The 576,716-nt window shown below is 41.3% G+C and overlaps 5 protein-coding genes, 1 non-coding gene and 1 pseudogene across 6 annotated transcripts; 4 read left to right on the top strand and 3 right to left on the bottom strand.

Moving 5' to 3' along the window:
* The first annotated feature begins 100,283 nt into the window (after positions 1-100,283).
* On the top strand, positions 100,284-100,355 carry TRNAE-UUC (transfer RNA glutamic acid (anticodon UUC)). The gene has a single exon. It is a non-coding gene; the product is annotated as a tRNA-Glu (tRNA).
* A 105,395-nt stretch (positions 100,356-205,750) lies between these two features.
* On the top strand, positions 205,751-339,361 carry ENTREP2 (endosomal transmembrane epsin interactor 2). The gene is made up of 10 exons (XM_075535551.1): positions 205,751-205,969; positions 221,420-221,476; positions 255,854-255,964; positions 281,382-281,516; positions 304,516-304,623; positions 315,368-315,528; positions 317,256-317,391; positions 322,177-322,252; positions 325,490-325,717; positions 336,991-339,361. Exons 1-10 carry the CDS (start codon positions 205,751-205,753, stop codon positions 337,317-337,319), a joined length of 1,560 nt encoding a protein of 519 aa, XP_075391666.1. The 3' UTR covers positions 337,320-339,361.
* On the top strand, positions 243,872-246,610 carry NSMCE3 (NSE3 component of SMC5/6 complex). The gene has a single exon (XM_075535628.1). The coding sequence runs from the start codon at positions 243,947-243,949 to the stop codon at positions 244,835-244,837; it is 891 nt and encodes a 296-aa protein (XP_075391743.1). The 5' UTR covers positions 243,872-243,946; the 3' UTR covers positions 244,838-246,610.
* Positions 339,362-341,984: 2,623 nt separating the features above from the next.
* APBA2 (amyloid beta precursor protein binding family A member 2) lies at positions 341,985-433,852 on the bottom strand. The gene is made up of 11 exons (XM_075535766.1): positions 432,854-433,852; positions 420,534-420,614; positions 419,489-419,525; positions 382,616-382,761; positions 378,104-378,190; positions 370,674-370,859; positions 359,272-359,451; positions 358,009-358,221; positions 356,374-356,493; positions 344,775-344,915; positions 341,985-343,155 (listed from the first exon to the last, which is right to left on the bottom strand). Exons 1-11 carry the CDS (start codon positions 433,820-433,822, stop codon positions 343,084-343,086), a joined length of 2,232 nt encoding a protein of 743 aa, XP_075391881.1. The 5' UTR covers positions 433,823-433,852; the 3' UTR covers positions 341,985-343,083.
* On the bottom strand, positions 349,657-351,449 carry LOC142430976 (X-ray repair cross-complementing protein 6-like; annotated as a pseudogene).
* A 98,084-nt stretch (positions 433,853-531,936) lies between the features above and the next one.
* MCEE (methylmalonyl-CoA epimerase) lies at positions 531,937-547,632 on the bottom strand. Its single transcript, XM_075535197.1, has 3 exons — positions 547,366-547,632; positions 537,825-538,162; positions 531,937-533,304 (listed from the first exon to the last, which is right to left on the bottom strand). The coding sequence occupies exons 1-3, from the start codon at positions 547,565-547,567 to the stop codon at positions 533,152-533,154; spliced, it is 693 nt and encodes a 230-aa protein (XP_075391312.1). The 5' UTR covers positions 547,568-547,632; the 3' UTR covers positions 531,937-533,151.
* Positions 547,592-570,438, top strand: MPHOSPH10 (M-phase phosphoprotein 10). Its single transcript, XM_075535196.1, has 11 exons — positions 547,592-547,976; positions 550,956-551,643; positions 553,893-554,032; positions 554,444-554,612; positions 554,842-554,983; positions 556,187-556,254; positions 557,119-557,256; positions 560,322-560,432; positions 565,586-565,693; positions 569,511-569,741; positions 570,214-570,438. Exons 1-11 carry the CDS (start codon positions 547,888-547,890, stop codon positions 570,361-570,363), a joined length of 2,034 nt encoding a protein of 677 aa, XP_075391311.1. The 5' UTR covers positions 547,592-547,887; the 3' UTR covers positions 570,364-570,438.
* Positions 570,439-576,716: the final 6,278 nt, after the last annotated feature.

Below are 576,716 nucleotides of genomic sequence, written 5' to 3'. Positions count from 1 at the left end.
GGTAAAACTAAGGCCACCCCACATTCTTTCCAATGTCGTCAGCAAATAAAAACAAACATCAAAACAACATGATATCTCACAGAAAACTGATTATTTCATTTCACACACAGAGTCAAGATACACTAGCACAAGCAGGTGATCAATGAACAAAGAAAAGAGATCCTCATGAAGAAGAAAAGGCATTGGAACTACTTGAAAAAGAACTCAGAATAATGATTCTCAAGTACTTTCAATAGATGGGGAAAATCTCAAGGGAGTAATGGGGGGAAATGCAAAAGAGAAGAAGAAGAAGAAGAAGAAGAACTAAGGAAAACACTGTAAAAATAATCTGACAAAACAAATACAAAAATTAGAAAACATGAGAAACCAACAAGTAGAGACACATATGGTAGGTTAATACCAAGATATTAAAATTAGTCAACACTGAAAGAACAGTAGAATTGAAGCGGTGAAAGACTAAATTAGTGAGGTTGACAACATATCTGTTGATATCAATCTACAAAAATAAAATTCAGTTAAAAAAAAGCCAAAATGGGGGGAGGGGTGAAAAAAGCCAAAATAAGAGAAAGGATTAAGAATTGTGTGGGGAAGCTTTTGTAAGGAATAACATATGCATGATACACATGCTATAACAAGAAGAAAGAAAACAACAGAGAAAATAGCCCAAGGGCTGCTGGAAGAAAGCTTTCCTCATAACATAAAACATGAGAAAATAACTATCGAAGAAGTTGAACAAATTCTCAATATTACAGACCCCAAAAGAAAATACCAAAGTCAAACTTTCTAATAGCAAGGACAAGGAAAGAAACCTGAAAATGCCACATAAAGGGAGGGTGGGAGATCCAGGAGTTGCCTACAAAGGAAACCAATAAAAACAAGCTCAGAGTTTTTGGCAGAAACCATGCAGGCAAGAAAGCAATCGAATGAGATATCCAAGATTCTGAAAGAAAAGAATTAACAACAAACAATCTAATATCCATCCAAGTTATCCCTCAAGCATGAAATGAAAACAGAAAACATTAAAAACTAGAACAAATTTAAATGGATCACAAAGGAGATTACATGATAGAGTGCTAAATGTTAACCTAATTGCATCTGCAACAATCCACGTTCTTATGTATTCTTCATGATAGTAAGATTATTCATATCCCTGGTCCATGGCCAAAGGGGATTCACCAAGGCTTAGTCCATCTATAGTTCCTGTTCCCTTTTTTTTAATGAAACAGCTTTAAAATGAGTCAAAGAAAGATAAAATGATAATATATTACTTTTTGACCTAACTATATCTGCCATAATTGACTTTGCAATGTTCTCTGTCTGAGAGTAGGCCTACGCACATCCTTCAACTATGATCAGAAGGGATTTACCATGTGTGGATCCTGAAAATGGAATTTGGGCTTCCGTTATCATCAATAATTTTCTGTACACCAGGAGTCCACAGTTTAAGCTCTGATATCATTCCCTCCTTTTAGGTGTGGGTTATTATTTATAATCCTTGGATCACATAGGCTGGTGTACTTCTTCCATGTGGACTTACTTGATGCCTCACTTAAATCTCTGCTTGTTTGAAAACTAGACTTTAAGACCTCAAATGCTGGACACCATCTAGTTGCTTCACTACACTTTGCCATAGCAGCCATATCCTGAGTGATGCCTTCATGAGGGTGAGCATCAAGGAGGGTCATGTTGTAAGAAATAATTGTTCTTAGATTTGTCTAGAATGAAGTGCAAGCCCCAAATTCATTCATGAATCTAGCTTTATGTATGTCTCACATTCACTTTATATCTTATGTTACAGAAAATTATTAACCATCACCCAAGGCATCACTTCCACTACCAGCAAGTCCATGCTGACTTCTATTTGCCTTAAGAGCAAGTTTCAATCTCTTCTGATATTCACTTTGATCTTTTTTTCCTATTTTTTTATTTTTTTCATGAATGATGTTCTTGATGTCATCCCAGAGCTGGACTTCTATCATTAGTTTTTAATGAGTCAAATATGTTCTCGATATTTAGATATACTCAAGGTTGTATTTTGGCTATTGTTGACTTGTTTTAAATTTCTCCAGCTTCAACCTGATTTTACATATGACCAATTGATTGTCCATTCCACAGTAACCGCTAGATTATGCTATTGAACTTCTCCATCTTCTGTTTACACCAAACCAACCAAACTCACTACCATCAAGTCAATGCTGACTCATAGCAACCCCCTGTGGGATTCAGAGACTAACTGTTCAGGGGAGTAAAAAGTCCATTCTTTCTCCCAGATGTAATCAAATTTAATTTCTCTGTATTCCATCTGGAGAAGTCTATGTTTATAGTCACCTCTAGTGTTGTTGGAAAAAGGCATTTGTGGTAGTTAGATAATTTGGCATCAATTTGGGACTTGAGAGGATTAAGAATGAAGGGGTGGAGTCTAGTCTATCAATTGAATCATAGCTAATGCGGTCTCTGTGTGGGCATGACCTTCTCCTGAGAATTTGGGGGAATTCAGTATTTTATCCTTGGAGGTAGGAGACACCTCTCTTACTCTGCTGACTCCCTTCGAGGCATCCCTGAGGAGAAGCCACATGGTTGTACCCTGATGCAGCCCTGGATGCTGGAGAAGCCACGTGGACCCCTGCTAGAGCTGAGATGCTTACAATGCCACTGGCCTGTGATTGTCCTGCATTCGGCATCATTGCATGTGTTTCGTGAGTCTGAAGAGGACTTTATATATTGGTATCGGACATATGGGCTAATATCTTACTTATGGGCTTAGACTGGACTGGGTTGGGATGCTTTCTTAATGTAAAATTATCCTTTATATAAACCTCTCTCATACACATATGAGTTTCTATGGATTTGTTTCTCTAGTCTACAAAGACTAACACAGTATTTGATAGGAACAAGTTGTTGGTCTTGTAAAACTCTATCAGGTGGTCTTCCAGCTTCATTTCTATCACCCAAGACTAATATATTTTCTAACTACTGTTCTTTCCTGTTTCTTTCCAACTTTGGTGTTCCAATTACCAATCATTATCAATGCATCTTGATAGCATGCTTGATCAATTTCAGATCAAAGTTGGTAGAATACATCACTTTCTTCATCACTAACTGTGGTGGTTTGTGTATAAATTTGAATAATAGTTGTATTAGTTGAATTTCCTTTCATGTGGGTAGATATAGTCCTATTACAGACAGCACTACATTATACTCCTAGATAGACTCTGAACTGTCCTTTTCAAAGACAAATACAACACCATTCCTCTTGATTGTGTTGTTCCCAGCATAGTAAACCTGATTGTGGTCTGATTCAAAACGGCCAAACAAGTCCATTTCAGCTCACTAATCTCTGTGATATTGATCTTTGTGTCTTCCATTTCATTTTTGCCAACCTACAATTTTCCTAGAGTCAGACTCTGTAAATTCCAAGTTCCAATTATCAGTAGATTTTTATAGCTGTTTCTTCCCATTTTGAGTCATGGCTCATTAGTAATGGAGGTCCTGAAGATTTCACTCCCTCTGTATCAAATGCTCACCTCTGCTTTGAGAAGGCAGCTCTTCCCAGACATATTTTGTGTGCCTTCTGATGTGAAGGACTCATTTGAAACGATTTCAGACAAAGTTCTTCTTCTATTCATTAGGCCTTCAGCTTCTGACATTGTTTCATTGCTCTTTATACTGTTTTAGGCATTTAATTCCTATGCATTGGACAGTATATTGCTTCATCATAGTCTTTTCTTAGTCTAGATTCTCTTTTCTTAGTCTAGATTCTAGAAGCTTTGTGGAAACTTGTCCACTTTGGGTAACAATGGCACTTGAAATACCTTCCAGCACAGCTTCCAGCAACACACAAGTCACCACCATATGACAAACTTTCAGACAAGTGGTGGGATAGAAGAAGTAGAGAATGTTATTTGTAATTGGTTCCACTTTGTTTTTGAATTAATTGATAGATTTATTTCTAAAATGCAGTTCGAAATAACCTCATTTCCAAGCTGCGGTGCATTTAATATCGTTGAACCAATGTGGGTTCTCTCAATAATTAAACACAGAAGACCTCGCATCTTGAACTTGTAGCTTTGGGACAGTGATAAGGGTAGAATCAGCTGAAATGTCCTGTTGTGTTCACAATAATTTAGCACATGAACATTGTCGTAGGTTGAGTTCTATCTAAATTAAATTAAGGCAGGCCTGGTCTTGGTGACCCACCCTTGATCAAAGTGGTCTGAGCAGGGGTAGGTTCAGGGGTATGGGATGAACTCTGTCATCTAGGACCCATATTCAGAAGGGGATTTATTATGCACTTCCATGCTCTGTGGTCATGCTTTTGAAATCCTTAGCAATTTCACTTTGAGTTTATGTTTTAGGAGAGAAATCCTGGTCTATGGGGCTGCAGGAGATTTGAAGCCTCAGTTCACATGTGATTTTGCCACCTTTTCAACTGTCTACATGAGTTATGGGATACCAGTTGTCTCCCCTTGCCCAGCAACTACGGCTGCACTTTGTTCCTGGCAGGATTCTGGGCCCAGATGTGAAATGTCAGAATACATAGCATCACCAGATTTACAGAAGATGGGAAATCCCAGGCTACTGTGAGGATTTGTACTTGTTCCATTGAAGCAAATAACATTTACCATGGAAGACTAAAGGACATTCTATGGAAGAAATGGAAGAATCTTTTGTACAAGTTACTCCACATTTTCACTTTGCATTGGGTATGTTTACTCCAGAATGTGAAGTGATAGTTCATTTCTCATGCACACATCAATATTATGGTGGTACTTGATTCCAAATTAACCCAACAGGAAACTTTTTTGGTATGTATTTAGTGACTACTCTTTGTTGATGTTGAAAACTGGAGCACATGCACCCAGGCATAAGAACATGGAAGATGATGCGTGAAAAGATTGACAGCTGCCACTTCCACATATGTCCACTGACTACCACTCACTTACATTCACCCACTAGCATTGGTGGTATACACTATGCCAATTGTTCTCAACCTGTGGGTCACGACCCCTTTGGGGGTCGAACAACCCTTTCACAGGGGTTACCCGATTCATAACAGTAGAAAAATTATAGTTATGAAGTAGCAACAAAAATAATTTTATGGTTGGGGGGGGGGTCACCACAACATGAGGAATTGTATTAAAAGGGTCCCAGCATTAGGAAATTTGAAACCCACTGCACTAGACAATGAAGAAATGTTTGCAGAGAGGGCTAGCAGTCTTTCCACACCAGCGCCCTGAAACAGTCTATTCCTTTAACTGTACAAGTCTGTCATCCTTCATGTCCATCTGAGCAGTTTCTGTTGTTTCTCTTGTTTCTCTGAGAATCTTCCCCTTACGTTTAATGAGAGAAAGCCTGGTCTACATACTGAATTTGGTGTTTCTGGATCTTAGGATGGTGCAAGGAACCATGATGGCCTCAGGAAACACTTGTCAACTGGCCAACTGACTATCTAATCAGTACATTTTGCAGTGCACAGGACCCCAACCCTGCACTCTCTTCGCTGCTGCCTCATCCCGACTTTACTCAAAGCATGCCTGGTATTTAATTCTACCAGAGCCTTTGCTTAACTTGAGCCACCTGCCTGCCAAGCCTATCTGTTCTCAGAACTGGCTGCTACGCTCCTGCTTTCCAATGTCTCTGATTATCCCAGCTGACTCACTCTGAGTCGGTGAGATATGGATGTCTTGAGGGACGGAGGAAGAAGGGCTTCTCGTTTTTATACAGCATGAAAGAATGCAAATTCACTTCCGTTTCACCCTTGCTCCCTTTATAGCCACGCAGACCAATGTTTCTATCTGATGGACAAGGAATTTTGAGGGTTTTCAAGGCTATGACCTTCGCTCTCTTAAAAAAAAAGATAAACTTTATTCATTTAGATTTTTAAAGAAAAATATATGTGGTGTGGTTGCCCCCTTGGGACAAAGATAGTCTCTTGTTTCATTCTGCATGTGGAAATCCAGTTTGTCCAACACTATTTGTTGACGAGGCTAACTTTGTCCCATTGGATATTTCTAAGTCCGTTGTCAAAGATGATTTCCTGTAGGCTGATGCATTTTTGTCTGGGTTTTCTGTTCCGAATCCTTGGTCTATATAGCTCTCGCTGTACCAGTATGAGGCTGTTTTGACTATTGTGGCTTAGTATATTTTTAGGTCAGGTAATGTGAGGTCTTCTCGTCAATTCTTGTTTTAAGAAGTTTTTTTTACATATCCTGGGTCTTTTGTCCACTCATATGAAATTGGTAATTCGTTTTTCCATTTTAAAAAAACGTATTTTGGATTGGGACTGGGATTGGGATTGTGTGGTATCTGTAGATTTGTTTGTTGTTTTTTTTTTTTTTTAGGTAGTATTGGCATTTTCAAAATATTAACTCTACATATTCATAAGCATGGGAAATTCATTCCTTTATGTAGGTCTTTTTTGGTTTCTTGTACTCATGTTCTGTAATTTTCTCTTTAGTTAGGTTTATTATTTATGTGTATTTTGTAAATGGTATTATTTAATTAATGTCTTTTCCTAGCTCCATTCCACAGGTATGCAGGAAGACAATTGATTTCTGGTTGTTAATTTTGTATCCTGCTATCTTGTTCAATCTGATTGTCTCCAATGGGCTTTTTGTGGAGGCATTTGCTTTGTCTATGTGTAAGATCATATCACCTGCAAATCGTGAGAGTTTCGCTTCTTCTTTGGCTATTAGTATTCCCTTGATTTCTCTTTGTCCTCTGATGGCCCTAGATAAGACTTCTAGCAGAATGTTGAATAAGAGTGGTGAAAGGGGACATCCTTGTCTGGTCTCTGTTTTCAATGGAAATCTCTCTAGCTTTTCCTCATTGAGTGTGATGTTGGCTGGTGGCTTGTCATACATGACATTTGTCATGTTAAAGAATTTCCCTTCTATTCCTAATGTGTGGAGTCTTTTGATTTAAAAAAGTGGGTGTTGGATATTGTCAAATGCCTTTTCTGCATCTATTGATATGATCATATATGGTCTCATATACTAATTCTTTTGTGATTGACTCATCAAAGTGCATGAACAAAAGTATTTAATTTTTAGGATGTTCCATCTATTAATTTTGCCTTTTGTCATTTGTGTGTCTGTTTTCATATTAGATATTCCAATGATATGAGTTCTGACAACCTTGCTTTTATATTTTCCTCAATAATTTTATAGTTTTAGCTGGTTTAGAGGTAACTTCTGATTGTGTTGTTTTTCTCTATCGCTTTTCTACTTTATTTCTGCTTTGATCTTTGTTATTTTCTTTCTCCTGGTAGATTTAGTTTATTCTTCTCTTTCTTGTTCTTCAAGTTATAGACTTTAGTAGTTGGTTTGGATAGTTTCTCCTTTCTTCATGAATCCATTTGTTGCCTTTAAAACAGATTTTTCTGTTTCCTACAAATGCCTGGTGTAGTTTCATTTTCTTTTATTCAATTTTTATTTCTATTTTAGTTTCATCTTTGCCCCATCGATGGCTTTGTTTTACTTAATTTCCATATGTTTTGCCCCCCCAGGTTTCTGTTTTGTTTTTTAAATATTTTATTGGGGCTCATAAAGCTCTTATCACAATCTGTACATACATCAATTGAGCAAACCACCCTTATACATTCGTTGCACTCGTCATTCTCATAATTCACCTTCCACTTGGGTTCCTGGAAAGGTTTCTGTTTTTCTGTTATTGATTACCTGGTTTCTTCTTCTTCTTTCTCATTGTCATGTGTTACTTGATTTCTAGTTTTATTTACTTGTTATTAGAAATTATACTTCATGTGATTTAATCTTTTAAAATTTGAGTCTTGCGTTATGATCTAGAATATCCATATACGCACAAGAGTAGAATATATATTGTGCTGTTGTTGACTAAAATGCCTTCTATATGCTTGTTAAGCTTTGGTTTGGCTAACCAAACCCCAACCAAATCCAACTCACTGTTATCAGTTACACTGAGCTGGCTCCAGTCCATAGCAACTTCATGCTGCCCTTTCCTGGTCCATTCCCACAACTGTTACTATGCTTGAGCCATTGTTGAAGCCAAGATATCAATCCATATTTGTGAGGAACTTTATATTTTTGCTGCCCCTCTACTTTATCAAATGTGATGTCTTTCTCCAGTGACTAGTCTCTACTGAAAATTTTTCTAAAGTATGTCAGATGGAGTCTTTCCATCCTTGCCTCAAAGGAAAACACTGGCTGTACTTGTTCCAATATAGATTGGTTTGGATTTTCAACAGTCCATGGTATTTTCAATATTTTCTCCAGCATCACAATTCAAATGCACAAATTCTTCTCAGTCTTCTTTATTCAATGTGAAACTTTTACATGCATATAAGGCAACTGTAAATACCATAGCTTGGGTCTGGCGCAACTTAGTTCTCAAAGTAACATCCTTGCTTTTCAATAGTCTAAAGAGACCTTGTTCAGCAGATTTTTTTTAATGCAATACACCTGTTGGTTTCTTGACTACTGGTACATTGAGCATTGTTTGTGGATCCAAGCAAGACAAAATCCTTGACAACTTAAACCTTTTCTCCATTTATGAGTGGTGAGGGTTTTGGTCCTCTTTACATTGAGTCGTAATCCATACTGAAAGCTTTAATCCTTGATCTTCATCAGCAAAGGGGTTCAATTCCCCCTCACTTTCAGCAAGCAGGGTTGTGTCATCTGCAGATCTCAGGTTGTTCATAAGCCTTCTTCCAATCTAAATGCCACATTCTTCTTCATAAAATCCAGCTTCTCTGAAGATTTGCTAAGCATGCAGATCGAACAAGTATGGTGAGAGGATAAAGCCTTGGTGCGTACCTTTCCTGATGCTAAGCCATGCAGTATTCCCTTGTTCTGTACAGCTGACTGCAATGTGATCCATGTACAAGTTTTGCAGAGCACAATGGAGTGTTCTGGAATTCCCGTTCTCAAGGTCATTCATGTTTATGAGCCTCACAGTTGAAGGCCTTCGCATAATCAATGAAACACAGTACACATCTTTATGGTATCCTCTCCTTTGAGCCAAGATCCCTCTGATCCCCAATGATATCCCCTGTTCCACATCTTTTGAATCCAGTCTGGATTTATGGCAGTTCAATATTCAACAGTTTAGTGTTCAATTCACTGCCCCAATTGCTGTTGGATGATGTTTTGTAAAAATTCACTGGCATGTGATATCAATTATATTTTTCTATAATTAGAGCATGCTTTGGGGTCACATTTCTTTGGAATGGGTAGAAATATGGGTCTCTTCTAGTTAGCTGGCCAAGCAGCTGTCTTCCATATTTCATGACAGAGACTCTTCAGGGCTTCATTAGCTTGTTGGAACATTTCCACTGGTATTATATTAATTCCGGGAGCCTCCTTTTCAGTGTAACTTAAACTTCTTCCTTCAGCACCATTGGTTCTTACCTGTGTGCTACCTCCTGAAGTGGTGGAGTAATTCTTTTGGGTACAGTGACTCTGTCTATTCTATCTCCTTTGGAATCATTTGCATCATTCAATATTTTACCCATGGAATCTTTCAATATTGAAACATGAGGCTTGAATATTTTTATAAGTTCTTTCAGTTTAAGATAATGCTGAGCATGTTCTTTCCTTTCGGCTTTCTAAATCTAAGTCTTTGCAGATTTCATTTTAATAGTTGGCTTTATCTCCTCGATCTGCCCTTTGAAATTTCCATTCGGTTCTTTTTGGTTTCATCACTTCTTCCATTTGCTTTAGCTACACTGTGATTAAGAGCAGGTTTGAGAGTGTCTTCTGACATCTACTTTTACCTTTTATTTGTTTCCTGTCTTCTTAATGGCCTTTTGTTTTCTTCATTAATGATATTCTTAATGTTCTCCCACAGCTCATCGGGTTTTCCGTCATTAGTGTTCAGTAACTCAAATCTGTTCTTGAAAATCGGGTGGGATCGACTTGAGGCTTTATTTTGGCTCCCTTTTGACTTGTTTTAATGTTTTTCAGCTTTATCCTGAGCTTGAATATGAACAATTGGTGGTCTGTTACACAGTAGGTCCCTGGCCTGGCTTTATATGCTAATATTGAGCTTCTCCAGTTTCCCCTCCCACAGATGTAGTCAATTTAATTTCTGTGTACTCTATCTGGAGTATTTCATTTGTATAGTAACATTTTGTGTTATTGAATAAAATGTATCTACAATGAACAAGTCATTGGTTTTTCAATATTCCATCATGTGACTACAACTTAATTTCTATCGAGTCCATACTTTCTAACTACTAGGACAAGATAGAACTACCCTGTAGGTTTCTGAAACCAACTCTTTATAGACATAGAAAGCCCTGTCTTTTTCCCAAGGTGCTGCTGGTGGTTTTGAACCAAAGAGTAACTGCTATGGTACCAGAGTCCCTTTAGCTTATTGACAGTGTCATTTAACTCCTCTGCTAACTGGTTAATAGTTTTCCTAGACATTCTGTCAAATATTGAAAGTGATGCATTAAAATTTCCACCTATTTTTGTAGTGGTGCCTACAGTCCCTTTAGTTCTATTAGTTTTTGCTTTGTACAGTAAGATGCTCTGATATCAGTTGCACATGCATTTATAATTATTAATGAATCTTGATGGCTTAATCATTTTAGCACTATTTAGTATCCATCTTTATTTTTCCTAAAATATTTTATCTTTGTCTCATAATAAATTTTCACCCTGTTTTGCTTTGGGATTCCAAGGAATATTTTTCTTGATCCTTTAATTTTTCAATTTATTTGTGTAATTGGGTCTAAGAACATACAATGGTATTGTTATTTTTTTGTGGCTGTCTTTTATTTTTTGTTTTTCAGCCCATTCTGTCACTCTCTGCCTTTTAATTTAGCTCATTATCATTCACTATAACTAACAATAATAGGCCATTTAAAATATTTCTTTGTCATACATCATTTTTTTACTTTTACAGTGTTCTGAACGAACCTCTGGTAGTTTCTTGTCCATGTACTGCTACAACCCTTGTAGGATGACATTCAGCAACATTTTACGTACACGTGATATTAATGATAACGTTCTACAAGTTGAGCATTCAGATGACACTTAGCTATCTTCCAGTTTCCCGGGCAGAGATGCGGGAGTGCTGCTAGCTCTCGGTCCAGATGCTCTGCTGAAACCGGCTCATTTTAGGTGACTGCTGGTATTTAAAATACCGTGACAGAGCTAGCATTTCAGCAAGCCACCAGAGTATGACAAACTGACACACAAACGGCGGAATCTATATTTTAAAGAAATTATCTTCCAATTTGTTCATTCTTTCTTCTGATTATATCTATCCTTAGGTATTTTCATTGCATTCTTTATTTCATTTATTGTCTGCTGCTTCATTTCCATTATTTTTATTTGGTTGAAACTAGAAACTCTGTCTTTTAAAGACGCCTCATTTAAATGATCAGACGTTGTTTTCCTTACATCTTTACGCTCTTTTCCTTTGTCTTCTTTTAGTTCTTCGAGTGTGTTTGGCGCTGTTGAATTGTATTCCTTCATGTCAGTCATATTTGGATGGGCTTCCTTAGCTATGGGTTCCGTGTGGTTTTTGAGGGCTACTGGAATGACTGAGGAATTTCCTTTCTCATTTCCCCACAGAATCTCATGCTTTCTCCTGTACTACTTTCTGCAAGACACTTAGTCAAGCAGTGTCTTCGAACCACGACTGATGCTTCTTCTCACTCTCTGTGACCCCTCCTTCCTCCCTGATTTCATTATGATTTGTAAGTCCCACATTTTGGGTTTCAATTTTCAATGTTTCCCAAACACACTAAACAACTTGTAGAAATTAATCTGTCTTTCGGGAGTCACCGTCTCTTCTCTCTTTCTCTCTCTCTCTCTCTCTCTCTATCTATCTATCTATCTAATCTCTCTCTTTCTTTCTCTCTCTCTCCTATCATTCCTGCTCCATCTTGGCAACCATATTTTCTGCCTGTGTGCTCAAACCCAATGATCTCTTTGTGGGGTGGTGTTGTCTTCAGCTTTGGGCCAAGGCTGCCTCTCCTGATATGAGTGAAGCCTTCCAATTCCTGAGGTAGCATTCAGAAGCAACACAGGCTTCTCTCCATAACAAAAGGCGAGGCTGATACTTTCCAGACAAACCATTGTAAAATCTGTCTTGTTGATCTCTGAGTCCCTATGATCTACCTTGGTTGGAGCAGAAGTTTTCATTTGTGACGCCCTGCCAAGTTTTACTGGGCTTCACCTTTTGTAAGAGTTCGTATCAGTTCAGCAACTACCAGATGGGAAAGAAGCTGGCATGCTCTGAACCTATGGAGGTTGACTCTATTTCTATCAGGGTATGATTGGAAGAAGTATGTTTGCTGTGGGCGAAGGCCCAGTTTTTAGCTCACAACAGCATCGGTGAGCAGTACACAGAGTTGACCAGAATGAGGGAAAGCGAGACCCAAACTGATCCCTCCAGTGCCATGTCGTGTTGGGTTTGAAGGCCGGAGCTTTGTGGCATCCACAGGTAAGCAGGTCCAGTGCTGACTGTTGGTGCAGGCTGCACTGCAGGCGAATCTTGCTATCAATTCACAGCAGTCTGGCATCCAGCGGCTACCAGATGGGTGAGGAGTTGCCATACTCTGATCCAGTCCTACTCACCCTGCCTCATGCCGTGGCCCTTTCATACAGTTCCTCATGTGGAGGTGACCCTCCAACTGTAACATTATTTTCATTGCTACTTCATAACAGTCATGTTGCTACTGTTGTGAATCAGGCGACCCCCTGTGAAAGGGTCGTTCGACCTCCCCCAAAGACCCACAGGTTGAGAACCACTGCTCTAATCTAAATGAACCCCCAGAAAGGTTTCCCTCGCTTTCAGGTGCCTGCTGCTGAGCTCACAACAGCCTTATCAGAAGGGATGGACACACAGATGTGAAATCACTCCACGTGTTAAGTTTCTAGGGTGGTTTACCTCAGTTCTTGCTTAACACTGAAAGAATTCACCGTGGCAGAAGCACTTTCGTAAATCCAAGTAACGTTTCTGAGGGGAAGGGAAGTTTCAGCTGTTACAGTCTCAGGAAGTGCATACTATCCCTGGAAAGGGTGCAAGGCCACAAGGCAGGGGACCATGGGAAGGGACGTGTGTGAAAAGGGCCGCTCCAGCCGCTTCAGGGGAACTCCGAAAAGCATGTGGAAGGAGGACCAGAACCGGACCAGGACCAGGAATCCTGAGTGTGAAGCCAAGGGATGGATGGAGCGACCAGGGAGAGAGAGGGCAACCTGAGGGGCGGCTGGGAGACAGCAGCCTGCAACCATGAGAGAGAGTGGGCTTGGAGAAGGGGCGGGTGGGGGCATGGGCACCTGTACCCCTTGACCCTCTGACCTGTAAGAGAACACCTGAGCAAGAGGCAGTGACTTACCCTCAGTCTGGAATTTATCCCCTCCTATCCTTACTGGCTGGGAATGGTTGAGGGTATTGGCCGATCTTACTGGCTGAGTTTAACAAGCGCACCTGTATGATGTCATGTGCCTCAGCTGTGCGCCCAGGTGGACCTTCCACCAGGGTCTAGGTGTCCTGGATCTGCGCATGTCCAGTTTGGATTTTCCCATAGATGTCTAATGAATGTGTCTGATTTCTTTTCAGCTCCTTAATTGGGGCCCTGCCAGCCAATTTCTGCTAGTGTGGGCCTTTGGTGGAGAGCCCCCCCCCCCCAACTCCCCACCCTCTGTCCCTAATCTAGCTACTTGTCACAAGGAGCTATTTCCTGTTAAGCTTAGGGGTGTGCAAGCAGACTGAGGGCTGGCTATGGGAGCAAGCTCCATTACATAGATCACTGTAGTGAATTCCAGTAGTCTTGGAACAGACAGCTACGCAAAGGGCTGTGTCTGTGGGGTCTGGTAAACTCTAAAGAGCTCCAGAAAGAGCCGCCTCTTAGAACAGATGCTTGGGGTCTTGTTTCTTCACACTGTCGGTGCCGCAAAGCAGAGACCCTTGGCAGAGCCTCACTTTCATTTCAACTCTTCAAATACTCCAAACGCCATCTTGAATACCCCACATGCACTTAAGGTCAAGTCCGAGGAGACAGGAAAGGACAGTAGCCCTAGCCACCTGGGAAGAAAGGGAGGAGCAGGTGACTAATAGGAAAGACAGATGAAGGAGGAAAATACATATTGATTAGATGGCGACATAGACAAAGAATCGACAGGTGAAAGGGGAATGTACAGGGAGGATAAGGGTAGACATAGGACGCTTCCCTTCAATGACAATCCATAAATTGAAGAAAGCCATCTTCTTTGTCCTCTCTAATTCTGGCCTTGTGGATGACAAAAGACCCCTCTTGACAGTCTGTCTCGTGCTGCCTCTGACAAATGTTTTTCAGAAGTTTCTATTTATATTTATCCCATCTGTTGTAAAAACCTAACCACTATATCTGTATAAAAAGAAAAAAAATCATGCATGGATTTTGGGACATAATCAGACAAAGCCTTGCTGTGTTAGTCTGTTTCTCTTCTCTCTTTGCCATATATGCGGAACAAATTCTGTTTTTCCTCACTATTATAATCTCTTTTTTTAATCCTCACGATTATAATCTTATGATGATTTCCTCCTAGGACAACTCAGACAAAGGCTGCACTGGTTAAGGAAAGGGGACTTATTTCAGCAACTCACTAGTTGACCCATGTTCATCGACATTTCCCTGCTGCTGCCCATTGCTCCCTGAGTTAGGCTCTCTCAAGGTGAAGCATGATTTCATTGTTAGATGGGTTGGAGCGGGTAGCAATGATAGACTGTTCAGGCAACTGTAGCAGGAGGGCATGGTACTGAAGAGGGAGATTTGGACTGCATGTGGGCAGAACTCATGCAATATCTTAGGACTGCCCTTCTCAGAAGTGCTTGCTACCCACTTAAAAGTTCATAGCAGTCTCCTAGTTGGGGATATTTTAAAAGCCTGTTTCACTGGGGGCGGGCAGAGAAACATCATATATGTTATTTTGTTGATGTTGTTTTTAGCTTAAATGGCATTTTGGGTTTTTTATGCTTAACGGCTTGCTATAAGAACTGTTTAAAATATTTTAAAGTTTCTTTTTTCAAGGTTTTTATAACATGGGAAAATTTGACAGATTCTATGAACAAGACTATTTGCATCTCAAAAGGCTTTGCTGACCAGAGGCTACTTAGCATAATAAGTCCTTTCTTTACATTTGGCCCTCAGCTCTGGGCAAGTGGAAAAATCTCTGTTGAGAACAGCTCTGGCATACAGTGGTTAAGCAGGGAGGCCAACTGCTCTGTGAGAAGATGACTAAAGCTTCTGCTAACGTGAGAAATGGCTGTCTTAGAAACCCACAGCTGCAGGCTTGCTCTGTCCTATCGGGTTGCTGTCGGCTGTTTTTTTGAGAAACCCAAACCCTACACCCTGGCTAGTTTAAGTAAATGACAATTATCATAGTATGCGAGTAAGCTGCAAAACATTACAAGTCAATTATCCCAACAATGTCTCAGTTATGCAACCGAAAAACAGCAAGTTTAATCATTTAACGTTGATGCTCTCTCTCAACCAAGTATTGTGCGGAGTTCTGGTGGCACACTGCTGCTGATCTACACGAGATGCGGTCCGAACCCACCAACCCCTGCCAGGCAGGTAGACCAGCTGTCTTTCCCTCTGAAGGGTTGCTTCCTTGGGAGTTCACAGGGCCGGTCTGCCCTGCCCTACTGGGTCGCAATGAAGCATGATATGTATTTCCTTTGGGTTTAGGCTTCGTTCTGACTTTTAATTCACCTGATTCAGCTTTACATCAGCTTATGATTTTCCCTCTTCCAAAGCACCAAACTCACTACCATCAAGTTGATGCTGATTCATCAGCGACCCTATTTCCCATTGAAGTCTTTCAAAATATACATGTACGTATGTATATGTTTTACTATGACTTAACATTAGCCATATTAAGCTTTGTCACCAAATATAAATCTTTGTTTGTGGGCCCGCTAACCAATTTTTCTCTTCAGAAATGAACTTATAAAAAATTGGAACTCACCAAACTAAATCAAGATTTCTAGAACTCTGAAAGGTGACAGGGCACATGAATTACAGCAAATCCAAACTGTTGGAAGATAGAGCTAGTCGGTAAATAGACTAAATGTTTCTTTAAGTTCTTCACCTTTCTATGTGACTGTTTGAGCAGGGGCTTGCTATGATTTTATCCAATCAGGACTGAGGCAGAGCTGTTATCCCCAGAACACTGTAGAAATCCAGCCACTAGGATGTGTGTCTCCTCAAAGCAACAGCACGGTGTCTTGGCGGCATAGTGGTTATGCATTGGGCTGTGCGAACCACCAGGTCAGCAGTCCAAGACCACCTGCTGCTCTGTGGGGGGAAAGGATGAGGCTCTCTATCCTCATAAGAATTTCCAGTCTCCCTTGTCCTGTGGTGCTGCTGAGAACTGACTTGGTGACAGTGGCAAAAACTGCTATGAAAATGTGGAATTCGATCTCAGACTTTATCCTCCAAATAAAGCCGAGGTACGGTTTTGCCTTATGGGTCTTAGGAGAGTCTCCCGGCTCTCAGATGATCATCTTTACTCGCTTGACACTTTTTGTAAATCCCAGAAGCTACGCAAGAGCTTTGGGGACCATCCATAAATCCTTTACCTGCATGGAATTTAGCATTCGATCCAGAGGTGACGCTATTCCCTAAAGAAAAACTAGTATTATTTTTAATAAATTGAACAGCAGAAACTTGGACTGGAAATAGAAGTCTACTTTATAATGGCAAACTAGCCACCACTAACCAAAGTTCTCAAGGGAACCAGATGGCATTTTTAAGGTTAAAAGGGATTATGAGAATGCCTGCTTATCTGGATCCTAAGAATCCCACAGGAAATAAGTTTATAAACCTGCTCCCAGATTTTTAAGAAATAAGTCTATAAACCTGCTCCCAGGTATCAAGAAGAAATTACAAGGTTGTGCCTAAGTTCAACAACCCTACAGATCTCCCACATGGTTTGAGAAAACAGAGTGGTCTGTCCATAAGAACAAAGTGTAATAGTACTGTGCCTGCTTGTCATTAAAAAACGCTGCTTACAGATTAGGGAAGCTCAAATACGTCTCTAAATTTTAAAAACCTAAAATGCCTATTGCAGGCAGAAACAAGCACATTGCAAAATCTTCTAAAGACATGGACTCTAGATTTCTATTACTTTTAAGGTCGCCAAGGTTGACTGTCAAATCTGGTCTGTCATATATCTTCCATCTGTCATAATAATCCTTACCATCTTCTGCCCTAATCTTGCAAGTTATGTTTGTCTTAGTGGATAAGTGAAAAAATAATTCCATGGTGCTGCAAAATTCCTGGGCATAAACTCCGCCTTCATGGCCTAGCTAGTTAGAAGACTGAACCTGGAAATTATGCAGTCTCCTGATGGATCGGGCTTTCTTCTGATGTGTGATTCACCTGCAATTACAATTTAATTATACTCATGTGTGCTACTTGTTATATCTTTTCATATGAAATTCTGTTAATGATCTGTCTAGTTTCCTTTCCTTCTAGAGAGATAGATGCTTGCGTTAAGAATGCTTCGGTTGAACTGTCAGACTTATAGCAAGTTCTGGTAATCGGGTGCAGTGTTAAATCTGCCACAAGGAGCCCCGCTTTTAACTGTCATCTGATTCTGCCTCCCACTTTAAACTTTGGAAGCTTTAACTTCATGTAATTAAGTTAAATTGTGGATTCCCCTTTAGAAACCTGACTAACTCTAGTAGTACCTTGTTTTAATCTCATTGAAAGCTAATTAAATGATTACTTGTGTGGCACGTGGTTGCCAAAACAATATCCTCACTTGCCTTTAGGGGAACTGGATGTCTATAGTACTGCACCGAGCGAGTCCTGAAAATGCAAGAGGAAGATGCTAAGAAAGAACAAATGGCATTGGATGTTGTAAAATGGGAATAAGAAGGGGACCTCTTCGTCCAACACAGGGTGGGGTTGGTCATTCTTAAAAACGTTAATCCCTAGTTATGATAGAGTTCGATTGAAACAGTCTTTAAGCAATTTATCCGGGACCATTAGAGATGAGAGCACAGCAACAATGCTGAAACTGTTGCCAAAGTTCCTCCCAAGGATAGCCACCTTGAACTTTCTCTTCACTAGCCCAGTGAGTTGGAGAAGAGGAAAAAGAACAGCTTGGACCAAGAGAGGTGATGCGCATAAGCTCTGATCAACGTTGCTAGGAACACAGACAAGATGGGCTGCAGCGGGGTAAAAGAGCGCTGAGTTCAAAGAGCCTGCTCTGGCTGCCGTCTTAAACCAAGCCGAAGTCTAGGCTAATTATCAGGGTTCCTTTCAAGCGCGGATCAAGAGGAATGTCAGTGCTACAAGCCAAACGGCACTGTTTGGGCAGGAAGCCACAGCCTGCCCACAGAGGTCTGCTTTCACCGGTGCCTTAAATCAGTCCAAAAGCCCTCTTCAGTCCTCTGGCTACACACCGATTTCTAATGAATACACGACATGAGCAGCTAGGCCAAATCTTAGAAGAAGAAAAAACCAGAGAGAAATAGGGTGCTTACTTACAGAAAGAGTGAGACACACATACACACACACACAAATGAAGAAGTATGGCCTGAACGTGTTCTCAGAAGTTGAACATGTAAAAAAAAAGTTTTCTTCCCTTGTCCTTTGCTTCCAGCCTGTTAGGCCAACCAGCCCTGCCCTGACTGCTTTTATAATGAAACATATAGAATTTTAAAGAATGAAGTAGAAGAGAGAAACGTAGAACAATTTGTGCTTTTCGCATTGTTATTAGACAGGGGTGACATTAGTGAGAGTCAATGCATTCTTCTTTTATTTTGTCCCATTGTAATTCAGAATTTCTCCTAGGACAACCTTTGTGGGTGACTATAGGTAGAATTTTCGGAGAACAGACCCAGTCGATCCTGAAGGATGGAGACTGCTGTCCAGTACCTATGAATGACTCACAGCCTCAAGCCAAGCATCTCTACCTGAAAGAACTTGCTCCCCTTAATATAAAACAGATTGCAAGAGATTGCTACTCATATAGTGATGATCCACTTGCCCCATATGAGCAGGAACTAACTACAGAAGGAGGGACCTCCATCCTGGACGCCATGAAGAATGGTGTTTCTCCTGGAGAATGTGGTAGGGCGTAGGAGCAAACGTGGAGATTTGGATTGACCAGGTGCAGAATCTGTGAGAGACCTGGGGTCTGCGTGTCCCACAAAACCTAGCTACCCCCAGAAGACTTTCTCAACAATCTCTTGCACTAGAATATTGAGAAGGCCTATTTCACAGCAGGTGGGCAGAGAAGCACCAGAGAACAAGTCACGCTGGCTGGTTGGCTATTTCTCTCCCAGGAGAAGCTCCATAAAGACTCTAAATCAGCAGTTCTCAACCTGTGTGTCTCAACCCTTTTCGGACTCAAACAACCCTTTCACGGGGGTCGCCCAAATCATCGCAGGAGCAATATTACAGTTATGAAGTAGCAATGAAAATAATTTTATGGCTGGGGTCACCACAACATGAGGAACTGGATTAAAGGGTTGCAGCATTAGGAAGGTTGAGAACCACTGCTCTCAATGAAAAGGGGGAAAAAACAAAAACAAATTCTATGCCTCTCAAAATAAATCTTTATTTTCAGAAAATAAGAACCTGATAATATTCTGCTAACATTTTCATGTTTTCTAGAATCCTCATCTCCTTATTTCAATTAATCCAAAGCTATTTAGAAAATCCTTCACTCTATAAATATAAGCAAGATTGAAAAGCAAACTTTGAGTAGATAAATGAATAAATTTAGAGGTAACTACATGGAAAATGTATATTGTTAGTTATATCTCTAAAAATGTTTAATATTGTTTTAATATTGTTTTGTATGCTACAAAAGAGACTCCTATCTCAAATACAATTTAAGGAGAACATGTATTAGTCTTAAAAATAATAGAGATGACACAAAGACATAGACACATCATTTGGTGGATGGAGACCATTATGCCAAGGTCATAATGGCATTCGAGAGAATTCAGTCAGGATTCCAGTTAAATAAAGCATGGAGCAAACTAATCACAAATTCATGATTGGTGGCAGAACAACACATCATAGTTACAGTTAGGATGACAGAAGTGAAAACAGGGCTATGCTTATGACACACACATTATGTTATAGAAAAGCTTACTAAATTAGCCCTGGGCATGACTGATAGGACATGATTCATGACTATGCTACTCCCAATTCTGTGCCCAGTATGGTGGTCTCCATTAAGGACACACCCAGGTAAGCATCTATGAGAGACTACCCCTCCTGGGCTGGCAGGAGAGTGGTAGAGATAATCCACTTTCCAATGCAGTCTAACTGAGGGAAAGATTACCTTCATCCTTGGTTGATGATCATGAGGAAGCCAATGCAGGTTTAATCTATGTGGGGACTCTGCAAATAGATTTTGGGTTTTCAATGCCATCAGTAGCCTTCTGCAAATGAGTATTCAGAATTTAAGCTTTAATACAATGTATACAAAATAAAATAATAACTTACTGCCATTGAGTCGATGAAGACTCATAGCTACTCTGTAGGACAGATTACTTTCAATCTTCACAGAAGTAGACAGCTGTCTCTTTCTCTCAGAGGGCAGCTGGTGGGTTAGAAAACTGAGCAGGTGGTCAGCAGCTCAATGTGTAACCCACTAGGCTACCAGGGCTCCATGCTTCATGGAAACATATTTTTCCCCAAAACTCCCTGTGTTTGTCTGGGTACATTAGAGAAACAAATTCACAGAAACTCATGTATAAAAGAGAGTTTTATATAAAGGGTAAGTGCGCATCAAGAAAACATCCCAATCAAGTGCTACCCAAGCCCACAAATCCAACATTAACCCATATGTCCAACTCCAATCCCCAAAGTCCTCCTCGATCTCACAAAACAGACGCAATGATGCCAACTGCAGGAGGAAAGTCAAATCAGTGAATGTGTAAGCATCTCAGTGCTGGCAGGGGTCTCCACATGGCTGCTCCAGCACCCAGGGCTGCATCGGGGTAGGTCCATGTGGCTTCTCCTTAGGGATGTCTTGCAGGAAGTGAACCTTGTCAGTTGAAGCAGATAAGGCAACTGCACTCCGGTCCGGCCATCAGAAAACAAGAGACCTGAGAACTAGAAAGGTGAGGCTCACCAAGCCATTTATCCCTTCACCCTTCAATAAACCCCACATGTGTTTATTGGCTAGGTTGGCACAATAAACTAACTACCTCACTCCCCATTCCCTTGACAATACATATTCTCACCCTATAGGATGGGGTAGAATTACAGCTGTGAGTTTCCGAGACTGTAACTGTAGGGGAGTAGAAAACCCTGTCTTTTTTCCAATGAGCACCTGGTGATTTTAAACTGCTAGCCTTTCAGCTCGCTACCCAATGGTTTCAAATTGAGAGATTATAACTTTTTGTTTAAAATTTAACTTATTGAATCTATAAATTATCATTATTTATACTATTATAATATACATACTATTATAATTTTTAACTCATTCAAGTTTCAGAAAAGAAAAGACAGGCATAGGGAGAGTGACTCTATAGAAAAATAATACTAATGAGAATTGACTTCGATAAGAATGGGGTTGGTAGATATTCCCAAGAGGAGGCTCAAGGTTTCAAGCCTCTCTTTGAACAGAAAGAGTGAGCGTCTTGAAGGGGATTCTTTGGAGCAGCGCCCCCAAAGTCCCTTACCTAATCTAAAGGACTGGGGTAATGTAGAGCTGGGCCTCCCACCATTGGCTGACTTTCCAATGAGTCTTCTGCTGGGGGCCTACCTACACCACCTAAATGGTGACTGTTGTGAGATCCCACCCAGCACTGGCATGCCCTTCTTAAATGTCTGGCAAGGCTGAGGTCAGAGCTGTTGTGTTTTTTTGAAGATGATTGTCCCTGGTTGGCCTACGTCCTTAGTTGGCAAGGTCCTGGGGAGTCAGGTTCACAGAGTCCTTATTTCTGGTATGTTGTGACTCATCCGTTAGACCCTTCAGGTGGCTTTCCCTCTCCTTGTCATTATGACTCATTTCCATTGAGTTGATTCCACTCATAGCCGCCCTGTAGGACCACATAGAACTGCCCCTGTGGGTTTCTGAGACTGTGACTGGAGCAGTCGAAAGCTGTATCTTTCTCCCGTGGAATGGCTTGTGGTTCCAAACTTCTGGCAAGTCAATGTGTAAGCACTACACCACCATGGTTGTCTGTTTCATTGCTATGTGGAAGCATAAGTCCACTAATAGTTGCCACATTGTATTTTTCTTGTATATCGTTGTTGAAAACATACACAACAGAACATATAGTGGCTCAACAATTTTGTCATGTACAATAGATTGTATTACATCCTTCAGATTGATTACAGCCTTCAGATTGTGCTATAATTCGCTATTTTTGAATTGTTTATACATCATTAAAATGTAATCGCTGTCCCCTAAATATCTAATCTTTCACATTTTTGTTGTCAGTGACAGTGAATAGATAATTTTATAAACAGCATGACATTGAAGGTACAAGTTTTTATTCATTAAACTAATTTATTGTTTGTAAGATAGGTGAACAGAAAATGTCACAAGGTAGCTCAAGAAGACAACACAAAGTATTGTAATGAAATGTGCAAAGACCTGGTGTTCTAAAGACAAAAAGATAGAACATGTACAGCAGATCTTAAACTGAAAGCAATGAAGAAACAAATTCAAGGCTTGAGCTGAAATACTGAAGGATGCGATGAGCAGAGAGCCCCAGAAGAAGATGGAAGGCATATACCAAATGAGTGTACAGAAAGGACTTACCGATATCTATTTCGAGAGATAGCATATGGCCATTCACAGTTGTATTGAAGGAAGGAGTCCAAGCAGAACTGCAGGCATTAGTGATCTGCAAGGCTACAGGAATTGACAGACTCAGTTGAAATGCTTCACCAAGCTGTTAATGCACTAGAAGCACTCATGTGCATTGGGTAAATCTGTTACACAAGACTTAGTTAATGTATTGAAAGCAAGGATGTCACTTTAAGGACTCAGGGTCATCTGACCTGAACGATGGTCTTTTCAATTGTCTTATATGGGATATAAAAATACTTTTCCCTAGCTTTGAGGTTTTTGCCTAAAGGCCTTGGGAAAGATAATTCCATCAGGAGAGAGACGGCCCAGCTACACAGCTATATGAGAGCGGAATGATGAATCCTAAGTTGACTTTGTGTCCCGTTTGGAAAATTCTATTTACAAATGTGTAAGAAATGTCCAGGCTGTAAGAGACTGCTGCATAAGCTATCGTATGACTTCTCTAATAAACACTGTAAAAATGCCTTGCGTCTCTACAGGGAACAAGGCACACTGTTAGATTATGTCAGAGTACGCAGGAATGTAGAGACCGATGAATACAAGGCTAACCTCATGGCAGCTGCCTTGTTAAATTACACCAAATCTAAAGGAAAGTGCTTTAATTGTGGAAAGAAAGGTCATCTTCAAAGAGCATGTAGGCAGCACGGGCCAATCGTCCTGTGTCTGAGCATGGGCCAGGGCCACCGAGTTCAGGCTTAAAAGAGCCTGGATTTTGCCCCCGCTGCAGGAAAGGAACTCACTGGGCTAGTAGATGGTGCTCCAGATTCAACAGTAAAGGATTGACATTAGCAAATGCTTCCCAGCAGGAAAATAGAGAAAGGAGCCTGATCCAGGCCCTGGCCAGCGGAGCAGGGATGGCAAAACCTCTGCCTAACCCACAAGAGTCTTTGAATGACAGCAATCACAAGTATCTCCCAACTTCACAGCAGGGGCCAGACCTAACCAAACTTGCAAAAGCCCAGCCTCTGTTCTTCCTGCACTATGTTTGACATACCTAGAAAAGGCTCAGAAACACTCGCAGCAGTTTGCTGATTCCAAAAAGCAGGAGCCTCTTATTGAAAGAGTAATACAAGTTCTATCAGGAAGATTTAACCTAAGGACGCAAGGAATTCAAAATTATACTGGAGTTGATCAGAGTTGTGAGGAAAATCCAAACTCTGTGACTGAATCCGAAACTATTAAGAGCAGTAATTGGGATCCGCTACCTAAAAGAACTATGGGACGTTTATTAGGAAAGTGCAACCTAAATTCTCAAAATGTTCAGACTGTTGCTGGAATTATTGATCAGAATTATGAAGGAGAAATTAAGGCAGTGATAAAATCTGCTATACCATGGTTTATAAAGGAAGATCACTTAAGCCCATTTTTGCTTCCTTGCATTTCTAGAGTTAAAATTTATACCTATCAGGAAAGAGTACTTGAGAAGTCTGACCACCCTATAAATCAAGGGGTCTTTTGGAGTGCTGTTGTGGAGAAACAACAGCGCACCCACATGGAATTAGCATTTGAAGGGAAAAGGTTTTTAAACTCTGGATATGGGGTTATTCCCTTAGGGCATTCAGAAGGGCCTAAGACCCGCTCACTAACTTCTGCTAAATCCAGTTTGGAAGGAATGAGAGAAGTTAACCAAGGAAGAATATTGCAAGACTGTAAAATCATGCAGTGTAAAGAGCCTGTAACCTTATTAGTAAACTTAGAGAAAAAATGTCTGCTGGTCAAGAACAGCTGAACAAATGTATTAAGAATTTTTTCAGTCTTTCAAATAATCCCACTTGTAACAAGAAGTTCTCACAATTAGCTCTTTCAATTCTCTGAGAGCTGGGACCTGAGTTCATAACAATGAACTCTATCTAACTAGTGATACTGGTCCCAAACCAAGCAAGTTAACTGAGACTGCTAGCAGTGATTTAATATCTGAACTGTTAAAACAGAAGGGGGAGGAGAGGAAGCTTATGTGTGACAAATGTCATCTAGTCATTTTAACTAAAAAATTTCTCTCCTTACTAAAAGTTTGTAACAAAATCAGGGCAGATAAACACATTTTCACTTCCACAGAAAAAGTTGATCCTAAGAATTCCCAGGAAGATGAGAATCGCGTTTGGGATCCAGGTCCATTTGTCACCTAGGGAAAGGGCTATATATTCTGTTTTTGCAGAATAAAGCTGATGGACTCCCTTTAGAAGGACATATCTGTGTTTGGAGAAAGATGAAGGACACGGAAAAAGCAGAGAAACCACCCAATCTTAACCATAATTCTGTTTCCAGGTGGCTGACACCCCGGGGAAGGGAGGGCCTATTTGTTTGTGCTTTCACAGGCAAAGGAGACAGGTGGATTTCTCCTCAGCCAGCAAGGCCCAGAAGAAAGGAGGGGTGCATGACCTGACCATGTCCTTCTACTAAAGCTATCCAAAACGGTAAGAAGACCTCGCAGATTCCTGAGAATGGTGATCACTGACTGCTGAGATATTTCTTCCATTGCTGATGCTGTCTAAGGGACACTCTGGGACTCTATCAAAACTGAACATTTTATACAACAGTGACTGGACTATTGCTACAGACTATTGTCTTGCTGAAAGATCAATATTTTGGACTTGTCATGTTATTGGAATGTTACTGATTTTTGTATAACTCCTTAGCCATATAATAAGGCATTGCATGATTGGGATTTGATTAGGAAACATTTGCAAGGGTTTAAGGGAAATGTTTCATTAGATGATATTCAGCTAAAAGGATATTTCCTATACATTCAAGGGTGGATTTAAGGCACTCCACTAGCTGAGGTATTTAAGCGATTGGCGAATGGCATGGAAGGGTTGGATCCTCGAGCTTGGGTTCAAAGTATTTCTCACGGCCTGGGCTCCAGCCTAACAGTGTTGCTCATAGTCACAATTTTTGTCCTGGCGATCACCTGTTGCTTCTATAGAAAGCTGAAGCGTGTGAAGGAGAGTCATACGGCCTCTATGGCACCTTTGTAGTTCACGCATAGAACAAACGCTGTGGGAAGCAGAGAATGGAAAGAGAGTGTTTAAGGACAAATCCTTTATTCTCACAAAGAAGCCTGGCAAGCTAGGTTTCTAGAGGTGGAGGAGGACTTTCACCCTTGTGAGTTGTAGGTAAGTCCTAAGCACAGTCTCATGATATCGTTCCCCCTCTTACCCTCGTGTATAGTGCTGATTTGAGGTTGTCTCTTACAAGCACACAGCTGATTGCTAGGTGACCAGCAGTTTTCGCTATAGGAGTGGATGTTCCTGTTGCCTCTCTTTCTTCCCACCAGGGCACCCAATCCCTCTTACCTTCCTCCAATAGCAGATGGGCACAGGGAGGAGTTTATACCCCATGCCTGGATTCCTATCAAACAAAAGGGGCATTATGGGATATAAAAAGACTTTCCCCCAGCGTTGTCAAAAGATATTCTAAACACTAGAGGCTATTTGCCAGCACATGGTAGGAGATGAGATGCATCCAGACCACGGTCTGGTCCCACCCCAGGTAGGGCCCACTCCCTACTGTTAAGGACAATGGACCACTTCTCCCTGAAGGCTCTTGTCCATCAGTCTGGTCCCTGTTGGTGGGGTTCACACCCTACTTTTAACAGTTCCTGGAGAGAGCCAGAGAGCAGATCAAACCTGCTCAGTGACATCCAAAGTTAGACTGCCATTCTGAATCTGGGATCCGCCCATCTTGTCACATGTAGACCCTTAATCCCCCCTCCTCTTATTGCATGTATATCCCGAGATTGTCCCCCTCTCATTACTGCAGTACCTATAGTACAACCCCTTCCTGTGACATCTGTCTTTACCTGTAATTAGGGAGTTTGCATGCCCCCCAAAAATATATAAGCCTTGGTGAGCAATCAAGAGCCCTCTCTCCCTTGCCTACTTCTCACACTGGCACTCTCCACTGATTCCGGATCTGTCACTCCCCTGTTCACTCTCCCTTGTCCTCCTTCCCCTCCCCCTCTCTCCTGGCCTCTTATCTCAGCCTCCACGTGGATCACCAAGCAGGGCTGAGGTGAGCATGCTACTATGAAATCTGTCTGACTCCATTATGTCAATCTCTCTTCTATCTCACCTTATCCTCTAGGACTTTATTGTATATATGTGTGTGTGTGTGTGTGTTTTAACCGTAAACTTGCACCTATTGAACCCGCGATTAGTTGGGGGGGGGGGGCTGGGATTTTCCCCACAGCCTTCTACATGTGAATTTGAACTATGAATATGGAAGACCAAAGTATAATTGATGCATTTGGATCATGGTGTTGGAGAATAATATAGAAAATATATTGCACCGCCAGAAGAATAAAGACATCTCTCTTGAAAAAGTACAACCAAATGGTCCTTAGAAGTGAGAATGGCAAGACTTTCTCTCATGTTAGGCTTGTATGGGGAGAAGCCAGTCCTTGGAGAAGGCCATCATGCTTGGCACACTAGAGGGTTGCTGAAAAGGCAGGAGACCCACTACAGACAGACGCACACAGTGGCTGAAACAATGGGCTTGAACATGAAAACAATCGTGAGGGTAACGCAGGGCTAGGCAGTGTTTCACGCTGTTGTCAACAAGGTCGCTATGAGTTGAAACTAGCCCATGGGCACCTAGCAACAACATTGTTTAGTTTAAAGAAGTCTTCAGGAGATATTATTTACTTAAAATTTAAGGATCAAAGATTATCTCAGGCAATATCTTCTGGGGTTCATCCAGCTTCAGTGATTTGAAAACAATACGGATTCTATGAAAATTTGAAAATCTGTTCCACATTTCCTCCCTTGTGATAAGAATTCTCCCAAGAATATTTAACCAACATTCTAGTAATGGTAACCAGAAAGCATTTAATTCTACTGGTTTTATGGAAAATGAGTTAATTATTCATGGAAGTAATTGTTTTTTGTGTGTGCATGTGTTCCTCCTACTTCTATCTCATCTTCTTTCTGTTTCTCTGGAACAAAAGCCAATTATTGTAATTTTGAAAGGTACTTGCAAATTTTGATGACCCTAGGCACTATGCAGCAAACTGCAAGGTAGAACAGAAACACTAAACCCAATATAAGACCATTTAACTGGACGGTTTCGAGAAACCATATCCCTAAACATCCAGTTGTGAGGTTTTTTTCTTTTCTTTCCATAGAGTTGCCATTGATACTGCAGGCTTCATATTTTGATTTTGAACAGCAAGTGCTTAAGTTCCTCGCTTTCGGCAGGCACTTTATCAATGTTACTAAAAGATTTTTCTCCAGTCCGAATATAATCCAGCTTCTTAGATGATTTGCATAAATGTGAATATGTATGGTGACGGCGTACAAGAAGAGTGCACCCCTTTCCTGATTTTAAATTGCAGAGCATTCTTTTGTTCTGTTCAAATGAATGGCACCTGGTCCATGTGCAAGTTCTGCATGAGCACACTTAAGCGTCTTGGAATTCCCTTTTGTGTTAGACTGGGCTCCAGAGAGAAATAGTACCAGTGAAGCAGACACACACACACACAGAGTGAAATTCACTTCAAGAACATGGCTCAGACGCTTGGAGAAGTAGGCAAGTCCAGCCCAGTTCAAGTCTATGGGTCAGATGGTAAGCTTACGTCTTTTCCTGACTCACATAGTGTGGAAACTGGTGAACCAGGAAACAGGAAGCAAGGAGACGAAGCAGGAAGACCATTGGACAATGAGTTCAGAGGTGGATGAATCCAGTGTCACAGGTCAAGCTAACGGGTGTGACGTTCAATGAATCCATGGTTGCTTGTACGAACGACTCCAGCCAGCTGGGAGCTGCCTGAGAGGCTGGATTAATTACTCAAGAACATGAGACTGAATCATGAGGAAAAGGGAGAGGAACTCATGGGACAGACGACCTCTCAAGCTTCTTGGCTCACTAGTTTTTATTAGCATGTCAAAGGAGGAAGTTTATTAAAGTTCAAAGTTGAGGGCTCTTCTAGGGCATGATTTCAGGCTTACCGTATATGTTCTTGACAGGTTTCTGGAGTGGGATACGTCGGTTCTTATTTTACAAAGCGGAAAGAATTCATGCGGCAGAAGCACTTTTGGAATCCAAGTGATTATTTATGAGGGAACGGGAAGTTTCAGGTAGCAGAGTTTCAAAAAGTACACACTCTTTCTGGAAAACGCACGAGACTGCATGGGAACTGCACCGGAGTTTGCAACTGAACACGAAAAAACAGGTGGAAAGAATATCGGAACAGAGCTCAAAACCATGCATGCAGAACCAGGAAACCCAGAGGCCAAGAGGATTCGGCCCCAGAGGGTCCACAGGCGTGTGCATACCTGCATGTGGGAGGAATCTCAACCTCCCCTTAGCATGCACCTGAACAAGAGAAGAGAAGTGATACCCACTGACTGTGTTTAAGCACACCTGGGTGAGGTCATGTGCCTAGGTTGTGGTCACAAATAGTTTCACCTGCATCTGGGAGGTCTGTACATGCTCAATTTGGATTTTTGCATAGCTGTCTAATAGGTGCCTGATTTTGTCCCAACCCCATTGTTGTGGCATGGACAGCTAATTTTCATTTAGCGCAGGTATTAGGGAAGGCACCCCCTTTGTCCCTAATCTAGTGACCTGTCATTCTCATGGCCCATACCTAGCACACACTTCCATACTCAAGCACATTCTTGTATGTGGGAGTTCCTTCTGTCTGTAACAAATAACCTCCTCATCACCCAGTGTTGGCACCAAGTTCCTGGCACATGCAAAGAGTCATACACTCAAGGTTCAATCATCGCCTTTGCACCCAAGTAACCCTCCCAGAGAGAACAGGACAATGTTGCCCTACAGTTGGTGGGTCAGATGGCAGGGGACTGCTGGTCCCAGGGTCGGCCTTTGGCTCAAATCCAAAGAACGGAAGGTTGACCAGGCAAATGCAGGAACCCGGCTCAGCAAGAAGAAACCAAGATCTCCATAGCATCCACTTATATAGGAGGTAGGCCACAATCCCCACCCCCCTGAGGAAATTTCTTCAGAGCTGTGACTTGAGTCAGGGGTTTCATTTCATTACCAACTTCTTAGAATGGATTGGCTGCTTATGGAAGAGTCCATAAGAGAGTTGATTGCACTGTGATAGGTCACAGCTGGGGAACCAATATGTCTTAACTGACAAATCACTGTGAATCTTGGATGAGACAAAATGACACAAACAAACCTAACTATCACACCATTCTTCACATTGCTATCCATAATTTTTATTAGCCATAGAGTTGAGTAGTTTTTGATAGTCAATAATACACAAGTGAACATCTTTCAGGTATTCTCTGATTTCAGGCAAGACAACATGAATGTATCTCTCCCGCTAAGTTCTGGACCAATCGATAATATTGGAGAAAAAAATTGACATTTCAAAGATTTTATTTTCCATGGATTCACTAGCAATATTCATAGAGGCAGCAGCCAAGCACTCAATCTATTGTGTGGGGAAAAGGTGCTACGTGAGACCTCTTTAAATTGTTGAAGAGAAAGTGTGGAGGGCTGATTCAAGCCATGGTATTTTTGATTGCCTCAAACTCATAGAATGAATTCAGAATGAGTTGGAAAATGAATAAAGAATACCATCAAATAATCGATGCAGTTGGATTATGGTACTGGGTAAGAATATTGCTATGGATTGTAATAAGAGCTGTATGAAGCCCCAATAAAATGATTTTTTAAGTAAACATGCTACAACCAAACAACACTATAATTTCACTCCAGGACATTTATTCTGAAGAAATGAAAGGTATATCCATCCAACACCTGTACATGAATGTCTTGAAATTTTAATAATCCCAAACTAAGATAGCTATCAACAAGAGAATGGTTAAACAAACTTTGGCATAAATATCCCATTTTCCCCCAGCTTTAACACCTTGTTCTCTTGGAAGGAAATTTAATATTCCGGTTTCTTGTCGCTATGGCTGCTAGACTGCGGAACTCAGTCATGGCCATTAAGCATGGAACATGGAAATGCCTGTCCAAATAATCCCCGCTGAAGCTGCTCGATGATCTAGAAAATAAGTTGTTGCAAGCCCTTCAGCCCTTCCTCTTTGATACTCTCTTGAATCTACACTCACTAAGATAACTGCTGCTAATGGCTATTGCCATGTTCACTCATGTTGACACATACATGCTGTGGAGAAGTGCTCATTAGGGGTTGTTACCTTTTTTTAAGAAGATCTGTCTTCAAAGGCACTTCTGCATAGGTTCAAACCACTAATCTTTCAGTTAGCAGTTGAATGCCTATTTATGCAATGTAACCATAGAGATAATAGCCCCAAACCAAATTTACTGCCATCGAGTCAATGCTGACTCAAAGTGACCCCATGTGGGTTTCTGAAACTGTAACATTTTTTGAAAATCATTTTATTGGGGGATCATACAACTCTTATCACAATCCAGACATACATCAATTGTGACAAGCACATTTGTACATTTGTTGCCCTCATCGCTCTCAAAATATTTGCTCTCCACTTAAGCCCTTGGTATCAGCTCCCTTATTTCATCCTCTCCCTCCAGACCCCTTGATAATTTATAAATTGTTTTGTCATATCTTACACTGTCTGACATCTCCATTCACACACTTTTCTGTTGTCTGTCGCCCAGAGAGGGGGTTATATGTCAATGCTTATAATCGGTTCCCTCTTTCTACTCGACCTTCGCTCCACCCTCCCAGTATCACCACTCTCACCACTGGTCCTAAAGGGATCATCTGTCCTGGATTCCCTGTGTTTCCAGTTCCTATCTGTACCAGTGTACCTCTCTGGTCTAGCCAGATTTGTAAGGTAGATTTTGGGATCAAGATATTGCGGGTGAGGAATCATGTAAGAATTAGAGGAAAGTTGTATATTTCACTGTTGCTACACTGCATGTCGACTGGCTCGTCTCTTCCCTGCAACCCTTCGGTAAGGGGGTGTCCTGTTGCTTACAGATGGGCTTTGAGTCTCCAGTATGCACTCCCCCTCATTCACAATGATATGTTATTTTTGTTCTTTGATGTCTGATACCTGGTCCCTTCGACACCTCGTGTTCACACAGGCTGTTGTGCTTCTTCCATGTGGGGATTGTTGCTTCTGAGCTAGATGGCCACCTGAAACTGTAAATTTTTATGGGAGTAGAAAGTTCACTCTTTCTCCCATCAAGCTGCTTGTGGTTTTGAACTGCTGATTCTGAGGATCACAGCCCAACACCAGGGCTCCTTGATAGAGATAACAGAGATGTATAAAAATTATTCTTTTTTACCATCAAGCATATGGAAATAGAGAAACAGGTCTTGCTTCCCTTCGTATTCCTTTTCCTTTGAGAACTCACCTTCTCCCCACAGCGGTTGTGGTGGAAGGGTCAGGGGACAAGTGTGGTGGGGAGACAAATATCTCAGGTGTCGCTATTTCTATTTTCTGAGCCCAGTGTTTTCAAATCCACTCCAATCCAGAAGATGACTTTCTCTGGAGAACTTCTGATACCAAGGGGGAGGGGCTCTTCCTCTAAGTACTAAGTTTTAGGGAATCAGTTCCAGGGCAGTCTTTTCCACTGCAAAGGCTTTGTTAAAGTATCCCATGATTTATGCAAGAGACTTATGTAAGGAAACTTGTAAAATTATAAAAGCTATAAAAGAACTAACTAAATATCTATCTATGTTCTTGGATTGGAACTTAAATATTTTGAATAGGTCAATACTATCTAAAGTGATCTATAGATTCAAGGCAATCTCAATAAAAAAGTTCAACAGCATTCTTTACAGAAATAGAAAACTCAATGCTCAATTTTATATGGAATGGCAAATGACTCTGAGTATTCAAAGCAATTTTGAAGAAGAATATATTAAGAATAGTCACACTTTCTTAATTAAAATCACATTATACAACCATAGTAATTAAACAAATATAATAGATACATAGAGCTCTGCAGTGTTTGGAAATAAAATAATATATTTGAAGTCCACTGATGTAAAAAATATATTGTACTTTTGGTAGAAATTTACACATCAGATTACATTATCATTTAATAATTTATTTGCATATTATTCAATGACACTGGGTACACTTTTAACAATGTGCAACTCAACATTATGCTTTATAGCTGCATAGTTCCATTGTATGTACCAGAATTAATGTATCTATTCATCCACTGATTAGTACTTAGATTATGTCCATTTTTTTTGCTATTATGAATAATGCTACAATGAAGATATATGTGCATATATCTACTTATGTCTCTGCTATTAGAACTCTAGGGTATATACCTCAATGTTAAATTCATGGATCATAAGATTTTGAGCTGTTTCTTGTTGAATTCTTGAAGTTTTCTGTATACTTTATTGATTATAGTCCTATCAGATATGCTATTTCCAAACATATTTTCCCAGTATTTTGGGTCTTTTCTTTATACTTGTAATAAAGCCTTCTGATAATCAATATATATTTAAATTCTAGGATGTTCCAACCATCAAATTTGTCATTCATTGTTAATGTGTTTGGAATTGTGATTGATAATCTATTTCTGAAGAAAAGTAGGTCCCACAGCTTTGCCTTTGCCACAGCTTTATATTATTTTTCCAGGAGATTTATATTGTTATATTTAACACTTATACCCATTTTGATATTTGTTTCTTTTTTCTGGTGTAAAGTATGGACACTGTTTCACTTTTTAGCAAATGGATATCCTCTTTTCCCACACCATTTGTTAAAGACATATTTTGTTCCTCACTGAATAGACAAGTTTACTCCTTGTCAAAATCAATTGTCATAGAGATATTAATTTACTTCTGAGTTCCCAATTATATTCCATTAATCTATGTGTCTTGAACACTGACAACCAAAGATTAGAAGACTGTGGAATGACATCAAGAATATCACACAGAAAGAAAGCAAAAGGTAAACAAAAAGACCGGGAAGAAAGAAAAACAAGGCTGAAACTTGCCCTTAAGTATAGAGTGGTTAAAGCAGTGGGAAAACATGAAGCAAAATACCTATAGGCAAAGCATTGCTTCAAGCCCTACTTACTTTCAGCAAGCGTTTGTTCCAGCTGCATAATGCAGGCTATTAATAAGCCTTCCTTCAATCCTGATGCTGCATTTTACTTCATATAACCCAGGTTCTTGAATTATTTGCTCAATATATAGATTGACTAATTATGGTGAAAGGCTACAACCCTGGCACATACCTTTCCTGATTTTAAACCCAGCAACATTCCCTTGTTCCGTTTGTCTCCCTGCCTCCTTTTCCATGTACAAATTCCACTTGAACACAATGAAGTGTTCTAGAATTAATATTCTTCTCTGTGTCATTCATAATTTGGTATGATCCATGCTGCTTCTTTGCATAGTCAATAAAAATAAAAGTAAATATCTTCCTGGTACTTTCTGTTTTTAACCAAGATTCATCTGCTATCAGCAGTGATAGTCATTGTTCCACATCCTATTTGGAATCCAACTGGAACTTCTGGCAGCAATTCAAATGCATCGGTTCTTCTACAGTCTTCCTTAGTCAATGTCCAACTTTCACAGGCATGTGATGCAATGGAGAATTGCATGACTTGAGTCAGGTGCGCCTCAGTCCTCAAAACAACATCCCTGCTTCGCAATGTTCTAAAGAGAGTCAATACCTGTGCACAGTAGCTTTCCCTAAGGCAACATGTCTTTTGATCTCCTGACTGCTGCTTCCATGAGCATTGATTTTGAATCCAAGCAAAATAAAATATTTTACAAATTCAACCTCTTCTCCGTTGACCATGATGCTACTTATTAATCCAGTTCTGAGGATTTGGGTCTTCTTTACATACTATGCAGAGCTAAAGAATAATGATACACCTTAGCACTATCTCATAATTTGGATGCTGAGTGAAATTAGCCAATCACTAAAGGACCAATATTATGTGCAACAGAGAGTCAAGAAAAGAACACAATTTGATGGTTTCCAGGGATCCTAAGGAAAAGGAGAGAAGGGGATGACAGGTGTTAACAAGAGTGAAGGGAAGACAACAACAGGGATATGGGCTAAAAATGATGGAAACAGTACAGGACAGCAGGAGGTTGGATGAGTTGCTGAAGACTGCTACATAGTTTCATCAAAGGACATAATTTTGTGTCTGGCGGGGAAATTGTCTCTGTTTGTGAAGCTTCTAAAATCAGTTGTTTCGGTGGTAAGCCACTTTTTTGAAGGGTGCAATGCATGAAGTTACTTATGCACTCAAATGCACATACTTTCCCCTCACTGCCAACTGGTCAATTCACGCTCATAGCGACCTTGTAAAACAGAATGGAACTGCCCTTGTGGGTTTCCAAGGCTGTCAGTCTTCCCTTCAACAGAAAGCCTCTCCTTTCTCCCTGAGGTTAGCAGCCTGCTGCACATACTGAGTAGCCAACTAAGCCACAGGGCTCTGTAAGTATAGGTACATATATATTAAGTATTATGTAATTAAATGCATTGCTAAGTTAATTAACTGAGATCCCCGTGCTGACCTCCATTCCACTCCCCTCCATGCCATTTATAGTATAATTCAAGGATTAGTCTGCTTTTCTTAACATTTAGGCTTGTCTTTCCCCTATGAAAAATCTCATCTTTTATACCATGGGAAAATGGCTAGAAACAATTCAATACTAACTTACGAATTCTGGGTATGACTCAGAGTGAAAATAAAAATGCAAGCCTAAAATTTTCAGCAGTGAAATAAATCTGTCATGCGTTGTGTAACGGTCTCCAAGGAGACCCCAAAGTCAAGCATCACCATAGAGACAGCATCACCTTTTCTGCTTGTCTCTAATTGCGTGCATAAAGCAGCTGAAGGATTGTCTTTGGGAAGAAATTATGTTAAACACATAGGCCTAGGCTTCTTGACAAAGACTGAAATGAAGGGTGGGTTATGGGAAGTCACCCCCTGGCATCCCAAAGGTCGTCTCATAGACTGCGTGTGCCTAGAAAGGTGACACCTTCCGGGCAAACGCACCAGTTCCTGTGAAGAAATCAAGTAACTGTTCACCCGGGACACAGAGGTCATGTCCAGAAAACAGCGGTTAGGAAGCAAAGCCGTTCCCTTTCCTACCTGATCCACATCCCTTGTGAAATGTTATCAAAAGATGGTATAACTATGGAAGTGTTCTTCAATAAATCCTTTTATCAAACTTTTGCCTTGATGCTTTGGAAAGACAGCTTTTTCCGCCCTCAGCCCCAGCTCTTTGGATAAGAGACTTGGTGGGAGTGAGGGGGGCGGTTTTCCATGGCTGGTTTCTAGCCCGGAGGGTTTGGTAGTTTGCCCACGGACTTTCCTGTTTGGTTACCATGGTCCAGATAAGCTAGAAACAACTTGATAGTTCGATATTTTGCCTGGTATCGAAAAGCACCTGAGGTGAGTGATATGGCATGGCTAATGGAGAATCGACTGGACTCTGGTTTGGTGAGGGAAGCCACTCCTTATAACTGACCGGATTGGGACATTGATCGTGTAAATGGCTGAAAGGCAGGAAATGTTCAGAGGCATCCCAGGAGAAAGAGAGATGCGGCTAAGCCATTATTTGGCAGAGAAATCGAACCAGGTGGAATTAAGTGTTTCTAAGATGCCCCAGCGGCTCTGAGCTCGGGCAGCTGGTGACAGAGGAACCCAGTGAGCATCAGCCCAGCAGTGACGATAAGCCTGCTGATCACGAGAGGCCTGCGTGCTTCCAGACACTGATGCCAAGTTGTCCCTGTGACTGCCAGGTTGATTCTGATCCCAGTTGTGGCTTATCGCTTCCCTAATAAACCCGCATCACTGCAACCACGAGGAAAAGTAGAGAGAGCCACAGAGGGTCAGCCGGGGTTCAAATTGACAGAGCAGTGGAAAGAGAGATACACGGCGCCTATAGGGATCGGCGTTGCCTAACCGTTGATGAGAGCTTAAATTCTAAGCACCTTGCTTTACAAAAGTGTATGGATGGCAGTGACAGCAAAAATCCATTTGCAGAGAGCCCACATAGATTAACCCTCCACAGAATGCTTTCTGATTATTAACTAAGGCCATAGATCAGGCGTCCTCAAACTACGACCCACGGGCCACATGCGGCCCGCCGAGGACATTTATCCAGCCCGCTTAATGTGTTTGTCCCATTTGTTTTTTTACTTCAAAAAAGATATGTGCATAGGAATGTGTTCATAGTTTATTTTTTAAAACTATAGTCTGGCCCTCCAACGGGTCTGAGGGACAGTGAACTGGCCCCCTGTTTAAAAAGTTTGAGGAGCCCTGCCATAGATCATCTTGCGCTCAGATAGAATGCCTTAGAGAGTGGATTGCCTCCACCCCTCTCCAGCCAGCCAGGGAGGAGCAGTGACTCTCTTATGGGATTGCCTAGGTGTGTCCTTCATAGCAATTGCCGTACTGGGGATGGGACGGGGGTCAAATAGCCATGAGTCAGAAGGCTCAAGGACTACTCTTGGAAGCTTTTCTTTCTAACCAAGTATGTGTCCCTATCCTGGTCCTTTTCCTCCCTTTGTAGTTCCACCTGTCACTGTGATGGAGTGATTTGCTGCCGACCATGTTTCTATGACAGTTCCCTTCCACCCCCACTCGCCATATCTGAACGACCTAGCTTCCCAATTGTGAATCCTTGGAAGGCATTTTGACTATATGTTGGTCGGCTCCCTCACTCAGATGATGTGTCTGCGTCTTTGTCTCTTTCAAGATTTAATAAATGTTCCCTTTAAATTATATTTGAGATGGGTCTGACGGAGCAGGACAGGGACTTCTACCCTGTCTGCCAAAGGAATGAGCAGAGGGCTCTGCAAAACAAGGGATGAACAAAGGGCTCGGTGTGAATTGGTTTGGTAAACACCTTGACCTTGAACCAGGCTCAAGTAAAATTCTGGCACGGGACTGTACTTGAAGATAATTCCAAGATATGCTGACCCAAAGCGACAGCCCAAATAAAACTGAAGGAAATGATTATCAGACTTGAGGAAGACCGGAAGCGCTCATTACAGAGTGGACTGACATCTGCAGAGGGGCAGCCCTCCCCTTTGAAAGTGCCATAGACAAAGGAGAAGCACCTCCCTAGACAGCATCCTCATCTCACCTCCTGAGGGGGGACCTGCTTCACCCTCAGAGCAAAGCATATCTCAACTATGCTTAAGGTGCTCTCGTCTCTCCTCGTGAGCATGACCCACTTCGTTTCTTTTGAAGCAAATCTATGCAATAATAAAGGTTTGGCTTAATTCTTTGCTGATGTGTGTGCGTGAGAGCGTGCCTTTAACTCTGAACCCTAACAAAGCACAGGGGTTTGGAGCTTGTCGAACCCCCATAGATGATAGCCCAGGACTGAACTTCCCAGGGTCTCCTTTGCACCCTAAAACACCATGGGTCCTTTTATTTGTAAATTTAGATCCTTTATTACACTGCTTTGGAGTTGATGTCAGCCATAAGTTTCATTGAAATGGCTCCTGATTCATGGAAACGTGGAGTTCTGGACAGAGAGAAGATGGGAACATGGGGGGGGGGGGGGCGGGGGAAAGATTTCAATTGTAGAACAAGACCAGAAGTCTTGGTCTGATTGAGACTCGTGGAACCTCTGAGACACAGTTCAAGTCTGGAAATGAATTTTTCCCTGGAGGCTAACTGTCAGCCAAATAATAGACCTATAAAGTGAAACTAAAAGCAGGGAAGAGAGCAACCCTTAATAAAACCAGCCATATTGACCAAAAGGGAAGCATTTGACCACCCCTATCGCTACCACCCCCCAAACCTCCAACCCCCTAAAAGCTAAGAAGACAGGACTAGTTAAAAAAAAAAAAAAGGAAAAGATAAAGGCATGAAGTGACCGGCTTTTATACATCCATGAGTGTGTTTATACTTTAGCAAGGGCAGCGTGGTAGGATTTTCATTGTGCACATTCCTCTTTTCCTGTTTTATATGGGGAGGAAATGTGGGGAAAGATGCTAATACAATGATATGATTCAGCTATGAATAATTATTGCCAAACAGATCAATCGTGACTTTGTAAAGTGTAATCGTAGAAACGTTTACTATAAAAGGGTAGAGTAAGGGGGACAGGTACCGGCTAGATTCGACTAATTATAACTATACCTAAAGTGTGCTTCGAGTTTTGATATTCAGATATCTCAGAAGAGGTCCAGAGAAGAAGAAGTAATTTCTTAGCCCAATATTTGCAAATAGTTGCTGGGAGAAGTGAAGCTGAGAGGCCCCCTGCCTGGAAGGTCTTACCAAATCAGATGGATTCCTGTAAGTGACCTTCTTAGCTGCGCCCTGAGTAACCTTACATTGAGAGTGATTTCTTTCCTGGCAGTGAACTCATTATTAATGACCAATTTGGACTGGTAAAATGTGCAAGTGATGAGATATAACCCTATTCATGGATTGAATTTTTGTCCCCGCCAAATATGTGTCGACCTGGTTAGGTCATGATGCTCAGTGGTATGGCAGTTATGTAATGGTATCATTTGGCAGTTTATATAGTAAAGTAATTGGCAGGGACTGAATAGGGACTTCTGCCTGCTAAGGGAAGGAACAATGGGCCCGAGAAAACAAGCCTGGTAAATATCTTGACCTTGAGGCCAGACCATGCTGAATACTGCGTGAGCATCATAAATAAAACAGAACTGAAGCCTAAGATAAATGTCAAACATCCTGACACAGAACTGTAGCCGAAGTAAAACTGAAACAAAATATGCAGGGACTCCCAGGATGAACTGAAAAAACTAATTAGAATGTCTGTAGAACTTCACCCCCTTACTGTACCCTTCAATATAAGAAACATTGCCCTAGACCGCTTCCTTTCTCAGCTGTAGAGGAACCACTTCATTCGTTCTGAAGCGTGTCCATTGTGTGGTTACATAATATCTTTGCTTTCCTGTTTGCTGCGGTGTGTATGTGCGTGTGGTGCATCTCTGGCATCTTACGGTCCTCCAAGAGACTTGCTGGTATCAATGAAGACAACGCCCCAGCAACAGCCAGCGGACCTGGCACTTCCCTGCAAACCACAACTTCACAGTGATCATCCTCCTGATGTTATGGGATGCCATCAGCCAATCTGCTGGAAGAACATTTATGTGTGTGTGTGTGGCGGGCGGGGGATGCAGACAACCTTAATCAGGTCAGGCTCGTATCTGACGTAAGGGGAGTTTCTCTGGTATGCCGCCTTTAATCTCATTTTTTTTTTTAAGAACACAGAGAAGGTGAATACTGACCAAGAAAGAAGAGCCAGGGGAAGATTAATATCAAGACACACGCTGTTTTGCGAGGAATGCCAGGCATCCAGATGTTAAAAAGGGCTTTCCCATGGGGCACCGGGAGTGCCTTCTGGAGCTTCGGGTTCCTTCTTAATGTTGCGGGAACAAATGCCTGCTTATTAAAGCCACTAAATACGCGCGCTAAATACCCAACACGCTGTCCCAGTGCAACATTTTAAAAACATGTACAAAAGTTGGTGTGTGGGGCAGTGTTACTGTGTCTTTTACCTCCTACCTTCTTTCTTTGGAGAAACCGTTGTGAGCGGTTGAACCTACGCCCCGAGGGGGTCTTTGAATAAGCATCTTGAAGGACTTCCTAGGGAACTTTCTATTGCAGAGGCTTTGGTACTTTTGAGAGAGACAGACAGTCCCAAGGGGCAGAAAGGGTTCCTTTTGTTGAAAGCTCTCGGATAATTGAAGAGTGGTGGAATGCTGGTCTTGTGAGCAGAGCCTTGTCCTGCAACTGAAAAGCTGAAAGGCAGAGGTTTTCAAAGCCTCTTGATTGACAGGTGAAAGGGAAGTGGCTCTTCTGGTCTGAGGCCACTCATAGGTATGCTTCACAAAAAAACTACAGGAAAGGAAGCTACTAAGAGCTAGTTCACTCAAAAAACTATCCACGAGAGAGATGTCGGCTGAGATGGGACCAGCAGAGCCGAAGAACCGTGAGGGAAATGCGCAGTCCTGATTCTGCTCCGCTGGTCATGAGCTGGGCCCCTCAGCAGTGGAGAGGCCCAGGGCGGCGTGACCTGACAGCTGAGAGCCGCTAGGGGAGCAGCTGCACAGGCTGACACATGGGCTACACAGCCTGCAGGGGTGAAGCCAACAGTGGGAGTCCTCACAGCAGGGAGTCCACACACTGGAAAGCAACTGAGAGAGTTGTGCTATCTTGGAGACTTTGCCTATTAGTTTCCTGATTCTGATTCAAAGACCACATGATTTTCACTGTCCTCTCTGGGTTCTGTGTGGTCATGGCAGTTGAACCTAGTCGTTCAATGGGGCAGGGCAGCTATTGTTGGAAACAGTGAAGAACCTAGAGATTGGAAGTATACTTGACCTCTACGCCTCTTAGGAACCGGACTTATGCTGCTCCTGATTCTTATCTCGCATAAATATAAACAATTCATTTTGTTGTGTCACAGGTGTGGGTTTACCTATGACTAGGAGTAACTTTCATTCTAAGTTAAGAATCAGTGCATTTTTTAGATTGGCTACAAAAATGACCATTATAATAATTGTAATCATACTACTGATCCCTATGTGTTGGGCATAATGTTAGGTGTTCTAGAGGTTCGCTCATTCCCTTGGAGACTGGTGAATGAGGTCTCACTCCACTCTTGCCCTTGACAGTTAGCTTTTCTCTCAGTGCTTCCCAGTGGTGGCAGTACACCAGGCTAAAGGAAGGGACTGAGGAGACGCTGATAAAGCAGCTCAGTGTTGTCTTCCAGCGAGAACAGTGAGGCTTGGAGTGGTGATGCTGACAAGTGATCCACTCTGGGGCAGTAAGGCTGGAAGAAGAAAAGGAAGGGGACCAGCAAGGGGGAAAAAAATTAAACTTAACCATTGAGTGATTCTGACTCAAAATAACCCTATAGGACCATAGAATTGGGATCATGATAGTGGGTGGAAGGAAGCATTCAAGAACTCTGGCTGGACCGGAGCATGTACACTGGCACAGATAGGAACTGGAAATACAGGGAATCCAGGACAGATGAACCTCAGGACCAGTGGAGAGAGTGGCGATATCGGGAGGGTGGAGGGAAGATGAGGGAGAAAGGGGGAACAGATCACAAGGATCTACATGTAACCTCCTCCCTGGGAGGAGAAGTGGGTGAGGGGAGAAGTGACAGTGGAGAAGTGGGTGAGGGGAGACGTCAGATGGTGTAAGATATGACAAAATAATAATAATTTATAAATTATCAAGAGTTCAGGGGGGAGAAGGGAGCAGGGAAGGAGGGGGAAAATGAGGAGCTGATACCAAGAGCTCAAGTAGAAAGCAGGTTTTCTGAGAATGATGATGGCAAAAAATGTACAGATGTGCTTGGCACAAATGATGTATGTATGGATTGTGATAAGAATTGTATGAGCCTCTAATAAAATGATAATAAAAAATAACCCTACAGGACCATGTGGAACTGGCCCATGTGGGTTTCCAGGTCTGTAAATTTTTCAGGAATAGTAAGCCTCATCTTTCTCCCACAGAGCAGCTGGTGGTTTGCACGGCTAATCTTGCAGTTATCAGCCCAACACATAGCCTACTACACCACCAGGGCTGCTGTCACAGAAAGGAATCTATAGATACTCTTTATGTCTAGGACGGTTGCACTTATACAGATTACCATGGAGTCGGTTTCCTGTGGGCTTGCTTTAATTAATGACTAGTTGAAGGCTTGTTATAGTACTTTTTCAAAGTTGGGCTTTAATCATTTGTTTATTAAAGAATCTTGCATTTCTTCTACTTTCAGATGTGTAGAGAAGCCCTGACGACATAGTGGTTATGAGTTGAGCTGTGGTCTGCAAGGTCCGAAGTTCAAAACCACCAGCCACTCTGAGAAAGAAAGATAGGGCTTTCTACTCCCATAACCAGTTATACTCTCAGAAACCAGTAGGGGGAGGTAGTTCTACACAGTCCAATAAAGTCGCTATGAGTCAGCATCGACTCAGTGGCAGTAAGTTTGGTTTGGGTTTTTAGATGTGTAATGAGATGTACTTCAAGAACTCAGGTGTCAGATCCTTTTCTGTGACACTGTCCAGACAGACAGGAGCCACCACCATCCCTGTGTGTGCGTCTTTGTGGTATTTGATGATTACCACTTTTCCTAGCCTGCGTTCTCGAGAGTTCATTGTGCAGGCGGCGGTGTTCACAATTGAACTGGTAGCTAGTTGAGGGAAAGATCTTTTGTAATACTTCTGGACTCCAGTCATTCATTCACCCATTCAAATAGTGCTGATTAAGCACCCTTGGGTCTGATGGGGACCATACAGAGGCTTCTGCCCTGTTGTTAAGAGAATGATCAAAGAACCCCATGACAACAGGCTTGGTAATCACCTTCAACTTGAAGCCAGGCCCTGGTGAGCATCTGACACAGGATCATAGCTGGAGATAAATCTGAAGACATGCTGAGTTGGAGCCAGAGCCCAGATAAAATGGAAGGAAACTATGCATGAGACCCAAGGGTGGACGGGGGAACTAAGCAGAAAGCTGCTCGACCATCTGCAGAGCTTCAATCTACTTCCCTTTGAAAGAGTCCTTTAAAAAACTAGACAACACCCCTTCTCAACTCCTGAGGGGGCCCCACTTCACTTCCCACGGGAAGCATGTCTCGTCTAGCTTAAGGGGTCCTCACTTTGCAAGAAGGAACCGCTTCGTTTTTTTTTAATTGATCTATACTTTAATACAACTGTGGCTTGACTCTTCACTTGGGGTGTGTGTGTGTGTGTGTGTGTGTGTGTGTGTGTGTGTGTGTGTGTGTGTGTGTGAAAGAGAGAGAGAGAGAGAGAGAGAGAGAGGCAGGCTTATCTCTGGATCCTTACACACCTCGAGGCATGACAACAGCCATAGATGACAAGCCAGAGAAGAACTTCACCCTAGGGGGCCTGTCCCATCAGACATGACTTCTACAGAGATCAAAGCTTCGTCTGACACTCCTCCTCCTTGCCAGGTGTGTGAGCGACTCCGGAGGTCAGCCATGGGAGAATGAAGTGGTTCTCTTACCGCCTGTCTTTCTGTTTTGTTTTGATACGCGCACCCTCCCTTTCACTCCCTGTCAGCTAGTGTTTCCGAGGGGAGGCAGGGTCATAAGGGCCTCTCCAGTGTGGAGGAAGTCAGCACTCCCTGCTTGCTTATGGGTCTGTGCGGGGGCAAGTCCCTCTCCGGTCTGAAAAGTAGGACGCTAAATGAGATTGGTTACGAGGCAGGCCGAATATCCCAGATCTGAAAATATTTAAGGCTCATCCACGGGGTGAATCAGCTGGTCAGGCTTCATCTTCACCCCTTCCCAGTCAGGGGAGAGTGAATTATGAGCCATGTAATGCAGGTGAATGCAGCTCTGTGAGCAACATCTGGAGAAGATCTTCACACCCATGACCCATGACGGGGAGTCCCTGAGAGAAGATAAGAGACGTTTTGGGGGTGTTTTTTTTTTTTTTTTTGCCTTTTCATGCTTTTACAAAAGATGAAACTTCTCTCAGATGTCTCCCTCGTTGTTCATCATTTTCTGTCTCCAAGACACCCTACAGGACTTGGTCCATGGTTACTAAGGCAACCAGAAGTGCAGGCCCCTTGCTCTGTGGGATTTGCAATGAATTACAGAGGCCTTTATGGTCATTACCCAGGAAAGCTCCCTTTGAAGCCTTTGCTGCTTTTTAATTCATCTGGGGCACCCACCCCTGGGGCTTGGACTCATTGGCCCAAGAGGAGTTATCTCCTATTGTGGTGGCCTTGAAGAAAGCTCACTCTGAGAGGCTACATATGCAACAGATGCTGGCTTTTAGCTGTGGAAGATCTTAAGCCTTCCCTACATCAGCCACAAAGCGTATGATGACAGGCCAGCAGTTACAGAAATCTTGGGAAAGGGGATTCCAGTCAGGGGCTTGTTAAACATTGGTTCGGCTGGCAGACATTTGTCTAAATTTGACCATTTCTGCTTAGAGCAGTGGTTCTCGACCTTCCCATTGCCACGACCCTTTAATACAATTCCTCAGGTTGTGATGACCCACAGCCATAAAATTACTTACGTTGCTACTTCATAGCTGTCATTTTACCACTGTTATGAATCAGTGACCCCTGTGAAAGAGCTGTTCAATCCCCAAAGGGGTTGCAACCCACAGATTGAGAGTGTTATGAAGAAATTGAGACTATTGTTTAGATCAGTCTGAAAGCCGTGCCCAAAGTAGAGAGAACGACTGTGGAAAGGGGGTGGGAAGGCCGTAGGAACTAGCTGGCCTATTCCCAGTAATGTCTGCCTGTTTTCCTAAAGGAACACTGCCTGGGGAGGTAGCACAGCTCTCTGGACAGAGTTAAAAAGTTGTAGTAGAGTCTCAGCTCCAGGACACTGGAGCTGGAGTCTCATTGAAACTTCTTTTCTCTTGTCATATTTAACAGAAATGGGACAGGACAGATCCGTGTCTAACCACAGCTCTTTGGGATACCTACTGAAACACCTAAACACTCGAATTACCTTTAGATAGCCTGAAGCAGAAGACAATGATTTCTTTTGTAACGCTGCCTGGCCCTTATATCAACTCAGAGATTTTAAGGCCTGGCCAACCAATGGATCTCTGAGCTATAATACCATCTTTCAGTTAAATGTTTGGGGTTTTTTTTTGTGTGTCCAAAAGAGGGCAAATGGAATCAGGTGCCTTTTGTGCAAGCCTTCTTCCTCCAGAGAGAGAGCAGGGAAAACTTGAACAGTTCCCAACAGTCAAATCCCCTGAGAAACATCTTCCCCCAGCCTAGCCCCTGTCCCTCTTCTTCGAGGCATCCTGCTAGAGCTGACAACCAAGCACACCTTCTCAACCAGGCTGTTTCCAAGCAGCATCCGTGGGACAGCCCTGGTGGAGCAAGGGGCAGAGACTCCACTCCTTCTCTTTTTGGCTGTCTGTCTGTTTGGCAGGGGGAAAAATAAAAAGTGAAATTCCAGCTAAGGGAGGGCAACTCAAAATTACATGCAAACTTACCTCACAGAAAATAAGAATGACATTCCGATGAAACCTGTAAATTATTCAAAATTAGCTAAAGTAGTCCAGGGCAAAGAGGAGTTCCCAGCAATTTCCTGAGACTGCCTAGTAGAGGCAATGCAGAAATTTACCAATTTAGATCCAGAATCACCTGATAGCAAAGTTGTCTTAAATACCCAGTTTATTTTTCAGTCTATTTTAGACATCAAAGGAAACTCCAGTATAAATCTATGGGACCCCAAGGTAACCCAAATAGCAGCAACTTTCATGTACACCAACCAGGAAAAGAAAGAATAACAAAAAAATTTAAATTATTGGAGGTCCTATTGCTACCAGTGTGAGCTTCAAGTCTCTGCAGTGTGATGGGAGTTGATGAGAAGGGAGGAGTTAATGTGCTCCTTATCAGGGAAGGACGACTGTTTAAGAAATATGAGTGTCTGTGAGAAATATCCCTCACTAACAGCCCTACATTTTCTTAAATTTAACCAAAGGAAATGGAGGAAAGTAAATCAACCATATAGTTTTAGCTGACTCATCAAAGACCTTGAAGTTGGTCACTCAGAAAAAGAGTGAAGCCAATCCATCTGGACCTTGAAGATGGCATCTGAATTCTGGAGAGTGTGATTAGTAGAAAGAATAAACTCCAAGGCTTTCAAGTATTTCAAGGGGCAACTCAGCTTTGCTCCTACAGAAAAGGTGGCCTCAACCTCATGTAATTTTTCAGCCCCTTCTCGCTTCAATACTTGGCAACTTGAGATGAGCTGTCATGGTGAATTATTAGAGTCTTTCTTACCACTTTCTCAGATCACTGGCATCTCAGCAAAAAGCACCTGTGATCAATCTGCCTCTGCTCTTTGTCTCAGTAGAAACTGACTGTGTGAATCTGCACATTCCACTTTCATTTCTTAAATTGAGTATCACAGTTTCTTCTTCTTCTTTTTTGGCTTTTGATAATCCTACCACAATTTTTTGGATGGTGCATATTTAACACCCCAGTAAAGTTTGTGTCTTATCGACTTCAGCAATGCCATAGAAAGAAGACGAGCTGAACAGTTCTCAGGCGATGTGAGCAGTTCCTTCATGAGGCCTCCATCATGCTGCAGCCACCATCTGTGAAGGAGGCCAGTCCGCTGTTTGAGAGTTCATGTTCCCTGGCAGGCAGATATAAAGAATGAGGACCAGGAAGAGAACAGACTCATAGAGCCATGACACCTCCTGCCAGCTGGAAGTCACTAGATCAGTCTTCCTTCCATTCGAGAAAAAAAGTCAGGATCCTGCTCTCTTCGGGATGAGAGGGACAGAACAAGGACTTCTGCCCCACTGGCTAAGGGAATGGACAAAGGACCCTGTGAAAACATGCTGTATACAAAAGTTACTGTGAGAACAGGCTTGAGGAAACACCTTGACCTTGAAGCTAGGCCATGGCGAAGAAATATCCTGACACAGGATTGTATCTGGATGTAAATCCCGAAACACACTGATCCAAAGCCAGAGGCAAGATAAAATTGAGAGAAGCTATGCATGAGACTCAAAGATGGATGAATGAGTGACTACTAAGAACGCTGCTTGACCATCTGCAGAAGCGCAATCTCCTCTCCTTTGAAACTGCCATTTAAACAGTGAGCTGCGTTCTCCAAAGCCCCTTCACAACTGGTCACTTCAGTCCTGGAGGGAAGGGTATTTTATGTAGCTTAAGGTGTCTTTCTTACATTGTGAGAAAGGATCCACTTTTTTTATTTGGTGATTTTTTAACTTAATAAAACTGTAGCTTAACCCTTTGCTGGTGGTGGTGGAGGTGGTGGTGGTGGTGGTGGTGGTAGTGGTGTGTGTATGTGTGTGACTTATCTCCAGACCCTTACAAACTAGGTGACATTGGAACTTGCTGTTTTTGCCTTGGATAACTGAACTTCCCAAGTCAGACACTGAGTATATAATGTTGAAAGAGTTGGCCAAGATTCATGGGAGAGAAGCAACAAAGTCATTGAACGAAGCGAACAAAAACATGGCAATGGTTTCAATGAAAAGAGTCATCATAGTCAAAAGGAGAGAACAGCAGGAATTTCCCAAGGGCGGTAGTAAGGTAGTAGCTCAGTCCCAAGAGCAGAGCGGTTGGGGAATGCTGTAGAACCTGGGGGAAACCTGTAAGAAAGAACTTCTTAAGGGAAAGTGTGGACCCAACTCGGGTCATGAGCAACTTTGACTCCATTCGGAACAAAATGGTGAGAAGTAATGGGTGTTAGGTTAGGTAGTGACGTGATGACAAAAGTTGTGACTAGACCATGGTTGTGCCAGTCTGCAAGAATTCTTTCCCTTAGTAAAAGTCTAATAAGACCCCGGGGATCAGAGAGTGGTTGCTGAAACTCAGGAGTAAAGAGTAGTATCGCACCAGCTACCTGTCACAGGGAACTGGCTTGTAACTGACTTGGAGACACAGAGCAGAATTGCCTATGCAAATTCATATGTCACAAGGAGGTGGAAGGTAGGCAGATGTCTCCAACACCTTAGTCTTTGAGTAGGTTGCCTGGGACCTGGGGCGGCTGGAATCCCAACCTGCCCTTTCTAGCCATAAGCAACTTCTAGTGTGCTGCACAAATATTGTCACTTTCTATATGAGCTATAGGCTATAAAAGGAAGCTCAGTAGAGAGTAGCAGGTCCCTAGGATATGGTCTCAAGAGAGTAAAACATACAGAAACAAACAATGAAAAAGTCAAAAAAGCTAACTAACAAAACAGAATAGAAAAAAAACCCTGTTGAAAAGAAAATAGAAAATATTAAAAACTAGAAAACCTCTAAAATTGGTCAAAGGGGAGATCAAACAATAAGGTGTTAAATTTTAACCCGTTTGCATCTGCAACAATCCACTTCCCAGGGCACTTTACATGACAGCGAGGGCAATCATATTCCTGGTCTATGGTCAGAGAGATTCCCTGCAGGATTAATCCATGTGACGTTCCCTTTCACTTCTGGTTTTGTTGTGTTTATTTTAATGGGTCAAAAGAGAGATCAAAGTATAAGATGCTACATTTTTACATTTTAACCTAACTATATTTGCCATAATCTACTTTGCAACGCTCCCTGTCTAAAAACAGAGATGTTCACATCCCCTGACTCTGGTCAGCAGGACTTCACCAGAGGCTTCACCTACATGTGAGTCCTGCATATGGATTTGGGGCTTCCACTGTTGTGCAGTCTTCTTCAGACTCGGGGTTCACAGTTTAAACTCTGATACCATCCCTCCTTCAGATTTGGATTATATTATTTACAATACTTTTCCACGTGGACTTAGCTGACATCTCACATAGATGGCTATGTGTTTGAAGTCCAACGTCTAGAGAGGCACTCTGATCTCCAGGCATCATCTAGTTTCTTTGTCACACTTTGCTAGAGCACCTACGTTCTCAGTGATCTCTTCAAGAGGGCGAGCCTCAAGTAGGGTCATGTCATAAAAGTAACTTAGTAGATTGGGGCTAGAATTAATTGAAAACTCCAAATTTGTTTCTATATCTATGGCTTATATATGTCTCTCATTCACCTTAGAGATATTGCCATTTTACGTTAGTGAACATTATACAATCATCTCCCTGGAGCATAAGGTTATGCTCTCTCAATAACCCACCCCCCCCACGCCAATTCCACAACTTCTACTATGTATCATTCAGTGCTATTGATTATACTCTTCATGTTGTACAACCATTATTTATAACCTTTTTCAATTTATTCCACCACCATTACCATAAACTCAATGCCCCCTAAGCAAGAATTCTTTCTCCTTCACCCATGGTAACCATTGGTCAAGTTTGGTTTCTTTTCTTTCTTTCTTTCTTTCTTTCTTTCTTTTTCTTTCTTTCTTCCTTCCTTCCTTCCTTCCTTCCTTCCTTCCTTCCTGTCTGTCTTTCTTTCTTGTAGTTTTCTTGATATCATGTTCACATATCATACACTTCTATGACTAAATTGCTGTGTTAAAAATGAGTTCTATGCACATCATATAATCAGTTCTAGTACTCTCTCCCCTCTTCCGCATTCATTGTTTGCTCCCCAAATCCCCTCACCCTCCCCACCTCCTACCCACATTCGACATCCCAGATAAACTAATGCATCAGGTATTGTCTCTATGTTGCCACCCCTTCTGTGCTTCACAAACTGGGAAACCCAACAGAAAAATATTTTTAATGGCAAGAAGAATATAATAATACCCACATCACAATCACATTTACGATCATCTCTGTGTGATGGTAAAGCTTAAGGCTGTTTGAGCCCCTTCCCTGTGGCTAGAGACTCTCAGAGGCTTAATCTGACTCAATAGCCTGCAGATGGCTTTTGGGCTCCCACTGCCCTCCATAGCCATATACAAATTAGTTGTTCACAATTTAAGCTTTGATACTTTTACTTTCAACATATCTAGATTTTGTTATTGTCATCTTTAGATCACACAGGCTGGTATGTTTCTTCTGTGTGGACTTAGTTTATACCTCACTCATATGGCTGCTTTTTTGAATACAAGGCATAAAGTTATTCTAATGATAGTATAATTAATGTACTTAATGGTATAGAATTTAAAAGACTGTTAAGAAATAAATTTATACAAATGTAAGCTATGTACCACAATATATGAATTGCTGACTTGGACTGATTAAACTCATCAGTGACTGGACACTATTTACACAAGCAAGGGGAGTTGGTAGTAGGGCAAACCTTTCAGTCATGTTAATTGATAATTACAGGGCCACGCCTACCAGATTAGTACATGACATGTCTCTATTACATATCACCGTCTTTTACATCATCAACAGGCCTCATCCTTGCACCAAAGCCATGTAATTGGACAATATTAACACCAAGAAATGTTCATATCCTAGGCCCTGTGCCTGTAATCACCAGCACACTATAGTTGCTATAATTAAAACAAATCAAGCAGGCCAATTATTGACTCAGTCGAGCCTTGCTAAGAATCAAAAGAAAGAAAAATATATAAAATGAAGCAGAAAATTGTGCATGGGAGTAAAATTAACTGGAAATGTACAGGGATATGTCTCCGTAGTCTCCTGGATGTTAAGCAGTAGCTTCATCAATGTTGTGGCGGCTTAGGCAATTTTCCTCCATGTGAAATTTGAGAGTGTAGGGACATTTCTTTCCAATTCATACTGGGTACTGTCTGCTTAAGTAACGAACACATTGCACCAAGCTCACCATTCTCTATGTGTGCTGACGTAGGCTTTAAAGTGAAGAACAGTGAAAATGGGTAGTCTTTTTCTCTAAGTGTTTAATCTGCAGCAGTTTTGTGTCTCCGGTGCCTCATCCCCTGTGTGCTGGCATTGTGTGACTGGAGTCCAGTGAAACCCTGACTGCACGGAACGTCTTTACTTACAACAAGTCTATCCAGAGACTGGGCCCCTGTGGGACTGGGGACGCTCTGATATTTTAAAGTCCCCTCAGCGACTCTTTTCTCAACTGGGCAGTTTGGGACACTAATTAATAAGGGATTTTGAAAACAGGTGGAATTGGGATCCCTGGTCCACTCTCCAGCTAATAAATGGAAAGGATTTGGGTGACTTACTCATGTTTCTGGTGCCCTGGTATGGTAGTAGTTACACATTGGGCTGTGATCCACAAGGTCCACAGTTCGAAACCACCAGATGCTCTAGAAAGAGAAAGGTGGGGCTCTCTACTCCCATAAACAGTTATGACCTCAGATACTCAGGGGAGCCGTTCTATCCTTCCCTATAGGGTTGCAATAAGTTGACATTGACTCAATGGCCGTGAGTTTGACTTCTGGTTCTACTTGGCTCAAACCCAGCTGAGCATATGTTTTAGGAGCAAGAAAGTTCACTGTGATAGAAGTTAGGAAACACATGTTCTTCACTTGCCATCCTCCTTCTTCATGTATCATTCTTCTGGACCACTGCCACAATATAATTGTGGAAAAAGGCCAGAGCCAAGTTGTTGCCTCAGAAGAGCTAATGCATCAGTTACTCAACCATACCCAGGCATGCCCAGACCCACAGACACTGTCCCAGGTCAAATGTCCCGTCATTACTAACCTTCTGGTTTGCCAAAAATGCTTTGCCTCAAAGTTAGTTCCTACTGGAAAAAAATAAGTGTCAAAATGCCAAATACCATCTCCTTCAGTGTATAGTGAACTATCATTTGCTTTGATTTGCTATCTCATCACAGTATTTATGGTAAGGGGAACCTTTTCTTCATGGATAACTGTCTGACAGTGGGGAGGGAATGAGATAGGTCAAGACTTTTCAATCATTTTCTAGAACTCATTTAGTTAGGCAGAATGTAGAAAATAACCAATTATTAAAATATTAATATTAAAAATATTCCACAAGGAGATAATTTCACAAAGAAAATAACTAAGTCCAGATCCTTGGTACTAGACCGAGCCTCATTCTTGGAGTTCTTATTGTATGCTTCATGCTTTTGGATGCACTAAATTTAGAGGCCAATAAAGAAGAGACAAGAGCTCTGGTGGTGTAGTGCGTTACGTGTTAGGCTGCTAACTGAAAGTTCAGTAGTTCAAGACCACCATGCAGTCCCTGGAAGAGACTTCCTCCTGTTAAGAGTTACAGTGTCACAAACACAAAGGAGCAGTGCCACCCTGTCCTATAGGGTCACTATGAGTCATAAAGATTCATGAGCAGTGAGAGAGAGAAAGACCTGGCTGAATCCAAGTCAGACCCAGGAATTTTAACCTGGATGGGCTATCTGGGCAGAACTGTGAAGATAGTAAAAAGGCAGTCTAAATTCCTCCATAGATCCATGATTGAAACTTGTTCTTGGCTTTTTTTCTGATGTATAAAAGTTACTTTATGCAGGGGCACTGACATTTAATGTGGTTCTTCTGGTTAAAGTCCTGAACTCCCACCAAATGATCTTTCCCTGCATAGGTCTGGTAAAAAGAGTGGGCGGATCAGATTCACCTGTAAGTAATTGCAAATATGATGCCCTTTAGTGGCAACTGCTGTATAGAAAATGGGTGCCCTGAGAAGCAGGAGGTGGGATCCCATTAGCCAAAAGAACCAGGAGTGGAGCTGGTCCTTTGGAATTGAGATCCCTTGGCAGTGTACCTCGGATCCAGAGGACAGCTAAACTATCAGAGGAGCAGCAGACAGACTATAGAACAAGGTGAGGGACTTCCCAATCTACAGAGCACATTAATATTGTGTGCTTTTGTGCCAGAAGCTGGCCTGAGGAGTGGGGTGCCTCTGGGTATTTTGTTGGGGAAATTGGATTTGCTAACCATGATGTAGAGCTGAATGCTTTGAATTAAGGCTTAAAGCTGAGTAGTATGCCCTTTTATGCATTTATTAGCAGATCTGAAATTTTATACCCTGTCCTGGTAAACAACTACCCTGAGCATTTCTCACTGGCATTAATCTGGATTGACGAGAGAAACAAATTCAGAGACACTCATATGTGTATAAGTTCTTTATATCAAAGAGTACTTTTTTTCTTTTTTTTAAAAGAGTACTTTTATGTTATGAAAACATCCCAGCCCAATCCAGATCAAGCCCATAAGTCTGATATTAGCCCCTATGTCCAATGCCAGTCTGTAAATTCTTCTTCAGACTCACGCAACACATGTGATGACACCAAATGCGGGAAGATCACGTGTCAGTGGGTGGAAAGTCTTGTAGACCCAGTGGTGGTGGAAGCATCTCAGCACTGGTGTGTGTCTCCATGTGACTCCTCCAGCTCCAGGCCTCTGGATCCATCAGCATAACTCTATGTGCTTTGTCAACAGGCATCTCCCAAGAGAGAGTGTGTGTCCTGCAGGCCTCCAGGGAGGAAAACAGGAATTTCCAGAATCCTCAGGAGAAGGTCATGCCCACACAGGCATAATTGACTCTGATCTGATTGACAGCTAAGCTCCACCTCTTTGTTCAAGTTGATAAGAGATTATGTAACTGCCACACATTACAGCTTGTTAACTTCTTTAATAAACTCTTAAATCATGAATTTTTTTCTGTGAGCTCTGTGTGGCCATCTCAATGGATATTAGAGCCCAAAGTAAAATAGAGAGTGTTGATTCAGACTACCCACTTTGATTACCAAAAAATATTTGTCTTTTATAAGTAATCTTTTGTGTTTCAGAGTTTGCTATAAGCCTTATCTACTAAATCAAACAATAATGTAAGAAAATAATTTGCAATGTTTATTTGTTTTATTGGTGACCATTTCTCACCATGAGAACCAGTTCTCCAGGGCCAAATATATATTTTCACATTTTATTTCAGGATTTCATCTGACTTCCCCAGAAATGGATTCTAGTAAGAATATTTTGTGCAAATGAATTATTTAAAATGTGTTTCCAGAACAAACCTGAAAGAAAGAGCAGGTAGCAGAATACAGAAGGGAGAGAGACTAAGTAAGTTTGTAAATTCAGGTAAAGCTTCAGATGAGACATGATCCTTTGGGGAGCTGGAGACAACAACACTAGACTAGCACATTCCTAGCATTTATGAGTCAGTGGCTAAGCACATATTGAGAGGAGGCAAATTCCCAAACACCTTGCTCTATGTATGCAACTGTGAAACATCTCCAGGAACTCTCTGGCATTTTTCTAAATACTTGTGAGTCTAGCACTTGGACCAAAAACAAAGAAGATTGCACAGTGTTGTGCTGAGATTAGGGTAGCCAGATTTAGCAAATATAGTAGGCAGCAAGGCAAATTCTAAGGCTGAAGTCAGGGGCTGTTGGAGATTCAAATTAACTGTGATTGTTGTTTGTCTTGCCAAACTAAACTGGAAAAAAATGTTGTTAGGTGCCATAGAGTTGGTTCCAAAACATATCAACCCTATAGAAAACAGAATGAAACACTATCCAGTCTTATATCATCTTCACAATTGTTGTTCTGCTTCAGCACATTATTCAATCACTGTGTTGGGATATGCCTATGCTGTGCTATGTCCAGATTAATATCTAGGGGGTTCTATTTGAAGAAATCTCACTAGTGCTTTAGTTTATATGTTCACCCAATACATATTATTGTGTATCACAGTCTTGACAAAATGTGACCCCTCTCCAGCACAGAAATGAGCCATTTCAGGCTGGATTCTCTAGAGAAGTAAAATCAGTGATGCTTATATATGATTATGTACCACACACTCCTTATAATAATCAGCCATAAGTAGTCCAATGGGGCTCAGGGATAAAACTGAAAAGGTAGGAAAGTATAAGAGAGAAGGAAGAACAGGAGCAGGAAAGACGGAGACAGCAGAATAATTGATGTAACAATATGAGCATTAAAATCAATATTATAAAGAAAAAATGTGTCTAGATTGTTGAATGGAACACTAATGTTCAACGTAAACTGTCACCCAATTCACAATGAAAAAGTTAAAAAATCATTTTAAAATTTCTTTTAAGTAAAGTTCTTGAACACCCAGGAGAATCCACAATAAGTGGGGCAAAAGGGCCTACTGTGGCATACACAGTTGGGTCCCTCTACAACAAGCTATTGAAAATTAGCCTGATAGGAAGACCAAGTGGACTGTGAGTTCAGAGAATGGCCTTAGGACATTGAAACCCTCACACTCCAGAGACTGAGGGAGCAAGCAGAGAGATTAAGAAGAAATAAACTCAATTACGGAATATCAAGGACCTTCCCCCAGTACACACTCCACTCCTTTGTAATAAGTGGACCCAGTGTTGAGGCACTCAGCACCCTGCCCCCAAGACCCGGAACTCACCACACACCTGAGGACACAGCAGGTTCCAGCAACTCAAGCCCCTACTCACCTAGGAAGGAGCCTGGGAGGCCCAGAGACTCAGTGAAGCAAGAAAGCACTGGGAAAACCCTGCCCACAACTAAGAGATTGGCATTGGGCAGTCTCATCTGGGAAACCAAGGCAGTCAGGGCCTGAAAGACCCAGTGCACCACCAAGAGAGAAAGAAATCAAGAATCTCCACACAGGTTTCCAAGGCAGGCAACTTTAGGGAAGCCTGAATGCAGCCAAGACAAGCAGTCTTCAGACAGTACCAAGTGTGAAGTCAAGGTAATCATGCCCTGAAACAATCAGAGCACTGCCAACACAGGAAGGACCTGGAAACCCCTAGCACATCCCCAGGCAGGAAGGCCTAGGATGACCACATGAGTGGCAACACAGCCATTGAGTCTTGGGGACATAAAGCCAAAGCAGGTGGGCCTTGGACATCCTGCATATGCTGTCAAGGCAGACAGGTCATGGGAGGCCAAAGTATCACCTAGGCAGGGAGGTATCAAGCACCCCTACACACACTGTCAAACCAAGAGGGCCTTGAGATGATTCACACACTTTCCAAGGCAGGTAGGTCCTGGGAGACCCAGTTCACTGCCAAGGCAAACAGGCCCCAGGTTCCCCAGAATGTACTTCAAAACAAGGAAGTTCCAGGAGTCCCAGAGTGCTGCCAAGAGAGGTGTGTTTTTCTCTCTTTCCTTCTATTTTCTCATTCTTTCTTAACCTTAACTGATTTCATTCTTTTCTCTTTGCATTTTTATTATAAACAAGAGCCTATTTAAAATACTTTTATTGTATCTTTTTAATTCCCAAACTGCCAGTTTTATTTCCCCATCTTCTTTTTCTTTCAAAATTTTTCTCTCCTTTCCCCTTTCTTTTTTTTCCTTTTTTTACATTTTATTAGGGGCTCATCAACTCTTATCACAATCCACACATATACATACATCAATTGTATAAAGCACATCCATACATTCTTTGCCCTAATCACTCTCAAAGCGTTTGCTCTCCACTTAAGCCCTCTGCATCAGGTCCTCTTTTTTTTCCCCCTCCCTCCCCTTTCCCCCCTCCCTCATGAGCCCTTGATAATCCACAGATTGTTATTTTGTCATATCTTGCCCTATCCGGAGTCTCCCTTCCCCCACCTTCTCTGCCGTCCATCTCCCTGGGAGGAGGTCACATGTGGATCCTTTTAATCAGTTCCTTTTCCCTTTCTACAAATTCCTCTAACCACTTACCTCTTTGTTTTCCTTTCCATCCCATTCTGTAATGTGGATTCTATTACACCTTTTTGGTACATCTTGACAGGGTCAACTACACCAACACATCCCATAATCTCCCCCTGTCCCTACCCCAATCCCTGAAAATGGAAAAATATAGTATCGAAACAGCAGTTAATCATGATCCACAGGACTTCCGGGAAGATGGCAACAGAGGACACATACCAGAGGAACTCTGCAGAATCCAGCCTAGGAGAGTTGCTTGCAGGGAAATTCAACACTGCTGGAATTCAGGAGTATCATAAAGATAAGTAGGCACAGACCCATGGGGTTTTGAGGGGCTTGGTGCTTTTGGCTTGCCTCAGTGGAAGCTGGCTGGGGCTTGACCTTGGCTCCGCCACTGTCTCTGCCAGAGCCAGGACCATTTGGAGCCCATAGGGGGGCTTGGTCTCAACACAGCCACCGTTTGTCCCCTGCTTGCCTCAGGGAAAAGACAGGACCCTTGCAGCTCCACAAGCAATAGATTGGGGTTCAGCTACATTGTTGCTTCTATTTACATCTCTGCTCTCTGTTCCCCCGCAGTCCTGGAGGTCTACACAGGGGCTGTTTCTCGGCACAGCCATAGCTTGCCACCGCCTCACAGCTCCACAGGCAGGGATGGGGTTCAACTACATTGTTGCTATTGGTTACATCTCTGCTCTCTGTCCCCCCACGATCTTTGAAGGCTGCACATGGACTTTTTTTCTGCTCAACTGTGGCTTGTCGCTGCTTCTGGGCAGGGAAATGCAAGAGGAGGAGATAACAAAAACCAGTAGCGGAAACACAGACCTCGAGAATCGACTGGAGGAATCAGATAACCACATCAGTGACTTGAAAGACAGCCAAGCAGACTTTAACAAACATGAACAAAAATCTAATAAGATCATCAGAGAAGCTTAAGAAAACTTAAGAGCTATTTCAGATGCTATGATGTGGAATAACATTAGAATTATTGGCTTACCAGAGGAAGACACAATAAAGAAGTCATCTGCAAAAATAGTGAGAAAATTCTTGGAGGAAAACTTGCCCAGCTTAATGAATGAAAACAAGGCAACCATTCAGGAGGCTGAAAAGAACACCAACTAGACTGAATTCCAAGAAGAAGTCACCAAGGCACATAATAGTTAAACTGTCCAACTTTGAGGCAATGAGAAAATCATGAGAGCAGTTAGGGAAAAACAAACAATCACATACAAATGTATCCAAATAAGAATAAGAATATGCTCAGACTTATCAGCAGAAACTATGAAGAAGAGGAGAGAGTGGAGTAACAGATTCCAAAAATTGAAGGAAAACAACATAAAACCAAGAATACTCTGCCCAGCCAAATTATCGATCAAGATAGATGGAGAAGTAAGAGTCTTCCGAGACAAGGAAAAAGTCAAATAATGAGTTAGACGAAACCCAGCCCTACAACCCAGCTGACCCAGTATGGGCAGAAGAACAACACTCACCAAGCATATAAGAGACCGGCAGATAGAACAACATCACCCAGAGGGCAAAGAAAAAAGAGAGAGAAAACATAACTCTAGATAGCATTGGCTTAAGGATGGAAAGAAGTCAAGAATGATACACACAAACACATGCACAACACACTAATGAGAAAGGAAAGTAGGAAAACTCCCAACACAAAAGGTATAAGATGACATCACAGACTCTGTAGATGCAGATAATAACCCTGAATATCAATGACCTGAATTCAGGCATTGAACAGCTGAGACTACCAGACTGTCAAAGAAAACACAACCCATCAATCTGCTGCCTACAGGAGACACATCTTAAGGTTACAGACAAAAATAGGCTGAGATTCAAAGGCTGGAGAAAGGCATACCAAGCAAACAGCAATTCAAAAAAGCAGGGGTTTCAATCCTAATCTCAGATAAAATTGACCTCAATGGGCAAACCATAAAAAGAGATAAGGAGGGACACTATAAAATGCTCAAGGAAATTGTAGACAAAGCACTACTAAGCATTGTAAACATATATTCCCCAAATGAGAGACCCGCTGAATACGTCAACCAAACACTCTGAAAGATTACAAAAGAAATCACAGCCTAAAAAAATTACAGTGGGTGACTTCAACACACCACTCTGAGAAAGATAGTTCACAGGGAAAGAAACTCAAAAAGGAGGCTAGAGATCTAAATACCACAATTATACAATTTGATGTGATAGAGATTACAGAGCTTTTCATCCAAATACAAATATATTCACATTCTTGTCAAGTCCACATAGCACATATTCAAAGATAGACCACATGCTGGGGTATAAGGCGAATCTACATAAATTTAAAAACATTGAAATCATACAGACCTCTCTCTTTGACACTGTGCCATAAGGCTGGAAATCAACAAAAGGAAGACAAAGAAAATAAGATCAAACAATTGGAGGATGAATAACTCTCTACTGCAGAAGGATGCGTGCTGGCGCAAATGAGAGATAAAATTAGGAAATTTCTAGAAACCAATGAGAATGAGCACATGAGTTACCAAAATTTATGGGATACTGCAAAGGTAGTCATCAGAGGAAGTTTCATAGCAATACACGCACACCTGCCAAAGGAAGAGAGAAACATGATTGATATGTTGGCACAAAGTTGACAACAACTAGAGCAGAGTAAGCAGGGCAACCTATGAATAGCAAAAGGAAAGATATTATAAAAATCAGGGCTGAGATTCAGGAGAGGGAAAATAAGAAAACTATGGAAAAATTAATACTGCTAAAAGTTGGTTCTTTGAAAGGATAAACAGAATAGATAGAATACTGGCAAACCTAACCAAAGAAAGGAGGAAACAAATTTCAATAGCAAGAATGGGGGATGAAGGAGGGGACATTACAACAGACCCTAATAAAATCAAAGGATAGTTACACAGTACTACGAAGGATTGTACTCCAATGAATTCAACAATTTGGAAGACAAGGACAAAATCTTGGAAAAACAATCCCTCCTTAGACTATCCTCAGTGGAATTCAAGAATCTCAGCAGACCCATAGCAATAGAAGAAATAGACAAGGTTATCAAGGGATTACCAACAAAAAAAAAATGCCCTGGAACCAGATGGCTTAACTGGAGAATTTTACCAAGCATTTAGGGAAGAAGTAATACCAATCCTATGCAAACTCTTCCAGAACATAGAAAAAGTCAGCAAACCTTCTATGAAGCTAGTACAATTCTGATACCCAAACCTGGCAAGGATCCCACAAGAATCAAGAACTACAGACCAATATCCCTAATGAACATAGATGCAAAAAATCCTTAACAAAGTACTAGCCAACAGAATACAAAAGTATATAAAACAAATAATTCACCATAACCAAGTGGGATTCATACAGGAATGCAGGGATGGTTCAACATATGAAAGACCATTAGTATTATTCATCACATTGACATGAAAAACTGTAAGAACTCACATGATAATATCGATAGACACAGAAAAGCATTCTACAACATCCTGTTTAAGACACTTGAGAAGATAGGAATGGAAGGAAAGTTGCTCAAAACAATACAAGCTATATATGAAAAACCAACAGCCAATGTGGTAGTCAATGGAGAAAAGACTAACACTGTCCCCACTCTTATTTAATATCCTGCTAGAGGTTTTAGCTAACAGCATAAGGCAAAGAAGAGACACCAAATGTATTTGTTTGGGAAAGGAAGAGGTGAAACTATCGTTATTTGCAGATTATATGATTTTATATATGGAAAATCCCAAAAGTTCCACAAGGGGAGTGCTGGAAGCAATAGAGGAGTTTGTCAGAGTGGCAGGATACAAGATCAACAAACAGAAGTCCATTGGACTGCTATACACATCAGATAAAACCACAGAAGAGGAGATCAAAAAGGTGGTACCCTTCACAATAGCAAAACACAAATTGAAATATCTAGGGATATACCTGACTAAAAGAACAAAAGATCTACACAGGGAAAACCACAGAACACTATTACAAGAACCCAAGAGCGACCTCAAGAAATGGAAGAATATACTATGCTCGTGGATTGGAAGAGTTAATATAGTCAAGATGTCAGTCCTGCCTAAGGCACTATATAAGTTTAATGCAATCCGGATACAATTACCCTCATCTTTCTTCAAAGAAATGGAAAAACTGATTACCAACTTCATATGGAGAGGGAAGAAGCCCAGAATTAACAGAGAACTCAATCAAATGGGAAGCAGATACCCTCTTTAACAAGTGGTGCTGGAAAAAAAATGGATATTTACCTGAAGAAAAATGAAGCAAGACCCTATCTCACTCAATGCACAAGAATAAACTCAAGGTGGATCACAAACCTTGAAGTTAAACCCCAAACTGTCAGGGCCATCAATGAGGAAATTGGGACCAACTTGAGAACTTTGGCACAGGGAATAAATAGGCTATCAGAAATAGGGAAGGACACAAACACAGAGGAGGCACAGACTGACAAATAGGATATACTGAAGATAAAGCACCTGTGTACATAGAAAGAATTCACCAAGAGAGTAATAAGAGAGTCCAAGGACTGGGAAAACATCTTTAGCAATACCACATCAGACAAAGGCCTTATTACTAAAATCTACAATACTCTGCTAGCTTTCAAAAATAAAAAGACTAATTGCCCACTTGAGATGTGGGTAAAGGACTTGAACAGAAGATTCACAGAGGCAGAAATCAGAATGGCCAACAAACTTATGAGAAAATGTTCCCTATCTTTAGCTATAAGAGAAATGCAAATTAAAACAACAATGAGGTCCCACCTAACACCCTCAAAGGTAGCCCAATTAAAAAATCAGAAAGCAACAAGTGTTGGAGGGGCTGTAGGGAGACAGGAACTCTCATCCACTGCTGATGGACTTGTAAGTATGTATGACCACTATAGAAATCGATCTGGCGATATCTATAACCGATGGAAATCAAGTTACCATATGACTCAGCAATCCCCCTACTGGGCATATACCCAGAAAAGGCAAGAAACAAACCAAGGCCAGAGATCTGTGCTCCAATGTTCATTGTGGTACAGTTCACAATTGCAAGGAGTTCGAAGCAACCATAATTTCCATCAACTGATGATAGGATTAAAAAAACTGTGGTATATACATACAATGGTGTACTAGGCATCACTAAAAAGCAGTGATGAAGTATGAAGCACATCGCCGCATGGAAGAACTAGAGGAAATCATGCTAAGCGAAGTAAGTCAGGCACAACATGAGTCCACTGAGGTAAGCACTTAAAAAAATGCAAAAGGGGCATAGGGAAAAAGCTACCCTATACAAACATTCTTGGGGTGAGAACCATGTAGTATGGTAGGGACCAGATCAAATGCAGGGATGCACATGGTAGACAACTGGGGAGGAGGTGGGGAAAGGGAAAAAATGATGACAATAAGGAAGAAATTGGTAGTGGGGGGTACAGGGTGCTAACCCACCCAAGGGGAGGGTATTGTTTATATCTCCACAGGGAAAGAGGGACCAGACTTCAATCTAGTGCCTCAAGGTGTGAATGCAACATTCTGGTGTGGAGTAGGGAACCAGTTGAGAGGTCTGGGGGGCTGGTCCCAGTACCAAATACTAAGCGGATACCTTCCCCTCCCCTAAGAAGAATGTATTTCAAAGGACGGCACTGAATTTGCAGCTCCAGGAGAGGGACATATATGATCTGAGCAGATGGGAGCAGATGAAGGGGGAGTAAGAGAGAGTGGAGTACATCCTGGCACACCACGCCTAAAGGACATGACCCCAATTAGAGCAGCCAATCCACAAAAAGGACCACATGGCAAGCCCCACTATGAGACATGACGCCCCTCACTGACCCATGGCCCTGCAGGGGACAGCACTGAAGACACAGTGTGGGAATTGTGCCTGATCTGATCCCGCCACACTGAGGCAAAGCACTGGAGAAGTGAAGCGGATAGCAAGGGAATGGAGCAGCAAGTTCCTCAGGGAATGCTGAAGGTGGACTTTGGGGCCAGGGTGTGGTGCCCAACAGACTGAACTAGAAAACACTACTAAAGGCCAACAAATAATTGTTGAACTAACTACAAGCTTTTCTTTCTTAATGTGTGTTTTTATTTTTCATTTTTGTCATTGATTAGTTATTGTTGTTGATTTGTTGTATATTGTTGCTTGGTTTTGCTCTGTCTTGTCTTTGTGCACACTGGTACCGATATGAACTGGAAAGACAGGGAATCCAGGGCAGATGATCCCTTCAGGATCAGGGTGTGAGTAGTGATACTGGGAGGGTAGAGGGAGAGTGGGTTGGAAAGAGGGTACCAATTACAAGGATCTACATGTGACCTCCTCCCTGGGGGACAGACAGCAGAAAAGTGGGTGAAGGGAGACATCGGACAGGGCAAGATATGACAAAATCATAATTTGTAAACTATCAAGGGCTCATGAGGGAGCGGGAGTAGGGCAGGTGGGCAAAAAATGAGGAGCTGATGCCAGGGGCTTAAGTGGAGAGAAAATGTTTTGAGAATGATGAGCGCAATGAATGTACAGATGTGCTTTACGCAATTGACGCGTGTATGGATTATGATGAGTTGTATGAACCCCTAATAAAATATTTTTTTAAATCCTGATCCACACAGAAGGCAAAAAGGAAGGAAGTTAGAAAAGAAAGAAAGAAAAAACAAGCATAAAAATCACACCACAATCAAAAGGGATATTTGAGGAAGAAAGATCCATTTATCTACAAGAAAATAATTTAGAAGAATAATGTTCAGTTTCATTCAACAGAGTCTGAGAGAACAATGATAAAATTAGAGAAATTGAATATCTTACATTACATAGAACTTCAAAAGTTGAATAATAAGATAACAGAGTTAGTCAATAATATAATAAGACAAAAACAGGACCAGAATATTAGGATTGAAGAAACGGAAAACCGAATTAGCAAATTTAAAGACAAAACTCTAAACTCCAACATACAACAAGAACAATCAACAAAAAGAGCAAAGAATTCTGAAGAAAGCCTAAAAATTCTGTGGGATATTATCAAGAGGAACAATGTCTCATTCGGATTCCTGAACAGGAAGAAATAAAGAAACAGCAAAGCTCCAAGGACAAGAAATTTGTAAGAAATATCTTCTAACAGCACAAAAGGAGAAAAAGGCTCTCTGGTCAGTGGAGAGAACTCAGAATAGAACCCAAAGAACAACATCATGATTTATCAAAGACAAACTATCCAATGTCAAAGGCAAGGAGTCAATCCTAAGAGCAGCAGGGGAAAATAACAGTTACCTGCATAGGAAAACCAGTCAGAATAAGCCTGAAGTATCAGTAGAAACCATGCAGACAGGAAGACAATGGAATGACATTGGAAATTGCCAAAAGAGGAAAATTGGCAATTAAGAAGGTTATATACAGCAAAATTATCACTTAAATACAAGAGAGAATAAGGGTAATTCTCAAAAAGGGGAAATTAAAGGAATTGGTGAAAACAAGTCTAGAATTAAAATTTTTAAAAACTCACTGAAATGAGTACTCTAGAACGGGGGTCAGCAAACTGATTCATGAACCATATGCACCTTTTTCAGTATGTACATGTAGCTCTGAAGTAAAATTGAAAAATTTTAAAGGCTATTATTCAGATAATGGTGACTTCATTTGTTTTTTAAAATATACTTGTGGCTCTTGAGTAATATTTAAATTGTGAGTGACATGACTGGCTCTTACACATCAAAACTTTATCACTCCCCTTTCCCTAGACAGATAATCAACAAAAGCAGACAAATCTAAAATCAACATTCAAGATAATACCATCCAGAAATCAATATTTATAACAGTATTCAAAACAGCACAGAAATATACAAAGACCACAGACGTTCATAACACACAAAATATACACATCTAAATGACAGCAAAAACTCACACATAATGATGCTGAATATTAATGGATTAAATGCACCAGTCAAGGGACACAGGGTAGCCGACTGAATAAGAAAACAAACCCATTGAGCTCACACTAAATCTTAGCTCCAACTTAAGAACAGCTGGTTCTTAAATCATGGCCCTGCTACATACCTTCATGAAATGATCACTGAAGATAAGGGTGTAAAGTGTGGTGAAGAAAGTAGATGGTGCCCAGCTGTCAATCAGAATGGTGTCTGGGGTCATAAAGACTTGTACTGAAACAAACAGCCACCTAAGGGAGGTGTCAACTAAGTCCACATGGAAAAAGCACACCAGCTCGTGTGATCCAAAGATGAGAATCACAAAATTTGAATATGGTGAAAAGGATCAGAGCTAAAATTAGGAACACCAAATTTGTAGAAGGCTATGGAAGACAGTTGGAGCCCCAAACCCATCTGCCAAGTATCTAGTCAGACTGAACTGCTGGCAGGTCTGCTCTAGCCACAGGCAAGAGTCTCAGACAGCCTTACTATCAGGCAGAGACCTGTAATCTTGATTATGCTGGATCAAACTCGATACTTGGCCAGTCGACTTCCCTATAGACATGACCTGAATTTGTTCTGGGTGCAATTGTCTCTTACTTGTTCCATCACAGAAATTTCTTCCATGGTTTTTTGAATGTTGATGAGCGTCTTTTCCTTCTTATGCATTATTGGTGCTTTTGTCTTTATACTATTGTGGTTTTATTCTTACCACCTTAGGGCAATTTTTTTTATTGTTTTCTGTGAGTTTCCCAGCTGTGAAACACAGGAGGAGAGGATGCATAATGATAATAACTGATCCAAGGGATTAAAGGAGAATGCAAAAGTGGGGGGAGGGAATTGGGAGGGAATGGGGTTTGGGGGAGTAAATAATGAAGGTGGGAGGTGGGGAGAGATCACTAGAACTGTTTGTGATTGCAAAACTCATTTTAAAGGAGATTTAACCATAGGGGAGAGGCTCTAAAATTGATGTGGTAGTGGTTGTACAATTATTCATTTATTTATATAGTTCAACCATCCAGATGATTCAATGGTTGAACTATATAAATAAATGAATGAATAAATAAATAAATGAGTGCATTGGAGAAATGACTATAGAAGACCAAAATAATAAACCTGATTTGAATGGTTAAAACCTTGTCAGTTGATCCCCCCCCCCCCGCTTTGATACATATTAGGTCTGATCTGGTTTTCAACATTTTCTCTATTTTTTTGTTTGTTGTTTGTTCATATTGGGTGTGTTAATTTGGGTAGACTAAAGAAACAAATCCAGAGACACTCATATATGTATAAGGAAAGGCTTTATATACAAGATAAATTGAATATTGAGAAAATATCCCAGCCCAGTCCAGATCAAATCCATAAGTCCGATATTAGCCCATATTTCTGATACCAATCTATAACGTCATCTTCAGACTCAGGAAACACATGCAATGATGCTGAATACTGGACAATCCCAGGCCAGTGGGTGGAAGTCTTGTGGATCCAGTGACGGGGTAAACATCTCGGTGCTGGCAGGGGTCTCCACGTGGCTTATCCAGCTCTGAGGCTCTGGCTGCCATCAGCCTGTCTCCATGTGGCTTGTCAACAAGAAAGACTCGCAGGGACTGAGCCAAATGAGGTCATCAAGCTACAACCTGATTGACAGGCTAGACTCCACCTCTGCACTCTGAATCCTCAAATTGACGCTAGATTATGTAACTACCACAATGGGTTATACTTTGGGCTGCTAAACACAAGCCCAGTAGTTCAAAACCACAAACTGCTACGTGGGGAAAAGATGAGACTTTCTACTTTAAGATGTACAGTCTCAGAAACCGGTAAGTGCAATTCTACCCTGTCCTATAGTGACACTGAGTTGGAATTGACAGAGATAGCAGTGAATGGGTCATTGACGTATTGAAGACAAAACTCCAGTCTTTTGCATTGCTCATCTGGCAAGGTCCTACTGTGGGGGCAATGTGATAAGGATGCAAAGCTTGGAGGGTGTAGATAGCATTTGTGATCTTGCCTGAATATGCTTTCGTGGGTACTGTGTTGAAACAAATGCAAGGCAAAGAATACACAGGGAAAAAATTCCTTCTCTTTTTCTCCTACTTCAAGAAGTATATGCAGCTGAAGTAGGGTTGATAATGAAGTATGACATTGTAATACCCATTGTAGAGGATGCTGACTTTCAAAACACAAGGGACAGGACTACATTACTCTGACAAAATGACAGAGAGAATACAGCTTTAGGTGATGAAATTACACTATTTAAACATAGACACTATTTTAGGTCCCACGTTTCATTTGATAGGGAATCAAAAGCAGATGGTACAATGCAATTTCCTGGACTACACTTCTCCAAAATGATACTTAATTTAGAATTGGGAACCCTTCAGTTGCCAAATGGTGACAGCTCACCCTCCTCGTTCTTCTGCATATTAATTAGTATCCACCACAGTTGTTTAGGTTTATAATTATAGAAGAAATACAAACATGGTAAAAATGTAAAAGAATTCCACAGTAAAACAGAGTATAAATTAAAAAGTAAAATCTTTCTTTCTCATCCCCACCTTCCTATTCTGTTCTTCATGTTTAATCATAATCTCTGTGAAATCTTTACATATGTTAACGTTCATATATATACATTTTTTTCAAAATTTTTATTTTTTAGAACAAAAATACAAGACTAGACCTAACAAGGTAGAGATTCAAATGTAGAACTTCCCAGACATAACTTGTCTTATGGGAAGGGGCATACCTTTCAGCCTTCCTTATACCTATAATCCAGCTCCTACTGTGCTTCTCCTAGACGCCTTTCTTCGCCCAGCTGTCTGAGCTAAGAGGCCCTCATGGTAGTCGAGTTACTACTATGAGCGTCCATCCACAGCACGCTAAGCAGAGTGTGCTGGCCTCATCTGTATATGCACCCAACCACCCAAGTAACCTATAAACTCCACACGCAGGGCCTCATTACACTGAATCTTTCCATGTTCTATGAAGGCATAGAATCTGGAAGAAAGTCAACACTCTTGGGCTACTTCAGAAGGAGGACACCTTCTTTAGGATGAAGTCCAGTGGTCCAAGAGCCATTGAGATGATGGTTTTATAAATCACATCTCAATCAATAAAAACACAAGTACCCATCAATTCGTGGAAACTTTTCACCTACAACTCTCTTTTTTAGAGAAAGGAGGAAATGAAAATAAGTTGGCATTTGGACCAAACTTTTCATTTCATTTATAACAATAACAAAAACAGCAGCATCAGAGGTTATTAATGTACAACCAAACATCTCATGGGATTTTTTTTTTACTGGTTTTGATATTTAGAGTAATGGCTTCCAGGGACATCTCAGTAAATCAATTTAATAATGTTTCTACCACATTTGTTCAGCATTCTACTTCGCTATGTAATGCTTAGCCCAGGTGTGGAGGCTTCACTCCTTTCTTGCTGGCAAAGATCCTGTTTCTGGATCATTTATCTTTAGTTCTATGTACTTGAGCAAATGTAAAGTACTATGTGCTGATCATATTATGTGCCGACCCTAGAGCTATCAAGAGCCTCCCATATTGCTTGCCAACCTTGGATTCATTCAACTCTATAAGCCAGGAGCCTGACTAACTCTCCTTAAACTAATTGACCTCTGCCTCCACCAGCTTATGGTTTTCCCACTTCCTGGTTCATCTTCCAGATTCCTGAATCATCATCCCCAGCAGATATGTAAGCCAGGAAAAGCCTCCAGGTTATGACCTGAACCATGGCTTTGAAGCAGGCTGGACTTCTAGAACTGTATGTGTCACCTTTGGATTTAAATGTCTTTTTATAAAATCAATTTAAAATGAAATCAAGTCATATTAAAATTTTATGCAAATTACATAACATTTAATGTACAAAGTTAATATAAATTTTTATATTAAAATAAGTTTATTATAAATATGTGTTCTATATATCACATATCAAAGTCATAATATACTATATACTACACATAATATATTGCATTATATTATACATTTCATATTGTATTACATTATATATTAATGTATATATCACTCATTGGTTTTGCTTCTCTAGTGAATCCAGTCTAACATGGAGGGTGAGGGTGGGGGGCTGGCTGGTCACATATCTGGCCACTAAGAGGGAGTCCCTACCTAAGAGGTATCCCACCTTTCTCTTTTCCAATCACTCATATACCAGGTCATTGTATGGATAGAATACTAATTGCAAACATTTTAAATAAACAGAAAACAATAATTGCAGGCAAGGGTCCAAAGAGACTAGAATCATGTCAAACCTTTTGCTTAGCTCATTCTTCTAGTCAATGTTCAATGCATTTTATCTTTTCTTCTGAAGCTGAAGGTTCCAGAATTATTATCTATACCTGTTCCCTGAGCTATGCATTTAAAATATATACAAGATATATTTAAAATATATCTTTATTTTTATTTTTGGTAAGATATTCACAGAAAAATTTGCTTCCATTCCAGAGTTTCTAGCATGATGATCAGCAATGTTGTTTAAATTATTCACTTTTATCAACATACTTCTTATATCTGTTATAATTGTTTCACTTCCATTTACAGTACTTAATTTCCCTGCACCTGACATGCTCAGATATGCTTTAAATTAGCCATTTAACATTTGGCTGTATTGTATTATAGTACATATTTAAAGCAGCATAATACTCAAGGGTAATAATCTATTCTTCTGGCTGAATTAATAATTATTTTAAAGGTGACTTCACAAATAGCTTGGATTCAAGGATTTAATCTTAATAGTTTTATTGATATATAGCAGCACTACATTGACAAGGAGCTTCCAGAGGTTCTGGCTAGATTCAGAAAAGGTTATGTTATGAGATATCATTGCTGCTGCCAGATAAATCTTGGCTGAAAACAGAATACGAGGAAGATCTTTACTTAGGTTTTACTGACTATGAAAAGGCAGTAAACTGTGTGGATAACCTTGAAAAGAATGGGAACTCCAGAATACTTCACTGTGCTCATTCAGAACTTTACACAGTCCAAGAGGCAATTGTGAAAAATCAAGTAAGGGAATACTGGTTTAAAATCAGGAAAGGTATAAATCAAGGCTGCGTCCTTGTTGCTATGAGTCCGCGTCGACTCGAGGGCAGGGAGTGTGGTTTTGTTTTTAGGGTCCCTTCATGAAGCCAAATCCAATCCATGGCCCCCAACGGCAGCCCAGACTCTCTGCTGGGTGCTGGTGAGGCTGGCATGGGAGGAAACAGGTCTCAGCCTCTGTGACTTGGGATGCTAACTCAAAGGTCGGAGGTTGGGCTCCACTGAGAGGCGCTTTGGAAGAAAGGCCTGGCCATCTCTTTCCCCCCAAATCATGACAAGTCCATTCCAAACCCCGAGTGGAAGAGCTTTACTCTGACACCCCCGGGGTGGGGTGGGGTCCAGGAGAAGAGCGCAGCACCACGGATGGAGCTCCGGATCGTTTGGAGGCTCATTCATTTATATAAAAGAACATCATATTTTTTATATTCTCTTTCTGGTAGTTCCAGGGTGTCTCTTTCGATGTATTCCTTTGGGTTTGGGTGAGTTTCGGTTATTAGGGTTTGCTTTTCTTGATTTTTTGTGGTTGTTGCTGTTGACTGATATTTTTGTGGCACGATGGTGCGGCTATAAACAGTGTGCAGGCTTCAGGGTTGTGTAGGCGGACTGGCTCTTTGGAGTAAAGGAAAAATATTTATTAGGAGCTGGCAATATTGAATGGCAATAAGGAAGAAGTGATAGAGTTGGGTATGTAGATCGAGTAGGAGGAGAATGAGGGCAGAGCATAAATTAGAATAGTAACAATAGGTGATCTTCTGGATAAATCTAATAATCTTTAATATATTGAACAAAGGGATTTTAAGAAGTGTGCTAGTATTTATTAGTTAATGTGGAAGTGTTTCACTAGGAAAGGGAAAACTAGTACACAGATAAGCCTATGGTAGATTTAAAGAAGAATGCACAGGCTGAGAGTCAAAAGAGATAAAGTGTCTTTTTTGAGTTAGTAGTACGTAAGCTCTAAAAATTCTAAGCCCCTTGATGAAAGGTAACTCATTCAATTTCTTCCTGGTTTTCTCCACTCAGAAACAGCGGGTAGTTCTCCTCTTGGAAAAAGGAAAGCAATGGGAAGGTATGTACCACCTATTTTTATTTAGGAGATACCTGAGATTAAAATGTGCATGCTGATCAACCTATGATAGAATGAAAGAAGTGTGCTTAGGCTGTGGGGCAAAAGAAACAGAGATGTGTGTCTGCTTTGGGTTGGGACCTTGGAGAGCAGAAAATCTGTATCTCCTTATGCAAGGACCACTCACTCAGTTTGCCTTTGGACTTCTCTCTGGCCTATCCACTCTTGGCCAGTCAAGGGTCACGGCCACACATTTTCATGCAAGAGATTTGTGTTCTGGAGAAGGATGCAGATCATGCTATAAAAAAATAAGGGGATGTAGATAGAATCCAGGAGCTGAGAGCATGTCCCTGACTTGGGGGAAGCCTGGTCCCTTTAGTATTGGGTATGTGAGATACTGGCAGCTTTGAACCCAAAGAAAAGATTCTTCCTGAGATGGGTTTGAGGTGGGAATGGTGTGCTGGAGCAAGTGGGCAAGGAGTCGCCTGGGTTTCTATCTGAAGATTAGAGTCTTGATGGGTCTAAGAGGGTCATTAATGAACTCAGTAATAGAGGGAGAATGCAGTAGCCAAAAAGAAATGTGTGCAAAAATAGTGTCCCTGGTCTGGCGGCTGTCAGTACCCTGACTTGCAGGGAACAGTGATCCATCTGTCTGGTGTAGGCATTAGGCGAGCATGGGGGCAGGGTGGGGGTCTGCAAGGGAAAGTGGTTTAAGTGGCACTGGTGAATTACATTGCTTGTATTGTGAGGGATTCTGAGCTAGGCTGGTCACACAATCCATCCTCCAGGCAGGGGTTGTGATGGTCAAAAGTGTCTGCGTGCATGACCTGGATCATGGCTTCTGACCAAGAGGAAGGGAGCTGGGCTCTGAGTGTATGCCAGTGGCTGCTGGGCATGGGGAAGGGTGGCGGGGGGAACCACTGAGATTCACGGCTGAGCCAAATTGACACGAACTTAGTTATTTCAATACTATCAGGCCCTGTGATTAAAGTAAATGGTAAACTACAGCAGCCTGATGCTGACTACCAATGATCTAGACCGTTCAAGAATGAAGGTTTATCACCACATTGAACAAAGGACTACAAACAGCTCAGGTGCTGGCTAGAAGTGAAAGGAATATGGAATGGGTAGTAGAAGAAGGTAGTTCTAAATAGCATTAACAGCCAAGTAATCAATGGTAGAAAAACGATTATAATTGTTAGGAGTCTTTCTTTCTTGTATATCTGCATCAAATTGCTTTGATCACATATAAAATATCATCTGTAAATTGAGTAGTCTGTTTTCAGTTGTGTGCACATTAGTTCTATCATGTTAGGTCCAAGTATGACTTTATTATTTCCTTTCATTGGAGAGTATGTGTGACTTACAGAGCTGTGTGCAGGTGCCAAGCTGAAAAGAGATGGATTATGATAGGTTTTGTGCCAACGTGGCTAGTTCTGGATTCTCAGTGCTTTGGCTATTAAGATCAAGATGTCACCTAAAATAATCTAATCAACCATGATAAGATCTGCTGTGAGCAATCAAGTAGTTGTAAGAAGACTAGAGTGAAATTTGATGTAATAGGAAAGAGGCTCTTTGACGTTGTGGCCTATGTCCCTCTCTGACTAGACAATATGAAAAACTTGAGGGATCTATATTCTGCATCTGACTTGTCAATCTTTAGTTATCTGGACAGAGTCAACATCCATCCATATTTCCTGCCTATCACAGGACCCATCAGTGGCCTGACATCTGGTCTGTCTGCCACCTTTGAATTAATTTTCTTTTGCATTTATAATCCTGACCAGCTGATCTTTTGTTTTTCTGCCTGTGAACCCTGTGCTGTTTCTGATGCTTGTAAATTCCTCAACCTTCAAGTGAGTCCAGAGAAACTTCTTGTGTAATATCCGACCCCACAGACTTGAAATCATAGTATATTTAGCTGCTTCTACAACTGTGTAAATAATTTTATTAATATAAAAAACATTATCTCTATAATATATATGTATGATGTGTGTGTGTGTGTGTGTGTGTGTGTGTGTGTGTGTGTGTGTGAATGAGCCTGGGTTCTCTGCTGCTGTTGCAGGTGGTCAGTTCTGAACCATAGAGACCTTATGGACAATACAATGAAACACTGCCAATCCTGTATCACCCTCATAGTTGTTGCTCTAGTTGAGCCCATTGTTGCAGCCACATTGACAGTCATTTCAATGATGCTCTTGCTCTCTTTCACTGCCCCTGCATTTTACTAGGCACAATGTCCTTCTCCGGGGACTGGTTACTCCTGAAAATATGCCCAAAGCACGTGAGATGGAGTCTCGCCATCCTTGTCTCTTAGGACCATTCTGACCGTATTTCTTCCAAGACAGATTTATTTGTCCTTTAAGCAGTCCATGGTACTTTTAAGCAGTCCATGGTACTTTCAATATTTTTGCCAGCAAAATTTAAACACATCCATTCTTCTTTGGTCTTTCTTAGTCAATGTCCAATTTCACATGCATGTGAGCCTGTTGAAAATACCATGACTTTGTTCTTGCTTTTCAGTACTCTTGTGCAGCACATTGACCTAATGCAACTCATCTTTTGACCTCTTGACTGCTGCTTCTGTGAGATTGGTTGTGGGTCCAAGCAAGATGAAATTGTGGCAATGTCAACCTTTTCTTGATTTATCATTATGTTACTTATTGGTCTGGTTGTATTTTGGTCTACTTTACATTAAGGGGTTATCCATACTGAAAGCTAAAATCCTTGATCTTCATCAGCAAGCGCTTCAAGGTGTCCTCTTTCAGAAAGCAAAGTTGTGCCACCTGCACATTACAGGTTGTTAGTAAGCCTTCCTCCAGTCCCGAGATGGAGGAATTCTTCAGATAATCCACCTTCTCAGACTATTTGCTCAGTGTACAGGTTGAATAAACATGGTGACAGGATACAATGCTGACACATAACTTTCCTGGTTCTAAACCATGTTGTATTCCCTTGTTCTGTTCACCCAAGTGCCTTTTGATCTAGGCACAATTTCCACATAGGCACAGTGAAGTGTCTGGGTTACTTGTTCTTATCAAGGCTGTCCATAGTTTGTTATGGTCCAAGCAGTTGAGTGCCTTGGCATAGTTAATAAAAAGGCAAGTAAACACCTTTCTAGTATTTCTGTGCTTTCAGCCTAGATCTACCTGACATCAGCAAAATCTCTTGTTCCATGTCCTCTTCTGTCTCTGACCTAAACCTTTGGCAGATCCTGGAAAGGTATGGCTCCAAATATTGTTGGGTGAGTTTCAGTAAAATTTTATTGTATGTGATATCAATGATATTGTTCTATGGTTTGAACATTCGATTAGGTCACCTTTGGAATGGGTACAAATATGGATCTCTTCCAGTCAGTTGGATAAGGAGCTGTCTTCCAAATTTCTTGGCATATACCAGTGCTTCCAGTGCTTCATCAATTTGTTGAAACTTTTCCATTGGTTATTTTATCAATTCTTAGAGCCTTTTTTCCCTAGCTAATGCTTTTAGTGCAGCTTGAACTCCTTCCTTTAGCACCATTTGTCCTTTTTGTCCTTACTCATATGTTACCCCTTGAAATGGTGTGATGTCAACGAGTCATTTTTGATATAGAGACTGTGTGTATTCTTTCCATCTTCTTTGAATGCTTACTGTACTATTCAATATTTTACTCACAGAATCATTAATTTTGCATCTTGAGACTTGAGTTTTTTCCTAAGTTCTTTCCGTTTTAGTTTCACTTAGCATGCTGTTCCTTTTTGGTTTTCTAACTCTACATCTTTGCACATTTCATTATAGTATTTTACTTCGTCTTCTCTACCTGGCCTTAGAAATTTTATATTCAGCCTTTGACTTCCTCATTTCTTCCATATACCTTAGCTATTCTATGATTAAGAGCAAGTTTCAGAGCTTCTTCTGATATCCACTTTGATCTTTGTTCCCGTCTTCTTATTGATTTTTTAAAATTTCTTCATGAATGACATGCTTTATGTCCTCCCACAGCTCTTCAGATCATCTGTCATTAGTGGTCAATGTGTCAAATGTATCACTGAGGTAGTCTTGAGATTCAGGTGGGATAGACTCAAGATTGTATTTTGGCTCTTACAGAATTGTTTTAATTTTGTTCAGCATAAACCTGAACTGCAGTCAGCCCCTGGCCTCTCTTTGGCTACTGAATTGAACTTCCTCATATTCGTTTTCCATGGTTGTAGTCCACTTGGTTTCTCTGTGTTCAATCTGGAGAAGTCTGTGTGTATAGGCACCTTTTGTGTTGTTCAAAGGGGGTATTTGTTATGAACAATAGCTGTTCTTGCAAAATTCTATCATGCACTCTCAAACTTCATTTCTACCACAAAGACCATATTTTCCAACCATTTTCCTTCCTTTTTATCTTCAAATTCTACAATCTAATCCCCAAAAATTATCAATGCAGCTCTATTGCATGTTTGATCAATTTTAGACCGAAGACATTGATGGAATTCTTCACTTTCATCATCATTAGCTTTTGTGCTTGGTGACAAAGACGTGTGTTGAAAAGGTTATGTGAATATACTTCTGTGATTGGGCTAAAAATAGTGAAGATATCTATTCTTATATAAATGTTTATCAAAGTGTTGCCGCTGAAAGGGATAATTTTAACAATGATTTTAACAGTTTTAAATAGGATGGCATCTTCTGTCTTTTCCATAGCCACTTCTGTCATTACCCGATGGGCTCATGAATAATGTAGCCATGGTCACAGAGGTGGAAGTTATATGTGAACTCAGTAACATAGACTAGCACCCATCAGTACCACTTGGCTACTGTCACTACTGAATGCAAAACCTGTCAGCAGTGGAGACCAACACTGAGTCCAAGATATGGTGCCATTTCTCAGGAATGTTAGCTGGCATGTTAATTACATAGAACCATTTATAGCATGTAAAAGGCAGCATTTTGTTCTTACTAGAGTAGTTATATACTGGAACTGTGTTTTCCTTCCTAGCACACAATGTTTCTGTCAAAATTATCATTTTTGGATGTACCAAACATCTTATTCACTGGCATGATATGCAGTATAGCATTGCTTCAGATCAAGGACTTACTTCACAGCAAATGAAGTGCAACCTTGTGCCTATATTCCTGTGATCCGTTGGTCTTACTATGTCCCCCATCATCCTGAAGCAGCTGGCTGGATATAATGTTGGAATGGACTTCTAAAGACACAACTCTGGTGCTAACTAAAGTGTCCATACATTTCAGGGTTAGTACAATGTTCTCCAGGTGGCTGAATATGCTCTAAACCAGCGTCCAATATGTGGTGCTATTTCTCCAATAGACAGGATTCTTGGGTCCAGGAACCAAGGGGTAGAAATAAGAGTGGCATTTTTACTTCTAGTAATCTATTAACAATATTTTTCTTCCCTGTTTCTTCAATCCTATACTTTTGGGGTCTGGAGGTCTTAATTCTGAAGTGGGGAGTGCTCTCACTTGGAGACATAACACTCATTTCTCTGAGGTAGAAAGTCCTGGCTATTTTGGGTTCTTCATGCATCTTGATCAACAGGCAAAGAAATGAGTTACTATATTGAATGATGTGACTGCTCCTGATTACAAAGGGGAAGTTGTATTGCTATTACATAATGGAGGTGAGGGAGAATGTGTCTGGAATCCAGGAGATTCCCTAAGTTGCCTCTGAGTACTATCATGTTCCATAGTTAAAGTAAATGGTAAATTATAGCAGCCCAATTCTGACATGACTACTAAATAGCCCATACTCTTCATAAATGAAGATATGCCTCACCCAGCAGGCAAAGAACTATGAACAGAAGAGGTCTTATTGAGGGCAAAGGGAATGTGGAATGGATGGTCTAAACACCAGATACAATGTTACAATCAGTTGCAGAAGTGAAGACTGTAATTATTATGAGTATTTCTTCTTTGTGTATCAAGTATCTTTCCAGTTGATTCACTTATAAAATCTATGATGTAAATGGAGTTAATTTGTTTTTGGTTGCACACATGTTGGATGTATCATGTTAGGCACAGGTAAAACTGTGGTATTTTTTTGTTTAAAGATTGTGTATGCTTAAAGAGCTGTATACAGATGATAAATGTACAAGGGGTAGGCTGTGAAATTAGCTTTTGTGTCAACCTGGCTGAGTCGGTGCTCTCAGTAGTTTGGCAGCAATTCTCCATGATGTAATCTAACATAACGCAATCAACTCTATGATGGGATCTGACATACCTTAATCAACTCTATGGCCAGCTAGCACTTTTGATCTGGGGTAGTCCCCTTGATTAGATCACAGAAATGGCAAGAAAAATTCCTTGTGGGTGTGACCTGCCAATTGGTAACAGACTTTGTGGAAAATTTTGTCACTTCTCCTGTGTCTGGATCCTGGATGTGATTTGTCCATTTCCTGCTATATTGCCTGCCAATGCCAGGAGTCAAAGGAGGTCAGGAGTCCAGGGTACTGAAGAGCTCATCTGTATTTTAGTCACACTGAAGGGAAAGTCAATGCTGTCTTGGTCAGCCATTTTCTGAACCCAGGAGACTTGAGAGATTTCCAGAATTACATGGTCACATTGTCGAGATTCTTAATGAAAGGACTTGCCCTTTCAAAGTTGATAACAAATTATACACTGGATATTTCCAGCCACAGACTTGTACACATATGTCATGGCAACACATTAAAACGTCTTCATGGTACTACCAAGATTAATAAAGTTAGAAATGGAAACTATAAGAATTCATAACGTCAAAAATACTGACCTACAAGTCTGATAGCATGGAAGATTTCAGGGTTACAGGGAAGCTTTTCTGAAAGTCTTCTGAAAGCAAACTTGTGGGGACAAAATGCAGAACTGGTGCAGAGCTGGGCAATTTCCAACCTTGTGGAAGTGTCTAATTGCAGGCCATACGCTGAGTAATAATGACAGCCTGTTATCCTACCAACCCTTGTATATTTTTAAGTATGAATTTATTTTTATCACATTTGTTTTAGTCACATCAATGGGGGAGAAAACATCTTTAGTGTCCTCTTGCAATTCTCTGTGATCTGCTTTGGAGAAAATAACTCAAATATGTTTCACACCTATAATTTTATTGCTGGGAAAAGGCCCCAGCCTTGGCAGGCTCAGTAGCAAGATCAGTGATGTGCCTGTGGCCTCGCAGAAACTTGTCCCCAGAGTCTTGTTGAAGTGGAAATTTTAGAGCACGTATACTTCTCATTTGTAAAGACACATGGATTTTCATCCTAGTTTAGGTTCATGAAACAGCTCTACTTGTATTGTGGGTAAGTGTTGGGCTGGTAACTGCAAGTTCTGCTGTTTGAAACCACTGGGTGCTCTGTGGGAGAAAGACAGGGCTTTCTACTCCCATAAAAAGTTACAGCCTTGGAAACACGAGTCGGCATAAACTTGATGGCAGTGAGTTTGGTTTGGTTTTCTTTTTTTTTTTTTTTCAGGCTCACGGAAGTTTAACAGGGTGTCAATCTTATTCAGCATTTACATGCAGCCCTCGCTGAATTCTTCATCTACTTTGTTTCTACCATCACATCATGTCTTATATTTATTTTATGGTCCAATCTTATTTATTTACAAAAACCACGTTGTTGCCATCATCGTCGTCAACCCTGCGTGAAAGGGTAAAAACTCAGTAGGATGTTCTAGGTGGTCATCTCTATGGTAGTAAATCACAAGTCTTTCTCTCATAAAGTTTCCGTGTAGGTTCTGAGTCACCAACCTTTCAGGTAGCAGTTCAAATTTAACCCTTGATCCACCAGGGCTCCTTGTCTAATGTGCACTAGCCTTTAGTTTTTTTAAGTGAAAATTCTCTCAAGCCAAGGCACACCTCCCCAACCTCTGTTCACTCCTCGTTGCTACTGAGATGTATGTTTCCAAGGTCCTTTTATGCCAGATCTCATTACTTTTCATATGTGGTGGATTGCTAAAAATTCATAATAGTTACAATTATTTATCACTATCTATCATTATTTTAAGCACTGGATAGCCAAAGATGAATAATAATATTTAGTCCCTGACTTCAAGGATCTTCTAATCTCTCATTTCATTTAGATGTTAAAAGTTTTCAGAAAAAAGGAAACGACAGAGGCTTTGCTTCAGCTGATTGAAGGATCTGCCTGCTTTCTTACTCAAAGGCCTTGACAGCATCACATCTGAGATGGGCAACTGTTTACTGGGAGGGAGCCTCAAAGCCCCATGCCCTACTATAATAGAAGGAACTTTGTTTATCATGTCCCTATCCCATAATTTCCTTGACATTAGCCTCTTCAGAGACAGCTTCCATGCACTGTCTCCAGACACTTCACTTTACATAACCAGAAACATCCCAGGTGTCTAAGCTTCCCTTCTTCCAGCTACCTTTACTATTCTGTGCTTTACATTAAGAGATGAAAAGATGCTAAATATCATTAGAGATATAGAAATAAAGTACCACAGCCCTGACGATATAGTTCGAGAAAGTGACTGGTCCGACCTGCCCCCATGGGGGCAAACCAAGAGGGGAGTTCAACAGGCCAGTCATGGGAGTGAAGTCATGAAGTCGCTGCGGAACCCTGCTTGTAGACTTCTGACTCGGGGGTAGCACTTGGCACCCCACCTGAACTGGTTGGGGGTTGCTAACAAGGGGGCCACAGTGAAAGTCTAAAGTACAAATGGGGAGGGTAGGTGGAATGACTGTGGGAGTAGCCACATGCACTTAAAGGAAACTCCCCTTCGGAACATGAATGTGACTATATCGGGATCCCTATTAGGTTGATGGCTGTCTGTATGATTTTGTTTTTATCCTTTATTTTATTTTATGATGATGATGATGATTTTGCTCTTGTTCTTGTTGATCTATACAAGAAATTAAGGTTGGGCAGTCTGATGTAGACAGCAGCTGGACCGATGCTCCTGGAGGGCGCCAAAGGTGGGGTTGGAGAATCTGAGGAGGGAGCCAATAACGGCGAGCACAGGGAAATGCTATAAAATGGACCGCAAGAAGGGTGTGGCTTTCTGGGCGTGTTTGATCCATTGAATTGTCTCTGAGAGGAAATTACTGAGAGGTGAACAACAGGCAAACATAATAGTGGTATATGAGGAAAAAACAAAACACAAAACCATATATATGTATAGATATATATGAATATGTATGTATTTGTTTTTATAGATTTATATATGTAAATGTAATGAGACTTTGGGTCTCTAATTAAATCTTACCTCAGTACAAGAGTGGTTTGTTCTAATAATGTGGCATTTTATGAGACCCAACTCACTGACACAATCACTGAAGACAAAATGTGCACATAAACAAATGTGGTGAAGAAAGCTGATGATGCCTGGCTATCAAAAGCTATAGTGTCTGGGTTCTTAAAGGCTTGTAGTTAAACAAGCAGACAACTAACAGGGAAGCATCAAAGCCAGCCTGTGTGATCATGATGTGTCAACAGGAAGAGGTATCAGAAGTCCCAAAACATGCATCCAAATTGATATGAAGGGGACTGGAAGCAAATGTGTTTCCTAGTTGTAGCTCTTCTTTTAATTATTAAATACTTTTATTGGGGGCTCTCACATCTCTTATCACAATATATACATTCATCCAGTGTGTCAAGCACATTTGCACATATGCCGCCATCATCATTTTCAAAGCGTTCTCTTCCCACTTGAGCCCCTGATATCAGCTCCCCATTTCTTCTCCCTCCCTCCCCCACTCATCCTCCCTCATGAACCCTTGATAAGTGTGTAAATATTTTTAAACAGCAGTTAAAACCAATTTTAATCATGAAAAAATGTATTCCAACAAATTAAAAAACTTAGAAGAAACAGAAAAATTTCCACAAACACATTACATACTTAAATTAATGTAGAATGATGTAGAATACATTAACAAACTTATAATACTATAGTAGATTTAATCATTAAAAAATCCCCAGCATCAAAAAGTACAGACAGGATGTTTTACCAAGGATTTCTGCCAGTCATTGAAAGAAGAGTAATACCACACCTACACAATCTATTTCAGAATATAAAAAAGGCTTATACACATTCAAATCTATGTTATAAAGTAATTATAACACTGATAACTATACCTAGCAAAAACATCACCAGATTAGAAAATTATAGACCAATATTCCTTATAGATATATAAGCCAAAATTGCCAATAAAATTCTAGCCAACATAATTCAACAAAATATTAAAAAACAAAAAGCACCATGATCAACAGGGATTCATACCAGCTATTCAAGGATGGTTCAATATTAGAAAAAATATATAATCTACCATTTAAATTAAAAAATGGAAAAGAACCTTATGATTATATCATTGCAGAAAATATATTTGATGAAATTCAACATCCATTATTTATTTTTAAAATTAATAAAATAGGAACAGAAGGAATATTCCTCAACATAATAAAGTTCACATAGGCCCAAATAACAGCTAACCTCTCACTTAATGGAGAAAAATGGAAAGATATTAAAGAGATCCAATTTGGCAAAAAAGAAACAAAATTCTCTTTATTTGCAAATCGCATAATACTTTACATAGAGAATCTCACAATCTCAATTAAAAAAACAAAAAACACACACCCAGGAACCAATTGAAAACGTTGGCAATGTAGCAAGCTATAAAATCAATATACAAAAATCAATCAGCTTCTTAGGTATTAAAGAAGAGGGCTCTGAAAAGAAAATTAAAATAACAATACCAACTACAATAGCCCCTAAAAGTTTTAGGTACTTAGGAACGAAACTACCCAGAGAAATGAATGGTTTATACAAAGAAAATATAAATCATTTTTATAAGAAACAAAAAGAGATAGACATACATGGAAGAATGCCCATGCTCACAAATAAGAAGACTTAATATAGGGAACATATCAATATTACTGAAAACATTCTGTATATTCAATACAATTCCAATCCAGTTCCCAGGAAAATTACTCAAATAAATATAATAGATTATCACCAATTGATTATAGAAAGGAAAGAAACCCATGATAATAAAACACTACTAAAAATAATTTAAAGTAGGAGGCTTCTTACTCCCTAATTTCAATTTTTATTATATAATTATAGTAATCAAAGCAGCTTGGTATTGATACAACAGATATGTAGGCCAATAGGTCTAGAATAAAGAATCCAGAAATACAACCAAATACCTACAGATATATTTTTAAGAAAGGACTGGACTTCCAGGAAAATGGCAACGGAGGGATACATACCAGAGGGACTCTGCAGAATTCAGCCCAGGAGAGTTGGTTAGAGGAAAATTCAATGCTGCTGGAACACAGAAAGAACATCATAAAGATAAGTAGGCACAGACCCATTGGGTTTTGAGGGGTTGGGGGTTCTTGGCTTACCACAGTGGAGTTCGGCTGGGGCTTGACCTTGGCCCTGCCACTGTCTCTGCTGGAGTTGGGACCATTTGGAGCCCATAGGGGGGCTTGGGCTCAACACAGCCACAGTTTGCTGCTGCCTCCTCAGGGCAGGGAATGAACCCTTGAAGCTCCACCAGCAGGGATCAGGGTTTAGCTACATTGTTACTTTTGTTTCCATCTCTTCTCTATATCCCCTCACAGTCTCAGCGGGATTACTTTTTAATTTTTTTCCCTCCTCTTTGTCTCTTTCCTGTCCTCTTACCCTCCACTGCTGACCTGCAGACCACTCTCCTTAGACATGGTATTGGTACAATGACAGATACTCAGACCAATGGAAAAGAACTGAAAACCCAGAAATAAAATCATCAGCATACAGACAACTGATCTTTGATAAGGGCCCCAAAAATATCCAATGGGAAGCAGATGCCCTCTTTAACAAGTGGTGCTGGAAAACAAATGGATATTTACCTGCAGAAAAATGAAGCAAGACCCTAATCTCAATCCATGCACAAGAATAAACTCAGGTGGATCACAGACCTTGAAGTTAAACCCCACACTATTAGGGCCATCAATGAGGGAATTGGGACCAACTTGAGAACTTTGGCACAGGGAATACACAGGCTATCAGAAATAAGGAAGGACAACAATGAGGTACCACCTGACACCCTCAAAGATAGCCCAATTCAAAAAGTCAGAAAGCAACAAGTGTTGGAGGGGCTGTGGGGAGACAGGAACTCTCATCCACTGCTGGTGGACCTGTAAGTATGTACAGCCACTATGGAAATTGATCTGGCGATACCTAAAACAGATGGAAATAGAGTTACCATACGACCCAGCAATCCCCCTACTACCCAGAAGAGGCAAGAAACAAACCAAGGCCAGACAGCTGTGCTCCAATGTTCATTGCGGCACAGTTAACAATTGCAAGGAGTTGGAAACAACCCAAATTCCCATCAACTGATGATTGGATTAAAAATCTGTGGTACATACATATAATGGAGTACTGCACATTGCTAAAAAGCACTGATGAAGTATGAACCACATCACTGTGTGGGAAGATCTGGGGGAAATCATGCTAAGTGCAGTAAGCCAAGCACAAAAGGACAAGTACAACATCAGTCCGCTGAGGTAAGCCTTAAAAAAGAAAAATGCAAAAGGGGCATAGTGAAAAAGCTACTATATACAAACATTCCTGGGGTGAGGACCGGGTAATATGGCAGGGAACAGACGAAATATAGGGATACAAATGGTAGACTACCAAAAAGGAGGTGGGGAATGGAAAAAAATAATAATAAAAAAGAAATGGGTAGCGGGGGCACAGGGCACCAACCCACCCAAGGGGAGGGTATTGTTTATATCTTCGCAGGGAAAGGAGGACCAGACTTCATCCCAGTGCTCCAAGATGTGAAAGCAACATGCCGGCATGGAGTGAGGAACCAGTGGAGAGGTCTGGGGGGCTGGCTCCAATCCCAACTACTATGTGGACACCTTCCCATCTCCCCAGAAGAACTTATTTTGAAGGATAGCATTGAAATGCAGTCTGGGAGAGGGACATATCTGATCAGAGAATATGGGAGCAGATGATTGGGGAGGAGGAGAGAGTGGAGCATATCCTGGCCCACCAGGCCTTGAGGACGATGTTCCCAATTAGAGCAGCCAGTCCACAGAGAGGACCACTATGAGACATGACACCCCTCACTGACCCAAACCCTACAGGGGACAACAACAGAGACACCGAAGCAAAACACTAAGGGGGTGCAACAGAACAGCAAGGGAATGGAGCGGCAAGGTCCCCAGGGAATGCTGAAGGTGGACTTTGGGGCCAGGGCATGGTGCCCCAACAGACTGGACTGGAAAACACTCCTAAAGGCCAACAAACAATCCTGGAACTAACTACAAAAAAAAAAGAAAGAAAGAAAAGAAATGACTACAACACACTAAGTAGGAAAGAGACAGCCTTTTTAATAAATGAGGTGGGAAAAATTGGATGTACACCAAAAAAAGAATTAAGTAGGGCCTATACGTCACACCTTGTATAAAAACAAACTCAATCAAGATGTATTAAAGATTGCAATATGGACCACAGAACAATAGTGATTAAAAATTTTACAATAGAGACAAACTTAAGGGTATGAATAAAACATATAAATACACTATCATTTATAAGGAAAAACACCTATATTACCGAAGGTAAAATAATATTGGGATCTTCTAAAAATATGACAATTACACCTATCAAAACACTGAATCAAAACAGTAAAAAGAGAGCCCACAAAATGGAAAGAAATATTTGCCAATGACATATCAGAGAAAGGGCTAATTTCAACTTTTTATATAAAATAAAAACGCAGTAAGAAAAATATAAATAACACAATCAAAGATAGGCATGAGACTTGATAGATAACGTTCTAAAGATTATATCCAGGTGGCCAACAATCATATGAACAAATGTTTGCAATCATTAGCTGTAACAGAAATACAAATCAAACAGTGGGATGCCACCATGAACCTACACTCTTAATATAGTATTTAGCTTAAAAAAATTAAGCAAAAAATGCTGATGAGAATATGTAGCAATCAGAATGCTCTTACATGGCTGGTGGGATTGCAGATATACAACTCCTATGACGTTTCCTTAAACAATTGGAAGTAGAAATACCATATACCCCTGCAATCTCTCTGTTCAGAATATACCACCAAAATAGAAAGAGGAAAATGTGAACAGATATATGTACAATCATGTTTTTCAAAACTATTTCTATAATAGCAAAAATATAAAAACAATCAAAAACCCTGGCTGTGGAGTAATGGATAAATAAACTCTGGTACATACACAGTGGAATATTATGCATCCCTAAAAAAAAATCTGATATTGTCAAACACCTCATGACATGGGAAAAATTGAAAGACATTATTCTTAGCAAAGTTAATTAATCTCATAAAGATAAATATCCCATGAAAAAATAAAAGAAAAAATGGCTTTCACACCAAACAAAAAGACTTTGAAGACTATGAGTAGGCTAGGGGAAGGGAGGAGGCAAGAAGGCAGTGGCTGTGGGATGCTGTCACTGTTCTGTTGTGATGTTTGTGTGAATTATAATCTACAGATACAAGGGGGACAATCAGAAGAGACAGTGAGAGAGACAGAGAGAAAGGTCCTGAGCATAAAAAAATCCTCCAATTTTCTTACCTATCAATCTTGGTCTGAGCAGTTTATAAAAAGAGGAAAAGTAAAATGGAAAGTGACTTGAATTTTTTTGTGTGACACATGGGCTAGTTTCAAACAATAACAGAAAGATACCCCAATTAAAAAGAATAAAAGAGGCTTTTTTAAAAATTGAGCTTTTAGAGGCTCTAGAAGACATGAAGGAAAAAAATTGCTTCTCTACACAATAATATGTCAAAATTAACTTAACAAAATAATGAGCTGTAATTCCAGGTATTTGTTCTAGCTAAGCTGCTCTAAGACCATCAGCTCCATCACCAGACACGTCTTTTATATCTCACTCCTGATTAATTACCTGGCTGCAAGGCAATGGCGGTTAGCGGACCTGGGGATCTAACAATAATGCGTAGGGGAAGAAAAGAATATGAAATTGATTGTGGTGATGGTTGCACAAGTCTTCTTAATACAACTGAACAATGACATTGAAGTATATGCCAATAAAGCTATATTTTTAAAACACCATGAAATATCAAATAAACGCCAACCATTAATAACCTTCAGGGGCCACTCACTGCCAAGTTCTAAGGCTCTCCCCCTTACTAGTACCCTAAAACGATAGGGACAGAGCAGGCGCTTGTGCCCTGCCTGCTAAGAGAATGAACAAGGGATCCTGTGAGAACAAGCTATAAACAAAGGACCTTGTGAAAACAGGATTGGTAAACATCTTAACCTTAAAGTAGGCCTTAGTGAATATCCTGACACAGGACTGTACTTGGATAATTCTGAAACATGTCGACCCGGAGCTGAGGTTGAGATAAGTTTGGGGTTGTAGGTAGGGCGGAGAGGATGTATGAGACCCACCATCTGCAGAGTGGCAACACTCTCCCTTTTGAAAGTACATTTTAAACTAGAAGTGTCCCCTAGACAACGTTCCTTCTCAATATGGGAGGGTAGACCCACTTCACCCCCAAAGCAAAGTGTGCTTTTTCTATGCTTAAGCTCACCTGAAGAAAAGGAACCGCTTCATTTCTTCTGAAGTGATCCTATGTGTGAGTATGGCTTAGCTCTGAACCCTTATAAACCACAGGAGTCCGGAGCTTGCTAGTTCCCTCATGGAAAACAACCACAAACTTTACAGAAAACCTACCTAACTTTATTTTTATTTTTATTAAATAACATTTGGACCTACACTGAAGTACTTTCTAGTTGCTGTTAAAATATATAAAATATGGGAAGCTCCAAAAATAGAATAAAGATCACAGTTCCAAAAATATTAAAAATCGAAAAACTAAAGTTCTCTTCGTTTGAACTTCTTTCCTCTAAAGAATGTACTGAGAACATAAAGCCTCTTCCTGAAATGCCTTACATTTTTTCCAACAGTTTTAATGGCAAGTAATTTACATATCACATACTTTAATAGTTCAATCCCTCGATCATGTCATGGAGAATTGTACAACGCTCCCCTCCTCCTCCTGCCATGGTTAAATCACCTCTCCAATGAATAATGCAAACACTATCTATTCTAGTGCTCCCTCCCCACTCACGTCTTCACTATTTACCCCATCATCTAGCCCCCACCCCTGTATTCCCCATATCCCCTGTATCAGTTGTTCTCATTGTGCATCCACTCCTCCTATGCTTCCTAGGTGGAAGACCCAACAGAAAACAATAAAAACAAAATCCCACTAAAGGCGTAAGGATAAAAACATAACAGTGTACAGACAAAAAATAATGCGTAAGAAGGAACAGACCCCCAACAGCATTCCAAAAGCCAGGGAAGAAATTTCGGTCAATGAATCAGCAAGAGAAACTTGTATCCAGAACAAATTTAGGTCCTGTCTATAGGGTGGTCAGGTGGCCAAGTTCAAGGTAGATCCAGCACAATCAAGACTGCAGTGGTCTCTGCCTGTTAGTAAGGCTGCTGGAGACTAGTCTGCGCCTAGAGTGGATCTCCAAGTGGCTCATTTTGACTAGCGATTCAGATCTTGGTGGTCCTAATATTTGCTCAGATGCTTTTCTCCTCATCACACTTGGATTTTGTAATTGTCATGTCTAGGTCACAAAAGTTGGTGTGTTTCCTCTGTGTGGACTTAGTTGACTTCTTGCGTAGATGGCTGCTTGTTTGACTACAAGCCTCTAAAACCCAAGCCTCTAAAACCAAGCAGATAGCCAGGCTCCATCTGCTTTCTTCACCACACTTTGCTGTAGCACCATTATCTTTAATGATGATTTCCTGAAGGTGAGTATGTAGCAGAAACATGATTTAAGAACTGATTGTTCTTAAATTGAGCTAGGATTTGGTGCAAGCCCCAAACCCATTCCTAGATCTATACCAAGGCAGTTACATAATCTCTTGTGACCTTGAGGGAAGGGTGGAGTCTAGCCTGTCAGTCAGGTCATAGCCAATGAGGACTCTGTGCGGGCATGGCCTTCTCCAAAGGATTCTGGGAAGTCCTGTCTTCCTCCCTGGAGGTGGGACACACTCTCTCTGCGAGACATTCCTGTTGACAAGCCATATGGAGCTATGCTGATGGATCTAGAGCTGGAGCTGGAGGAGCCACATGGAGACCCACACCAGTGCTGAGATGCTTCCACCACCCCTGGATCCACAAGACTTTCCACCCACAGGCCTGTGATCTTGCTGCATTCAGTGTCATTACATGTGTTGCATGAGTCTGAAGAGGAATTTATTGACCGATATCAGACATATGTGCTAAAATCGGACTTATGAACTTTATCTGGACTGGGCTGGGGTGTTTTCTTAATATACAATTATTCTTTATATAACGCTCTTTCTTATACATATATGAGTGTCTATAAACTTGTTTCTCTAGTCAACCCAGATTAACATATATGCTTTTTTCTTTTTAATTTGCTGTAACTTGGGCGCCCATAAATGTCATTCATTCCATAATTCAATCATGCAAACATAAGTGTGCAATTTATTCCATAATCATACATATTTTCCAAAACTTACTTCTCCTTCCTGGACTTCTTGACAGCATCTCCATCTTACCTCCCTTATCCTTCTATATCCCCCTTCCCTCAAACCCTTGTTATTGTTCTATAGACTCTACATCCCTGGGATTCATTCACCAAAAAATAAAGAAACAAATAACACAGTTTCAAGAGGGTGAATCCCAATGGCGAGCACCTTTGAGATGCACCCTAATACAAATGAGCATCAACAGAATATGGCCATCACAGGAATGCCAGGTTAATACGTATCTTCATACAGCATACAGGGTGTTGATGTACCAAGACTTTGCTCACCAAACAACAGTACACTGCTCTTGGTATGGCTGTCTTTTAGCTCAGACATTGTGTGTTTTCCAGCTTGTTCCCTCAGGTTACATGTGTGTATTGGCAAGAGTCCAGTTCACCGAGTGGAGTGCCCATCGGTGCAGAGGGTCTCCTTGATGCACCCTATGCAGTATGACACACACCCTGAAGATCCAGGATTCAGTGTCCCAGTGTTACGCAGCCCTCTGCCTGTCTTCCTGGAATACCGCCAGATGCCCTAAACTCTGCCCACCCCTGCATGCCACTGAAGACCCTCCATACCTAGTGATCCCAAGAGCATCCTCTGTCTCTCTTCTCTCCACGTGGTGGCCAGCTTGCCTTCCCTTCACCCCCAACAGATATGCACCTATGTTTGCTCAAACTTCACCATTCCCTCTCCTACACTGCCCCTCCTATCAGTAAACCTCATCCCTTTGACAGGCTGCCTCCCTCTCTGGGATACCCACCCCAGACCCCCATGGCTATCACTTGGCAGACAGATTCCCCTGATGTTCGCCCGACCATGTGATCCCAGCTGTCATGAGGAACCCTCCAACCAAGGGACCTACACTGTTCTTAGCAGGAGCCGATGATGTGTGCTTCGTTGGCAATGGCCCAGCTCTTTATCAGACTGTCCGATCCCCAGCCAGAAAACTGAATGGCCTGCAAGCCCGAGCTTGCGCCCTTTCTGCTGCTTGGTCCTACTGCAGTGGACTCACAGTATTTGTCTTTTTGTGCTTGACTGACCACTCAGCATAACGTCTTTCAGATCCCTCCACATCTTGAGGTGTTTCACGAGTCCATCGCTGTTTTTCAGGGATGCATAGTATTTCATTGCGTGTCTGAACCAGTTTTTTTATTCACACTTCTATTGATGGGAATTTAGGCTGTTTCCAGCTTCTTGCTATTGTGAACTGTGCTGCAATGAACATGGGGGAGCAAACGTCTCTTCATGATCTCCTTCTGATCCTGTACTGGTCTTTCGGGGTCATATGGCTGTTCAATTTCCATATGTTTTAGGTGTCATCATATTGCCTTCCACAGTGGCTGTATGTATTTACAAGTCCAGCAGTCGATAAGAGTTCCTATTTCACCACACCCTCTCCAACAGTTGTTGTTCTCGGTTGTTTTTTGTTAATTGGGCTAAAGTAATGGGCTTTAGGTGGTAGCTCATTGTTGTTTTGACTTGCATTTCCCAGATGGCTAATGGCTGGAGAATTTCCTCGTGTGTTTATTAGCCATCAAATGTCATCCTTTGTGAATCATCTGTTCAGGGGGTTTTGCCCACCTTCTCAGAGGGCTATTCATTTTTTTCTTGTAGGCTTGTAACATTCTGTAGATCTTAGTGATTAATCATTTGTTATGTCATTATTAAATATATGCCTCCAATATGTGGGTTTTCTTTTTTCTCGTGTAATAAAGTTTTTCACTGTACACAGGTGCTTTATTTTTAATAGGTACCACTCATCTGTCTTATTGTTCACTGAATGTGTTTCCTTGCTTAATTCTGCTAGCTCATGTAGTCCACACATTAGAGCTCCTAGCTTTCTCCCAGTATTCTCACCAATGATCCCGATAGCCTTTGGTTTTGCCTCTAGGCCTTTAATCCACCTTTTGTTTGTTTTCATACACTAAGTGAGATAGGGGTCTTGCCTCATTCTTCTGCATGTCAATATTCAGATTTTTATTGAAGAGGGTGTCTGCTTCTTCTTTTGGGTGGGATTTTGTCAAAAATCAATTGTCTGTATGTGGATTTTTTATTTCTGGGGCTTCTGTCCTGATTATTCATTGTTCTGAGTATCTATTCATTGTTCTGAGTATCTACCAATACCAGTTTTTTTGGGATTTTTTTTTTTTACTGTGCCTGCACAGTAGGTTTTGAGGTCAGGCAGTGCAAGGCAACATACTTGATTTTTCTTATTGAGGAGTTATTTGATTGAAATGCCTTTTAAAGCCCATCCCAGTCCAGACATTGAAGATATTCTGTCTTCTGAGAGGGAAGGGGGTGTAGAAAGGGAGAACCGATATTGGAGATCTATGTGTAACCTCCTTTCTGGGAAATGGGCAATGGGGAGGCGGGTGAGGGGAGACACCGGGAAATGTAAGATAAGATAAAATAATTATTTATAAACTATTAAGGGAGCAGGGGGAAGGGGGAAGAGCGGAGGGAGGTGGAGGTGGAAAAAAGGAAACCGAGCTGATTCCAGGAACCCAAGTGGAAGGCGAATTTTGAGAATGACGAGGGCAACAAATGTATAAGGGTGCTTTGCTCAATTGATGTATGTATGGATTGTGATAAGAGTTGTATGAGCCCCAATAAAAAGATTTATTTTTTTTAAAAAAAGATATTCTGTCTTACTTTATTTCTTTGAATGCTCTCAAAAATACATGAAACTTCTACAGTTTTTCCAAAACTGAGGAAGGATCCCTACCATTTTGTTGAGGAATTTTAAATGTGTGTTGAGGTTTACCAGTCTGGACTCACTGATTTCTATTAACTAATCCACATTATAATTGCCTGGAGAGGCCCGATTGTGGCTAGAACAGGGGAAATGAAGAAATCTCAGATAATTTTACTCTCAGACTCACTGCTATCAAGGTGATTCGGGCTCATAGAAACCCTAGCTAGGACAGGATATAACTGCTTCTGTGGGTTTCTGAGAGTGTAATTCTCTGAGAGTAGAAAGCCTCATCTTTCTCCGTGTCTGGTGGTTTCCAACTGCTGACCTTGAGGCTGGCAACCCAACACATAAATTACTACATCCTCGGGGCTCCTCAATTTAACTCTACACCTAAATTAAAAAACTGTCTAACTGTTAAAATATGGTCTGATTGTTAACAAAAGATTGTTGGTGGTCATTCCAAAGTTATTTTCCCCAATAATAGACACAAAAATCTACTTACATATGAATTTTTTTCAAGCGTGTGTATGATTACCAATTGAAAATTTTTAAAGTTTACTGAACATTTGGGGCTTGTGCCTACTAAACAACAACAACAAAAATGCCAAACACACTGGCATTGAGTCAATTCCAATTCATAGTCACCCTATTACACAGCGTGGAACTGTCTCTGGGAGTTTTCAAGACTACAACTCTTTGCTGGAGTAGAAAACCTCATCTTTCTCCTGTAGGGTGACTGCTAGTTTCAAACTGCTGGTCTTGCAGCCTAACATACACAACCAAGGCTATACAAACTTTGAATGTAGCATCTACATGCGACCTAAGAACTTGACTTTTAGTTCCAGTAAAAAGGCATCAACTAGATTGTAAAGCAGCTCCAATTACTAAACTGTTCCATTTATGCCATGAACTTTCTTGGACATTGGAGATTAAGGAAACTTCTAAGACAAATAAATTAACAGGGTTGCAATCTCCTAACCAACAAAATAAATAGAAGTTCTTTGTAGAGATTAAACTGAATGCTTATAAAACTTATGCGCACAAATTAAAGAGGCATCTTGAGCCTGGCAATTCGATCAGATATGAACTAAGGGGTATCCAGGGACACAATAGGGCTTTTCCTATGGCACCACTTAATCCTCAAGGAGAATTTACCATACCTATGAATGGATAACCTTAAATTTTCTAGTAGACACTGATGTGAAACTCTCTGTAATTAGTCGCACACATTTACAAATGTCCTTGCCCAGAGGACAAAAGCTTCCAAATTTGTAATGGTTACAAATTGAATGCAGACTTTAACTTCATTCAAAAACTATTTCTATTTTCCTTGGCTCCACTGAGGATTTACATTCTTATCTGCGTAAGACAGATACTCCTGTTACTCTGTTGAGATGATACCTTTTATGTAAGTAGGCCTGTCATATCAAATTTTCCACACACACACAAAAAAAATAGAAGAACTATTACGAAGCTTAGAGATCCTAAAAGGACCTCTAACGAGGATCCTGCATCAGAATCTGTTCAAAGAGAGGCAGCTGCTTGCTGTTTGCAAGAAGTAGTCAAGTACTCCTTAGGTGAACTCCCTCTGAACTTTTTCCATTAATCTCTAAAATGTTATGTGTCATCATATCTACCAAGGTGATGTTAATTTGATCAGCAGAACCCACTGAAGTTCACATAGATACCTCCCAGCCTTTACTGAGACTTCCTTAATGTCCCTTTAAATGCCTGGAGTCAATTCTGACTCCTAGTGATCTACATTAGGTTCGCAGGAGGAAACAACCTCATCTTTCTCCTGTGGAACAGCACATGGGTGTGAACCATCAACCTTCCTGTTAACAGCCGAATACTTAAGAAGTCTTGTGGTTTGGGCAATGGGCTGCTAATGTCAAGGTCAGTTCGTTAAACCCATCAGTCATTCTTATGGGGAAAGTTAAGGTTTTCTGTCCCTGTAAAGATTTAGAGGCTCTAAGCCCTAGAGTAGTGGTTCTATATTGGCGGCAGTCCACAAGGTGAGCAGTTGGAACCCTCCTCCTGCTCCCAGGGAGAACGACGAGAATTCCATATCAGTAAAGCGCTGCAGTCTCAGAAACTCACAGAGGCAGTTCTACTCTGTGCTATGAGTTGACACTGACTCCACGGCAGTGAAAATCCGATATAGGGTCACCATGAATCAAAACTGACTCAATGTCAGTGGACTTGACACCATTACATCTAGTTATCTGGTAGTCCCAAATTCTCATGCATTGCTTCCTAATAAGTGCTAAACATTTCGCTGAAATTGATCCTTATAGTCCCATTTTCAGTATTCCTAACCTTGAAAGGTAATATGTATTTGCCTTCAATGGGAAAACTCTACAATTTACCTGGACTGTAATGCTTCAGTTTTATGGACTGTCCAGCTATTTCTCTCAAATCCTTCATGCTGATTTAACTTCCTTGCAATTTAAAAATGAACATAAATTACTGCAATGTGTAGATGACTTACTCAAATGTACCAACTACCCAAAAAAAATCCCCATTGAGGTCAGCATGAAATCTTATTAAAATATTAGCTTATATTAGCATATAAGGCTTTTAGAGAGAAAAAAACTACAACGAGTTCAACCTTCTATTAAATATTTAAGTCATTTGATTTTTGCAGAAAGTAATAAGTCTATTGGTTTTAAGTGTAAAGGGGTTAGGTTTGCTTTTTCCCATCCTTAAGACTAAATAAATAGTTCCGGGGCTTTCACATACTGCAGAAAGTTAATTGGTAAATTTTGCTTGTCAGCCCAGCCCTTGTGTAAATATCTGAAACCAGATTCTTCCCAAATTGTTCCAGAGGATCAGAAAGTTATAATTAAACTGAAAGAAGTCCTAAAACTCTGCCTGAAGTAGACGTCCCTGTTCCCTGGATTTTTCCTGTTTGTCCGTGGACTCTCAAATGGATTGAGGCATTTTAACCCAGAAACAAAGGCCATCAGAGACCCCACTACATTACTCAGTTTGACCCTGCAGCTAAAGTGTTTCCACTTTACTTGGAGATGTCGCTGCTACAAAAATGTAATAAAAAACACTAGATATAGTGCTGAGTTTTTTTCAGATATTTTTGTTTCCTGTGTAGTAAATTGAAATTGTTTTTATCTAAAAATCTCTCTGCCAGTTGACTCACCTCCCGTGAAGTACTCCCCTTGACTGCATCTTATTTTAAAATGCCATCTATGGCTTGTGAGAACCCTCTACTCTCCTTCCCAAAATTGACAGTAAGGATTAGACAGCACATAATTGCCTAAATGTAGCTTAACATTTTTAACTCTTCTGAATATTTTAATAAACTCCTTTGCCTCATCTTGATGTGATGCTATTTGCTGATAGTTCCTATTTGAAAGCCAACCCTGCTAGCTCTGTCAGGTTCTCTATTCCACAGTGGCCTTTAATGAATGTCTTGAAAATCAAGCCCTTACCAAGGTAACTTCAACTCAACCAGTAGAATTAATTGTGTTTACCAGAGCCTACAAACTTGCTAAAAGAAGGTACACAAGTGTTTACAGAGAATCTAAATATTCCTTAGGGTGACTCATTATTTTGACATATTATGAAAATAAAGAGGATTTCTAACATCTTCAGAAACAGCTATAAAAAAAAAACTAATCCAGAAGCCTTGTTAAATATTTTGCTTCTACCTGCTGACATTGCAGTAATAAAAATGCAGGCTCATCAACCTAAAAGAGCCCTTCAAAGTGCAAATCTGAGGAAATAGCCGTATAGGTAAAGCAGCCAAACACACCACGGCGCAAATCATTCTAGTCCTAAGGAAATCAGAAAGAAGAAATTACTTTGATTTTCTCACCCGCAATTATAATCTTAACAATTTAACTTTAGAAAAATAAATAAACCACAATTAGGTAAAATTGAGGAAACTGAAAAACGGAAAGAGAAAAATTATTCCTGAGCGAATTACAGGTAGGGGCTAATTAGAAGTTTGTTTTACCTAAATCATTTCATGTTACTTGGCCTTGCTCGATGCTCGCCTTCACGAAGAGATCACTGAAGAGGCAGGTGCCTCAGCGAAGTGTGATCAAGAAAGCAGATGGTGCTCTGCTCGCAATCGGAATAGTGTCTAAGGCTTGTATTCAAACAAACAGCCATGTAAGTGAAGCATCAACTAAGTCCGCCCTGAGTAAGCACAGTAACCTGTGTGATTTAAAGATGACAACACCCAAATCCAAATATGATGAAGACAATAGCAGACCTCACATTGGGAACACCCAATTGGTAGAAGGCGGTGGAGGGTCCTGGGAGCCCCAAGCCCACCTGCCGAGTATTTAGTCAGATTAAGCTTCTGGCAGATCCCTTCTGGCTCCAGGTGAGGACTGTGAAAAGCTTTAGGCGCAGACAGAGATTTTTGTAAACTTGATTATGGTGGAGCAAACCATGGTATAATATGTCCTTGGTCAATTAACCGACCACTTGATGCAGTCTGAGTTTGTTCTAGACTTACATAGTTTTCACTTATTCCACAACCAGAACTCTCTTCGTCTTTTTAGTACTCTCCTTTAAAAAAAATAATCTTTATAGTAGTATTTCTTGCTACTTTCTGCTTCGTTTTGTTTTTATTTATTATGGTTTCTGTAGGTTTCCCAGTTTATGAAGCCCAGAATGAGTGAATACATAGAGACAATCACTGATGTAATGGGTTTTTGTTTTGTTTCGTTTTTCAGGGGCGGCTTGAGGAGGGTGGGGGAATTAGGGAACTAGCCATGAATGCTGGAGGTGAGGGAGCGCAAGAACTGATTGTGAGCATATACACATGCAACTCTTTTACAAATGACTTAACTGGAAAAAATCATTTTATGTTCCTGTGCTTAAAGCTCTCCAGGAAAGATCCCATTCTGGATGAGATAAAAATGATTAAACTTTTAAAGATATCGTGGTGGGGACAGTTTTCTTTAAGTCACCAAGCATGTTGCTTCTCACTAATCTGTTTGCTCCCGTTGTAACCCAGGCCACCCTTTTGAAATGCTGCCTGGAAAATACCGTTACCTTCAGGAGCTCTGCTTGGATGACAATTAGCTTGTGTCTTCAAATGGTAACAAATAGGTATTGGTAATGGTTTGCAGGTTTTCACAGAGCGGAAGTCTATCTTAGAGCAATGTCATTGCAGACTGTGTGGATAAGAAACTTCTTGAAAGCATAATCCTCACTTGGGGTGTAGCGATGACAGGTTAATCCATTTTATAGGACAAGGAGCTAAAGAAATATGTAAAATCTTTCCCCTTTATCAGACTCCATTGCCTTACCACCGACAATCTTCTGAGATAGTACAGCTAATAATATTTTTTAAATCCCAATTAGTCAAGATTTCTGAGTCTTTAAGCTTATCCTGAGCTAAAATCCTTCCCTTAAGCCTTCTAAAGTTGAGGTCCACTCTGGATCATGTAAATTAACCCTGTCTGAGTGTATTTCTGTCAGGCATATGACTCTCTTTTTTTTCAACTTATTCGGACTATAATTTAATTCAACCTGAATTATTAAAATACTATCAGTTTGTTTTTCCTGACTTTAATTTTGTTCGTTTTTCCAAAACCATTTTATTGGAAGCTAATACAGAGATCATATCATTCCACAATTCAATCACATCCAGCAGTATTGTACAGTTGCTACCACAGTTTCAAAACTTTCTCTTCCTCCTTGAACTCCTTGACTTCAGCTCTCCTTTACTCCTGCCCCCCTCCACAGTACCGCCCCCCCAATCCTTCTTCTCCTTGCTGTCTCAGTTGGTGTCACTATTTTAAAGAGCACCTTTCATAAAGCCATTAAAGCTGTCACCAAGCCAAATTTTAAATTTTCCTACTATTTGAACCAAGTGATGTATAATAGAAAAGGAACCAGATAAAAGATTTCTTAGACATTCATTGGGGAAAAAACTATCTTTGATTCTTCTCACTAACCCTGGTACCGAATTAAAAAAAATCCAAGCACATTGCCATTGAGTTGATTACTTATAAATTGACAACTTATAAGACAGAGTTGATAACTTATAAGGCAGAGTGTACGTATGCTTTATAAGACAGCATTGATAATTTATAAGACAGAGTGTACATATGCTTTATACAGTTCCTAACACTACAAATCTCTATGGAAGCAATGTAATCTTACTCCCACCGAGTAGCTGGTTGTGTTTGAACCACTGAACTTGAGGTTAACAGCCCAACCCTAACGGGCTGTGCCATCAGAACTCCCTCCTGTCAGATACCGGGATTTGAAACCTGGATCCACCTATCTCAGATACAGAGAGCTAATCCGGCATCCTGGACTGCTCAAATTACCGCGGAACTTCAACTGCCATTCAAACACCCGTGTGGTCAGAAGCAGATGTCCTCTGGGACACACAGCTCCTCTAAGACTATGTCCCAGGCTCGAGAGCGCGCCTTTTAAGCTTTCTTTGTGTTTTTGCTATGATCAAGCCTCTACTAGTTTCTGAATTGGGCGGATACTAATGCTCACCATTTTAAAAGGTTTGAATTTTACATAAATTTTACCTCAGGTCAGTCTGACTTTCCAAGGTGTATCTTCTCCATCTGTTTAGTTTGTTCTTGAAAGATGGATAAATAGCTCATTAGTACAGAAAATCATTATTATTAGGTTTTCCATTGATAAATGGTCTCTTATTGAACCTGAATAAAACCCAGTCTGTAACTTAACCTTTAACCTTAAGAAAACATTTTTTTACTTAGTAAAGTTACTATTAAAAAAAAAAGTCACCTCACCAATCCATATCAACAACCAGTCCATATCAACAACTGCAAAACAGATTAACCTGGTTAATTCCCCAGACAAGGAGACTAAGTCAAGTTCATCCTCTTTGCTGGGAGCAAACTAACCACATTTATGAAGCCTGGTGCCTTGGTTGTCATTCATGGGGGTTAACTAGCAAGTTCCAGACCCAAGTGGTTTGTAAGGGTATGGAGATAAAACACACACACACACACACACACACACACACACACCAGTAGCAGCAGCAAGTTAACCACAAATTTATTAAAGCATAGGATCATTTCAAAAACATAGGTGTGATATGCTTGACCTTCTCGAGTTGAGAAGAGATGTTGTCTAGGAGAATGTTTCTCGTTTTTATAATTATTTCTAACAAATATCTGCAGGAAGTAATTTATCTCTGTTAATCATTTAATAACATTAAACTTTTACTGACTGAAAGGCATAACTGAGGTGGTTTTAACCCTTCATTTAGCCAGAATGAGTGAAATTTCATTAGTCTAGGAGTCCTGGTGGAGTAGTGGTTACAGGTTCATCAGTTTGAAACTACCAGCCACTTTTCAGGACAAAGAAAAGGCTTTCTACTCCCATAAAGAGTTTTAGCCTCAGACACCATATAGGAGCCGTTCTATCCTGTCCCACGATCACTTTGAGTGGACATCGATTCGATGGCAATGAGTGAATGAGTTGGAAGGGGAGAGAGCTGTCACTCTGGAGACAGCGAAGCAACTTTCTAATCAGTTGCTTAGTTCGTCTGAATTTTGTCGCAGCTCTGGCTCTGGAGTCAGGATGCTTTCAGATTTATCTCCAGGTTACAGTCCCGTGTCATGATGTTCCCTAGGGCCTGGCTTCAAGGTTAAGGTGTACACCAAGCATGTTCTCAAAGGATCCTTTGTGCATTCCCTTAGCAGGCAGGGCAGAAGTCCTTATTCTGTCCCGTCAACACCTAGATGACTGCCCGGTCCTTGCCAGAACTGTGGGACATCCTGCAGTATCCAAATGAGCCCCCCAGTTTGGAAGGCACTCAAACCCTCAACTAGAGGAGCTCAAACAGAGTAAAGACTGTGAGGCTGGCACAGCACCCGGTCGTGCTTTCTTCTGTGCTTGAGCTGTTTCTACTCCTTGGCACCCACCAAACATAAACCAAAGTCACTTCCAGCCAACTCCTCGCTGTCTCAGGACAGGCTAGAACCGCTCTGTGCGTTTCTGAGGCTGTGATGGTTTCTACGTGCTGACCCTGCGCGTTAGCAGCCCAACTCATAACCACTCAGCCACCAGTAGGGTGTTCCTACTTCTCAATGCTGGGACCAAAATAATTCAATGTTATAGTAAAATACACGGTACTAAGCTACCATTTCACCTGAAGTTGACTCCCAGGAAGAAGTTCTATCAAGGTTCAGAGAAACACCTAAGGATTGATTGATGGCCTGTGTGGGTCCCCCCAATTCCATGAGAACAGAAACCTGGATTCCAGGAGAAACAAAATGATTTTGTCAATGTCTTCTTTTGTTCATTATTTTAATGACATGTTTCTTCAGGTTCAGGGCATGTGAGGCATGTTCCAGAACAATATCAGTTTTATTAAAAAAATAAAAGTGGGATTTCTTGGTCACAAGCATGCTTATGAAATCCTAGCTGCTTATGTTCCAGTTTACAGGCTCCTAAGACTTTCCTATTCGCTAGCTAGATGCAAATTCTTGCCACTTTCACACTTGCGCTTTTTGCCTAAGGAGTAGCAGGTAAGATAATGAGGTTGTGAATTTTTTTTGGGGGGGGATTGTATTTTTTAAATCATTTTATTGGGGGCTCATACAAGTCTTAAATGATTTTTAGCCACGAAGTTTCTCACCAGTGAGTAGCCTGTTCACATCAACTTCTCATTTTTATTTTGCAAGACTTACCTTATAATTTATATTTTGAAAAATCTATACACCATATAAGCTGTAAATATTTACCACTCAGTCTGTGGTTTTATTTTGCCATGTAAAAGTTTTAGTGCAATGCAGTGTGGTTTTATTTTCTTTCATCATTATTTTCACAGTGAGTTAGAATACACTTCAAAGAATTGCTTTTGGTTCTAAGGCCGTCCCTAAAGAAACCCTAAAAGGCAGGCTCCTTCCTAAGGTTTTTTGCTTCCAAAACATGCACTATAAATTACGTGTTTCATTCATGCAGCGCCGCTTCATTAAATTAGAATCACCGTGTCGCAAGTGTTCAGTTAAAACGACCTTGGCTTTAAGAAACTAAAAAATAAAATGTCCTTGGTCCTAAAAGATCATTAGAAATATCTGCCCTATTAGGAAGTGACTCAGTGCCAAAGTAGCAGATGGAAAACCGGGAAGCCAGGCTCCCAACTGAGGATTCTTTGTCTCCGCATCTTGTCTCTAGACATTTGAAACTGCAATTTTCCCCATCGCACAGGGACACCTTGTAACAGTAATGGAAACTGAGGGCAGGCTTGGGCCGCCCAGGGGTCGGGGTGACAAGCACGGGTTTGCACGGCCGCAGTCCCGGTGCGTGGCAGCCAGGTGAGGAGCCTCCTGGAGCGAGCGGCTCCCTAACCGAGGTTTGGACGCACCGAGCTCGGAACCGGACCGCGGACGGAGAGCGCGTGCGCAGCCGCGGAAGCCAAAAACCGCGGAGGGCGGAGCCGAACGCAGGAAGCGGAAGCAAGTGGCAATGACTCAACACGGTTTGTTTCAACGCTCTCGTCGTGATTTCCCACATGGTCTAGCGGTTAGGATTCCTGGTTTTCACCCAGGCGGCCCGGGTTCGACTCCCGGTGTGGGAAAGCGAGAACCTTTTAGAGTTTAGGAAGTCACCGCTGGGCAATCACGCTCAACTGGAGAATCGTGACTTTGATCTAGCGTTTTAACCGACGCAGAGCGGACCTACCCACCCTCTGTATGACTGAAGGAAGCTCCCCAGTCTGGTGCCCCCTGCACTGTTCTTGTGATGGATGAGTCTATTGTTACTGCTCCTCGGAGTTTATTACAACATTACCCCGTGGGGAAAGCAAATCGACGCTCCCAAAGCTTTCCAGCTGGACGCTGTAATAAGAATGATTTATTTTTGTCCAGAATCGAACACACACACAGCACCCTGGACTAAGCGGCCAAACGCTGCTGGAAAGAAGGCGCCCCCTAAGCGAGGTTGGAAGCGCGGCTTGCTCGGAGCAGAGCGCCTGCGCAGCTGCGGCGCTGACCCTCCGGTCAAGGTGAATCCGGGGATCCTCTCCAGCCGCGAGGCCCTCGTTCTCTTTGGGGGCCCGCACTTCCCGCTCTGGTGACCGGGGCGTCCCGACCCCCGGGTAAATAAACTCGGCTGCTTTTGTGCAGGGCTCGTAGTCAGAGCTAGTGGTGGCCCAGACAAGAAACCAGAGCTACTCCTTCACCTGATTAGCATAGACCTGAATGTATTGCACTCTATTTTGCTATGCTTCCCGGATACGTAGGGAGTTTGTTGCTGCTGCTGCTGTTGTTTTTACAAATTTAAGGTTTGTGGCAACCCTGCCTCCGCCAAGTCTAACCACACCATTTCCCGCTTTATGCCACTGTATCACAGTTTGGGAATTCAACACTAGTCCAAACTTTTTCGTGGTATTATTGCAACCTTGAAAGACTACAGTGAAGCAAAAATGTTCATTTATATGCACTAGAAAACAAAAAATATATATCATGTTATGACTTTATTGTGATACTTTAGAGTGGTGGTCTGGATACTTTAGTGTGGTGGACATGTAATATCTTAAAAGTATGCTTGTACTTGTTTCACTGTATTTTGTTTCTCAAATAAAAAATCATTCATAATAAAATATCAAGCAACCTATAAATTACAAAAGATTTATACTATATACACTAATACAATATCCACATTAAGAAATAAATACAAAAAAGTTTAAAAGGAAATATGTATCATATATTAAGAGTGTTAAATTATGTTCCTAGCTCGTGGTATCATTGCTATATTGCTTTTGACTCTACCTATGAAAGATTAAATCCCCAAAGGCCCAATTCTCTTTCAGATAGGGTTGAGTAGATAAAGTGGATTTTTGTGAACATATTCTGTGCTTTCAATTGTATTATACCCTAAACATGGCCATCAAACCTGATGTAGTTAAGTAGCCATATTAATATATTTGTGCTCAAGACCAAAAACTCATCCTGGAAGTATTTAATAATGATTCCAAGTATTTAGCATTGCCAGGACTGTGGGCAATTCCAAAAATGTGACCCAAGTTTTGATCTCTAAAATGTTTTTCAAGGTCCCTTGTTGGCAAATTTGTGCACTTGGCAGCTAAACTAAAGGTGGTTTGAACTACCAGCCATTCTGCAAAGAAAGACGTGGTCTATGTCCATAAAAATCACAGCTTTGGGAACCCATAGGGAAGTTCTACTCTGCCCTATATGTCATTATGAGTTGGAATTGACTTGGCTGTAATAGGTATAGAATGTGCTTGTAAGGAGTCGTTGTTGGAAGAAAAGTCAAAATATTAACAATTCATTAGCTGAGCTAGCTACCCAGGGAAACCTGAATGATTTTAAGTTCTTTCCACTCATTTAAAAAAGCCCTCACGTCAACTCTGATTCATGGCCATTCCATGTGTTAAAGTGGAACTTTACGTTACATGTTTTTTAAAGGCAAAGACTTTTTGTAAGTAGATTTCCAGACATTTTTTTTCCCAAAGACATCTCTAGGTGAATTCAACTGGAGGGTGAATTCAAACTGCCAACCTTTCAGCTCATAGTTCACAGCTGAAAGTTCACTACCCTGAGACTCCCATTTCACTCACACCAAAAACAAAATATAAAAATCAAACCAGTTGTCATCCAGTTGATTCTGACACATGAATTGACTTAAGATTTATATTTAATCAAATCATATCATGAATTTAAGAGCTCATTTGCATGACCTTAGATCAAAACACCTCTCCTAGAAGGTTATCAATCTCCCACTGACTTTCTCCAATACTCCATATTCAATATGCAATGGGGAGACTTTCTGTTCAAATAGGGTCAGGTAGCAGATTCTGAAAAATCACTGTGATTTTTCCAGAATATACTTATGCAGGCTGATGAAGAGGAGATAGAACTTCAGAAACTATGACTCCTTACAGATTTGTAAAAGCGCTTTTATCACCTATTAAAGCGACATTGAGACATTGAGCAGAGACTGTCTGCTCAGAGACATTGAGCAGAGACCTGGCATGGCTAGAAGGTCCTGGACATAGGTCTATGTGGCATCTGAAGTTAAGTGGAAGAAAGACAATGAAAGGAAAAGACACTCCTCTCTGCTCCATTGACTTTTGTCTCTTAACCTGACTTACACCCTCAAGCCCTACTTCCATACACGTTAGCAAAACCTGAACTGACAGCAGAACTGTAATTCTGAGGAGAAAGGACTGACTTTATCAGAAGAAGGAGATATCAGATCCTGGAGGGTGCATAATCACAATTACTAGATAGTTTCAGGTACATCGTCCCACATAGTCCAATGGCCTTTCAGCCCTTAATTATGAGCCACCGTAACTCATAAGGTTATTTTGCCTCCCTTCATGATGTGCATGAAGCAAAACTTGTGCATGAAAAGCACAGTGTTTAGTAGTATGTAGGGATGTTGAACATATGATTCAGAAATGACTTCTACCTCCTTCAATCTCAGCTTTTTCTTTCCATCTCTTGATGCAGAGTCTAGAGAACAAGCCAGGAATCAGGTGAGATCGTGCTTGGGGATGACAGTGCCAAACTAGATCCTAGAAAATGTTGTCTTAAGGAAATAAAGTACCGTAATCATAGAAGAGGTATGAAATAACTGGAAGTAGTACATGGGCTGTGGATTCTATGCTGTCAAAGATAGGAGACACCAATAATATCTGACCATACTAATCTGAGTACTTTAGAGAAACAAATCCACAGAAACTCATATATAAGGGAGAGTTTTATACTAAGGTTAAGTGCGCATCAAGAAAACATCCCAACCCAGTGCTGCCCAAGCCCACAAGTCCAACATTAACCCATATGTCAAACACCCATCCACAAAGGCCTCCTCTATCTCACAAAACAGACAGAATGATGCCGACTGCAGGAGAAAAGCCAGATCAGTGAATGTGTAAGCATCTCAGCACTGGCAGGGATCTCCACATGGCTGCTCCAGCACCCAGGGCTGCATCGGGGTAGGTCCATGCAGCTTCTCCTTGGGGATGTCTTACAGGAAGTCAGTCTTGCAGGCTGAAGCAGGGAACTGCTAAGGCAGCTGCACCCTGGTCCAGCCATCAGAAAGCAAGAGGCCTGAGAACTAGAAAGACCAGGCTCACCGAGCCATTTATCCTAAGCCCTTCAATTGATCCCACATGTGTTTATCAGCCAGGTTGGCACAATAAACTAACTCACTGACCAAGCTGCACCAAGGAAAGTATGTTCTAAAAGGGGAGAAGCCTTCCTACCAGCCATGAACCATACATCACCTCCCTTTTGCACCTCCACAAGAACCAACTTGAAGGAGGAGCCCTCACATTGTCTGGGTTCGTTTCCTCAAGAGGGGGGAAATGAAAGATGAACATCCACTTGACGCTGTACAACATCAAGACAAGGCAAATCAAGTCCCCCTTCCCCCATTGAATTGAAAGGAAAGGAAATCTTTAACAGAAAACCAAGCTAAGAGCAGGGGAGGGGAACACCACATTTTGGAGGAGACTCTGATAGTTCTGTTGGTGAGTACGGTGAGTGATATGGGAGAAGTGACCTCACATAGGGAAGGAGTGCTAAACAATTACTGTAGGGAACCTATGGGGACAGTAGACCAGATTTTATGGTTCTAGGTAGACTATGAATGCGTTTCTACTGAACCCTCTGAACCATGGACTAAACAGCATGATGACCTTAGCCACTGTTCATGCAGGCAGCATGGCATAGAGCAGGGACTACACCAGAAGGACTTAACATTGGGGTCCAGTTGAATGAACTCAGTCCTTCTCCCAAGTTGCCTGCCCCTGAGGACTGAGCACTGATGGCTGAGGTATTGAGAAGGGAAAGGACACAGAGAGAGTCCACCCCGGGACAGTGGAAGTGGCAGTCATTGGTCCTTGGAAGGAATGCCCCAGCTCGAGAGGGTACCCAATGGAAAGGGACCCAGAATCACCATATATTTAGTACATCAATACCCACCTCGTGGTGACATGACAGGTTTTGATCTGTTGGGTAAGGAACTGCTCATGGAAGAACTAATCTGGAAGTTTTCTTCTGGCACCAACCTCATCCTCAGGATAAACAGAGCTCAATAGAATGGGAGAGAAAACTGTGCAGGGCAACAACTCATGGGTTGTGGCCAAGGGATCTGCACTCACATAGTTTCTTCATACCGACAGTGTCCCCAGTGCATGTCACTGGGAAATTTGAAGTCATCAGTGCAATCTTCAATTGCCTCATACCCCGGTGGGGAGGTAGGGTTGGGGTGGAGAATGGTTGACGTTGCTGTACTTTTTTGTTTATATGAGTTTATGTTTTCCTACCTTTAGTTGTTTTTGTTTTTATTGTTGTTTTATTTTGTTGTTCTCTTTGTTTCCTTGGTTACTTGATTATTTGCTGGTTGGTTTGCTGCGGGTGCTAACAGAGTGGATTACATGGGGGTTCTATTTTGTCATAAGACAACCGCCAAAGTAAACCTCAGTCGTGCATATTCCATGGGCAAGCAGATGGATCTGCGTGCCTACTTGACTCTAGCCCCAATACAAAAACAGCTATTCCTGCTCACGTGGCCCAGCTGGATACTTGCCCTCATAAAATGAAGATAAGGGTACTACAGAAAAGTGTGGTGAAGAAAGCAGATGGTGCCCGGCTATCAAGCAGAACAGTGCCTGGGACCTTAAAGGCTTGTATTCAAAAAGCAGCCCTCTAAGTGAGGAATTCACAAGTACAAAACTCAAATATGATTAAGGGAAAAGTATCAGAACTTAAATTGTGAACACCCAATTTGTGGAAGGCTGTGGAGGGCAATGGGAGCCCAAACCCATCTGCAGAGTACCGAGTCAGATGAAGCCACTGGCAGATCCCCTGTAACCACAGGGAAAGGTCTGGGATGGCCTTCCCATCAAACATATTTCATTGTAATCCTGATTAAACTGGATAACACTTGATACCTGCCCAGTTTACCTCTCTCTAGACGCAACCTGAATTTGTTCTAGGTTCAAGGATCCCTGGCTTGATGCTGGCATTTTAGATATTGATAGAGGGCTTCTCTTTCCTGCTCAGTGCGGGATTTTAATCTTTATATTACTATTATTTTATCCTTACCACTTCAGTTTGGTTTTGCTCCTTATTGTCTCTGCTGGGTTTGGCTGTTTATGAAGGGGGCTTGCACAGAGATAATAGCTGCTGCAAGGATTTGTAGCAGATGAAGAGTGGGTAGGGAGGAGATGGGGAGGGAGAGGAGGTTTCGGGAGTCAACAGTGAAGGTGGGATGGGGAGGGAGCACTAGAACTGAATGTGATTACGCAGCTCATTTTAAAGTTGATTTACACATGGGGGTGGAAAAGAAAATGTTCTGAAATTGATTATGGTAATGATTGTACAATTCTTGGCATAATTGAACAATTAAATTGTATGATGTGAATTATGTGTTAACAAAACTGAAAAGATGCAAGAAAGAATATTCTGAGAAACAAATCAGGGCCCCACTCAGCAGCCCCACAAGGATACTCATGCCCATCTTTTGTTATTAAGATTGAGGAAGAAAAAAAATGCAACCACATGGGACCTTTACCAAAAATCTGACCACCATCAATCTGTTAGTGTAGTGCACTCTGGTGGTCATATATGAAATGATGATGAAAGCTACATCTCCAAAATTTTAAATAATATTGGGGTCACCCATGATGGATAGGTTTCAGCAGACAAGTGGAAGCAGACTAGAAAGAAAGGCTTGGCAATGTGCTTTCTGAAATTTAGCCAGTTAAAAATCTTATGGATTGCAATAGAACATCATCCAATGTGTTTGTTGTAGACATTTAATCTGAATGGGAAAACTATTGAAATAGGATATCATGTTTTGTGAAGTAGAGGGCCAAAGACAGTGTGAGGGATCCTTGATACCCGGTCTAGTAAACTCAAACATGATGGTGATTGTGAGGATAACACAGGACCAGGCATTCTGTTGTATCTAAAACTACCATGAATAAGAGTAAACTAAAGAGAATCTAACAAAACTAATAAGCATCATCTAAAAGCTTAGATAGCCAGCCCCAGAAAATCAGTAACTTTAGAGGAAGGCCAAACTTCTCTAAAAAACACAGTGAGAACAATTTCTGACTAGAGAGTAAATGTGGGGCATCAGAGACCAGTAAGTGTTAGGGAGGCATCACTGTTAGGATGGGAGGGTGTGGGGGCACAGAAGAAATTGATTATATAAATTATATATGTCAACTACTATATATCTGTCAGTTCATCATATTGCGGTGATTTAGGTGTTTTTGTAATGCTGAAAATTATCCACCAGTATTTGAGATACCACCCTACTGAACACGTTTTAACAGTGTGTTTTTTTTTAACAGCAAGTTTTTTTTGAAATTTATTTATTTTAACAATTTATTGGGGCTGATACAATTCTTTTCACAGTTCATACATATACATACATCAATTGTATAAAGCACATCTGTACAGTCTTTGCCCTAATCATTTTTTTCTCTTTTCTTCTTTTACATTTTATTAGGGACTCAAACAACTCTTACCACAATCCATACATATACATACATCAATTGTATAAAGCACATCCATACATTCCCTGCCCCAATCATTCTTAAGGCATTTGCTCTAACAGTGCTTCTTTCCAGACCAAGAGAGACTAGAAAGGAACCACAAGTCTACTTTTCAAAAAATCGGTCAATAGAAACCATACAAAAAGGAGTAGAAAATTGTCTAGAATAGCGTTAGAAAAGGAGATCCTTGGGTTGGAGGGCATTCTGTACATGACTGGGGAAAAGCTGTTTCATCAAAATCGTCAACCTCAATGCTGGGGATTGAATAACGTTTTCAAGATCCTCTATTTCTAATGTCAAAATTAGAATAAACTGCTGAAAACATCCATTAATCATTGGAAGATAGAATATAACTAAAAGAAAAATGGAAATTGCCAAAAATTCAATGGAATGGTTTACGAATAACAGCCTATGCATTATTGAGCTGAAATCTGCTAGCATTGGCCATTTTGAATAGGACAATCATATGGCCTTGTAGCGAAGTAGAAATGTTTTTATAAATGGCTCTTCTATTCCTGTCTTTGTAACTCTCACCAAATGGTTGAGTGGGACTGTGTTCTGGTCCTGAGTTGTGTTAACCTGATACCTTCCCTAATAAACTGCTGTGACTTTGAGTGTTGTGTGAGTTCTGGGTGGTGATTGCAGCAAATTATTAAACCCAGCAGCAGAGTGGAGTGTCCCACAAGAACCAGTCGGTATCAGAGTACAGAGGAAGAAGGATGGAAGATGGAGGAATGTCTGACCTCAGCCTTGTGGTAATACGTCTTGGACTGGTGAGAATATGGTGTCTCCTTCACCCTTGTGTAGCCAGAAGAGTTCAAATATGGCCTTTAGAAATGCTTAACTAGGTCTCCTATTCCGTATGTCTTAGACTAGTTTTTCTAGAGAAGCAAAACCAGTGAGTCTTATGTACGTGTGTATCCCCATATTTATGTCTATGTTTATATCAAGAAAATGGCTCACACAGTTATATAGTCAGGCAAACCTCTTTTGAGGCAGATTCCAAATCCATGGGTCAGATGTTGAACCGAAGATTTCTCCTGAATTGAGAGGCTGATGGACCCAAGGTGAACAGGAAGATGACAGATTAATGGTTCACAGGTGAATAAATTCAAAGTTGGCAAGTCAGAGTTGTGGCCGCAAAGTCAAAGGAACCAGGCTTAGGTCATATGGCATGCCACTGGTGACCCCCAGGATCATCAGGCAAAAAGGCCAGACATTGTCTCAAGTCCACAGAACCAGAGTTTGATGATCCAAATGCTATATCCAGACCTTAGAAAAACCAGATGAGATTTTCCACAGCATCCACTGATATAGTAAGCAGGAAACATTTTTCCAACTGATCTCACCAGGGCTGTGATCTGAGTAAAGGTGTTGTATCTCTCCAACCCTCATCTTCTTACAACTACAAAACTACTCATAACATATTACATTATTGAGTAAATTACATTGTGTTAGAACACATTATGAGAAATTATTAGGTCTTAACCGCCAAGCCACTAAGAATCCTGGCCTGCTCAAGTTGACATAAATGTAATTATCACACTGGAAATAGTGAATTAAAGAGGAATGGTGTCTCATTCATCATCAAAAATTTAATTTAATACATGGCCTATAGTACAATGCTGTTGGCTGATAGGAAAGTATACAAAGACCAGTTAGCGTGATTATTACTCAAATTTATACACTAACCACTAAGTCTCAAAGATGAAGACATTTAGGATTTTTTAATCAAGTTCTGCAATCAGAAACTGATCAAATATGTTTTGAAAATGCATCAATATTGACTGGTAAATAGAATATGAAATTTGGAAAACGAAGAAATATCAATAATTGGAAAATATGGGGCTTTGGTGACAGAAACAAAGGCAGCTATGGTCTGATAGAACTTTTCAAGAGGAGGAGAATCCAATAGGGTCACTATTAGAAGCTTCTACTAATTCCTCTCCAAACTTTCAGTAGCCTGAGCTCAGGACCTCCCATGAGGAATAGAAACCTCTGCTAACTGCATCACAGTGCCTCAGAGGGAGAAATTGATCCTGGAAAGCTGTAAAAATCCATGGATTCTGTGTTGCCAGGCAGGGCACCACTGGACCACCCCTCTCCTGGCTCTCCAGACTTTAGCTGTGAGCTGACGGCCACCTCCTCCTTGCCAGCTGATAATGAGCACTGCTTTCCAATATTATTGAGGAGAGTTTGAGCCTGAACTTGAGTGAAAAGATTCACCAGCTTCTGAACCCTGGGGCTGAGGGAATTCCAAGTCACCCATTGCATGTCACCCAGATAGAAGAGATTTAGATATACTGTGGACAAGGAACCAATGTCTGGCTGGAACTTTTGGGGACAGGACTGTGTCAGAACTTCCCTGAAGTATCAGAAGGGTGTACTGGCCCTGTGTGGATGCAGAATTGGGAGGGTGTGTATTAGAGGAGACATTCAGCATAGCATCGATTGTTTCTCTGAGGGCCCAGGATTTAAAGTGCCAGCACCAGCTACCAGCAGCTCTGGTGGGTGTTGTAAATAGTCTCTTTTCTCCCCCATCATGTTGGTCTGGTCGATCATTGCCTGCCTGACACCCAGTAGCAACTTTGGATCTAGCCTGAAAACTAGAATTCTGACAGAGGCAATATTTAATAAGTTGATAATTTTCTGCCTCTGACTCCTGCTAGGGGCAGGCTGGTGCTGAACTATCTGGCCACCCCTGACTACCAACGTTCTACAATAAGGCTTAGAGATTGTTTTGCATCCAGAAAATAAACAAACTAACCAATAATGCTATGTTTTGAAAACAGTAGTCAATCTCCATACATGTGGACCCAGAGAAGGCTCTAGATGAGGAGCGAGCCATTGATCCTCCAATGAGGGAGATGACAGTGGTGATCTCCAGGTACTTTAAGTGATGGGAGGAAATTCCAATAGAAGTAACTTAAAACACAGAACAGGCTATACAGGAACTCCGAAAGCTCTAAAAGATCATTCCCACAAAGTAAATGAAAAGCTACAAACAATCCAACAGCTAAAAATAGAAGTTCCTAAGGCAAACACTAAAATATTAAGATTGTGTAACACTTTGAAAGAACAAAACAGAAGGATTGAAGCAATAGAATCAAGAGTGAGTGATCTCAAAGACAAATCTCTCAAGGCCAAAATACAAGAAGATCTAGACATAAAAATGGTAAAAATAATAATAATAATAATAAAAGCTGAAGCAGCCTAAGAATTCTATGGAACACCATCAAAAGAAACAACATATGTTTGCTAAGTATCCCAGAACAGTATTCCTTTTGCCTTTACTATTTGAAAGTACTAAAGGAGAATTTCCTCAATATTATAATAGAGCATGAAATAACTATTCAAGAAGCCCAGAGAATTAACTCAAAACAGAATAGCTCCCAAAAGAAAATCACCCAGACATATAATAGAACTTTCCAACACAAAAGAGAAGGAAGTAATGCTGAGAGCAGTGCAGGAAGAAAGAACAATCGCACATAAAGGCCAACCAAGTACAATGACTTCAGATTTCTCAGTCGAAATCATGCAAGCAAGAAGGCAATAAGTTGATATATTCAAAGTGTTGGGGGGAAATGACAAAATACTACCAATCAAAAATTCTATATACAGTAAAATAATTCCCCAAATATGATGGATAATAAAATCATTCTCACATAGAAAAAAGCTAAAGGAATTTGTAAAAAACAAAACTCCCTTTATAAAAAATATGAAAAGGTCTTTGCACAGTGAAACCATGACAACAAATAGCAACTTAAAATGATCAGAAAAGACATTATTATTGAAAAATATACTACCTCAGTAATATACCAACTGGAACAGAAGGTTATTGAATTAAAATAGAGACTCACAGATAGCAATTCCATAATGAAAACTAAAGCTAAGGGGACAGAGTAGATAATTAATTTGAATTTGGGAAGAAAAAGAACAAAAACAAATGATCCTCACACAAAAAATGCTAATACCTCAACAAAACAAAAATAGGAAATCCATATAAGCAAGTTAAGACAAACAAAATGGATAATAAAAATTAAACCTTCATATGCTGCTTACAAGAAATGTGCCTTAGGCATAAAGGCGATCATAGACCAAAAACCAAAGGATGGGAAAATAAATAAATCACAAGCTAATAACAGTCAAAAAAAGCAGGAACAGAAACATTAATCTCTGAAAAATTAGACAGCAAAGTAAAAGACATAATGAGAGACAAAGAAGACAAATATATAATCATCAAAACTTTAATTGAAAAAATCAGAATCATAATGAATATATATACACCAAATGACTTTCAAAATACATTAATCAAATTCTAACAGAAGTGAAAAGACAAATAAACCACATTAGTACATTGATTTTGAGCAAAGATCAATCAACTAGAAAGAAAATTAATAAAGATGGTCAAGAGCTAAACAAGATTGTTTGACCCCTCAGACATTACAGAACACTTCACCAAATGAAAATATATTTCACATTCTTTTCTAGGGCTCATGACTTCTACTCCAGAGTAGATCACACTTTAGGTCATAAAACAGTATCAATAAATTAAAACATCAAGATCCTATAAACCATTTATTTTAGACTACAGTGCCATAAAATTAGAAACCAGCTGTAAAAAGTGAAGAAAAATGCAAGTCTCAGTTACAATATTAAGAAATTTTACAGACAAAATATTGAGCAATGCAAGAAACAGCAAGAGAAGATGGAAGAAATATTCGCTGTACCCAAAAGACAAAACAATAGTCAACATTTAATTATTTCAAAATATTGTACATATGATGAAGAACCAATGGTCCTCAAGAAAGAAATCCAATAGTATCATAAACAAGGTTCTAGGAATTGATTGTAAGCTCATTGAAATGTTTCAACAAGGTGATGAAACACTGAAAGAACTCACTCATCTAAGCCAAGCAACTTGGAAGACATCAGTCCTTCCAATCAACTGAATGCGATTCCTATTTGTGGCTATTACAGAGAAAAGTGGGCCAATGGGATGAAGAAATTATAAAGAAGCACACTTCATATCACAAACAAGTAAAATCAAAAGTGACTGCAAAGGCACATTGACAGGTGTGGGAGTCCAGCTTTGGGAGGGTTGAACTGGATACCTGAAGAAGGTGTGGAGTCGGCGAACACAGATGAGACAGACACGAGAGATGTTCTGGTGGAAGCAATTTCTGCCGAGTTCTTCCAAACAACTTTATTTATACCATAAAAAGTTTTGCAGACCACTACATAAAACAATGTCTTATGATTAACTTCAAAGTCACCCTTATTGTTTCCACTAAAACCTAATAAGAAACTATTATATGGTCTGTACTTTTTCTGTCACTTTCTGTCCCCTTTCTGGTTCTTTCTTTCTGAACTGCTTGTCTTATAAATGACATGCTATTCTTGATTGAGGTGTTCAGAAAATTTGGTTAGACTCATATCCTACTCACTGCCCTATTTTTTACTCACAATGTTCCTTTTCTCGTTGACTAACTCAACACAATGAAACGACCTCATGAGCTACTTCAAAGCCTAATATCTACAAGCAGAGTTAACTGCTTCTCAAATTTTTTCCTTTACAAACTCTCCCATGGCAACTGCTCCATTATCTACCTATGTCTCTTTTTTTTATACTCCTGAGGCACCATGGGGAGCCAAACTGTCCGATTCTTTGCCAAATACTTAATGTTTCCATTTTTATTAATGTTAACCATTCTCTCTCCTTCTGTATAAGCCCCTGTTCAAGAGGCCAAAAGAGTCTCCCATTACCTAATCTGAATGAACTCCAGGATTTTTTGGTCAGTTTCATTTTCTCCCCTGGCTTCAACTTTGGGGTTTCTTCCTCACTCAATTGCCCCATATCCTTCTCAGAATTCCCAAGGATGTCTCGCTGTCTAAGCCTCTCCCATGCCTCAGTTAAGGAAAGCCCCGTCATATTGAAGCAAGTTTTAGATCTGGTTTCATTCGTACTTCTCAAGACTGCCCTCGCATCCACTCCAGGTGCGGTAAGCATGACAATGCATGGAATTCTCAGGAGTGGATTTGACAAAGCACATATTTGAGGGATGTTGGAAACTCTCCCTGGAAAGCTCTGCTCTGCAGAAGCTTCTTCCACCAGGCTGGAGCTTTGCTAGACAGCATGGCTGGGATGGCTCCCAACAGACAGGGAGCTTCCAGAAATTCCAGCTGAATTCAGAACAGGACATGGAACAAGGAACAGAACATGGCAACATTGCTGTTTTCAGATGGATATCAGCTGAAAACAGCATATCAGAGATACTTACCTGTATTATATTGACAATGCAAAGGCATTCAGCTGTGTGGACAAAGAACATTATGGATAATATTTTGAAGAATGGGAATCCCAGAGCTCTTCATTGTGATCATACAGAATGTGTTCCTAGATCAAGAGGTAGTTTTTGGTAACAGAACAGGGGCTACAAGGGAAAATAAAAAAAATTAAGCATCGCAACAAAAATAATAGAAACCCTCATTTCAACAAAAATATCAAAATGTGAAGCTCTTATTTCCTTACATATCCTCCATCTAGGACCACACACGTCTTCAGGTTTTGCTCTTACCTCTTTAACCCCCCCAAACATTCTGTACTCTTCAACTTACAACCAGTCCAAACGGCAGTTGACATCCTCAAGGGACTCAATTAGTGTATACTTTTAAAGTGTCCTTGGATTTTGTGGCGTATAAGAAGTCTGCAGGGGCAAAGCCAGGATGTTAGGCTGGGTGGGATAAGATGTCTTAGTAAAAGTATCAAACGACAGCCCTGATGCGCTCACAGAGCAAGCAGCTCTGTGGTCGTGATTGGGGGTTGGGCGGGGGGGGGGTGCCTCTGTGCAATCTCTCTGGCCTTTATCTCACCAATAAAGTTTTTCACTTTCTTAAAGTTTCTCCTTCCTAAGCTCCTATGGTTACCCTGTGGCCTTCCAAAAAAGCTGTCAATAACCCATTTTGAAACCTAAAATATAATTGACATAACCTTATGAGCTGACCTCTGTTCTTCAACCCATTGGAAGCCACTGTTTGTTCTGAACATTTTTAAAGGTAATCAAATGAGTGTGTGAATGAGAGAACTTCTCCGAAGCCATCTGAGGATTTCAGGAACATCTTTAAACACATTTTGTTTGGGGGAGGGGAGTGGAAACCGCATCTATTAAATATTTAACAGTACCAATATTTTCTGACTTAAAAATATATATTAAGGATAATGGGAAATACAGGAGGTAGCAGAAAAATTCAGAGGGTTTTAAAAAATGCTATGCATATAAATTTTTTTATGAAATAACCTTATCACCTTCAAAGTACTCTCCATTGCACCACTTAATACATTTGTCAAATCTGTTATTCCACTCTATTTTGGCTATTCCATTCTTGGAAACAGCTTTCAAACTCATCTGTTTGCATTGGTCACAGTATCTCCCTCATTTTTTTTCTTCGTCGCCTCTTCTATGCTTTCAAATCACTGTCCGTTCATGTTCCTCTGCATTCTTGGAAACAAAAAGAAATTGCACTAAGTGAGGTCAGCTGAGTAAGGTGCATGGGGCAAGAAAGGAATGGTATTTTTATTTTGCCAAAAACTGGTGCACTGAGATGGCTGCGTGAGCAGGTACATTGTCGTGGTGGCAAAACCAGTCCACTGTCTGCCACAAACCAGGCCTTTTGGGTCATATATTGTTATGTGATCTTTTCAGAACCTCTAAATAGAACACTTGATTAACAGTCTGACCTGGTGGAATGAACCCAAAATGCACTATCCCCTTCACATAAACAAACATAAGCATTGCTTTTTTTTGGGGGGTAGCCCCTCATTTCTTTCTTAATGGTGGTGAAAAGAGTTACAAAGTTGGAAAGGAGAAAAACTATAATGAGCCCTTTACTAGATTGGGATGGGCGGTGTTGACATGAATCAAGATACATGTATATAACATATTACATGTACATATTAATGTGTGTAGTCATTTGTGTTCCTTAGCTCTGTATCCCAAGAATTCTTGGGGAAACAGCACACCAGTACTAATGAGCACATACAATACATGGGAGCTCATTCCTAAATAAAACAAAAACGTTTTAGAGAAAACTCGTCATCAAGGGTAGGACAAGGAAAGTACAAAACGAGCGGGAATATATATAGCTGTGCCAGACCCAAGTACGTGCTAAAAGAAAATTCAGGATATGTCAAAAATACAAAGCAACTTGACAACTGGCCAAACGAAGTAAAATGTATACATCATTTTGTTCTACATTGACAACAGTCATTTAACAAGGGGATTCTCTAAAAGTGTTTGAAGGATGTATAAACTAACAAAATATTAATTGAATTAACATCGTTCTAAGTGAAATTCTGCTAAATTCTCTGGAAATTTAGTTTTTCTTCATAATTTGTTACTTCATCAAAAAAATGTGTAGGTGTACCAAGAAGTGAGCTAGGTGAAAAGCGAATTCTTTTTCCTCAGGAAACTCAGTCTAATAGTTGAAAGGAGCCATTAACAGACAAATACCATGCAAGATGGTGAGTCTCCAAAGGTACAGCCAATTTGGGGCTGTGAGTTCCCACAAGATGGGCCCTACCACATTGGGGATGGGGCACTAAAGCAAACAAAAACAATGAATAAGGATTAAAAAAACCTTATTGATAAACACACTGTGGAAACATACAGAATAAACAAATGCCACCACACAAGCCATGGGACTTTTTTGGCTCTTGTCCTTTAAGCATGGTTTTCTTTGTGCTAGGTTCCTTATGGAGTTCCTCTGGGGTCCTCTTAAATAAATTAATTCATATATCAGCAATCCTCGTGGCTCAGACTGTCGATGTGAATGGAAGGGAGAAGAGAAGGGTGAAGGGAGGGACAGTGGAAGTGTGAGGACTTAGCTTATTTCCCCTTCATGTCCCAGGGACATGATTTCACCTCTATTGTCCTACAGTTCCCAAACAACATCGAGTTAGGCACATCCTTCTCATGTCCATCACATCACGAAACCTCCTGACTATTGATTGCCTCTGCATTTTAGTATCTACAGATGCCTGAGCAGGCTCTGCGGACCCAGCCTCCAATACAGGGAGCGCATAAAGGCAAGACCTTATAATACTGAAGGATTGCTTGTTCTGGAGGAACAAAGAGATGACCGAAGGAGAGTGATTTTTTTATCCTAGGCAATAAATATTAAAGTCCTTACAGAAGAGTACCAGCAATAAACAGCCCTATATTAGATATTTTTAAGCTAGCAATTTTAAATGTTACACAACGGCCTTCGTTGTGATGACTGTTCTATTTTTACCGTTACTTTGGTGACTGCAGCCAGAGACAGCTGCAGTCCCAGTCCACGGGAGCGCCTGTGCACACATTTGTCTTGTGACTTGGGATAACCGTCATGAATCATCCCCTCTCCCTGCAGTTTCACTCTCCAATTGCTCTCTGCATTCTCTTAACATCCTGTTGCAAACACAGTAATGGTCCTTACAGGGATGCATTAATTAAAAACAAACACCCTAAGAACCTGTCACTTCAAGTGCGATTTGTCGCAACAGCTTGATGTTCTTTGCTTCTGTCATGTTTAGACCTTCAATCACTATGGCAACACGTAGCAACTTTTATATAGCATCACGTAAATTTAGTCGATTTATTTTACTTCATCTTTTTTTCTACCTTAGGAACGCAACTGATTTTGTCTTTTTAACAAAGCTCATGCTTAATGTAGTGGAGTACTGGTAGCTCAATAAGGTTATGCTTTGAGCTTCTAACTGCTTGGTCAGCAGTTTGAAGCCCCCAGAAGCTCCGTGGGAGAAAGATGATGGGGTGGGAAGTCAGGTACTATTATAGGTTGATCTATACAGGAAAGTTATGTCTTAAAGGAAAAATTAGTATCTTACATACACACACACAATAGATGCTTGATTTTTTTAATATCCCCAGAGAAGTAAACCATAAGGCAGCATACAAGCAAAACAACTGCAAAGACCAGGAAATACATAACAAGCAATATGCATTTATTTGTGTGCCGGTCAGGAATGTGGTGTGTGGGGGGGCATCTTTGTCCCTGTACAGATCACTTGCAAAATTCTCAGCACATTCCCACCTACTTTCCTAGAACCAATTTCTATGTGCCTTGTGAACAAAGGCCTCCTGGGACTGGTAGTCAGAAGAAGCAGGCTTCTGCAGAGTACAGATGGAACTCTAGAAGGTTCCAAATGACCTTTCCAGCAGATACACAGAGCTGTACGCACCACAGAAAGTGTCTGGGTTAAGCCAACCAATTCGCAAGCTCTATTCAGTTCTCCTCCAGCGCTCTTCCCCACCAAATCCAGTCAACCTCATTTTCTTTTCTGAGATAAGGCAGGTCTATGCTCATTTCAAATGGAAAACCGCAAGCCTGAACTGATCTTTTTTTTTCCTTCTCATTCAAATTCTATTCCTCTGGAAAATCCAAGTCCTGCTTCCTTCATGATTCAACCTAATACTAGCATTGCAGCTCTCAGTAACCTCTTAATTTCTTTTCTATTATTAGTAATTAATTGAATGCCCTCATTTTTATTGAGCTTAACATAGTCTTATTGGACACTTACTAATGTCAAGTCCTTTACCATGCATTGTGGGGGAAAAGAAATGACAAATAAATTTAGACTCCATGGTAAGAGCTTTGTCTAAACGGAGGATGGAGCTGTACAATATATGACAAAAAAACGATGTATAAATTACCAAGGGCACATTGGGAGGGGGGAGCGGGAAGGGAGGGGAGAAAAAGAAAAAAAAAGAGGACCTGATGCAAAGGGCTTAAGTGGAGAGCGAATGCTTTGAGAATGATTGGGGCGGGGAATGTATGGATGTGCTTTATACAATTAATGTATGTATATGTATGGATTATGATAAGAGTGGTGTGAGTCCCTAATAAAATGTAAAAACAGAAAAAAAAAGAATGACGAGGGCAACAAATGTATAAGGCTGCTTTGTTCAATTGATGTATGTATGGATTGTGTGAGCCCCAATAAAAATATTTATTAATTAAAAAATAAATAAATAAAAATAAAAAATGATACTTTCAGTGAAATTCAATAATAAAAGAAGTTTTCACAGCTCAGACAGGAACACAAACTATACTTAAACGTATCTGGAATTTCCTGGAGAAAATAATTCCTAATATGAACCTTTAAATGAGAAATGTTTATAACAAACTGATAGAGATATAAAGTCAAAAGGGGTCATCTAGAACAGATATTGCTTAACTAATCCTAAAAGTTCAGTTAACCTTTCACATAATTGTTAAAACATTGCTTAATAACCAATCTCACTACCAATTGTGCAGACTTACTTAATGTTCTATAATTTACCTGTAGGTTCTAATATCTATTGCAATGGATATACAGAACTGACAGACAATTTATGATTAATGGCTTTATTAAGGAAGTTAACTCAAGATGTAATACCAGTGAGAAATGCTCAGGATAGTTACTTCACCAGGACATGTTCCAAAGTTTCACTTGCTAAATAAACGCCCAAATGACACATCACTCTTCTGTAAACCTCAACTCTAAGGCATTCAGTTCAAGCTCCATGGGTCAGCAAACCCACCTTCCTGAATTAGGTGCTCAGAGGTACCCCATTCCAGTATGCCTCAGCCCAAAGGCATTCAGCTCCACACCAGTCAGCCAACAAGACAAATTTCCCGAATTTAAGTGCTCAGAAGCACTGCACCCCAGTAAACTTAGTTCTGCTTCCACGGGTCAGCAAGTCTGATTTCCCCAATTAAGTGCCCAGAGGCATCCTACTCTGCAAGCCAGTCTGTTGCACAGTTGGGAAATCCATCACTCTGTTCCCTGCCCTAACTCCTGGTTCTGCAGCTGCTCCTTTGGTCTTGTAGCTGTCATTCTGGATCCAGGAGGCTCGCTGCACAGGAATCTCCAGTCTAGAGGACGGGCTCCACTCCTGCCTCTTTCTGGTAATGAGATTGTGGTTGGACTAAAACTATACATCTGCAGCCAGATTTTATGAAATGTTGTGTTAGCTCTTTAAGAGATAGCATGTTCTACACAAGGTAATGTTTAACACTGTTTCCAACAGTAACCATCACGTCATCATCATGCCATTGGTTTACAAGCCATGTATCCCCTTCCAAAATTGTAAACATTTGCAATTGAATTATAAACATTTACAATAGTGTCTTTTAGCGATCAATGTGCCTGGTAGTGTTAACATAAAGAATAATGTTAAAGGTAACCCTTTGCTTGGTCCTACCTTTAACTGACCTTGACCACGTAACTACAATATTGTGTAATTGTGGTGCTCATAGTCCTGTGTATTATGAATGCTCCTCCCAGTTATTCATGACCTTCACAGTCTGACATCTACACAGTCCCCCCATTCAAAAGACACACTGGCTTCAAGAAATCAATTTCATTTCCTTTAACCATCAAAGAAAAGAGGTAAGGTTACTCCAGGCACCACATGGTCAAAGATTCAGAGATGAGCCATCAGGATAATTCAAAAGATGTTATTACAATATTTCTAATAAGGGGGTATATTAAGAATGATATCCTAAAATATTTGCTTGTTTTGCAAAGGAAATTGGACATTCTATGGAAAACAATGAGAAGCCCTTGAAGGATTTTAGACCTCTGGATTTTTCAAACTGGGAAAAAGAAGTTTGAGTTTCTTTGCAGGTTGGGTTGATTTACATTCTTGATCAATGAATGCTAACTGAAGTTTATTTCCCCAGTTAAGTGGCTTATTAAGAAGTCACATTTTTATTTCTTTTATATATGTTTGATCCTTGAATAACATGAGATTAAATTTCACACAGACTTTTTTACTGAGTAACACTAATCAGCTCTACATGAGCAGTTTATTTCTCCAATAAATGTCATATCATAAATAGTAAAAAGTGACCTTTTATTGTTCTGACATATTTTCCCTTGTGTTTAGTGCAATACCATAAACTTTAAATAATACCATGGGATCCATACAAAGTATCATTAAGGCTGATAGTGTTCCTAAACACAGAAGAGTCATGACATTGCGGGGAAAACGATGAGTTACTTGATAGGTACCATAGACTGAGGTCTGCAACTTCAATTACCCTCAATTTCCAGATAAATGAATCCGGCAAATTTCCTTTTCCCTGCACTAGGATAATTGGGGAGGGGGAGCGGGAAGGAAAAATGTAAAGCCATCAATGCAGCTATGCCAGCAGGCACAAAATCCTTGCATTTTTTGTGAGATACCCTTTCATTAACTTGTATTAAAATGAAGCTTCTATGTGGGCGCAGTACATAATACATGTAACATACAATGTATGTGTTAATTGACTATTCTATTAGGAAAATAATGTGGGCTAGATGTAGTTACGTTTTGGGGAGGTTGAAAGTTATTCAGCTAGGAGACTCTGGGGAATATGGCCGCAAGGGTACAGCAAGGGAAGATCTCGTCAACTATCTGAGAGGTCCTCCTTAGAAGGCAGAAAACAATGTATAAACTGAGGGCACCAATCTTTCTTAAAGTTGTATATAAACAATGCCGGTTACTGACGCCCCTTCCCTCTCAACCCTCAGCCTGAGTCACTTATGAACACTCTGTTCCCTGCACCATTTGATCCTTCCCGGCCCCTGATCCAACAAGCCCATCCAAATAGCTTGCTCCTCTGACCTCTGAAAGCCACGTGTAGATAGCAGACCACGTCAGCAGACGGAGGCAGACAACCTTACTACCCAAGCAAAACTGTTGTTTTTTTTTCTTCTTTCTTTATTCTTTGGTGCCCTCTCCCAACCCCTCCGTTGAAGGATGGAAACCTGCAAAGAACAACACTGCCAAAGGACCAGAAATCCCCATCACACTGCCTTTCTATTTTAGATTGTGTGTGTTGATGAATTGTATCACACCCTCCCGCCCCCATTTTCCCTTCTACTTCCACTTCCCATGGGGGTCCTGCCCCCTCTACAGACATGCACACCTTCTAGGCAAACGCAGGTATGTTTACATAGCTGGACACCCCGACCAAAACAAGGTTGGTTTGTATTTTTTTAAACCAGAATTTGTTTTCTTTCCCCTACGGGACCAGACCCACCTACATTAATACAACATAGCAAGAGAACTCCAGCATCGAGATCCAAGCCAGGCCCCATCTCTGGTTCTTCCTCCTCTGCAGGGATGCTTTTATCTTCTTCTCCTTCTTGTCTTTTTGTTTCATCGTGCTCTTCTTTCCATTCTCTCTTTATCCTGCTGTCTTTCTTTACTGTTTCTTTTTCTCTTCTTCTTAGTGCTGCTTCTTCATATATGGATATAATGTTCCTTGTTCAGATTATTTCTTATAAATTTCTCCTTCCCCACCCACCATTCCTTTATTTTCTTTCTCCTGTTCCTCATGAAATGCATTTCCATTATACTAATTAATTCTCATTACTTCTAAAATACATTTCCATTATTTTTCAAATAGTTTTGTCTATTCAGATGGCCAATTATTATTATTATTATTACTTTTATGTGTTCTCTCTCTTCTTCTCACCCTCTCCCCCCATCTACACTGACCCATCTTTCTTTCTTTTTCTCCATCTCCCCAGGTTTGATTCTTGGCTCCTAGTGGCAAATCTCCCACATCACTACATAGAGCCTATCACTTCTACATGAGCCAGCATCAACACGCCAAAAATTGCTGCAACGATCTGCACAAAGATGCTGTAGAAACAGCAGTAAACTGCAATACACACTGCTCCCTCCCCCAAATCAAGAAAAGCAAGTACCCCAAAATCACACATATCCAATGGCATGCTCTCAAAAAGCATCCCTGGAAGAACCATAAACAGAATTAAGAAGAATGGTGTTTAGGTGCCGTCAGGAGATGTGGGGAATACTCCTAAGAACAGTAGAAGGAAGTGAAAAAGAAGAGACACTACAAATCTGACTTACATAAAATAGCAATCAGAGCAGTCTTCGGTGATGCGGGGCATCCTTCCAGACTACGACAAAAGGTTTGTTCTGTGCACACACATGTAGGTCTGCCCTGATAAATCCACTCTAATGTGACAACTTCTGTAAACTTTTGGATACCACCTTCTGTAGTCTACCAAAGCAAATCTGACAACATAATCCATCCTTCAGTGAACCAATCAAACTATTAGAGGTTTTGATTTCAACTAATGTCTTGAGATGAAACAATAAATGAAGAACCTGTGCTTCGGGGTTTGTTTTGTTTGGGTGTTGATGTTGGTAGGAACCATTGAGTGGATTCCCACCTATTGTGACCATATGCACAACAGAATGAAGCATTGCCTGGCCCTGCATCATCCTCATAATTGTGTTTATTCTTGAGTCAATTGTTGCAACCACTGTATCAATCTATCTCATTGACGGTGTGCCTCTTTTTCACTTCCCCTCCTCGTTTCCACGGTTAATGTCTCTTTCCATGGCAATCCCCTGACAACATGCAGGAAACATTTCAAGGTGAAGCCTTGACATCCTTGCCTCCAAGGAACACTGGCCATATTCCTTTCAAGACAAAATGGTTTTGCCTTTTAACAAGCAGTCCATAGTACTTTAAATCGTCTCCTCTATCACAATAATTCAAATGCATGGATTCTTCTTCTCCATTCTTTATTCAATGTCCAACTTTCACATGCATATGACTCAGTTGAAAATACCATGGCTGGGGTCAAGTGCACTTTAGTCCTCAAAGTAACCTCCTTGTTTTTCAATACTCTAAAGAGGTCCTGTGAAGCACACTTACCTGATGCAATGTGTCTTTTAATAGCTTGGCTGTGCTTCTATGAGCATTGTGTTAGTCTGGGTACATCAGAGAAACAAATCCACAGAAAGTCATATGTATAAGAAAGAGTTGTATATAAAGGCAAGTGCACATCAATAAGACATCCCAACCCAGAGCTGCCCAAACCCACAAGTCCAATATTAACCAATACATTTGACGCCAATCCATAAAGTCCTCCTCCATCTCACAAAACAGATGCAATGATGCCAACAGCAGGAGGAAAGCTGAATCAGTGAACTGGTAAGCATCTCAGCACTGGCAGGATTCTCCACATGGCTGCTCCAGCATCCAAGGCTGCATTGGGGGGTAGGTCCATGCGGCTTCTTCTCAGGGATGTCTTACAGGAAGTGAGCCTTGCCAGTTGAATCAGGGAATTGGCTAGGGCAGATGCACCCTGGTCCAACCATCAGAAAGCAAGAGACCTGAGAACTAGAAAGGTGAGGCTCACTGAGCCATTGATCTCTCTGTCCTTCAATTAACCCCACATGTGTTTATCAGCCAGGTTGGCACAATAAAATAACTAACTCAAGCATTGATCGTGGATCCCAGCAAAACAAAATTCTTACCAACTTCAACCTTTTCTCCATTTATCATGGTGTTACCTCGTGGTTCAGTAGTGGCAATTTTGATTTTCTTTACATTAAGCATAAATCAGACTGAAGGCCGCTATCCTTAATTTTTAGCAGCAGTGCTTCCAGTCTCCTTTACTTGAGCAAGCGAGGTTGTATTATCTGTACATCATAGGTTGTTAATAAGCCTTCCTCCAATTCTTCTTCATACAATGCAGCTTCTCTGATGATTTTTTCAGCAGACAGATTGAATAAGTATGGTGAATGGTTACAACCTTGTCACACACCTTTCCTGATTATGAATCATGCCGTTTCCTCTTGTTTTGGTCTCCCCACGGCCTCTTGGTTCATGTACAAGTTCCATACGAGCACAATGAAGTGTGCTGGAATTCCCACTCCTCTCAAGTCTCTTCAGAGACTGTTACGATCCACACAGCTGACTGCCTTGCTTAGTCAATAAAACACAAATAAAAATATTCCTGGTATTCTCTGCTTTGAGCTAAGACACACCTGACATCAGAAATGATATCTCAATACCTCTATTATTATGGATTAATGCATTTACATACAGATACCCCTATGCTTATACCTCTATTCATAGCTTTGCTTCCTACATCATTCCTCTGTTTCCTTTTACCTTGCTTCTGCTCCACCATCAGGCTCATGTACCTCTGTCAGTGCTCCGAGGATCTCTATAGCCCCCTCATTATTGGTTTTTATTCCCTAGTTGTTCTCCTGTCTATGGCTCTGTTTGCCCACCGCACCCTTCCCCTGTCCCCTTTACACCCCATGTCCCCCCACCACACCCCCCCCACTCCCAGACCATTGGTTCCGCTGCTTTCTCCTTGAGCTTCCTTCCCATGCCTGTCTTGTGGAAGTAGGCATACCAACAATGGCATAGACCAAACAAATAGAAAACAAACGATTGACCAAAAAAAAAGAGAAGTAAGAAGAAGAAGAAAAACCAAACAGAAACAACAAAAAGCATGCTTTCTTCCAGTTCTGTTCTCTGATCTTTGTGGCTATTTCCCCACTGGTCCTCCTAGCCTGAAGTCTATTTTGGGGGGCTCTTCAGCGGCTTTGTGGCTTGGCTTTGCTCCTGTTACTGATCTGTGTGCTCCCTTCTTGGTTTGCCCTGCTGCGGGGGGTTCAGACCGCACTTCCTCCCTGCTGTGTGTCCCCAGTATTGTCCTCTGTTGCAGCATGCTCCAATAAGGGAACATGTCATATGTCATGAGCTGTTATCGGCCCTACAGTCCCCTCTGTGCCTTAGCAGTTCCATGCTGGGATGCCATCCTCCGGGCTTGGTGTGCCAATATTGGGTCTATACCATGTTTATATGGACTTTGGGCCTCGGCTCACACCCTCCCTCAATACAAGAACACGTTGTTCTAACAAATTAGCGATCTGAGATGCTCACCCTCCTGACACAATCACTGAAGACAAAATGGGTGCATAAGCAAATGTGGTAAAGAAACCAGATGGTGCCCGACTATTAAAAGATATAGTGTCTGGGTCTTAAAGGCTTGAAGTGAAACAAGCAGCCATCAATCAGAGAAACAATAAACTCACATGGAAGAAGCACACCAGCCTGTGCGAGCATGAGGTGTCATCGGGACCAGGTTACAGGCATCAAAAGACCTTTAACAATCAAACAAACAAACAAACAAACCCATATGGTTAATAACAAGGGATTGGAGCAGAGACCCAAAGCCCCTCTGTAGGCAATGGAATATCCCCCACAGAGGGGTCACAAGGAAGGGATGAGTCAACCAGGGCGCAGTAAAGCACCAGTGAAACACACAGTATTCCTCTGGCTCCCTGAGGCTTCCTCACCCCGCTACCATGACTCCAGCATGCCTCTCACTTCGGACTAGACCGGAGCATGTATGCAGCCATAGATAAGAGCTCACAACACCCGAAAGCCAGGAGCAGGAAGGAGAAGAGGATCCCAGATGGGAAGGGTGAAGGGTGGGGAGGAGGGGAAGAAGGGGGAACCAATCACAGTGATCGACATACAACCCCACACACCCCTCCAGGGCAAAGAACAACGGAAACCATGGAGGAAGGGAGACAGTGGTTGGTGAGATATGAAAATAATAGTAATTTATACTCTATCAAGGGATCACGATGGGGGGGGGGGGAGAAGAGGATACCAAGGGCTCAATAGAAAGTAACTGTCTAGAAAAGAATGATGGCAACATTTATACAAATATGTCTGATGCAATTGATATATGGACTGTAATAAGCATTGTAAGAGCCCTCAATAAAATGATTTTTTTAATAAAGAAATGATATCCCTTGTTTCAAGTCCTCTTCTGATTCTTCCCTGAACCTCTGGAAGCTGCTTGTCAAAGTCCTATTGCGACTTTTGTTGGACGATCTTCATAAACATTTTACTTGCATGTGATATTAATGGTATGGTTCTCTAATTGGAGAATTCTGTTGGGTCACTCTTCGTTGGAATGGGCACAAATACAAATCTCTTCCAGTAAGTTTGCCATTTAGCTCTCTTCCAAATTTCCTGTCAAGTGAGTGCTTCCAGTGTTTCATCCAATTGTTGAAACATTTTCATTGGTTTATAATCAAATCCTGGAGCCTGGTTTTTGGCTAATGCTTTCAGGGCAGCTTGGACTTCTTCCTTCAGCACCATTGGTTCTTGCTTCGAGGCTACTTCCTGAAATGGTTGAATGGTGACTAGTTCTTTTTGGTCAGTGACTCTGTGTGCTCTTTCCATCTTCTTTGGATGCTTCCTGCATCATTCAATATTTTGCCCCTAGAATCTTTCAAGATTACAACTCAGGACTTGAATTGTTTCTGTGTTCCTTCAGTTTCAGATTTGCTGAGTGCATTCTTCCATTTTGGTTTTATAAGCCTAGATATTTTCACCTTTCATTATAACATTTGATTTTGACTTCTCAAGTTGCCTTTTAGCATTTTCTTTTTAAAAAATCATTTTATTGGGGGCTCGTACAACTCTTATCACAATGCATATATACACCCATTGTGTCAAGCACATTTGTACATTTGTTGCCATCATCATTCTCAAAACATTTTCTTTCTACTTGAGCCCTTGGAATCAGCTTCTAATTTCTCCCCTCCCTCCCTCCCTCTGCAGTTTATAAATTATTTTTTTTTTCGTGTCTTACACTGACCAATGGCTCCCTTCTCCCACTTTTCTGTTGTCTGTCCATCTGGGAGGGGCTTATAAGTAGATTATTGTAATCGGTTCCCCCTTTTATTCCTACTGTTCATATACTGTGAAGCAAGTACATCAATCATTTCATGTAGGAAAATGTATGGCATTGAGTACATAGTTTTAGAAAGAAGTATTGTTCAATATTAAAAATGGAATGGAAGAGAGCTAAGCATCCTCTTTTTCTGAGTGGCCTGGTGTCTGAGGTGTGATAGAGGATAAGATAATGAAGGTCAGTCAGCCTGAAAGTCTAAATAGCAGTTCTAGGGGAAGAGGTAATTACATATCTGAGGCCAGAATCATGGGTTGTAAAATGAAGATCTGCCTTTGTAGGAACTCAAGGTAGAAACAGTGTCTGAAAAACAGCAGGAATGGCCTCCATTGTTTTAAATATCAGTAAGAGCCAGGCATGGGCAGAGAGAATGCATGCATCTAGGCCCTTCAGCCTCTTGGAAGCTAGGCTGAGACCTTTTAACATTATTGACTATTCTTTGTGTGAATGTTTTTGCATGAATATTTTTGGAAAAATCAATAAGAAGAAATTTATGTTCATATGTATATAAATTTCAAAATCTTTGACATAAACCCAGCAATATATGTATACATAAGAGGGTTTCAAAAAGATCATACATTTTTTTATTATCTTTTCATTCCATTGTCACAAACTTTTTAAAGTCTGTGTGTGTGTGTGTGTGTGTGTACTAAGAGATAAGATACTGTTCACAATAATTTACATAGATTTCTGGCGTGGAGTTAGATAAGGATATGAAATCACTTTCCCTTTTTAATGCCAAAATGTACATTTTGTTTTCCATTTAGAGTAATGAGCTGCTATCACATTTGTTAATGGCCACCCTTTAATATATAAACAATATTTTTGTAAACAAACTCCTGGCATTAACTGTTCATAAATTCACTCCTTGCTTCTCATTTTAGAATATTTTTGCACCTCACAAGGAGCCCTAGTGATATAGTAGTTCAGCAGCTAATCCAAGGTCAGCATGTGAACACTCTAGCAGTTTCCTGGGAAATAGACGTGACAATCTGGTCCATAATGATTATGATGTTTTTAGGTGCCCCAGTCAGCTCCATAAACATAACTGCTTGGAATATGTATGAGGGAGTTCTGTTCTGTCCTATCGAGGTTGCTATGAGTTGGAATCAACTTGGCAGCAATGGATTTTTATACACCTTTCAAAGGTGGTTACACAGCTGTAAAATGACTGGTGGTCTAGTGCCTCCAATCCAAAAGGTCAGCAGTTTGAAACTAGTAGCCACTCCTAGGGCAGAAAGACTGGGCTTTCTGCTCCCTACACAGCTACAGTTTCTGAAACTCATGGAAGCCCTTCTACTCTGTCCTGTAGGGCCATTCTGAATCATCATTGACTCCGTGGCAGTGAATTTTGTGTTTTGGGCATCATAGTTCGCTAAATCATAAGTTAAAGTGGAAAAAACACAATGCTCCTGTTTTAAAACAGGCATATTTTTGTCAACATACCTTTCATATCTTTAAAAAGATCTTGAGTTTGAAATAAATAGATCTTTGTTAAGATCTTTTATTCGCTGATCCTGTTACAAACTGTCCTAGTCCGCTGTGTGAGGCTTTGTGACTCATCAGTAATTCCAGTGCTCACAGCTGACCTGTCTCGATAAGACTAAAACGGGCCTAATGAAGGGCCAGAAGCAGACGTCTCTTTGTTCTACAGGGGAATGGTACTACACACACACACACACACACACACACACACAATTATGACCTTAAGGATAGCTGTTAGAACTACTATGTGAACACCTGCCCCTCCCCCCCCTCCCAAATAATTTATTTCAAAGGACCGCATTGAATCTGCAGCTCTGGGAGAGCACACTGGAGCAGATGAAGGGGGAGCAGGAGAGAGTGGAGCACAACCTGGCCCACCAGGCCTTGAGGACGATGACCCCAATTAGATCAGCCAGTCCACATAGAGGACCAAATGGCCAGCCCCACTATGAAACATGACGCCCCTCACTGACCCATAACCCTATAGGGGACAACACCAAGACACAGTGTGGGAATTGTACCCGATCTGATCCCACCACACCCAGGCAAAACACTAAGCGGGTGCAACAGAACAGCAAGGGAATTGAGTGGCAAGGGTCCCCAGAGAATGCTGAAGGTGGATTTTGGGGCCATGGCATGGTGCCCCACAGACTGGACTGGAAAACACCCCTAAAGGCCAACAAACAATCCTTTAACTAACTACAAACTCTTCTTTCTTGTTGTGTTTTGTTTTTTTGTCATTGGTTTGTTGTTGTTGTTCTGTTGTATATTGTTGTTTGGTTTTTCTCTGTCTTGTTTTAGTGCATGTTATTATCTCTGCATGTCTGTCTAAATAAGGTTGGATGAACAATCTAGAGGAGAAAACAATGGGACCAACAGTTCTGGGGAACATGGAAGAGAGGGAGCGGGGGTGGGGAAGGTAGTGGTGTTAACAAACCCAGGGACAAGGGAACAACAAGTGATCCAAATCTGTGGTGAGGAGGGTGTGGCAGGCCTTTTAGGGCATGATCAAGGGTAATGTAACCAAGAGGAATTGCTGAAACCCAGGTGGGGACTGAGCATGATGGTGGGACAGGAGGAAAGTCAAGGGAAATAGAGGAAAAAGCTGGGAGGCAAAGGGCATTTATAGAGGTTTAAATAAAGGCATGTACATATACAAGTATATTTTTATATGAGGATGGGGAAATAAATCTATGTGCATATATTTATAGGTTTAGTATTAAGCTAGCAGAAGGACATTGGGCCTCCATTCAAGTACTCCCTCAATGAAAGTATACTTTCTTCTATTAAATTGGGATTTTATGATGCTCACCTTCCCGACACAACCGCTGAAGACAACATGGGTGAATAAGCAAATGTGGTGAAGAAAGCTGATGGTGCCCTGCTATCAAAAGATATAATATCTGGGGTTTTAAAGGCTTGAAGGTAAACAAGCGCCCATCTAGCTCAGAAGCAACAAAGGCCACATGGAAGAAGGACACAAGCCTGTGTGACCACGAGGTACCAAAGGGATCAGGCATCAAAGAACAAAAAATAATATCATAGTGAATGAGGTGGGGGAGTGCAGAATGGAGGCCCAAAGCCCATTTGTAGGCCACTGAACATCCTCTTACAGAGGGTGTTTAGGAGGCGATGAGCCAGTCAGGGTGTGATTTAGCAACGATGAAAAAGACATCTTTTCTCTAGTTCCTAAATGCTTCCTCCTCCTGACCCCGCCCCGCCCCCCCCTATCATGATCCCAATTCTACCTTGCAAGCCTGGCTAGACCAGAGGATGTACAGTGGTACAGATAGGAACTAGAAACACAGGGAATCCAGGGCAGATGATCCCTTCAGGACTTGTGGTGTGAGTGGTGATACTGGGAGGGTACAAAGAGGGTGGGTTGGAAGGGAGGAGCTTATTATAAGGATCTACATGTGACCTCCTCCCTGGGGGACGGACAACAGAAAAGTGGGTGAAGGGAGACATTTGACAGGGCAAGATATGACAAAATAATACTTTATAAATTATCAAGGGTTCTTGAGGAAGGGGGAAGCGGCAAGGGAGGGGAAAGAAATTAGGAGCTGATGCCAGGGGCTTAAGTGGAGAGCAAAGGTTTTGAGAATGAAGAGGGCAATGAATGTATAAATGTGCTTTACACAATTGATATATGTACGGATTGCGATGATTTGTATGAACCCCTAATAAAACGATTTTTAACAAAGGATAGCTGTTAGAATCTCTTAGAAGCAAGAATCCTTTAAGAAAGGTATAAGCTATTTTGCATATGCTTTGACTGAAGTAATCAAGAGAATACGTGTAGTAAAGGCCCTTTCAATTCTGCGCTCTTATGTCATGACTAGGGGAGGAAAAAAATCTGAAATTCAGATATATTCTATAGAGACCTATTTATTAAAATTCAAGTAAGACAAAGGCCTAACCAACAGGACCATCTTAGATTAAGGGGTGTGAGTGTGGGACTGACCTGGCATCAGAGGATTTGCAGCCAGGGAACTATCAATGAAAGAAAATAAAGGAAATCACCAAATGATGATTGATGGCAGATAAATTCATTGCTCTCATAGACTGGACTACAGAAGTGGAGGGAAGTACCATGATTTGGATATGTACGCAAATATAAATTTTAAAAATTCAACTTCAATTTTTTTCTCCATTTTTCATGATGTTATCGATATTGGCCCAGTTGTGAGGATTTTTTTTTTTGAGCAGGAATCCATCCTGAAGGCTAAATCCTTGATCTTTTACCAGCAAGTGCTTTAAATCCTCCTTACTTTCAGCAAGCAAGGTTGCATCATCTTCACCTTGCCGGTTGTTAGTAATCCTTTCTCCACTCGTGATGCCACATTCTCCTCCATATAATCCAGCATCTTTGACCACTTGCTCACCATATAGACTGAATCTATATGGTGAGAGGATACAACCCTGATGCACATCTGACCTAATTTTAAACCATGCAGCTTGTCCTTGTTCTGTTCACACAACTACCTATTGATCGAGGTACGAGTTCTGCATAAGTCCAATAAAGTGTCTGGAATTCCCTTTTCTTTTCAAGTTTATCTTTGTTTATTATGGTTCATAGAGTTGACTACTTTGTCATATATAATAATACAAAAATAATTATCTTTTTAATATTCTCTGCTTTCAGTCAAGAACCAGCTGACATTAGAAATGATATTCCTCGTTCCAGGTCCTCTTCTGAATCTGCCCTGTCAATGTCCTGTTGCAACCTTTGTTGGATGATCTTCATCAAAATTTTAGTAGCCTGTGATATCAATGAATTTTTTCTCTAATTTAAGCATTCTGTTGGGTTACATTTCTTTGGAAATGGGTACAAATGTGGCTCTTCCTGTCAGTTAGCGAAGTAGCTGTCTTCCAAATGTCTTGGCTTGATGAGTAAGCACCTCCAGTGACTCATCAGTCTGTTGAATCATTAGTATTCCGTCAATTCCTGGAGCATTGTTTCTGGCTAATGCTTTCAGAGTGCAGCTTGAATTTCTTCCTTCAGCACCATTGGTGCTTACTCATGTGCTACCTCCAGAAATGGTGGAATGTTGACTTGTTCTTGTTGATACAGTGACTCTGTGTGTTCTTTCCATCTTCATTAGATACTTCCTGCATTATTCAATATTTTGCCCAAAGAACCTTTCAATATTGCAACTCAAGGCTGGAATTTTTTCTTGTTATTTCAAGATATGCTGAGTGTGCCCGTACCTTCTAGTTTTCTAATATATTTTTCAATATCTACTCAATATATTTTACTCTACATGAAGAGCTGTTAAACATTGACAGGGAGTGTTTATGTATCATAAATGCTACTCTTGAAACAGAATTCAGTGTCTGACCACCAACTACTGTATCCAATCACAGACATGAGGTAAGAATCAGCATGTGTTTTATTAATAGGTCTAGAAGGAGGTGGGATAATTCTACCAGATTGCTTTGTCTTTTCTCATACAGTCAGGATTTTATACTTTTCTAGAAGTGACTGCATTACTTTATTCCATTTTCTAAAGTGTATGGTCTTCCCATCTGGGAATAAAGTCTATATTTCTTCTGGCTTTTCTCAAGGCTGATTCTTTCCGTTTTTAGGGTAACAATTTCCAGCATCAAATCCAGACTTCTGAGGAACAGTCAGGGAGGAAGAAGAGTAGCACAAGGAGGGAGGAGAGGAAGAAGAGGAAGGTGAGACCGGGAAGGGAGTCGCTGCAGCAGAGGAATAATATTAAATATTCATTAGAGTTCTTCGTTCACTATTATTGTTTTATCCGATTGCTCTGGTCTACATTTACATGATTATTTTGCAGCTTGCGTAGTGGAGAGTACCTGGGAAAGTGTGTGACTCTCGTCAAACATGTGTTCCAGTGTAAAAGTACATAAACTCTATGTATTCGGATCACAAGTGAGGCTCCATGAAAACAGCTGACATTGCTGAATGTTGCTGTCAGGCTCCTGGCTGGTGTCATCTTTTAATAGAACTTAGCTCTTTCTATCTAACTTGGAATTGGTGAATTTCACCCAGTGCTCTGGGGTACAAACCCTTATGTGTACATATTATAATCATGCTCGTTTCCTGTTTCTTGGTCCCACCTTCAACTGTGATGTATTCACCTGCTGCCAATTATGCTTTTGTGACAGTTTTCCTCATAATCCATATTTTGTTTGTCTCAAAGTTCTGTAGCTCCTGGATGCTATATGACCTCATGGCGATGATCTCTCTTATCCAGATGTGTATTTATCCAGTTTAATATTTAATAATTGTGTCTATAAATTGTATTTGAATTGGAGCTCCATCTCTGCTAGGACAGGCAGGTAGAATACGGATGACAGACCTGCTGCAGTTGTATAATGTAAATCCAACCTTGAGCCTGTTTGACAAATTGGAATCACTCTTGCCTCCCTTGTGTGTTATCCAGTACATCCAAATAAATTCTATGATCAAAACCCAATAGAAGCAATGGTCATTTTAAACGGGTTTTTCAAAGAGCCTTTTCTTTTATCTGCATTTCCCCTCTAACATGTTGAAAATCACCAGTAAAACACTGAACCAAATCAATGACGCAGCCTCAGCAGTTACTCTTTTTTTCATTTTGTTTCGTCATTGTTTTAAATATAGCTATCACATAAATTTTGCCAATTCAACTTTTACAAGTGCACAACCGGGAGAATGGTGCCAAGGCTCCGTCTGACCTCCTGCGGCTGCGCTCAGGAGAAGAACCCCGTTCCCTCTCTCCTCCTTCTCTTGCTCTTCTCCGAGATAAACGGCTCCTCCGTGGCAGACCACTCTTCCGCTGGGTTTCAGCATTTATTTCTGGTTACACTCTGGAAAAAGATGAGGGTCTCTGTTCCCAGAAAGATTTTCAGAACAGGGGCGGTTCGATCCAGGTCTATAAGGTGGCTATGAATTGGAATAGATGTCATGGCGGTGAGTTTTGTTGTTTTTGTTGTTGAGTGAAATTATTCGACGGGAGTTACAGAGGCAGCACTAGAAGAGCCATATTAAGAAACTTCACTTCGCCACAACATAGAGCAGTGATTACAATAATTGACTCTGCAACTCTACCAATAATCACCATAATTTTTCTAACATCGTAACCAAAACCTCAGTATTCCATAAGTAATAGCCCCCTTTTCTTTCCCTCTGCCCCCTGCTTTCAGAGAGCAAACTGAAGCTTATGTTAAAATTTAAAATGTTATTGAAGGAACGAAACCATCCTGGGGCAAGTAGTAAGTACTTGTAAGGATGCATGAACATACTGCAGTGAAAGGAGGTTGACAAAGAAGAAGAGTATTCTTGCTTCACATTCACAAGATGATGAAAGTTACCAAATTAAAAGGAGGGCTAGGGACGCTGTCAGCCTCACAGTTGGTTGTGATCGCTCACAAAGTTCACACTAATGCAGACGAGGCTAGGGACGTCGCCAGGAGAAGGTGGAAAATGACAATGTGGAAACTCAGTGAGAGGGGGAGACAGAAGAAGGGAAGAGAGGGATACCATTTGTGAAAAAATAATCAGTGTGCCGTTTGTAAAAAGGAAGGATGGTAAAAGAACACGTTCCTGAACAAAGAATAAGAAGTGAGATGTTTACGAAACAGAAGATAAATCTGAAGGAATGGTGAAAGATAAAGACAGCAAGGATGATCACCTGATTCCTATCCTCCCTAACTCACTCCTTGGTTAAATTAATTACAGGAGGAAAGCCTTTCTTATAGACATTGACGCAGTTAATTTGGTTTTAACTCACTGTTCTCCTGGTTCATACACTACCAGAAAGACTCACATGATCACCAAACAACAAAAGGCATCCTGTTGATTTCTATCATCTGTAAACTGTGAATTAAGAGGAACTACCTTGTCTTCATTTTTGGATGTGCTTGACTGCGCATTGCTTCTTTGGGGGAAGAATGTTTTTGAGAAAGGTCCCTGAAGAAATAATTTTTCAAAACCAAGGGATATCCTGAAATTTCCAGAACAAAATGAGTGGAAGTGACAAGTTTCCCTTGTAGCCTTTAGCGTTCCAGCCAGACATCCACTGACAGAAGCAGTCCAGGGCAAAACACAGTATGCCCTTGAATGACTGTCTTGTCTGGGAGAGTCCACTCAGTCATTCTCAGTATCCTTGAATATTTACCCCAGACTATCCTTATTCAAGTTAAGCTAAATCAAATAAGACCTGAAGTTTGACAAAGACAACATGGATTGATCAACCAGTACCTACAGTGGGACTTCTTGTGAGAGCATGATTCTCCTTTAAAAATTCCGATCTTGCTAGTTAAGAGAGTGTCCACTTGGGAGAACCAACTTGTTCAGGACCTGGGAAGAGAAAATAGAATCACAGAAGCTATCTATCTGGTAGTCCTTAAATGCATTCACTCACTTGTGTACAGACCTTAGTTAAAAATAACTAACTAACTAGTTAGTTCATTGCCCTCAAGTCAATTATGACTATTAATGACTCCCAAGGACCAAGTAGGACTGTCTCAGTAGCTTCCCAGGCTGTAAAAATTCAGAGGAACAGAAAAAACATCTTTCTCTTGTAGAGAAGCTAGAGGTGTGAGCTGCTGACTTCAAGACTGACAGTCCAATGCAAAATCTACTACGTCCCAGGGACCCCTTGCAGTTCCCAGTTACTGCACCTATTTTAATGTTCTGGACTTGTCAGATCACTTCTACATCTCACTAACAGACTAAAGTTAGGCCATATTTGCTTTGGTATGGGGATTGACAACAGAAAAACACAGTTGTGTTGGTGGTTTTTGCCGATAGGTTTTAGCATTCACACATATGTCATACTTCCACCTGTCTGTCGGGTTGTTGTACTGTGGTGGCTGTGTTGCTGTGATGCTGTGGGGTAAACTGAGGCACTGGATCAGAATATAAGACAGCTAAACCACCCATGCTCATAATTACAGGTCTGGAAGACTGACTCTGTTGGGGGAAGACTCTCACGGTTATGAGATATAAGTAAGTCTTAATATATGTTCTCGTGAATGAGCACAGTCCGTCCAATAATCCCCCATCTACAAACTGTCATAGAGGAGCTACCATATAAGATGAGTCTTTTCTGGCTACTTCACAATGCAAAGGTGATCTGTAGATAAAAACAATCAGGTTATGTGGCCAGCCCACCATAAATGTAGCAACCCCATGAGGAGGGCTCAGGGAGGGTTCCAGATCAACTAGCACTAGGTCAAGACAATGACTCACTTCATTGTTAGTCTATTGTGTTATTCATTTATGATATCACCCATCAACTTAGTAATATGTTAGCTGTATGACATTTATGTCTCATGAAAAATCTGTAAGCCCCACTATATATACCCATTGGAAAATATATTCTCTCTTTCTGTCTTGACATAGGACGAGGAGTCCCTGAACCCTGCTGTCTGTCTGTCTGTCTTTAATATTTTCCACAATCGCAAAGTTGCTCCTGAGGACCCATTCGAGTGTTGGGGAAACTCACCCCCAAATTGCTGGAAGCGATGTCACTAACATTGTAAGTGCCAGTAGGGTTACCCACAAGGACCAGGTTTCAGCAGAGATTTCAGACTAAGAACAGAGTACAAAAAAAAAAGCAATAGGCTATCTACATGTGAGAAATTAACACCTGAAAACTTTATGGAAAGAATCAAACCATTGTCGGATACTATAAAACTCATAAAAAGAAGCAAGATTTCTTGGAGATAGTGCCAGGAGATGAGCCCCCGAGGTCAAAAGACACTAAAAATGTAACTGAGTAGAATCAAGTATAATGATATCAATTGGGTAAAGCCTATGGTAGTAAAACTTTCAGGACCTTAATTTCCTGATGAAGCATGACTCAAAATGAGAAGAAACAGCTTAAAGCATCAATTGATACTCTGAACTTGGAAAGTATAAAGTATGAATAGGAAAAGTGGAAGTTGTATAAAAACAAAATAGAATACATAAAAATTGATATTCCAGGGATTAGTGAGCTGAAATGTATTGGCCATTTTGAATCACAAAATCATAGTTTACTGTGCTGTGAAAGACACAATCAAGAGGACTGGCATTGCAATTAGGTGTCAAGAAGGACAAGTCAAGAGCTACGTTGAAGAACAATGTTATCTGTGATAGGATTATATCTGCCTTCAAGGAAATATAATCAATACAATTATTCAAATTTATGCAAAATTATGCAACAGCAAAAAACTAGTGATGAAGGAATTTTTCAACAACTTCAGTCTAAAATTGACAAAATATGCTTTCGAGATGCATTGATAATTATTGGCTATAGGAATGCAAAAGTTGGAAACAATTAAAAGCAGGAACAGAGGTTGGGAAACATGGCCTTGTTGATAGAAATGAGACTAGAGATCATATGATAGAAATTTTCAAGACCAATGACTTATTCAAAGAAAATTATCTTTTTTCAACAACACAAAAATTACTATACACATGGACTTCTACAGATTGAATACACAAAAATTAAATTGACTACATCTGTGGGAAGAGATGATGCAACAGCTTAATTACAGCAGTTATAATGAGGCCAGAGGCTGACTGTGGAACAGACCATCAATTACTCATTTGCAAGTTCTGGTTAAAGCTAACAAAAAACAAAGTCCACAGTAGCCAAAATAAGAGTAGGAATCTTAACTCACTGGAAATTTGAAAACATCTCAAGAACAGATTTCCTGCCTTGAACACTAATGACAGAAGACCTGAAAAGCTATGGGATGACATCAAGAATTTTATTCATGAAGAAGCCAAAGGTCATTCAAAAGACAAGGTAGAAAGAAAAGATCAAAGTGGGTGTCAGAAGAGACTCTGAAACCTGCTCTTAATTATAGAGTAGGTAAGGCGAATAAATAGAAGAAATCAATGAGCTGAACAGAAAATTTCAAAGAGCATCTTGCAAAGATAAAGCAAAATATTATAATGAAATGTACAAAGACCTAGACTTAAAAAAAAACAAGCACAACATATCTGAAACTGAAATAACTCAATAAAAAGTTCAAAGCCCACATGGAAGAAGCACACCAGCCTGTGTGACCAGGAGGTGTAGAAGGGACCAGTTATCAAACGTCAAAGAATAAAAAATCATATCACTGTGTGCTCACCTCCACAATACAATCGCTGAAGACAAATGGTTGCATAAGCAAATGTGGTAAAGAAAGCTGATGGTGCCTGGCTATCAAAAGATATAGCATCTGGGGTCTTAAAGGCTTGAAGGTAAACAAGCAGCCATCTAGCTCAGAAGCAACAAAGCCCACATGTAAGAACCACACCAGCCTGTGTGGCCATGAGCTGTCAAAGGGATCAGGTATCGAGCGTCAAAAACCAAAAAATCGTATCATTTTAAATGAGGGTGAGTGCAGAGTAGAGACTCAAAGCCCATCGGTAGGCAACTGGACACCCCCTTACTGAAGGGTTGTGGGGAGGAGATGAGCCAGTCAGGGTGCAGGTAGCAACGATGAAACATAAAACTTTCCTCTAGTTCTTAAATACTTCCTCTCCCACCCCCACTATCATGATCCCAATTCTACCTTACAAATCTGTCTAGACCAGAGGATGTACCTTGATACAGATAGCAACTGGAAACACAGGGAATCCAGGACAGATGACCCCTTCAGGACAAGAGATGAGAGTGGCGATGCCTGGAGGGTGGAGGGAATGTGGTGTGGAAAGGGGGAATCAATTGCAGGAATCTATGTATAACCTCTTCCCTGGGGGGTGGATAGCAGCGAAGTGGGCAGGGGGAGATGTCAGACAGTGTAACATATGATAAAATAATAGCAATTTATGAATGATAAAGGGTTCATGAGAGAGGGGGGAGTAGGGAGGGAGGGGGAAAATGAGGAGCCGATATTAAGGGCTCAAGTAGAAAGCAAATGTTTTGAGAATGGTGATGGCAGCAAATGTACAAATGTGCTTGACACAATGGATGGATGGATGGATTGTGATAAGAATTGTATGAGCCCCTAATAAAATGATTTTTTTAAACTACAAACTTCTGAGTTGCAGTGTTGAAAAACTGAATGATTCAGGGAACATCAAAAGACGATGGAGGAAATACACAGAGTAACTGTACCAAAAAGAACTAGTCAACATTCCACCACTTTAAAAGATATCATGTAAGCAAGGATTCATGGACTTAAAGCTGCACTGAAGCATTAGCCAAAAGCAATACTCCAAAAATTTTTGAATAAAAATTGAAATGTTTCAATAAGCTGGTGTAACACTGGAAGCCCTTCCTCTGCCAGGAAATATGGGAGAGCTACTTGACAAACTAACTGGAAGAGATCCATATCTGTGTCCATTTCAAAGAAAGGTAACCCACCAGAATGCTCCAGCTATAGAACAATGCAAGTAAAATTGTGTATAGGTACAGAACATGCAAGTAAAATTTTGCTGAACATAATCCAAAAACAGTTGCAGAAATACATCGACAAGGAGCTGTCAGAGATTTAGTTCAGATTCAAAGGAGAGTATGGAACGAGGGATACCATATTGTTGATTCAGATGAATATTAACTGAAAATAAATAATACCAGAAAGATGTTTATTTGTGTTTTATTTGCCATGCTTTGGAATTCACCTTTGTTGACCACACAGATTAGGGATATCCTTGAGAGAAATGGGAATGCCAGAATACCTTGTTTTGCTCATGTGAAACTTGTAGAGATCAAGTCGCAATTGTGAGACCCCAAGGAAATATTGCATGATTTACAATCAAGGGAAGTGTGCATTAGGTTTGTGCACTCACACCATATGATTCTGTGTCTGCGCTGACCAAATAATCAGAAGAACTGGATTATACGAAGAAGAAAGCTGTATCAGGATTGAAGGAAGGTTTATTAACAATCTGTCATAGGCAGATGCCACAACCTGGCTTGCTGAAAGTGAGGACAGCTTGAAGCACTTGCTGGTGAAGATTAAGGACTGCAGCCTTCGGTGTGGATGACAACTCAATGTAAAGAAAACCCAAATATACAGTACAGGACCAGTAAATAATATCATGATAAACAGAAAAAGAATTGAAATTGTCAAGGATTTTATCCTGCTTGGATCCACAATCAAGTCTCATGGAAGCAGCAGTTAAGAGATCATCCGATGCATTATATTGGGTAAATTCGCTGCATGGGACCCTTTAACGTGTGAGAAAGCAAGGCAGTTACTTTTTAAGGGTTAAGATGCACCTAATCCAAGCCATGGTATTTTCAGTTGCCTCATATGCACGTGAAAGTTGGACATTGAATAAAGAAGACCAAAGAAGAATTAATCCATTTGAATTACGGTGCTGTCAACGACTACTGTATGTCCCACGGACTGCCAAAAGAACAAACAGTTCTGTCTTACACGAAGTACAGCCAGAATGTTCCATATAGGCAAAGATTTGAATTGGGAAAATATACGATGACTAGGAATGGCAATGGCCAGTCCATGGATAAGTACATCCTGTCTGATGAAGTAAAGGGGCTTGCAAGAGAGGAGCCGCTTTGGAAATACTGACTGACATCGTGGCTACATGGCTGGACGCAAATGTAAGAACAATCGTGAGAATGACACAGAGACTCCTTAAAAATTGTGGAAGTAACTAATGAAAAAGAAACACTGTTCATGTTCTGATTGTGCCTATGTCTTTTGGACTTAAAGAGGATTCACATCCCTTTTTACTAAATTCTAAAACCCCTGTTGATTTAATACAAAGAAATATTTTATATAAATAAAACTACCATTTGCAATTTGATGAAAGGGGGGAAATACTACCAAGCTTAAATAAAAATATAAATTATAAATCTAACTGAAACAAAATAATTACGCAAATGCCCAAAACAGTGTATGTAAAGCAGTGTGTTTGAAAAGGTTTTAAAATTATATAAGAATCCATTCCATGCTGTGCCTGCATCATTAATTCTGTTTTAACTCAGCATCTGTTACCAGCATCTTCTGGCAGCCTCTAGTATTGGAATTCATATAGAAGCTTCCCTAAACCTGGCTACCTTCCTCCTTACATTGATAATGATAAATGTTCTTTTCATGATTGCTTAGATTTAAGGGAGAAGTTTTTGACAACTCATAGTAATTTAAAGAAAACTCCTGCAACTAACCCTGATATGATATGCTTTGTTTATGGCTTGGATTTTAAACAAACTCTTTACTCTAATTATCAGACTTGACATGCTCTTACAACTTTAACTGAAGTCTAGGAAAGACAAGGTCTTCATAAAAATCACCTTAGCTCAGCAAAATATTACGTTTAGCACAGTACGTAAACTTGCTAAAATGAAATGCGTAGACTTTATTTTTTTAGATTCTCACTATTAAATAAAACTGTGCCACATTTTAGAATATTTTAGAAACAAAGAGGTTGGTTGGTCTTATTTTCAACCTCATCTAATAACACTTAACACATTGCACCTTTTTGTCACAGACTAATCTTGCTCATCAAGCTGCAAAGAGTGTCTATCGCGTTATTACTGTAACTGTGTCCAAAGAAATAACGCCGTCATAAGAACCTGTAGAGAACTAGTCTCCTGACCTGACTAGCACATTTGTTCCCACTAGGAAAAAGAAGCTATTTAGCTCACATTAATAACATTAAAATATAGAAAAGTCAGGTGATTGTCAACTACCCTGATATTGAGCAGTAGTTGGCGTGAGATGCCAAAGTTGTTCTTCAGAAACTTCTATGCATCCTTATGATGAAGAACATGAGAACATTCATCTGGAAGGGAGAAAAAGAGTGAAGTTTTTAAAAATTACTGGTGGGTAAAATTGTCTTCGGTAGCTGAGTGTTTGGCAACACACTGCCGTGACTGTCCAAGCTATAAGACTGTGAAACATGTTAAAACTTACCCTGAACAGTATTAGCTTTCTTCTGGGACTAGGCTTGAGAAGTTATTTGATTTTATCCAGCTTCTACCATCTAATGACTGTACATACGCTTAGTGAAAAAGAAGTTCCTTGAAAACATAGCAGTTAACTTTAGGGACTGAACCAAACTCACGGCCATTGAATCACTTCTGACTCACGGCGATCATTTAGTGGTAGGGCACCAAAACTCTGCAGGGAGTGGGGGTACTCTTTTTATTGGATTCACTATTCAAGAATTGTGCCAAGTTGTCCCTGTCTACAAGAGATTACATTGCTCTTATCACCGCTAGTCTTATATACTTATAGAAAGAACTAACGGTAGAATTAAAAACTCAATTTGCTAAAGTTGTTGTACTCTCAGATTTGCTGGAATTAAGGTTCTCCCTTTACTTCTTTAAAATTCAAGGACCCCTTTGAGATCTCCTAAGCTTACTCCTTATAAAGTATTGAATTGAGGAGTATGATTCTTCCTTATATTACCTCTACTGACCCTAAGTTAGTAAACCTGAATTATTAAAATATTATCAAGCTTCAATGAAATGCTCTCAAAGAGGCATTTGAAAAGCAAAGATATGATCTATTCATTTAATGAATATTAACCAACAAGATCATGTTTACTAGAGTAGTTATCAATGTAAAGATCCTTGGAGCCTTAATGGTAAGAAGCTTACCTTGCCTTTTTAAGTTATCTTTATGCAGGTAAGCTAAAAGAAATTGACCCTTAGTTTCATTCCTCACAGTTAAAGAACAGTAAATTGCCCATTTGAAATTGTGAGTCAACCAGAAATTTATAAATTAGACTAAATCTGTAACCCATTGACCAGAAACAAGGAACTTCAACTGCTTATTCCAGAAGGATGAAGCTAAATTACTTGCAAGTTGCTAAAATCTATAAATCTAGTTATTAACTGTTGGTATTTTACTAATTTCAATGATTCATCTTTTTTTCTGTTTAATACATAGTACTTTTGTAAACATTGATTAACTCTTCTTCCTTCTAAAAGATAAAACTTCTTGTTCTTTGTACTAGCAATTTAATTTATTATAATTTCTTAGCTTAATACTTGCAACTTTTGACAAAACTAACATGGTTTTATTCTTTAATAAATTAACTAGAAAGGGTGCTTTGAATTTGCTATTGTCACCTACTTTACTATATTTCTTTGATTTACCTTTATTGTGAAATTTAAAATAAGTTGTTTTGGGTTGTAGTTGTCATTTGCCTCTATGACCACCACTGATGCTTATAGAGAAAATTCTTTTGCCAAGTGAGCTCAGTCCATCAGTAGCACCAGAAAAATAACAGGAGGCTGAGTATGTCATGCTAAGCCATGATCCATATAAGTAGCAGTGCAAATGTCAGTTCAAAAGTTCATACCTAACTTTTGTTGATTCTGAAAAATTACATTAGTCATCCATCCATACTGAGCTATGGCTACCCCTAGAATTGGCTATTTATCCATCAACTCACTATTTAACCTCGTGTGGCTAGAATATTCCTTTCACTGTGTGAAACTGTTATCAACAATGTTCAAAATTATCTCTTAGGGAAAGGCAACTCTGTTGGACTAAATCCAGTATTCCTGGTTGTGCTCAACTCCAAGATCCCCTAATTTTGGAAAATTATCCATTTGTAATAATTTGCTAACTGTAATCTGACTTGAAAAAAATCAATTCCATTTTCTAAAGGTGAAGGGATATAAGATTCAACTGATTATAAGCCAAAATGGTATTCTTTTGCAATTTTAGAAGACCATTTCCCTGTTATCTCAAGCCCTCTACTTCCGGGTAATAGAGAATATGGTAAAACCAGTAGATGCCCTGAGCACGGGCCCATTACTACACTTCATTTGCTGTGAAGTAGATCTCTTGATAAGAGGTGATATAGTGTGGGATGGCATGCTGGTGGACAAGGCATTCTAAAAATTCACAAATGGTAGCTTTGACAGAAGCACTGCGTGCAGGGAAGGCAAATCCAGAGTGTCTATTCCAGTAAGAACAAAATGTTGCCTTTCTGTGATGGAAGTGGTCTGATGTAATCCATCTGCCATGAAGTTGCAGAATGATCTCCATGAGCAATGAACCCACGTTAGGGTCTTAGTGTTGGTCTCTGCTGCTGGCAGAGTAGATGTTCAGCAGTGGTAATAGCCAAGATGGCCTTAGGTAGAAGAAGTCCATGTTGCTAAGGCTACATATAACCTCCATCACTGTCACCATGGCCACTTTTGCTCATGAGCAGATCCCATTGAGTTAGGAGCCCATTTTTCTTGAGCCCCTTGAGCAGGATGAACCAGTGACAGGAGTTTCTTGGGAAAGAGGATGAGCAGTTGCCACAGAACATGTTATCCTATTTACTTAATTGTTAAAACCCTCCTATGCTGAGGTGACCTTTGGTGAGCGTTCACATGAGACACAAATATCTTCACTTTTTTGGACCCATTCGGAGGGGGCTTTCCATATACTTCTTCCATACACCTCCTTGTCACCAATTTACAAATCAGGGTCCTTCCAAGTGCTGGATCATACAGTCAAATTATTGGCTCAAGAATCAATGTACAGTTACATTTCAATTTACACTCATGCATCTGACCACTTTGCCTCTCAAGCAAAATGAACAACCAGTGGTACTGCTTGAAGTTCTTCACATTGGGAGGATTTCCCTTCATGTCTGTTCTTCATGGAGGTCCCAGAAAGGAGTCATGGTGCTACTATTGTATACTTTTGAGCAGTATTAACATTTTGTGTAAGACCATCTGTAAACCACAGATGAGTTTTCTCTTCCTCACTCAACTGATAGTAAGAAATTTCCCAAAAGACCATAGATGCCAATTGAGAGGACTATATTATAACACAAGTCGACATTTGGGCCACTCTTTCATGAGGCTGACTTGTATCTTCAGGTCCTGCTCTAGCTCGATCTCATCTATACTACTTCCACTTAATGATGAAGTGCTTCAGTGTACATGCAACTTCGTGACTCTATGGGTTTGGCACCTAATTTTTGATGAGCACTGAGATTTGGAGGCATATGATGAGGTGTTTAGACTCTGCTCAGGAAGGTCCCAAAACCAGTGAAAAGATGGTTTTCAAAAGGAAAGTAGTTTTCTGCAAAGGAAGGCAGAGTTTTATTCCAAAATTCTAAAGGTATAGGCTGGTATTCAGCAGTGGGACCTGCCCCAAACTGCAAACTGCACTTCCATCTGCCACTGGCACATGAAGCATAAATGAATCAGCTGAGTCATATGCCAAAAGAGGCGGAGGGGCCTGCGTGGCAGCCTGAAATTGTTGCAGAACCTCATCTTGCCTGGGTTCCTCTCAAAGCTATCAGCTGTTCAAGTCACTTGATAAGTAGGCTGGGGCTGACTGAATGTTGACTCCAAAATCTTAAGAATCCTACCAGGTGTTGTGCCTCCTTTTGAGGTATCAGAGGGGCCAAATCTAACAAGGTATTCTTCACTTTAGTTGAAATATCTCCACATAATTCTCATGGCTGGGCCCGTATAAATCTCCTTGAGGTGGAAGATGCAGGAATTTTGTCTAGTTAATTCCCCACCCTCTACCACGCAGATGTTTTACCAATAAATCTAGAGTTATTGATACGTCTTCCTTACTAGATCCAATTAGAACAATAGCATCAAAACCATAAACCAGTGTAAAATTTTGTGGAAGATCAAGGTGATCAAGGTAACTACAGATGAAAGGAAACATTGGTGTTGGAGAATCAATATATATACCTGAGGGTGGAAAGTGTATTGTTGCCCTTAAAGGCCGAAAGCTAAAGTACTCATTTGCTCAAGCAATGAACCAACATCTGGAACAATGGATGTAGTTGGAGCCACAATCTAGTTAAGCTTATCCTCCAAGATGTATTTGTGGCTTTTTGTTGTTGTTTTGGGGTTGTATGTGTGTGTGTTTTGCACAGTCCAAAAAAGTGAGTTAAATGGTTATGTGGTACCAATCACCACTAATCTCTGCAAGCCCTCTGGAGTGCAGTATTGCTTTTGGTTTGCTTTTCCCTTAGTTGTTGGTGTTCGGTGCCATTGAATTGGTTCCGACTCATACTGACAACAGAGGAAACATTGTGTGATCCTGCTCCATCCTCACAATTGTTTCTATGCCTGACTCCACTGCTGTAGCCGTTACCAATCCATTTCACTGAGGAATTTTCTCTTTTTTTCCTGTTCATCTATTTTAGCAAGTCCGATTTCCTTCTCCAGGGATTGGTCTCTCCTGACTACACATCCAAAGTAAGTAAAATGGAGTCTTGCCATCATTGTCTTTTAGGAACCCTAAAGCTATACTTATTCCAAGAAAGATTAGTTGGTGATTTTGGCAGTCCGTGTTGCTTTCAATAGTCTTCGCCAATCCCACAATTCAAATGCATTGATTGTTCTTCGGTCTTCCTTTTTTTATGTCCAACTTTCACACACATGTAAAGCCACTGAAAGCACCATGGCATGAGTCAGGTGCTCTTCAATCCTCAAAGTACACTCTCTATTCTTGTGCAGCAGATTCAACCTGCTTCTCATTTGATTTCTTGATGGCTGCTTCCATGAGCAGTGATTGTGGATCAATGCAAGATGAAATCCTGGACAATTTCAGAATTTTCTTCTGTTTCATGATGTTACCTATTGGTCCAGTTGTGAGGATTTGGGTCCTCTTTACATCGAGTTATATATAATACATACTAAGGGCTTCAATCCTTGATCTTCATCAGCAAGCACTTCAAGTACTGCTCACTTACAGTAAGCAAGGCTGTGAATATATATATATATAAGCAGGTTGTTCATAAGCCTTCTTCCAATTCTGATACTGCATTCATCTTGATATATTCATTTCTCTGATGATTTGCTCAGCATATAAATTGAATAGTTATGGTGAGATTATATTAACCTTACACACACATTTCCTTATTTTAAACCAGTAAAACCATGTTCTGTTTGTACAATTTCCTCTTCCATGTACAACCTATGAACATAATGAAATGTTCTGGATTCCCATTTTTTTCAAAGCTATTCACACAGTTGACTACCACAGTTGGCATTGTCAATGTAGCGCACAGTCAACTGCCTTAGCATAGTCCCAACACACAAGCAAACATCATTCTGGTGTTCTCTGCATTCATCCAGAGCCATCTGACGTCAGCAATGGTAGCCCTTGCTCCAGGTTCTCTTCTGAACCCTTCCCGAACCTCTGGCAGTTCCCTGTCAATGTGCTGTTGCCAAGCTTGTTGCAAAATTCTACTTGCATGTGATTTCCATGATGCTGTTCTATTATTTGAGCATTCTGTTGGGTCACCTTTCTTTCGAATGGATAGAAATACGGATCTCTTCCAGTTAGTTGGCCAAGTAGTTGTCTTCTAAATTTCCTGGCACGGACTAGTAAGTGCTTCCTGCGCTTCATCAGCTTGTCAAACATTTCCATTGGTGTTCCATCGATTCCTGGAGCTTTGTCTTTGGCTAGTGCTTTCAGTGCAGCTTGAACTTCTTCCTTCTGCACCATTGGTTCTCGATAATATGCTGCCTTCTGCAGTGGTGCCCTGCTGACTACTTCTTGTTGGTGCAGTGACACTCGGTGCTCCTCCTTCTTGTGATGCTTCCTGCCTCGTTCAATATTTTGCCCATAGAATCCCTCAATATTACAACTCAAGGCTTGAACTTTTTCTTGATATTCTACAAACGTTTTTAGTCTAAAATCAGAGGATGGTTTTCTCAGGTTGGAGAAACCTTGAAATGGGACTGCAGCAGATTCTTTATCAAACTGGAGTCAACCCTGGTGACGTGAATCGAGTAAAGCCTGAGAAAGTGGAGCCTTCACGACCTTCATTTGCATCTGGAGCACAAATCAAAATGAAAATAAACAGGTGGGAAAATTAAATAATAATTAGAACTTGGAATGTATGAAATATGAATCAAGGAACATTGGAAGTCATAAAAAAATGAAATAGAACACATAAAGATCAATATCCTAGGCATTAGTGAGCTTTAATGGACTGGGATTGGTCATTTTGAATAAAAAAATCATTTGGTTTACTATACCAAGAATGACATGGAAAGAGGGATGGTGTTCATTCACTGTCAAAAAAGGATATCTCAAGAGCTCTGTCTCTGACAATGTTCTGCTTCGATTCTTTAGACCTCCGGTATTTGACAATGTTTCAAAGCTATGTAAGATTTCCAGTGGCTACTTCCCTCAAAGTGGCCAGCTGGTTCATTCTTCCTAATCTCATCTTAGTTTGGAAGCTCCACTAAAATGTACTCACTTTGGGTCACACTGCTGGCATTTGAAATACCAGTAGAAAAGCTTCCAGTGTCACAGCAACACACAAGCCATCACAGTATTACAAATGGACAGCCAAGTGGTGGCTTTTCCAAGACAGAGGCAGTTCTAATGGCTTCTACTTATCTTTCCTTACTGTAAGAGCCCCTATGCCACATTCCAGGGATTCAACGTGGGGCTTCTGCCAGTTGCTGAGTATGTGTATTGTGGATTCTAGACCTGGAGAGTCAATTACCAGATGGCTTCAGGGACCAAATATACCCAGTGTTAGATGAACCTGAGCTAAGACTCTAATCATAACTTGATTTCCATCCACTCTCACTCTGACTACCAAACATTCCAAATGGTTAGGTCTCCTGGAGTTAGTGTCTGTTCTGAGCTAGTGTCAAATTAACCCCCAAAAGTGTCATTATTTCCTTTTCTCTAGTGAACCATCACTCTTGTAAAAGTCTGCATATCATTTTGGGAAGGATAAAAGTATAAATGTTTGGCAATGCAGTAGGGGTGCTCCCTCATAGGGACCTGACATCCCCTCATTCAATAAACTAGTGGTCTGTACACTGGCTCGTCTGGAAATTAATTGAGGGATTTTGACTCTCTGTTCTGGCGATTCTAGTTAGACTGCCATCCCATGATGGAGTTCTTTATTTATGTTAGATCACATCATATGCGAGGCTTCAACTTCCAAACTACTGAATCCTGGTGCAGCTAAATTGACATACAACTTAACTATCACAGGACTATACTTCAGAATAGATTCAAAGGCATCTAATAGCAATGACTACATATGGGAGGATCCTGGATGGTACAGTGGGATAAGCATCTGGCTACTAACCGCGATTTGAATTACCTACATCATTTAAATCCACTATCCTCTTTTGAGGGAAAGATGAAACTGTCTGTTCCCATAAAGATTAAGAGTCTCAGAAGCCCCATGAAACTGCTCTCCTCTGAAATGGAGGGTCAGCATGTGTCAGAGTCGGCTTGACAGCAGGGGAGTTCGTGTGTGATGTGAGGCATGGAAACGGTTCACTTTCCTGTGTGCAGAAATCCAACTTGCCCAACACTATTTATAGAAAGAATTTGCATCCTTGTCAAAAATCAGTTGATCATACTTGTCTGGGTTTATGTTTTGATTCTCAGTTATATTGATCTTTTGTTAAACCAATACCAATTAATTGACCTAATTTTGCATTTAGTGTTTTGTTCTATTCCTAGTTTGTTGTGTAGTGACTAGGGTCTTGCAACCATTCAAGGTATAAAAAACTGGTCTTATTTGTGTTCATAAGAAGAAAGGGGGATATAAAATGAGTTTCTAATTGCCTCCATGAATTACTGCCTCCGTGGAAAAGACTAGAACTAAATGGGACCTAAGTATGATTACTGACTATTTTGAGCTAAGAATATATAGAGTAATTCTAATTAAAAGCGTAGAAGAATAGAATAGAATTCCAAGTTCGTATGAGATCCAGATTTCTGGAGCTACAGACACTAGATAAACCCCCGAAACTATTGCTTTGGAATTACAATAATATTTCCTTAAGTCCTCTGAAATAAACAGTAATTTAGATTAACTAGTAAAAAAGCTCTAGATCAATATTTCTCTATATTTTGACAACTCAAAATATTAGATAAGATCATGACTGCCAGATAATTAGCAGGGATATATCGCATCAGCAGCTAACAAGGAGTTTCTATTAGGAGGGATGCCACCTTCCTGACAGAAAGAAATTCAAGGTAAAAGCTTAGTAGACCAAAGTTTTGTTTTTCTTTTTTAAGTGGGAGATCGGCAATGACATTGTCATTGACCAACAGCATAAGTAGCTTTTGTGAGTCTAGCCCCTGAGGCAACTCAGTCAGGCAGATCTCTAAGTCACTGGTCTCTGGGAGCTTTGGTGACTAGCAGATTGCTGGAGAAAACTGGCACGGATATAATAATTTTGTCATGTTCCCTCTTTTCTCTCTTTTTTTTCCTTTCTTTTGCTCCAGTGCCCTCCAGCCCCAAGTGCCCCAGACCCCCCAGGCAGCACATATATACACACAATCACACTACCAAAGAGGTAGTTCCCATCCACAATGCAGCTTTATTTTTATTTTCTTCAATTTTCGTGCTTTTGTTATATTACTTTAATTGTCTTTTTCTAGTCCTCCCTCACTTCCTTCCAGGTGTCTTATTATAATGTGACCCACCCACGCTTCTGAAAATATGCATTCCTATCAGGCAAAAATAGCAGGCCTGTCGATTCTGGCACATCCACTCAAACGTGATTATTTTTAAAATTCTAAGTGCCCTGACACGCCGCCATTCACCCTGCCCTGGCAATAGAACTTTAGCACACGCACTGAAGCCACACCAAGTCTTTTGCATCATTTGGCCCTATTTTCCCTGCATATCCACCCATTATCCTTTCCATGCTCTCTCTTTCCATGTGAAATATATTTTCATCCAAATAATTCATTCTGATTACCTCTTTTAAAATAATCTTCCTCTTTATTTTTACAAATATTTCGGCCTATCCAGCCAGCATTGTTACTTGTATTCTCTCTTCTTTTCCACAATTGTCTTCACTTACCCACGTGTATCCTTTTGTCTCCGTCTCATCACTGTGTGTTTTCCAGCTCCTATTAAACTCCTGCCAAGAATCAAGTGCCTCACATGATCTAGCGGCTCACATACCATGAGCATCTGTATCAAACTATTGAAGAGACAGCAGTTAACCACAGTGAATCCAGCCAAAATCAAGACAAACAAACCCAACAGAAAATCATCCAAACTCAATGGAGTACCATTGGAAAGAGACCCTGCACCTACCAGAACAGAATTCATGAGAATGGTTTTTAGGTCTTTTAAAAATAAGTGAAGAACACAAATGAGAAGAACAAAAGAATTGAAAAACTAGTATCATTAAACCAAAAGGAATCTCCGAAGGCAAACAATGAGATGACATAATTAGACAACACAGTACCATAGTAGCATAATTGAGGAGTAGAATGAAAGGAGAATCAGTGAGCTGGAATACAATCACTTTGCTCAAAATTTATGAGAGAAACAATCAACAACAAAGCAAAAACCAAAAGAGTCCGAAGAAAGCCTGTGAATGATGTGGGGTATGATCAAGAGATCAATCTACAACTCACTGGAAACAGAAAAATCTATGGAGAAAATAGTATGAAAAATCATGAAAGAAAATTTCTCCAGCATCACAAAAGTGAGAAAATGATTGTTTAAGAAGAGGAGAGAACCCCAAATAGGAAAGATTTCCAAAGAAAGACATTATGACATAGCATATTCAAACCCTCTAATCTTATGGAAAATGAGAGAAACCGAGGACAGCTAGCGAAAAAGCAACAATCATCTACAAAGGAAAAGCAAGATGGGTAAGTTGAGACGTCTCAGCAGAAACTAGGCAGGCAAGAAGAAAGTGGAGTGACATACACAAAATTCTGAAAAAGAAAAGCCGAAACCAAGAATTCTGTATGCACCAAACATTTCCCTCAACTATGTGGGAGAAATGAAGGTATTTCCAGAGAAGGAAAAGCTAAAGGAATCAGTAACAACAAGACAAGTCTTACAAAAACATATCAACCAGGTTTCTATGGACAGAGAGTTAACATTGGACAAACCCGAGAGCATCAGACAGGACAACACCACCCAGAAACCAAAACAAGAAAATCAGCTGTCAAATGAGCACAGATAGAGGACAAAGACTCCAATAAAACCACATACCCCAAAGAGAAAAGAAACAAAATACAAAAACATCAAAACAACGCCAACAGCTACAGAGAGATGAATAATTGCAATGACTGTCAATGGGTGAAATGAATGTACCAATAAAAGGCAGATTAGAAGACTGGGTTAGAAGACAAGATGTATCTATACAATGCCTACAAGAGGCACATCCTAAATTCAAAGAAAAATATAGACTTAAAAAATGGTGAAAATCTAGCAAGCCAATAGCAGCCTTAAAAGACGGGAGTGGCAACGTTGTTGCTATTGTTGTTGTTAAGTCCATTGAGTTGGGTAGATGCATAGCCATCTTAAGCAAACAAGGAAACACTGCCAGCCCTGAAGTATTCTCACAATTGTCCCTATGCTTGAGCCCATTGTTGAAGCCAAGGTGTCCCTTTATTTTATCAAACAAAATGACCTTCTCCACTCATTGGTCTCTCCTGACAACATGTCCGAAGCATGTAAGATGCATATCTCACCAACCTTGCCTCTAAGTTGCACTCTTGCTGTGCTTCCCCTGATCCAGCTCAGTTTTCGTTTTAGCAGTCCGTGGGACTTTCAATATTCTTCTCCAGCATCGCAATTCATAGGCATTGATTCTTCCTGGGTCTTCTTTATTCAATGTCCAATTTTCACATGGCAACGGAAAATACCATGGTTTCGGTCTGGCACACCTTAGTCCTCAAAGTAACCTCCTTAGTTTTAAATAGTCTAAAAAAGTCTTCGAAGCACACCGGCCAGTGCGATCACAAGGTGCCCAAGGGACCAGGTATAAGGCATCATGCAAAAAAAAAAAAAAAAGATATAAGTGTGTGTATACATGTGTATATATGTGTATATGTATATATGTATGTATATATATGTATATATATATCATATTAAATGAAGGGGGAAGTGCAGAGTGGAGACCCAAGGCCCAAGTGTCGACCAATGGAGATCCCCTCATAGAGGGGTTTAGGAGAGGAGATGGGTTAATTAGGGTGTGAGGTAGTATCGATGAAGAACACAGCTTTCCCCCGGATCCTGGATGCTTCCTCCCCCCAACTACCATGATCCGAATTCTACCTTGCAGGGCTGGATAGGACAGAGGCTGTACACTGGTGCATATGAGGGTTGGAGGTACAGGGAATCCAGAGTGGATTATACCTTCAGGACCAAGGGTGTGAGGGACGATGCTGGGAGAGTGGAGGGTGAGTGGGTTGGAAAGGGGGAACTGATTACAAGGATCCACATGTGACCTCTTCCCTGGGAGAGGGACAGCAGAGAAGGGGGGAAGGGAGACTCCGGATAGGGCAAGATATGACAAAACAACGATGTATAAATTACCAAGGGCATATGAGGGAGGGGGGAAAGGGGAGGGAGCGGGGGGGAAAAAAAAGAGGACCTGATGCAAGGGGCTTAAGTGGAGAGCAAATGCCTTGAGAATGATTGGGGCAGGGAATGTATGGATGTGCTTTATACAATTGATGTATGTATATGTATGGATTGTGGTAAGAGTTGTATGAGTCCCTAATAAAATGTAAAAGAAGAAAAGAGAAAAAAATGATTAGGGCAAAGACTGTACAGATGTGCTTTATACAATTGATGTATGTATATGCATGAACTGTGAAAAGAATTGTATGAGCCCCAATAAATTGTTAAAATTAAAAAAAAAAGAAAATGATTAGGGCAAAGAATGTACAGATGTGCTTTATACAATTGATGTATGTATATGTATGGATTGTGATAAGAGTTGTATGAGCCCCTAATAAAACGTTTAAAAAAAAAAAAGTCTTCTTCGGTAGATTTACCTAATGCAACTCTTTTTTAATGTCTTGGTTGCTGTTAATGAGAGCATTGGTTGTGGATGTAAATTCCTTTACATCTTTCACCTTGTTTTCATTTATAGCCAGGTTGTCTATTGATTGAGTTGTGAGGATTTAGGTAACCTGTACTGAAGAAAGCCTTGAATATATCAACAAGTGTGTCAAGCCTTCCTCCCTTTCAGCATGCATGTTGTTTCATTTGCATATCACAGGTTATCAATAAGCCTTTCCCAATCTTACTGCTACATTCTTCTTCATGAGTCAGTTTCTCTATTTTCTCAGCATAAAGAGTGAATAAGGACGGTGAGATAATACAATCCTGACATACATCTGTCCTGATTTTAAGTCATACAATATGCCATTTTCTCCTTGTACATCTGCCTCTTGACCCATGTACAAGTTCCGCAATGAAGTGTTCTAGAATTCCTATTCTTTCAAGGTTATCCATAGTTTGTTATGATCCATACTGTCAAATGCCTTAGCATAGTCAATAAAACATAAATAATAACTCTCTGCTATTCTCTGATTTCAGCCCAGAGCCATCTGACATCATCAATATCCTTTATTCCATGTTCTCTTTTGAATCCAACTGGAATCTCTGGAAGCTCCCTATCAATGCACTACTGCAACCATTGCTAGATGATCTTCAGCAAAATTTTAGTTGCATGTTATATCAGTAATATGATTCTTTAATTTGAACATCCTAGTGGGTCCCTTTTCTTTGGAATGGGTACAAATATGGATCTCTTCCAGTTAGTTGACCACATAAATATTGATACATTTCCATTGGTATTCCATCAATTCCTGAAGCCTTGTTTTTGGCTAATGTTTCAGTACTGCTTGAACTTCTTCCTTCAGAACCACTGGTTCTTAGTCATATGCTACTTCCTGAAATGGTAGAATGTCGACTGAGTCTTTTTGGTATAGTAACTCTATGTATTTTTTGTCTAATTTATTTCATGTTCCCCCCATCATTCAATATTTTCCCTATAGAACCTTTCAAGATTGCAACTGGAGACTTGTTTTTTTAATATATAAATCATTTTATTAGGAGTTCCGACAGGTCTTATAACAACCCATGTATCAATTGTATCAAGCACATTTGTACATGTTGCCATCATCCTTCTCTAAACATTTTCTTTCTACTTGATATCAGCTCCTCTTTTTTCCTAACCTCCCCCCACCATCCCACTCTCCAGAACCCTTGATAAATTATAAATTTATCTTACACAGTTGATGTCTTCACCCAAGTTTCTGTTGTTTGCCCCCCACCCCCACCCCAGGGTGGATATACATCAATCATTGTGATTGATTCCCCTTTCTGTCCCTCCCCCCAACTTCCCTCTACTCTCATGGTATCGATACTCCCATTACTGTTCCCCAGGGGGTTAGCTGTCCTGGATTCTGTGTGCCAAGAGCTCTTATCTGTACCAGCGTACATGCTCTAGTCTAGCCAGATTTGTAAGATAGAACTGGGGTCGTGAAATGCTAATCATTTTCTTTCCTTTTGGTTTCCTAATCTAAGCCTTAGCACATTTCCTTTACAATATTTGACTTTGTACTTGAAACTTTCCCATGAAATTTTCTGTTCAGTCTTTGATATTACTTGTTCTTTCATTTGCTTTAGTTGCTCTTGTATTGAAAGCAAGTTTCAGAGTCACTTCTGATATCCATTTTGATATTTTCTTTCTTTGTTTCTTGTCTTTTGCTTTGTTCATGAAGTGTGTTCATGATGTCCTCCCACAGCTCATCAGGTCTTCAGACATTAGTGCTCCATGCATCAAGTCCATTCTTGAAATCCTCTCAAAAGTCAAGTGGGATAGACTCAAGTATTTTGGCTCCGGTGGACTTACTTTAATTTTCTTCAGCTTTATCCTGAACTTATATATGAGCCATTGAAGGTCTGTTCCACAGTCAGCTGTTGGCCTCATTTTACCTGCTAATATTGAGCTTCTTCATCATCTCTTCCCACAGATGTCATCTATTTGATTTCTGTATTCCACCTAGAGAAGTCATTTTCTGCTCTCAGTCTGAAAGCTCCACTAAAACTTACTCACTTTGAGTGACCCTGCTGTAATTTGAAATACCAGTGATGTAGCTTCCAGAATCACACAAGTCACCACTGTAGAGCAAACTGACAGACAAAAGATAAAATAGACTTCCAGGTGAATAACATAATGAGAGAAAATACTAGACTCTCTAAGGCGATTAAAGGAATAATACATCAGGAACATATCGTTTCAATAACCATATCAACACCCCCAAAAGACCCTCACAATCTATCAATAAAATATGCACAGTTGAAGAAGAATTAAACAGAATGATAATAATAGTCAGAGACTTCAACACACCACTCTCAAGGAAAAACAGATTGCTAGGAAAGAACCTCAATAAAACACTGAAGACGAATGTGGTATGAATACACGACTGTAAGGATAAAGAAAGGAAGGAATGGTATCAAAACTTAGTGAGAACCCCTTGTGGTATGGATGACTGCTAAGGGCCAGGAGCCATTCTCGGGGTTCCCACAAGGACTGAGCCTCCAAAAACGTGAATAGCTTGGCTATCAGATAGAGAGCATTTTAGTTAACGAAAAAGGAGACCTTATTAATAATCACATTTTCACTCAAATTTACGTTTTTCAATTTTTATTATTTTCTTCTTTTTGACTGAGGTTTTTCTACATTTAGTCATGTGTTTTTTGTTTGTTTGCTTCCTGCTTGTGATTTTTATGATTTTCTGAATATGAAATTCAGTATAGAGCATAACTGGAATGATAATTGCATAGGGTCATGGCAAGAGAGGATGTGGGGAAATTAGGAACTAATAACACTGAATTAGAGATGAAAATGTTCTGACATTGATTGTGCTGATTATTGTAAAAATCTTCTTAATGTGAGTGAAAGATTAAATTGTATTTTATATGAAGTATATGCCAATAAAACTATTAAAACATTAGATAAGGACTTTTATTTTTATTTTTTTTAAACATTTTATTAGGGGCTCATACAACTCTTATCATAATCCATATGTATACTTACATCAATTGTATAAAGCATATCTGTACATTCTTTGCCCTAATCATTTTCTTTTTTTTCTCCTCTTTTTTTAAACATTTTATTAGGGGCTCATACAACCCTTATCACAATCCATACATATACGTACATCAATTGTATAAAGCACATCTGCACATTCCCTGCCCCAATCATTCTCAAAGCATTTGCTCTCCACTTAAGCCCTTTGCATCAGGTCCTTTTTTTCCCCTCCCTCCCCACTCCCCCTCCCTCATGAGCCCTTGATAATCCACAGATTGTTATTTTGTCATATCTTTCCCTATCCGGAGTTTCCCTTCCCCCCCTTCTCTGCCGTCCATCTCCCAGGGAGGAGGTCACATGTGGATCCTTGTAATCAGTTCCCCCTTTCCAACCCACTCACCCTCCACTCTCCCAGCATCGCCCCTCACACCCTTGGTTCTGAAGGAGATAAGGACTTTTAAATGAAGAGAATTGAAGGGTGAGAATCTTTCAATACTTCCAAATTTTTTTAATTCCAAAATTTTAACCAATGTCATAAACCTGCGTATGTAAAACCCGTTGAATGTGTTTTACTATGTATATTCTCAATAACAATAATAAAAATATATATACTATACACACGCATGTGGAATTATATGTGATTGTGGCTTTGGGAACCCTATGGGGAAGTTCTACTCTTTGCTGTGGCATCACCATGAGTTGGGTTCAACTCAAAAGCGATAGGCTAACTCATCAGGTGAGGACATTAGAATGGTCCAAAGCTGTGGCTTTCTCTTTTCACCTATGGCCTTGTCATTCCCACAAAATGAGCAAACGACCAGGTAAGATGATTCAAATAAGGTATAAAATTCTTGCAGGGATTGTCTGATATTATGCTAATAAACTGCATGTGGCACACCAAGAGGATTGGTTAGTTCTGGCACCCTAATAGGGGTAAAAGTGGGGATCATATCAACAGAAGTAAGGAGTGGAACATGAGTACATGCGTTTTAGACTGTAGACCCAAGAAACAAGGAGTGTAAACACTGGATAAGTGTATTTATAGGGCTGTGATGGGCTTCCCAGACCATGTAGTAAGGTGTTTTATGGGTTTGCTAACTCAAAGCAAAAGAGGGCCGTGTGCCTTTGGTCAAGAGGCTTCCCAGTAAAATAGGGTGTTTCTCCTTGCTAACAGAGATAAAGAGCTATAAATAAAGAGCGTTACACTCCAAGCAGTGTAAAGACTAGGCCTAGCAGAGCCCAGGGACAGAAGACTTGAGTGGGACGTGGAAGCAATGGCATGCCTGCAGGTATGGCTGAAAGGAAGTTGTCTTGATTGAAAAACTCGGCTCTGAGTTGTTCCTGTGAATTCTGACTTGATCCTGAATTGTAACTCATTCTTCCCTAATAAACCTCATAATACAATTACGAGTGTGGTCCTAGAATAAATAATTGAACCCACTCAAAAACTGGAGAATGCTGTGGGAGAAAAGCTTATGTAATAATCTATACAAATCTGAGATCCACCTCATAGGAATGCATATGATGCTGATGCTGGATTCTCTTCCTTGCACCTGATCATAGATGAGGTACCACATGTAAGATCGTTTACATATTTTAACTCTCATGAATAATTCTGCTAGGAACATAAAGCTCTTGGACAAGTACTTAGTAACTGATCACATAGCAACGATAATTCAAGGAACTTTCAAACTAATTTCCCAAGTGACTGCACCGTTGTATATCCACACTAGCAATGGCTTCATTACAAACTGTGGAAGTTTTTACAACACTTCACTGTGCTCATGAAGAACTTGTACATGGATCAACCAGCAGTTGTGTGAACAGAAGGAGGGTATATTGTATGGTTTAAAATCAGGAAAGGTAAGCATCAGCATTGTATCCTCTCACCCTGTTTATTAAATCTGCATGCTGAGCAAATAACCAGAGAAGCTAGCTTATATGAAGAAGGATGTGGTATCACAATTGGAGGAAGACTTACTAACAAGTTGCTATATGCAGATGAGACAACACTGCTTGCTGAAAGTGGTGGACGTGAAGCACTTACTGATGAAGATCAAGAATTTCTCTTTGGACAGGGCAAGATATGACAAAATAATAATTTATAAATTATCAAGGGCTCATGAGGGAGGAGAAAGGGAGGGGAAAAATGAGGAGCTGATGCCAGGGGCTTAAGTGGAGAGCAAGTGTTTGGAGAATGAGGAGGACAATGAATGTACAAATGCGCTTTACACAATTGATGTATGTATGGATTGCAATAAGAGTGTATGATCCACTAATAAAATGATTTAAAAATTTCAAAAGCAGTCAATAAACTCCCTTCTCTCACTTTCTAGATATCTCTCATTTCTACTGCAGATACAGTGGTAGTGTATTGTTCTTTTGGCTGTCTAAGCTGGTACTTAAATTTTGTGTTTTGTCTCCCTCCATTTTCATACCTCTTCTCATCCTTTCTGTCTAAAAATCTTCTCCTTTTCTCCTAGATCAGTGGTTCTCAACCTTCCTAGTGCTGTGACCCTTTAATACACTTCCTCATGTTGTGGTGATCCCCCAACATAAAATTATTTTTGTTGCTACTTCATATTTGTAATTTTGCTACTATTGTGAATTGCAATTTAAATATCTAATATGTAGGATGTATTTTCATTTTTACAAACTGAACATAATTAAAGCATAATGATTAATCACAAAAACAATATGTAATTAAAAAAAGAATTTCAGCCTTTAATATGGATTACAATTCAATGCAATCACAATCAAAATCCTCACAACTTGGCCAATAGGTAATATCATGATAAATGGAGAAAAGATTTAAGTTGTCAAAGATTTCACCTTGATTGAATCCATAATTAACATTCATGTAAGCAACAGTCAAGAGATCAAATGACCCATTGCATTGCACAAATCCACTGAATAAAACTGCTTTAAAGTGTTGGACAGCAAGGAGGTTTTGCTAAGGACTTATCTGTGCCTCACCCAAGCCAGGGTACTTTCAAGCATCTCATCTGCATAGGAGAGTTGGCTATTGAATAAGGAAGACAGAAGAAGAATTGATCCATTTGAAGTCTGGTGCTGGCAAAGAATATTGAAAGCAAATCTGCCTTGGAAAAAGTATAGCCAGAATGCTCCTTACGGGCCGGGATGTATTTTGGACATGTTGTCCGGAGATACCAGTCCCTGGAGAAGAACATCCTGCTTAGTGAAGCAGAGGGGCAACAAAAGAAGAGGAAAGGCCCCAACAACAGGGACTGACACAGTGGCTGCAACAACGGGCTCGAACATGCAGATAATGGTGAGGTTGGCGTAGGACCTGTCAGCATGAAATTCTGATGTACATCGGGTCGCTATATGAGTCAGAAGCAACTTGAGGACACCTAACAATAACAACAACAGCGATGTAGAAGGGTTCTGATTATTTCTTAAAGTTGATAGAAAATTGTATTTAAACATGTTTTCTGCAAGATTTATGATAACCATGAAAAGAGAGATGTGATCAATGAATTCCAAATCATTATTGTAAATGCAGAAAGAGTCCAACGAATATTAAAACAGTTCAGGGTAACTTTGGATGCCTGCAAAAACATTGTGAAGAGAGTCCGAGCTCTTAGGTCTGCCACATTTGTCTCTCCTTTTGGACACAAATTGGTCTCTCCTTCTGGCAAAGGTCTCTCCTGGATCCAAGATCATAGCTGCAAACGTGTTGGGTCAGATCCCCGGTCAGGCAAAGAAGCAGCCGAGGTGCATAACTCTCTTTGTGTTGATTGGAGCTGGAGGGACTGGAGCAGCACTGTATATCACACACGCGCCTGGCAGTATTTAATCCAGGTGTCAGTTGGGACAGAAAGAACCACCTGGAACCATGGAAAAGGTGGGTCCCCATGAACAACATAAGTGCTTCACAGGGGATGCACTAAAGAAAGCATCCCACAGCACACTGAAGAAAGAAGGACCGTGACTCCTAGATGAAATGTTTTCCCATGAAGCTTCTTAGAATGAAGGTCTTCCAGAAGTTATCCACACAATTTTCCACGTAACCAGGATATCATTAATGTCTAAATGCACGAAGTCATGTTGGTGTGAAGTTTTGTGGTTTCCACTAAATAATAAACATCTGAAACTTGAAAACAACCACAAAAGTTCAAAGCTTAACAATATTTATAAATTATTAAATTGCCTCAGAATAAGTTAAAGTATTGAAAAGCTAATAGAAACAATGAAAAAGACTTGTCTAATACAAAAATACCAAATCCGGACAGTTCATTAAGAAAAATTTCTTATGAATACCCATTTAGTGTTGTGCATCAAACATAGTCCATCTCAACAAGACAGTCACATTCTCCACCTTCTCAGAGTGATATACGGCCATGTGGCACATTGTGATGTCTACATGTGAGCAGAAAGTAGGTGTGTCACCGCTGGGCAAAGTTTACATGAGTAATGTGGGGTTTGTAACATTGTCTCCCCTCTCCCACAGGACACATCAGCATGCTAGTTAGCACTTTGCCAGCCTGAGTGCCCCACATTACAAAGATATGAAGTAGAGATTCAACCAATAGTGGATATGCAAAACAAAAATCAACTTCTTGCTTGATTCAAGCAGATATTTCTGAGTTGTTACAACAGAAAATTTTCATCTATCGTGCTAATATGTAAATTCGGGACAAGAAGTAGAACCATAACAAATGATGAGTGAATTATTATTGGAGATTAAAAGTATTATAAGCTATATAATGTAATATTGAAATAATGATGAATACCTGTAATAACTTAGCAGTTAAACAATAAGCCGCTGATATTTTAACTCTAGGTGGAAAAGATGGAAAAACAGAACCTTATGTTAGTTGTTAAAAATTGTGGAGAACAAGTTTTTTACAACAGAAAAAAAATGAACTCAGGAAGGAATTAGCTACACATGATTGACAAGATGCTGGTGTAAACATTCGTTCCCATATATTCTTCTACAACTAATCTAATGAACAACAAATAAAGACAAGCACATACTGAGCTCTTGGAGCTCTGGATGTTAGTTGAAATATTAAGAGTCAAAATGAGTCCAGAAACAGAAAGAAGACTTGGCACAAAGTGGGGTTGGCACAGAAACTGGAAAATCCTAGCCATTAGCATCTGGAGGACTTGGCTCAGTCTAGGATGGGCAATCCTAAAATATCTTGAAAAAAGAACATACAATGGTAGCTAAACTGAGGAATTTGTAGTCAGATTAAGGTGGCACAGATTGCCTGTGGGAGTTCATCTGTTACAGACTTGGAAGGTCAACATGTTGTGAGAGAAAGTTTTGTTGAATCTTACTGAGATTCAAGGCTGATGATCTGAAGGATTCAGATATACTAAAGAGCCAAGAGGTCTATCTTTCAGGCAAACGATAAAAAGACACCATATAGCTACACAATAAACAGCAACTCATCCCCCTCCCCTGTGTACAGCTGGACAGAGTATGAACAAAATTCTTTATGAGGGAAGGCTATGAAATACTCCCCAATACACCATAGGAAATCTAAGCCCCACTACTTGCATTTGCACAAAAGTCTCATGTATGAACAAGAAGGCACAGAGGTAAAATCCTACAAATAAAAGGGAGGATATTCAGCGGCAAGAATGCCCTGTGGGGCACAGTCACACCTACAGAAGGCAAAGATAACCTAAAAAAAAAAGGCAAATCAGTCACCTGAAGAAGAGCCAGCCTAAATAAACACTTGGAAATGCAATTTTCCCCCCAAAATGCCTAAAAGGATAGTGGAGACAAATCTTTAGATAAAACTCTTGACTCGGCACAGAAAAGGCCAAAAAACAAGAGTGCTCTCTAGTGGAAATTAGAAGGGAGTGGAAGTAAATCTAACAAAAATATTTCCTTGAAAATCAGAAGCCTTGGAACTTCAAAAGATCATTAAAAAGATCAAAATGACCTCATTTAATAAAACAATTTAACAGGCAAAAAATTCAAGATAAAACCATGAAGACACATTTATGTATTTTACGAAGAACACTCACATTCTTTGCCACTGAGTCAATTCTGACTACTCTTGAGTCTAAGATGAAGTATAACTGTCCTTGTGGGTTTTCTAGACTGCAAATCTTTATGGGAGTAGAACACTCCCGCTTGCTCCCACAGAGTGGCTGGTAGTTTCAAACTTCTGACGTCGCAGTTATCAACTCAACACAGAAACAACTATTCCACCAGGGATCCATATGCAGAAGAGGATAATGGAATAAATAAAAGACTTCACTACTATAATATATATATTTTTAATGCAAACAAAAATCAAACAAACAGAAAGCAAACTAATGGTGATCAGGAAACAAAATGGAAATTTAATAAGAAAATTGAAGACATAAGGTGAATCTATTGAACTGAAGAATAAAATAATTTAAATGGAAAATGCAAGAGAAATATTCAACAATAAAGTCAGAAAATGGGACAAGTGAACTAGAAGACAAAGTAACTGACTTTATCAAGTCTCAAGAGAAAAGGACAACAAAAAAGTGAACAAAGTTAAATGGAAATGTGGTATTCAATGAAGAAATCTACATGAGAATTAAGGAAATTCCACAGCAGCATGTTAACAATATTTGAAAAGAATTTTCCAAGAGGGATTTCTGGAAAAGATGGTGCCTTAAATTGATATGTTACATTGTCCTTTTCAACAAAGATCTAAAGAAAACAGATATGGGTGAAAAATCTGAAGAACCAAAACTGAGGAAAAATAAATAAGTCCACTATCTATACTCCAACAGAGAAAATTTGAGGGTGGATTCCAGACAAAAAGATCAAGGGTAGAAATAAATTCTCAGTTCACCAAACACAACCTGGAAGCCCCTCCCACAGTGAGGAACAATTCACAGAGCTTCGGATCATGAGAGAGGTGGGCCAGCCCCTTGCTTCCCAGACATATCAGGTGAATGAAGAATATCTGTCACACAATCTATCCTATTGAGATATGGTATCACTTCTCCCTCCACACCACAGAGGCAGCATGTGAGCTCTGAAAGTTTCAGGAGTGGGGACCTTGCCAGGCCTTCTGCACAGTGAAAGGGCTAACACAGGAGAGGTTAAGTCACACCAGATTTTCCACACACCCTGGAACCGGGAACACAAATACACAAAGGTAAAGATGACCCTTTATAACTCAGATACCAGGCTTGCACAATTCTACAGAAGATTCACCTGGAACTATGTGGCTTCCAGGCTCGAGAACAGGCTTTTGCTTTTATTTTCTTTTTATTTCCTTCTCCCTTTTTAGTTTCTTTTTATTTCCTTCTCCTTTTTTTCTCTTCTTGCAGTTTGTCATTTTATTTGCTTTTCCCCCTTTCCTTCCTTTCTGCTTCAGAATACAGATACAGAGGGGTGAAGCCATCCCAGATACCAACACCCTCGGAAGTCAGCTTCAGGGAGGGAACCTTGAGAAAAATCAGCAGGTGGTTCTGGTTTTTGCTTTGAAGGCTTGTCTTTTGCCACGGCCACACTACACTCTATTCTTTTGATGTTTGGATAGACCACAAAGAAACAGGCACAGGGCAACAAGAGCAGTGTCATCCAGAGCTCCCTGAGGCTCTCTGTAGACAATAGAGCTCACTGATTTCACTCCGATAAATCTGAGGCTGAACTCCTCCTGTAGCAAACCCATAAAAACACACACTGAAGCCTGAGAAGAAGAAAGCATCTGCTGGTTCTGGCTTGGGTGTTTGTGTATTATTGGCACAAGTTTGTAAACAGTGGGTGTCCTTTTGTTTAGTTTTGATGATTATTCATTGTCCACTCCATACAATGGAGTCAACTGTCCTAACACTACACAGCCACCCTCTAACCTTTAATAGTTATGGCTAGGTGGTAAGGGCCACTACCCACTGCATTACCACCTGATCTACAAACAGAAATAAAAATAAATAATACAGTATCTCAGACACAACCATCCATTTCTGTCCACAGGAAGAAGATAGAATAAAAAAGTGAGTGACCAAAGAATGGAGCCAAAGGACATTCTCAAAAAATAAAACAATTGGAACTATTAGAAAAATGAAATTAGAAGAATGATGGTAAGGTATTTTCAATAGCTAGAGGAAAAGATTGAGGGAACTATGGAAAGAACATAAGATTCAGAAAAGTCTATAGAAAAACTCAGGAAAACATTCTAAGAATAATATAACAAAATAAATGAAAATTTCAAAACCATACAAAACTGCCAAGTGAAACTCGAGAAGATTAACACTAAGATGCTAGGATTAGACTTCACTTTAAATGAGTAAAGCAGGAGAATTGAAGCAATGGAAAACCCAATTAGCAAGTTTGAAGAAAAATCTCTAAATAAAAATCTAAGAGGAGAACAATAAATAAAAAGAGCTGAAAAATTCAAAGAAGGTGTAAAAATCATTTGGGACAACATCAAGAGAAATAATTTACCTGTGCTAGGAAATCCAGAACAGGGAAATTACAGCAAAATCCACAGAGAAGATAGTCCAAGAATTACTGGAAGAAAACATCACCAATAAAGTAAAAGAGGAAAATATAAACACTAAAAGCTGAAAAGACTCCCCCACACCAATAAAAACTACCCTGACATATCATAGTTATGTTAGTCTGAGTAGACTAGAGAAACAAATCCATAGTAACTCATATTTATATAAGAGAGTGTTATGTAAAGGGTAATTGTACTTTATGAAAACATCCCAGCACAGTCCAGATCAAACCCATAAGTCTGATATTATTAGCCCATATGTCTGATAACAGTCTATAAAGTCCTCTTCTGACTCACAAAACACATGCAATGACGCCAAATACAGGAAGATCACAGGCGAGTGGGTGGGAAGTGTTTTGAATCTAGTGGCGTTATAAGCATCTCAGTGCTGGCAGGGGTCTCCACATGGCTTCTCCAGCACCCAGGGCTGCATCAGAATAGGTCGATGTGGTTTCTTCAGCTCCAGGCACTAGTGTAGTTCCATGTGTCTTGTCAGCTGCAATGTTTCCCAAGGAGTGAGCCAAGAGAGAGAACTGTCTTCCACCTCCAAGGAGGAAAATACAGGAGTTCCCCAACTTCTCAGGAGAAGACCATGCCCACCAAGGCCTCATTGGCTGTTACAAGATTGGCTAGACTAGACTCCACCCCTGTACTCTTAATCCTCTCAAGTCCCAAATTGACACAGATTATGTAACTACCATAGTAGTCGAACTTTCTAATATCAAGAAAAAGGAAAGAATCCTGCGAGCAGCTCAGAAGAGAAAAATTACCTATGAAAGAAAGCTAATAAAAATAAGCTCAGTTTCTTCAGTAGAAACCATGCAAAAAGACAAAGGGATGACATAAAATACTCAAAGGAGGAAAAAACACACCCCAAAACAAAAACTGCCATCTAAGAATTTCATATCCAGCAAAATTATCCCTGAAATATCACAGATAAATAGCATTTCTACAGTAGGAGAAATTAAAGACATTTATAAAAACATGACCAAATTTATGAAAATTACTAAGGGTAATTCTTTGGACAGAGAATCAACAACAGCTGCAGCTGTCAATCTGAGATCAATATACAAGATACCATCGCCCAGAAATCACACCATTTAATGCAGTACTCAAATTAAAACCAAAGCACAGAATTAAAATTAGGGAACCAGAGATATTTTCCAAATGAAAACTATCATAAAACTGACAGTGACAGAAGAAGGACTTCTGCCTGCTAAGGGAATGAACAATAGACCCTGTGAGAAGAGACCTGGTAAACAGCTTAACTTTGAAGATAGACCCTAGTGAACATCTGAAACATACTGACACAGAACTGTAGTTTGAGACAAATTTGAAACATCCTGACTTGGTCCCATTGCATATATATATATATATATATATATATAGTTATATAGTTATATAGTTATATAGTTATATAGTTATATAGTTATATAGTTATATAGTTATATAGTTATATAGTTATATAGTTATATAGTTATATAGTTATATAGTTATATAGTTATATATAGTTATATAACCCAATAATGGATGGAGCAGCTAATTAGAAAACTGTTTGACTATCTGCAGAAGCTCCAGGTCATCACTCCCACCAGTGCTTGTGTCTTCAAAAGCAAAGAATTTTCTTCTCACCTCCCAAGAAGGACTGGCTTCAATTCTTGTTATGTGATTGATTCTGTGCTATAATAAAACTTTGGTTTAACTCTTTTCTGCTGCTGATGTGTGAGAATGTGTGTGTGACTTATGTTTGGTTCCTTAATTCCCCCATGGACAGCAATCCAGTGCTGAATGGGATAAAAATACTAAAATTAATTATGTAGATTTAGAAGAATTCTAATGGGAGGGAAGTCAAGTAGCTTGCAAGATAGAATAGCTGGCTTAAACATAGAAAACAAATAATAATTCACACAGTAACCTCAAAGAAAATGGAAAATTTTCATCAAAACAACATAAAAGTACAAGCACAGAGACATAATATGGAGTAAAAGTACAACGAAGAAAAACTGAGGAAAAACATGCACACAAATTAAGTCAGCACATGAAGTGTGAGAAGCACAGAAACCAAAGGCACCATGAAAAACACATGGAAAATGGCAACAATAAATTCACACAGATCAGCTAGGGTTCAGGTAACATCATTGCCAGGTCACAAGCACAGGAAGACGTCCTCAACAATTACTAGAGAAATTCCACCCAGACAAAAGTCCTACTCTCCCTGTAAGAAAAGGGGAAAAAAGCTTAAAATCTAAGTACACCAAAGTATCTTAAAGTTGTCAATTGTGGAACTGGAGGTAACAAGGGCAGGAAGCAGTTCACTCACTCACTCACTCACTCACTCACTCACTCACTCACTCACTCACTCACAGATCAGCAACACTTGCTAGCTGTTACCGACACTCCATCACTGATAGGGGCCAGAGCCATTTCTCTGCATTGCTCTCCTGACCTCTCCGCAGCACAAACACATTAGTGAGCACCCACAGACCCCCAGCAGGGAGTGGCCCTGCTCCAACACACCCAGTTGCACCCTGACTCTCTCCTCCTCTTGGGGCGCTGCATGGACAACAGGCTGTGTGAGCACAGGCCGCAGACATTCTCGTTACCCGGTGAAAGCAACAACTCCAAACAACACTTCCAACGTTTTTTCTTCATTATTTCATTCTCCTCAGGTGCCCCCCTTCCCACTCCACAGACCTACACGCCACACCCCCATGGGGCAGAAACAGGCAGATGTCAACACTAGCAAAGGACCAGAATTCACCAACCAAAACCACTTTATTTTTTCATTTTCCCCTTTCACTTCAGCCTCCCATGCGGCACCATCTATTGTTGATATTCATTTCCCCACCATGGACAGGCACACATATGTCATCACTGTCAGGGATCCAAGTATACATGCCCAAACTATATATTTTTCTTTTTCGCATCTTGGTCAGGCACGCCCTGGAGGCACAAAACTTCAACATTCACGGAGCTATAGTAAAAGAACTCTGTGTCTATGCCCAAGGCACATCCCCCTCCTTTGTCCTCTTTCCGTCTCTCTGTGCTTTATCTTCTTATTGTTTTCTTTGGCTTTCTTTTCCTGCTATTTCTCCATATTCTCCCTTTTCTTTTTGTGTTTTATGCTTTAATTTTCACATATTGAATCATTTTATAGATATGGAGTAACATTATCATTAAATCAACTTTCATTCTCTCTCTCTCTCTCTCTCTCTCTCTCTCTCTCTCTCTCTCTATATATATATATATATATATATATATATATATATATATATATATATATATATACATACTGTTCTTCTGATTTGATTGTGTGCTTATATTTTTCTTTTCTTTTTGCTTTTAACTTTCTCCTGCCTTACACATAGTCTTTTTCTGCTCTCTGTCTTATTTTCCTCATGAAATGTATTTCTATGATACCTATTTCTTGCTACCCCTCTTAAAATACATTTTCCCATCCTTTTAAAAAAACCTCTTGGTCTATTAATTCAGCCTATCATGATGATGATGATGATGATTTATCACTCTTCTTCTCCCCACCTTCTCCACTTACCCATCTCACTCCCTTTCCTCCCAATTGTTCCACTGTATGTTATCTAGCTCCCATTAGCTTCTACCACACTACTTGACATAGCCAAATACCTTTATGTAACCAGGAACCCATTCCCCAATAATATCTGCTCCATGATACTGTTGACACAACAGTCACATACAATACACCAAAAAATTCATGAAAAAGAAACAAAAACAATCAAAAATTGTCCAAAACCCAATGGAGTACTCTGAAAAAGAGGCCCTGGAATTTACAGAAATATAATTCAGAAGAACAGTGTTTAGATGCCTTCAAAAGAGGTGAGGGAAGCTCCCGAGAACATGAAAGGATTTGAAAATCTAGAAGCTCTACACCAAAAGTAATTCCAAAATATAAACAGTAATATAACTGAATTAGACAACATGGTAAAAGACCTAAGTAATTGAATGTAAGTTAAGGAAAACCGAATCAGTGAGCTCAAAGAAAATTCCACTGACGACAACCAATGAGAGTAATAATCAACTAAAATGCAAAGGAATCTGAAGAAAGCCTGAGAATGCTGTAGGACACTATCAAGAGCAATAATCTGCATCCCATCTGTAATAAGAAACAAAAATTTTTTAGAGAAAACAGTACAAGAAATCATGGAAGAAAATGTTCAACAACACCATAAAGGAGGAGAAAATAATTATTCAAGAAGTTGAGAGAACTCCAAAAAGGACAGTTCTCAAAAGGTGAGAAAAGTGACATATTAGAGTCAAATTCCCAGTTTCAAGGAAACAATAGACCATCCTGGTTGCAATTAAGATTAAAAAAAGAATAGTCACTTAGAAAGGAATCCAATAAAAATAAGCCCAGACTACTTGGCAGAAACCATGCAGGCAGGAAGAAAAAGGAGTGACATTTATAAAATTCTGAAAGGAAACAACGGCAAAACAAACCCTGCCAACCAAGAATCCTATATCAAGCAATATTTTCCCCCAATTATGAGGGATAAATAAAGTTATTTCCCGACAAGGAAAATTTAAGGAATTCATAAAAACAAAGTCAGCATATCAACAAATATAAATGTAGTCACTATGGGCCGAATTAAGGATAGCAGACAATATACAGGACACAACCACTCAGAACACAATACAATGAAAACACCACTCTGAACAACACAGAAATAGAGGATAGGGATTTTGACATATAGCAACTCCTTAGGACAGGGTACAGCTGCCCCTGTGGTTTTCTGAAACTGTAGCTCTTTATGAGAATGGACTGCCTTATCTTTCTCCCGTGAGCTTGTGGTTTCATAATCTAACCTAGAATCTAGTGTAATCCATTGTATCACCAGGGCTCCAAAACCACACAGAGAAAATCACACACACCTGGTAAACTGACAGTAGCTTAGTTAGTTTATTGTGCCAACCTGGCCAATAAACACATGGGGTTTATTGAAGGGTGGAGGAATAGATAGATCGGTGAGCCTCACCTTTCTAGTTCGTGGGTCTCTTGCTTTGTGGTGGTCGGACCAGGGTGCAGCTACCTTAGCCAGTTCCCTGCTTTAACTGGCAAGGCCCACTTCCTGCAAGACCTCCCCAAGATCCAACCCTGGGTGCTGGAATAGCCATGTGGAGACCCCTGCCAGTGCTGAGATGCTTACACATTCACTGATTCGGCTTTCCTCCTGCAGTCAGCATCACTGTGTCTGTTTTGTAAGATGGAGGAGGACTTTGTGGATTGGTGTTGGACATATGGGTTAATGGGCTAATGTTGGACTTGTGGGCTTGGGCAGCACTGGATTGGGATGTTTTCTTGATGCGTACTTAACCTTTATATAAAACTCTCTCTTATACATGAGTTTCTGTGGATTTGTTTCGTTTAAGTACCCAATCACAGTAGCCAATCTACATATATCAATGATGAAACTGAATTTCAATGGATTAAATGCACCAATAGAGACAGAATAGCAGACAAAATTAGAAAATAATACAACTAGAAACTGACTAAAAGAGACACACCTTAAACTCAAAGTTAAAAATAGACTGAAAATCATAGAATGGAGAAAAATGTAGATACCAATAGTAACCATAAAAAAGGAGAAAAGACAATATTGGTCTCTGATAAAATAGACTTCAAGGAAAATGACATGAGAGACAAGAACAGACACTACATAACCATCAAATGAATAACAGAATATGCAGACATAACCATATTAAACATATGCATCCTCAATTAAATAACCTTGAAATACTTCACAGAGTTGAACACTATAGAGCGCAGAAATAAAAGTAGGAGAATTCAGTATACAATTATCAAGGAAAGACATCATCAGCAAAGAGATTCAATCAAGAAATTGAAGAGCTAAAGAGAACAATCAATCAGCTCAATTTCCTAGACATATACCAAATATTCCACTCAGCGTACTTTCATTTCCAGTATACATGGTATATACTCTAGAATAGACTACATATTAAGCCACAAAGCAAGTTTTAATAAATTCAAAACCATTGAAATCCTACTATCCATTTTCTTAGACTATAACACTATGAAGCTAGAAAGAACATGAACATAAAGCCAAAAAGAATAATATAAACACTAAACAACATATTACATAACATTACTGGATATTAGATAAAATAAGGGAGGAAATAAAGAAATTCCTGGAAATAAATTATAAACACCTAAGCCTTTGGGACGCAGCAAAATTAATTAGCAGAAAGTAATTCATAGTAATCAACACACACAGGAAAACAGAGCAGAAAACCAAAATCAACACCTTAACACAACACCTTCAGTGACTAAACAAGAACAACACAAACCCTCCAACACAAGAGAAAAAACAAATAAAGACTAGAACAGAAATAAATGAACTAGAACATAGAAGAACAATGGGTGAAAAAAGACAAAAGTTGGGTGTTTGAAAGGAGTAACAATATGGACAAATCACTGGCAAGCCAGCAGAGGAAAAGAAAGAGAAGATAAAAATATCTAGAATCAGAAGTGAAAATGTCAACATCACGAGATACAAATGGAATTTAAAAAAATAATAATGCCACAAGTTTCACAATGTAGAAAAATAGTCAAATACCTAGAAATAAACTGTCTACCCAAATTAACACAAACCAATGTAGAAAACCTGAACAGATGCATAACAAAAAAATAGAAATGAAGGAGATCATCAAGAAATTTCCAACCAAGAAAACCCCATGACCAGACGACTTCACAGGGTAATTATACCAAGTGAAATCCCCAACTCTACAGACTATGTCAGAATATAGAAAGGGTCAGCAAACTCCCAACTCATTCTATGTAGCTAACACATACGCCTATACCCAAACCAGGCAAAACCCCTACAAAGACAGAAAACTACAAACCAATATCCCACATGAACATAGAAAAATTCATAACAAAATTCTAGCCAATAAAATCTAACAACATATGAATGAATGAAGTCAGCCAATTACAAGAAAAGACAAATACAAATGTTTTTCATACTGAATAAATAAAAACAGAGACTCTGGTGGTTGCTAAGGTGAGAGGGGAAGGCAAAGAAGAGGAAACACTAGGCTAGTCGGTCGACAGGTGTTAATGAAAATTCTATTTCATTGGTTTTCATAAAAGTCACAGGGAAGATAATGTTCTACAGGAGGAAGAAGATGGGGAAAACACCTGGAGAAACAGGGAAAGCTATCTGGAGGTTTGAGAAGTTTTAAATTTGTTGAATATGAAAATAATGATCTAGGATATAAAACCTCCACCTAACACATTAAAATTGTGTTTTAAAACCCACAAGATGAAATTGAAAACAATTTCTTCAAGGGATAATGACAAAGAATTTCCAAAAAGTATACAGTGAAACAAACCTAAAAATATAGGAAGCTACACAAACTCTAATTAGAAGAAATACAAAGAAATCACCAAGTATCATATTCTAATAAAATTCTGGAAAAAAGAGACAGAAAAACAAAATATAACCTATCATGTGTTCATCATAAGAATCTGTGCAGACACCTCCATGATAGGATCACTGAAGACAAATGGGTGCATAAGCAAATGTGGTGAAGAAAGCTGATGGTGCCCGGATATCAAAAGAGATAGTGTCTGGGGTCTTAAAGGCTTGAAGGTGAACAAGCGGCTATCTAGCTCATAAGCAAAAAAGCCCACATGGAAGAAGCACATCAGCCAGTGTGATCACGAGGTGCCAAAGGGACCAGGTATAAGGCATCATGCAAAAAAAAAGATATATGTGTGTGTATGTATATATATATAAAACATATTGAATGAAGGGGGAAGTGCAGAGTGGAGACCCAAGGCCCAAGTGTCGGCCAATGGAGATCCCCTCATAGAGGAGTTTAGGAGAGGAGATGGGTCAGTCAGGGTGCGAGGTAGTACCGATGAAGAACACAGCTTTCCCCCAGATCCTGGATGCTTCCTCCCCCCAACTACCATGATCCAAATTCTACCTTGCTGGGCTGGATAGGGCAGAAGCTGTACACTGGTACATATGAGGGCTGGAGGCACAGGGAATCCAGGGTTGATGATACCTTCAGGACCAAGGGTGTGAGGGGCGATGCTGGGAGAGTGGAGGGTGAGTGGGTTGGAAAGGGGGAACTGATTACAAGGATCCACATGTGACCTCCTCCCTGGGAGAGGGACAGCAGAGAAGGGGGGGAAGGGAGACTCCAGATAGGGCAAGATATGAAAAAAATAACAATGTATAAATTACCAAGGGCACATGAGGGAAGGGGGAGTGGGGAGGGAGAGGGAAAAAAAGAGGACCTGATGCAAAGGGCTTAAGTGGAGAGCAAATGCTTTGAGAATGATTGGGGCAGGGAATGTATGGATGTGCTTTATACAATTGATGTATGTATATGTATGGATTGTGATAAGAGTTGTATGAGTCCCTAATAAAATATAAAAAAAGAAAAGAGGAGGATAAAAAAGAAAATGATTAGGGCAAAGAATGTACAGATGTGCTTTATACAATTGATGTATGTATATGTATTGACTGTGATAAGAGTTGTATGAGCCCCTAATAAAATGTTTTTTTAAAAAAAGAATAAAATGTCAAAAATTTAAAAAAAGAATCTGTGCAGATTTGTTCCCATAAAACCTAAAGTATAAAAGATAATGTGGTGACTTATATAAAACATTGAAGCAAAACTATTTCCAATTAAAATGTCCTTATCTAGCATTATGGTTTGAAATATTTTGAATTATACTGAGAAACATGCTGTAAATCCTAAACTCTGTGCTAATGGTTATAATTTAATTTGGAAGATGTCTTTGTTATGTTAATCAATCATAATTAGATGTCAACACATGGATGCCTGCAAGAAACCAAAAAGTTAAGCTAAAAAGACCTCTGCCCCAAAGCCCACACCGAATGGAAGCCTTCCCCTCAAGCAGTGGTTCTCAACCTTCCTGCTCCCGCGACCCTTTCATACAGGTCCTCAAGTTGTGGTGACACCAACCATAACATTGTTTTTGTTGCTACTTCATCACTGTAATTTTTCTACTGTTATGAATCATAATGTAAATATCTGACATGCAGGATGTATTTTCTTTTTTTTTGCAGGATGTATTTTCATTGTTGCAAATTGAACAGAATTAAAGCATAGTGGTTAATCACAAAAACAATATGTAATTATATATTGTGAAATATTTACTTCTAATGACAAATAAATGAAATTTTGTCTTGAAGCATGGTGTAGCATGGGTAACAGTCTTAATATAACAACAGCAAACTACATTGTTACGTTTTGTGAAAGTATGCATAGAATGCCAACGTCAGTGCGAAGGTTGAGATAGCTTCTTTCTCACCAAATCAGAAATTCTTGGGGCAGTCTTTGCACGAGCACAATGAAGATCATCTTCCACAACAAGTCTACTTCTGTATTTAGACTTGATAACCAACATGCTGGAAATCCCTGTTTCACAAAGATATGTTGTTGGAAATGGAAGAAGGCACAACACAGTCTCAGACAGAACACTTGATCCAGAATTTTGTAAGTGGCATTGTAGAGAAATCAGTTCTCATGGCATCGCTGTTAATAAGTTCAGTGAATTCCTCTTGTGCTGTCTCAGGAACATCTTCAACGTTGACTGTGAATGGGCCTCTAGCCAGTGCAAATAAGGTGTCAGGCAGATTTGTAAAGTACGATGAAATTTCATCTGCAAGCATGTGCAAGTGTTCTTTCACAGAAATCATCATCCTACTCCTTTTGTCTGGTTCAATGTCATGTTCCTAAAAGAAAACAGATAAGGTAGGCAACATGCATATTTTATCTCATTCCATTATTTTTGCCAAAGCTGAAGTTTCATTTGGAATGATCATATCTGTTCAGACAATTCGAGGCATGTTGCATTTGGTCTTTGCAGTGATAAACTTAACTCATTCCAGATACCAAAGATGTTAACCAAGTAAGCTATTTTCTGCAGTTCACTTTTATCGCTAAAAAGTGCTTCAAACTGCGGTCTTTCTTTCTGATGAAAAAACCTTTTGAGTTCATCACGAAGCTCAAAAACATGTTTGAAAACTTTTCCTCTCAACAACCATCTCACTTCAGTGTGAAATAGCAGAGCATTATTTGTCGCATTCAACTCATTACACAGTTGCAAAAACAGTCGGCTGTTTAAAGTGCTCGCCTTTACAAAATTGACAGAAGTTATGATGCTTTCATTACGTCTTGTAACTCTTGTGGCAGCATCTTCATTGCTAATATTTGCTGATGAATCATGCAGTGAGTTGCAATGACATTTGGTGACTCACTCAGTACCAAACGTTGAAATCAAGATCTACATCCTAGCATAGCTGGAGCACCATCTGTGCAAATACCACAAACCTTTTCCCAAGAGATCGTATGCTCTTTCAGAAATGAACCAACTGTGTCAAATACATCACGTGCAGTAATTGTCGTTGCAAGAGGCTTGCAAAAAAGCAACTCATCTTTAAAGTCACCATCATTAATATACCTAACATAAACCAGTAACTGTGAACAGTTTGCAGCATCTGTAGATTCATCAGGTTGGATGCTAAATATTGGAAGTGGAGCAGATTTAATTTCCTGGATGACCTGATCAAGAATATCAACAGACATGTCAGCAGTTCTTCTGTGGACAGTGTCGTTAGATAAGGATATTGCACTCAATTTTGTAGCAAATTCGTCTCTGATAATAACTCGAACAATGTCTTTGGCCACTGGCAGCAGTAAATCCTCAGCAATGGTGTGATGTTTCATAGCTCTGGTGATTCTGAGTGCCACCAAATATGAAGCTTAAACAGTTGCTATGTGTTGTTTGTGGTACTTGCTACTCATGTCAAGTCTGGCTTTCTTGAGTCTATCAGCTTTGCTTCTAAAATAGTTGGTATCCTTGCTGGCAAAGTTCAGATGCTTGCTATCAAAATGGAATTTTAGTTTGTTCTGCTTCATAAATTTGGATGATAGAACTTCATACCAAATAACACATTATGATTTCTCAATTCCTGCTGTAATTATTGAGGTAAAATCACTCTGTAAAAAATCCTCATTATATTTTCTTTTCTTAATGTTCTTCTCTACATGATCCACTGTCATGGATGGTTTACTAATGGAAATAATATGTAACAATAGCTTTAATAATACAAAAGATGATACATGTCACAGTTCAGTCAATACAGTTCATTAAAGTTTCCTATGATTTACCATTCTGTGTTGTTGGGTTTTTTTATATACCTGATACTATTCAGATCAGCCATAGCTGAATATAAAAAGGTTGATCAGCATCCAAATTAAGTTTCCATGGTACAGATATATTTTTTCAGTAGTTGATGATTTTACAGTATATGATTTTACATTTACCCAGTAATTATAATTCATGAAGTTTCATTTTATCTCCAATACTGCTTCTTTCAACACGGTAGCTGTTTTTAACAGAGTAGCTGATTTCAACACAGCAGCTGCTCTCTACACAGCAGCTGCTCTCTGCACATGTGTGACTGGTCTGCATAAGTACATTATGGCACCAACCCTGTCATATACACCTGTATTTGTACGGGGTGTATGTGAAAGGGTTGGTGTGATGATGTCATCATGCCAGGTACTTGTGAGTGTATCTGCATGTGGGCGGACCTGCCTCGAGTGGATAGAGGAGCAGTGTCTTGGTTCCTAAGACCATCAGAAATATGTTTTCTAATGGTCTTAGGGAACCCTTGTAAAAGGATTGTTCGACCCCCAATGGGGTTGCAACTCACAGGTTGAGAACCGCTTTTATAGAGGGATCTACCTGTATATGTGTTTCGTCAGCCATGGTGCCTTAGAAGCCCCCAAATAGAGTGATTTAACCACTTGTACTTCCTACAAGTTAGATTTGATGCTAATGCGGTGAGTTTTGTTTTGTTTTAAGGAATCCCATTTTTGCTCATTAGAGAACACATTTTTTTTTTACAAAACCAGAAGAGCTCATTGTTTCATGCTAGACTGTGCAGAGCTAAGCTTAAATTAAGCTAGTGCCTGCATCAAAGCATGAACAACAATATAGAACATATTCCTCTGGCCAGAACCCATCCAAGGGGTTACACTAAAAGAAAGAATAGAGAGCAGGCATAACCCACTAATACTAGTGAGCTGGCTTCTTAAACTAGACTCAGGATAATGTAAGTAGAAATCAATCCTTTCCCATCACTTTCATTAGCACATGCAGCAGGCATAGCTCATCATTTCCCACCACTTACAGGTTGTAGAATGGTTAATTTGGTCAAGTCCATGACTAAAACTGGACTTGCATCTGATAGGTAATGTCTTATCCCCTTGCACTGACACCTGGCTTTGAAAGACCATTGTGGAGAATTTTAGGATTACTTTGGATCAGCTCTACTAACATGTTAGCATGTTGCCTTGTTCTGGATTTTTACTCTACTGTGGGTAGGTACAGTAAGACAGGGAGAAGAACTTGAGACAAGAAAGACCCTGTCTGACAAATGTATCCTCTTCCATGTCTATACTTATGATTGTGGTGGGTCCTCTATGTTGATAATATTTTCTGGTAGTTTTGTGAGGTTTGGGGTGGTCTCCTGTTACTGGAGCCTCCCAACCAGTTCCCATGATGTAAGTGCTGCTTCCACTGACTCACTACTCCAAAGTTCCTCCTGGCTTTATCACCAGCCTCTTTGAGAATTTCTTTTCTCTTTGAGAAAACCTCTTAGGTTTTCTCAGAATATTTGATAATTATTAAATATTATGTTTCTAATATATAGATTTATTATAGTAATATCTGTGTAGCAATGCATTTGATATTGTTATAGTATTCATATATATAGTTCAGTTACATTAATTATTTTAATCCTGTTCAACCATCACATTTATTCATTCCCAAATTATAACACCCTCCTTAACTGAAGCTCAGGATTCCCTAATTGTTGAGTCCTCTTTACACCTTCCTTCAATCCACTTCAATGAGGCCTCTATACATTTTCTCCAATATATTTCACATAAGTGGGCTTATATACAATATTTGACATCTTGAAAATGACTTTATAAACTGAACATAATATTTTCCTTTAAAAAACACTCATTGGCACTTCATCCAGATATCATGCAGCTCAATAGTTCAACCATATCAACAAGTGTTGTACAATCATTATCACAATTAATTGTAGAATATTTTCTTTGTCCTTATATTCATTGTTATTAGTGTAATTCTTCTTGTTTTTTAAATTATTTTAATTGTGACAAAAATATACTAAACAAAACATTTTCCAATTCAATTGATTATATTCCTTGTGTTATGCAACCATTATTGATAACTTTTTCCACGTTATTCTGCCACCATTAACATAAACTCAATGCTCCCTAAGCAAAAATTCTTTCTCCAACACCCAAGGTAACCACTGGTCAACTTTGGTTTATTGGTTTTGTTTTTTTTTTTAGTAGTATTCTTGATGTAAAATTCATAAATCATATATTTCCATAGTAAGTCCCTTTTAGAGAGAGTTGTACATATATCATCACCATGAGTCCTACTGTTTCCTTCCCACTCCTGCATTTATTGTTTGCTCCCCAAACCGTCACTCTCTCCTGCTAACCCTGATAAACCATGGCATCAGTTATTGTCGCTATGCAGCTCTCCTTCATGCTTCATAAACTGGGAAACCAACAGAAATAATTAAAAAGAAATCTGAAAGAAGAAAAATAATAATACAAAAATAAATATAAAGAGTCCAAATAAAAGGGACCATCATAAATATTTCTTTTAATCAAAGGAGATTATCTTTAAAACCCAGACATACATGAATGTCTGTCATAGACAAGCTAATAATATTTAAGCCTAGAACAAATTCAGGTTGAGTCAGGAGGGAGGTCTATCCACTGTAATAAAGTTTACAATAATCTCTGTGTGAATGTCCCTTGCCTGTGGCCGGGGTGGGTATGCCAGAGGCCTAATCTGACTAGAGACTCTGTAGATGCGTTTTGGGCTCCCACTGCCCTCCCGAGCCTTCTACAAATTAGGTGCTCAGAACTTAAGCTCTGCTGCTTTTCCTCTCATCATATTTAGATTTTGTTTGTCATCTTTGGATCACACTGGCTGATGTGCTTCTTCAATAGGGACTGAGTTGGCTGCTTGTTTGAATACAAGCTTTTAAGACCCTCGACACTATTACTGGACAATCTGTTTTCTCCACCACACTTTTCTGTAGCGCCCTTATCTTCAATGATCTCTTCAGGAAGGCACGTATGGAGCAGGGCCATGTTATAAGAATTAACTGTTTCAATAGTACCCTTTCCTCCATCCTTACAAAATAAGGAATTTTAGGAATTATCTTTCTTTTTTAATAATCCAGAAACTAGCACTTTTTCCTTCTTCTTCCTCTAATACTTTCCCTTCCATTCTTTGATCTCTCCTAGCTCTTCCTCTAGCCCTTTCGCTACCACTATTTTCTGAATAATTGTTCTGAAGTGTCTGCTATTCCTCCACTACATAACAGAAGAGAGTTAACTACCCCTACAAAATCCCATCTCCCTGCCACCCCTAACACCCACACTAAGATGTTGAGGAAACTACAGGAAATATCAGCACAGGCAGGAGCATGTACCAGCTTCTCAGCTGGGTCTTTGAATTGGGTGCAGGCCACCTGGGGGCTTGAGGTTGTGGCGCTGGCACTGGTTGGTGTACCTGCTTCTGAGTCCAGTGTTAGGTGTGGGAGCCAAGGTGGCTGTGACTTCATTCTGCGTAGTGCAGCATGGCCAGAGCCCAGGTCTGCTGAAGCTGGTGGCTGCACTCACCTGGTTCTCAAGGCCTGATGTAGCAGAGGAAGTGGCATAGCAGGGAGCAGCTGGGCATGCAGCTGATGAGCCCGAGGCCGAGATCATTCAGCTGCTGAAATGAGCCAAGTTGAACATTATGAAAGATTAGCCAGAAAAGGCAGCGTTCATTTTGCATGATGTTCTCCATCTGGCCCATCAGAGTGGTAACAATAAAGCCATCACCCACACAAATGATTTAATGGCCAACTTAGCATTTATATGTGGTGAACTTGAAAATGCAGAAAAACTTTTAAAAGTAACAATGAGTTATCTGCTTGGAGGGAGAATGAATCAGGAAAACAATGGCATAAATAAAATATTCTTCAAGATGGCTTTTATGCTGCTCAAAATAGACAGGCATTTGCTCTTTCTAGCTATAAATTCTGCATTTCAATTGCTGGTGATTTTGAATTGCCCAGCATGAGGATCGCAGCCCAAGAGGAAGCATTATACCAGCAGGGCTCCTGCTTTCAGGTTGCATACACTCTTAATCCACTCTCCCAAACAACGAGGTAGAGAGCTAGCCTAGCATCCATGAAACACACATCACACTTCTATACACATCTTAAAACCCACTTTGGCCAGGAGAACCCACCTTTGCTGGGGATCACTCCTTCAAGAAGGGGGTGATTTGTTGCCAAACAACATGGTAAGGTTAAGCCAAATCAACAGACACTCCTACAAGATAAATAAGGGAAGCTTATTGGAAATTCAACATGTGGGGAGAGGAGCATGTATGTTTTAGAGAAGGCATTTATATTTCTTTTGGTCTGTAAACCAAAAGGAGCAAACTCCCAAGGGGGGGGGGGGAAGCATTGACGGGGAGGGAGAATGGTTAGCAATACTTATCTAGAATTCAAGGGGAGAATACTCACGGTAGTATGTTCTTAATGAGACACTTTTGACCTAGTTTCTATCCAGCCCTTGGTGACTTAAGTCATGTGCTACAAATTCCTGGAACTTTAGATTCTGTATTTTGTTTCTTTTTTAAAAATCATTTTATTGGGGACTCATGCAACTCTTATCACAATTCATGCATACACCAATTGTATAATGCACATCTGTACATTCATTACCCTCATTATTCTCAAAACATTTACTCTACAACTCTGTACTTTTAAGGGACAGCCTCCTTCATAGACCACCCCTAGAAGGTCTTGATGTGGAAAAGAACTAGGCTTTATCTGAAACTCACCTGCAGCCATTGGACTTAAGGCTGAAACACCTAGTGTGAGAAGAAACAGATGACTGGCACTTCAAAGCTATGGAATTGGTGGCTGTTGAACTTCGTTTTGGATCCCTTTCTTTGAGTGTGCCTGGTGAACGGTGTCCGGAACCACCATATATGTACTATTTTAACACCGTTCTTGTTTTACTATGAAATGCATTAATCTAATAGGCATGGTGCTGCCTTTGTGAAAGAAGGTTATTAGACATATTGGCCTATAACCAACTTCCATTGCTTATGTAAATAGTTCCCAATCACTTAAAGAATTTAATCTGTACAAGCTAACAATTCATGCAATACAGTCCAAAGCCTGTCTATCCTTGAATGCCATCCTTTTCTCCAAAGTGTGTTAAATTCTATAAATTTGATAAATCAATGACATTACCACTAGAATTACTCAAACATGTCAGGGGTGGTGATGAATAATATCTCTATCATAAAATGATAGTGAGACCTCAAAAGTGAACCAGAGATGCCTACAAATAATAGATATGTGGATGGATTTGGGGATTCCACTTAATCCACTTAATTCTAGCTCCAATCTACAAAAAAATAGAATTATGACATGACCCTGCTCAAAACTCACCCTCATGAAAACATCACTGAAGATATGAGTACAATAGAAAAATGATAAAAGCAGATGGTACCTGGCTATCAAAATTAATTCCATCTGGTTTTAAAGGTTTGTCTTAAAACAATCAACTAGCTTAGGTGTCAACTAAGACCACATGGACAAAGCACACCAGCCTATGTGACCCCAAAATTATCAGGGGTTCATAGGGAGGGGGGAGTAGGGAAGGAGGGGAAACATGAGGAGCTGATACCAAGGAGTCAAGTAGAAAGCAAAAGTTTTGAGAATGATGAGGGAAACAAATGTACAAAAGTCCTTGACACAATGGATGGATGGATTGTGATAGGAGTTGTATGAGTCCCCAATAAAATGATTTAAAAATAATAATAAAATGCAAATCTGAAGGAGAGAACTGTGTGTTAGTCTGGGTACTTTAGAGAAACAAATCCACAGAAACTCATGTATAAGAGAGTTTTATCTAAAGGTTAAGTGCGCATAAAGAAAACATCCCAACCCAGTGCTGACCAAGCCCACAAGTCCAACATTAACTCATTAACCCATATGTCCAACACCAATCCACAAAGTCCTCCTCCATCTCACAAAACAGACACAATGATGTGACTGCAGGAGGAAAGCCGAGTCAGTGAATGTGTCAGCATCTCAGCCCTGGCAGGGGTCTCCACATGGCTGCTCCAGCACCCAGGGCTAGCATCAGGGTAGGTCCATGTGGCTTCTCCTTGGGGATCTATTGCAGGAAGTCAGCCTTGCAAGCTGAAGCAGGGAATTGCTAAGGCAGCTGCACCCTAGTCCTACCATCACAAAGCAAGAAACCAAAGATGAGGCTCACTGAGTCATTTATTCCTCTGCCTTTCAATTAACCCCACATGTGTTTATCAGCTAGGTTGACACAACAAACTAACTCAATCCACCCCTTGTCAACCTGGCACCTGTACATAATTATTTAGCTTCACAATTGCAATTAGTAACACCTACACCTTAATTATATAATCCTGTAAATTCTCCCCCCACACACACCTATGAAAGTTTGTAAGCCAATCACATCATGCCTTTATCTCCCCCAATTTTGGGTATCCAATTTATATACTGCCCACTTACATCAACCCAGTTCTCTGAGAAGACAATCATATTTTTCGACAAGAAGAGTCTTCATTCCAGTGGGAACCTTGTAAAGTCTGCATCCATAAGCAAAGTCAAATCAGGACAGGCCATCCATAAAGTCACCAACAATATGCACCAGTTCACAGGCTCAAAAATCTCTGGCTGGTCAGGTTCTGGTCAACTCAATGTGGGCTGCCTCACTCAGCCTCGACAGGGTCCCCATTGGTCGCCTTGTCTTTAAACCATGGGCTCCCACCAATGCTCCACAAGCCTATCTCTCTCTCGCTCGGTCATGAACCTTAGACCAGTCAACCTGCTCTCGTCTTCTCCTCTTATTCCTGTATCAGAACTTAAATTGTGAACACCTGGTTTGCAGAAGCCTATGGTTAACAGTGGAAGCCCAAGATATATTTGCAGAGAGTTGCTGGAAGAATATGAGAAGGCTTCAAAATGCACACCTACACTTTATCATTGGTTATAGGCAAAAGTTTTTAGTAGTCAGGGGTGCTGGGTAATTTGTTTTTTGAAAAGTGGGCAGTAAGCCAAATTATCTGGGGAAACTACACATATATCCTTGCCAGGGTGTTGGAGGTTTCTCCCTCATGGAAACCTAACCTCTCTCATTCAGTGAGGTCTGTATTTAATATTACAGGATCTACAATTTGTTGTTGCTGTTAGATGCTCTCAAGTGGATTACAACCCATAGTGAATTATGAAAAACTCAATGCAGTACTGTTGGGTCCTGGCCATACTCAAAATTATTCCTGTTCTTGAGCCTATTGTGATAGCTCCATCAAACTGAGAGTCTTCTTCCTTCTCTGTCCCTTTACGTTAACAAATATGATGTCCTTTCCCAGACACTGCCCTCTCCTGACAATTTATCCAAAGTACTTCAGATAGACTCTCCACCCGACGGTGGAGGGAGGATGGGGTAGAAAGGGGGAACTGATTATAAGGATCTACATATAACCTCCTCCCTGGGGGACAGACAACAGAAAAGTAGGTGAAGGGAGACGTCGGACAATGTAAGACATGACAAAATAATAATAATTTGTAAATTATCAAGGGTTCATGAGGGAAGGGAAAGGGGGGGAAATAAGGAGCTGATACCAAGGGCTTAAGTGGAGAGCAAATGTTTTGAGAATGATGAGGGCAACGAATGTACAAATGTGCTTGATACAGCGGATGTATGTATGGATTGTGATAAGAGTTGTATGAGTCCCCAATAAAATGATTTTTTAAAAAAACACCCTTGCTTCTAAGGAACACACCAGCTGTACTTTTCCAAGATGGATTTGTTTGTCTTTTTGGTAATCCATGATGCTTCCAGTATTCTTTGCCAACAGAATTCAAATGCATGAAATCTTCTTCCATTTTCCTTACTTAACATGCAATGTCTAGATGAATACGAGGCAATTTAAAATATGATGTCCCCCCCCCATACCCATTCACCTTGGTATGATTTTTTTCTGGTTATTAGATGCCTGGTACCTGATCCCATCAGCAACTCATGATCCCACAGGCTGGTGTGGTTCTTCCATGTGGGCTTTGTTGCTTCTCAGCTAAATAGCCACTTTTTTATCTGCAAGCCTTTAAGAACCCAGATGCTATAACTTTGAATAGCTGGGCACCATTAGCTTTCTTCACCGCATTTACTTATGCACCCATTTTGTCTTCAGTGATCATGTTGGGAAGGTCAGCCTCACAGAATGCCAAATTATTAGAACAAAGTGTTCTTGTGTTGAGGAAGTGCTTGAGTTGAGTCCCAATGTCCTTCTGCATGGAGTGGAGACCTAATATCTATCTGTAGACAATTGGACATCCCCCTAAAGAGGGGTCACAGGGAAGAAATTAGCCATCCAGGGTACAGTATTGCACCAATGAAACACACAATTTTCCTCAAGTTCTTTGGTGCTTCCTTCCCTGCCAATATCATGACTTCAATTCTTCCTTACAAATTGAATTAGACCAGAACATGCACATTGCTACAGATAAGAGCCCACAACATAGGGAATCCAGGATAGATTAAACCCCCCAGGGCCAACAATGAGTAGAGATACCAGGAGAATTAGGGGAGAGTTGGGGGGGGGACAAAGGGGGTATTGGTCACAAGGATCAACCTATAACCCCCTCTCAGGGGGACAAATAGGTGGTAAATGGGTGAGGGATGATGGAGGACAATGTAAGATATGAAAATAATAAACTATAACTTATCAATGATTTGTGAGGGAGGAGGGAGGGAGAAGAAATGGGGAGCTGATATCAGGGACTCAAGTGGGAAGAGAATGCTTTGAAAATGATGATGGCAGCATATGTGCAAATGTGCGGACACACTGGATGAATATATGGATTGTGATAAGAGATGTAGGAGCCTCCAATAATAGTATTTAATAAAAAGAAAGAAAGAAAGAAAATACGATGCCCTGGATCAGACTCACTTTAGTCCTCAACATAACATCCTTTCTTTTCAACACTTTGAGCTTTTATGCAGCAGATTCACCTAATGAAACTCATCTTTTGATCTCTTGACTGCTGCTTCCATAAGCATTGATTATGGATGGATTCAAGAAAGACAAAATCTTTGACTATTTCAATCTTTTCTACACTTATGATGATGTTACCTATTGGTCAATTTGTGACAATTTTGGTCTTTATGTTGACATGTAATCCATAATGAAGGCTGTAATTCTTGATCTTCATCAGCAAGTGCCTCAAGTCTGCCTCACTTTCAGGAAGCAATATTGTGTCATCTGTATATTGCAGTTTGTTTATATGCCTTCCTCCAGTCCTGATGCTACACTTTTCTTCTTATAATCCAGCTTGATGATTTTCTGAGCATTCAGATTGAATAAGTATGGTGAGAGGATATATCCCTGTTGCATATATTTCCTGATTTTAAAACATTCAATGTGCCCTTGTTCTAATTGCACAACTGACTTTTGATCCATGTACAAGTTCAATATGAACACAATGAACTGTCTGGATTTCCCATTTTTTTCAGGGCTATCCACAGTTTGTTATGATTCGCACAGTAAAATTCCTTGGCACACTCAATAAGACACAAGTAAACAACTTTCTAGTATTCTCTGCTTTCAGTCAACATCCATCTGACTTCAAACAATGATATTCCTTGGCCCACATCCTCTTTTGAATCCAGGCTGAACCTCTGGCAGCTCTCTGTCAATGTACCGCTGCAACTATTATTGGACGATCTTCAACAAAATTTTACTTTCATGTGGTATCAATGATACTTTTCAAAAAATTGAGCATCTGTTGGGGCACATTCCTTTGCAAGGAGCACAAATATAGATCTCCTGACCCAGTAACTGTCTTCCAAATTTCCTGATATAGATGAGTAAGTGCTTGCGGTACTTCATCAGCTTGTTGAAACATTTCAATTAGTATTCCATCAATTCCAGGAGCCTTAATTTTGGCCAATGCTCTCAGAGCAGCTTGAATTCTTTCAAGACCAATAGCTTTTGCTCATATGCTTCTTCCTGAAATGTTTGAATGTCAATCAATTATTTTAGGTACCATGACTTTGTGTATTATTTCCATCTTCTTTTGACCCTTCCTGCATTAATCAATAGTTGGCCCCCTAGATTGTTCAACATTGCAATCCCACGCTTGAATTTTTCTTCGGTTCTTTCAGTTTAAGATATTCTGAATGTGTTCTTCCTTTTTGGTGTTCTAACTCAAGGTCTGTGCACATTTCGTTGTAATATTTAACTTTGTCCTCTCTGGCTACCATTGGACATTCTCTATTGAACTCTTTGAATATATGGGTGCTATCAACAAGTGTGGTGAAGAAATCAGATGGTGATGGGCTAGCAGAAAGAAGAGGAGTATCTATGGTCTTAAAGACTTTTTTAAAAACAAGCGGCCATCTGCGTGAGCTGTCAGCTCAATACACACAGAAGAAGCACACCAGCCTGTGTGACCCAATTACTGTAAATAATAATATCCAAGACTGGAGGAGGGAATAGTATTAGAGCTTAAATTCAGAACACCAGTTTGCAGAAAGTTATAGATGCTCATGAAAGTCCAAAGTCCATTTGCTGAGTCCCAACATTGATTAAACCAGAACTCCTTGGGAGTATTTATTTTAAAGCCTTCTGTTTGTATAATAATTTCTATTTCAAATTAATCTCGTGTGTTTATGTATAACTAACATGCATGGATGTTGAAAAATGGGCCCATACATTTTCTCTTAGTTAGTGCTGTTTACTCTGTCCTGCCTCAGACCCCTGGCACCACACACTTGCACCATCATGGATGCTGTGCAAAAACCTGCTGAAGTGGCAGGAGTTCACTGCAGAGGGCACCAGAAGGGTGTCTCAGAAGTCACCGTGGACAACTGAGCAGCTGACAGAGCAGACAGGTAGCCCTGAGCACAGAGCCCCTAGTCTCCATAAGTGCCCTAACTCCCCCAAACCAACTTCCTTTTCCAGACTGCTCTCCAGAAGAAGTGGAACAAACTGACAAGTACTCCTGAGAGCCACTGGATGGTCTTAAGATGATGTTTCACCGCCACCCCGAGACAGATAAGTACTCCACAGTAAACCCTACCCAGACCCGCAGCAGTCTTTAAGCTAGTAAATGCTTTCACACAATTTCTGTGTTTATAGTAAACTGGCCCTGTGCCTGTCAGTCCTAAGATTTCTTTTATAAACCTCCAGTGACACTAACCCATACTTCCCAAGGGCGCTGCTCTCTCACATCTTTGCCCCTGCCTCAACCAAACTGTTCACCTCTTTTGTTTTTTCCAGAAGTTGTCAGGTTATCAATGACTCTGAGCCAAGTGTGCCAACCCCAGGATCACTAGCTCCTGGATTACCTCAACCTCCTCTATCGTGAGCCTCTAAGTGGACAAACTCTCCCAACAGAGTAGGAAGGGTGTGGACCTCAAAGCCCCACATCATGACCCCTTTGTCAGTAGAAAGCAGCCAGAGATGTCATGGCCCAGTACCCCAAAGATGTGGGTCCAGACTCCTTCATTGGGGAAATGGAAGGTAGCTAGACAGGGACAGGGGGTTGTCCCTCCCACATCTACAAAGGGCCCCATGGAGGAGGTTGGAAAGGAATCAGGCAAGCAATCATTAAATACCTAGGAGGACCCCTAACTGAGCATGCTTCAATTCAAGCCCCCAGCAGGTGGGTGGGACACCTGGGTGGTCCAAACTAGGCCCAGGTGGGTTTAATTCAGCCAAAGGGGTCAACCAATCCCTTCGACCACACCTCCCCAGCCAGAGACTTGAAATACTCTGGAGGCCGGAAGGCTGTTCTCTTTTTACTCTGCTCCTGGACAGAGGCAGGTGGAGGTAGGTGGTGCACACGTACTGCCTGGTTGGGCACCCTCAGTGCCCATGCCGGGCCTGCTTCGGACCCACATGCACCTGGACTGGGCCTTTTCGAGCCCCACAGCCTCTCTGTTCTCACGTACTTTGTCCCACTAGTGCTGTGCCGCACTCCCCGGCCTCAGTTCACCGCGTTTGGGTGCACAGTTCCATGAGGTTGCTGGTGTCCAGTTTTGAAACCCCGTGCGCCTTCTGCACGGCTTGGCACGCTTCCCCAAAATAGCGTGTACCTTTTTGAGACGGTGAAACCTGAAACTTCTGTCCTTCATAAAAACTCACTTGGATCACAAATGGATGTCGGTGTGAATTCTTTCACGTGGGAAGCCAAGAACCGAGATACTACCCACTTGAGAAACTTCACAAAAGAGTTTCGAGGCATGGCTGGCTGTTATAAAATCCGGATTCCCAATTTTGGTAATCTTGCTAAACTTCTTTATAAGACCCTTAAAGCTGGAAAGTGAGAAGCGCTTGCGTGGGATGGCACCTGGAAAGAGGCATGTACCTCCCTCAAGCAGGCCTGATGTGAGCCCCGGCATGAGGTCTGGCTGATTTAGCAAAGCCCCTGTCCCTCTATGCTCCAGAGACAATCCAAGTGGCTGTCAGCATGTAGGACCCTCATAAGGACATTTCCAAGGAAGGTTGTGGTGAGGGCGTCCCACTCTTTATGACCCCTGCTCTCAAGTGAAGCAAGAAGAGGGATTTCTAACTGTGGAATTCTAAAGTACCAATGAATTCTGTCAGAGAATCCAGATGCAGTTTTAAAAGAGTTCAACACCATGAATCCGGTCACCCTATTGCCTGACCCAGATGAGAGACTCAGATAGTAATTGTGTTAGGCTGGGTTGACTAGAGAAACAAATCCAGTGACACTCGTGTGTGTAAGAGAGAGCTTTCTATCAAAGAGCAATTGTATATGGGGAAAACATTCCACCCCAGTCCAAATCAAGTCCATAATTCTGAAATTGGCCCATATATCTGATATCAGTCTAGAAATTCCTCTTCAGACTCACACAACACACGCGATGACGTCAAATGCAGGAAGGCCACAGGCCAGTGAATGGAAAGTCTTGTAGATCCAGTGGCAGTGGGAGCATCTCAGCGCTGGCTTCATGTGGCTTTTCCAGCTCCAGGGCTGTGGCTGGAATCAGTGTGGCTCCATGTGTCGTTTCAGCAGGAAGACAAAGCAGAGAGAGAGAGAAAAAGAGGAAGTTCCCAGAATCCTCCTGGTGGGTGTTACCTGGTGACCTAACCCAGCGCTTCACTCTTAATACCCACAAGTTGACACGAGGTAATGTAACTTCCACAGTAAACTTAAACACGGTTGAGAGGAGTCTTTGCAATTCACTTATGCTGAGAGGCCATATTTAAGTAAGAGCCCTTTAGAAATTCTAGATGATATATAGTCACTGATGACAGCAGCTCAGTCATAAATGGACCAAGGCACGCACGCAGGCTATGCCGTGGTGTCGCTCACAGAAGTAATGGAAAGCTCCCCTCTGCCTCCAGTTACTTCAGCCCACAAGGTAGAACTAATTGCTCTCACAGAAGGAAACTGTAAGGAATTCTGGGGCGCGAAACAATCAAAGATCCAATCGGCAAAATTTAGAAGCTTTATTGAGAGGCTTGCGGGTGGATTCAACAACTCAGGGAACTGAGCTATTGAAAACGCACCTTGGGGAATTTAGGCTGCATTTTTATACCCCTGCTGGCAGGCACAGCTGGGAAGGGTCCAAGCTGGGGAGAATCTGTGCACACAGGTGCTTCAGAAGGGAGAAGGTCTTTGACCTTATCTATGTGCCAAGGACGGGTAGAGCGGAGTGTGTTTATCTTCAGAAAACATTCTGGCTCCAGGAATTTGAAGGTTGAGCAGAGGAGGGGGAGATCAGTGAGAGGGAGGTCAGTGAGAGGGAGGTCTATGAAAGGTGAATTCTGAGAGCCAAGCTGAAGGCACCGGATTCAAAATGGAGTCCCCTTTGCCAAGACCAGGCAGAAACCATATTCAGATTTACTCAGATAATAAATTTTCTTGATTAATTGTTCTTGTGCCTGGAAGAATACAAAAAGAAAGGAGATTACTATCGGTTAAAAATACCCCCTTTCAATTATGGGTCTGAAATCCACAGGCTTTTACAAGAAGTGCACCTTCAAGCTAAGGCACCAGTTACCCACTGCGAGTGACAACAACATGGAGAGGAGATCGCAGAAGGAAAACAAAAGTTGACCTAGAAGCAAAATCAACCAGCCAGTGGTCATGGTTAAAGATTAATTTAGTGCGCTCATTCCCTAACTCTTGGCTTTAGAGAAAGGCGAGAAACCCTCGGATCTAGAAGAGTAATTAGCACAAATTCAAGGAATGGTCGAAGAAGTCCCAGATTGTTGAGTTAAAGAAGAGAAAATTTATATTCTAGCAAGCCTATCCTGGAAATTCCTGACTGGCCTTCCCCCAGTCCATTCCACTAGTTGCACTGCCCCGCTGAGTGTTAGTAATCAAAGAGAGGAGGTGCTTCCCTGGGGACAACTGAACTTGTGCTAGTGTTTAGTTAAAAGGGATGGAGTTCTCACATCCAGCGGTCACTTAATTTGTATATGTAAATTAGCTGGAAAATAAAATGGAGAGAAAAGAATTTTAGGTAGATGTGCCTAAATTAGGTAGTAACTTGCAGAAGGTCAGCTAGTGAGAGAAGGAATTGTATGAAAAGAAAGTAGTGTTGCCTTGAAGTAGAATGTCTGGTTGCCCCAGAATATGAACAATATTAAAAGAAGCTTGAAGGTATACAGTAAGTTGTTTGGAGGACAGTTAACTAGAATGAAATGTGAATGTGTTCACTCAAAATAAAGAAGGAAGGATATATTAAAGTATAAGAACTATGAAAGGGTATAATAATTAATCCTCATTAGTTGCTGACTGTCTTGCTTTATAATTTACCAGAGAACAGAAGGCCATGGATTGACCAAATAGTTTCAGTTGACTTATAAATAGCCTGGAAGTTATTCTCTCAGAGAGAGATATCAATCCATCTGAGCCCTAAACATGGCATCTAAATTCTGGAGAGTGTGACCAGCAGAAAGAGTAAACTCTGAGGGGTTCATACTTATGACATTTTTCAGCCCTCTTCTCTCTATACTTAGCAGTCTGAAGTGAATTTTTAAAGTTTTTTTGTTATGTTTTAAGCAGTAGGGAAGAAATTTATTAGCGCCCATATGGGAACCCTAGAGGGGCCCAGCATACCCTACTGTGTAGGCACGCCCAGCAAAGGGTCATACCATTCACTGTACCCGATGTCCCAGAGGGACTCCCCTAGAGCCAAGCCTCAAAGCCCCAGAACTGGCTGGGGGTGGAGATGAAAAGTAATTTGTTAAAAGTCTTTACTTGCCACTTTCTCAGATCACTGGCATCTGGGTAAAGTGCTATGATAAATCTGTTTCTGCTCTTTAGATAAGCAGAGACAGGCTGTAGAAATCCGCACACCCATTTCATTTTCTGAGTTAGCTCTTACCCCTTGTACAGCCCTTGGTTTTGATAATTCAACTACTGATTTTTAGCCTAGGCCTATATAACACCCTAGTTGAGTTTGTATCTTTCAGGCTTCAGCTGTTCCACATAAAAATGATAATGAGCAAGTATCAGCCAATTCTATTGTGAAGCATTGATCAGGCCGCTGCAAACACACCCTTGTCTGAACCAGTTCAAGAGCACCCTCTGACATCAAAAGTCATTACATCATCCCTATTGAACCCCTAGTGAAAACAGCCTGTATTGTTCGTATGGAGAATTCTCCTGCTTATGGGAGATTCCCCTTGCTAATCATCTGTCCTCTTTTGTCTCTTTAGGTCATCATGACTTCAGTGGTAGATTGAAAGTACAGCCACAGGTAAAAGCTAATAGAGGGTAATATCCTCTTTCAGCTTCCACAAAAGAGACAAGCTCCGTGTTTGAGGATTCATTTTCTCAGCAGGCAGAAAGTTAAAGCACAAGGTCAGGAAGAGGGCAGACTTGTAAAGCCGCGATGATGTCTTTCAGAAGAAAGTGGCCAGATTCATCCTCATCCCATTTCCTGAAAGCGTTCAGAGTCACTCTCGTTCTCAATTGGGAATGACAGGGCTAGAAGAGGGACTTCTGCCTGCCAAGCCACTGAACGCTCTGTTGCTAAAGAATGAGTATTCTGTGTGCTAGGAAAAGAAACGACATTGCAGCGTTAACAAGCCTGGTCAACGTCTCAAGGTCAGTCTGGGTGGACATTCTGGGACATCTGACCCAGAGTTACAGCCTGGGAAAAGTACAGCACCTCCACCTTGGACGTATAGCCAGAGATAAGACCCAAGACACCCTGACACAGAATTGTAGACTGAGATTAATTCGAAAGAAATATGCAGAAGACCTGTAAGGCTCAATAGAATCTGCTAAGAACCAAACGTTCCTCCATGTTTGCCACAGAATTAACCACATAAAGCTCTGCCCCAAGGCGGACTCTGTAAAATGTTCTTCATAAACAGGAAAGAATGTGCTGTTGTCAGAAACCAGCCAACCAATGTTCGTGACAAGTACAAAGTAATCAGAAATCCACTACCGATGACAACTGAACATGACTACCTGGGGCGGAGATCAAGAGGACCCCAGGCTCTATTTTCCACCCCAGAGGGGCCGAACTCCTCCCTCATTTATATACAGTATAAAAGGGAACTATCCCTGAACTCGGGCCTGATGCTGTATTCTACCTCGGCCCATCTGCACCCAGCCACTAAATAAATCTCGCTGTGTGCTCACTCTTGGCCTCTGTCTGAGTTAAACCCCCTCACTGCATTTTAAAAGACCCAAAGATGAATTTAGTAATGAATTAGAAAGCAACTTCCGCAGAGCTGTTTTTCCTTTCCCTTTAGAAAGGGCCCATGACAATAATAAGCACTTCCTTGGACAAGTTCTCACCCTGTTTTCTCATCTCTTCATGGGAGTTTGTCCACTTAGGGGCTCACGATAGAGGAGGTTGGGGTAATCCAGGAGCTAGTGATCCTGGGGTTGGCACACTTGGCTCAGAGTCATTGATAACCTGACAACTTCTGGAAAAAACAAAGGAGGTGAACAGTTTGGGTGAGGCAGGGGCAAAGATGTGAGAGAGCAGCGCCCTTGGGAAGTATGGGTTAGTGTCACTGGAGGTTTATAAAAGAAATCTTAGGACTGACAGGCACAGGGCCAGTTTACTATAAACACAGAAATTGTGTGAAAGCATTTACTAGCTTAAAGACTGCTGCGGGTCTGGGTAGGGTTTACTGTGGAGTACTTATCTGTCTCGGGGTGGCGGTGAAACATCATCTTAAGACCATCCAGTGGCTCTCAGGAGTACTTGTCAGTTTGTTCCACTTCTTCTGGAGAGCAGTCTGGAAAAGGAAGTTGGTTTGGGGGAGTTAGGGCACTTATGGAGACTAGGGGCTTTGTGCCCAGGGCTACCTGTCTGACTGCTCTGTCAGCTGCTCAGTTGTCCACGGTGACTTCTGAGACACCCTTCTGGTGCCCTCTGCAGTGAATTCCTGCCACTTCAGCAGGTTTTTGCACAGCATCCATGATAGTGCAAGTGCGTGGCACCAGGGGTCCGAGGCAGGACAGAGTAAACAGCACTAACTAAGAGAAAATGTATGGGCCCATTTTTCAACATCTATGCACAACTAGGGTTCCAGACCTTTGCTGCTGGGTCATCCAGCTGGGCTGCTTTGTCCAGGTAGCAGGTGCAGACTCATCAGCAGAACGCTCTCCTCTTGAGTTTCCCCATAGGAGAGAGTGTTGCCACTGATAGCATGGCCATCGGGAGGCCTGTTTCCATTAGGGAAACCTTTGCCCCGTGGCACAAATGCCAACACACACAGGACTGTGTACCCAGTGCAGGAGTCTTGAAACCTGGGAGGCAGTGGACTGGTGTTGGTTAGTTATAATGGTCAATACCTTCATGTCTATCATCTTTCCCGGTGTCCTTCTGAGCTTAAAGCTTTTGCTCTTCGTCCCTGTTGTAAAAGGTGGCATTGACACTAGTGACCATCGCTTCTAGGGTAACTCCTTCAGGCTTCTGCCCTCTTAATCTGCCTGAGTTCAATTAGGGTGAAAGGCTTGTAGATTGCCCAGGGACCAAACTCTCCAGCTGTTTCTATTAAGGGTAAAACTTTAGAGGGGCCACCTGCACCACCCCCCCCCCCACCTCGCCAGCTTCTACAGGTTCAGGGACCAAGGGTGGTGTGGCTGGGCTGGGGGCAGAGTAGCCTTCAGCTTCAGGGCCCCTTATGGGGTCCTTGGTACACTTGGAAAAATGCCTTAACATAAAAATGCCACTTCCTCATCCCTTTGCAGAAACATTCTAGCTGAATCAGGGGCAGAAGGGAAAGTGTGCCATTTTTTGGCCAGGATTCCCCATCACCTAGAATGTACTGAAGCCAGCTGGTGTTGCAGTAGGATATTCTGCGGGTCAAATCAATGCCAATGAGACAGGATACAGTATAGCTCCGATCCCTTGGGAAGTGAAGAAAGTCCAAAGCCTTGGGGTCATAACTGGGAACCCCAGTCTCTAGGCCCCAACTGTTTTCTAGACAGCAAGCAACAAATCCGAGGGGTGCGGTGGGGGGGAGGGGGCGTGGGAGACCTTGCAGGGACAACAGAGGGAATTATGGGCATGAGTAATTCACCGGACCTCCAAAGGCAAGACCACTGCTTGTGGTGGCCTTCCACTGGCCCTCAAAGGTGACCACTGGCATGCTCAACCTTTCCCACAGCATTTGAAGGGGATGAGAGACCTGCTCATTGGTTCAGGGCACATTCCAGGGAAATTGAGATCCTTGGCTGGAGGCATACTGTCACAGGGAAGCTTTCCCAGGAATGTGCATGGCCCAGAGGCAGAGGTGCTAAAGTGCCTTTCATAAGGACAGGGTTAGCAGTTACTCAGGGGCCTGCCTCCTGAAAGCCTTTTGCCAGGGCTGGACAAAGGAGACCCAACCAGATGGGAAGCCCCAAGCAAAAAGCCAAAGCAAAACAACCAAACAAGACCAGGTAGCTTGTTTGGGTTTTTTTGGTATTTTTTAAAACAATTTATTAGGGGCTCATACAACTCTTATCACAGTCCATACATATACATACATCAATTGTATAAAGCACATCTGTACATTCTTTGCCCTAATCATTTTCTTTTTTTTTTCCTCCTCTTTTCTTTTTTTACATTTTATTAGGGACTCATACAACTCTTATCACAATCCATACATATACATACATCAATTGTATAAAGCACGTCCATACATTCAGGTAGCTTGTTTGTAAACAAGAAAAAACAGTGGGGACATCCTTGGGATCTGGGTGGGGCCAACCACCACCACCATGGAGACTGGCCTGGGAACTGGGAGGGGCTAGCTGGTAAGTACCACCTCCCACACACGTGGTTGGAGCGCTGGGCGCTGTCTTGCTTAGGTCCTAAGACCACGTGTTCAGTTCCCTGAGAACAATATGGCAGGCGGATGCTGGGTGTAGCCACCTTGTTGGAGTCTGGAGCATCGTGTGCATGATGTTGGAGTCTGGAGCGTCATGTGCATGGATGTGCTGCAAGAAACATGGTGGCCGTGGCATGAAGCCAAGTCGGGGGTCGGTGGGCCGAAGCAACAGGAACCACAATGCTGTCGAGACCACCAGGTTTACGCAAGCTAGCACGTGCGCGTGACAATTTTGCAGGCAGGAACAGAGCAGACCTCTGAAACGCACAGAGGTTTGGGGACCAGAATTCTCCAATACTGCAGGCTGCAGTGTTTCCACCGCATCACAGGAAGTGAGACTGGGGATCATAGAAGGCAAGGATGGCACCGGAAGAGAAGAAAGGCAGACATGCAGCCCAACATGGGAGCAGGAAACACATAGGAAGGCCGATATATAGGGGGGAAAGGGAAGGGGCTCCCGCCATACATTACACGTGGTCCCATCGTGGGCTGCTGCTGAGTCCGCTCTCTCCAATGTAGCTGCGAGGGAATTCCCATATCTATCAATTTTTCACTAATCCCTCAGGTTCCAATCCCTTTGTTGGTGTGAGATTTCTTAGCAAAATCAGGGCCACTTACAGCTATAATTTTTCTACTAATGTTTGGACATTGGCTATTTGTAGGTTTTTCCTAGTAAAAACTATTTGTCAGTTTACTAGTAAAAAAATTTTTTCCCAGTCCCGTTTACAAGTGAACAAAATCCAACTGCTAAGGGACCAAGATATATAGATATACATAATATATGAGGGGGTACCCCAAAATAGCAGAGATGGAGTTTTGTAAACTTGGCTTGTTTTCTACCATTGTATACAATAAAGAGGGATAAGGAGGACAAGAGGACACAAAAGTACTGATTAAATCATATGTATATGAATATATATACATATATATGTATATATATATATATATATATATATAATTCTCACTCAACTGGATCACTTAGATCAAGTAAGCTCTTCTCTTTACAGTTAATGGTACATCCAGTTGGTGTTGGAATCTAGTGCCTCCTATGGCCAGTGCCAAATAGGAGGTGAAGAGAAAGCCTAACTCGCTATGACCAACTACAGCAGGAAGCAGCGAACTAAGTCATTGTCTGTTACCCCAAAAGAGTTTAAGGCTCCTTTCCCCTAAGGGAAAGATGCTAGGGAATGAAGAGGGAAACTGGAAAATTCCACTAAATAACACCCTAAGAATAAAGAAATAGTCGAGAATAAATCAACTTACTAATTAAAGGACCCTATGATTAGTGAATTTCTCCTACCTTGAGCTGCACTGAGGGAAAAGAAATGGCCTGCAGAACCTCAATGCCCATTATAATAATAAACTCACACCCTAACCCCATTACCTAGTCGATTGCCATGACGCTTTGTCCTAAGTAAGGGAAAATGAGGGATGAACCCCAAACTTATCAGTAGCTTTCCGCACCTTGCAAAAATCATGAATATTTCCCCCCTTAGTTATCATACATTTGTAAAAGTAGAATAAATATTTTACACTGTACCACCCTGGATTGTCTCAACTCTCCAAAGACTGATTCATCCTCCTGCAGAATATACGTTTGCTTTGAAATAAGTACATGGCTGAGTGAGACGCTGTGCTTGCGGGACACTTTTTTTTACTCTAGTTAGGCTACTGACTCTCTGATTCTCTGGAGGGGGGGCCAGAGGCTTCCAGAGAGGATGACCATCTGGACTGGATTGTTGATGCTGTTGCTAATGCTTCAATAACTTGTATTTTCATCTCTGTTGCTTATGTTGTAAGATCACACGTTTATTTCTTACTTGCATCTGTACCTCTTTCTTTCTTATGTTTGTCAATGCATTGTTGATTTTATTAATTCTTTCTAACAACCAACTTGCAGACTTGGCAATTCTTTCTATAGCTTTCTGTTTTGTTTATATTTGCTCTACTCTGTATCTTTTATTTTTGAATAGTGACTAGGCTTGTTTTGCTATTCTTTTTCATAGTTGTAGATGAAAGTTTAAGTTGTTTCTTTTCATTCTTCTGTGATTCGGGGATTATCTTATTTTTAATTTTTAGTTCTTCTCTTACCAAATAATTCTTAAATTACGTACAGGTATTATTAAATTTCTATTTTCTCCCTTGGTATTCCTATATTTGGTTTCTAACTTTATAGCATGATCTGAGATGATGCTTTTGGGTATTTTGTTGCTGTTGAATGTATACAGGTTTGCATTGTGACCTAATATATTATCTACTCGAGAATATCCCATGTGTGCTGGAAAAGAATGTGTATTATATTTTTAGTGACTGGAATAATTTTTATATGTCTATGACAAGTTGATTTTTTAAAAGTTTTTTCTGTTAAATGTCTTTCAAGTTGTCTTGTTTTTTTTTATTAAAACAGTTTATAAAGGCTTTCAACTATTATTCCATAGTTGTGTTTTCTTGTTAGTGTATTGGGGGTTAATTTTGGGGGTTCATTGAGGGTATAGATATTTATTTTGGTTTTGTCCTATTGTTTTATTGACCCTTTTATTATGATATAATATCATTCCTGGTCTGTTATGCTGTTCTTGCCTTCAAGTTTATTTGATCAGAAATTAATTGGCTATTCCAATTCTTTTTTCATTGCCACTAGCTTGATAGTGTATCACCCTTTGGTTTTTAGTCTGTTTTTGTCTAGTATGTATCTGTTATAAATAGCATGAGTCCTGTTTTCTCACTCATTCTACTCTGCTGTCTCTTGACAGGTGCTTTAATTAATTTACATAAAATATAATTATCAGTAAGTACGAAGGTTTTTTTTTATCAGTAAGGCAGGTTTTTACATAGCTCTTGTCACATATCCTGCATTTTGTGACAAGTTCTCATACGAAGGGTTTGTTGACATTTCTTTGAAGGCAAACAAAGAAGCAATAATATTTCAGCCAATTTGTCCAAGGTTTGGAGGGGAAGTTATAGCCAGAAAGAGGGACTCTGACAGAACACCAAAGGAATGCCGCGTTTCAGCTGTAGCCCAGGGAACAGGAGAGAAAGTGTTTATCTTTGTTGAAGGTCGGACTACCCAGTGCCTCAGCTACCCAGGTTGATCTGTCAGCTCTTTCCCATGGGCCTTGCCTAAACCATGGAAAGGGACAGTTCGGTTCTTCTGGAAGGAGGAAATGAGCGTTAGACCATCCCATTAGTGCACTCTGTTACTCATAAGCCCTGGACAGCGTTCTGCTCCAGGTTCTGTGTTCAGAGAATTGAGCATCAATATCTATCCGTTCAGAGACTTTGGCATGTATTCCTTTCTCAGAGTTCATCTTTGGACAATCTGCTCCCACAGTTATCCTGTAATTTATTCATTTCTTCCCAAGTTTAAAACCACTTGTATTTTAAGACTGTAGTTTAGTCACTTATTTGAGCCATTCTACCTTATTTCTTCATGTGAACTGAAATTGTCTGTTATTTCCAAGACATTGTTGTATTTTTATTTAATGAATGTATGTTGGTATGTTCTTGAGCACTAAGCACCTGGCTTCTGGTGAGCGTGTATTCAGGATTCTATTTGCTGATCATGTAGCACAGTTGAGGATAGAGGTGGCTGTGTTGACAGCTGTCTGCTGTTGATCAGGTGCTGCGCGAGCAGATAGTGGCCTTCAACCCGTGGGGGGCAGTTGTAGGAGGTACCAGATGGCTGGAATGTATGGACATTGTTGTTGTCTCATACCAGGTATGAAGAGGAAAGAGAGAGAAAGAGAGAGAGAGAGAGAGAGAGAGAGAGAGAGAGAGAGAGAGAGAGAGAGAGAGAGAGAGAGAGAGAGAGAGAGAGAGAGAGAGAGAACAACCAAAAAACAGAAATAGAAGGAAGGGAAAATAAAATTAGATGGAAGGTAATAAATAATAGAAGACAATAATTTAATAACCAAAAAGTGATAAAGAAAAGAAAGCAAAGGGAAGAAAATAAAAGGGGGAAACCCCCCAAAACAAAGAAAGTTGAAAATTGAAGGAGGAAGTTCCAAGACATGAGAGGAGAGCACTGTATGGGGCAAGTCACCTGGTTTGGATCATCAGCGTCTGCCAGCATAGGATAGGAGTAGAGGGGGTTGTGAGGAGGAAAGAAGGAGGTGGCCAGAAGAATCTAAATTACGTTTATGCTTATCTAAATGTCTAGTGCCAGGGCACCTCACCCGGAAGTAGTTCCTTGCTGGTTTGGATTGTGGCTGAGGTCAGGATACTAATTCCCAGATGGAAATCTTTCAGGCACAGGATAGAGGTAGGGTCAGAATATGGAAAGAATTCTTATCTGCCCCCAGGTGGCCGGGAACAATATGCTCGTCCTGTGTGGGTGGCACCCCTGGCATCCAACCCAACAGGGTGCATCTCCAGCTTCAGGTCTTGTAGGAGCTGTGCAGCGGGTGGAGTTCACTGGCCTCTGAGTGGGTGAGCGTGGGACTAACCATGTTTCTGTTTTCCAAGAATTTGTGGGGAATAAGGAGAGGACTCTCCCCTTTCCTTATCTTTTTTCAGGCACCAGTTTTCTGTCCTAATTGCTGCTTGCAAAAAAAAAAAAAAGCCATACTGTGGCTGACAATTCATCTGCTAAATCTGTTCCCCTCTCATCGATTTCGTTCAGCTTCTCTTCCTAAGTGGCATTCAATCCAATTGTCAAGCCTTTCCTCTAAATTCAGGGTTCCACAATTATTCTCAGTGCCTGCTTCATTTAGTCTTTACTGTAGAGCATCTGCGTAGGCTATCTGCGTACTCAGCTATATTGCTGGAAGGGCTACAGTGATGTTTTTAAAGGGGAACCTCCTACTGTCTTCTCTCATTCTTTGCTTGTATAGCACTTCATGTTCTGCTGCCCTTAGTACAAAACCTAGAATTCTGTCTTTTCCCTCAGGTCCCTGTGTGTTTTCCCTTTATCTCCAGCCTCAACTCCCAGCACCCACTCACCCCTCAAACCACTCAATGCCTGGCCTCAAATATCTAGGCTCAGTTCCCAACTGTTCCCCTTTCAGTTCCCAGCTGTTCCCCTTCGCAGCTACAGAAACTCATGTTTTCAGGTGCTCAGGCCATCTTCAATTCCATTCTTTCTGTCACACGGCATGTCCTCCTAGCTACATTTAGAGGTTAGGTCATGCTGTACCCTCCACGAAGGCCACCCTTGCAAGACCCCTCCCCTCTTCAGGATGACCGCACTGTCTTCTGGTCCCTTCTCCTTGTATTTTTCTTCACCCATCTGCGTTTCCTTTTCCATATTGTGCCCAGACTGCTCTTTAAAATCATAAATCAGAAAAAAAAATCGTAAGTCAAATTGTATTAGTCAGGGTTGACGAAGGAAACAAACCCAGGGAAACCCTTATATATATGTCTATCCAAGAGCAGTTGTACATTAAGAAAGCATCCCGGCCCAGTGCAGATCAAGTCAATAAGTCCAATATTACCCCATATGTTGATACTAGTCCATAAATTCTTCTTTAGACTCATGCAGCCATGCAATGATACTGAAGGCAGGAAAATCACAGTACAGTGGGTGGAAAATCTCGTGGATCCAGTGGTGGTGGAAGCATCTCAGCGCTGGGTGAGCCAGTGGAAGCATCTCAGCCACGTGGGTCTCCATGTGGCTCCTTCCAGCCCCAGGGCTCTGGCCCTATCAGCATAGCTCCATGTGGCTTGTCAAGAGGAATGTCTTGCAGGGAAAGTCCGTGTTTGGCTCCAACGAGCTATTTATGTCCATCATGCCTCCAAAGGAGGTCATCGAGCTGTGACCTGATTGACAGGCTAGACTCCACCCCTTCGCAAGTTGACAGCAGATTATGTAACTGCCACACAGATAATGTGACTTTGCCCAAACTTCCAAAACTGCCTTTCTCATTGAACTTAAAACATTCGCAATGATCCAAAGAGCAAGTTGCCTTAGTTTCAGACTCGTGGCATTCCATGTATGTCAGAGCAGAGCTGTGCTTCATGGATTTTTCAATGACTGATTTGACAGAAGTAGACCTGCATGTGGTCTTTCTTCCCAGGAATCTCTGGGTGAATTAAAACCTCCAACCTTTCAGTAAACAGTAAAATGTTTAATCATTCATATTCACCTGAAACGTCTTTAAAGCGTTGCTAGCCTAGGAGGTTACTTCAAGGTGTAAGGTGAACCTGACCCAAGCCACAGCATTTTCAATCATCTCATAAACATGTGAAAGTTGAACATTGAACAAAGAAAGCCAGAGAAGAACAGATGCACTTAAATTATGGTGCTGGCAAAGACTAATGAAAGTACCATGGACTCTCGAAAGAACAAACAAATCTGTCTTGGGAAAAGTATAGTAAGAATGCTCATTAGAGGCAAGACTGGTGAGACTTTGTCTCAAGTACTTTAGTCATGTTGTCAGGAAAGACCAGTCCTGGAAAAGAAAATAATTCTTGGTAAAGTCGAGGAGCATAGAAAAGGAGGAAAGCTTTGGACAAGATGGATCGATACAGTGGCTGCAAACATAACAATTATGAGGATGTCTCTGGACCAGGCAGTGTTTTGTTTTGTAGTTCATAGGGTTGCTATGAATTAGTGTGATAGTTAGCCTGAGTGGAACCATCTTGTAGCCGTATCCATTTTGAATCAAGCTATGGAAATTTCCCTGAGGTTAAGGTCAAGCAAACATTTGCCAGAAAATAGCAGCTGCAAGATAAGGTGACACATCTATCTCGAAGCAAAAAAAAGTTTTAAAATGTCAAGGCAAACTGCAAAGTCTGCTTCTGTTCTTGCTTGCTTGCTCGCACAGCTGAAAAGCCCCCATTGTTTACCCCAAGTCTGTGAGCGATCGAGACCAGCCATTCTCCCTCTCTACGGTGGTGGTGGTGGGGGTGTCCCTGGTCCCTGCACAGGTTCTTTTTTCTCTTTTCTGTCTCCTTTAAATAAACTGTTTTGCTTCTTACCAGAGACTGCGTTGTTCTTGTCTGACTCATGTACAACATTAGAGCTGACTCAATGACACGTAACAACAATAGCCAGCCTGTGGAATGATTGAGAAGGCGCTAAAGGACTGCAGCCAGCCCGCATTGTTGTTTGCCTACTGTGCTTCTTTCCAGAGACCTTCTTGCTGGACCAGGACATGGAGCTGCTCCTGCTCTCCTGCTCTGGCTTCACTCTACCCAGACACCTAGATGGTGCTTTCTCAGCCCTCTGCTCAGAACTCCCCAACGGCGCTCATCCCAGGGCCCTTCCTATCCAGGGCACACTTTTTCTGAGCCTGGTTTCCAGCCCCTAAGTTCCTTATTTCTGTACTGTCCCTTTTCCTGAGAGCTGGGAATATAATGCTTACTGTTGTGGTTTTTATTCTGAGAGGAGTATAGCCTAATCCCATCCTGTTCCTTGATCGCACTTCCTCCTGTTGGGAACTTTTTCTTAGGTGATCTCTCTGTCTAATTACTCTTGTAGGATTGTCTGTTGATTTGAGATGACCGTAGAATATTGTTAGATGGCAAGAATGAATTTATTTTCTCATCCCTGCCCCACCCCAAATGAGAAACTGACCCCATCTATGGTGAGGCCATGTCGCTTGAGGTTGTTTTTAAGATGTTCGATGGCAATGTGATTGGGCTGCTAACTGCAAGGTCAGTAGTTCTAAACCACTAGCCACTCTCAGAAAAAGAAGGGTGTTTCATACTTCCATAAAGAGGTACAGTCTCAGAAACCCACAGGGGCAGTTCTATACTGTCCTATGGGGTCAGTATGGGTTGGGATCTACACAATGGCTGTGAGTGTGGGTTTCTGGTTTTAATACATTTTCAGATAGTTTATGGGAACTAGGTGAGCTAGGGAACTCGGATCTGATTAAAAGACTACATGGCCTGGAGCCTGTCTTAGTCTTTGTCTTTATTCTTAGGGTAGTGGGCTCAAACACTATTTCTTCTTTTGTGTCACTAACTTCACTCAGCATAATGGTTTCCAGGTCCAACCACATTATGAGGTGTTTCTTGGTTTCACCACTGTCTTTTAGGTATGCGTAGTATTTCATTGTATGTATATACTAGAATTATCCTGTCATCGTCATGTTTTGCCCAAGGATGGAGTGAGGAGGTGCTCGATGTTTTATGGAGACATGTGCACGGTAGGGATGGAGCTGGATCTTAGGACTCATCTTAGAATTTTCCCAAGAAATGGTTGCAAATGTGGTTCATTGGTTTAGAACAGGCATGGGTGGCATTAATTGTACCACTAAACCACAACTGCCTCCAGGCTTTATTAAATCCCTTGCAAGAGAAAAACACTGAGATCAAAGAAGGTCAGTGGTTTGCTTTGATTGGAGCCAGGGCTAAACTTTCACCAGTTGGTTTCCCTCTGCCCGCCCCCCCCCCCCCCCCCCCGCCCACACACACACCTCCTTTCCTCCCTCCCTTCTTTTCTTTCTTCCTCCATCCATCAGTCTCTCTCTCTCTCTTTCTGACTCACATCCATGAAATTTGCTCACTGGGCTATACTAAGGCATTTGACTGTGTGAATCCTAAAAATCTATAGCTAGCCTTGAGAAGAATGAGAATCCCAGAACGCTTCATGGTGCTCATGCAGAACTTGTACATGGATCAAGAGGGAGTTGTGCAAACGGAAAAAGAGAATGCTACATGGTTTAAAATCAGGAAAGGTGTGGGATACGGTTGTATCCTCTCACCGTTCTTATTCAATCTTTATGCTAAGCAAATCATCATAGAAGCTAAGTTCTATTAAGAATGTGGCATCAGGATTTGAGGACGCCTTGTTAACAACCTGTCGTATGTAGTTCTGCTCTGTCCTGTAGGTTCTCTGTGGGTTCTGATTCATAGGTGTCCTCAATGGACTCAGCCTCATAGTGACCCTGTGAAAAAAACAAGGAAACACTTCTGGGTCCTGTGCCAGCCACACAATTCTCTGACCTTATTGAGGTGATTTAGTAGGCTTTAATAAGTTTGTTCCTTGACATACGTTTTGTGCAATTTCTTGTAAACCACACGCTTGACTCTTGCCAACGAAATGTCACCGGGAATGTTCCGGCTGCTCAACCCTACAGTCGCATCCTCAGCCTGGTAAAGGGAAAAATGCAGAAACTTGGAATCTTGGATCTTGGATTCTGCGTTCTAGAGGAGCTCCTCCCGACCATACCTGGAGCTACCCGCTGGAATTGCTCCATCCCAGTCCCATTCACCTCACTCACCGCCTCTACCAGTAGTGCCCTAGCCCTAAGAGTCCTCAGCCAGCACTTGCATCTGCTGCACCCCAGACTGTCCTAAGCCTGGGTTGCGCTGATGAGGGACCCTCAGCCCTGTTCCTCAGGCTCCTTAAGCGCTAAGGACCAGAATTCCATGGCAAAGACTGCTGCCTCTCTGGGCTCTAGAAGCCGCTGCTGTCTCTGCTACCCTGTTTCCCCGAAAATAAAGCAGTGTCTTATATTCATTTTTGCTCACAAAGATGCGCCAGGTCTTATTTTCAGGGGATGCCTTATTTTTCCATGAGAAGAATACGGTACACATTTATTGTTTTAGTAAAAGAGACCTCACACTTCCTTTCTGCTCTGGCTATGCTGTGGCCAACAGCGAGCTGTGCAGGCGGCACCAGCCGCTATGGTCCAGAGTTATGGTAGTTTGGGGGGGGGGCTTATTTTTGGGGAGGTCTTATTTTCTGGGGATGCCATATATTTCAGCGAGAGGCAAAGCTGTAAGTAGGTCTTATTTTCGGGGGATGTCTTACTTTCGGGGAAACAGGGTACCCACCCCCGCCCCCTCCCCCCCAGGGACCTGCGCAAAGTCGCCCTGGCGAATGGCGCGCGCACGCCGAGACCCCCCGCCTGACGGCGGCACCTGCGCGGGCACTGTCCGCGCGGACACCCACTCGGGCTGGGCCGCCTGGCGGGCCGAGGGCACTGAGGCGTCTAGGTGGCCACCGCTGCGCGTGCGGCCGGAGGGACCTGGGCTCGCGCTCGGGACCGGGCGCCGCGGCGGCGTGCAGGGGAGGCGCGGCGCGGCGAGCGGGCGCAACCCCCGGCGGGACCGCGGCTGCGGCAGCGGCATGGGCGCGCGCAGGGACGGTGAGCGCCCGGCGCCAGGCTCTGCCCCGCGGGAAGGCCGGCTTTCCGCCCCGCGCCGCTGCTCCCCGAGCCTCCCGGAGGAGAGGCGGCTGCCCCTGGGGAAAGCGAGCGAGGCGGCGGGCCGACGCCCGGGCAGCGCGGGGCGCTATGTCGCCGGCCGGCGGACCCCGCGCCCCGGGCCCCGCCACTGTCCCCCGTAGCCTGTCCCTCCTGCGCGAATGCTCGGGCCGCTCCCGCCTCGTGCTGGCCCTGGGGGCCACGCAAATGGCGCTCGGATGCCTCATTGTGGCCGTCAGCTTCGCCGCGCTGGCGCTGACCACCTCGGCCCGGATCCGCCACTCCAGCCCCTTCTGGGCCGGCTTCTCGGTGAGTGGACCGCAGGGTTCCGGGGGACTGAGGGTCTGGGACCCACTTCGGGGGGGAGGGGCGGGGGTTTAGCAAAATAGAGAGAGACCTTGAATTGCCTTTGGAATGCTTGGGCATTTATCACTGCAATCAACAGGGATACATGTATGATGGGATGAAGGTTAAAACACACCCATCGTTCCCTCTCCGCACCAATTATTAATGAGGCGAAAGAAAGACCCGCACTTTCAAATCTCCGAAGTTAATAAGCAAATGTGACGTGAAGAGAGTCAGTGTTAGCAGGCTGGGAGAGATGGCTGAGTCAGCATCCTGCTAGGAGGGTCCTTGGTTGTTTCTGGGGGCTGTGGTAGGTAAGTGGCACCTCCTTCAGCGAGGGGACACTGGCCGCTCTGGATCCCCCATCCGTGACTGCAGCCAGCAAGTTCGGGAGAAGGGCAGGCAGTGGTCCTCTCAAGCTCAGAGAGGGATGTCCTGGGGTGAATCTGTTTTCTCAGTAAATCCCTTCCTCCATATGTGCCTGGTGGCGCTGATGCATTTCGAACGTTTTCCCGTCCACCTCAGGTGGTGTCTGTTCTTTCCGGGCTCACAGGTTAATTTTAAATGTACTCTTACAGCAGTGGGGACACCTAGGTACCGACCGGAGCAAAGGTAGAGAGGTTCATGTAATATTTTCCCATGTCATTTTTCTCTCTCTTGTCCAATGTGAGTATTCCAGGTACTTTTTTTCCTCCCCCTAAGAGGACCAGCCACCAGTACCAATCATTTCTCAGCACCAGGGGAGGGAGAGTTCTGCTCATGAGTGAGAGCTCTCTTGGCTGGTGTGGCTGCCAAGCCTCAGGGCTTCACAGGGATCTGGAAGCTCAGCCAGGCTGCCAGTTACAGGCTTTTAAGGCTCCTGTGAACCTCAAGTGGTCGCTCCAGTGCAGAACCAGTGTCGGTGTGTGTGTCCTGGCACAGCCCTCTGGTTACTAGCCGTACCTGTGGCCACTCACTGCCTTTGAGCCCACTATCACCTGGGTATTAGCTCTGTCCTGGCCTGTGACTAGTGTCTGGCAAGTGGGTGAAGATGGGGTGTGTTCTCTGAGCTCCAGAACAAGATGATGATCCATTTTCACGTTGATTTGAGAAACAATGAGTAACAAATTTCCTTAAGAGAAAGCCACTATTGAAGCAAGTGATTATTCCCGAGTTCATTTTTGGGATTTTGGAAAAACAAAACAAAAACAGTTTATATGAATATGAATAAATATGGAAAAGGGAAAATATATTCCAAGTATTTAAAAAGAGAGGCACTTATTCTGAGAACTTTTGACATCTGTAACTATATTTGGCTATGACAGTAAAGTACATTTTATAGGCTTGCACATTCAGAGTGTCAATGTAAAGAAAGAAGGATCCTGGCAGGAATCCAAACCAAACCAACCTGACTGCCATCGAATCAATTCTGACTCTTGGCGACAGTTTAGGACAGGGTAGAACTGCCCCTGTGGGTTTATGGGCATAGAAAACCTCATCTTTTCCCCATGAAGTAGCTGGTGGTTTCGAACAGCTAATGTCCGGGTTAGCAGCCCAATGGGTTCCCCACGACACCACCCCACCAGAGCTCTTTCAAGTAGGAACAGGGAGACGCCATTCAAATGCTCAACTATGGTTAGTCATCACACATGTGCTGTTCAGTTTTTAGCAGTATTTAATACGCATTCTTTTCATACTGTCTGTATTGTGAACACTAAGTCAGACAGGTGGCAGAGTGGTAGATGAGCTTCGTTTCCTGACTCCACCGTCAATCCTTCCCATTTCCATTTAGCTTTGGTTACACAATTGGTAAGGAGTCCTAGTAGTGCAATAGAGAAGTGCTGAGTTGCTAATGAAAGGTTGGCAGTTTGAACCTACCCAGGGGATTGGTGGGAGAAAGACCTTGTTGTGATCTGCTACCATGAAGATGGCAGGTGACCGCTACCCCGAGGTTATAGATGTATAGGTTCAGAGCGCTTGCTGGGAGGGCGCTCAATGAACGGTGGCTCAGGATTAGCACGAATTTACTATTTTCATGTTCTCTTTGCCTTTTTCTGACACGGTTAACATTCTAACCAGGTTAGTATAGCAGGCATGGCTCTTTTTTTGTGAATGTTACTGAGAGTTTTGCTCTACTTCCAAACTTCATTGTTTGTGTAAATAGTATCCAGTCACTTGAGTTTTTAATCTGTTCAAGTCAACAATCCAGGCATTTTGGTCTAAAAAGCTGCCCTGTACATACACACTTTCCTTTTATAAACCATTTTAAAAATTCTATACTATTGGCTAAATTTACAGTACTATCAATAGAGTCTATCCCAGGGGTATGATTTATAATGTTCTCCAATGAAACGATAATGTCTCTGAAGTAAACCTGGGACACATATAAACTGTGATATTCCGCAACGAGTTTTTGTCCCTGCGGGAACTAGCAAAGTCTACCCGGGTGATTTGTAAGGAGCCAGAGATAAGTCATGCCCATGTGCTCACAGCAACAAAGAATTAAGCCAAGGTTTTATTACAGCGTGGGTATCATGTCAAAAGAAATGAAGGGGGTCCTCCTCGTGAATTGAGAGGACCTTGTCTAGGGGGATGTTCTTTGTTTTTAAAGGCACATTCAAGGGCGTACGAGGTGATGCTGCACCTCTACAGATGGCCAGGCAACTTTCTAATTAGTTATTCAGTGCATCCGTGGGTCTCTTGCCTACTTTCTTTGAAATTTATCGGGGCTGTAGCTCTGTGTCACAATCAGATTGATCTCAGGCTACAGTGCTGTGTCAGGATGTTTCAGATATTCACAAGAGCCAAGCTTGAAGGTTAATAGTTGAACCAGGTCTCTTCTCCCAGGATCCACTGTTCATTCCCTTAGCAGGCAGAAGTCTCTGTTCTACCCCTGTCACAAACCATGATATATGAATGGATTTTAAGCTCAAACATAATCCTAGCCCTAATCGAAGAACAATTAGTTCTTTTTTTTTCTGATTTCAAAATGTATTACACAACCCCAGGATCAGAACTGTGAGTCCAGAAATAAACTCACCCAACTCTGGTCCACTGATTTTTAAAAATTTATTTTGTTGCTGAGAATATACTAGGCAAAACATACACCAATCCAACAGTTTCTATATCTACAATTCAATGAAAATGATTTCATTCATGTCTATTTGATGCCAAATACATAGTTTGTAATCATACATAATGAACTGAGCAGAATGTTACTAATTAAGATAAATTATTTTTGATTATAAGAAGACCTCAGGGAATATTTTGTTTTAAGGTTTAAAGAATATTTCACGGATAGTTTTAGAGGTACATCCAGCCTCCATAGCTCCAAAAAATTCTGGAATCTATGAGAATTTGCAACTGTATTCCAGTGATCTTGATTCATCGTCATAATAAAAGTACTCAGCAATGTTAGCCAGATAGCATACATTTCTAGTTCCATGTCAAAGATAGCAGGTGTTCATGGAAGCAATTAGCCATAAAAATCCATATCCCCTCATATTCCTGGTTCTCCTTCTTCCTCTATTTAAAGGGAGTATAGTACACTGATTTTTGCAAAGGATATTAAATACATTCTCTGGGTACAGGAAAGTCTCTTCAATAAATAGTGTAGGGATAACTGGACTTGCACATGTAGAAAAATGAAACAGGATGCATGCATGCCTCACATCATACATAAAAACAAATTCAAAATGGGCCAAAACCCAAAATGAGCAAACTAAAACCATAAAATTGTTATAAGACAATAGAGGGAAAGGGATGTTTACCCTTACTTTTAACAATGGATTATCTAAGGCAATAGCAAATCCACAAATAAAAAATATAAATGGAACCTCAAAATGTTTCATAAGTTTTTACTATAAAAATGAAAAGAAAATATATATGTGTATATATCTTTAACAAATTAAAAAATGAGTCAGGACTTGAACAGATACTTTACCAAATAAGACATTCAAATGGTTACCAAATACATTAAAAGATACAGAACAATACAAATCAAATCCACAATAGGATACTATTTCATCGACTCAGGGGAAGAGGGTTAGAAAAGTTAAGATTAAAAACAACAAAATACCCAGAAAATAAAAAATGATGGTAAGGAACTCATCAATTTCTGGTGAGAATACAACATGGTACAGCCACTGTGTAAAACAATGGCACAGTTATTAAAAAATCTAAAACTAGGACTAACGTGTTGTTGTTAGGTGGGCTAACTCATAGGGACTCTGTGTATAACGGAATAAAACCTTTCCATTCATGAAGTATCCACAGATTTGTTATGTTTAAGCCCACTGTTGTGGCCACTGTGTCAATCTATCTACTGAAGGTCTTCCTCATTTTCTTTTTTTTTTTAGGTTCACTTAATTTTTTGTTGTTCTATTTATTTTTTAAATCATTTCATTAGGGGCTCATACAACTCTTATCACAATCCATACATCCACCCATTGTGTCAAGCATATCTGTACATTCATTGCCCTCATTGTTCTCAAAACATTTGCTCTCCACTTAAGCCCCTGACATCAGGTCCTCATTTTTCCCTCCCTCCTTGCTCCCACCTCCCTCATGAACTCTTGATATTTTATAAATTATTATTTTGTCATATCTTGCCATGTCAGATGTCTCCCTTCACCCACTTTTCTGTAGTCCGCCCTCCAGGGAGGAGGTCACATGTACATGCTTGTAATCGGTTCCCCCTTTCCAACCCACCCTCCCAGTATCGCCACTCAGACCACTGGTCCTGAAGGGATCATCCGCCCTGGATTCCCTGTGTTTCCAGTTCCTATCTGTACCAGTGTACATCCTCTGGTCTAGCCAGACTTGCAAGGTAGAATTGGGATCGTGATAGGGGGGAAGGAAGCATTTAAGAACTAGAGGAAAATTGTATGGTTCATCCTTCCTCATTTTCACTGTTTCTCTACCAAGCATGTCTTTCTTCAGAAGCTGGTCCCTCTGGATAACAAGTCCAAAGAACATGAAATGAAGTCTCACCATCGTTGTTTCTAAGGTGCATTCTGGCTATACTTTTTCCAAGATAGATTTGATTGCTCTTCTGGTAGGCCTTTGTAATTTAATATTCTTCACCAACAGTCTCATAGTGCAATTGCAGTTTAACAATGCTTAGACAAAAGTCTAAAGACATATCAAAGTGTAGTATTGCCATGCCAGCTTCAGGAAGTTCTTTTTCTCCTTTTAATAGAATTTTCACCTCTAAGAAAAGTCTGGCTGGATTTAAATGTTCTTTTTGGCCAGGGTGATAGCACTGAGAGCCTTGCCATAATAGTCTCTCATCCCAATCTATATGCGTGGTGCCCAGTAACCGTAGAACTTTAGCCAGTCTTTCTAGCCCAGTAGACTCCTTATTCATATTCCCAGCACCATAACTTTGGCCAAGGCATAAAGGACTCTCCTCATATTCTGCTTGTAGGTTTCCACTCCAAAGTTGTAACAGAGAACATGAAGATATCCTGTCATTTTAGGTAGTCTAATTAGCATATCGTTACAGAGCAACACCCAAATAGATGCTCTTTGAAAATTCCCTTGAGCTTATCAAGCATCAAGGAACAAAAAAGTATATCATTGTAAATGTGGGTGAGTGCAGAGTGGAGACTCAAAGCCCATTGGTAGCCAACGGGACACCCCTTACTGAAGGGTCGTGGGGAGGAGATGAACCAGTCAGGGTGCAGGGTAGCAACGATGAAAAATACAACTTTTCTCTAGTTCCTAAATGCTTCCTTCCCTACCACTCTCCACTATCATGATCCAAATTCTACCTTGCAAGTCTGTCTAGATCAGAGGATGTACACTGGTACAGATAGCAACTGGAAACACAGGGAATCCAGGGCAGATGATCCCTTCAGGACCAGTGGTGAGAGTGGCGATGCCTGGAGGGTGGAGAGAATGTGGGGTAGAAAGAGGGAACTGATTACAAGAATCTACATATGGCCTCCTCCCTGGGGGAGGGACAGCAGAGAAGAGGGTGGGGGGAGACATCAGACAGTGTAACATATGACAAAATAGTAATAATTTATGAATGATGAAGGGTTCATAAGGTAGGGGGAGTGGGGAGGGAGGGGGGAATGAGCAGCAGATATTAAGGGCTCAAGTAGAAGGCAAATGTTTTGAGAATGGTTATGGCAACAAATGTACATATGTTCTTGACACAATGGATAAGAATTGTACGAGCCCCCAATAAAATGATTTTTTTTCAAAAAGAAAGTTTCCTTGAGCAAATGCGGATTCTGCCTGATAAGAAACCACTTTGAAGAGGCCTCTCTCTCTCCACAGCAATCTTCTGCAGAGTCTAGTGGGTCTCAATGGAGCACCTTTGCATTAATTTGACATATAATTGCTCCAGACAAGACCTGGCAGATTGAAAAACTCCTCAGCAGTCTCGGGATATCCATTATCCACCCACCCCTTTCTGGTTTTCACATTGGTCAAAAGCTGTCTTCTGTTAGCTTCTTCTGAAGAAATTTAGCCTGCACACATGCTCACTAACTTGCAAGCAACATGACATAATTTACTTTTCTATCTTCACTAATAACCAAACCTATTCTCTTCATAAGCACCCAGTTCCATGGGTTTACTGCCATTTCTGTCACCTGAGCATACTGTATGGGTAGGTTTACTGCCATTTCTTCCATTTGAGCATCCTGTGTGTGAGCCATAGACTCCTTGAGGATATTGGCTGTGTCCATGAAGAGTCTATCAACGGTATGCTAGGTGAATTATCCTTCACGGTCAGGAAGCTCACAGTCGGTATCAGCTCCTCTTTTTTTCCCCCTCTCTTCCCTACCCTCCCACCCTTGTGAACCCTTGATAATTTATACATTTTTATGTTCACATATTATACTGTCTGCTGTCTCCCTTCACCCATTTAAAAATTGTTCTAAATTTTAGCATTTTTGCAGCTTTTGATTGAGGTTTTCTATGTTTAATTCTGTCATCGTTGTTTGGTTTTTCTTTTGTATTTTTTATTCGAAATCAGGAGAGGTAAGTCTACAGAAACTGGACTAATAATTTCCTAGGACCGTGACAGGAGTGTTTCAGGAAAATGGGGCACTAACAACGAGAACAAGCAATGATAAAATGTTTTAAAATTGATTGTAGTAATGATTGCATAACTATGTTTAATATGATTGAACTATTGAATTGTATGATATGTCAATTACTTGTCAATAAAACTGTTTTGTTTTGTTTTTTTAAAAGCCATGATTACAGCCAAGAAAATTTTCTGGGTCAGCATTCCTTGTCACATAGCTTTGTGAGTTAGGCCAGGTTGATGAGAGAAACAAATCTAGAGACACTCATGTATGTATAAGAAAGAGCTTCATATCAAAGAGTAATTTTATGTTAAGAAAACATTCCAGCCTATTTCAGATCAAGTCCATAAATTTGAGATTAACCCATAAATCCGATTTTAGGACATGAATTCCTCTTCAGATTTACTCAACACATGCAATGTTGCCAAATGCAGGGGGATCACAGGCTGGTGAGTGGAAAGCCCTGTGGATGATTCAATGTCAGTGAACACATCTCCAGGGTTCTGGCTGCCATCATTGTGGCTCCATGAGGCTTGTCAACAGGCAGGTGTAGCAGAAAAAGAGGATCTCTTACCTCCAGGGAGGAAGAGAGGAAGTGCCAAAATCCTCATAAGGCCACGCCCATAAGGAAGGAATCACTCAGATGTAACCTGATTGACAGACTAGACTCCACCCATTCTTATTTATCAAATTGACATGAAATTGTGTGACTACCACAGGTTGCTATGAGTTTCTGAGTTGAAAGTGACTGGGCAGCACTAACAACATTAAGTCCTGGTGGCACAAATCTTAAAGCACTCAACTGCTCATTTCAAACCCAGCACCCACTCAAGGAGTAGAGTAGGTGGAAGAAAAATTTGGGGGGAAAGTGGGAGGAAAAAAATATGGCAGTAGAAGCCCATGCACCAGCTCACCTCTGTCTTATGGCTTATGGGTTATTTATGAGTCTGAATTCATAGGATGGCAATGATGTCTTTGTTTTTTAAAAATCACTTATGGCAGTAGTGGTTTGAACCCATCAGCCATGGGAGAAAAAAACAAGCAAACAAACAAAAAATGCAATGGAGTTGATTCTGACTACTTGTGACCTTATAAGACAGAGTAGAACTGCTCCCTGGGATTTCAGAAGACCAGAAACCTTTGTAGGAGCAAGAGCCATCATCTTGCATTGGGAAACCAATATCCCATCTTTGTAAACCTTATTAAGGTCTACTCCGCCCTGTTGGATTCAACTTAGTGACGTGCAACAACAGCACAGCATTGGTGCTCCCTAGTACATGGAAAGAGAGTTGAATTGTAATAATACAAATTAATTGTATATTTGCTACACTTTGGTGCAAAAGGTAGATAAATATGTGAAACAATTATCCAGTTTTGGTTTCCAATTTTATTCTTTCAACAACTATACTATGTTAGTTGTAACCTCATGATTCAGAGTAATTCCACAAGTGTTTGGCCTTGGGGAAGCCATAAGGAACATGATCAACTCTATTTTCATTTTAGTGATTTTAAGGTAACTTCTACCTGGTTCATATCCCACCCTTCCTGTTCGCACCATTCCATCCAAGTTCTTGTGAACTTATTTTATTTCCTCAAACACTCTGCTCCAAACACATTTAAAAAATCTTTCCATACATCGCATATCTCTTCCCACTTGGTCACAGACTTTGTGAAAATAGCAGGTGGTTTCCATGATGCTAACACATGTTTTCAAGTCAGGATGCCTATGACTGGATAATAGGAGCCCCTGGCTATACACGTGCCCTCTGGTACTGAGTCTATGAACCAACCCCAGCCAACGACCACTGCATCAGTTCTCAAGGCTATACCTCATTATGAGAGGATATCGCCTCACCTTTCTTCTGAGGAGCAGATGGTGTGTTCAAACTACTGAGCTTGTGATTAGAAGTATGACATGTTGTTGTTGTTAGGTACCGTCCAGTCAGTTCTGTACAGCAGTCCTCAAAACTGTTATCTTTACGGTCCATTGCTGCAGCTGCTGTGTTAGTCCCTCTCATTGGCAGCTCCCTTATTTGCATTGCCCCACCAATTTACCAAGCATGCGGTCCCTTTCCAGGCACTGGTCTTTCCTGATAATATGTCCAACTTACACCAGGTGAAGTCTCACTATTCTCACTTCTAAGGAGTATTCTGGTTGTACTTCTTCCAAAACAGATTTGTTTGTTCTTTGGACAGTCCCTGGTGCTTTCAATATTCATTGCCAGCACCATAATTCAAACACACTGATTCTTCTTTATTCAATATACCACCTTCACATGCACATGAAGGAATTGAAAATACCAAGCCATGCACACCTTGTCCTCAAAGTAGCATCCTTGCTTTTCAATACTTTCCAGAGGCCTTGTGCAGATTTACCCTATGCAAGGCTTCCTTGGATCTCTTGACTGCTGCTTCCATGAGCATTGATTGTAGATCCAAGCAAGACAAAATCCTTGACTTTGTTTTCTGTACATTGAATTGTAATCCATACAGAAAAGTGCAGCCCTTGATCTGCATCAGCAATTCCTTGAGAGTCCTCTCCACTTTCAGCAAGCAAGATTGTGTCGTCTGCATATCACAGGTTGTTCATAAGCCCACTTTCGATACCAGTGCTGCATGAGTTTCCATAGAGAACAGCTCCTCTGCTTACAGATTGAGTGAGTCTGGTGATAGGATCCAACCCTGACACACACCTTTCCTGATTTACACCACCCACTCGATTCCCTTGTTCTGTTTGCACAACTGCCTCTCAATCCATGTACAAGTTCTGTGGAGCAAGATGAAGTGTTCTGGAACTGCTATTGTTCTCCATAGTTTATTATGGTCCACACAGTCGACTGCCTTTGAGTATTAAGTAAAAAAAACCATCACTAAACATCTGTCTGCTATTCTCCACAGTGAACCAACTTTTGTTTGTTTGTTTCTTGTAATAACATTCTGTAGTTTTCTTTGTACAGGTCTATTGTTTCTTTAGTTAGGTTTATTCTTAAGTATTTAATATTTTGTTTGGCTATTGAAAATGGTATTGTTTCTTGATGTCTTTTTCAGCGCTCTCTTCAACGTTATAAAGGAATCCAATTGATTTCTGCTTGTTAATAGTGTATCTTGCTATTTGACCAAATCTCTCAATTGTCTCCAGCTAGCTTTTTGTCGATTCTTGGAGGTTTCTATATATACATTTATATCATCTTCAAATATCAAGTTTCATTTCTTTATTACCCAATTGCATTCCTTTGGTTTTGTTTATTATTTTTATTTAGTGGTTCTGCCTAAGACTTACAGCAGAATTTAGAATAAGAATGGATGACAGGGAACATTTTTGTCTGGTTCCTGTTCTCAGGAGAAATGCTTTCATTTTCTTTCCCATGGAGTGTGTTACGGCCTTTGGTTTTACATGTGTGGCCCTTATTATATTGAGAAATGTCCCTTTTACTCCAATCTTGTTGAGAGTTTTATCATAAATAGGTGTTGGATATTGTCAAATGCCTTTCCTACATCTATTGATACACTCATATGGTTTTTATTTTTGTTTTGTTCATGTAGTGGATTACATTGATTGTTTTTCTAATGTTGAACCATCCTTGCATCCTGGTATAAATACCACTTGTTTTTGATGAATTATTTTGATATGTTTATTAGTTTGGTATGTTTAGATTCTATTGGCCAGAATTATATTGTTAAATTTTGTATCTATAAATGAAGTATATTGGTCTCTTAATATTGTCAAGCTGTCTTTTTCTTCAACTCTGCGAAGATCTGACTGATGTATTTTGAGGGTCTTTCATTTGGGAATGTGTGTTTATTATGGTTATCTTGCTCTTCTCTTGTTCCTTTAGTCGATATGTAGTATCCAGTCTTGTTTCTCAGTATTTATCTGTATTATCATGGCTCTTGTTATTTGTCTTGGAATCTATTAATCATGGACTAATATTTCCCCTCTTGCCTTTTAAGTTTGATATTGGCTTAGTAAATTTTTCTCTATTCTTTGATTTTTATGTCTTTATCTTTGATAATATAAATAGATTGTTTTCTCATCCAGTCTGATACTCCTTGTCTCTTGATTCGTACATTTAATCAATTGACATTCAGCGTCATTATTGTTGTATGCAGGTTTATTGCTGTTATTTTGCCGTATTTGCTTTCTATTCTTTCTTTGTGTATGTGTGCTTGTGTATGTGTGCATGTGTATTGGTATCTTTGTTCCTCCTTTGTTGTTATGAGTACTGCTTTCAGTGTATTGGTTTCTGTGTGGTGGTGTTCCGTATGTTGCTCTTAGGTTTGTCTGCTGTTGTTGTTGATTCTTTACTCATAGTGATCTCAGTAATGATTTTTGTAATGCTGGTTTTGTTTTGTTTTCCAAAATATATTTTTCCCCAGCCCTGCTCTTTGTTTTCCAAAATATTTTATTTGGAGTTGATACAGATATTATTCCATAGTTCAATCTTTGCATCTTTCAGTCTATATCATTCCATAATTTTATATCATAGAACTATACTATTCCATAGTTCAATCACATCAAGAAGTATTGTACAATTGCTACCACAAAGAGTTTCAAAACATTCTATTCTTTCTTGACATCAGCTCCCTTTTATCTGCCCATCTACACTGTAGCCACCACCACCATCCCCCACAAAAAAAAACAAAACACCAAAAACCTTATTCTACTTGTGGTGTCCCTATAGGTTCATAAATCCTGAGTTTCAGATACTGAAAAACAAAAACATACAACAAAAATTCAAAGGAGTCCCCCCCCCCCCAATGACAAAACACATCTGAGATAAGCCCCAATAGGAACAAACAAAAACAAATAAAAAATACATAAAATTTTGAAAACCAGATCAGTCCTAATGTGCATCAGAGGGGAAATCACTTGGCAAGGTTTATCATTTAAATCTTCTACATTAATCTCTTCAGTGCACTGTATTTGGTAACTAATTTCTTCCCTTCTCTCTATTGTGGATAGAGGGGAAATCACAATGTAGGCTCTGACACTATTCCCTCCTTTGGCTTCAGATGATATGATTTACAATCCTTTGGTCACGGTTGTTGGTGTCCTTCTTCCATGTGGTCTCTGTTGACATCTCATTTAGATGGCTGCTTATTTGGAAGCAAGCCTTTAAGACCACAGGCATTATTCTGATAGCCAGGCACCATCTAATTTCTTCACCACACTTTGCTATAGCACCCATATCTTCTGTGTCCCCTTCCTGAGAGTAAGTATCGAGCAGGGCCATGTTGTAAGAACTAATTGTTCTTAAATTGAAGCTAGTATTTAGTGTGAGCCCCAAACCCATTCCTGGATCTTTTTTTTTTTAATTTGCATTTGGCTCCCTTTCAAAATCTCCTTGTTAATTTATGGTAGAGTCTTATCAATCATTCTTAAAGATTGTTTAAAGTCATAAAGATCTTCTGTTAATATTGTCTTTGATTCGCCCCTAGTACTAATTTTTTTAAAAATGGTTGAGAAAGGTACTTGTGCCAATGTAGGCACAATAAAACCTTTCATGGTTGGATGCTATTTATGTAAATAATGAGAGTTGGTTGTCAGGAAATTTTTACAATAATATACACTGAGCATGTCAGTCACAGGTTTTCCAGGGAAAAAATATATATCTTAATACAGAATATATAGGGCATTAATGTATCAAGACTATGATTGCCTACTACCAGTTCAAGTATCTTAGTACAACTAATCTCTACGCTGCCCAAATGGACCCCACAGGCCAGCATGGCAAGTGACTTGGCCTAGTGGGTTGAAATAGGGGCAAGGAAAGAGCACTTTCAACAGGGGGAGGGGAGTGTACAGAAGTGGCTTCTGACACTGGTCAATTATAAAGGGGAGTCGATAACAATTAGGCATTACCGATCTTTAAATATAAGAAAATGTAGTGTACTTAGCTTTTAAGTTGTTTTTATGGCTTTCAGGGAATGCAGGACTTCTCTCCCAGTTGAACTTTTCTTGTATTTGTGAAAGATATTTCCATGCTTATTACCTGATGGCCATATTTCCCCTCTCTCCTGTTGTTCATTACTTAAAGATACTTTCAGAGGTCAGGTGGTAGCTTGTGATTTTAAGGGGAGCCCTTTTATTCTTGAATTCCTAAGCCTTTCTATGAATGCTGAGATATTAAACTATGTCTCAGAATCGGTAAAATTTCCATTGGTAAAAATGGAAAGTAAGAGGCTCTAGATACCGGCAATTGAATATCAGTCTGAGTGAGACTGATGTTGGTGTGCTGTAAAACATAGGACACTGTTTTGGAATTAATTTATCAGACAGATGCTCTTAGATATTCCTCCCATGAGAAATACTCGGTTCTTGGCTTCAAACGAGAAAGAATTCACGCCAAAGCCTAGTTTGTGATCCAAGTGGGTTTTTTATAAAGGATAGAAGCTGTTTCAGGCATTATGATAAACTGAACACAAGCCAGAGAGAGAGAGAGAGAGAGAGAGAGAGAGAGAGAGAGAGAGAGAGAGAGAGAGAGAGAGAGAGAGAGAGAGAGAGAGAGAGACTGGCCGCAGGATCACGGAGGAGCCCCTGGAAAAAGAGGGCATGGTCTGGAAGTTCCTGCCTTTTTTAGGACCTTCCGCTGGGAGGTGCAGTTGATGGTGCTGGTTGATCCTGTTAGCTGAATTAAGCCCACCTGCCCTAGATTGGGGCCCACCCAAGTGTACCACCCACGTAGGTGTACCACCCCGTCCTGTACCATAGTCACAGTGGTTCCTGTTTGAGCCCATTGTTACAGCCACGGTGTCAATCCATCTGTTGAGGGCCTTCCCATCACTAATCTGGCAGGTTGTCACACTGTGGGCCTTTTGTGTTGCTGCGATGCTGAAAGCTATGTGACTGGTATTTCAGATGCCAGCAGGGTCACCAAAGTGAACAGGCTTTATCAGAGCCTTGAAACTAAGAACAGACCAAAGAAGGTCTGTCTCCTTTTGAGGACTTAGCTAGTGGATACTAGACACAGCATCAAAACATTGTCAGATATTGAAGTAGTAGTTCCAAATAACTTACAAGACCAAAGTGGAGTAAGTGGCTTTCAGAAAACTCAAGACTTTCTGGGCCAGCATGATTCAAGGCTAAGTAAAGGACTGGGTGCACCTTTTAGTGCCAGGAGCACTGGGATGGAAATTATAAACACACTGTTAACAAGCTATGTGGGGAACCACGTGAAACCTCTCAGGACTTCACAAGGGGAAAAAGAGTCGCCATCAGTAGGAGCCCAAGGCTAATTCCTATAAGTGCAGACATGGTTCCACCCCCCAACTTTCATTACCAGTTTTTACACCATCCATCCATCCCTCCCACAGCATTCTCTACTTCTTAACTGGGTCCATTGCACGGGCCACACAGAACACACAGGTTGTATGCATGATTTTAGGGTTTATTAGAGAAGTCAATGTGCTGAAATTCAGGCTGAGAAATGCTCAGGGCACAGGCCTTCCGGTAAAGAATCTTTTCTATCATGCCCACAGGCTGGCCTCTCTTTGGCCATTGACTTCTCAGCCACAGGGCTCCTTGGCCTCTGCCCTGCTCAAGACAGTGTTACAAAGCTTTCATCACTACTGATAAATACCCAAAGGGCACAGAATACCTTAGCCTGAGGGTTCTCTGTCTCCAGGAGTCAGCAAACCAACTTCCTGGAGGTACCATACACCTCTGGCAAACTCTGACCTGAAAGCACTTAGCTTTCCTCGCTCTGTGAAATAGGAAGCCCCTGCTATGTCTTGTGCTCTGGCTTTTGGTTTTACCCTGACAGCCCCACTGTCTTTGGGTCCAAAGGATACAATCTACTCCTGGCTCTTTTCTTTTCATGGTAAGGAATTCTCCCCTCCCTGCTTCTCAGGTGACTCCTTTTATACCCAGCAGGATGGTAAAAGTAATCAATCCCAACCAGTTCCAAGTTTTTACAATCAGAATTAAACCTTGCTAAGATGATCCCAGGTGATAGAGTGATTACACATTGGGCTGCTAACTGCAAGGCTGAAGGAGGGAGAAAAGTGTGCCTTTCTGCTCCCATAAAGAGCCACAGTCTTGGAAACTCACTGGGGCAGTTCTCCCCGGTGCTATAGGATCACTCGGAGTTGGATTCAACTCAGTGACACTCACGTTTGGAACAACCACTCACGATGGTCTCATATATTCCTATCAGTGTCTCCCTCCATCTTTCCTTCCCCAGATTCATCAGAAAAAAGGACGTTTGGTGGAAGTTACAAAGACTACGGCTAGAAGAGCCATATTACATAATTCACTGGACTAGCGTACCTGTGCTCATAATTGTGCTGCGTTTTGTTGACCTTGCTTGGGTTGAAAAAATGAGTTTTGTTCAGATTGCTTATTAAAAATTCCTGACGCAGCTCAATTCTTTAACTTCTGCCCTTATAGGTGCTGCTGTCTGGTCTCATTGGGGTGGTCTCCTGGAGAAGGCCTCTCTCCCTTGTGGTAAGTCACACAGTGTCTCCGGGATGTAGTATGCAATGCGGTATTACTAAAGAGGCCTGAGCCACAGAGAGGCAAAGGGAAAGAGAAGCCTGAGTTCTTAGGGGGAAGTCCTTGAAGAGAAAAATGAATCCAGTGTTGGTGGACTGCTGAAACTATCCACTGCACGTCTGATAAATTCCCCTTTTGCGAATATGCCTCAAATATGTTTCTTAGAAGTCTTGATGTCATCCTCTTTGTTTTACTTGCTCTCCCAAAAGCAAATACCACAAGCAAATACACTTTAGAATGTAAAAACAAGCTTTGTGTTAGACATTAAAATATATGTGTATGTCTGCTATAATTGGAGTAAACTTTAGAAACATTTTGCTGAGTAAAATAAGTCAGTGGCAAAAAGGCATACTGTACAATCTCACCTACATAAAGTAAGCACATATCTAGAAATCAAATATTGTTCGTGGTAACTAAGTATAGGAGGTATGCTTAGGGAATGTTGAGTTAATGGTATTGGAGTTGGAGTAATTTGGAAAAGGATAGTAAAATGCTCGCACAACTTGAAGAAGATAATCCCTGTCGCCCAATTACACATGACAAAAACACCAAATGAGTATGCATAATCAAACAAGAAGTGTTATTTGTATGTACTGGAAACTGCAAGTGTTTGTGGGGATAAAATAGGAATATTTATTTTAATTGGAGAATGAGGAATGCACTTGGGTGGTTTCTGGAATTGCTGTTCTGCTCTTCTGAGGAGGAAGGGCACCTTGGTGGCATAGTGGTTAGAGGTTGGGCTGCCAACTGCAACATCAGAAGTTCAAAACCACCAGTCACTGCGCAGGAGACGCCTGTTAAAAGGCGCAGTCTTGGAAACCCACAGGCCAGTTTATCCTGCGCCGTAGGGTTACTGTGAATTGGAATAGCTTAATTGAAGTACGTTTGGATTTGGGGATCTGAAGATGAATAGTCAGCATGGGAGGTGCAAAGAGGAATAATTGTTGTTCTGTTAAAAAAAACTAGCAGGTTTGTTTCTATTCATTTTTATGTGTGTTCTTCTTGGTGTATGCATTTATTTATGTGTCCATGTCAGGTCTAGAAGGAGAGGTCTTCTGGGATTCAAGGAGTAATGAAATGACAAAATGGCTTTCCCTTTTATTTCTTAAATAAATTTTAAAACTCTTCAGTGATCAGTCTTGAAGTTAATGACATATTCCAAATATTAATGGAAATAGAGAAAAACCAATCTATCTGTGGTAAGCAACTCTCTTGTTGTATTTCCATGGTATCCTAAAGATAACAAGAGGATAGGAGCAGAAGTATATTTAGTTGCCTCCTATCTCTCAGTCCATATAAAACATTTCTTAAATTTATAAATTTTCAAATACACACAGAAAATAAAGTGACCCCCTGTTTATCCTTCATCCTGTTTCAATAAGTACAATATTTGGCCAATTTTGTTTCAGCCATACTCTATCTACTTCACCTTGCCCTACCTCAGCCCTTTGCTTGGTAATTTTAAAGCAAATCCCATTAGTCTATCAAGTTACTATTCGCCACAATTGGCCCCTAACTCATTACAACCCCGTGCACAACAGACTGGTACACTCTGCCCAGTCCTGTACCACCTCCGTGATTAATTGCTGATCAGTGTTGTGCTGAGCAGAGTTATGTTTTCAATGGACAATCAGTAGGAGATCACCAGGCTTTCCTCCTAGACCATCTTAATCTGGAAGCACAGCTGAAACATGTCAGCACACAAGCTTCCACTGAAAGATGGTTGATAGCTATATTACCAGACTCAATTTATCATGTCAGTTTATAGGACTCAGTGGGTCTGCCACCTGTCATCAGGAAAAGAATAGCTCAGACGCATAAAGACAAGAGTAGCAAAGTTTTTATCAAGGTGATTGATTACTTTCAAATCACTCTCTCCAAAGGGGTTGGTCTGTTTTTAAGTCTCTGGAGAAAAAGGAAGTACCCATATGCAGGACCTTGGGGAGATGCTATTCATTATTCATGGGAGAGGCAAAGTTATAGTTTGAGAAGTGACCCGTGAACTCCCTGCTTCTGACATGAGTCCATATAGTGCAAATGTAGTTCCAGTGAATTTTGGTTCCATGATATGAATATTCCAGAACCAGCTAGAGGCCAGGACCACTTCTTTGGGGCATGCTCCTGGGTCTGGCTGGAACCAGCTCAAGAAATCTAGCTGAAAAACTTCTGAAAAAGAAAAGTCTGGCAGGAAATATGACTGGGTTTTTTTTTTTTTAGTTGTCTCATTAGGCATATTTTGTGACTTGTTAATTGTTCAAAGAGCCCTTAGATCTTATCTACAAGGGGGGTACGCCCCCCCAAAACATTTCTTTTTCAAAGCTATGTACTGAAATTCTCCATTCTTGGAAACATTTTTCACACTCATCTATTTGGGTGGCTGACAACATCTCCCTCATTTTTTTCTTCACTTCTTCTATGTAGTTAAATTGCTTTCCTTCCATGTCCTTTCTCGTTTGCGGAAACAAAAAGAAGTCACAAAGAGTAAGGTCTGGTAAGTAAGGTGAATGGGGCAAAAGAGAAGTGCTGTTTTTTCCCCAAAAAACTGGTGCACTGAGGTGGCTGTGTGAACAGGTGCACTGTCGTGGTGACAAGTCTGTGGTCCTCTGCCACAAATCAGGCCTTTTTGTCACTCATTGCTAACGCTACTTTTCAGAAAAAGCTTGATTAACAGTGTGACCTGGTGGAATAAGCTCCAAATGCACTACAAGTTGACATTTTCATCCATCCGGGAAGTTGACTCACATCCAGAATGATGTTTGTCATCAAGCAACATTTCACCTTTTTGGAAATGAGAAAACTATTCGTACACTTCAGTTTTTCCCATAGCGCAGTCCTTGCGAGCTGTGTTCAACATCACAACAGTTTCTGCGGTATTTTCCCCATGTGGGAAACAAAATTTCACAGCCACACACTGTCTTCTTAAATCAGCCATCACAAAAAAAGAGATTGATCAGAACTGCTTTTATGAAAAAAAAATCACTGTGACCAGAGAGAAAATTCCCATGCAATGCTGGTGGGTGCACTCACTCAGAGCAAGTTGCTGGATGCTTCCCTGGTGGGGGAAATGCCTACTACAAAAGCTCTGCCCAGCAGAGCTTTTTTCTGGATTTTTTGGGGGGGAATACCCCCTTGTATATGTATAATAGTGTTTGGTTAACCTAATTAATTTCAGTTTTGCATGGGGTATATTAGCCAGAAATTAAACTCAAGTTATCTGCTTGAAAAGTGATTGTTCTACCATTGAACCATACACACACACACACACACACACACACACACACACACACAAAGTGGTACATTGGTGATTGTGCACATTCTAGGGTCTGAGATTACTTGGATGAGCTGAGGAATGGCTTTTGCGTTCCCTTGAGGGACATGGAGATTGCCTCATTCGTCCTCACCTGTCTCTGGGTTGTTGGTATACACTAATGCTGGTCACCTGACAGTGAGGATGTCTACATCCTCCTTCAGGTTGGTGTGTGGATAAAAAACAAAGCTGGCACTTGTCTCCCAGTCACAGCTTCAGGTTATCACACCCCTAGCTCCAGGACAGCTTCTCACAGGTCCGTGCATTGGATCACCCAGGATGGACACAACTTTTATACACTTGATTAGGGATTAGGACCCCTATAGACGTAGCGTGCCCGTAGGGTCTCATCCTAAAATGAGAGACAAAGCATCAATCAAAGCAGCTAGAGTAGACCATCTTAGTGCTCACTGACCAATTTCTGCTCACCACTGTAGAACCAGCTGCTCGTTGGTGAGGAGACCATGATTCACTACTCATTAATTTATTTCAGTAGGCTACTGGGCTGCTGACTGCAGGTCAGTGGTTCAAACCCACCAGCCATTCCACGCGAGAAAGATGAACCTTCCTGCTTCTAAAAAGATCTGCAATCCTGCTTGTTTGGTTTTTCTAAACTCTAGGCAGAGAAGAGGGGATTTTTCTAGCTTGACTTAGGAATTCATCTTACTTAAGGAAGTACATGCTTTAGTAATGCTAACTTTTATAACAACCCCCCAAAGTCTCGTGTTAGAGCACAAGGGAAATTTGCTTCTCACTGCTGTGCAGTAAGTCAGTGGGATGCCGTCTATACTCAGTGATAAAGAGAAATGGTTCTTTCCATCATGTGGTTCCACCAGTTCCTAGACCTTGGGAATACTCTGCATCACAGAGGAGGAGCAGAGAATAAAGAAACACCTGACTCATTTCTGGACCTCATTGCCTGCGGTACAACCACTGGAACTTGTCACATGGCCCTGTCAATTGCAAAGGAGGCTAGGAAAGGGAGTTCCTGTCTGAACCAGCATGTTCTGGAAGCAGGTCTATCCTGTAGCAGAGTAGATGTGACAATAATTTCTTTTATAAAACTATTTTCAAATATATCCCAAGAAGTTGGATATTGAAAAAGTCCCAGTAGTCCAACTCTTGCAAAATGATTGTCTGCTCCAACTCCTTCCAACCTCACGTCTCTGGGGTCTGCAAATTGCTGCAGAATCTCACAAGACTCATGGGAAATGTCTCATGTGGTGATGGTGCGATTCAGTCCGCAGTCAGGTCAGGCATGGGTAAACCAGATGCTGGGGCCAGAGTATACATTCCACTTCTGACTTTTGCCTGTGATAAGCTCACACACCCTGATTCTCAGCAGTCTTGTTTTGTACTCAGCAGGACAGCATTGCAAGGAGTCTCGTTCACAATTACTCACAGGTGAATCTTATCAGTATTTTCCCCTCTCTTCATACCAGACCCATGCAGGGAAAGGTGGGTTGGTGGGAGTTATATGGTGTAATTTCCTATTCTCCACTCTTGGACTGTATCTAATTTATGTACATAGAACCTGGGTCTTCTGGCAAGATGGTTCCAATAGGCATTGGCCTTCTACTAATCTTAATCAGCTAAACTTTTCTCCAGTTGTTTGAAATAATGCTGAATTCTAGAGTTCCAATACAGCAGTATAGATCACTTATCTGCTGGCTTGTCATTCGATGGTGGCTTGCATGTTGTTGGAAGCTACACCACTGCTATTTCTAATACCAGCAGGGTTAGTGATTGAGAACAGGGTTCAGTAGAGCTCCCAGACTGAGATAATTTAGCAAGAAGCACTTGAAGATCAATGTTTTAAAATATTGCCCAGTGGGAACATTTTCTACTATAGTGCCAAAAAACAAACCTCTCAGGCTTCAAGTTCAAAAACACTCAAAAGATGACAGGGTAAGTGCTGCCCCTCCTTAAAGTAGATTTGATCTTAATGATGTGGGTGGGGTTAAGCTTCGGGGACCTTAATTTTCTGATGTAACTCAAATCAAAATGCAAGGAAAGAGCTGAAAAAATACATCAGGAATCAGAACATGGAATCTACAAAATATGACTCTAGGGAAATTGGAAATTATTAAAAATGAAATGGAGCACATAAAGGTCAATATCCTCAGCTTTAGTGAGATGAAATGGACAAGTATTGGTTATTTTCGGTCAGATAATCATGTGATTGCTTATGCCATGAATGAAAAATGAAAGAACTAACATCACATTCAATGTAAACAACAACAACATGTAAAGAGCTGAACGGAAGAGCAATAAAGAATTGAAGATGTTTACCACTTTCTCAGTCTGAAATTGATCAAATATGCAGTCAAAATACATTGATAATTACTAGTCATAGGAACATGAAAGCAGTTTTTTAAAAGGAAAAGAGATCAACAGTTGGAAAAGAAAGTTTTGATTAAAGAAACAATACTGGATACTGCATGATAGACTTTTGCAAGACCATGAACTTACTCATTTCTAATGTATTTTTCAACAACACGAATGACTACTATATGTGGACCTCGTCAGGTGGAATACACTAGAATCAAGCTGAGGATATCTGCAGAAGGAGATGATAGAGAAGCTCAGTGTCATCCACAAAAAGGACAATTGCAAATTGCAGAACAGATCGTTAATTGCACTCAGCTCAGTTGCAGTCGAAGCTGTTGTTAGGTGCCATTGAGTCATTCAGACCCACGGCGACAGTATGACACAGCACTTGGACCATAACACAACAGAATGAAACACTGCCAGGTTCTGAGCCATCCTGACCATTGTTCCTGTCCTTGAGCCCATTGTTACAGGTACTGTACTGATCCATCTTGACGAGGGCCGTCCTCTTTTTTCTGCCCCTCTGCTTTACCAAGCATGATGGTGTTCTCCAGGAACTGGTCTCTCCTGACAACATGCCCAAAGTACATGAGACAAAGTCTCACATCCTTGCCACTGAGGAGCATTCTGGCTGTACTTCTTTCAAGCCAGATTTGTTAGCTCTTTTGACAGTTCCTGGTCCTTTCATTATTCTTCCACAGCACCAAAATTCAAATGCATCGATTCTTCTTTGATCTTGTTCATTCAACATCCAACTTGCATGTGCATATGAGACAACTGAAAATACGATGGCTTCAGTCATGCATACTTTATTCCTCAATGTAGCCTTCCTGCTTTTCAAAACTCTTAAGAGACAGTGTGCAGCAGATTTACCTAATAAAATGCATACTTTGATCTCCTGATTGCCACTTCCATTACCATTGGTTGTGGGTCCAAACAAGACAAAATCCTTGCCAACTTCAATCTTTTCTCCTGTGGTAGTTACATAATTTTGTCAACTTCATAAATAAATGTAGGGGTGGAGTCTAGCCTGTCAATCAGGTCACAGCCTGATGATGCCTTCTTGTAGGCATGGTCTTATCATGAGCATTCTGGGAACTTCCTCTCTGTCTCCCTGGAGGTGGGCCATACCCTCTCTGCTTGACTTTCTTGCAACCGCTGAGCTGTGGTCTTCCTGCATTCTGCAACATTGCATGTACTGTGTGAGTCTGAAAATGAATTTATGAACTAATATTGTACTTATGGGCTAATATCAGACTTATGGACTTGTTCTGGACTGGCCTGAAATATTTTCTCAATGTACTTTGATATAAAGATACAATGCTCTTTGATATAAAACTCTCTTACACACACAAGAGTGTCAATAAATTTGTTTCTCTAGTCAACCTGGATGAACACATCACCTATTGGTCCAGTTGTGAGGATTTGGGTGGTCTTTACATTAAGTTGTAATCCATACTGAATCCTTGATCATCAGCAAGTGCTTTCAATACTTTCAGCAAATGAGGTTCTGTCATCTACGTAAAAGAGGTTGTTACTAACCCTCCCTCCAAACCAGATACCACATTCTTCTTAATAGAATCCAGCTTCTTTAATTATTTGCTCGCATACAGATTGAGTAAGTATGGTGAGAAGATACAACCTTGAGACACAATTTTCCATTTAAACCATGCAGCGTTCCCTTGTTCTGCTTGCACAATGGCCGCTTGAGACGTGAGCACAATCATGTGTACCGGAATTCATTCTTTTCAAGGGTATCCATAGTTTACTATGAGTCACATGATCGGATGCCTTGGTAGAGTCAATAAGCAAACCCCTTCCTGGTATTATTTACTTTCAGCCAAGATCCATCTGACATCAACATTTACACACTTTGTTCCACATCCTCTTTGGAATCCGGATTGCATCTGTGGCAGCTCCCTCTCAATGTACTGTTGCAACAATTGTTAGGTGATCTTCAGCAAAATTTCACTTGCATGTGATGTCAATGAGACTGTTCTATAATTTGCACATTCTGTTGGGTCAACTTTCTTTGAAATGGGTACAAATATGGATCTCTTCGCCAGTCAGTTGGCTAAGTATCTGCCTTCCAAATTTCTTACCCTAGATGAGTAATTGCAGGTTGAAATAATTCAATTGATATTCCATCAATTTCTGAAGCCTTGTTTTTAGCTAATGCTGTCAGTGCAGCTTGAACTTCTTCCTTCAGTAGCATTGGTTCTTGCTAATATGCAGCCTCCTAAAATGGTGAACTATCCTGTAGTCCTTTTGATAGTGACTCGGTGTATTCTTTCCACCATTTGGTGCGTTGTGCGTCATTCAATATTTTGCCAATACAATCGTTCAACATTGCAACTTGAGGCTGGAAGTTTTCCTTGGGTTCTTTCAGGTTAACATATGCTGAGTGTGTTCTTTTTCTTTGGTTTTCTAAATATAGATCCTTGCACATTTCATTATACAATATCTGACTTGGTCTTCTTGAAATTTCTGCTCACCTTTTAAATTTCATCATCTCTTCTATTTACCTCTGCTGTTCTGTGTGTAAGAGCAAGTTGCAGTCTCTTCTGGCACCCACTTGGATCTCTTCTTTCTTCCTTGCCCTTTGCTTTCCTCATGTATGATGTTCTCCATGGCTTCCCACAGCTCACTAGGTCTTTTGTCATGAATGCATAAAATCTGTTTTGAGATGTAGGTGGGATAGACTCATGTTCGCGTTTGGGCTCTTGTGGACATGTTTGAATTTTCTTCAGCTTTAACCTGAACATATATATGAGCAAGGGATGGTTTGTTTCACAGTCAGCCCCTAACCTTGTTTTAGCTACTGATACTGAGCTTCCCCATCGTCTCTTCCCACAAATGTAGTCAATTTCATTTCTGTTTATTTCATCTGGGGAAGTCTATCTGTGTAGCTGCCATTTATGTTGTTGGAAAACATATTTGCTATCAACAAGTCATTAGTCTTGCAAGGTTCTTTCGTGCAATCTCTCCCTTTGTTTATGCCATCAAGCTCATATTTTTCAACTATTGTTCCTTCCTCTTTGTTTCCATTGCAGATGCCAATAATTATCAATGCATCTTGATTGCAATTCTGCTCAATTTCAGACTGAAGACAGTGGTAGGATTCTTCAATTTCTTCATTACTAGTTTTGGAGTTTGGTGCATAAATTTGAATAATCGTTGTGTAGATAGGATTTCCTTGAAGGCAGGTAGATATACTATCGCAGACAGCATTGTACTTAAAGAGAAGCCTTGAAGCGTCCTGTATGACAACCAGTGCAACCCCATTCCACTTGACTGTGTCATTCATTCCTGACATAGTAAACCATGTGGTGCTCTGATTCAAATTGGCCAATACCAGTTCATTTCTGCCCATGAATGTCTAAAATATTGAGCCTTAAGCATTTCGTTTCATTTTTGACAACTTCCAATTTGCTTAGAATTTTCTTTCAATATTTCAACTGGAGGCTGGAAGTTTTCCTTGAGTTCTTTCAGTGTGTCCTTAGAGTCAGACATTGTAAATTCCAATCCAAGTAATAGCAGATTTTTGCAACTTCTTCTCAGTTTGAATTGTGCCCTATCAGCAAATGAAGTCCCAAGGCTTTACTCCCACAGGATGTAGGCAGTTCACACTACCATGCTCTATTCTACTTGGAGAAAGCAATTCCTCCTCAGTCACATTTCAAGTACCTTCCCACCCAAGGGGCCTGTCTCCTGGCACTATCTCGACAATGTTTTGCTTTTATTCCTTAGGCCTTCAGTATCTGCAAATATTTGGATGTTATGCATGAGCTTTTCAGTGACTACTTCCTCCGAAGTGGGCAGCTGATTCCTTCATTGTGGATAATTCCTAGTCTGGATGCTCCACTGAAACCTGTTCCCTTTGAGTGACCCTGTTGACATTTGAAATACTAGTGATGTAACTTCCAGCATCAGAGCTACCTGTAAGTCACCACAGTGTGTTAGCTAGTGTGACATAATTTCATATCAGCTTGAGGATAGTAAGAGTGAAGGGGTGGGGTCTAGCCTCTCAATCAGGTCACAGCCTGTATTTGATACATTAATGCATAAAAAACTGAAAATCAGATCAGTTGTGGATTGACGTCAAGGATATAATATATAAAGAAAGCAGTAGGTCATTAAAAAGACTGGGGGGGGAGGAAAGAACAAGAAGATATCAGAAGAAATTCTTAAACTTGGTCTTGAGATATAGTGGCTAAAGTGAAGGGAATAAATTATGAAGTAAAAGAGCTGAAATGAATATTTCAAAGGGCAGCCCAAGAAGACTGTTACAATGAAGTGTGCAAAGACCTAAAGAAAACCAAAAGAAAAGAATATATTCAGTGTTACTGGAGATGGAGAACTGGAGAAGAGAAAAATAAAAACCTTAAGCCTTGAATGGCAATATTAAGTGGTCTATGAACAAAAATACTGAGGATGAAAAAAAGGGAGGATATATTGAATCACTGTATCTGAAAATAACTGGCCGATGTTCATCCATTTCAGTAGGTAGAGTATAATCAAGCAGTCCAAGCTGCACTTAAGGCATTGGTGGAAAATATGGCAAAGGAGAACCAACTGATATGTTTCAACACATGAAGGAAATGCTGGAGATGCTCCTTGGTCTAAGTCAAGACATTTGGAAAACATTTATCTGCCGACAGACTAGAGGTGTTACTTAAATGTGCCCATTCCAAAGATATGTGATCCAACAGAATATGAAAATTATTGAACAGTACGTCCATATCACATAGGTAAAATTTTGATGAAGATAATTTTAAAATGGTTTGACAGAGAATTGACAGGAATTGAAGCTGGATTTTGAAGATGTTATTAAATTGATGTCAGATTTATTTTTACTGAGAGAATACCAGATAAACTTGTGTTTTATTGACTACGCAAGGGCATGAGATTTGGGGGATCATAACAAATTATGGACCATAGTACATAACTGGAAATCAGGGCACTTGTGCTCATGTGGATCCTGTACATAGAGCAGAAGGCAGTTGTTCAAATAGAACAAGGAGGTGCTGCATGGTAGAAAATCAAGAAAAGTATCATTAGGGTCCTATCTTTTCACAATACTTATTCAATTCATATGCTTGGCAAATATTCCCAGAAGTTGGTCTATATGTAGAAAATATGGCAGCAAGATTGGAGGAAGAATCATCAACAACCTGCGATATGTAAATGACACATCCTGTTTGCTGGAATTGAAGAGTACATGGATGGTTAAGAGTGTATGTCGACTAGACCTTCCGTGGTGAAAGTAGGGGTGGAGCCCAACCTGTGCCTGAAGACATACTTCGGGGTGTGGCCTGTACACCTTATAGGAGAAATACTGAGCAGAGCTAGCTCTCTTTGGCTTTTCATTTCTACTGCAGCTGAATCCTGGGCCTTGTTCCTTGATCTTCTGCCAATGCCAGGAGCCCTCAATTGACTACTAACGGATTAATTTAGCCAACATCAGATTCATTTACCTCTGTGTCCATCAGCCTGTGTTCCCTGCCCTAACCTCACTTCATCATCCTGATTCCTATTCATCAGCCTCCACAGCTACACCAGTCAGAAGGACCTTAATTTAACCTGGCTGGACTTAACTGCTTCTACAACTGTGTAAGCCGTTTCTTGATATAAATCTCTATTTACAAACACATACAAGCATCTCTGTTTTGCTTCTCTGTTGAACGAAACCTAACACAGAGATCAAAAACTTCAGTATAGATTACACCTTAATATAGTGAAATTAAAAAATATCATGACTGTACTAATAAGCAACATCATAAATGGAGAAAATATTGAAATTATCATGGTCTTAATTTTACTTGACTCCACAACCAGTGCCCAGCTTTAGAGAAATTAAATGGCACATAGCACTAGGCAGATCTGCTGCAAACTACTTACAAGCCCTAAAAAGCAAAGATTTCTCTGTGAAGAGTAAAGTATATAAAACCCAAGCCCTAGTGCTTCCAGCTGCCTTGCGTGCATAGGACGCTGCACAGTGAATAGGGAGGGCTGGAGAAGCACTGATGCATTTGAATGAAGCCGGCAAAGAAGAGTGAGTGTGTCATGGACAGCCAAACTATGATTGAAGTTGTCTTCCTCCATCACAGACCTGTTCTGTTCTTCTGATGTACAGCCAGAATGCTCCTTGGAAGCAAGAATGGCTTCATCTGGTGCACTTTGGACATGCTATCAGGAGAGCCTGCCTAAGGGCAACACGCTTGATAACAAAGAGGTCACCAAGAAGGACAAGCCATACCCTCAGCGAGGTTGATCCACATGTGGCTGCATCGATGTGTTCAAGCATGGCAATGACCGTGAAGGTGGTGCCCAGCTGGAAAGTGTTTCAGGATGTTCTTCATAGGCTTGTTATGAGTTGGAACCAATTCTTAGCACCTAACACAATGATAAAACAGCTTGAGTGACTAAGACCGATGTTATGAACATAAACTAGTAGCCTTCTGTTTACATTTATATTCATAAATTAGAGTTAAATTTGAACTTAACGAGAGTCTAACCAAAAAGCTGAGTGTAACATAGGAACCTGCACAAGACTAAGTGAAATTAATGTTCATTGATAAAATATTAATTTTTATGCTAAAGTGGCAGTATTTATATTTTCTTTAATTACTTTTATGTATAATTTTTTTTATAAATCGTTTTATTGTAGGCTCTTACAATTCTTATAACAATGCATACATCAATTGTATCCAGTGCATTTGTACTATGTTACCATCATCATTTTCAAAACAATTTCTTTCTACTTTGAGCCCTTGGTATCAGCTTCTCTTTTTGATCTCCATCCCCCACCTTCCCACCCTCATGAACTCTTGGTAAATTATAAATTAATATTATTTTCATACCTTACAACATCTGTGGACATATTTACTGGATGGATGATAAAACTTAATTTTGAAAAAAGAAAATAAGCTTGATTAGGAGGATGAAAAACAAGGAGGCAAAGATGCCTGATCTTTGATAATCATGTACTTAAAATTATGAATTAACTGCAACATGTAGAATTGTAACTGGGAAGGACTATAATATGCTCTTTCCAAGTTCCTGTAGAATAGTGTTTACAAAACTCCTCAGAAGAAGTGGATTATGCCCATAGCCCAATCTCGCCAAGAAGGCATAGGCAGGAGAGGGATGTGGCCTATCAGGAACAACATTGAACAATGGGTGGCCTTTAGGAACCCAGGGACCCCTATAAAGTCACATGTTATTTCCATATATTGCTTAGATTCATGGTTACTTATAATCCATGTGTACCGCCAACATGCTAGAGGGGTATTTCAAGTGGCTGGATCACGAGACCTAGATAAAGGAGCTTCAAAAAGTTCATGGAGAAATAAAGGTTCACATTTAATCTTTACAATAAAATGGAATTCTCTCAAGGGGATGGACAGCAGAAAAGTGGGTGAAAGGAGACAGCGGTTGGTGTAAGACATGAAAAAAAACTTTTTAAAGAATCATTTATAAATTATAAACGGGACATGGGGGAGAGAGGGGGAAGGGAGGAAAAAAGAGGAGTTGATACTCAAGTAGAAAGAAAATAGAAGATGAGGACAAGATATGTACAGATGTGTTTGATACAATTAATATTATGATAAAAATTAAAATTTTTAAATGAAATCAACATACATATTAGATGGTGGACTAGACCGCCAATTTTTTGCAGGCCAGCAGCGAAGCATGGACAACTCCAGGTTGTACTAAAAGTGAAAGGCCAAGAGCCCAGGAGTAAATTCAGCTATAGAAAGTTTTTGGAGAAAGGCACAGCAGTGTTGGAAGCACTTCATGTATAATGCCTTTGATATTATCCCACAACTCATCAGTTCTTTTGTCACTAGTGTTCAATTAGTTAAACCTATTTTTGAGTTGTTCGGGAAATTCAGATGGAATATACTCAAGGTCATACTCTGGCTCTTGTGAATTTGTATTAATTTTCTTCAACTTCAACTTACATATGAGCAATTGGTGGTCTGCTCCTCAGTCAGTCCTGGCCTAGTTTTGCGTGCTAACATCGAACTTCTTCAGGATCTCTTCTCACTCAAAACCAAAACCCAAACTCACAGCTATCAAATTCATTTTGACTCTGGGTGACCCTATAGGGTAGGATTTCTGAGATGGTAACTTAATGCGTGTAGAAAGCATTGGCTTTCTCCCAGATTGGCTGGTGGTTTCGAACTGCTAATTTTGTGCTAGCAGACAAATGCTAATCACTATGTCAACAGGGCTCCTCTCTCTCCACCGATGTAGTCGATTTGATTTCTGTGTAAGTCCACCTGGAGAAGTTTACATCTATAGTCATTTATGTTGTTGATAAAAAGTTATTTGCTATGAAGAAGTCATTGTTATTGCAAAATTCTATCATGCCATCTCCAGCTTTGTTTACATCATCCAGCCTATATTGTCCAACTACTGCTTCTGGTGGTGTAGTGGTTACATGTCACACTGCTACCCTTGAAGTCAGCAGTTTAAAACCGCCAGCTGCTTCTTAGGAGAAAGATGGGGATTTCTACTCTTGTAATGCAGTCTTGGTAACCCAGAGGGACAATTCTATCCTGTCCTATAGGGTCACCCAGAGTCAGGATTGACTCAGTGGCAGTGAAATTTTTGTTCTTTTTTTTTTTTCTTTTGCAGGATTGGTTCCTTCCTCTTTGTTTCCAAACTTCTTATTCTAATTGTTAATAACTCTCAATGTGTCTTGAGTGCATGTTTGATCAATTTCAGATCGAAGATGTTAGAATTCTTAAATTTCTTCATCATAGCTCTAGTGATTGGTTAATATATTTGAATAATAGTTGTATTACCTGGATTTCCTTATGTGGGGATAGATTTTATCTGTTCACAAACAGCATTATATTTCAAGATTGATTTTGAAATGTCCTTTTTGATGATGAATGTGATACCATTCATCTTGAATTTGTTGTTCGTGACATTGTTAGCCATGCTATTGTCTGAGGATCAATACCAAACCATTTCTTCTCACTAGGCCTAGGGTATGGATTTTCATGTGCTCTTTCATTTTTGACGACTTCCAATTCTCCTAGACTCATAATTTCTACATTTGTGTTCCTCTTGGCATTAAATGCCTACAGCTGTTTCTTCTCATTTTGAGGCCTGCCTCATTAGCAAGTGAGTAAAGCAGGAAGCTTTTCTCCAGCCACATCAATATTATTCTCAACTCTCTTGAGAGGAGGCAGCTTTTCCTCCGCCATAGTGCGAGTGCCTTCCATCGGAGGGGCTTTTCTGGCGCCATATGTGAAATCTTCCATTGCTCTTCAGGAGATGCTATTGTCTGACAGTGCTCAGCTGCTAGTCATGGAGTTTTCTGGAGGTGCCCAGTTCCTCAGAAGAAGGCAGTCTCAGCCTTCTCCCAAATCTGCTCCTAGTCTGGAAGTTCTGCTGGAACTTTTTCACTGTGGCTAACCCTACTGGTATTTGAAATACCAGTGATATATCTTCCAGGACCATAGCAACACACATGCCACCACAGGACAACAAACTGACAGACAAGTAGTAGTTCAATAAACTGCTGCTGCCAGAAGGAATTTTTCACATAGGTCAAATGCAGAGGATGCAGGAATTTGTAAGAAAATATTTTTGAAAAACAAAAAAGAAAATATTTCTGATTGGTTGGCATTTATAATTATTCAATAATTAGCAAAAGGCAAAATAAATATTACTTCGATAATTATAAAGTCTGAATCATGTAATAGTTTAATCTGTGGTTACTTTGAGAGCCTGACCCTGGATAAGTGTAAACTCCATGTCCAGTAAATTGTTTTCCCTTTAAAAAGAAAATAAAATTTCAATTAAGTTAAAAATATTAATAGGCTAGTTATTATTGTCTTCTCTAAATGTATTTTCATTTTTTTAATGTTTCTTATGATGTTTGTATTTTATCCAGCATCTGCTTCACTTGGATTATAAACATCAGTGGGAACAATCTGTATCTAAATGTCTGATCTACAAGTCACTCAGCATAATCTTTTTAATCTTTCAGTATTAAGTGATATTATGGTAGAAAATAATAAAAGTGACCAATTTTTTCAGATTATTAAATATCAATTTTGACTGAATATTTTTAATTAGTTGAAAATGAACCTATCAAGTTTTAAAACTTGGCTGCTCAAATTTACATTCTACTTGATCAATTTTATTTTGTGTATATGTGAAATAAAAGATATGGTATGGTATAATATTGAAATAAATTATATGGTAGGGTGTAATAATGTGCTCCGATCCATTTGAAATCTAATGCTGTAATTTAGGCACTAAATTATAAAGAATGAGATTAATTTGCTTTTAAAAAATCCATTTCCTTTCCAATTGTATTTAGAAATAAAAAGACAGCCATTTTTCCCCCCTGTATGTCTGTGAGAGACCTTGCTATTAGGGAGGAAAAAAGTGAGGCAAGTAGAACAAACTGGCATAGTGTAATCAGAAAGGAAAGCATATCTTGTTAGAAATGTACTGAATTCTGAAGGCAAATTAAAATCAATTTGCTGTCATGTAATCTTTTAAAATTATTACAAATAGCTTTTCCTATAAAAGATGGAGGAAACATTTATTTTCAAGAGACTATATCGATTATGATCAAGTCTTCTGGCCATATATTGCTGCTGCTGTTAGGCGCTATCAAGTCCTGCTGCGACCCACAGTGACCCTGTGGATAACAGAAAAACAGTGCCCCGACCTGCACCAGCATCACCATTGCTCCTCTGCTTGAGCCCGTTCTTGCAGCCACTGTGTCAATCCATCTCCTTGAAGACCTTCCTCTGGTTTGCTGCCCCTCTATTTTACCAAGCGTGATGTCTCTCTTCAGGGACTGGTGTCTTCTGACAGCACGTGCACAGTATGGGAGCGGATGTCTCACCATCCTTGCCTCATAGGCCCACTCGGGCCTTAATTCTTCCAAGACAGATTTGTTTGAGCTTTTAGTAGTACATGGTACTTGGAATATTCTCTAGCACCACAATCCAAACACATCCATTCTTCTTTGGTCTTCCTTATTCAATGTCCAGCTGTCACATGCATATGAAGCAGTTGAACATACCATGGCTTTAGAAAGTTTCACTTTTTTAGGCCTCAAAGTAACACCCTTGTTTTCCAGTACTCTAGGAGGTCTTGTGCAGTAGATTTACCTAATGCAGTGAATCCTGTACTCAACCTGCACGACCCCTTCTGACCTTCCTGTCCTTTGTTGCACCCCAAGGTGCCTTCCTTCTTTAGGATTTTAGTACACTTCGTTTCTCCACTTTCATTTCTTTCAGGGTCCTGTTCAAATATCAGCTGCACATAGAAGGCACCCCTGATCACCGTATTACTTTTATGTGACAAAATCTAATTTTCATTCTTGTTTTTCTTCCCCCTTCTAGCCCTTGTATAGTGGTTGAATGTGAGTGGAGATGGGAAATTGAGAGGGAGGTCCCAGTTGGTCATACACAATAAAGGAAAACATGGCTTTTGCTTCAATAAGTCAATTATTTGAGGTAATTTCTCTCTTCTCTACTATGTGAGAATAGCACAAACACTTTTAAGATTTTTACTTTAAATAACCATTTCCCTTCCACCTATATAAAAATCAAAAGATAATTCTTATACTGGTATTCTTGCGGTGCTATTCAGATGATATGTAATTTGATATTATTGATCAAGGATTTGAAGTTGGGATTTCCTTTTTGGGCTCTGATTTTCTTGAGCCCTATTTCCAACTTTATTTACAATGCTCCAATATGTTATATAATTAACTTATTTAACTTTTATTCTATGTCTTTTACAATAGGATATCTGTGCTTGATGAGCACAGTCTGTTTTTTGAACCACTGTATCTTCAGAGCCTGGACTATAATTTAGCATAATAAATTACTAAAAATGATTTATTGAAGTCATGAATGGATGGGTAGGTGAGTGGGAAGCGAGTGGTAGTCACAAAGACTTAAGAACTTAGATGGAATATTGTTCTACTTTGAGGGGGGGATGAGTTAACATTCTGGGTGCTCATAAGAGACAAAACAAGGAAAAGAACAGTGTCTTAGATTGAGGTCTCTAGAGAAGCAAAACCAGTATGTCTGTATTTACAGAGTATAATTTGAAAAGACTTACATAGTTGTAGATTCCAAGTGTGAGTAAGTTCCAAGTCTCTGGGCCAGATGTTAGAATGAAAGGTTCTCCTGACTTCAATTGCTGCAGGAGCTGATGAACCCAAGTTTGGCAGGAAGATGACAGGCTTTGGCTGTCCAAAGGCAAATGGGTCCAAAGTCTTCAGGTCAGAGGCTGTGCCTGCAGAGGAAGATGAATCCAAGGAGGGCAGGCAAGGTGATGTGGAACTGATGAGTTTCATTATTATCAGACAGTACAATGGACTCAAGTCCAAGGAACCAGAGGTCAAAGGAGCCAGATGCAGGATCCAGACCCAACCCCAAAGCAATCAAGGTTTTCTACAACATTCATTTTTAGTGGAGACAGGCTCTACTCCTAAGGAAACTTGCTTTCAATTAATTGACCACTCATAGCAGATCTCATTATATGAATTGTATATATACAATTTACTTTGTATTATATTTCATCATGGGGGATGTGGTAGTTATATCATCTGTCAACTTGAGGGTAGTAAGAGTGGAGGGGTGGAGTTTAGCATGTCAATCAGGTTGCAGCTTGATTGGAGAGCAGCTAAGATACATGGATCCCTGGAGGCCTGCCTCCCCCTCTCTCTGCTGTCACCATCCTGTGGACAAGTCATGCAGCTGAGACCTGCCAGAGCCTTGTGATGCTTCCACTGCCATTGGATCCACAAGACTCTGCACTGACTGACTGGCCTGCGATCTTCCTACATGCTTCCATCATTGAATGTAGCTGCATGAGTCTGACGAGGGATTTGTGGACTAGTCTTCAATTTTGACTTATGTGTTTGATTTCGATTGGGATGGGATATTTTCTTGATATCCAATTACTTTCTGATATAACGCTCTTTCTTACACATATATGAGTGTCATTGGATTTGTTTCTCCAGTCAACCCAGGGGATTAGTAGGTCTTTCCTGCCAAGCCAATGAAAATCCAGGCCCAGTCAACTTGGCTTCAATCCTGTTTCTATTGAAAACAGTTACCTTTGATAAAGTCCTTTTGTGTGTATTTTAAAAGCAAAGAACATCCATGTGAATAAATGTCTTTTCTGGAAAGGATCATGCTACTTAAAATGTAAGTGTAAGGGATAGGGATGGAAGTATAGTATGTTGTACAATCGGAAGTTTCAAAGGTTTCCTACTCTTGTAAAGATGTCTAGTCTAGGAAATTCCCAGGGCCAGTTCTCCTCTGTCCGACAGGAAATGACTTGATGGCCGTGTTTGGTTTTGGGTGTCAGCCATGCTACTCACAGCCTTGTTTTAAAATACCAATGGGGGTTTTCTAGTTGGCTACCTTATGGGCTATTTATTTATTCTCCCTACTAATAGTTTTAATTAAATAATCTGATTTATAAAAAACTCAGTAACTGTATGCCAATATTTAGGTAATTCCTATAAGTTATCAAAGATTTTGAGTCATTGAATAAAGATTAGATGACGGTCAGTATTGTTGCCAAAGTGACACCATATTACCCATGCATTTAAGGTGTTCAGCAACCAAGATTTTATATCAGTAGAGCACCAGTTGCTATTCTGTTGTTTCATTATTGTTTGTAGTCTACCTGAATATAAGGATTTAATAAGTAGATAAAGCTTTTGAAATTTTATATTGATTTTTATGCCAGATTTATGACTCCAAATATTTCCCTGGACTCATTGTTGTTACAAACTGAATATTGGCCCTTGAGAGGATCTTTTTGGGAGCAGAATTTTAGAAGCCTGTAGATTTTTGTTTGTTGTTCTTTCTGCATTTAGACTCTAAACCTAAGTCCATCTCCTCAGTGCTTTTCTGTAATCTGTGTTTGCTTAGTAGTTGAATTTTTTCTTTCATTTTTATCTTTATACTGACAATGCCTGATATGGTTTGAAGCTTCCTCACCATAGGACTTGGTGAGAAATCAGGATAGACAAACACAATTGTTGAAATTGAAACAAGCTTTTTTAGAAAATGATTTTGATTATTCAGAATTACAGCTTTTCCTTTGTAGTAGTTGCATAATTTTATGTCAACTTGATGATGTAAAAGTTGTGGTAGTTACATATTCTGGTGTCAATTTCAGAATTAAGAATGTAGGGGTGGAGTCTAGCCTGTAAATCATGATATAGTCAATGAGGTCTCTGTGTGGGCTTGGCCTTCCCCTGAGGATACTGGGAATTCTTGTATTACTCCTTGGATGCGGGAGACACTCTCTCTGCCCACTCCCTGGGAGACATTGCAGCTGACAAGACTCATGGAGCTACACTAGTGCCCTGAGCTGGAGGAGCCACATGGAGACCCCTGCCAGTGCTGAGATACTTACAAGGCCACTGGATCCACAAGGCATTCCCTCCCACCCACTGGCCTGTGATCTTCCTGCATTCAGCATCACTGCATGTGTTGCATGAGTCTGGAGAGGTCTTTATAGATTGGTATCAGACATATGGGCTAATATCAGACTTATGTACTCGATCTGAACTGTGTTGGGATGTTTTCTCCATAGTCAGTCTCTTGGATATAAAGCTCTTTCCTATACATGAGTCTTCTTGGATTTGTTTCTCTAGTCTACCCAGACTGACACAAAAGTGCGGGGGTGGAGTCTAGCTTGTCAATCAGGCCACAGCCAGATGGTGCCTCCTTGTGTGCATGACCCTCTCATAAGGAGGGTCCTGGGAACCTCCCCTTTTCTCTCTGCCTTCTCCTTCCTGCTGGCTGACTGAAGTAGTTAGTTTATTGTGCCAACCTGGCCAATAAGCACATGTGGGGTTAATTGAAGGGTGGAGGGATAAATTGAAGGGCGGAGGCTCAATGAGCTTCACCTTTCTAGTTCTCGGGTCTCTTGCTTTGTGATGGTCGCACCAGGGTGCAGCTGCCTTAGCCAGTTCCCTGCTTCACCTTGCAAGGCTGACTTCCTGCAAGACATCCCCAAGGAGAAGCCACAAGGACCTACCCCGAGGCAGCCTTGGGTGCTGGAGCAGCCATGTGGTGACCACTGCCAGTGCTGAGATGCTTACACATTCACTGACTCGGCTTTCCTCCTGCAGTCGGCATCATAGTGTGTGTTTTGTGAGATGGAGGTTGACTTTGTGGATTGGTGTTGGACATATGGGTTAATGAGTTAATGTTGGACTTGTGGGCTTGGGCACCACTGGGTTGGGATGTTTTCTTGAGGTGCACTTACCCTTTATATAAAACTCTTATACATGCGTTTTTGTGGATTTGTTTCTCTAAAGTACCCAGACTAACACACTGACCCTGACGATGGCCAGAGCCGTGGAGATATGCCCACCACCATTGGCTCCGCAAGGCTTTGCACCCACTGGCCTGTGATACTCCTGCATTCTGCATTATTGCTGGTAACTGTGAGTCTGAAGAGGGACTTATGAACTAGAATTGGACTTATAGACGAGTTCGATAGGCTGGGATGTTTTTCTGATATATAAAGCTTATTGATATAAAGCTCTTTCTTAAGACATATGAGTGTCACTGGTTCTGTTTGTTTAGTCAATCTGACCTAACACATCCTCTACCGTCTCTAGTTCTGCATTTGAGATATAAAATGCCCAGTCACTGACTTGTTGTTAATAAGGTGATGTTCAGAGTCAGAGTAGTGAAGATTCTAGTACTTTAGTAAGCATTTGTATTGTTCTAGTAAGCATCTAGTATTTAGTAAGAAATATCCTAAGTAAGATAGAGGCAAATAAGAATTCCACTGAAACTTGTTAAAATTTAAATCCATTAACAGCTGGAATATTTTACATTAGAATTTCAAATGAATGAGAAATTAATGGAAAAAAAGCTTTCACAATGCTTCAGTGACATATTTATAATATTATCCTGTCTGCCAAAAATAATTAAACCTCTGTCTCTCCCTCTCTCTGTCAACCATTTAAACATGCTACACAGGAAATAGAAAAAGGAGTTAAGGAAACCAGAAAATATGAATTATGATATTGCGGAGGAAATTATGTACAACCTCTGATAAAGATAGCATGTATTTGCTACTTTTAAAGTCAGGTTGGCACAGTGCCTGTCAAAAATGGGCTCGGACATAAAAACTGTGAAAGGTGGCGCAGGACCAGGCTGTTTGCTCCTGTTGTGCAAAAAGGTGGCTTACTGGTGTGAACGGACGCCACAACATAAATTAAAAAATCAAACACACAGCCATCGAATCCATGCCGATCCATAGCGACGCAATGGGGCAGAACTGCCCCCTGTGCGTTTCCAAGACTGTTAATGCATACGGAGGGTAGAACCCCCATCTTTCTCCTGGGGGCTGGTGGTTTCGAACTGCTGAAGTTGAGAATCCTAGCCCAATGCCTTACCACGACACCACCACGGCAACAACAAGAACGTGGAGCTTATAATCTACAAGAACTTGAATTCAGCACTCTTGTTTTGGAATTCTGGCAAGTCTATTTGAAGTGTAACAAAAGCGGTCACGCCCGCGCCCCTGTAGCAGACGCTCCACAGCACCTCGCCTTGCGATTAGGCAGGTGAACGCCCGCGACGCCGCGCGCAGCCTCCGCCTACCTGGCGCACCGCGCCCTCTGGCCCCGCCCACTGTCGGCCGTAGTGACGTCACGCTGACCCACAATCCCTACCGCGCGCGCCGCGCTCCCGCCGCCGCCCGCCGCCGGTTGCTGACGGCTTGGCCTCCGGCCGCGGGAAAGCATGTTGCCGAAACCGAGGGTCCGAAGTCGCCCCGGCACGTCGGCGGAAAGGCCGCGGGAGCGAGGCCTGGGCGAGGAGACGCGGGCCGCGCGGGCCGCCGCCGCCGACGAGGCCCCGAGCACCTCCCGCGGGCTGGGCGGCTCCCAGGAGGCCTCGAGCCCCAAGTCGCGGGTTTCCCGCGCCCCCCACGCCTCCCCCGCCGTGGGACCCAGGTCGCAGAAGCAGCTGGAACTGAAGGTGGCCGAGCTGGTGCAGTTCCTGCTCATTAAGGACCAGAAGAAGATTCCGATCAAGCGTGCCGACATCCTGAAGCACGTCATGGGGGACTACAAGGACGTTTACCAGGATCTCCTCAAGCTCGCTGCCGAGCGCCTCGAGTACGTGTTTGGATACAAGTTGGTCGAACTCGAGCCCAAGAATCACACGTACATCCTAATCAACACGCTGGAGCCGGTGGAGGAGGATGCCGAGGTGAGGGGCGACCAGGACACGCCCACCACCGGCCTCCTGATGATCGTTCTCGGCCTTATTTTCATGAAGGGCAACACCATCAAGGAGACGGAAGTTTGGGACTTCCTGCGACGGTTAGGGGTGTTCCCCACGAAGAAGCACTTTATTTTTGGGGACCCCAAGAAGCTCATTACCGAAGACTTCGTGCGACAGCGTTACCTGGAGTACCGGCGGATTCCGCACACTGATCCGGTGGATTATGAACTGCAGTGGGGCCCACGAACCAACCTGGAAACGAGTAAGATGAAAGTTCTTAAGTTTGTGGCCAAAGTCCATAACCAGGACCCCAAGGACTGGCCCGCGCAGTACTGCGAGGCGTTGTCGGATGAGGCAGCCCGCGCCAGACCCGCGCCCCAGCCCAACGTCCCCGCGCCGTCCTAGTGAAAGCGACGTCTTTTCGGAGGGACCCGGGGAGGTGGAGCCAGACGGGTCTGGCTGAGGACATGTTTCAGGGACACTTACATATATGTCGCTTTAAGAGATGCTTCTGCAACGTTTTGTTCTTTTTTCATCTTGAAAGTGAATTTTGTTCCAAACCAACATGTATAAAAAATTTTAAAGTCCTAGAGTATTGTTAAAATTGAAAAACTTTTTTTAGCAAATGCTAGAAAGATTTTTTTTTCCCTTGCCGTGTTTTGTTGTCTGTATTTTGTATTTAAAAAAATGTTTCTAGCTCTGGAAAACTATGTGCCATAATCTGAAACAGATGCATAAGAAAGAACAGAAATTTAAAACATTTTTTGTACCAAGAAAAAAATTAAATAGCTATTTTCTGCCCTCTTTTAACTACTGTAGTTATAGGGGAAATAAAAGGCTATACATTTAAAAAGTAAAATTTCTTTGCCTTTATTTTTACAGTAACCCAGCAATTTTATTTTTGTGTGTATAAAAGCATTTTACCTTTCTCCAGACAATGTACATAATGTGTTGTGTTACTAGCCATTAAATTCCACTTAGGTTTACCTTTTTTCATTTGTTGTTATAATAAACGCAAATTTTGAAGTAGCTAAGCAGTCTCTTTTTTTGAGTTACGGGTAAAGAGAAATTTTTGGCTTGACACCTCATCTTTTAAAAGTTAAGACCACTTAGGCTACATGCAGTAGCAGAAGTATAGTTTTGTAGATGCTTTTGTATATATGTAAATGTGCATATTGGTAAAATACACCTCTCCAAATGGTTCATACCTGTTGAACAGTATTATAAAAATTAATCCTGTGTGTTTGGGATTCAGCATGTGTGGGCTCAAATGCTGGCCCTACTTCTAAGTTTAGATGGGTTACTTAATCTGGAAACAGATGGTTCATTGCCTGTAAATATGGTAGGCAATGCATATCTTGTGTGCTAGTGTTATATTGTAATATATGAAAAGTAACAACTCAGCTGTTATTTTGTTCCTTAATTTATTTTTTGTCTTTGATTCTTGATCTGTAGTTGCTTTTTAAAAATTCCTTGGATCTAAATCATTCGTAGACATGAAATATTGACTTAAAAGTTATGCTTGTTTTTCTAGTTTGACTTCATTGTATAATATTATGGAAAACTAAACAAGTGGTTTATGGTAGGGACAATATTGAGTTCAGCTCTACTCAGAGCGGGAACATTATAGCTCCCTAGGACTGTAAGCTGTAGCGTTGGGGTACATCCAAAGGGGGGGGGTATGTGTTGTTTGATAAGCAGTTTGAGTTCTGGCTTAGTTTAATTTAATGCCATGGTAGTTTGAGTAGGTTTTAAACTCTCAAAATCTTGATCTATGTAATGAGGAATTGTAGTGTGAGCTGGCACTACAAGGAACTGGTTTGTTTTTCCTGACCCTCTAAAGTTTTCCACCTGCTATGAATGGAAAACATTTGTGTTTTCCTTCTCTGACAACTTATATCATATTTGCATTTATTTTTAAAATGGAGTTCAGTTGGACTTCGAAGATGTCTTCTTAATCTACTTTTTTATTTCAGTGTATAAATTAGTTTTTGGTTCTGTATCCTGCCTGTCCGTTCCAATCCCATTGTTCAGCCTTCTCTTGTTGCCCCAGTACTTACTTTTCTATTCAACCTGCTAACTAAATTTAAAAGACAGTAGCTCCAGGTGTTGACTGTCAGTTATATCTGGGACTACTGTCTTCTCTTACATTATTCTAGTAGAAATGTGCATAATTTACTAAGAAAAAATTATTCCATCAAATTATAAAATATATGCCAGATCAAGCCCTTAGGTCTTTTCCTCAACTTTCTCAGAGTTAAAAGTGTGTAGATATGCCATTGTGTAATGTTATATTTTTACTTTATAGAGGTATATACATAAACATAGCCTGACTAAATTTTTACAACTAATCTAAATAGTGTTATACTGTATATATACTTTTGCAACTTTTGTCATTCTCCATTATGTTTTCTAAGATTTAACTGTTAAGTTATGAAGGCCCCCATCTCTTTTTGTCTACTCACCCCACCACCACTTTATCTTGTGAACATTTGTTTTAAGTATCTTATCAACTTTTCTAATAGGTATATAGTGATATTTATTGTGGTTTTTATTTTACCTCTGTCAGTGGTTAATCTTTCTTCTTTTACTCACGTCTGTCCCCGCCCTCTTTGCCTCCTTTTTTCTAGCTATCTCGGCCATTCAAGTTTACTGTTAGCCTTTAAAATTATTTTTATCTGGTATGGCTTGATCAAGGGCAATGTAACCAAGAGGAATTACGGAAACCGAAATGAAGGCTGAGCATGATAGTGGGACAAGAGGATAGTAAAAGGAAATAGAGGAAAGAATTAGGAGGCAACGGGCATTTATAGAGGTCTAATATAGGCATGTACATATGTGTGTGTGTGTATATATATATATATATATATATAATGAGAGGGAATAGATCTATGTGCATATATTTATAGTTTTAGTATTAAGGTGACAGGTAGACATTGGGCCGCTACTCAAGTACTCCCTCAAGGCAAGAACACTTTGTTCTATAAACTGGCATTCCATCATGCTCACTTCCCCAACACGATCGCTGAAGACAAAGCGGGCACATAAGCAAATGTGGTGAAGAAAGCTGATGGTGCCTGGCTGTTAATAGATATAGCGTCTGGGGTGTTAAAGGCTTGAAGGTAAACAAGCGGCCATCTAGCTGAGAAGCAACAAAGCCCGCATGGAAGAAACACCAGCATATGTGGTCACAAGGTGTCGCAGGGATCAGGTATCGGGCATCAAAGGACAAAAAAGCATGTCATTGTGAATGAGGAACAGTGTGGAGTGAGGACCCAAGACCCATGTGTAGACAACTGGACATCCCCTTCCAGAAGGATCACGGAGAGGAGATGAGGCAGTCAGGGTGCAGTGTAACAAGGATGAAACATGCAAGTTTCCTCTAGTTCTTAAATGCTTCCTCCCCCCGCTATCATGATCCCAATTCTACCTTACAAATTCTGCTAGACCAGAGGAGGTACACTGGTACAGATAGGAACTAGAAACAGGGAATCAAGGACAGATGATCCCTTCAGAACCAGTGGTGATAGAGGCGATACCGGGAGGGTGGGTTGGAAAGGGGGAACCGATTACAAGAATCTACATGTGACTTCCTCCCTGGGGGATGGACAACAGAAAAGCGGGTGACGGGAGACGTCGGACAGGGCAAGATATGACAAAATAATTCATAAATTATCAAGGGCTCATGAGGGAGAGGGGAGCGGGGAGGGAGGGAAAAATGAGGATCTGATACCAGGGGCTTAAGTGGAGAGCAAATATTTTGAGAATGATGAGAGCAATGAATGTACAGATGTGCTTTATACAATTGATGTATGTATATGTATGGATTGTGATAAAGAGTTGTATGAGCCCCTAATAAAATGTTTTTTTTAAAAAAAGAAAGCAAATGTTTTGAGAATGATGATGGCAACAAATGTACAAATGTGCTTGACACATTAGATGTATGTATGGATTGTGGTAAGAATTGTAGGAGTCCTCAATAACATGATTTAAAAAAAACGTGGGCAAAGGATATAAATAGACAACTAACAAGGGGTGACACTCCCATGCCTAACAAATACATCAGGAGATGCTGGTGATCACTAGCCATCCCAGAGATGCAAATTAAGCAACAATGAGATATCACCCCCAGTGATAGCCCAATTGAAGGTAAAAACCTAATAATAATACAACAGAACAACAAATGCTGGGGAAAGTGTGAAGAGATTGGCAGTCTTATACACTGTTGTTAGACTTGCAAACATGTGCAACAGTTATGGGAACCTAGCTTCAACAGCTGGAAATAGAAGTACCATGCCACCCAGCAATACCTCTGCTAGGCCATATCAGAAGGATATGATTTACAAATCCCACTAAGCAAACTAGGCTTTACCTGTAGCAAATTTTAGGAACTGACATACTTCCTTGCCCTTAAGGCTGTTTTCAACCCAAGGGTGGGAAGAAGCAGATGATTGCTATTCCAATAGGATTGATGGTCCTTGAACATTGGTTCAGATCTCTTACTGTGAAGGTGTCCAATGAATGGGGGCATAGAACTACCATTAATTTATTATTTTAATGCTCTCTGCATTTTTAATGAAATGCTCGTCTGCCAGGCATGGTTCTGTAGTTAGGAAGGAATGTTATTGAAAGTTTTGCCTTATTGACAATGAAGTCCCTTATTCCATATCCTTTTCTGAATCGGGCAGTTCCCTATCAATGTACTGCTGCAACCACTGTTGGATGATCTTCAGCAAAATTTTGCCTGCATGCGATGTCAATGCTGTTCTATAGTCTGACCATTCTGTTGGGTCGTCTTTCTTTGGAACGGGCACACATATGGACCTCTTCCAGTCAGTTGACCAAGTTCTCTTCCAAATTTCCTGGCATAAATGAGTGGATTGACACAATGGCTACAGCAATGGACTCAGGCATCGGAACAATTGTGAGGATGATACAGGAATGTTCAGTGTCGCATTCTGTTGTGCATAAGGTCACAATGCATCGGAACCGACTGGATGTCACCTAACAACAACACAGAAGCCAGTGGAAGCCCATAATCCATGTGCAGGGTTCACACAAATTAAGCCTCGAGAATCTCCTCTGACCTTGAACAAGGATGTGACTAACCTTGCTGTCATGCAGAGTGCAGTAGAAAGCAGATTATTGAAGATGCCATCGGGCTAAAAAATAACTAACACTTTATTGTATGATCGTTTTTTTTTACCCATTTTAAATTTACCTTAGTTTTTAATGGTTCTTTTTTATTGATGTTTTTCTCTGTTTTACTTTGGTTTGTTGTTGATATTTGCATGTTTTTTTTTGCTTGTTTTGGTTTTGTATGTTTTTCTTATGATCGTTTTTTTTACCCATTTTAAATTTACCTTAGTTTTTAATGTTTCTCTTTTTTATTGATGTTTTTTTCTGTTTTACTTTGGTTTGTTGTTATTTGCATGTTTTTTTTTTGCTTGTTTGGGTTTTGTATGCTTTTCTGTATGTGAAATCCAAGATAAGTAAACCTATAGAGACAGTGACTACATTGATGATTTCTTCGGGATCTGAAAAGGGAGGTTGTGGGGAATAGGGAGCTGATAACAATAAGTACAAAAAAGAAGAAAATGTTCTAAAATTGATTGTGGAGATGATTGTACAACTCTTTTTAGTAGGATTAAACTACTGAGTTGTTTGATATGTGAATTATATGTCAATAAAACTGTTTTTAAAAGACTCAAATGAATCCTATAGGTCTATAGGTCAAGATATTTTGTCTATAGGTTAAAATATTTTGTGAATTGCCTGGAAATTTCTATATTTCCACTAAAGTATAAGACCAGTAAATGAGTTCAGCCAGGTTTCAAAATACAAGATCAATATATAAAAATCATTTGTATTTCTACACAATGAAAAATTAAGCAAAGAAAACAATTCCATTGATTATAGCATTAAAAAGAAGAAGATCTGTTGGGACAAAATTTTTAAATCAGATGTCTTATATACTGAAAGCTAAAATCTAATTTAAGGAAATGAGAGATTTAAACAAGTAGAAATATTTTGTATTCATTAATTGGCTAACTTATGATTGTTAAAATTGAAATTCTTCCCAAATTGGGGTTTACACATTCAACACAAATCATATCAAATCCCACCCGACTATTTTGCAAAAATAGACAAGTTGACGTCACAATTTATATAGGGTCTCAGTAACCCAAATAACCTTGAAACATAACAAAGTTTAGGACTTTCACTTCCTGAATTCAAAATGTAGCACAAAGCTGTGGTTTATAAGACAATATGCTACTGACATAAAGATAGATACACAGAACAATGGAATGCAACTAAGAATTCAGAAAAAACCCTACCTATAGATGATCAATTGATTTTCCACAAGATTCCAAGACCATTATTCAAAGAATTATCTTTTCAACAAATTATGTTAAAACAGCTTAGTATCTACATTGAAAACAATCTTTCATCATATTAATAACAAACAGCTACAAAGAGTTAAAATGTAAAAGCTAAAACTCTTAGAAAAAAATTATAAGGGTAGATCTTTGTGGCCTTGGACTAAGTATTGGTTTCTTAGATATGACACCAGAACCTCAAGTGACAAACAAACGAATACATAAAAGGTAAACATTGCTAACATTAAATATGTGTACTTCAAGGACACCGTCATGAGACTCTGAAGAAGCCTGCAGATTAGGAGAAAGGTTTTGCAAATCTGATAATGGTCTTGTAACAGATAAGGACTTGTATCCAGAACTCTTATCATTCCGCAATAAGGACAAGTTATCTAATTTTTTAAATGTAGCAAAGGATCAAAAGACATTTCTCCAGGGAAGACAGACAAGTAGACACGTAAAAAGATGCTCAACATCACTAGTTATCTGGGAAATGCAAATGAAAATCACACATTGCTATAAAAAAAAAGACAGGTTTTAGTAAGAATGTTGACCAAAAGTACTAACATTGATTCTGGAAATGCATAATGGTGCAGCCACTTTGGAAATCAATTTATCAGTTTATTAGAGGTTAAAATATACAGTGACCGTATGACCTTGCAATTAAACTCAAGAGAAGCAAAACTATATTTAACATTAAAAATATGCTTAAATCTATGCAAATAATTGTGCATAGCATCATTATGCATAAGAATCAAATAGTGTAAATAATTAAAATATCCACCAAATAGTGAATACATAAACATAAAGCAATATACCTACACAATGGAATGTGATCCCACAATGAAAAGGAACAGGATATCAATATGTGCTATGACATGAATAACTCTTGGAGCAATGCTAATAGCAGGCAAACACAAAAGACCACTGATAGCACGGTGTATTTATATGAAATATCCAGATTAGACAAATTAATAGACAGAACAGATTAATGATTATCAGGGATGAGAAGGAGAGGAGAGTGGGGCACTGGGTTTGTTCTATGTAAATGTTCTAAAATTAAATAGCCATGATAGTTGCAAAACCTTGTGAATATACTGGTGTGTTAGGCCAAGTTTTCTAGAGAAACTAAATCACAGTGGCACTCATCTATGTATAAGAAAGAGCTTTATATCAAGAAGTAATTATATACCAAGAAGTCATCCCAACCCAGTCCAACTCAAGTCCATAAGCCTGACGCTAGTCCCTAAGTCCCTCTCCAGACTCACATAGTTGCCGGCCAGTGACGCAGAAAGGTGAACCAGGATGCAGGAAGGTCACATACCAGGGGGTGCAAAGTCATACGGATTCAAGGTAGGTGAGAATATAGCAGGGCACCTACAGCTGTCAGCGTCATGAGTACCCGCAGAGCGCCACGCCTTGAGGTAGAGCATTCCAGCAGGCAGAAAGGTGAAAGGAGAGACACTGAGAGACACAGAGAGAAATAAATTTGATAGATCAGGAGGCTCCTCATTTCTCTGCTTATAAGCTTTCAAGAAGCCACACTCCCAAGGATGCGTCACCAGGCTGTGACCTGATTGGCAGGCTGGACGCCACTGCTACACTTTTTATAAAAATTCAAGTTGACATAAAAATAATTTAATTACCACAACTGACAAACATTGAATTTGTACATTTTAACAGTGAATTTTAGATATTAAGTAAATTTCTATTAAAAATAAGGAACTAATATAGATTTAAGAGAATTCTCTACAATATCTGTTCACTTCCACTGTGTTATGAGGTGGGGAAAGAGTAGTATTTAATTTAAAATACCAGGATAAAAGGGAGTTTATTTATTGTATTTCGTACGTGTATATCAGCATGTGTGATAAGGAAGAACAATGTTTCATTACCTGGCCTGATCCTGAAACACAAACACTTTCCATTAAAATAACTATATGCCAAGTTCCAAAATGATTTACTTGGACTTCAAGCAAGAAGTCGTAGACAGACATCCCGCACAAATTCTCGTCAACTACAGAAGAAAAACCTGGAGGAAAGGTCGTCAGACCTAAAGCAAGAGGCCCTTTGAGTTAGCAGGGAGGAGAAGAGAAGCAGTAGACTGGACACTGCACAGCTGTTCACTTTGTTTAAGGGGAAGATAGTACACTACAGGAGAGAGATGACAGGTGGGGGGAGACAGGGCTAGCCATTGGGAAGTTGGAAAAGTTGTTAAGTTGTTGGCTGCTAAAGGAAGGCTCTTACATGTAAACACCCACCTGATTCACAATAAATCATTTGAAGAAAAATGCCTCTTAGAGACATTTTTTTAAAGTTTTAAGGCATTCCTTGGTGATAGGGAAGATAATGTGAGTTTCCAGCTTCATTGTTTTGTCGATAGGTGTTGTGAAGCTGGTTCCAACTCTCAGTCACCCTTTGTGCCACCAAACACCGAAATGACCTGGTCCTGTGCCATCCTCAGTCTTTCCTGAGGTTTGAGCCCATTGCTGCACCCACTGTCAGTTCATCTTGTTAACCCTCTACTTTAATGAGACTGATTTCCTTCTCATGAGACTGTTTCCCCCCAGAACGTGTTTAAAGCAAGAAACACAAAGTCTCAACATACTCAATTTTAAAGAACATCAGCAGTATTGTTTTCATAGACATGCTTGTTTACTTTGGCAATCTATAGTCCTTGGCAGCACTATAATTAAAAGACATCAATTCTTTATTGACCAGATTTTGTATGTATATGAAGAATTAAAAATTCCATGATTTGTGGTAGGCAAATCTAAATTCTCAGAGTGACGTCTTCAGTTTTTAGTACTTAAAACGACCTTCTGTAGTGGATTTGCCCAGTGTGATGTATCTTTTAGTCACTTGACTCCTCTTTCCATGGGTGTTGATTACGCAAGTAAAATGCAAGCCACCTTCAACATTTTCCGCATTTATCATGCTGTTGTCTATTGGTCTAGTGATGAGATTTTTGCTCTTCTTTATACTGAATTGTCATTCTGAAAAGGAAACCTATCCTGAGTGGACCAAGAAGACCTGAATAGCTCAAAAAGACGGGGCGGGAGGTATATGGCAGATATAAGGGGGTTCTGTTTGCACTGCTGAGAGCAGGTGAAAGAGTTAGCCTACACTTAATAAGAAGGGATTTGTTTTCTTCTTTGGGGAAAACTTTCCAGACTTTACCAGTATGCTTTCTGATCCTGTTCCTGAGTTGTATTCTATTGATTTTTGTCCCTAGCTGTATCCCATCACTTTCGTAGAAACTATTTAACTGTAAGTGTGGTCTGAATTCAGTGTGTTCATTGCACTGGATTCTCAGACCCAGCAAATAAGTAGAGTGCTGTGAGAGGGATGACTGATGGATATCAGAAGTGGTGAAAAGGTTGGAGAATGGAGTTGCCTCTTACATCCACCTTATGTGTGTCTGCTTTGGACTGATTCTGGTCATTATACCCTCCAAAGTGAGACACATTCTGACACTTGTACAATTTCATAGAAATCAACCATTTATTAGCGTTGTGGTGCTATCAGTTAAGCATTGGACTGGTAATGGTAAGGTCAGTGGTTCAAACCCCTTGCTTCTTGGGAGAAAGTGAGGCTATGTGCACCCATAAAGATTTACACTCTCTAGAATCCTACATTAGGATTCAGAGTCAGATTCAACTGGGTAGTAGTGGATTTGCGTGGGTAGAGGCATAGTCACTGAGTGCTAATTATTAGGCATAATAATTTTGTTAAATTCATAAATAGTAATTAACTTGTATAGGAAATTATTGATATATAACTCTAATCACTTATTGAAATTTCCCCTTATATTGCCCGGTATTTATAGTTACCTTATTACACATATTCATTTACCTATGCCTTGTACTAATATTTGATGTATTTATTTGCTATAAAATATTTTAAGAATTCATTAGCTTGGTGGTTTAAACCAACAGGCTCCCTTAGTTTTAGACTATTAAACTACCCATGACAACATGGGAAACTTTCAATGAGATGGAACGACAGAATAGTGACAGCAATGGAGTCAAACATATCAAAGATCAAGGAGATGAGCCACGGCCTGGACAGGTTTCAGCAGTTCAGTTGTGTCTTGGGTCACCTTAAACGAGAATCCACTTGTAGCAGATAGCAATGGCCACCTCCCTGAATGCTCAAACCTGTGATTTTAAAGTATTAGGTTTTCTGTCTTGGTCTCAGATATTCAAAATAGTTTTTCCTATCCTTAGGGAAAAGTTCATGGAACCAATGTGGAATTAAAATGATTCTATCAATTCTATCTATGAGTAAATATCTTGTATTCAACTGGGGCATATTTTCATTACACGCTAAAAATAGCTTTGGAGAAAGTTTTGAAACTCTAACTAGAAGCAACTTATATAGACTAGAATTGAAAAACGAAAGTATAACTACAGCTAAGATTATTGATGAAATTTTCCTAATATTATGAATTTCAAATATTTCCTAAATAAACAAATGCCTTCTTTCCATATCCTATTCTGTATGAAGTTTTTAAGGAAAGTACACTTTGTTATATTGGTAGAGATACCTTATATCAATGTTGTAGAATGAATAATACTAATTGTTCCTTAATTTAGGCAAAAACATTTGGAGTGGAAGGCATTGGCTGAAAAATCAAAACTTTGGTACTCTTGTATATTGCTAGTGAGAATTAAAATATAGTACAACTCTTATTGAGGGGAATTTGGCAGTCTAGTAAAATTAAATATTTCTCTTGTAGTCCAACAATTCTACTTTGGGACCAAATAATACATAGCCTTTTAAAATTTGACTTCTAAAAAACTTAACTCTAATACATTTCAAATAAAACCATGGCAGCTTGCTGTACCTCTTCAGTGATTTTCCTTTTTTCTATTTCTTCTAGGATAATATGAAGTTGAAATTTTGGAAACTAAACTTCCCTGTAAAACATATACATCTTACTCATGTAATTATTTTATCAACTAAAAGCTTTTTGAAAGTCAAACACTTTTCAAGCCTCTCTGAATGAATAACAAACACACTGTTTGGTTGGTTTCAGATAACCCTGTTCACGCTGCTCTCCGCAGTGTGTGTCATGCTGAATTTGGCCGGATCCGTTCTTTCCTGTCAGAATGCACAGCTAGTCCACTCCCTAAAAGTCTGCCAGCTGGTAAGTAATGAAATGCAAATCTTGGGGCATTTTGTTGTAAAATCAAAGGCCTTGATTTTGAATGAGAACAATTTTTAAACAATGCATTGTGTTCTTGGGTTTTAATCTCTGGTTAGTTATTGTTTTCTAGGTGTTTAAGGAATCTGAGTTAAGTTGATTCATTTACTTTTTAATGGTCCTGAACCTCCAAGGCCCAGCGAATTATCCCCCCAGGATATTTGGTTATTGTCTAAGAGGTTTTCATAATTTTGCCCCTTAGATACTCCACCACATTCATGGAGATACATGTAGCAGAGGTAAACCCACATACACACATACGCTTTGTCAAACCTCTGTAGATTTGTGGGTGTACTCACACTCGTCCTTGCACACCTATCCAGCCTGCATGTCTGTACAGTCGTCTGTTCACGGATCACTATTTTGGGACTGTGTGTATATCACGTTTGCCTCTGTTGCAGTTAACTCTTGTCTTCATCTGCCGCCATCATTGTTTTCTAGCCACCCTTATTGTGCCTTGCCTTCCCCTGCACACAAATAAACACTGTCTCCCCTCTCGCCCATTCTCAGCCCCCTTTGCATCTTCCGGAAACAAATAATGTCCCTTTTAGTGTGAAAATCATTTCTTGACTTTTTACAATACATGGAGCAACTCCGCTACTATATTAGATAGCGTTGTTGTTGTTGTTAGGTGCCATTGAGATGGTTCCTACTCATATCAACCCCATGCACAACAGGAAGAAACGCTGCCCAGTCCTGCGCCGTCCTCACCTTTGTTCCTAAGTTTGAGCCCATAGTGGCTGCCACTGCGTCCTTCCATCTCGTCCAGGGCCTTCCTCATTTTTCCTTCATCACTTTATCAAGCATGATGTCCTTCTCCAGAAACTCATTTCTCTTGATAACATGTCCAAAATATGTGAAATGAAATCTCATCGTCTTTGTCTCCAAGGAGCATTCTGGTCGTACTTCCTCCAAGACAGATCTGCTGATTCTTTTGATAGTCTGTAGGTCCTTTCAATATTCTTCACCAACACCATTGTTCAAATGTATTGATTTTTCATTCAATGCCCAATTTTCACACGCATGAGTAGCAGTTGAAAACACCATGGCTTGGGGCATGCACATGTTGCTCTTCAATTACATCCTTGCTTTCCAACACATTGAAGAGGTCTTGTGCAGCCCAACATTGATTGTGGATCCATCAAAATGCTCTTTTGACTTTTTGTTTTTTACACTCCATTGTAATTCCTACCACAGGTTGCAATCCTTGAGCTTCATCGATAAATGCTTCAAGTCCTCCTCCCTTTTAGCAAGCAAGATTGAGTCATCTGCACATCACAGGTTGTTCATAAGCCTTCCTCGGATCCTGATGCCTCGTTCTTCTTCGGGTCATGAAGCTTCTCAGGTTATTTACTCAGCAGACACATTGAATAAGAATGGTGGGAAGACACAATCCTGACACACACCTTTCTTGACTTTAAACCATGCCGTATTCCCTCATTCTGTTTGCACAACTGCCTCTTGAAACACGTACAGCTTCCAAATGAGCACCCTGCGGTATACTGCAATTCCCATGCTTCTCCCGGTTCTCCATAGCTTTTTTATAAAACACAAACATCTTCCTGGTGCTCTCTGCTTTCACTCAAGATCCGGCTGACATGCGCGATTGTCTCACTTGTTTCATATGCTTTTCCTAATCTTCCTGAAATGCTGGCAGCTCCCTGTCAATGTACTGCTGCCGCCATTGTTGCATTTCAGTAAATTTTACTTGAATGTGCTATTGGTGATGTTGTACTATAATTTGAGCATTCTGTTGGATCAACTTTCTTTAGAATGGGTAATAGGGATCCCTTCCAGTCAGTTGGCCAAGTAGTTGTCTTCCAAATTTCCTTCCATAGACCAGCAAATGCTTCCTCAGTTTGTTGAAGCATCTCGATTGGTATTCCATCAATTCCTAAACCTTGTTTTTGGCGAATGCTTCTAGTGCAGCGAGGCCTTCTTCCTTAAGTAACCCTGGTTCTTGCTCATATGCTACCTCTTGAAATGGTTGAATATTGATTAATTCTTTTTGATACAGTGATTCTGTATATTCTTCCCATCTTCTTTTAATGCTTCCTGCATCATTCAATATTTTGCCCATAGAATCTTCCAATATTTCAATTTGAGGCTTGATTTTTTTCCCCTAGTTGTTTCACTTTAAGGTATGCGAATCATGTTCTTCCTTCTTGGTTTTCTTTGCACATTATCAAACATTTATTCATATTCTGATTATATAAAATTCTTGTTCATAAGACAATACTAAAAATTGATAGTATATTATAAAAGCAGTAGCAAATTATATTGATGTTCTAGGTATTTGACTATAGGAGTTTGTTTATTGTTATTTGTAGATAATTTTTGACATAGCCTCAAGATATTAAAATTTATAATAAGCATATAGATATAGAATGCATTTTTGTTTTTCTCTGAACATTTGGTGAACATAAAATGTTTAACAATATATTACTGTCATTGATTCACTTTCTTGTTTTCCACCTATGAATACACAATATCTTCCTTTTCAAACTCACCAATCCCTCATGAAACCACCCCACCATGGCAATTTTATCTTCTCAATTGCCCATGTTCTTTTTTTCACAAATACTGTTATCCTTCAAAAAAAGATAATGAGTGAATGAAGAGGAAAAAATAGATATTATATTCCAGGTATAAATAGCTCATGTGAGCTACAGAAGCCACACTTGAATGTTATTTTTAGACTCAGGAAAAAAGTATTAGCAAATGTTTCTTAATCAACCATGCACAAAACATGGTTACATAAACCTGCTTCTTTATGTAATTCTTCTTAGAAATGATCCTTATTGGAGTTGTTATGCCTATGTTTGTATATACATCTGCCTTTCACTTCTTATTTCACATGAATTTCAAGCCACTTAGAAAAAGAAGTAAGTTTTTATAAAATAGTCTAGAATTGTTTTTCACCTCTTCATTGCCCTTGGTTAACTTGAGGAAGTATTGGTGTAGTTATCAATTCTGTTATAAATCCAAAGATTCATTTGCACCACAAATGCAAGTTTACTGTTGGCAATTCGGTTGGGCCTGCAATGTTTCTGTTGTATCTTACAGCCTCCAAACAGTTATACAGCTCTCCGGGCTTCTCTTATGTCCCTGACCTATGTCTTTTCCCAGGGGGTTCCTAAGGAGTTCCCCAGGAATAGGAAATTAAGTGATTTTATTTAAAAATGGCTAACCTTGAAGCTGTATTATATCTTTCATCTTATTTATTCAACCTCTATGCTGAATAAATAATCTAATTAGAAAGACCATATACAGAAGAATGTAGCATCAGGATTGAAGGAAGAGTCTACTACCAGCCATATATTGATAACCTTAACTTGCTTGCCAATAATGAATATTACTTGAAGCATGAAAGATTACAGCCTTCAGTGCAGATTGCACCAGAATGGTAAAGAAACAAAATTCTCACAGCTGAACTGATAAAAATAAAGTTTTGATCAATGCAGCCACTGTGGAAAACAGTAAGGAACATCCTTTAGCTGGGTACAGAAATTCCACATGATCCAGCACTCTTTCTGCTTGGTGTATATACACGATATACATAAAAGTCAAGACAAAAATAGATATATGCATAATAGTGTTCATTGCAGCACCATTCATAATAGCAAAATAATGGCTACAACCTAAATACCTATCCGTGGAAGAATAAACAAACTATGGTAATGCACACAATGGAATACCACACAATGTCAAAGAATAATGATAAATCTGCAAAACATCTCATAGCATGAATGAACCCGGAGGGCATTATGCTGAGTGATATTAGTCAATCCAAGGGCAAATATGCGATTAGACCATTATTGCAATAAGCCAAGAAAAGGTTTCCATATTAAAAGAAACACTATTTGATGGTTGTTGCAGTGGCAGTGAATTATATAATGTGACTTTTTTAGCCAAAGTCTCTAACTCCTACCAATGATTTTTCCCTGAATTGGTGTGGTTGGGAGGTGGGGGAGATACTGATAGTATTACATGTGCGTAATTGTGAACAGCCTTCCCTGGAGTGTCATGTATAAAATGAGTCCTCGGGAATTCAAGAGGAGGGATTTTATTACCAGCAGGATCCAGGTGTGGAGCTGTTCTCAGTGCACCTCCTGGATTCAGAAGACAACTAACCCTCAGAGGAGCAGCAGAGAACCAGCAGCCAGAGCTTAGAACAGAGTGATGGCCTTCCCAGCACAGGGAGTGAGTTAAGAGGAGTGCTTTCGTGAGGGAGAATGACGTGTGCCATGGGGTGCGTCTGGGTACTTCCTAGCGGAAGTTGGATTTGCTGACCCATGGAAGCGGGGCAGAGTGCCTTTGGGCAGAGGGATACTGGAGTGGAGTGACTCTGGGCTCTTATTCCAGGGAGTTGGGTTTGCTGACCCACAGAGTTTAAGCTTTCTGGTTGATGCTCATAGCAGACTTCCATTGAATTTATTAGCAGATTTGACAGAACTTTGTAGTGTGTCCTAATAACTCAGCCCTGAGCATTTCTCTTGGGCATTTCAACTTGCTAATTCATTAACAAATCCACTGATCATGAGTTTTGTCTGTGAGTTCTGTATGGCTGATACAATGGATATTAGAATCTAGAAATCAAGTAGAGAACACTAATTAAGATAAAACAGTTACCGGAGCTGGAAGGGTAAGTTGGGTAATGTACAATAAAAGGAAGGCTGATAAGAAAAAGGAAGAAAAGAAAAGCATGTTGCAGACTGGAAGAATGTGATAGATCTTATATCAATTTGGCAGGGCAACAATTCTCAGTCCTTGGCAATTAAGACATAGTAATCCTGCAGGACCATTCGTTAGCAAAGTATGAATCTAGGAAAATTTGAAGTCATCGCAAATGAAATGGAACACATAAAGCTCAAAATCCTCCATGTTAGTTCGCTGAAATGGACTGGAATTGGCCATTCTGAATCAAATAGTCATATGGTTTACTCTGCCAGAAATTAAAAATAAATAAATAAGTCAAAGAAGAATGGCATTGCATTCATTGTCAAAAAGAATAATTATTTCAAGATTATTTTGAAATACAATGTGGTCTGCAATAGGATAATATCTATATATCTGCAAGGTAATATCTATATACCTACACACCTATACTTACCAATTAATTCAACTATTACTCAAATTTATGCATCAACCACTAAAGCTTGTGATCAGTCTGAAGCTGATCAAATATGTAATCACTAAAAACAAACTCACTGCACCAAGTCAATGTCAACTCATAACAAACCCCCGTGGGTTTCTGACCCTATAACTGTGTATGGGAGTTGAAAACCCGTCTTTCTCCTGTGGAGCTGCTAGTGGTTTCAAACTTCTGACCCTAGGGATCCCAGCCCAATGTGCCACCAGGAACTCTCCGCAACCAGTATGTGGTGATCATTATTAACAACTGGTTAGTAAAAGTTGGAAACAAAGAGGAAGGAACAGTAATAGGAAAATATGACTTGGTGAAAAAGTAAAACTAGAAATCATGTGATAGAATTTTTCAAGACCAATAAGTTCATTGATCATGCCTTTTCTAAACAACATAAGAGATGAATGTACATGTGGACCTCACCAGATGGAACGCCGGGGAATCAAGTTGACTACAAGAAGAAATGATAGAGAGATTCAATATTAACTACCAAAAGGAGGCCAGCTGTTGGACAAAACCTTCAGTTATTCATATGTAAGGTAAGGTTGGAGTTGAAAAAAATTAAACAAGAGTTAAAACACAACTTTTATTGTATCTCACCTGAATTTCACGGCCACCTTAGGAATGGACTTGATGCATTGAACCTGCTGAGCCGTGAGATGGCTTCAAGAGTATCACACACAAAGAAAGGAAAACAATTTAAAAGACAAGAAAGAAACAAAAGATAAAAGTGGGACAGAAGAAATTCTGAAACTTGCTCTTGAACTTAGATGAGCTAAACAAATGGAAGAAAGGATGAAATAAAAAATCTAAACAGAAATTTTCAAAGGCCAGCTCGAGAAGACAAAGTGTTACAGTGAAATATGCAATGACTTAGAGTTAGTAATCCAAAAGATAAGAAGACATTCAGCTTATCTCAGGCTCAAAAGGCCGACAAAAATATTCAGGCTTGAAATTGAAATAGTGAAGAATTGTATGGGCAAAATATTGAATGATATAAAAAATGGAAGGAATACAGAGTCATTGTACAAAAAATACTGGTTGACATCAACCATTTCAAGAGAACAAGACCATTGTTTTGAAGGAAGAAGTCCAAGCTGAAGGTGTTATGAAATTAAAACTCTAGGGGTTGGCAGAATATCAATTGTAATGTTTTAGCACGCTGATGCACTCTCTCATCGATGACAAGAAATTTGGATGACAACGACCTGACAGACTGCCTGCCAGAGGTGCCTATTTGTACCCATTCCAAGATGGCCCAACGGAATGGGGAGCTTATCAAACAGTATGGTATTAATATCACATACAAGAAAACTTTTTGCTAAGTATTATTTAAGAATGGTTGCAGCTCCCCCAATACAATAGCACCTCGCCCTGCTAAGCAGCCATTGCAGGATACCCATCTTCCCGACATGATCACTGAAGACAGCCGTGTGTGTAAGCAAATGTGGTGAAGAAAGCTGATGGTGCCCGGCTATCAAAAAAAGATATAGCGTCTGGGGTCTTAAAGGCTTGAAGGCAAATAAGCGGCCATCTAGCTCAGAAGCAACAAAGCCCACAGAGAAGAAGCACACGGCCTAAGCGAATACAAGGTGTTGAATGGACCATGTAGCAGATACAAAGGAACAAAAACAATCATTGGGTGATCACCTTCCTCACATAATGGCTGAAGACGAAAGTGTGCATAAGCAAGTGTGGTGAAGAAGGCGGATGGTGCCCGGCTACTGAGAGATATAGCGTCTGGGGACTTAAAGGCTTGAAAGCAAACAAGCGGCCATCTAGCCCAGAAGCAACCGAGCCCACACGGAAGCAGCACACCAACATAGGTGACCATGAAGGACAGAGGAGACCAGGTCTCCAACATCAAAGGTGGGGTGGTGGTGAGAATCACATCACCGTGAAAGAGGGGGAGTGCATGATGGGGACCCAATGGCCACCTGTAGAGAGCTGAACACCCCTTCCAGAGGGGTAGTGAGGAGGAGATGGGCCACACAGGGTTCAGTGTAACAACAATGAAACTCAAAACCTTCCTCTAGTTCCTGAACACTTCCTCCCCTCCCAATCATCATGACCCCAATCCTACCTTGCCTTGCGGACCTGGTTATACCAGAGGATGTACAGCGGTGCAGTGGGGATCTGGAGGCACAGGGAATCTAGGACAGACGAACCCCTTAACACCAGCGGTGGGAGTGGCGACACCAGGAGGGAAGGGCATGTAGAAAGGGAGAACCGATCTCGGAGATCTATGTGTAACCTCCTCTCTGGGAGATTGGCAAGGGAGAGGCGGGTGAGGGGAGACGCCGGGGAGTGTAAGATAAGATATAATAATTATTTATAAACTATCAAGGGACCAGGGGTGGGATCGGGGAGAGAGGGGGATGGGGGGAAAAAAAGGGAAACCGAGCTGATTCCAGGAACCCAAGTGGAAGGTGAATTATGAGAGTGACGAGTGCAATGAATGTATAAGGGTGCTTTGCTCATTTGATGTATGTACAGATTGTGATAAGAGCCTTATGAGCCCCAATAAAAAGATTTAAAAAAATGATTAGGGCAAAGAATGTACGGATGTGCTTTATACGATTGATGTATGTATATGTATATGTATGGATTGTGATAAGAGTTGTATGAGCCCTGAATAAAATGTAAATAAATAAATAAATTTAAAAAAAAAGAGTTACAAAAAAAAAAAAGAATGGTTGCAGCAGTACATCCACAGGGAGCCGACAGAAATGCAAGCTGGCACAAGGAATATCATTGCTGATGTCATGTGAAGCTTGGCTGAAAGAATACCAAAACGATGTTTGCTTATGTTTGTCTGTTTGTTTCTAATTTTTAAAGACATGTTTATTAACAAGGGAGTTAACATATGCATGGTCTAAGTGTACTGTAGGCTAAAGGAAATCCATCCCTTCTTTCTGCGAGCCAAAGGATTTGCTCTATGTGTACAAACTTCAGTGTCATTTAAAAACTACTGTAATTGAAATGTACGCACTTTCAGAATTTAAGTGACCGTGATCTCTTGTTGCAACATAGGAACAGAAAATCCCTTTGAGAATCATTTTCATGTTGGACAAAAATCCCATTGCTCTGTTCTTAGGATCACTCTGTAGAATCTTCCATGATCCCCATGATATGAGGCAGGCTAGTTTTGACTCAGCCTTTCAGAGATGACATCCTGGCTCTCATGATGTCATCCACAAGGAGAATGTTGGTAGCTGTCAGCGTGCAGGAATGTAGAAGCTATTTCTTCACGCAGTAGTTATTCCATGCACCTGCTTCAGCGGCCACCCTCAGTTCACCCTCGTTCAAGTCCACACCCACAAGCTGACCAGATTCTGAGTGCTGAGTCCAAACTTTTACTAGCATTTCCCGAAGGTCAAAATCGGAGTTCTGAGCAAGAACCTTGGGTATAATGAGCAACGCGTCTGTTTGCTTATGTTTTATTGGTTATACAAAGGCTTTTGTATCATAACAAACTATGGATAACATTGAGAATGGGAATTCCAGATCATTTCAGTGTGCTTATTTAGATCCTGTGCACAGACTAAGAGGCAGTCATTTGAACAGAACAGGGACATACTACATGGTTTAAAATGCAGGAGAAGTGTGTGTCAGGGTGTGTCCTTTCACTGCACATATATAGGGTTGCTATAAGGTTGCTATGTGTCAGAATGGCAACGAGTGTGCATCTGAGTATTCAATATGTATCCTGTAAGAGAGAAAACGGATTCTATTTAGAAAAACATGGCATTAGGGTGGGAGGCATGCTATTAACCTGCAATATGCAGATAAGACAATCCTGCTTTCTGAACATGAGAAAGAATGGAACCAATTGCGGAAGAAGATCAAAGAATGCAGCCTTCCACATGGGTTACAACTCAACATGAAAACATATTAGTGATTATCTCAGATGTGTTATGCCATTGGGCATCACCCTCTTGATTTTTGTTATATGTTGTTATGTTTTTTGATATATGAAACCCAGGATTGATGAGCTGATAGGGACAGCAAGTAGAATAAGAGTTTCTTGGGAGGTGAGTACAGTGGTGATTGTGTTGGGGTCCAAAAGGGAGACGATGTCAAGGAGACCAGGAATGAACTCAACGTTGGCAAACTGAGTATGGCAGCAATTGTACAATACTGTTGGATGTGACCGAACTATGGAATGATGTATGTATTAACTCCAAAATAAATAAGTAAATAAGAAAGCACATATCCTCACAACTGCATCAAAAGACAGTGTGCTAAACAGAGAAAAGCTCGAAGTGATCACGGACTTTCTTTCACAGAAGCAGCCGTCTAGAAAGCAATGTATTGCACTGGACAGATCTGTTCCACAAGACTTGTTTAAAAATACAGTAATGCTAGATGTCATTTTGAAGATTAAGATGTGCCCGACTCAAGCCAGGATGTTTTCAATTGCCTTGTATGCATATGAAAGTTAAACACAGTAGACCACAGAAGAAGTGATGCATTCAAATTCTGGTGTTGGCAAAGAATATTGAAAATACCATGGACTTCCAGAAGAACAAGCAAATATGCCTTAGAAAAAGGGCAGTCAAATGCTCCTTGGAAGTGAGAATAACCGTTGGCATATCAAAAGAGACCAGTCCCAGGAAAAAGACATAGTGTATGGTAACGTAGAGAGTCCGTGAAAAAGAGAAGACCATCAAAGTGATGGATTGACCCAGTGGCTGCAACCATGGGCTCAAGTCAAACAGCCATCGTGCGGCTGGAAAACGTTTACTTCTGTTGTCTATATGGTCACTCTGACTTGGAACTGACCAGATGGCACCTGGAAACAATAAAGACCATCCTCCCCACCCCCCTGCGATGTGATGTGACATAATGCAATCATTCCCATAATAGGACTTTCTACGAGGAGCCAGGAAGTTGTAAAACTAGGGTGGCTTGCAACAGCATTTCATGCAATGACTGAAAGAACATTTTCTTGAGAGAAACGTATCCAATATGACCTTGCTTTTTAGTCTGGGTCTGGATTCTGCATCTAATGCATCAACCTCAAGGTCTTTGGATTTGAACCACTGTCCTCCTACTGACCCACCAACCATCGATTCAGTTGCTTCTGCAGACACAAGCTTGACATGCTGGCCTTGACTTCAAGGGCTGCCTATGCGCCCACACACCTTTCAGTATCCTGCTGATCTTGGGTGCCTTAACCCTTGTAGCTGTGCAAGGCCAAAGAAGCCTCCAGCTGAATGCCAGACTCAAGGATTGGAACTTGCCTGTCTCTACAACCATGTGAGCTACGGTTGATATACATATCACTGGTGTTGCTTTTCTAGAGAGAACCCCAAACCTGGGTGAATTTCCGAGACTTTAACTCCTTATGGAGGAAGAAAGCTGACCTTGTGGTTATCGACCAGTGTGTGGGCATCAAAGGTTAATACTACGATATGCACAATCTGGCAATAGGAGGGATCTATGAGTAGATGCATGGATAGACAATCAGGCTAAATGGATCTGGGAAGGCCCATGGTCATCCACATACGTGTGTGTGTGTGTGTGATATTTGTATATGGATGTTTGCTGTTGCAGTAAGTGGTGAAGTGTGCAGGTGCAAATTTATGAAGATTCTTAAACATAATCAGACATCTTGAAGGAATGAGTGTCTGGAATTGAGTGCTCAGGACCAAGGTTAATTGACATGACAGTGTACAAAGACACATGCTACATTCTACTTGATGAGTCACAAATAGGGTCTTAAAAATCTCATGAGCAGCCATCTAGGGTTCAGCTATTGGTTTCTCCTTGTCTGGAGGAAAGAAAAGTGATTAAAATGTGATATACATGCAAACAATTAGTCTATGGACTAACGAACCATGTGAGTATCAGTCTTTATGAGTCTGAGAGCAAAAGAACTAGATAGTCCCACCTGCCACTACCAACTGCTCAGGTTTTTGATGGGGGCTGGGGGATGTTGGCTAAAACTCAGAGTTACAAAAAAATAACTAGCCTTACTGGTCAGATAGAAACTGATGGAACCTCTGAAACCATGACCCTTAGTCACTTAGGTCGGAAAACAAATTGTCAAACCCCTTCTGGCCAGTCGTCCAAGTGGCTGCTCCCAGAGTACCTGCCCCTCTCTGTGGTGTGCTTGGGAATGTTTCTGACAAAATGGCCTGAGCAGGACTTTCCATAAACTTCTCAGACTTTCTGAAAGCCCAATTAAAAAATTAACCTGATGAATAGCTAGAAATGTCATCTCTTATTTCACAGACCAAGTATTTATTTTTGTAGCCTCTTCAGGACCACACGTTAGAATGCTCAAGGCACAATTTGGAGGAGTAACTTAATTTGGGATGATTTTAGCTTTTCCACAGGCTTCGAATTCCTGCTGGTGGTTGGTAGCATCTATATTGCCAGGACTAATCTCAAAATTGAAAGCGTCCAGTAACCAGCCAACATCAATGATATAGTCACATCCCTTGAAGAGCCTCCACAGTCACCAGGACAACAATGATTTATCTTCACCATGATGAATAATACATTATGATATGATTTAGCCTGGACACTTAGTTTTAAAGATCAAGGAAAACTGGAATAAAAGGCATGGTCACACTCTGAGATCTTTATCAGTCACTGTCTCAGTTACATTTAATTTATTATGAAAAGGTTTAGCTTTCTTTCTACTAATCATGGGTCAGAAAATCTCTTGGTCCCTCTAAGCTTCACAAGATCCCTTTGACTTGTCTTTTTGTAGAAATATAATTGTGTCAATTCATTTTCCTATGAATTTTCCATTATCATTAATAAACACATTTCATAACTAAAGCAGCTGTGGAAATTCATTATAAACCCTAAAATTTCCCGACAAAGGAAACATTCCCAGAAAATTATAAATTGATATTAAAGCAAAGCAATAATGACTCCATATGTAAGTGTTCACTCCACATTTATTTATTCCTTCATTCCTCGGATCAGTAGTTTTATAGAGAGTTCCATGCTGCATCAGTAACATGCTGCGTAACACACCAGTGACAAGACAGATGAGCCCCTGCCCCAACTCCTCCCTTGAGGGCAGTTCACATTCTAATAGGCGAGGTCAATGACAGACTGGAACCAAAAGAATCATGCCAGGAAGTAGGACATGTTACAAAGAAAGAAAAAGCAGAAAACAGGATGGAAATGTCCGGGTGCTTCTCTAAGCAGGTGCCATTGGGCTGAGGCCTGAATGATGCTAGGAAGCTGTGTGGATAACCAGTGGGGATTTTCAGTCATAAGAAATAGCAATCCCAAGCTATGAGTGAATTTGGAAAATAACAAAGAGGCTGCCCAGCTAGGTAGAACCCTGCGGGTAGTGAGAGGCACAGAGACTGTGGGCCCCGATATTTATGGCTTTTGCCCTCATTGTGATCTTGCTGGCTCAGTGGGCTCCATCACCAGCCACTTGACCCTGATCCTTTACTCCACTGACTTTACACCTGCTTTCTTGGGTAGAGATCATCCTCTGCTAGCTCAGCTCTTGAGAGTCCATGGTTGGGGAATTTTGTGAGCTATCCCTCCAAATCTCTAGTCGCCTGTTAAAAAAGTTATCATCTTCGCATGTTATCATCTTCGCTGTGGATAAGTCTGGGTGAGCTGGGAGTGAAACGGTGCCACTGCTCAACCTGCCACACTGCTCACTGAAATATAACCTTAACCATCACAACTGCTAACAGAGTGGACCCTGATGAATGGTATAATAGTCATAGGGGAACGCCAAGCAGAATCCTCCAGGGTTTTGAAGATCAGCTGGGACTCGTGTATATGGGAACACAGCAGGCAGGTAGCAGGAGGTGGGTGGATTCAAAGTTGCTCTTGATTCCTTTTTAAGATGTGTCAGCTGTACCCTCATCACGGACTGTGTACCTTCCCATGAGGTATGGAAAAGGGAGGATGGGAAGCGAGTTGGAGGCCCTAGTGCTCCAGGGTCTGCCATCCAGAGTATCCTTCGGTCCCCACTCCCTCTCGCTGGGCCGTGGTGGCACCTTACTGGCCTGGCGTTGTATCTCTCAGGGCTTCGGTATTTTCTAGAGGTGAAAATGGTAATCAAACTGATCTAGGTTTACTACTCATTTTAAGAATTATTAGTAGCTAAACTGACCAGGGCACCCAGTTGAACATAGGTGACTTAAATCCCAAATGTGTGTCTGCCTTCTCTGGGAATCCCACTAGCATGTCACGGGAACAAACAGAGTAAGCGCAGGGTTGACAGCTAGAAATGTGTCCCCCTAGGGGGAGAGGAAGGCCGATGGAAGAGTGCACTTCCCTTCATGGAAAGAAGGAAGCAGAAGCTTCTGACCTGCAACCGGGAAATCCTGGGAGAACCCGGGAAACCTCTCCTGAGGGAGCAACTGCATGGGAGGGTCTAGTGTAGCTAAGCCTGGAACTTCTCAAGAAAGCCCAGTGATCGAGATTTGATGTGTCCAATTTTCTCCTCAAGCTCTAGATTCATCCTCACAAAGAAGCAACTCCGTCTTGCAGACCCACAGGGGCGGTTCTACTCTGTCCTGTAGGGTTGCTCTGAGTTGGAATCAACTCGATGACAGTGAGGTTTTTGAGAGAGAATAAAATAAAAGTAAAAATTATTGTCTCAAGTCTAAGCATGGTTATTGACAACCCATGCTAAAATCCTTCCTCCCTCAGTTTCACATAATACCTTCCCCTCTCATGTGACATTCACACGTTTGGAAAGATTGCTAATTGACCTACTGACAATTACTTAGTAAGGTATTGCTAGGTGCCCAGTGTTCTTTGCTTTGATTGGTGTTTTCAATAGTCCCTAAAACCATACGTCACTATGCACAATAATCTTCATGGATAACTTTGAAAGCACTAGACTTGCACTGTCATTATGTTTAAGGCCAGAATTGCTATCACTTTTAATCATTTTATCTGGGGCTCATACAACTTTTTTCTTTAATCGCTTTATTGGGGGCTCGTACAACTCATCACAATCCTTACATCCATCCGTTGTGTCAAGCACATTTGTACATTTGTTGCCATCATCATTCTCAAAACATTGGTATCAGCTCCTCATTTCTCCCCACCCCTCCATCCCCCTCCCCCTCCCTCATGAACCCTTGATAATTTAGAAATTATTACTATTTTGTCATATCTTACACTGTCCAACGTCTCCCCTCACCCACTTTTCTGTTGTCTATCACCCAGGGAGGAAGTTATATATAGATCCTTGTAATCGGTTCTCCCTTTCCACCCCACCCTCCCAGTATTGCCATTCTTAGCACTGGTCTGTCCTGGCAGGGGTACCCCCAGTTGTTGTTAGATGCCATGAAGTCAGTTCTTCTAGCCTATTCTGAGTGTGGAAACCCCGCTGAAATCTGCTCACTTTGGGTGACCCTGCTGGCATTTGAAATACTAGTGCCTCAGCTTTCAGCATAACAGCAACACACAAACTACTACACAACACACAAACTACTACAGCACAACAACTGGCAGACAAATGGTGGGAGTGCCCTATGGAGGCCTTTGTAAACTTCTAAAGCACTGCTTCTTCATCGGAGCAGAGTAATTCTTTCCTTCTGTAAACGAAAAGAACCTGGTTTAATACCAACAGGCCCCTCCCACTCAAGGAGGCTGTTTTGGTTTTCTGTAAGAGTGGATTGGGGGCAGTGGTAAAGTGCAGTCTTCTCTTATCTTAGTTGCACCAGCTCCCTGCTTTGCCTGCTTCCCTGATCTCACAGTGGGGTCTCCAGGGTTAGCCTTTACTTCAGTCTTTCTTTGGATATGTCTGTGAAGGTCACACATTCCATTGCAGGTGCCCATTGTTTTCTGTTGTCAAGATCTTTCTTCTCTCAGAAAGGCTGTTGGATCATTAATACAGGGTTTGTAAATGCCTCAGAGGGTTTCATATGAAATTACTGTGACTTCATTTGTAAAGCTTTGCTTTGTTTTCCCCATTGACCCACATGCTGAAACCAATCGGTCGGTTTTCTGTACAGCATGATTTTGAGATCTAAGAACTAATTGGGACATTTTTAGATTTTATTATTTTTTAGAATTAATCATAAACTCAGAAATAACTGATTAAACATTGATTTTGATATTTCTAGCTTGGAGTCACTGAGGAGTTGTTTTATATGATGAGCTGGATTTCCCAGCCTGCTTTAGAATGCTCCCTTCATCTTCCCTGGGTAATCCTTCGCTGAGGAAACTCCCTTTCCATATTAATAGCTACTTTGATCATTTCTGGGGAGCCGTGAAGCAGATGAAGTCATTCCTTGCATGTCTTTGAAGTTTGATAATAGATCAGTCAGTAATGGCCAAGGAACACCACTTAGCTTAGACCCAGTGCTGCCAGAATTAAATACCAAATGCGGTGGGCTTTAAAGAATACAAATCTATTTTTTCATAATTCTGAAAACTGAAATTCCAAATTAAGCTATCAGCCGTGTCAGATAATTTCTTTCTTAGTTTCTGATGTCTGCTGGCGATCCACGGCATTTCTTTCCATCCTCACACATCCTTTGTCTTCCCGTGTGCATGCTCTATGCTTATTCTGAATTTGTTATAACTCAGGAGTGATTAAGTATACCCCACGCTGATAGGACCTCAACTGGCTGATTGTATTGTGTTAGATTACATTATATGTGCTTACATTAACACAGAACCAAACCTATTGACATTCGAATCAATTTAAACATTGTTTTTTTAATTACCCCATGGCAGCAACTGGACAAGAGCTTGAACAACAACCAAGAACCACAGCCTCACCAAGTTGACACATAAAATTAACCATCATACTATTGACACCAAAATCAATGCTCACTAGAGCTCATAATTCTTATATAATCTTTGTGTCGCTGTTCGATTGTTCTGTCATGGCACGAAGTATTAACTGTTAGAGTATTTTTATATGATTCCATGGAAAGAAATAAAGCCACCATCTTCCCGTGCATTTTTACTGGGTTGCCTTGATTAATTGATAAGACTCAGAGACAGAGGAGCCTTTTAGCCTATTCCGTGCAGAACTTCTCCGGAGGTGGGCAGCCTTGGTGAAGGCTGTGAACCATACTGTTCCTACTAGACTCTTTCGGGGACATGGAAACTGTAAGAGAATGACTGAAAAAGGTAAAAAATTAAGTATTTCATCTGAGCTTTGGAATCTAAAGGATAGATGCCTATCCTTAAAAATAGGCACTGTGATGAAGTCAGCTATACGTTGGGCTGCTAAGCACACGGTCAGCAATTTGAAACCACCAGCTGCTCTACCAATCATCACATTGCACCTTAGATGGATGCTCACTGGCTTTTAAGACCCCACTTGCTATTCACCAAAGCAGAGCACAGAGCATTGTCTTTATTGATTATGCTGTGCCAGTTTATCCTGATGTCCTGCAACAGTGTGGTCCTGAACCTCCTAACCAAGGGGCTCTTTTCCTCAAGGTATTTGATAATAGCTAGGAAGTTTTAATAACTTCACCCACGTATCCTTTACTATATTTGTGGATATATTTCCAGCACAATTGTAGAAACCTATTTGTGGCTGTGGTCCCATAGGCCTTCCTAGTCCTCTTCAGGCTGCATGTCTATGGATGCATCCACTCATAGGCTATTGCCATGACTTTTACTTGCAGGACTGTATATGATATGTAAGTAGCATTTACCTTTCTTGCCTTTAACTCTGGTGCTCCTCCAATGTCTTCCTCTCCCTTGGTCACTCCATGCTGACTCTCCTTGGTGTAAACGGCCTTTCCTTCAACCCAGTTCGCATTTTGACAGGCCTTTTGCTTTCTTCCGTGGTTCTTGGAAGAAAGGCCTACTCATTCCTTTGTAAACCTCTCTTTTCATAATAAGTTCATTTTAATTGAAAATCTATTTTCTCTAGATTTTTCCATTTCTTGCTACAGCATTATTTCTAGCATTTTCTTCTCACCTTAAATGCCTTCTTTGTTGTATTTATGCCCCGTGTTACTAGGGGACTAACTCTTTGCCCGATATGTGCATTCAAAGGTTTTTCCTGATTTCCCATTTGGTTAGAGACGTTATCACGTTTGAAAATTGTACCATGGACTATCAGGACAACCAAACAAATGTGTCTGGGAAGGAGCACAGCCAATATGCTCCTTAGAAACAATGATGGCGAGGCATCATCACATGTGTTTTGGGCATGTTATCAGGAGAAACGAATCCCTGGAAAAGGGACAGATTGCTTAGTCATGCAAAAGGGCAATGAGAAAGAGGAAGCCCTTTTGGCAAGATGATTGACAGCGTGGCTGCCCCAATGGACTCAAACATAACAATTGTGAGGAAAGGGCAGGACTGGGCAGTGTTTCATTCTGTTGTACATCGGGTAGCTATGACAGGGACTAACAACAGCACGAACAACAAAAATGTATTTTATCGTTTTAATATAGATTCTCGTGACAGGGCTTATGTCAACTAGACACCTTTGAGTAAGGGTGGGGGCAGAACTCAACCTGTCAATTGCATCCGAGCCGGAGGACCCCTCCTTGGTGTCATAAGCCTTTAGGTATAAAATAAAAAGATGGAGAAGTACCAATTTCTCTTTGGCCCTTTGCTTTCGGCTGGAGCTGGAACTTGCATTTGGTTCCTCAACTGCCTCTTGAGCTGCCTGCTGCAGACTACCAACAGTGGATCCATTCAGTCGACTTCAGACCTCTGCATCAACTAGCCTGTGCTGCCTGCTAGCTCTGTTTCATCATCCTACTTCCCGTTCATCAGCTTCCACATATCAAGAGAAGGCTGCCTTGAGCTGGACAGGACTGACCTGTTTCTACTGGACTGACCTATCTCTACAACCATGTATTCCATGTCTCGACACAAATCTCTTTCTATATAAAACACACGCAAGCATCAGTGGGTTTGCTTTTCTAGAGAACATAACACAATTCTTAGTCAAATATATTTAATGTTTTATATTATAGGACCTTTATAAATAAATAGCCTTTATGCTAGTACCCAGTGTCTTCCTCTGCCTTGGCCACTTTGGCTGACTCCATTTATTATATAATGCCATTCTCTTCGCCCACCTTGCTGAAATGATCATTCTCCAAACAGGAGAAGCTCTGAGTAGTGGTTTTCGACCAGAAGTAAAATAACCTGCAGGTGCCATCCCTGAGGTTGTGCCCTATATTAACATGTTATACCTGTCTTTATGTTGGTTGTTTCATTTTCCTGATAATTTATTTGTTTTATGTTAATTGTTGGTACTGTGCAGTTTTGTCATTTCTATTTTTAACTGCTAATCAATACAATGAAATAAAGTTATTAATTATATTTGCCACATTTATTATAAGCTCTTTGTGACTGTGGGGGTTAGATTCTCTGTCAGCTTGCTTGTACCTGCTGGAAGTCGGGGTGGAGCCCAACCTGCCAATCAGTGCCTGGTGATGCCTCCTTGGGAGTGTGGCCTTTCTGTAAGACAGACACTGGGAACTTCTGTCTTTCTGGCTGTTCACTCTTTCTGCTTCCTTGGATTCTATGTCTGCCTCCAGGGACAGCCCCGAGGACCATGAACTTGGGGAGCTGCTGGCACCAGGCCATGTTCCCACTGACCTTGGATTCATTCTGGCTTCACATTTGTGCATCATCAACCTGTAACCATGTGAGCGTGAAGAGGGCCCTGGCTAGCATCAGACTCATGAACTTGAGCTGGACTGTGTTGGGATGCCTTCCTGATATAAAATTACTTCTTGCTATAAAGTTCTTTCATAGATATATATGTATGCATCCTTTCATCATATTTATTCAGACTGTATGTTGAGCAAATAATCCAAGAACCTGGACTATACGAAGGAGCACTTGGCATCGGGATCAGGATTAGGGAACGTTTCAATAACAACCTTTGATATGCAGGGAATACAACCTTGTTTGCTAAGAGCCAGTAAGACTTGAAAAACTGATGAAGATGAACGACTTGCACCTCAAAGTAAAGAAAAAAAAATCCTCACCACTGAACCAATAGGCAGCACAATAAATGGAGAAAATACTGATGTTGTCACGGATTTCATTTAAGTTGGATCCACAATCGACACTCATGAATGCAGCAGTGAGAAATCAACTGCTGCATGACTTTAGGCAAATATGCAGCCCACGTCCTCTTGAAGATATCAAAAGGGAAAGAGCGCATGCTGAGGACTAAGGTTTACCCAACCTAAGCCAGGACGTTGTCCACGGCCTCGTGCTCGTGCGAACGCTGAAAGCCGAGTAAAGGAGCCTGCAGAAGAATCGAAGCACTTGGATTACAGTGTTGGCAAAGCCTATTGCGGTTGCCATGGACATCCAGAAGAACAAGCACATCCGCCTTGGACAAAGTACAACTGGAAGTTTCCTTAAAAGCAAGGATGGTGCCTCGGTCTCATGTACCCTGGGATTGTTCTCAGGAGAAGAGACAAGTGCCTGGAAAGGGACAGCATGCTGGGTAGAGTAGAGGGGCAATGGAAAAGAGGAAGACCCTCTGGAAAAATGGACAACACCGTGGCAGTGTCAATGGGCTCAAGCATAGGATCCAGTGGGAGAAAGGGGCAAAACTGTAAATGTTTCGTACAGGATTGCTGTGTCAGCAACTATAATTGTAACTGTCACTTCATAGATGTAGGTGTGTGTGTGTGTGTATACACACACACACAGTTATACACACAAACAGGTAAGAGAGAGTGCTTAATTTTTCTCAAGGAAATGGCTCACATGGTTATAGATGCTGTTGAATCTAAGGTTGTGAGTCCAGTGTCAGTCTGGAAGCTTCTCTTGACTTATAGCTACAGGGACGAATGACCCAAGATCAGCAGTTCAGACTGACAGGCTGCAGAAGCTAAGGAATCTAATGCCAAGATAGGCCTGAAGGCCACTGCCTCCAATCCCAAGAACCAAAGGACAAATAATCAGAGCGGAATGAAGGATCCAGAGTTAGCAAAAAGCTAGTGAGCTTTGACAAAATGTCCACATATATTTGGTGCAGGCCATGGCCCAGAGGAATCTCCCTTTCAGTTATCATAGCAGATCTCATCTGGGAGATAAGGACACTACACAGATCTTAGCATGAGGGATGACATCACCATAGTGGCCAAACCAGAGTCAGCATTCACCCAGCCTTAACTATCACAGTGGTTCAAATAATACTAGTGACATTATTACATGGAGGGGGGGAGGAATTAAACATAATAAAATATTTAGCCATTGCAACTAAAATTACCATGGATATCTATAAACAAGTTTTAGCATGGAAATGGGTATTCATTCCTTTGGGACAAATATCTAAGTACACAATCACTGGGTTAGATGGTAATTAAATATTTGGTTTTACAAATAACTGCTAAACTGACACAAATATTTAATCTGGAGGACTAATTGATCTCACAAACCCTATGAACAGAAAAAATTGTCCTCCACGGGGCACTGACAACTTCCACATTAGTGTGGTTTGTACGGGGCCAGAGAATAAGCTGTGTCCACACACACTCATCAGCACACCACAGCAGCAAAGAGTTAAACCAAGGTGTATTTAAACAGAGGGTCCCTTCAGAAGAGATGGAGTGGATGGTCGCCCCTCTCAAGGTGAGGAAGACAGGGCTAGGGAAACACTGCTCGTTTTTAAAGGGTATTTTCAAAAAGGGAGAATTGCAGCTCTGCTGATGGTTGGGCTGCTTTCAAATTACTAGTCCTTGGGTTTCTTACCTATTTCTTTCTAATTTCTCTCAGATGACAATTCTGCATCAGGATGTCTCGATGCGATGGGCTGTGGCAGATACTTTAGGATGACCACTCTGCCTGACTGCGGAGTTGAGTCATTTACCAGCCTTGTTTTTTCCTGGGACTGTGGTGTATTGTCCTGGTCTGCAGAATCCCCACCCCCTTAGTAAGCAGAATATTCATTTCTAGTAAGCAGAGCTCACTCCCTTAGCAGACAGAAGTCTCTGTCCCATCCCTGTCACCCCCCGAAGAGAAAAGACCTCTGAGTTCCTTCAGGGTAGTGGACACGAAGACCAAGCTGGCTACTTCCTGCTGACAGTGGGAAGGCGTGAATTGAGTTTGCTCTCTTCCTGACCCTACTCCTAAATTCTCTGCCTGCAGAGAAAAAGCAATTATAATCGCAGATTAGTCTCTTGTGTGGAGATTGAAAGAGGACATTGCCTTCTGGTTGTTAACTTTGAACTGTGGCTGTGTTTTTGATCCACCACTGTAGTCAGGATGACCTGAAAAGACGAAACTGGACAAATAATTAGCAGGAGGAATCTCCTGCACTGGGGAGAAGTGTTCCCCAAAGGAAATACTAAGGCTGCTTTGTCCAGGGCCTCAGCGAATGATGAATGACACAGGGCATCAGGGGGCGCTCTTGAACTGGCTTCCTCAAAGGTTGGTTGCGCTTTGTGCTGTCTGAGATGCTGGAGCAGCACCGTGTGAAAGTGCGATAAGGGCACCGATTGGTACAGAGACCTAAACCACCAGTGACCATGAAAAGAATAGCAGTGAGGGATCAGTAATAATACTAATAATAAATAATAGCAGCAAGAAAGGAAATAACCATTTCAAAGATTCTAGGAAAGATCCTTACAGTGACTGCTGTTGTTGGAAGATGGCGTCTAGGCTCTTGAGTTATGGTGTAGCTTTGTCATCGACTCTTGGCTGCTTTGTGTAGACACAACTTTCTTCCTGTAGGGTAATACAAAGTCCTCTGGGCTCAGCTGTTAACGTGTCCAGACAGCAGTTTTGCAAGACCACTGCTGTTCAGGAATTAGCCTGAGTGTGAAGATTCTGTGCGATCCTGGTCTCGTTCTTGAGAAAGGGTTGATACGCAGGCAGAGACGTACCTAATCCTCCTGTGCTTAGGCCTTCATTGGTTAAAAGCCACAGGACATGCTGTAAAGTACCAACTAGTGGGCCAATGAGAGGGAAATTTCTCTGACTGTGGGGTTAGTGAGATGTCAGGGATTTGAAACGCTAGACTGCATATGCCTATCCAATTCACTGGAAAGCAAAAATATGTGTTCAATCCATAGAGAAAGAAATACCACTCTTCATTTAGGCAGATGCCGAAATCAAGTGCATCTCCCCCCTTCCCCAACACACACACACACACACACACACACACACACACACACACATGCATTTTCTCCCAACCGGAGTAATCTTGCTATCAACATTCTGGTCAATGGTTGCATAGGTCCTTCAGAATTGGGATGTGTATCTCAGTGGGATTTTCCACATGCATCAGGAATTCTGTAATGTCTACGCAGACTAGAGAGGGATTCTGTACTTGTGAGCTGTAAACACTGATTTTTCAGAGTATTCTTGTGGTTTTAACTGTGTTAAAAGTATTTGGAAATACTTTTCCAGGAGATGGAAAATAGCAAGCCACGAGCTCTGCCCTGTAGGATGACCCTGACAGAATGTGGAGTTCTTTTCAGCAGTGCCTGTTCAGAGATAAATAGAGACCCTATGTATCAGAAGAGGTGCCTCATTGTTTTTATTATTTGCCTAGGTATCACTTGTGTGGCAGGTTCTGGCTTGTTCCGGTGATTGCTATTGAGGTTCAGTGTTTCAGTGAAGTTACACAGGGCCTCTGGGCAGTGCCTATTGTAATGTCTGAATCACCTGTTCTGGTGAAGCAAGCAAACAGGAACAAGAACGTGTTCCGTTAAACGTGCAATGTCTGGAGTGTCCCCGTGTAGGGAAAAGACTAGGGCTTGGGCGGGAATTAAGTGTATCGCTAGCGCCATATTAAATATTGGATTCCCTTTCCTTACTTGGTGCCTTTTGTCTGGTCCACCCAGTTAATGGACAGGGGCCTCTAAGCTTTTAGTGGGAGAGAAGGTAATCATCCTTCTATTTTAGGGTGGGCACAAAGAAGACCCATATTGCCTAGTCACCATTGACAGGTTACCATGCTGGTGCAGTCGTTAAACATTTGACTGTGAACCAAAAGGTTTACAGTTTAAACAAGCTGCTCCATAAGAGACAAAGATTGCACAAAAAGACTCCATAAAGATTGCAGAACCCAAGAGTGCATGGAGTCTTAAATAGGTGCAGTGGCTGTCTTAGATGTAGCTACTGACATCTTCTAGTTCGGAGATGCGAGAAAGAGGAAACCAAAGACTCAACGAAGAAACGGCGGGACAAATAGAGTGCATGAACTGTGGTCTCACCTACCGTGACACTTAAAGAAACCTATGGTGGCTGGCTGCCACTGAGACCTCGCTAGTCAGGGCCACGGTCGATTGACCTTGACAGAATGGGAGGAAAATATGGAAGAAGAGAATGCTAAATTCCTGGGCACATAAAAACACAAAGAGGCTTGAACCCAAACCAACCTGAGATAATTTGGTAGCTAAATAGAGCATTAGCTCAAAAAATAATATCACCTTTAAGTACTGTGCTTCCTTTAAAAAATCACCTACATCAGACCGAATGATCAGAAATGATTTTAAAAGAAAGATAAGAAAGTAAGAGATCAGGGAAATCAGATTAATGGAAACAAAATGACCAGAAAATAAATAATGGGAATGATCGTGCATTGTGAAGGATGCAACCACTATCACTGAACAACTTATGCAGAAATTGTTGAATGGGAACCTGAATTGCTGGGTAAACCTAAAACGAAACACAATCGTATATTGTTACCAAAAATACGGCAAATTGTATAGATAATAAAGAGAAAATAAGAACCTATCGAAAAAACACTAAGAAAATTTGCATGTGTTATTCAGTCCAGCCCAGGAAAGATCCATGCAAAGGGTACCGGTAGATAAAGGGTATGGAAATACCTGTCTCGAATGGAGGAGCCCTACTGGGGTAGTAGATTATGCATTGAGGTGCTAACCGCAGGGTGACTAGTTTGAAACCACCAACTGGGAGAAAGCGTAGGGTGTTGGCTCCCACGAAGAGTTAGAGCATTGAAAACCTACACGGGCAGTTACAATAGTTAAGAAACAAATTAGAGTCCTCTAGAGTCACTATGTCCTCTAGAGTCACTATGAGTTAGAGTTGATTCAACAGCAATGAATGAGTTTTAATAGCTCACATGTGATTGGAGAAGCTTCCGTCTCAGACAAGCACCAAGCACAGGGAGCCAGCTCCTTAGGTGAACCTACTTTTTCTCCACCCTACTTTGCTGCATCAACCCACCCCAGAAGGTTATCCAGCATCACACTTGACAATAGTAAATTTAGTGAAAGGTCATTATTATAGTCATAAATGATCATTAGTTGTCTGAAAAATTTGTTCATTAAGTTATCCAATGTAAAACATTTACCATTAGTATTGAAAAGTAGATCATGTATTGGGCTAAGGAAAATAATTTGTTTCATATTACGTATGCAACGTTGAAGAAAATTTTAATATATTTTACTGATTTTCTTTCTATGATTTTTATATTTTGGATTTCATATTTTAAATCCAAGGTAGCTCTTCCCAGGACTAATAACTCTCTCTTCTTAACTATTGTAATAATTTTTCATTTCTTCAATTAATTGCTCTTTAAGATATTTTAACTGATTGTTTCTATTTGCTCAGCATTTATTGAATGTCTACAACTCATGGGCATTGTGTTCACTATGAAAAAATATGGTAGCTTTCCTCAGGGGTCCCGCTGGACAGATGGGAACCCAAACAACTACCGCTTGATACAGTTAGTCTTCACTCGAGCGGGAGTGGCCTGGCCAGAGAGAGGCAAGCAGATGTGATAGGGAGACAGGCTGCTTCAAGGAGGAGTCGGAGCTGAGTCTTGAGGGATCTGTAGGGGGTTGACACGCAGTGGGACAGGAGATGAGTCTTGAGGGATTTGTAGGGGGTTGACACACAGTGGGACAGGAGATGAGTCTTGAGGTATCTGTAGGGGGTTGATGACACACAGTGGGACAGGAGTTGAGTCTTGAGGGATCTGTAGGGGTTGATGACACACAGTGGGACAGGAAATCTCCTTCTGAAGCAAAACGCTCTGATGACTCTTCTCCATGCAAAGTCAATGATTGACTTTCAGCTTATTTCCTTCTATCGCCTTCCGTATTTCTCTGTAATATGTAGATTTCTCAAGATTTCTTTTTTTATTAATTGCTATTAAAATAGTTCCCAATTGTGTTTTTTCATAAGTACTGTTAATAGAAATAGTTTTTATTTTATTATGAAAAGATGAACATAGACATCGCCATCCACTCTTAACTAAGTAGCACAAATGTCCCGATGGAGGCAGAATGCCATTTTAATTGTGAGCTCTGTCTGTGTTCCTCTATCTAGATTAAGTTCGACAGTGTCGAGGTGTGCGTCTGCTGTGAAATGCAGCATCACTCATCTGGCTGCAGCAACCTTGGGGAGACATTGAAGCTGAACCCTCTGCAGGAGGACTGCAACTCCGCAAGACTGACATTGAAGGTGCGGCCATGGGCGCTACTTGGTCCAGGCAACTCATCCATGTGCAGCAGACACTTTAGGGAGAATTATTAGGAGGCATGCTCTTCTCTCTTTAGGCTCAATACAAGAGGAAATATCCTTCCCAAGAGGAACGTGAAATATTACAGATTTTCGTTTGGTGGCTGTTTTTTCTAGACTTGTTTTACATTTTTACCACGTCATTTTCATGCCTCTGATATATGTTGATGTGATTCATTCAACTGCTCTTAACCTTTTGCCATTATAACATTGGGGACCAAAAGCATATTTATTTATTTTATCAGACCTTCAGAGAAAATAATTTTATAATCTCCCATGGAAACTCACCCTAGAGCATAGCATCTTAATAGGAAATTATTCATTGTACTCCTTTATTTTAATTCATACTGTAAGGCAGGAGTCTTCAAACTTTTTAAACAGGGGGCCAGTTCACTGTTCCTCAGACCCGTGGGAGGGCTGGGCTATAGTTTAAAAAAAACTATGAACAAATTCCTATGCACACCGTACATATCTTATTTTGAAGTAAAAAAACAAACAGGGAAAAAACACTCAGCAGGTCGGATAAATGTCCTCTGCGGGCCACATGCCTGCTGTAAGTTTTCCTAAAAATTGAAGTCTACTGCTTAAAATGCATATAAGCCATGAACCACTTCTCAAAACTTTTCAAAATATGCGATCTCAAGAGAACCTTGGCTAGAGGCCTATGTAAATAATTTTTAAAATGTAGGGGACTCGAGGTAAAGTTTCCTAAAGAAATGTTCATAGGCCTACTCTTACTCCTCTAGAAAAATGAACAAGTTCATTGTCATGATGGAAAAACAGTGGAATCATACCAAGATCATTTTCCAGCTTATTAATTTTTTTCATAATAAGGCCGTAGGATCATCCTATGTCATTTGAGAAAATTTATCAAGCTGACACTTTTGAGCATGGTTTATATACCATGATACTATAGGGCCTGCACTGAACACAGGGCCAGAGACCTTCTGTGGCCTGTCCCAGCTGTTCTTGCATGGGCGTAGGTGACCACTGATCACTGTGATGGCTCATTCTGATAGTCCCCAAGGAGGTTCCACAAAAGTAGTACATTTGTAATGAATTGATCCACACCCACTCTGTGGGAGAATGATGCAGCCGTCTACGCCCATAAAGATTTATGGCCAAAGAAACACTGAGGAGCACTCTGTTCTACAGGGTCTTCCAGAGTCAGAATCGACTTGATCGCAGTAGGTCTGACAGAAGGTTTTATAAGTCCAAATACAAAATTTATAATACTAAATTTCAATATAGAATTCTAAATGCAAAATTTATAATAAAGAATACTAATGTTTTATAGAAATAGTGCTGAGATTTTGATTGTTTGCTTTAAGTCTATAGGTAAATGTGGAGAGAAGTGAGTTTTGAATAGCAAAGCCCTCTATTTGAAAGTTCTTTGGTTTCAGCAGTGTTTTGTTTTAGTTTTCATCAATGAACAATATTCGACTCTTGAATGTCGAACCATCCTTGTATTCCTAGGATAAACCCCATTTGGTCTTTTTTTTTTTTTAACTGTGTAGAGTTTATTGAAGATATTAAGCCCACTGAAAATATTCTTCATTTCTATAGCTATATTTTTATCTCTAACATTTTAACTTCATTCTTCCTTATAGCTCTCCAAACCAAACCAAACTCACTGCCATCAAGTCACTGCTGACTCATAGTGACCCCACGTGTGTGTTTCTGAGATTGTAACTGTTTGCAGGTGTGAAAAGCCCTCTCCCGCATCCAGGACTCTTGATAAATATTTTTCTGGTTTTCCTTAAGGTTTTATAGATGATGTATCACTTTCTTTTGGCAGTGAAGATTTTTATAAGAAAAATATTTAAGTCAGTCTAACCTTTTCTTTCTTTTCAATGTTAATTGTCATTAATCAGGTGAAAATATGTCTAGCTTCTTAGCTTCCCCTTCTATAGTTAAGAATCTATTTTCTAGAGACTTTGTTGTTGCTTAGGGGCAGTGAGTAGAAATTATACATGTAATTTCCTAACTGTAGCATGCATCTGTGGTTTGAGCTTCTTCAGCGCACTCTCTCTGTCTCAATAATTGAAAATTTCTACTCCTAGAGGATGGCTACATCCCAAACCTGGGCACCTAATTGAACAAAAACCCCTATGGTTAACCCACACTACATAGATAGTGTGAGGGAGAAATAAACGTCTATTATCTGAAGCTCCTGGGATTTGGGGGATAGCCATTACATAACCGACCTAATCCATTCCATGTTTTCATCCAGATTCCAATAATATTCTTCAACCATCAAATCTATTAACTTCATTTCACATCAATCAATTATAATACTTTGTTCCATTTTACTCAACGTATTCTTTCAACCTATGATTTTCTTCTTGTTTTATAGCATACTTGAACACTACATTTGATTTTTTTCTCTACTTTATATGCATTTATTTGCCCAATTTTACCTGTTTATCATAGCTGTCATTTTTCTCTTAAACTTTTAAACTCTTTCATTTTATTTTATTAATTTTTTTCTAAAACCACTCTTTCCAGCTGTTATTTTTCTGGAACTCTCAGCTGAATTTTAGCAGCTAACTTTCTAATATTCTTTTCCCATATGTTATTCCTCGAGTCCTGATCCCTCTGCCTTTAGCCCTTACATCACAGCTGCCCGGCCTTCTACTTACACACAGTGTCACCTACAGATGCTTCAATTTAATTAATTTTAGTGGAATTCACAGTGTGTTTTATACATTCCTTGCAGCTCTCTCTGAGATATATGAATAACTCAAGGTGCTAAAATGAATTCCTCACCATAAAACACTAATTCTAATAATAGACTTTAGCTAAGTTAAAGTTTTACATTTCCTTCACACAAGTACAGCTAGTTCTTCCTCTGAGATTAACAAGGGTTTACGTGCTACTTTCTATGTGCTAGATGACCTAGTTTCTTCATAACTATTGGGTACAATAATTTTTCATAGAATCATTATTCTTTAAAAATTCTTATAGCTAAACTGTGCTTGATGACGTCTCCTAAAGTAAAAGGGTCTCCAGAGGGGAGTTGATATGGCTTCTCAGGTATTGCTAAAAACACGGGCATCAGGAAAGAGAGTGACTATTCTGTGAAAAGGCAGCTCCACTCTTCCGTGCAGAGGTCTGTGGGAGCTGATGCCTAGCGACTCCAACTTACCATTATTAGCTTGAATGCATCTGTCTTGTGTCAGTCTCCTGGTTCCTGCCAGGAGACAGGTGCACTGCTATTGCTCTTACTACTGCTGTGCTGCCGTCTATCACTGTCTCCCTGTACTCCTAGCAGACGGTACATTTGGCCAATTCTCTTGTTAGGGTTACTCCAACCTTATCACATACACCCTCTTCCACAAGGCGCTCTTGCACCTTATCGGCATACCCCATCCAATCACAGCACATAAAAGGCTCAAGCCTACTGCTGTCAGGTTGATTTTCACTTGTGATCCTACAGGACAGAGTAGAATTGTTCCATGGGGTTTCTTTCCTTTCTTTTTTTTCTTTTACATTTTTTAAGGGCTCTTACATTTATACTTAAAATCCATAGGTCCATTAATCCATAGGTCCATTAGTTGTACAATTGTTATGCAAATCTTTACTGAAAGCAACCGCCTCATCTCTCTCTGATGGAGTGACTGTTGAGATCAAACCACCAGTGCTGGTGAGCAGAATGATGCTTATTCCATTGCACCAGGAGGACTCCTTAGGCATGGTTAGAAGGGCCATTTATTTTACCCTCCTCAAAAAGTGGTGCTGGAAAAAAATGGATAGCTACCTGCAGAAAAATGAAGCGAGACCCTTACCTCACTCCCTGCACAAGAATAAACTCAAGGTGGATCACAGACCTCGAGGTAAAACCCCAAACTATTAGGGCCATCAGTGAGGGAATTGGGACCAACCTGAGAACTTTGGCACAGGGAATATATAGGCTATCAGAAATAGGGAAGGACACAAACACAGAGGAGGCACCAATTGACAAGTGGGATATACTGAAGATAAAACACCTGTGTACATAGAAAGAATTCACCAAGAGAGTAATAAGAGAGCCCATGGATTGGAAAAACATCTTTAGCAATGACACATCAGACAAAGGCCTTATCACTAAAATCTACAATCCTCTGCTAACTTCCAAAAAGAAAAACACTAATTGCCACTGAGGAGTTAGGCAAAGGACCTGAACAGAAATTTCACAGGGGCAGAAATCTGAATGGCCAATAAACATATGAGAAAATGTTCCTGATCACTAGCCATAAGAGAAATCCAAATTAAAACAACAATCAGATACCACTTAACACCCTCAAAGATAGCCCAATTCACAAAGTCAGAAAGCAACAAGTGTTGGAGGGGCTGTGGTGAGATAGAAACTCTCATCCACTGCTGGTGGACCTGTAGGTAAGTACAGTCACTATGGAAATTGATCTGACGATATCTAAAAGAGATGGAAATTGAGCTACCATATGACCCAGCAAACCCCCTACTGGGCATATACCCAGAAAATGCAAGAAACAAACCATGGCCAGACATCTGTGCTCCAATGTTCATCTCGGCACAGTTCACAATTGCAAGGAGTTAGAAACAACTCAAATTTCCATCAACAGATGAACGGATTAAAGAACTGTGTACATACATACAATGGAGTACTATGTACGCATCCCTAAAAAACAGTGATGAACTCATGAAGCACATTGCCACATGGGAAGAACTGGAGGAAGCGAAGTAAGCCAACCACAAAAGAACAAGTACAACATGAGTCCGCTGAGGTGAGCTTAAAACTGCAAAAGGGGCATAGGAAAAAAGCTACTGTACACAGACATTCCAGGGGTGAAGTCCAGGTAGTATGGCAGGGGCCAGACAAAATCCAGGGATACATATGGGAGCCAACTAAAAAGGAGTGGGGGTAAGGAAAAAAATAAGAAAGAAATGAGGAGCGGGTGAACAGGGCACTAAACCACCCAAGGGGAGGGTATTGTTTATATCTCCACAGGGAAAGAGGTACCAGACTTGAACCTGCTGCTCCAAGATGTGAATGCAGCATACCGACATGAAGCAGGGAACCCATAGAGAGGTCTGAGGGACCCGCCCAAATCCCCACTACGTGGACAGCCCCCTCCCCACAGAAGAACAGCTCAGGGAGAGGGACGTGTCTGATCAGAGCACACAGGAACAAATGAAGGGGGAGGAAGAGAGAGTAGAACACTTCCTGGCCCACCAAGCCCTGAGGACAATATTCCTGCTCAGAGCAGCCAAAGCACAGAGAGGGCCATAGGGCCGGCTCTACTATAAGACATGACGTCCCTCAGCAAAGAGGGGCAACACTGGAGACACAGTGTAGGAATTTCGCCCGATCTGACTCCACCACACTGAGGTGAAACACTAAGGGGAACGGAGAAACAAAGTCCCTAGGGAATACCAAAAATAGGCTTTGAGGCCAGGGCTTGACACCCCATCAGACTCCACTAGAAAACACTCCTAAAGGTCAACAAACAGACTGAACTATTTACAGGCTTTCCTTTTTTTGTTGTTGTCATTTTTTGTTGTTGATTTGTTTTCTTTTGTTACTTTGTTTTGCTATCTTGTGTTTGTGCATATTGTTATCTCTGCAGGTCTATCTAGATAAGATAGGTGAGATAAACAATCTGGAGGAGATAACAACGGGACCAGTGGTTCCAGGGGAACATGGGAGAGGGGAGGTGGGCGAAAGGAAGTGGGTGTTAACAAACCCAGGAATAAGGGAACAACAAGTGATCCAAAATAGATGGCGTGGAGGGTGTAGGAGGCCTGGTAGGATCAAGGGCAATGTAACTGAGGGGAATTTCTGAAACCCAAATGAAGGCTGAGCCTAATAGTGGGACAAGAGGAAAGTAAAAGGAAAATGAGGAAAGAACTAGGAGACAAAGGGCATTTATAGAGGTCTAAATACAGGCATGTACATGTATTTATATTAATATATTTACAGATGTTAATAATACTGTTTAAAAGGGCAGGGGGGCTGGAGACTATAGGTAATGATATGAGGAGCTATATGCACACTCATGTTCATAGCAGCATTTTTCACAATGAAAGAAGTAGGAAACAACTTAAATGTCCCTGAGTGGAAGAATGGATACCTAAACTTTTGTACGTACACACAATGCAATAGTATGCATAATTAAAGAGTAATCACAAAGCTGTAAAACACCTCATGAATGAATGGATTTAGAAAACATTATGCCGAGTGAAATTAGTCAATAACAACGGGTTAAATATTGTATGAGAACATTCTTACAAAAGAAAATATCAAAATAAAGCTTTGTAAAAGAAAGAGAATTGTATGATTACCAGAGTGAACAGGAAGGTGAGGGAAGGGAAAGCAATGGCCTCTAGGATGTTGTTTGTAGGCACCATCAAGCTGGTTCTGACCCATAGAGACCCAATGCATAGCAAAAGAGACATGGCCCAGCCCTGGGCCATCCGCACAATTGTTCCGACGCTGGAGCTCATGGTTGCAGCCATGGTGTCGGTCCATCTCACGGAGGGCCTTCCTGTTTTTCATTGACCGCCTTCTTTACCAAACATTGACCGCCTTCTTTACCAAACAGTATATCCTGCTCCAGGAACTGGTCTCTCCTGACAATGTGTTCAAAGTATGTAAGACTAAGTGTTGCCATCCTGGTCTCTAGGGAGCACTCTGGCCCTACTTCTTCCAAGACAGATCAGTTTGTCCTTTAACAAGCCCATGGTAGCTCTGGACTTGAAAATGTTCTTCATTTCTTTCAGACTGATCAATGCTGCTCATGTTCTCACGTTCAGGTTTCCTATCTGCAGGCCGTCTTTATACATTTCATGACAATACTATAATCATTGTCGTGGCTAACAAAATTCCCTACAGCCACTTGACACACGCAGGTCGTAGATGAGATGGCCAAATGAGAAGGTAAGAAAGATAACTGACCGTTGATACAGGAACATAATGTCTTGCAGGAGAAACTACTCAGAGGAGGAATAAGGACATGAAGTGCTATTTCTCATTTGGGCCCAGCTCGCCTGCTCTGCATCACTTTTTGTGATTGCTTTCCATGTACCTTTCGAGTCGATCACATAGTTTTGTTCCCCATTCCACCCCATTTCCAATGGATCCAGTGAGGCAGATTTTATTATTCATTTTCAGAGATGAGGAAACAAAGGCCTAAAATGAGCTGTGGCTTCATTGAAGTCTTGTAACTGATGGTAGACACCCCACCAAACAAGCAAACAAACAAACCCAAGTCACCGCCATCGAGTGGATGCCGACTCACTGCAGCCCTACCGGACAGGTGTAACTGCCCCTGGGGGTTTCTGGGATTGAACTTTAATTTTTTCTTTTTGAAATCATTTTATTGGGGGCACGTACAACTCTTATCACAATCCATCCATCCAATGTGTCGAGCACATTTGTACATTTGTTGCCATCATCAGGCTCAAAACATTTGCTTTCTACTTGAGCCCTTGGTCTCATTTTTCCCCTGCAATGTTTTATGGAACTAGAAAACCTACTCTTTGTCCCAGTCGATTTCAAGGTCTGTGTGTAATGCCACATCCATCAACATGATCGATTTAGTTCGGAGAGAGAAGTACTGTGGAGCCTGAGGACTCAGTGAACCAGTGGGCAGCTTAGGTTCTTTTCAAACACAGGATGTGTTCAACAGATTATTTCCTTCTTAGTTCTTGGCACATCTGACGCTGCCACTTTATCTTTAAAAGGGGGGGGGAAGGGATTAGAAGCTATTTCTACATACAAAAAAGCATGAGAATACTCTAATGTCAGTCAAATGTATTCAATCTTATTATTGTTACATTATATACTTCTAATGTTTTTAAAATAAGAAAAACACACTGTATGTTGTTATAGACCTAGTTGATGCCGCAGCTATGGCGCGACCTCCCTCCATGTGAAATTGTCCACTGGCAATCTGAAGTCAGTTTTTGTGTTTTCATAGTTTGATAAAACTTTACATAACTGATGTCATAAGCTCTTTCCTATTTTCATCTAACATGTGTTTGTTATCTTTATCCATGTAGCTATACGTAGTTTTAATGACGTCTTTTTAACATCTACATAGGTTTTGTTTGTTTGTTTGTTTGTTTCTTTAACATTATATTGTGTTGTGGCTGAAAGTTTATAGAGCAAATGTTTCTTTAACATTATATTGTGTTATGGCTGAAAGTTTATAGAGCAAATGTTTCTTTAACATTATATTGTGTTGTGGCTGAAAGTTTATAGAGCAAATGTTTCTTTAACATTATATTGTGTTGTGGCTGAAATTTTCCATTCAGCAATTTATACACAGATTGTTCCATGACATTGATTGCAAACCCCACAAATGTGTCTCGTTTCTACTTTAAGTTTGCATTCACCTAGTTTTCCTACTTCTTCATGCCTTCTTTACTTTAGCGGGGAAAATTCTGCCCTTTGGTCTTAGATAGCTCAGGGTTCTGAAGAGCGTGCTCCCCCTGGAAGTGACATTGAACAGGCCTGTCCTTTTTGTGGCTGAAAGACAATCTCCAGGAGTGACTTCCTTTCTAAATTAGAGGGACATCTAAAGGCCACAATCTTAGGGGTCCCACTTTTGAATAGATTTTAATGTTCTACCTTTATCTCCCATTGTATCTGGTACCTTCGATTGCTTAGAGCAGTCAAGGCCTGTCTACTTTAGCATCATATGAATATTGTATAACTTGCTTATCTATGTTTATATATTCCATAGATAGTATGTTTAATTGTTCCATAAAGAGTCTGGTGAATCATAACAGTATTAGAATCAAGCCTTGTGCATTAGATTTTCTCTAGGGGTTTCCTTGTCAAGTTGTAGGAAAAGTGCATGTTTACGTTTACTGGACGCTTCTGTAGGTTCTGCAGTGACTGCATCCAGTCCCATTCTTACCATGCGTAGATACTGGATTAATAAAGCAGTTACTGAAGAAATGACTCAATAAAGCACCATCCTTCACAGTGAAAACTAAGCCAACAAATAATGATGGGGCAGTAATTTGGCTCTGATGATTCAATTACTGAAGTACTGACCCTATGACAGTGTGGACTTATAGAGCCAATTAATTCATTCCTGTCATTGCTGAGAACTTATTTTAAGCACGCTCAGATAAAATTGACCTTACAACCCCAAGCAAAAGAGATACACCAAGAGGGACAGCTTACTCCATGACACTTTGTCTATTTGGGAATTGCTTTGCAGCTCAGTAATTTTGTTAGGCTAGGTTGACTAGAGAAACAGAATCCAGTGACTCTCATAAGAGAGAGCTTTATATCGAGAAGTAATTATCAACCAAGAAAGTATCCCAGCCCAGTCCAACTCAAGTCCATAAGTCCAAGACTAAGCCATAAGTCCCTCTCCAGACTCACGTAGCCCCATGCAATGAGGCAGCATGGAGGAAGATCACAGGCTCGTGTGTGCAAAGGCATATGGATCCAAGGTCAGTGGAAAAACATAGCAGGGTTCCAGTAGCTCTTTGATCACTAGCAAACAATAAGGTGAAGGCAGAGAGATCGAGAGGCCAGCCTCTAGAGAGCTATATATCTCAGTTGCACCTCCAAGTGAAGTCATCAGGCTGCGACCTGATTGACAGGCTAAACTCCACCATATTTCTTACAAGTGCCATATTGGCACCAAAAAGCCTAACTATCACAGTACTTGAAATCAGCCACGGTTGGAAGAATCTGCTCTACAGCACCATGGAGCACATGTGCACTGGAGTCACCATTGAGTTGCAGAGGTCTGTCTTGATGCAGTGCTTTCACCCAAGAGTGACTCTAAAAGGCTTTCAAATAGGCACACGCTGTAATGTCTAAGCTTCAAATCTTGAGTTTTTTTCTTTTCTAAAACATCTTCATTGCAAACGATTCCACATGAGAGCAGAGGGAACGCCGCTCGGCATGATTGTTATTGTAGCCAAGGTCTGATGAAGCTGGAACATGAGAGGCAAGTCCAGGGCCAGTTGCCACCAAGCTGATTGCCCTCGTAGCCACTCCGGGTGTGTCGTAACAGAATTACACTCTCCTGAAGAGCCCCTGGGAACACTCAAACATTTCATCTGTTGGTTAGCAGTCAACTGCATTAACCACTTACACCACCCCAAGACTCTCAGAAGTATCTGGTTTCATATTAATTACAGAGGATTATTAATATAAATAAGGCATGCTCATAACCTCAAAAACTTTAGAATGTGGAGAAAAAAAGTAGTATTTTGCTTTAAATATCTTGTGAGTAAAGGGAGTTGGAAACGTTTAATGTAGTCAGTAGCTTTCCATTTAAGTTGACGCGGTGAATATGGAGGCCTGGAATTTATACTCAGGGTGTAATCCTGACAGTACAGTCTTCATTCAGGAAATGAGGAAAGGTAGCTCAACTACAGGTGTTGTGGACGGATTGATTTAGATCAGAAGACATACTGAAAATCAGTATGCTCAGGAAAACTGGTTTGTGATTAGAAGACTAATGGTTTTTTTAGTGGTTTTAATATTAAGAGATATAAAAGACCACCATCAATTACATTGCTTTTAGACTGAGATTGAGTTAAATTTGTTTTTATTCTTTCTCAGAGCATCTATGTTGTTGTGTACCCTAAAGTCAATTCAGACTCAGAGACCATATATTAAAACTAAAACTGCCTCATAGTTTTCTCATGTTGAAATCATGTTATTACTCTTGTTTGCTACACTGAAATCTGCATGGGGGAGATCACCAAGACTGTCCTCCCATGGCCTCACTGGTGGGTTCATCCACTGCCCTTCTGATTTATAGCCACATGTTTCATCCCTGGTGCCACAGGGGCTCCTTCAGAACCTCTATACTATCGACATTGATGATATAATGTATTAGTGATCAGCTTTATCATCTACATTTTATATTGTGTTGTATCTAATATTTGGCAGATACTGCTTCTTGCGAGAAAGGTGAGGCTTTGTACTCCCATTAATAGTTGTGGTCTCAGAACCTTTCAGGGGCAATTCTAACCTGTGCTATAAGATTGCTATGAGACAGCATCTACACGGTGGCAGTGAGTTTTATTATTTTTTACTAACATTTTTTAATCTAAAAATAAATTATTTTTGCATGTCTTACACTGACTGATGTCTCCCTTCACCCATTTTTCTGTTTTCCGTGCCACTGGAAGGGGGTTATATGTAGATCATTGTGATCGGTCCCCCTTGCCTCCCCCTAGCTTACCCTTACCCTCCTAATAAGGCTGCTCTCAATTTTGGTCCTGAGGGGTTTATCTGTTCTGGATTCCCTGTGTTTCCAGCTCTTTATCTGTACCCACAAACATGCTCTAGTCTAGCCAGATTTGTAAAGTAGAATTGGGATCATGATAGTGGGCGGGGGAGTTGGGGGGGGAAGCATTAAAGAACTAGAGGAAAATTGTATGTTTCATCGGTGCTAAACTACACCCTGACTGGCTCGTCTCTTCCTTGTGACCCTTCTGTAAGGAGATGTTCAATTGGCTGCAGATGGGCTTTGGGTCTCCACTCTGCTTGGTGGGCCAGCATGTGTTCCACTCTCACTCCTTCCCTCTTCGTTTGCTCCTGTGTGTTCTGATCAGACATACCCCTCTCCCTGAGCTGTGCATTCTTCTGGGAGGGGAGGGGGGATGTCCACGAAGCTGGGATTGGGGCCAGCCCCTCAGACCTCTCTATTGGCTACCTGCTTCATACCTGTATGATAGCATGTGCTCTTTATCTGTGATCTCCCTTCTACTGCTATGGAAATAATGAATCCATCCATTTCCCTAGGTCAAACAGTAAAAATATATGAAAAACATAAATAAATTTATAGGAGAAGGGGAAAGATAAGTTGTAGGCATTTTTAGCTTTCTATTTAATTGCCTGACTCCCTGCTGCTAATCTACCCTCTAGTCTTTTCTTCTGTACCTAAACCCACAAGCCACCTTCTATAAGGTGAGACTATCCCCCCCCCTTTGCAGGCACATTTAGCAGTGTCACCCCGAGGCTCCAGCAGCCATTCTGAGGCTCAGCTCACTAGATGGAGACACATAACTGTGCAGGGCCCCCGAAGTGTTCTCTCCATCTTCCCATCTCCAGGCCCCCGAAGTGTTCTCTCCATCTTCCCATCTCCAGGCCCCCGAAGTGTTCTCTCCATCTTCTCATCTCCAGATGGCCTGGCAGACTTCTAACACCTCCTTGTGCCATCAGTCTCCAGTGGCTCCCCTTTGCACTGGACCTCACTTCGTGTAACTGGGGCTCCTAGCTCCTCATGCCCAGACATCTCTGCCCTTGCCCATAGCAGGCACCTCTGGAGAGTACCCGATAAGGTTTCAAAGTCCCTTAGTCTCCATGAACATCCCAACTCAGTCTTAGGGAATGCCGTATGGCAAGCATTCCTTAACTGTGGCGTGCTTATGCTTCCCATGAGCCTCCCTGCTGTGAGGTGGCCAGGCTGACCCCTCCTAGCTTCCCCCGGCATGGGGACACATGGACACTGACCCTCCACTCTGCTTCAGTTCATGCTAGGTCCCATCCCATGCAGGGCTCTAGAGGGGTAACTTACCATTTATTGGCAGGTGAAATCCTCTGGCAGTATCTATATTGCTTGGGTAGCTTCTCCAACCTTCTGCTTGCAAAAATCTCACTTCTCTCTAGTTTGGTCACTCGTGAGTTTGCACAGGAATATCTCTTTTGTACTCTTATGTTTACCCCATCCAGGCCCATTATTTGTCTTCTCTGCCTTGCTGTTCCCAAGGATGAGTTTTATATTCTTCACCATCCAGTCTTCTGCCTCTCTCATGTACAGGTTGGTTCACCCAGGGAGAGGTACTTTCAGGAGATTGGTGGGTGGGAAGAGAGGTCATCATCTTTATTTCCAAACTCCTTGTTTTCCAGTGGGTTTCACCTGTAGCCACGTCTCTGACTCTGAGGATCCATCTTTCTTGGTCATAATTTGGCTGCGTTCTAGTAGCATCCCTCCCTACCTTTTGTGCCTTCGGGACTGGGTGCTAGCAGGACCTTTTTGCTATTTCCTGGATGTTTCCTCATTCCTGACACTTTTTCATTTAACTTCCCTTAATTAACCTTGAGTATGTCTGCATTTCCTGCTGGACTACTGAGTGATAGAAATGGATAATTAGATGAATGAGTGGTTTAACATCTCTCTTTGTAATGCTATTAGAGTGTTCCACTCTATGGATTGACTATGGTTTTTAGAATTAGTTGCAACAGCCCCACAGAACTCATAGTTATGGAGTCTATCAGCAAGATAACAGGCTGTGATTTAGGATCAAAATCAGCTTGGAAGAAACAGAAACAAAGCAGGGCAGAAGATGTTTTGTCCATCAGAACAGCTCCTAAACAGGACAGTTCTCGGGGCCTTCTCAGCCATGCCCACACGTGAGACCATGCTTGAGCCTCTCCCATCAGGCCTCATGTGCCCTCACCTCTGCCCTGCTTAGGCAAATATTACAATTCTTGAGCCACCTTGACAAATGTTTAGAGATATGCTGCTTTGCCAGCAAATCTGCCTGCAAGAGCTCAGTGCTCTCACTCCATGTAATGGAAAACTCACTGCCATCATTGTATGCCAGTCACCTAGTTCTCAGCACTGGTCCTGTTACTGCCATCTCTTAATCTTGCACTGTCTCATGCTGTTTCTTTTTTCCCCCTCCATCATCTGTTTATTTTATTTTTAACAGTATTGTGAGCACTTCATCCACACGTCATACAATTCAACAAGTCAGTCGTATCAGGAAGAGTTGTCCAGTTAGCGCCACGTTCAATTCTAGAACATATTCTTCTTCCTTGTGCCCGAGCTATTTCTAGTGCTACAGTTTTCTCTGTCTTCTGGGTCGATGAGTTCCTCAGTGCAGTCTAAAATACACTTTCCAGACCTGACTTTTTATCCTTGATAGAAGTGAGAACATCCCTCAACCTCTGTGGGATTCCTTATAAACCTAACAGAATAGCAAAATTGACTAATCATCTACAGGATCCACATTGAATTCGTTTAAGTAGTAATTGGCCAATATTCACAAGGCTTCCGTGCACTGTATTTGCTTAGTAAATGGCCCATTCTCCGAAAAGTATGTAAAATACATCAAATCACAGGGAAGGCGGTGGCCTAACCAAGTTATTTTGGGCAGAATTATAAGGACAAAGCCAGAGAGATTAGATAAACAAAGTAACCCCTAGTACTGCAACTAAACAATATTTAATATATACAAAATGGTGTGAAAAACAATAAAGTTGCTTGGAGAATGATGAGGGCAATGAATGTACAAATGTACTTTACATAATTGATGTATGTATGGATTATGGTAAGAGCTGTATGAGCCCCTAATAAAATGATTAAAAGAAAAACAATCTAGTCATTTCCCATGTACCAATAAGAAAGTATTAGCAATTCTGTAATACTGACCCTCCCGTTATGCACATCATTCTCCCCCTTTGCTGTCCTTCATCATTTTCCTGCATGTGTCCCTAAGTAATATGTTGTTTCTCAATGTATTTTAGATTTCACATATGCAAGAGTTATGGTATTTCATTCTCTTTAACGTACTCCTCCCAATTGACCGTATGTTTATGAGAATTGTCCATGTCAACTCTAGTTTATATCCACTGCTGTATATGTAGCCTTTCCTTATATGCACATGCCCTAGAATAGTAGAATTGACATACCCTTGAATTATCAACTTGACAGTGTGGCCGTTTTGTTTCATCTTGTGATTCTCCTATTGATGAAAAAGTGAACGATTTCCAAAAGTTTCTGTTAGTGCTGTTTTAAACATCCTCAGACACGTCTCCCTGTGCAGTTCTGTGAGCACTCCTCTGGGTGCATCCTGACATGGTGAATTTCCGCTTTCGGTTGCTTTTGTTAGCTGCCGTCCACTTGGCTCTGACTCACGGTGACCTGTACACAGCAGGGAACATGGCCCTGTCTTTCTCAATCCTCAGTATTCAATTCTATTGTGGGAACTATTACAACATGCTTTTCAACCTATGGGGCTCATCTTGTCACATGATATTGGGCAATATTCTGTTGTAACATATAAGATTCATAGACCTATTGACTAATTTTTGGAAGTAGATTTTCTGGCTTCTCTTCCAAGTCTATAAGCATCAACAAACCTGTCTCCAACTCCATGTGATTGTGAACTGTGCCGCAATGAACATTGGAGCACAGATGTCTGGCCATGGTTTGTTTCTTGCCTCTTCTGGGTATATGCCCAGTAGGGGGATTGCTGGGTCATATGGTAGCTCCAGTTCCATCTGATTTAGATATCACCAAATCTATTTCCATACTGGCTGCACATACCTACACGTCCACTAGCAGTGGATGAGAGCTCCTGTCTCATCACAGCCCCTCCAACACTTGTTGCTTTCTGACTTTTTGAATTGGGCTACCTTTGAGAGTGTTCAGTGGTATCTGATTGTTGTTTTAATTTGCATTTCTTTTATGGCTAATGATCAGGAACATTTTCTCATATGTTTATAAGCTATTCGGATTCTAGACAAATGTGTGCATAAACAAATGTGGTGAAGAAAGCTGATGGTGGCTGGCTATCAAAGGATATAGAGTCTGGGGTCTTAAAGGCTTGCAGATAAACAAGCGGTCATCTAGCTCAGAAGCATCAAAGCCCACATGGAAGAAGCACACCAGCCTGTGTGACCATGAGGTATAGAAGGGGCCAGGTATCAGACATCAAAGAACAAAAAAATCATATCAGTGGGTGCCCACCTTCCTGATATGATCACTGAAGACAAATGTGTCCATGAGCAATTGTGGTGAAGAAAGCTGATGGTACCCGGCTATCAGCATAATAAAGCATACAATTTTCTGATTCAGAATGGCCAATATCAGTCAATTTCAGCTCACTAATGCCTAGAATATTAATCTTAATGCAACAATTTCCATTTTGATGATTTCCAAGTTTCCAAGGTTTATACTTCTCATATTGCAAATTGTGATCATTAATAGATTTTGCAGCTCGTTTTCTTTTGCTTGAGTCTTGCTCTGTCAGCAAAGGAAGATTCCGAAGGCTCCCTTCCAACAGGCCTTATTGGACTCACATCCCTGTGGTGGAGTCTACTCCAAGAGAGCAGTTCTTCCTCAGTCACCTTTGGAGAGCCTTCCGACCCAAGAGGCCCTTCCTCTGGCACTGTATTCAACAACGTTCTGCTTTCATTCAATAAGTCTTCAAAATCTGCCAATGTTGGCAAGCTAGCCATTAAAGGTTTCAGAGGCTCCCACTTCTGAAGTGGGACGCTGAGACTTTCTTCGTTGGATATTTCACAACGTTAAAGAAAAATGAAGACTATGCAGAACACTTCATAAAGTTGCAAACCCAGGGAACATTACGCTGAGTGAAACAAGTCAAGCGGAAAAGGCCAAACTTTGCATGAGACCACTATGCCAAAAAGTCAGGAAAAAGTTTTCACACAAAAAGAATTATTCTTTGGTAGTTATGTGAGATGGGAGGGAAGGAGGGGAAAAAATCACTGACAAGTTAATAGAAATGTTTTAATTTGTATGAGGAGGGATACTATCCAATGAGGGTGAGGTCCTAATATGACCAAAGCAAAGGAAGACATTGAGATATGCACAAAAGTTATATCTAACAGAGGTAGATATTTTATATACACAATCTACAATATAGGTAATAAAATACAATTATCCATGAGTAGATACATAGGCAGACATGTAAGGTGAACAGGCATTGGTATGCAAATGGGACAACAACCAAAAGCCTAGATAGGTTTGGCAGAAGCTATTTCTACAAGTGTATTTGAATGTGCTGTAAGTCACTGACAGCATTAGCCAAAACGAGACTCCGGAAATTCAGAGACTACCAACTGAGACGTTTCAGTAAGCTGATGAAGCCCTGTAAACACTCACACATGCCAAGAAATTTGGAAGATAGTGACCTAGTCAACCAACCAAAAGATCCATATTTGTGCTCATTCCACAGAAAGGTGACCTAACAGAATGTGAAAATAATCAAACAACATTATTAATATCACATGCAAGTAAAATTTTGTCGAAGATCATTCAACAATAGTTGGAGCCGTACATTGACAGGGAACTGCCAGAAGTTCAAGCCTGATTCAAATGAGGATGAGGAACACTACTGAAGTCAGATGGAGCTTGACCAAAAGCAGAGAATACCACAAAGAGGTTTATTTGTGTTTTATTGACAATGCTTAGGTGTTTAACTTAGCATTATGGATAGTATTGAGAAAAATAATAATTCCAAAATACTTCATTGTGTTCTTGTGGAACCTATACAAGGGACTGCTGCATGATTTAAAATCAGTGAAGATGTAAATCAGGGTTGTATCCTCTTACTATACTTATTCAATTTGAATTCTGAGCTAATCACCGAAGAAGTTGGGCTGGGTGGAGAAAAACATGGCATCAGGATTGGAGAAAGGCTTGATGACAACCTGCAGATGATACCACCTTGCTTTCAGAAAGTCGGGAAAACATGAAGCATTTGCTGATGATGATCAAGGTTTGCAGCCTTTAGTTTGGATTGTAACTCAGTGTAAAGAAGACTGAAAATCCTCACAACTGGTACCGTCCTGATAAATGGAGGAAAGTTGAAGGTTGTCGAGGATGTGTCTTGCTTGGAACCACAGCCATGCTCATGGAAGCAGCAGTCAAGCGGTCAAACAACAAATTGCATCGAGTAAATCTGCTGCATGAGACCTTTTTTAATGTGTTGAAGAGTAAGGATGTCACTTTGAAAACTAAGGGGTGCCTAAGCCAAGCCATAGTACTTTGGGTCGCTTCACAGCCATGTGAAAGTTGGAAAGTAACTAAGAAAGACTGGAGCAAAAAACATATGCACTTGAATTATGGTTCTGGTGAAGAATATTGAAAGTAGCATGGAGAATATAGATAGACAAACAATTATATCTTGGAAGAAAGTACAGCCAGAATACTCCCTAAAATCAACATGTCAGGAGAGACCAGTCCCTGGAAAAGCTCATCATGCTGGGGAGTGGGGAGGAGCAGTGAGAAGAGGAAGATCCTTGGGGAGATGGATAGACACAATAACTGCAACCGTGGTTCAAACAAAGCAACACTTGTGAAGCTGGAGCCGGATCCGTTGTGTTTGTTTCCTTATAAAGACGGTCATTATGAGGCAGAACCAACTCCACAGCCCTAACAAAACACAACAGCATAAATATATGCATATCTATAGTAGAGCAAATGGGGAGCAAAGGTATGAAAATGCCTTAGACATACCAAGATTATTGGGAATGATTCATTGGACTTGAGAGTTTAGGATTACAGTCTCAGGGGACAATGAATGTCATTGGCATGGCATAATTCACACAGTGTTCTGCATCCTACTGTGACGAGCAGTGGCCAGGCTCTTAAAAGCTGGTACACTGCAATATAAAATGACTGTTGGTCACTCTCAGTCCAGAATATATAAGAATAAAAGAAATTAAAGTCTGAAAGAAAAAAAAAAGTCCAAAGGATTCATTAACCTGAACCACTGCCTCCATGACCTTGAGACTAAAAGAAGTAGATGGTGACTGATTACCATTACTACCTGCTCTGTTCAGGACCACAGATGGTCATGTAGAGAATGGAAGAAAAATGCAGAACAAACTTTAAAATTATAAAAATCACTTACTGGTCTAATAGAGGCTGGTAGAACTCCTGAAGCTCTTTAAACCTGGAGTTGAGCCCATCCCCAGGAATCAACTTGCAGAAAAACAGCCAAAAAGAAGTGAACATTGTATTTGTGAGGAACATGTTACTCACAGCAGTAACCCAAAAGGATTGAATTTCCCCAAAACAAATCTCAGAAGGCAATAAAGGGCAGAAAGAAAGACAAAGGAAATGGCACCTATCGAGGAAGGGGAAGCATGCCAGTTACATTGACAGGATTTCAACGAATGTTACAAAGCAAGAGATGCATAAATTGGTGAATAGCAAACTGTGGTCCTCTGTAAGCATCCACCCAAACCACAATAAAATAAAAGTGGAAATAAGAATCATATTCTTAAATGTAAAATTTTAAACTTAAAATTTTAGAAAGTAAACAGAAGAAAATCTTAAGGATTTGGGGCTAGATAAAGAGTTCTTGGACTTTACACCACAAGCGTGACCCATAAACACAGAAATTGAACCTCATTGTGTTAGTCTGGGTAGACTAAAGAAACAAATTCACAGAAACTCATATGTATATAAGAGAGTTTTATATAAGGTTAAGTATACATTAAGAAAGCCTCCCAATCCAGTGCTGTCCAACATTAGCCCATATGTCTGACACCAATCTACAGAGTCCTCCTCCATTTCACAAAACACATGCAATGATACCGACTGGAGGAGGAAAGCCGAGTAATTGAACATGTAAGTACCTCAGCACTGGCAAAGGTCTCCACGCAGCTGCTCCAGCACCCAGGGCTGTATCCGGGTAGGTCCATGTGGCTTCTCCTCAGGGATGTCTCCCAGGAAGTGAGCCTTGCCAGCTGAAGCAGGGAACTGGCTAAGTAAGGCAGCTGCATCATCAATGGGCCAACTCTCAGAGATCAAGAGACCCAAGAACATTCAAAAAGCGAGGCTTGCCGAGCCATTTATCAATCCGCCCTTTAATTAATCCCACATGTGTTTATCGATCAGGCTGAACAATAAACCTTAACTATCTCACTCATCAAAGAGAAAAACTTTTATTCTTTGAAAACCAATGTGAAAAAGGTGATAAAAAACAAGCTATAGCCAGAGGAGCAGGAACTTACTATCCATATACCTAACAAAAGACTAGTATTTCAAATACGTAAAGAACTCTCAAAATAAAAATGTAAACAAGAAACCCACAGTGGGTAAAACACGTGAACAGATATTTTACCCAAGAATACATAGAGGTAGTAAATAAGAATATGGAAAGAAAAAATAAGAACCTGGAAAGATTATTCAATACTGGTATAGATTGAATTGTGTCTCACAAGGAAAAACTATGCTGAATTCCTAACTCCAGTATCTGTTAATGTACTGCGCTTAAAGAAATAGGGGTTTTCTTTTATAACGTAAGTCAAATGAGTAATATGGGTCTGATCTTAATCCTTTCGGACTGATATTTTAAAAAGAACAGAAAGAGAAAATACTGTGTGAGGCCCTGTCTCTATATCTAGGAATACCAAGACCCACCTAGTGTTGTAGAACCTGAAAGAAAAGAGAAAGAATTCCCCCTCTTTTGCCACCTGAAGGAGAGCAGATTTCCGCCAATTTGGACTTCTAGGTTCCAGCACTGTAAGAAATTAAACTGTTTGTATTTTTAAAACCACTCACTTTGTGGTATTTTGTTAAGGAAGCCCTAGAAATGAAAACAAACATTAATATGTGTAGGAAGATGCAGATTCAAACTTATCAAAATAAGTAAAGTAAAAGGTAGTGGCAATATCAAATGCTGTGAAGAATATGGAGACATTGGATCATTACTGAAAATATAAAGTAGTACAGCTACTCTGGAAAATAATTTAGCATTTCTTATAAAACCAAACATGCAAATTCCATTAGACCCAGCAATTATACAATTGGGCATTTATCCCAGAAAAATTAAAACTTAAGTTCATACAAAAATCTGTACACAATGTTCATTGTAGCTTTTTTTGTAATGGCCTCCAAACAGGAAAGAAAGCAAATTTAATTAGTCAGTGGTAAATGTGTTGCATCTAAGCCATGTAATACTGCTGAACAACAAAAAGGAATGAACTCCTTGTATATGCAATGTGGTCGTTATATAACTTCATGTCAACTTGAAGAGATATAGAAGTGTAGGAGTAGTATTCAACCTGTCAATCAGGTTACAGCCTGATGGTGATTTCTTGTGGGCATGGCATTCTGCATCATCGCATGTGGCTGCATGAGTCTGAGCGGTGGAACTCTCAGAAAGAGTTCCAGAGAGGGGGAACTGGCATTTCCGGTAGGGAGCAGGGTTGGGAGGCAAGAACTGGACCTGAGAGTGAACTCAGAATAGCAAGAGCAGTAAGCGAGAGAACAAAGGATCGTTTCAGCTATTTGAAGTCTTTGGGGTGTCTTTTAGAAAGGGGGGCTCCAGTGCATCTTTCTGGTTGGTGTGGGTGAAGCCAATGGGCTAGGTGCCAGCTTTAGTGCCCTGAGATCACTTAATTGGGCAGGAAGATGAGCAGAGTAAGCTTTGGAAACAGAAGAAATATCTGCTGCTGTCCTTAGAAACGCTGCCTCTGGACGGACCCTAGAGCTATAAAATGGCAGCAAGATGGTTCTTGTGTTGATAAAAATGTTCAATGTCTTGATAGACTATCAGTCTCAATATCGTGGTGGTAATTTTGTGTTATAATTTCAAGAAATTATGAATTGCTGAAACCCAGGTGGGGACTGAGCATGATAGTAGGACAGGAGAAAAGTCAAGGGAAATAGAGGAAAGAGCTGGGAGGCAAAGGGCACTTATAGAGGTCTGGATAAAGACATATACATATGTAAATATATTTATATGTGAGGATGGGGAAATAGGTATATGTGCATATATTTATAGGTTTATGTAGCAGAAGGACATTGGGCCTCCACTCAAGTACTCCTTCAATGCAAGAATATTTTCTTCTATTAAATTGGCATTCTATGATGCTCACCTTCCTGACATAACCACTGAAGACAAAGCGGGTGAATAAGCAAATGTGGCGAAGAAAGCTGATGGTGCCCAGCTATCAAAAGATATAGCATCTGGCGTCTTAAAAGCTTGAAGGTAAACAAGCGGCAATCTAGATCAGAAGCAACAAAGCCCACATGGAAGAACACACCACCCTGTGTGATCACGAGGTGTCGAAGGGATCAGGTATCAGGCATCAACAGAACAAAAAAATCTTGCCATAGTGAATGAGGGGGAGGGGAGTGCAGAGTGGAGACCCAAAGCCCATCTGTCGGCCACTGGAGATCCCCTTGCAGAGGGGTCTAGGGGAGGAGACGAGCCAGTCAAGGTGTGATGTAGCAAAATGAAAACTACAACTTTCTTCTAGTTCCTAAATGCTTCCTCCTCCCCCCACCGCCCCATCACTATCATAATCCGAATTCTACCTTGCAAGTCTGGCTAGACCAGAGGATGTACACTGGTACAGATAGGATCTGGAAACACAGGGAATCCAGGGAGGATGATCCCTTTAGGACCAGTGGTGTGAGTGGCGATACTGGGAGGGTAGAGGGAGGGTGGGTTGGGAAGAGGGAACGAATTACAAGGATATACATGTGACCTCCTCCCTGGGGGACAAACAGCAGAAAAGTGGGTGAAAGGAGACGTCAGACAAGGCAAGATATGACAAAATAATAATTTATAAATTTTCAAGGGAAGGGGGAATGGGGAGGGAGGGGGAAAAATGAGGAGCTAATGCCAGGGGCTTAGGTTGAGAGCAAATGTTTTGAGAATGATGAGGGCAATGAATGTACAGATGTGCTTTACACAAATGATGTATGTATGTATTGTGATAAGAGTTGTATGAGCCCTTAATAAAATGATTTAAAATATAATAATAAAATAAATTAAATTTTTTTCAAGAAATTATGTAAAGGGTACATGGGACAACATAATTTCATACAATTGAAGGTGAAGTTAAAATATCTCAAAATAGACAGTTTAATTTAAAATTTGACATTTAATTAAATTTCTATCAAAACTTGAGCTGCACACTATTATAGATAAAACTTGCCCACCTACTTACATATGGGTCATTTCTTAGACATGTTATTTACAACCCAATAATTATTAAGATTGTAAAACACATCATTTAGCATCTAAGACTAATTTGGTCTTAGAGTTGTAAAAGACTGAGCAAATGTATCTGGATTGGTAGCCAAACTGAATATTAAAAACAGAACTTCCATGAAGGAAGGACAGTTGGTCACCTTCATTCTGAATCTTGACCGAATGCTAAGGGTTCCGAGTACTGGCAGCAACAGGACAACTTACCTTGCACCCTCTTCCCTCACAGGACCTCCTGTTCAGCGTGTGCGCCCTCAACATCCTGTCCACCATTGTATGTGCGTTGGCCACGGCCATGTGCTGTATGCAGATGGTGTCCTCTGACGTCCTGCCCATGGTGAGTGTGCCCCTTCCAACCCAAGCACGTTTATAATGGTGGGACAGACCCCATCCTCTAGCCAATCTGAAACCAGTGCCGCAGCGGACGCTTCTAGCATCGAGTACGAGAAGTGGTGACTGCTCTAAGCCCTGACCATGCGTGGCACTTGAAGATTCTTAGGCCGCCCTCTGGAGGACAGATTGCACGTATGTTTGGTGGTATTGGGATGTTTCATTTTGGAGCTGTGTTGGCTGAGTTCTGATACCAACAAAGATCCCCAAATGGTCCCTGGCACGTGACTCTGAGTAATGTTAGCGAACGTCATAGAGTTCACTGTTCCTTCTGCATCCATCACCTCCAGAGCAAGGCACCCTCTTCAGATTTCAGTTTCTTTTAATACATGAAATCTAAGGTTGTTGGAGGCGTTCTTAGGTTTATACACTGTGTACACACTGGGCCGCTGACTACAACATTGGAGGTTCAAGTCCATTCAGAGTCTCGGAAGAAAGACCTAGAGATAAAAAAATCAGCCATGGGAAATCCCTATGGATGAGAAGTCAGTGGCTGTGAGGAAATCTGGCCACCAGCGACAAACAGAGGACAATCTTGGCCCACCATGAGGGAAGACCTGAAATCCCTGAAAAAACTGCTTAAAAGCCAAAAGCTTAAAATTGAACTTTACTATTTCCTGAGCTCTTCGCCATTGGCCTGAGCCACTTGCGTGCATTCCCCCTGCCCTGCACAGGCCGCTCCTCCCCTGCCCTCATTTCACACAGCTCCATCTCTGCCTTGCTGCCGTCTGGGGCCCTGCGTGGCCACCAGGCTGTGGGAGCAGCTTGACACGGACGTACTCGCTACCCAGGCCATTATTTTCACCAAGTAAAAATGACTTTTCTCTCTTCTCTGTCCTTTTCTGCCTCCCTTCCCCCACACAACAGATAGGTGCCCATAGCGCCCTCACCACCCCTCAAAGGATCAAGAATTCCCACCCAAACTGCGGCTGTTTTGTTTTTTTAATTTTTAGCCTTTGTATTTTTGTCTAATATTACTCTTTTACCTTTTGTTTCTCACCCCCTTTTACTGCATTCCATTGCCCTCTGTAGATACACATCCCGCCAGGGCAGACTTGGGCACGCACATCCTCTGAAACCAGGCGGGGTCTTTGCTTGTTTGTTTGTTTGTTTGTTTAAATAAGGCATCGTCCATCGTCCCCTCCTTTCCACTGAAGGCACAGGCCCATCCATGTTCACATTGTCAGAGCAACAGATTTCCATATCCACACCCAATCCACACCCCATTTCCCCCCCTCGTGTTAGTTTCTGGACATATACTTCTTTTCTTTCTTCTTTTGACTTCCCCCTCTCAATTTTTCTTTCCCTCTCTTTTTTCTCTTTCCTCTTTAATTCTACTTCTAAATATATAAATAAACAATTTCTCTTCTGTTTGGTTATTTGCTTATACTTTTCTCCCGTCCCACTTACTATTTCTTTCTATTCCTTCTCCTTTTCATCATGAAATATACATGGACAACAGGGAAAAATCACTCCACTTAAAACACATTTTACCATTATTCTTACAAACCGTATTAGTTAATACTATCACTTACTTGGCTGACTGACTGGAAGAAGTCCCTATTTTTACCCATTCCAATGAAAAGTGACCCAATAGAATGCACAAAGTTCAGAACAATACCATGTTGTCACATACAAATAAACTCTTGCTGGAGAGCATCCAACAACAGTTGCAGCAGTACATTGACAGGTACCTGCCAAGAGGTTCAGGCCGGATTCAGAAGAGGATGTGGAACATGGAAGGTCATTGCTGACATCAGGCGGATCTTGGCTGAAAGCAGGGAATACCAGACAGATGTTCACTTGCGCTTTGAAAAGCAACCCAAAGCATTCAACTGTGTATGTAAACTAGGAATAACCTTGGGAGGAATGGGAATTCCAGAACACTTTGTTGTGCTCATGGGGAACCGGTGCATAGATCAAGAGGCAGTTGTGCAAAGAGAACAAGGGAATATTGCCTGGTTTAAAATCAGGAAAGGTGTTCATCAGAGTTGTATCCTGTTATCATACTTATTCAATCTGTAGAGAAGCTGGATTATATGATGAAGAATGTGAGGAAGACTTGCTAACAGCCTTTGATATGCAGATGACACGACCTTGCTTACTGAAAGTGAGGAGGACTTGAAACACTTGCTGATGAAAATCAGGCATTGACACCTTCTGTGTGGTTTACAACTCATTGTAATGAAGACCAAATTTCTCACAACTGGACCAATAATTAGCATCCTGGTCAATGGAGAAAAGATGGAAGCTGTCAAGTGTTTGTCTTGCTTGATCCACAATCAATGCTCAAGGAAACAGCACCCAGGAGACTTGACAACACATTGCATTGGATCAATCTGCTGCACAAAACCTCTGTGACCACCCCAAGCCATGATATTTTCCATTGCCTCACGTGCATGTGAAAGCTGGACCTTAAATGTGGAAGACTGAAGCAGACTCCATGAATTTGCATTGTGGCGATGGCACAGAACATTGACAGCATCACGGACTGCCAACAGGACAGACAAGTCTGTCTTGGAAGGAGTACAGCCAGAGTGCTTCTTGATGGCAAGACTTGGTCATACTTATTTTTGACACATTGCCAGGAGAAGACAGTCCCTGGGAAAAAAGATCTCGTTGGGTAACGTGTGGGAGCAGCAAAAGAGAGGCTGGCCTCTAGGAGGTGGGTGGACACCATGGCTACCACAGTGGGCTCAGCCATAGAAATAATTGTGAGCGTGGTACAGGGCTTGGCAGGGTTTCCTTCTGTTTACATAGATAGGACTGCTGTGGGTCAGAACTGATTCAGTGGTCCCCACCAAAAGCCATGCCGACAATGTCTATTTTCCCCTCATTTGATTTTTAATGACTTCCAAAGTTCCAAGACTTACATTTTGCACAATTCAGTTTTTGATTATAGTAGATTTTTGCAGCTATTCTCATTTTGAGTTGTGCCCCATTAGCAAATAAAGATCCTGAAAGATTGACTCCCACCCCACAAGCTTTACTGAGTAAACATTACCATGGTCAAGTCTAAGAAAGCAGCTCCCCTTCAGTCACCTTTTGTATACCTTCCATCCCTAGGGGCTCATCTCTAGTACTAGTACTGTCTCTGACACCATATCTTCCACTCACTAGTCCTTCCTTCCATATTTGACAATATTTCCGTGCTCTATGTAAGGTTTTTAGCAGCTGCTTCCTTCAAAGTGGGAAGTTGGTTCCATCGTCATAGTCTGGTGTTAATTTGGAAGGTCCACTGACAAATATTCATTTGAGGGTGATCCTGCTGGCATTTGAAGTACCTGTGACTTATCTTCCAAGATCACAGCAACACACAAGCCACCACAGTACAAAAAACTGACCGACCAGTGGGGGCTAATTTGACATTTTGTGTTGTATTTATTTCATAAAATTCACGAACTGTACCACATTTGGTTTCCTGATTCTGTTCCTTTAAAGTGGAGCAAGACAGAGAGAGCAATCTGAGTGCAGAACTCCCCAAACTTCTGACTCTCCATTCCTTTCCAACTATCTTCCTGACCTGAGTGAACAGATAATTCTTTCATTTTTAAGCTTTTTATTGTGAATTGAGAAGATTTACACATTCAGTCAATGTTCCATTCAATAATTCATAAATAGTTTATAGCGTGGCATTGATTGAAGTCTTGGCAATGTAACAACACTTATCCCACTTACTCTGTGTGTTTCCCATTTCCATTTCTCCTTTTCCAGCCCTTGGGAACTTTGTCCCTGGGGAAAGGCTGCCCTTTTGATCTCAAATAGTTGATTATTCTAATGTAATTGTTCCCTTACTGACCTGTCTGGAACACTGCTGGCATACTGGGTTATGTATTGGGCTACTAAAAGCAAGGTCAGCAGTTTGAAACCACCAGCCAGCACCTGGTGAAAGACAAGGAAACCCATTGGGGCAGTTCTACCTGATCCTATAGTGTTGTTAGCAGCCAGAATGGGCTCACTGGCAGTGATTTTTTTATTTTTGTTTTGTTTTGTGGTTTGTCATTGTTGTTGTTTTATAGACTTATCTATTGTTTGACTGAAAATTGACCCGTGGGGATAAGCGCAGTTTCAAAAAGAAAGGATAAATAAAAGTCATAGCCTTGTGGGATCCACCAGTCTGTAGCTTACCAATAAGCCTGATTTTTGTTTATGATTTCAATTATCTTCCACTTTATCCTGTACCTTCTAATGTGATTCCTTTCAGAACAGTTTGTAGTGGTGGTAGCAAGATCATAGAGATTGATGTTCATGTGTGCTACTAGTCCATTGGATTATTTCCATAAGTCTCCCATTTTCTTCACAAATCTTTTCTTTGGACAGAAAGAGACCAATAAAATAGAGAAAAGAATTAGGAGACAAAAGACATGTATAGAGGTATAAATATAGGCATGCATATATGTAAACATATAATGATAGGGATATAGGTCTATATACACAAATTTATATGTTAAGTATTAAGGTACCAGATGGACATTGGACCTCTATTCAAGCCCTTGCTCAATGCAAGAACTCTTTGTTCTAATAACCTGACATTTTGTGATGTTCACCTGCCCAACATGATCACTAAAGATAAAATAGGTGCATAAGCAAATGTGGTGAAGAAAACTGATGATGCCCGACTATTAGAAGATTTAGCATCTGGGGTCTTAAAAGCGTGAAGTTAAACAAATAGTCAGCTAGCAGGAAGGCAACAAAGTCCACATGGAAAAAGCACAACAGCCTATGTGATCACGAGGTGTCTACAGAATCAGGCATCAGGCATCAGAAGACTCAAAAAAAAAACCCAACCACATTGATGCCAATGGGGAGGGTAGGATTGAAGACCCAAAGCCAATCTATAGACAATTGGACATCCCCACACAGAAGGGTCACAAGGAAGGGACAAGTCAGCTAGGGTGCAGTATATCACCGATAAAACACATGACATTCCTCTAATTCTTAAATGCTTCCTCCTTCCCTCCACCCCCCAACTAGCATGACCCAGTTCTACCTTACAAATATAGCTAGACTGAAGCATGTACATTGGTACAGATAAGAGCTCTTGGCACACAGAATCCAGGACAGATAACCCCCCCCCCCAGGAACAGTAATTGGTGTCCTGATACCATGTGGTGAGGGGGAAAAGGGGGCACATACCATAATGATGAACTTATAACACCCCTCCTCTACGGAGGACAAACAACAGAAAATGGGTGAAGGGAGACAGTAGACAGTGTAAGATACAAAAAGAACAATAATTTCTAATTTATCAAGAGTTCAAGAGGGTGTCAGGGTGGGGAAAGGAGGGTGGGGAAGAGGAGCTGATAACCGGGGCTGAAGTAGAAAGAAAATGCTTTGAAAATGATGATGGCAACATATAGACAAGTGTGATGGAAACAATTGATGTATGGATTGTTATAAGAGCTGTAAGTGCTCCCAAATAAAATTATTTTTATATATAGTTATATATCTATATATGAAAAAAATGACCAATAGTTGCACCGTAGATGGTTGCCCTCAGGCTTTTAAAACCCGACACTCCTCACCAAAGGACAATGGTCAGTATTGTCTTTGTAGACTAAACCATTTAACTTTGGTATTCCCAAGAGGATGGTCTAGGCCCCCAGGCACCATGATTCATTCCTTCAAAGTGTTTAGTTATATCAGAGAACTTTTCATAACTTTGCTCCATGTTTACTGAGCCACATTCCTGGATATGTGTGCAACCTAAGCAAATGTACATGTAAAAATGCCTCTCTCAAGCCTTTATATATGTGTGAGTGTGTTTCACTTTCCCTTCATATCTACTCAGCCTGCGCATTTATCCATGCACCCACTTGTAGCTCACTATTAGTTTTTGTCATTTTCATTAATCATTTCATTGGGGACTCCTACAATTCTTATCACAATCCATCCATCCATCCATTGTATCAAGCACATTTGTACATTTGTTGCCATTATCATTCACAAAACATTTGCTTTCTACTTGAGCCCTTGATTTCAGCTCCTCAATTTCCCCCTCCCTCCCCGCTTTCCCCTCCCTCATGAACCCTTGATAATTTAAAAATTATTACTATTTGTTATATCTTACACTGTCCAGAGTCTCCCTTCACCCGGTTTTCTGTTGTGCATCCCTCAGGGAGGTTATATGTAGGTTATATGTAATTGGTTCCCCCTTTCTACCCTACCTTCCCTCCACCCTCCAGGTATTGCCAGTCTCACCACTGGTCCGGAAGGGATCATCTGTCCTGGATTCCCTGTGTTTCCAGTTCCTATCTGTACCAATGTACATCCTCTGGCTAGCCAGATTTGTAAGGTAGAATTGGGATCACGATTGTTGGGGGAAGAAGCAATTAAGAACTAGAGGAAAGTGGTATGTTTCATTGTTGCTTCCTGCACCCTGACTGGCTCGTCTCCTCCCCGAGACCCTTCTGTAAGCAGGTGTCCAGTTGCCTACAGATGGGCTTTGGGTCTCCACTCTGCACTCACCCTCATTCACAATTATATGATTTTTGTTCTTTGATGCCTGACACCTGATCCCATCAACACCTTGTGGTCACACAGGCTGGTGTGCTTCTTCCATGTGGACTTTGTTGCTTCTGAGCTAGATGGCCGCTTGTTTATTTTAAAGCCTTTAAGACAAAGGCTTGTAGATCACTGTTATTGATTGATTTTATATATATATAACAGTATTTACCTCTGTTGCCTTTAGTGTTTTCTCTTGATTCCATCATTTTTTGCTGACCTCCCTTTTACCATATATTGACTTCCCTTCACCCAAGTTGATGTGTTTACTCTGTAATTAGTAATTTACCCTCCCTTTCCCTCCCAGGTCTAGTCACCATCAAAGAGTGTCTTAGTGTAAAAATATGTTTTTGGCTACTTATAATAGTGATCTCATACAATATTTGTCATTTTTGTATTGATGCATTCCAATCAGCATAATGTTATGAAGTGTTTTGCAGATGCATCTTTATTTTCTAGCATTATGTAGTATTCCATTCTGTATATGTATCATCGTTTGCTTCTGCTTAACATTCATGGGAAGTGAAGCTATTTCCGTCTCTTAGCTGTGGGGAATACTGCAGCAATGAACACGCGTGTGCGTATGTCTAAATACTTGCAGTGCCGTCACTCGTTTCTTTAGGATATGTGTAGGAATTGCGTTATCACATGGCATTCCTAGTTCTCACTTTTACAGAAGTGCCATATGCCGTTTGTCATAATGCTTGCACCAGTTTATCTTCCCCCGAGCAGTGCTGGAGTGTCACAGGCTCTTCACATCCTCACCAACATTTTTTTTATATTTTGCTATTGATGCTGAGGTGGAATGATATCTCATTGTTGCTTTGATTTGTATTTGTCCATTGGCTAGTGATTGAAAGAATTTCTTCATATGTTTATTGGCCTGCTGAGTGTCTTCTTTGCCCATGATCCTGCCTACTTTTTATTTGGATTTTTAAAATTTTTGTTGCTCAGAAGTTGGCCTTTTCTATAAATTTTACATATTAGTTCCTTGTCCAATATGTCACTTTCAAATTTTCCCCTGATCTTTTAACTTCTTTTGGTGAACTCTTTTTAGGCACACAAGAGTCTAATTTTTATGGACACACAAGTGTCCCAGTCAGCTAGTTTGTCTTCATCTGTTTGTGTGCTTTCAGTTATGTTCAGCTGATAGTGCATTGTTGCCAGTTTTCCCTAGTTTTGGATTTTACATTTAAGACTTTGACCTGCCATGTTTGTTTCGTATATGATGCAAGATATGAGTCCCATTTCACTTTTATGCAAATAGATAGTCAGGTTTTTCTAGAAGCATTTTTAATCTCTTCCCCATTTAATAACTTTCATCCCTTAGACAAAGATTAGCTGTCCATATGTGGATTTATTTCTGTGGTTCATTAGTTTGTATGTCTACATTGCATCAGTACAGAACTATTTAGACAACTGTAGCTATTTAGTAGTGTGTTAGTCTGGGTACATTAGAGAAACAAATCCACAGAAACTCACGTATAAGAGAGTTTTATATAAAGGGTAAGTCCACATCAAGAAAGCATCCCAACCCAGTGCTGCCCAAACCGACACGTCCAACATTAACCCATATGCCCAATACCAATCCATAAAGTCCTCCTCCATCTCACAAAACAGATTCAGTGATGCTGACTGCAAGGGGAAAGCTGAGTCAGTGAACATGGAAGCATCTCGGCGCTGGTAGGGGTCTACACATGGCTGCTCCAGCACCCAGGGCTGCATCGGGGTAGGTCCATGTGGCTTCTCCTTGGGGGTGTCTTGCAGGAAGTGAGCCTTGCCAGCTGAAGCAGAGAACTGCTAAGGCAGCTGCACCCTGGTCCGACCATCAGAAAGCAAGAGACCCAAGAACTCGAAAGGCGAGGCTCACTGAGCCATTTATCCCTCTGCCCTTCAATTAACCCCTCATGTGTTTATCGGCCAGGTTGGCACACAATAAACTACCTCAACTCGGTGTGAGATTGGGAAGTGTAAATCCTCTTACTCTGTTCTTTAGTAGTGCTCGGTGAATCAAGGACTCTTTGTCCTTGACACTTCAAGTTAGTGATTCAGTTTAACATCTCTTGAAAGTATGATGTACAGTTTTGGATCAGAAGTGCATTGTATCTAGATTGTCTTGGGTAATTGACCTTTTCACAACGTTGACTTTTCCTATTCATAAGCATGATATATTTTCCTTATTTAATTATTTATGTGTAGCTATTTTGATTTCCTTTTTTTTTCAATAATGAAGTTTTATTGGAACATTTTTTCATTTGATATTTGTTCCATTTTTTTTATCGTCTTATTGGGGGCTCATACAACTCATCATAATCCCTACATATATCAATTGTATAAAGCACATTTGTACATTCGTTACCCTCATTATTCTCAAAACATTTGCTCTCCTCATAAGTGCCTGGTATCAGCTCCTCATTTTTCCCTCTCCCTCCCCACACCCCTCTCCCTCATGAACCCTTGATAATTTATAAATTATTATTTTGTCATATCTTACACTGTCGGACATCTCCCTTCACTCACTTTTCTGTTGTCCATCCCCTAGGGAGGAAGTTATATGTAGGTCCTTATAATCAGTTCCCCTCTCTACTCCACCCTCCCCACATTCACTTTTTTACATGTTGTCCAGGGCTGGTTTTCCATTACAACAATGTACCTGAGTAATTGCAACAATGTAGCTGAGTAGTTGCAACAGTGTAGTGGAGTAATTGCAACAATGTAGCTGAGTAGTTGCAACAGAGACCATATTTCTAGCAGTTCTAAAACATATTTTGTGAATAAAATTTCCAAGTATGTTATCTGTTTTCCCATGTATACATATTGGTTTTCTTTTTAACAGTTACACTCATTAGGATGTATGTTCCAAAGGATAACAGGCAAATGGTTAGCAAACACATGGAGAACAATTGGAGCCCAAAATCCATCTGCAGACTATCTAGTCAGATTAAGCCTCTGGCAGATGCCCTCTGGCAGAGGGACTGTCCATTTGCCTTGCAGGTGGGTTTTGAGTCTCCACGGCGTCCACTCTCCTTCACATCAATTTGGTTGCTTGTTTTTCAACGACTGATTCCTACTCCCATCAACACCTCATGATCACGCAGGCTGGTGGGCTTCTTCCACGCAGAGCGCTCATCTTACCTGTCCCTGCCGGCTCCTTTCCTCACTCTTTCCCAGGCAGTGGGAGTTGATTGAGGGCAGACTGTAGAAAAGCACAGACTCTCTTCTCACCTTTAGACCCTTCAGGAAGCTGTTAACTGGAAGTGGTACTCATGTCTCACTCGGGTATTTCTAGTCTACGGTAGACTCTGGAGAACAGAGACTCAGTGTTATCAGTCAAATCTCTTCATGAGCAGAGATAGAAAACTAGGCAGATACAGCATCTGTTGTGTTACGTGATTACCGAATCTCTCCATTTACTCAAGCAGCACTTCTGCTTTTAAGGGCACAACACCGTATATTCTGGAGCTCTTAGTATGTATTCCAACCCATACTCCTTGCTATTGAATTGATTCCAATTCATACCGAGTGGAACTGCTCATAGGGTTTCCAACACTATCATTTTCATGAAAGCAAACTGTTACATCTTTCTCCAGTTCATGGGTGGGTTTGAACTACAAACTTTTTGGTTAAGTCGCCAAGCACTTATTGACTGTGCCACCTTAACATGTTAAATATTTGAGCAGTGTTGAGTTGTTGGGTTCAACAGATCGTCAGCATAGACCTTGTCAGGGCATTCAACACACCGAAGCACATTGCAGTGCTCGAAGAAGGAAGCGCAGTATGTGGTATTCCCCAAACGTATTTCACTATCGACATTGGGATGGGGGGAATCTGGAACAACGGGGGGCCTGGAGTTTCCACGCCTCAAAGAGGCGCCGTTTAAGACAGTTTTCCCTGAGTGTGCTCCCATCTCCAGGCTCAAGGTTAGCAGTTGGGATAGAACTGAGGACTTTCCAGATTGTATTTTCTTCAGAAAATAAGCATTCAGTGTGATCAGTGCAGAAATTAAAATCATGAGCGCTAGACACAATGCTTCCTCATGGAGCCAATTCTTTTAAACATGCATGCTGAATATCGTGGCATGACAGTTTAAACAACATACATTCAGAACAGTAATAATGAACTTTGATAGACACAAGCTATGTAAACTGCTCCAGATTACCGATTGGCTTTCTCTCTCTGGTTTTCAGTTCCTCTCACAGAGGTCCCACTCTGCCAACACCTCCTGCGTGCCTCCACATGGCACCATTCTTCACCAGATGGTGGACTTCGATGACTTCATCCCTCCCATTCCACCACCGCCTTACTACCCGCCAGAATATACCTGCACACCCTCCACCGAGGTCCAGAGGTTTGTCTTCCCTGACTTCCATGACTGGAATTGAAGCCCTCAAGAGATAGATCAGAAGCAGTCTTTGGGATAGCAGATGGCTTCAATCTCAAGGTCATAGAATTGGCCATCATTGGACTTTTGTAGGAATCCCATACCTTAAGGCTATCATATACTTACGATTGTAATGCTTCTTTTGCCTTATTATGACATGTATTAACCTCGTAGGCATGGCTCTGCCTTTGTGATTGAATGTCTTTGGAAATTTTGCTCTATCTCCCACCCTCATTGTGCATGCAAATAGTGTCCAGTCACTTAAACATTTAATCCGTGCATGTCGACTCGTCGTGTATTCAGGTTCGTAGCCAACCTGACATTGTATAATGTCTTTTTCTCAACAGTGTTTTAAATTCTACACCATTGGCTAAATTAATGACACTATCAGTAAAATTACCTTATGCCCCAGAAGGATGATCATTAATATTCTCTAAAACAAAAGGATAATGATGTCTTAAAGTGAATCAGAGGCACATATAAATCATAACTATATGAATGGGTTTGGGGCTCATACTTAATTCTAGCCCATTTCTGAGAACAGTTCCTTCTTATTAACCGGTCCTGCCTGATGCTCATCCTCATGAAGATCTCACTGAGGATATATGCACGATAGTAAAGGGTGGTAAAGAAACTAGATGGCGCCCAACGATTAGAAAGAATAACATCTTGGGTCTTAAGGTGTATATTCAAACAAGCAGCGATTGAGTGAGGCCTCCATTGGGCCCACGTGGAAGAAGCACACCAGCATGTGTGATCCAAAGGTTGCGAATGATACAGTCCAAACCCCAATGAAGAAATGGGGTGTAAATTGTGAACACCCGGTTTCAAAAAGCTATGAATCATGGTGGGAGCCCCAACTCCATCGGCAGGGACCACACACAGATTAAGCCTCTTATGAATCCCCCTCTAGCCACAGACCAGGGATATGGATGGCCTTGCTGTCATTCCAAGTGCAGTGGGATTGTTTTGTTCTTCTGCATGTTTCTATGTTTCTCTGTATAAGAAAATCCAGGCTGGGCGCTGCTGTGGACACAGTGACAGCGTTGATGATTTGGGGGGAGCTCTGGGGGAAAGGCTGGGCGGAGGAGGGTAGCTGATGACAATAGCATAAGAAAGAAGTAAATGTTCTAAAATTGACCGTGGAGGTGATTGTGCAGCTCTTTTTAAAATGATTGAGCTATTGAAGCATATGGTAAGTGAAAGGTATACCAATGAAGCTTTGTTTTTAAAAAAGCAGGCTTTGGAAGGAAGGTCAGCAGTTGAAGTAGCCTCGTTGCTGTTTCAGCGGGGCAGTCACGCGGCTAGGAAAGCCTGTGTTCTGGAAGCGTAGAGAGGGACCACGAAAGGGGAAATGGTCTAGGACATCGTTGTTGGTGTGTTTGCACTACCATGAAAGAGAAAATCTAGCGCAGCAAAAATAATTCTCCTATGATCAAATGAAGCAGAGAACTGCTTTCAGATGACAGTCATTAACACAGTGTGTAAATTTTAATAGCAGGACCATAGAGTTCAAACTTTTCACGTGTTTACAGACCAAACAAAAAAAGAATCAAAACTGCCAAGTGAATTAGGCAGTGAATGTGACAGTGGCTTATGAGGGGATATCTGGCAGGCATGTTCTGATGATTCTGTCATGAGCATAATACAGACTCTGCTTCCTCTGAAGACAGTGCATGCTTCTGCCTTTTCAGGGACCTGCACCTGGACTTTGCTTCTTCTCCCTTCAGCACCCTGTATGCTGTCACCATCAACAGCCCTGGCCTGCTGTATCCTGCTGAGCTCCCTCCACCCTATGAGGCTGTGGTGGGCCAGAGCCTGGCTAATCAGGTGAGGTTGGTCCTCCGACAAAATGGAACCCCAGGCTGTGCTTGAGATCTTCCAGGCCTAGCCCTGCAGCAGTCCCACACCCAGTGTGAGCTGCACCAGGACTGCTCTAAGAGACCTGCTGTGTGCCGGTGCTGGTACACCTATCTGTCTTGTCAGCAACCTGGGGGATACTGCTCTGCACTGGTGCTGGTGTACCTGTCTGCACTATCCGAACCCCGCGGGATACCATTCTGCCTGGCCTTATGGTGTAATACAGCCACCAGGCACAAAGTATGTCCAGGAGGCAGCCTTGGTAAATAGGCAGCAGAGATGCCAGCCCTGCCCATGGAACCCAAATAGGGATGCTTTTCCCCTAGGCGACTGGCTCAGCTACTGTGACCTGCGTCATAACTCAGATGTATCTGAATTTAATACTGGCTGATGTGGCGGGAACACATGAAGGAGAAATGGTGTGGGTTCTCAGCAGGGGCAGAGGCCCATAAAATGGATCTCAGCATGTAGACATCCAACTGTAGTACCCAGGGGTCTCTGGATTCAAGAAGAATCTTCTCAGCTACCATCTACTGGGGAGGTAAGAAAGCAGGTCAAGTCCCTCAACTCTGCCTGGACCAGGAGGCACCTTAGCACCTACGTTTGCCTTCTCACAACTGGGTATTGCCAGGAATGCTCACAGCTCGTTAACTTACATTCAGTGTGAGTTCATGGATTCTCAATGTCCTCGTCTGTAAAATAGTTATCAAAATAGAACCAAGCTTTTAGGATTACATGAGATGACTTCTCCCATATAAGGTCAGTATGTTTTTTTGGTATTATTATCATCATAGTCATCATCATATATCAAATTGCACCAGGAGACCCAAATACCTAGAAGATCCATAGCGGGGAGAGTTCTGACATCGATCGGAAGTCTGGAGGAGCAGTCTGTGCTAAGGCAGCAGCGGGGGAGTAGTGCAGGGAGCTCAGGACATGTATGGCCAGAGTGGGTCCCAAACACTGAGCCGAGGAATGTGGATAGAACTCATTGGGGAGGCTTAGAAGATCCCAGGCTTAGTACCGTGTACTTGACGGACCCAAATTAGTCTCACCCCAGAGCTTTCCAGAAGGCAGGGGAGTTCTCCAAGCAGGTGGACAGATTCCAACCCCAATCAACAGACTTGCCTGACACACTCCCCCATATGGAGTGCAGATAAATTAAAACCAGGTCGAGTCTTCCCAACAAGGAGGGAAGGGGCTGTGCCATCCCAGAGTGTAATTCCAGCGGTGTTTCAAGATAGAGTCTACAGCACCGTTGTACTCACAAGGCACCAACTAGCTTGGCATCTTGGGAAGAGGAGCATGGTACCTTCTACTGATGGGGCTGTGTGAACAAATTCTCATATGCTCAGCAAGCAAAATCCAGACACACGTGTAGCTAAGCCCAGTGGCTGTGAGCCTCCGAGCACTCTAGGGGAAATACCTGCAGTAAGAATGCTCCTCCTTCTGGGGTACCAAATGGCACCTTATACCCATGTTCCGCACCACGTACTGTCCTGAATTCTCCCTACCTCTCCTAAACATCTTGAAGGCTCCCAGGCTTTTCAAAGCGGGGGGGCTGGAGAAAAGACAGCCGCAGTTGGGAAGGTGGTAGGAATGTAGATCCTTGGCACACAGTCCAATTACCACCAACACCGTAAACTACTAACTCGGACACTCAGAGAGGAGCCCAGCAACCTAGATTTGAACATTCCACCTGCAATTCCGATGTGCACTGGAAGAAAAGCCCACGTGTCCGTACTTCATCTTTACCACCTCACCCCAAGATCTGAGTGCCATTGCTGTTGGAGAAGTGGTCGCAGGACACCCCACATTTGTATTTTCTTGCTCTGGGAAGGAGGCAGAATCTGGTGATGATGGGTCCTCTGCGGCCCTGGGAGAGACCACTCCCACTTGTAGCCTGGTTCTCTTTGACTTGGTGGCTCTCTGGCATTTTTCAATCCCCCAAACACCTCTAAGCTCAGTAAAATCCGTTACCTTCCACTTACAGAAGGCTACACCACCACCGGCTCTGCCCAGCCTGGAAATAATGTGGACAGTAATAGGAAGGAACAGTCCCTTGTGTGACATGACCTCTTTCCTTGGAGGATAAGAGGTTAATTGCTTCTCCTTAGGACAAATGGCATCTAAGCCACCTATCAGCACTCTTTTGGGGAAAGAGGGACGATAGACTGACAGGATAGCAGCAATATAGGTTTTGCAGACTCCGTGTGCAGGGTCTGGAGCTGCCAGTCATCAGAAAGACTTGTAAGCTAGAAGAAAGAGAGCACGCCTTTGGGGAGGATGCTCCTTTGGACCCATTCTCCAGTGCGAACTAACCACAGCAAAGGCTGTATTCGGACCCAACGCACGATGCTGCCATCTGAGTTCTACTCTCAGTCAAATGTGAGGAGCAGGGTTCTTTCTCCAGAAGGACAGTTAGTTGGCACAGAAAGCGTGACACTCCTGTTTGGCCAGCTGCCTCTGCTCCGGTGGCCATTGGCCTGTGTTGTACTCAGTGACCCAGAGACGAGCAAATGGACTAGAAAACCTTCCCTTGGGAAACTCGCAGCCCATGCGTGCCCGAGAACTGTGTTCCTAGGGATTTCAATGGTTGATTGTTCAGAAAATCACAGGCTTTTCTTCTGAAAACTGAGTGTACTTGAACCCTCAAACTTTCTGTTAGCAGCCAAGGACTGAACCATTCGTACCACCAAGTGATTTGAGAAGTGGAACTGGCACCAATAAGCCACTCTGGGGTTTCAGAGGCGGGCTTGAGCTCAGGGTTTGGTGCGGGCTGGGAGTCAGCTACACAGCCAAGCTGAGGTGGAAGTGTGTGGTGCTTTGGTGTCAGAACTAAAGGTGCATGAAGAAGCTTTATAAATAGTTAGGCTTCAAATTTTATCATTTTGGGTCCCTTTGAAGAGATTGGAATTTGTGGTTGACAGGATTCAGCGGTGCGCTAAGAAGTTTAATGTGGTGGCAACATGGTGGTGGGAGGGCAACCAGAGACCAGGAGACCAGGATCAGAGGACTCCAGCAGACATGGCAGCAAGCAGGCTAACGCGGAAGGCTCAAAGTGACTGCTTATATTTTCCAATTTTATATTATAAAATTTGTAAATAAGGATCTTCAAAGGTTGCCTTGAGATGTCCTCCTAAATCTTACCTCACATTTTTATAATTGCTAGTTATAACTCTGAAATAACAGCCCTTTTAAAATCTAGTCCGGGATGACTGATCTCCAACTAATCATGGAAACAAGGCATGATTTACATACAGTGTTCCCTACCCATGGAGATCCCTAAAAGGAAGGAGAATGTAAGAAAATTGGTTTAGTTGCTTAGATACTGTATTAGACACAGTTCTCTAAAGAAACAAAACCAGAATGCTAATAATTTTTATATATAATTATATTTATATATATTTATTTTTCAATTATGATGACTAGTAAAAAAATCCTATCTGAGAATACATTTGTGTGAAACCTTGAATGTTCTTAATTATTCCTGGGTCTCTTCCCTAAACCATCCCCTTGTCACTGCTGTTTCTGAAGGAGCTATGTATGCAAATCTTCACTGATTATCTCACCCATTAATTGATATTCTAGGTGACAAATACATTTCCTGTGGTTAGTAGTTCAAGCCATTAGCCACTACACCACTAGGGCTCCTTCTACATTTCCTTTACATCCTTTCCTACTTCCACTATATTCAATTAAAAAATGCTGTGTTAACCAAAGCATTTTCCCTGAAGCTTCAGTGTATAAAATGGCTTTTCATACCATTGAAAGCCAGATTCAAACGAAACTATAGGCACGCCATAGACGTGCTCCCTGGAGCTGCCTTCGCTCATGTCACATTCTACTATCCAACAGAAGCCAGAGTGGTGCACACTATGCGCTAAACCTCATTCCCTCCTGACTGTGTCCCAAGATTGAGTTCATTTCTCTTGCTTTATACTTCTTTATTAGCAAGGTGTTTTTAAGCAACAGTTTTCAGAGTTGCTGCCCATCCCTGCGAAACTTAAACCAAGTAGAGGTTAGATAAAGGAAGAGATATAAAAAGCAGCAGACGGTTTTGTGTGTGATATTTAGCAGAAAATTCTTGGTCTGTTGCATATGCCCGTAGAGACTCCAGAGGAGGGAAGGCAAGGGTGATGAAGCTGCTAATTCTTCCTCACCTGGTTCTCCCTTTTGAAGAGGATGTTGGGGGAGAACCCCTGTGACGGATAATTAGTATGAGGGTGCTATTCTGAATAACATATATTTTGCATCCAAGACAAGTCCAGCGGGGCTCTTGTCCACTGAGTGCTCTCTGCCTCCATTGTGCGGACGCCCTCGGAGTCGCTGGAGCATCTGTGTAGCCTGACTGTGTGTCGGTGGAAGGATGCATCCCTGCGCACCTGCAGCTGCGAGCAAGCTAGGTTAAGGGGACAGATGAGTAGCCAGCTCTCTGATTGAAATGGGGATACCTAGGGAGGTGCCATGTAATTATCTAAACTGGAATTAGACTAAGCTGCAAGACTCTCTGCACCTCTCAGCTGCCTCTAGAGTTCATTGTTTCTAAGCATGTCTTCAAAGCAATCCTGAAGAACATGAAGGTGAAAAACAAAGTTTCTATGAAATAACAGAAGGACACACAGGAGTGTACCTGATATAAATACAGAATTCTTGGCATTCTTGTACATGGTCCTGACGTGGTACTATGATTGCTCAGGCCACAACTGAGCAGAGCTCTACGGAAGATGTCCTGATGCTTTATGTTTTTTGTAGGTCACGTGTATAGATCAGCAAGTGGCAGAGCCCAGTTCTGGAGACCCAAATGCCGCAATGGAGTTCAGCACACAAGGTAGTTTTTCCTCTTTCAGTATTAGAAGTGCTAATTTTAAGTGATGCATTACATTTCTCAAAGTGTACCTTTTCTCTCCTATCTTTTTCCCTTCCCCTAATTCCTTCATCATTCCTTATACTTTAAGGAGATAGGATTTGCTACAACCTTCGATTCAATGCCATATAAATTCTTCATATTCTTCCTTAGCACACCTCCATCAATATGCCTAGGAAGCGTCACACATTTTCATGGGAAGGGTATGGTTTTGAAAAAAGCACTACTCAAACTGGGGTCTACAGCTCCATTAAGGACCCTTTTCGGAGGAAAAATAGTAGCCTATGTCCGCTCAGCTCCTTCCACAGAAGGAGAGAGGGCTAGATGAGAATTCAGTATCTCTGCCTGCTTCCTGGAGGTCATGGAATAGCAATTGTGAAATGACAGATCCCAAACCTAGTCCCTGGTCCAGAGGGAGTGAAGCCACCGTTCAATGTAGGAGCAGGAAGTGAAGCTGAGGATTTTCAAGGTGGGAGGAAAGGACTGTGCTTTTCCTTCCTGGACAGCAGAGGAAATGGTTAAGCAGGAATGTTTAGAAGTGACCTGCTTCCAACTGACTCCAGACACTTAGTGGGTTTGTGATATACTTTCCATAGCCTCTCGCCACCACATTTCCTTGAGTGTGGATTGAATAATTGTCTCATAGACGGATGACGAGGGCTAAGTTGGATGCTGTCTGTAAAGGCCTTTGGCGTTGGCTCAGGCACACGGAGCAGGGCAGATGGAGAGCATGGAGACAGAATGACCATTATCTAAACACAGCACCTCCTGGCTGTGGTCTCTCCCACACATTCCTGCTTAAGACGTATGGAAAGAACAGAGCCTAAAGACACCAACGCTGAAGGCACTCGGGCTGCTGGGATTCTAACCAAAAGATATTGCCTACACCTTGCACTATCTAGCCCCGCTCTAAGTATCTGATGACAATGGGGGAAAGTGCTCCTTGGGCTTCCCTGTGGATGAAGACTTTCAGGGAATCTCTATAAAACAAGTTCCAATCAGATCCGTGTTAGCTACAGCCCAGGGGCGCCAGTGCTATCTGTCTGGGGACCCTACTTGGTATGGTAGGAGAGAGGGCCAGACCTGAACAACATCAAGGTCTGAGCATCAGTCCAAAAACCGAAGCTGGTATCACAGTCGGCTTATGAAAGCACATATCGCTGCATCCAGAGTGCCATTGCCCATGGGTCTGGGTGGTTAAGAGAGTCTGCAGTTCTAATACGTTTCAAGTGATACTGGTACTGCTGGTCCAGTGACCATACTTTAAGAACCAAAGCAGGCACCACATCAGCTGGGTCTCTCCCACTCTCTCTCACCAAGGGCTTCAGACCCAGGGTGACACCCGTGTGTGGGGCAAGCAGTATCTCAGGTTCCCCAGGACTTGTCTGAAGCGATGTGGGGTCCCTCAGAGCACACTGCATTTCTCTGAATTGGCCCCACTCACCCATGAAGCAGGATCACCCTTGTGATCCTGGGGACATCATATATGATGGGTACCACCCAAAATGGACTTTTTAAAGTATATTTAATTTTTTAAATTCAATATATTTAATTAAGTATATTTATATATTATTATATAATATATAAATTATATATCATTTATATATAAATGATATATAATTAGTGTATTAAATTAAGTGTATTTAATTAAATATAATTAAATATATTTAAATTAAGTATATTTATTTTACAAAATCACCTTCAAAGTACTCCCCATTACACTTAATACATTTGTCAAATGTGCAATTCCATTCCTGGAAACATTTTTCAAACTCCTCTGTTTGGATGGCTGACAGCACCTCCCTCGGTTTTTTTCTTCACCTCGTGTACGTCATCAAATTGCTGTCCTTTTATGTCCCTCTTCATTCGTAGAAACAAGAAGTCACATGGAGCAAGGTCAGGTGAGTTAGGTGCGTGGGGCAACAGAGGCATGCTGGTTTTTGCCAAAAACTGGTGCACTGAGATGGCTGCGTGAGCAAATGCATTGTCATCGTGGAAAAACCAGTCCCCCGTCTGCCACAAATCAGGCCTTTTTTGTCACACACTGTTATGCACTCTTTTCCAAACCTCTCCATAGAAAGCTTGATTAACCTGACCTGGTGGAAGTCTGAGCTGATGGAACAAACTCCACATGCATTGTCCCCTTCGCTTCAAAAAAACAAATGACCGTCATCTTGATCTTTGATTTCACTTGAAGAGTTTTTTTGAAGGTGAAGATGGTGTCTTCCACTGGCTTAATTGATGTTTGCTTTTGGGGTGCTAAGAATAGCACCATGGCTCCTCACCAGTCATGGCCTTGGTGAAAGTCTGGATCACTTCGGAGCGGTTTTTCCAAAGCATGGCATGTCCCCACTAGGCACTCTTTTTCCTGAGAACCCAAGGCACGGATTTTGCAGCAACCCTTCTCATTCCCAAAATATGCTGCACTGAGCTCCGAGATAATCTAGAAACGTCCGAATCTCTTCCGTGGTCCACTGTTGGTCTTCAAGCCTAAGTGCGTGAATTTTGTCAACATTTTCTTCTGTTCAGGAAGTTGATGGACATCCAGAACAAGGTTTGTCAAATGGACATTTCACCTCTTTTGAAATGAGAAAATCACTTGAACACTTGAGTTTTCCCCATAGTGCTGTTCTTGTAAGCTGTGTTTAACATCACAACAGTTTCGGCGGCAAACAAGAAAAACAGTTTCACAGCTGCATGCTGTTCTCTTAAATCAGACATCACACACAAACACAAAAAGTTCGAGTGAAATTCCTTTTACAAAAAAAAATTCACTGGGGCCAGAGAGAACCTTCCTAGGTGGCGCCACTGGGTGCATTAACTCAGAGAAAGTTGCTCAATGCTCACCTAGTGGGGAAATATGCATACTATGAAAGCTCTGCCCAGGAGAGCTTTTTTTTTCTGGGGTTCTTTTGGGTACCCCCTCACATTTTTTATATCCACTGATTCCCCAAGGGATGCCTGAATGGGTGTATGAGACTTCTCCACTACAAAAGAAAAAGATGCTGTCTATTGTGCCTTTTATTCAGTGAGCCATTCCAGCCATGCTCCTCCTCGGATGACTCTTAGAAATTTACCTGGTGCCCTGCAGCCCTTCAATCCATGGACCAATGTTTCTTAGCCTCCATTCCTACACCCCCAAGGTCTCAGATAGCCTTCCGGAAAGGACCCACTTCTAATCTCTGTCTTCTTGCTTTGCAGTGCCATTGGATCGAGAGAACCTCCGTGTTGTGGAGAGAGCTGCTGCCTTAGGCTTGAGCTTTTGTTCCTCAGATGCCCCTGGGGCCTCACATTCCCAACTGCCATCCCAGTTGCCCTGCCACTACTGGAGCCAGGTGTCTCTGAAGGAAGGTGCACAGACTCAGTTGGGTCCTCAGCGGATGGCCCACTCTGTTAGCGACCCTACCACAGGCTTGTCTGGAGTGGCAGGTACAGCAGACCTGGCCCACTTACATTATTGTAGGCTCACCAGGCATTGCCTCAGCACTGCAGGTCTAGTTTCTTGTCGTCTGAGAGCCCAGGCTCATCCTGGGACCTGGTACTTAAAAGAGATTGGGACTATAGTCTTGTGGTCAGACTCCAACTCACCACAGGGCACTGAGACATTGAGCCTGGAGTTGGTGGTCAGTCTTTTGCAAGGGGGCAAGGGGAACGAAGGAATTTTGCAGTCCCAGGACTTTCCCAGTGTGGACAGATCAGCCACAAAACACTTAGGTCCCGAGACTGGGGTAGGTAATCAGCCTTCCGCAAGAGGGTAGGGGTCATGAAGGTTTAGGAAGATTGCCGTCCCAGGCTTACCCAGTGTGGACAGGTCAGCCAGCACTGTACATTCATTTTACGTATGCACAGAGCCAGAGTCAAGAACAGAGTAGAGGGCTTTGGCCTTGTCTCATGAATAGGTGGTAAGAAACAGGTATGTTTTAAATAACCATATGTCAGTCTTGGCAGAGCTGTCTGTGTGATCCGATGTTGGAGTGGAGCTCTGCCTAACTATTAAATGGACAATTTGCTCTGTTAGGAATGTTTGTTTCTCCTTGTCATTCATTCAGAGAGTTTGGGGAACCTGTGCATTTGCGTGAACTCAAAGTCCACTAGTGAAATTCGTGCTCTGAAACATGATATTGTCGGGATGAGAATGAAACAAGACCTGGTTTGATGATGCTGTGAAAGTAGCTCCAAGCCCTTCTCTGTATCCAGCCACTCTGGCCTGGGGCGTCTCTTTTTTAATTGGTCAATAGAGATACTGATTTAAAATTCACCTATCATATGCTTCCATAGTCAAGTCGTTTTTCATAAAGAGTTGTATATACATTGTCACAATCAGTTCTAGAGTTCCCTCCCCACTCCCATATTCATTATTAAGACAAGTTAGAGAAAAAAAATTCTGTCTTGGGGCAAGTGAGAAATATTTAAACCTAAAGCAATTTCAGGATGGGTCAAGAGGGACATCAACTCTCCAGGTATCACATTCCATCATAGTCCCATCCATCATAATCAAATTTACAATAACATCTGTCTGATGTTACAGCTGTTTGCAAATAGGTATTATGCAAGTGAATTTGGGGCCCCCACTACCCTCCATAGTCATTTCTAAATCAGGTGTTCACTTTTTTTTAAAACAATTTATTAGGGGCTCATACAACTCTTATCACAGTCCATACATATACATACATCAATTGTATAAAGCACATCTGTACATTCCCTGCCCTAATCATTTTCTTTTTTTTTCTCCTCTTTTCTTTTTTTTACATTTTATTAGGGACTCATACAACTCTTTTTAAAGCTCTGATACCTTTCCTTTTATCTTATTTGCATTGTGTTATCTTTGGATCACACAGGCTCATGTGCTTCTTCCAGGTGGACTTAATTGATGCCTCACTTATATGGCTGCTTGTTTGGACACAAGCCTTTAAGATGCCAGACACTCTTCCAGTTGGTAGCTGGGCACCATCTGCTTTCTTCCCCACACTTTGCTTTAGCACCCATATCTTCAGTGACCTCTTCATGAGGGCGAGTGTACTGAGCAAGACCACACTATAAAAGCTGTTTTTCGATTGGACCTTGAATTAAGTGGAAGCCCAGAATCCATCTGCTTGTCCCATGGCTATGTATGACTCTGGTCTGATTTAGGTGTCTTATTACCATTTTATGGTTAAAAAAATTTTAAAACATGACCAGTTATCCCCTTAAATCCCCCGGGATATAAGGTAATTCCATTAATAACACCAATGATTTATTCAATGGCATAGAATTTAAGACACTGTTGAGAAAAATAGGTTTTGCGATTGTAATCCATAATTCTAGTACATAATCCATGAGTTGTTGGTTTCTACTGAGTGGATTCTTAAATGGTTGAATTCTGTTTATGTTGACCATGAAGGTTGATGCTAGGGAAGATTTTCTTGTAAAAGTCCTTACAAGGGCAGATCCTTGCCAAAAATATTAGTACATGTCATATTAATGCAAGGAGGACATTAAGGTAGTAAATGTATGGTGGTCCTGGGTCCTCTTTCCTTGGACACTTACTAAGTCAGGGATCGTAACCAAGGCCAAGGACTTCTGATTCCAACGTCTTGGTGTGGCCATCATTTGTTTCTTCTGTCATCAGAGAGTTTCAGTTTCAAGTCCAAGGGCTGTGGGTCATATTGAGGTAGACCCCGTGTGTTCAATGTAGTTTCCACATCAAGCCCTTCTGGTGAGGGCTATGGGGGATGCCGTGCTCCACGTACAGCTAGAGTCTAGGGTCACTGTAATGCATAGTCCTTGGTGTGGGCCAACAAGTGTTGGGTAGAAACTCATTCCAGTGTTTAACCAGAAACATAATACTGGGTTTATTTTCCCCTTGGGTTTTCTATAATTTTGAGTATTCCTTCCCAATGTGAGGTTGCCCCTCCCCATTTTGCTCAAACGAAGTATAAATGTCTCTTCTGAAATCTAGCTGCGCCCCTCCCCTGGACTTAATTTGACTTTCCAGTAAGGTTCCTTCCTGATTCCTGGGGCATGTCTGTTGATTTGTCACAACCTTGTTTCAATGTTGTATGGCCTTCAATGGATGGGCTTCTGCCTTTTCCTCCCTTCTTGAAGTAGTGGCCCTGATGCTGAGGTCTCCTCTTGCAAGGGGTTTTTATAACGTGCATATAAGAGGGATGATGTGTGGTTCATGGCCAGTAATGCGAATTTCTACCCCTTTGTTTGGAATTGGTCTCCAAGATTTGTTTAATTGGCTTTTCTCCTAATAGTAGTGGGCTTATACAGTATTTCCCTTTTGTGTTTGACTAACTTCATTCAGCACAATGCTTTCTAGGCCCTTCTGTGTCATGTGGTGTTTCATGCTTTCATCACTGTTTTTAAGGAATGCATAGTATCCTGTTACATGAATGTACTATAGTTTCTTTATCCATTCTTCCACTGTTGGGTTTTGGGCTGCTTCCAATTCCTTGCTATTGTGACCGGTGCTGCGATAAACATGGGACAGCATACATCCACTCATGCTTTGTCTCCTATTTGGGGGAGGTATATGGCCAATAGCGATATTTCTGGATCATATGAGATTTCAATTTCCAGTTATTTTATGTATTGTTATTGTATGTATTTAAAAGCCCCAAAACAGTGTACACAAGTTGCCATTTCTCTACAACCTCTTAAACATTTGTGTTTTTTTAAAAAAGTTGGACCAGCATTGTTGGTGCAAGGTGGTATCTCATTGTGGTTTTAATTTGCATCTCCCAGATGGCTAGTGATTATGACCATTTTTTCCTGTGTTTGGGTGCACTGTCATGTTTTTTGCTCACTTCTTAACTGAGTCATTTGTTATTTTCTTATTGAGCTGTTGTAGAGTTCTATAGATATTGGTAATTAGACCGTTGTCTGCTGTGTCCTTGGTTAAAAAAAATTCCTAATCTTTGGGTTTTTGTTTTACTCTCTTGATGAAGTCTTTTGATGTGCATGAGTGATTTATTTTCAGCATGTCCCAGTCATCTGTTTTGTCTTCTGCTGTGTGTGACTCCTTTACTATACTTGGCCGTCTATGTGTGCCTTGCTGTAGGGCCCATAAGTTTGTTTCCGTTTTCCCATTGATGATCCTGACAGTGCTGGAGTTTACATTGAGGGCTTTCGACTGCATATGGATATCCAGTTTGTCCAACTCCATTTGTTGAAGAGGTTGTCCTTGTCCCAATTTAGAGTTTTTAGTCCTTTGTCAAAGATTGTTTGCTTGTACACTGATGCATTTACATCTGGGTTTTCTGTTCTGCTCCATTTGTCTATGTGTCTCTCGTTGTACCAGTACCTGACTGCTTTGCCTACTGTGGCTGTGCAGTAGGTTTTTAGAACACGTAGCATGAGGCTTCCTACTTGGTTCTTCTTTTTAAGGAGTTCCTTGCTTATCTTGGGTCTTTTGCCTTGGCATATATAATTGGTAATTAATTTTTCCATTGCTTTTAAAACTGTATTTGGGATTTAAATATGATTGCATTGTATCTGTAGATTGCTTTAGGCGGTATTGACATTTTCACAATTCTAGTATGCCTATCCATGAGCATGGGAATTGTTTCCATTTATGTAGGTCTCTTTTTATTTCTTAGTGTAATGTTCTGTAGTTTTCTCTGTATATGTCTTTTGTGTCTTTGGGTAGGTTTGTTCTTTTTCATAGCTCTCTTTGCTGGCATACAGGAAGCCAAGTGATTTCTGGTTGTTAATTTTGTATCCCACTACTTTGCAGAAATCCTTGATTGTTGCCACTGGGCATTTTGTAGATTAGGATTTTCTATACATCGGATCGTATCATCTGCAGAGTGAGAGTGTCATTTCTTTGCCTATTTAAATTCTCTTGATTTCTTTGTGGTGTCCAATGATTGTAGCTAACACTTCTATTATAAAGTTGAATAAGAGTGATGATAGGTGTCATCGTTTTCTGGTCTCGATTTTCAGGGAAAGTGTTTCTAGTTTTCCCCCATTGAGTGTGAAATTGACTGTTAGTTTTTCATATATGGATTTTTGTGTTGAGAAATCCCCTTTCTATTTCTATTTTGCTAAGTGGTTTTATCAAAAAAATTGATGTTGGATATTGTCAAATGCCTTTTCTGCAGCAATTGATATGATCGTGTGGCTTTTGTTCTTTGCCTTATTTAGGTAGTAGGTTATATTGCTTGTTTTTCAAATACGAGCCATCCTTGCTTCCCTGGAATGAATCCTTTCTGGTCATGATAAATTACCTGGTTATGATGTTTGATTCTATTGACCAGAATTTTGTTGTGGATTTTTGCACCTATTTTCATGAGGGATATTGGTCTATAACTTTCTAGCTTTGCATGGTCTTTACCTGCTTTGGAATCAAGTTATGCTCCCTTTATAGAATGAGTTTGGGAATTTGTTGTCTTTTTCTATATTCTTGAATAGTATGTAGAGTATTGGTGACAGGTCTTCTCTGAATACTTGATAGAATTCCCCTATGAAGACATCTGATCCTAGACTTTTCTTGAACGGAAATATCTTAATGACCTGCTCTATTTCTTCGTTTGTTATGAATCTATTGACTTTTTCAACTTCTGCTTCCATTAATTTGAGTAAATGAGGTCTTTCTAGATATCTGTCCATTTCATCCAAGTTATCAAGTTTCTTTTAATGCAGTTTTTCAGATTTATATGTAATTATTCTTTTTATTTTGTTTGAATCTATTGTGATGTCACTCTTTTCATTTTTTTTTCTGAGTATTTTCATCTCTTCTCCGCCTGTTTTGTTAATCCTCTCCAAGAACCACTTCTTGGCATTTTGACTTGTTTCCATTTTTTCTCTCCATATCTTTTATTTCTGCTCTGGTCCTTATTATGTCTTTTCTTCTTTTATTGGAAGGTTTGTATTGTCGTCCTTGTTCCGGTTTTCAAATGTGTTGTGTTAGGAAGTTGATTTTAGATTTCTCCTCTTTTTTTAATATTTTGTGTTGATTGCTATAAATTGGCCTCTCATTACAGCTTTTACTGTGTTCTTAAGGGTTGGTACGTTGTGTTTGTTCTCGTTTATCTTAAGGAATATTTTATGTCCTCACTTATTCGCCTTATTATCCAATCATTGTTAGGTATTGTGTTATTCATTCTCCATGTGTTTGTCTTTTTGCTCCTGTTCATTTAATTGTTGATTTCTAGTTTTATAGCATTATGATTTGAGAAGATAGGTAGTAGTATCATTTAAAAATTTTAAGACATGTTTTGTGGCCTAGGATGTGGTCTGTTCTTGAGAATGCTCCATGTGTCTTGGAGCAGAATGTATACTGTGTTTTTGTTGGATGAAGGGTTCTGTATACGTCTGTGAGGGTGAGTTTGCTGCTTGTGTTCTTAAGCTCTTTGTGTCTTTCTTGAGTTTCTTCCTTAATGTTCTATCTTTCCTTCAGAGTGGCATATTGAAGTTCCCTGTAATTCTTGTTGAAGCGTCTATATCCTTTTTCAATACTGTGAGGATTTGATTGGTGTACGTTTGATGGATAGGTGCACATATGTTTATTATGGTAATGTCTTCTTGGGCGATTGTTCTCTTGGTCATTGTGTATTGTTCATTCTTGTCTCATTGCGTTATATGACTTGAAGTCTTTTTTTCCTCAGAGATTAATATTGTTACACCTACTTTCTTTTAGTTGTCCTTTGCTTGCTATACATCTTTCCAGTCACTGATTTTTATTCTTTTTTATGTCTGATATTCTGAGATGTGTTTTCTAGTAGGCAGCATAGTGATAGTTATACATTCTGCTACTGTCTGTCACTCTACCGGCGTATTTAGCCCATTAACATTCAGTGAGATTATTGATATGTATGTCATTTTGATTTGTGTGTGTTATGTGTGAGAAGGTATGTGTGGGGTGATAAATTTATTTTTTCTTCCTGTATTTCTTCATTGTTTTGGATGTTGATCTCGCTGTTGGATTTTATGAGGAATTGACTGTGTGTGGCTTTTCAGGTTTGTGTGCTATCGTTGTTGGTTTTTTGACTATAGTACTTCATTAAGATTTTAATGTTTGTTTTTGTTTTGTTTTTGTAGTGGTGGTTTTGTTTTTGTGAAGTTCTTTAATTTCTCCTTGCCTGGAAATACATTTATTTTTCCATCACATTGAGTGACATTTTTGCTAGCTACAAGATTCTACACTGACAGTTTTTTTTTCTTTTTCTTCAGGAATATATATATATATATATATATATATATATATATTCCTTTTCTTCTTGCCTGCATGGTTTCTGCTGAGAAAGTGGAAATTATTTTAATTGCTGTCCCTTTGTATATAGTGTTCTTTTTTTCCCTAGCTGCTCTTAGAATTTTTTCCTGATTGTTGATGTTAGACATCTTGACTACAATGTGCTGAGGGATTTCCCTTTTGGGATCTGTCGTGATGGGCGTTGTTTGGGTTTCCTGGATAGTTATCTTTTCATCATCTAGGCAACGAGGAAAGTTTTCTAGCAGAAGTCCTGGGACTATTATGTGTATGGATTTTTTCATCCTCTTCTAGAATCCCTGTAAGACATAGGCCGTTCCTCTTGATTGTGTCCCCACGTTGTACTCAAGCTTTCCTTGGTCTCTTTTGTAGTTTTGTTCTTCTCTTAGACGGAGTCTGTAGATTGGCCTTTAAGCTCACTGATTCGGGTTTCCTTCTCTTGGGTTCTCTTTCTCTGTTCTGTTATAATGTTGTGTCATTCTGTTTTTATACTGATGGACTTTTCTATTTCTGCTTGGAGTTTATTTTTGTAATGTGTGTAGTGAGGTTCCTAGCTTTTCTATTGTCTCACTTTTCCTCTCAGGCTTTTTCTTCCTCTGTTGTATGGGAGCAAACATCACTCTTTTATGTAATTTTTCTGGTAATTTCATAGCCTGTTCAATTTCAGGCATTTCATTTAGGTCTGTGTGTTTTTTGGTTACCTGTGTGTGTTTGTATTTTATGATGGGGGTGTTTAGGGAGTGAGGTTATTAGGGATGGTTAGTTAACTCTGTTGGGTGGCACAGTTGAGGGGTGGTGGACACTTTACATCAAGTAGCTTTGAGAGTGTATGATAATACATTTTGCAGGGAGATCAAAGAGTGTAAGGGGGAGGGCTAGAGGTAAAGAAAGGAAGAAAAGGTGAAACAAAACAGGGAGGTACCAGGTAATGTTCATTTAACCTTAAAAGAATGAAAAGTAGACCAAAATTTTTCTTGTTTTGCAAGGACATAGGAAATGCTGATGATACTTGAGAGAAAAAAATGTAAGTAGTGTCAGATTTTGATTTTATGAGGAAAATAAGGAAGAGTAGGATTGAAAATAAGGAAAAAAAGGGGGAAAAAGAAAGATTGAGATGATTATGAAATAAAAGTTTAGGTATTAAAAATTAAGGAGGAAAGAGCAAGAGACAAAAGTATTGAAAAGAAAAAGAAAAAATATTAGAGTAAGAAGCAGAAGAGCTGTTAATGTATGTTTGTCTGGGCTTGAAGCTTTGCCCAAGAGCTTTGTCTCTGATGTGAATTAATGATGTGTTAAGGGACTAAAAGAAAAGAAAGTAAGTTAAAAACAAAAAGTAAACTACCATGTATACGTGAGTTTAAGCCAACCCAATATCCACTGAGGCACCTAATTTTACCACAAAACTTCATTAAAAATGTGCTGAAAAACTCAGCTTATACTTGAGTATCTATGGTAATAATTTTCCCCTTATGTAGATCGACATATGGAGAAGCCCTGATAAATTATAAGAATTGTGCAAGACTTTGTTTTAAGAGGAGGAGGGTATAGGAATAATGGAAACACAGCAGCCACAACATCGAGAAAAGAACAGCTGGGGTCTGAGCCTTGTCCTTGGGGTGGGGGGCAGGGGGCCTTCAAGACTTTTGGAGCAGAGGTGTTTTGAGCAGTTGGGAACAGTACCTGATAGTATGTTGTTTTACTACCACCTTGTGATGTTTTAGGATGACAGGATGGGGTTGAGTTTAAGGGGAATGATTGTGGTGTCTGGCAGTGCTGAGAGTCGTATGTTCTTCTGGTTTAGGTGAATGATCTTAAAGGACCAGACCTCTGATGGATCAGCTCAGAGGGGAAGAGACTTGCTCTTTGGGGATGATGGGGTGGGGTGGGGTAGTGGGATCTAGAACTACCACCTATGCAGATACTCTAGGAGGAAAGGATGAAGCAATGGTCTACTCAGGGCAGGTGGTTTATCTAAGTGGTCTGGATGGTCTATTTTGCTGCTGGCCAGAAGCTGGTGTCCTGAGATAGTTGGTGGATTGGTCAGTCTATCCAGTATCGCATTCAGGAGAGCCCTGTGAGCCTCAGGCTTATGTCACTGTGTCACACACAAGCTCCTTGCCTATGCAAAATAGCTGGGGCAGGAGTTTCACCCTTATACCTGGGTAGATGGCTGCCCAGGTGCACCCACCTGCTGAGGGATGTGTAAGGTTCGTAGACTGTCTGGAGGCCAGGTGGGAGGGTTGGAATCCAGGAGACTGACTAATTCTCAATGGTCTATGAACTCTACTTTTAATGTTATTCTAATATCTTGTTAATGGGCCAGGTGAACAAAGGGAGGGAAAAGAAGAAATAAAAATCCCATGAATGCCTGACATTTGGGGTGCCCTAACGTGGGACTGTGCAGAGCTGTACCCCTGGGATGGGGGATTAGTGTTGTTGAGTGGGGCTGGAGCTCCCCCAGCCTGTGTGGAGAGTCCGCTTATTCACTGTTTATGCTGCTGCAGACTGCCCTGTAGAGACATTCTCACCCAGGGGCTGTGTTGTCCCTGTTTTCCAGGAGGTGGGCTGCAAGGGGATCAGAATAGAGCTCCCACGGCTTGGACAGAAAGCCAAGCTTATTTGTGCTTGTAGCTGTCCCAGGCTGGTCACGCAGAGTTATTTATGTCCATGTAACTCAGTTGGTTAGACAAGCTTACTAGCTCCGGGACCTAGAAAATTCGGTCAGGTGAGTTGGGGAGCTGTGCTCCTATATCTTGTGTCAAAGGCGATGTTAAAGAGGAGTCTGCCAGCAGGCGTCAATTCTAAGGAGTTCCTGCTATGGTTAATACTAAGTAGCCATTTCCTTCACATCTCTCTGGCTGATTTTTGGCCTAATGCTTCTGTCTCCGGGACAAGAGAGGACTTACTTTTCAATACATCTAAGATCTGGGCCTCCCTGGATCCCCGGGGAAACCCAAACATGGAAGATTTTGTAGAAGATGGCACCAGTCTTGTGTATAACACTTAGCTCATTGCTGGGAGGGTGGGGAGTCAGACCTAGGGAGGCTGACGTGACTGACTGACACGCAGAGCGACAGGGTGAGCTGCTTCACCTGTGTGCAGGTGAGTATAGCCTCAGGGCCAGCTCCTGCGTGGTTTGCAGCTCCAGCAGCAGGTGGGTTAGGGTGATAGTTTGGTCAATCGGTTTCCCTTGAAGATACTAATGGAATTCTCTTTTTGGTGAAGGTGCTGCCTCCTCACGCACGCCTTGGTGCATTCAAGACCTGGACGCAGGAGGGTCCCAGTCTTCTCAAGGGTCTGGTGAGAGACTCCTTTTCTAACACACTGCACGCACAGACATCGGCTGAGGTATAGGTGTGGTGAATTGTGAATCATCTGTTGTATTGTTTCTAATCCAGCTTCCCAGGCGCCCCCCTGGAATGGGAGTAATTCAGCTCTCTGGGCTGTAACAAAAGCACCTCCTTTCCCTTTGGGTGGGAACTTACTAGAAGCCATCGTTACATTAATACTTACCCAATTCCTTGCATAGAATACCCACCTGTCACTTTATCAATGAATCTGGTTGGGAGCAGACTGACCTCCAAATTAGGTGTTTTTACTTTGCTCTTTATGATTCCTCATAGTTACTTGCTAAGCTTGCTCACGCGCACCAAAAATGCCCCAGACCACCCAGAGTCTGTTCTCTGGGTTACTTGAATCTGAGTATGGGCAGGTCTAACACTAATTGGTCTCTGGTGAGTATTCACAAATGCCTGTTCTCTGTGCCCTCCGTTCTTAGTGTGGGTCATTGGGATGGGAAGGAGCCCCGGTGGCAGATTGGTCACAGGTGTGGGCTGTGGTCCTCAAGGTCAGCAGGTAAAAACCACTAGCCACTCTACTGGAGGAAGACAAGGCTTTCCACTCCTATAAACAGTCACAGATTGGACACTCACAAGGGCAGTTATACTCTGCCCTATCGAATCATCATGAGTTGGCATCAACTCGATGGTGGTGAATTAAAAAAAAAAATCAAGGTATCCGATTGGAGACCCAGTGCCTTTTGCCTGACCATTGGCCTCAGGACCTTGGCCTAAGCTCTGAGCTCCATTTCCTGAGAGGTTGCTTCCATTCCTATCTACACATAGAGGTAGTGGGTCCTTCTGTGTGGTCGCATAGCAGTATCAACCCCAAAGGAAAAGGCCAGGGAGTTAGGGAAGGCTAAGATGGGTCCTTCAAGTGGACCTGGGCCTTCCTGCTCCCAAATCCCAGCTGCACGAGAGGGTTTGTGAGGGACATGTTAGCTTGCGGATTCCAGTGGAGTAGCAGATGGGAGGGGACCCCTCCCTACCCCACTCTTTTTTAATCTGCCTTGCATTTTGCCCCTCTGGAGACCATGACCCCAGAGGCTGCATAGAGAAGGGGCCAGGAAGCAGAGCACATTTCCATTCGAATTCTGAACATTGTTTTTTTAACAGCAGCAGCCTGAGGCTTTGCTGGTTTGCAATAACATCTTCTCCTTTATTACCAGTTTGCTCCTCTCCCACTGCCGAGGCTGCCTGTTCGTGTCAGCATCATCTTTGCCCGCCAGAAGAACAACGTGGTGCCTGGACAAGTAGCCAGCAGTTCAAGGCAGAGGCCTCACGGCTCCTCTCCAAGCAGCAGCATCCTCACCCTCTGGCAGACAGCCAGGCCTACACGGACCCCCAGGTCCTGGTGACCAAGTTCCTAGAGCACACGCATGGTGCTCTCCCTGTGGAGGTGCGGCACGTGGCATGTGCCATCCGAACAGTGGTGGCTTCTGATGAGTGCCACACGGATGAACCCATCCTCAATGCCAACATCATGGATCAAGCGTGAAGACCCTGGAGCCTGCACAGCCACATGGGCAAGCCTCGGGCCACACATATTCGTGTTGCAAGCTGCAGCGTTGACAGAGAACAAGGGGGCCCATCATGAGCACCACCGAGCAACCTGGACATGGGGTTCTTGTGCCCTCTCTTGAGGTGGACTGCTCCACTGTTTTCTCATTGCCTACATTTTCTACCTGTTCTAGAATACACGAAAACTCCCATATCCACAGTGAGTTATGCAATTTTAGGGGTATGCCACCTTGATACAAATATGAATGTAGTGACAAGTGAGATTTGTGTACCTTGAAGACATTGACCAAATACCCTGAGGCCGTTGCCATCAAGTTGGTGGGGACTCACGGTGCCCTCGGTGTGCAGAATGAGACGATGCCCATGGGCGTTCCAGGGTGTGGCCTTGCAGAAGCACATTGCCAGGCTTTGTTTCCTTCAAGGCACTTCTGGTTGCTTCAAACCTTCAACCTTTGGGTTAGTCACTACGTGCCCCAATCAGTGCGTGGAGTCTGACATCATGAGACCATCTCCTATGTGTTTCATCACTCTATGAATTCGTATCATGGTCTAATTTTAAAGAAGGTCATTCGGGCAGAGGTGGCCGCCTGGGCCCAACGCGGTGCTCTCAGGGCTATTGTATCGACCAGTGCACAACACACGACCCCGGGGTAGCCTGAACTCTCTCAGGACAGACCCCCTACCTTTGACAGACCCCCTACCTTCACCACTTCTTCTCTGGGTTCTCTTCTGCCTCTCCTTCCCAACTTTTAACTGATTTGGGGGGCCTGGGGGAGAGACCTGGTGGTGCAGAGGGTTAAATGTTGGGCTGCTATCCAAACGGTCGATGGCTTGAACCCCCAGACATCGTTCCTCTGGAGAAAGACAGGGCTTTGAAAGGCGGTCGACAGCCTCACAACCCTAGGGGAGCAGTTCCGGTGGGTATAAGAGTGCTACTCTATAGGTTTGTCTAGGTTGGCCAGCAGTCCTGTGGATTTGGGTAGAGGGGAACAAAGTTCCATCATTATTATTTTCTCCATAATCATAAGCACCCACTATAAACCACTGGTAATTTGGGAGTTTCCCTTGTCCCCAGCCTATGACCAATTAGCCATGGAGGGTTAATATCTAGGGAATTAAGGCCAGTTTTCTAGGACACGTGACCTTCTGACGTTCTCAGATGACCCAGTGTGGCCTCTCCATGTCTATGAGAGCAACAAATGTTGCATTTGCATTGGAGGATATAAGTTTTAATTATTTTTGTAAAAACAGCCAATGTGTTAGTGATACAGAAGTAGCCATCCCAGTCCTCTCTGAGCTGGCCCCTTATGTTCTGGACATGTCAGCAACATCCCTAAGAGGTCCCCTATAGTGATAGGGATGTGTGTGTGTGTGTGTGTGTGTGTGTGTGTGTGTGTGTCAGATCTGTCAAGCAGGACCCAGCAGCACAGAGGAGGATGGGGTCCCGGAGCTGGGCTCAAACCTCCATGTACAAAGTCACCCAGGCCTACCAGGGCTCCTCTGGGAGATCAAAGCCCCACTGCGAGTGCAGGTGAAGGGCCAGGTGAATACCCACACTTCCCAGCTGTCCAGCAAGCCCAGCAGCTGCACCCACTCAGCCTTCCCTGTGCGCTCTGCAACCTGTGCTTGTCCTCATGTCCATCCTCCGCCTCCAGCCCCCTTTAGCTAACCTGTAGTGCTATGAAACTGTGGTTAGAAACTGGGAGCCTTCCTCCCAGTTGACAGGATTGGCGGGAAGGAGCTGAGGTGTGAGGTGTGGGAGTGTGGCCAGTGTAGAACCAGAGATTTTAACACCAATAGAAATCAAGCCTTTGGACCAAAAGTAGAACTTTACCATTAAGATATCCTAGAGATGAGTACTATGTGATGAATGTATGCAGATTATTAAGAAGGAAACCTATTTTCTAATTGTTCTCAACAGAGAGCTTTGAATAGCCTGAAAAACGAAGTCCCTTTGCGATAAAGTCAGAGTAACAAGCCCCCTGTGCTACTGTAAGCTCACAAGCAAATTTGGCATGTTCAGCCGGGGTGGGGGGTGGGTGCAGTTCTACATCCTTTCAGAGTCTCTGGGCATATTCTTCCTATTTGGAAGCTGGCTGGGCCCCTGGTGGTTGAACTTGGGAGTTCTCAGACCTGGCTGCAATTGGTTGACTCAATCCCCAGGGTTTTACCCTATGGCCCGGGTGGCAGGCCTCCAGGGTCTCACTCAGCCTGGCCTTCTGTTCCCACCTCTCTGCAGTCAGACAGTGCTGGACTGCAGTTTGGGGCCACGCTTCACCCAGCTTGTGCTTTGTCATTCGCACAAGCACACGGTGGAGATGTGCTCACCCACTTCCGTAACAGCTCTGGTTCTCTGCTTCCTCCAGTCCCCTCACATCCATTTGAGTATCTGTTTTCATAACTATTCCACTTTACCAATGAGGAAACCACCTGGTTTTCATCTGCTGGGTTATAACTTGGTCTGCTGCTCAGGGTTTGGGGGCCGCATGGGCCCTGGGCTCTAGATTGAGAGGAATATTTCAGAAGAGAGAGGGGTGAAGATGATGACCACCAGGGAACGACTGCCTATCTGACCCTCCAACCTGGTGCCCAGCCCTCTCAGAGGTACCTTAAAACCTCAGGAGCAACAACTAGAGCCCAGGCTCCACCCCCATGTCCAGTGCAAACAGCTCAGTGCTACTTCTGTACACTTCGGCCGACCCAGAGGTCTGTTCTCTCCGGGTTTTAGTGTCTGCGATGGCCTGTCTGCAGGCACAGTCCCCTTCCCATCACTCACTGCATCTTCCCACACCTGCACAGGGGCCTTCCCAGTTCCAGGCAGGTGCTCTCCCTAGGGAGCAGTGGCACAAGGACATTGTCTGAAGAATGGACCCTTTCCAGCCCATTATGTGACCCCAGCTTGGGAGCTGTACTCCCACCTATGGCAAATGAGGTGAGGGTACGTATTGTTCATAAGGGTGTAGGTCTTCGTTTAGTCTGAAGACTATACAGATGAAACACTTCTAACCAATCACTTAAAAGCTCATTTCGTGTCTGTTTCCCCTCCCTCAACTGTAGCGATTCAAAAGCAAAACTTACAGGAAATTGTTTTCAAGTCACAGATTTATTTGTACAACCTGAAGGTGATATTTATTTAATATACCTCACTGTTTTCATCATTGGGTGTTTTAATAAAAGGTATTTCTGTCCGTGGTGTCTCTGGGGGCTCATCAGCTGGAGATAGGGCTGAAAGCATGGGGGTTCTGCCTTCAAGTGGCCTTGAGAGACACACTCTGTGGGGTTTCAGTAGCATTCTAGCCTTATCATCATGTCTTCCAGGCTCACTGTGGAGAGGTCAGGTCCGGGGGGGACATGGCCATCCCTGCTGCTGGCTAAAGTCAGTCACAGACGGCTTAGTGCCCCTCGACTTGGGCTTTTTCATGGGAATCCTTGATGTGTAGGGATCCCTGCTCCCTCTTCTCTTCCTTACCATATATTTCCTCTCTGGAATTTTCTCCCTTCCCGTGGGATAGCTCCTTGGCTTTCCTGATAGAAGGCCTCTGTCCCCAAGGCTAGGGACCCTCCTGGGCGAATAGCTTCTGCTTCTTAGCAGAGCAAAGGGCTTTATTCTGGTTTGCTTTCTCAAGCAGAATCAGAAAGCGAGGACACGCAGGGGACCGGAGTGCTTGCAAACATGCATACCCACGTGTCCTTCATCACCGGGCTTCTGACTGCATGATGCTGTCTCCAAAACATACCAAGGACGGCACAGGCTGGCACTTTTCTTGGAAAGAGTTTCTCCTCTGTTACTGTTGGGTAGCGCCGAGCACACACGTGTTTTTAATCTATATAGTTGATGACATGGAGCGGGGAAGAACGCTCCTCATTCGTCAGATGACCCGTATCTCGTTTGGAGGCTGGGCCAGCAATCCTAGGCTGAAGGGCAGGTCACTTGTCAGAGGTGACTTTTAAAAGTTCAAAGAAAAATTCCATTATCTCCTAATTCGATTTCCCACAGACTTGTTGAACTCTCCTCATACCAAACCAGAGAGAAAGGGTCTTACTTTCCTAAGGATCCCCAAGCTCACAGGCTGAGGCATGTGGTCAGGCCTCTGCCCCCCTATAGCAGGAGGCACCACTTTAAGTCAGTGGCCATGGAACTAGCTTATGTACTCATTAACATGTACAGCCACATGCAAATCACTTACACGAATACTTTCACTCACACACATACACACACCTTTCCAATAAGTGATATAAATTCCACTCCATAGCACTGGGTTTCCATCGCCCAAACCCAATGAAAGCAGTGTTTTCTTCCCAAGAACAGTAGATAGAAGGACCCAGGGTACACCTGGTGAGCCTGGCACCAGCGCAACATTCAAGATGCTCAGGGGTGGAGGACCTAGCATTGGAATACAAACACTACCCCTTAAGCTTCATGGAGGGCCCATGGAGTAGCGGCTGCCAAAATGCATCCCTGCAGAACCAGGGGAGGAGGGACGGGCACGATATGGCACCCTTTCTTCCAGTGAACAAACCAGCCACATGGACATCTCATCATCAGGACTTCCGGTTTATTAGCAATATTGGTGAAGTCTTCCTAAGGTCAGCTGCATGCAACACATGGTTACTCCTTGGATTCAGTAATCCTAGAGCTTTATTTACTGCATGGTAAGGCTTATTAAGTCACAGTGTATTCTTCACAGCCTGGGCCAAAGAAAAGGACTCCAGACAAAATAATGTTAGTTAACATTGACCTCTAATGAATTCCACTAGACTATGTTCTACTTAAACCACACACATGCTAATACTGTTAATGGTGACAGGGCTTTGCCCACCTCGTCACTGACACACATTTGCTACCTGGGGAATGGCAGCAGTTGTGTGTATTCTGTTTTGGAGTTATTTGGGGGGTGGGGGGGCAGCCTGGATGTGGATGTGCATGTGCAGGTAGAGATTTTACCTCAAGAGCAGACACTGGATGCTCTCCATGTGCCTGGGAAGAAGCATACTCTGCCCTGTGTTAAGCCCCGTGCGGGGGTGGGGACAAGAGTGCCCAGGAAACTTACATAGGCTCCAGGTAGGGAGAGGTGTAGCAAATGTGACCGTGGATCATCTGAAACCCCTTCAATCTAAAGAACAATTTGTCAAAATTTAAATTCAAAAAACAGCAAGATCATCTAAATAAACATGGAGTTTAACGTTGTGGTCATCGTTCTTTATTTAACTCGGGGACACCTCCTTTCTTATTAAATAATGACAACCAATCACATGTTCCCAAACTTTAATTATAACTCTGGAGGTTGTACTGTCAAGGGGTCAGGGTCTACTTATCTAGGACAGTTGGGGAGCCCTGGAGGATCAGCGGGAGGGGCAGAAGGGCCGGTCATGGGCATTCCAGTGGCCCCATGTCCTCACCTACATCTGTCAGACACACACTCACTATAGCTTCAAAGAGGAAAGACACACACGCTACACCACACAGAGTGCACACAACACTCTCATCAGTTGCTATGAAGAAACAGTTCATATGTGGCAAAATACTTGAATGTTTTACAAAGGCATTGTTTCTGTGACCCTCCTTTGAAAGAGACATACCCCCTTTATGGGAGAAAAAAAAAAGATGGAGGCACAGCCTCAGGGATGACAGTCCTTCTAGGTTGTGGCTCAGGGTTGGCCCAAAGACCTGGCATCCTGTTGTAGACAAGGACCCAGCACTTCTAGACCTGGCGGTGAGGCTCCTTCAGGGCAGCTGTGGCCTAGATGTAGAGCGGGGTCTCCTGCCCTGTGAGAAGCCGGAACATGGCAGCAGGCATTGTCTTCATATGGATCTGTCAAGATGAAAAGTGGGCTGAACATAGGGGCATCCTGTGTCCCCTCTCGCCACCCCCGTCCCCGTCCACCCCCCGCCCCCACCAACCCCCGGGACCAGCTGATGTGAAAAGTGTCCTGAGTGTCATTCTGAGTGGGCAGTGACCACATGGCTCAGCTGACAGCTCAGGTTCCTGAGTAACCCAGACCCTCTCCAGGGTCAGAAGAGGCACTGCTGCTGTGGGACGGGACAAGGCATTGACCCCAGATGGCCGTCATTATTTCCACCACACCCCCTAACTGCTCAGCCAGCCCAAAGAAGAAAAACTCCAGTTACCAGCATAACTCCACTAAGCGAGAAGAGCGGGTAGACAGAAGCCTGAGGGGAAGCATCCTTGGGTCTCACCTCTTGAACCCCCACCCCTCAAGCCCTATCATCTATCCTGAGGTCTCTACTTCATTTCCCACCTGGTGCCCTCCATCCATCCCTACACATCACTTTCCCCACCCACTCCTCCCAAGATCTCTTGGAATACATGGCATACCCACAGCTTCCCTGCCTAAAACTCAAGGCTTCCATGGTCTAGAATATACTCCCAGCTCCTCACTGAAGCTTCTAGACCACTCTGCCTGGCAGCCTTCCAAGGTCCCCTGAACTGAACTCACTGGTCCCTTAGCCCATTCTAAGCTGGCTGCCTCAGCCTTGTACCTTAAGCTGCCTGGGTTCCCTTGAAAACTCAGCTTCAATGTCCCCTGTTTTACCGCCCATCCTTACATACCTTTTCTTCTTACTAAATCCCCCTTCTTGTTTCTTTTGAAGCACCAACTACAAATTGAGCTACATGATGGCTGAATTTAAAACAAAGAAGCTGTACAGTGGTGTTTGTGAAATCAATCACCAGCCAGGCAACTGTGCCCTTAGCAGAAATTCTGTTTCCTCCTGACCTCAGAGAGATCACCCTCCTGGAAGGCTGAGTCCCCTTTCACCTCGTTCATAAAACTGTGTGTCAGCACAGGGGGATCCCTCCCAATGAACAGATGCAGGGCAAAATCTACTTTACTGACCCAGCCCAGGCTAACAGCTCCTGTGCATCCTCAATCTCAGTCCCATTGCTGCTGAACCTCACAAAGCCCCTTCCTCATATAAATCTGCTAAGAGGATAATTTTGAGTTCTTGAAATATGTTTGTACTTTCAGTGCTAGGAATATGATTTTGACTTCTGCATTTTGCTAGTTTTGCTTGGGTATGTTACTGATATTTCTTATTTGATAAAGCCAGATCTGGAAAGATCCTAGAAAGAGATATACCTGCCTGCTTTGTTTACCTGTTTACTGGAAGCCTTGACCACACAGTTAAATACAGAGTCAGAGCCAAGGGCAGAATTCACCCTGCAACTCTGCTCATCTTGTCATGGGCACTCTCTAGTGGGGACATCATCTGGCCGGCTACACTGCTGTTCAGTAGCCACTGGAAAGGTTGGCTGGCATAGGTCAAACTAACAAAGACACATTCCCCAGACACCTAAGAAGTGCAGATTGCTCCAAGTAGGACTGATGCCTTTTCTTAGCACTTCGTATACTTCTTAATTGGACCAAGATGGTCCTATGAAGAAGGTGGGTGGGCACTGGCATGTCTTACCTCCCCAACAGAGTTAGACAAGGCTTGGACTATCTTCTCGTGGGCTGTGGCCACAACACTCTGTCCATTGATCTCGATGATGCGATGGCCAACTCGGACACCACCTCGCTCGGCGATGCCCCCCCTCATAAGGCTGCAAATCTAACCAGAAACATGAGAGGTCAACACACATTATCAGCTCCACCCACCACAAACTCGACAATATTGCTAAAGATGGGAGAAATAAACCACGCAGAGGAAAAACTCATTAATGAGTTTCTCCTCCATAAGGAGTTAAGGCGGTGATGTGTGGGAACATCCTCCAGGCCCTTAGAACCACACCCAAGCACAGTACAATCTGCCACCATGCCCTTGGAAGCTGGCCTCAAGAGCTCTCGTTACATCATTGCCACAGAGTGGAGAAGATTCGTAACAGAAATAAGAGAGTGTGTAGTCAGGAGTATATATTCGGCACTCTGCTCCTCTTTAAAACAAAGACAATGTCCACTTGTGATTCACAAAATATGATGGATCGAGTGATGCCTTAATGGTCTGACAGATAGACTGATTTGAGAAAAGTGTCATCAAGTAACTACGCTTGATCCTATTCAGTTCTGAGAACCGTGGCATATCAAATCATCATTCACGGTAAGCACTCCTGTAGTCGACAGGGGAGGGGGCACACCCAAGGAGACAAAACCTGCCACCTGACAAAGCGCAGGTTGGGCATGATACAGTGAAGCGGGGGGTGGGCACCCTCCCATCCTTCTGAGGGGCTCTCTAGAAGCAACTTTCATTCTTGTGGAATCTCCAAAAGGAGTAGGGAAAAAGCACCGCGGTGGGGAATCAACGGAGCAGGCTTAGTGGAAAGAACGGATAAGGAACTTAGATCTCCGAGTACCGCCCCCTTCCATGCAGCCAGCTATGAAGCTATCCGAGAAGGCCACAGAAAATTCAGTGTCTACAAAAATGAACGGAGAGTCTCTAGGTTGAGGACTCTTCCAAATTAGTGAACGAAGGCTTGGGAAAACTGAAAACGAAGGGCAGGAGGTGCGGTGAAGCAAAAGTTCGCATTCTGAATTGGTGTTCAAAGCCCGCGGACCTTTCTCTACACCTGCAGCCCCAGTAGGGGCATCTCCATTACCAGCTCCATGTTCCGGGTGGTAAAGACTCACTGTGAGGAGAAGCTGGTTTGTCAGTCAGGAAATGGTTGGGTTTCCATCAAATCAGCTACAGCAAAACCAAATAACTGACACGTTTCTCCTGTAAACACACACTTAGGACTCAGAAATCCCAATCCTAGAACATAACTAGAAGTGAGAGCAGAAACACAAACTGAAACTTGCACACCAGTGTGCTTCCCAGTACTTTTAACAAGAGTGGAGAGGTGGAAGCAACGGAAATATCCGACAACAGATAACGAAAACGTCGCAAACATACAATAGAAAACTATTCCGCCATGAGGATAAATGAAGTTCTGATGCATGCCATGACATGGATAATCCTTGGGAACATCATCCTGAGTGAAATAAGTTTGTTAAAAAGGGCAAATACTGTATAACTTAACTTCTATGAAATAAATAATTATGGAGAAATTCAATGAATGAAGACAGAGCCACATCAAAAAACATCTTCATGTAACTTCAGGATCCTGAAGATAGAATATACTAAAAGCTTCCAAAGAGCATAAATGAACTACATACAACTGACAACGAAAAAGGGGCCACCTTCTCAATGATGGAACTGTTGCCAGGTGCCACAGAGCTCCTTCCGATCCATAGCTACCTTACACACAACCGAACAAAACACGGTCCAATCCTAGGCCATTCTCACACTGTTTCTATGAATGAGCCCATTGCTATAGTCATGAAGTCAACCCATCACTGCCCCTCTACTTTACTGAACAGGACATCCTTCTCCAGGGGCTGGTCTCTCCTGAAAACACATCCAAAGTACGTAAGATGAAGTCTTGCCATCCTTGCCCCTAAGGAGCACTTTGGCCCTATTTCTTCCAAGAAAGATCGGTATGTCCTTTTGGCAGTCCATGATATTTTCAATATTCTTTGCTAGCATCACGATTCAAATGCATTAATTCTTCTCCAGTCTTCCTTAGTCAATGGCCAACTTCCACATGCATATGAAGTAATTGAAAATAGCATGGCTTGGGTCAGGAACATCTTAGTTCTTCAAGTAACATCCTTGCTTTTCAATACTCTAAAGAGGTCTTGTGCAGATTTATCTCATGCAATGTGTCTTTTGATCTCTTGACTGCTGCTTCGTTGAGGATTGATTGTAGGTCCAAGTAAACAAAATCCTTGAAAACTTTAAACTTTTCTCCATTTACCATGATGATAAGCTATAACCTATGGGTCCAGTTGTGAGGATTTTGGTCTTCTTTACATTGAGTTGTAATTCATACTGAAGACTGAAATCCTATCTTCAAGTTTCAACTCCTGCACACTTTCAGCAAGCAAGGTGGTGTCATGTGCATATCAAAGGTGTTAATAAGCCTTCTTCCAATCCTAATGCCTCATTCTTCAATTTATAAACCAGATTCTCTGTTGACTTGCTCAGCATACAGATCGAATAAGGATGATGAGAGGATACAACTCTGAAGGACACCGTTTCTGATTTTAAACTATGCAGTGCTCATGCTTCTCAAGGTTATCCGTATTTATATGACACACACAGTCGAAATGCCTTTGCTCAGTCAATGAAACACAAGTAAACATCTTTCTGGTATTCTCTGACCAGCCAAGACCCATCTGACATGAGCAATGGCATCCCTTGTTCAACATCCTCTTCTGAGTCCAGCCTGAACCTCTGGCAGTTCCTCGTCACCGTGCTGCTGCTGCCACCATTATTGCATGTGATGCCAATGAACTTGTTCTGTAACCTGAGCATTCTGCTGGTTCACTTTTCTTTGGAATGAGTACGAATATAGATCCCTTCCAGTCAGATGGCCAAGTGGCTGTCTTCCAAAATTTCTGGCGTAGACAAGTGAGTGCTTCCAGTGCTTCATCAGCTTCTCGAAACATTTCAACTGGTGATCCATCAATTCTTGGAGCCTTGTTTGGACTAATGTTTCTGGTGTGGCTTGAACTTCATCCTTCAACAAGATTGGTTCTTGCTCACATGCTGCCTCCTTAAATGGTGGAATGTGAACTAGTCCGTTTTGGTACAGTGACTCATATTCTTTCCATTTTCTTCTGACGCTTCTTTCATCACTCAATGTTTTACTCATAGAATCTTTCAACATTTCAGCTTGAGGCTTGAATTTTTAGTTTTTCAGTTTAAGATAATGCTGGGCCGCTCCTTTTTGGTTTTCTAACTCTAGGTCTTTGTATATTTTATTATAATATTTGGCTTTGTCTTCTTGAGCTGCCCCTTTGAAATTTTCTATTTGGTTCTTTGACTTCATTCTTTCTTCCATTTACTTTAGCTACTCTACAATAAAAAGCAAGTTTCAGAATCCACCTTCATCTTTTCTTTCTTTGCTTTTTCATGAATGGTGCTCTCACTATGCTCAGTGGGTCTTCTGTCATCAGTGTTCAATGATGTTCTTGAAACTCAGGTGGGTTAGACTCAAGGTCATATTTTGGCTCTCATGGACTTTTTTTCAGCTTTAGCCTGGACTTACATGTGAGCAATTGATGGTCTGTTCCACAGACCGTACCTAGCCTTGCTGTAGCTCCTGATATTAACCATCCCCATCGCCTCTTCCCACATCTGTAGTCAGTTTGATTACTGTGTACTCCATCTGGGGAAATCCATGTGTGTAGTCGCCTTTTACGATGTTGAGAAAGTATATTTTCCATGAACACGTCATTGGTCGTGCAATATCTTCTATCTTGCACTATCTAGCTTCATTTCTATCAACAAGACCATATTTCCCTTCCTCTTTGTTTCCAACTTTTACATTCTAATCACCAATAATTATTAGTACATTTGAATCACATATCAGATCTCTTCATAACTAGCTTTTGTGGTTGGTGCAGAAATGTGAATAAGAGTTGTATTGACTGGATTTCTTTGAAGGCAGATGGATAGAATCCCATCACAGACAACACTGCACTTCAAGATTGATTCTAACGTCCATTTTCTGACAATAAATGTAATACCATTCCTCTTGGTCGTGTCATTTCCTGCAAAGTAAATCGTGTGATTTTCTGATTCAAAATGGCCGACGCCAGTCCATTTCAGTTCACCAATCAATCTTCATGTGTTTCATTTGATTTCGACAATTTCTAATTTCCCACGATTCATACATCGCACATTCCAAGTTGGTCTCAATAGCAGATTTTTGCAGCTGTTTTTCCTTCCCGTGAGCCAGGCTCCATCAGCAAATGGAGCTCATAAAGGCTCCCCCGCTGCAGGCTTTGGGCCCCTGATGTCACCATGGTTCAATCCACTCCGAGAAAGCAGCTCCTTCTCAGTGACATTTCAAGAGCCCTCTGTTATGAGAGACCCTTTATCCAGCACTATCTCTGACAGTGTTCAGCTTCCACTCATTAGTTCTTTAGTATCTGACAATGTTTCCAAGCTATGCAAAAGGCTTTCAGTGGCAACTTCCTCCAAAGCGGGCAGGCAATTCCTTCTTCCTTGTCTGTTCTCAGCCTGGAAGCTCCACTCAAGCCTGTTCACTTTGGGTGACCCGGATGGCATTTGAAATAGCAATGACTTACCTTCCTGCATCACAGCAACACACAAGCCACCACAGTATGACACCCTGACAGACAAGTGGTAGAGCGACAGAACTAGAAGTCAGAAACAGTAGGTACAGTCTTAAAAACCCGAATTGAAAGGGGTTTTGTTTGTTTGGGGTACAAATTAAGGGTTTTTCATTCAGACAAAAGAGTAAGGCACAGCAAGTGAAGGGCCACACATCTCCAGGGCAACAGTCTCACAAACGGTCCATCAGGTCTGATCCTGACTCCAGCAAGACTTGCCATGGATGCAAGCACACGCAGCCTGGGTAGAGTGGAAGGGCGGCACAGGTGGTTACGTCCTGCAGCTCCTCCTTTGCCCTGCCCTCCAGCCCTTACACCTTGCAGGCCTCCTGTAGCACAGTCAGCTTACCCAGCATGTCTTGCTGATGTGAGCCTTTAGCTCCTCCTGAGATACCGCCACCTTGGGCCTTTTGCTTCCAGAACCTTCACTGCCTTGTTTTTGCTTGGTGGCCTTCCCCTCGGGATTATAAACTGCTGGGTGGACCAGCTCCTTAAACTCATCCGCCAGAGAGCCCATTCTTTTATCCATTGCTTCAAGCGTGGGCAGCATCAGATCTTCAGCTAGTTCAGGCTCCATCAAATCCAAAGCGAAGGCCTCCTGTATTTAAAGCTGAGCTTCAGCAGAATGGCCTTCATCTTGTCTACCTACTTGAAGTTTGCTGCAACCTTTTCAGTAAAGGGCACCTAGCGTTTAACATCGGCATAGAGCAGGAAGATAAACTAGAAGCCTGAATTTTCTGGTCTACCAACTCCTCTTCCAGTAGCACCAACATTACAAAGTCAAGGGGGCTGTTCTTTTGAGAGAGGTGTATGCACATTGCCAAGACGTCCTTCTCCAGATGGTTGGTGAGTAGAGCACTGGACAGGATGGGACTCCTGTTCGCCAGGGCGGCCTATAGTACACATACAGGGAGGGTCGCAGCTAGTGATGTTTCTTCAACATGAGCAAGGGCTTCACGCCAATCAGACTTGAACCCGGTTCATCAAACCACTTGAGCAATTCTGTTCCCTCCTTCTCCAGAACAATCTGATGGCTCCAATAGTTCAATAGTTCTGAGACAGCTCGATGTCACTGGGTAGAAGCAAACAGCCATTGTTTACATTAAATATCCAGGTCTTGGTTTTCACAGGCTCATTGGTTTCCTGATAAAGCCTCGTGAGGGGAGGTTTCAATGCCTTCTGGACCAAATTATAAATGCCAACAGTCTTTGTTGGGCTTAAACTTCAACCTGCTGAGTGTGGCTTCCTGGTCTCCCTGTTACGAACCTTCCTCAACAAGTCTTCCAGCCTCCTGGACTCCTCTAAGTGAATGCCTCGGTCCTCATCCTCTGCTAAGCTGACGGTGTCGCTATAGAACAAGGGTATATCGAAGCCTCCAGCCTTCTTCAGGTGCGTCAGGTCCAGGAAGATATACCTGCGTCATGGAGAGCAGCAGCTTTGGTCCTGGGCCAGCGGGCTCTGGCGCTGTCACTGCAATGCAGGTCTTCTTCGTTGGGAATCACATGATCCTCCTATGACTCATCCTGAACTGGACGCCATTAAAAAGGTTGGCACAGACACTAGTGTTTCACTGAGTGAACAGTCATCTCCAGCGCCAATTAGGTCTTGGAAATGTTTCTTTCCCAGCTGCCCTTTACACTGGTCAAATTCGAGCACTCAGCTGACACCTGGATTATCCAACTCCTGTAAAACGTAAATATTTTTGAAATTTACAGACATCACCCCCGCTTTCCCAGTATCAAAGAACACCACTGCCAAGAGATCCCAATTGCTGCTCATGATCTTGTGGGTAGACACACTCATGATGCACTGGATGCTCATGTCAAAAAGAGTAATTCATCCTGAGATTCAAACAAAGCCCTGGAGGCATCAATCAAGAAACTCAAACTAACTGATCCTGAATATTTATATTCTCTACCTGCTTGGGAGCTCTCTTCTCATTCTTCTTCCTCTTCATCTCCCTCATTTTCATAATAAGACTCCCCGCCTCAACATGGTAGTTAGTGCTTTGCCTACTCCCACCTCTACATGGTAGTTAGTGCTTTGCCTACCTTTGGTGCCTTAATTTCAAGTGTATACCTTGTTTTAAGTATCCGGTGCTGCTTAGTAGAAAAGAAACAAAAGTCCTCAGAACTGGACCAATAGGTAGCATCATGACAAACAGATAAAAGATGGAAATTGTCAAAGACTTCATCAGTGTTCATGGGATCCAGTGATGCGTTGCACTGGGTAACTGCCACACAAGACCTCTTCGGCGTGTTTAAGAGCAAGGATGTTACTTTGAGGACAAAGGTGTGCCTGACTCGAGCCTTGGTATTTTCCATTGCCTCATATGCATGTGAAAGTTTGACACTGAATAAGGCAGACTGATGGAAGATTGATGTATTTGAACTACAGTGTTGGCGAAGATTCAAAGCACCATGGACTGCCAAAGGAATAAACCCATCTCTCTTGGAAGAAGCACATCCATCATACTTAGACGCAACGATGGCAAGATTTTATCTCACCAGTTCCTGGAGAAGCACACCGTGCTTGGTAGAGGGGCAGCAAAGAGAAAAACGCCCTTGGTGAGAAGGGTTGACAGTGGCTACCACAATAAGTTCACACTTAACAACGATTGTGAGGATGGTGCAGGACTGGGTAGTATTTCACTCTGTTGTGCAAAGGGTTGTTATGAGTTGAAACTGACTTAATAACCACAGAACACAATAGAAAAAGCAACAAAGCCCACATGGAAGAAGCACACCAGCCTGTGCGAACTCGAGGTGTTGATGGGATCAGATATCAGGCATCAAAGAACAAAAAAATCCTATGATTGTGAATGAGGGGGAGTACAGAGTGGGGACACAAAGCCCATCTGTAGGCAACTGGAAACCCCCTTACAGAAGGGTCATGAGAAGGAAATGAGCCAGGCAGGGTACAGTGTAGCAACAATGAAACATACAACTTTCTGCTAGTTCTTTAATGCTTCCTCCCACCCACCCTCACTATCATGATCCCAATTCTACCTTACAAATCCAGCTGGACCAGATGATGTACACTGGTACAGATAAGAGGTGGAAACACAGTGAATCGAGGACAGATAAACCCCTCAGGACCAATAATGGGAGTAGCAATACCAGGAGGGGAAGGGGAAGGTGGGGGAGAAAAGTAGAACCAATCACAATGACCTACATATAACCGCCTTGCCATCTCTCTTTCTGATTGTTGTTTAATCTCTCTCTCTCTCTTTCTTCTTCCTCTCTCTCTCTCTCATCACAAAACAGAGGGACTCAAAACACTGTACACTAATCCTGTGGATTTCACAGAAATACAAAACTCATCCCCAAATAAGATTCTAGAGAGTCATCATAGAAATTAAGATTTACAATATATATTTTAGGGAGAGAAATTTTACCCCATAACATTTCCATCCTAGAATTCTTTTTTTTTTTTTTTTTTTGCACCCTGGTCCTACCACCACAAAGCAAGAGACCCGATGCCATCCTAGAATTCTATCCCCAAGCACTTTATCAGTGAATTGCATCAGGGTGGAATGAAGCGTTTCAGACCTGCAGAGGGCCGCCATGGGTCAGAGCCACCTCGGGGCACCTAGCAGCAGCAGACACAGGCACAGGCGAAAAACTGCAAGTCCTTTATGTTTTTCTCAGGAAGTACTGAAATCACTGCCCTACCAAAATGAAGGCATAAAATATGGAAGAGGATTGGGGATCCCAGACATAGTGTTTTTAGCATAGAAAAGTGACCAAGGGAATTCCCAAAGAACATTAAAGAGAAAATCTGGTGAGGTACCTATGGCAGGCAGGTCTCAGAGGGAGACGCTGTCCAGAATGGAGCAGGACAAAGGTGCGTTTCCCTCGGCAAATCTACAAGGTGAAAATGCAAACAATACTGTATATACTCATGTATAAGCCGAGTTTTTCAGAACATTTTTAATGCAGTTTTTTTGTGGTAAAATTATGTGCCTCAGCTGATATGCGGGTTGGCTTATACTAGAGTATATGGGGTAGTTACTCAAGGGGGAATTTTAATCTTACACTTAGGGAATTTAGGGATAAATTAACAATAGGTGCATAGAAGAGTGGTGTGTTAGACAGGGTTCTCTAGAGAGATAAAACAAGATTGCTGTACTTTTGAATTATGATATTGGCGAACAATAGAGAATGTACTATCAAAAGGAGAAACAAATGTGTCTTGAAAGAAGTACTGTCAGAATGCTCCTTAGAAGCTAGAATGGTGAGGCTTGGCTCACACACTATCAATAAGTCATCAGGAGGTACTGATTCCTGGATAGGACTTAATGCTTGCTAAAAGAGAGGGCAGAGAAAAAGGAAAATCCCTCAGCAAGATGAGCTGACGCAGGGGCTGCAAACGGGCTCAAGTGTAGCATCAATTGTGAGGATGACACAGAACCGGGCCGCATTCCATTCTGCTGTACAGAGTCAGAATCAACTGGACAGCCTCTAATAACAAGAGCACAGAAAACTAAGCAAGTGAAAAAAATGAGGCAATTATTGCCTAGTAATATAGTTGAATCTAAGATATGGACCTCTTGTAGCAAAATGTGTCCGTGTAACACATTCTTAGCTATGGGATTTAGGTCCAGGTGACGTATGCAGTCTCCGAGTGCCTTGCTTGAAAGGAAAGCTCTGGCCCCGACTCTCTGCTCTTTTTCAGCTTGGGCTGGCTGTGATAGAAACGTGAAGAGTCATGGGTCCTCCGCTCTGAGGATGGCCCAGCTGTGTCTCTGAGCAGACAGACTGCCAATCATCTGGGACTTCAACGTTTTCTCCATGAGAGAGAAGCGCATGTCTATTTAGGGTTAGCAATTCCATTAGTTACCACTGGCCTAATTATATGAATCATCTCTCAACAAACCCGTACAGAGATACATGGAACTGCTGAGTACTGATTCAAGGCTGAAGTATGAGAGAATGGTTTCGGAGAAATTGGTGGGAACATACAAATGTTCATCTGCTCAATCAGGAAAGCATGATGTCTGAAATTGAAAGGAAAAAAAGATGGTGAAAGGACATGATTTGATAGGTGGAAAAAGTACAAGATTCTAGTAAGGGCTGGCTATGTGGCTTCTAGAGGGAGGAATGGAAAGAGGCAAGAATGGGCATCGCTGGTTTTCACTGTAAGTGCTGCAGTAAGGTTGGAATTTGTAAAACCACTTATAAGAATCACTTAGTTAAATATTTAATTTTAAAAGAAATTAGTTCTACTCCTACTCCATGATAAGCACTAGCTAAGTGGCAGTAGCAATTGTTATGGAGTCCCTTGCTCCCCATCTTCCTATGGCAGGGAACAGCGCCTGTCTAACCCAGAAAGTCTTCTCTAAACACATCCACGAGTGAGACGCAAGCAATAGCAGATGTACTGTCAGCCACCTGGGCCATTCCTCCAGGCATCAATACCGCAAATTGAGATACTAACAGGGCTTCGCCCTCTTAAAATAAAAACTTTCCCATTCCCGACGGGGCTGCAGATGTTTTCCCCAGGAGAGTCTCCCATCCCCTTTCATCCAAGTAACTGCACAGCCTGGCTCTCATGGGAGTCCTGATTGTGACCATCCACAACTCCAGTCTGGCACACCAAAGCTGGGGGATCTTCTCCCAGGGATAGATGCTGAGCATGACCACGAAGTCATATATTCATGACTTAAGTCCTTTCCCCAATGAGCAGGGGTCATGACCCCAATGCAGAGTCTAATGCAAAACTATAAGGGGGCTACATTTTCCAGGGGGGTCCGCTTTGCGGGAACTTACTCTCCTGAAGGGATAGGCTCTGTATATTGGCCATGCCCTATGCCTTCTGGCCTGTGCCCAAGAAGAGCCAGGCTAATGGCCTGAAACCAGTGTGGGAGCTGGATGCCAGCAGTCCAGGAGACAGACAAAACCTCTGGGCCCCAACTCTGACTCTGGCCCCCAGAGTGGACTGGCCCGTCCCTTCTCTGAGCCCTGTTCACTCCCCTGTCTGGTGAAGGGCAAACATGACAGAGGACAAACCAGTTTGACAAACCTTAAAGTGTCTCATGAATGTAACAAAATGACCCAGTTAGTTCACCTTAAGTGTCCCCTGAGTTAAGGGAGTATGGGGCAGCAGTCAGAGGCCTGCCCTGTGCCTTTCAGCACCCTGCACCCCTTGGGCCTCCCTGCCAAATCCCTGTTCCTCGAGGACCAAGGATCTATGCACCGTGTGTAAGGGGCTGCTCAGAAGTGGATCCGCAGCAGCTGCTGTGCGTCCATTCCCAGCTCCTTCCCTTTGAGATCTGGGCTACTCTTGTCAGAGGCACAGCTTGGAGCAAATGACTCCCAAATGGGACTCCCGCAAGCCCAGCATTGCCACTTCTCAGAAGCCCTCTGACTTCCTCAGTGTCTGGCTCAGCAACGAGCACACAGAAAGGACTCCGTGGCTATCGACTGAACAAGGAGTGGGTTGTTTAATGAAGGAGTAAACGAGAGAACAAATGTCTTGGTGTGTATGGCACACAGTGTCCGGGGCTGCTATCAGCTGTGTGTGTCACCTTCCACTGTGGGAGTCTGCCATCTCACCTCCACACTCCCACAAGGCTGGCGCTTGCTGAGATCAACTACCACAGGCAGAGGTGAGGGTAGCTTAAATAAAGGACACATGCCATCCCGGGGACCTCCCTGCCAACCTGAGCCAGTACCCAGGCTTCCCCGGGAGCCAATGGAAGCTTACTGCATGTATGCCTTGGCTACTGGCAAGGCTGTGCACTAGCCAGGAGTGCCAAGGCATTAGATCAGGCCTACATTTTCCAATAGGGGTAGTTCCGAAGCAGAGGTCACAGCGCTGCCATGGCTAACTACTCGCACCTTGGTCTTATTCAGCGGAGGCAGCTTATTCAGGGAAGGAAGACTTACGATTCCATTCTGTACACTAAATCCCAGCTGGTACTTGAGGTCTGGCCGCTTGATGAGGACTGTCGTGACTGGAGGGCAACTAACAATGTTGAGCTTTACTTGCGTCTGGTTCTTCAGGCCCTGCAGAGTGGGGGACACCATAGTGTCACGTGGCAGCCTTCTCTGTCGATGAGCATACCCACCTGGCACTGATTGAGGATGAGCCTTGACTTGGGGCTGAGATAGCCTCAGCTCTAGACTGTGACAGTCTAGGCAAGACAGTCTGAGGCTCAGTGTCCCCTCTGCACCAGGAATACAAATGGAGGCCTGACCCCTACCCCGGGATCAAAGATAGAGTAGGCATGTGACACTCTCCCCGTGCCTAGTGCCCTCTGAGCTTGGCTACCACTACCTTCCCCCCCCTCCACCCCCAACAAGAGCTGGACTAAAGGGCTGCTTCACAGAAGCCAGGCCTAGGCACTGCAACCACCACAAGTATCCATGGGAGCAGTCCAATAGCACGCAGCTCTAGGAGAACTTCCCATTAAGAACTCTGGACCACGGTCCCCAAAGGAGAACGTGTCTCAGTGAAGGGATTTCTGTGCTGGCATGAGAGAAGGATAGAGTGTGAAGAGACGTGCTCGATACAAACATAGCTCTGAGTAATGCAGGGCTCTAACCTGGAGGATGCAACTGTCAGTGGGCTTCCCAGGCTTCAATTCTGGGGGCTAACGAGGGAGTAGGGTGTCAAGTGCCAAGCCTCACCTGTCCATAGTTTCAGCTGTGTCCCCAAGCCAGGCTTAGCTTGGAGTTGCCTGGAGAGGGGCATGACCCCCATAGACCCATGACAAGAAGATGCTACTCACTGGTGCAGGAGGGAGGGTGCCAGACGCAAGCCCTCATGCTGGATGGAAGACTTCCCTTGTATGTGTCTGTCAGGCAGATACTGATGGCCAGTTAGGAGGGACAGTCTTAGCAGTGTGCTTCATTTTTCAGAGTGGACCAGGAAGGAGGAAGGCACTTCCTCTAACACTAAGGTACCAGCAGTGGGTGAGAATGATCCCCCAAGGGCTGGGCCAGCTCACAGAGGCCTTGCAAACAGACAGCCTTCTGTCTGATGACCCTGAAAGACGGTGAGTGTACTACTCTCTGTGTAGACCCTGAGCCAGCCCAGGGCTGCCTGCTTGTTGCCTGGGTCTGGGGTTTTCACAGAATGGGAGAGGCTACTAGAAATCCCCTGGCCTCACCCTGTTGTGTCCTCTCTATTGACCCCTCCAGGGACAGGTCACTGGAAAACTCTAAAGATGGGGAGCTCATGAAGTCAGTCATTCTCTCCTATGGAGCAAAAGCCTGCCTCTCAGAAATGCGTACCAACCAGAGAAACGGACTTTCCCAGTTTGCCCAGGGCCAAGGGGCTTTCCAGGGAGTGAGATCAGCAGTGCTAAAGGGGAACACCCAAGCCAACCTGGACAACTGGTCTCCTCATACTTAAAGAAGCTAGAGGAAAGCAGGCCTCCCTTTCTCATGCCCAGACAGCTGGGTCCTTCTGGTGGGGGCTATGTGTGCTGTGTACAGTCACTGGCCGGTCACTGGGTCTCTCTGAGGACGACAACACGGTAAGGGTAAGGATGAAAGGGGCAGGTCCCTGGTACCTACCTTGATGATGCCCTGGCAGGTGGCAAGGGGCAGCCCCACCAGGCTGGTGCCATTGATGGACATGATCTGGTCCCCAATGCTCAGCTTCCCAGATCGGGCGGCCGGGCCAGCGTTCATCATGTTCGCCAGAATAACCGTGGGCAGGATGGAGCCCCAGCCAGACTCCACAACCACCACACCAAGGATCTCGCCTTTATGCTTCTCCAGCAGCAGCTGCAAGAGGGTTGACATGTGGAGACTCCGTGAGATGCAGGTCTCTGCCATCTCCCATAAGAGAGCTTACCCCTGCTTGAGCCATGTGGCCTCTGCCCTGCCCTGCCCTCTGAGCCAAGGTGACTAATCTGGGCAAGGAGAGCCTTGGGGCCAGAGGCCTATCCATCTAACTCCAGGTTCACCTTCTGTCTCCCAAGTCCTTTTCTCCCCATCCCAAGACACCTCATCCTCAGATTATGCCGGTGTCCTAGCTCCAATTCCTCTCCCAGTAGCTGTGAGCACATACCACAGAGCCCTCGCCCCACCCCATCCCCCACTCCATCCTTCACCATACCCTTCAACCCCACCCCAACCATTTGAGCTCATCTAGAAAAGCTTCAAGGGTCACTTCCTTAGAAAGCTGCAAAGGCTAGGCCATTTATTCCTTCATTTCACACTCAGGGTGATTAATTCACTCATTAATTCAATCAGCAGTCAGCATCATTCATTCATTCCTTCATCAAGTCATCAGAAGCACTGATCCAGTCATTCAACAAGCAGTCTGGGCCATTCATCTATCTGTGCATTGAACAAGCAGTCAGGCTGCAGGCCATGCCCAGGTTTCCACTCTGATAGCAGACATGTCCGGGGACCCCTGAGCGGAGCCTCTGGAGCCTGCTCAGGTACCTTCACTTGCAGCTTCAAAATAGAGCATGCAAATTCCAAGTGTTAACGATGCCTCCTATAGCTTTTCAGAGGCACCCTGGGCCCTGCCTGCCAGTGGATGGCAGTGATAACATCAAAAGGCCATGATATGGGTTATGATCAGTTCCTTTGCTACATCACTACCTCAGTGCACACTTCCATGTTCCTGTGAAAGCAGAAGCACGTATATACTTGATGCAGCCTTCTGGCCCACTATGACAGCAAAGAACATGCACTTGTGAGTCTAAAAAGGCTGCTCATCCCAGCAGGCTGATGGGAAGCCCTGGGAAGTGCTTGGACTGAGACTGCTCAGTTCACCCTCTGGGAGGTCTGGGTGGGAGGAAGGATGAGTGGACCGCAGCTCACCTCCTTGCAGTTCGCGGAGTTTGAGAAGTGAATGAGGTCATCATTGTACATCTCCTGGGTATTGATGATGTCACTGTATTCTTTCTGGCTCAGGTCCTCAGGGTTGATGCCATTGGCCCGAAGGAACTCTTGGTAGGCCACGCTGAAGGCCTGGCCGATGGACTGGGCAATGAGCTGGGCCTGAGGGGAAGGAGAAGGCCTCGCTGGAACTTCTGTGCTTCTGCAACAACACAGAAGCACACACACACACACACACACACACACCCAGAGAAGAAAGACCGCAACGAAGTGGGCGCCAAATGGATATACAGCATCCCAGGGAGCCCAGAAGAAAAACTGCAGGTCCTGGTCCAAGGAAGCTATCTCACGCAATATCACCCAGGAGTGCCACAGGCAAGCCTTTCTGCAGCCTAGTGCCAGGCGGTCCTGAGTGCGCCCATACAATCTGCTTTATGTCCTGCTAGCCTAGGACAAAGCACGCTTTCAAATTAAATCTGGGAAAGTTATGAATTATTTGTGAAATATTCTATTCTTATAACTGCAGAGTTCTTGTCTTTCATCTTATTCCAAAGACACTGCCAGTCATCTCCCCAGTGTTTATTTCTCCATAGTAACAAAATCCAATGTTGCTTAGGGAGACAATGTGCGAGCAGGCACTCTTGTAGCAGGGCGGCTGTCCCGGGGCACTCCTTACAGGAGTGGTGCATGCTGCCTTTGTTCTTCCCTCTCCCCGTTTCTTTGAGTGCAGGCATCCCAGTAGATAGCTCCAGTCAGGGACTTTGAGGATGAACCCACATGCAAAGTAGCTCGAATGCCATCTCTATAGGGCTTCAAAGCGTATCTAGAACTGCTGCCCCATTTATACTGCTTTGATTTATGTTGGGTGTCCTGTAATGTGTCTCAAAGCCCAGCACACTGAAAGCACGGAGATCTTCATTTGGTCCCTGTACGCGGCTGCCTTGTGAAACTCCGGGTGTGCCTGTGGCCAGGGACAGCCTCAAAGGACCTCTGTTTCTTCATCTACGAGATTACTGGGATTAATATAATGGCATTTAAAATTCTAACACCTAAGAGCCATGCCCGCAGGTAGGAAAACAGTGATTCTCAGCAAGTTATACATCTGCTCTAGGCCAGTGTCTTCCAAATGGGTGATCCACCCCCTGGAGGCCTGGAGTGATGTGGGGGCTGCGCAAGCAGACCCTTGCACTGTATCCCTGACGACTGGCTACAGCACAGAAGTTCGTCATTGGCAGGAGCACACCGGGTGAGAATGCACAGCCGTCCTCCTCTGAGGGAGCACCAGGGACAGAGTTCAGGGCATAATCGATACTGCTCCAAGAACATCATGCTCCCCATGTGTGATAAATGGAATCATGTCCCTCCAAAAGACATGTTCAAGTCCTAGCCTCTAATCGTGTTTGGGAATAGGACCTTTGAAGATGTTATTAGTTAATATAAAGTTATATTGGAGTAGGGTGGATTCCAATGGAATATAAGTGGTAGCTTTATCAACGAGAAGAGAGAGGGTCAGAAGAAGGACCTGTGAGACACTCGTCTATAGTCATGGGGCACTGGGGCCACCAGAAGCTAGGAAAGACAAGAAAGGGTGTTCCTCAAAAGCCGTGCTTCCCAAAGTGGGGCTGGCTGCTCTGTGCGGTGCACTAGAACCTACGCTTGATTCTGGATTGTGGTCTACAGTACAAAAGGTTTCCATTGCAAGGGGACTGCTGAGTAATTTTTTTCTTTTCTGAAAAGGGGGTAGCAGGCCAAATAAGTTTGGGAACCTACGCCCTAGAGCATTCAGAGGGAGTCTGGCCCTGCCACACATTGATTTAGATTTCCAGGCCCCAGAATTGTGGAAAAATACATGCATGCTTTTATAAGCTATTCGGTCCAGAAAGTGGGCAGGGTTGCAGGAGCCAACCTCAGAGCTGGCTCTCCGAACAACAGGTGCCACCGACACCTGTCCCCTCTGAAGTGACAGCCAGAACCATATGGGTTCTCTTCTCTCCCTGACCCTCACTTGATCCTTACCGCTCTTATCCCTCTGTTATCTCAAAAGAAACTGCACACACTTTGAAGGGAGAACGAGGCTACGAGTCGGAATTATTCAATAGCAAGCACCAGGGTGAATATCGGAGCCTTAAAGTAAAGGTCGCCCCAGTATGGCATCTGGCTTCCCTCTTAGCTCTCCTCGATCTGCCAGCATTTCTCCTTTTATAGAACCATCATTTCATAGCCAAGGTAGGCCAATGGGTATAATACTCTCCACAAAAAGGAAAAACCCAAACTCGCTGCCATCAGGTTGGTGCTGACTCATAGTGAACTGCCCTCTGTGAGTTTCTGCGACCGCCACTCTTTACAGGAGAAGAAGCCCCATCTTTCTCCCGCGGAACAGCTGGTGGTTTCGAGTTGCAGACCTTGTCGTTAGCAGCCCGACGCATAACCACTGCACCACCAGGGCTTCTTAGTACACTTCGGCAATGGGGAAATCAAAGTGTCCCTTATATTTCCAAATGTTCCCTACAGCTTGAGAAGCCCTGTATCAGAGGAAACTGAGAGATCACAAGCTCTGCCCTACCCTCATATGCAGAGTGCCAGGATGCCTTAATATTCTCCAGGTTAAACAGCATGGACATGACAGATAAAATAAACAGCAAAAAGGATCATTCCTCCAATCTAAATGCAGATCACAAAACAGGTTATCAGTTACACAAGGAAAGCCAGCAGGAAAGAAAAGGGTCAAGATAAGCAGATTAGCTGCTTTCAGAAGCAGTAATTTATGAAACAGAAGAAAACATCAAATAAACAATCACACAACCTTTATTTGGTATCTTCGGAGAGCTTCACAAATACAAGAACAATATGCTGTTAAAAAAAAGGAACAGGAAAACATAAGGGAGCTTTTAGAACAAAATACATAGTTAACCAAACACGGTCACCGACTGAGCTCCAGGACTGCCAAGACTGCACTTCTCTGTGGGAGCAGACAGACGCATCTTTCTCCCAGAAAGAACCTCAAAGCCACCAGGGCATAAAATTCAATACAGCTTCTAATTCAAGATGCCTAATTGAATCCCTCTCCAACAAACGGAGAAAACCATCAAGAAATCCCTGGAGCCCGGAGAAGAAGTCTTCAACTATCCCCACAGCTTGGCGGGGAAGCTCCAGAGCCCGGCACATCCTGGAAAGGAAGCCCCTGCTCGTCCTCACACCCTGGAGTAAGACAAAGTCATCTACTCCCACTCACCCCAGCAGCTCTCCCCAAACCGAACAGCTGCACGACAATGTCATGGAAACAGCTGTCCATCGTGGGCAGGAAAAAGGAGGAGGAAGAAGAGAGGAGGAGGAGGAGGGAGAGGAAAGGTGGGGGAGAAGGGGAGGAGGAGGAGAAAAGATGGAGGAGGAAGGAGCACAAACAACACACAAAGTCAAAGGAATCTTCTGGATAAAAGACCCTGGAACTACCAAAAATAGAACTCCAAAGATTGATATTCAGGTATTTTCAAAGGATGGAGGAGATGTTCAAAAGCACAACAAAGGGAATAGAAAAAATGAAAACCCTACATAAAATAGAACTCTGTGAGATAAATAAGACAACAGAATTTCTTTGACCACAATCAACAAGAAAAACCATCAAAGACAAAGCAATGGGCACCGAAGAAAGCTAAGAATGACGTGGAAGACCATCAAGAACAAGTCCTGTCGCTTTGGGATTCCAGAACAAGAAGAAACTGAAAACACTGCAAGATATCATGAAAGGAAAAATCCCCTGTAGAAAAATTTCCTATCATAATGGAAAAAAGGAGATGCTATTCAAGAAGCTGAGAGAAAAACAAAGCGGATAGATTCCAAACGAAAACCACCATGATGCGCCATAGTCAGCCTCTCCAATACCAAGAAACGGAGGGAATCTTGAGAGCAGCTAAGGAAAAAGAAGTCATCTACGATGGAAAACCAATAAGCATAAACTTGGATTTCTCAGCAGAAAGTGAGCAACCAAGAAGCCAATGGAATCTAAAAATCCAAAAGTAAAAACTATCATTCTTTACCTTGTTTCTGTGTAGCTCTTTGTGACCTAGTCTGTGCACTGTAGACTTCAGCCCGTTCTTTCAGGGAGCACAACACAGGCCATCCCAGAGAGACTTGATGTGGACATCCCTACTAAGCCACCTGGGCTTTACCTCAAGCTCACCTTTTCCTATTGGACTTAAAGCTGAAATGCCCTGGTGTGCGAAGAAGCCAAAGGCATAGAACCAGCAGATATTGGACTTTGGTTCTGATCTCTTACCTTGAGGGTGTCCAATGAATGGTGGCCCAGAACTACCATATACTTACTATTTTAACGCCTTCCTTACTTCATTATGACATGTATTCATCTGATAGGCGTGGTTCTGCTGCTGTGAATGAATATTATTGGAAGAGTTGCCCCATCTCCAACTCCCACTGTTTGTGTAAAGTGCCCAATCGTTTAAGAGTTTAATCTGTACAAATCAACAATTCATGTATTGCTGTTTATAGCTGTCTATAGGCCTAAACTTTCCTTTTATCAATAGTGCTTTAATGACAATATCAATGGATAGAGGTTACAAGTTGGGTTTGACTGCTAGGTCAGCGGTTTGAACCCACAGCCAGATCCACAGGAGAGGAACGGGCCTTTCTGATGCTGTGAAGATTCGCAGGCTCAGAGACCCATGGGGGTGGTTCTACCCTGCCCTGTGCGGTTGCTATGGGTCTGCAATGGCTTGAGGGCAGTGGAAGCGATGTCCCTGGGGGAAGATTGATAATGTTGTCTAACAACAAGGGACAATGATGTTGCTCAGGTGAACTGGAGACTTATATAAACCACAGATGCATTACTGGATTTGAAGCTTGCACTTAATTCTAGTCCCAATCTTAGAAGAATGAGTACTTATGATACGGACCAGCTTGATGCTCAAACTCATGAAGAGATCACTGAATATACAGATGCTGTCGTAAAGTATGGTGAAGAAATTAGATTGTGCCTAGCTATCAGGAAGAACAGTGACTTGGGTCTTAATAACTTGTTTTCTTTCTTTTAAAAACATTTTTAATAAATCACTTTATTGGGGGCTCTTTTAACACTTATAACAATCCATACATCCATTGTATCGAGCACATTTGTACATATGTCACCAGCATCCTTTTCTAAGCATTTTCTTTCTACTTGAGCCCTTGGTATCAGGCTACTCATTTTTTTTCCTTCCTCCCCTGCCCTCCTACCCTCATGAACCCTTTCCAAATTATAAATTATTATTATTTTCATATCTTACACCATAAAATGCTTGTTTGTAAACATGCAGCCATCTAAGTAAGGCAAGACCTAAGTCCACATGGAAGAAGCACACCAAACTATTTTCCAAGGATTGTAAATAATATAGTAATCCCAATCTAAAGGATAAAATGGTATCAGAGCTTAAATTGTGAACACCTGGTTTGCAAAAGGTTATGGATGACAGTGGAAGACCAAAATCCATTTGCAGGATCCGCACATAGATTACACCCCGGGGAATTCCCTCTGACCATGGACCAGGATGGGAATAGCTTTGCTAACTTGCAGAATGTATTGAAAAGGGGATTGTTGCAGACATTGGTAAGTTAAAATTTAGGGGAAAATTCCTTAGCACAATAAACAGCATATGAAAAATCAATGGCCAATCTTCCACTCAAGAAGGAAAAACTGAAATCATTCCTCCTGTGAACCAGACAAGATTCCTTCTTATTAGCTCTTTTATTTAAGATTGTCTTTGAAGTCTTAGCCAGAGGCATTCGACAACAAAAGGAAATCCAACGAATCCAAATGGGCGAAGAATAAGTGACTCTCTCATTCTTTGCAGATGATATGATTTTCTATGTAGAAAACTCCAAAGCTCTGACGAAACAAATTGTTGGAAATAATCGAAAGATACAGCAATGTGACAGGATACAAGAATGACACGGAAAAATTGATTAGATTCCTGTACACTAACCAAGAGAGCTCTGCAAAATAAAATAAAGTCAGGAAGAAGTACGAAGCCACATGAACAGTCAGAAGAAGTTAGACTAAAATTAACCAGAGCAAACAAAGGCTTTTACGAAGAAATCTACAGAAAACCACTACAAGGAGCTAAAAGACACCCACGTAGACGGAAGAATGCCCCTTGTTCATGGCTAAGAAGGCTCATCGTAGTGAAAACGTCGGTACAGTGATGCCTCAGCTGTCAAACGGCTCTCGGGCTGACCTTTCCACCACTCGAACAGCAAAGTTAAAAAAGAAATCAGTTCAGGGTGCATAACTTTGTTCTATAGTCAATTCGAAAATACAGCTAGAAAAAAACCTATACAGGCCAAGAGTGAGTCACGTGTCACGTCTCACCTCAGGCACAAAGAGCTTCTAGCTCAGACAACAGAGTGCCAGTGTTAGGGCAGGAGAACACTCGCCGATGCGCTTTTTTCCTCTATTTATCTGGGGGAGATACTACAACCGTGGTTCCAAAGAGAGCTATGCATACAAGCAGTAAAGCTAGACGAAAACTTTGAGAACCATGACCGTTAAAGAAATAAATCATTATATGACAAAATAATAATTTATAAATTATCAAGGGCTCCTGAGGAAGAGGGGAGTGGGGAGGGAGGGGAAAAAAGAGGACCTGATGCAAAGGGCTTAAGTGGAGAGCAAATGCTTTGAGAATGATGAGGGTAAAGAATGTACAGATGTGCTTTACACAATTGATGTATGGTATGGATTGTGATAAGAGTTGTATGAGCCCCTAATAAAAAAAAAAAGAAAGAAATCATGGTGACGTTTGAACCAGGTCACCGCGTGTCTGTTTGGCAGCTGACTACAGCATGGCTCGGTCAGTATGACCAACACTGTCAAAAATGTGACTGAAGTGGCTTATGGAGCAAACGGTGCGAAATCGTTGACCAGGAAGCCAAGAACACAGGCTATGGAAGAGGTGGAAGAGTTACTGCTAATTTGGATAAATCAGAAACAATTCATTGGCAATAGCATATGTGAGAAGGTCAAAAGTCTCCATAGTGAATTTTTAAGTGTAATTTTCAGGCCTCGGAACTAATTATTTGGTTTGCCATTATTTCCTATGGGAATATGATTGGCTCTTGAACATTTCCGTGTTTGAAAACTAAGTTGATATGAATTGAGATCAACAACTGAATATGGGTACTGTCCTTAGCAATCTATGATTACAATGCAATGCTGATCTAGATCCGAACTCCATTCTCTAAAGAAAGGGAAAACTAATTAGGAACTATATAGGAAGAAGGAAGAGGCCCAGGATAGCAAAGAACAGCTCAAGCTGTTAATTAACAAGATAGAAGGCATCTCACTACCCAAACTCAAAACCTACTATATAGCCGGGATAGTTGAAACAGCCTGGTGGTAGTAAATGATGGGTCCATAGAGCAAAGGAACAGAATATAAAACCGAGAAATAAATTCATCCACTTACAGACAACTGATTTGACAAAGGGCCAAAAAACATAAAATGGGAAAGAGATAGTCTCTTCAGCAAATGGCGCTGGCAAAATTGGATTTCTGCCGAAGAATGAAACAGGATTCATAGCTCCCTTCATCTGTTACAATGAACCCCCAAATGTATCAAAACCTTCCAGGTAAATCTCAGAATTATAAAAATCATCCATGACAAAATAAGGTCAAACGTCATGGCCCAATTACAGAGCAGACACATTAACAAATATAATAAAGAAAAGAATAAGTTACTTATGTGCAGTAAAAGGAATAAAAAGAGAACTCAAGCAATAGGAAAAAATCATTAGAAATTACAAAACAGACAAGGAACTAATGCCTAAAATCTAGAGAAAACTGTAATAACTCACTAAGAAAGAAGAATCAAATTAAAAAGTAGGCAAAAGGCATGAACAAATGGTTCACCAGAAATGATATCCAAATAGCTAATAAGTATATGAAAAAACGTTCATGATCATTAGCCATCCAGTGGGTGCAAATCAAAATAATAAGCGATTTCCTTGCCCCATTAACAAACAAATCATCAAAACAATCAGAAAACAAGAAATTCTGGAGAGGGTATGGAGAGCTAGGGACTTTCATACACTGCCAATGGACCTGTAGATATGTATAGCCATTTTGAAAAACGATACCGTACTACTTCAAACAACTGAGAAAAGAAATTCCGCATACTCCAGTAATACCTTGGCTGGCATATACCCTAAAGAAGTAGGAGCCATAACACAAACAGATACATGCACTCCCAGGTTCACCTCAGAACTCTTCACAATAGCATGGAGTTGGAAACAGCCCAAAGTTCATCAACAGCAGAATCAATAAGGAAACTTTGGCACACACACACACAACTGAGTACTATGCATCACCAAAGAGCAATGACGAAACCACAAAAACCCATGACATAGACGAACCTGGAGAACATGATGCTGAGTGAACGAGTCCATCACAAAAGGGCAAATACTGTCATGAGGCCACTCCAGGAGGATGAAAGCTACAACAAAGACTAGTATCCCACAGAGAACAGACTTCTGAGGTCCCCCAGGTAGGGAGGGCAACAGTGGGAATATGAAGCAATGGACTAGAAGGGTGATAGGTTAAAAAAAATGTCAACACTACGCACCTAAAAGAGTCAGCGATGGATTGAAATATGGACTCAGAGGTGGTAGGAGTGAAGGGCAATAAAGAGCTGGGAGAGAGCACTGCAGAGAGGTGAACAGCCAGCAAGGGCATGAGTTCTCACAATCACTTGGAGCTCCATAGGGCTGGCTTGCCCAGCAAAGTGGGCTTCTCTGGGAGGGCAGAAGGAGTGAGGAGAAGCAGGGCACCCTGAGCATTGCCCTCCCTGTTTCCCTCCTGTTCCAGGATAACATTTCCCTGCCTGTTTCCCAGAACGAGGAAACAGGATCCATAAATGAGAGAAGAGAAATCAGGTAGGATGGATAGGATGTAAGAGGCAGTTAATGAGTGCTTTAACCTGTTGAATGCAGAGCTGGCTAGTCTGATATATAAGCCCCCACCTAATTTACAATAATAAATTTTTAGAATTCAATATATATGGACTTTTGCGGATCATGCAACAAAACAGAGTTTTAAATAACTGGGGGTGGGAATGGGGGCACAGCAAAGGAGCTCCAGAACTACTAGGAGACCCAAAAACCTGCCAAAAGAGGGGAGGAAGCTGTTAAAAAATAAGAAAAGACATCTCAGAGCTGAAGAAGGAAAGAGGCTACAGATTAAACACAACTATTTAAAATAATGAAGACCATTTTTAAAAGACATATGCCCAGATAACATTTTGTTATGAAATTTTAGAACACGGAGAATAAAAACCCTTAAATCTTCCAAACTGAAAACATGAGACAAAGCAATGAGAATGGAACTAGACTTCGTACCAATGGATGTTACCTGACAATGAAGAAACATCTTTAATATCCAAAATGGGGAGGGTCGTTTCAACCTAGATAGCGATATACAAGAAAACCACCGAGAACAAAAGGTTCTCAAACATGCACTTCATTAAATTACCTTTCACAGATCCTAAGTAATTTGAAGACGTCCTCCAGAGTAAGTAAGCAGATGGGATTCCCAAAATGAAAGCAGTAAAACTAAACTGAAAGTCTAAAGAAAGAATATCATCTCAGTTGCAAACTGGGGCTAGAAAGGCATCCTTCCCAATGAAAACAGGGGGATCACAGGCTCGGAGAAGAATGTCTTCAAGGAAAATAGGACATGTTTAATCAATAGATACACTTTCTCGGAACACGTGATACTTTTACAAGTCTAATGGGTTGGCTCAGGCAGTGTTGGTCCTGCTGTACACAGCGTTGCCCTGAGCTGGAATTAACTCGTCAACACCTAAAGAGTTTAACTTGAGGGCAACTATAAAGAAAGAAAATTTTTTTAAAAACCAACACTAAGCACCTAACGGAGTCAGAGATGTACTGGAGTGCGAACTCTTAGAGGTAGCAGAGGTAAAAGTAAAGAGCTGGGAGAGTGTGCTGCGGGAGGGGCATGTCCTTAAAACCCCCTCCTCTCTCCTCCCAGGTGCTTCACTCTCCTCTCATTAGACCTCATACCCGTGCCCACCTCAGCAGTCCACCTGCCCAGAATTGCTACTGGTCTGTTCATACCTCAGCTTGGGCTGGCGTGATCCTACCTTCTCTGGGGCAAGCAGATCTTTCTTCATCCCCTCAAGAATGATCTCCAGCCTCTCCACTGGCCTCTAGCATCTCTTACCTCCAACTCTTTTACTCTCAAGACTTATTTCTTGAATTGAGAAAGTTGAGACTGCAGCAACGTCCCCAATTTCTACCTGCTGCTTGGTAGAGTCCCATGTGAAAGTCCACATCTTCCTGAGAACGTTGAAGGCTCTCCTGCATCCTTACACATTGGTCTTGCCTTATGTCCACCACCACTGACAGCCCTTCTAACAGTTCATCCCCACCACGCTAGGTGTCTAAAGCATCATCAGGCAAAAGGCCCTCTGAGGTTCTCATAGATATCTGCACAAATATGTATAAATTCATGAGTTTATATTTGATGGTCCTTCAAATCACATGAAGTTTAATTCAACTTGTTAGATACAAAGATTACTGCCACACGTATCAACACAGTGTCGTGTTTAGTGTCTGTGTCTTCTTCGTGAGCTTGGAAAGACTGAGACTTTTCCCTACTGTTCCAAGCCCTGAGATGACCTTCGATCCTTAGTTATGTGATCCAGAATGACCTTTCTAAGTGTCCACAGTGGAGATAAAGTGTTTTATAATTCTATTCTGGTCACAGCAACAAGAGGACCATCAACAGCCACCTTGTGATCCCAAAGGAAAAGCTGCCTGCAGTGGGTGCTGCTGAGGGGCTAACGTCTAACCAACTCGCCGGAACTCAGCCCTTGGCCCTACGACTTCTGTCCTTTGCCTCTTCTTCTTGCTTCAGGCCCATGAAAGATGCTCTCATTCCACTCAGGGAAGAAGTTGAGAGCTGTGCTCTCAATATTTTAAATTCCAAAATAATGTTCTATCTAGATATTAATAGAAATGCCACATGTAAAAACAGCTAAACTCTCACTTCCGACACAAAGATGCCTCCCTTGCTACAAAGCTGGCATGAGACAACGTGCACATAAATAACAGAAAGTTATATTAGGATAATTTTATTTTAGGAGGAAAAGCTTTTGTAAAAGGAGTCTTCCAAATGAAAGATTCTCTAGTTAGCTACCATTTGATTTATGAAACCTCCTCTGGAAAGCCTACAAAATGGGAATTAAAGCTTCATTTGATCTCTTCGTAAACTCAGAGTATTTGAAAAAGTCACAGACTCCATTGTCGAGATGAAACTAGGATTTCCACCAATACGTGGTTGAAGCTACGTGCATGGTGCATTTAACCGGGTGTACTTACGTCCTCTGACTCAAACACATGGCAGATCATCTTGTACTGCTTCTTCCCCTCCTGGGCCCCAGGTGTGGTCTCAATGCAGTCTTGTGATGCTGACCGGGGCATTCGGCGCCTGGCCATCAACACTACGATGTTCCCAATGTCAGCGATGTAGGAGATGGTACGCAAAGCATGGTCCATCATTGTTTCCTGGGGAGAAGGGAAAACATCGGCTATTAAGAAACATGTCAGTTATGGATTTTTCAACTTCAACATTATTGACTGTTTTTAGATTGGCTCACTCTTTGTGATGAAAGCTGTCCTGTGCATTGCAGGGTGTTTCACCCTGTCCCTGGCTCTACACACTAGATACCCACACACCGCACACCAAAGTAAACCAACCAAATGTGCCCTGAAGGGCAAAATTACTCAAGGTACATACTCTGGTGTGTGGTCAGGTTGAATATGACTTTACCTCAGTCCGAACTTTGAAAATAGATCTTCATCGATGTTTTTCAGAGGAATAGGATGCAGGGCCAGGCAAAGAAAATCAGCCTTTCCGACCTTACTGAGTGATGGGCTTCCTGCGAACAGAAAGAAGTCTAGGGAAACCTCTCCTCTGCAGGAAGCCCAGGCAGTGAGGTCAGATCAAGAAGCTCTGAGGCAGCATGCCCAGTGCTCTGAAACAGCTGTTTTCATGGTCCCTAGCCCCTTGGCAGGTTCATTGCTCCTGACAACTTTTGTCCCCTGACGGAATCTCCCTAGAGTACCTTCCCAACAACCTCTACCTAACAAGGCAGCACTTTAAGGCTTTGCAACCCAATCAATTGGTCTTTTGTACTTTTATTCGTACACCTACCATCTTTGGGCCACACCGCCTCACATAAAGGTGGGGAGACTAGGGCAGGTAATGAGCGAGCACTCAGTGTTTGCACACATTTTAGAAATGAATTTGCCAGAACTGCCTCTGTTCTGGTTGTGTAATGGGAACGTGCCTGATTTATCTTGCTAATTCCTGAGCCATTGCTTGTAATGTTCCTTGAACTCACCCTCTGATTGGAAGGCCCTGTTCTGAGGTTGGAGAAAAAGCTGTTCAGTTCCTAGAAAGGTCACTAATGGACTGGGCCAAAGAGACAATGGTTCACTGCGCTATTTCATAGAGGGTTAACTCCTTCATTGGATCCACCTGGAACCCTGGGGTCACCTCGAAGAGAGGAAAGCCTACCAGGAGGGAAGGCCAAGCAGAATTTGGCAAGGCAAGATGGCACTGCCTAAAGAAAAACTTGTTTGCTTAGGAGGCATTGAGTCTACGTCAATGGTGGTGGGAGAATTTGGAAAAGGATATCAATAATGGGTGTGCAACAGAATATCAATTGCGTAGTTAAATGTCATTAAATACGAGTAATTGTTCTTCAGCTGTTTTCCATGGAACTAGTACTTCAATAATCTAGCAATGTGGTCACCTAAATTGAGAAATTGTAATTTATTCCCATCTTAAAATTGCCTATAATCAATGGCACTGAATTATAAAAGGAGAAGTTGTAGACGTGGAAAAAAGAAAAAGAAAAAATCACCAGTACTGCCCCAGGCAAGCTTTTGAGAGGTCCCAATAGGAGTCTCCGTTGGACCAGAACAAGAAGTGGGATGTTGAATGGAGAAGGTTCAAAGAGAAATGATGGCTTGGTCATTGGATTGGGGTTTGGGGGTAACTGGTTGTGAACTTGTTCTGAATGAACTGGAAGAGATAGTCTCAGTGGAAAAGGGGGTTGGCTGACAAACACAGGTGTTGGCATAGTAGCTGGAGAGTTGGGAACAGATAACAGAGACGATGGAGGATGAGTTGGCCAGCCAAGAACAACGATCACCCATAATGTGATAACCCAAAAAAGGATTAAGAGTGGGATATAAGACCCTTAGCACCCTCACAACTCGTATCAGCTCTGATCAGAAGTAAGTTTCCCGAGGATGTGGCTTGCAACACATTTTATCCTATAAGAGGTGAAAGGAGAGAGAAATGAGCTGAGATCAGACTGACCTACTATGGAAAAGAAAGAAGAGCCTTGGGGTGGAGTGCATACTTTGGATCTGGGTCCCTGTACAAGGAAACTTCCAGATCTAAGAAAAGATTGCTGCCACGACACATGGATAGCTTCGAAGAATGCTGGTCCTACAGATGTTGAGAGAAGCCAGGGACCTTTTCCCAGAAACAACAAAGAGAAAAGGCATTCCCCTGGGGCTGACAGTTTAAATTTGGTCTTCTGGACTCTCAACTTGTGAGGGAATCAATGTCTGTTTGTGAAAATATCCGTGGTCTTTCTGTTGTAGCAGCATGTCCTAGTTGTCTGGTGTTGCTTTAACAGAAATGCCACAGGTGGGTAGCTTTATCAAACAGTAATTGATTACCTTTCAGTGTAGGAGCCTAGTAATACAAATTCAGGGTGTCATCTGTAGGTGCAGGCTCTCTATCTCTCAGTTCTTGGGCAAGATCCTTGCCATCAATCTTCTCTGTCTAGGATTTTCTCGGTGCAGGGGTCTCTGGTCCAGAGCACACACTTCGTGCCCAGCTCTTCTTTCCGATGGTAGTAGGTCCCTCCCTCCTTTTATCTCTTGAGCAACAACTCCCCTGAGGCCAAACGTGTGCAGATGAGGTCCAGGCAGCCCTCCACAGAGCATGAGGGCAGAAGCACAGTGGTACAGAGGGGGCAGATGGAATGAAGCCTTCGGTTCTTAGGGCAACAAACCTTCTGGCCTGTGTGGAAATGGGAAGATGCCTTTGAAATCTACAGATTCTCTGCTGTCCTCGACATGGAGGTAGAGAAAGCCCTGAGAACCAACATCAAGCAAGCACGTCTCTGGAAAACAAACACAACAATTCCAAGACTTGGTTCTGATGGCCAAGCCATGAGGCAGCCTAGTGGCATGACTCTGCATTGAGTGGAATGCACTGCCCTTGCCATGGTGGATGGTCAAAGACACCAGGTACCATCATCAGCAATAAATATGATTCAGCACATGAACCACAATGGTCTGGACAGTGCAATGGAACAGTCCAGCCTGACTAAGGGCCTCTCTTGAAGCAGGAAGAAAAGACAAAACATCAAAAAACCCTTAGGCCTCTGCCTGTGACCACTCACATTCACTGACTCCTCTGTCCACGTTCAGAAAGCAAAGACACAAAGGGGAGAAGGGAGAGAGAGAAAAGAGCCAGAGACCATGCACGCACGGGGCCAGGCCTCGAGCTGCCTGTCATCTGGGTCCCCCCTCCCTTTTTTACAGGAGGGAGCTGGCAGGGAGTTTATCCTCCACTCATTTAAAAAAGGAAATAGGGCTGACAGATGTTCAGCACCTAGTCTAAGGTCACAATTCACAGTGATGAGCTCAAATTCCAGTCCCAGGCCCAAACACCTAACCTCTAGGTGGCAGTGTCCTCTCGTGCATATCAACTAGACAGCGGGGTGCTGAAGAGGGTGAATGAGGCAGGCCTCAATAACTAGACTGCCTGCTTGCCAGCCTCTCCCCAAAGCTCAGTGTCCCAACTGTAATGTGGCTGGTAATGAACCCCTACTTTCCTTCATGAGTCTAGGATTTGGATACGTACTAGAGAGGCTTCTTAATGACTAGCCTCCAGTAAAAACCTTAGGTGCTGAGTCTCTAACAAGCTTTCTGGAGGCAATATTGTTGTCACTACTTGTTTTGGGGGGGACTCAGCATGTCCTGTGAGGCTCCACTGGGGGAGCACCCTTAGAAGCTGGCATGTGGTTTCTCAGGCTTCACCTCGTGTCCCTTCGCCCTTGCTGATTTGGATACATCCTTCAACCAGTGGTCGGATTCAAATAATTTTTTAAAAGTTCATGGCCCTAATGACTGTTTTAAGTATTAAAAAAGAAATAGTGGAAGGTAATTGATACTTAAAAAAGAACAATAAAAAGGCACACAAAAGCAGATGATAAGAGTTTTAAATATTAAGAAAAATAATAAACAATATCTAACAAAAATACAATAAAACTGTAATATAAGATACTTCCATATTGCTCCTTGATTGACATCACTTGAAATACTCTTTGCTTTTACCTGAGCATTTGTGTGCTGTCTGATTTAACCTTCACCATCTTTTCACTTTAAGAGTAGGATCCCATTCCTTTAGAGCGAGGCCAATTAGACTAATAGTCACTGGATTTCATAATTACAAACAGGCAAACTCTCTTCTCTGAACATACGTCCATCTTTGGAAAGCCCCTTTCTGCTTCTGCTGAACTTACAGCAATTGTTCTGACGATAGTTTTAGCTCTTTGAACACTTTCAGGAATTCCATAATTCTGAGAATTTTCCAGAATATTTTAGAAGATGGAAAGCTTAAGAATCATTACTATCAGGTGGGTAATTAAATATGTCATTAAATACGAGCAATTGTTCTTCAGCTGCTTTCCGTGGAGCTAGTACTTCAATATTCTAGCAATGTGCTTCCAAAATATTGAGAAATTATCATTTATTTCCATATTGAAATGGGATACAACATGCTTTTAAATGTTCACAGTTCGTTTTCAAACTTGTTATGATGTTTTCTAATACCTTTTCCAAATGAAGCCCCACAAATTGTAATTTCCTACAAACTTTATATTTTTGAAAGTTTCTAACGTAATTAACTCATCACCTTTTGTTTGTGTGAGCCCTTTTTCTTTCCAAGAATTTGAGAAGCTTTAAGAGAGCATATCACATTTTTTCAGCCTTGATTATGTCTGTATTTCTTACTTACAGTGCATTTGAAAGAAGAGATACTTCATTTGACATGTTAATCTTCAATGCCATGGATGGAATTGAGCTATGGATGGAATGAGCATTACTGTGGGTGCTTAACATATGCTGTTGCACAGACGAATATTAAATAAGAGTAAGGAATGTACATTTGTGATTTCTGCATTGGGCACCCACCCTCCTACCTTAGAGAGAACCCCGATTATGCGTGCCATTGGAACAACCAGTTTGCCAAAAAGTGAGGTATTGGTTCTGCTGAACCTGTGTGAACTGTCTGGATCCCACCACTGCCTTCAGCTATAAGAAATGACAACCACGGGCCAAGGTCTGTGAGTCCTAATGAAGTGTCAAAGTTGAGGTCCTTCTTAGAAACCCTCAACAAAGGCTGGTAGATCAGGGTAGAGGGGCAAGAGGTAAAATCCAGAGATACATTTTGCTCGCAAAAAAGTCAGGGAACAAGATCTAAATATGTGGTATCCCAAGCCAGGTACTCAACCCCTGGCTCCAGAGACAAAAGGCGTCTCTCGGAGTTCTCACCAAGCATAAGGCTCCAGGGTGGCTGTTGGTGGGACACGCCCCTGATGGTAGGTACAGGTCAGGATATGGGGAGCACACACACACAAGAGGGGGGCTACAGTACCCAATGGGAAGTACAGGAAACTTCAAAATGGGGGCAAGCAACATGGTGCGGGGCTGGGAGTAGGCAACAATATGAGACCCTAGTGGGTCTATACCAGGTTTACAACACGCTCTGCTGTCCTGCCTGTCCCCAAACATTCAGGGATCCCCCTAGGGATGATCAGAGAAACCAGCTATCACAATCCAAAAGTACAGGACAAAGAAGCGGCTCAGGGACCCTGACAGAGTGAGTCCTAGGCATGAACTAGGGCTTGTCACAGAGTGAGCCCTGGGTATGAACCAGGACTTCACTTGCTACTGAGGGTGAGAGCCCCATCTTAAGCAGGAGCTACAATTATGAGCTTATGACTTTTAAAAATACACACATATTCGAGCTCTTTTCATTGAAAAGGTCAAAGAACAGTGACACCCAATAGCACCTAGCATATTCAGCACCCATATTTTGGTTTCCAAAAGCCATTCCTCATTAAAATGAGCAGGATTCCATGGGGGGGGGGGGGAGGCTGGCCCAGGCCTAGGAGCAGGGAAGTCCCAGGGGAGTTCAGAGTAACTGCTTGTCCAAGAAAGCAATCTCAGTTCACTGACTGAGGAAATGTGTTAAAATGGCCCTTGATACAAAGGAAAGGTTATGTACCTGTCTGGGGCCATCTGAAAATCAAAAAGAACAAGGACAGTAAAAGATTATAACACCATAAGTTAAAAAAAATTTTTTTTGTCAAGAGTCCAGAGAACTTCATGAAGAGAAAGAGAAAGGGAGAGGAGTAAATGAAGTGCTCTTCCTTACAGAAGGTGAGATGATAAATGTAGAAATCATGACATTATTCTAAAGGCAGCATTTTGATCTGCCAATGTTGTAACCAATTTGTCCATTGATGCACAGGCTTTGAGGGAAAAGGTGACAGAATGTTCACATGGTCTCACGCTGAAATTGTAGATCAAAGGTGTCTTTGCACTAGGCATCCGGCCAGAGCCCTGTAAGTCATTTAATGCCGTTTGGAATCGCCCCTGTGGGGCCCGTCCTCTCCTCTCTTCACGTCCAGGCCCCTCTCGCCCACCAACTCCTAATCAGAGAGCAGTGCTTTTCCGTTTCCACACCAAGAAACCAGCACCCAGAGTTTCCTGCCCAACTCTCTCTCTCAGCTCGCGGTTCTCGGCATTTGACACATGGGCACTTCTTCCGGGATTCGTTTCACTGCCTTCCCTACTGCTCATAAGCCGTATGAAGTGATTTAGGTCTAAAATGTCAGTGTTGTAAATTCATCAAAACGACCTTGTTTGGATAAATAGCAGCCATCTCTGCAAACATTATCAATAAAGTTATCAAGGTTATACCTGAGCAGTGTGGGTACAAATACTGATAATACCTTCTCAGTGCTGCCTAAGAAAGCATGCGAGGTTCACTCTACAAGCTAAATGTGCCAAGAACTCCCAGAACTGCCAAAACTGGAAGAGATTGGGACGGGGAGAGAGACTGTCTATTGCAGTACCTTCTCATGGGCTCCAATCACGTTTAGAAAAACCTAAAACTCCTCCCCACTAAAATGCCACAGCCCTGAACGTGCGGGGCCACCACGGCATTACCAGCCTCCAGCTAAAGGACTCCGGCTAACCCATAAAGGTTTCAGGAAAGTCATTCTTGAACCATGGTGATTAGGCCGGATTTTAGATTTACTCCTTTTTCTCTCACTTTCCCTCTATTTAAGCCCACTTGTATAAGCAGATATGTTACCATGATTGCCAGTGTTTATATTCCCTTGCTTGATGTTCAGCCGCTTTTAACATGCACTCATTTCTCACGAGTAGCTGGACAAGACCCCAAAACCAGAGTCACCACCACCCTACAGAAAATGGTCAAACTCATTCACCAGGAGAAGGAGCAAAGCTTTTTTAAACCGGAATTTGTTCTCAGATTTCAGAAGCAGGTCACTAGGCCTTTTTTTCCTGGAGCACCTTTGGCGGGACTCAAACTTGAACCTCTCAGCTGGTGAAGCACGTTAGCACTTTGCAGCATCTAGAGATCACGGCGCGATGTGATTTTATACAGCTGGCTTTTCAGCACTCACCTGTGTGTCTGCATTTAGAACCTTAATCCTCTGGGTGGAGATAAAAAGGTCCACTTCAGTCATCATCTGAGCATCGCCCTCAGAATTCTAAGGAAGGACAGTTGAAATGATTACAAACCAGAAGCATTAACTTGAGCAGAAGACTGACCATTTTATTCATTCCTGAGCTCATGCTGCGCCCTAGAGGAATCAACTGTCAGAAAGCACCGATGCGTGCAGCCTGCCTGTGCGATTGCGGTTGGCTGTGCGTCTAAAGGGAGCCTCTGAAAGACAGAAAGGAGAAAGAGCCGAACCACCAGAGCCTGACCGTCAAGGGTGCTCTCCTGCTCCAGTGTCCAGTCTCTTCACTCAAAATGTGCTGCCTGCTAACTGTTGCAGTCATTGAAGGTCAAGGTCATGGCTTGACATTCTTTGGCTTCCACGTATCCCCAAATGTGAGAAATACATTGTACAAGAAGCCGCATGAAAACATGAGTACAGTGATACCTCAGTGGTTGAATGGCTCCAAGCTTGAACTTTCCACAACACGAACAACGAAGTTCAAAAACAATCTGCTCCGTGTTTGTAACTTTGCCTGATTGTTGAACTGAAAATGCGACTTGTGTTAGTGCATCACAACATTTGTCATTGTGCCTTCTTTTTGCACTTTGTGTAAGATATAATCATGGCTCCAAAGAAAATGACTGCAACAGTAAAGCGAAGAGGAAAATGAGGAGAAGCAAGATGGAGTGAAAGGAAGAAAGCATTGTGAACTTGAATCAGCCACCACTTGTCTGAGCTCACTGCTGAATACATGGGTAGGTCAACTTCACCAACATTTTCGAGGTGGGAAAAAATGTAGCAAAAGGTGGGAAATGGTTAACCACAAAACAAAGAACTCAGACCACTGAAGAAGTGAAAAGTTACTGTTCACTTGGATAAATCAGAAACAGCGCGATGGTTGGATAAATCAGACACCATTTGATAGCAATAGCGTGTCCAAGGCAGTGATATGCGAGGAAACCAAAAGCCTCCTATTGATGTAAAGTCCTAGAAAAATAATTTTTAAGTGTAATTTTTGGATTCAGAACCAATGATTTGGTTTTCCATTAATTCTTATAGGAAAAATATATTCAGTTCTCAAACTTTTGGTATTTGGACACAAATTTGGAATAAATTGAGTTCCACAACAGAGGTATCACTGTATTTCCTTCTAATTTAAGCAATCAAGTAGCCTTGGCCCCCAATCTTCGAAAAACCTTCACGTGAACAAGACATGAGACTCAACTCCGTCTGAATGTTGCCTTCGGGGTGTTATCTAAAACCCAGGAAATAGCAAACAGTCACACAAACAACTGCATGTTGTCGTTTCCACTAGAGTGTACTCATTAGATGATCCCTGTTGGTGTTAGCTGCCTTTGAGCGATGCCTTAGAGGCGGTCATTGATTCATTGTGACCTCATGCACAGTGAAATGACATGCTGCCTTGGCCCTCTACTATCTCCACGATGATTGGAGATCAAACGCTTGTCATCCGTTCATTTTTTGTTGGCTGGTTTTTAAAAGTAGATTGATGGTTCTTTCCCCCTAGTCAATCTTAATTTGGAAAGTTTGCTAAATCCTGTTCAGCTTCATATCAATGCTTTTTGATATTAATGTATTGATATATGGACAATGACTGCACTGAGGTGTATTGACCATTAACTGAACCTGGATGTCCCCTCACAGAAGACCATTGAACAAACATGCCCATCACATGGCCCCAATTATGTTTAAATGGACAGTTTTGGAAGCTGAGTGGAGCATTAGTCTGCCCCAATACAGGGCAGCCGTTAATTGATTTTTACATCTGTGGGAATTCTGAAGATTATAACATAGTGCCAATGCAATATAGGTTCTTTTGACTTGCTCCTGAAGTAAGTCATTCTTTGTGGTTATGTGGGAGACTGGAATGGTGAAACTTTCACTTCAAAATAGTAACTGTAATTTAATTCTCACTAAAAAAATCTAAAATAAATCATATCTTTGCTGAAAATTCCTTATGAATTCTGAGATGTTGTAAGGTTCCCTATGATAATGATAAACTTGTACTTTACACAGCTTTTAAGGGAAAAGGTGTTTGGAGCCTTTAGTACACCACTCTCAACTGTTTAAAGAGACAACACCGTCCTAAAGCTCCCCTCTGAGACTAGTCTGCAGAACCGAAGGAACGGCTTTTGCTGTTTTGAAAAATCAGGTTATATTTTCCGTAAACATGCTCTTAAAAGTTAAATTCTGCATCCCAAATCCTTCTTACTACAGCAGGTTAACAACACACATGGGGTTGTCATGAGCTGGAAGCAACTCAACGGTAACAGGTTTTTTAAGTCGGTTAAATCAAAAGTGACTTATAAGCAAAAGTTGCAGGTGAGTCTTGATTTCAGTGGCAATGTTATAGAAAATATGAACCCTGCAGTGGACTTGACCCAAGGAAAGGAACTGATAAGACAGCCTATGGGTACACAGAGGGAGCGGGAACCTAATTAATGAAAATTAAAAGGAAGGTCCATCCTCATTTTCCAGGTGTTGACGCTGGTACTGACCCAAGCATCACACTCCCCTAAAAGGAAGCCAAATCTTAAGTGTAACGTGGTCGACAGACCGTATGGTCTGCCCCGGAGTCTCTTTTGTTCTCTGCCCTGTACCTTCAGGAACATGGCAGGCTAAGATCTGTGGACTCATGTAAGGGTGTGGGCGATGCAGGCATAGGTCACTCTCCCAGGGAAGAGGCCCGCACTGCATGCATGCCTGCAAAGCCAGCCTAATGGGCACTATTCAGGAGGTCTCAGAACATCAGGTGCCACCAGCACACGTGGGATGTCTACATAAAACGGTGAAATCTTTATGTTAACCCTGCTCTAGTACAAAGCTTCTTAAACTGTGGACTGTGACTCCACAGGGCGTTGCAGAACTCAATGTGGGAGTTACAAAAACTTTGGCAACCATAAAAAGATTTGGAATTTGTAATGACCAAAATTAATTCAAAATCTATTTCTGACAGTGCTTGCCAATGTTGCAAATTATCAGGCAAAAAGGAGTAGCAAGTGGGATAAAGAATAAGAAGCTCTAGATAGTCCAAAAAAAAAAGAAAGAAAGAAAGGTATCTACTGTAGTTACTTATAAGTGAGTGATGGGGGGCGGGGGGGAAGCAAAGCCTTGGTTTCATTCAAAAGGCTCCTATGTATCTACCCAGGCAAGAGGAAAAGACTGCTTTGCCGCTTTGTTCGTATTCTTCATAGAACGTCCCACTAACTAGGATGCGAGACAGCAATCTAAGCAAACACCATTTTTGAGGACAACAGTCTTACACACCGCTTTCTTCTTGATTTTAGCAGCCTTCTGCATCCTCTGCAGCAGGTAAGAGAAAAGAAAACAATGTGGGCACAGAGAAGGTGGAGAGGCAACGTTACTTTGGTCAGCACCCCAAATACTAAGATGTAATAGTAAGCAGAAGAGCTCTATGGGTACAGTCAGACAAGCCGCCCCTGACACAGGCCGATTAGGAATTCCCGTGACCTTGCTTCTCAAGAGCTGGATATTACCAATGCTCATCCTGGTCTAAGAGGGCCCCAGTGAAAAATAGGAGAATCATAATCTGCTGGCAGAGAGCGTATCATTCCCTAATGTAGAAGATTGGGTTTCTAGGGGCAGGCAGGGAAGCCTAGGTCACTCTGCTTAAGGGCATTGAACACAAGCTGGTCTCTACCACATTCCACCATGTAGGCTGGACGGTTCAATCTTTCTTACTACACAGCGTTGATGCCTGCTGTCCCTTAGCTTCCTTTATAGGAGGCTGGTTGTGGCAGGGGTGGGGTGAGAAAGGGCATCATGTCTCTTATTGCTCACAGAAAGACAACGTCTGTAGACATGCTGTCCATTGGTGGTATCGACTGACTGCATCACCCCTTCCAGATCTCAGCATGAGAGTAACACAGATTGTGGAGGTGTGCCTAGAATCTGTGTCATTTCCTCCTCTGCTCCAATCAGCTCAGGCCTTCCATGGAGCCTCCAATGGATGCAGTCTCTCGGAGCTGGTCAGCAGGGCCTGTCCAGTTAGCAAATGCTGCTTTGCTATGCTGGCTGGCTCCCTTGAAGTCATACATAAGACATAGAGCATGTCTCTCCCCGCCCTGTCCCCATGGCTTCTATTAATGGCATAAAAATGCATACTGTTCAATTGGGACTCGAGGTTCTCAACAAGCACGCTTTATTACTTGAGGGCTAAGAAAATTGTGGTTCAGATGCATAGGAACCCTGGGTAACCCCCAGCTGAAGCACACTCCCCACCTAGTCAGTGTCAGCGGGGCCTTTACAGCGCCTCCATCAGCATCTTTGCTCTTGACCAGAATCGGGTGGTTGGCACACTGACACCCAGGGCTGACTAACAGGGCCCCTTCCCTAACAGAACTCTCCAATAAATCAGAGCCCGGAGTGAATCAAGAGGCTTAAGCGAGGCCTCTTTGGAGGCTCAGCCACCTGCTGCTCGGATACTACCTTGACACGGCTGACAGCCTCCTGTGCCTGCATCATCCTGATGTTCTTGGATGGGTTCCTCTCCGACAGCAGCTGAGTGGACCCCAGGTAGTTAGCAGCAAAGATGATCCCATCGATGAGGTCCTCAGGCTCACAGGGCCCTGGAACTGAAGGGGACAAACATTTCTTGAGTCTTCCCACTTTCGTAACCATTGCTTGAGTAGGACCACTCTCACCCACTATCCTGGACAGCAAACAGCTCCCACCATCTCAGGTTCATGGGGAAGACGTCCATGCTGCCCCTAGAAGGTCCCTTGGGATCCTTTCCATCAATTGCTCTTCTGGTCTAAACATCTTGGGGCTTTCCACTGGGGCCCCCAAAGGAAGGAATCTCCTAGAGCTGGTCATCAGGGCCTGTCCACTAGCATATGCTGCCTCGTCAATGCCCTGCCTTCTGTGCATCTGCTTGCACTCCGCCTCAGTGGCGTTTCTTCAGAGCTCTGTGTGTGTGGTGAACCCAAGGACTAGATGAGAGTGCAATGCAGTTAAATCCTCTGTGCTCATAATTAGAGGGCTGGAAGGCTGGTGGGGGAAGACCCTCGGGGTTTTGAGATATAAGTAAGTCTTAATATACATTCTCATGACTGGACACAATCCCGCCAATAACCTCCCCCCGCCCCCATCAAGGAACCGTCATAAAGGAGCTACCATATAAGATGAATCATTTCTGCATCTGGGTATTCTCTGTGCCTGGAGGTTTTCTGTAGATAAGTGATGAGGTTCTCTAGCCAAACCACTGTAAAATGTAGCAACCCCCTGGGGAGGGCTCAGGGGTGTTTGAGGTCAACTAGCACTAGGTCAAGACACTGACTCACCTCATTGTTTATTACATTGTCCACTTATGAGATGACCTGTTGACTCTGTAATATGTTCGCTGTACGGTGTGCACGTCTTACAAAAGCTCTGTAAGCCCCTTTATAGAGACCCGTTGGAAAAGACATTCCCTCTCTCAGTCCTGACGTGGGACAAGGAGCCCCTGTGCCCCACCGTCTGTCTCTCTTTAATATTTTACACAATCGCCAAGTTTATCCTGAGGATCTGTTCATGTGTTAGGGACCCCCATAAGCCCGACAACTGGAACCCGAACAGGGACATACCAACTGGCACCCCAATATGGTATCTCAAGGAAAGAACTCTGTCAATAGGAGAACCGAATGCCCGCACAACGACTCTGCGCTCCACTGAGGATAGGCGGGACTTGGGGGGGGGGGGGCTATTTTAAAGTGAGAACTCAGTTGCAGGATTGAAAAATATATAACAGGGTTACAGGGCAAAGTAAGTAAGTCTAAGTTAAAAATGTACTGTATTATGCGCCCCTTTTGTTAAAACAACAGGGTGTAGCAATAAAGGAAAGAATGTCTAGAAGTACTGAAAAAACAATCCATCGTTACCTGAGGAAGGAGCTTTAGGTCTAGGGACCTGGGAAAAGGTTGTTACAAATTTAAAGGAAGCCTGCAGAGAAGGGGAGGATATCCCCGTGAAGACCTGGTCTCTGGATACGAATTAAGACAGTTTTAGAACCTCTTCAGACCCAGAAGAAACTGGAAGATCAGGTTTGGTATAGTAAGAAGCCTTGTGAGAACTGTCTAAAATTTTAAAAGCAGACTAAAACCTCTTTCAATGACTATGATCAAGTGTTAGAAAGTGTTAGAAGAAACTTGAAGAGCAGGTCCTGAACTAAAACAAAACCTTATGGCCCAAGCCTCCATGACCCTGAGCGAGTACCCCTCCTGGGAATCAAGGGGCAATTCTACCTTAGAAATCAGATTAGATACCTTCAGGACCAGGGGTGTGAGGGGCGATGCTGGGAGAGTGGAGGGTGAGTGAGTTGGAAAGGGGGAACTGATTACAAGGATCCACATGTGACCTCTTCCCTGGGAGAGGGACAGGAGAGAATGGGGGAAGGGAGACTCCGGTTAGGGCAAGATATGACAAAATAACAATCTATAAGTTATCAAGGGCTCATGAGGGAGGGGGGAGCGGGGAGGGAGGGGGAAAAAAAGAGGACCTGATGCAAAGGGCTTAAGTGGAGAGCAAATGCTTTGAAAATGATTAGGGGGAAAAATGTACGATGTGCTTTATACAATTGATGTATGTATATGTATGGATTGTGATAAGAGTTGTATGAGTCCCTAATAAAATGTAAAAAGAAAAATAATCAGATTAGACCATAGCATGAACACTGCTACAGATAAGAGCCCACCACACAGGGAATCCAGGATAGATCAACCCCTCAGGGCCAACAAGGAGAGTAGAGATACCAGGAGGATTAGAGGAGGATGGGAGTAGAAAGGGGGAATTGATCACAAGGATCAACCTAGAACCCCCTCCCAGGAGGACCAATAACCTAAAAGTGGGTGCGGGGCGACAGAGGACAATGTAAGATATGGAAAAATAATATATAACGTATCAAGGGTTTGTGAGGGAGGGTGGGCAGGTTAGGGAGGGGGAAGAAATGGGGAGCTGATATCAGGGGGTCAAGTGGGAAGAGAACGCTTTGAAAATGATGATGGCGGCCTATGTGCAAATGTGCTTGACACACTGGAGGAATGCCTGGATTGTGATAAGAGATGTGAGAGCCCCCAATAAAAGTATTTAAAATAATAATCTATAAGTTATTAAGGGTTCACAAGGGAGGGCAGGTGTGGAGGGGGGAAATGAGCTGATACCAAGGGCTCAAGTAGAAAATGTTTTGAGAACGATGATGGCAACACATGTACAAATGTGCTTGACACAATGGATAGATGGATTGTGGTAAGAGCTGTAAGAACCCCCAATAAAATGATTTTTTAAAAAGAAGAGCCTGGAGATAAGAGAATATTTTACGTGTCACAGTAAAAGCTAATTAAATGATAGAACATACACATAATAAAATTAACATTTACATGCTGGTGGATAAGACATGAATTAAAAAAAAATTTTAAAGAGTCAGGTTATTGAACAGAGCTAAAGACACCATTACTTTCAAGGATAGAGAAGAGGGTTTCAGAAAAAGGGGATCTAGAGACCAGACTGACTTTCCCTTCTGTGTGGTTGAAAGGCCCCCGATGTTAACAATCCACAAAGATAAGAGGAAAGTCATTATAATGTTTCCCCTTTCAAGGTATTTAAGATATCAAGCAAGCAGTTATGACAAATTATGCTAAACCAAAGGGAAAATGTTTTCCTTCGAGGCAGGCCGGACATTTCCTGAGAGAATGCCAGCACTGCCTCTCAGTGAACTCAACAACTGGGAATGGCCCAGGGCAGCCAGGTTCTGAAGAACCTGACTCTGCTCCTGCTGCAAAAAGGGGAACCACTGGGCAAGCCAGTGTCCTTGGCAGGGAAGGAGTTTGTTAGTGAACCCTGACCAGCGGGAAACAAGGAGCAGGACATGCGTCAAGGCCCGCCCAGTGCAGCCGAGAGAGTGCGGTTTCAGTCCAGCTGCATGCACAATCTTGTCCCTCGGCCTATCACTCGGCCCTGCCACCAGAAGACGCTCAGCAGTAGATCGAACCAGCCAAGAAGTTCAGCTGATCCCAGGAGGACTCCCAGCAACCACTAACAACAGCGTCTAGGATCCTTGCCAGAGGGAACAGTAGGGCCATTGTTAGAAAAATCTAACCTAAACTTTCAAGGTGTTCAAATTGTTACTGGAATTATTGATCAAAATTATGAAGTTAGCCAGGAAAAAGTATGGCAAAGTGAAAAAGTCCTACAATGTGCCAAACCTAAAGAGCAGTACGGCTTAATTAAGCTTGTAATCACACTTAACCTTATAAATTTATGAGAAAGAGATCTGTTACATAAATTGATTCAGAAAAAGGCAACAAATGGCCGGAATTTTTTCAGCTCCTGCATTTACTCTGTGTGCACCGTGAAGGCTGAACAACGCCATTTGGTGTCAGCTTTTCATGGACTGACAGACTGGTACTAAGTTCAGTCATTTCTGCGAGAGCAAAGTTCTGAATTTGCATAACAATGTAAACTGTCTCAGTTTAACTGGCTTTACATCAAACAAACTGTCAGCAATACTGACAGCATTTCAGAATCTCAATTACTGAAACAGAAGTGCAGACGAAATGGAAGTCTAAAGGAAATACTCGCCGTAACAAATTTCATTCAGCTTTATTAACCCCCCAATTTTTCCCCTCTAACAAAAGCTTTTAAAATATCTAGAGCAAAAGGACACTTTCCCACCCCTAAAGAAAATGGCGACCATGAAAAGATTTGGTGGAAGGACGAAAATCACATTTGTGACCAGGGTTTGCTAAAGCGCCCAGGAGAGGGGCTGTTTATGTTTCCCCGGGAAAGGAGGGTGTCTGTGGACCTCTCCAAAAAGATGCAGCCAAGGAAAGAAGAGACTTCCCCATTCCCTTAGCAATAATTCTGTCTCCAGGTTCTCAGGGCCCAAAGTGAGGGCGATTTGTTTCTGTCTCCCAGGTGAAAGAGAATGCACGTGAATCTCTCTTCGGTGGGTGTGACCTGGAAACAGGAGAGGACAACCGCTGGCAAGGGGACAAATGCCTGTAGCAGATTTATCAGCAACATCAAAAGGAGCTCGCCTCCTGTTGCAGATGGTATCAGAAGCACCAGAAAGACATCGTTGCTTCGTGAAAATGGTGCTTGTTGCCTAAGACTTTTATAACCACTTTTGCCACTGCTACTGTCGCCAGAAGGACACTCTAAGACTCTATTAAAATGGAACACATTCGGCAGAATCTCTTCTACTCCCGGCCCCTCAGACACAGGTGGATGAGGAACTGGAAGAGAAAATGACTGCGCGACAACAGACCGTTTTCAGGTTATAGAGTTGCAGCAGCAACTAATGCTGAAGTGTGATTTGAGTATGCCTAACTTTTGTATAATCCCTTAGCTGTATAACGAAACCTTACATAATTGGTCCTTAATTAGAAACCATTTGCAGTGCTTTAAGGGAAGCATCTCATTAGATGAGAAACCGCTAAAGAGGGAGATCTCCAATACTTTTAAAGATGGGTTAAAAACGTCGCCTAGCACAGACCTGATCCAACAATCAGTGGATGCTTTAGAAGGCTTGGATCCACGAGCCTGGATTCAAAGTCTGTCCCATAGCCTTGGCTCTGGACTAACTGTTTTGCTTAGCCACCATTTTGGTCATTGTAACTGCTCGCTATTCCTGCACAAAGCTTTGGTGTGTGGAGAAAAGTCAGACCGCCTACATAGCTCTTTTGAATTTAACACACAATAAAAACAGGGGGGTTGTAGTAAACTGAGGGGCTGGCTGAGAAAGTAATTCAGCTAAACCCTCTGTGCTGACAATTCCAGGGCTGGAAGGCCAACTCTGGGGGAGGAAGACCCTCGGGGTTATGAGATATAAATCAGTCTTCATATACATTCTCATGACTGGACACAGTCCCTCCAATAACCCCCCATCAAGGTACTGTCATAAAGGGGCTGCTGTAAACTATGAGTCATTTCTGCATCTGGCTATTCCCTGTGCCTGTGAGTTTTCTGTAGATAAGTGATGAGGTCCTATAGCCAAACCACTATAAAATATAGCAACCCCCTGGGGAGGGCTAGTTGAGGTCAACTAGCACTAGGTCAATAATACTGCCTCACCTCATTGTTTATTTATTATGATGCCCGCTTATGATACCCATTGAGCTGTATGATGTGCATGCTTCACGAAACATCCGTGAGCCCCTTTAGATAGACCCATTAAAGACATTCCCTCTCTCAGTCGTGACGTGGGACAAAGAGCTCCTGAGCCCCACTGTCTGTCTGTCTGTCTGTCTGTCTTTAATATTTTCCACAATCACAAAGCTGCTCCTGAGGACCTGTTTAAGTGTTGGGGACCCCCTAATCCCATAATGTATGTGCTATACTTCTTGCCAAATGATCTTTGTACTTGCAGAGTCCAGCAAAAGGAAATCTGGTGGCATGATAGTCGATATTTCACCATTTCTAGAGATAGTATTTGAGTAAGAACCAATGGTACTGAAGGATGACATTTACCATGCACTGAAGGCCTTGGCTAAAAATAAGGCTCCAAGAATTGATGGAATAGCAATTAAAATATGTCAACAAGCTCATGAACCACTGATTTATATCTGTACCCATTCCAAAGAAAGGTGATTCAACAGAATGCTCAAATGATAGAACACTATCCTTAATATCATAGGTAAGTAAAATGTTGTTGAAGATCATGCAAAAACGGTTGCGTCAGTACATTGACAGGGAACTTCCAGAGGTTCGGGCTGGATTCAGAAGAGAACATAAAACAAGGGATATCATTGCCGACATCAGATAAATCTTGGCTAAAGGCAGAGAATACTAGAAAGATATTTATTTGGCTAAAACACAAATATAGTAACTGTTAAAAGTAGTTTTCTATAGTGGGAGCTAAGGATATTATTAATAGAGAAAGACAGTAATCTGATCTACCCTGCTTTGAATATTTTAGTTTTGAATGAGGCAATTATAAGTAAAGTTAAATGAAAAAGCATAGGCTAAGATTTTTTTTATCATTTTATTTGGAGCTAATGCAATTCTTATTACAATCCATACATACATCCACGTGTCAAGAACATATGTACATTTGTTGCCATCATCATTCTCAAAACATTTGCCCTTTACTTGAGCCCTTAATATCTGCTGCTCATTTTACCCCTCCCTCCCCACTCCTCCATACTTCATGAACCTTTCATCATTCATAAATTATTATTATTTTGTCATATATTACACTGTCCAATGTCTCCCCCCACCTTCTTCTCTGCTGTCCCTCCCCCAGGGAGGAGGGTGTACATAGATTCTTGTAATAAGTCCCCGCTTTCTACCCCACATTCTCTCCACCCTCCAGGCATCACCACTCTCACCACTGGTCCTGAAGGAGTCATCTGTCCTGGATTCCCTCTATTTCCAGTAGCCATCTGTACCTATGTACATCCTCTGGTCCAACCAGATTTGTAAGGTAGAATTGGAATCATGATAGTGTGGGGGAGGAAGCATTTAAGAACTAGAGGAAAGTTATATGTTTCCTCGTCGCTACCCTGCACCCTGACTGGCTCATCACCTCCCCACAACCCTTCAGTAAGGAAGTGTCCGGTTGGCTACCAATGGGCGTTGAGTCTCCACTCTGCACTCACCCACATTTTCAATGATATGATTTTTTTGTTCCTTGATGCTTGATACCTGATCCCTTTGACAGCTCATGGTCACACAGGCTTGTGTGTTTCTTCCATTTGGGGTTTGTTGCTTTTGAGCTAGATGGCCACTTGTTTATCTTCAAGCCTTTAAGACCACAGATGCTATATCTTTTGATAGCTGGGCACCATCAGCTTTCTTCACCACATTTGCTTATGCACGCGTTTGTCTTCAGTGATCATATCAGGAAGGTGGGCACGCAGTGATGTGATTTTTAGTTCTTTGATGTCTAATAACTGGTCCCGTCTGCATCACATGGTCAGCCAAGCTGGTGTGCTTCTTCCATGTGGACTTTGATGCTTCTCAGCTAGATGGCTGCTTGTTTATCTTCAAGCCTTTAAGACCCCAGATGCTATATCTTTTGATAGCCGGGCACCGTCAGCTTTCTTCACTACATTTGCTGATGCACACATTTTTCTTCAAGATTAACTTACAAATGAATCCATATACATGTATCAAGTTCTGGAATATCCATAAAGAGAAATAGTTTATAAACTGTTAAAGACTATCCATCCATTACCTGTTTGTCAGTTTGTTATACTGTGGTGGTAAAAGACAAGTGAGAGAGAACATGTAGGCAGACAGGATAGGAAGACTGCGTGACAAGAAGCACAGAGAGTGACAGGATGTCTGCAGTGGAAATTTGACAACCCAGGGTAATTTTAAATCATAAGTCAGTGGGTAGTAGACCCCTCTGTCAATTTTAAACTCCAAAGTCAGCAACCCCCTAGACTTTTTTGCTGACCCTGTTGCTTGCTTACTTCCTTGCCCATGTTCATGCGAAACTCTAGCAAAGTTAGAGCATGACCTGATAGAACTAGAGAGATATAACCAGACTCTAGATCAGTGGGTCTCATCCTGTGGGTCGAGACCCCTTTGGGGGTCAAATGACCATTTCACAGGGGTCATTCAATTCATAATAGTAGCAAAATTACAGTTATGAAGTATCAACGAAAATAATGTTATGATTGGGGTCACCACAACATGAGGAACTGTATTAAAGGGTCACAGCATTAGGAAAGTTGAAAACCATTACTCTATATTGATCTTTTCATAGTCTGCAAAAACAGGCAGGCCAGGTACCCCATATGAAGATAAAAATGCTTGTTCTCAGAAGAGCCAGTCCCTGGAGAAGGACATCATGTTTGGTAAAGTGGAGGGGCTATGAAAAAGAGGAAGGCCCTCAACGAGATGGATTGATAAGCTGAATATCCTCCTCTGGGGGTTAGTGTGACAGCCCCCAAAGCAGGACACCTCACAAGCATAAAATAAAAAAGAGTAAGGGTATATATTCTTGGTAAAAACCACAAATCCCAGGCTCATGGCTCAGCTCCAAAAAGCACATAGAAGGGGTCCCTAAACATAAATCAACATAAGGAGGAGCCCACCCTAAGGAATGCCAGAATTTAGCTACAGGGCTTGGAGCCTTTCTGCATAACAAAAAACCAGCTGAAGCAAGTCTAAGCCTCTAACAGAGCAGAGCTAGAGCACAGAGCCAGGGAGACGATTTAATTTGATTCTATTCTAGCTGAGGAAAAAATAAATTTTAAAAAATCCTCTGATCTAGTAGGGCACCAGCAGTCTAGATAGGACAAAAAGCCCGGCTTCCCTCTCAGTGATCCTACGCACAGCTGGGGAGGTCCTGCCTGTCCCGAGGCCCTAGACAGGGCTGAGGAACACCCCTGCCCCCACCCTGCTATACTGCTACATACAGCACAAGGCAGGTATACCAGTGAACTCCAGCGCTCAGTACCAAAGTGGGACCTGACGCCTGGCCACTGGTGTGAAATTGCATTCGAGATTAATCCCGCCCAGTATCTGTGGAACATCAAGCAGGCACCCCACCCCACTACCCTGAGGAAGAGTTGGAACTCCTCCAGCCCCCGGCCAGGTGATCAAGTCTCAGTTATCTCCTTACCACTCTATTTCTTCTTTCTTGATTCTCTCACCTTTGTATCTTTCCCACACCAGTCAGTCTCAGGTTTCTTCTGGGTTTTCTCCCTTTATCTTTTCTTCTTTTTCTTTCTTTCTTTTTTTTCATTTTCTCTTTGTCCTCTTCTCTCCCTCTCTTTCCTATCACATGCCACTGCTGGCTTCCAGGCCACTAGCCTCTGCCTTGAGCAAATCAACCCAAACAGCAATGGGAACTCCCGCCTGCCCTCGGTGGGAGTGCAGCACACCACAAAGGCAGCTACGACAGCCCTCCACAGCGCTGTACGCTGCCGAGGAAACCTCTGTCGGACCTCTAAGGTGATCTTGCCAACTAGGGAAGTTCCCACCAGCACCACTGGGTCCCTGCATTAAAAGGGCACACCAACCTGTCATATTGGGGCAGGGTTTAAACCCCTCTGGCCCCACATTCAGGCAATCAGGGACCAGCTATATCTTCATTTTTAAATTTTTTCTTCTCCATTTACCATCACAGCCAATCTTAGCACAGTTGTGTTTCCCCCTTCTTTCTCTTTCTTTGCCTTTTCTCTTCTCTCTCTTAGTTCTATTCTCCACTGCTTTTATGATTCTCTCCTCGCCCTCTCTTTCCTTCCACATGCCACTGCTGGTTTTCAGACTCTTACCCTCTGCCTGAGGCAACTCTGCTCACCCAGTGGGGAGAGCTACAGCCTGTCCCCTCTCACAGTGCTGCACACGGCACAAGACAGTGCCACACACAGCATGGCACACACAGGGTTCAGCTATCTCTTTATTTATTTTCTCTCCTTATACTTCTTTCACCTTTTCTTCTTTTCTCACCTTCTTCTCTCTTTCCTGCCACAGTCTTGTCAGATCCAGTTTTCCTTTTTTGTTGCTTTCTTTTTTTATTTTACTCTTTTTACTTTTGTTTAGTCTATGCATTTTTTTCTGTGAGAGGGTGTTAGTTTGCTTGGCATTTTGGCTCCAGTCTTTGTTTTCTTCTTGCTCTCTTTATTCTCCTCCTCTCCCTCTCTTTATTTTCACAAGCCACCATTGGCCTCCAGGCCACTCCCCTCTGCCTAGGACAACTCTGAAGGCCCAACTGAGGGAGCTACTCCCCGCATCCGTAGGCTTTACACGCAGTTGGGGAAAGCATGCAGGTCCTCTTCCATACACCAAGCAGCAAGGGGTTCTCCCCTTCAAAGGTCTGAGGGAACTCCAGCCTACAAGTGACTTGGGGAACTCCTTCCCACTACCAGTGGGGCTCCATGATGTTGAGGGAACATCACCCAACCTCCAAGGCGATCTCTCTGAGTAGGGTAATTCCTCCTGCCAGCTATGGTGCTCTACACCAAGGAGGGTAAACATACATGCCTTAATCGGCACTCCAGTTGTAGAGGCAAACACCACACACCACCTGTGGTGCTCCAAGCACTGAGAGACAAACCACTACAGCTTACTTAGAGATCAGCCAGTGAAACGCCACCCTTATGGGCCCATGACAACCCAACCAGTGTCACATGAGAGGACTATGCAACTCATATTACAAATAACGGAATACTAGTCAGCTAGGGTAAGAGTGAAACCACAGGAAAATACAGCAGTAGCTCAATCCCTCAGTAAAGCTACCAGCAGGTAGTTTGTAGAAGCAACCACACGAGTCACACAAGAGAGAGCCCAGTGCTCATTGATTCTGGAAGATGGCTCCAGGATCCTCTAAAACAAAACTAAACAGAAACCAGGCCTAACAACCTCAACCAAAAATCAGGAGAAACAGAAGACAATGCTAGAAGAAGTCATGAACCAAACGATGTGCATAAAAGAAGCAGATATTGACCAGAAACATAAATAAAATTTCAGAATGCTACTTGGAGTCATACAGGATATGAGGGAATCAATACAGAAAAAGGATGAAATGATAGAGGAGATAAAGGCAATGCACCAAAGGGTAATATAAGACTTAAGGGATGAAATAACAAAATTCAGTGGCAAATTGACAAACTTTGCCAACAGACTTGAGAAGGCAGAGAATCTCACCAGTGACCTATAGGATAACTAATCAGACCTCAACAAATAGGAAGAGCAGTCAAATAAAACAGTCAGAGAAGCTGACTAAAGCCTGAAAGCCATGTCTGATGCAAGGAATGGAACAATATTAGAATAATTGGACTACTGGAACAAGACAAAACAAAGAAGTCAGCAGCAAAAATCGCAAGAGAATTCATAGAGGAAAACGTCCTCAGCTTAATAAATGAAAATCAGGCAACCACTCAGGAATCTGGAAAATAAACATCAGCCAAACTGAATTCCAAGAAGTAGTCACCAAGACACATAATCAAATTATCCAGCAATGAGGAAAAGGAGAATAAATGCAGCTAGGGAAAATCAAATAATCATGTATCAAGGTACCCCAATAAGAGTATGTTCAGACCTATCAGCGGACACGATGAAGAAAAGGAGGGAACGGAGTTACATATTCCAAAAATTGAAGGAAAACAACGCAAACCCAAGAATATTATACCCGGCCAAAATAACTATTAACATAGATGGGGATATCAGAGTCTTCCCAAACAAGGAAAATCTCAAAGAATACATAAAAAGAAACCCAGCCCTACAAAAGATGCTTGCAGACCCATATGGGCAGATGATCAACACTCACCGTGTGCAAATAAGAGCCCATCTCATAGAACAACTCCACGCATACAGCAACAAAGAAAAAACAACCCCCAAGATAGCATTGGCTCAACAGTGGAAGGAAGACAAAAGTAAACCACACACACAAAACACAAGCGGATAAGATAGGTAGATAGGAAAATGCCCAACACAAAAGGTACATGATGACATCACAGAGTTCACAAATGGATATAACATTGAATATCAATGGCCTGAACTCAGGCATTAAAAGGCAGAGACTAACAGAAAACAATCCATTGATTTTCTGCCTACAGGAGACACATCTCAAGCTTGAAGACAAAAACAGGTTGAGAATTAAAGGCTGGAGAAAAATATACCAAGCAAATTGACAAGTGGGATACACTGAAGATAAAACACCTGTGTACATCAAAAGAATTCACCAAGAGAGTAATAAGAGAGCCCACCGACTGGGAAAACATTTTTAACAATGACACATCAGACAAAGGCCTTATTGCTAAAACCTACAATACTTTGCAAACTTGCAATAAGAAAAAAACTAACTGCCCATTGAGGAGGTGGGCAAAGGACATGAACAGAAATTTCACAGAGGCAGAAATCTGAATGGTCAAAAAACATAAGAGAAAATGTTCCCCATCATTAGCCATAAATGTTCCCAATCATTAGCCAAATCAAAACAACTATGAGATACCACCTAACATCCTCAAAGATAGCCCAACTCAAAAAATCAAAGAACAACAAGTGTTGGAGGAGCTGTGGTTAGACATAAACTCGCATCCACTGCTGGTGGACCTGTAGGTATGTACAACCACTATGGAAACCAATTTGGGGATTTCTAAAACAAATGGAAATTGAGCTTCCATATGACCCAGCAATTCACCTACTGGGCATATAACCAGAATAGGCCAGAAACAAACCATGGCCAGACATCTGTGCACCAATGTTCATCGCAGCACAGTTCACAACTGCAAGGAGTTGGAAACAACCCAAATTTTCATCAACAGATGAATGGATTATAAAACTTTGGTACATACACACAATGGAGTACTATGCATCACTAAAAAGGAGTGATGAATGCATGAGGCATAACGCTGCATGGGAAGACCTGGATGAAATTATGCTAAATGAAGTAAGCCAAACACAAAAGGACAAGCACAACATGAGTCCGCTGAGGGACATTTTAAAAAAATGCAAAAGGGGGCACAGGGGAAAAAACTACTGTATACAAACATCCCTAGGGTGAGGTCCTGGTAGTATCGCAGGGGCCAGACCAAATCCAGGGGGACATATGGTAGCCAACTAAAAAGGACGGGGGAGGGAGGATAGAAATGTGTAGCAGGGGAACAGGGCACGGACCCACCCAAGGGGAGGGTATTGTTTATATCTCCACAGGGAAAGAGGGACCAGAGTTAAATTCGGTGTTCCGGGATGCAAATGCAGCGTATTGCCATAGAGAGGGGAGGGATCTGAGGGCCTGGCCCCAATTTACATTAGAGGACAGCACTGAAACTGCAGCTTGAGGAGAGGGACATATCTGATCAGAGCTCACCAGGGCAAATGGAGGAAGAGAGAGTAGAGCACATCACTGTCCACCAAGCCTGGAGGACGATATCCCCACTCAAAACCGCCAATGCACAGAGTGGGCCATATGGCTGATCCCACTATGAGATAGGATGGCCCTCGCTGACCCATGACCCTACGGGGGTCAACACTGAAAACCCAGTGTTGGGATTGGCCCAGTCTGACCCCACCACACCGAGGCAAAACACTAAGGGTATGCGGCAGAGCAGCAGGGGGAGCAGAGCATGGAGGTCCTGAGGGAGTGCAAAGGATAGACTTAGGGGCCAGAGCGTGGCACCCCTTCAGACTCGACTGGGGACACTTTCAGACATCAACAAACAGACCTTGAACTATTTACATATTTTTCTTTTTTTAAAGTTTGTATTATTTGTTTATTTAGGTCATTGGTTTTCTTTGTTGTTGATGCCCTTGTGTTCTCTCTTGACCCTTTATCTTGCTATGCCTTGTTTTTTTTTTGGTGCATATTATCTTTGCAGGTCTATCTAGGTAAGATAGGCTGGATGATCAGTCTGGAGGAGAAAACAATGGGACTGATGGTTTCAGGGAGCCATGGGAGAGGGGAAGGTGGGAGAAAGGAGGTGGTGTTGACCAACCCAGGGACAAGGGAACAACAAGTGATCCAAAATTAGTGGCAAGGAGGGTGTGAGATGCCTGGCAGGGATTCATTAAAGGCAATGTAACCGAGAGAAATTAATGAAATCTAAAGGAAGGTTGACCATGATAGTGGAACAAGAGGAAAGTAAAAGTAAATAAGAGGAAAGAACTAGGAGGCAAAGGGCATTAATAGAGGTCTAAATACAGGCAAGTACATCTGTAAATATATTTATATAAGATGACGGGGAAATAGATCTATGTGCACGTATTTACAGATTTAGTATTGAGGCAGCAGATGGACATTGAATCTCCACTCAAGTACTTCCTCGGTGCAATAATACTTGGTTCCATTAAATTGACATTCCATGATGTTCCTCTTCCAAACACGATCGCTAAAGACAAATGTGTGCATAAGCAAAAGTGGTGAAGAAAGCTCATGGTGCCCAGCTATCAAAAAATATAGCATCTGGGGTCTTAAAGACTCTAAAGTAAACAAGCGGCCATCTAGCTGAGAAGCAACAAAGTCCACATGGAAGAAGCACACCAGCCTGTGTGATCATGGTGTCGAAGGGATCTGGTATCGGGCATCAAAGAACAAAAAATCATATTGTAAATAAGGGGAGTGCAGAGTGGAGACCCAAAGCCCATCTGTAGGTAACAGGACACCCCCTTACAGAAGGGGCACGGGGAGGATATGAGCCAGTCAGTGTGCAGTGTAGCAATAATGAAACATACAACTCTCCTCTAATTCTTAAATGCTTCCCCACTCCCACCCCCACTATCATGATCCCATTTGTCTTACAAATCCGGCTAGACTAGAGGATGTCCACTGGTACAGATAGGAACTGGAAACACAGGGAATCCAAGAAAGATGATCCCTTCTGGACCAGTGGTGAGAGTGGTGATACCAGAGGAAGGGGGAAAGGTGGAGTAGAAAGGGGGAACCGATTATAAGGATCTACATATAACCTCCTCCCTGGGGGACAGACAACAGAAAGTAGGTGAAGGGAGACATCGGAGAGTGTAAGACATAACAAAATAATAATTTATAAATTAGCAAGGGTTCATGAATCGGGTGGAATCAGGGAGGGAGAGGTCAAAATGAGGAGCTGATACCAAGGGCTTAAATGGAAAGCAAATATTTTGAGAATGATGAGGGCAACCAATGTACAAATGTGATTGGCACGATTAATGTATGTATGGATTGTAACAAGTATTGTATGGGCCCCTAATGAAATGATTTAAAAGAACAAAACAATCTAAGCCTCAATAAAGATATTCATTATAATGTACTGAAACCAAACAAAAAACAAATCAATTACTGTGGAATCAATCCTAGTTCATGATAACCCAGGAATGTCATGTACAGGACTATGGTCCATAGGATTTTGAATGAAGAACTTCTCAGAAATAAGTCATCAGTCCTTTCTTCTGAGGAGCTTTAGAGTTAGCAGTTGAGTACTTTAATCATTTGAACACACTAACTCTTCAAATATCACAGTTTCTAATGATAGTACAACACCCACTGGTTATCTTTGGATGCTGTTAAGGAAATAACGTATTAACTATAATTTGGGGGGAAGAAATCAAGCATTTATCTTAGGTTTTTCTTTCCTATATACACTGTTCTAAGGGTGACCAAATAGTCAATGAGGCAGTGGAGAAGTCCAGCCAATAAACAAAAAATAATTAATGGTCTTAGGATACCATAATTATGCAACTTCCAATTAATTAGTGATCTAGAGCTTGATCAATAATGGCTGCTAAAATCATAGAAACAGGGTTCAATTTTGTTCTGAAAAAAAATGTGTCACCATACATTGGAATTTATTTGACAGCAATTATTTTTTAATACTGCAAGAGAGAAGTCCGTATATTAACATCCCTTCTGACAGGAGAACATAGTAATACTTATATTTTACCATCATATCTACAATGAATCAGATATGCCTCTCTATATAGCTATCACTTTACAAGGCACAGAGAAAAGGAACATGTTAAGGAACATGTTAAACAAGAGAATGCAATAAGCAAAATCAATACTATCGGAGACTCTACTAAACATAACAAAAAAGTGGTAATAATGAAAAAAGAAAGATGATCCAAAGCACCTATAAAATAAGAGAATGAGAAGGATGAAGTACGTCAGCCCATCTCAGTATGGAAATCGGATTGACATCTTAATTAATTATAACAGTGTTAGAGGTTTTAATACTCCTATTTCCATGTTTTGAGGTACTGAAATACTTATAAAAGAAAGGATGTGTGGTTTGAGATTTCCTTTAGAATAATCTGTGGGAAGAAATACAATATAGGTTCAGCACAGTACATGAGCGGGTAAAGCTGATGAATTTCCTTATTCTTTTTGCATATATTTGACATTTTGTTATACAAATAAAGAAATAAATCTTTAAAACGTGACTTCTTATTTAAAAGGTATATTCCATGATTACTCTGTTTAATGCAAATTTTTGTTATTTTGCCAACTTTCCCCCATCCCACATTTTCAAAAACATTCCACTTTTATATGTTGCTGTTAAAAAATAGCACTATTAATTTATGAAAAAATTTTAAAACTCTCAAAAACAGAATCCTTGCCACTGAATCGATTCCATCCCACAGCAACCTTGTATAGGATTTCTGAAGCTATAAATCTTTATGGGAGAAAACATCTTCATCTTTCTCCCGAGGAGCAGCTGGTGGTTTCAAACCCTTGATCCTGTGGTTAGCAGGACAATTCATAACTTACTAAACCATTGGATGGACCAAGGGTTAAAAATCCAGATCCAACCCCACCACCCCCACCATGATTACAGCGATAGGTAAAATAATCACCAAGCTTCTATAGAAAGGAAAGAGACAAGCAAAGCCCACGGAAAAAGAACAGACTAGAAGGCCGGATACTTCCTGATCTCAAAAGCTAGTACACAGCTACAGTAGTCAAAACAGCCAGGCACGGGTCCAAATAAAGAAATAAATCACAGACCAGTGCAAGAACAGAACACCCCAGAGGCAAACCCATCAGCTATGAACAGATGACTGTTGATAAAAAGCACAAACTCATCAAACGGGGAAGAGACAGCGCCTTTAACAAATGGCACTGGCAAAACTAGTTAATTTGCAGAAAAATTTAAAGTGGAATATGTGGTAGTTATATAATCTGTTGTCAATTTGCATATTAAGAGTGAAGGGCTGGAGTTTAGCCTGTCAATCAGGTCGCAGCTTGATGACTTCATTTGGAGGTGCTACGGAGATAAATAACTTGCTGGAGGCAGGGCACAAGCTCACTCCCTGCAAAACACGCTTGCTGACAAGACACATGGAGCTACACTAGAATCCTGGAGCTGAAGGAGCAGTGTGGAGACCCCAACCAGTGCTGAGATGCCTCTACCGCCACTGGATCCACAAGACTTTCCATCCACAGGCCTGTGACCTTTCTGCATTCAGCGTCATTGCATGTCAATGTGAGTCTGAAGAGGCATTTATAGATTGGTATTGGACATATAGGCTATTATCGGACTTATGGACTTGATCTGGACTGGGCTGGGATGTTTTCTCACTGTTCAATTGCTCTTCTATATAAAACTCTTTCTTATATATATATATATGCGTGTTTAGGAACTTGTTTCTCTAGTCTACCCAGACTAACACAGAATATAACCCATATCTCACATCATATACCAAAACAAACACAAGAAGGAGCAAAGATATAAAATTAGAACCTAGAACTATAAAGATCGTCAATGAACAAACACAACAAACTTAGGGCTTCTAGAACACGACAAAAGTACATGATCAATCATAACTGAAAACAAAAGAAGACAAACTAGATGACTGGACCAGCTAAGAATTAGCTACTTATCTGCATCAAAACACTTCAGGAAGGACTGAAAAAGGGAACCTCAGACTCTAGCAGAAAATCTGTTGGCAGAGACATCAGAAAAGGGACTGATTCTCTAAACTTTATACAAAACTGTAACGTATCAATAAGAAAAAGACAAATAATTCCATTTAAAATGGGCAGAAGACATGAATTGACACTCCACCAAAGAAATCATTCAGGTAGCCAACATGCATGAAGCAATGGCTGTGACCATTAGCATTCCAAAAATCAACACCACTGGATCAAAATCAAGGTGATTCCACCTCATCGCAATGCTGCATCAATACAACGATAATACACCAATGGTGTCACGCCTCACGCCAGCATTTCTAGCAAAGCTAACAAAAACAAGACCCAGAAAACAACAAATGCTGATGAGTGTGGAGAGAGACTGGAATCTGCATACAGTGCCGTTCGGGTTACTACACTGTGGAAGACGGTCTCGTGCTTCTGTAGAAAGTTGAAAATAGGAATGCCATCGAATTTAACAGACACTCTACTTAGTATATTTCCTAGAGAAACACGATCTAGGACACAAACACCTATGCACAACCATGTTCACTGAAGCACTATTTACAATAGCGAACGATGAAAATAAGCTAAACACCCATCAATGTAACAAAGAATAAACAAACCATGGTACATGCCCACAACAGAAGACTACCCAGCATTTAAAACCTCTACTAATGAATGCAATTTCCTATTTTAAATTATATCTAAATCTTACACCTGCTGATGGTAAATAACATTTTTTTAAAGAAAATTCATTCTTGTTTTTTACAATTCTTCTTTGGAGCCTCTATCTCTATGTGGGCTCATAGTTTTGCTTTATCCCATAAAAACAGGGCACTGAAGTAATGTGGTAATTACAATTGATGTCAATTTGTAGATGTCCAAAAGTGAAGGAGCGAAATCCAATCTATCATTCAGGCACAGCCTGATGACGTCTCCCTGAGACATCTTAGAGGTGCGGCCTTCTTAGGAGGAGGACCTAAGAAGCACTCTCTCTTCCTGTCCATTTGCCTCCTGTTTGCTGGGACTCTGCCACTGACCTTGAGAAATGCTGGTGTCCTACCATGTTTCCACTGACTTTAGATCCACAAGGCTCTGTACCCATTGGCCTGTGATCTTCCTGTATTCTGAGTGACAGCATGTGGTTACATGAGTCTAAAGAGGGACTTATGCACTCGAGTTGGACTGGGCTAGGTTGGTGTGGTAGTTACATACTTTCTTGTCACCTTGAAGATATATAAATGTGTAGGGGTGGTAGTCAATCTGTCCATCAGGTCACAGCCTGATGGTGCCGCCTTGTGGGCATCGCCTTCTCATAAGAAGGATCCAGGGAACCTCCCTCTTGCTCTGCCTTCACCTTCCTACTGGTTGACCCTGATTGCTAGCAGAGTCACCGCCACTGGATCCACACAACTTTGCACCCATCAGCCTGTGATCTTCCTGCATTCTGCATCATTGCCTGTGGCTGCATGAGTCTGAAGATGGACTGATGGACTCATATCAGACTTACAGAATTGAATTGGTCTTGGCTGTAATGTTTCCATAATATACAATTACTTCTTGATACAAAGCTCTGTCTTGCACATCTATAAGGGTTACTAGATTTGTTTCCCTAGTCAAGTCAGTCTGATACAGATGTCTTCTTGATATATAATTTCTCCTTAAGTCCTGGGGACCCAGGTCATGTGCCATAGAACACTGGGACATTGGACCCTGGATCTTCGAGGCACACAGCATGCCCCAAAGGTCATATCAGAGGGATCCAATGTGGAAACTGCACTAGGTGAACTAGACTTTACCTCAAACACACCTGTAACCTGAGGACTTAAGACGGAAATTACATGGTGTGTGAAGAAGCAGAAGACAGCTATACCAAGAGTATGGAACTGTTGGTAAAAGGACAAACATTTATTTACTACGTCAATGCCCTACTTTCTGTATAAATATATGTATTACGCTGGCAGACCTGTGTCTGACATTGTTAGTGGACAGTATTGTATGTCTTGCCTGACCAATTCCCATTGTGCAAATAGCATCCAGTCATATGAGTATTTATTCTGTACAAGTGAATAATCCAGGTATTGCAATAAGAAGTTAGCCTACATTGTGCAGCCTCCCTGTCTCAATAGTGTTTTAAAATTAGTATTCTGGAGTACTCAGTAACACTATAAATAGAAGGCCCTTATGATTCAGAGAGATGATCAGTAAGATCCTCTACCATAAATTAACAAGGACACATTTAAAGTGAACCAGAGACAGATAAAAAGAAAAGGTTCAGGAATGGATTGGGGGCTCACACTTAATCCTAGTTCCAATCTAAGAACAATTAGTTCTCGTGACATGGTCCTACTCGATCCTTGCCCTCATGAAGGAAACGTAGAAGAAACTAGATGGTGCCCAGCTCTCACACAGAATAGCATCTGGGGTCTTAAAGGCTTATTTCCAAATAAGTAGCCAACTACGTCACTAACCAACTAAGTCCACATGGAAGAAGCTCACCAATATCCATGATCTAAGGATTGTAAATCCAAATCCGAAGAAGGGAATAGTATCAGAGCTTCAACTGTGATATTCTGTTATGTAGTGGAAACCCAAAATATATTTACAGGATCTACACAGGGAATAAGTCTCTGATGATTTCCCTCTAACCATATGCTAGGGATGGGACTAACTTGGTTATCAGACATAGAGTATTGGGAGAGATGACTATAGTGGATTAAAATGATAAATGTAACTTGAATGGTTAAAATCTTGTCATTTGATCTCCCTTATGATACACTTTGGGCTTGATCTGATTTTTAATATTTTATGTGTTTCCATATTAGGGTTTATCTCTGCTGTATTTTGTCATTGTTGGTAGCCTTCTTGACTCTTTATTATGTGAATGAAATGTTTTTCAGTAAATGAAACTCAGGCTAGGTGAATCGATAGAGACAACAACTAGAATAAGGCTTCCGGAAGGGTACGATGGGGAAAATGGGGGGTTAAGGGGTGCTGATATCAAGGAGTTCAAGTCAATGTTTGAAACTGATTTGGTTAGCAATTGTACAATATTGCTTGATATGATTGAACTATGTAACATTATGATGTCTGGATCAGGTCCTAGTAAAATGATTTGGGGAAAAAAGAAACTAAATATATATACAAAGAAAACTATAAAACATTACAAGAAGTCAAGAGAGACATACACAAATGGAAGACTATCAGTGTTCATGCATAGGAAGGCATAATATTGTGAAAATGTAAGTACCACCTAAAGCAATCTACAAATACCTGGCAAATCCGCTTCTAATCCTAACTTCATTCTTTAAAGAAAAGGGGGGACAAAACTAATTACCAACTTCATATGGAAAGAGAAGAGATCTAAGATTGGCAAAGGACTCTCAAAAAGAACAAAGGAGGCCTTGCACTACCGGACTGAAACACCCATTACACAGAGACAGAAGTCAAAAAACAGCCTGGTACTGGGACAATGATAGATAAATAGGCCAATGAAACAGGCTAGAAACCCCAAAAATAAAAGCATCTGCCTACAGAAAACTGATTTTTGACAAAGAGCCAAGAAGCATTATGTGGGACACCTTCAACAAATGGCGCTGAGTAAATTGGATCTCTAGATGCAGAATGAAACAAGAAATCACACCTAGCTCCACGCACAGAAACAAACTCAAGATGGATTAGAGATGTAAAGGTAAACTCAAGAGCTATAATAATCATCAATTAGAAAATCAGGACAAAAATTTTTTTTGCTTTCAACTTTATTTTATTATTTTTTGTTTGTTTTCATTTTATTGGGGCCTTTTTCAACTCTTGCTACAGACCATACATCAATTCTATCCAACATATTCATACATATATTCCATCATTCTTCTCTAGACATTTATTTTCCATTGAACCCTTGGGATCAGCTCCTCCTTTTTTCCCTCCCTCCCCACCCCGACAACTCTCGTGGTCCCGATAGATTGTAGATTGCTAATTATTTTCAAATCTCACTCTGACCACCATCTCCCTTCCCCTCTGGTTTCTGTTGTTCTTCCCCCTGACTGGGGGTGTGTGGTTATGTGCCACTCATTGTGATCGGTGCCCCTCCCTCTCCACTTCTCCCCACCTTCCCCCTACCTTTCTGGTATCACTATTTCATTCCTGTTTCTGGGTTCCATGTGCTGTGAGTTTTATCTCTTACCTATACCTGTCCACGTGCTCCTGTCTAGTCTAGATTGGGAGGCGGCACTGAGGTCCTGATAGCGGCGAGGGGGGGTGGGGAGTGAGAAGGCCTCCAGGAAACAGGGGTCTGTTGCATGACCCATTAGTGCGCTACTGTACCCTGAAAACCAGGACAAATTTAAGGGCCCTCTTGCAGGGTACACACTAACTACCAAATATTAAAAAAGCAGAACACAGTATACATCAAAAGACTTCATTAAAAGATTAAAATAAGAGCCCATCGATTATGAAAGAAATATTTAAGAATGGCCAAATGGACAAGGGACTAATTACTAAAATCTATAAATTTCTGCCACATTTCATTAAGAAAAGAAAACAAACAAATAATCCAATTAAAAGGTAAGCAACAATAAACATTAAGCTGGGACTACCACAGATTTACAATTATGTTAATGCCCTCCTTGCTTTTTATGACATGTATTAATCTGGTAGGTATGGTTATGCCTTTGTGAATGAGTATTATTGGAAGTTTTGCCCTATTACCAACCCCCACTGTTAATGTAAATAGTGCCTCGTCACTTAAGGATTTCATCTGCAGAAATCAACAGTTCATATATTTTGGTCTGGAGGCAGCTATGCTTGTATAATTTCCTTTTTCAACAATGTTACAAATTCGCTATCATTGACTAAACATTATACCATTGACTATCAATAGAATTAATTACCTTGTGCTACAGGGATGATTTAAAGCATTCTCTATGAAAATAACGTCTCTAAAGTGAACTAAAGACTTATATAAATCATAGATACATGAATGGATTTGGAGCTTGCATTTAATTCTAGCCCCAATCTAAGCACAATTACTTCTTATGACATGGCCATGTCTGAGGCTTGGCCTCAAGAAGAGATCACTGAAGTCGTAGGTGCGCTAGCAAAGTGTGGGGAAGAAATCAGATGGTCTCAGCTACCAGAAAGAATAGTGTCTTTTAAGGAAGTTTTAAAGACTCATTTCCAAACAAGCAGCCATTAAAACAGGCATCAACTAAGTCCACGTGGAAGAAGCATACCAGCTGGTGTGATATAAAAATTTTAAATAATAAAACCCAAATCTGAAGGAAGGAATGGCATCAGAGCTGAAATCCTGAATACTTGGTCTGCAGAAGACTATAAATGATAGTGGAGGCCCCAACTCCATTTGCAGCGTCCACACATGTATTAAGCCTCCGGTAAATCCTTCTAACCATAGTAGAGGGGGTGAATCGCCTTGCTACCAGACAGAGTGTTGTAAAATCGGCTAATGGGAGATGTGTTTAGGTAAAATATAATAACATTATTTGATGTCCATTTTCACCCATTCTAAAGTTGTTCCAGTTTTTAGTATTTTCTGCTTTTTTGTTGTTTGACATTTTTCTGGGTTTTGTCTAATCATTGTTACTAGGAGGTTTTTTTCCTTGCTATTGTTTGCTTCCTGTCTGTATTTTGTACAATTTTCTGTATATGAAATCAAGGATAGGTGGACCTATAGGGCCAGTAACCAGATTGATAATTGGCTAGAATACTTGGCGGGGGGGCGGGGGTGGGAGGGTATAGGGAAACTAACAATGAGTATAAGAAGGAAATATTCTGAAATTGATTGTTAATAATTAACAAATCTTAATATGACTAAATGATTAAGTTGTATGGTAGGTGACATGTATGCAAATAAAACTTTTTTTAAGATGGAAAAAAACTTAAGTAAACAAGTCACAACAAATGACAGCACTCCATGGCTAACAAACACATGGAAAAATTCTTATGATCGCTAGACATCTGAGAGATGTAAACAAAAACAGTGATGACATACCAACATACACCTGCAATGGTAGGAAAAGAACACAAAGACCAACAAGTGTTGGAGTGGCTGTGGAAATGTTGGAATTCTTATACACCGCTCATGGCCTTTTAGATATGCACAGCCATTGTGGGAAGTGCTATTGCACAACCTACAGTAAATGGGAATAGAATATGCCCCCAAAGAATTAGGAAATAAAACATGAACAAACACATGCTGTCCCACGTTCATTGCAGCACAGTTCACAATAGCAAGAAACTGGAAACAGCCCAAACGCCCATCAGTGGAGGAATGGATCGGGAAAGTCTGGTGCATACACAAATGCAATACTGTGCATCCCTAAAAGTATGGACCCAGGAAATACGTCATGACATGGACAGCATGGACACCATTATGCTAAGTGAAGTTAGTCCATCACAAAAGGTCAAATAGTGTTTGAGTACACTACTCTAACGATAACACAAAGACAAAGGCCGGCTTCTGCTAGCAGGTTATTTAATCTTCTAATCTGGTCTCCAGAGCAATGCGGTAGAGAGCCTGCCTAGTGTCCATGAGCCAATATCATCCCCTTCATATGTTTATCTTAAGCACCACTTTGCCGGAGGAGACTTCACCTCAGTAAGGGTCAGGTTTTCAAGACGAGGGGAGAGGGAGATTATTCAATTGCTGCCATATAACATTGAGCTAAGGTTAAGAGTCCCAAGAGAACCTTGCTGGAAATTCGAGTCAAGATGTGGGAGGATGCATGTATGTCTTGGGGAAGGCAATTACATTTATGTTGGGGGTTGAACAGGGTGGTGCAACCACTCAACTAGAAAAACCTGCTTTAAAATGTTTATGTCGAATCCAAAGGGAGAATATACCCCATACTCTGTTCATAATTGGACACTTTGACCTAGTTTCTAATCAGCCCTTGGTGACCCAGGCCTTGTGGTATAGACTACTAGGACTTTAGACTCTGTTCTTTTGAGGTACTCAATACACTTTATAGGCCACACAAGAAGGCTTCAGTGTGGAAATCCACTAAGTGAACTAGGCTTTAACTCACACGCACCTGTAGCAGATTTCAGGAAGCGACATACTCAGTTGGACTTTGGTTGAAATGTGCTACTGTGAGAAGCACATTACTGCTACTTTAAGGTTATGGAATGGGAGTGATGGTACTTTGGTTCACGTCTTTTTCTTTGAGAGTGCCCAATTAATGGTGGCCTGGTACTACCATATATATAATAGTGCATGTGTGTGCGTGTCCTTTTTGTTTTCTTTTGACATGTATTAATCTGGTAAGTATGATTCCGCCTTTGTTACTGAGAGTTCTTGAATGTTTTGTACTATCTCCAACCTCCATTATTTGCATAAATACTGTCCAGTCACTTAAGAGTTTAATCTGTGTAAGACAATAATTCATGTACTGTAGTCTGAAGTCAGCCTATAACTGTATCTTTCCTTTTATCAACAGTGTGTTTTAAATTCTATACCATTGGCTGAATTAATGACAACATCAATAGAATTACCGTATATACTCGAGTATAAGCTGACCCAAATATCAGCCGAGGCACCTAATTTTACGACAAAAACTTCATTAAAAATATGCTGGAAAAGTCAGCTTATCCATGAGTATATACGGTACCTTATGCCCCAGGGCGATTATTTATAATGTCCTCTATCATAAAAAGATAATATCTATAATAAAGTAAACCAGAGAGAAACTCCCAGAGACTAGGAGCGATATGTTGCAGCATTTCCTGGCAGTGAGAAAGAATATCAACTGAAAGCTAAGTATGCTCAGGTTTCATAACGTGAGAGAGCAGCAACACATGCTGACAGGCTTCCCTAAGCAAGCAGCAGGAGCTGCTTCTGCGAGCCTTGCTCTTCCCTGGCACAGCTGATTTTTCCAGAAACTCAACCAGTCAAGCCTTTGATTTTGCGGCCTCTGGGAACAACAGATGGTGTGTAGGCATAATCAGTTACCCAGGCTTAACTTTTCACATACCCCGTTTTTCCTTCCTCGCTTCCTGCTTTGTTCTCAAGTGCCTTCCCCAAGCTCCCCGACACAACACACACATACACAAAATAACATTCGACAAGGGGGTTTTATTTTGTACCTTATTTTATTTTCTTCAGTTTTTGTAATTGTGTTCTATTATAATACACTTATTATAAAATTTTGGGGTTCTCTCCCAATTCCTCTTCCAGGGCCCTCTCTCTTTTATTTCGCTATGTTGTGTTTTGCATGTTTTTTTGAAATCCGAGAGAGGTAAATTTATGCAGATGGTAATTGGGTTAATGTTTTCTGGGGAGTACAGAGGGGGGATTGGGTATGACTAATGGATAATGAGTACAAGGAAGAAAATGTTCTCAAATTGACTGTGGTAATGATTGTACAATTCTTTTCAGCATAAATGAGCTATTGAATTGTATAATATATGAATTATATGTCAATAAAACTGCTAAATAAGTTAATCTAAAAATAAAGTGAACCAGGGGCATATATGAATTATAGATATATGAATTGATTTGGGATTTGCACTTAATTCGAGTCACAATTTACCAATTAGATTTTATTACATGTCCCTGCTTAATGCTCACCTTCATGAAGAGATCACTGAAGATATAGGTGCTATAGAAAATGTGTTGAAAAAAAATAGTGACTGTCTATCAGTAAAAATAGTGTCTGAGGTGTTAAAGGTTTGTTTTCAAACAAGCAGCCATCTAAGTGAGGTGTCAACTAAGGCCACACAGAAGAAGCACCCCAGCCTGTGTGATCCAAGGACTGTAAATAATAAAATCCAAAAGAAGGAATGGTGTCAGAGCATAAATTGTGATCATATCGTTTTCAGAAGGCTCCGGATGACAGTGAAGGCCCAAAGTCCATTTGCAGTGTCCCCACATGGATTAAGCCTCTGGCGAATCCCTTTTGACCAGAGCCCATGGATGTGAATAGGCTGGCTATCAGACAGAGGGAACTGTAAAGCTCATTATAGCAGATGTCATTAGGCTAAAATATAGTTCCTTATCATTTTATTTCCCCTTTGATGCAGTTTTTAATTGTTTTCCTTTTTAATACTTTTTGATTTCTTTTTTATTGAGGATTTTAAAATTTTTGTCTAGTCAATGTTGTTGGGTTTTGTTTGTTTGCTTGCTTGCTTCAAGATGTGAAATACAAGGTAGGTAAATCTATACAGACAATAACTGGATTCATAACTGCCTAGGGAAGATAGGGGAAATGGTGAGCTAAAAACAATGAATCTGAGAAGAATGTGTTCTGAAATTGATTGTGGTAATGATTGTACAAAATGTTTTAATATGACTGAGAGACTTTATTATATAATATGTAAAGTATATGCCAACTATTTTTTAACAGGCAAACTGCTGGAAAACTTAACAAAGATAAAATGAAACAACGCAAATATGTAGAATCAAAGGTAAACAGACCCTGAAATCAAAAATACCACACTTCTATGAAAAGCCATAATCCAACAAGATAATCTAGAAGAAATGGACAAATAACTAGAAATACACCATCTACCCAAATTAACACAGAACATCTCAACAGACCCATAACAAAAGAAGACACTTCCAACCAAGAAAAACCCAAGACTAGGCAGCTTTCAAGGGGAATTCTACCAAAATGTTAGCAAAGAACTATCATCCATTTTACCAAAAGAGTAAATTTACCACAATATACAGAGTGACAACAAACTACAAATAAGCATATCCCTGATACCAAAATCAGGCAAAGACCCCACAAAGAGAGAAAACTACTGGCCCTCATGAACATATTTACAAAAATCCTCAACAAATTCTGAACAATGGACTTGAACAACATATTAAATAAACCACAACCAAGTGAGATTCTTACAAGGGCTGCAAGGTTGGTTCAACATTTGAAAACCCATTAATGTAATCCACCATAAAAATAAAACAAAGAATATGAACCACATAATCATATCAATAGATGCAGAAACAGCATTTGACAATATCCAAATCATAGATGACAAAATACTCAATAAAATATCCTCAAAAGGGAGTTTTCTAAACATAATAAAGGCCATATATGAAGCGCAGCAGCCAACATCTCACTCAATGGGAAAACCTGAAATCAGAAACTTAAAAAGGATGTCCCTCCCCTTTCACTACTCTTATTCCACATTATCCTGGAAGTTTTAGCCAGAACCATTAGACAAAAGAAAGAAATCAAAGGAATACAAATAGGCCAAGAAGAATTGAAACTCTCATTATTTTAAGAAGACATGATTTCATATAAAAACACCCCAAGGACTTAAAAAAAATTGCTAGAAACAAAGAATTTGGTTAAGTAGGAGGAAATAAGATTAAGAAACATAAATTCATCAAACTCTTCAAAAATTCCATTTACAGTAGCCACAAGAAATATGAAATACTTAGGAATAAACATAACAAAAGAAACTAAACACTTGTGCAAAATACTATAAAACAGTATTTTAAAAAGAGAGAGAGAGACCTACAGTAATGGATGACTATTTCCTATTCATGACTAGGTAAACTTAACATGGTGAAAATGTTAATAATACCTAAAGCAATCAATAAATACATTGCAATTCCCATCCAAGCCCCAACTACATTAATGAATGAACAACTATCCATTTCATATGGAGTGGGAAGAAACTCAGGATGAGCAAAGGACTTCTTAAAAAAAAAAGTAGAAGGACTTGCACTACCTGACCTCGAAACACAGCCAAAATAATCAAAACAACCTGGTAATAGTATAATGAGAGAATATTCACCAATGGAACAGGCAGAAAACCTAGAAATAAAAGTGTTTACCTACAAGCAATTGATATTCACATAAGGCCCAAAAAAACATTAAATGGTAAAAAGACACTCTATTCAACAATTGCTGCTGGAAAACCTTGATCTATATCTGCAGAAGAATGAAACAAGACCCACATGTACAAAAACCTGACCCCATTCACAAAAATTAATTTAAAATGCATTGGAGACATAAATGTACACTACAAGGCTATAAGGATCATTAAAGAGAAAATATGGACAAACTTAAGGGCAGTACTGCAGGGCATATCCAGACGATCAAGCATAATAAAGAAGCACACATAGCCAAAAAATAAATAAATAGCTGGGAATCATTAAAAGTAAGGCACCTATGAACATCCAAAGATTTCATCAAAAGATTAAAAGTAGAACCCGCAGGCTGGGGGTAGAATTGGCAATAACACAATAGGAAAAGGATTAATCGCTAAAATATATTGAATTCTGCAACATCTCAACAAGAAAGAAAAAAATCTAATTAAAATGTGGGCAAATGATTTGTACAGAGAATTCACCCGAGGGGACACTCGATTGACTAACCAAAATGTGTGGAAAGTAGAAAGGCACATAATCTCTTGACACCTGGGAGATGCGAATCAAAACAAAAATGAGGTATGACCTTACTCTCACAATGACAGCAACAATTTTTAAAATCAACCAGAAAACAATAAATGCTAGAGAAGGTGTGGAGAATGTGGAGCTTTCATACACTGCTAATGGGGTTGCAAACACGTACAACCATTGTGAAAAGCAACATGGTGCTACCTGAAACAACTGAGAATAGAAAATACCATACCACTCAGCAATACTTCTCTTGGGTTTATACCCCAAAGAAGCAAGAGAAAGAACATGAACGGACATATTCTCCGCCATCGATATAGTAGCACAGGTCACATCAGAAAGAAGCTGGAAAGAGCCAGATTCCCACCAGGTATAGCGTGGATAAAGAAACTCTGGTACATGCGCAATGGAATTCTATGCGTACCTAAAACATGGGGTCAACATCAAGCAACTTGGAAGGATTTGGAGACCATTATGCTAAGTGAAGTTATTCAATCACAAAAGGACAACTATTGTTCGAGTTCACTAACGTAAGGAGAAACACCAAGACAAAGGCAAGCTTCTGCTCTCAGGTCATGTAATCTAATGTGGTCTCCAAGCAACGAGTCAGAAAGCTTGCCTAGTGGCCACGAACCATACAGCACTTCCTTTAGATGTACAAGGTGCCGTGATGGTGTACTAGTTATGTGTTGGGCTGCAATCGGCATGGATGGAAGTTTGAAACTAGCAGCAGCTCCAAGGACAAAGACTGGGCTTTCCACTCCCGTAAACAGTTACATTCTCTGTGTTGTAATTACATAATTGTTGTCAACTTGAAGTGTAGGGGTGGAGTCCAGCCTGCCAGTCAGGTCACAGCCTGATGATACCTCCTTGCGGGCGTCCTAAGGAAGGTCATGGAAAACTCCCTGTCTCTCTGCCTTCACCGTCATGCTGGTGAGCCATGCTAAGGCCTGCATGAGCCCTGGAGATGTGTCCATCACCAATGGATCCACAAAACTTTGCACCCACTGGCCTATGATCTTCCTGAATCACTGCTTGTGACTTCATGATTCTGAAGAAGGATTTATGGGCTAGTCTTGGACCTATGCCTAGTATTGTGTTAGTGGACTTGAGTTGAACTGGGCTGAAATGTTTTCCTTATATACAAGTTCTTCTTGATAAAAAGCACTTTCTTACACATATATGAATGTCCTTGGATTTGTTTTGTGAAGTTGGCCTAACACATTACGGTACTGGGAGTGGGGTACTAAAGAAACAAATCATGAAGATGGAGAGTGGGTGCTTGTTTGACCTCGACTTTATGGTTTTCTTCTTTGGCTAGCCAAAAGTCAGATAGGGCCATGCTGTGTACTCGACTGTTTTCTGGAAAAAATGTGAAAAGTTAAAATTTTGACTCTTGTCTTCAGTCGTTGTCTTTGGTAATTCCTATCTGAAATGGTGAAAATGAATGTGACAAATGTAAACTTTCAAGTTCAGGAGATGAAATTGCCCCTTGAAATTCTCTGAGACCATGCTGCATAGTCAAACCGGCTAACAGAAAGCCTCTCCGTAGCTTGATGTTGCCAGAGACCTAAGCCATATTGCATAGGAATGGGGTAGTTTAGATAAAGACTAAATTTGACTGTTTTAAGAATGTGCTTAGGATCTGCCTCTACTAGGTTTATACTGATTTCTTCTACTTACTGTTATTGATATAATATGTGTTAGAAATTATTATTGGGAAATATAAATAGAGAATTTGTAAGCTCACTGCCTTCGACCATTAAATTAGATCTTTAAATGGGACGTAAAGGACGTGCTTGCAAAGAGAGCTCTGAAACAATAAGACCCACTCAGTGTCTTGAATGTTCTGGACATTTGATTTTTGAATTTTGAACTAGTGGTTTGCACCGGAAGATGGAAAAAATTGGAGCCATGAAGAAATTCTCCTCTATAGGACTGAAAATGCAAAAGAGCCTGTGGGCAGCCTGAAAAGCTTGTGAGGCGACCACCTGGATCCATTTGGCCACCGACACCTGTGAACCTGTTTCACAGGGACTAGAGCAGTGGTTCTCAACCTTCCTAATACTCCGACCCTCTAATACAATTCCTCATGTGCTGGTGAGCCCCCCTACCATAAAAATTATTTTTGTTGCTACTTCATAACTGTATATTTTCCTACTGTTATGAATTGGGTGACCCCTGTGAAAGCGTCATTTGACCCCCAAAGGGGTGATGACCAACAGGTTGAGAACTGCTGGACTAGAGGAAGGTGAGAGCAGTTAACGGTTCTGAAGTTTATAGAGTTATGTAGAACCTGAGCCTATAGCATGGTGTAGCCCAAGGGAGTTAATGTTGTTGAGAATTTGTGATGGAGAGCACGGTCGAAAGGCGCGGCAGCCAATGGGCATCCTGGTGAGGCTAAGCAAGGTGGCCCACATTGATTTGACCATAACCCAACCAGATGAAGAATGTTGAGCCTGTGAATTGGTGCATATTGCTGCTGACTTTATGGATGGTCTATCCTGATTGGACTTTGCTGATGGATGCAGACTCACAAGGTTCCAACCGGATGCTTCACATCAAAGAACATGTTTGTGTGCTCGGAGCACTGAGTTGATATAAGTGGGCAGAATAGAAATTGGATACCCCAAATGGGGAGGATAAAGGCATGAAGTGGCTGGCTCACAAACTTCCATGGGTGGGGGGAATATTTTGATAAGATTATGATGTAGGTGTTCACATAATTACAATCATTAGGCATAGAATATTTTTGTTTTGTTCACTTATAGGCTATTATATTTAAATAAGGCTGGCACATTTTGAGTTGTGTGCTTTCCAGTTTTATCCTGTTAGGCACAAATATGATTTTATTTTAAAATTATGCATGGCTAAAGAGTTGTGTAAAAGTGCCAAGTAGACAAGGGGTGATCTGGGGTGGTTACATAATTTTGTGTCAACTGAAGTGCAGGGTGGAGTCCAGGCTGTCAGTCAGGTCAGAGTCTGATGGTGCCTCCTTGTGGGCATGACCTCTTCATAAGGAGGATCCTGGGAACCTCCCCACCTCTCTCTGTTTTCACCTTCACGCTGGTGAGCCATGCTGAGACCTACGCGAGCTCTGGAGATGATGCATCCACCGCCATTGGATCCACAAGACTGTACCCCTGGCCTATGATCCTCCTGTATCATTGCATGTGGCTTCATGAGTCTGAAGAGGGATTTATGGGCTATAATTAGACTGGTGGACTCGTTGGACTTGAGTTGGACTGGGCTGGGATGTTTTCCTTACATACAATTACTTCTTGATATAAAGCTCTTTCGTACATGAGTGTCCTTGGATTTGCTTCTCTAGTGAACCTGGCCTAACACACTCGAAAATCCACAGCGAGTCTCTAAGAGTAAGTATTGACTCAATGGCAGCGTTTGTTTGGGGATTGGTATGTGTACACATTAGAAATCACATCAACAGAGGAGGCCTCGCCTCAGCTGGAGTGAGTTTCACAAGAGGAGGGGAAAGGGAGAAGATCAGCCCGTTCCTGCCTATAACGTTGGGCTACGGTCTTCCCAAATCAACAGATATTCCTACAAGAGTGATAAGGAAACCTTACTGAAAAGACAAGTCAAGAGGGGGAAGGGGTATGTATATCTTAGAGAGGGCAAGGATAGCTCTGTCAGGGGGTAAACTAGGCGGAGCAACTCACCACTGGGGAATAAAAACACTTGATACTTATAGAGAACCCAGGGGGAGAATACACTGGTAATTTGTTCTTCGTTGGGCAATTTTGACCAGCCCTTAGTGACCCAAGTCATGTACTATATAGACTACTGGGACTTTAGGCCCTGTCATTTCAAGGTGTTACAGGTGAATTTGAGGTTAAGCCCAGTGGGATTTACCTCATCCAATTCTTAGTGTGGCTTTCACATCCAATCCTTCTGATGTGACGTCTGAAGGAGATTATGCCCCTTGTCATCCAGACCCTCTGCAAACTGGGTGCTCAGAATGGAAGCACTACTGTAATTCCCCTCTTTAATCTTGGATTTTAATATGTATAATCCTTGGATTACATGGGCCGGTAGAGTCCTTCCAATGGACTTAGCTGTCACTTCATTTGGATGGCTGCTTGTTTTAAAATTCCAGAGCTATTCTTTCTGCTAGTGGGCACCATCTGATTCCTTCACCACACTCTGCTGTAATGCCCATGTGCTTCAGTGATCACTGCGTGAAAGTGTATTGAGTACCACCATATCTGAAGATCTGAGTGTTCTCAAAAGTCTGAGCTCAAAATCCATTTGTATAGATCAATTTCATATATATCAATTTCATATATAGAGATATTCCTGATCCACTTCAGAGTCATCCTTATCATCATATTAAATAACTTCCATCCATGAGATATTTGGCAAGTCTGCATCTAGCCAATGGTATAGGAATTAAAGCACTATTGAGAAAAGGAAATATATAGGAATGCTTTTTAAGATTAAAACACATGGCATGTTAAGTTACATAAGTGGAAAACTTAACTGAGTACTGTTTACGAAAGCAATGAGGGTTCAACATGAAGCAAACTTCCAATAACGCTCATTCTCTGAAGCCAAACTATGTCTGCCAGACTAAGACGTGTCATGGAAAGCAAAGCCAGTATGAAAGGCACGCATGGTAGTCCTGAGTTGCTAATAATGAAGACGTGACAGAAAGCCCACCACGATCTTGCACTCGGACTCTTGGTTCTGCTGCCACTGTTTCTGATTTCCCTGTGGTCCTCTCGCATCACAGTTCAGACTTCTGGATGAGAAACATTCAATACAGGGAACTCTGGGGCCAAAAGATGTGTGTAGCTCCTACTCTTCTTTCTTGATGGTACTGAGATCCCCTTCTGCTCTGAGATGGCTCATTTTATACCTAGCAGGATAGCAGAACCGGGGAATTCCCAGATACTTCCTATTTGCATGTTTCAATCATGTCGTTCGGCGGGAAGTACAAAAACTAAGGACAGAAGAGCCATAGCAAGTAACCGAGTGTAGTATGCCACGAGAACTGAGTGAGAAAGCAAACAGTGTCAAATTCTTATGCAGAGAGCCCATGAAGTCATTCTCCACAGTAATTGTTTCCTGCTAAACGGAGGCAGGTAGACAGTAGAGTTTTACTATTCTCCTGTTGTTTTCCTGCCTAGAACAAGAAATAATATCTTGAGCTATTGAGTAACAACGAGATGATAACCCTGAAAAGACCAAGAAAAACACAAATACTGATCCTGACATCAGGAAGCCATTGAGCCAGCAGCTGCCCACCTCCAGACTACACTGTGCAGGAAAAATCATTCTCTGTTCTTACAAGTGGAATGTTCACCGTTTGCACCCACATGCATTCTCACACTCATGGCATTCGAAGGTTTTCCTCATTATGATGATGTGCTCTTTTGTAGGATTTTTGGTCCATGAAGGCCCTGTTATTATGAATTCTCTAATATTATATGTGCTTTTGCTAATCCATGAATTATCCATGAATTTGCTCAACACTCTAGCTGTCCGTGTGAGTTGAAATTGTCATGATCTATTGTGACCTGATTTTTTTTAAGTGGGGTTTTTTTTAACTAAAAGGTTTTTTTTAAGTGTAAAGTAAAAAAGGTTTACTTAAAGCCAAATTTAAACTAATGGACAAAATGCACTCACATCTTTTGAATTAGTAAAAATCCGTTCCCATCTATTTGAATCAAGTATTTGAAAAATATTTTTATGAAATTTGAGCAGCACTGAGCCAGTTTATAGCAACTGAAATTAGTTTGACCCAATTGATCCATTTGAACCCATTTGAACTTGTTTAGCCAGTCCAAACTAGCTTCTTAAGAAGAAATTTGTCAGATTTCAGTTCTCAGAATTCAGTTATTTTCTAAGTAAGAAAAGTAGAGTGGGATAAGTTTACAATAATTTGTTTTTAATATAATCTACCTAGTCCTATAAATATTCATAAACTGACCAGTGTACTGAAGAGGTCATAAAATCCACATTATTATAACACACCAATGTGGGTAAGAAACATTGTCCCAGAAAACTCCTAAAGGATCCCACAAGTGTATCAGATGACACTCCAAGACGCATTCTCCTCACACCAAAGCGTGATACAGAACAGTAGATCCATAGCTGAAAAGCAATTATTAAATCCCACCAAAAAAGAGGCAAAGTAGAAGAAATATGCAGTCTAAACAAACAACAAATAAAACACCCAACATGAACTTGTATGCAATTATATCCACCATGATCAACAGTGTCATTTCATTATTAGCTGCAAACACAGACATTTTTACTGGTACTAATTCAGCTACTAGGGTCATGTTTAATATAATGAATGAGGGTGTAAGTAAATAGCATGGACAACTGTTCCCTGAATCAATGCAGGATGTCCCCTCCTGTGATAGTTACATAATTTCATGTCAACTTGATAAATAAGTGTACAGGTGAAGTCTAGCTTGTTAATCAGGTCACAGTCTAATGATGCTTCCTTGTGGGTGTGGCCTTCTCATGAGGAGTCTTGGAACTTCCTCTCTCTCTGCCTTCATCTTCCTGTCGACAAGCCATGGAGAGACTTGAGACCTGCTTCACCTTCCTGTTGAAGAGTCACACTCAGAGAACGCTGAAGGAGATATGTGGAGACCCACGCCAGTGCTGAGATGCTGCCACCAACACTGAAGCCGCAAAACTTTGCACCCACCGGCCTGTGATCTTCCTGAATCTTACATCATTGCATGTGCTGTGTGAGTTTCAAGAGAAACTTATGGAGAAATATTTATGGACTAGTTTCAGACTTACGGGCGAATATCAGACTCATGGACTTGATCTGGACTGGGCTGGGATGTCTCCTCAATATTCAATTGCTCTTTGATTTAGAGCTCTCTCTTACATATATATGAGTGTCTCTGGATTTGTTTCTCTAGTCAACCCGGCCTAACACACTTCTCTAGTAAACATGCCACGTGGCCTTTGTAACGGCAGTAAATTATTGAATGTGGTTCTTCTAGCAAAAGTCTCTTTAAAGCCCACTTCGTGACTTTTCCTGCATGGGTCTGGGCAAAGAGATAGGGGAAGACACTGACAGGATTGGCCTATGAGTAATGTTGAACCAGACACATTGTGAATGCCTTCCTGCTGCGTATTAAATGAGTTCTCTGAGAAGCAGAAGAGGGAATCTAACTACCAGCTAGAGCTGGAATGGAGCATATATTTGGTATCCTTCATCTGGTTCTTTGACCTGATTGTACAAGTTTCCACAACCTTGAACACCTTGGAGAGAAGAAAGATCTTCCAGGTGGATGTGTAAGCTTTGATTGAGGACTTACCAGCAGCCAGAAGACATGAACCATTTCCACTGTGAGTTCTGAGTAGTGATTGGAGCAAATTTCAGAATCCCGGGACAAAAGAGAATACTAAGGAGAGCAGGTGGGGGTTGACATAAAAAATGATGGAGTGGTACAGCGGCAGAGAAAGGTGGAACACTGATACATACTTCACCTCCATCTTGGCGAGACCAGTCTTCATTTTCATGAAGGAAATTGTTACTAGGCCGACACATCATAAAGTGCCTAAGCAGCTTGCATTGCAGTGCTGTATTCACCTTGGGAGTGTGCTTTCCAAGCAAGCTTTGCAAGAGAAGCAAAAAGTAAAAGTACCCATCCTTCAAGGGAGAAAATTCAAAGTCACTTACCAGCCACGAAGCTTGGAAATGATGCCACTTTCTTTGTCTGTTTTGAAACAGGGAAAATAAAACACATGACAGTTGTGAGTGGATGATAGCTGATTGATGTAACATAAAAAGTTAAACCCCATGAGTGCTTGGTGTTCCTCAGAAGTCAGCTCTGCGCGTGCGCGCGTGCACACACACACACACACACTCACACGCAAACACAGTCTCATTCAGGCAATATGATATTGGGAGGGGAAACTAGTAATAAATTCCAGTAGAAACCTTTGGGTTGCACAAGCTTATTATCTAAAATCTAAAGACCCTCAAATTAGCCAAAAAATGCTAAAATCTGGCCTAGAGGCCATCTAGACCAATGGTTCTTACACATGTGACACTAGAATTACATGACACATATTTTAAAACAAGATAAAGGGGGGGGCGTGATATGATTGGTAATTAAAGAGAGAAAAATCTTATCCAAACTATGTTCCTCAGAAGTAAGTAACTTTCTTATGGCCCCATGATAATAATCTCTACCGTGGTAGGCTTACTTTAAATGGGATTGATTGATTGATAACATTATGTTGTTGGTTAAAAACAATTACATGCCATCTGAGAACATGTGGCAACATCTGGAAACAGTACTGGCTATCGTGACTCAGGGAAGAGGGTCCTATATGTTTAGTAGCTAGCAGAGGGAGACCAGAAATGCTGTTACACATCTTATGGTGTGTAAGACAGTTTAGAATCCAAGAATGATCTAGTCAGAATTATCAACTGTGCCATTGTTGAGAAGCCCTGATTTAGAGTATGGTTATTACATTACGGTATGATGAGTTTCTCTCATGCACCATCAGCCTGGAAACACTGCAGTGTTCCCTAAGCAGCTGGAACAGTCTCCATCGCTTCCCCCATAGGGACATTCTGAATGCCCTCTCACCCAGGGACCTGTTGGAATGGCAACATTAGGGAGAGGATGGGTGAACAGATCACCATGAGTGGGCAGTTCCAACAGCTGGGCCCTGGTTCATAATGGCCACCAACTCCCATTCTTGGGAACAATTACCTCTGCAATGTTGTTATTGTCAATGGGTCCATTGAGATCAGAACGTTGCTGTTTCCTTGATTGCTCCAAACCATTGCAAACCTGTAGACCATTAAGTTAAAAGTGTGTTTATATGCTAAACAAATAAACAAGGATACAAGACTCGATATGTATGTATGTACAGACATGCAACTTAATATCAAGTTTTTAAGATGTACGTACATATGTTTGTGTACATGCATGTTTAAATATATATTATCTATAAGTATCTTACCTTTAAACTTTTATGCAATTCAAAGTTTATACTTTCATACTTCTAAAAATGCTTTTATACATCAAAATTTTTTCAAAACCTACTTTGCCCCAAAAACATCTGCCAATCTACTTTGCCCCAAAAATATCTGCTAAGTCTTCTCTAAACGAAGTCCCATAGAGCCATACATAGGTTTATTTTTCTACTTGTGTCATTTTGAAGCCAGAAATCATATCCAATTTGAGCAATTGAATTGGAAATCACTGCCCAAAGAATTAAAGTATGCCTGTTGAGCCAGCAGGTTAACTCAACTTCTAGTGCCTTCTGGAAATAAATTATCAATCAAGAACAAGATGATGACGATAACAATGACAACAATGCTATCGATTGTTACATTTACTTACTGCATTGGGGTTTATAAAGACATATGCTTTACAGGTGAGAATAATAGGGCTACAGTGTTGGAGTGATGCTAGGTTTCTCTATCATGTAGGTGATACAGTGAAGTGGAGCTTCGAGTCCTTAGTTAAGTGTAGTATCTGCCATCCTATTACTGTCATGTTCCTTCACATTGGCTAAGCTCTCAGGGGTGTAAAAAAAAACAACCAAACTAACTAACACTAAAGGACCTGGCCTTACCCTTCCAATACGGAACAGCCAGAAAGATGCCTAACAAAGTACCACATCCTACTGCACACACCACTAACTTCAGAGAAGAGCAGGAAGATGGAAATGTATGGGTGAGGGCTAGATTTTAGTAAAGGGCTCTGAAAATTAGGAAGACTCAAACACAGAGAAAGGGGAAGATGGCACATCCCACGAGAACTCTTAGCACAAAGCTATCCTTCCTGCAGCTGTGGGGAATTGGGTAGAGGGCACAGGTGTCTTGCATTTGGAGTCTTGTATTTGGCTAATGCTTTCAACACAGGTTGGACTTCTTTCAGTATGCTTGGTTCTTGATTATATGCTGCCTCTTAAAATGTCTCAATGCCAACTAGTTCCTTACTGTCCTGTGACTGTTTATTCTATCCATCTTCTTTTGATGTTTTCTACATTATTCAATATTTTTCAAATAGAATCTTTCAGTATTGCAACTGAAAGCTTGAATGTTTTCTTGAGTTCTTCTCTCCCTTCCTGGTTTCCTAACTCTAAATCCTTGTACCTTTATAGTGTTTTACTTTATCTTCTCCAGCTGCCTTTGCATGATCTGTCCAGCTTTTTGACTTCATCATGTCTTTAACATGCCTTAGCTACTCTATGATTAACAGAAAGTTTCAGAGTCTCTTGTGATATCCACTTTGATTTTTTTTCTTTCATCTTAATGACCTGTCATCTTAATGACCTTTGCTTTTGTCATGAGTGGTATTCCTGATGTCTTCCCACAGGCCATCATGCCTTCTCTCAGTAGTCAATGCATCATAACTGTTCTTGAAATGTTTTCTAAACACAGGTAGGATAGAGTCAAGGTCGTATTTTAGTTCTTGTGAACTTGTTCGAATTTTCTTCAACTTCAACCTGACCTTACATATAAGCAATTGGTGGTCTGTTCCTCCGTCAGCCATTAGTCTCTTTTTAGCTACCGATATTGAGCTTTTCCATCGTTTCTTCTCAAAGATGTCATCAATTTGATTTCTGTGTATTCCATTAGGAGAAATCTACATGTAAAGTCACCTTTTTTGCTGCTGAAAAGAGCTATTTGCTATGAACAGCTTGTTGGACTTACAAAATTCTACCATGTGATCTCCAAGCTTTATTTCTGTCACCAAGACCATGTCTTCCAACTACTGTTCTTCCTGTTTCCAACCTTTGCATTCCAATTACCAACAACAATTATCAGTGTACCTTGGTTGCATGTTTGATCAATTTCACACTGAAAAAACTGGTAGAAATCTTCAATTTCTGCATCACTAGCTTAGTGTTTGCTGTATACATTTGAATAATAGTTATAGTGATTGGATTTCCTTGTATGCAGATAGACATTATTCTATCACAAGACAGCACCGAATTTCAAGATAAACCTTGAAAAGTCCATTTTGGCGATGAACCCAAACCATTGTTCTAGGTTGTACTATTCCTAGCATCATAAACCACATCATTTTCTGATTCAAAATGGCCAATAGTCAATTTCAGCTAACACCTAGAATGATGGAGTCCTGGTGGTGTAATGACTATGAGTGGGGCAATCTGCATGGTCAACAGTTCAAAACCACCAGCAACTCCCCAAAAGAAAAACTGTGCTTTTTATTCCCATAAACAGGTTTAGTCTCAGAAACCACAGGGGGTCTCTATGAGCCAGCATTGACTCAATGGAAGTGAATCTGGTTTTGAGTTAAAACCTAGAATATCAATCTTTATGCACTCCATTTTATTTTCAATTACTTCTCAATTTCCTAGATTCATACTTTATACATTGCAGGTTCCAATTATTCATTGATGTTTTCAGCTGTTTCTTCTCGTTTTGAGTTACACTCCACCCAGAGTGAGAGTCCCGAAGGCTTCACTCCTGTAGGCGTTGCCGCGCTCAGGTCATGGTCAACTCACCTCTGAGAAAGCAGCTGTTCCTCCGTCATTGTTTTCAGTGTCTTCCAACCTGAGGTCTGACAATAGTCTTCTTCTGCTCACTAGGTTCTTGGTGGCTGATAATATTTCAACACTCTCCATAGCATTTTCCATGGTTAATTCCAACAACCAGCTTATTGCTTCTTCATAGTCTATTCTTAGTCTGGAAACTCTGGTGAAACCTGCTCACTTTGGGTGACCTTGCTGGCCTATACAAGGCCAGTGACACAGCTTCCAGAATCACAGCACCACACAAACTACCAGAGTCCAACAAACTGTCAGACAAGTGGAGCTCTATTATTTTTACACATGCCTTTTCTGGATGGACAGGGCTTTCCCTTGCCAGACAGAGACTCAAGGGAAGTCACGAAGTCTGTAAATGTAATCCATTCCAATATCTGAACTGCCCCAAAACTTGAGCATTCACAATGAATCTCGCTTTCATCATTAGTTCCTAAATTCTAAAAATAATGGGGAAATTGCATGCTGCATAAAAGCCGCGACAAATGGTAAAGTTAAAGGAATAAGGCAGCGCATAGAGACGTTTAAGCACGTTGTGTCAAAAAGAGTCAAGCTGCTACAGTGTTGAGATTAGAGTTGGTAAGGCAGAACCCTGAGAAGGAAGAAATTTAAATTAAACTTGTTTGAGTTCTTTACCGCAGGCAATACTTACTAAACATCCTGCCAGCAATTCTGGTAATTACATAAATGATCCTAAGGATGTTATGTCTTGCTATGTGAATCTTTTAACCCAGATTCTTTATAGCATTCCCAACCCCATTTGGGTCCAGAAAAGGCTTACCCTGAAAGTGAAAGTGCATCCCTTGGAGCATTGGAGATATGATCCTGCTTTAGAAATACAAGACCTTTCCATTGCAGCCCGAATAGAGAGGACCTTTCGCCATCATCTCAGCCATCCAGATGGCAGTCACGCCAAGACATCAAGCCCTGAATTCATCATATGCACTATCCACATAAGAACTGGGGCGCCAAATCTGCGTCAGACTTAAAGCTACAGGAGAGTCTTACACATTTCTTGTCCTTCCCTGTGCTTGCATGAGCCTATGTCTCGGAAAGGCTGCTACACTCCTTAGAACCTGAGGTCTCTCTCCTCCAAGAAGAACATTTCTGGGTACATCATCAAAAGAAGTTTCAATCATCTCAGAGCTCTGTTTGGGTGGGGAAAGCTAAATCTTGTTCATCTTTGAAATCCTATTTGACTGACAATGAACACTCAAATCAAGGCCCTTCACAATTACACCAACTTCCAGCATCAAGGAGAAAATTAACATATCTGGATATCTACAGGTGGGGACTTCTGTGTGGGAAAGAGAGGGTGAGAGAGAAAGAAAGAGAGAGATTCCAGTCAAGTATTTCAGGTTACAAGCTCCTCAAGATGCATACATACAATCAGATGTTCTGTCTTAATTTGAGCAAAGACAATAACATCAACTGTGGGATTGTCCAAACCATGTTCTATCACAACTTCCATGTTAAACTCCCTCCTATATGGTTTCTAATTTGTAGGAAGTTCTGGGCAAGGGGGTACTCAACTGGGATATCAGCAATGCACCTGCCATGTTGCTAACACTTGACTGACACTGCACATACGCATATGATTAGAAAGTCATTTATAGATGACACACCATGTCTTGATTTAGTAAGCAAGGCAAAAAGAGCACTTTGCTCTTTCCATATCTTTCCCTTCAAGAGATGAAACAGGTTGTAAATTAGCAATTTGGCTTGCATCAATGCAAATGTCCTAAATGCCAGCTCTCCAGTGTTTGAGAATTAGGGCAAGGCAGAGAAGTCTCTGGGAAACTAGGAGACAGTAGACTTTCTACTACTCTTACACCATCATGGGCACTCAGAATGCAAAGCTATGGGCTGCTTTAACCTCACCAATAAGTCTGAGTTAATTGGCAGTTGACTAGATCAAGTAACGACAGAAATTCAAAAGGGGAAAACTCAAACAGTTTTGAAATTGTCACCTTGAGTTTCTCATGTAGACTAGTTAAAAACTTTATTTTAAAAAACGTTCTAAAGTGTCCTGAACTGTTGCTGCATTCAATCACACCACCCGAAGGCTTGTTCTTGCAAGGTGACAGAGGAATGCTAACACTTTCTGGATCAGATATGTTAATGAATGAGAACAGATCAGATATTCTGTGAGTCTGATGGCCTGAAAGCAGACTATAAGTCTCAAATGAGGGATTGGGAAAGTCAAAAAATGTAAGCCATAAATAAGAAAACACTGTAACATAAAACAATCCCACCCAGGCTCACAAGTTTGTCATTTCGAAGACTAGTACTAAGAGCAGTCTAATTGTGATGCTAATTGTGATTGGTGGGGTCAGGATTCTCCCATAATGTGATCTAATGGACTGTGGTCAACTCTGATGAGTCTTCTGTGAAGCAGCCAAGCAGTTAATCAAGTCACAGTCTAGTTACGATGGAGGGAGGTTTCATTTGGGGTATGGCCTATTCCTAGTGTAGACTTAAAGTGTGTAGAAGCTAACTCACTTTTTTTTTTTTTTACTGGATCTGGATCTTGCATCTGGTTCATAAACAGCACCACTGATATAAAAATGTTGATAAGAAGTAAGGTTCTGGGTGCTTGATAATGTCCTACAATTGTGTGCAGAAGAGAAGTGTAGAGAAACTGGTTGGTTGATACTACTAACAAGAGACAAATGGCCAAAGAAAAGCCCACTCAAATGCCACATAAAAGACCTCAAAGCCTCTACTGGGCCACAGAAGAAAGCCTTGCCTCGCCCAGTCACAGACTGGGAATGCTGCAAACAAAATCCAGAGTCTTAGCACATAAAGAGGACTTGAAGCATTTGCTGATGAAGATCAAGGATCACAGCCTGCAGTATGGATTGCAACTTAATGAAAAGAAAATCAAAATCCGTACAACTGGACGACTAGGTAACATCATGAGAAATGGAGGAAAGTTTGAAGTTGTCAAAGATTTTGTCTTGCTTGGATCCACAAGCAATGCTCGTGAATGCAGCGCTTAGGAGAGCAAATGACGCAATGCATTAAGTAAATCTGCTACTCAAGAGCTCTTTAAAGTGCTGAAAAGCAAGTATATTACTTTGAGGATTAAGGTATCCTTGGTATTTTTAGTTGCCTCATATGCATCTGAAAGCTGGACACTGAATAAGGAAGACCGAAGAAAAATCAATGTATTTGTATTATGGTACCCGCAAAGAATATTTCAAGTACCATAAACTGTCAAAAGAACAAACCAATCGGCCTAGGACAAAGTATAGCCAGAATGTTCCTCAGAAACAAGGATGGTGAGACTTTGTCTCAACTATTTTGGACGTTTTCTCAGGCAAGACTAGTCCCTGGAGAGGGAAATCATGCTTAGTAAAGTGGAGGGTCAATGGTGGGAGGGCCTTGATGAGATGAGTTGACACAGTGGCTGTAAAAATGGGCTCAAACATAAGAACAATTGTGGGAATGGCACAGGACCTGGCAGTGTTTCCTTCTGCTGTGAACAGGGTTGCTATGGGTTGGAACTGAATCAATGGCACCTAACAACATCAGCTGAATAGCTAAATTACAAGGCCAAGTTAATTCTCAACCTAGAGAGATGTTTGATGCATTTGTTGACAAGAAATGGAACCCTGAAACGAGGCATAGGAAGATATGGGTTGATAATTCTGAAGATGAAACACTGAAGCCCTACATGCTATTGGGCCACTTCAGCTACCTGCACCAACCCTCCATCCTGAAAATATTACTCCATTCTCAGTAAAACTATTAACCTCTCTGAATCATACTGCTAGAGTTTTCTTTTTTCTTTTTTTAAATCATTTTATTGGGGGCTCATAAAACTTTTTTCACAATCCAAAATGCATCCATTGCATGTCAAGCACATTGTACATTTGTTGCCCTCATCATTCTCAAAATATTTGCCCTACAAATTCTACCGGATTTGTAAGGTAGAATTGGGATCACGATAGTGGGGGAAGTACATCGTTGCTACACTGCACCCTAACTGGCTCGTCTCCTTCCCGTGTCCCTTTGTAAGGGGAAGTCCAGTTGCCTACAGATGGGCTTTGGGTTCCTAATCTGCACTCTCCCTCGCTTACAATGATAAGATTTTTTGTTCTTTGAAGCCTGATACCTGATTCCTTCAACACCTCGTGGTCACACAGGCTGGTGTGCTTCTTCCATGTGGGCTTTGTTGCTTCTGACTTAGATGGCCACTTGTTTACCTTTGAGCCTTTAAGACCCCAGACGCTGTATCCTTTGATAGCCAGGCACCATCAGCTTTCTTCACCACATTTACTTATGCACCCGTCTGTCTTCAGCAATCATCTCAGGAAGGTGTGCATCATAGAATGTCAATTTAACAGAACAAAGTGTTCTTGCATTGAGGAAGTACTTGACTGGAAGTCCAATGTCCGTCCACTACCTTAATATTAAACCTATAAATATATGCACATAGATCTATTTCCCCATCATCATATATATATTTACATATGTACATGCCTGTATTTAGACCTCTATAAATAGTTTCTAATGTGTACAGAAAGAGACCTGTTGCTGTTGTTGTTGCTTTTGTTGTTGTTAGAAAAACCTGAAGGATATTTATAGGAATGTTAGCAAGGCTGTAGGGTAATGGTACAAGGATCAGTTTGAGTTTGTTGGTATGGACCCCAAAACACAAATCCTTCATTCAACATTTCCTCTCAAGAAATTAGGAAATGGCCTAATAGTTTATTTGGTTGGTTCATTGAAGCATGGATTACAGATGGCCTTTATTAAGTCGAGTTGAAGTACCTGACCCACCTTTGATATACGTACTATATAAGAAAAAGTTAAAGGGTTAGGGAAGTTGGCATGTTTGAGTGGGTTTGTCAGAATAAGTCCGTAGAACCACAAATGGAATACTCCAAGAACACTTACCCGCAGTAGGGCTGACTGGGCACCCTTGGAAAGTCATAAAATCTAAGCCATAAATAATAAAACACTATAACATAAAACAATCCTACCCAGGCTTTCAAGTGTGTCATTTCGAAGACTGGTATACTAAAAGGAGTCTTCAGATGCTAATTGTGATAGCTATGGTTATGTCTACTTGGGTGGGTCAGGATTCTCCCATGATGTGATCTAATGGACTGTGGTCAACTCTCTGATGAGATCTTCTGTGAAGCAGCCAAGCAGTTAATCAAGTCATTGCAGCAATTAATAGGCAAGGTGGGCGTGGTTACCATAATGAAGAAGAGTCCAAATGTAATCAGAATAGCCTAAGTCATATGGCTCTTTAGCGTTTGGCTACTTAGAAAAAGTGTCCCTAGGAGTGAAATAGAAGGGGAACCGACCAAATATTTACTTGACCTATACACGCAGAATAATTCTAAATTAGGTGAATACCAATCGAATTTGAATCACCACAATAGAGTCAGGACCCCTCAATCAATTCCCAGACGTGGGCCAGTTTACAGGCCCCTGAAATACAGCGGAGGACGGATGCTGTTCTTTTTCCTATCCTTCTTCAAAGAGATCTACAGCCTTTCACAAGAGTCACCTCCTTGGGGAAAAGGAAATAATCTCTGAAATGACACGAATTCCAGGAGTCCAAAAGACCTTGAAGGCCCACTAGTCAGAGTGGGAGTACATAGAGGAAATATTATTAATGGAACCTTAGTTCAAGTTGGTCTCACAGTGTGCCCAGTGGGTTCCCAAACACATCCTGTAGTAATTGCCTGAGTACGTTAATGGAATATACCAACTCAGAACCTCGCAGAACCCCCATATTGGGTGTGAGGGGCGAGGCTGGGAGAGTGGAGGGTGAGTGGGTTGGAAAGGGGGAACTGACTAAAAGGATCCACATGTGACCTCCTCCCTGGGAGAGGGACGGCAGAGAAGGGGGGAAGGGAGACTCCGGATAGGGAAAGATATGACAAAATAACAATCTGTGGATTATCAAGGGCTCATGAGGGAGGGGGGAGCGGGGAGGGAGGGGAAAAAAAGAGGACCTGATGCAGAGGGCTTAAGTGGAGAGCAAATGCTTTGAGAGTGATTAGGGCAAAGAATGTGCGGATGTGCTTTATACAATTGATGTATGTATATGTGTGGATTGTGATAAGAGTTGTATGAGCCCCTAATAAAATGTTAAAAAAAGAAAATGATTAGGGCAAAGAATGTACAGATGTGCTTTATACAATTAATGTATGTATATGCATGGATTGTGATAGGAGTTGTATGAGCCCCTAATAAAAAGTTAAAAAAAAAAAGAAATGTGAACTAAAGACGATTACGACAATAAAAATCAAGAAACCATAGAACTGTCTTTGCCCATAAAACTAGTAAAACAAAAACAAGACTTCATTCTTGGAGGGATTGCAGGGTTTTGTGCCATCATCAAGGACTTGTGAACTTGGCCTCTGAAACAAGGCCATCCATTCACAAGGCTAAGTTGGCGAATGCCACTGCTAACTGCCCAATCTGCCAGCAGGTGAGACCAACGTGGAGTCCAAAACTTGGGAGCATGTGTAGAGGAGATCAATCAGCAACATGGTGGCAGGACCACTTCCACCATGGGAAGGGTCGAGTTTTATAAGAACGGACATTTACCCTGGATATAGATTTTCCTACCCTCATGTAATGTTATGCTTCATGTAATACTTCTGTTAAAACTAATATTCGTGGTTTTACAGAATGTCTTATCCATCAAGATGGCATTCCATACAGCATTGCCTGGGATCAAAGGGCTCAATTTACAGCAAATTCCATGTTCATGGAATCCACTGATCTTACCAAGTTTCCCTATATCCTGAAGCAGCTTGACTTGATAAAATGATATAAAGGACTTCTAGGTGGCAACACCTTGCAGGGTTGGAGCAATGTTCTCCAGGAAACTGAATGTACTCTAAACCTGTATCCATTAAATGGTGCTTTTTTCTCCAACAGTCAAGATTCACAGCTCCAGAAACCAAGAGGTAGAAAGTGAAGTGGTACCATACTATCACTCCTAATGACCCATCACAACATTTTTGCTTCCTGTCCCTGCAACCCTAAGCTTTTCAGGTCCAGAGTCCTTACTTCCAAAGGGAGGAATACCTCCACCTAGAGACACAGCACGGATTCATTGAAATGGAAGTTAAACATGCCTACTGGCCACTTGGACCTCCTCATGCTTCTGGAACAACAGGCAAAAAGGGATGTTATTGTATTGTGTGGTATAACTGATACTGATTACCAAGGGGAAATTGGATTAATATTGCATAATGGAGGTGAAGAATAATATGTCTGGAATTCAGGAAATTCCTCAAGTCATCGCTTAGTGATTAAAGCCAATGGTAAACTACACCAATCCAATTATGACATTACTATCAGGGGCCCAGTCCCTTAAGAAATGAAGTTTAGGTTACCCCACCAGACGAAAAAACAAGACTAGCCAAAATACTTGCTACGGAATTGGTATACCTTTAGAAGAATGGAAGAGGGTAGTGCTAAAACCAGCTACTGTCACATGACCAGCTGCAGAAATGATAACTGCAACTGTTATAAAAACTTCCTTTTTGGACGTATGCATCAAATATTTTCATTTTGTTCACTTATGAAATATAAGATTTAATGGAGCTAGTACATTTCCAGTTGTAGCATGTTAGGTATCAAAAGACTTTATCACTGTCCTTGTTTATAGACTAGGGGGTTAAGGAGTTGTGTACAAGTGCCAGGTTGACAAGGAGTGTCCTGTGATAGGTGTTACGTCAACTTGTTGGGCCAAGGATTCTCTCATGACATGATGTCTCATACTGTACTCAACCCCGTGATGGAATTGTCTGTGAAGCAGCCAAGACGTTAATCTGACCACATTCTTGATACAATTGAGATGCGGATGGGGTGGGGGGGCACTCTTCTTAGCATAGACTGACAGTGTGTAGAAGTCTTTTCATTTCTGCTGGATCTGGATCTGGATCTTGTATGTGGTTCATTGATCCTAGGAATTATATCACCTGTAGATCCCAGGAGTCACAGGTGGACTGCCAATCTCAGATTCACTTGGCCGATGTCAGATTCATCCAGCTTGGCACCCACCTGCCTGTGGTCTTCCTGTTTCTTGTCCATAATCCCCTGCAGCTATAGAACTCAAGAGAAGCTTACATCTGACCCAAGGGCTTGAGCCAGAATGGATGTACCCACTTCTACATTTGTGGAGTCATTTTTTACATAAATTTCTTTCTATATACATACAAGAGTCACTGTTTCTCTAGAAACCTGAACCTAACACACTAACCCCTGACCTAATGAGCCATTTGAGGCATAAACATTAGGAGGTAGTCCTTGATATCTGGAGTGAAGTCAGCAAGACTACTAGCATGTCACATTGGTGACATGAGTGATATTTCCCTATTTCATTGCCTTATTACTTCTGTGTGAATCCCCACCTGCATGTTATCTGTAGTTAACATTTTTAATAGAACATTCAAATATATAAGCTTTGTAAATCTTGTAACTGAGGAAGCATTCAGATACGGTTCTGTTACTGTGAGAGTTTGTGGCAGGAACCAGTCTACTAATAAATTCCGTTATCTGTCCCTCAATTGGGCTGAGAGGGGTGATTAATTGGACTCAACTGCTCCAGAGAAAGGATTCCATATAAGGAGGTAATAAGTTGAAAAAAATATGTGTATAAACTATTGAATATTAACCTGATTATCTCTTATGTAAAACATTACCTTTCCAAATAAAGTTATTTCTATATATGAATCTATAGTATCTCATTTTCTTATAATGTAAGATATAATCAAATAAAATATATATAGTATTGATAACTTATCAGTAGGAATCAACATGATAGCAATGTTGTTGTTTTTTTCTGACTTACTCCATGCTGGTGTTGATGTAAATAACACCACCACGGTGTAAACTATAAATAGTTTTTCAATAAATTAAACATAGAATTAACTTAAGACTTAGTAATTTTGCTCTGAGAATTATATAAAAAGATCTTAAAGGCCAGAATAGAAACAGATAATTGGATTTGAATACCAACGCTTACAGCAACATCATTCAAAACAAGGAAAAATGGTGGAGGGTTTTGAAAAATTCAACAGATGAAATGAAAAAATGTAGACTAGTCACACAATTGAATATTATTCAGCCAAAAAATTAAATTTGGTGCTGCTATGTGATACCACATGAAAGAGACTTTAAAAGATTACATGGAGTGCCAGTGTCAGGCAGAAAGACACAAGTACTATATGATCCCATTTATACGCTATGTCGGTAATAGGCAAATGCATAAAGATAAAAGTTGATGAGTGATTACCAGGAACTGAGTAGAGGAAGAAATACTGAGTTATGGTTTGAGACCATGAAAACTTGGAAATGTACAGTGATGAAACTTGTACAGCCCCCTACCCCCCACACAAGCAGACCACTTGAACAATCAGTCCCACCCCCCCACCCAGACCTCCTCGCCAGTCTAAGCAGTGTGGTTGTGTGGCTACAGCAGAATGGCCTTCACATTCTGGGTCATCTAGAACAGTCAGAGTCCTACCTGCTCTTGGGGCCACTTTGGCTTCTCCTCAGGTGTCCTGATCTTCGTCTTGAAGCCTCTCTGAGAGTCTCCATGGTTCTTGGTGTCCACAGGGAGGTTCAATGACTTGGGTCGGCCCTCATGTCTGCTGGGGCCATGGCTGTCCTTCTCAGGTGGGGAGGCATTTGTGGGATTTCCAGGCTCAAGTTCAGGGGCCTGCACATTGGTGTGCTCTGGGCTGGCCTCTCCTGCACTAGGGATGCTGGTCATACTCAAGCTCATCTTAATCTCAGCCACAATCTGGTCTATATCCTCCTCCTGGTCTTCCAAGTCCCCACCTACCCGCCTTAAGAGGTAGGGGGAGCCCCCACATGCATTCCCATTGGCCTCTGTCGGGTAGTAGTCCTGGTAACCCTCGCCACCAGGACAGTAACGGATGCTTTCCTCCTGGTTGTGGGTCTCCAGCGTTGAGGTGTCATGCTCAGGGATAGGTAGGTGGCCATCCTGGTAATCTTGGCTGCTGTCAGCCCTGGCGCCAGGAGGGTGCAAGCCCGCCGAATCTGTCCACTCCTCCACTGCCTCCTGGCACTCATCAGTCTCCACATGGGAGGCACTGTGGGCTCGGTATTCCTCCCCATTGCAGTCCATGCCTTCCAGGTAGCTGTCATCCTCAGGGCAATATCGGATATAGTAGGTGATTCCCTCCTCCTCCTCCGGGAGGCCCTCATCATACTCCTCCTCCTCAGAGGTGTTGTTGACATAGTCAGAGCTTGAGTCTCCATCAGGGCTGTGGTCAGGACAGACCTGCTCCACAGGCGGGGGGCTTTCAGGCCGGAGAGTGGCCAGCTCCAGTCCTGTGGGCACATATTCTTCCAGGGGCAGCTCTACCTCCTCACTCTCAGGTTCTAAGTTGTGAGATGCTGTGGAACCCGGCCTCGCCCTGTGGTCCAGCATGTTGCTCATGGTGGTCTGGCGCCTGCGGCTGGTCATGGCATCCACTCATGCAGTCACCATCCTCAGTGGGAGGCCCTGTAGGGGGGACATTTGAAAAAAGCACAATCAGAGACCAGCCGAGCCAGCATCACATTGGCCATCTCCTTAAAGTTATCTTCAGCGTGAGTAGCACAAATAGTCAAGAAAAGTGACCATTAAAACGTTTAACTTAAAAAAAAAAGAAGTTTGAAATCACAAGGCCCAAAAACAGGTGCCACCACTTGTCAGTCGGTTTCTCATACTTTCATGTGAAGTAGTGGTGGAAACTACGTTACTAGTATTTCAAATACCGGCAGCATCACCCAAGATGAACAGGTTTCAGCAGAGCTTCCAGACTAAGAACAAACTACATAGGCTGTCCCCTCCTGAGGTATCAGCCACGGAATCAAGGAACAGCAGCAGAAAATTGTTAGATATAATCCCAGAAGAGGAACCCCTCCCTTTGGAAAGCCCTCAAAATACAAATGAAGAAGAGTTTCCTTCTAAAAGTAGTCCATCATAAGTGTCATGAATAAATTAAAACTCTTGGGAACTTCTTTCATTGATAGGGCACAAATCAAAAGGAGAAGAAAAAGCTCTAAATATCTATTAATAATTAGAATATGAAATGTACAAAGTATGAATCTATAACAATTGAAAGGGAAAAATGGAATGGGGTGCATAGAGATCAATAACCTAGAAATTAGTGAGCAAAAATGGAATAGTACTGACCGTTTTGGATCAATCATATGGTTCACTATGCTAGAAAAGACCATTTCAAGTGGAAAGTGCCACATTCATTGTCAAAAAGAACATTTCAGGGTCTATCTGGAAGTTCGATTCTGCCTGTGATACAAGGAAAGCCAGTGAACATAACTATTATTCAGATGAATGAACCAACCAATAAAGCTTCTGATGAGGAAACTGAAGTTCTACCAACTCAGTTCATCTGAAATTGATCAAACATACACTTGAGATGAACTGATAATGATTAGAAATTGGAACATTAAAGTTAAAAACAAATACTTCAACAGAAATATGATAAAGCAGGTACTAAGAAAAACTGGGAGTCCTGAGTCTCTGAGGAGAAACAAAAAAGCCAAATTCATAAGAGACTGTCATGGGTGGGCCTGAAGCACTCCTGGTTCTCCGTGGATTCCTGGCTCGTGGAGGGGCCTCAGGTTCACGATCACTTGCCCAGCAGTGTCTGCAAAACTCGATGGCACTGGTGGTGACTACCAGGACCATCGGCCCAAATGTGTCAGCATCGGGACAATTTTACAGGTGGCAGAGAGGCTGTGACTCTAAGTCCTAACATGCCACCTTAAAGATGCTTTTCTAAAGTAGGGGTATAAGGCACAAGATGGCCAGGCTCTGTAACTCTGGGACTTAACATGCTGCCTTGGGGTACTTTTTAAAATGGTGGAGGAGTTAGGGCACCCAGATTCATGAGTTCCTCAGCTTAGGGGTGCATTAAAAGTGGACGAACAGCTGGAGAACACAAAATCACAATCTCTGCAGCTCTGGCCCAAACAAGCAGGCTTAGGACCTCGCATATTTGAGTACTCTGGAGCTTGGAGTTGGTTTGCAGCTATTCTTTAAAGTGGCAGAGCTTTCGTACAAACATGTTCACAGTCCGTGTCACCTGGGATTAAGATGATTTTAAACGAGTAGACAAGCTCAGCATGCCTACTCGCAAGCTGAGATTCTGCTGCACACCAAAGTGAGCCGTTGGTAAATACATGGTGATGCCTGAGAAAGAGGAAGCAGCTGCTGACTCCAGGCAGGGTCTTCTTTTATATTATTATTTCTATTTTACCTGCTTATTACTACTTTGCATGTGGGGGAGATTGTAGCACTTTGTTCTGTGGGATTTTTTCATTTTAATATTGTTTGCTTTTGTTTTATTTTATTTTGTTATCATTTTCTCACACCAAGTGAAGGCATTAACTGCCCCCAAAAGAGCCAGCCACTCACCCACCTCCAACTTTTACATGACTAGGTGTCAGAGACAAAAGACAATAGCAGAAAGAAATAAGAATGATGGTATATTGTGATATGTAGTTATCCTACACTTGTTCAATCTCCTGCTCTCAATAGTGTTTTAAAAATTATTACCATGAATTAATCAATGACACTAGAAATAGAATATCCATATGGTCCAGGGGAGATGATCAATACGATTCTCTACCAAAAATTAACAAGGATGTCTCTAAACTAAACCAGAGGCAGACAAAAGCATACATTTAGGAATGGATTTGGGCTCACATTTAACCCTAGCTCCATTCTAAGAGCAATCAGTTCTTCTGACATGGCCCAGCTTGATGCTCACCTTCATGAAGGAAACACGGAAGATATGGGTGTTACAGGAAAGTATAGTGAAGAAATTAGATAGTAGTCGGCTATCAAATAGAATAGTGTCTGGGGTCTTAAAGGCTTGTTTCCAAATAAGCAGCCATCGAAGTGAGATGCCAACTAAGGCCAAATGAAAGAAGCACACAAACATCCATGATCCAAAGATTGTAAATTATATATTCCAAATCAGAAGGTGAGAATGGTATCAAAGCTTACATTGTGAGATTCTGGTGTGCAGAAGGCCATGGATGACGGTGGAAGATCAAATAATTTGCAGGATCTACCCAGGAAATAAGCCTCTGGGGATTTCCCTCTAACCAAAATTGAAGGATGGGAATAGCCCGGTTATCAGACAGAGAGGATTGGAGAGATGACGAAAGTCGATTAAAATGCTAAATTTGGCTTGAACAATTAAAACCTTGTCACTTGATTTCTTTTCTGATACACGTTGGGCTTGATCCTGATTTTCTGCATCCCACCCCCCCATAGTGGGGTTTATCTCTGCTGTATTTCATCATTGTTGATAGCCTTCTTGAATCTTTGTTAGGGAATTTTCTGTTTTTTGGTATACGGGACCCAGGATAGATGAAACTCTAGAGACAGCAGTATGAGAGGTTGGCAGGTGGCAGGGGGTGGGGGAGTGGCTTAAATGGGAGCTGATATCAAGGAGTTAAAAAAAGGAGAAATGTTTTTAAATGAAATGGTATTATATCTGGATTAGCTCCTAATAAAATGTTTTTTGGGGAAAAATGAATGATGACATAAAGAGGTGACCAATATACATAGCCAAAAGAACTTTTTGAGGAGGTAGGCATTGAAGTTACTACAAAAGGAATTCATTAAAATTTATCTCAAATATTTTAATATAGAAAAATAATCAAGACTACTATAAAAAAGAAAGAAAGAATAGTTGAGAGGGAAAACTAGAATTAAAATCTGACAAAAATTAAAATTTGAAATAATATAATTCCAAACAGAAAGATTAATACTTAAATATTAGAATTATACAACACTTTGAAGAAACAAAACGGTATAATTGAAGTAATACAAGACCAAATGAGCTTGAAGATGAATCTCACAATGGTATTCTAGAAAATCAATCAATAGAAAGAAGAAAGAATTTGAAGGACGTCAGAGAACTATGTGAGAAACTATCAAGTGAAATAACTTACGCCTGGCAGATATTCCAGAACAAGAAGAAATGTTAAAGTCCACAGATAAAATAGTCCAAGAAAGGCTGAAGTGAAAAAAAAATCCCTAACACATTAAAAGAAACAACCATTCAAGGAGTTACAAGAACCCACAGCTGGATGAACCGCAAAAGAAAATCGCCGAGGGACAGCAAACTTTCTAATGGGGAAGAGAAACAAAGAACCCTGAGAGTAGCTTTGGGAAAAAGAAAAATTACCTTCAAAGGGGAATCATTAAGAATAAACTCAAAAACTTTTTTAATCATTATATATTTTTAAAATCCATACATCAATTGCATCAAGCACATTTGTACATATGTTGCCATCATCATTTTCAAGCAATTTCTTTCTGTAATTTCAAAGTTCATAGCAGAAACAATACAGACAAGATAGAAATACAATGAAATATATAAAACTCTGAAATAAAAGTCAAATAGAAATCCTATGTCCAGCAAAATTATCCCTCCTATAAGGATATTTCTAGATAAAAAGGAATTTTAAACAAGCAGACCATTATAAAACATGCTAAGGGGAATTCCCTAAACAGAGAGTCAACAACAGCAGCAGACATCAACCAGTTACCAGAACCCATAAATCAAACACTTATAACATTCAAAATGAAGCAAACACACAATGCTGTTATCATTTCAACTGTTAACTCCGAACTCTTAAGTCAGAATTATCATTCCAAAATTAAAAGAGGAATGTTGCAAGAGACAAGAGATAAATAGAAAATACTACACTGACTTCAATATACCAACCTTGAGGAAGGAGAGACCAACTGGAAAGAAACTCAATAAAGACACAGAGGAAATAAACAACATACTCAATCAGCTTGGCTTTTACAACATACACAGAAGACTCTACAGAACAAGCACACAGTGGATCATATATTAAAATAAAGAGCAACCAAGATATTAACCACCATTTTTCTCAGATCACAATGTCATAAAATTAGAGATAAATAATAGGAAGATAAAGATTTTATTAAATACATGGAAAGTGAACAACACGGCTTACAAATTATTAACTGAAGAAATTAAGATTAAATTTTTAATTACTTTGAAACACACCATAAAATAAATATTACATACCCAAACTTTTGGGACACAGTGAAATCACTACCCAGAGGGCAATTCACAGCAAAGAATGCACACAACAAAAATGAAAGAAAAAAGCAACATTGACATCATAACCCGACATCTTCAATAACTAGATCCTGAGCAGCAAAATAAGCCTTCAGATACCAGAAGAAAGAAATAATAAAGATTAAAGCAGTAATAAATGAATCCAAAAATAGAAAAACAAGAGAAAAAAATCCATGAGACACTGTAGGCCCCTAGACTGGTTTTAGCTGCTAATATTGAGTTTTGTTTCCCATAGATGTAGACAATTTGATTTCTATGTATTCCATGTTAAGAAATTCACATGATGGAAAAAAGTATTTAAGGTGAAGAAGTATTTGGCCTTGCAAAATCCTAACATGATCTCTCCAGCTTTCTTTTTGTCGTCAAGGACATATTTTCTAACTACTGTCCCTTCCCCTTTGTTTTGAACTTTTGCATTCAAATGATAGTAGTTATTGATATATCTTTATTGCATATTTGATCAACTTCAGCCTGAAGATTTTGGTAGAGTTCTTCAACTTCTTCATCACTAGTTCTGGGAATTGATGCATAAATTCAAATAATAAATGTTGAGTGGATATTCTTGAAGTCTGGTAGATAGAATACTATCACAGACAGCACTGAACTTCAAGATAGATCTTGAAATGTCCTTTATGAACATGAATTCAACATCATTCCTCTTGACTTTTTCACCCCTGAATAGTAAACCTTATGATTTTCTGACCCAAAATGGCCAGTACCAGTCCATTTCAGTTCACCCTTTCAATTCTTCCATCTGTTTTCCTAGCTTCCTGCTGTGTGTATTTCTGGTTCCAAGTAGTAAGTGATGCTTGCAGCTGTTTGCTTTCATTGTGCGCCATGCTCCATCAGCAGCTGAAGGTCCCTCGCGCTTCACCCCCACAGACGGTCCCCCTCCATGTCATGGACCGTACTTTGAAAAAGCCAGTTCTTCCTCAGTTACCGTCGGAGTGTCTTCCCACCTGGGACGCTCACCTTCTGGCACTATTTCCTGCAACGGTCTTTTCCCCTGAAGTTCGCAGTATCTGATGGTGTTTTGATTCTGTCCATGAGGTTTTCACGGTTCATTTGTCTGAAGCGGGCAGCTTATTCCTTCTTCGTAGTCTGTTCTTAGGTCTGACTGCTCTGCTGAAATCTGTTTACTTTGGGTGACTCTGCTGGCATTTGAAATACTGGCAGGATAGGTCATTTTATTTCAACTTGAAGATGTATGGAAGTGTAGGGGTGGAATGCAGCCTGTTAATCAGGTCACAGCGTGATAGCACCTCCTTAGGGATATTGCCTTCTCTTGAGGAGGGCCCCAGGAGCTTCCTTCCTCTCTGCACTCCACTTTCCTTTTGGGCACCCTGAGAACTGCCCGGGATCCCTGCCATGTCCCACTCACACTGGATGCACACAACTCTGTAACCACCGGCTGGTGATCTTCCTCCGTTCTTTGTCACTGCGTGTGGCTGCACAAGTCTGAAAAGGAACTTATGGACTAGAATCAGACTTATGAACTTGAGTTGAACTGGGTTGGGATGCTTTATTGAAATATAAATACTTCTTGATATAAAGCTCTTTCTTGTCCTTATTATGAGTGTTGCTGTATTTGTTTCTCTAGTCAACTGGTCCTAACACACCCACTGACATATTTTCTGTTAGCAAAGAAACTAAGAAACCTACCACAGTACAAAAAAAAAATGACAGGCAAGTTGTGGCTTATGTACATAGGTGCAAAAATTCTCAATAAAATACTGGCTAATAGGATGTAGGAACATATCAAAAAATAATTCATCATGACCAAGCCTTATCTGGTTTTCAATATTTTCTGAGTTGTTTATTGTTTGGGAATTTTTTTTCCTATTGGGTTTTATTTCAGATGTATTTTGTCACTGGGGATAACCCTCTTGATTTTTTGTTATGTGTTCTTCTGTTTTTTGGGTATGGAACTCAGGATTTATTAACCCATAGGCACAGCAAATAGAATAAAAATTCCTGGGGGGTACAGTAAGGGAAAAAGGGTAAAGGGGAATGGATATCAAGGAGTTCAAGAGAGAGGAGAATGTTTTGAAACTCACTGGTAGCAATTGTACAATATTGCTTAATGTGTTTGAACTACAGGAATGATATGATATCTATTATTAGTTCCCAATAAAATGGATTTGGATAAAAGAAAAGAAAACATTGCCCCGAAAAGAGAAATTAGGCACAAGGATGTTTTCTGTCACCACTTTTATTCAACAATGTTCTGGATATCCTAGCCAGACTTATTAACCACAGAAAAAAATTAAAGAAATATAATTGTGCAAAGAACTCTCCCTATTTGCAGATGATATGATTTTAGAGAGAACTGAAGAATACCACAAGGCCATTAGAAACAACTGAGAGTCTGATAAAATAGTTATTAGACAACAGAAAGAAGTTAAAGAAATATAATTGTGCAAAGAACTCTCCCTATTTGCAGATGATATGATTTTAGAGAGAACCCAAGAATGCCACAAGGCCATTGGAATCAACTGATGGTTTGATAAAATAGCAGACAATAAGATTAACAAGCAGAACTGAATTGGACTCCTATCCACCAGCAACAAGAGCTATGAAAGAGACATCAACATTTATAACAACCACACAAAAGACAAAATGCTAATGGATAAACTTAACTAAAGAAACAACAACAAAAACTGCACATAGAAAAATGTGGAGCATCATTACAACGAGCTAAGAGAGACCTACGCAGATGGAAAGGTGCCCCCGTGTTCATGTACAGGAAGACTTGATGTTGTGACCGTCTAATTGTCAACTTCATCTGGAAAGGGAGGAGGTCCCCAATAAGAAAAGGACTCCTCCAAAAGAAGGGCAGACATCCAACCTTCCTACACAGTCAGCGTGCTCAAAACAGTCTGCACTGAAACCACACGGACAGGATATAAAACCCATAAATAGAAGTATTCATCTACAGGTAAGGGACTACTTATAAGTGACCAAGATAAATTAAAGAGTAAAAGGACACCTCCTCCCTCAACAAATGCTGCTAAAACAACTGGATCACCTTCTGTAAGAGGCTGAAACGGGATCGATACTGCAAGATCCATGGGAGACCTGGACGTTCACCCGAGAGGCATAGTGATCCTCAATGAAATAATTGGGACGAATTTAAGGGCGAGGTTGCAGGACACATGTAAACTATCAAAGATAATAAAGGACTCACACACAATAGAAAACAAAATAGATGACTGGGTCCTAAAAATAATACACAGTCACATCAAAAAAAGTAAAACAAAAGCCCACGGACATTTCAGCATGCAAAATCTTTAGGATGACACAACTGGAAAAAAGTCTAGCTACTGAAATCTATAGAATTTTGGAATAACAAAATAAGAAAGAAGCAAGCAGTCCAATTAAAAGGTAGGCAAAGAACATGAATAAAAATTCACAAGGGATGATATTTGAATGCCTAACAAGCGCATGAGGCAATCCTCACGGCTCCCTAGCCACCCAGGAAGTGCAAATGAAAATAAACGTTAGGATATCGCCTAACACCCACAAGGCTAGACCAATTAAAAAAGAAAGAAAAACAGAACAACAAATGCTGGAGAGGGTATGAAGAGACTGGTTCTCCTTTAACCTATTGGTGGGCTTGTAAATATGTAAAGTCCTTGAGGAAAGTGATATGTCACTACTGAAAACAACTGGGACTGGAAATACCATAAGGCCACTGTGGTAGATACATACTCTCCTGTTAACTCGAGGGTATTATGAGTGGGGGGTAAAGCTTAGTTTGGCAATCAGGCCACAGCCTGATGACCTCATTTAGAGGTGCAACAGAGATAAAGAGCTCAATGGAGGCCGGACCTACTCTCTCCCTGCCTTGGTCTTCCTGTTGACAAGCCACATGGAGCCATGATGATGGCAGCCAGAGTCCTGGAGATGCACCCACTGCCATTGGACCCCCACTTTCCACCCATCGGCCTGTGACCTTCCTGAATTCGGCATCATTGCATGTGTGCATGAGTCTGGAGAGGAATTCATGAGCTAATATTGGACTTATGGGCTCATATCGAATTATGGACTTGATCTGGATTAGGCTAGAATGCTCTCTTAATATAAAATTACTCTTTCATATAAAGCTATTTCCTATACATATAGGGGTCACCCTGAGTTTGTTTCTCTAGTCTACCCAGTCTAACACACCCAGTAAGACCTCTGCCGGGAATCTACCCAAAGAAGTAAAACAGACCACGAGCAAACACACGCACTCCCATGTGGCACTCTCTGCAGCTCAGTTCACAATGGCACGAAGCCGGAAACAGCCCAAATGCCCATCAGTAGACGAATGGATCGCGAAACGCTGGTACAACACAGAATGGAATAATATACATCCCTGAAACACAGCAATGGAACCATGAAACACATTTCAACATGGATGGACCTGAAAATCACTATGCACTTTGAAATTAGTCAGTCAGCAAAGGACAAATACTGTATGAGTCCACTGCTGTAAGGATAAACATGAAGAAGAACTCAGCTTCTCAAGTAACGAAGTAAAGAGCCTACCTAGTGCCTATGAACTTCGCTCCCTTTGCATGTACATCTTAAAAAATACTTCAACAGTGCAGACCTCGCCTTGGCGGGGCAAATTCTTCAAGATGGAGAAGAAGATAGTTCAGTTGCTGCAATAAAAAAGGGTTCTAAGGTCATCTCAAATCAACAGCAAATCTTAATAGAAATTCAAGTAAAGATGAGAGGCAGAGGGCATGTCTGTCTCTGCTCTCTGGTGGAAAGGGGAGAGAACTCCAAATACTACTCCTAAATGGACACTTTCTATCCAGCCCTTGGTGACTGGGGCCATATGCTATAAACAACTTGGAATATACACTCTTCTTTTTAAGGCACACAAATTCCTTCACAGACCACATGAAAAGGATTCCATGAGGAAATCCCATGAAGCAAACTCGATTTTACGTCAAATTCACCAGTAGCAGATGTAAGGAACTGACATACTTCCTTGGACTTAATCCTGAAACACTCTAGTGTGCGGAGAAGCAGATGACTGCTATACCAAGGTGATGGAATTGGTGGTCGGTGGACTTTTCGTTGACAGTACTCAATGAATGGTGGCTCAGGGCTACTGTATGTTTTCTATTGTGATGCTGTCCTCCCTTCCTTATGACAGTTATTATTCTGGAAAGCATGGTTCTGCTTCCGGAAATGAGTGTTAGTAATGCTTTGCACTATCATCAAACCCCATTGTTCAAGTCAATTTCCAGTCATTTAAGAGTTTAATCTGTACAAATCAACCTCTGATAAGGTGGCCTATACATGAATAATTTCCTTTCTGAAAGGTGTTTTAAATTCTGTACCATTGACTAAATTAATGACACTATCAAGAGAATTACTTTATGCTCCAAGGGTATGATAATAACACTATCTATCATAAAATGATAAGGATGTCTCTAAAGTGAACCAGAAACATATACAAACCATAAAAATATGAATGTATTTTTGTCTCCAACCTAACTGTAGCCACGCTGAAAAAAACATTAGTTTTTATGGTATGCCCTACTTGGCATTTGCCCTCATGAGGAGAGCATTGACGTATGGGTGCTATCGTAAAATGTGGTAAAGAAATTAGATGGTGCCTGGTTAACAGAAAACAGACAGAATAGCATCTGACATCTTAAAGTCTTGTCTTGAAACAAGCAACCATTTAAGTGAGGCATCAACTAAGTCCACCTGGAAGAAGTACAAACTTTTGTTTGATCCAAATATTGTGAATACTAAAATCCATATTTGAAAGTTGGGACAGTATCAGCTTTTAATTCTGAACCAAGTTTGCAGAAGACTAGAGACCCAGAATCTATCGTTAGGGCCTCCGGTCATCCCCTCTGATCGCCCTCCAGGGACGTGAGGAGCCTCACGATCAGGTAGAGAGCACCGTAAAGGCGGTTGTGGCTGAACTATAAAACCTTATCACTTGATCTCCCTTTTGATTTAATTTAGTGCATGGCATAGAATTCAAAACACTGCTGAGAAAAGGAAATTATGCAAGTATAGGCCAGTTTCAGACTGCAAAACATGAATTGTTGACTTATACAGATTTAACTCTTAACTGGACACTATTTTACACAAAAATTGGGCGTTGGTGATAGGGCAAGTATTTCTGTAACCCTCATTCACAAGGCAGGTCCTAAGGAAGCCAAGAGGACATTAAAATAGTAAATATATGGCAGTCCCAGGGCGCCAATCATTGCAAGGCACCCTCAAAGCAAGAGATTGAAGCCACTGTCCAACAACCACTAATTCCAAAACAATGAGATATCTACTTTGCTTTCTACTGAGGTTTTGTTTCTGTTTGTTTCATCATTGTTCATTTATTTTGTTTGCCTCGTTTTTAACATTTTTTGGTTTTCTGTATTATTAATTACCTAGGGAATCGGAGGAGAAGATTCAGAGACCTGAGGAGCTAACAACAGTGAATATAAGAAAGAAGAAAATGTTCTAAAGTTCATTGTGAGATGATTATGTAACTCTTCTTAATATAATTGAGCCGTTAAATTGTGTAATATGAAATACATGCCAATAAATTACAACTTTGAGAAGGCAAATAAAAGAAGCAGAAGTCATTCAAACTGGCAAAGAAGTAAAACTCTATTTGCAGATATGATTCTATATGTAGAAACCCCCAAAGATTCAACACGAAAATTAATGTAAATAAATGAAAGCTTTAGCTCTGTGATAGGGTACAAGATGCATACAGAAAACTTCAATAGATTCCTATAAATAAACAGAGAGATCTCTGAGAAGTATCAAGAAAAAATGCCAAATACAATAGCCACAAAAAAGATGACATTCTAAGGGGGGTGGGAATCTAACCAGAGAAACAAAAGACTTATAGAAAGAAAACTATGAAGCATTACTGCAAAAAGGTCTGTGGGTCAAGATCACCACCTAGATACACATATGACTTAAATCTCTCTACAACAAACAGGAAAAAAATCAATATGAAAGAAAAAACAAGTGACTGGAATCTTGGAAAACAAGATAAAAGCTAAGCAAAATGAATCATCCTCACCCGAGAAACAGTGGGTGAGAACAGAAGAGGAGACGGAATTGGCAGCTCTTCCATGCCTGGCACAGTCTGCAGGGCTGAAGCAACCCAGTTTCTCTAAGGGTTCTCAATACTCAGAGGCAATACTGGCAAGTGGACTGGAACTACAGAGTCCACGTGAGGCACACTCTGTTCCTATTTTCTCATTTTGCAACCTTTATTACTCACTGGACTGGCAGGGCAGATGAGAGCTCCTAACTGCCCATATGCTCCCATTTGCCAGGGCAACCCTGGCAGCCCACACTCTCCAAGCCACCCACCAGTAGCCTACATCATCTCCAGCCAACTACAAACACCTGGCCACTCCTTTCTTGTGGCCACCCATGGACATCTGGCCACCCACGTACATACATCTGATCTCACTCTCCCGACCATGAGCATATCCGTGGCTGCCTGTTATCTCTTTTATAAGAATTATGTGGGACACTATCAAAAGGAACAACATGTCTCACTGGGATTCTAGAACAGGAAGAATCAATCCACGAGGGGGGCGGGGAGGGAAATGGTACAAGAAACCCTTGAAGAAGATTTCCCCCCAAAAAAACCCATAAAAGAGAATGAGAAGTCTAGAGACCCTCAAATAGAAAAGACCCAAAGGAAAATTGTGACACGCATCGTTCTTAACCACTCCAGGACATACTGACCTTCAAGGAAAGGGGAGGCGTGAAAGCAACAGAGTAAAAAGAGTACTTGGCTACAAAGGAAAGCCATTAAACTTGGATTTTTCAGTAGAAGTCATGCAGGTATGAAGATAATTGATTAACCTATACGATATTCTGAATGGAAAATATTTCTAATAAAAAATCCTCAACCAGTAATATTATGCTTCAAATAGGAAGGATAAATGAAAGGAATTCGATAAAACAAGACAGGTTTTACAAAGAATGCTACTGGGAGTTCTAGGGATAAAGAATCAGCCACAGCGACAGTCATCAATCTGACATCAACATGAGACATAATAATCCTAAACTTGGCTAGCCAAATTATGAATCTAAGAAAGGTTGAGGTTGCAAAAAATGAAATGGAACACATACAAATTGACATTGTAGGCATTACTGAGCTAAAATGGACTAGCATTGGCCATTTTGAATCAGAAAATCCTATGCTGGCAATGAAACCATCAAGAGGAATTTCCTTGCATTCATCATAAAAAAAAGTTAAAGAGCTATCTTGAAATACAATGCTACCTATGATACAATTATATCTATCCAAATTCAAGGAAATTCAGTCAATACAACTATTATTAAAATCGATGCACCAACTGCCAAAGCTAGTGAGAAAGTTGAACAATTTTACTCATATACTCAGTCAGAAATTAATCAAGCATATAATCAAGATAAATTGATAATTAGTGATGATTAGAATGCAAAATGAAGATGGAGATTGCAGGATAGAATTTTTCAAGACCAATGACTTCATCAGAAATACCTTTTCTCAACAATACAAAAGGCAACGATACACATGGACTTCTCCATATGGACTATGCAGAAATAAAACTGACTGCACCTGTGATGGAAAGAGACAATGGAGAAGCTCAATAATAGCAGCTAAAATCAAACCAGGGACTGACTGTGGAACAAATCATTGGTTGTTTGTATGTAATTCAGGTTGAAGCTGGTAATAATTTGAGGAAATCCACAATAGCCAAAATACAACCTTGGTTCTATCCTACCTGAATTTAATGATTATCTCGAGTATGGATTTCACATATTGAACACTAATGACAGAATATTTTATGAGCTGTGGGATGACATCAAGAACATCATACATGAAGAAAGCAAATTATTATTAAAAAGACAAGAAAGAAAGAAAATATCCAAGTGGGTGTGTCACAAGAGACTTTGAAACTTGCCTTTCATTGTAGAGTAGTTGAGGCACATGGAAGAAATGACGAAGTCAAGGAGTGGAAAAGAAATTTCAAAGGGAAGCTTCAGAAGACAGAGTGAAATATTATAATGATGTGCAGCAATCTAGAGTTAGAAATCCAAAAGGAAGAACATGTTCAGCATATCTTAACTGAAAGAACTCAAGAAAAAAATCAAGTCTTGAACGGCAATATTGAAAAAAATGGGCAAAATATTGATGGCTCCAGGAAGCATCAAAATAAGATAAAAAAACACAAGGAGTCCCTGTGCCAAACAGAGCTAGTCAACATTCAAGCACTTCAGTGTAGCACTGAGCAAGAGCAATGGGACTGAAGGAAGCAGTTCAAGCTGCACTGAAACCATTAGCTAAAAAACGCTTCAGGAATTGACAGAATATCAATTATGTTTCAACAAGCTGATGAAGTACAGGATGCAGTCACTTGCCAATGCCAGGAAATATGGAAGACAACCAGTTTTCCAACTGACTGAAAGAGATTCATATTTGGACTCATTCGAAAGGTGACCCAAGAGAATGCTCAAATTATAAAACAACATCGATAGTATCGCATGCAAGTGAGATTTTGCTGAAGCTCATCCAACAATGGTTGTAGTAGTACACTGAGAGGTTCAGGCCAAGATAGATCTTGAGACAAGACATGAAACGTCAGATGGATCATCACTGAAAGCAACGAATACCAGTAAAAATATTAATGTGTGCTTTATTGACTATGCTACGGCGTTTTACTGTGTGGACCGTAACAAATGAAGCAATGGATGGCTTGAGAATTATGTGCTCATGCAGAACCTGCATCGGATCAAGAGTTTGGTATACAAAGAGAACAATGGTATGCTGCATGATTTAAACCCAGGAGAGGTGTGCATTGCATCCTCCCATTCTATTTATTCAATCTGCTTGCTGAGTAAACAATCAGAAAAGCTGAATTCTATAAAGAAGAATGCAGTATCAGGATTGGAGGAAGGCTTATCAATAACTTGTGATATGCAGATGACACAACCTTGCTTGCTGAAATTGAGGACTTTACACACTTGCTGATGATGCTCAAGATTTCAGCCTTCCACATGGATTACAATTCAACTGAAAGAATACAAAAATCATGTATATGTATGGATTGTGGTAAGAGTTGTATGAGTCCCTAATAAAATGTAAAAGAAGAAAAAAAAAAAAAGAAAGAATACAAAAATCCTGACACCTGGACCAGTAGGTCACATCATAGTTAGTGGAGAAGAGATTGGAGTTGCCAATGATTTCACCTGGCTTGGATCCACAACCAATGCCCATAAAGCAACAGTCAAGAGATCAAATGATGCGTTGCATTGAGTAAATTTGCTGCACAAGAACGTTTTAAAGAGTTTGAAAGCAAGAAGTTTACTTTGAAGAATGAGATGTGCCCGGACCAAGCCAAGGTATTTTCAGCCACCTTATATCCATGTGAAAGTTGGACACTGAATAAGGAAAACCAAAGAAGACTCGGTGCATTGTGAGTTATGTGCTGGAGAAGAATATTGGAAGTTTCACAGGCTGACGAAAGAACAAATCTGTTTTGGAAGAAGAGCAACTCGAATGCTATTTAGAGGAATGATGGTAAGACTTTGTCTTACGTACTTTGGACAAGTTGTCGGGAGCTAACAATCCTTGGACAAGGACATCAAGCATGGTAAAGCAGTGGGATGGCTAAAAAGGAAGTCCTTGGACAAGATGGACTAGCACATTGGCTACATTGATGGGCTCCAACCATTTTATTAGTCCCTGTTACTTTTAATAATTTTCTCCAGCACCACAATTCAAATGCATTAATTCTTTGGTTTTCCTTATTTAATGTCCAATTCTCATATGCTTATGATCAAAACCGTACTCACTGTCATGGAGTCAATGCTGACTCATAGTGACCCCTGTGGGTTTCTGAGACTGTACCTGTTTACGGAAGTAGAAAACAAAGCCCGTCTTTCTTCCCTGGAGCTACTGGTGGTTTCAAACTGCCAACCATGCAGACCGCAGCCCAACATGTAGCCTCTATGAGCATTGGAAAATGCATTGGCTAGGGTTATGTGCACCTCGAAGTATCAGTCCTTAAAATAACATTCTTGCTTTTCAAACTCTAAAAAGGTCTTGTGCGGCAGATTTATCAAATGTAACATGTCTTTTGTTTGATCTTTTGACTGCTCCTTCTATGAGTATTGATTATGGATCCAAGCAAGACGAAATCCTGAACAACGTCTATCTTTTCTCCATTTGTTATAATGGCAAAATTGGTCCAGTTGTGAGGATTTTGGTCATATTTCTGTTGAGTTGTAATCTATACTGACGGCTGCAATGTTTGATTTTCATCAAGTGTCTCAAGTCTTCCTCATTTTCAGCAAGTGGGGTTGTGTCATCTGCATATTGCAGGTTGTTAGTAAGCCTTCCTCCAATCCCAATGTCACATTCTTGTTCATATAAGCCAGATTCTCTAATTAGTTTCTCTGCACACAGATTTAATAAGTAGGAGGATGCAACCTTAACACACACCTTTTCTGATTTTAAAGCATGCATGATTCCCTTGTTCTGTTTGTAACACTGCCTCACGATTCATGTACAAGTTCTGCACAAGCACAATGAAGTGTTCTGGGATTCCCCATTGTCCTTATGGCTGCCCATAGTTTGTTATGATCCATACAGTTCGATTGAGTATTGGTTGTTGCTATAGTCAATATAACACAAGTAAACATCTTGCTGGCATTCTCGGATTTTGACCAAGAGCCATCTGACACAAGCAATGATATTCCTTGTTCCAAGTCCTCTTCTGAATCTGGCTTGAACCTCTGGCAGCTCCTTGTCAATGTACTCCTGAAACCACTGGATGATCTTCAGGAACATTTTTCTTGCATGTGATATTAATGATAGTGTTCTATAATTTGAGCATTTTGTTGGTCACCATTCTCTGGAATAGGTACATATATGGATCTCTCCCAGTCAGTTAGCCAAGTAGCTGTCTTCCAAATTTCCTGGCAAAGATGAATGAGTGCTTCTAGTGCTTCAACAGCTTGTTGAAACATTTCAATTTGTATTCCATCAATTCTTCTTGGATTCTTGTTTTTGGCTAATGTCTTCAGTGCATCTTAACTTCTTCCTTCAGCATCTTTGGATCTTATTCATAAGATCCCGAAGTGGTAGAAGACAGAGGAGCCACCAAAATTTTTTACATTTGTGTCTAATTTCCTCTGGTGAGCACCTGGCCAGATAACAGAAGTAAGAGACTTTCACTGGATAATTTTCTTCTCTTTTTCTTCTTCATCTTCTTGTGTGGCATCTCTTTGTTTAATGTCTCATGTGATACCAACTTAAAACCTGTATAAATTCCGCACTGAGCATGAAGTCCTTTGCCATTTGAAAAAGGACAGAGGGTATTGGGAGAACTCAGGCTTCTGGAGAGTATATTAAAGCCTCTGTAAGTCCTACTGAAGGCAGAGCTTACCTTTGCTTCCTGAAAGATGACGGGGAGGGGTTCTGCGGGTCTTCAGCTTTTTCTGGGATTCAACACATTCTCTGGTAGACCTCCGTAAGACTGACTTAGGATAAAATTATTTTCTTTGTGTCTGTGACTGGATTTCTTTAGTGTCTCGGTCTTGCCCTAGAAAAACAGATTGCTGCTTTCCTTGAGCTTGCACTGAATTATACTAGTGTAATTGTTCTTTTGCTCTGAATTAGAATGCTGTGAGTCTGAAGTCGAGAACACTGAATTTGAATGTTTAAAAATGATTTTGCTATTCTAAAATTGATTGTGGTAATGATTGCATAACTCTTCTTGAGAATTATTGAACTGTTGAATTGTATGATATGTGGATGAAGTGCCAATAAAATTGCTTTGATAAAAGCAAAGGAAATAAATTGATAGATACATAATATTTTGCTAACTGTATCCTTAGATACAAGGAGCAATAGGCAGTGATTGTGGTGTGCTTAATTTCAGAAACTCAGGGCAGGCCACACTCAAGACTGCAGCCACCTGGAAGCTACACGCAGGCCTACCGCACCCAGGAGAGCAGCTGGGTCTCCATTTTGGAGATCCCTCTGGCTTTAGGAACAGGTTCTTCAAATTTTATTCTTTTTTTCTCCATTAACAAATTGCTTTCCATGATTTTAATGAGACTGTTCTTCTAAAGACTGTGCTATTTGCTTAAAATTGATATAACAAGGACTTCTAAAACAAAATGTAAGCAAAAGTATAATTTGTTCCTCTGGGTGGTATAAATTAGATGAAATGTATATAGATATCTTACTTTCTTTGGTAATTTAGCTTTCATTTTATAGCATGTGTACTTATGAATTAAATTGTTTTGATATTTATAAGGAGCAATGAAATTATATATGCATATATAAGACAACTTTACAAGCAATATCTTTAAGTAATTTATTGATACTAAATTCAGTTAGAAAAGATTTGTTATAATTTGATTATAATCAAGTCTGATGAAAAGCTATTATCTCTAGAACACATCCCATATTTATCCTTTGGGGTTTCTGTCTCTTTACACATTGGCAAGGAGCCCGAATGACTTCGTGGGTTATGCAAGAGGCTCCTAACTATAAGGACAGTAGTTCAAACCTACCAAACACTCCTCAAAAGAATGAGACTGTCTGCCCTCATTCGGATGTGCAGCCTCAGAAACCCACAGAGGGCAGTTCCACTTTGTCTTATGAGGTCACGCTGAGTCAGAATCAAGGGGACTGATGGGACCAGAAGTCATTATAAAAGCAATATGGAACTCTCCAGCTACTTTCCCCCACTACCTTGGGAGAAATGAAGCCAAGTCAATTTTACATTGTGGATCTTATGAGGATTTCCCAAACCTCAAATCATCCTTTTTTAAAAGGCTGGGACTTTTACCAATCCCAAAAGCCATGCAAGCAGAACAGGAATTCCCTTGACTCCGCCATCTCCCTTCTGCAATGCCTATGTCTTCTGAGACTTTTGCAGTCAACCAGAGCTAACAGCTTTCAGTGCAGGAAGTGTGGGAAGGAGGAGTGTATTGGAGGAAGTTTTCCCCGTGAGTAGTAAGATTTAAGCCTCGCCTGAGAGATGCTGAGGAGACATATGGGTACTAGTTAGTTCTGGAAACCCAAGTTCAAGAAGGGACATCTGCAAACAGGCTGTAACATTGACCCAAGAGCAGAAGGTGCTCAGCCTCTGCCATTACCTCCTCTACTCCCTTTTGGATAGCAAACCACAATGCAAGAAACAACTCTGGGATGCACCTTTAAGAACTGCGACAACTTTAAGCCTAGCAATCTAAAAATAGAATAAAATTAAGTATATATATATATATATTCTTTGTTTTATATATATATATTCTTTGTAATGAGTTAGGCAGAGAGTAAATGTGATCTGAAGAAGATTGTCTAAATTATAACAAATTAGCCGCTATTAACCATGGCTCTCAAGAGAAGCTAGGAGGCTTTTCAAAAATGCTATGAGAGGCTATATAAAACTTATTGGTCTTCATCCTGAGAAGGCCACAGGGAAAAGAGCATTTAAAAGATACTAACCACTGGTGTAGTGGTTATGTGTTGAGCTGAGATCTGAAAAGTCAGTAGTTCAAAACCACCAGTAGTTCTGAGGGAGAAAGATGAGGTTTTCTATTCTTGTAAATAGTTACACAGTCTCAGAAACTCATGGAGAAGTTCTACCCTGTCCTGCAGGGTTGCTATGAGTCAGCATCGACTCAATGGCAGTGAGGGAGGTAACTCAATCTGCCCCAAATATCAAAAAGAAATTACAAGAGTTGGGGATATGTCCAGTGACCTTACAGATGGTTCTAATAAGTTTTGAAGATTATGGGAGTTAAAATACTTATTCAAATTTAAAGCAAAAACTTCTACCTACAGAAGGTAGAAACAAGGTTATTCAAAAATTCTCTGAAGTCACTGGAATCTTGTTTGGATTTCTATTAGTTCCTAGGTTGGCTAATAACGGCAATTTACACACTGGGCTATTAACCACAAGGTCAGCAGTTTGAAACCACCAACCACTCCAAGGGAGAAAGATGCGGTTTTCTACCCCAAGACAGACTTACAGCCTCAGAAACCAACAGGAACACTTTTACTCCACCCTACCGGGTTGCTCAGAGTCAGAATCAACCAGAAGTCAGTGAGTTTGGCTTTGAGTTCAGGTCTGTTATACATTTGTCACTTGTAATAAACCTTGCTTACTATCTTGTATCCTAGTCTTACAGGTTATGTTTGTCTTTGTGAGGGAGTGCAAGTAGTCTACTAAGCTGTAAAATTACCAAACATAACGTCCAAGGCACATCTTTTCCAGTTTAAAAAAGCTGAAGTTCCTGATAGGGTAAAGGTCTGAACCTGAATTTCAGGGACCCTCCTGAATTAACCATGATCAATCTCTCCTTGGATTGGTGATGCTCCTGAAAGTACACCCACATGATTATCTACATATGTGCTCTATTTGTATCTTTTAATATGAAATTATGTTAATTACTTATCTAGTTACCTTTTGCTTTTTCAGGGGATAGATGCTTGGACTAAGAATGTTTTTGTTAGATTGTCACAATCCAGGGGGAAATTTTTAAAAAATCATTTTATTGAGGGCTCATACAACAATACATACATACATACATACATACATACATACATACATACATACATACATTGTGTCAAGCTCATTTGTACATTTGCTACCATCATCATTCTCAAAACATTTTCTCTTTACGTCAGCCCTTGGTATCAGCTCCTCATTTTCCCCCTCCCTCCCCTAGTCCTCCCTTCCTCGTGAACACTTGATAATCCATAAATTATTATTTTTTTCATGTCTTACACTGACCAATGTCTCCCTTCACCTACTTCTCTGTTGTCCGTCCCCCAGGGAGGGGTTTATATATAGATCATTGTGATCGGTTCCCCCTTTCTATCCTCACCTTTCCCTTATCTTCCTGGATTCACTACTCTCATTATTGGTCCTGAGGGGTCCATCTCTCCTGGATTCCCTGTGTTTCCAGCTCTTATCCGTACCAGTGTACATGCTCTGGTCCAGCCGAATTTGTGGGGTAGAATTGGGATCATGATAGTGGGGGAAAGGAAGCGTCAAAGAACTAGAGGAAAGGAGTATGCTTCATCATTGCTACACTGCACTCTGATTGGATCATCTCCTCCCCGCAACCCTTCTGTAAAGAGATGTCTAGTTGCCTACAGATGGGCTCTGGGTCCCCACTCCACACTCCCCTCATTCACAATGATATGATTTTTTTTTCTTCTTTAATACCTCCTACTTAAACCCATCAACACCTCATGATCACACAGACTGGTGTGCTTCTTCCATGTGGGCCCTGTTGCTTCTGAGCTAGATGGCCGCTTGTTTATCTTCAAGCCTTTAAGATCCCAGACACTGTATCTTTTGATAGACGGGCACCATCAGCTTTCTTCATCACATTTGTCTATGCACCCACTTTGTCTTCAGCAATCATGTCGAGAAGGTGAGCATCATGGAATCCCAGTGTAATAGAACAAAGTGTTCTTGCATTGAGGGAGTACTTGAGTTAGAGGTCCAATGTCCATCTGCCACCCCAGTACTAAACCTATAAATATATGCACCTAGAGATCTATTTCCCATCGTCATGTAGAAATATATTTACATATGTACATGCCTGTATTTAGACCCCTATCAATGTCCTTTGCCTCCTACTTCTTTCCTCTATTTCCTTTCACTCACCTCTTGTCCCACTATCATGATCAGCCTTCATTTGGGTTTCAGTAATTCCTCAGTTACATTGCCCTTGATCAAGCCTTACTGAGCCACCTACACTCTCCTCGTCATCAATTTTGGATCACTTGATTTTCCCTTATCCCTGAGATTGTTAACACCCACTTCCTTTCTTCCCTTCTCCCCTCCCATGTTCCCCGAATGATGGGTCCCATTGTTTCCTCCTCCAGATTGTTTATCCAATCTCTCTTATCTATATAGACCTGCAGAGGTCATAATATGCACACACAAAAACAAGAAAGAGCAAAACAAAGCAACAAAAGAAAACAACAAAAACAAAAAACATAAAAAGAGAAGACTTTAGTTCTCTGCTGATCTTCAGGAATGTTTTCTGGTCGAGTCTGATGGAGTACCATGCCCTGGCCCCAAAGTCTACTTTTGGTATTCCCTGGGGACTTCATTGCTCTGTTTCCCTGCTGTTCTGATGCACACCCTTAGTGTTTCGACTCAGTTTGGTGGGGTCAGATCGGGCAAAATTCCCACACTATCTCCAGTGTTGTTCCTCATTGCACTGTGGGTCAGTGAGGGATGCGGGTCCTCTCTGTGCTTTGGCTGCTCTGAGCAGGAATATCATCCACAGGGCTTGGTGAGTCAGGAAGTGTTCCACTCTCTCTTCCTCCCCCTTCATTTGCTCCTGAGTGCTCTGATCAGACATGTCCCTCTCCCTGAGCATTAGCTTCGGTGCTGAAGTGAATTATCCTGTGGGGAGGGGGAACTGTCCCCTCAGACCTCTCTATTGGTTCCCTGCTTCATGCTGGTATGTTGCATTCACATCTTAGAGCACCGAGTTGGAGTCTGGGACAATCCAGGGAAAAAAATTAAAAACCAAACACACTGTCATGAAGTTGAAACCCCTGTGAGTCTCTGAGACTTTTCAGTTATCAGCCCAGTGCATACCACTATGCCACCAGCGCTTATGACACGATGCATAGCAAATGCTAGTAGTGCAGCACTGGGTTTGCCACAGAAATTCATGTTCTAATCACCTCCTACTTTAAACTCTCGCAAGCTTTTACACTGTGCAATTAAGGTTAAAGTATGTACCCATCAATAACGCGAATATTGCTGGTGTCATGTTTTAATCTCATTTAAATTTAGTTAAATTATTATTTATTTGATACATAGGACAGAAGAAATATAGTACCATGCACCAAATTTTTCCTCAAGATTTAGGTGAGTGGTGTGGAGAAGGTTATGACAAGCTGTTTGAAGCTGTAGCGCATAATCTGCCATCCCCAATGTGTTAGGCTGGGTTCTCGAGAGAAGTAAAACCAGTGACACTTCTATGTTGCATATAGAAAGAGATTTATATCAAGAAATGGCTTACACCGTTGGAAAAATAAATAAGACTAGTCTGGTTCAAGTCCAGCTTCTCCTGACTCAAGAAAGCTGATGAACAGGAAGCAGGACAAGTAAGCAGAAACATCAGTGGACACAAGTTGGTGGATGCAGAGGTCTGAACTTGGCCAAATGAATCCATAATCACTAACTAGTCTGCCTGGGACCGGCAAGGAATGCAACAGGAGATGCAGGAACCAGACACAAGATCCAGCTCAGGCAGAAGGTGTAGGGTCAAAAAGATTTCATCCTGTTCAATTTCACTCTTTTATACCAAAAGGCTTATGATATCAAGGCAGTGTCATCAGGCTGTGATGCAATTGATGGGTTGAGCCTGACCCCACCCTTAACCAGGAGTGTTTAGTTGACATAATTCCTAACCATCACACCCACCTTATTGATAATAATAAAAGTTAGGATAATCTAACCAACATAGAATTTCAGCTGGGGAAACTATCTATTGTGATAATTCCTCATTGGAAACTTGGCTGTCCCATGCAAAATGTCTCTATCCTCTGGTTCCTCCTAGTTTTATGTGCCCCTTGTGAGATCCAATTTCACCAATTTAAATGATTCCATTACTACTGGCAGCAGATTTATATGAACAATCTCATGTTGAATGTGTGCACAGTATACTTTGGAAGCTCTGGCTTTCCTTTGGAAATTCATATTAAAAATGGCAGTAAATACTGGAATTGTGAGTCCAAAACATCACATGTTGTAAAATAAGAGTTTTGGGAAAACAACTTAATCTACCACTCAAAGTTGGGGCTGGTAATTTTTGAAAACTTAAATTTTGGGTTATACTATAGTCAAATTGGAACAGCCTTTGAAAAATTTATCAATCACCATTAGTCAAACAACAGAACTTACTGAGAAGACCAGAGCATAGCAGTGATCTTTAAATGCTTAACAGTGGGTTTGTACTTTTACTCAGTTAACAAGGTAGAATCTGTACAGTAGTTAACACCTCTTACTGCACATGTATATACACACATTTTATACTCTACATAATTAATATCAGGAAGGTAAAACAGGACAAAAACAGATTACAAGCTACCTGACTTATTTGCATGGCTACCATCAAGAATAGGCACCCGAGTTAGGTCAGCTTTATAAGGGATAGTAGTGATATTAATTTCCATCCCACTCACAGAATTACCTTTCATTTCTTTCTCACATGTAGTAAAGGAAAGTGAATGGATTGGGCCAAGATGGTGAACATAAGCTCTGACCAATACTGTGCAACTCTGTTCTTATCTGACACCTGGTGAAGAGCCAGATGGTATCTGTCGGAAAACCAGCACTGTAAGTTTAAAGAGCCTTCCAAGGCTGCCACCTTGATAATCCAGCTAAGCCCAGGTTAATGATCAGTGTGTTACCCTCAACCTCTAATCAAGAGGAGGAGACGCCTTAGTGTCAAAAGCCAGAAGGCCTTTGTTCTAAAGAAATATACAGCCTGCAAACAGAACAGTATCTATCCTATGCCTTGAATCAGTCTAAAGGTAATGTTGAGTTTCCTACGTACATATTTCTAACCACTAAACTGCAAAGGTGACCAGGACAAATCTTCGGAGAGCAGGCAGAAGTAGCAGGCTTCCAAAAAGAGATGCATAGAGGATATCAATACAGGCAAACACATACATGCCCATGCAGATGCAAAAGAACTAAGATGCTTGGCCTAAAGGTGTCCTCAGAAGTAAAAAATGTAGGGAAAAGGTTTGTCTTTCCAGCCTGTTAGAGGGCCATCCCTTCCTTAGCATTATTACAAGAAACCACAGAGTCCTCTGGGAAGCAGGGGAGAACATTTAGTGATATGCACCATTAGTATGGCTCTGCCGCAGACGTGGCGACATTGATGAAGCGTCCGTCTGTTTACAACCCTTCTTCCATTTTTAAATAAATCATTTTCTTTGGGTCTCTTACAGCTCTTACACAATCCTTACATCAATGGTATCAAGCACATTTGTATATATGCAGCTACCATCATTTCCAAAACATTTTCTTTCTATTAGAGCCCTTGGTATTAACTCCTCTTTTTCCCCTCCCTCCTCTACCCTCCAAATCTCGTGAACCCTTGATAATTTATAAATTATATTTATTTTCATATTTTATACCATCCACTGTCTCCCTTCACCATCCCACCCTTCTTTTCTTTTGTCTCATTATGACTGTGAGAATTTCCCCTAGAATAACCTTTGGTGTGGTTCTTGTAAGATTTTCTGAACAAAATACCCAGTTGATGCTGAGGAACCGAGACTGCAGACCAGAAGTTAGTAAAAGGACTTAGCTCCTGAATGCCACACATGAACAATCCATGTCCCTGAATTTAAGACTAAAAGCCACGAATACGCATACACCAGCAAATGACTTACAGCTTTAGGTCAACCAACAATTATTCATCTTAAAGTAGATTAGGATGGATTTCTACTCAGACAGGCTGATACTGTACGCTCCATATAAGCAGGAAGCAGGTACAGAAGGTGAGACCGTAGGCCCATTTCGGGCCACTCTGGACAGTGCCTTGCCCCAGTGCCTCTGTGCTCTTGGCCACCAGCCTCTGAGAGTGGCCACCCACATGTCTGGGAAGCTGGCAGCAGCAATCCTCATCGGGGACCCTTCAGTGGACCCAGGGGGACCCAAATAGCTCTAAATCCAACATATGCCATTGGAGCAAGTTAAAGGATTGACTGTGATGCACAGAAGCAGATAGTGCCAAGTAGCAAGCAGTAATAATTACCCATGTAATTCTATTACCCATAAAACTTATATGGGGCAGCAGTTCCTCCTCCCACCGGTGCTGAGATAAAGGAAATTAGTTGCATCCAATATGAAATGGAACACATTGAAGGTATCCGTCAGCAAAAGAGGGTCCTAGAGAATTTAAAAGCTGCACCTCTGAATGCTGACCTGGAACAAGGATCTGTCAAGACAGTTCTCCAAGTGCTAGTGTGATAATGCAGGTCCAGACAGGAGTGTTGTGGCAGAAATAATGAAGACACTCCATTTTCCAGACCAGCGGTTGACTTATCTGTCAACTGTCTTTCATCCTCTGGCACTAAAAACACCGCCTCCGTGTACTTAAAATAAGGGAAAGACCACCAGACATTCCTAGGCTTAGAAAGACTCTTCCAACTCCCCAGAATGAGGACATGATGATGGTTGGCAGGCGAAAGAGAAAGCGCTCTCTCTCTCTTTTTTTCAATCATTTTATTAGGGGCTCATACAACTCCTATCACAATCCATACATACATTAATTGTGTAAAGCTCATTTGTACATTCATTGCCCTATCATTCTAAAAACATTTGCTCTCCACCTAAGCCCCTGGCACCAGCTCCTCATTTTTCCCTTCCCTCCATTCTCCCCCTCCCTCATGAAGCTTTCTTATTTTATAAATTATTATTTTGTCATATCTTTCCCTGTCCGACATCTCCCTTCACCCACTTTTCTGTTGTCCGTCCCCCAGGGAGGAGGTCACATGTAGATCCTTGTAATCAGTTCCCCCTTTCCACCCCACCCTCCCTCTACACATTCAGTATTGCCACTCACACCACTGATCCTGAGGGGATCATCCGCCCTGGATTCCGTGTTTCCAGTTCCCATCTGTACCAGTGTACATCCTCTGGTCTAGCCAGACTTTCAAGGTAGAATTCGGATCATGATAGTGGGGTGGGGGTGGGGCGGAGAGTAAGCATTGAGGAACTAGAGGAAAATTGTATTTTTCATGGTTGCTACATCACACCCTGATTGGCTCATCTCCTCCCCGAGACCCCTCTTGCCAGGGGATCTCCCGTAGCCTACAGATGGGCTTTGGGTCTCCACTCTGTACTCACCCCTCATTCACTATGGTAAGATTCTTTGTTCTGATGATGCCTGAACCTGATCCCTTTGACACCTTGTGTTCGCACAGGCTGGTGTGCTTCTTCCATGTGGGCTTTGCTGCTTCTGAGCTAGATGGTCACCAATTTACCTTCAAGTCTTTAAGACCCCAGACGCTATAACTTTTGATAGCCAGGCACCATCGCTGAGAAAGCACTCTCTGAGTAAAAATGCTGTCTGTCAAAATGGACAACCACTCAGGAATGATTCCAATGTGAGGAAATTAAATGCATTGTGAAAGCCCTGTGCTGCCTGGTGGGTCTGCCGCCACCACTTCTAATCCTCATCATGACAATGTCAGGTAGGGCGTTTCAAATACAGACACGTCACTGGAAGGAACTTCAGATGAAATGACAGTTGTAGGTGCAGCTTCGTTAAGATGACAGATAATCAAATGAAATAGATATCTACAATTCCTAGAAGAGGAGAAAAAGAGTGGGCTAAAAGGGAGTGACATTTATTCAATTATGTTAGCATTATGGCTGCTCAATAACTGGCTCTGGTTTCCCAATAGAGGTAACCCCAGATCAAAAAGTTATTTGGCTCAAGAGCTAGAAATATAAAGAATTTGCAAATGTCAAGAAGAAGGAGAAGGAGGGAGAGGAGGTGGTGTTGGTGGTGAGGTCTCTATCCATGATCCCATAGAGAATTATGTGCATAAAACTCTCAGGTGGGTTTGTGAACAGGCAGGGAAGCAAACCTAGAGACCTGGACCAGAAATGGTACCATCTTTTGGATGACATTTTGTCCTCAGAATTATATTCCCCAGAATCCCTTGACAACATGTAGTCAGAACAGAATATTCTTGGACTGAAGTTCCTAGTCTTCTGCACCAGCAAGGGCCCTCAAGAAAGGGCAGCAAGTATGAGTGGACAAGAAAGCTGGTATCTTGGCTGTCCCTTTCATTGGGCGACTCTTTCCTAGCAGCTTCTAATACATTTCTCCAGCACTGCCTCTGTGTCTAGACAGAACACATCTTTCTCTTGGTAATGACAAGAACCTAATTCTGGTAACACGTGGAAAGAGATCAGTACATAACAACTCTGAGATGCATGAAACAATTCTTTGTAGTACACTCTTCCACTAAAGTGACCAACAGGTTCATTCTGGAAGGTTTAAGGGTACACCTCTATAAACATATGTTTCTCATCAACCAGTCCCACCTAAAAACTGTGTTTCTGACTTTAATTAGCATGTCTATGTGTGTCTGGAAACACACCTGATAAAAATTAATTAGAAAAATGGTATGTTAAACAGAATTAAAGAGATTTCTTTCTTACAAGATTTATCAGTCTCTAGTGCAGTGCTTTGAGACTCTGCAAGAGGGGCAATACCATGTTCCCAGTCTCTTGAATATAGATGTCTATTTTCAGGAACATCTCATGAGAGTCCACAGAACACAGCTTGGGAATGCTGGTTTAAACATTAATATAATTAATTGGAACTGAGTATAACTACGGTAATTAGAACTGAATATAATTAATAAAAGTAACATGCATAAATGGCTAACTTCTTTCCATTTAATCATTGCTAATTATGTGGGGTTCAATCTAGTAGTAGCTCATAGTGCTATTTTCTTAACATCTTTTTCATCTTAAAAAAGGGTGATGAGTTGTTCTCTCCTAATGTGCAACTGGGGACGCCAGGTGGCATAATGGGTTACTTGTTGGGCTGCTTATTTGAGGCCAGCAATTCCAATTCAACAGTTACTCTGTGGGAGAACTAGGAGGCTTTCCATTCCTGCAAAGCCTCAGTCTGGAAAGCCCACAGAGGCAGTTCTACCCTGCTCTGCAGGGTCCCCATGAGTCAGAATTGACTCAAGCACCGGTGAATTTGGTCTGGTTAGCATGCCACTGAGAAGTCTTGGGGTTTGTCTGTCTTAATGTGCAACTGCAAGATCCTGGTGGCATTGTGGAAAAGGTATGGGCTGTGAACCACAAGGGCAGCAGTTCAAACACACCATCATTTCATGGAGAAAAATGAAGTTGCCTGCTCTCATAAAGAATTACAATATCAGAAAGCCAACGAGAGGGCTCCACTCTGTCTTTTGAGTAGAAGCAACGTGATAGTTTGCAGTGGGGTGAGAATAAGAAACTTTAAGACCAAAGTTGGACATCAGAGCAATTTTCATGCACTTAAAATATTCATCGAATCGATACACAAATGGTAATCCCCCCCTTTTGCTCCGCACTGAGTAACTCGTACGGGTCAACTTTCTCCAGTGATTATGTGGGCTTCAGTTGCTGTTCTTAGAAGTAGGGTGCCAAGTATTTCTTTCAAGGCCCTCTGGGTTTACTGGAATGTTCAAACGTTCAGTTAACAATTAATGCAAAATGAGCCTTTTGCATTACTCCTCACTTAATTTATACATCGACTATTTACACACTTTATAGACCAACGGCCTCGAGGATAACTATCCTAGGGCAGTGAGACCTGAAATCCTTGAGGGGAAAAAAAAGAATGAAGGGAGACATCTGGCACAACATTTTATTGTATGTGGAACATATTCATAAACTATTCTCTGAAAAGTTACTGAGCACTTTATTGGTATATATAATCAAATGACAGAATGGTTCGATATATCATAAAAATAATAACAAAGGCCTCCTCTTCTTCTACGGATCTCCTCACAAAGCCTAATTCTGGCATAATTAAGATTTTAAAATATCCACCTCATTCCCACGGTTAGAGAAGGAACACGCTTTCTTCAGGGAAGCTGGAGATTATCGTAACAAGTACATTCACTTACATGACAGACATAGAGGACAACATCCATCTGTTGCACCTGGTTTCAATACATAAAAACTCTTGCAGAGATCAACAATCCCAAGGAGAAAACAATGGGACCTAGGATTCTGGGGGACAGAAGAGAGGGATGTGGGGCAATGGGAGGGGGAACCAACAAGCCCAGGGACAAGAAAACAACAAGAGATATAAAATCGATGAGGAGGAGGGTGCATAACGCCTGGTGGGGTTTGATCAAGTGCAAGGTAGCCAAGAGAAACTGTTGAGAGCCAAAGGAAGGTCGAACATGATAGTGGAAAGTAAAAGGAAATAGAGGAAAGAACTAGGAGGCAAAGAACATTTACAGAGGTCCAAATACAGACATATACATATGTAAATATATTTATATAGGGTAATGGGAAAATATATCTACATGCATATATTTATAGGTTTAGTATTAAGGCAGCAGATGGACATTGGGCCTATACTCAAGTACTTCCTCAATGCAAGAACACTTTGTTCTACTAAATTGGCATTCCATGATGCACACATTCCTGACACGATCGCTGAAGACAAATGTGTGCATAAACAAATGTGGTAAAGAAAGCTGATGGAGTCCAGCTATCAAAAGATATAGAGTCTGGGGTCTTAAAGGCTTGCAGGTAAACAATGGGGCCATCTAGCTCATAAGCAACAAATCCCACAAGAAAGAAGCACACCAGCCTGTGTAACAATGAGATATCGAAGGGATCAGTTATCGGGCATCAAAAAACAAGAAAACCATATCATTGTGTGCTCACCTTCCCAATATGATCGCTGAAGACAAATGGGTACATAAGCAAATGTGGTGAAGAAAGCTGATGGAGCCAGGCTATCAAAAGATATTACGTCTGGGGTCTTAAAGGCTTGAAGGTAAACAAGCGGCCAACTAGCTCAGAAACAACAAAGCCAACATGGAAGAAGCACACCAGCCTGTGTGATCATGAGGTGTCAAAGGAATCAGGTATCAGGCATCAAAGAACAAAAAATCATATCACTGTAAATGAGGGGGAGTGCAAAGTTGGAACCCAAAGCCCATCTGTAGGCAATTGGACATCCCCTTACAGAGAGGTCGCAGGAAGGAGACGAGCCAGTCGGGGTGCAATGCAGCAATGATGAAACATACCATTTTCTTTTAGTTCCTAAATGCTTCCCCACCCCCACCCCACCCCTACTATCATGATTCCAATTCTACCTTACAAATCCAGCTAGACAAGAGGATGTACACTGGTACAGACAGGAACTGGGAACACAGGGAATCCAGGACAGATGAACCCCTCATGACTGTTGGTGAGAGTGGGGATATCAGGAGGGTGGAGGGAAGGTATCATAGAAAGGGGGAAGAGATTACAAGGATCTACATATAACCTCCTCCTTGGGTGATGGACAGCAGAAAAGTGGGTGAAGGGAGATGTTGGACAGTAATAAGATATGACAAAATAATAATAATTTATAAATTATCAAGGGTTCATGAGGGTGGGGGTGGCAAGAGGGAGGGGCGAAATGGGGAGCTGACACAAAGGGCTCAAGTAGAAAGCAAATGTTTTGAGAATGATGATGGCAACAAATGTGCAAATGTGCTTGACACAATGGATGGATGTGTGGATTGTGATGAGTTGTACGAGCCCCCAATAAAATGATTTAAAGAAAATTTTACAATCTTGGAAACTCACCGGGGCAATTCTATTCTGTCCTATAGATCGCTAGGAGGCAGAATCAATTCAATAGCAATGAGTTTGGTTGCTACTGTTATGAATCGGACAACCCCTGTGAAAGGGTCCTTCTGTCCCCAAAGGGGTTGCGACCCACAGGTTGAGAAGCACTGCTCTACTTGGACACAGACAGACAGTGGCTTCTCCTGCATCACAAAGGTGATCTGAACTCGGTAGACAGTGGCTTCTCCTGCATCACAAAGGTGACCTGAACTCGGTATTGTCACTTTTCATTTCTAACTAAGTTCTGACAGTCGCTAAGTATAACCCTTGGCAGACATTGCTAGAAGTGGGTTTTAATTTAAAAAGTGAAGCAATGCCCTGCCACCCTAAATTAGTCTCGTTCCGATACCTTTGTTCCAGGCATAAAGGACAATAACTAGATGTCCCTTAGAAGGCTAAGTATGACTCCTTTTTTGGCCAAATTGCCTCTTAAATAGGCTACAAAACAATCTGTCTGATGCTGCTCACAAGATAAAAATAGATCATAAAGAGATACAATCACTTCAACTCTAAGTCACAGTAACCTTATATAGCAAAAAAGGAAACAATGTTTTGTCCTGTGTTATCCTCATGATATCCCCATAATATCCTAGTCCATTGTTAGAGTTACTGGGTTAATTCAACTCACAGAGGGTCTCAACTTCTCTAATCATCTCCTTCACCAAACATGACACCCTGCTCTACCAATTGACCCTTTCTGATGACATGTGCAATATATGCAAATCTAACAATGTCCCGTTGTAATCTACAGGATGTTCACCAGCTAATCTTTAGGAGAAGGGTCCTGGTAGTACAGTGGTTATTCACTGGGTTGCTAGCAACAAGTTTAGCCATTTGAAACCACCAGCTGCTCAATGGGAGAAAGATGAAGCTTTCTACTCCCATAAACAGTTACAGTCTCAGAAACCGGAGGGCAGGTCTGCCCAGTCCTGTAGGGTTGCTATGAGTTGGAATCGATTTGATGGCAGAAAGTTTAATTTTTAGGAGTAGAGTATTGGGTCTTTCAACCTACTATGTCTTAGTATGGAAGATCCACTCAAGCCTACGTCAACATATAAACTTCCAAAGTACAACAAATTGGCAGATGAGGAGTGGCTACTCAAAGGAAACCGGACATTTTCATGTTTACTTTCTGTCAAAATGGCTTGGTGTTTTATTCCCTTTAGAGCAGTGGTTCTCAACCTTCCTCATGCCACAACCCTTTAATACAGTTGCTCATGTTGTGGTGACCCCCAACCATAAAATTATTTTCATTGCTACATCATCACTGTAATTTTGCTATTGTTTTGAATTGGATGACCTCTGTGAAAGGTTTGTTTGACCTCCAAAAGAGTTGCCACCCACAGGGAGACTGCTGATTTAGATGCTTGGCCTTGCAAAGCACCAAAGACTTTGCAAAGAGGCCTCCCTCTTGCCTGATTAAAGCATTCCAATGGAGAAACTAAGATGGTGGAATTTGGCATATACACTATCCAGAAAATCTACAACAAAGACTCATTAAGAAACCAATGAATATAGTATTAAGGTAGCAGATGGACACTGGGCCTCCACTCAAGTACTGCCTCAATGCAAGAATACTTTGTTCTATTAAGCTGGCATTCCATGAGTCTCACCTTCCTGATATGATCACTGAAGATGAATGGGTGCATAAGAAAATGTAGTGAAGAAAGATGATGGAGCCTGGCTATCAAAAGAGATAGCATCTGGTGTCTTAAAGGCATGAAGGTAAACAAGAGGACATCTAACTGAGAAGCAACAAATCCCACATGGAAGAAGCACACCAGCCTGTGTGATCACGGGGTGTAGAAGGAATCAAGTATCAAGCATCAAAGAACAAAAAATAATAGCATTGTGAATGTGGGCAAGGGCAGCGTGGGGACCCAAAGCCCATCTGTAGGCAACTGGACACCTCCTTACAGAAGGGTCGCAAGGAGGAGACAAGCCAGTCAGGGTGCAGTGTAGCAACGATGAAACATACAACTTTCCTCTAGTTCCTAAATCCTTCCTCCTCCCCCACTATCATGATCCCAATTCTACCTTACAAATCTGGCTAGATCAGAGGATATACACTGATACAGATAGGAACTGGAAACACAGGGAATCCAGGACGGATGATCCCTTCAGGACTAGTGGTGTGAGTGGCGATACTGGGAGAGTAGAGGGAGGGTGGGTTGGAAAGGGGGGACCGATTAAAAGGATCTACCTGTGACCTCCTCCCTGAGTGATGGACAACAGAAAAGTGGGTGAAGGGAGATGTCGGACAGGGCAAGATATGACAAAATAATAGTTTAGACATTATCAAGGGTTCATGAGGAAGGGGGAGAGGGGAGGGAGGGGGAAAATGAAGAGCTGATTCCAGGGACTTAAGTGGATAGCAAATGTTTTGAGAATAATGAAGACAATGAATGTACAAATATGCTTTACACAATTGATGTATGTATGGATTGTGATAAGAGTTGTATGATCCCCCAATAAAATGATTAGTAAATAAATAAATAATGAATATGACAGATTACAATGCAGAATACAGAGATTCAGAGGAAAGGATAGAGAAGGTCAATTCCTACTGAGAGGGAGAGACGGAATGCAAACAATGAATGAGTAGTGGTAAACAGTTAGCTGGCACGGCACAGCCATTTTGAAATGTTGCAAGCAGCAATGCAATTGAGGCAGGGACCGGATGACTAGACTACACCAGCACTCACTTCAGTAAATTGAGACATTAGCAGTTGGGAGCCAGCAAGGATTCCCAGATATATGCTCCACACCTGGGTCACACAGACAGGGCAAGTGCCATCACGCATTCCCGCGCAACTGGACCAATAACGGAAAACACACAATATTCACCCTCCTTGCCTTCAGCTGCTCCGCACATTCATCAATCAGAGACTCACCCTCACAGTCCAATACCGGACCCACCAGGAGACAGATGGTGAACCTGGAAACCAATGGGGAGCACCCCAGTGCTGCCAGAATGGTGACTAGAGTAACTCCCTCACCCAGTTCCCAAATGTATTAAAAACAAAACAAAGCAAAAATTCAGGGTGAAGCAAACCAACATGTTGTTAGGTGGCGCTGAGTCAGTTTTGACCTGTAGCAACCGCATGCACAACAAAACGAAATACTGCCCAGTCCCGGAACGTCTAAGAACTATTCCCAATCTCGAGCCCATTGCTACAGCCCCGGTGACAAGCCATCTCCTTGAGGACTTTCCTCTCTTTGACTGCCCTCCACTCTCCCGAGCAGGATGCCTTTCTCTGCGGCTTGGTCTCTCCTGACAACACATCCAAAGTACATACGGGGAAATCGTGCCATCCTTGCCTGGAAGAAGACTATAGCTTCCCTATAGTCCTTTTAGCAGTTCATGGTAGTTTCCACATTCTTCTCCAGCACAACACGATGCAAATGCATTGATTGGTCTTACGTCTTCTTTATCAAAGTCTAACTTTCACAGGCACATGAGGCCATTGAAGATACAATGGCTAGCGTAAGGCACTATGGTAGTTGGGAAATAATATGTCAACTTGAAGATGTATAAAAGTGTGGGGGTGGAATTCAGTCAGATCACAGCCTGATATTGTGTCCTTAGGGGTGTGGCCTTTTTATAAGGCTGTCTGTGAGAACCTCCCCCCTTTTCTCTCCCCCTTCACATTCCTGCTTTAAGGCCACCCCGAGAGCTGCTGGAACCCTACCATATTTCCACAAACTTTAGACCCACACAACTCTGCACCTGCATCACTGCATGTGACTGTGTGAGCCTGAAGAGGGGCTTCAGGACTAGTGTCAGACCTACGGACTTGGGATGGGCCAGACTGGGATGCTATCTTGATATAAAGCATCTTGAGATAAAGCTCTTTCTTATACATATATGACTGTCACTGTGTCCGTTTGTGTAGCTTACCTGGCCTAACACTGGTACACCTTAGTCCTCAAAATAACATCCTTACTTTCAATACTCTAAAGAGGCCTTGTGCAGTTCTACTTAATGTGTCTTTTTATCTCTTGACTGCTGAGCATGAATTGTGGATCCAAGCAAGGCAAAAATCTTTGGCAACTTCAACCTTTTCTTCATTTATTATGATGTTACCTATTGGTCCAGTTGTTAAGAATCTGGCCTTCTTTACATTGCGTCATAATGAATACTGAAGGCTGAAATCCTTGATCTTCATTAGCAAGTGCTTCAAGTCCTCCTCGCTTTCAGCAAGCAAGGTTGTGTCATCTGCATGTTGCAGGTTGTTGATAAGACTTCCTCCAACTCCGAGGTCATAGTGTTCTTCATATAAACTAGCTTCTCTGACTATTTGCTCAACATACAGATTGAGTAAATATGGTGAGGGGTTCACTCCTTACACTCACCTTTCCTGATTTAAAACCATGTAGTATACCTTGTTCCATTCCCACAACTGCCTACGACAAGTTCCTAAGAAGCAAAGTTCCTAAGGAGCAAAGTTCCTAAGGAGCAAAATAAAGTGTTCTGGAATTCTCAATCTCTTCAAGGTTATCCAGAGTTTATTATGATGCACACAGTCGAATGCCTTGGCATAGTCAACACAACACGAGAAAATATCTTTCTGGTATGCTCTGCTTTCGATCAGGATCCATAGGACATCAGGAAGGATGACCCTTTTCCCACATCCTCTTCTGAATCTGGCCCGAATCAATGACAGTTCCCTGTCAAGGTACTGCTGCAGCTGTTGTTGGGTGATCTTCATCAAATTTTTACTTGCATGTGATATCAATGATATTGTTCTATAGTTTGAGCATTCTGCTGGGTTTCTTGCTTCGGAATGGATATAATTCAGTAGCAGTCTTCCATATTTCTTGGCATAGACAACTGCATGCTTCCAGTGCTTCATCAGTTTCTTGAAACATTTCCATTGGTATTCCATCAATTCCTAGAGCCTTGTTTTTGGATAATGCTTTCAGTGCTGCTGGGACCTTTTGCTTCTGCACCACTGATTCTTGCTCCCTCCTAAAATAGTGCAATGTCGACTAGTTCTGTTTGGTGCAGTGACCCTGTCTTCTCTCCATCTTCATTGGAGGCTTTCTGGACCACTGAACATTTTGTCCATAGAATATTACAATAGTTCAACTTGAGGCTGGAACATTTTCTTCAGTTCTTCCCATTTAAGATATATTAAGCATATGCTTCACATTGGGTTTTCTAATTTGAGGTCTTTGGCACATTATAATATTTGGCTTTGTCTTCATGAGCTGCCCTTGACATTCTCCATTCAGCTCTTTGACTTTATAATATCTTTGATTAAGTTCAGCCACCTCTGATGAAGAGTAAGTTTCAGAGTCTCTTCTGACATCCACTTCAATCTTTTCTTTCTTTCCTGTATTCTTTTAAACATTTTTATTGGCATTTCTTCCATATATCATGCAAGTCAATAATTCAATCATATTAAGAAGACTTGTACAATTACCACAATCAATTTTAGAAAATTTTATTCTTCCTTGTACTCATTGTCATTAGTGTAATTTTATTTTGTATTTTTAAAGACTTTTTTTGCTTCATGAGTAATGTTCCTGATGGTCTTCCACAGCTCATCATACAATATATAATCAACAAATTAATACAATGAAACTACAGTGTTTCAGAGACAGACTACAGTGGTTCAGTGGTTCAGATTTGAAAACCTCAAATCAAACACACACACGTAAACCTAAATCAGGACAAGATTTTTGGCTAAAACAAATAGAGAATCAATTGAAAACAAATCTCTTAATATTAATCTGTTAACAGAACAATCAAGAAAAGAGAAAGAAAAAACTAAGAATGATGTGGAACACCATTATGAGGAATATCTTGCACTGATTTTCATTCCAGGACAGGAAGAAACATCCACCCCAGTCAAGCACCCACCACCTCATTCAATAATGCTGCCTAATTTTGAACCCCCTTACTACACTGCTTCCCTAAAAGCCATTTGGTCTTTCCCCATCCACCTCGGAACTTACCTACTCCAAGAAAGCAACTCCAATTTTTCACAGAATGGACCTAAGTGCTTTTTACAGTTGTATCAAGGTATAATTTACATACCATAAAATTAACCCATTTTAATTATATACTTTGTGACACGATCCAGTTTTAAAACATTCTCAACACTCCAAAACACCCCTTCATGTCTCTCTGCAGTCCATTTCTGACCTCATGGCCATCCCTATGCAACCACTTGATTTGTTTTCTGTCCCTTTAATTATGTTTCCCAAGTGATTCCCATGTATACTCGGGTAGGACTACAGCTCAGAGTCAGCTTTTCTCTATCCTAATGAGACTTTTAAGCTATTTTTCATAGATTCTGCCAAGAACTAAAATCCAAGAACTGCATCATTTTTTCAACTATATTCCTCAGAATCTCTTGCACTGCACTGAAATTCTCAGAATTCCTCATGCCCCCAGAAACTTTAAATTCCCCCTGCACTTATCTATAATGAACTATTTATGTTCTTTGATCTCCCTAGGTTTGGGGTTGTGACATGAAGGTAAAGCCTCTGGAGGCTTTAATAAAATTATCCAGTGTTACCTCTATGTCTGACCAGAGTAATTCTTTCTGTTGGTAAAAAACAAGAACCAAATTCCAGTAACAAATTTTGGCAAAGCCAGGCAAGTAAAATGGGATGCTGGAGAAAGAAGAGTGTCTTTCGCCAGTAAGCTGTTGGCTCTCCCCTGTGCCACTTGGCAGAGCTATTGTCAAGCAGCCCACACACCAACAGCTGCAACACACTGGCATGGAACGACAGTCAGGGGCAGCACACACACACACACACACACACACTCACACACACACTCAAACAACTGGAAATGCCATGGAATATGCTGAAAAAGAACCCTGGGAATTACCAGAAACAAAATTCAGAAAAATGGTTTTTAGGATCCTCAGAAACATGTGGGGAATGCTTGCGAAAATGAGGGGAGGAATTTAGAAACTCTGTATGGAAGGGAATACCCAAAGAGAAACAATACTGTAACAGGGTAAGACGACACGGTAAGACATCTGAGCGAAAGAACAGAAAACTGGCTTCGGTGAGTTAGAAAACAATAATTCTAAGTGAAACCAAAGAGAGGAAAACTCAATGTACAAAGCTGACAAAAGGCTGAGAAGGGTGTGGGGCACGGACAAGAGAGATCATTCACATCTCACTGGTAGTCTGGAGCAAGAAGAAACAACAACAACAAAATCTACAGAGAAGGTGGTACAAGAAGTAATGGAAGAAAATTTCTCCAATTTCAAAAAAGAGGATAGATGGAGAGGAAAAAAAAAACGTTAACTTGTAATCAAACTCTAATTTCAAGGAAAAGGAGAGAATCCTGTGGGCAGATTAAAAAAAAAAAAAAGGTCACTTACAAGCAACAACATAAAAATCTGTGAGGGATGAGCTCAGATTTCTCAGCATAACCAAGGGAGGCCAGAGACAATACAGTGAGATTCATCATATTTGGCAAGACAAAAAGGGAACCTGCCAATCAAGAATATTACGTGCAACAAATTATTCCTCAAACATGAGTGATACATAATTGTATTTCCAGACAAGGGAAAGTAAAAGGAATTCATAAAAACAAGGTTAGCATTACAAAATATTGCCAGGATCACTATGAACAGTAAACAACAGAAGACAAATCTGAAAGCAACTTATGAGACATGCAATGAAAACACACAGAAATAATGGAGAAACAAGACAAATAAAACCACACACACAAAAAGAAAGAACAGGCAGGAAAAATATAGCAACAAACTTGCATATGTAAATGATGACACTGAATATCAATGGAGAATTAAGTGCACCAATTAAGAGACAGAAATAGCAGAGTGGATTAGAAAACAAGACCCATCTGGGGCATGTTGCCTACAAAAAACACTCCTTACACTCAAAGACAGAAAACAGACTAAAAATCACAGGATGGAGAAAAATGTTCAAAGACAATGGCAATCATATGAAAGCAAGAGAGGCAATATTACTCTGATAAAACAGACTTCAACGCCAATAACATACTGAGAGATGTGAATGACCACTATAATTATAGAAACAAGAAAACATAACAAAAATAAACATAAAGAACCCCAACTAAAGACACTTGAAATATAGCACTCAAATTCTCAGAGTGAAGAGAGAAATCAACAGCTCAACTCTCATGCAAAACCAGTGCCTCAAGAAAGCAACTCAATAAAGACACAGATGAGTTACACAACACAATAAAACAGCTCAACTTCCTAGTGATAAAAATCATTTCACCTGATAATAACACAGTAAACATTTTTTCCAGCTCACACAGTGCATACGCTAGAATCGATAGCATGTGAGGCTGCAAAATAAGCCTTAATCAGTTAAAAGATATTGAGGTCCTACAGTTGATGTGCTCAGACCAAAAAGCTATAAAACTAGAGATCAACAATAGAAAGAACAGGGCCATAAAGTAAAACACAAGGAGACTGAACAACATACTACTTTATAAAGACTGGGTAAAAGACCAAATAAGGGATAAAATTAAGAAATGCCTTTGAACAAACAAGAAGGATAACACAACATACCAAAACCATTGGGACACAGTCAAAAGGCGTGTTCAGAGGGAAATTTATACACATGAAAAAAATCAATGTACACATGAAAAAATGAGGAGAAATACAAAATCAACACCTTAACACAACAATTCCATTAACTAGAACAAAGGCAACAATGTAAACCCTCCAACAAGGAAGAAAAGAAATCATAAAGATTAGAGCAGATACAAATTAACTGGAAAACCTAAAAACAATGGAAAAATCAAAACAAGCAGCTTGTTCCTAGAAAGAAATAACAAAATTGACAAACCGCTGGCAAACTTAAAGGAAAAGAAAGAGAAGATTCAAATATCTAGAATTAGAGATGAAAGAGTGACAGCATGGCATATCTGAATGAAATACAAGTAATAATAGCACATTATTATGATAGACTATTCTCCAACGATTTTGGCAACCTAAAATAGACAAATACCATGTGAGAATAGAAAACTACATCTTTCTCCTTAGCCAGGGATGGCAGTGGGTTACACAAATGGCTGCTAACTGCAAAGTCAGCAGTTCAAAACCACCAACCACTCAACAGGAAAAAGATGAGACTTTCCACGTGAGTACAGAATTACAGTCTCAGAACTCCACAGGAGCAGGTCTTCCCTGTCCTATAGACTTACCATGAGTCAGATTTGACTCAATGGCAGTGAGTGTTCATGGGTAGGAACACTTAATATTGGAGAAATGTTAATAAAACATGGAACGATGCATAAATACAATGCAATTCCTATCCAAATCCCAATTTCATTGTTTAAAGAAGTGGAAGAATGAATTATCAACGTCATATGGAAGGCAATAAAACCTGGCACAATGGCAGCACTCCTTAAGAAGAAGAAAACGGTAGGAGATCTCATACTACCCCATTTCAAAACTATTACATAGACACAGTAGTCGACGCAGTCTGGAAGTGGTACAATGATAGGTACATAGATCAATAAAAATAGAACAGAAACCCCAGAAATAAATGCATCCCCCTAGTCACAAGCGATTTTCAACAAAGGGCCAAAAAATATTAAATGGGAGAGAGAGAGACCTTGCAAAATTTGACCTTCATCTGCAAAAGAATGAAATAGCACCCACACCTTGCCCCACGCCCCAAAACAAATCAAAATGGTTAGGAACCTAAATGTCAATCCCAGAGCTATAGGAAACATCAATGAGAAAATAGAGACAACCTTAAGGGCCTTATGTACACGTTACCAAATATATCCTGCAAACAATAAGGCTCTTAAGCACATCAAAAACTTCATCAAAACTTCATCAAAAGAGTAAAAGAGAACATGTGGAATGGGAAGAAATATTTAGCAACAACACGATAAACAAATTTCTAAAATGCATAGAATGTTGTAATACCCCAATGATAAAATAATCCAATTAAAAAGTGGGCAAAATCTATGAACAGTGTTCACCAAAAATGACATTGAAAATACCAACAAACACCAGAAAAAAATCCTCAGGATCACTAACCGTGCAGGAGAGGCAAATTAAAACTACTTGTGAGATATCACCTTCCACCCAAAATGATCGCTTAATTTAAAAAATGAATAAATAAAACATCAAATGCCGAACAGAGTGTGGAGAGGCTTGAATTCTTATACACCACTGGTGGATTTGTAAACATGTACAACCATCGTGGAAAGCTTCATGTCGCTATCTAATAGAACTTGGAAACCGTATACTGCTTTGTGGGATTGTAAATATGTACCACCATTGTGGAAAGTGATATGGTGTTATTGGCAATAGAAATACCATACAGCCCAGCAATTCCTTCACTGGGCATACACCCCCCAAAATAAGAGGCAAAACATGAACAGATGTGTGCTCTTCCATGTTCACTGCAGCACAGTTCACAAAGTAGAAACAGCCTATTAGCAGAGTGAATAAAAAAAAACTCTGGTGCGTACCCACACTGGAATATTATACATCCTTAAAAAACAGTGATGAAACCATTAAACACCTCATGATATGGAGGGACCTGGAAACCATTATGCTGAGCAGAGGTTAGTCCGTCACAAATGTCTGCTACTATAATGATAAACGCCAGTCTGAAGGCATGCCTCAGCTCTAAGGTCATGTAATCTTCTAAAACCAGTCTCCCGAGAAACGAGGTACAGAGACTGCTTAGCAATACTTATGTAGAACCCAAGAGGACAATATGCCCAGTCTTAATGTCCCCAATTGGACACTTTTGACCGAGCTTCTACCCAGCTCTTGGATCTTTAAAGGAGCGCAGCAGTCTTCACAGGCCACACCAAAAGGACCGGATGTGGAAGCCCCATGAAGTAAATGGGCTTTACTTCACTATCGCCCGTCACCCTTGGACTTAGGATGAAATCCCTAATATGAGAGGAAGCAGCACTGTTATCCCGAGGTTGTAGAACTGGCAGTCAGGAGACTTTGGTTTGATCGCTGGCCTTGAAGGTACCCAATGAATGGTGGCTGGAGACTACCATATATTTATTATTTTAGTGCCCCCCTTGATTTATGATGACATATTAACCTGGTAGGCATGGCTTTGCCTTTGTCAATGAATGTTTTGAAAGATTTTCCCTATCACCAATCCCCACTGTTTCAATAAATAGTGTCCTGTCACTTGTTTCATCTGTACAAGTCAATAATTCATGTATTGCAGTTTGTAGCCAGCCTATGCTTGTATAATTTCCATTTTTCATCAATTCTGTACCATTGGCTAAATTAATTACACTATCAACAGAATTACCTATGCCCACAGAGGGATGAATGATAATTATATTTAACATAAAAGTGATAACGATGTCTCTAAAGTAAACTAGAGACATAAAACCATAGATACATGAATGGATTTGGGGCTCATACCTAATTCAAGCCCCAAAGAGCAATTAGTTCTTATAGCCCTGCTCAGTGCTCACCTTCATGAAGATCTCACTGAAGATATGGGTGCTATAGCAACGTGGCTATGAAGCTAGATGGTGCCCAGCTATCAGAAAGAATAGTGTCTAGGTCCTAAAGGCTTGAGGCTTCAAGTAAGTCCATATGGAAGACACACGACAGCCTGTGTGATCCAAGGATTGTACAAAATATGATCCAAATATAAAGGAGAGAATGGTATCAGACCTTAAACTGCGAACAATTGGTTTGCAGAAGGCTATGAAGGAGAGTCAAGGCCCACAATCCATTTTTAGGGTCTATAGATAAAGGTTCCAGCGAATATCCTCAGACCATAGTTAAGGGATGTGAATAGTCTTATTATCAGATTGAGAACATTGTAAAGTCCACAATGGCAGATGTGGGTAGGTTAAAATGTAATACCTTATCACATGATCTCACCTTTCACCCATTATACATGTGTTACAGCTAAAAAAAAAACCTGAAGGGGCAATAAAGGTGTATTGATCCTCCAGTGAATTCCCTCTGACCATAGATCAGGTATGTGAATGGCCTTCTTATCATGAAGCGTGCACTGGAAAGTGGATGATTGCAGATACAGTTGGGTTAAAATTTAACACCTTATCATTTGATCTCCCTTTTACCCATTTTAAATTTGTCGTAGTATTTAGTATGGTTTTCTTTTTTTCAATTGACGATTTTCTGTTTTACTGTATTACTGTTGGTGTGTATTTTGTTGTTGTTTTATGTCTTCCTGTATATGAAATCTAGAATGCGTAAATCTATAGAGATGGCAATTGAGTCAATGAGTTCTTGGTGGTATGGCTGGGGAGGTTGAGGAGAAATGAGGAACTAACAGCAATGAGGAAACAAAAGAAGAAAGTTATTGGGGTGATCATTGTACAACTCTTTAATCTAATTGAACTACTAAATTATATATGTGAAATATGTGCTAATAGAACTATTACAAAAATGATGCAATGATAATTATTTGTGATTGGAATGCAAACGTTGTCAAGATAACAGATATGCAGCCAGAGATCACATGACAGAATTTTGAAAGACTAATGACTTCTCCACCACAAATTCCTTTTTTTACAACACTATGCAGGTGGCCTTCTCCTGGTGGACTACACAGAAATCAAATTAACTACATCTGTGGGAACGGAAAAGCTTAATATCAGCCATTAAAACTAGGAGCAGAATCAACTGTGGATCAGACCATCCAATGATCATATATGTAACCTTGAGGATATCCTACCCAAATGTTGAGAACATGTCAAGAGATTTGATGCATTCAACACTCACGACATGATTTGTTGAACTGTGGGATAAAGAAAGCAAAAGATTATTAAAAAGACAGGAAAGTATAAAAAGTTAAAGTGGATGTCAGAAGAGACCGAAACTTGCTCTTATTCAGAGAGTAGCTAAAACAAATTGAAGAAAAGATGAAAAAAATTAAATAGAAAAGTTCAAAGGGCAACACGAGAAGATGCACAAAGACCAAGCGTTAGAAAAACTCAAAGGACACACAAGCAGCAAATCTTTAACTGAAAGAACTAAATAAAAAATTCAAGCCTCGAACTGCAATACTGAAAGATTCTAAAGGCAAAATGTTGAACGATGTAGGAAGCATCATCATCAGAAGGAAAGAATACAACGAAGCACTGTACCAAAAAGAACTGCTCTATTTCAGGACGCAGCATACAGCAACAACCAACGGTGGAGGCTGAAGGAAGACATCCAAGCTGCACTGAAAGCATTCCCTAAAAACAAGGCTCTGGGAACTGACGGAATGTAAAGTGAAATGTTTCAACAAGCTGAGGAAGCACTGGAAGAACTCACTTCCAGTGCTCCCCATTCCAGAACTCACCATTTCAAAAAATTTGCACGACAGCTATTTGGCTAACTCACTGGAAGAGATCCATATTTGTGCCCACTCCAAAGAAAAGTGACCAAACAAAATGTGCGCAGTGTAGAAATCATTGATATTACATGCAACAAGGAAAGTTTTGCTGAAGATCATCCTACAATGTTTGCAGCTGTACATTGACGGGGAGCTGCCAGAGTTCAGGCCGGAGTCAAAAGAGGACACGAAACCAGGATATCATTGTTGATTTAAGATGGATCTTGGCTGAAAGCAGAGAATACCCTAAAGATGTTTACTTAAAAAAAAAAGATGTTTACTTGTGTTTCACTGACTATGGAAAGGCATTCAACTGTGTACACCACCACAAATTATGGATCGCCTTGAGAAGAATGGGAGTTTCAGAACACTTCATTGTGCTCATGTGGAACCTGTCCATGGATCAAGAGGCAGTTGTTCACACAGAAGGGAATGTTGCATGGTTTAATATCAGAAAACTATGTCCAGGTTGTATCCTTTCACCATACTTATCTAATCCGTATGGTGAGCAAATAAATAGAGAAGCTGAATTATATGAAGAAGAGCGTGACACAAGATTGGAAAAGTCTTATTAATAACCTGTGATATGCAAATGAAATAATCCAGCTTGCTGAAAGTAACACGAACTGGAGGCACTTGCTGATAAACATAAAATAATTTAGTCTTCAGTATGGTTTACAACCACCGTAAAGAAAACAAAAATCCTCACAATTGGGCCAATCATGAAAAATGGAGAAAAGATTAAAGTTATTGAGGATTATTTTGCATGGGTGCCTAAACTGTGCTCATGGAAGCAGCAGTCAAAAGATCAAACAATAATTGGCTGCAAAAAACCAATACCAAACTCACTGTCATGGAGTTGATTCCTACTCATAGCGACCCTAAAAGACAAGGTGGAAATGCTCCTGCGAGTTTCTGAGACTGCAACTCATTACAGGAATAGAAAGCCCCATCTTTCTCCTGCAGCGCATCTGGTGGTTTCAAACAGCTGACCTTGCTCTTGGCATGAAGCACAAGACCTCTTTAAAGTGTTGAAAAGCAAGAATGGCATTTTAAAGATTAAGGTGCACCTGACCTATGGTATTTTCAATTGCCTCATATGCATTTCAGAGCTAGACATTGATAACAGAAGTCTGAAGGAGGATCAATGTGTGAGGAGGCACCCCTCATCAAAAAAATTGATTATTTTTTATTCCAAGCTATCTATTTAAATATTTTTACACAATGACCTTATTACCTTCAAAGTACTCCCCATTACACTTAGTGCATTTGTCAAATCTGCAGTTCCATTCTTGGAAACATTTTTCAAACTCATCTGTTTGGATGGCTGTCAGCACTTCTCTTACTTTTTTCCTTCACCTTTTCTATGGTTGAAATCACTGTCCTTTCATGTCCTTCTGCATTCCCAGAAACAAAAAGAATTCACACAGAGTGAGGTCAGGTTTGGTAAGGTGTGTGGGACAAGAAAGGCATGCTGATTTTTGCCCCCAAACTGGCATCATGTTGAGATGGCTGCATGAGCAGGTGCATTGTCACGATGGCAAAGCCAGTCCCTCGGCTGATGCAAACCAGGCCTTTTTTGTCACACACTGTTACACTGTCTTTTCAGAACCTCTAAATAAAAAGCTTGATTAACATTCCGACCTGATGGAACTAATGCCAAATGCACTACAAATCGACATTTTTGTCCATTTGGGAAATTGATGGCCGTCCAGAATGAGGTTTGTCATTAAATGACATTTCACCTTTTCTGAAATGAGAGGAAGCCACTCATATGCTTGACTTTTACCCATAGCCATCCTTGTAAGCTGGGTTCAGATGCACTAACTCAGAGCAAGTTGCTGGATGCTCACCTAGTGGGAAAAATGATACTACAAAAGCTCTACCCAGCAGGGGTTTTTTTCTGGGTTTTTTTGGGTAGGGTACCTCCTCATATTTGAACTACGGTGCTGGTGAAGAATATTGAAAATACCACAGACTGCCAAAGAATACACAGATCTGTCTTGGAAGAAGTACAGCCAGAATTCTTCTTCAATGCAGGAGTGGTGAGACTTTGTCTCATGTATTTTGGACATATTATCAAGAAAGACCCGTCCCTGGAGAAAAACATCATGCTTTACACAGTAGAAAGGCCACCAAAAAAGAGATGGAAACACTGGATCAAATGGATGATCTTTGCATTTGGGGATTTATGCTTAGCACTGTATTCCAACTTAAGTTCCTTTTTGCATATCATCTTTCTTCAAACGGAAATTTCATTTGACAGAAGCATTTGGTGAAGAGACTATCTTTTCCCCACTTAGTGTATTTTGGCCCTTTGTCAAAATCAGTTGTCTGTGGGTGGATGGATGTATTTCTGGCCTCTTTATCCTGTTCCATTGGATTAAGCATTTACTGTGGTACCAGTTCCGAGCTGTTTTGAAAAGCATGTCTTGAAGTGGGTTATGAACTGTGGAAGTGAAAGGCTCCCTATTTTGTTATTCTTTGGGTGGGCTTCCCTCATCCCATTTGTATTGTTCTTGTTAGTTGCCATCAAGAGGTTTCCGACTCCTAGGGACGCTGTGTACAGCAGAACCGCCAGCCTGCACCAGCCTCACGGCTGTTCTTGTCTTTGAGCCCGTTGCTGCAGCAAGGTTTTGAAATCTGCCTATCACAGGTCAATAAGCCTTCCTCCAGTCCTGATGCCACACTCTTCTTCATGTATCCATCATCTCGGATGACTTTCTCAGCATACAGATTGTATACGTACGGTGAGAGGCTACAACTGGAACATACATCTTTTCTGATTTTAAAGCATGCAATATTCCCTGTTCTGTTCAACAACTGTCTGGTAATCCATGAGCAAATTCTGCAGGAGCACAAGGAAGTGTTCTAGAATTCTCATTCTTCTCAAGCTTAGCCATACAACAGAATGCCTTTGCACAGTCAATGAAACAAAAATAAATACCTTTCTGGGTCATCTTTCTTTAGAATGGATACAAATATAGATCTCTTCCAGTGAGCGGCCAACTAGCTGTCTTCCAAATTTCCTGGCATAGTTGAGTAAGTGCCCCCAGTGCTTCATCAGCTTGTTGAAACATCTCAATTGGTATTCCATCAATTCCTAGAGCCTTGGTTTTGCCTAATGCTTTCAGTGCAGGTTGAACTTCTTCCTTCGGCACCCTTGGTTCTTGTTCATATGTTGCCTTCTAAAATTGAGGAAAGTCAACCAGGTTTTTTTGGTATACCGACTGCATTCTTTTTATCTACTTTTGATGCCCCTGCATTGTCCAATATTTTGCCTGTACCGTTTTTTAACATTGCAACTTGAGGCTGGAATTTTTTTCTTGTGTTCTTTCAGTTTAAGATATACTGATCATGTTCTTCTTTTTAAGTTTTATAACTCTAGGGTGGTGCACATTTCATTATAATATTTTATTTTGTCTTTTCGGGCTCTTTGAAAATGTCTGTTCCCCTCCTAGACTCCATTATTTCTTCCACTTGCCTTAGTTACTCTATCACTGAATGCAAGTCTCAGAGTCTCTTCTTACATCGGCTTCAGTCTTTTGCTTTTTCACGAATGACTTCTTGATGTCCTCCCACAACTTATCAGGTCTGTCATTAGTGCACCATGCAATAAATCTGTCCTTGAGATGTTCTTGTGGGATAGAAATTCAAGTGAGATAGACTCAAGGTTGTGTTTTGGCTCTCGTGGACTTTTCATTTCTTCAACTTCAAATTGAATTTTCATATGGCCTCGTTTTCATGGCTAATATTGAGCATCTCCATTATCACTCCCCATAGATGTAGTCAATTTGATTTCTGTGTATTCCATCTAAGGAAGTTCTTTTTTGTTGATGGAAAAAGGTATTTGATATGAACAAGCTGTTGATATTGCAAAATTTTATTATGCAATCTCCAGTTTAGTTTCTTTTTTTAAATTATCATTTTATTGGGGCCTCGTAGAACTCAACACAATCCATACATACATCCAATTTATGTCGAGCACATCTGTACATTAGTTGCCCTCATCATTCTCAAAACATCTGTTTTCTACCTGAGCCCTTTGTATCAGCTCCTAGTTTTCCCCTCCCTCCCTGCTCCCCTCTCCCTCTCCAGTTTAATTTTTATCACTAAGAATCTATTTTCCAACTACTACTCCTTCTTCTTTGTTTCTAACTTTTGCATTCCCATCACCAATAATGATCAATGCATGATATGATTGATTGCATGTCTGATCCAGTGCAGACTAAAGATGTTGGTAGAATTCTTCAATTTTTTCATCACTAGCTTTAGTGTTTGGTGCATAAATTTGAATGACAGTTGCATTGATCTGGTTTCCTTGAAGGGAGATAGATATAAGCCTATCACAGACTGCATTATACATTAAAATAGATATTGAAAAGACCCCTTTTTGATTATGAATGTAACACCTTCATCTTGATGGTGTCATTCCTGGCATAGAAAAACATGTGATTTTCTGATCCAAAATTGCCAGTAACCGTCCATTTCAGCTCACTAATGCCTATCAATCTTTGTGCATTCCATTTCATTTTTGACAACTTCCAATTTTCCTAGATTCATACTTTGTATCCCAAGTTCTGATTACTAGATTTTTGCAGCTTTTTCTTCCGTCCTTGAGAAGGTCCCAAAGTCTCCACTCCCACAGGTTTTACTCCATTTATGGCACCATGAACAAAGCAGTTCCTCCTCAGTCACACTTCAAGTGTTGTCCATCCTTCAGGACTGTCTCCAACCATGTTCTGCTTCCATTCATTAGGCCTACAGTATCTGACAATGCTTCCAGGCTGTGCCTCAGCAGCTACTTCCTCTGACTTGGGAGGGTGAGTCCTTCTTCAAAGTCTGTTCTTAGTTTGGAAGCTCTGCTGAAAACTTCGCTTTGGGTGACCCTGACGGCATTGGAAATACCAGTCACATAGCTTTCAGCATCACAGAAACACACAAGCCACCATAATAAGACAAACTGGCGGACAACTGGTCATAATATTTGAGATAGTTAAAGTTTGCTGTGCCAACATGGCCAATTAATACATGTGGGATTAATTGAAGGGCTGAGAGATAAATGGCTCAGTGAGCCTCGCCTTTCTTGTCTCTTGCTCTTTGCTGATCAGACCAGTGTGCGGCTGCCTTGCTTGTTCTGTGCCTCAATTTGCAAGCTACACTACCTGTGGGACACCTAACCCATGGACTGTGTCGCTGTAATTTGAGGTTCCTTCAAGACCTGCTTCACCACACTACTAGAATATACATCTCTTGAGCTGGGGACTGTCAGACTCTGTCATCTGGCTGACTGTTAGTGACCTGTATTGCTGTTTGCTGTCTGTGACTAGAGAGCCTGAATTGCTCCACAGAGGACTACCGAGTGGCCCTCAAGACTTGAAGGACTGCCAGTGTATTAGTTGTCTCATGGAAGTGAGTTGCACTGAGCCATTTGTAATGCTTTATAGATTGCATATATATATATATATATATATATATATATATTTATTTATTTATTTATTTGATGATTAGTATCCTGGTTTTGTTTCTCTAGCAAACCCTGTCTAACACACTATTGCACATTTGCAAACATAGCATATTGCTTTTGGAATATCCTGAAGGAACTACAGTGCCTTTTGGAAATGCAGTGGTGACTAGTCCCCGTTGCAAGAGACAAGGGAAGCTTTTTGCCTCAATGTCCATTGGTGAGTAGTCAAGGAAGTAGACAACACAATGTGCCATCTGATGAGAAGTTGCCTTTAACTAATTGTCAAACATCCCAAGTCCCTATTCCCAGGTTTCCTCTAAGTTGTGAGAGCTCCAGAGTGCCAGCCTCTGGGTGTCTCTCCCAGGCAGCCATCAGATGGGGGACAGTAGTCTGTGGCCCCTCTAGCTGCACTGAGGGTCAGTAGAAGGGCTAAGAAATGGCCACTGCTCCAACGGGCTACCGAGGTTTGAAGCCAGTTCTCAATGTCTGACCTACAGTCGACAAGAGGAGATAGTGGCTGTCTTTACAGGGTTGGCCCTGAAGGTTTATTTCAGGGGTCCTCAAACTATGGCCCGTGGGCCACATGTGGCCCGCTGAGGACATTTATTGGGCCCACCAGGTGCTTTTGCCCTGTTTTTTTTTTTTTGCTTCCAACTAAGATATGTGCAGTGTGCATAGGAATTTGTTCATAGTTTTTTTTTTAACTATAGTCCAGCCCTCCAACAGTCTGAGGAACAGTGAACTGGCCCCTGTTTAAAAAGCTTGAGGACCCCTGGCCTATTTAATCCTCAATACCCAGCATTTGAGGCGAACACCTGCGTCTCGCTGAAAGAATCTAGAGGCAGGACGCTGTGGCAGAATTACACCTCGAGGAGAGCACCAGAGAGGAGATAATTAATGGCCCACAGGTGTGGGATGCCAGCATGCGTCCACCTCAAAAGGCCTCCTGAGGAAAACTGTCCCTCTTGAGGAGAAGGATGACTCATGGTAGCAGTGCAGTATGGACAGCAACCCAGAAGCACCACTCCGGGATAGGAAGGAGTTCTAAGTCCCTGGCGAGAGCATCTCTGAGCAGCTCACAGCAGAGTGCCTCAGGAAACGAAGCCCACACTCACTGTTTGCTGGTTCTGAGAGGAGCTGGCCCACATCCAAACAGGAAGACTGTTCTCCCCCAGGTACTCCATCCCTGGGCCCCAACTCGAGGGTCTCAAGCTCCAGCACATGCAGAGGCAGACAGAGGAGATGTAGACTCATACTCTGCCTTCAGTGCCAGCTCCCAAGGTTGCCCAGAACCCTGCTCCAACTCTAGGTTGAAGAACAGCCCAGAGACTGCAATAGGGCTAATTTTTATTATTGAATTAGATGGATCCTGGCACTAGAAGTACCCAGAGAACTTTCTTTGCCTTTAGAACAGCAAACTCAACAGCCTGTATGGCCAGTCACTTGAGGTCAGGAAAGGACATGCAGTCAGGGAAGATTTGGAATAAGTGTGTGGCGGCGCTGGCGGTGGGGGGGTGGGGGGGGGAGCATATTCCTGCTAGTTTCTTCTCCACACTGGGGAAGAGTGGCATCACACTGTGATGGCTTTATGGGATACCATGCTATACATATTGAAGAGGAGCCATGACACACATTTCCCCATCAGGGTCTCAACTGGTATATAGCACTACCCCCCGAGTACGCCGTTGTGCATCTTGTTCCAAGTGCTTGACCCAGACTCAGTTCAGAATCACAGAGAGCTCTATCCGCGTGCAAACCCTCAGCACAGGGACTACTGCCACATCCCATTTATAGCTCAGCGCCAGCCTACATCATCCTCATGGATTTCTGAGGAGGAAGCTTGTCCCCAAGGCCAGTTTTATCTAGAAACAAATACCCTAACCATAGAATAGACCAGCGTTTTCTTTCCAGCCTATGTCTACCCTTTATTGATGTAGCTATGATGCAGTAGTGGTTCAGAGACAGAATTCTCACCTCCATATAGGAAACGTGGATTCAACTTCTGACCAATGCATCTCATGCATAACCACCACCTATGGCACTAGGGATGTATGTTCTTATAAAGTTGAACAGGTTTCCTTGGCGCTTCCGGACTAAGAAGGAAGGTTGGAGAAAATCAGCCAATAAAATCCCAGTGAATCACAGGTTACATCTGATCCTGGCAGATGACACAAGACTGACCAGCATTTTCTCCCATTGTGCATTGGGTCACAATGAAGTGGGGACAACTCAAAACAACTAACTATAGCACAAACGATAGAGCTGGGTTACTGGGCCTGAGAAAGGGCAGGGAGCATTGCTTTTGAGCTCTGTGAAAACTCAACAAATTCTGCTTTTCCACTAACTTCCTTTTACATAAAACTGAGTGGAACAATTCTAGCCTTCAGGGAGAATAGTCCATATCCTGGCATCAACACTTCAATTTTTGATAGAAGCAACTCTAATGGATGAGTGGTAAATCCACTTTCATATATAAGAAATGTAGCCTTGGAAATACATATTTTCCCTTTCTTTTTTAGGACAATAATATTTCTTACACTTGTAATTAAGACCAGAAAATATTTATGAGCTATGGGATCATCTACCAGAGAGGAAGTTGGGTTGTTTCGGTTTTCTGAGTGTGCAGAAGGCTCTACTGCAAGCCCTAGAACACACTATTGGAATCATAGGGAAGGGGCATAATAAAAGGCAAAACAACTAGGAATTCCATCAATTCCTGGTGACTGGCTGTCTTCAGTGAAGCTTGGATTTCTTCCTCAAATAACAGTGGTCCCTGATCAGATGCTACTTTTGAAATGGCTCAGTGTTAACCAATTCTTTATGATTCAGTGACTCGGGATATTCCTGTCACCTTGTTTAATGCTTCCTGCACCATGCACTATTTCGCCCATGAAACACTTCAATATTTCAACTCAAGCCTTGATTCTTTTTCAAAACCTTTTTATTGGGAGCTGATATAAATACCATATCATTCCACAGTCCTATCACATCGAGCAGTATTGCACAATTGCTATCACTATCGGTTTCGTAACATTCTCTTCAATCTAGAACTCCTTGATACCAGTTCCCTTTTGCCCCTCTCCTCACTATAATGTCCAGGAATCCTTAATCCACTTGCTGTCTCAATAAACAATACTGGGATCGTACACGAAAAACATATCATAAAAATTCAAAAGGGCCACCCGAAGTGACCAAATACATCAGAGATAAACCCCAATATAAAAAGAGAGAGAGAATGTTGAAAACCAGATTAGGTCCAATGTGTATCAGAAAGAGAATCAACTGACATGGTTTTAACCTTCCAAGTCACGTTTATCATTTGATCTCCTATAGTCATCTCTCATGCACTGTTTGATAACCAGTTTCTTCCCATTCCTCCTTCACAGATAGAGGGAAATTGCTGCAGGTGTATTTCCTGTGTAGATCTCGCAAATGGGTCTTGGGTTTGCACTGTCATCCGTGGCCTTATGCAAACAAGAATATCATGATTTAGGTTCAGATTATATGATTTACAATTCTTCAGTCACTGATGTTGGTGTGCTTATTCCATGGGGACTTAGTTGACATCTCTCTTAGATGGCTGCTTGTTTGGAAACAAGCCTTTAAGACCCCAGACCTTATTCTTTCTGGTAACCGGGCACCATCTAATTTCTTCACCACATTTTGCTATAGCACCCATATATCCTATGTTCCCTCCCTAAGGGTGAGTATCAAGCATAGCCATGATGTAAGAATTAATTGTTCTTAAATTGGAGCTAAGATTTAGTGCAAGTCCCAAACCTATTATTCAATCTATGTCTTTTTTATCTTAAGTTTTTTATTCATTTTTTCAAAATCATTTTATTGCGGGCTCATACAACTCTTATCACAATCCATACATACATCCACTATGTCAAGCACATTTGTGCATTTGCTGCCCTCATCGTTCTCAAAAACATTTGCTTTCTACTTGAGCCCTTGGTATCAAAGATCTATGGTTTTTTAATTTGCCTTTGGCTTCTTTTAGAGACCTCCTTGTTAATTTATGGTAGACAGTTTATAGATCATGAGCATAAATACCTTCTGTTAATATTTCCACTGAATAGTCCCTGTTACTAAGTTTTAAAACACTGTTGAGAGAGGGATACTGGGTCAATGTAGGTTAACTACCTGTCACAATACCTAAACTATTTACTTGTACAGAATAAATCCTTTCATGGCTTAAGTCTATTTACATAAACAATGAGAATTGGTGGTTAGAGAAAATTTACAGCAATATTCACTGAGAATATCAGTCACAGGTTTGCCAGAATAATATAGGTGTATATCTTATTGTAGCACATAGGTCATTGATGTCGTCAATCAATGATTGCCCACCTATCAACAGTTCAATACTCTTGGTACAACTGTCTTCTACTTCTTCAGAGACCATGAATTTTCAGCCTTAGTCCTCAGGTTACAAGTGTGTTTGAGTTAGAGTCCAGTTCACCTAGTGGAGTTTCCACATCAGAGCACTCTGCTGTAGTCTTTGGAGCGTGTTGTGCGCCTTGAATATCCAGGATTCAATGACCCGGTGTTCTTTGGCACTGGCCTGGGTTCACAGGATGTGTCCAGAAATGCAGGTCAATGTGGCTTATTCGGTGCATATTACCACATCTACTCCCCACTTAAGGTCCTCAACACTATTTTCAGTCACTTCCCCCCACATAAAGGTTGGTCCTCCCCTTTTTTTCTACCAACAGACATGCATGCACTTGTGTTCTCCCAGACATGTCTGCTCCCTTTCCCCTCCCTTCACTTTACTTTACCATCAGTATCCCGCAGCCCTCTGATAGGGCTGTCTACCTGTCTGGGGGAACTTTTTCATAACCTTGCAAAGCAGCCACTAAGTGGTCAGCATCCCTTGACAATTTCATCCCAGCTGACATGAGGAGCCCTCCTCCAAAATGACCTTCAAGATGCACACCTAGAGAGGATGGGGTACAGTTCATTGGCACCAGTCAGGCTCTCTAACAGGCTGCCTGGCCATCCTGGCCAGCAGACTGGGTGCCCGGCCAGCCTGAGCTTGTCCCTGTCCTGTTGTTTGTCCTTATAGCAGTAGACTCATACAGTATTTGTCCTTTTGTGATTGACTGACTTCATTCCCAATAATGTTGGCCAGATCCCTCGTGTCATGACGTGTTTCATGGCTACATCATTATTTTTTAGGGATATGTAATATTCCATTGAGTGTATATGTTAGAGGGGGTTTTTTAATCCAATCTTCCACTGATGGGAATTTAGGCTGTTTCCAACGTCTTGCTATTGTGAACTGGGCTGCAATGAGCATGGGGAGCGCACGTCTGTTTATGATCTGTTTCTTAATTCTTTTGGGTATATGCCCAGGAATGGTATTGCTGGATCATATGGTATTTCTTTTGCCATCTGTTTTAGCAATTGCCATATTGCTTTCCACAATTTTTATATGTATTTACAAGCCAAACAGCAGTTTATAAGAGTTCCAATCTCCCCATGTCCTCTCCAACATTTGTTGTTCTGGTTTTTTAATTGGTCTATGGTTATGGATGTTAGGTGGTACCTCACGGTTGTTTTTCCTTGCATTTCCCAGATGGCTAGTGAACGGGAGCATTTCCTCACATGTTTATTAGCCGTTTGAGTGTCATCCTTTGTGAATCATCTGTTCAGGTCCCTTGTCTACCTTCTCAGAGGGTTATTTGGGTTTTATTCGAGTTGTACTCTTGTAGTAGACTATATATTTTAGTGATTAGTCCTTTGTCCATTATGTCTTTGCTAAATATATTTCCCCAATCTGTGGGTTCTCATTTTATACTTTTAAGGAGATATTTTGATGTACACAAGTGTTTTATTTTTAATAGGCCCAATCATCTAGTTTATCTTCCATAAGGTGTGCTTCCTTTGTTATATCTGGTAGCCCATGGATACCCTTACTAGCACTTAGATTTCCCCAATTTTCTTGTTGATTGTCCTGATAGCTTTGGCGTTTACATTTAGGTATTTGATCCACCTAGAGCTTGTTTTTAGGCATGGGGTGAGGTATGGGTCTACTTTCATTCTTCTGCAGATGGATAGCCAGTTTTTACAGCACCATTCACTGAAAAAGGCATCCCCATTCTCACTTAATGCTTATTGGATTTTGTCAAAAATCAGTTGTCTGTATGCAGATTTATTTCGGAATATTCTGACCTGCTCCATTGGTCTATGTATCTATCATTCTACCAGTACCAGGCTGTTCTGACAACTGGAGCTGTGTAGTGGGTTTTGAGAACAGGTAGTATAAGACCACTGAGGAAGTTAGTTTATTGTGCCAGCCTGGAAAATAAACACATGTGGGATTAATTGAAGGGCGGAGAGATGAATGGCTCTGCGAGCCTCGCCTTTCTTGTCTCTCGCTGTTGATCATTGGACCAGTGTGCAGCTGCCTTGCTTGTTCTTTGCCTCAATTTGCAAGCTGCACTGCCTGTGGGACACCTAGCCTGTGGACTGTGTCGCTGTAATTTGAGGTTCCTTCAAGACCTGCTTCGCCACACAATTGGAATTTACATCTCCTGAGCTGGGGACCGATGGTTGGTGACCTAGCTGACTGTTGGTGACCTGCCTTGCTGTTTTCTGTCTGTGCCCGGATAGCCTGAATCTCTCTACAGAGGACTACCTGGCGGCCCTCAAGACTTGAAGGACTGTCGGTGTCTCAAAACTCTCCCACGGGAGTGAGTTGCACTGAGCCATTTGTACTGCTTTATAATTTAACTGTTCATTTCTTGTGTTATATATCTATCTATCTGTATATATCTATCTATATATCTATATCTATATATATATATAGGTATATATTAGCAACCTGGTTTTGTCTCTCTAGAGAACCCTGTCTAACACACCCGCCTACTTTGTTCTTCTTTTTGAGGAATTCTTTGCTTATCCTGGGCATCTTCCCTCTTCATATGAAGTTGATAATTAGTTTTTCTATTTCTTTAAAGAATGATGTTGGAATTTAGACAGGAATTGCATTGAATTTGTACATTCCAAGCCTTGATTTTTTTAAAACCAAACTTGAGATCAGTTTGAGATATGCTGAACATGTTCTTTCTGTTTTGCTTTCTAACTCCAGGTATTTGCACATTTCACTAAAAGAATCTACTTCTTCTTCTTCTGGAGCTGCCCTTAGACATTTTGTGTTCAGTTATTTTATTTAATCATTTCTTCCATTTGCTTTACCTACTCTACATTCAAAAGCATGTGTCAGTTTCTTTCAACATTCACTTTGACCTTTCTATTCTTGTCTTGCTAATGGTCTTTTACTTTCTTCATGTATAATGGCCTTCAATAATACAATAGAAAAATCCTACAAATTAGCCACTCATGCCAAGGTAAAAAAAAAAAAAACTGGTCGCACTGTGGGGTAGACAGTGTACTGCAATCTGGAAGGTCAGCAGTTCAAATTCACCAGTCAGAGGAAATAAGAGAAGTCTGCTCCAGTAAAAATTTACAATTTTAGAAACCATATATAGGATCGCTACTAGTCAGAATCAATTCAATGGCAGTGGGATTGGTTTGGTTTTCACAAACAGATGGTGTGGTCCCATTATTTACCACCTTTGCTGTATTCATTCACAGGACATGCTAGGTACTTTCTTGGGTGTGAGGACACAACTGTAAACAGAAGGACAAAGCCCTATGCCTCTAGAACTTATTCTTAATGTGAAAAGTAGATAATAAATAAGATGACTATCAAAGAAATAACACAATTCCGATGTGTATCCATTGTTGAGTGTAAAACAGATGATCTGCTCTGTAAACCTTCACCCAATTCCCAATCGAAAGTTATTTTTCAAAGAACAGCATATCAGAGATAGAAGAAATCAGAGATAGAAGAAGCCAGGTGCCAAGCCACATGGCGATCCCCACGGAACCCTGGAAACAAGCTGAGTAGACAAGGGCCTTCCCCTAGAGGCTACAAACACTTCCACTAGAACAGTGCACTGATTCTGCACTTTCAGTTTCCTAAACTGAGAGAGGAAAAATTTCTGTTGGGTACATTTAAAAAAAAAGATATAGCAAAATTCCATGTGATGATGTGAGTTATAGAGAAAATTGAGGGAAGGGAACAAATAGGTTTCAGTTCCAACACAGAAAAAGATGGAAAGCCACACCTCTGTCCTTACAACGAGAAAAAAAATAAAATCAACGACTTTTCTTGAAACCCACAGCGAGCTCAGTTTGCAGAACAAATTGACACCACAGATTTGGGAAAGACATAGCCTTCCAGAGAATAAAAGATTTGATGGCTGGAGCAGTACCAGTAGGGCTAAAGTGTAGCTTGGATATTGTTGACACACTGCTTGAAGCTAAACATAACTTTGACAGTAACAAACTCCTGGGAGCTAAAGCTAAAGAGAGTATTCAAACTCTTCTGAACTTTAACCTTAAAAACCCCGTGAAGGGGAAGGCAATTGTACAGCAAGATAAGTGTTGGGGGGAAATCATGGAGGGAGGGTGGCAGTTCTGGGGAAATTCAGATGTGCGACCTGAATTCTGGTTGCTTCAAGACTATTTTAGATTTTTTTCTTTGTTGGTAAATACACACAAAACTGCAAAACTGCTTTTCCTCCTAGAGAACCCGGAACTTGATATACAAGCAAGCTCCTGCTTCATCAGCTTGACAACCCACTGGTGCGGTGCCAGGAATTACCTCCTCCCAACCTTTCCCTGATTAGAAGTAACCACTCACCACAAGCCTCCTTTCCTCCTGCCTATTTACCTATTGACCTTGTGGGGTCCGTGCATAAAGGGCAGATAGCGTGGGGAGGCACAGAATCCCCATGCCTTTTCACTTGTACCCTTGCGACCCTCCTTGGAGAGGTGCAGTTCCTACACCAACAGATCAGCTCCCTGAAAGCAGGGCAACGAAATGCTGCCCAAACAGAGGGACCTTTGTCATAAACACCATAACACTGGTCTGCTGTGGTCTCGATATTATTAGACAATGGGTTGAAAAGTGCCCCCCGTACATTACCAAACAGACCCTCCACCTACCCACCATCACTACCTAAGACCTAGCTCCCTCTTTTTCATTGAGACACACTTTCACCTAAACTAAAAAATACTAGCATACCTCTTAAAGTTCTCTTTTCTAATTTATTAAAAATTACTATACTTAACCAAAAGATCACCTATTATTAGTAACATCACTTACACCCACCCTACTCTCCTGGTCCTAGTCCCCATTGGTGCTACACACCCAACTCTACCACTTCTTCCTCATCTTCCTCCAAAACAATTTTCAGTTCATTTCTGTCTTTTTCCTCTAACCTAAGGAGTCAATGGCCCCACCCCACCCCACCCACCCCAACACACACACGCACACACAAAATAGAACCCCACATATCACCTATAGCTAGACTGCTGTGCCATACAAACGGCCAACAGCAGTAACCACAAAAAGTCAAGATAAACAAAAGGCAGCCAAGATTACCCAAACCCAATGAAATACCCAGAAAAAGAAGCCCTGAAACTACCAGAAAGAGAATACAGGGAAATAACGTTTAGGACCATACAATAGCTATCGGGATAAATCCTGAAAACAAAGGAAGACATTGAGATACTGAAAACCTCACATCCAAAGGAAACTCAAAAATTAAAAGTGAGTTAACAGAAATGAAAAACACAGTACAGAGAACTGAGCAATAGAATGGAAGCTAAGGAATATCAAATCAGGGAACTCAAAGACAACAAAACAAGAAGTTACTTCTTTGAAAAGATCGATAAAATGGATCAATGGCTAACAAACAATGAAAGACAAGAAAGAGCAGACAAAAATATCTAGAATTAGACACGAAACAAGATATTAAAATGGCACAGCATGATTTTAAATTATTAAATTATATGACATGTTAAGTATATGCCAATAAAAACTATTTAAAGATATAAATAAAGTTGAGGAGTCTCCACATCCAAGCCTAATGCACTGTGTATCAGGTATAAACACTGTAGGTCAAGAAGTAAGGCTGACATATAAATGTCTGCTCCTCGTCATTCCCATTCTTAGATAACAAATAATCCTATATAATGGGTAAAAATGTAACCTATACAGAAAATTAAGGCAGGAGTTCTTAAAGCAGTAGAAGCAAGAGAGACTGTTAAATCCAGGGGTCTCCCAAGCCAGCTTCCCACAGAAAGTCAATGTAAGACAGTGGTACCTCTATCACTGGTTGTATCATATCAACAGCAGCAACACTCATTATCACTGCTAATTAAGCATAGACCAGCCTAGGTCAAGAAAAAAAAAAAGCATTGCTTAATAATACACAATTCATTTAGAAGGAGCCACCAAAGAAAAACAAGCCAAACCCACTGCCATCAAGTTGATTCCTATTCATAAGAACCCTGAATAGACAAAACAATAATTTGTAAATTAACCAGGTGTTCATGAGGGAGGGGGGGATGGGGAGGGAGGGGGAAAAATGAGGACCTGGTGCCAGGGGCTTGGGTGGAGAGCAAATGTTTTAAGAATGATGAGAGCAACGAATGTACAAATGTGCTCTACACAATTGATGTACGAATGGATTGCAATAGGAGTTGTATGGGCCCCTAATAAAATGATTTAAATAAATAAATAAAAACAACAACAACAATGAACCCTGAACAGGGTTTCCAAGACTATAAATCTTCACAGGAACAAAAAGCCTCACCTTCTCCCTAGGAGCAGCTGATAAATTTGAATCATCTTACAGGGTCTGAGGTCTGAAAGGATTGAAGTTAAACAGCGATCATCTAACAGGGAAGCAAAATGGCAAAGTGACCACAAGGTGTCGACAGGATCAATTATTAGAAGAGATCAAAAACAAACAACTTAATCGAAGTGAAGGAGAGAGGTCAGAGTGGCGAATCAAAGCCCATCTGTCGATAATTGGACATCCCCTCACAGAAGGGTCACACAGAAGGGATGAGTCAGCCAGGGTGCAGTACAGCACCGACAATACACACAACATTCCTCGGGTTCTTTAATGTTTTCCTCCCCTCCCCACCCCACCCACTGTCATGACCCTCACAAATCCTGCTAGACAGGAGCATGTATATCAGTACAGATAAGAGCTTTCGATACATGGAAGCCAGGACAGACAAACCCCTCAGAAACAGTAATGGGAATAGCAATATCATAATGGTGGGGGGAGGGGAAATGGGGGAAGGGAAGAACCAATAGCAATGATGGATGTATAACAACCCCCCCACCAGGAATGACAGAAACATGAGTGAAGTGATTCTGAGGGCGGTATACAATATGGAAAAATAATAATAATATATAATTTATCAAGGGTTCACGAGGGTGGGAGGATGGAGGAGGGGAAAAAGAGGAGCTAACAATAAGGGCTCAAGTAGAAAGATAATGTTTTGAAAATGATAATGACAACATATGTACATGAATGCTTGATATAATCGATTTATGGATTGTTATCATATCTGTAAGATAATTGAAAAAATATAATAAAACATATCTAAAATAGAAAAAACAAGTTTGAATCATCAACCTGGCATTAGCAGCCCAGTGCTTAACCCACATCACCATCAAGCTGCCACCACCAGAGACACAATCTGAAGTTCTTGGTCTGGAGAGGCTTCTGCCAGCAAAGTGTCCTTCCCAAGAACAGCAAATGACACACTTACGAAGCACATGTTCAACCTCTGATGTTCTACACAAAGAACAGCACAACTAAGAGGTGTTGTGGGTCAGAAAACCTGAAGCTTTTTAGCCCAATTCCATCACTGGAAAAACAACCATTAACATGGCCAATTCAGTCTTGCTTCATGGACTCCCAATTTAGCCATCTAATTGGGCAAGAAAGCATTGGAATCCATGGCCAGAAACTATCCAATGATCAATCAGCCATCAGCTTTCACCAATACTACAGCTGCAGAGGCCTAGAGTTTGCAAACAACTTGGGAAGAAGACAGACACACACCCTAACCTCAATGGCTGGCACTGATTGAGCACTTTATTGTTAAGAAAGCAATAACACATTTTATCTCATTTACTCTTACCAGCAACTCAAGGTCTTGTAAGAAATAAAGCACCAATGTGTGGCCTTTTGCAACACAGCAGTCAAACCCAGGAAAATTGACTTTTATCTGGCCCGGTGGATAGATGCAGAGCCGTCTGTCCTAACACAGACCCCATGCCACCTCCGTCCACCCAGAATAGCAGTGAACAAACCTCTGACTGCAGTTTATTCTAGAGACAGGAAGTAAAAAAGAATGTATCTTAGCTTCAAGAGAAAAAGAGAAAGTATCTTATGGAGCCACCAACAACGTTCACTGTTTTCTTGGGCTGCAAGGCTCAAACCGTGTCATCTCTAGGGAGAGCCCTAGGACATCATGCTGTCTTTACTGCTGTGGCCATTCTCCGTCCGCCAAGCTGCCATTACTACTCAGTGCTCATTCCACCTAGACAAGGGGTCACAGCCATCAGATTCTCTAAGCATATATCGAAAATAAACCCCTATACCAGATCAACAATCAGCATCCATGGAAGTGGCAGTTGAGAAATCAAACCGTGTACCACATTGGGTAAATCAGCTGCAAATTATCTCTTTCAAGTTTAAAAAAAAAACAAAACAAAAATATCACCTTGATTGCTAAAGGGATCAGTTATCAGGCACCAAAGAACAAAAAATCATTACACTGCATACTCATCTCCATGTTGTGATCACTGAAGACAAATGGGTGCATAAGCAATGTGGTGAAGAAAGCTGATGGTGCCCGGCTATCAAAAGATATAGCGTCTGGGGTTTTAAAGGCCTGAAGGTAAACAAGCGACCATCTAGTTCAGATGCAACAAAGCCCACATGGAAGAAGCACACCAGTCTGTGCGATCACGAGGTGTCAAGGGATCAGGTATCAGGCATCATCAGAACAAAACAATCTTGCAATAGTGAATGAGAAGGGGTGTGTGGAGTGGAGACCCGTGCCCATTTGTAGGCCACTGGACATCCCCTTACAGAAGGGTCTTGGGGAGGAAACAAGCCAGTCAGGGTGTGATGTAGCAACAATGAAAAATACAACTTTCCTCTAGTTCCTAAATGCTTCCTCACCCCCCCCCCCACTGTCATGATCCGAATCCTACTTTGCAGGTCTGACTAGACCAGAGGATGTACACTGGTACAGATGGGAACTGGAAACACGGAATCCAGGGCGGATGATCCCCTCAGGACCAGTGGTGTGAGTGGCGACACTGGGAGCATAGAGGGAGGGTGGGTTGGAAAGGGGGAACCTATTTCAAGGATCTGCATGTGACCTCCTCCCTGGGGGATGGACAACAGAAAAGTGGGGGAAGGGAGATGTGGGACAGAGCAAGATATGACAAAATAATAATTTATAAATTATCAAGGGTTCATGAGTGGGGGGGAGTGGGGAGGGTGGGGAAAAATGAGGACCTGGTGCCAGGGGCTTGGGTGGAGAGCAAATCTTTTGAGAATGATGATGGCAACGAATGTACAAATGTGCTTTACACAATTGATGTATATATGGATTGTGATAAGAGTTGTATGAATCCCTAATAAAATAATTTAATATATTTAATTTAATTTATATATTTACTATATAATTATGTATTATATATATTTAATTTAGTTAATATATATATCACCTTGATGACTAAGGTGTACCTGATCCAAGACATGGTGTTTTCACTGACCTCAAATGCATGTGCCAAGTGGACAATGAGAAAGGAATACAGGACTGGGACATTTGAATTGTGGTGTTAGAGAACAATATCAAAAGTATCATGAACTGCCAGAAGAGCAAACAAATCAGTCTGAGAAGAAATATAACCAGGATGTTCCTTAGAAATAAAGCTGGGGAGACTTTGGCTTAACACCTTGGACATGTTGTTCAGAAAGACCAGTCGGTAGAACAAACAACATCACATATGATAAAGTAGAGGATTGTCAAAGTGAAAGAGGCCCTTAGTGAGGTGGACTGACATAGTAACTTCAACAATGGACTCACACACGGCCACACTCGTGAAGATTGTACAGGACTGGGCAACATTTTGTCTCTTACACATACAATAGCTAAGAGTGGAAGTCAATTAAAGACAATCAATATGTCACATGAGTAGTCCTAAATCCTAACCATGTCCATTCAGTTTTTAAAAGCAATCCATAAAAAATGGACCGTAATGGGACACAATGAGAAACCACCGGTCTTATAAACTTTCAAACAGAGGCCCAAATCCCAGCATAGACACACAGCAGCGATGTTTTCTTCAGCATGTCTCCACTCCAGGTTCTCAACTTTCCGTGAAAAGAAGACTTTTAGGTATTAAAATAAAAAGTAAACACAGACAGAGAGAAGACAAAGGGACGTTTGTGTATTAATCCAATGGATTCTCTAACAAAACCGCCTTCAAATATTGGAATGTTTCCATTCTCCAGAAAGCACAAGACAAAATTACTTGTGCAGTCAGTATATATGTGGGAAACTCACCCACAGTTTTTCTTTTTAATTTTCACAGTGATAACAGAAAACCACAGGTGAAGCACCTTATGAGAAGAGCACTGTTTAGTTTAAGAAGCACCGATATCACACTCTTGCAACTCCTAGTAAAATGAGGCATAAGTCTGAGACCACACAGGTACCCCATGAAGCTGTCATAGCAATGTCCCCAGCAGCTCAGTAAAGTGGCTTGTGTGTGCTACATAGTAACCAGGTCAAAAGATGAAGTATACATTACAGATGGAGAAAATGACATTCAGAACCGATGACTTGCCCAGGAATATTGTTGTAAAGCAGGCACTGCGGTGACAGTGAGAGCTAGAGCAAGGTACACAGACCTAGGCATGAAGCAAACCTGCCAGGAGATGGTAGACAATCAGGTAAACAGCTACATCAGAGGCAGGCTTCTCATTCATACAGAAGTGATGCCCTCTCTCCGCCGCCTCCCCCCCACACACACACATCCCACACACAGGGTTCCAAAACAAACACATGAGACAGTATCACTGTGTGACCTAGAAGGCCATGTCCTACCTGGGCTCCTTTATGTGTGGGAAGAGGGCAGGCTTGGCTTTAGGACAGGCAGAAGATGGAACTCATCATCGCTGGCTTACCCTGTGCCAGTAGGCTGTCTAGTAAGATGATCTGGACCCTACCCAAAATGGTGGGAGGGGAAGTAACAGAGAACTCACCCTCCAGGCACACTGACCAATCACTATCACAGGGGACTCCCACAACTCCAGCCCGGAGCAGGTACCAAAGGTGGTGGTGGTGGTTATTAGGTGTCAATGAGTCAGGTCTGACTCAGTGATCCTATGTACAACAGAATAAAACACCATCCGGTCCTGCAACAATTCTCACAATTATAGTGTCTGCACCCATTTGTTCAGTCACTGTGTCAATCCATGTCACCAAGGACCTTCCTCTTTTTCATGGCCCTTCTATTTTACCAAGTATAATGTCCTCCTGGGATTGGTCTCTCCTTATAAAATATCCAAAGTACATGAGACAAAGTCTCACTATCCTGCCTCGTGATCCATGCACAAGTTCCACATGAGCACAATGGAATGGTCTGGAATTCCCACTCTTCTCATGGTGACCCATGGTTTGTTGTGATCCACACGTGAATGCCTTTGAATAATAAATAAAACACAAATAAACATCTTTCTAATATTCTCTGCTTTGAACCAAGATCCATTTAACATCAGCAATGATATCCCTTGTTCCATGTCCTCGGCTGAAACCTGGCCCAAACCTCTGTCAATGTAGTGCTGTATCCATTGTGGAATAAACTTCAGCACAATTTTACATGCATGCGACTTCAATGATAATTGTTCTAAATAGTTTCAGTATTGTCACCTTTCTTTGAAATGAGTTAGCCAAGTAGCTGCCTTCCAGACTCCTTGGTATAGAAGAGTGAATGCTTCCAATGCTTCATCAACTTGTTGAAATATGTCAATTAATATTCCATCGATTCCTGGAGCTTTGTTTCTGACTAATGCTTTTAAGTGCAGCATGGATGTCTTCCACCACTCCCATTGGCTCTTGGTCATGTACGACCTCTTGAAGTGGCGGAATGTTGACCGTGAATTTCCATTTTCTTTGGATGCTTCCTGCATCATTCGATATTTTGCCCATTATTGTTGTTAGATGCAATCTAGTCCGTTCTGACTCACAGAATCTTTCACAATTGCAACTCGAGAGCCTTGAGGGTTTCCCCTTTAGTTCCTTCAGTTTTATGTGACTATGTTCTTTCTTTATTGTTTTCTGAACTCTGTATATTTCATTGTAATATTTCACTTTGCCTTCTCAAGCTGCCCTCTGAAATTTTCTATTCAGCTATTGGACTTCGTTTCTCCTATTTGCTTCAGTTACTCTTCAAATAGAGCAAGTTTCAGAGTCTCTTTTAACATCCACGTTGACCTTTACTTTGATTTTAAGTGACCTTCTGATTTCTTCATGAATGATATTTTTCATGTCCTTACACAGCTTATCAGGTCTCCTGTCATTAGTTTCCAATACATCAAATCTATCCTTGAGATGTTCTCGAAATTCAGGAGGGACAGACTCAAGGTTGTATTTTGGCTCTCTTCATTTTCTTCATCTTCAACCTGAACTTACATGTGAGCAACTGATGGTGTGTTCCACAGTTGGCTCCTGGCCTAGTTTTAGCTGCTGATATTAAGCTTCTCCATCATCTCGTCTCTTCTCAGATTCCTCTTGAATTTTTCATTCCAAGCATAATAAACCATATAATTTTCTGATTCAAAATGCCCAATAGCAATTTCAACTCACTAATACCTAGAATATTGATCTTTATGTGTTCTATTTCATTTTTAACAACTTATAATTTTCCTAGAATCTTATTTCATACATTCACAATTCCAATAATTAATTGATGTTTGTAGCTGGTTTTTTTTTCTCATTTTGAGCCATGCCCCATCAGCAAATAACAGTCTGCAGGCTTTACTCCTTCAACACCATTATGGTCAACTCTACTTTGAGAAGACAGATCTTTGAGAGCCTTCCAACCTGAGAAGCCTTCGGCCACTATCTCTGATGTTTTGCTTCTGTCCATAAGGTATTCCGTATCTGACAATGTTCCAATACTATCCACAGGATTTTCAATGGCTAGTTCCAAGATGATTAGTAAGAATCATCTCAGTGTAATCTAGTTAGATGCCTACATGACAGTTAGTAGCTGCATCCTTTCCTAACAGGGACTACAAATATCTTACCCCTCAGCCGTACAGCAAAGACAGGACCACTGCTGTCCTTTACAGTTGAAGACCTAGAGGCACTATAGTAAGGACACATTCACAAGAGTGGTGCCACCAAGCCCAAAGCTCTCTCCATTTATCTAAGGCTAGGTTACATGGCAGGACATATTGATTTCTGCCACTTGTTCTGGAATGCTCGGTGTCATCTCTCCAAGATTACAGATAGCACCTCCAGAAGTCTTCATCTGTTGTGTATCCAGGCAGGTGTGCAGGCCCAATCTCTGGACAGGAAGATGAGGACTGAATGGGCTCTACTTTCTAGGTTCTACTCAACGGTCCTCCTCTGATCGGTCTCACGCTGTCCAATCTAAGCAAAGCCCAGGCGGATGCCAACTGCATCATCAAACATATTCTCCCTCTGAGTTCCTCAGCTTTTGTCTAGGAAAAATCAAGGTGTTTTTAGCACTCCCTCTCAACTTTCTAGGGTGTGACTAGTGTCTTTTACAATTATCTTTTTTTATTTTTTGCCTAGCGTTTCCTAGCTTAGTCAGGAAATTAAATACTTATGTTTCTCAGTTTCACAATTCATCCTCACCAATCATTCCTGTGAAACTAATATTTTATTTTAAAAGGGTTAGAACTAATCAAGAGACAGTTGTGCAAACAAGGTGATATGCCACCCCTACAGCCTGGGTTGTACAGGAAAGCTAAGGTAGACCCTCTCAAGCTCCCCCTCCCCCTCACTCTCCTCTCCTCCCCACGCCCTCACCCCTGACACATACACATACTCCTCCTGATCACACATACAGGTTGCATATCGCCCAAATCCAAGAAGCAGGTGTGCCAGGGTAATTAAGGAGACTGTGGGGGAGGAGCAGGTCAAGTCCCTAACAGATGACCAGAGTTCCTGAGAGATAGGCTTCCACAGCAAGGCCCTTTGGATACTCTACCATCACATAGACACAGGCAGCTCTAGAAACCACTCCAGTGCTGGTGTGTGTGGTGGTGGGAGGAGGGGTGCTGTTGAGGGAAAACTACCAGCACAAGCCAAGAACCATGAGTTCAAATCTACCTACTATAGCCTAAATCCTGCCCTTAGTAGCGCCAGCAGATTTCATTTGACTCCTGATCAGTAAGAAGACTGTTTGCTCAGGGAATCTGTTTTGACTCAAGCTGGGAATAAAAGGAGTACGTGAATGTCCCAAGGAACAGGAAAGCCAGAGGCTTGTGAGCTGTGTGGAGACTGAAGACAAGCCGCTCCTGTATCACCTGGTAAGAGGGATCGCTAACCCAGAGGCCTGAGAAACAGCCACCTGCTAGCTCTGGGCATCTGGAAAGGGTGCTTCAAGTTTGTCACTCAGGGAAAGTTGTCCTGCATCAGCCCTAAAACCACCGTCCTTTCTCCAAGAGGAAAAAAAGTATATACCCAGAAAGAGAAGAAGGGAATTGAAGAAACTGGAGACAAATCAGCCCATGGATGACGAACCGGGTACATGGTTTCAAGGACTTCACTGTCCTTAGATCCATTGTGAGTTGAGACGCATCCACAAATAACCGTCTAGCGCCTATGAAGGTATATTAGAATAGATCTCAAGAAATTGGAAGTCTTGTTTCTGCAGTGCTAGAGAAGGTAAGACTGGCGGGCTCTGGCAAAGGACCTGCCCTCTGGTGTGATAAGGCAAGACTAGCCGCTCCGGTGGGGCACCCACCAGGAAAGCAAAGTTCGCCTCAGAGTCTTAATATATGGAGGCTTGCAGCCCATGATACGTCCCCATGAATCTCAGCACCATGCCAGGCTGTGCATGCAGAAGGGAAGGGCCAGCCCACGCACAGGTCCTTGCTGGGCTCCCAGCATCCCCGCCAGTTGTCCAGGGGGAGATGGGGTGTGGAATTTTTAACTGAGTAATTTTCCCCTCTGGGTCTCCTTAGAAAGGAAAGGGGCGGGGGAGAAGATGGAGGCTCCGCTTCTAGGGAGGCAAGGAGGGACCCCAAACTAGGGAGTTGCTGTCAGTGCCAAACAGAGCCCTAGAATGCACTAGAAGCCCCACCAGCCAAACAATCCAGCCCGACCTGAGCGGGCGTGGGTGGGGGGGAGCCCCACCTACGGGATTTTCGAGCCCCTGGCCCTCCGTGCCACGCCTGCCAACGGGATGCAGAGAATCTCCTGGCAAGTAGGGGCTTCCGCCCAGACCTCAGCCGCCAGCCAGCATTGCCCAGCCTCACACCCCCCCTAACCCCCCCAACAGACACACACATACACCCCTAAACTCGGCTCGGGCCCCAGCATCTGACCCTCCCTCCCTCCCCCAGCACCCCACCCCACCCCCAGCCCCACGAGCCGAAGCTGCTACCGAAGACCCCTCGACCCGGGCATCCCGCTTACCTGCTCGGGAGCGGGGAGCGCAGGTGGGAAAGCTTCCCCCGCCCGCCGCCCCGGGTCTGGAAGGCCCAGGCGGGCCACCGCGGTTGCTGCGCCCGCCGCCGCTGCGCGCCGCACCCCAGCCTTTGTGCGCCGCGCCGGAGCCTCGCACGGGCACCGCCGACGGGCCCGGGAAGCTGAATGGCGGCGGGCGCGGCCGGGACGCGGCGTACGGCACGCAGAGCTGCCTGCACGCGCCGCGGCGCCGCAGCGGAGGGGGGTCCTCGGGGGCCCGGGGCTGCGACGGACCCCTGCGTCCGACCCTCGACCCCCGGGCCCGGGCCCACGAAACCGAGGCTGGGAAAATGCTTCCTGGCAGCGCCCGGGAGGCGGGGGACAAGGATGCTCTCGGTAGCTGCACGGGGCTCCGCGCCCCCCAGCGCCCACGCGGGGAAGGCTCGGACTCGGAGCGGAGCGGGCGCGCCTGCGATGTGGTCCTGCAGGCCAGCCTTGGGAGCAGGGGCCCACGCCCAAGCCCTGGAAGCTTCAGCTCCCTGACCTTTCCGACCGTGGGAGCACACTGTACCCACCCTTCCCCACCGAATGGACCAGAACCGCTGGGGTCTCCTTTCCCACGGGTAGAACAGGTGGTGGTCCCCGCAGACTGGCCTGATGCCTTGGGTACCACGGGCTCTGAAAGACCATATCGGGCAGAGGAGGCCCCTCCTGCCTCTCCTATCTCAGGCATCCTTGTAGCAGGACTGGATTCCAGGTCTTCAGTGCCTAACCCTGGAGACCCCCGCCCCCTCTGCCCTCTCCCACCTAAAGACCTCACCACCACTTTTTCTCTCCTGCTGTCCTGAACAGAGCGAACCCCAACCTCCACTCCCAGTACTAGATGTACCTTCTGGGGTCAGGAGAGTCCACGGGCCTACACCGCCCCCAAAGAGGGTCAGTCACCAGTCCCCACAGTAAACTGCACTTAAGGGCATTCCCTTTGAAAGTTGGTGGCACTTGTGACTTTGGCCCCTCTACCCAAGCTGATTATGTCCATCTGTGAGTTCCACCTGGGAAAGCACACAGGGTGCTTTGTCTGGCCAGTTGGGATTCATTGTCTCCTCCCCAAAAATCTATATTTTTAAAAAAAACTTTTGTGGCCGAATTAATGTGGAACACTGGTGCTGGAAGGTCTGGAGAGGAGGGAAGCGGGGAGAGGAGCTGGGAAAACTGAATGCTGAGCTGGGTTAGCAACCATGTTCATGTGGCTATTGTACTAGTGGCCTGTCTCTCTGCCATCCCTTCCCAGCTGGAAAACATTCACAACCCATAGCACAAACAGGTCAAGATCCAACTCCAACTAAACTCACTGCTACCTTATAGGACAGGATAGCACTGCCCCTGCGCTTTCCAAGGCTGTGAATCTTTATAGGAACAAAAGTCTCATCTTTTGCCCATGGAGCAGCTGGTGGGTTCAAACTACCGGCTTGTGGTTAGCAGCCCAACTCATATGCAACTATCCCACTAAGTCTCCTGTATGTATACACAGTGTCTATAACTAGGTAAGAAGGAACTGCGTCTTACCTATTGCCCAAATCACCTACTCTTTTTTTCCCCCTCCAAATCTACCTTCTAACATGGGTCAGAAGCCATCTGGGAGGCCACCTCTCAACTCAACTCTACAACACCAAAAAGGCAAAACAAAGATGAACTTTAGGGAAGGGCAGGGAAACTGAACAAATGGAAATGGGGAACCCAGGGAGAAACGAGGAATATGCTCATCTAATATAGACACACACAAGGAATGCACATGTGTGTGTGTCTGTGTAAGAGAAAGACCAACAGCTTAATAAAAAGTGGGCAAAGTTAAAGAGACTTGGACGTCAATATAAATAACTCAAATATCTGAAAAGTGCTCTTTCTTATTCATAGTAAGAGAAATAAAAATTAAAATAGACCAAGATTGTTGTCATTGTTTTTGCTTAGCATATCAATAAAAGCTCAAAGATGTAGTAGCACAATATAGTCCAGAAGGTGAGAGGAAACTTTGTAGGCCCCATACTGCTAGTAGGAGAGAGATTATTATAACTTCTAAGGAGGAAATTTGCATAACCTTATGAAAATGACAAATTTGCAAGCCCTGCACCTAAGATTTCTATTTCTAGAGAATATTCTATGTACATATTAAACATGTAAAAAACAGCGATGAGCAGAGTTGTTCATTTGCTGATGTTTAGTGAAGTAGATGGTGTTCCTCAGGATCCACGTATTATTTTTTTCTCCAGGATCACCAATGAATGGTGGCCTGGAACCATAATGTACTTACTATTTTAATGCCTTGCTTCATTATGACATGTTTTAAACTTGTATGGCTCTGCTGTCAAGAATGAGTATTATTGTTTACTAAGTTTATATAGTTCTTGTCTGAAAAAATGGATTTTAAAACATATTAAGGCTTTTCTGCCTGCTCCCCTCTCCCCATCCAAGAACCGCTCTGCTCAGAGCTCTGGCTCCTCCTAAGCTAGCACTGCAGCTGTCTCCATCCAGCTGCCATCATGATCATCTACCGGGACCTCATCAGCCAGGATCAGATGATCGACATCTACAAAATCCAGGAGATTGCAGACGAACTGTGTCCTGAAGTGGAGGGGAAGATGGTCAGTAGGACTGAAGGTAACATCGGTGGCAATGCCTCAGCTGAAGGCCCAGATGGTGATGCAGCGGAAAGCACAGTGGTCACATGTTGATATTGTCATAAGCCACCATTTGCAGGAAACCAGCTTCACAAAAGAAGCCTACAAGAAGTACATCAAAGACTACATGAAATCAATCAAAGGCAAACTTGAAGAGCAGAAACCAGAAAGAGTAAACGTGGGATATAAAAAGACTTTTCCCCAGCTTTGTCTCCCCCAAAGATATGCCAAACATTAGAGGCTGTTTGCCAGCACATGGTGGGAGGTCAGATGCTTAGAGATATTCTCCCTGAAGGCATTTAGTCCACTGCAGGTGGGTTCACACCCTACTGATAATGGTTTCAATGGAGAGCCAGAGAACAGGTTAAAACCTCTCAGTGACTTCCAAAGTTAGGCTGCCATCCTGAATCTAGGATCCGCCCATCTTGTCACATGTGCCCCTAATCCCTACCCTTCCTATTGCGTGTATATCCCTAGCTTGTCCCCCTCTCCTTGCTGTATAACCTATAGTGCAACCCCTTCCTGTGACGTATGCCTTTACCTGCAATCAGTGGGCTTGCACTCCCCCAAAGGGATATAAGCCTGGGTTAGCAATAAAGAGCCCTCTCTCCCTGTCCTCCCTCTCACCCTGGCACTCTCCCCTGATTCCTGATCCCTCACTCCTGCTCCCTTTCCCCTTGTCCTCCTTCCCCTCCCCCTCTCCCCTGCCTCTTGTCTCCCATCTTCACTTGGATCACCAAGCAGGGCTGAGGTGAGCATGCTACTATGAAATGTATCTGACTCCATTATTGTAATCTCTCCTCTCCTTATTCTCTATGACTTTATTATAATCTATCTATCTTTATTGATTTTTAACCATATAATTGTGCCTATCGAACCCGCGACTAGTTGTGGAGGGCTGGTCTTCTCTCACAAGTAAAGCCTTTTATGACAGGGGCTGTGGAATAAATAAGCACATCCTTGCAAATTTCAAAAACTGCCAGTTCTTTCTTGGTGAGAACATGGTAGACAGTGTGACCCTGTATATGATCTTTAAGGATGGCTGAGAGATGGAGAAATATTAACATGGTGGGCAACTCATGACCTAACTGGCTGCTGTTCAGCCACAAGACCCCAGGACTTAGATAAATGGAACTGGTGTCATCGTGAGCTCTTCATTTACTTTTGACCTTGATTTATTTGGAGCAGAGGCTTTTTTTTAGTTTTAAGGGGGGAAAAAAAACATGTCGTGTATGTTGTCTAAAAATAAAATTCATCTAAACTGAAAAAAATGTGTATTTTGTTGCTGTTGGGTATAGTGTTCTGAATGTGTCAAGGTTATAAATTATATTGTCTATTCTGTGTCTTTATTGAGTTTCTTTCTAGCCTATTCTTCATCAAGAGTGGTACATTAAATCTCCTACGACTACTGTAACATTGTCTATTTCCTTTTCAAACTCTACAAGAATTTGATTAACATATTTTGATGGTTTTTCATGTGTGCATATATGTTTCTTATGGTTTATCTACTTGTTCTTTGTCACTTTTATCATTACATTATGCATGACTTTTGTCTTTTGATGGATTTTAACTTGAAGTCAGTTTTGTCAGAGATTAATATTGCCCTCTTGCTTTCTAAATTTTTCCATTAATTTAATTTTTCCCACCTTTTGATTTTTAGTCTAATACGTGGCAGAAAGCTTATGGTGGGGAAAGGAGAAAAAATAAGCTAGATGAGTAAGTGGGGAAGGGAGGAGTGGGGAAGATATAATAAAACAAAAGTAACTGTAATAATAATAAGGGCCCATTTAGATACACTATAAGGTTTGTAAAAGTAGTGGGAATGTATATTTTAAAAGAGGTAAGATTTAATAGGTATTGTAAAAATATATTTCACTAGGAAAGGGAGAGAAATAGAAAGGTGGAGAGGAGAAAAATATAAGCAACTAATTAGATCATATGAAGAGAATTTATATTGCTTCATTATAACATATACTAATATAGTAGTCATGGCTCTGCTGCTCTGAATAAATATTATTGAAAGATTTTCACTAACACTGTGTTAGTTCAGGTAGACTAGAGAAACAAATTCAGGGAGACTCGTGTGTATAAGAAAGAGCTTGATAATAAAAGGGCAATTGTGCGTTGAGAAAAGCCTCCAGCCCAGTCCAGCTCAAGTCCATAAGTTCAGTGTTAGCCCATATGTCTGTACCAGTCGAGAAATTCCTCTTCAGGCTCACACAACACATTCAATGACACCAAGTGTAAGAAGATCACAGGCCAGTGGCGGGGGAAGCATTTCTATGCTGGCAGGGGTCTCCAAGTGGCTCCTCCAGCTCCAGGGCTCTGGCTCCATCAGTATAGATCCATGTGGCTTGTCAACAGGAATGTGTAGCAGAGAGCGTGTATCTGACCTCCAGTGAGCTATTTATCTCCATCAAGCCTCCAAATGAGGTTACCAAGCTGCAACCTGATTGAGAGGCTAGACTCCACCCCTTCCTCAAATTGACAGTAGATTAGGTAACTGCCACAAAAACCAACACCCTACCCCCTTGTTTGTGAAAATAGTGACAGTCACTTATGAGTTTTATCTGTATAAGACAACAATTCATGTATTGAGATTCATAGCTGACCTATGATCATATAATTTTCTTTTCTCAATATTTTTAAATTCTATACCATTGGCTAAACTAATGACACGATCTATGCATAGAGATTATGCATTGGGATGCTAACCAAAAGGTGAGTAGTTCAAAAACATTAGCCAACTCTGCAGGGGAGGACTTTCTACGCCTTTGAAGATTTGCAGGCTCAGACACTCCCAAGGGCAAATCTACCCTGCCCTACAGGGATGCTGTAAATCAGCATTGACTTGATGGTAGTAAAACTGATGCCCCAGGGAGAGGATTGAAAATGTTCTCTAAAAAAACAAAAAACAAAAAAAACAAAAAAAAAAAGAAAATGTTCTCTAACATAAATGACAATGGTGTCTCTAAGATGAACCAGAGGCCTATAAAAGCCACAAATACTTAAATGTATTTTAAGCTTGCACTTAATTTAGCCCCAACCTAAGAACAATTAGTTCTTATGACATGACCCTGCTTGCTGCTCACCCTCATGAAGAGATCACTGAAGAAATGAGTGCTGTAGAAAAGTTTGGTGACGAAACTGGACAGCGCCTGGCTATCAGAAAGATTAGCCTCTGGAGTTTTAAGGGCTTGTCTTCAAACAAGCAGCCATCTAAGTAAGGTATCAACTAAATCTACACAAAAGAATCTCACCAGCCTGTGTGATACATGGATTGTACATAATATAATCCAAACCTAAAGGACGGAATAGTATCAGAACTTAATTTGTGAATGCCTGGTTTGAAAAAGGATAAAGAGGACAGTGCAAACCCAAAATCCATTTGCAGGGTCAACACGTGGGCCACGCCTCCCGTGAGTCCCCTCCACCATGTCTGAAGGAGGGGATGACCCTGTGAGCGGATAAAGAGCACCATAAGGTCAATTGTGGCAGGAGCGGTTAGGTCTGAGTGTAATAGCTTATCTTTTGATCCATTTGAAAGCTGTTTTTGTTTTTGTTTGGTTTTTTTAAATAATGGGGAAATAGACGTGTAGTAAACCCTGGTAAATCCCAAGTCTATGGGCCAGGGATGGGAGTAACCTTGCTATGGTGCCGAATGCATTGGAAAGTGGATTGTTGCAGATGCAGTTAGCTTAAAATTTAACACCCTGTCATTTGATCTCCCTGATGATCCATTTACATTTGTTCTAGTTTTTAATATTTTCTTCATTCTTTTTGATGTAGGTTTCCATTTGTTTTACTTTGTTATTCTTATTAGTTTTTTATGGTTTTTTTCTGTATATGAAATCTAAGATAGGTAAATATGTAGAGTCAGTAACTGGATTAATGGTTACTTTCTGGCATGGCAGGGGAGGCTGGGGAACATAGGGTGGGTGGGGGCGGAAGACAAAGCTAATAATGATTAGTCCAAGAATGAATAAAATGTCTTAAAACTGAGTGTGGTCAGATCCCCCGCTGCTTCACTGATGCACATGAAGCGTTGGCCGGGAGAGAGGAGTCAAGACAGTACTCTCCTCCCTCAGAGCCCTCTCTGGGTGGAAACACTGCAGAATGTTACCAAATATTTGAAACAGTTTAAGCCCTCTTGTTGAAGTCCTGCCCTATCCAGGAGGTATCAGATGATCAAGAAGCCATATCAGATCTCCCCAAGAGTTGGAGCGGGATTAAAAGTGACCCCCCCAGTGAACGCTTTGCCTGCACTGGTTATGTTGTAAAAAGCCAGGCACTCTTCCGAGTTCTCTTTTCAGTGTTTCTGTTTAAATCTTGGGGAAAAGGTACTTTTCAAATGCAGTATTTTTTGTTTTCCCCCACCCCCAAAAAATCAATAAACACTATTTTTGCAAAAAAAAACAGATTGTGGTGATGATTGTATAATGCTTCTTGATGTGATTGAACTATTGAATGGTATAATATGTGAATTATATGCCAATAAAACTGTTGGGGAAAAAAGAAAAATATAACTGTTCAGAGAAGAGAGGGCAAAGACAGGGGCCTGGCTTGCGTGTGGGTGTGGTGTTTTGTTGCTATGTGGTTGTGAAAATAAATGGGTTTGTACCCTCAGAAGAAAAAAACCCAAAGTTTTAAAAGACCTTGTTTGGATGTGCATGCAGAGCCCTGCAGCTTACCACTGCTGCTGAAAGGCCCCCTTCACTACAAGATGCAGAGCTGAATGGGAAGAGGAATTAAGAGGCAACAAGGGAAAAGGAAAATAAAAATGCAATGCACATAAATTAAAAATAAAACTTCAGTTTGGGTGGGGTTTTCTGTTATTTTGGCATTTTTGGTGTGTGCATGCAGGGAAGGCTGTAGGTGGGTGGGTAAAAGGACCAGAGAAGAAAGAAATAAGAAAAAAATATTTCTTTTTAAATGGGTGAAAACGTTGCTTGGTGTGGTAGTTACATAATTTCATGTCAACTTGAAGATATATAAAAGTGTAGGGGCGGAGCCTAGTCTGTCAATCAGGCCACAGTCCAATGGTGTCTCCTTGTGGGCCTGGCTTTCTCATAAGGGGGGGGGGCATGAGAACCTCCCTTTCTCTCTCTATCTGTGTGTGTATATCTATATCTTTACCTTCCTGCTGACTGATCCTGGTCGCTACCAGAACCATGGAGATGTGTCCATGGCCATTTGATCCATTAGACTTTGCATCCACTAGCCTGTGATATCCCTGAATTCTGCATCATTGCACATGACTGCGTGAGTCTGAAGGACTCATGAACTAGTATCAGACATATGGTCTTGACTTGGACCGTACTGGAATGCTTACTCGATATATAATTACCTCTTGTTATAAAGTTCTTTCTTATACATATATGATGGTGCCCAGCTATCAAAAGATATACTCTCTGAGTTCTTAAAGGCTTGAAGATGAACAAGCAGCCATCTAGCTCAGAAGCAACAAAGCCCACATGGAAGAAACACACCAGCCTGTGTGATCATGAGGTGTCGATGGGATCAGGTATCAGGAAAAGAACAAAAAAAATCATGTCATTGTGAATGAGGGGGAGTGTGGAGTGGAGGCCCAAAGCCCATCTTTAGGCAACTAGACATCCCCTTACAGAAGGGTAGCAGGGAGGAGACAAGCCAGTCAGGGCTCAGTGTAGCAATGATGAAACATTCATTGTTCCTCTAGTTGTTTAATGCTTCCTCCCTCCTCCCCACTAACTATTATGATCCCAATTCTACCTTACAAACCCGGCTAGAGCAGAGCATGTACACTGGTACAGATAGGAACTGGAAACACAGGAAATCCAGGACAGATGAACCCCTCATGACCAGTGGTGAGAGCGGCGATATCAGGAAGGTAGAGTGAAGGTGGGGTAGAAAGGGGGAACTGATCACAAGGATCTACATATGACCCCCTCTCTGGGGGACAGATAATAGAAAAGTGGGTGAAGGGAGACATCGGACAGTATAAGACAGGACAAAATAATAATTATCAAGGGTTCATGAGAGGCGGGGAGCAACGAGGGAGGGGGGAATATGAGGAGCTGATGCCAGGTGCTTACGTGGAGAGCAAATGTTTTGAGAATGATGAGGGTAACGAATGTACAAATATGCTCTATACAATTGATGTATTATGGATTTGATAAGAGTTGTATGAGCCCCCAATAAAATGATTTTTTTTAAAAAAAAGGATTCGTCATGGGGGTGCAGAGAGAGGGGGAAAATGAGGACCTGGTACCTAAGGCTCAAGTAGAATGAAAAGGTTTTGAGAATGATAATGGCAACAAATAAACTAATGTGCTTGACACAATGGATGGATGTATGCATTGTGATGAGTTATACGACCTCCAATAAAATGATTTTTTTAAAGACCACTTTAAAGTATTTAAAAGCAGGGAATGTTACTTTGAGGACTATGGGGCGGCTGACCCAAGCCATGGGATGTCCAGTTGCCCCATAAGTATGTGAAAGTTGGGCATTAAATAAAGAAAGCCAATAAAGAATTGATGTCTTTGAATTATAGTGCTGGTGAAGAATATTGAAAGTACTATGGACAGACAAAAGAAAAATAAATGTCTTGGAAGCAGTACAGCCAGAATGCTCCTTAATGGCAAGGCCTTTGTCTCTCATATTTTGGACATGTTGTCAGGAGAGACCAGTGCCCTGTAGAAGGACATCACTTTAGTAAAGTGGAAGGGCAGCAAAACAAAACAAAACAAAGGAAAGCTCTCAACAAAATGGTTGGGCACAGAAGCTGCAATAATGGAACTGACACAATGACACCAGTCCGTCTTGTGACTTACTTCTCTTCATCTCCATTGGAATGCTTTTATGCTCTTTCTCTTCTATTTGTATCTTATCTTCATTGAAGACTTTTAGTTCTCATCCTTGTAAGGTTGTTTTATTGTAAATATTGCTTTCTGTGGTTTGACTTCTGATGTCTTTTATGTTAATCTCAAGCTTCTATCTGCTGGTTCTGTTGGTCCTCTATCCAAATGACTTACCTTAGTGTGTTTTTGTAAAGCTGGTCTATTTTTACATAGGCCACTGGCTCCAGAGCCAGATATAGAATCCAAGAAAGCAGGAAGGAAAGAGGAGCAGTGAGGGGCCAGTCCTCACCAGAATCCCTTAAAAATAAGCCACAACCCAAAGAGACATCATTAGACCTTGTCCTGATAAAAAGGCTGGACTCGACCCATACCATCACACAGGTGCCCCAAGTTGACATAAAATCTAATCATCACACGTACTTTGTTGGTAAGCCTTTCATTGAACTCCTTGAATGATTTTCATCTTGAAATAATGCTTAAAAACATACACAATCATTTTTCATCCTTTGATGCTGCATCTTCATAGTTCATTGAACTATAGCCATTTCCTAAAGCAAAAAGCAGCATGAAAGCACTAAAGAGCATGTATGCTCAATTGGAAGATACATTTTTGTTCACTTTGTACAGGACAGGACCCAATACATGATGTATGTCAGTCACATGATTATAGTGTGCCATCATCCTCTTAGATGATTGAAAAGAGAACTAAATGTGAGGCTACTCCAAACTATTCCCAAATGAAAAGCAAAATATAATTGTTATTGTATAAGAAATTTGTAAAATATACATTTTCTTTCTTTGTAGAATTATACAACTCCCTTATTTTGAGGTACTTTAACTAGCTGATGTAACAATAGTAGCACTTCTTCTGCAGGAGCACATGTTTTTGAAAGTCATAACAATTATCAATCACTTTCTTAAAGGAAAGTCTACCTGCAGGGAAATAGAAAATAAAATATACTTACATAATTTTATTTCTACATATTTATTACCTCGAGAAATTGTTCATTTTCCTTATGTGGAGATATGTAAACATTTCTATAAAACATAAATATAATGTTCTCATAAGAACATTTGTTGCTTTCTTAGAAAAAAATTTAGAAACACTTATTGTTGCAAAACAGAAACATATTTGGCACAATAAATAAATATTGAATTTTCCATGCTCCTAATGCATCTAACTAGAGTCCTGGTGGCACAGTGGTTAAAAGTAATCAGCTGTTAGTCTGAAGGTTGATGGTTCAAACCAACCAGACACAGCTTAGGAGAAATATGAGGTATTCAACTGCCTTAAGGATTTACAGCTGTGGAGGAATTACTGAGAGACAAATGAAGGATGAGCAAATAAATGGAAACAGAGGAAAGATAAAGGAAGCAAAACCATTGATAGAGGTGGAAACATAGTTGTGTACATGTGTAAATATATTCATATTCATATAAAAATAGATGTACTGGCTTATGTACATATGTTTATATGGCAATATATTGAGGAAGTGGACAGATTTTGGGCCTCTACTCAGGCCCTCTCTCAACACAAGAACACTTTGTTCTATTGGCCTGGAATTCTGTGATGCTCACCATCCCGACACGATTGCTGAAGACAAAATGGGTGGTGAAGAAAGCTGATTGTGCCTGGCTATTAAAAGATAGAGTGTTTGGTTTTAAAGGCTTGAAGTTAAACAAGCGGTCATCTAGCAGAGAAGCAACAAGCCCACATGGAAAAGTACGCCAGCCTGTGCAATCATAAGGTGTCCTCGGGATCAGGTAACAGAATCAAAAGACGCCCCCAAAATTATCATATTGTTGAGAACGGGGGAGGTCGGAGTAGACTCAAAACCCATCTGTAGACAATTGGACATTCATTCTCTCACAGAAGGGTCACAAGGAAGGGACGAGTCAGCAGGGGTGCAATATGGTACCTAGGAAACACACAATATTCCTCTGGTTTCTTGAGACTTCCTCATCCCCAATATCATGAACCCAGCTCTACCTTACAAATCCGGCTAGACCAGAGGATGTACACCGGTACAGACAAGACCTCTCAAACATGGAATTCAGCACAGATAAACCTCTTAGGAACAGAAATGGAGTGGTGATACCAAGAGGGTAGGTAGAAGGTAGGGAGAGAAAAGAGGGAATCGATCGCAGTGATCGATGTATAACCCACCCACCCCAAGGGAAAGAACAACAGAAACGTGGGTGAAGGGAGACAAGCATGAAAGAAGATATTAAAACAATAATAATTTATAATTTACCAAGGGTTCATGAGGGTGGGAGAATGAGGGAAAAGAGAAGCTGATACCAAGGGCTCAAACAGAAAGAAAATATTTAGAAAATGATGATGGCAAAATATGCACAAATGTGCTGGATAGAATTTGACGTATGGATTGTTATAAGAGCTGTAAGAGCCCCCAATGGTTTGCCTAATTATATGGGCTGGATATGGGGGGGGGAGCCCGGGGAGAAGGCAATAGGACCAATGGCCCTGGAAGGTAGAGGGGGAAGAAGGAGGTGGGGAGAAGGGTGTGGTGAGCAGACAACATCATGGACAGGGGAACAACTAGGGAAGTAGAACCACCAGAGTAGAGATCCTGTGAGTATTAGAGCAACACCAAGCTAGTGGACAGGAAGCACTAAGAGGTGGAAGAAGGTGGAAAGTGATGGCGGAGCACGAGAGTCAAAAGGAAACAGAGGCAAGCTCTAGGAACTAAAGGCATAGATAGGGAGATTAACAGAGGCGTGCACTTACATAAATACATTTATTCATAACAATAGTGGTGTTGGCCTATGTACATATATTTATAAGGCAATACACTGAAGCTCGGCTCACACCTTCCCTCAATACAAGAAAACTTTGTTCTAAAAAATTGGCATTCTGTAATACTGACAGCCCCCTTTGTCCTACACAATTGCTGAAGACAAAATGGGTGCATAACCAGATGTGGTGAAGCAGATGCGGTGAAGAGAGAGGATGGTGCCCGGCTATTAAAAGATATAGTGTCTGTGGTCTTAAAAGCTTGAATTTAAAGCAGCCATCCAACAGTGAAGCAACAAGCCCACATGGACAAAGCACAGCAGCAGGTATCTAGTGAGGTGTCATCAAGACCGGGCAACAGGCATTGGAACATTCACGACAAACAGTAAACAAACAAACAACAAAAATGCATTGGTGAGAATGGAGGGGGGTTGAAGCAGAGACCCAAAGCCCATCTATGGACAATGGAGCATCCCCCCAGAGAGGGGTCACAGGGAAGGGATGAATCAATCTGGGTGCAGTAGAGCACTAATGGGTCATGCAATATAATTCTGATCCCCTGAGGTCTCCTCAGCCCCACTATCATGACACCAGTGCTGCTTCCCAATCTAGACTAGATGGGAGCATGTACATAGGTATAAGCAAGAGATAAAACTCACAACACATGGAACCCAGCACAGGAATGGGAATAGAGATACCAAAAGGATTGGGGGAAAGGGATTGGGGAAAGTGAGGAGTGAGGGGGGCACTGATCACAATGAATGGCACATCACCACTGTGTTCATCTAGGTACTTTAGCAAAACAAATCCACAGAAATTCATGTATAAAAGAGAGTTTTATATAAAGGGTAAGAGTGCACATCAAGAAAACATCCCAACCCAGTGCTGCCCAAGCCCACAAGTCCATCATTAACCCATATGTCCGACACCAATCCACAAAGTCCTTCTCCATCTCACAAAACACACACTATGACGCTGACTGCAGGATAAAACAGTAAACGTGAAACAATGAACGTGAAAGCTGACCGGGGTCTCCACACTGTTGCTCCAGCACCCAGGGTTGCATAGGGGTAGGTCCATGCAGCATCACCTTGGGGATGGCTTGCAGAAAGTGAGCCTTGCCAACTGAAGCAGGGAACTGGCTAAGGCAGCTGCACCCTGGTCCGACCATCAGACAGCAAGAGACCCGAAAGGCGAGCCTCACCAAGTCATTTATCTCTCCACCCTCCAATTAACCCCACATGTGTTTATCTGCCAGGTTGGCAAAATAAACTTTAACTATCTCAACTACACCCCCCACCCCACCCCAATCCAGGGGGAAGAACAACAGAAACCAGAGGGGAAGGGAGATAGTGGTCGGTGTGAGATTTTAAAATAATTAACAATCTATAATCTATCAAGGGACCACGAGGGTTGGGCCGGGAGGGGAAAACAGAGGAGCTGATCCCAAAGGCTCAATACAAAGTAAATATCTACAAAAGAACAATGAAATATATATATATATATATATATATATACACGAATGTGCCGGATACAATTGATGTATGGATTGTAACAAGAGTTGTAAGAGCCCCCGATAAAATGATTAAATAAACAATAAAATTAATTTAAAAATTTAAAAGAAAGTAAGAATGTAGAAGGAAAAATACTTGCAATTTGTTTCTTCCATCACATACACCAAGATTCTGACATATTCTCTGAAAAAGAGGTAAATGTTTGCAGTGCAGAAAAAGCACCCTAGAATGGTATGAAAAAAAGTATGTACTTGAAGTTTATGATCAAGTATTTGATGTGAGTGAGCATTCACTAGAAAGTTATATTCTTTTATATTTTTCAATGAAAAATTGCTTTGCCATCAATAAATTTGATTTTTTGCCATTAAAAATTAATTAATTAAAATAAGTTTTAAAGAGATTTACAGCTTTGGAAACTCTATTGAAGTTGTTCTACTCTGTCCTATAGGGTTACAGTGAGTTAAAATTGACATGTTTATTTCCATATAGGATAATATAAAGTGCTGTGTCTTGTGCAATAGGCAATACAACCAAAACTCACTTTATAGATAAATTAAAGCTTTACATATTTTATTAGATATTAATATTTCCAATATTTTGTGATACCTATATTTATATTATATTAAATATTTCTCATATTAGCATTATTTAAAATTTGTGATAGGATGCACCCTTATGTGTGCCAAACATATTGTAAAATATAGATTATAAGTATTATTGGTTACAAATCTTAAGATATAACCCTGTTCATAAATGTTATACAGCTAGCTAAAAAGTAACTTGACTGAATTCCTTGCAATTATCAATTTTTTCAAATTCTCTCACTTTTGTGAACCATCTGGGAGTGAGATTAGCATTGATTTTTATGAGATAGCAACTGTATCCACCAATCACAGCCACTCCCTCTGTAGCGCCACTCACGGGTCTTTCTGAAATTGATGAAGCAGGAGAGGCAGCAGGAGCTGAAGCACAGACATCATGATACGAGCACAGGAACCCTGCCGAGACCATGAGGCAGCTCAGAGGAGCAGCTCAACACCAACCATATTTCTTACAGATGCCAGGTTGGCACAAAGACCTAACTATCACAATACCAGGTATGGAATAATTGTTTAAAATTAGAAAAATAATCACTGTAATTTCCCATATAAATCAAACAAAGGAAAATAACCATCTGATCCTATCAATCACAAAAGGGCATTTGATAAAATCCAACACCCATTCTTTATAAAACACTCAACAAAATAGGAAAAGAAGTTACATTTCTCAATATAATTAAGGGTCTATATGCAAAACCAATGGTCAACATTACTCTCAACAGAAAAAAATTCAAATCATTCTTATTAAATACTATGCTGGAAGTGTTAGCCAGAGCTATAAGGCAAGAAAGATAAAGGTATCCACATTGACAAAGAAGAAGTAAAATAATCTTGATTTGCAAAAAATAAGTTGAAATACATAGAAAATCCCGAAGACTGGAGATGGAAGTTGTTAGAACTAACTGAAAGTTAAAGCATAATGGAAAGGTACAAAATCAACATACAATAATCAGCCTGTGCTAACAAAGAGATCTCTGTGAAGGGAATCAGGAAAACAATGCCACTTACAGTAGGCAAGCAAAGATAAAATAGCCAGAGAAGCAAAAGATGTTAACTTTGGTTGCTGAGTGAATGATAGCCTGGGACTGCCATATATTTACTTTTAAAATTATTTCCTTCCTATGTCATTTGTAAATCTGGTAGGCATAGTTCTGCCTTTGTGAATGAGTATTATTAAAAGTTTCGTCCTATCGCCAACTCTCTCTGGGTAACTAGTGTTCAACCACTTAAGAGTTTGATCTATATAAATCAGCAATTCATGTATTGCAGTCTGAAGCCAACCTATACTTGTATAATTTCCTTTTCTCAGCAGTGTTTTAAATTCTATGTCATTGGGTGACATAATGACAGTATCAATAGAATTACCTAATGCTCAGGGCAGATGATTTATAATGGTTTCTATCATAAAATAATGATGCCTCTAGTGATTCTGAGACCTATATAAGCCATAACTATGGTAACAGAGTTGGGGTTCACAACATTCCAGCCCCACTTGATGCTTGCCCTCATGAAGAGATCACTGAAGATATGAGTTGCTATAGAAATGTATGGTTAAGAAGCCAGATAATGCCCAGCTATTGGGAAGAACAGCATCTAGGGCCTTAATGAGCTTGTTTTCAAATAAGCAGCTATCGAAAGCATTAACTAAGTCCACATGGAAGAAGCACACCAGCCTGTGTTTCCCAAGGACTGTAAATAATAAAACTCAAATGCAAAGGAAGGAATGACATCAGAGCTTAAATTGTGAACACCTGGTTTGGAGAAGACGATGGATAACAGTGGCAATGAAAATCGATTTGCTGGATCCCATCAGGCATTAAGTCTTTAGTGAACCCTCTTTGACCATAGTGGAGAGCATTGGCAGAGAGCAGACCAAGAGTTGTAAAGTTGATTATGGCAGAGATAGTTCATTTAAATGTAATATTTTATCACTTGATCTCTATTTTGACATATTTGAAAATTGTTCCAGTTTTTATATTTTTGTTTTTTCTTTGATTGAGCTTTTTCTACGTTCTGTCTAGTTATTGTTGGGTTTTTCTGTTTGTTCTCTTCTTGTTTGCATTTGTATAATTTTCTGTATATGGAATCCAGGATAGGTAAATCCAAAGAGACAGTACCTGGATAGGGAGGGGCATGACAGAGGAGAATGGGGGCGCTGGGGAGGGAAGGGGAGTTGACAGCATTGAGTATAAGAAGAAAATGTTCTGCAGTTGATTGTGGTGATGATTTCACAAATCTTCTTAATATGATCAAATGATTAAATTATATGAGATGTGAAGTATATGCCAATAAAACTATTTTTAAAAATGATAGCACACTTGAAAAACTGTACTCCAGCCAACTTGCAAACCTGGATAAAATGGATACATTCTAGAAGCACCCTACACAAATTAACACAGATGGATGTAAAAAAAATCTCAACAGATACATAATGAAAGGCCAAATCACTTCAAAACTTCCAACAACAAAAAACCCCAAAAGCCTACCTCAGACACACTTGTAACCTGAGGACTTAAGATGGAAAATTCATGGTGTCTGAGGAAGTAGAAGATTTTTGCACTGTGATAGGCAGATAAACATGGTCTTACCACATCAATGCCCTATAGGCTGGATTAAGATATGTATTATTCAGGCAAACCTGTGACTGACATTCTCAGTCAATATTACTGTAATTTTTCCTTGGCAATTTCCCCCCATTGCTTGTGTCAATGGCGTCCAGGTATGAAAGGATAGATTCTGTACAAGTGAATAATTCAGGTACTGTGATATAGAGCTAGACTACATTGGCCCAATATCCCTCCCTCAAAAAGACTTTTAAAAAAATTAGTACCAGGGGCTAATCAATGACAATGTTAATGGAAGATCATTATGCTCCAGGGGAATGACTGACAAGACTCTACCATAAATTAACAAGGAGGTTTTGAAATGGAGCCAAAGGCAGATTAAAAAAAAAAAAAAAAGAACCACCAAAAAAATATAGACCTGGGAATGGGTTTTGGGCTCACACTAAATCCTAGCTCCAATTTAACAATTAGTTCTTACATCATGGCCCAGTTCGATAACTGCCCTCAGGAAGGGAACACAGAAAATAAGGGTGCTATAGGAAAATGTGGTGAAGAAATTAGATGGTGCCTGGCTATCAGAGAAAGTAGCATATGGATCTTAAAGGCTTGTCTCCAAACAAGCAAGCGCCAAAGTGAGATGTCAACTAAGACTACATGGAAGAAGCACACCAACATCAGTAACCGAAGGATTGCAAATCACACAATCCGAAGCCGAAGGAAGAAATAGTCTTAGAGTCTACACTGTGAGATTCTGGTTTGCAGAACGATATGGATGAGAGTGGGGGCCCAAAAGACATTTGAGATCGACATAGGAAATAAGCCTCTGGGGAGAAGAAACTTGAACGGCTATAAGCTCGTCAGTTGTTCCCCACGCTAATGCATGTTGGGTCTGATCTGGTTTTCAATATTTTCTGTTTGTTTATATCAGATACATTTTGTCATTGGGGATGACCCCCTTAATTTTTTGTTATATGTTTTACATGATATGAAACCCAGGATTGATGAACCAATAAAGACAGCAAGTAGTGGGGGTGCGGTGGGGTGTAAAGCTGATGGCAAGTTCAAGAAGGAAGAGAATGTATTGAAACGGATGTTGTCGCAACTATACAATACTGCTTGATGTGATTAAACTATGCAATGATATCTGTATTAGCTCCTGATAAAATAGTTTTTGAAGAAAAAAAAAGCACACCAGACCCTGTGATCCAAAGACTATAATTAATAAAACTCAAGTCCAAAAAAGAGAATTAATACCAGATCTTAAATTGTGAACACCCAGTTTGTAGAAGGCTCTACATGACAGTGGAAGCCTCAAATCCATTTTCAGGGCCCACACATGGATTAAAGTCTCCGGTGATCATAGTCAAGGAATATGAATCACGTTGACATCATACAGAGAGCGTTGTAAAGTATGACAGTGTAGTTGCAGCAGATGTAGTTAGGTTAAAATGTAATACCCTATTATTTTATCTCTTTTTGTAAGCTATTTTAAAGCTATTCCTGTTTTTAATAGTTTCTGCTTCCTCTTTAAGGTTTTTCTGTTTTGTCTAATAATTGTTGTTTTTTAGGTTTGTTGGCTTGCTTTGTTTGATTTTGTTATCATTGTTTTCTTTTGTATGATATTCTGTATATGAAACCCAGGATAGATAGATCTGTAGAGACAGTAACTGGATAGGTGCATGGGAGGGAGGCTGGAAGGTAATGGGGGGAACTAACAGCAATGAATATGAGGGAAAAAATTCTGAAATGTATTGTGATGATGATTGCGCAAATCTTACTATGATTGAAATATTAAAAACAAAACAGAGAACAACAAATGCTGGAGAGAATACAGAGCGAATGGATTTCTTATTCACTGATGGTGGGATTGCAAATATATACAACCATTGTGAAAAGCAACATGGTGATTTCCTCTGCTACTTTATGTTCAAGAGCAAGTTTCAGAGTTTCTTCTGTCATCCACTCTGGTTACTTCGTTTTTTGTGTTTTTGATGACCCTTTGCTTTCTGCCATCGCACAATTTTTCTGGTCTTTGGTCATTATTGTTAAATGCATGAAATCTCTTCTTGAGATGTTTTCTAAATTCAGATGGAATATACTCGTCATATTTTGGCTCTTGTAAACTTGTTTTAATTTTCTTTAGTGTCAACTTGAACTTGCCTATCAGCAATTGACGGGTTCTTTTACAGTCAACCCATGGTCTTGTTTTGGCTGATGATATTGCGCTACTCCATCATCTCTTCTCACAAATATAGTCAATTTAACATCTGTGTACACTATTTGGCAAGGTTCACATATCATCACCATTTATATTATTGAAACATTTATTAATAATGAAGTCTTTGGTTTTGAAAATTCTACCACACAATCCTCAATTTTGATTTTTGGTCAATGAGTGGTTACCCTGCCAAAAAACAGAATCCACCCCCCACAAGCTATGAATTAAAAATTTTTAATAATACAACTGTATCACCTTCAAAATACTATCCATTACACTTAATATGGTTGTCAAATCAGCAATTCCTTTCTTGGAAATATTTTTCAAACTCATCTAAATGGCTGACTGCACCTCCCTCACTTTTTTTCTTCATTTCTTCTACTTCTTCAAATCGCTTTTCAGGTCCTCTTCATTCACGGAAACAAAAAGAAGTTGCATGGTACGAGGTCAGGTGAGCAGTGTGTTGGCAAGAGAGGCGTGCTTTTTTATGCCCAAAACTGGCACACTGAGATGGCTATGTGAGCACGTGCATTGCCACGGTGGCAAAACCAGTCCCTCATCTGCCACAAATCAGGCAATTTTTGTCACACACTTTTATGCTATCTTTTCAGAACCTCTAAATAGAAAGCTTGATTAACAGTTTGACCTAGTGGAATGAACCCCAAAAGCACTAACCCCCTCACATAAAAAACATGAGCATCCGTTTTATACTAGATCCATCAACAATGCCCTATTTTCCAACTATTAACTCTTCCTCTGCTTCCAACTTTGCCATCCCAATGACAGTGATCACCAATGCATTTTTATCACATGTGGTCCATTTTAATTGGTTTTAGTGGCTGCTACATAAATCTGAAGAATATTTGTATTTAGTAGTATTTATTCCCCACCCCCCTCCACAGTGGCCAAACTCAACCCTTCTCTTTATTGCTGCATTTCTCCCACTTCCACTCAGCAGGTAGATCCAGTTGGTCACCTAGCAAGTAACTAGTATTTCTTATAGGTATATGGATATTATCCTATTACAGGCAGCACTGTTTGAGATTTTGAATGCTCTTTATGACAATAAATGTGATACCATTCTTTTTTTTCATTCCCAATATATAGTAAGCCATATGACTGGCAGATTCAAAGTAAGCAACATCTGTCCATTTCAGCTAATTTCTAGTATCTTTATTGTGTTGTTTCATTTTTTATAACTTTCCTAGATGGGCTCCATGTTCTGATTAATGGATGTATACAACATTTTTTCCCTTCTCATCACCAAAGTATCAAAAGCTTTGCTCCATTCATGTAATTATGGTTGACTCTAGTTGAGGAAGCAATTCTTCCGCATCTGGCAAGTTGCTCTGAGTTAGTGCACCCATTGGCATCACCTGGTTTCTCTCTGGTCACAATGATTTTTTTTTTCATAAAAGCAGTTTCACTTGAACATTATTTGTGATGGTTGATTTAAGAGACCAGCGTGAGGCTGTGAAATTTCGTTTCTTGCTCAGGAAAAATGCCACAGGAACGGTTGTGATGTTGAACACAGCTCACTAACACAGTGAAATGGGAAAAACTCAAGTGTATGAGTGGATTTCTCATTTCAAGTAAGGTGAAATGTCAATTGATTACAAACCTCATTCTGGATGACCATCAACTGCCCGAACAGACAAAAATGTCAACACAACTCTGCAGCTATGGGAGATGGACATATTTGATCAGAGCACACGGGAGCAGATGAAGGGGCAGGAGGAGAGAGTGGAGCACAGCCTGGCCCACCAGGCCGTGATGATGATGTTCCTGAGTAGAGCAGCCAGTCCACAGAGAGAACAACATGGCTGGCCCTACTATGAGACATGATGGCCCTCAGTGACTAAGGGCGATACAGGGGACAGCACCGGAGACACAGTGTGGGAATTGCACCTGACCTGATCCCACCACACCGAGGCAAATCACTGGGGGAGTGCAGCGGAACAGCAAGGGAATGGAGTGGCAAGGTCCCCAGGGAATGCTGAAAGTGGACTTTGGGGCCAGGGCGTGGTGCCCCAACAGACTGGACTGGAAAACGCTCCTAAGGGCCAGCAAACGATCCCTGAACTAACTACAAGCTTTTCTCTTGTGAACTGTTTTGTTCTGTTCTTTTTCATTGGTTTGTTTTAGTTGTTTTGTTGGCTGGTTGTATACTGTTGCTTTGTTTTCCTCTGTCTAGTTTTCGTGCATGTTAGTGACTCCACAGGTCTGTCTGAATAGGACAGGCTGGATGAACTATCTGGATGAAAAACAACGGGACCGAAAGTTCCGGGGGGACTTGGGGTGGGGGGGTAGGGGGGGTAAGGAAGTGGTGTTAACAAACCCAGGGACAAGGGAAAAACATGGGACCCCAAATGGTAGAGAAGGGGGAGTGGCAGGCCTGGTGGGAAATGATCAAGGGTAAGGTTGCTTAGAGAAGAGGTATACTCTAGCCCAGGTGGCAATGAAGCATGGTAGTAGGGCAGGAGGAAAGTCAAGGGAGATGGAGGAAAGAGCTAGGAGTCAAAGGGCATTCATGGAGGTCTAGACAAAGACATGTACATGCAAATATATATAGGAGGTTGGGGAAATAGATCTATGTGTCTATATTAATAGGTCAAGTATTAAGGTGGCGGAAGGACCTTGGGCCTCTACTCAAACACTCCCTCAATGCATGAATACCTTCTTTTATTAAATTGGAATTCTATGATGCTCACTCTCCCAACACAACGGCTGGAGCCAAAGTGGGTGAACAAGTAAATGTGGTGAAGAAAGCTGATGGTGCCCGGCTATTAAAAGAGATAGTGACTGGGGTCTTAAAGGCTTGAAGATAAACAAGCGGCCATCTAGCTCAGAAGCAACAAAGTCCACATGGAAGAACACACTAGCCTGTGTGATCACATGGTCCCGAAGGGATCAGTTACCAGGCATCAAAGAACAAAAAATCATATCATTGACTGCACACCTCCATGATAGGATCGCTGAAGACAAATGGGTGGATAAGCAAATGTGGTGAAGAAAGCTGATGGTGCCCGGCTATCAAAAGAGATAGTGTCTGGGGTCTTAAAGGCTTGAAGGTGAACAAGCGGCCATCTAGCGCAGAAGCAAATAAGCCCACATGGAAGAAGCACACCGGCCAGTGCGATCACGAGGTGCCCAAGGGACCAGGTATAAGGCATCATGCAAAAAAAAAGATATAAGTGTGTGTATGTATGTGTATATATGTGTATATGTATATATGTATGTGTATATATGTATATATATATCATATTAAATGAAGGGGGAAGTGCAGAGTGGAGACCCAAGGCCCAAGTGTCGGCCAATGGAGATCCCCTCATAGAGGGGTTTAGGAGAGGAGATGGGTTAATTAGGGTGTGAGGTAGTATCGATGAAGAACACAGCTTTCCCCCAGATCCTGGATGCTTCCTCCCCCCAACTACCATGATCCGAATTCTACCTTGCAGGGCTGGATAGGACAGAGGCTGTACACTGGTACATATGAGGGCTGGAGGTACAGGAAATCCAGGGTGGATGATACCTTCAGGACCAAGGGTGTGAGGGATGATGCTGGGAGAGTGGAGGGTGAGTGGGTTGGAAAGGGGGAACTGATTACAAGGATCCACATGTGACCTCTTCCCTGGGAGAGGGACAGCAGAGAAGGGGGGAAGGGAGACTCCGGATAGGGCAAGATATGACAAAATAACGATGTATAAATTACCAAGGGCACATGAGGGAGGGGGAATGGGGAGGGAGGGGGGGGAAAGAGGACCTGATGCAAGGGGCTTAAGTGGAGAGCAAATGCCTTGAGAATGATTGGGGCAGGGAATGTATGGATGTGCTTTATACAACTGATGTATGTATATGTATGGATTGTGGTAAGAGTTGTTTGAGTCCCTAATAAAATGTAAAAGAAGAAAAGAGAAAAAAATGATTAGGGCAAAGACTGTACAGATGTGCTTTATACAATTGATGTATGTATATGTATGAACTGTGAAAAGAATTGTATCAGCCCCAATAAATTGTTAAAATAAAAAAATTTTTAAAAAAATGTCAACACAATTCATTCTCTTGTGCTCATAGACCGGCAATGGTCCATAGAAGGTATGAGGAAGTTATCTGGACTATCTTGGAGCTCAGTTCAGTGAATTTTAATGGCAGATTCGGGAGTGAGAAGGGTCACTGCAAAATCTGTGCCTCAGGTTCTGACTGGCCATGAAAAATAACGTGAATGGGAGTAGAAACATGCTGTGCTTTGAAAGAACACCTCCAAAGTGTCCCAAGCTTTTTCCCCAAGATCATTACTGGTGATGAGACATGGTACAACAACCCTGAAAGCAAACATCGATCAAGCCAGTGGAAGACACCATCGTCACCATGCCTCCCAAAAGTCTATCAAGTGAAATCAAAGATCAAGATGATGCTCATTTGTTTTTCTGATGTGAGAGGGTTAATGCACTTGGAGTTTGTTCCACTAGATCGGACTGTTAAGATTTCTATTTAGAAGTTTAGAAAAGAGTGTAACACAGGGTGCAAAAAAAAGGCCTGATTTGTGGCAGGCAGACAGCAGGTTTTGCCACAACAATGCACCTGCTCATGCAGCCATCTCAGTGCATCAGTTTTTGGCAAAAAAAACAGCATGCCTCTCTTGTCCCACACATCTTACTCACCTGACCTCACTCGTGCATCTTCTTTTTTGTTTCCACGAATGAAGAGGGCCATGAAAAAACAGCGATTTGACAACATATAAGAGGTGAAGGACAAAATGAGGGAAGTACTGTCCAAGCAGATGAGTTTGAAAAATGTTTCTAAGACATCAGACAGTGTAAGACATGAAAAAATAATTTATAAATTATCAAGGATTCACAAAGGAGGAAGGGTGGGGAGGGAGGGGAAAGATGAAGAGCTGATACCAAAGGCTCAGGTAGAAACAAAATGCTTTGAGAATGATGATGGCAACAAATATACAAATGTACTTGACATAACGGATGGATGTATGGATTGTGATGAGTTGTACGAGCCCCCAATAAAATGATTAAAAAGAAAAATGTTTCCAAGAAACTAATCGCTGATTTGACAAATGTATTAAGTGTAACAGACAAATGTATTAAGTGTATCACCTTACTTTGAAGGTGATAAGGTTGTTTATAAAAATTTAAATAAATAGCTTGGGTCGGTGGTGGGGTGACTCCACATTTTGGGGAGTACTTCCTCGTATGTTCTTAAATGTTAATGATCATTGGTTTTCTATCTTGGTAGTGACTTTGCCTGGGTTTTTTGGTTGTTGTTGGCTTGTTTTTGATATTAGGGTTATGCTCACTTCATAAAATGAGCCTAAGTTTTGCAGTGATTTTCTGTATTCTAGAAATTTGTGTAAAATTGGTGTCAGTGTTCAGAATGCTTGGTAGAATTCTGATCAGGCACTGGACTTATTTTTGTTGTAAGTTTTTTAAAGACTCAATTTATTTCATTTGTTGTGGGTTTGTTGGGGGTTTTTTACTTTCTACATCAGACTAGATTAATAAGTAGATGTTTTCAGAAATGTGTTACATGTACATTTTAAAATGTTGTAGTTCTTCATAGTAATGTTATTTTTCATTTGCATCTGTTGTGATACCACCTTTTTCATTTATTTTTTAATCATTTTATCAAAACATTTGCTTTCTACTTGAGCCGTTGGTATCACCTCATTTTCCCCTCCCTCCCTGCTGCCCCCCAACCCTATATAATTTACAAATTATTTTGTCATGTCTTCTTACATTTTCAATGTCTCTCTTCATCCACTTTTCTGTTGTCTGTCCCCCAGGAGGGGGTTACATGTAGATCCTTGTGATTGGTTACCCTTTTGTAGCCCACCTCCTTCTACCCTCCTGGTATTGTCACTCTCACCACTGGTCCTGCAGGGATCATCGGTCCCGGATTCCCTGTGTTTCCAGTGCCTATCAGTACCAGTGTATATCCTCTGGGCTAGCTGGATTTGTAATGCAGAATTAGGATCACAAGTGAAGCATTAAAGAACTAGAGGAAAGTTGTGTTTCCCCATTGCTACATTGCATCCTGACTGGCTTGTCTCCTCCCCATGACCCTTCTGTAAGGGAATGTTCAGTTGTCATCTCTTATTCTTGATATATGCATCTTTCTTTCTTCTCCTTTAAGTTTGCTACACTTTGTCAATTTTGTTAATCTTCTCAAAAAGCACATTTTTGTCCTGCTGACTTTTTCTATTGGTTTCCTGCCTTCCAATTAATTTATTTCTGCTCTAATCTCCATGCTAAAAATAAGACATATGTAATGAAAGACTTTATCAAGAGTGAAAAAGAAACTCTGCAGTGAGGGGGGGAAATAACATAAAATCTATGAAAAACAGCAATGCCTCAATAAAACAAAGTCAACCCAATTCAAAAGTTGGTAAAGGACACAGGAGAGGAGGTGGAAAAAAGGGAGTGTGAACAATCCCAGGGACATGGGAACAGCAAGTGATCTAAAATCGATGGCGAGGAGGAAGTTGTCTGGTAGGGCTTAAACAAGGACAATGTAGCAGAGAGGAATTAATGAAACCCAAATGAAAGCCAAACATGAATGTGGGACAAGATGAAAGTAAAAGGACATACAGGTAAGAACTAGGAGGCAAAGGACATTTATAAGGTCTAAATTCAAGCATGTCCATATATAAATATATTTATGTATAACCACAGGGCAATAGATCTATGTACATATAGTTAAGTATTAAGGTAGCAGACAGACAATGGGCCTCTAATCAAGTACTCTCAATGCAAGAACACTTTATTCTAATAATCCGGCATTCTGTGATGCTCACCTTCCTGACACAATTGCTGAAGACAAAATGGGTGTACAAGCAAATGTGGTGAAGAAAGCTGATGGTGCTTGGCTATCAGAAGATATTGCATCTGGGTTCTTAAAAGCTTGAAGATAAACAAGTGGTCATCTAGCTAAGAAGCAACAGAGCCCACCTGGAAGAAGCACACCAGCCTTTGTGATCATGAGGTATCAGTGGGATCAGGTATCAGGCACCAAAGATCCAGAACAAAAAAAATCGTATCAGTATGAATGAGGAGGAGTGTGAAGATACAAAGCTCATCTGTAGAAAATTGGACATTCCCTTACAGAAGGGTCACAAGAGACGAGCCAGTCAGGGTACAGTATAGCACCAATGAAACACACAACTTCCATCTTGTTCTTTAATGCTTCCTCCCCACCACTACCATTGCCTCAGTTCTACCTTACAAATCTGGCTAGACAAGAGCATGTACAGATAGGAACTAGAAACACAGGGAATCCAGGACAGATAAATCCCTTAGGATCAATAATGAGAGTAGCGATACCAGGCAGGTACGGGGAAGGTGGGGAGGAGAAAGCGGGAACCGATCACAATGATCTACATATAACCTCTTCCCAGGGGGACAGACAATAGAAAAGTGGGTGAAGAGAGATAGCGGTCAGTGTAAGACAAGAATTTTTTAAAAATAAATTATCAAAGGTACATGAGGGAGTATGGGAGAAGGGGGAAAATGAGGTGCTAAGATCAAGTAGAAAGATAATGTTTTGACCCTCCATGATACGATCAATGAAGACAAACGTGTGCATAAGCAAATGTGGTGAAGAAAGTCGATGGTGCCCGGCTATCAAAAGATATAGCACCTGGGGTCTTAAAGGCTTGAAGATAAACACGTGGTCATCTAGTTCAGAAGCAACAAAGCCCACATGGAAGAAACACACCAGCCTTGTGACCATGAGCTGTCGAAGGGATCAGGTATCAAGCATCAAGGAACAAAAAAATCATATCATTGTAAATATGGGTGAGTGCAGAGTGGAGACTCAAAGCCCATCAGTAGGCAACTGGACACCCCTTACTGAAGGGTTATGGGGAGGAGATGAACCAGTCAGGGTGTAGGGTAGCAACGATGAAACATATAACTTTCCTCTAGTTCTTAAATGCTCCCCCCCCCTCCCAACTATCATGACCCCAATTCTATCGTACAAATCTGGCTAGACAAGAGGATGTACATTGGTACAGATAGCAACTGGAAACGCAGGGAATCCAGGACAGATGACTCCTTCAGGACCAGTGATGAGAGTGGTGATGCCTGGAGGGTGGAGAGAATGTGGGGTGGAAAGGGGAAACTGATTATAAGAATCTATGTATAGCCTCCTCCCTGGGGGATGGACAACAGAGAAGAGGGTAGGGGGAGGAGGGGGAGATGTCAGATGTGTAACATGACAAAATAATAATAATTTATGAATTATGAAGGGTTCATGAGGTGAGGGAGTGGGGAGAGGGAAAATGAGCAGCCGATATTAAGGGCTCAAGTAGAAGGCAAATGTTTTGAGAATGAGGATGGCAACAAATGTACATATGTGCTTGACACAATGGATGTATGTATGGATTGTGATAAGAATTGTACGAGCCCCCAATAAAATGATTTAAAAAATAAAATTTTTTGAAAATGATAATGCCAACATATGTACAAATGTGCTTGACACAATGGTCATATGTATGGATTATAAGAGCTGTTAAGAGCCCCCAATAAAATGATTTTAAAAAAGGAAACTGGTACATATACAAAATGGAATGCTATCCATCACTAAGATACACGACTAAACTACAAAACATCACAGGGCATGAATGAACATGGATAACATGCTGAGTGAAATTAGCCAAATATTATATCAAATCATTGTTTTAAGGGGGGTGAAAACATAATAAATATTTTTATACCATTTTAGAGGTTGTCGAGGGTGGGAGGAGGGGGCAGGGAGGAAAAACTGTGATTTGGGTTTGACTCAAAAGCAACAATTAAAGAATTAAATGCTCAAAAATAAAAGCACAATATTCAATACTCCAGCTTTTAAAAAAATTAGTACAGTGACACCTTGGTTACTGAACTCAATTCTTTCCAAAGTTGTGTTCCAACACTGAAAAGTTTGAAAACTGAACATATATTTCTCGTAAGAAATAATGGAAAACCAAATAATTGGTTTTGAGGCCTAAAAATTACACTTATAAATTAATGTTTCCAGGACTTTAACACAAAATTAAAAACCTTAGTTTGTAGGAATACTCCTAAAACATCTACACACAATAAATACAGTACAATAGATATTAAAACACAAAAATTAAAATATTTTATGCAATAAAGTGCAAAAAAATAAGCACAATGACTAATGGTTTAACGCACTAACACAGTACTGTACGTTGTCTGCGTGAGAGCAGTGCTTATACTGAAGTTTGTCACACCGGTGTGTCTGAGGCAAGACTCAACTTGTGACTCAGTCTCCACCCATTCAAGGTTTTTCCAAGTAGGATTTTTGGTTTGATTATCGAGCAAAGTTACAAATGCTGACCATATATATTTTTTTAACTTTGTTGATCAAGTAGTCAAAAATTCAAGCTTGGACTACTTCAACAACCAAGGTATCACTGTATTTGCAAAATAAACGTCTATATTTCTATCTTTAAGCTACCTCTATCATATTTGGGGGAAAAAAATCACACGTAGATGTCTTGTAGATTCTGTCTTTTAATTGGTGTGCTTAGAACCTATAAGCTGATCTACAGAAAACAGAAGTGTCCGTCTTGATTCCATAGAGATTACAACCATGGAAACAATATGAGGTGGCTATATTCTACCAAACAGGGTTGCTATGAGACATGATTGACTTGACAGCATAAAACAACATTAATATGTTACAATATAGATATATTATTTTCTGTTTTATCTTTGTTTACTTTGTTCATTGAGTCATCTCCCCTTCGTCCTCTGGGTACTTGACGAATCTTTGGTATTCCACTTTGACTTACCTATCATACTTATGTGTATCTCCTTCTATAACTTTTAGTAGTTACTTCCGGGATTACAATATACAATTGCAGTGTATCAGAGGACCACTTGCATCAACATTTGCCACTTCAATCGAAATGTACACACCTAACCACTATTTAGGAATCTTTGTTCTCATACTTCTATGATATAGTTACCTTAATATTACTTCTACATATATTGAGAATACTACACGTGTCTCATCCTAACTCATTTGTGTATCCATCTCAACACACACATACACACCTTTTAATTTAAAAAAGATCCTTTTAGAAAAAACAATTTCTATTAATGTTTAAGGTTTCCTAGGTGTTTAATAACCATGATTTTCTCCAAAACAAGTATAGAAATCCAAATTAATAATATAACAAAATTTTCAAAATGTTCATTGGAAAATGTCCACTATTTTTAATTATATTTTTTTCACTAACTTTTTGAAGCTCTTAGACATTAATTACATAAATGTTATATAAATTGATTAAATGTGTTGTGTACATGTACATATAAGTATAATACATATATATAAGTATATGCACACACATATTTAAGTATTCTAACTTTTTCATTATGTGATATAAGCAGTCAAGGATTCTAGGGTATATTCTGAAAGTTTTCTAATTTTTGTATTGTTAGTAAGAATATACACAGTAAATCATAAACCAATCCAATAATTTTACAATATACAATCCATTAATAGTGATTATATTCGCCAAGTTGTACAATCATTCTAACCCTCCTTTCCCCCATTAATATATTCACTGCTTCCTAAACTTCCCCCCCCCCAATTTTAGAAGTTGCTACTGTCAATGGTTATCAGTTTTTTATAAGAATTTCTTAGATCAATAAGTATAATTTCTTGCAAATCAAAGTCAAGCTTGCTCCAGCTCCACGAGGACTCCGCCACAGTCTTTGGGATGGAGAAAAATCACTGGTTTTCCATGTGCTCCTATTTTGACCTCTTCAGTTAGACTACGGATCTTCTTATTTCTTAAATCCATCAAAGTTGCATTTATGTTATCCACCTTGAAAAAACAAAGTAAATAATAGACTTAAGATCATAAAACCAGTAAATTATAGAAGAAATACTGAGTCATTATATAGTTTATCTTTTCCACCTTTGGGCAGAACCGATCTTAAAATAATTAAAACGCTGAAGATTTTCAGAGGAGGAAATGAAGAGGCTGAAATGTCCTAGGTGTCCAAGTGTAATCTTTAAGGATTCTAACCATTAGTAATTGTCTTGAGGTCTACAGGTCATTCTGGTTTTTCCTCAGCACTCTGGGACCCTCATCTTAAAAGGGAGATTAACTCTACCCTGTAAATTATCTATTAAAATGACAAAGCTCTTGAGAAGCTCTTAGCAGTTTATGGCACAGCGAGGTCCTATAGTAGTTACATAATTTCATGTCAACCTGAAGAGATATAAATGTAGAAGTTTAGTTTAGCCTGTCAATCAGGTCACAGCTGATGGTGCTTCCCCACGATGAAGGTCTTCCCTGTCCTACAGGGTTATTAGGAACTGAAACTGAATTAAGGGCAGTGGGTAAGTTAGGTGTGAATTGAGGGTAGTGGGTAAGTAACTGGGCTAAGTACCTCACTGTGGTTTTGATTTATGCTCAATGTCAAAAAGAAATGTCCAATAGCATGCAGAAATAGTGAAATGTAATTTAAAACTGGCAGCAGTACACTGACAGGTCACTCCAAGATGTCCCAGCTGGATTTGAACGAGAACAGGTGATGAGGGACATCACTGATGATATCAGCTGGATTTTGACTAAAGCACAGAACACTGTGAAGATGTTCACCTGTGTTTTGTTGAGTATAAAATAGTGTTCAATTGTGTGGATCATAACAAATTTTTGGTAACACTGAGAGGAATAGAAATTCCAGATGGTGCTGAACCAGGCAATGCTTCATTCTGTTATACATACACAGGGCTAATATGAATCAGAAACAACCTGAGAGCGTCTAACAACAAGGCTAGCTCAGAAAGCATACACTGGTTGTAGCAGTACAAGCTTTGCTAGAAAATGGCAAACTACAGAAGAGTCTAAACAAAATCTTTAAAAAATTTTCTGGTGAAAAACAAATACACAAGTATAAGAAATTTAAGCAAATTTCATAATGGAAAATAAAAGAAAACATTCAACTTTGATAGAAAAATGTTGGTAATTGATGTATGTATATGTATGGATTGTGGTAAGAGTTGTTGGAGTCCCTAATAAAATGTAAAAGAAGAAAAGAGGAGAAAAAAATGACTAGGGCAAAGACTGTACAGATGTGCTTTATACAATTGATGTATGTATATGTATGAACTGTGAAAAGAATTGTATCAGCCCCAATAATTTGTTAAAAAATAAAAAATAATTAAAAAAAAAAAAAAGAAAAATGTTGGTAACTGATGAAGATACTAATCCATCTGTGAGGAAAAGATCCTTTTATTCAAAATTCTTGTTTAGTCAGCTGTAACTATGGAGGTTGTTCATAACAGACACACAGATGCATTAGAAGCTTTCTATGAGGTCCCAAAGGAAAGGAGCATTAAGCACCTTTGTAATGATTATAGAAGAGGGAATTTTTTCTATGAGAAAATGTAATTAATAAGTTTTGCCAACTTTCTGATGAGCAGATTCAATATTTTAAAGATAGGCATTAAAAAATAAATGGCAATGAACCATAAGGCTATAATAGAATTGTGAGCATTTTCAGAAAGTACAGTTCTGTATGTTATCTCATTGCTATCTAGTGGATTCTGACTCATAGGGACCCTCTGGTCAGAATAGAATTGCTCCGTGGAGTTCCTGAGGCTGTAACCCTTCATAGAAGCAGACTGCTGCATCTTTCTCCTGCAGAAGAGCTGGTAGGTCCACTCACTAATCTTTCAGTTAGCAGCTCAGTATTTAACCTACTATTCCACCAGGAACTAATTACTAAAATCTAAAGAATTCTGAAACACCTTAATAAGAAAAAAAAAACAATTAAAAGGTAGGCAAAGGACAAGGACAGACAATTCACAAAAACTGATACTTGAATGGCTTACAAACACGAGGAAATGCTCGTGATCACTAGCTATCAGGGAAAGTCAAAACAATGAGATCACACCCTACACCCATAAAAGAGCCCAATTAAATAAATAGAGAACAAATGCTGGAGAGAGAGGGAAACTTTTAGATAAGGCAATTACATTTCAGTTGATGGGTACGTGGGGAGGAGCAACATCCCATCAGAAAAAACAAAAAATAATATTTTCATGGAACCCAGAGGGAGAATAAGCCTGGTACTATGTTCAACAATAGACAGTTTTAACCTAGTTTCTATGCAACCGTTGTGCTACACACTACAGGGACTCTGGACTCTGCTTTTGTGGTACACAACATCCTTCATAGGCCAGACCCAGGCCACACCAGAAGGATTTTATGTGGAAACCCTCCTAAATGAACTTGGCTTCACCTCAAACTCACCTGTAGCAGACTTAAGGAAGTGGCATACTCCCTTGGATTTAGGGTTGGAATGCCGCAGTATGAGAAGCGGATTAGTGCTAGCTCAAGGTTATGGAGCTAGAGGTTATTGTTATTAGACTTTGGATCTCTTATTTTGAGGGCATTTTAAACGGTGGCCAGACTACCAGATATTTACAATAACAAGTATTTTCTTGGCCCTCCTTGCTTTCTTATGACATGTATTAATCTGGTAGGCATGTGAATGAATGTTATTAAAAGTTTTGCCCTATATCCAACTCCCATTTTTTGTGTGTGTAAACAATGACTAGTCACTTAACACTCCAAAGTGTTTTAACTTTAAATGCTACACCATTGACTAAATTAATGATACTATCAATAAATGACCTGGTACCCCAAAATATGATTTATAATCTTCTTTATTATAAAATAAAGATGCTCTAAATTGAACTAGAGACATATATAAACCATGAAGAGATTACTGAAGATACGGTTACTACAGAAAAGTGAGGAGAAAAAATGACAATACCTAGCAAGGAAAAAGAATAGAATCTGGGGTCTTAAGGGCTTGTATCAACTTAAGGGCAGTCATCAACTAAGTCCACATGGATCAACTAAGTCCACATGGAAGAAACACAGCAGGCAATGATCCAAGGATTGTATAAAGTCCAAGGCAAAAGGAGGGAATGGTATCAGAGCTTCAATTATGAACACTTCGTTTATAGGACACTACGGAAGACAATGGAAACCCCATATCCATTTGCAAGGTCTCCACATGGATGATCCTCCATCATAGTGGAGAAATGTGAATGGCCTTGCTTTCCGCTAGCATTGTAGTCAATTATGACAGATGGTGGTGTAGTAGATAGGCAATGAGCTGAAATTTGCAAAGTCCAAAGATCAAAACCACCAGCAGCTCCACAGGAGAAAGACTGGGCTTTCTACTCCTGTAAATAGTTAAGAGTCTCAGAAACTCACCCAAGCAGTTCTACCCTGTCTTATGAAGTTACTAAGAATTGACATCAACTTGTTGGAGGTTTCTCTTGATATTGGGCCTTGACTCAAGTAGTCCCTCAACACAAGAACACTTGGTTGAAACAATCGGGCATTCTGTGATGCCCACTTTCCCAACACTATCACTGAAGACAAAATGGGTGCATAAGCAAATGTAGTGAAGAAAGCTGATGGTGTCCAGCAATCAAAAGATAAAGAGTCTGGGGTCTTAAAGGCTTGAAGATAAACAAGTGGTCATCTAGCTCAAAAGCAACAAAGCCCACATAGAAGAAGCACATCAGCCTGTGTGATCATGAGTTGTCAATGGGATCAGGTATCAGGTAATTAAGACCCAGAACAAAATCACACCCAATGTGAATGGGGTGGGGGGCAGGGAATGGTGTGGAGACCCAATACCCATCTGTAGACAATTGGACATCCCCTCACAGAGGGGTCACAGAGAAGAGATGAGCCATTCAGGGTGCAATATAGCATTGATGAAACACAAAAGTTTTCTCCGGTTCTTTGGTGCTTCCTTCCCCCCACTATCATGACCTCAATTCTACCTTACAAATCAGATAAGACCAGAACATGGACACTGCTACAGGTAAGAGCCTGCAAGATAGGGAATCCAGGATAGATAAACCCCTCAGGGTCAACAATGAGAGTAGAAATACCAGGAGGATTAAGGGAGGGTGGGGAAAGCAAGGGGAAAATCGATCACAAGGATCAATCTATAAGCTCCTCCCAGGGGGACAGTAGCGGAAAAGTAGGTGAGGGACAACGGAGGATGATGTAAGATATGAAAATAAGAATCTATAACTTATCATGGGTTTGTGAGGGCGGGAGGGGGATGGATGGGGAAGAAATGAGGAGCTGATAACAGGGGCTCAAGTGGGAAGAGAATGCTTTGAAAATAATGATGGCGGCATATGTGCAAATGTGCTTGATACACTTGGTGAATGTATGGATTGTAATAAGAGATGTACAGAGCCCCCAATAAAAGTAAACAAATAAAAGATAATTTTTATAAAAGAATTAACACAAATTAATATCATAAAAATGTCATAATTAATTAATAAATAAAATACCTCGATGCAGATGTGATGTAATCCTCCAGCCTTGTTTTTCTGCAGGAAACCAGCAATTGGACTGTTACTGCCAAAGGGGTGAAGTAGTTCCAGCTTGGTATTTCCCAGGTTGACAAAAACAACAGATACTCCGTGTTCAGGAAGAGGGGTCACTTCACTTACCTCGGCCCCCAGGACACTCTTATAAAATGTTGAAGCCTTTTCCAAATCTGGCACTGCTATAGCTATATGATTGAGTCGACCCAGATTCCATTCAGAGTCTGACACTTTATATGATGATTGTGACATAAAAACAGGTCTTCCTGTTGGAAATGGAGTGTGGAGTCTAGTAAAAAGCCCTGAAAAAGTGAACAGCACTGATATCAATCTTTTTGAAAATATACTTTTCAAAAAGTCAACATTGAAATATTTCAAGTCAAGAATTATATAAAAATTGTATTTTACACAATAGTATTCATAAAAGTGAAAACCTGTTCTGCTGTAATTTATATGTATGCTTTGTCTTACTCTTAAAATCAGCTTAGGAAAAATAAGCTGTAAACTTATGTCAAAATCACTTAATCTGCTCTATTTAAATAACTGCCGAGAAATTAAAAAACTTAACTCTCAACTTCAATTAGATTCAGAAAATTTCTTTTCATAATAATCTATATTTATTGGTACTATTTGAAGGACAGTGCATATCACTAAAAATTACTTGTTACCCTCTCTGCATTTCACAAAGATTGAACTATTGTAAACACCTAGATTTAATCCTAAGAGCAAGTGACTTCTTTCCCAAGCAAAATAAAGTGTCTCATATTTTATGAGTAAATTCAATGAAATCACATCTATTCAGTATTTTTAATACATATACTTTATTCAAGTGATATACATTTAGGAACTATCTAATGATTTGGAGGCAGTTGGTAAGCAAACATCACGAGGATATTTAAAATTATGGGACTTTGTCCTAAGCAAAATTTGATTGTTTCTTTTTATAATTTTAAAGGATTAAAGGCAGAACTACTTCTGAATGTTAAGAAGCTATTTTAAACACTAAGTAACAAAAAAGTACTGCCAAATGTTCACCTAATGTACTATGCTTTCTCATTCTCACAAATGCCAGATTTTAAGAGCCAGATTCCCCCAGAATAAAAATGGCATACATATATGAAGTCTAAATATCATCTGTTAAAACTCCTTCACTTAACAATAAACTAAGAAATAGCAAAATGAAGAAAAGTATCTTAAATATTATGTTACTAGCTCTTAATGAAAAGACAACCACTTTAATATTAAAATCTTTATTACACAGCTAGTTTGAGAGGGGACTATAGCATGGACAAACACTCTTGACGCCGAACAAAGAAAGCATGGGGTTTTTATAGTTAGGCAGAGGGCTGGCTTCAAGGGGAGGGGGAAACATGCAGGCAGTTACATTTGTGCTTAGCAGGCAGGCAGGATAGCAGACAACAATAACAAATTTACACAGTACCCAGTATCATAAAACGCCACCTAAAGTAAAATTAACTCCCTTAAACTGAAACTTTTCATTAAAATGACACAATTTTAACTAGGCAATACACCTTATGTGGTCAGGAAATAGCAAAGTTCAGCCAGGATGGCCTTTAGCCATATTAATTTGTTGTAACCCAGGTTAGCATGAGGAACTCCATTTTGTTTTAAACTTCCTTCAACCGGCTCAAGCAGCCAGCTACCACCCTCCACCCTCCTTCCCCTCTGTGGTAGTTACATAATCTCCTGTCAACTAGAGGGCATTAAGAGTGAAGGGATGGGGTCTAGCCTGTCAATCAGGTCACAGGCTGATGATACTTCCTTGTGGGTGTGGCCTTCTCATGAGATTCTGGCCACACCCTCTCTGCATCACTTTCCTGCAGTTGGGACACTCACAGAACAGGAGAAGCCATGTGGAGACCCGCACTGTTTCCACTGGCCCTGGATCCACAAGACTTTACACCCACCTGCCTGTGATCTTCCTGCATGTGCGACATGAGTCTGAAGAGGAATTTATGGACTAGTATTGGACATATGTATGGGATAATATTGGACTTATGGACTTGATCTGAACTGGGCTGTTTTCTCAAGATACAATTTCTTTTTGATATAAAGCTCTCTATCTTACACATGAGTGTTCCTGAAGTTTTTTCTCCAGTCTACCCGGACTACCATACCTTCCCAGATCTCTTCACAGACTTTGAATCTCTCTAGATGTCTACAGACCGTTCCTGGTATCCTGCCTGCCTGCTAAGCACAAATGTAACTGCCTGCATGTTTCCCCTCCCCCTGCCTGAAATATAAAGACCCCATGTTTTCTTTGTTCGGGGTCAAGAGTGTTTTTCCAGGTGATAGCCCCCTCTCAAACCAGCTGTGTAATAAAGGCTTTAAAATTAATAAAGTGGTGTGGCTGATCTTGCCCAGTACTATAATTATTGAAATATTCAAAATAGCATATTTTCAATAGGTTGACTTCACTATAGTCTATGGGCTCAGTATATTATCATGAAATCCAAGTGTATATCAACCTAGTATCCACAACCATTAAGTTCTTAGGTAGAAATGCAAATAGTTTGCACATTAACCTAAGGTTTGGTGGTTTGAACCCTGCTATAGAACCACTATTAGTTTTTATCTCACCACATAACAGACGAGGTGCAGTATTGTTCTGGCTCTTCAAGCCAAATCCTTGTAACTCCCACTAAATGACTAGGTAAACAAATACATGAAAAACAAAAATCAAACAAAGACCCTCCCCTGCAATTGAGTTGAATTTAACTCAAAATGACCCTATATGAGTTTCCAAGGCTATAAATCTTACAGGTGTAAACAGACTCAACTTTCTCCCACAGAGAAGCTGGTTTGAACTCTTGATCCTGAGGTTAGCAGTCCAAACTCACCTGATAACACTATGGGGGTGCTGGTGTCTCACTGCCATCGAGTCAATTCTGACAACCTACAGGACAGAGTAGAACTGCCTCTGTGGGTTCTCAAGAGTGTAAATATTTTTAAGAGTTATTTTTTACATATGATTCACATATCATGTTTCAGTGATATAGAAATTCTGTCAATAAACTGTTTTAAAAAATAACACATTCCGTGAGAGATATAGCGTCTGGGTTCTTAAAGGCTTGAAAGTAAACAAGTGGCCATCTAGCCCAGAAGCAACAAAGCTCACATAGAAGCAGCACACCAACATGTGTGATCATGAAGGGCTGAGGGGACCAGGTTTCAAGCACCAAAGGCAGGGGAAAAAATCATATAATCAAAAATGAGGGGAGCACATGATGGGGACCCAATGTCTATCTGTAGACAACTGGGCATCCTTTGCAGAGGGGGAGTGGGAAGGAGATGAGTCACTCAGGGTTTAGTATAGCAAAAATGAAACTTACAGCCTTCCTCTAGTTCTTAAACGCTTCCTCCCCCAACTATCATGATCCCAAGTCTACCTTGCAAAACTGGTTTGACCAGAGGATGCACAGCGGTACAGATGGGAACTAGAAACACAGGGAATCCAGGACAGATGAACTCCTCAGGACCAGTGGTGAGAGTGGTGATACCGGGAGGAAAGGGGGAGTAGACAGGGGGAACCGATCACAAGGATCTACAATATAAACTCCTCTCTGGGGGACAGACAACAGAAAAGTGGGTGAAGGGAGATGTCGGACAGGGACAGATATGACAAAATAATAAATTATAAATTATCAAGGGTTCATGAAGGAGTGGGGAGCTGGGAGAGAGGGGGGGAAACGAGGAGCTGATGCCAGGGGGTTAAGTGGAGAGCAAATGTTTTGAGAATGATGAGGGCAACAAATGTACAAATGTGCTTTACACAATTGATGTATGTATGGATTGTGCTAAGAGTTGTATGAGCCCCTAATAAACGATTTAAAAATTTTTTAATTATATAATATTAAAAAATGGAAACAAAGAAGGAACAGTAATTGCAAATTATGGTCTTGGTGATAGAAATGAAGCTGGAGATGTCATAATATTTGTTGCATTGAGCACTAATGATAGAAGTCCTGATGAGCTATGAGAGGACATCAAGAACATCACCCATGAACAAAACAACACGTCCTTAAAAAGGCATGAAAGAGAGAAAAGATCAAAGTGGATGTCAGAAGAGACTCTGAAACTTATTCCTTATCATAGAGTAGCTAAGGCAAATGGAAGAAATGATGAAGTCAAAGAACTGAACAAAAAATTCCAGAGGGCAGTTTGAGAAGACAAAGGAAATTATAATGAAAGTGCACAAACAGAAAACCAAAAAGTAAGAACATGCTCAGCATATCTTAAACAAAAAGAAGTGAAGAAAAATATCCAGCCATGAGTTGCAAATAGTAAAAGATTCTAAGGGCAAAATATTGAATGATGCAGGAAGTATCAAAAGGAGGACTTGAAACACGTGCTGATGAGATCACTGATTGAAGTCTTCAGTATGGATTACAACTCAATTTAAAGAAGACCAAAATCCTCTGAACTGGATCAATAATAAATGGAGAAAAAAACAGAAGTTGTCAAGGATTTCATCAAGCTTGGATCCAAAAATCAATGCTCAAAGAAGTATCAATCAAGAACAATGGATGGATGGATGGATGGATCGTGATAAGAGTTGTACGAGACCCCAATAAAATGATTTTTAAAAAGAAGTATCAGTCGAGATGTCAAAAGACATGTTTCACTGGCAAATCTGCTGCACAGACCTCTCTAAAGTATTGAAAAGCAAGGATGTCACTTTGAGGACTAAGGACACTGGACCCAACCCATGGCATTTTCAATTGCTTCATATACATTTGAAAGCTGAACATTGACAAAGGAAGACAGGAGAACCTACACATTTGAACTGTGGTTCTAGGGGAGGATACTGAAAGTACCATACATTGTCAAAAGGGCAAACAAGTCTGTCTTGGAAAAAGTATGACCAGAGAGCTCCTTAGAGGCAAGGATTGTGCAACTTCACCTTACATACAATGGGCATATTGCCAGGAGCGACTAGTCCCTGGAGGAGGTTTCCATGCTTGGTAAGGTAGCGGGGCAGTGGTAAAGAGGAGATGGGCTAACACGGTGGTTGCGGCAATGGCCTCAGGCATAAGAACAATTGTGATGGTGGCACGGGAAAGGGCAGAAATTCACTCGTTAGTGCATAGGGTCACTATGAGTATGAACTGATTAAACGGCACCAAACAGCTTTTCAATAATTTAATCAAAGAATTGTGTAACCATCACTACAGTAAATCTTAAGACATTCTTCTTTCTTGTACTCACTGTTAGCTCCTCATTACGCATCAACTTCCCCTGTCATGTCTATTAAAAAAAAGTGCCATCAAGTCAATTCCAACACACAGCTAGGACAGGGTTTCCAAGGCTGTAACTCTTTACAGGAGTAGAAAGCATCATCTTTCTCTCAAGGAGAAATTGGTGGTGTAACTGAATTTGTGGTTAGCAGCTCAACATGTAACCACCAGGCCCCTGGGAAACTATTAGTCAGGTTGTTGTCTCTAGATTTACCTAGCCTGGATTTCATATACAGAAAAACAAAAACAAAACAAGAAACAGGAAAGACCTGAATCGAAAAGAAAGCAAAAAGTATTAATAATTGGAACAAATATACATTGGACCAAAAGGGAGATCAAATAATAAGATATCACCTTTTAACCTAACTACAACCACAGTAACTACAATGCACTGTCTGAAAACAAAGCCATTCACATCCCTGGTCCATAGTCATAGGGGATTTACCTTTGGCTTCATCCACTTGGGGGCTCGGGGTTTTCACTGCTATTCCAGCCTTCTGAAAATTGGGTGCTCAAAATTTAAGCTCTAATATTATTCCCTCCTTCAGATTTGGATTTTACTTATAACGCTTAGATGACACCGGCTGGTGTACTTCTGATTTGTGGACTTAGCTAATACCTCACATAGATGACTACTTGTTTTAAGACAAGCCTTTCAGACCCCAGGTGCTGTTCTTTCAGACGCCAAGTACTATCTGCTTTCCTTCACCACACTGTTCTACAGCCCTCACATCTTCAGTGATCTCTTCATGAGGGCAACTAGTGAGCAGGGCCATGTCTTAAGAACGAGTTGTTCTTAAATTAGTGCTATGACTGAGTGCAAGCTCAAAATCTACTCACATACTACTTTATGTCTTTGGTTCACATTAGGAACATTTTATTGGAGAACATTCTGAGTCATTCCAAAGGGTATATGGTAATTCATTTATTTTAGTCAATGGAATAGAATTTAAAACATTGTTTAGTAAAGTATACAAGTATATGACAGTTCTTTAGACTAAAATAGATGGATTGATTTGTACAGTTTACCAACTTAAGTGGATGGACACTACTCAGTGAGGGTCGAAGATAGGGCAAAACTTTTTGGTAATTCTCATTCTGAGGGCAAAACTATACCTATTGGACTAAAATATGTCATAAAAAGGCAGAAAGAGTTTGAAAATAGCACATTTGGCAGTCTTGACTTGCCATTTACTGGGCACTCTCATTGCAAGAATTCTGAACCCAAGAATTGGGATAGTAGGTCTGACTCTTTTCACACTATGTTTCATACATAAGCTCAAAGGAATATTTCAGTTCCTATAATCTGCTACAGGTGTGTTTAAAGTAGAGTCCAGTTCCCTTGGTGGGAGTTTCAAGTCACATTGTTCTGCTGTGGTCTATGAAGGATGTTGTGTACCTCAAACTGGTAGTCTAAAGTCTTGTGTGGCTGTAATAAATAGCCTCGACCAAGAATTAAATAGAAAGTAGGCCAAAAATGCCCAATTGGGAACATGATACCAGGCTGGCTTATTTTCCCATTGGGGATATCTGTTTACTTGATGTTGAGCATTTTTCCCAATGGCAGGTTTCCCGTTTACCCACTAACATAAGTGTTGTCTACTTCTCTGAGCCAATCATGCCCCTTTCACCCTATCTCATGACTTTGATTTCTAGTAAGATTCACTAATCACTCTTACAGGGTGTGTATTAATTTGGGTGACCAAAGAACAATTTTATATGGCTGGAACTAATTATGATGGGTCTTCTCCCTCTCCCCCCAACAGAGGAAAGTGACCCAATGTGGTGAGCCCTCCCCTGTCGAAGTAGTATTTAAAATGTACAAATAAAGAGGTGATATATTAGTTCATGAGCACTTGGTAGGTGTTGCTTGGGGAAACTAATTATTTAGGTGAATATAAAACCTCATCTTCCTCCCATGGAGTAGCTGGTGGATTTGCCATGTAATAAGATGTGTGGGATGCTAAAGTGGGATTCGGTCAGTTTTGTCATTGAGTGGTTACAAAATGAGCCATCTAAAACTGGAAGAGGGGACTCTCGTGTCTATTAAGGGCTGTCACTAGAGTAGCAGTGAAGTGGTAGATAAGTGGCACATGCAGAACCATGAACTTAAAAGCTCAAGACAAGAGTTTCCGGGCCCAGTATGCATGTTAAGAGCCTTTAGGCTCAAGAGGTTCACTTGTGGAGTAGGATGCTTCTGAAAGACACTTACTTATGAGAGCTATGCATGGTGACCCATGGAGCTGTTGTTAAGGGCTCTCAGCCTGAGACTTATGGCAGAGTGATGTGCTCTATGTGCATTTGTTAGCAGAGTAAAGGAGCTACAGCAATGCTTGAGCAGGGCAGTGGTGGAGTGAGTAAGAAGCCGAGGATCAAAGAGGCATACCTACATGGTACAGCTGCGAAGAGGTGTTTTGATCTGGAAGAACCTTATTCAGAGTACTTCTGATCTTTAAAATTATAACTATTAACTTCCCTAAATTATAACCTGTTAACTTCCCTAATAAGCCCGACAGTTATAAGTATAGTCTGTGAGTTATGTGTGGGCACTGCAATGAATTTTCAAATCCAGCATAGAAGTAGAAAGGGCCTTGGTAAGGATTGTTTGTGGCAGAATTGGTAAAGGATAGAGAGTTAAGGCAATATTGACTTCAACCTCAAAGGAATCAGTCTTTGTCTGATGAAGAGTTGGTTCCGCTCCCCCCCTCTTGTGAAGTCATAGGTTAGACGGGCCACCCCATGCATTCTTACCCCTGGTAGACAATGAGGACTTCCTAGCTATTTTAAAGCCGAAATTTTGGGGTAGGTTTAAAGTAGTCACTCATAACATGGTGATGACTGAGCCTACTACCAAGACTAGGGACAATACAGATTAGAGCCCAAAATGAGGATATTAAATGTTGTTACATACTAAAACCTTATGATCCAAAATTTTTTGATCAACGAACACCAATTACAATGTATTTCCTGTGTAAGAGGGCAGATCTGAAGCTGATCAAAAATAGGAAAGATGGAAACATGAACTATGCAAATTAGATCAAAAAGAAAACCTTACAAAGAACCAAAAACACTTCCAGTCATAACCAAAAACTTACAAACACCATTTTCCTATTCAGCAATCCATGCAAGTGAGGTTAGAAAAACATGGATTTCATGTACTACTTTGGAGCCATTTTGGAAGGGTTCCAATTATGTAAATAAAACCTATCCTAGTATCAACAAAAGACTCCTGGCAAACCTGTTATCCCATCAGGACAATATTGTAGATTCATTGGCCTTTGCTAAAATGACAGATAGATTCAAGCAATACCTACAAATATATTCTAGTATCATTTACAAATATTAGGGGAAAACCTGTCTATATTCAAACACCAGTGATATGCAAGCAACTGAAGAACTCCTAAGCAATTCTATGGGAATTATAGATCATAATATAAATATATGGTAATTAATATTTGAATATTTGAACTCAGACTGATTTTAGCAGATTGCATACTTATAGTATTAATGATCCTTGGCCTTTATATATATTTAAGCCAATTAATTTTATTATGCCCCTTAGGATATATATGTGAATTTACCAATAACACTGTAGCTTGTGCCACTGATTGTGTTAATGGATGAAGAATGACTATCTTTTAGATCAGGTTCCCAAACTATTTGGCCCAAAGTTCCCTTTTCAGAAAAAAATTTATTCAGCGCCACTCTGACAAGTAAAAACTTTTGTATTTTAGCTCGTTACCCGGTAAAAAGTGTTAGGTATCTGTTTCTGCAGCCCTGCTGGATCTTTCCCGTGTCCCCCAGAGAAGCAATATCGTACACTTTGAGAACCACTGCTGTGGATGTACACACCACCCAGGGCTTACTGGACTAATGATGTTCAATATTTCCACATAACTAAAGGAGTTTTGACCCTTAATGAAAATTGTTTACTCGGTCGCCTTGAATAGGCTTGTTACCTTTTAAGAATGTTCATTCCTTTACTCAGAATAGCCGAACTGGATACGTCAATCAGAAGCTTAGCCCACCACTCGGGGCATTCTCACGCCTCTGGGTCTATAGCAATAAGGGCAACAGCAAGAGTGCTGCATCTCTAAAGCCATAAGAAAATGCCCAGACCAAACGCAGGCGTTAGTGGACGTGACCTTCCTGAAAGAAAGTGCTGTCTGCGCCCGCTAAACGGCCTTGCCCTCCTCTCGCCTCCTGCTCGCTCCTCCAGGCCCACCCCGCGCCGTGCCACTATTTACCTAGGGCGCTTGCAGCCGCCCAGGCAGTCTTCTGCAAAAGTGCCATCTTGGGAACAGCAACCGTGTCACCCTCACAGGCGGCACGACACCGGGCCCGCGAGCGTGACCACTTCCCGTGGCAGAGGGGCGGCCAAGAGGCGGGGCCCGTGCTTTGTGGGTGGAGCGCAGGTGGACCCGCCTCGGAAACCGTCAGGGGGGCCATTTTATTCTGAAAGCGCCCGCACTTGGGGTCGCCCTCAGTCGGTATGGATTGGGGGCCAGCAAACAGCAACACCAGCTCTTAAAACGGACTCGAATGCGTCACGTCACCCAGGTATTTGCCCAGAGGAGAGTTGCGGGCGGCACCGTTACCGCGCGCTCCGCCTCTCGGGCCGGGATTGGCTCTCCTGGGGAGCGGGGCGGGAACTTCCGCCCCGCGGAACCTGGTTTCCGGGGCGTGGCTTCTTACGCGCGTGTTAGCGGCGTTATTTCCGGTGGCTGTTTTCCCTTCCATGTGGGTCGGTGTCTGGGGTTGTTGGAAAGATGGCCCAGAGAGTGTGGCGCCGGCGAGCCCTGGAGCGGTGTCTGAAGGAGGTCGGCAAAGCCACGGAGCAGCCAGAGTGCTTTCTCACGTAAGTGCGCCGCGGTTAGCTCGGGTGTGGCCCACGTGTCACGTCTCCCCAAATTTCAGATTCAACGTATGCACCTTTAAGCTGTCAAAATGTTGTAATGTGTTAAAAAGTTTACAGTGCCATCGCTCGGATACCTCCCTTAGCGGCCTCCTCCTCTTGCCTCGGTACACTTAATAGGTCGCTCGTTTGTTCCCCGTCCCCACGTCCTCCCACAGCATCGTCATACTTCACTGAAAGTGGTACTTCATTGTCCGTGGCTGTTTAGCATTCTCTGCAGTTGAGTTTCTGGCGACTTAATTCTGCTTCCAGTAAAAGAAGCATATGCGTTGTTTGGCTGAATGGTGGTCTGTGAAACTGAGTCTCAGATCATTTGAAACTCCAGGCCTGTCCCGTGAGCTCCAAATTCACAGCAACTGCGGCCATATATTCTCACCCTCTTAAGTGTAGTATGTCTACTAGAATCATTTTGTTCTAGTCACCCTTTCCCTTACCGTAAAATCTCATCACATCCCACCATCCAAACCTACATTATCTCAGTGGCACCATTTCCTTCTGATTTACTGAGCAAACAGCCTACTTCCTTGATGTCTTCTTTTTTCTAAATTCAATATCCAATTCATTAGCAAAGCCTGATAGTTCTGCCCCCAAACTATTTTGGATCTGTTTCTCACATCTCAACTGCTGGGATGGATCCAAGCACAAGCCACCATCATCATTTTCCTGGACTACTTAATGCATCATTCTCTCTTCCATGGTTTCCCCCACACCCCTGTAGACCATTTTTAATAGGATGCATTTTGTTAGTTGCCATTTAATCAGATCTACCACATAGGGACACTATGTACAACAATGAAACACCAGTTGGCCCTGTACCATCCTCACAACTGTTTCTGTTTGAGCCCATTTTTGTAGTCCTTCTCATCAAGGTTCATCCTTTTTCCCTGTGCTTCTACTTTATCAAGAATTATGTCCTTTTCCAAGGACTTGGCTCTCTGAACACCATGTCCAAAATACACAAGACAAAGTTTTGCCATCCTTGCCTCTAAAGAGCATTCTGACTGCACTTCTTCCAAGATAGGCTTGTTTGTTCTCTTGGCACTCCATGGTATTTTCACCTTTTTTTGGCAGCACCATCATTCAAGTGAATTGTTTCTTCTTTGGTCTGACTTATTCAACGTTCACACACACTTGAGACAATTGAAAATATTATGGCTTGGGTGAGGCACAACATACTCTTCAAAGTGACATCCTTTCTCACCAACACTTTAAAGAGATTTGTGCAGCAGATAACCCAGTGCAATATGATGTTTGGTCTCTTGGCTTCTGTTTCCATGAGCATTGATTGTAGATCCAAGGAAGAAAACCATCTTTGACAACTTCTCTTTATCATGATGTTACCTGTTGGTCTCGTTGTGGGGATTGTTGGTTTCTGTACATTAAATGGTGATCCATAATGAAGACCACATTGGTCTTTGATTTTCGTCAGTGCTTCAATTCTCCCTCACTTTAAGCAAGCAAAGTTATATGATTTGCATATTGAAGGTTGCCTTCCTCCAATTGTAATGCTGCATTCTTTTTCATATAGTTCAGCTTCTCAGAGTGTTTGCTCAACACACAGATTGAATAAGTATGGTAAAAGGATACAACCCTGACGACCCTTTCCTGCTTTTAAACTTTGCAGTTTTCTCTTGTTCTTTTTGAAGGACTGCTCTGTGTATAGGCTCTGCAAGAGCACAATGAAGTACTCTGGAATTCTTCTCAATGCTATTCATAGTTAGTTGTGATCCAAACTGTTGAATGCTTTTTCATAATCACTAAAATACAGGTAAACATTTTTCGGGTATACCCTGCTGTCAGCCAAGATCCATCTGGCATTAATTAACAGTGACATCCCATGTGTCATGTCCTCTTTTGAATCCAGCTTGAATGTTCCATGTCAATGTACTGCTATAACTCTTGTTGAATGGTCTTCAGCAGAATCTTACTTGCATGTGATAGTAATGATATTGTTAGATAATTTCTGTGTTCTGTGGAGTTACCTTTCTATGGAACGTGTACGAATATGGATCTTTTCCAGTCAGTTGGCCAAATAGTTGTCTTCCCATTTTCTTGGCATAGACTAGTGAATGCTATTAGTGTTTAATAGCATGTTGAAATATTTCATTTGATATTTGTCACTTCCTAGAGCCTTATTTTTTAACTAATACCTTGAGTATAACTTAGGCTTCTTCCTTCACTACCATTGGATGTGATCATACGCTGTCCCTTTAAATAGTGGACGGTTGACTAGTTCTTTTTGATGTAGTGACTGTATGTTCTTTCCACCTTCTTTTGAGGCTTCCTGCAGCATGCATTGTTCCTCAGCACAAATAAAAGCATTTTATTCCTCTGCTTAATAACGTCTTACACTTAACCTGACATGCTACTTCTTTCAGCATGTGCCAACTTTGTTGGCTTTTGTGTTCCTCAAGTACACCAAGTCATTCCTTTCTCAAGGGGTTTGTTTTTGCTTTTGCTTCTGCCTAGAATATAAAAGTCCATATCGTTGCAAGACTGTCTCTTCACCTATAGGTAGCATCTCAAATGACACTTTGAGAGCGGTTTCCTGACCACTGAAACAAAAGCAAATGTGAAGAGAGGAAAGGAATGCCGTATCATGAAGCAAAGCTAACAGTCAATATTAATCAAATAGGTTCTCAGCGGTGTTTGTGCTGAAGTCTCTATAGCAGATTCCCAGGTACTTTCTGCATATCATAAGAAAATGTAGCTCATTGCCTAGAGGTTGAAAATATTTAAAGTCACTTCATTCACTATCAACCTTGTCTATTCATAGTTTAAACACATAAAAAATGTAGTCACTCCATTCAAATTAGTTTTGCATGAGAATTAGTCCTTTAAAAATTAAGTATAATTCAAAGTACTGTGGAAATGTTACTTGTAATTCTAAATCTCATTTATCTTCCTCTCTCCCTTACCTAGGATTCAAGATGGATTGGCATCAAACTTTACATCTTTAACAAAAATGCTTTATGACTTTCATAAGAATCTAGACACTGGTAAAAAATTTCATGGGAGTCCTTTAAAAAAACTGGTAATTAACAACTTTGACGATGAGCAGATTTGGCAACAACTGGAATTGCAAAATGAGCCCATTTTACGCTATTTCCAGGATGCAGTAAGCAAAGCAATTGAAGACAAGAACATCAGTCTGCTAGAGACTAAAGAGCAGGCATGTAACAAGCATGGCTCAGAGATGGAGGTGAATGGGCAGGAGGACTTAGAACAAGACATGGAGGAGGAAGAAGTGTTGGACTTAAGTGGTGATGATTTTAAAGGACATGTGAACACAAAGCATGCCAGCAAATTGGATCGGAGGAAAAGCCCAGATTTCAGCATTGAGGATTCAGATGATGACTCTGATACCAACAACTCAGAAGAAGAGAGCACGATGAAAAACAAAGTGCCTAAGAAACCAGGAGAAAAGTCAATAGTGGATGATAAATTCTTTAAGCTATCTGAAATGGAGACATTTTTAGGAAATCTAGAAAAACAGGGGGATCCAAAAAGTGGTGTGGAGGAGGAAGAGGAGGAGGAAGAAGATATTAATATTTTTGATGATATTGAGTCTGATGAAGATGAAGGACTATTGGAAAGTCAAAATTTAAAGGTAATGTTTTCGTTGACAAAATAAGGAGTACTCTTTCAAAATTGGTGTTGGTTTTATTTTGTAGGATAGATTTATTTTTTTAATCATTTTATTAGGGGCTCATACAACTCTTATCATAATCCATACATACATCAATTGTGTAAAGCACATTTGTACATTTCATTGCCCTCATCATTCTCAAAACATTTGCTCTCCACTTAGCCCCCTGACATCAGCTCCTCATTTTTCCCCTCCCTCCCCACTCCTCTCTCCCTTGTGAACCCTTGATAATTTATAAATTATTCTTTTGTCATATCTTGCCCTATCTGACGTCTCCCTTCACCCACTTTTCTATTGTCCGTCCCCTAGGGAGGAGGTCACACGTAGATCCTTGTAATTGGTTCCACCTTTCCAACCCACCTTCCCTCTCCCTTCCCAGTATTGCCACTCACACCACTTGTCCTGAAGGAATCGTGGGCCCTGGATTCCCTGCGTTTCCTGTTCCTATCTGTGCCAGTTTACATCTGGTCTAGCCAAACTTGCAAGGTAGAATTCGGATCATGATAGTGGGGGGTGGGTGGGAGGGAGCAAGCATTTAGGAACTAGAGGAAAGTTGTATGTTTCATCGTTGCTGCATCGCACCCTGACTGGCTTATCTCCTCCTCGAGACCCTTCTGTAGGGATGTCCAGTGGCCTACAACTGGGCTTTGCATCTCCACTTCACACTCCCCTGCTCACTCACTGTGATAAGATTTTTTGTTCTGATGATGTCTGATACCTGATCCCTTTGACACCTCGTGAACGCACAGGCTGGTGTGTTTCTTCCATGTGGGCTTTGTTGCTTCTGAGCTAGATGGCCGCTTGTTTACCTTCAAGCTTTTAAGACCCCAGACGCTATATCTTTTGATAGCCCAGTACCATCAGCTTTCTTCACATTTGATTATTTCCCCGCTTTGTCTTCAGTGGTTGTGTTGGGAAGGTGAGCATCATAGAATGCCAATTTAATAAAGTATTCTTGCATTGAGGGAGTACTTGAGTGGAGGGCCAATATCCTTCTGCTACCTTAATATATATATAGATATATAGATGCACATAGATCTATTTCCCCATCCTCATAAATACATTTGCATATGTAAATTCATTTTTCTAGACCTCTAAAAATGCCCTTTGCCTCCCAGCTCTTTCCTCTATTTCCTTTGACTTTCTTCCTGTCCCACTCTCATGCTCAGTCCCCACCTGAGTTTCTGCAATTCCTCTTGGTTATATTACCCTTGATCATGCCCTACCAGGCTTCCCACACCTTCCTTACCACCGATTTGGATCACTGGTTGTTCCCTTGTCCTTGTGTTTGTTAATACCACTACCTTTCCTCCCTCTTGCCCATGTCGCCCCGGAACTGTCGATCCCCTTGTTGTCTTCTCCAGATTGTTCATCCAGCCTATCTTATTTAGACAGACCTGCGGAGATAGAACATGCACAAAAACAAGACAGAGCAAAACCAAGCAACAATATACAACAAAACAACAACAAACTAATGACCTAAAACAAAACACAACAAGGAGGAAAAGCTTGTAGTTAGTTCAAGGACTGTCTGTTGGCCTTTAGGACACAACCAAACCTACTTCCCGCAAGTTGATTCAGACTCAGCAACTCTCTTCAGGGTTTCCGAGACTTAAGTGTTCACAGGAGTAAAGCCTCATCTTTTCTTTCATGAGTGGCTAGTAGTCTGGACTGCCAGCTTCTGGTTAGTAGCAGCGTGTCGGCAGTTGTGTCTCCACCACCAGCATAGTTTTAAAGCAGCCCAAAATTTATCAGAGTGTAAGTGAAGCATTTAGACCAGTTGGAGGGAAATGAATAGAAATATAAAAGCTATTGTCTTATTACCACAAAAATTGTTCACTTACCCTTATTATTTACCTTAAGAATCGTGATCATATATTAGCGGTAATCAGAATTTCACTACAAACATCTTTTGATAAAGCAAAGGAAGATAGATAAACACACAGATGCTTTGGTTGGAGATGTTTTAGAAAATTTAGAGGTGGAATATTTGTTGTAATAATTATAAATGAATCTATGTAGTTTGTTATGCTCAAGATTTTTTGCTAATGTTTTTATTACGATAGTTTTTTTATAGAAACTATTTTGAGTTTGTATTAAAAGAGCAGTGTAAATATACAGTGTGTCTATATACACACATGCCACCTTTTTTAATGCATTTTCCTAATCCTAATGAAAGGTTTACTAAATGTATACTTTTAAAATTTTAGTCAGGCAAAAGTTCCAGAAACCTGAAATACAAAGATTTCTTTGATCCACTTGAAAGTGATGAAGATAAAGCAAGTGTTCATGACGAAGTAGCTTCAAATGAAGAGGAAATGGGTGAAGAAAAAGAAGACACTTTTGACGTGTGAGTATTTTGAATTGTTTTTTATATTGTAAGCTGGAGCCACCCCATCATGTACGTGTAATCATAGTGTCAGGTATATTTTGTATTGTGAATTTTGATTCCCTAAGATGAAATAATCTCAAGATGGCCAGAGTAATGTCTTAATGAACTCAATAACTAGAATTTCTGAAACTTTTTAAGTGCTTGGTTGCATTTAGTATACAAAAGGACTTTAATTATTGGAAATATTATTCTATTTTTGTTTTCTTGATAAAATATGTATTTCCTTTCATAAGTTTGTTTTTGATATTACAGGGATGAAGGTGGCTTTTTTTTCAAATCATTTTATTAGGGGATCATACAATGCTTATCACAATCCATACATCCATACAAGCACATTTTTACATTGATTGCCCTCATTATTCTCTAAAGGGATGAAGGTTTTGACCTTGAAGAAAATAAAGACAGTAAACAACATAAAGGAGTACGGCGTGTGACCTTTGCTCTGCCAGACGATAATGAAACTGAAGATCAAAGTAACTTAAATGTAAAGAAAGATTCTGATGAAATTAAATCATCCTTTGAAAAAAGGCAGGAAAAGGTAACTATTAGAAATTTTAAAATGTAAGTCTCTTCTTGTGTCGGTTTCAGCTGCTCTGGAGACTGCTTGTCTCTAAGGTTCCCACAAGTGAACCTTACAGCCTGAATTTAAATTCATACCATTTCATTTATATCCTCCAGAGATCATTTAATTTTTTTTCTTTGCCATTTTTTAAATTATTGGCTGCTTTTCTAGTTTAAGGCTAATTAAATGTATAATGACACTTTAGATGAATGAGAAGATTGCATCTTTAGAAAAAGAGTTGCTGGAAAAGAAACCATGGCAGCTTCAAGGGGAAGTAACAGCACAAAGGAGACCAGAAAACAGCCTTCTAGAGGAGACCCTGCACTTCGACCATGCAGTCCGGATGGGTATGTGTGCTCCCTGCTCGTTTGCGAGGGTTCCTTCTCTGCTGCTTCTAGCTTCATTTCCTCGAGCAGTTTGACATTGCTCCTCCCACCCCCTCTCCACCCAGCTTTTTGAAAAGCATGCAGAAAAATTAGTGCAATGCTCTTCATGTGTCACACAGCTAGATTTCCTAATTGTTAGATTTTAACACATTGGCTTTCTCTCACTTATGTATCTGTATTTGTGCACATTTTTTCCATGAATCATTTGATAATAAGTCACCAGTATCATGTCACTTAACTCCTAAATACTTTCACGTGAACGGAGAATTAGAAATTCTTATATAGAATCTCCATACTGTTACTATATCAGAGACATCTATCTTCGATATGTTGATAATGCCTTATGTATGATCCACAATCAATTTTTTCCCCAGAGGCTTACCTGCTGCCCATGCTCATTGTGCCCTTTGTGTACTTTAGTCAGAAATGTTGGTCATTTAATTGAATGACTTCTTAAACCCATTAGTATTCATTTTATTCATGAAGGACGGGATGGACAAAGGGAGAGGCATCAGCTGCCTGGTTAGAATTGTCAGCTCTTAGCCGCCGCTCATAATTGTCCATTCGTATCTGCTCAGTGGTCTCACGGCTGCCCATGGACACCAAAATCAACAGGGAATCCAGGCCTATGTATATAAAATGACAAAGTGTTTGCATTGAACTCGTTTTCTCTTGGATACTTTATATACTCTAAGTAGATTAATTATAATACCTAATACAGTGTAAATACTGTATACATAGCACTTTATACTCCCTCTTAATTTTAAGGATTGTCTTAACCTCTTAATTGCTTCCCACACACCCTTAATATTTTAATCCGAAGGTACAGAGTCCACAAATAAAGAGGACCAACTGTATGAGGGAGCTTCAAGTAGGGAAAAATGGAAATAAAAGATAATGGACATTAGTCACAAACTTGTTGAAGCTCCCTGAAGTACTCTGATTTGGTTCTCAAATTTCAGTGATCGTCAGAAGAGCTTGTGAAAATGCAGGTTACTGTCTCCCTTCCTCCCCTTTCTGTTATAGTTGGTCTTGGGACAGGAGGACACAGTAGTTAGCACTTGTGACCATTTCCTATGTGTTCCTGTTGCTGCTGTTCTAGGACCACTCTATGAGAACCGTTGACCTTATTAATATCTAAGTATTCTGTGTTATTTTCTTTAGCACCTGTGATCACAGAGGAAACCACCCTTCAACTAGAAGATATTATTAAGCAGAGGATAAAAGACCAGGTCTGAAATAATTACATCTAACATAATTTAAGATGTACTGAATTTTTTGGAAAAAATATATTAGGAATTTAAAACTTCATTTTCATACTTTTGTTTGTATCCCTTACTTAAAAGCCTAAAGTCTAGGCTAAGGGCATTTCCTACTTGAGGTGAGGCTCTACTCTGCACTACTGCCTTGGCTTGGGCGCAGGTGCGGTGGCTGATAACTGATGTCGACACCTTTGACCTCGGCACAGTAACTGGTCTGGCAGTTGAAGTGTGTATTTTCCAGCTGTTAAAACACTGATATAATTTTATGTTTAAAAATTGAGCTTATTTTCTTAAACAGAATAAACCTTATGTAAATGATATGTCCAATAAGAGACATGTTATCATGTAATCGACATGCTTCTCCTGTTTGAAATACAAAGTGTTTGAAGAATGAGTGCTGTATATTGGGTATTTTTAAATGAACCACGGTGGAGAAATGTATAATGAAAGGTGATCATGGGTGAAAAGGAGAAACTTTTTTTTAAACATGTTCTTCGTTCTTCGTAATGCATTAAATTTGTGACTAATGTAGTTTCAAAAGTTAAAAATTACTTTATGCCACCTGTTTGCTCTAGAACAGTGTGTCTCCAGCGTGGGGTGATACCACCCCTGGGGTGCTGGAACTATCCAGAGGGATTGCGAAAGTAGACACCTAAATTTTATCTTAAGAGCCACATTTTGATGTTTAACTTGTCAGTGGGACATTGAGTAACTTTTTTTCTGGAAAGGGAACCTAGGCTCTAGAATGATTATAATATAGGAGAAATTGATAGAGCAGTCTAGAGTTAAATGATAGATTTACAGTTAATGTTCTGCATTCCCTTTGTATTTCAGGCTTGGGATGATGTTGTACGTAAAGAAAAACCCAAAGAAGATGCATATGAATATAAAAAACATTTAACATTAGACCATGAGAAAAGTAAATTGAGTCTTGCTGAAATTTATGAACAGGAATATATCAAACTCAACCAGGTAAGGAAGCCTCTAAGGCAAAGCTATTATTTAAAGAGACATAAAGAACCAGTCCGCTTAGGGATTCATGAAACATATCTTGAGCTCTGTAACCTTATCATTTATGAGTCAGAGTGTGTTAGTAATAGAAGAATTGTCATACTCCCACTGAATCTAAGGCTTAGTGGGCTGTTTTGCAGTTAGACATTGATCACTTCGTACTTTTTACTTGCTAGTCACTTGGTAAAAATTTTTCACTTCTAGAAGTTATATTAATACACATTTGAAAATCATTTTAAATTAATGTATTTTATAAAGTTACCAGGTAAGGAAGACTCTATGAATTCTTTCTGAATTTTAAATCTGGTTTTTGTTTTTTTCTTAAATGAGTTCTAAAATGTGTCCTCTATTTGAAAGGCAAGACGTGGTCATGTTCCCTCTGGGTGGCCAAGAAGTAGTACTTCAATTATTTCTTTATATTTGATTTATTGAGATTATGGTCAATTACGTGCCCGAGGATGAGATGGCATTTTGCTTCTTTTTTGTAGATAAATCATTTTATTGGGGACTCATAGGTCTTATAACAATCCATACATCAGGGTTGTTGTGTGTCATAGTGGGGCTGGCCATATGGACCTCTCTGTGCATTAGCTGCTCTGAGCAGGGAGATCATCCTCAAGACTTGGTTGGCCAGGATGTGCTCCACTCTCTCTTCCTCCCCCCTCATGAGCTCCTGTGTGCTCTGATCAGACATGCCCCTCTCCTTGAATGGTAGCTTCAGTACTGTCCTCTGAAGTAAATTCTTCTGGGAGGAAGGATGACTGTCCATGTAGTTAGGATTGGGGTCAGCCCCTCATACCTCTATTGGTTCCCTGCTTCATGCCGGTACGTTGCATTCACATCTTGGAGCACTGGGTTGAAGCCTGGTCCCTCTTTCCCTGTGGATCTATAAACATTACCAACCCCTTGGGTGGGTTAGTGCCCTGTTCCTTTTTTTTTTTTCCTTCTTTCCCAGCCTTTCGGGTTGGCTACCATATGTATCCTTGATTTGATCTGACCCCTGCCATACTACCTCGACCTCACCCCAGGAAGTTTATATACAGTAGCTTTTTCCCTACAGCCCTTTTGCACTTTGTTGTTGTTGTTGTTGTTAAACTTACCTCAGTGGACTCATGTTGTACTTGTCCTTTAGTGCTTGACTTACTTCGCTTGGCATCATTTCCTCCAGTTCTTCCCATGCAGCAATGTGCTTCAGGCATTCATCGCTGCTTTTTAGTGATGCGTGATACTCCTATGTCTATGTATAGCGTAATACTCCTATGTGAATGAATATTGCACAGTTTTTTAATCCATTCGTCTGTTGATGGAGATTTGGGTTATTTCAACTCCTTGCAATTGTCAACTGTGCCGTGATGAACATTGGAGCACAGATGTCTGGCTTAGTTTGTTTGTTGCTGCTGCTGCTTCTGGGTATATGCCCAGTAGGGGGATTGCTGGGTCGTATGGTTGCTCAATTTCCTTCTTTTTTAGATATCGCCAAATCGATTTTCCATATAGTGGCTATACATACCTACAGGTCCACCAGCAGTGGATGAGAGTTCCTGTCTCCCCATAGCCCCTCCAGCACTTGATGCTTTCTGATTTTTTGAATTGGGTTATCTTTGCGGGTGTTAGGTGCTATCTTGTTGTTTTAATTTGCATTTCTCTATGGCTAATGATAGGGAACATTTTCTCATATGTTTCTTGGCCATTCAGATTCCTGCCTCTGCCCATTCTATATCTTATATAAATACCTTGGATTAATTCTAAATCCATCTCATTTTCTCTAGGAGTTATATTGTAGGAGTGAATCATCAATATTTCCCAAAATTAGTTTCCAACTAGAGAAAATAAGTGAGATGATTGGATACTGCCCACAAGAAAACCTTACTTTTATATTTAATGTATATCAGGAAAAAGTTGCCTATCAAATATGATTTCACAACTGGTGGTCCAACTGGTTAACTACTAATGAAGAAGTTGGGAGTTCAAGCACGCCCAGAGGTGCCTCCTAAGAAAGGCGTGGCAGTCAACTTCAGAAAGGTCACAGCCTTGAATAATGTATGGAGTGGTATCACTACACCTGTAGGTTTACCCTAAGTTGGAAATTACTCAACATCAACTAAAAACAGCATTACCGATGCTGGGAGAAGTGGCAGAGGTCATTGGTGGAGCTAACGCCTTTTTTGCAGGAGCCCTCAGTTCAGTTCTGTACATGGTCACCACCTTTCCACAGGGGTTTGTGCGTTACTCTGATACTAGACAGTTTCAATAGCGCTTCCCGATTAAACACCTGACAATCTACTTCTAAAATCAGACAATGAAAACTCTGAAATGCCGTTGTCCAATCCTGCTGTGCCTGTTAAGTCAGGTAGCGAAAGCAGCACAATCTAGTGTGAGGTGAAAAGACACAGTTTTAAATCAACAACAGTCCTTAACGAGGTACAGAACATACCTAGAGGATGGGAAAATGACGGAAACAAACCGGAATGCATCTCTGACATCACAGTCACAGAAGCAAGGAGACAGTTGCTGCTTATTCCGGTTTTTTGTTTTCATATCTTAAAAAAATGCATACTTTTAGAATAGACATCTTGAGCAGAAGGAAAGGAGAATTTTAAAATTCAACTTTTTCCTCTTGGTAGAATGAAAGTTTTGCATTATAATTTAACCAGAGTAGATCTTGAATGAATTTTGTTTAAAAAGAAAAAAAGAGCTCTTACTATTAAAATGGATATTTGAATAATTTTACCAAGTACACGAATACCTTAGTTATTTGCAGGAATAAACACCAAAGGACTTAAACTGGCAGAGATGACTGCTACACCTGATAGACACTTTTTGGGGGTCGGTGCTGGCACCATTGTAGTAGTGACAGTATTGATTAGTTAGTTGGTCATCTATCTGTTCATTTGTTTAGGACTATTTTTCTGGCTGAATTCTATCTTTGTCATTAGAAGTTGGTAACCCTTTCCCTGTAATTGGTGTGTTGTTCTACAGTGTATATTAATCTGCTTAGTCTGATATTGCTGTACTTACCTCCTAAGCAAAAAACAACAGAAGAAGAAAATCCAGAGCATGTAGAAATTCAGAAGATGATGGATTCGCTTTTCTTAAAATTGGATGCCCTTTCAAACTTCCATTTCATGCCTAAACCTGTAAGTATGTTAACGTGTAACATAGAATATACATACATATAAAAGCGGGTGTAAATTTAAGTCATCTTTGAGCTCTTGTGGGGCTCAATCTATTTTGTTTCGGGTCATAGACCTGTAGCAATTCCTTGTAAGTTACATGCAGGGTCTTTTGTGAGGATGTACTTTTGTCTGATACCCTGATAATTCATCCTACTGACCCAACTTGATTTCCAGTGGGCCCTTTCATGCCATCAGGGAATTTTCGCCAACAGGGAATTTAATTTCTCCCCACTCCGTCAGTCCTCTGCTGCATTTTCATTGTAGATGTGTTTAAAGAGGGGTGTGGGTGGCTAAATGCCATTTACTGAGTTCCTGAAAGGTGCAAGCACTGAATACTAATGTCCTTACAGATGATGGCGCTTCAAAAATGCAAGGGAAAATGCTATCTTTTTTTTTTTTACACTTTTCCAGAAACTTTTGAAAGGTCCTTATTCATGAACTATTATACCACAACACAGATTCTATTGTTTTCCTTTCGCAGAAAACAAATAGACTTAGGAGGCAAAGGAGATCAGAGTTAGAACTATGGGACTATCCTCTCCACACTACATTGTGTTCCGTTGGCCTTACTCAGACCTTAGATGGTCCTCTGCTATTTTGACTCCCACCCAACATGCCTTGGGCGTGTTTATCCTTGGAGTTTCCAGTCCAGTGAACCAGTAGAACATGACTGTCCATTCTTTGAATACTTGTTCGTCTATTTTCTCCACCATTTGTCTGTCAGTTTGTCTTACTGTGGTGGCTTGTGTGTTGCTGTAGTGCTGGGAGCTGTGTGACTGGTATTTCAAATGCCAGCTCGGTCACCCAGAATGAGCAGCTTCCACAGAGCTGAGAACAGACTGCAAAGAAGAAAGCAGCGGCCCACTTCAGAGAAAGCAGCCTGATGCATGGCATGGACATTTGTTAAATACTGAAGGCCTAATGAATGGAAGCAGAACTTTGTCAGAGGTAGTGCCGGAGGACGGGGCCCTCAGGTCAGAAGGCCCTTTAAAAGTAACTGAGGAGAACCTGCTTTCTAGAGGTAGAGTTGACCTTGGTGACGTGACCGGAGTAACCCTGCCATAGTAAAGCCTTCCGGATCTTCATTTGCTGGCGGAGCACAAACCAAAATGAGAAGAGCTGTAAACATCAACTAATAATCAGAACTAGGACAGTATCAAGTCTGAGTCTAAGAAAATTGGACTTCATTGAAAATGAAATTGAATGCATACAGATTGACATCGTAGCCATTTTTGAGCTGAAATGAATAACTTTTAGCCATTTTGAATCAGAAAAGTATATGGTTTACTGTGCTGGGAATGAAACAAGGAATGTCAGTGCATTCATTTTCAAAAGAGACATTTCAGAATCTATTTAGAAGTTTAGTGCTGTATGTGATAGGATTATAGCTATCTGCTGCGCGATCCAACCTCACAAACGGGTCCTTAGGTGCAGCGTGTACAATTAAGGAAGAAAAAGATACAGACGGTGAGGCACGGGCTCATCATTCTGATGCCGGAATCAAGAGGGCGAATGTACTTCCCAATGGGGATGTAGTCACGAGGCTTGCAAGCCTCCAGCAGGCACACACGCAATAGAGTGGGCAGCTTAACCTTAGACGTTCCTAAATTCACTCAGCGAACACGCTATGATAACTGTCATAAGACGTAATACAGGGGATTGACTGCTCCTTGAGTGAGAAGGGACAAAAGAATCTGATTGCTTTTAAAGATAAGTATTTTCCGGATGCGTAGTGAGCAGCCAACTGCTTGTAGGAGACATCTTTATATTATAGTAGCCTTTTTATGAAGGGCTGTTGTGGGGACATCTTTCCATCTGAAGAATGTGTATTTGACATTATCTCTATCTCAGAACTGTGAAGATCTCCCAAGCCCTGGGGTTATGAATGTAGAGGTTAGGCTGCATACACTCCCTTCCAGGTCGTCAGTTTACCACGTTCAAGGAAGTCCAATCAATAACTTATATTATTCAAATTTATGATCCAACACAAAAGCTAGTGATGATGACATTGAAGAATTCTACAAACCTCTTCAGTCTGAAATTGAACAAACATGCAATCAGGATGTATTGATAATTATTAGTGATTCGAATGCAAACATTGGAAACAACGAGGAAGGAACAGTAGGAAAGTGTGGTCTTGGTGATAGAAATGAATTTGAGAATCTCGCATAAAATTTTGCAAGATTAATGACTTGGTTCATAACAAATAGCATTTTTCAGCAACACAAATGTTCACTATGCACATAGACTTCTCTACATGGAATACACACAAGTTTTACTGACTGCATCTGTAGGAAGAGATGATGGAGAAGCTCACTATCCACATCTAAAACCTGCTCCTGGGCTGACTGTGGAACAGACTATCAGTTGCTCAAATGTTGGTTCAGGTTCAAGCGGAAGAAAAATTAAAAAAATTCATGCTAGCCAAAATACAACCTTGAGTCTAACTCACCTGATTTTCGAGAACTTATTTGATGCATTGAACACTATGACAGAAGACCTGCTGAGCAGTGGGAAGACATCAAGGACAGCATTCATGAAGAAGCTAAAGGTCATTAAAAAGACGAAGAAAAGATCGATCCAAGTGAATGTCTGAAACTTGCTCTTCACTGTAGAGTAGCTAAGGCAAGTGAAAGAAATGATGGAGTCCGAGCACTGAACAAGATTCAAAGGGCAGCTTGAGAAGACCAAGTAAAATAGTATAATGAAAGTAGAACACCAAAAAGAACACGTTCAGCATATATTAAACCGAATGAACTGAAGAAAATATTGAAGCCTCAATTGTTACAAAAAAAAGTAAGATTGAAAAGATTCAATGGGAAAAATAATATTGAAGGAAGAAGGTTAAGCTGCATCGACAGCATTAGCGAGAAACAAGGCTCCAGGAATTGATGGAGTACCAAATGAATGTCTCAGCAAGCTGAGGAAGCACGGAGAGCGCTTAGCCGTCTGCCAGGAGATTTGGAAATGACTGACGAGAAGAGTTGCTTAGTTGCACCTGGTCCAAAGATGACGACCCTCCGACAGCAGGTCTCCTGAGATTGGGAAAGAAGGGGCCCAGCAGAATTCTCAAACTGTAAAACCAATGTCATTGACATCATATGCAAGTAAAATTTTGCTGAAGATAATCCAGCAACATTGTTGCAGCAGTACATTGACATAGAGTTTGTTGCCAGATGTTCAGACCAGATTCAGAAGAGGACAGGGAACGATGGAGAGAATTTTTACTTGTGTTTTAGTGACTGTGGCAAAGCATTTGACGGTGTGGAGCATAACAAGCTATGGATGACCTTGAGAATAATGTGAATCCCAGAGCACTTCCATGTGCCCATAGCATGCTTATTCTCCAGCCATGGTGACCAGCCAGCTCCTCGAACATGCTGGCTCCTCGCAGCCTTTTTGACCCCCAACCTTTTAAAGCTGCTCTCCTTTATTTCCTTTTCCTTTTTCTTGCCTGAGCCTTGCTGCCGCCTCACCTTGCTCCCTTCCATTTCTCCTTGGCCCTCTTCCGAAGAGGCCAGCCTCCCCTCCTCTCCCTCCCTCCCTCCCTCCCTTCCTCCCTCCCTCCCTCCACTGCTGTCACTGCACACTGGGACTTCATCTCGTCAAGTCAGCGTAAAGTGTGGTTTTTGCTTTACTACTGTTTCACAAACGTTCCTCACTAGCGTGGAACTTAAGATGACAAAGCCTTCTGCTGTTCTTTTTGTGTGTGTGTGTGAGTTGAGTGAGGAGGAAAGTTTTTGGTGCTTTCTGACTCCAGTGTAAATGCACTTGTTTATTTCCCCTGAGTACTCCTGTTTGTAAATTTAGATTCTATCACAAAAGATACCCCCACAGACTTCATTAACCAATCGTGCAGCCATCGTTTCTTGTTGCTCTGTGGATAGTCTCCATTCTCTCGATATTTCTGTTTACGTTTGAGATTGGAACAGTGTTCGTAATACGTGATTATGAGATTTCCGTGGGCAAACCCTTAACTAGTTCCCTGAAATCATGGACAGGACTTACAATGAATTGAGTGTGTGAAGGAGTAAGGACTCGTGCTTCCACCCACTGGCAGCACAGATGCCGCTGCTGTTCGTGCACTTGTTCCTCCTCGCAGATCAGATGTAAATGGAATGAGCTGGTACTTGGGAGTGTCTTTGGCAAAAGATAGCTTTTGTCCTTTTATTACCATCATCAGTATCGTCCTGTATGAGGGGGCTCCAAAGCGTTCACAGATAAATGGGATTTAAAAATAATCAATTTTCATACAAACCATAGCATTTCCTCTCCCCCCAAACAATGGCTTTTCAATTAGCATTTCATTATTGTCTCTTAATTACTAGAACTGATTTATTTTCCTATTGTTTTAGTGTTTGAAAGAGTTTCACAGGATGTCATATTTATAGTTTTAAAAATAAATTTTCAGTGACAAGAACACAATAAAGTCATCAGTAAATTAGCAATTTGACTCTTGCTTCTGTAAGCACTTTTAGCATGTTTTCCCGTAAGTTTATGTTACTCTTATTTTTCTGTATAATTGAAGGCAAAATAGCAGTAGTAAAAAATAATTCTAATGTAGTTGGTACAGTTGTTTGACAATGGAAATAATAGTTGGAGTAACAGACAAAATGACTGGTGTTTTGAATGTGGCTATCATGTCATGCATAACTGTAGAAATAAATGCTATTGCATTAGTTTTAGGATAGAGAAGGTGCCAAAATATCCGGATATCAGATAGATGCCTGAGGCAACCTCTGCAGCTACCACCTATTAGCAAAGATAGCAAAACACATCTCTCGTAATTTTAAGTTATTTCTGAAAAATTTTTATATTTACTTAAATAATTTTAAAATTCAAATATTTATGTTAGGACTATTTCTGGCTTCCTGTTAAAGCCTGGTTACATGTTGGCTGCTAAGCACAAGGTAAGTAGTTAGAATCCATTAGCCAGCTCTGTGGGAGAAGGATAAGGTTCTCTACTCCTGAAAAAAGTTAGTCTCAGATATTCACAAGGGCAATTCTACCCTGTTCTATAGGATCTCCAGGAGTCATACTTAACTTAACAGATAGCAAGTTGGAGGTTTTTGTTTGTTTGGTTTTGGGAACTAAGTCTATTGTCTCCTTTCTAGCCTGCGCCTGAGATTAAAGTTGTGTCAAATCTGCCAGCAATATCCATGGAAGAAGTAGCCCCAGTGAGTGTTAGTGATGAAACTCTCCTGGCCCCTGAGGAAATCAAGGTAAGAAGCTAATAATTTGACTCTTTCTTTCATAAGCATTTTTCTTTGTATCTTTGCTCATAAATTTGTCTTAACCCTTGGAGCCCTAGTGGTATAGTGGTTTCACATTGGCTGCTAACTGCAAGGTCAGACATTCTAACCCACCAACTGCTCCACAGAAGGGAAACTAGACTCTCCTCCTGTAATGAGTTACATTCTTGGAAGCTCAGGATGTTCTAGTCTGTCCTGTAGGGTCACTATATGTCAGCATCAATTTGATGGCACTGAGTTTTTGAAAGGCAAGATTTTTCTGGTTCCGTACATAGGTTTTCAGTGGCTAATTAATCAGAGGTGGACAGCCGTTCCTACTCTGTGATCTGTTCTTAGTCTGGAAGCTCTGCTGAAACTTGCTCTTTGGGTGACTGCTGACATTTGCAATACCCATGACATAGCTTCCAGCATCAGAGCAACACGCGAGCTGCCACAGTAAGATAAACTGACAGAAAAGTGGTAAACAAATAATAAGAGAGGCTGAATATATGAAGAAGAATGTGGCATCAGGATTGGATGAAGGCTTATTAACAAGCTGCAATGAAACAACCCTGCTCGCTAAAAGTGAAGAGACCTTGAAGCACTTGCTGATGAAAGTCAAGAGCTGAAGCCTTCAGTATGGAACGTAAGTCAAGAAAAAGACCAAAATTCTCACAACTGGACCCATAGATGCCATCGTGGTAACTTCAGAAGAGAGTGAAGTTGTCAAGAATCTGTGTCTGCTTGGAGCCACAGTCGGTGCTCATGGAAGTTGCAGTCACTAGATCTCAAGACCTGTCCCGTTGAGTAACTGTGCCATACAAGACCCCTTTAGAATGTTGAAAATGTTGAAAAGCAAGGATGTTACTCTGAGGACTGAGGGTGCACCCTAGGCATCATATTTTCAGTTCTCTCATTGAGTATGGTCTGTCCACTAGTCCACAGTCCACCATTTCAGTACGTAGCATATGACCAAGAACCAGTGGTCTTGAAGGAAGAAGTTCAAGCTGCACTGAATGCATTGGCTAAATTCAGGGCTTCATGAATTAACGGAACACCCATTGAAATATTTCAGAAAGCTGAAGAAGCACTGGAAGCACTCACTCATCTCTGCCAGGAAATGTGGAAGACAGCTACCTGGCCAACTGACTGGAAGAGATCCATATTTATGCGCATTCCAAAGAAGGGTAGCCCAACAGAATGCTCAACCTATAGAGTGATAACAGTAACATCTCACACAAGTAAAGGTTTACTTAAGCTCATTCAACAGCAGTTATAGCCGCTTATTGACAGGGAACTGCCAGAAACTTAGCCCAGATTCAAAAGAAGACATGGAGAAGGGATATGATTGCTAATATTGGGTGGATCTTGACTCAAAACATAGAATACCAGAAAGATATTTACTTGTGTTTCATTGACTCTGCAAAGGTATTCCACTGTGTGAACCATAATAAAACTGGATTACCTTGATTAGAATGGAAATTCCAGAACAATTCATTGTGCTCATTTGGAACTTGTACACAGATCAAGAGGCAGTTGTGTGAACAGAACAAGGAAATACTACATGTTGTAAATCAGGAGAGGTTTGCGTCAGGGTTGTATCCTCTCACAATACTTGTTCAATTTATATGGAGAAGAGTACAGCAGGAGGATTGGAGGAAGCCTTATTAATAGCCCGCAGAATGCAGATGACACAACTTTGCTTGCTGAAAGGGAGGAGGAATTGAAGCACTAACTGATAACATCCAGGATTGTAGTGTTCAGTGTGAATTACAGCTCAGTCAGTGTAAGGAAGACCCAGATCTTCACAACTGGACCAACAGGTAACATGGTAAATGAAAAAAAAAAAGTTGTTTGAAGTTGTCAAGAATTTTGTTTCCACAAAATTAGATCCACAATGATTAGTGTTCATGGAAACAGCAGGCAAGAGATCAAAAGACATGTTACATTAGGTAAATCTGCTGCACAAGACCTCTTCAGGTATTGAAGAGCAAAGATTTTTCTTTGAGGTCTAAGGTGCATGTGACCCAAGCCATGGTATTCTCCATGGCATCATACGCATGGGAAAGTTGGACATGGAATAAGGAAGGCATTTGAATTGCGGTGCTGGAGAAGAATATTGGACTTTTTCACTGCCTGCTTCACTTTTTGCCTTTACCATTGACTGCTACAAGGACAAACATCTATATTGGAACAAGTAAGACCAGAGTGCTCCTTAGAAGCAAGGATGGGAATACTTCATCTTACATACCTTGGATATACTGTCAGGAGAGACCAGCCCCTGGAGCAGGACATCATGTTTGATACAGTGGAGGGGTGGTGAAAAAGAGGAAGGCCCTTGATGAGATGGACGGACACAGTGGCTGCAGCAGTGAGCTCAGGCCTGGAGACTGTTGTGAGGATGGCGCACAGTTGTGCAGTGTTTGTTCTGTCGTGCGTAGGGTTGCTATGTGCCGGAGCCGACGTGATGGCACTTGACAAAATATTTGCATCCGAAATTTGGGTATTAAGTCAGGAAGACTGAAGAAGAATCAGGGCCTTTGAGTTAAGGTGCTGGTTATTGAAAGTACCAAGGACTGCCCCAAAAAACCACACAAGTCTGTCTGAAAAGAAGTACAACCAGACTACTCTTTAGAGGCAAGGGTGGTAAGTCTTTATCTTACATAGTCTGGACATGTTGTCAGGAGATAAGTCTTTGGAGAAAGATAGCATGTATAGTAAAGTGGACAGCAAAAACCTTCCACAAGCTGGATTGACACCATGTGTCTTAATCAGTGGATTCAAACGTCAGAGCAATTAGAGGATGGCACAGGACCAGACAGTGTTTCGTTCTATTGTACACAGGGCTGCTGTGAGTTGGAACCGAATCTAACAGCAAAAGGCAAGATAATATCAAAATAATTATGAAACAGTTAGTAGGATTGTTTGGCCATAGAAATAGTTGTATAACAGATAAAACAACCCATATTTGAATGTGGCTCACATCATGCAGTTGTAGAAATAAATGCTATTGCATAAAACTGAGTATTTTTAAAAATTTACTCATTTGTACCTGTAACTCCATATATTTAATGTCATTGGCCTTGGGATTTTAGATTTTATTGTGGTTTATCAGCAGGTTTTTTTCCCTTAAGTATAATAAAACCAGTAAAGTTAAAATAATTTAATAGCAGTGTGATATTGGGCTTACAACAAATTGCTTATAAAATCTATCAATATTTCAATATCAGTGATTTCTCCTTATTTTGTCCACTGATTGGCTAGATGTCACCAGACAGACATTATAGAATAGACATTTGGATACTGAAAAGTTGAGTGGCTATACAAAATACAGGCATTCATTGATTGTGAGCATTTAAGAGCATGCCGTGCATATTAATGACGCTTTTTGTCAGGGCTTCATCATTTTAGCTTGCTCCAGTAGCAGTGCCCCTGCTCCCTCCTTTCTGTCAGAGCCTTTCTCCAGTGCAGCTGACAACCCTTTCAGGACAGGCTGGCAATCGAGAGGATGAAAGAAAGAAAGGTGGTCCTTAGACAAGGTAGACGTTTCCTTCCGTGCCACTGTTCTCGTGAACCTTCTGCCTTCAGCAGTTGACGTGAGCTATTCACCAGCTTGGCCAGCTCTCTTATGCTACTTCTCTGGGCTTGGGAACTGACCAGCAGCCCAGGTCTAAAGAGCTGACCGACCGTCAAGCTCTTTGAAACAACTTGCTCTCACACTCACCTATAGCCTACTTTCATTTTTCTTCTTATTCTAACATCCTGAATTGATATTAAATTAACTAGTTTGTTGGTGATTTCTTTATAGGAAAAAAATAAAGCTGGAGATATAAAAACGGCCGCTGAGAAAACAGCTACAGACAAGAAACGAGAACGAAGGAAAAAGAAATATCAAAAACATATGAAGTTAAAGGCGAAGGAAAAGCAGAGTAAATTGCTAGAAAAGAGCTGCCCTGATCAGACAGGGAAATACAGCAAAGCATTGGCCTCGAATAAGTTAAAACAGTTGACAAAGGCAGGCAAAGCATCCCTGCTGAAGGTATGGAATGAATGCACAAGGGAGAGAAAACTACTCGGGGTGGGGTGGGGGGCTGGCTTTGGTATTTGTTGGGGGTTCGTGACCAGCAAACACAGGTGGGAGGAAGAGGCCGTTATTGACTGGCTAGAATATTCTGCCTTAATCAACCTTCAACTTTCTGAAGTACTTAATATACTTCATATGTATCTTATATCTGGGGTCCTGGCAGCATTGTTTCTCCCCCTCCTTGCGCCCTTTAAATTATAGGAGTGTTTTAAGAACTGTATTTAAGGACTATCAGCAGGGAACCTTCCCTTTCTCCCCAGTGCCTCTCTACTGACTGATTCAATAATTAATATTTTCTTCTAGTCTACTTAGATGTCTGTGTTAATACAGTGCTATAATTATAGCATACTATTTTTGCATTTGGGTCCCCCTGCCCCCTACTTAAAGCACATTTTGTGGCATGAACATCTGTTTCTTTTCCTTACAGGATGATGGGAAAGACAAGACCTTGAAGTCATCTCAGGCATTCTTTTCTCAGTTACAAGATCAAGTGAAGATGCAAATCCGTGACAAGAAGAAAGCAGAAAACAGAAATAAGAAAAAACAAACTATCTCTATTCATAAATTAAAGCTATGATGTATTTTAATATGTAAATATTGTGAAAGCTTCTATTCTTCATTGCTCTGTTTATAATAAAAGACAATCTCTAAACTTGTATGTGGAAAGCCAGGTTTTACTTTCTTTTTGTTTTGAAGCAGGATCGTCATGCCAAGGCCCTTCCCAAGTACTAAGACAGTTGTTGCTTTTCCCAGGGATCTAGGGAAAGACCAGCTATGCCCAATCGCCAGCTAGCAGAAGTGGCCTGCAGCGTGAATCGGGCTCAGGAGCCAGCCTCATTCTCTGAAGTTGTGATTTTCTTTTCCAAAAGCCAGTATAAGGTTCTCCCACATGCTTCACATCCTTCCATTTTTGGAAGTGTTCAGTCACCTGAGCACAGATTAGTTTAGGCTGTAGGGTACTATCCACTTTAGTACAACAAGGGAGTGAGACTGGCCTCTGCAGAGAACCAGCCGGTGTACTGTATGCGCTCAGATTAAGCTTTGCTGTTAAGTATTTACACCTTACTCCACACAAGCACAAATTAAAACAAAACGTGGCTTCCTGTGGCTGCTGAGGCAATAGAAGAACTTTAGTTTTCCATCTAATAGGACTGACTACAGTGGTCAGTTTAAAAGCTGACAGAAGGTCTACACAAGATTGGGGGAAAGCATGAGTTAGTGCCGTAACTCATTTTGGAGGGTTTTTTTTTTTTTTTTCTGAGATAGAGTTCCAAAGTGTACCTGTGAAAAAGCACGGAAGGTTCCATACCTGATCTTCGGCTTCCCTGTTATGAGGAAGGGGTCAGACAATGCCCCACCCTCTCATCTTTTGCCTATTCTGACACCAACGGTTCCACATATTTCTATACTGATTCAATAATTTGTTGCAATTTTAGGGTCAGTGATTAATTATGTGATGTTCTAGTCAAAGTCTAATTTCCACTGAGTGATTGCCTTGCTTGAGTCTGTTAAGAAGGTTGGGGAAGATAGGATTCACTCGTGAGTAGGATTCCCTGGAGTGCCATCGTGCTATGTATGTAATGAGCCCTCTGAGAAGTAGGAATATCAACCAGCATGAGCCAGTGTCTGCACCGGAGATCCCTGCGCTGTGAACCCCCTGGATTCAGAAGTCAGGACAAGGAGGAGCAGGAGCTGGAGCATGGAGCAGAGATGGGCTTCCCCAACCCACAGAGCAAATAAAGTTGAGTGCTTTTGTGCAGGAGGCTAGCTCGTGGATTAGAGTGTCTCTGGGCACTTCATTAGGAAACAGGCTTGCTGACTCAGAAATGGACCCAAGGCTTACTGGAGTGGAGTGTCTGGGCATTTAATTCAAGTAGCTAGGTTTATTGACCCATGGTGCCTGAGCTGAAAACTTGGGGGCTGAGGCTTACAGCAGTGTGGAATTGATTGGCAGATCTGAAAGAACTTTGTAATATGCCCTGAAAACTGTATCCTGAGCGTTTCTCACTGGCATTACAATTTCTTAATAAACCTTTCAATCATTACTTTTGTCTGAGTTTTATATAGCCATTGCAATGGATATTAGAATCCAGAGAGGTAAAATACAGGATGTTAATTAAGAAAATCACAATCATTGCCCACAACAGAACTCAGACAATACATTTTGGGGTTTATAGTCATTGATTCACATCAACACGTCTTCTCAGCCAGTAGCCAAATTTCACTCTGATCCTCAGCCTCAGCCATGTGTTCCCTTGATTTATACTTCCACGGGCCAGGAAGCACACTGCTTCAAAAGTCTCAGTCTGTACTTTGCTACTCTGCTCCGTTTCAGGGGGTCTTTGCCTCAGCCTCTGACGGCGGCTTCCAGCCTCCTTTGTCCCATGGTCTGCATGCCACAGCCTCTAGTGCAGCAGTTCTCAACCTGTGGGTCGCAACCCCTGTGGGGGTCAAATGACCCTTTCACAGGAGTCACCCGATTCATAACAGTAGCAAAATTACAGTGATGAAGTAGCAACGAAAATAATTTTATAGTTGGAGTCACCACAACAGGAGGATCTATATTAAAGGGTCATGACATTAGGAAGGTGGAGACCCACTGGTCTCGATCACTACTTCAGAGATCTCAAAGGTGCTCCATTTCCAATAGCCCTGGGATACCTTTCTCTTCCTGCTGATAATAGGGTGAGAGTTAGCCTGCTTTCAATCTGACCCTAGAAATGCAACAGAGCTTGGGATCTGGTCTGTTTAGCTTTAGGGACCCAGGATATAACAGCTCCCTCCTCAATAGTAAAAATTCCCTTTAAACCTGTTAACTATTCAAGGATGCAGTCCAGGGAAAGCAGGCCATTCAGAAAAACATGGAGATGGAAAGCTTTGTGAGTACCAGTCTGACATCCCCTGGAGTAATGAAGGTATCTACTAATAGTCTGATAATCCCTTGGGGACAGGTAAACTTGTGAATCTTGCTCCCTTTTGTTCCATTGCTTGAAGGTCCTCTGATCATTGTAAAAGTTTAATTATCCTCACCACCCCAATTTGCCACAAAGCTTGGGGCCTATAACTTGTTTGATTCTCACTGGACCTTTGCAGAAAGAAACTGCGTGCAGGGATAAACTCAGAATTTCTCCAATCAATACGGTCTCTATTTTGAGTCACAGTCACAAACTGCTCCCAGCCAACAACACCAAGATGGCTTTTCCTGAGAGCCAGGAGAGGGGCAACTAAAACTGGCCAGTCTCCGCTAGTTGTTTGACACACGACTTACTTGCATAATCATATGGTAGGAATTGGAGACCTAGAAGAGCCATGTTGAATCTCACTCCACGACTTTACCTCTATCGTCCATTTTGACCACTGATCTCTAGCCTGAGCCCATGGATTAGTGGTGATTTGAGTAGTATTTGGCCCCAGGATTACCTCATTTCTTTCTTTATATGTTGAGTTTGCTGGACTGCATTTGCTTCTAGCTTAATTCTCACAATTTGTCAGATTCAAGATGTTTGATCTGGGACTGCTGAGTCATCTTACCTATATAAAGGTAGTTTCAGATTTGCTGAGTGAGGTGTATGAATCCATTCACTTCGTAAAATGTAAGATTTTGGATATTTCCGATATTCTATTTATTTTAAATACCTGGCCTGAGTCAGATACTATTCTAGGTGCTGGGATGTAACTGGAGAAAACAAATTTCTGCTTTTCTGCAGTGTGTTTTCTTGTAGAGTACTGATGAAAATGGTGTGGGAGCCACGTCTGACCTTTGGCTACATAAATGAAGTCACCTCTACCCAAGCTTAAGGTCAGTTGCCAGAAAACACAGATCAGACACACCTCTACTCTGCACCTTGCTTTATTCTGACATCCTCTCTTCCTCCCACAGCATTCTACTACTCTGACTGGGTTCAAGAATCCATTACAAGGACCACACAAAATTCAGACAATGATTCTGGGTTTTATTAGGGAAGTAACAGGTTCCAAAAGCCAGGATCAAAAAACATTAAGGATAAAATAGGAGCATCTCTTCTCCAGCAGCAGCTAAGTATTTAGTCCTTAGTCTGTCAGCCAAGTAGTCCCTTGTCCTCTGCCTCTATGGGCCAACAAGCTTGTCTGTCACTCTGTTCACTGCCTCATAGTCTAGGTAACACTCCGTGAATCTCCCATCAGCTCCGCTAGTGACTGATCTTGACAGTCTCAGGATACTATTGTAAACAATTTCACTTCATGAGTGTCTATACAATTTTCTTATTACAGGGCCAATGAATCTTTTAACATGGCTTGTCTAGCCAAAGTCACTCCTACCAAATCACTTTTTGCTGGATGGGTCTGGGAAAGATACTAATCGGATTCACCTGTGAGTAAGTGTGAACAGGATTACTGGGAATACCATCCTGATGTGTACAAAATGAGCCCTCTGAGAAGCAGGAGAAGAGATCCAATTACCAGAAAGAGCCAGAAGTGGAGTGCATCCTCTGGACCTGAGAATCCTGCACACTGACCCTCCTGGATCCAGAAGTCCGTGACAACATCAAAGGAGCAGCAACAGAACCGAAATCCAGAGCAGAGAACAGAACAATAGACTTTCGAACCCAGAGAGAGTAAAGCTGAGTGCTTTTGTTCTGAAGGCTACTTTGTGGATTAGGTTGTCTCTGGGCACAAGTCTGTGGATGAGGGTGTCTCTGGGCACTTAATTGAAGAAGCTGAGCTTGCTGACCCACAGAAGCGGAGCTTAGCGTCTTTGGGCTAAGGCTTACTGGAGTCAAGTGACTCTGGGCACTTTATTCTCGGTACTGGATTTGCTGGCCCACAGAATTTGGGCTGAATGTCTTCTGGTTAAGGCCCACAGAGGAGTGGTATGGGACATTTATTTGGGTATTTGGACATTTATTAGCAAACTTGAAATAACATTGTCACATGTCTTGATAAGTAACTGTCTCCGGAGCATTTCTCACTTTCATTATCATCTGTCATACCCTTTAATCATGACTACTGTCTGTCCTGTGTAGCCATTGCAATGGATGCTAGAACCTAGAGATAAAATAGAGGATAGTAATTAAGACAACACACATACATATTTCAGAACCCACCATTTTAAGAACCAATAATTTAGTCCCCTCTAGTCTATCTCCTTAAAGAGATAAAAAAGAAAAGTCACCATAATTGTGAATTGCATATTTTCTATTTCTTGGATTTGTATGTATTTTTGCATTGTGCATATTTCATAGAGGATTTATTGACTAATTTTTCTAGCACTTGAATTTTGTGCAAATAAAACACTATGCATTTATTTATGACTTTTCACTTAATATTCAATTCCCCAATTAACTCTTCGTGTTATATGTAGCTGAAGATCATCTTTACTGCTGTGTAATATTTATGAATACACTACAGTTTTATTTCACTCATGGTGACATTTGCCTGCAGTTTTACATTATTAAGAGAATGTTATTTGAACAACTTATTTACAGACAATGCTAGAGCCTAAGCTAGGTTGTCAGTTTTTGTTGTGTTTTTGGTTGGTTTTGTTAAGTTCTGTGGTAGGTAGATGCTTTTATGTGAACTTGAAGATGAGGTGTATGAGAGTGTAGGGCTGGACACCAACCTGTCAATCAGGTCACTGCCTGAGGATACTTGCTTGGGGCTGTGGCCTTCACATAAGGAGGACCCTGGGAACCGCCTTCTCTCTCTGTCACTCTGCTTTCCTGCTTGCTGGGACTCTGGTGGCCACCCTAATAGGTGGCCACTCAGCATCCACTGGCCTGTTATCTTCTTGAATTCTACATCATTGTATGTGGTTTCATGAGTCTAAAGAGGGACTGATGGACTTGAGTTGGACTGGGCTGAGATGCTTTCTTCATACATAATTACTTCTTGATATAAAGTTCTTTCTTATAGATATATACGCATCATTGGATTTGTTTCTCTAGTCAAACGTACCTAACACAGGTACCATTGAGTCAGATCCTACCCTTACTAACCCTATGAATAATACAATGAAACACTGCATAGTCCTGTACCATCCTCACAATTGTTCCTGTACATGAGCCAATTGTTACAGCCACCGTGTCAGTCTATATCATTAAAGGCCTTCCTCTTATTCACTGCCCTCTACTTTACCAAGCACGATGATGTCTTCCAGTGACTTCTCTCTTCTGACAACATGTCTAAAGTATATAAGATGAAGTCATGCCATCCTTGCCTGTAAGGAGCACTCTGGCCTTACTTTTTCCAAGACAGCTTTTTTAGTCCTTTTGGAAGTCCATGGTATTGTCAGTATTATTCACCAATACCACAATTCAAGTATATCCATTCTTTTTTGGTCTTCTGTATTCAATGTCCAGCTTTCACAAGTATATCAGGCTATTGAAAATACCATGGCTTGGGTCAGGCACACCTTAAGCCTTAAAGTAAGATTATTGATTTTCAACACTCTAAAGAGGTCTAGTGCATAAGATTAACCCAGTGTGACACACCTTTTGGTCTCTCGACTGCTGCTTCCATGAGCAGTAGGGCCAAGAAAGATTGTGGGGCCAAGAAAGACAAAGTTCTTGACAACTTCAATCTTTTTTCCATTTATCATGATGTTACCGATTGATCCAGTTGTGAGGATTTGGGTCTTCTTTGCATTGAGTCATAATTCATTCTACAGATTGCAATGCTTGATCTTCATCAACAAGTGCTTCACTTCCTCCTCACTTTCAGCAGGCAAGCTTATGTCAAATGCATATCACAGGTTGTTATGAGCCTTTGTCCAATCCTGATGCTACATTCTTCTCCATATAAACTAGCTTCTTTGGTGATTTGCTCAGCATACAGATTTAATAAGTGTGGTGAGAAGATACAATCCTGACACACCCCTTCTAGTTACAATTGGGATGTGGCCTAATCTTAGCAAAACCCACAAAGTGTGGGAAAACTAGCTGGATCTGCATC

The sequence above is a fragment of the Tenrec ecaudatus genome, chromosome 17 (genome assembly GCF_050624435.1).
Source record: "Tenrec ecaudatus isolate mTenEca1 chromosome 17, mTenEca1.hap1, whole genome shotgun sequence".
Classification (NCBI taxonomy): domain Eukaryota; kingdom Metazoa; phylum Chordata; class Mammalia; order Afrosoricida; family Tenrecidae; genus Tenrec; species Tenrec ecaudatus.
Note: the sequence above shows the minus strand (reverse complement) of the source record. Positions and strands in the feature narration are given on the sequence as shown.

Excerpts from the sequence above, each read along its gene's own strand:
- ENTREP2 (XM_075535551.1), top strand. The coding sequence starts at position 205,751 with ATGTCGCCGGCCGGCGGACCCCGCGCCCCGGGCCCCGCCACTGTCCCC. Across the intron at positions 221,477-255,853 it reads GAAGGCCTCTCTCCCTTGTG|ATAACCCTGTTCACGCTGCT; the intron begins GTAAGTCACACA and ends GGTTGGTTTCAG. Across the intron at positions 281,517-304,515 it reads CCGCAAGACTGACATTGAAG|GACCTCCTGTTCAGCGTGTG; the intron begins GTGCGGCCATGG and ends CTTCCCTCACAG.
- NSMCE3 (XM_075535628.1), top strand. The coding sequence starts at position 243,947 with ATGTTGCCGAAACCGAGGGTCCGAAGTCGCCCCGGCACGTCGGCGGAA.
- APBA2 (XM_075535766.1), bottom strand. The coding sequence starts at position 433,822 with ATGACCAGCCGCAGGCGCCAGACCACCATGAGCAACATGCTGGACCAC. Across the intron at positions 378,191-382,615 it reads AGGCTGTCAGCCGTGTCAAG|AATTCTGAGGGCGATGCTCA; the intron begins GTAGTATCCGAG and ends GTCCTTCCTTAG. Across the intron at positions 343,156-344,774 it reads TGTCTAACTCTGTTGGGGAG|ATCCATATGAAGACAATGCC; the intron begins GTAAGACATGCC and ends TCATCTTGACAG.
- MCEE (XM_075535197.1), bottom strand. The coding sequence starts at position 547,567 with ATGGCCCCCCTGACGGTTTCCGAGGCGGGTCCACCTGCGCTCCACCCA. Across the intron at positions 538,163-547,365 it reads GGCGGCTGCAAGCGCCCTAG|GGCTTTTTACTAGACTCCAC; the intron begins GTAAATAGTGGC and ends TCACTTTTTCAG. Across the intron at positions 533,305-537,824 it reads TACATCACATCTGCATCGAG|GTGGATAACATAAATGCAAC; the intron begins GTATTTTATTTA and ends TGTTTTTTCAAG.
- MPHOSPH10 (XM_075535196.1), top strand. The coding sequence starts at position 547,888 with ATGGCCCAGAGAGTGTGGCGCCGGCGAGCCCTGGAGCGGTGTCTGAAG. Across the intron at positions 554,033-554,443 it reads AAAGAAGACACTTTTGACGT|GGATGAAGGTTTTGACCTTG; the intron begins GTGAGTATTTTG and ends TATTCTCTAAAG. Across the intron at positions 557,257-560,321 it reads AATATATCAAACTCAACCAG|CAAAAAACAACAGAAGAAGA; the intron begins GTAAGGAAGCCT and ends TTACCTCCTAAG.